General features: G+C 44.7%; 4 protein-coding genes and 2 long non-coding RNA genes across 8 annotated transcripts; 5 read left to right on the forward strand and 1 right to left on the reverse strand.

The window, feature by feature from the left end:
• The first annotated feature begins 16,025 nt into the window (after nt 1-16,025).
• On the forward strand, nt 16,026-62,870 carry NPFFR2 (neuropeptide FF receptor 2). The gene is made up of 4 exons (XM_081207194.1): nt 16,026-16,531; nt 56,898-57,242; nt 58,392-58,491; nt 61,235-62,870. Exons 2-4 carry the CDS (start codon nt 56,915-56,917, stop codon nt 62,079-62,081), a joined length of 1,275 nt encoding a protein of 424 aa, XP_081063320.1. The 5' UTR covers nt 16,026-16,531; nt 56,898-56,914; the 3' UTR covers nt 62,082-62,870.
• A 20,783-nt stretch (nt 62,871-83,653) lies between these two features.
• Nucleotides 83,654-362,111, reverse strand: ADAMTS3 (ADAM metallopeptidase with thrombospondin type 1 motif 3). 2 transcript variants are annotated; one of them, XR_014011358.1, is made up of 23 exons: nt 361,505-362,111; nt 356,770-356,797; nt 348,747-349,153; nt 316,414-316,570; nt 269,267-269,466; nt 265,506-265,589; nt 261,776-261,932; nt 260,886-260,991; nt 259,741-259,884; nt 258,065-258,197; nt 255,686-255,799; nt 253,571-253,716; nt 252,160-252,335; nt 250,206-250,339; nt 248,240-248,363; nt 246,385-246,465; nt 238,773-238,936; nt 236,573-236,738; nt 234,708-234,840; nt 233,242-233,449; nt 230,149-230,266; nt 210,277-211,128; nt 83,654-83,666 (listed from the first exon to the last, which is right to left on the reverse strand). XR_014011358.1 is itself a non-coding variant. In XM_081206948.1 (22 exons), the coding sequence occupies exons 1-22, from the start codon at nt 361,571-361,573 to the stop codon at nt 210,563-210,565; spliced, it is 3,615 nt and encodes a 1,204-aa protein (XP_081063074.1). In that variant the 5' UTR covers nt 361,574-362,111; the 3' UTR covers nt 206,583-210,562. The 2 variants fall into 2 exon arrangements, 1 of the variants encoding a protein (XP_081063074.1); XM_081206948.1 differs by lacking the exon at nt 83,654-83,666 and having other exon boundaries at nt 206,583-211,128.
• Nucleotides 190,997-192,930, forward strand: LOC308594856 (ferritin heavy chain A-like; the record flags this gene model as incomplete). Its single annotated transcript, XM_081208298.1, has 4 exons — nt 190,997-191,124; nt 191,711-191,857; nt 191,991-192,116; nt 192,775-192,930. Exons 1-4 carry the CDS (start codon nt 191,023-191,025, stop codon nt 192,928-192,930), a joined length of 531 nt encoding a protein of 176 aa, XP_081064424.1. The 5' UTR covers nt 190,997-191,022.
• An 89,128-nt stretch (nt 362,112-451,239) lies between the features above and the next one.
• On the forward strand, nt 451,240-470,768 carry SUCLG1 (succinate-CoA ligase GDP/ADP-forming subunit alpha; the record flags this gene model as incomplete). 2 transcript variants are annotated; one of them, XM_081207289.1, is made up of 9 exons in its annotated part: nt 451,240-451,392; nt 456,275-456,373; nt 458,709-458,825; nt 459,022-459,234; nt 461,245-461,302; nt 462,531-462,614; nt 464,474-464,625; nt 468,339-468,527; nt 470,519-470,768. In XM_081207289.1, the coding sequence occupies 9 exons, from the start codon at nt 451,240-451,242 to the stop codon at nt 470,543-470,545; spliced, it is 1,092 nt and encodes a 363-aa protein (XP_081063415.1). In that variant the 3' UTR covers nt 470,546-470,768. The 2 variants fall into 2 exon arrangements, with proteins under 2 accessions (XP_081063415.1, XP_081063416.1); XM_081207290.1 differs by having other exon boundaries at nt 451,262-451,392; nt 456,270-456,373.
• Nucleotides 470,769-517,447: 46,679 nt separating this feature from the next.
• On the forward strand, nt 517,448-566,580 carry LOC308594407. The gene is made up of 3 exons (XR_014011446.1): nt 517,448-517,586; nt 563,735-563,898; nt 564,069-566,580. It is a non-coding gene; the product is annotated as an uncharacterized lncRNA (long non-coding RNA).
• On the forward strand, nt 549,236-561,041 carry LOC308594428. The gene is made up of 3 exons (XR_014011469.1): nt 549,236-549,409; nt 550,654-550,792; nt 561,012-561,041. It is a non-coding gene; the product is annotated as an uncharacterized lncRNA (long non-coding RNA).
• Nucleotides 566,581-576,716: the final 10,136 nt, after the last annotated feature.

Raw genomic sequence — 576,716 nt, forward strand, 5'->3', positions numbered from 1 at the left:
CTCTCTGCTTAAAAGAAAGTGAGCAAAGCTGCAGGAGAAGGCAAAAGTGGAAATCTCTCAAAGCAGCTCATAGGCATGGCCTAACTGAAATATGGAAGGCTGAGTGCTGAGCTCTGGAATGGGAGGAAAACACAGCTGGAAGAAGAGACTGTAAGCCCATGCTTGGACAAGCATGTGACTGCAAATATGTTTTAATTTATCTATAACTATAAGTTTCTGCAAGTAAAGTTTAGAATGTTAAAGTCTAGACATTGGTTTAATTTCCAAAGAAGGCTGTCAATCATATATATGATTTGAGCTTCATAGCTATGATTTCACTATCCTTGCTTCAACAGGTTTCTCCTAACACCTCTCAGCGCCCTTAACAACAACCACAGCTCCCAGAATTCTTTGGGCAAAGTCAGGGCTGTTTAAAATGGTATGGTAGCGCTTCAGATGTGTGGTGGGAATGTTGCCATAGCCAAGATGGCAGCCCTACCTAAGATATATATATAGAGAGAGAGAGAGAGAGAGAGTAAACATGGCATTGATAATTTGTGACATGATGCTACCTTTTATTTAAGGCTGAAGTAGCCAGCATGGTGCTCTCCTGGTGATAACTCCCATCCTACTCTTCCAACGAGGACCCCGTAGGGGGTACCCCTATTTGATGTAAGTCATAGGACACCCCCTCCAAGATGTGGCTTACACTTAGATACACTTCCAGCTGACCGGCTGGAGTACAATAGCAAAGGCCTTACCCACCGCCTACGCCAAACCATTCACTTCTGTAATCAATAAAAGTTCTTCCCTTAGTTGAACCCCAAAACCAATATGCTGTTGTCCAGTGTGGTTTATTTATTTATTCCAGGAATTGCAGGGTCAATTACATGAAGTGGGGAATCCTGATCACAGAAGCAGGTACAATGGTACCTTGGCTCTCAAACACCTTGGTTCTCGAAAGCCAAAAACCTGGAAGTAAGTGTTCCGGTTTTCGAACGTTTTTGGGAAGCTGAACGTCCAGTGTGGCTGGTGGCTATTGTTTCTGGGGCACCTGCACCAATAAGAAGCTGTGCCTTGGTTTTCGAACATTTCGGAAGTCAGACAGACTTCTGGAATTGATTAAGTTTGGCGCCTTTCTTTTGCTATTTATTTTGTGTTTTTGTTTTTGAGGCATTTTCAGTTAATTTATTTTTGTGACTTCGTGGAACCCAGATCAGCTACTGATTGATTGTGTGACTGCAAAAATTGATAAAAGCCGCCCCCCATCCAAACAATGACTATCATCAGTGCAGGTAAGAAAAAATAATAATTTCAATTTTTACCATCTACAATACTGTCTTATTTATTTTATAGTACAGCACATTAGTTATTGCTTTCATTTTATGGATCAATGGTCTCATTAGATAGTAAAATTCATGTCAAAGCTGTTTTAGGGGTTGTTTTTAAAAGTCTGGAACAGATTAATCCATTTTGCATTACTTTTTTTTAATTAATATTTATTAAATTCCATTCACCAAATCAAACATATCATACCAATTAGTCCAAATTATAACAATACAAATCATAAAATCCAAATGTTTTCCAAATTATAATTTTTTGTGGGGGGGTACCCATGCGCCGAGATCGGCAGGAGTCCAATCATCTATATTTCTGCTGCTTTGATGTTTACAATGATGTTTTCAGTCTCCTCTTCTCACTCCTTGTCGTTACTCATTTTCCTTTTCAGTCACCTCCGAGTTATCTCTGCAAGTGGATTGAAGAAAAAGTCTTGTTTATACTTCTGTGTGGACTTTGTAATGCTCTCTCGTAAAACACTCATAGATCCAAAAGTCATTCGAGCAGGCCCCGCCATCTTAATCCATTCCGATGAAATACAGTCTTAATGTCCACTCGTTAACTTTTCCAGACCCGCTGCATTGTAAATTAGTCTCTCCAGGAGGGTTTCAGCCCTTTCAACTTTACGATTCCAACCAGATAACAGATCAATGGCTCACCTTCCCTAAGACCATATATCATGCAGCAAAGGTCTGCCTGTCTGTATCAGATCACATTTATAACTGCGTCACACAGAGAGCCACCTCTTCCTTCCAAATCTTTTACAGAATAAAACCTTCAATTTGTATTATTTTCCCCCACACAGTTTGTTTTTAATCCCACTTGCAATTGGTCGTTGTGACGGATCTTCTAAGGGGGAGGGTTGTTAAGTAAATCATATTGAAAAAGTAGGAAGTTCGTTCCCCCCCTTTCTGTTCCATTCCACATACCATCATGTCTGCGATTCTTTGATGTTATCCTCCTGTTCCTTCCGTCCCAGTCTTCTTCATCTCAGGGGTAAAAATATTAGCAGATGCAACACTCCTGACCTCTCTCAAAGCATGTGCGTTTACTTCTCCAAATTTTTTCTTCTTTTTAAGTAACGCAAACAGTTTCGCTCCTGAAAGTAGCTTCCGGGAGTTCCAAAGCCCGCCTGAGGGCTATGCACCCAGTGCCTCACCCCCCCTTCTTCCAAGCTCAGGGGTGATTTATGGCAACTGCAGGTGAGGGCAGCATCCCCCCCCCCCGGGAAGATGAGGGAGACTGATTTACTCCCCATAATCAGCCTCTAATTACCTTGTGCAAGCTGGATAGATGGTATTGTCAGCCATCTTCCAAGGCGCCCCTAGTGGCCCCCCATTTTGCATTACTTTATATGGGAAAGTATACCTTGGTTTTGGAACGCTTTGGTTTTGGAATGGATTAAGTTTGAGAACCAAGGTACCACTGTAGTGTCAAGACCTTTATGCTTGGACTGTATCATGCACTAGGGATAAGGCAGATTTCTGTGTTCTTCCTAAAGCCATCTCCTCAGTAGTATCATTTTTTTTACTGAGATATATATCAAGCAAGGAAGGAGGGAACCAAAAACAGGATGGGGCAGATGAAGAAAAAAACAACCGTCAGTTCACATTAAAATACAATAATGATCAATAATTCCATCTTCATTTAAACATATAAATCAATATAAGCCATCCAAATGTCCAGACGGGCATCCACATTAAATTGACCTTTATAAGAAATTTGTTCCAATGCAAGAAGGGCAGCGAGGTCCTCAGAGCGTCTTGTAATAGGCTGTGGGAGTTTAACCTCCCAGGCACGAAATACAAGCTTGCAAGATCCACTCTTGTTGCTCTGCCGTTAATCCCCAAACTACAGGGATGCAGTTTAGAAGTACCCAAAGCTATGCAAATGCCAAGGGTTTCGTTAGCACAAAATGGATACGGACAAGAATTTGTTTAAGGAACCAGAGTCTTCTTTGCTGTTGGCTTAAATCAGACAAATCAGCAACACATCCCCACCAATTGATGCTGTGGTCCAAACATTTGTGGACTTCTCTTGTTCACTCCATGTGAGGGGGTGCTGCTTTTGGGGTGGGCTGGCTCTGCTTATACCCCCCCCCCCCAACCTGTGCATGACAAATTATTCTACTCACTTTCAGGGCTACAGGAGATACAATAGATCAACTGATGGCAAAGTGCACCCTAATGTGAGCAATTTATTTTTCTGTTTGTAGAAAGATGCAGCCTAGGTATGTACCTGATAATTAATTTGTGATGAAAATGAAAGCCTGGTTATTAAAGATGAGGCATACAAATGCCAGCGCTTGGAATAGGGCTGTGCTGAAATTTTCTTCCCTGTCCACCCTTTTAATTAATGATAAAAGAAACTGCTTTTAAGAATTATCAAAGGTCTGTGTTGCACTTACTTTACTTTCAAGATAGCTAAGGGATTTTGTGAGTGGTTTCCCCCCCTGTCATTCTGCAGATCAACTCTCTGGTGGCTTGCATTCTGCATGTCTACGCTGCCTGAAAACCACACAATGTCCTCTGCTGGGATGTCCTGCAATTGCAGGACATGGGGAGACTGTGTACCATGCTCCTGGTAGTTGCTTGTTGTTGTTTTTTAAGTGAAGTCTTTTTGCTTTAGAAAAAGTCAGTGCAGGAAGACTTTAAAAAAAAAAGAAAAGATTTCCCCTTTTTAGAAAAACAAATCAGCAAGTGCACACAGGAAGGTTGCCAGGCTTCCTCCGTTTCAATTCAGCAAAATGCAGGGTGTGGCAGATCCATAATATCAAAATGGCTGGTGTCTTTCAGAGCATCTGGATAGCACTACAAATCCTTCTGATGCTTCCAGTTACATTTGCCAGTGGTGAATGTAGGATCTCGCCCCACCACACCCCCAATAATAATTTTTAGTTGGTTGTGCAAGTGTAAAGTTGTTGTTGTTGTTTAGTTGTTTAGTCGTGTCTGACTCTTCGTGACCCCATGGATCAGATCACACCAGGCACTCCTGTCTTCCACTGCCTCCCACAGTTTGGTCAAACCCATGCTGGTAGCTTCGAAAACATTGTCCAACCATCTCGTCCTCTGTCGTCCCCTTCTCCTTGTGCCCTCCATCTTTCCCAACACCAGGGTCTTTTCCAGGGAGTCTTCTCTTCTCATGAGGTGGCCAATTATAACAATACAAAATGCATGTCCCTATTTAGAGATTTCTCCAAATCTCTAGACTTTCCACCTTCCCCTCCACCGGTCCTATTATAAACCATTTCAACTGCATATTATTTCATCATCCAAATTTTATGTCTCTCCATTTTCCCCATGGTATCTTCTACATTACAAGTGTTATTGTAATCCTCCTATTGTTTTCATTTGCTTACAGTGGTCTCTCAAGTAAATTATAATTCCCCCCATTCTTTATTGAAGTTTTGGTCTTTTTGGTTCCTGAGCTTTCTGGTCAGTTTTGCCATTTCGGCATAGTCCAACGGCTTAGTTTACCATTCTTCTCTGATAGGGACTTTGTCTTCTTTCCATCTCTGGGCTAGTAACATCCGTGCAGCTGTTGTTGCATACATGAAAAATCTTTTCTGCTCCTTTGGGATCTCGGTACCTACAATTCCTAATTAAAAAAGCTTCTGCTTTTTAAACAAAAATTACTTTAAACATTCCCCCCCCCAATTCATTATATATCATTTCCCAGAATGCTTTTGTTACCTTACACGTCCACCACATATGGTAGAAGAGGCCTTTTTCCCCCTTTACATTTCCAGCAGATATTGGTACTTGTCTTATACGTGAATGTAGCATCTCAAAATGGCTCCTGTACTTGCGAACAGAGGCACTGACTTGGGCCCCAGGTTGTGGGTGCACACCATGTGATGTCATGATGCCCAGGTAGGAGAAATGATCAACATTTTCCAACGTTACACCACTGAGTTGGATTTGTGGCACTGCAGAGGGGTTATTTTGTACTTGTTGGTGGAGCACTTTGGTTTTTTGGATGTTGAGCGATAGGCCAAGCTTTTTGTAAGCTTCTGCGAAGATATTTAGGTTGGTAGTATAAACACCAACAACTGGGAAACACTTGCCTGTGAGCGCTCCAATTGGAGAACAGCCTTTACCAAAGGTATCATGAGTTTTGAAGACCCTTGAACTCAGGACGAAAGGAGGAAACGTGCTAAGGGGAAGGCATGTCTGGCAAACCCTCACCGTCATCAACTTCCGTTCCGCCCAGAAACCTATGTCCCCACTGTGGAATGACGTGTGGTTTCCACTGTCACTTATGGATTCATTGTTAAAACCATGTTCATGGAAGACAATCTTACTCGGCTACAAGTGATCGCCAAAGAAAGGAAGAAGAAAGATCATGACGTCTGCCGCCTTGCCTCCACTGCTCTCTGGCGCAGGGGCAATGACAGGGTTGGGGCCTCCGCTCCACCTCTGCCACGGGGCCTCTCTTGGCAATGTGGAGATGGAGCCTATGGACCTCTTCTGCTGACACCTCCTCTCCCCAGTCAGCTCCCTCTTCTCCCTTTGACCACTCATTGCCATCCCTCCACCACTCCCTGGACTCTGAACCTTCTTCCCTTGAGGGTTCCCCACCTGCTGCCTTCCATCCACCCCCTGAATCCAGCCAGTCTACAACACCTGGTAATAATGATGTTTCATGTTTGTCCTGTTAACTTGACTGTGATGGCCTGGGACTTGGGCTCGGACTCAGAACCAGAGGAGTCTCAGTCTGCACTGGATCCTTTGCCTCAGGCATCATCTGAACCAAGTCTGGGGCTTGATCCTGAAGAGTCCCAGTCTGCATAGGTTCCCCTGCAACAAACACCAGCTGGGCCGAGTCAGGGGCCTGAGCCTGCCCTGGCTCCAGATGCAGGGATTACCTCGTTGCCTTCTGCTGGGCCATCACTTACAGCTGCTCCACTACCAGTTGGGTCAGGGGAGGCTGAGGTGGCCCCTGGGTCTAGTAACCCACCAACGTCTCCCAAGTTGCATAGACTAAGGTCTGAGAGACCTGAGTACTCGCAGGAGGAGTGCTCGCCTTCGGGCGAAACAGGGAGGTGAGTCGCCAGGGGATCAGGACCGGCCGCTACCCCAACAAAGATAAAAGGCTGTCGGACCCCGCCCCAGGTTGCAGGAGCAACATTGCTGCATGCTAGATCCTGCCTGAGATCCTGTACCTGTTCTTGCCTGGTTTCCTGCCTCGTGTCCTGCCTTGGCCCTGTCGGACTGACTCCTAGCAGAACCTCTGGATTCTGGTCCAGTCCTGGACCGCATTTCATGGGTTACGCCTGCGCCCAGCACATTGACTTTATTTGATGGCACCTGCTAGCTGGTGCAGCCAATACTAAGCTCTAGCATATTCTGCACACACAGCCCAGATCTCAAATATAAAAATCAGGGCACACTCTTAACATACCCATTTCCATAACCAGGCTGACTGTCCAAGCCTTCCCCCCACCCACCCCATTACCCCCCTTCTTCTGCTGCATTCATTAAATTCACCCAGAAAGCCTCTGTCCACCTCTTGTTTAAGAACCAGTTAGGCGCTTGGGATTGAAGAGAAGTTAGGAAAACGTAATTGCTGTCCTGCAGTCTTTTATCGACTGGGTTCAAAGTGAGCTTCACCGGCGTGTGAAAAGGCTGCGCGTTTCTTGGTGCCTGTGTTTTTATGCATGCGCGTTGAAGCGTTTTTGTGTGGGTTAAAGATAAAGAGAACCCCCCCCTCCAGCCCACCGGCATCACTTAGTGCTATAGATTTTGTTCAGGGAGATGGCCACTGAAGCATGACAGCTCACAAAACTCACAGCAGCAATGTTTTAAGAAGGTCTCTCAAAAGCGTGTCCGCAATAAGCGGGGGAAAATAAAAAAATACCTATCTGTAGATCTATTTTCTTTATTTACAGTTGCCCAGACAAAGATGTCCAGAAATTCTGTAATGTCAATTTTGGCAAGGCTTCTGACTCGTATTTCATTCGTTCATCATTTTATTTATATATGTGAAAAAAATATCATATTGCTCAATATAAATAGAGTCTCAAGCAATTTATGGAATTAATGTGCTGCCTTTGGGGGTGGGGTGGGGAAGTCTTCCAAACGTGGTTTACAATCATAATTGAAACAATATGAAACTATTGAAAAAAATGCATAACCATACCATTACAATTTTAAAACAATACACCCAGCAGCAGGACATTTTTAGTAAAGCACAGAAGAAGGTTTAAAGCTGTGTGATCGGCAGTGGCAGTGGCAAGTCATCTGCAGTGGCGGGCAGGCGGGTGAGCAATTGGTGGAAGAGACCTCCCCCCCCCCAAAAAAAGCTAAACAACTTAATTTCTTAATTTTGGGTTTGAAAAATTTGGGGGCGTCTTATACACAGAAAAATATGGTAATCTTTAAAGAAAGGCCCACACAAAGTATCTTGAAGGAGTGCTGTGTGGATGTTACAAGAGCATGGTCACAAGCACATCATACATTTGAGCACCTGTAAAGCAGAAAGCTATAGCTACCTTTCTCATCAGTGGTTTGTTGGTTACTATATAAATCTGTCTCACATGTATTTTATGTAATGTGGTTGTAATTCATTTCCCATGTGCTTTTATGTACTATTGGTACTATCACATTGCTTTTTCATTAAACACTCCCACTCTTTCTTATGCTGTCCAACTGTTCCACTGAATTTTGGAATTTTGGTGGGCTCTCCTTTGTGCTTGTACAAAATTTGGAAAAGGAACACTCCTACTGCAACAACAACAACAACAACAACAACAACAACAACAACAACAACAACAACAATAATAATAATAATAATAATAATTTTATTATTTATACCCTGCCCATCTGGCTGGGTTTCCCCAGCCACTCCCCTAGCATTGATTTCACAAGAGGGAATTTGGAATCCAGAAGGAGAGGGAAATTATTTATAAAGGGAGAATTTTGGAAGCATCTTTATGAGCTACTACTTGTAATTCACTGTTGGCTTTTGCTTTCTTCTGTGCCCAGAGTAATGGTTGACATTCAAAGACAAGTAATTATCAGCAAAGCACACATGTCAACTGTACAGTCAGTAACTGTCGCAAGCTACAGGATTCAGCTGTTCCATTCAACTAATCTCACCACAGAGTTTTCCCCCTCATTTTCCAGCTGCTTCCCTAAGCCCTGAATGCAACAGAGGCCTATCATTATACCAAATCATTATTTGAACGGAGGAATGGAATGTGAACCATTTCTTTGAGGGTTTGCATTTTTTAAAAAATCTAGCTGTTCCATTGACAACCTCAACTTCTTTCATGCTGGAGTTAAAAACTGCCCAACAGATGCCCTGTTGCAAAGGTTGGCAAATTACTCCCATTTCAAGCAGATCTTTTGACTACAAAGCACATTCTTCTTACTGTACAGTGAAACAGCAAATCATTATATAAAGCCACTGATATGATACATTCATGCCTATACAACCCTGAGTGAAGTGCAGAGATGCACATGCCTTTGATATTTTCCAAAGACAAATCTGATCTTTTGGAAAAGGGATAGCTCCCTTTGGAGGCAACATTTTGGTGGCAGCCCTGTAAGGCAGTTTTTTAACCACTGTGCTATGACCCCTGCCCACCCCCCACCCCCTGCTGCCCTCAAAGGCTGTGTGTTCTGAATATTTAGGATAGCGTTGTGCCAAGTTCTGCCCTTCAGTCTGTGGAAAGTTTTCTTCACCTGCGGAAGGGGCTTCCATTTTTTGTGCATCATTCCCAGGGGACTTCAGAATTCCTGCAAGGGTGGTGGGTTATTGAGCTGCCCTTATCGTTGCAAGGTGAGGCAAGGCGATGGGTGCGTTTTTTCTTTCCTGCAAACCTTTCTCCAGCTCTCTGCAATCTGGAAAGTCCACAAGGAGGCACTGCCTTATGATGCCTTCCCTGGGACTTTGAGCTGAAGTGTGAGCACCCAGGAAGGCTGCAGAGTGCAGACCGCTGGTGAGTTAATGTGAAAAAATGAATGGGGGGGGGAAGACACTCACAAACACCCCATGGCCACCCCAAAGGGAAACTAAGTACAACAAAACTCTGGCACTCCACCTATAAGAATTTCACTGAAAATTAATTTCCCTATTGATCATTTTCAAATGCAATTTCTTTTCTCATTAACTGATGGGGAATTGTAAAATAAATATAGGAGAAAAGCAATTATTTAGGATACATTGTTTATGACTTTTGTTTTGGTCCATTGAGTTTTCTTGGCAGGGATACTGCAGTGGCTCACCGGTTCAGCTCCAGGTGGATCACATTTAGTCAAAACTCTCCACTATGACCTGTCCGTCTTGGGTGGCCCTGCACAGCAAAGCTCATAGCTTCTCTGAGTTATTCAAGCCCCTTTGCCACGACAAGGCAGTGATCCATGAAGGAGTTTATTACTGCTTTTAACTCTCTCTCTCTGCTTTGACAATCTCTTTTAAAAGATCTTTGTGTCCTGACTGTGCTGTGCTGTTTTAAGACTTTTTCTTATTTCATATTTAGTGTAGCCTTTTTATTATTTCAAGCTGATTTGCTCCATAAGGTGCCTTGCTAGTTTTCAAAGTCTATGCCTCAGATGATTGGCAACTTTTCAAATGCCCTCTGTGACTGCTCTTTTAAACTTCATTAAGCACAAAGGCCATGGATTCTGAGACTTGGTGTGTGCCTACAGCAGTGTCTGTCTGTTTGTCTGTCTCTCTGTGTGTGTCTGGTAAATTTTGGTTTATGGCAAAGATTGCTGTATGATTATTTTCAGTTCACATGCAGTCCCTCAATCCCTGGCTGCTCCTGTGGTGGTGGTGGTGAGGAAATCATTGTCAGTGTGCTAGAAGACAAAGTACAGGTCAGGTCACATTTGTGTAAATGGGAATTGATTGCATTGGGCTGGATAAGTGCTGATTAAACACAAAGCACAGGGGAGAGGAGACAGAGAACTTTAAACTCCCCAAATGGCAGCACTGGACATTCATTGAAGGCTATAGAATGGGAGGATGTGAATGAGACAAGCATTCATAATCAAGTTATGGGGCATTAAGGGATACTCCTGGTTCCCTTTAGTAAAGGTAAAGGGACCCCTAACTGTTAGGTCCAGTCGTGGCCGACTCTGGGGTTGCGGCGCTCATCTCGCTTTATTGGCCGAGGGAGCCGGAGTACAGCTTCCGGATCATGTGGCCAGCATGACTAAGCTGCTTCTGGCGAGCCAGAGCAGTGCATGGAAACGCCGTTTACCTTCCCGCTTGAGCAGTACCTATTTATCTAATTGCACTTGGACGTGGTTTTGAACTACTAGGTTGGCAGGAGCAGGGACCGAGCAACGGGAGCTCATCTCGTCACAGGGATTCGAACCGCCGACCTTCTGATCGGCAAGCCCTAGGCTCTGTGGTTTAGACCACAGCACCACCTGGTTCCCTTTAAATGAGCCTTTTTAGTTCGGAGGAAAGGCAAGTAAGAGACAGCATGGCGGAAGTGGGCAAAAATCTGCATGGCATAGAGGAAGTCCCATAACTCATGGACATCCAATGAGGCTGAATGATGGAAGGATCAGGACAGGCAAAAAAAGGACTTCTCCACACAGTGGACAGTTAAACTATGGCACTCGCCCCCAAAGTGAAGGCCACCAACCTGGGTGGCTTTAAAAGAGCTTGCCATGATGGCTAGGTTCTGCCTCCACAGTCGGAGGCAGCTTCTGAATACCAGTTGCTGGAAACCAGAGGAAGGGAGAGGGCTTTTAAAAAATTATTATTATTATTTAAAAAAAGATTTTATTAAAGTTTTCTTGGTTTACAAATGTATGCGCAATGTCTCTGTTTTCAAGTTACATTTTCCACAGGTCAGTTTCATTTGTTGAGACATTAGAGTTACATTAGGAAGAAAAAAGGGGAGAAGAGGTGGAGGGGGCCATGGTGGGTGGGGGTGGGGTCAGGAGGCAATATTTCTATTTTGCTCAATGTATGTGTGGGTTTTTGTGTCATCGTTTGTGCAGGTTCTCTTTGCTATTCACTTGTGTTCCTTTGGTGGTGAGAGAAATTATGGTTTGCCTAGGGTGCGGTTGCTTGTTTGTGACTGGCTGTGTTGAACTTTATTTTTGTGTGTGAGTGGAGTGGGTGGGTGTTTTTGAATCAGGTTAGCCATATTGATGTTTGACCAAACTGCGGGAGGCAGTGGAAGACAGAAGTGCCTGGCGTGCTCTGGTCTATGGGGTCATGAAGAGTTGGACACGACTAAACGACTCAACAACAACAACAACAAAGCCATATTGATTCACATGCTGTTGGCGGATTCTTGTTGTTGTCTTGTTGGGTTGTGTATGTGATGAAGAGGAGCCATACCAGGGTGAAGGTATTGTCTTCTATTTGTCCCCGTGTCAGTTTCAGTTTATTGGTTAATTTTTCTAGTAGGGCTGTTTCCCATACTATTTGGTTCCATTGGTCCATGCTTACTCTTTACAGGTCTCTGGCTATGATGTTTCTTGTTGCTGAGAGTAGGTGGATTATGAGTTCTTTGTGATATGAGTGGGCATTATTGTCTTGGAATATGTTTAGTAGGGCCAGTTCTGGGGTGATTTCAACTACTTAGTTATTTTACATATTTCTTGTATGGCTGTTGTCCAGAATAGTTGGACTTTGGGGCATTCCCACCACATGTGGAGGCATGTGCCTGTGGAGGTGCACCCTCTCCAGCATTTTGGTGAGGTTCCTGGGCATATTAGAGCTAGTTTCCTTGGTGTTAGGTACCACCTGTAGGTGAGTTTCAGAGTGAGTTCTCTCCTTCTCGTTGATATGGATTTAAAGGGGGGTTTAGACCACATTCTGGTCCACTGAGTGGGGTTAATCTCATAGCCTATGGCTTTTGTGCTCAGGTCCTGCTTGAGGGTTCCCCACGGGAATCTGGTTGATCACTGTGAGAACAGGATCCTAGACTAGATGGCCCATTGGCCTGATCCAGCTGGCTCTTCTTATTTTCTGATGAAAGCCATTTGCTCCTCTTTTTCTGGCACAAACTATTAGTATCTTGGCTCACAGTCAGAGGTACCTGGCCTCCCCCGAGGCAATTGAGCGAGATACTGTGTTTACCTTCCGTCTGCAACTGCCGGCAGGCTAGGTAAACAAACCCTGCGATTCTTCTCATTAGACGTGAGAAAGAACACACCCTCTGCTTCTCTGCTTCTCTCTCCCTCCCTGCATTCCCCCAGGGAGGGGAAATGAGACAGACAGGAGTCCTTTTACATGTTTTATTCCTGTCACTCAGCAGTACATAGAAATGCGACTGCTCCCTTCAGACTCCATCAGAAGAGACACACTCTCCTCCCCTGTACTTCCAGCACAGGTCATATGACACTCTGAGCTAACATCCGGTGCTCAGTACAGAGAATAGGCTCCACCTTTTCTCCAACAGTACATCTGCAAAACATAACATCCTGTTTTGCATTCCAGCCATCTGGAGCTGGCTTTTGCCTTGGTGCTTTTTCCTGACACAAACTTGCTTACATCAATAGCTGAGCTGACCCAGAGTTGAATTCAGCAAAGCTATTTCCCTTCTGGCTGTGCAATATTTATTTATGCATAGCATTTATTAATCGCTTCCCGCAACGTATCCCAAAGTGATGTGCAGCACAACGACTTGTATAAACTAGTTAGGTATAATATAAAAGCAGTTAAAAACAACTGCATATGAAACAATCTAAAATAATAACAGCAAAGATATATAAAGAAAAGCAGTTTAAAACAATGACACATACAGAAAAGCAATTCAGATCGGGGAAGGAAAGCAAGCAGGATAAATGTTTTAGAAGGCTTGCTAAGCTGAGGAATATATTATTGCCCCAGATCCATATTGCCCCCCTCCAGCAACAATCCTCTAAATCTACTCGCCTCTTCTTTACCACCCACTTAACCAGTGGGAATACAACCAGCCGCCGCCTTGGAAAGCATCCTTCTTGGGGGAAAGTACATTTCTCAGGCCACTGCAGCACCAGACAGGTAAGTGGTTGGGCTTGAGTATCATTGAGATAGAGCAGGGGTCAGCAAACTTTTCAGCAGGAGGTCAGTCCACTGTCCCTCAGGACTTGTGGGGAGCCGGATTTTTATATATATATATATATATATATATATATATATATATATATATATATATATATATATATATATATATTTGGGGGGGGGGATGAACGAATTCCTATGCCCCACCAATAACCCAGAGATGCATTTTAAATAAAAGCACACATTCTACTCATGTAAAAACACGCTGATTCCCGGACCATCTGCGGGCTGGATTTAGAAGGCGATTGGGCCAGATCCAGCCCCTGGGCCTTAGTTTGCCTACCCATGCTCCAGAGGAAGCAAAAATAAGCTTGTTCCCTCTTTCATGTGACGGCCCTTTAGATATTTGAAGATGGCTCTCATATCTCCTCTAAGTCTCCTCTTTTCCAGGCTAAATATACCCAGCTCCTTCAACCATTCCTCATAAGGCTTGGTTTCCAAACGTTTGATAGAGCAGGCAAACTAAGGCCCAGGGGCCGGATGCTGCCCAATCGCCTTCTCAATCCGGTCCGCAGACAGTCCGGGAATCAGCGTGTTTTTACATGAGTAGAATGTGTCCTTTTATTTAAAATGCATCTCTGGGTTATTTGTGTGGCATAGGAATTTGTTCATTTTCTCTCTCTTCAAAATATAGTCTGGCCCACCACATGGTCTGAGAGATGGTGGACTGGCCCATGGCTGAAAAAGGTTTCTGACCCCTGAGATAGAGGGATGGTGTTTGGCAGTAGGCAGCAAGACTGAAAGGTTCTCCGGGCAGAGCGAGTGGTGGGGAAAAGAAATAATATATGGCTTGCTGGAGGCCTTCTAGTGTAACCTTCCAATGGGAACCAGTGTGGTGTAGGGCTAGGAGACTGGTTTTAGTCACTGTCTCTTAGCCTAACTTACTTCACAGGGTTATTGTGGGGTTCAGAATCGGAGGGCAAGATGCATGTATGCCACCTTGCACGCCTTGGAGTAAAAGGTGGGATCTAAATGCAACAAAGAAACAAACAACATCCAGATCAGTGCAGAATAGCCAAAGCTACAGCATCTTCCAACAAATGACCGTCTAGCCTTTGCAGACCTTTAGTGAGGGGGTTGGATTTCTTCTCTGGCTCACATTAAAATATGATCCAGAGAAGAATTTGAGTCATAAGGCTCAAGTTTTAAACTATGGCTCAGAGGGGCAGGTTGCTCTTGCCAGAGGTCTGAACTGATTGCTTCCAGAGAAGACTTTAGAAACCTTGACAATGACTGCATTGGATATATCCAAGGTTACAGGTTGCCCAGCCCTGATATATATTGATGGTGTTGGTGATAAATATAGGAATTCAACAAGTGAAGGTTCTTATTACCGGAGTGCCGTATGAAAAATCCACAACTGGTAAAGCAACTTCTCTATGTCTGCAGAGACACAAGATTAATCTTGGATCCAGAAAATACACAGTCCTCTGTGTTTCTTAAGGCTGCAGCCATAAACACACATTGAAAAGAGTCTCCCTTTCCATGGGATTTACTTCTGAGTACAATGGTTAGGATAGGACTGTAATAGTGTGATGTTATGTACTCAGAAGCAAATCCCACTAATTCCATAGGGTTCATCCCTTATTCATAGTGTATAGAATTGCAACAACCAGCAACCCACTTATCCTATTGAATTTTGCAGGGCCTACTTCTGAGTAAACACAGGCAGGGTTGCAAGCACCAACCCAATCTTGTGTGATGTTAACCCATTATGCTTAGCTATGCATAGGACCAGGTTTTAACAAAGCTATGCATATCTACTCATAAGAAATCGCTACCAAAAATGATAATCGATGGGACTTACTCCTAGGTAACTGGGTACAGGATTGTAGCCTAAGTCTACAGCAGTGTTTCCCAACCTTTTTTGGGCAAAGGCACACTTGTTTGATGAAAAAAATCTCGAGGCACACCACCATTACAGCCCCGTGACGTCAGCGCGCAGCGTCACGCCGGGAGGGACGCACGAAAGTGTAAGTTTCAATTTTTTCCCCTCCCCCTTGCCGGGGAACCTCCAAGCTTTGGGGGTGGGGGGGAGGAGGCAGCAAAGCGAGGCAGGAAGGAGAGCACGGCTTGGCTGGGTGAGCTTTGGCAGGGGCAGGGAATGAGAGCCGCGAGGCGGGCGCTGCGGACGGAGGCGCTGCCCGCCGAGCTCGCAGGCAGCCAGGCAGGCAGACGGCGAGAGCCCCGCGCTGGGCGGCCTCTCCTCGCCGCCCCCGCCCCGCCTCTCGCCGCCCGACTCGCCCGCCTCCCTCCAGGCAACATCTCGCGGCACACCAGGCAACATCTCGCGGCACACTAGTGTGCCGCGGAACAGTGGTTGGGAAACACTGGTCTACAGAGCCGAGGCAACTGAGGGAACACCGGCAGGCAGGCTGCTTACCCTTCCTTTGATCCAACTGAATTAAATCCAGTGAGATTTACGTCCGAGTAAGCATGTACAGGATTTGGAAGACAATCTTACTCGGCCAAGAGTGATCGCCAAAGAAGAAGACAGGTTCTTGGGTTGGGTTGCGCTCGGCACCGCGAATCCTGCGCGACCCACACACCTGATCACACAGGTGTCAAACCTTTTCTCTCTTTCCTCATAACCAAGGCGGCTGGCTACTCTTCTCAAGTAGGTTCGACGGTCTCTCGCTTTTGGATCAAGAACGCGCGCGTCTCCATCCCCCTCCGACCCGATGCAACCCAGGCGCGTATTTGGAGAGGCGACAGCGGACCCGGGCGCTCAGATCAAACTACCTCCGCCTCTCCTTCGCCTTGCCCCGACCATCAGGATAATAGGAGGGCGGGGCAGGGCTTCTCCTCTCCTCCTCCTGGCGTGCCTCTTCGGCTGGGGGAGGTTCCGGACTCCACCCAGACCCGCCCCTCTCACAGGATGCTAAAAAATGCCACCGAGGGTGGGCAGAGCGCAGAGCGCACAGCCGTCGCGTGGCTGACTCCGTCGTGCCGCCGCCGCCTGGTCGCTTGCAGCAGCAGGAGCCACGGGGAGGACAGAGAGAGACGCGCCTTCGACTAAACCGCCAGGGGCAAGGAGGCCACGAGAGGCTCCGAGGTCCGGACATGGGACTCGTGGAACATGAACCGCCGGAGGGCGGCGGATCTTGGCGGAACTGCGCGCCCGCCAGATGGAACTTGGAGGACCTCTGCCTACGCAGCGTCCCGCTTCCGTGGGAAGCTTTGCCTTAACCCGGTGAGTGGATCTAAAGAAGGGTGGGAAAGTTGAGCGATTCCCCTTTTCCGAGGTGGTCCTGTGAGAACAAACCATTTGGAGTTGGTCGGGTTTGGATTGGGAATTCGGGGTTTTGGGTTGGGTGCAGAGAGTAAATCAGGAACCAACTCAGACCTTAATTTCTCACGCCGTTCTTGAGTTATAAAAACGGAGAGGTTCCGGGGCTGAAGGTTCCTTGTAACGCTTATCTAAACGTTTCCTCTTGTCCAGGCTCCCGCATCATAGAATTGCAGAGTTGGACGGGACCACGGGGGTCGTGTTGTCCAAGTCCTGCAATGCAGGAATCTTTTGCCCAGCTTGGGGCTCGTGCTGTACCGACTGAGCTATCCCAGACGCCTGTTGTGAATGGCTGTGGCTAGCGGGAAGGGAATTATGTGCATGCACCAAAGCATTACTTATTATTATTATTATTTCCAGAGACTCTGTGCTGAGAGGTTGGGCACTGAGGGTGGATGGGGTTGTTCTATTTCATTTCAGGCATTCACACTTCCCCAAACACCCTACACCTCTTAAGCGCTTACAAAATAAAAATCAAAAAATCTCAATGGGGATAAAAATGATAAAACAACAATGAAATCAGATAAAATAACAGCCTTTCCCCCCTAACATACTAGATAAGCCTTGGCTTGCTTTGACAGCCTTACCTTCTGTTTACTTGGGAGTAGGCCACACCCAGTACTCTAGGAGTTATAAACTTTCAAATCAAGATGGATGAGATTATCATTCCCCTATGTTTTGAGGGCATACATGGAACCCCCCCTTTTGAAGTACAGGGAGGGTACAATGGCAGTACAACGGTCAATAAAATTATATGCTCAAAAGAACACAGAGGAAATAAACCTGACTCTGTGGAGGGAGGTCTTACAGGAGGCAAGAAGGTGTCAGATGCTGATTGAGGTGTTGAACACTTCCAGTACAGCCTCAAGCAGTGGTTCCCAATTAGCTAAGTACTGCAGACACCATGTTCTGCAAAAGCTAAGCCACGGACCCACCTGTTGAAAATTCTGGTAGTTTTTTTTAGGTGAATGGTGCTGCGGACCCCTAGGGATCTGCGGACCACCAGTTGGGAACTGCTGGGCTAAAGAATGAAGAAGACCCTTTGCAAGGCTAGGATTCATGACTTGGTGAAACCTCATAGTTCATTGGGTTTAACCTGTTGTGTTCAATGGGACAAAACTGCTTCTGACAAAAAAAGGGATCCTGCTTAAGTAAGATGAGGACCAGGAGGTGGAAAAGATATTTCCATACTCCGCATGGATGAGCACTTTTCTCCAACCTTCCCATTTTACTTGGATGAAAGTCCCACAGGTGTTTGGTGGGACCTATGTGCATCTTTAGAAACATTTGGTCCTTCAGATGATGCTGAACTACAACTCCCAACATCCCTGCCCATTGGTCATGCTAGGTAGGGCTGATGGGAGTTGCAGTTCAGCAACACCTGGTGGGCCAAAGCCTTTCCACTTTTGTATTGCAGGCGCAGGACCCCTTCTTGGGGAAGGAGGTACTGAATAACCACATTTGCGTTGATCGTAGGCTGACGATATTCTTGATGCATCTGAAAATCCCCGTAACTCTGTCCCCAAATCTCCCTAGCCATTGCCAGTTACCATTGCATGTGATTATGGCACCATCATTTTATGAGGTTCTTTAAAAAGCAACGTAAGAATGAAGATGGGTCTCTGCCCCAAAGAGCCTACAAACTGAATTTCAGGTGTGGAGAAAACAAAGAGGCCAAGGAGGAAGGGAAAGGCAGGGGTGAGAAGAAGTGAGCCTGAAAAACAGAATGAATCAGAATCAATGTACACAGGCAACTCACACCATGAAGGTGTGAAATAGCCTTTCCTTTCAAAGATGCTTCTCTTTCAGTAATGGGACCTGTTTTTCTGGGGACATTTGCTGTTCGAAAGATCTCACTTGATTTTGTTTTGTACTGAAAACATGCCCACTGAAGGTGGTTGGAAATCGAGAAAATTCTGTTTTAGGTGAAGCAAAAAACCTCTGCTGGCTGAATCTCGGTTAGCTGTGTGGTGTGTCAGCTTCTGAGCGACTGTTTTGGGTAAAGAGATGTGGTGTTCGCAAGTTTGTGCTGCAATATTCTAGGGAGAAAACTGGTGTAGACATGCCTAAGATTGAAGAAGGGGTGCAGCTCAGTGGTAGAGAAGCTTCATTCCTGCATTTAATTCTGGCATCTCCAGGCAGGATTGGGAATGTCTCCTTCCTGAAACCTTGGTGAGATGCTTCCTGTCCGTGCTGACAATACTGAGCTGGAGAGACCAATGGTCTGATTGGGTAAAGGGCAACTGGCAGAGCTGTAGCTCATTGGTAGGGCATCTGCAGAAGGTCCCACGTTCAATTCCTGGTGTCTCCAGGCAGGACTGGGACAGAACCCTGTCTGAAATCCTGGAGTTCAATTGCCAGCCAGTGTAGACAATATTGAGATAGATGGACTGATGGTCTCACTTGGTTTAGAATCATAGAACAGTGGAGATGGCAAGGACACTGAGGGCCATCTTATCCAACCCCTGCAATGAAGGAATCTCAACTAGATCACCCATGATAGATGATCATCCAACCTCTGCTTAAAAACCTCCAGGAAGAAGAGTCAACCACTCTCATGGGAGTCCGTTCCACTGTCACACAGCTCTTACTCTCAGAAAGTTCTTCCTGATGTTTCATTGGAACCTCCTTTCTTGCAACTTGAAGCCATTGGCTCGAGTCCTACCCTCTAGAGCAGGAGAGAACAATCTTGCTCTCTTTTCCTTGCGACAGCTCTTTAGATATCTGAAGATGGCTATCATATCTTTTCTCAGTCTCCTCTTATCCAGGCTAAACACATCAATTCCTTCAGCTGTTCCTCATAAGGCTTGTTTTCCAGACCCTTGGTATCTTGATCACCCTCCTCTGCACACATCCCACTTGGTCAATATCCTTCTTAAGTTGTGACTCCCAAAGCTGGGCACATTACTCAAGGTAAAATAGAGCGGGACTTTTACTTACCTTGGGACACTATAGTTCTGCTGATGCAGCCTAGAATAGCATTAGCTTTTTTGGCTGCTGCGCATCACACTGTTGACTCATGTTACGCTAGTGACCTGCTAAGATCCCGAAATCCTTATCATATGTACTACTGGCAAGCCAGGTGTTCCCCCCATCTTACATTTGTGCAGCTAGTTTTTCCAACCTAAGTGCAAAACCTTACATTTGCCCCTATTAAAATTATTTTTTTGTTAGGTTGGACCCAGTTCTCCAATTTGTTAAGGTCCTTTTGAACCCCAATTCAATGTTCCTGTGTCCCATTCCCTGTTGCTTTCTTCTCTATCCAGAAAATTTGTTTTGCATTCCAGCACTCAGTGCATTAAGCTAGATCTCTCCACCTGTGGTCTGAAAGATCAGTTGCTCATTTTAGACAGTGCTACTAAGCTAGATGGGCCACTGAACTGACTTGGGGTAGAAGAGCTTCCTATGTAAAATGTCAGGCAATCAGATTCCGAAGCCTGTCTCTTAGAAAACGAGTTTGTGCACATTTCCATTAGGACAGAGCTAATGTTTTCAATGCAAATAAGACATTTCCTTCATTTATAATCAGAGTTGCTCTGTGCTTGAGAGATTTAGCTGGGTTTTCATTTGTCTGAGCAGTCTAGCCTGAAAAGTGCATATGTTTTCGGAGAGAGTGTTTCAGAATGGCAGTTAGTAAGCCGTGAGCTAGAGAGAGAACAAGAACAACATTTGAGAGCAATGGGTTGGTTTGTATATATGTGTAAATAAACTAGATATCACAAAGACACCACGGTCTCTGCCGTGGCTCATTTTTCTAAAAGGAAACACACACCCTGCATAAGAGTCTGGAACCTCATGCTGAATGTAATAGTATTGTATTCTATTCCGTATGGCTCCTTTGTGGAAAAGCTCCTTACCTATAAGTAGAAAATCCACACACCAGGAAGCAGGCTGATTTGGCCACTTCCATCTTTCAGCTTGGAGTTTGCCTTCTTTTGGACCCTTTGTGTGAGAACTTTTAAGCCTCATTCTTTGAGCCTGCAGTTCCAGACAACGTGTCCCTTTCTTTCCTTTCTGTATTTGTTTTGTTGTTGCTGCTGCTGCTGTTGCTGCTGTTTTGTTGCTTTATACATAAGGGAAAAAATGCTTTCCTTTTTCTTTTATTGGAAGGAAACACAAATGTCTTTCTGCTTGGGCAACACTTCTGACTTTCTTTTCCTCACCTGACACCTGAAGGGCAGGTAATACATGTTATCGCCGTCAAGGGCACCATCTAGGGGGCCCAGTTTTCAAAGAGCGGGCTGGGCCCCCTCAAAATTCTGCAGCATCTTCCCATGACGCATCAGCACATCGCACGGCATGTGTGAGTGACATCAGCACGTTGTGCAGCATGTGCACACATCATGCGGCACCGACACCCCTCCATTGCAGGGGCAAGCCTGTGTGCTTGTTCGCCATCATCTTGGCATACCTGGATGGGCACTTTGGGTGCTTTGCCCTCAAACGCCAGCTGTGTGTCCCCAGGACATAGAGCTGGGGAGAGGTTTTTCTCCCTCTCTCATCATGCTAGAATTTGGGGGCATTCAATGAAATTGAATGCTGGAGGCGTCCGTATGGACAAAAGAAAGTCGTCCTTCACACAGCACATAGTTAAATCCATGGAATTTGCTCCTACCAGAAGTGGAATGGCTTCAAAAGAGAATTAGGCAAACCCATGGAGCATAGGGCTATTACAGTCGTACCTCGGGTTACAGACGCTTCAGGTTGCATTTTTTTGGTTGCGGACTGCCGAAACCCGGAAGTACCGGAACGGGTTACTTCCGGGTTTTGGCGGTCGCACATACGCAGAAGCGCTAAATTGCGCTTTGCGCATGCACAGAAGTGCTAAATCGCACTTTGAGCATGCACAGAAGTGCTGAATTGCGCAGACACGGGTTACGAATGCTGCGAGTTGTGAACGTGCCTCCCGCATGGATCACGTTTGCCACCCAAGCGTCCACTGTAATGCATTTTATGCACTGAATCAGTGCTTTTTTCTGGGGGGGGGGGCGCAGGGTGACGCATTCTCCTAAACATTTTGTGAATTTAAGTTTGGCCTCATTGAGGGGCAGTATTTCAATATGAGTAGGAAAATGAGAGTACAGTGGTACCTTGGTTCACAACCATAATCTGTTCCGGAGGTCCGGTTGTAAACCAAAACAGGTTGTAACCCAAGACGTGCTTTCGCCAATGGGGCGTCCCAAAAAATTGGGTTGTAATCCCAGAAAAATGGGTTGTAATCCAAAAAAAAGGGACACACATTTCCGGGTTTGACATGGTTGTAGTCCAAAACGGTTGTAATCCAAAGCAACGGTTGTAATCCTTGGTTGCAAACCAAGGTACCACTGTACCCCTAAACATTTTTTAAAAAGAAAAAAGCATTGCATAGAATTGTAGAGTTGGAAGGAGCCTTGAGGATCATCTAGTGCAACCCCAGCAGTGCAGGAATATGCAGCTGTCCCATATGGGGGTGAATCCTGCAAACGTGGCTTTATCAGCACCATGCTCTAGTCAACTAAGCTAAGATCTGTTGGAGACAGTATGTCCCTGAATACCAGTTTCAGGGTAGCACTAGCAGGTCAAGAGCTGCTGCAGGGGGGCTTGTAGGAAAGGTCTTCCATATGGAATTTCCCAGAGACGTTTGGGAATTAACCACTATTTTTGGGAAATCTGCAAAATGTCTGGGATATTGAGGTTTATTGCTCAACAACATTTCATTTCCTCAACAAGGTTTGTGTCTTGAATCTTACTTCTAGAAATATGGCAATAGTACAACGTAGGGCAGGGGTCAGCAAACTTTTTCAGCAGGGGGCCGGTCCACTGTCCCTCAGACCTTGTGGGGGCCCGGACTATATTTTGGGGAAAAAATAATGAACGAATTCCTATGCCCCACAAATAACCCAGAGATGCATTTTAAATAAAAGCACACATTCTACTCATGTAAAAACACGCTGGTTCCCGGACCATCCGCGGGCCAGAATTAGAAGGCGATTGGGCCGGATCCAGCCCCTGGGCCTTAGTTTGCCTACTCATGATGTAGGGTCACATCCATACCTTCCAACATTCCTCAGATGAAAATAGGGACATTTTCATCTGAGAAATGTTGGAGGGTATGCTGCCCCCTCGGCATCTATGTTTCTGCCGCCACCTTCCTCAACCCCCTATTTCCCCTTGTCCAGCAAAGCATTTCCTACCAGAAGAAGGGCATGTGCCACCATCACACACACCCTCCACATCCTGAGAAAAGCCTTTAATGCCCAAGCAAGGAGGCTGGCAGCAGCGGTCATGGAGAGGCAATGGGATGCTCCTTTGCAGCAGCCACTACAGGCACTCGGAACAAGCGCCGGCTCATCTTTTTCCATGGCTGCACTGGCAAGGGAACTAGAGACATTCTGGGATCAAAGCAGAAGCCAGGGTGGCTTTTGTAATTCCAGGACTGTCCCTGGAAAACCAGGACACTTGGAGGCTATTCACATTCAGGCCATGGGTCTGAGTTTCTCTACCCCTGCATTAGAAGATGTCTTTAGTTAATGATTCTCCCCAGTAACTGAAAATCTGTCTTCTCCTGCTTGAACCCCCAGAGAACCCTGGTGTTTAGGAGAGACTTGTTTCATGACTGTGAGGTGAGGAAGACAATGAAGTGAGTCTGGGCTTTCTTGGTAGCAGTGCCCAGTGTTAGAAACTCAGATGTTCTTGGACAAAATCCGTTCCAGAAGCCCATTTGGCTTCCGAAACATTTGAAAACCAAGGTGCAGCTTCCCTTTGATTGCAAGAGCTTCTTGCACTCAGCAGAAAGTGCATCACACGTTCAGGTTCCGAAAACGTTCAAAAAACGGAAGCATTTACTTTCGGGTTTTTGGAGTGCGAGAACTGAAGCGTACAACAACAGAGTGTTCGGGAACCGAGGTTTCACTGTATAAGCTAATCTCCAAATGGCACCTTAAACCTAGGTTATGGTTGCCACAGTGGAATATTTAGGCACCTTCCCCCCCCCCATGAGATTTATTATTATTACTTCTATTCATATTTTTTTAAAAAAAATCTCAATAATAATAAATTTATTTATACCCCGCCCTCCCAAGCCAGAGCCGGGCTCAGGGCGGCTAACACCAATAAAGTCACAGTAATAATAGGGGGAAAAGGGGGGGGGGAGGAGGAAAAAAACCACAATTTAAAATACAGGTTAAAATGCAATTTAAAATGCAGCCTCATTTTAAAGTAGCTGATAAATCAAGCAGTTTTACAGCACATTAAAACATCAAATAAAACAATCCAGAATAAAACAAATTCAGTCTTTAAGGAAAATACTTCAGATTCTTCTGTAAGTGATATTTTGCTTTCCCCGTATTTATTTAACTTCTTAATTTATAGAGCTGCCCCGTAGCAGAAGGACTTGAGGAAGTCAGGGTGGTGTAGTGGTTAGAGTGTTGGACTAGGACCTGGGAGATCAGGGTTCAAGTCCCCACTCAGTCATGACGCTCACTGAGTGACTTTGGGCCAATCACAGCCTCTTAAGCTACCCCACAGAGTCATAGTAGGGTTTAACTGAGGAAGTGGAGAACCACGCACTCCCTGAAGAAAAAGGAGGGACGTGCAATAAATAAGCTCTTTTCCTTACCTGTTTTAGGAAGCTGGAGGGGCCAGTCAGATGGAGCTGTCAATCACCAACCTGGCATTCAAAGATTTCAACATGGTCTCAATTGGAGTCACAAAACATGCTTGGTGGTTACCTAATTTTAAACCCTGGCAGTGCCTAGACTGCGGAATTTACCGCCCCTTAGGAGAGCCATCAGCTTGCACATGCAGGAGATATTTCAGGATGGCTTTCTTTACGCAATTTCTCTTTTATGGTCATGTTTCTGGTTTCTTGACCTACGGCTGCTGAGCTTGTGTATAGCTAGAGTTGCTGCTGGATCTGCCTTGACCTATCAAGTGGTTTTTCTTCAAGATATCTATTGCTTTAATATTCTCTGGTTTGAAATACGGCTTGTAAACTGTTCTGGGTGCCCTACTTGGGGCATAAATTGTCATGATGTGTTTTGGAGGGCTCTCTATAGCCGGGGCCATCAGAGTGACAGGAGCCTATGAAATAATCAGCAGCTTGTTGGAAATGTTGTAGCCTTGGGCTAAGTGGTTCATCTCTATCCCACTCTTCAATAAGTGCAGCCTGTTGATGGTACTCACCATGGCAGCACCACATAAGAGTGCATTAGTCTTCTCGCCACATGCTTACAAAGATATGATTGTTAGCTGCTACTATGTCTGATTTGGAGATCTAGTGTGAAAGCCTATCTTGCCAGATGGAGGACACATTGTGGTTCGTGTTTACATTTGGGATGTATAATAATAATAATAATAATAATAATAATAATAATAATAAATTTATTATTTATACCCCGCCCATCTGGCTGAGTTTCCCCAGCCACTCTAGGTGGTATGAATTAAAATGCAAACCTCACCAAATTTCTCTACCTTACCGAGGGCCATGCTTCAGATGCCATTAAATGTGACATTAGTAAAAGCTGTGTCAATCTTTTTCTTTCTTTTTTAAAAATGTTAATAACAGGCACGGAGAGGGTGAATTTTAATTGGAAATGCAGCATGCGAAGAAGAGAGGTTTTCCCCTTCCCTCACCAGCTGTGATACCAACTAAATTCATTTCCTGCACTGCTGCTAACCTTTGAGTGAGTGGATGACTCTCCTATTTACAGCAAAGGAGGGAAGCTCCTGGCTTTTCAGTCTCTGGCTTTTGGGGGCTCTCTGTTCCCTTCCTTGCTTAGGTGTTTGTGCTAAAAGCTGCTGCTGTGCTGCCCTGCGGTCTCCATCTTCTCCCTTATGTGAAGCCAACAGACGATGCTTAAATGGTCTTTCATCCTCCCCTACACGTTGGCTGACTCTGCTGTCTCCTCCCCATTCTAGATGCAGTTGTTGGATTTTTGGGTAAGGAAAGTGCTGGCTCAGAAAGGTTAGGGCTGCTCCTAATATGAAGCAGAGTGAGCCAGCTGCCTCAGGCGGCAAATTCTGAGGGGCGGAGAGCTTACAGAGATGTGTGCCACAGTCTGTTTTGCACATCCTTAGCTGGCATTTCCCAAAATTTGGTCTCCGGGTGTTTTGGAGCTACGATTCCTGTCCTTCCCGATCACTGGTCCTGGTATCTAGGGATGACGGGAGTTGGAGACCCAAGTTTGAGAAACCCTGCCCTAGGCTAACGTGTTGTCTATTTTCCATATCTCAATGGGGAAGGGTCTTCTGGCAGTTCCCACACTGTGAAAAGTGAGGTTATAGGAAACCAGGCAGAGGACCTTCTCAGTGGTGGCACCCACATTGTGGAATTTCCTTGCATCAGATGTCAAGGAGGCAGCCTTGTATAGTGAACTTTTTAATGTTTAATGTTTGATGTTTTATTATGTTTCTGTATGGTCTGGAAGCTCCTAGAGTGGCTGAGGCAACCCATTCAGATGGGCAGGTATAATAATAATAATAATAATAATAATAATAATAATAATAATAATAATAATTAATAATAAATAATAAATAATAATAGAAAAATAGCTCAGTAGTACAGCATCTTCCTTGCATGCAGAAGGTTCTGTGTTCAGCCCCTGGCATCTCCAGGTAGTACAGGTGACGTACGTGGCGCTGTGGTCTAAACCACTGAGCCTCTTGGGCTTGCCAATCAGAAGGTCGGCGGTTCAAATCCCCATGACATGGTGCGCTTCCATTGCTCTGTCCCAGCTCCTGCCAACTTAGCAGTTTGAAAGCACGCCAGTGGAAGTGAAGGAGGCGGTGGTGCGTCCGCTCTTAAAGAAAACATCATTAGATCCCTTAGATCTATCCAATTACCGCCCGGTCTCGAATCTTCCATTCCTGGGTAAGGTGATTGAGAGAGCGGTTGCTGAACAGCTTGGTAGGTTTCTGGATGAAACATCTGCTTTGGATCCATTCCAGTCCGGCTTCCGTGCTGGTCATGGGACCGAGACGGCTCTGGTCGCCCTAACAGATGATCTCCGCAGGCAGCTGGATCGAGGCGGGTCGGGGCTGCTGATTCTTCTAGATCTGTCAGCAGCCTTTGACATGGTCGATCACGAACTCCTGGACCACCGCCTTGCCGACGTGGGGATTCAGGGCACAGTCCTTCAATGGCTGCGCTCGTTTCTCTCTGGTCGGGGACAGAGGGTGGCGCTTGGGGGGGAATTGTCATCGCGTTACTCCTTGGTGTGTGGAGTGCCTCAGGGTGCGATTCTCTCCCCGATGCTTTTTAACATCTTTACGCGCCCCCTCGCCCAGCTTGTCTGGAGTTTCGGGCTGGGCTGCCATCAGTATGCTGATGACACCCAACTCTATCTGTTGATGGATGGCCATCCTAACTCGGCCCCAGACACACTGACCAGATGTCTGGAAGCTGTGGCTGGATGGTTACGTGGGAGCCGGTTGAAGTTAAATCCTTCGAAGACAGAGGTCCTCTGGCTGGGGCGGGACGATATGTGATCGAGGGGGCAACTCCCATCTCTTGCGGGGGTGCAATTAGTGCCAGCACCGTCCGTTAAGAGTTTGGGTGTAATCTTCGATACCTCCCTCTCTATGGAGGCGCAGATTACAGCTATAACAAAGGCGGCATTTTTCCATCTCCGCCAAGCTAAGCAGTTGGCCCCTTATCTCTCTCGCCCTGACCTAGCCACTGTGATCCATGCGACGGTCACCTCCAGACTGGATTATTGTAACTCGCTCTACGTGGGGCTGCCCTTGAGACTGACCCAGAAACTCCAGCGGGTGCAGAATGCTGCAGCGAGACTCCTTACGGGGTCTTCGGTGCGAGATCACATTCACCCGGTGCTATACCAGCTGCACTGGCTCCCGGTGGAGTACAGGATCAGGTTTAAGGTGCTGGTTTTAACCTTTAAAGCCCTATACGGCCTAGGACCCTCGTACCTGCGGGACCGCCTCTCCTGGTATGCCCCACAGAGAAACCTACGGTCTACAAATAATAACACCCTCAAGGTCCCAGGCCTCAGAGAGGTTAGGCTGGCCTCAACTAGAGCCAGGGCCTTCTCGGCTGCGGCTCCAACCTGGTGGAATGCTCTGTCACAAGAGACCAGGGCCCTGCAGGACTTGACATCTTTCCGCAGGGCCTGCAAGACAGAGTTGTTCCGCCAGGCCTTTGGTCAGGGCACAGCCTGACTCCCTCCTCTGGCAACCTGCACAGAATTTTGTTTAATCGGTTGCCATCAATTTGATTTTAACTAATTTTATAATGAAATATTTTTAGAATGCGTTATTATTTGATCGTTTATTTGATTGTTGTTAGCCGCCCTGAGCCCGGCTTAGCTGGGGAGGGTGGGATATAAATAAAATTTATTATTATTATTATTATTATTATTATTATTATTATTATAACTAGGTACCACAGCAGCGGGAAGGTAAACGGCGTTTCCGTGCACTCTGGCTTCCTTCACGGTCTCCCGTTGCACCAGAAGTGGTTTAGTCCTGCTGGTCACACAACCTGGAAAGCTGTCTGTGGACAAACGCTGGCTCCCTTGGCCTGAAAGTGAGATGAGCGCTGCAACCCCATAGCCGCCTTTGACTGGACTTAACCATCCATGGGTCCTTTACCTTTTACCTTACAGGAGATGTCTGAAACCTTACAGAGACCCAGCCAGCCAGCCAGCCAGCCAGCATGTTGTTGTTGTTTAGTCGTTTAGTCGTGTCCAACTCTTCGTGACCCCATGGACCAGAGCACACCAGCCACTCCTGTCTTCCACTGCCTCCCGCAGTTTGGTCAAACTCATATTCGTAGCTTTGAGAACGCTGTCCAACCATCTTGTCCTCTGTTGTCCCCTTCTCCTTGTGCCCTCCATCTTTCCCAACATCAGGGTCTTTTCCAGGGAGTCTTCTCTTCTCATGAGGTGGCCAAAGTATTGGAGCCTCAGCTTCAGGATCTGTCCTTCCAGTGAGCACTCAGGGCTGATTTCCTTAAGAATGGAGAGGTTTGATCTTCTTGCAGTCCATGGGACTCTCAAGAGTCTCCTCCATCACCATAATTCAAAAGCATCAATTCTTCAGCGATCAGCCTTCTTTATGGCAGCTTCTTTATGGCAGCTTCTTATCATTCAATGAACCTTCCTCTGTCTATCTTAGCTTTCCCCCTGAGACGTCTTTGTCCCAGGTGTTCTTTGGGTAGTCTGGGGCAGCTTTCGGGACAAAGGTGCAGCTACTGTGGGACACTAAGATTTCCCGCATGGCACCTAGATGAGACACCCCACTGAATCTGATTCCCACAGACCTTTGGGCAGCCACCATGAGAAAAGGATGCTGGTCTAGATTGGCCATTGGCCTGATCCAGCCTCCTCCTCTTATGTTTTTACTTTCTTGTGGCAAAAACATACAAAAGTGATGCAGGCTATAAATAGACTAATTTGTCCTTCCCCAGCCCAAAGAAGCCCAGATACACTGGGATTTGTAAATAAATTCAAAACTTTGACTTCCACCCCTCCCTCACCAGAAAAAAATAAATGTTGTTTTGTGTTTTTCACCTGAAAATCTGAAGTGATCATTCTACCCATGTGTGCTTTGAGTTTTATAAGAAACAAATATCAAATTTTGATGCACACATGGCATCTCTTCTTGTTTCAGCACTAGCTATGATCAGTGCCTGGTGTGCTCTGGTCCATGGGGTCACGAAGAGTCAGACACGACTAAACGACTAAAGAACAACAACAACAACATGATCAGTCTTGTGGCGCGCGCACACACACACACACACACACACACACACACACAGTGGTATCTTGGGTTACAGACGCTTCAGGTTACAGACTCCGCTAACCCAGAAATGGTACCTCGGGTTAAGAACTTTGCTTCAGGATGAGAACAGAAATCGTGCAGCAGTGGCGCAGCTGCAGCGGGAGGCCCCATTAGCTAAAGTGGTACCTCAGGTTAAGAACAGTTTCAGGTTAAGAATGGACCTCCAGAACGAATTAAGTTCTTAACCCGAGGTACCACTGTTTGTGCGTGTGCGTATATATATATATATATATATATATATATATATATATATATATATTTGCTTTCGTAGATTTTCACGGGTACAGGAATGCAGGTTTTGGTGTCTTCGGGTGTCTTCCCGTGTAAGAGTTGGGGTGTCTAGTAATAATAATAATACAGTTTCTGGCTGCCACACCAATGCCATAATTAAATTTTAACTTAGCTGTCAGAGTATTCTGATAACAATTTGTGATAATGCCATTTTTTAAAAGGGTTGTTATCTGAAAACAGCAAAGTGGAAAGCAAATCAACAGATTGGAATATAGTGCTTGGCCTAGTTTCATATCATTAAATCAACATGAAATAAATAGAGATGTGTTTTTCTTTGACAAAATTAGATTACCTTGTCTCTCTTAATTTTAATTAAACCTTAACATGGGTTTAATTAATTCCAACTTGTTCCAACTGATAACTTTCTTAGCCGTAAATTTCCACTTAGAAGCAAAAGTCATGAATGTTGGCCAACTAATATTTTCCGCATTATTAGTTTTTATGAGTCCTTTTGCAAATGATTTTATGAAGTATAGAAAGGATGTAATGGTACGCCATATCCTATAATTTTCTTGTGAAGTTGTAATGCTAACCTGTAATACTGACTCTTCACACAATACCATGAGAGCATACATCAAGCTCATTCTTAGCTTTCCCCTAGTTTGGGCACACGCTTTTCTGTGAGGATGATGTTGTTGATTTTTGGAAATAGCTGCATTAAAACCCTGAAAAAAATACCTTCCACCAGAGTGGCACCAATAGAGAATGATGGTCCCTATTTAAATATGCCCATTATAAAGTTATTTCCGTTCCCAGGTATTTTCATGTGAAAATTATGTCCATTTCAATGAAACACTTTCCATCTGGTTTTTATCATTTATGTACCATTTATTAGATTTAAACCTAGAATCATAGAATCATAGAATTATAGAGTTGGAAGAGACCACAAGGGCCATCGAGTCCAACCCCCTGCCAAGCAAGGTATGACTGTGCTGAGAAAGATCTGTGTGCCCTGAGCGAAAACAGAAGCCCCAGCCAGAGACCACAGAGCCATCAGTTGTCCAAGAGAAGTATTGGGGCATCCCCTCTCCAGCAGCGGAGCATGTTTTCATGGCGCCCAGGGATGTGTGCGCATGCTGGGGGTCAGGGCAAATGGCTTGGAGGGCCGGTCAACAATAGAAAGAGTCCTTTCATACTGCATCACGGTATGGTACACTAGTTTGACATCAACTGATAGGAAGTGACTACAGAGGATGGTGAATACAGCACAAGATATTATGGGCTGTCCCATGAATCCACTGGATGAAATAGCAGAAGAACGTTGCCTCAGGAGAGTGAGGAAAATTCTCAGGGATTATTCACACCCTGGCCGGCACTTCCTTGATCTCCTGCCCTCGGGCAGAAGATATAGAAGCATGATTAGTCGCACCAACAGGGTAAATAACAGCTTCTAACCGTGGGCTGTTAGCCTGCTGAATGAAAAGATAACAACAGGGCAACTGACTTTCAGGTTTGCTGAAAGTAAACGAGTAAATCAGTAAACGAGGGGAATTAAGACTAAGAGAGCAGAATGGGGGGGGGGGCTCGTGTAATCTCACTGTATACAAGTTGTGCAAGTGACAATAAAGTATTTCAATTCAATTAAATGAAGTTTGAATGATCCCAGCCTCGCAAAGCAGCACAAGGCCCTGCATCTTGGGGAGGGCTGTGTGAGAAGTATACCATGCTTCCTTCAATCCCAGCCTCACCCTCAAGGGGCTGGGATCAAAGGGCACATAACTGTTGCGTCCTCCTCATGCCGTCCTCCCTGAGCCAGCCCTGTGCCGCTTTGCAAGGCTGAGATCTGATCAGGGAAGGTGGTGTGAATACCATGCCACCCCAGAAAAATGTGCCTGGGACAATCGCCCCGACAGCCCCCCTACACTACATCCCTACCTCTCTCCCACCTCCGGCTAGGGCTTCTTGAGACCCCTCCGTCCTGAGGAAAGGTGGGAGTCACTGAAGAGACCATGGGTTGGCCTGGCAGGACCATTTGTTTGTGTTAGCATTTTGAAATTGTAAATGGCCTTGGATGCCTTGGCAGCCAAAAAATGCAATGCAATAGTCAAGAGGCTTCGGATCATGTTGCATTTGGACCTGTGTTGTCACAAATTGCTTGTCTGGTGCTGTTATGTTCCCACTTTGTGGTCCCTGTGTCCTCTGCCAACACTTGCCTTGTCTGCAGATGCGCCATCTGCATTCCCCTTGTATTCCATGTGTGGTTTTTGGCCCTTATGAGCCGTGCAATTTATAGGCTCTCTGGTCTGGATTTGATGAAGGGATATCAGCCAAATGTGCCCAACTTAAATGTCCGAGTGGTTGAGCAGAACAGATGGAGGGAAATTGCTAGGTGACAGATCTTGTTAATAAGTTAGACTCGGGCAAGGCAGTGCCAGGACCATGTACCATTGGTCCTAAAGAACTTACATTGGCTCTCAGTATGTTTCTGAGCACAATTCAAAGTGTTGGTGCTAACCTTTAAAGCCCTAAACAGCTTTGGCTCTGTAGACCTGAAGGAGCATCACCACCCCTATCTTCTAGCTGAGGTCCAGCTCTGAGCGCCTTCTGGCAGTTCCCTCTCTGTGAGAAGTGAGGCTACAGGGAACAGGCAGAGGGCCTTCTTGGTAGTCCTGCCCACCCTGTAGAACACTCTCCCATCAGATGTCAAGGAGATGAGAACATTTAGAAGACATCTGAAGTGAACCCTGTATAGGGAAGTTTTTAATGTTTGATGTCTTACTGTTTTAACGTGTTTGGAAGCCATGCAGAGTGGCTGGGGAAACCCAGCCAGATGGGTGGCATATAAATTATTATTCTTATTAGTAGCATCTATGAAAAATGACAAGCCATTCATGGAACAGAAACATGGGCTGGCTTACATCATTGGATCCTTTGCCACTCACTCGACTAATCACAAAATGGAAATCCTTTGTTCCTGTACAACCACAAAAGTCAATGTGCTTTGTGTTCTCACTAAATGAAAAATGCATGGTGGGAAACAGATTCAAAGCTTCTGGCACATTTTTTTCCACTGACTTTCAGCGACCAAGAAGACATGAGGGCCCAGCCAGGGAGGCAAACGGTTTGGTCCTTGGCAGTTTAAGAGCTCATTTGTTCTTCCGCCTGGTCCCAGGCCCTTAGAAAGCCATTATGCATTCAGTGGGCAGGAAATCCTAGACCTTTTTTAACCTGGCCTGCAGCCTCCAGAGCTTAGCAGGTATTTAAAGATCAAAGGGCAACCAGAAGATAAAGCCATCTGGAATCAAGATAGGTGGAGCAGCAGATGGGAATGAATGATAATAAAAATTGTATTTAAAGAAACCCTTTCAGAGCTTCTATTCTTTTGTGCAATGGCTTGCCACTAAGAACATAAGAGCTCTGCTTGCAGTGGCGTGTGGTGAAACTTTTCATGGGAAAACAGGGCCACAGGCACCAGCCTGGGAGCGTGATGTCATGCATGTGAGCATTTCATCTCCACCCCTAAACCAGGAATAAGATTCTTGGGCTTTGGGAAGGAGGTGTCAGGGCTCTGATAGGATGTTGGGGCCCTCCTGCCTCCTTCCCTAAGCTGGGTGCATTTTGGGAAGGTGGTGGGAGAGCTCTTGGACCCATCAGACCAGTGCAATTCCCTCCCTCAACCCAGGAAGCTTCTGCCTGGAGGGAGGCGAGATGCTCCCATATGCAATGTAAGCACCTGGCTATCGGCCACTTGTGACCTAGTGAAGATGCCCAGGCCCCAGGATGACGCTTAATATCTCCACCATCTGGAGGTGCAAGCCTGGGGATCCTTGGATCGTGACGGTTTTCACACACTAGCAACACATCCTGTAGAATTCCAGCCATGATATTTTATCTGCACAATCAGAATGAATTTCAGGAACCAAAAAGTCATATTGAAAAATACGACTTTTGAGCTGTTCGGCCCCCAAATGGCAACCAGACATTCCATTTCGGCACCTGGGACCCTGGCTCAAGAAGCAATTTGGCACCTAGCTTATATATCTGAGTTTCTAACATTAGTGACCTGTATCAGTCAGGTAGCAGGTTCACAATACAAAACATAGGCTTGTATCCAGAATAGTGCTAAGTGTGTGTGCGCGCGTGCACGCAAGAATTTACCCTTGTGCAATGGAGCTTTCTGCCCCTCTCATCCTCTCACACATTCTGTGTCCAGGGCAGCTGTCTACGAGCTCCATCTGGTACGCAGGCTGAGATCCTACTTACCCACAGACTGTCTCACCAGAGTGGTACATGTTCTAGTTATCGCCTGCTTGGAGTACTGCAATGTGCTCTAGATGGGGCTACCTTTGAAGGTGACCCGGAAATTGCAGCTAATCCAGAATACAGCAGCTAGACTGGTGACTGGGGTGGGGGTGGTCCTGAAAGACCTACATTGGCTCCCAGTACGTTTCCAAGCACAATTCAAAGTGTTGGTGCTGACCTTTAAAGCCCTAAACGGCCTCAGCCCAGCATACCTGAAGGAACGTCTCCACCCCCACCATTCAGCCCGGACACTGAGGTCCAGCTCTGAGGGCCTTCTGGTGGTTCCCTCCCTGAGAGAAGTGAGGTGATAGGGAACCAGGCAGAGGGCCTTCTCGGTGGTGGCACCTGCCCTGTGGAATGCCCCCATCAGTTGTCAAAGAAATAAACAACTGCCTGACCTTTAGAAGACATCTGAAAGCAGCCCTGTTTAGGGAAGTTTTTAATGTTTGATGTTTGATTGCTTTATTATTATTAATAATAATATGTTGGGAGAAGCCCAGAGTGGCTGGGAAACCTAGCCAGATGGGAGGGGTATAATTGTTTTGTTTTAATTTATTTGCCCCTAAATCTGTTCTGGGGGGTTCTCCCAACTCTGAAACAGACTTGGGGGAGGTGTGAATTATGTATGGGAGGGAAAAGGGGAGGAAGTTCCATTGCAACAAATCTAAATCCTTGCTCTAATGGGACTCTAATGGGGCTCTAATCCTTGTGCTAATGGATACTGCGCATAGCATACTTCAGTTGCCTCTTACTTATTTTCTCTATCTAATTAGCCAGCCAGCCATTCCCAAACTGAATATTTATTGGTTACCCATTCAATGAAAGGAACTGCACTGCATACACACACACACACACACACACACACACACACACACACACACACCCTTTAAAATTGTTTAAAATGAATTACCTGTTGGCTTCTCTGTCAGGCTACTAACACTACTTGGATGCCTTAAAAAAAAAAATCAAAGCGAATTAACTGTTGGCTGCTTCAGCCCTGCTAATTAGCTAAACTTGTATGGAGACTAACTACAAATAACATTGACAAATGTTTTCAATGATAAGCAAAGAAGGAACAGTGGCCTTGAATTTTGCCGTAAAATGAGTTGAATCACTATTGAAATGTGGGAAGATACAATGCACAAAAGTAGCCTTTTTTAATTAGAAAAATCAGCACAAGACACATCACTGTTTGTCTTCTTGAAGCCCTCAGAGCCACCTCAACCCCGAAGCAAGCTTCAGTTCTCTCTGTGGGGGTTGTGTGTCTGTGTTATAATTAGTAGATGTCATATAAAGCTAGTTGGGGGAGAATGGCAGTGCAAAAAGGGAAAGGAGAAAGCTCTGCTGCCTAAGGTAGGTTTCTACAGGATGTGCTCAAAAATGAATGTTTAATTTTAAAGTTGCCTGCCTTGCTATATCCTCTGCAGCAGAAAACAGTATTTTATGGTATAAGGTAGAAATCTTACACATCACTTGGTAAGACAGGTGAATTAATATCAGTGTACTGGATAAAGCAAAGATCACCAGTGTTGAAGCAATGGATTTTCAACATCAACTTCGTTGGACTGGTTATCTTGTTTGGATGCCTGATGATCGTCTTCCAAAGCAACGACTCTATTCCGAACTTTAAAATGGAAAGCGTAATGCTGGTGGTCAACAAAAGAGGTTTAAAGACTCTCTCAAGGCAAATCTAAAAAAATGTAGTATAAACACTGACAACTGGGAAACACTGGCCTGCAAGCGTTCCAGTTGGAGAACAGCCTTTACCAAAGGTGTCATGGACTTTGAAGACACTCAAACTCAGAACGCAAGGGAGAAATGTGCTAAGAGGAAGGCACGCCTGGCAAATCCACACTGTGATCAACTCCCGCCCGGGAACCAATGCCCCCACTGTGGAAGGACGTGTGGATCCAGAATTGGCCTCCACAGTCACTTATGGACTCATTGTTAATACCGTGTTTATGGAAGACAATGTTATTTGGCTACGAGTGATCGCCAAAGAAGAAGATAAGGTAGACTCAGTCAGCTAACTCCTCATGTAGCTTAGCAAGGCTCATGATGATCTGTGCTGTATAAATCAGGAGGGTCTTGGATCTTATTTGTAGAATCTCAAAAAAGAAATAATCTGTAGATTGCCGATGATGGCTACCAAGCCAGATACAGTGGTACCTCGGATTAAGTACTTAATTTGTTCCGGAGATCCGTTCTTAGCCTGAAACTGTTCTTAACCTGAAGCACCACTTTAGCTAATGGGGCCCCGCGCTGCCAGTGTGCAATTTCTGTTCTCATCCTGAAGCAAAGTTATTAACTCGAGGTATTATTTCAGGGTTAGCAGAGTCTGTAACCTGTAGCGTCTGTAACCTGAAGCGTATGTAATCCGAGGTACCACTGTAGTTTTAAAAGAAGGCTAGACAAATTCGTGAGGAGTGTGGGTATGCTCCACAATGGGAAATAATAAACGCTTCTGAACACCAGTTGCTTCAAACCACAGGGGTTTCTTCTGCTTCTATCCTGTTTGTGGGTTCCCCCTGCTTGCACCCCTACCCTAAAAAGAGAGCAACATATCCCTGAAGTGTGCTCAACTCCTGTAGAGAAGCCGGTGAACATTTTAGCTCAGTTCTTGTAAAAATAGGCTTTGGACGGTGTGGCTAATAACTGGTTGCAGGCTTGGTACTGTATGTAGCTCACAGCAGCTCAATAAGCTTATCCTAAACTGGGGGGGGGGGGACAAGCAGTTTGCCACTAATATATACAAGCCACAAATTTCGTTGTTCTCAGCATGGAATCTGCTGATGGGTGGCTGTTGCCATGAAACACAAATTGGTGGCTCTGCTTGGATCTCAGAGCATCCTACGTGCCGGCCTGTCTCTTTCTCTCAACATTTCTCTGCCTCTTTTCTATCAACCCCTAAAAACATAAGACAAGCTTCTGTTATAAAAGAACAAAAACCCAGGTGAAATCCACCAGCAGCTTTGGTTAGGTTGAGTCGTCTAGGGGAAAATACAGGGCACAGGTTGATGGCAGCCCTTTTCTGCAGGTGTTCAAAATAATAATAATCAATTTTTATTTGTACCCCACCCACTCCGGCTGGAGCCAGGCTCAGGGCAGCTAACATCATAAAACTAACATAGTATACAAAGAACATAAGAACATAAAAACAGGCAATCAGTTAATTAAAATACATCTTAAAATTAGTTCAGAGCAAATTAAAATCTGGACAGACGGCAATCCACAGGTACAATTGAGAGTGGTTCATATTCTCCGGGGCCAACTGTTACCACTGGTCTTATAAAGGACCCGTGAGTGGGCTAGGAGGCCTCTTTAATGCTTGTTCTTATACAGAAAGAAAAGACTGAATCCCAACCATAGGCCTGGCGGAACTGCTCCATCTTGCAGGCTCTGTGGAAAAATGTCAAATCCTGCAGGGCCCTGGTCTCTTCTGAGAGAGCATTCCACCAGGCCAGGGCCACGGACAAAAAGGCCCTGGCCCTGGTCAAGGCCAGTCTAATCTCCCTGGGTTCTGGGATCTTCAGGGTGTTATTATCTGCACACCTTAAGATCCTCCATGGGGCATAGCAGGAGAGGCGGTCCCATAGGTATGAGGGTCCTAGGCTGTATAGGGCTTTAAAGGTTAAGATCAGCACCTTAAACCTGATCCTGTACTCCACCGGGAGCCAGTGCAGCTGGTATAGCACCAGATGAACGTGATCCCGCAGCAAGGACCCCATGAGGAGTCTCGCTGCGGCATTCTGTACCTGCTGGAGTTTCTGGGTCAGTTTCAAGGGCAGCCCCATGTAGAGTGAGTTACAATAATCAAGCCTGGAGGTGACTGCCACATGGATCACAGTGGTGAGGTCAGGGCAAGAGAGATAAGGGACCAACTCATTCATTCATTCATTCATTCATTTACGGCTATTAGCCCATAAAATATGTACAAACATAAAAAAGCATAAAGGCTTAAAAACCGAAATATCTGACAACAGAAGGTGAACACTGCGATGCAAGGGTGGGTCATTGGGCAAAGCCAAATAACAGGATGTGGCCCGGAGAGCTCCAAGGGACGGTTCACAGAAAAAGGAACTGAAGACGAGATCCGACATGCACTCTCATCATAACTGTCCGATTAGATTTTGATGTTGTTGTTGTTTTTTGGTGGTTTTTGCATGTGAGATAACCGCATTCAGGAATCTCGCCACCTGCAGAGTAACAGAAGGATCTGTATCCTGCAAAAGCAGTGCGGCGTGTGACTCAACAGGCCTGCCAACCAAGCGCAGTAAAGCAGGGCCCAGGAATTTAGTCCTGGCTATGCTATGTAGGGGACAGTTGAACATTATATGTGGAAGAGATTCAACAGTTTTCCCATCACACACGCATAGCGGAGACACCAAACCCTTGGAAAATCTGTGGCTCAGCAGGTTCGATGGAAGGACATTGAACCTTGCACGAATAAATGCAAGTCGGTGTGGTACTGATGAAAGAGATGACATGTATGATGGAAGGTCAAGTGGTGGGGTTATTCCGTGATACCTGGGGGAGCAGACACCCCCACCTCTGGCAAGGTTGTGTTGATTTTCAATGTCTGCTAATCTTTGCTCAATGAGGCTTTTAGCTGAGCGTAAGTTCATCTTTAGGGAGTCCGCTGGGGAAATTCCGATGCTCAGAAGTTTGGCATGGATTTTTCCTACCCACGGATTAACAAATTCGTCCCGCCAGAGGCACTGAAAAAGGTAATGGTCGGGAAGCCTATGCCAGCTGGACAGCCAATAGCCAAAGACTCGCTTCCAGATGACAGTCTCCAATGTTGCAATCCTTAACTCCAGACGTATGGCTGCGTTGCTCACACACATGGGGAGTTTCAGGAGGCGACGGAGAAACTGATTGTGCAATGTCTCCAGCGATGTTAAATTGGACCCAGGGGCCCAGAGCGGGGCAGCATAGCAGAGGGTGGAAACCACTTTTGCGTGGTATACCTTCAATGCAGAGGGGATGTGGGAGGCTCCGTCAGCCGCAAAAAATTGGAGTAGAGCATAAAGTATTGTTTTCCCTTTGTTTAGTAAATACTGTATCTGTGGCTTCCAGCTTAGGTTGTAGTGAAAAAAGACTCCCAGATATTTAAATTTGAAAACCTGTTCTAAATGGACTCCATCTAACTTCCAGCTGTAAGTTTTCCGAGACCTGGTAAAGACCAGGACTTTAGATTTCCCATGATTAATTGTCAGATGGTTGAGTTTGCAATAAGCCGCAAAAATCTTTAGAGCTCTGCATAAACCGACTCTAGAGTAGGAAAGGATCGCTGCATCATCGGCGTATAGGAGCAAAGGGCAGCGAAAATCGGCTAGGCGGGGGGCATGAATGTTGGCTTGAGACTCATTCAAAAAGAGCTTCATGTCGCTAATAAACAGGTTGAAGAGGAGTGGGGCCAAAATGCAGCCTTGGCGCACACCTCTATTTATTGGGACCTCGTTGGATAGGTTTCCCGCAGGTGTGAGTCTCACTCTAGCCGACGACCCGTGGTGTAATTGGGTTATAAGCCATAACAGTCTTCTATCTATGCCCCATCTCTCTAGTTTCTTCCATAGACAGTTTCTTGGGATACTGTCGAAGGCGGCCTTTAGGTCTATGAAAGCGACACATAGGCACCCTCGCCTCGGGGCAGAATATTTTCTGGCAAGATGATACATAATTACCATATGGTCAGAGGTCGAGTAATTGTTCCTAAAGCCCGCTTGCTCATGGCCAATCAGATTTGAGTCGTTTGCCCAATGAGACAGCTTAGACAGCAAAAATTTTGCATAGATTTTCCCGATGATAGACATAAGGGACCAACTGCTTAGCTTAGCGGAGATGAAAAAATCCCGCCTTTGTTGTAGCTGTAACCTGCACCTCCATAGAAAGGGAGGCGTCGAAGATTACACCCAAACTCTTGATGGAAGGTGCTGACAGTAATTGCGCCCCCACAAGGGATGTGAGTTGGGCCCCCAACCCTATATCGTCCCAGCCTAGCCAAAGGACCTCTGTTCATAGCAGACAAAACGGGGGTAGGGGTCCGGGGTCACGAGGAGTCGAGGAATTGTTACTGTTTTTGTGGCAGGGTCCTAGCAGGGTCTTCAGCATCCTAGATATGCCCAATCAGCATGAAAGGGGAGTCTTCTCACTGTTTGACCCAATCAGAGTGAAAGGAGATTAGTCAACCACTGAGGATAGACTCCTGGGGTCATTCTGGAAAAGGTGTCCAGGAAGAATGCCGAGGGAGAGCTGTTCTGTACGCTCAAAAGCTGACCATCTGGGAACAATGTAAAAACAAGCTGATTCTGTTTCAAGAGAATGGTGCTCAGGTACTGTTATATTCGATGGGACCTTGAGGAAAACACAGCATACTATAAGTCACTCCAAAATAAGACATTGGAGCACTCCAAATCATCTGCCTGTGTAAATGCACAGAAAACAGTGGATATGGATAAAAAAGGAACACAGGGAGCTGTGCATTGATTGCTTCAAGGTATACCTAATTATTGGACGTGGGTGGTGCTGTGGGTTAAACCACAGAGCCTAGGACTTGCCGATCAGAAGGTCGGCAGTTCGAATCCCTGCGACGGGGTGAGCTCCTGTTGCTCAGTCCCTGCTCCTGCCAACCTAGCAGTTCAAAAGCACATCAAAATGCAAGAAGATAAATAGGTACTGCTCCAGCGGGAAGGTAAACGGTGCTTCCGTGCACTGCTCTGGTTTCACCAGAAGTGGCTTAGTCATGCTGGCCACATGACCCGGAATCTGTACTCCGGCTCCCTCGGCCGATAAAGCGAGATGAGCGCCACAACCCCAGAGTCGGTCACGACTGGGCCTAATGGTCAAGGATCGCTTTACCTTTACCTTTACCTTATACCTAATTATTATTACTACTATATAATTATAAGATTATTGTATTAGAAGGTTGTGAGAGTGTGGCTGTGACTTATCATGAAGGAACTCTGCACTTCTGAATTTGCCACTACACTCCTGGTTCCAAGTCAGAGTGTGAAGAGGGCAGTGAGGCACACGGCAAATGGAACTGAGGAAACAGAACAAAAAAGGAGAAATACATTGATTTTGTTTTTCTTACTTCAGGCCATGTACATATCAGAGAAACATTCAGCCAAATAGAGGAAAGACGGAAAAATTGCCACAGAACTACAAGCCAATTCACTCACTACCCCACCAAACATCACGCCAACCAGCTTGGTTGCTAAGCAGCAGCACCTCCCCACACCTACTTGGTTAGTTGGCCTATTGATAACTAGATTAACTCTTAAATTACAAACTGAATGATCTCTGCTGTTGCAGTTCCCGTACACATGATTTCCTCCTTGTTGCTTCTTTGGCTCCTGGGAGAAGAAGGCTGTAGCCTTCAAAATTCTGGGAATGACACCAAATAACGACTTTCCAGAGGAGTAGAAAATGTGGATTAATTAAGAAAACTGGAGATCCGTGGAAGGAGCAACAATTTTGATGTATTTGAGTATCTAGTGAATTTATGCCTGCCTTTTGAGCTTGGAAGACAGATGGTTTGACTCACCTTGGATTCATCACACATATACCTTTAATTTTTGTGCTGCTGAGGAAAACCAGCCAGCTTGAAAAGAAATTGGCAGTCCAAAAAAAATGTCTGGTAGTTGAGGCTGTCATTTGTTTACAAACTGTTAGGAGTTGTACATGGACAGTTTTACTTGGATGTTTTTAGTAAAATGATAAATGTGTAGCAATGTAGCACTAGAGATGCAGGTTGAATACTTTCAAGCTGTTTTCATCTTAATGACATTTTATTTCTTTATTAAATTTATATCCCACCCTTCCTCTAAAAAAAAAAAAAGTTTATTAAAGGAGCCCAAGGTGGCAAACTCACAAGCAATAAACAACAAGAGCATCTCAAAACAGTTCGAACATAGATGCATATTAGGAAAATATCTCTATTTAAAAAGTTTGTTGCAAGAGGAGGGTCTTCAGTTGGCACCAAGAAGAGAACAGAGACAGTGCCTATCTAATATTCATGGGGAGAGAATTTGAAAGGGTAGGTTGGTGCCACAGTGTTAAAGGTCCAATGCAGTGCAGAAGTGACCTCCTGATAAGATGCCATGTTTAGGAGGCCCTCAGCTGCAGAACACATCGGCTGACTGAATATATAAGGGGCAAGATGATATTTCAAGTATAAAGCAATAGAATCATAGAACTGTAGAGTTGTTAGGGACGCTGAGGATCATCTAGACCAGGGATGTCCAACTGGTCAATCAGGATTGACAGGTAGATCGGTGCTCCCTGTCGATTGCGGTCGATTTCGTGATCCTTCCCAATCGGTGGATGAAAAAACATTGGGCTGAAAATCTCCGCCCCCCGCTGCCCTCGCTCGGTCCCGTCTAATGGACGTTGTTTTTCCGTTTCTTTGACCTCCCCCCCCTAAAAAAAGCTCCCCCCTCGAATGTCCATGGGTAGATCACTGCCAGTTATTTTATACTGGAAGGACACCAACTTCCTGCAATGCAGAGAGGAGGTGGACTCTCCTTCCTTGGAGGTTTCAAAGCAGAGGTTGGATGGACATCTGTCATGGATGCTTCAGCTAAGATTTCTGCATTGCAGGGGGTGGGACTAGATGACCCTCGGGGTCCCTTCCAACTCTACAATTCTATGATTTTATGCAGCTATCCCATATGGAGATCAAACCAGCAACCTTGGCGTTATCAGACCAACTGAGCTACCCACTGGCAAAATTGTATTCAACTGATAATACATTATAAATGAAATTTTAGTAGTATATTGTGATTTTTTTAGATTGCATTCCCATGGCCATAGGAAGGGCATCCAAGCACCACAGGATTTATCAAATATTTCTGGCACTGAAGATGGAGATTTGATGTCCCATTTCCCCACTTCAGGCTGCTGCAGAAACCTCTGACACCCTGGCCTCACTGCAATCAATAGATCTGATATCAATAAGAGCAAAAAGAAAGGGTGTGCTGGGCCATATCTCCATTGAGATATTCAAGATCTCCATTGGATATTGCTTACACTCATTTGGTTGGATCTAGAGTTAAGTAAAAAGCTAAAGGACCCCTGACAGTTAAGTCCAGTCGTGAACAACTCTGGGGTTGTGGCGCTCATCTCACTTTACAGGCCGAGGGAGCCGACATTTGTCCACAGACAGTTTTTCCAGGTCATGTGGCCAGCATGACTAAGCCGCTTCTGGTGAACCAGAGCAGTGCACGGAAACGGCGTTTACCTTCCCGCCCGAGCGGTACCTATTTATCTACTTGCATTTTGATGTGCTTTTGAGCTGCTAAGTTGGCAGGAGCTGGGGCAGAGCAACGGGAGCTCATCCTGTCACGAGGATTCAAACCACCGACCTTCCGATCGGCAAGCCCCAGGCTCAGTGTTTTAGACCACAGCGCCACCCACGTCCACCTAGAGTTAAGTATCTTGGCCTTATTTCCCATTGAAATCAACAGAGCATTTTGACCATAACTTAAGTCCCATTGGTTTCAATGGGAAATGAGTTCAACAAAGATAACAGATGATCGCAGGCAGGGTTTTTTGGGTATACATGGTGCCCCTTCATGGGTTCTTTTGCCAGATACAGTTGAATGGGACCAAGTTTGTCCATGGCTAACCAACTAAATAGAGGCAGGGAGGAAGTTTCCAGAATTATGAATGGGCAAGGGCTGTGACTTAGTGGTGGAGTCCCTGATTTTCTCTGGTTTCAAAAGAGGGAATGGGCAGCAGCTGATATGAAAGACCACATCTTCAGACCCCTGTCAGTGCAGATTATATTGGGCTGGATTGAGAAATGCTGTAACCTCGTCTAAGGTAGCTTTCATCTGATTCCTCAAGCATTCCACTTACAAGTATGTTGTTGTTTTTCTGCTGTGCTGAGGACCCCTGAACTTCTTCCTTGCCTGAAGAACAATGGGGAGGCATGTTGACGTCAAAGCACTTAACAATAGTACGGTCTCCTCCAGCTGCTGTAGTGATTCTTGGAAACACTTGAAAACCGACAGGGTTTCTTGCTCTTCTCTAAGCATCTGAGGCTTAATGCAATAGTTCTCATCTCTCTCCTCTGGGAGGAGAGCCAGTCAGCTCCATAATAATATTAATATTAATAATAACAATAATAACGATGATAATAATAATAATAATAATAATAATAATTATTATTATTATTATTTTTTATTTATACCCCACCCTTCCCAGTTCAGAAAACTGGGCTCAGGGCGGCTAACAACAAATTTAAAACACTTAATTGATGCAACGAAAAACAGCATAAAATAAAGTATAAAACATGAATAACAATCAATTCAGAATTCAAAAATCAATTTAGGGGGGAAATCCATCCAATAAACATTAGATGATCACCAGGGCCAGCTGGCTAAATTAGTCCTATTTGGGCCAGCAAGGAGACCAGGGGAGAATTAGCTGTGGGATCCCAAAGCGGGTAATCTTCATAAAAAGGGGAGGGGGAGGGAAGGAAGGGGAATAAAAGATCAGGCTAAGTTCAAATTGAAAGCCAGGCGAAATAGTTCTGTCTTACAGGCCCTGCGGAAGGAAGTTAAATCCTGCAGTGCCCTGGTCTCATGGGACAGAGCATTGCACCCTGCAACTGTGCTGCATCTTGAGGTCAGCATAACATCAGAATGCCTTCCCCCTTCCCAATGTGTGGATGGTAGATCAGGAGAACAAATTGTGGGTTTCAACCAAGCCCTTGATAATTGGCTTCAAGAAAGGCTTGCTGATTTTTGAGCACAGTGATGAACTCAAGTAGAGAAATCAAGTGGTGTTGCTGCTTGTGAATAGCACCTGTTTCAGTTGTTTATTTATGAATGCATGTGATAAGCATCACTTTCAGTGGTAGATGCTAGGCAAACTCTCCTCATTGGGATTTCTCATTATTCTGGAATTAGCCACTTATTGCTGAATGAATTCTGAATTTTATATAATGTGGAGAAGGTTGTCAGGTGTCAGTGCACTGGGGGAGATGGACCTTTGAGGCATGAAGAACACCAACCAAAATGTAACAAAACATGAAAAACTTAACTTCATTGGGATAGAAAACACCCTGCTGCTTCCTTCATTGCAAATTTTGCCATCCCCAGAAAGAGACTGAGAAGTGCTGAGCAAAGTTCAAGTTAAGTGCAACAGCGATCCTTTAACACTTCAGTTTCTTTTATTCATACCATTTTTATGACTCTCTCCCTCTCATTCTGTTTCCTAGGTGTGCTATTTATAGCTCACATTTCCTACTTCACAGAAATGATATGGATATCCAATTTGTTTCTCTTACTCTTGACAACTTCCTTTTCATCAAAGAAGAAAGCAAAGTGTTCTGAGAACCAATTAAGAGCCCTGCAATCTCCAATAGTCCTAACAATTCTGGGAAACTGGTTAAGGAAAAAAGGAGATACTGTGTTGTAGCAATCTGATACAGGGACACACTCCCTGCTTTCCTTTTTCTGTAAATTCATTTCCCTCTGCAGTTGTACTAAGGCAATTGGTAAGGTCATTGGAAGAAACGATAGACTACAGGACCTTTGCTATGAGAAAACAACTCAGTTCACACTTCTCATAGAAATATCTGTGACACGCATTTGTACTATACATTTAAAATATCCTGGGAATTGTAGGATTTATTAACAGTGTTCATATTCTTTTATTATATAATTTATTAATGGTGCCTAGAATTGTTAGGAGGTCCTTATTCCCCTCACAGAGCTGCAAATCCTAGAATGGTTTAACCATCAGAGAATCAGAGAATTGTAGAGATTGGCTCCAGCAAGTTTTTATATCAGTACCAAACTATATAGAGAGATTTTTGAATTATATGATTTAACCCCCCCCCCATGTACTTTCATGTTACTGTAGCCTAGGTATGCATGCCACCCATATCTGTTGTCCCATCCGTCTGTGTCCAGTATATCCGTATTTTTCAGAGTCATCCATTCTTTTAGCCAACACAGACATGAGGCCTCATAATAAAGCTTTAGATCTGGCGAGGTTGCCAGATCGAGTCTTGGACATATTTGAAGATGGCTATCGTATCTCCTCTTAGTCTCATCTTTTCCAGGCCAAACATACTCAGCTCCTTCAACCATTCCTCATAAGGCTTGGTTTCCAGTCCCTTGATCATTTTGGTCACCCTGCTCTGCACACATTCCAGCTTGTCAATCTCCTTCTTAAATTCTGGTGCCCAGAACTGGACACAGTATTCCAGGTGTGGTCTGACCAGGGCAGAATAGACCAGAACTATGACTTCCCTTGGTGGCATCATTAGCTGTTTCTCCCACTCACATCTGCCTCACTCTGTGGAACGGTTCAGGGGATCCTTCCTTAGAGCAAGGCATTCTGGGTGACATGGCTGGGACAGTGCCTGCACTGCTGCTGCTGCTGTAGTAGCTAGAGAACTTGTTTAAAACATAGCAAAAATTTTAAAGTTACTTTGCTAAGTTTCAACAGCCTTTCTAGCCCCTGCTCTTATTGCAACCTCATGCAGTATTCCTCATGAAAGAGAAGGGAGGCTGGGAGAAGGGGTGGTTGGCTGGCTGAGAGCTGGACAGTTGGACAGCCAGTGTCAGTGGCAGGAAGGAAGCACTCCCTGGGACTCTCCGCAAGCCTCACCTTGCCTCATTATAGCACCTGTATTGACCAATCTTATGCTCTTTGAGCCAAGCTGCTCGACAACATGACGTACCAGCAAATGAAACAAATTGCACAAAGACAGCCTTTGTGCATGTTAATACATGTAGACTGCTGCGTACAAATGTGAAAGTCTTTGGTTTGGAAGAATAATAGGGGGTGAATCACATATTTTGTTTTCCTAGTTATTCTTTATTAATTTAAAAACACCCCCTTCCACTCACATATGCAATTTCCTCATGGAAAAAAGCAGCAGAAACAATCTGAGGGAAGATTTAACCTCTCCTCTCATACGCTGTGTTTCTTTTAGAGTGGCAAATGAAATGTTTCTTAAAGCAGTGCTTTAAAACTGTATTATTATAGCCAGTTATCATGGCTGGAAGGCTCCTAGATTCAAAGGCACTAAGAGTCATGATAGCATGGTTACTGCATCTGCCTTAGTATGCAAGCACTCCAGCAATCTACAAAGTGCTTCAGCCCACGTTGCAATGGGGCATGACTTTAGGGGCAGCTGTTACCCCTGGCTTTGTGGATGGCTTCAGGATTATGCTAAAAGTTTTTCCCCAAAGGCATCTGGGTGGCCACTGTGAGAACAGGATGTTGGACTGGATGGGCCTGATCCAGCAAGCTCTTCTTCTGCTTAACATGCCGCATCTTCAAGTGTTTAGTCCAAATCAGGCACTTGCCAAGCACATGGTTCTTTAATGTGGTGGTAGTTCTTTTGCACAATACAGCATCTTTTCTCTTTTGCTTGCTACTGACCTTCTGCACAGAGTCTAATGAGATGCAAAAGAGCTTGGCTCGTAAACCAGCTGTGCCCTGCTTGCAGACCCTCGCTGTGGTCTGATAGTTAACGCTCACAGAGTATTGCTCTGTGGGCTTGGTCACTGGTCGGCATTTGCAGTCTACTGTCCCCTCTCCTGGGGACAAAAATAATAGCCCAATAGCCCTAACATCTGTCGTTATGAAATGTTTTGAGAGATTGGTGATAGATCATATTAAGGCTGGCCTTCCATCCACTTTAGACCCGTTCCAGTTTGCATACAGAAGAAACAGATCTACTGATGATGCTATTTCCATCGCTGTCCATACTGTATTGAGTCATCTAGAACGACAGGGAACCTACGCAAGGCTGTTGTTTGTGGACTACAGTTCTGCCTTCAATACAATTCTGCCAGACAGGTTATTTCTTAAAATGACTAATTTGGGTATACATCAGAAGATCTGTCTGTGGGTAAGGAATTTCCTGACTGATAGGCTGCAGACAGTGAGAATGGGACCTTACTATTCTTCTACTCTAGTATTAAGCACAGGAGTCCCCCAGGGATGTGTGCTAAGTCCCTTTCTCTATTCCCTGTACACATTTGATTGCACCCCACTGTATAAGTCCAACACAATCATCAAATTTGCGGATGATACAACAGTGGTGGGGCTCATCAGTGAGAACGATGAGACAGCTTATAGGAAAGAAGTACAGGGGTTAATTCAATGGTGTAAAGAAAATAATCTCATGCTTAACACCAAAAAAACCAAAGAACTCATAATTGACTTTAGGAGAAAGAAAAGTGTATTTTTACCATTGCACATAAATGGCGAGGAAGTGGAGAGGGTTGGTAGTTTTAAATACCTGGGCATCTATATCTCGGAGGACCTCTCATGGACTGCAAATGTTAATATGGTTGTGAGGAAGGTGCAGGGGAGGTTGTATTTCCTGAGAATGCTCAGGGGACTGAATCTATCCCAGCACCTACTTCTGTCCTATTATCATAGTACCATTGAGAGTGTCTTAACCTATAGTATATTATCGTGGTATGGGAGCAGCTCTGAAACGGATAAAAAAGCTTTACAGAGAACAATTAAAATTGCCCAGAATGTTATTGGGCTCCGACTACCAACCCTGGATGAGATCTTCACGTCTCGCATTTTGAAGAAGTCACATAATATCCTGAGAGATCCCACCCACCCTGCTCACAACTTCTTTGAACTATTGCCTTCGGGCAGAAGATATAGGACAATGAAAACACGAACCACACGCCTTCTGAATAGTTTCTATCCAAGAGCTCTGACTGCACTAAATAATGATCTCAGGGCCAGTTGCAAGGTTTAGCAAGCAGAGAGTAGGAAGGAATGAGATAGGTTTTAGGTTATGTTTTAGGTTTTAGGTTATGTTATGCCTTAATAGGTCATGTTTATTCTGGATTTTATGTTTTTATAGATTATGTTTGAATAGGATGAGAGTGTCGGAGATACGTGCAAATGTATATGTGAACCCGGTCTTTGGGGGGGTGTTTGATTTTCGTTGTTGTGTATACTGTGTATATACGGACAATGACAATAAATTTATCTAATCTATCTAATCTAATCTAATCTAATCTAAATAAGAAATCTTTAAACATCAGAAGAACTAGTCCAGCATTGCATTTTCACAATGGCCAACCATTGTGGTCTCCTCTGTTCGATGGCCTTCCTCTGGGCTCCGGCCTGCTCTCTTGGAGCGCTAGCTGCCGTGGAGAAGGCTCAGGCCGGGCCTGGGTTCGGCCACGTGTCCTTGCCCTTCCAGTGCTCTCCTACCTCTCCTCCTCAGCGGCAGTGGCGTGGCAAGGTCGGGGCGCCCCTCTTTTTTCTCCTTCCTCTTTCTCTCTCTCTCTCTCTTCTCCTTTTCCTCTCCTCCTTCTCCCTTCATCGGCTCTGGGGTTTTTCCTGGCCCTGGAGTGCTGCTGGGCAGTCGGCTGGATGGCCGGGCACTCTCGCTCCCAGCTTGATTTGGGCTGCAGGGTGGGGTGTGTGTGTGTCAGTGGTTTCCCTAGTTGACGCACCAGGCGTCCCCTGTTCCCCTGTGGGGGTGGTGGCAATTTCAGCAGCCCAGAGCCAGCCTGGTAGCACAGTTGGCTCTGTCTGGCTTCAGGAGTTGCTTGCCGTGGCGCCTGCCATTTTGCCTCACCGGAAGTACCTGTATGATGTGTCTTGTGCCGCTGAACCAATCACACAACATTCATTCCCTACTAATAAATCTACAACACTTAAAATATAAATCTGGGGACATTAAATGAAATCTGGAGACATTCCGGGGACGGATTTTGTCCGTGGACAGATTTGTAAATCCGGGGACTGTCCATGGGAAACGGGGACATCTGGTAACCATAACTTAGTTCTTTTCCCTATCTTATCCTCACAACAACCCTATGAAGTGGGTAAAGAGCAATCCACACTCTGTGTGCATTGGGCTGGGAGTGCATTGGATCAGGCAGAAGCATCCCTCTGTCCAGCTGAGGGTGAAGGTGGCCTTTTGCCAGTCACTGTGCAGGTGAGCAGGATGCTATCAGCAGAATCTGTGCTGTTGTTATCCACCAGAAGGCTCCTAAATGGGGCTTTCTATAGATGGGAGGAACTGAGCTGGTCCGGGGTTAATTGGACCCTAGGCTGGTTTCACTGCTGTCATGTAACAGCATCAAGCCAAATTGCTGCACCAGCTCCAGACTGGAGTGGCAATATTCTGCCTCCCACCTTCCTACTTGGCCATGAGTGGCAGGACCATGGATTCAGTGGTAGCCCTGGCACTACAAACAAATTGCTCAGGGCTTTGTAAATGAGTGCAAAAATCTTAAATCTGGCTCAACAGCAGATGAGCAGTCAGTGCAGATGTTTCAACCACGTTGGCATAGGTTATTGGCTATCTGCCCCATCTGTCACATTCTGCACCAGCTGGAACTTCTAATCACCCGAGGCCTTTAGTGTGTGCCAACTGTGGATTACGAATAGTTACGAGTGCCCTGGATATTACCTTTTTCTATCATGAGGAAGCACTGTTCTTCCCAGTAACTATCCAACCCACCTTTGATAAGTAAAAACACAGCAGGCAGAACTGTCAGAAGTGTGTCTGCTTGTGGGGCGAAGGGCTCGAGTGGCTCTCCTTGCTACAAGAAGTCTTCAAAAGTTCTGGTTGCTGCAATCGCCATGGTGATTCTGCCTACCTGTTTTGGCGAGTGTGATGAGCGACGAGCCTCCCTCGCTACGTTGGAGTTGCAGAGGTGAGGTGGGGAATTGTCCTGTTAGTTGCACCATGATCCTCACCCCCTTCCATAGTTCTGAGCTGGGAGTTGTTTGGGTGCTCAGAGCTGGGACATCAGTCATCAGAGCCTGGAAGCTGTCAAAACCTCGCCAGCCTTTCCCATAAGGGTGGCCAGCTGGGTTCTTGAGCTTCTTAATGTCTTCAATATCTAGTTCACAGCATTGTCCTCATAGAGTGCTGCATTTACATCCCCTTTGACCAAAATGTTTTCATGTGTGTCATGGGAACAGTTTTCAAAGTCAGCATGGAGCTGCTGAATACCAAATTAGAGCTGGTCCCAAGGGATTTCCTTGTGAGAGTAGGTTTTAAATGATATCTTCTGATATTTCCTGTTCTCTGTAAGGCTAGTGGCAACTGAGGAATTATCACACTATGGTTCTTAATGTTTTAAATGCAAAGCCCATCTAAGATAGCTTCTTCATATATCTCAGGGGGCGGTATATAAATCTAAAAAATCTAATTAATAATGATAGCAATCTGGGCACATGACACCTACTATGCCTTGCCTTGTGGTTGCTCAAACCTTGTGAATCACAATTGCTGGCTTAGCCTAGAAATCCCAGCCAAAAATGGGAGATCACTGACTGTAGGAGTACGGATCCTTATTTTCATCCATTGAAACAAATGTGGCGTCTATGCAGTTCCGCAAGGGAAAAGGCATGAGAGCTTCATGGCCAAAATGTTCATGTTACATTCCCAGTCATTCAGTACCTCTCTCTTGTACTTTTTAGTCACAACCCGCTATACTTTTGTGATTGTAAACACCGTTTGATATGCAGGAACACTTCTTCAGGATATAAATGGCCTGCAAAACAGGAAACCTGATTTACATTCGCTTAGCGAAACGGGTCTTTATTTAATGTGATTCAAATTACCTTAATTCAAATAAACCAACCCCTGAGCCCTTGCACGTAGTTGGTGTGGAACCATGTTGATTTGCATCCACAAAAAGCAGTGTTGCAACTTTTCTTTTCCCTCTTCTCTTCTGCCCTTGGCAGAGAATGATGAAATTCAACAGACGTCCTCATCAAAAATGCACATTACAATATGCATTTTTATCCACATCAACAAGGTTATAGATATTTATGGCATGGTTCCATTTTCCATCTCCTTCACAACATGTGCTTTTGAGCTCTGCAACCCTGCCAGTTATGAGTCTTGTTTTCAGCCAAAATCTATCTATCTATCTATCTATCTATCTATCTATCTATCTATCTATCCTTTTAACTCCAGCAAGCATGGTCAATGGTTAGGGATGGTGAGAGTTGCTGTCCAATAACATTTAGCAATTTAGCAATATTCATTTCTGTGCAGGAAACACCTGATTTACATGGGGGTTACATTCCAATCATGTATAATTGGAAAAAAACAACCATTGATAACACCTGAAAACACCCCATTCTGCCCCTGCTCTACCCTTTTTTGTGATGTTTTGGGGTCATTTCTGGGTTCAGAGCAATGCATGTGCACACAAACTCACATGTATCAGATGCTCCTAAAATGATCGCTGACTGTACTGATCTAGCAGCACCTTGAAGAACCTGGGTTCCTGATGTTCTCCTGAACTATTAATTTATTTTAATAATGCTACATAGTTTTATGGTCCAGGTGCTCTCTCTTCTTTACTATTTTTTAAATCTTGCCACATAGTGAGGAAATGACATTCTCAGGAAAAAACAGCAATTTGGCTCTGAAAAGAATTGTGCTTCGTCTTTCTTTCCTTTTCCTGTCTAACCTCTACTTAGGTTACAAAATGGTTCCACTATGTGCTTTTGACACCATATAATCAATCAGCACAGATGCACACCAAGGCATCGTCTACAGATTATCCCAGTACTATGCTTTTTGTATTTCTCCCTCTTTTCTTTTCAACTCCCTTTTTGACCTCTGCTGACAAAAGCGAGAATGCATATTTATCTTTCTGATTCTCTCTTTCAGGGTAGCAAACACAAAGAGCACAATAACTGCACTTTGGAACAAAGCATTTAGCAACTAGGGATGGACAAATCGATCGACTTCAGGTTCTCTCTATTTTTCATATTTCCACACTTAAGTTCCATTCATCACATCAATTTGTTTCTTTCCTTGCTTGTTTTTTTTTTTTTAAAAATCGCCCATGAAAATGTTCATTATTATAACCTTTCTTTATTAAATTTGTATACCACCCTTCATTTGAAGATCTCGGGTGCTTCACAGCATAAAAATATAAGATAAAAGCACAAAATACATAATAAACACAATAAAACAATACCCTGCTCCCACAGCACATTTAAAAGGGCATCAGATGTCAATCAGCCAAAGACCTATTTGAAGACGAACGTTTTCTCCTGGCATCTAAAGGTGCATAATGAAGGCACCAGAGTCTCCCTGAGGAGAGCATTCCACAAATATGAAGCCACTGCAGAAAAGGCACAGTCTCATGTTGCCACCCTCTGGACCTCTTGTGGAGGAGGAATATGAAGAAGGGCCTCTGAAGATGATTGCAGGATCTGGGGTTGTTCATATGAGGAGAAGCAGTTCTTGAGGTATTACAGTCCTGAGCCATTTAGGGATTTATAAGTTAAAACCAGCACTTTGAATTGGGCTCAGAAACTGGCAAGTCAGGCCAAGATCAGTGTAATATGCTCAAACCGTTTTGCCTCAGTGAGCAACCAAACCGTCTTCAGAGGCAGCCCTACAAATAACATGTTGTAATCTAACCTAGAGGTTACCAAAGCATAGACGACAAAAGTCCCTGTTCAGATAGGAGCAAACCTGCGCCACTAGTCAAAGCTGACTGGGTGCCACTGAGGCCACCAGAAACTCAAGGATCCAGGAGTACCCCCAAATACTCGCTCCTTCATGGAGAATATAACCCCATTAAGAGCAGGCAATCTCTCAGCCATCTGATCTAGGGAATCACCCACTAACAGTGCCTCAGTCTTATCAGTATTGATCTGCAGTTTGTTGGCTCTCTTCCAGTCCGTTGCTGAGGCAAAACATTGGTCCAGCACATCCACTGCCTCACCTGCAGATGTAAAGGAGAAGTAGAGTTGTGTGTCATCAGCATATTGCTGACAACACACTCCAAAACTCTGGATGACTCTGCTCAGCAGTTTCATGTGGATATAAAATCAAACCCTGAGGGGGCCAAGGAGCACTTCTGAAGCATCCACCTCTGGAAACAACCACCTAATTTGGACCAGAACCACTTCAAAGCAGTGCCACCCTCCCCTAACTTGGGCAGCCACTCTAGAAGGATGCCATAGTCAATGATATCAAAAGCTGCTGAGAGGTTGAGGAGAACTAACAAGGACAGTTAATTCCTGTCCTGACAGAAGTCTTCCTACAGGGCGCCCAAAGCAGTTTCTGTGACAAAACTGAGCCTAAACCCTGATTGAAATGGATCTAGAAAATCAGTTTCCTCCAACAGCACCTGGATCTGGTCAGATAAACTTGCCCAAGATAGTCTGTTCAGGTGTTCCATTGCTAGAATGCTGATCCCTGTTCTCTGTATGTGAGTCCATTCACATGAGAATGGAAACACCGCCATGAGAGAAAAAATATACTTTTTGCCAGGTGGTATTATGGATTATTATGGAGAGAATTGGCAGATGGGCAAACTCACATAGTCACACAAATTATCTAGCCTCAACCTTTGCATAATTTGTACAGCAAGGTTTCAGCTGGCAGTTTTCCATTTTTAGACTGTTTCAAGATGCTGAATGGGTTCATTAATCACTGTAAGCATAGCAGTGAATCACTAAACTAATCATGCAAATGGCTCCCCACATACACACAAACATATCCATGATTTTTGAACTGGCAAAATGCAGCATATTGGGCAAATTCATCATGGATGTCTGCCTGATATTACACTGATTGTGCAGACAAGCCTTTGCATCTGTTTAATTCTTAATTAACTAGACATTTCAATGATGATTAGCTGATGGCCACTTTTTAAGATGACTTTAAAAGAGGATTAGGCATTCAGTCGATTGCAGTGGGGTTTGTTTGTATGTGTGACAGGTGGGTGGAGGGAATTGTTGGGTCAGATTAGCCATATTGATTCATACACTTCTGGGGGGATAGATCATTGTCTTGTGCTGTATATATAATAAACGAGAGCCATTCCAGGGTGAAGGAGTCCTCCTTTGCTTGTCCCCGTGCTAGTAAAAGTTTGTTGATTAACTTTTCCAGTAGGGCAGTTTCCCATACATTTTGGTACCAGTGGTCTATGTTTGCTCCTGATAGGTCTTGTCATGTGCATGTGTGTTGTTGTCCTGGAGGATATTTAATAGGGCTAGTTCTAGAGTTGCTTCTATTACCTGTTTTGTTATTCTGGAGGTTTCCTGCAACACTGATACCCAAAAGGAATGAACTTTGGGGCATTCCCACCACATTTGGAGGTATGCGCCTATGGAGGTGCAGCTTCTTCAGCATTTAGCTGAGGTTCCTGGATGTATCAGTGCCAGCTTCCATGGTGTTAGGTACCATCTATAGATAAGTTTCAGAGTGAATTCTCTTCTTTTGGCTGAGATAGATTTAAATGGTAGTTTGAAGCACATTTTTGACCATTGGACAGAATTTATTTTGTATCCCATGTCATGCTCCCATTGATCTTTAATTAGGGGGGGGGCTGTACTGTCTTGAAGTAGTATTTTATATAATGTAGATACCACCCCTTTGCTCTGTTCCTCTGTTGTTAGGAGGAGTTTCTCGAAGTTAGTCAATGGCCTGATGTTGCTGGGTTGTCGAAGAAGACTTGTACAGTAGTTGTGGTGGATCAGCCAGGGTATTGGAGTGTCCCGTAATTTGTCTTGCAGTTGCCATGTTATACTATATATACTTTTTCTTGTTTGTTTGTTTTGTAACACAAGTAAATCTTTAATAAAAACCATTTTTTGTTTTATTTTTTATAGCACAATCCTTACTTTATTGGACCTTTCCCCTTACAGCGGACAATTTTGGCAGTATATTAAATGCGAATGCCGTAGGTGCTATCCAGTGTTAGTCATACTTGTAGTAGAATCTCTGACACTCAAGTGTTTCGATTTCAAAGGGTCTACGCCGCTACTGCAAGGATACCCAACGCTGAATATCTCATAATATGCCTTATTTTAATTCACCATATACTGCCAACTCAGCAGTATAATAAAGGGCATGTGCCCTCTGGCAAATTCAACACTTGAATTGTAATAAATACTTGTACAGGCAAAAATGTATGATGGTTTTGGTCAAGACTACAAAGGCAGCTCGACCTCTATTAAACCAAAATGAAGCTGTTCCTAGTATCCTTTTACTAGTGAACTTGCAGAGGAATGTTTCAATAAATTTCAGATGTGAAAGCTCCGACTTGATGTGCCAATTTCAAACCTCAGGCAAGACCCCAGTGGATATAATCCCATTATTTGGAAGTTGTAAGTAAAATGAAACCTGACATGGCTGTTTTGAAGGTAAGCCCAAAATGCTTACCTTCACGTGGGTGGCGCTGTGGGTAAAACCTCAGTGCCTAGGACTTGCCGATCACATGGTCGGCGGTTTGAATCCCCGCGGCGGGGTGAGCTCCCGTCGTTCGGTCCCAGCTCCTGCCCACCTAGCAGTTCGAAACCACTCTTAAGTGCAAGTAGATAAATAGGGACCGCTTTATAGCGGGAAGGTAAACGCTGTTTCCGTGTGCTGTGCTGGTGCTGGCTCGCCAGAGCAGCTTCGTCATGCTGGCCACGTGACCTAGAAGTGTCTTTGGACAGCGCTGGCTCCCAGCCTCTTAAGCGAGATGAGCACGCAACCCCAGAGTTGGACACGACTGGCCCGTACGGGCAGGGGTACCTTTACCTTTACCAAAATGCTGAGATATTTGTCAACTCAAGTCCTTCCCCTTTGCAACAATAAAGCAATGCTTGTTTCCTTGAGCACTTGTTTTATCACTTTGCTTTATAAAAACCCATTTTTAAAAAGAGGATTAGGCAAATTCAAAGAGGATACCACTATCATTGGCTATTGGCCAAAATGGGGGCTATGCTGCGCCTCCAAGAACCACCATGGGCTTCCCATAGGCATCTGGTTGGCCGCCGTGAGAACAGAATTCTGGACTAGATGGGCTATTGCCTTGACCCAGCAGGGTTCACCTTATCTTCTGGTGTTCTGATATTTTATAGGGTATACCATCTTATCATACTAGTTACAAGACACATTTTAGAGTTCCAAGATGCATTCCCTTTCCTCACTGACTCCATTTTTTCAATTGTCTGATTTCTGCAGTCAAGCGCACTTTTAACATGGACAAGAACCTGGACTCCAGTCCTTCAGTCAGCAGACCTCCCGTGAGAAATTGCAGTGGACATATAAGCAGCTGCAACATGGAGACCAACATTTCCTATGTGGGTTTCTACCTCCACCAGCCGCTCGTGGCTGCAGTCTTCATCATCTCCTACCTTCTCATCTTCCTCCTGTGCATGATTGGCAATGGAGTGGTGTGTTTTATCGTGCTGAGGAGCAAACATATGCGCACTGTCACCAACCTCTTCATCCTGAACCTTGCTGTCAGTGACCTGCTGGTGGGGATATTTTGCATGCCCACTACCTTAGTGGATAACATCATATCAGGTAAATTTTGTCTCTAGCTTGTGTCCAATGAAGTCATGGGAGAGGAACCATCACTGATCATTGGCCATGCTGGCTAGGACTGATGGGGGTTGGGAGTCCAGCAATATCTGTAGGGCCATAGATTCCCATCCATGGACAACATCATACTCAGATCCATCCCTGACCATTGGCCATTCTGGCCGGGGATGATGGGAATTGGAGTCCAGCAACATCTGGAGGTCCATAACTTTCCCACCATGAACAACGTCATACTCATAGCAGACCACGACCAGCATTCCAAATCCTAGGTCAGGGTGAGGATTGTGTTGCCCTCCAGGTTTTGCTGGATTCCCATTGCCATCATCACTGACCACTGGCCATGCCAGCTAGGGCTGTTGGGAATTGGAGTCCAACAACATCTGGAGGGCCACAGATTCCCCATCCCTGAACTAAGTCATACTTAAAACAGACTCTTGAAAACAGTGGCAGAAACTAGTCACGGCTTAATGCATAGTAGATCCATTGAAAGTAAAGAATCTGACACAGCACTCTATTTCATTTTCCTGGCATTTCCTTACCTGATAATTTCCATTTTTTATGTGCTCTTTCACACAGCATAAAAGGCACCTCTGGAAAACTAGTGGAAATTTAGAATTCATTTTTGTATTATTTATTTCCACGAAAAAAACCCATTTGCAGCCCCATTAGCCTGGAAAATCATGTGAGTTCTGCAGTGTAATTTCACATGATGGAAAAAAATTTCCAGTAGTATTCCAGCATATTCTTTCCCACTGTTTAAAATCTAATGCAACATGATGGTATATCAATCAAAAAGCCATGCTTATGTAATCCAGCAGGTCTTGCAGTTTAAAAAGAATGTTAGAATCCAGGATAAAAGCACTAGGACTTCAACTAGGAGAACTAATGCAATAATCCACAAGTTGTGTTCATTAATTTCTGTGGTTCATAGTAATTTTTTGTTGAATACCACCCACTGATTTTAGTGGGAACTAAAAGACCCTCTCACCCTCAACTTCATATGCAGACAAGGACTGTGTATGTTTAAACATACCTGACAAGCACCCAGTTTAGCCCCAATGTGTCCTTTCCTTTTGGTATGCTATGAAAGCAGTTTCAATATCTGATAACCATTTTCTTTTCAACCTCCAGGATGGCCCTTTGGGAATATTGCCTGCAAGATGAACGGAATGGTCCAGGGAATATCTGTCTCGGCTTCTGTCTTCACTTTAGTGGCAATTGCAGTCGACAGGTATGTGTCTGTAACAGCCTGGAAATGAATATGGAACACATAAAATGTCAGTCGTACCAATTGTCCAAGGTTGCTGCCTTTGTAAGCCTCTTCAGTTTTTGTGCAATTATGCCATTGTAGCGTCAGGAAGAAATCCGGTGGGACAAGACAGCACAATTAGGCAGTGGTGAGCTTGTTGCTCTGTGAAGGAGCTTTTCAGAACATGTGGGGGTTTGTGGCCTTTTTTCGACTGATGTGAGAGACTGCCTCTGCAAACCTATTGTGATTCAAGCTTTGCAGGAAAAGTGGCAGAGAGAGAGAAGAGGTGGGGATTGCAGGCCTATCAAAGTAAATGCACAGTTTAGCAGGACACAGAGTTTATGACTAAGGAGCCTTAGCATCATAATGGAGCTCATGAGGTCTTAGGCTCCACCTGCGACATTTCTACATCGGAACATAGGAAGTTGCCTTATACTGAATCAGACCATTGTTCCATGCTGGTTGGCATTGGCTCCTCGAGGTTTCAGGCAGAGGACATTCCCAGGCCTACCTGGAGATGCTGGGGATTAAACTGGGACCTTCTGTATGCGAGCCTGATGTGCCATCACAGCTCTTCCTCTAATCACATACCAGCTTGGAAAGACACGTATCCAAGGCTGGGAGGAGGGGTGAGAAAGAAATTTGATAAATAAATTAAATAAACCAGCCATGGTAGCTTATCCAATCAGAGCAGAAAGTTCTGGGCTAGATGGTCCAATGGTCTGAGTCTGTGTTTCATCTTTGATGTAGTACTAAACCCAGGCCAGCCAATTTGATGTCCTTCAGAAGTTGTGAGACTTCAACTCCCACATTGTTGTTGTTTAGTCATTTAGTTGTGTCCGACTCTTCGGGACCCCATGGACCAGAGCATACAAGACACTCCTGTCTTCCACTGCCTACCGCAGTTTGGTCAAACTCATGTTAGTAGCTTCGAGAACACTGTCCAACCATCTCGTCCTCTGTCGTCCCCTTCTCCTTGTGCCCTCAATCTTTCCAACACCAGGGTCTTTTCCAGGGAGTCTTCTCTTCTCATGAGGTGGCCAAAGTATTGGAGCCTCAGCTACAGGATCTGTCCTTCCAGTGAGTACTCAGGGCTGATTTCCTTCGGAATGGAGAGGTTTGATCTTCTTGCAGTCCATGGGACTCTCAAGAGTCTCCTTCAGCATCATAATTCAAAAGCATCAATTCTTTTGCGATCATCCTTCTTTATGGTCCAGCTCTCACTTCCATACATCACTACTGGGAAAACCATAGCTTTAACTAACGGACCTTTGTTGGCAAGGTGATGTTTCTGCTTTTTAAGATGCTGTCTAGGTTTGTCATTGCTTTTCTCCCAAGAAGCAGACGTCTTTTAATTTCGTGGCTGCTGTCACCATCTGCAATGATCATGGAGCCCAAGAAAGTAAAATCTCTCACTGCCTCCATTTCTTCCTCTCCTATTTGCCAGGAGGTGATGGGACCAGTGGCCATGATCTTAGTTTTTTTTTTATGTTGAGCTTCTGACCATATTTTGCGTTCTCCTTTTTCACCCTCATTAAGACACGGAAAGGCAGTGATCCATGAAGGAGAAAACTCCCACATAGTTTCTGCCAATTGGCCATGTTGGCTGAGATGGGTGGGTGCTATATTTCAACAACCTTTGAAGAGTACCATATTGGCTATCCATGCACAAAACCAGTTTAGCGCTATGTTAAGAAGAAGTGTGGCTTCTTCACACCCCTCTCTTCCTCTGGTTTTTATATTTGTTGAAAGCAGAGCCCACTCCAATTTCCCTCACACCAACCTGACTGAATAATTTTCAGTACTGGCCACAATAAGAGTTATTATTAATATTTTCCAGGTTCTGTTAACTTCATAGCATCTTCTTTTATTCTTTTTTCAAAATAAAAATCTGCCATTTTAGTGATCATTGTTTTACGATCATAGGCTAATGGCCCTGGAAATGCTAATAGGCAGAATACAAATGCCCCAAAATAAATTAATGGGAATAACCCATACGATCAACCACCCACTCAAGGGCGAATTCCTAGGACTGGATTCAACTAATTGGTCCTGCTAGTGGAAGCCCCAGTTCCTGCTTTCTCTCCTCTCCTTCCCCGGTACCCCATTCCCTTCAATTGGCAGTGGTCAGCAGAACTCACAGAACAGTGGATGGGGAACTGTAGAACTTTTGTGACAAGGTGGCATTGAATTCCTTCCTTGATGTTTGGGATTCCACACAAACACATGCAGCCTGAACCTCACGTTCAACTGATAGATCTTCCTTTGGAAAATAGCTAGAATGCTTCAACAAATTCTTCTTCCTGCAGCCTACAAAGTACCCAGTGGATGAGATAATACTGTTCTTACTGGCTGGGTACAGTACAGAGTCTTCAACAGCATGGAACACTCTGGTAGGTAGAGAGGACCTGTACTGATCACTGTCCCGCTCCTCCTTTTTGCTGCCAGAATAAGGGAAGGACTCTAATTCACTGCTAAAGCATCTGTTTTGCATACAGATGGTCCTAGATTCAATTCCTGGCATCTCCAGGTAAGGCTGAGAATGTCCCCTATCTGTCCCAAATCCCAGAGAGACACTGTCAGTGTAGACAGTACTGAACTAGATGCATCAATATATGGCAACTTCCTATTTTCCACCAAGGAGACACGTTGAGAATATGAGACATGCAGAATGGAAACCTTGTCTGTTTATGAACTTAGAGGTGTTTTTATCTCTTCCTTGCAGGTTCCGCTCCATTGTTTACCCTTTCAAGCAGAAGCTCACCATCTGGACAGCAGTTGTCATCATAGTTGTCATCTGGGTCCTGGCCATTGCCATCATGTGCCCGTCTGCCGTGATGTTGAAGGTGGAAGAATCCCGGCATTTCCGAGTGTTGCTCGGTTATGGCAACAGAACCAGCCCCATATACTGGTGCCGGGAGGACTGGCCGAACCAGGACATGAGGAAGATCTATACAACCGTGCTCTTTGCCAACATCTACCTGGCCCCTCTGTCCCTCATTGTCATCATGTATGCCCGGATTGGGATCACGCTCTTCAACACCTCGTTGCCTGCCTCTGGGAAGCAGGGCCAGGAGCGCCACTCTGTCTGCAGGAAGAAGCTGAAGGTCATCAAGATGCTCATCATCGTGGCGTTGCTTTTCATCCTCTCCTGGCTGCCCTTGTGGACCTTGGCGATGCTCTCTGACTACGCTGACCTGAACGAGGAACAGCTGCAGGTCATCAACATCTACATCTACCCATTCGCTCACTGGCTGGCCTTCTTCAACAGTAGCATCAACCCCATCATCTATGGCTTTTTCAATGAGAACTTCCGGCGAGGCTTCCAGGCAGTTTTCCGGCTTCAGCTCTGCTCTGGGGATGGGATGCCCAGGGAAACCTACTCCCAGCGTGGACAGAGCAATGCCATTTTGCCAGCAGCTGATCCGCAGGAGCCGGAGCATAGCCTTACATCAGCGATGATGGGGAAGTCAACTCAGAAAGGGAACTGGATGGACAAGACGCAGGTTTTGATGATGGAGAACCTCGAACAGGTTTCCAACAACCATGGTGTTAAGCAGGACCTGCTATAAACTACCTCAGCTGTTTGGTTTTGCCAAAAGAGCCATGATATTCAAGCCCTATCTGGCAAAAACATCTGCAGCTGTTTTAGGACTTTCTTGCTTGTACAGTGTATATACGTTTTTGTAATTACATCTGATGGTTAGGGGGTCAGGGGGAGAAGTGGTTTCCTATGCCAGTACAAACCAGGGATGTTTATTTCATAAGCTAGAAGTGATATTTGCACCATCTCACTGGAGTAGTCTCAAAGTCCTGGCTCTAAGGGAGCTCTGGATCCTAGCAGGATGCAGCCTGTTGCAAAACCTATTGGTGTAAGCTTGACCAGCTTTTATCTAAGACATACTGTCAGTTAGAAGGCCAACACCCTTCAGACTGGGAAACATTTCCAGTTGAAAAGACAATCCTGGGTCACTCAAAACAAGAGAAAACTCCTGGATATGCGCTAATGCTCCATGGCCTTAACATAAACATTTACCTCTTTTATTAATTATTTTAGAATATATATTTTAGGTCACTTACATGGAAGATATCACCACCCTGAGAATTCCCTTGCTGAAGTGTCCCTTAGCTCAGGGATGTCCCTTAGTCCATGGCCCTCTGAATGTTGTGAAGACTACAAATCCCAGCATTCCTGACCATTGTGCTGGCTGGGACTGATGGGAGTTGAACAACATCTGGAGGGTGACAGGTTCACCAGTCTTGCCTTAGCTGGATTTTAGAATAGGCACTGGGATCTTGCTCCTGACAAAGATGGAAGCGAGGACACTTTTTACTGAATAACATTAAAGCGCTCTCTCTCTCTCTCTCTCTCTCTCTCTCTCTCTCTCTCTCTCTCTCACACACACACACACACACACACACACACACGTGCTTGCACATGGATGCTTGTATTCACATTTGAGTTGCTATCCTGAACATTCAGGTTGGGTAGCACCAGTGGTGTGATGTGGGTTGCCAGTGCCCAGGGCCATGCGGAAGGCTGGGTGGGTGGCAGGGAAACAGATGGAGTACACATGCACATTCAACTGCCCAATGGCGTCCGCGTCACCCAGGAGATTGCAACTGTAGAGATAAGAAAAGAGGAGTCGTTACGTTGTCTGGAGTAGACACTTCCTGGTTTGCATGGAGAAACTGTTTTCAATGGAGCTCAGCGATGGAAGCATACAACTGTATTGAGGCAGTACCGGGTGTTGAAATTTTGCACCCAGGGCAAGCGCACTTGTGGGGCCTCCCCCCCCCCACGCTGTGCCACTAGTTAGCACCTGTTATTAGGAACAAATGGGTTGTTAAAATTAAGCAGTCTGCCATTTGCTTAACTTTGGCTACCATCTTACCTCTGTGTAGCTATCACAGTAACTCATTGCAGTACATCAAATATCCTGGTTTCAGAACAAAGGGGGGGGGAATAAAACCCACCTTGACATTTGAGAAGATCCAACACAGTTCTAGGTGCTTATGCTCCCTCTTTTCCATATGAGTGATCTAAACCTCCAGAAAGGAAAAGAAGAAGAAGAGTTTGGATTTGATATCCCGCCTTTCACTCCCTTTAAGGAGTCTCAAAGCGGCTAACATTCTCCTTTCCCTTCCTCCCCCACAACAAACACTCTGTGAGGTGAGTGGGGCTGAGAGACTTCAGAGAAGTGTGACTGGCCCAAGCAATGTATTACCCAAACATCTCTGTTCTAAGCTCATTATGGTCTGATTGAAAAGGCACTAACAGTGCAATCCTGAATGTGTCTACTTACAAATAACCCCCACTAAGTTCTCTGGTTGCAGGATGTGGGTGGTGCTGTGGGTTAAACCACAGAGCCTAGGACTTGCCGATCAGAAGGTTGGCGGTTCGAATCCCCTCAACGGGGTGAGCTCCCGTTGCTCGGTCCCTTCTCCTGCCAACCTAGCAGTTCGAAAGCATGTCAAAGTGCAAGTAGATAAATAGGTCTGCTCCGGTGGGAAGGTAAAAGGTGTTTCCATGCACTGCTCTGGTTCACCAGAAGCAGCTTAGTCATGCTGGCCACATGACTCGGAAGCTGTACACTGGCTCCCTTGGCCAATAAAGTGAGATGAGCGCCGCAACCCTAGAGTCGTCCGTGACTGGGCCTAATGGTCAGGGGTCCCTTTACCTTTAAGTTCTCTGGTAAGTGGCCATATAGTAGGGATATGGAATGTGGTCCCTCCTGATGCTGCTAGACTCCAACTCCTATCAGTCCCAGCCAGCATGGGCAATGGTCAGGGATGCTGGGAGTTTGGAGCCAACAACTTTCAGAGGGCCAAAGCTTCAGTATCCCTGGGTATAGGTGTGCAGCCTCAGACCATGTTAAGAACAGCATGTACAGGAAAAAGGCAGGTCCCTTGGGTGTGTGGTGTCTCAATTGCTTAAGGCAGCCTTCCCTACCCTGGTGTCAGGTGTTTTATTATTCACCTCCCTGAACCAGCATAGCTTATGGTCAGGAAGGATGGAAAGGCACCAGACTGGGGAAAGCTGGCTTAAGTCTTTGAGACAAATGCCAGTACGTTTTACTACTTCTCTAAATTGGGTACCACAAGCTTCTATGCTTTGGAATTGCAGTTCTCACCTCCGTGGTGCCCCATATCTTGAGCATCCTTTATAGATATCTGAAGAAGCAGTTCAATAAATACTGAAAGCATCCTGTGCCTCTGATGTTTACCTTGCTTGCATGCAATTAATATCTACCTATCCCCTTTTGTAAAGGTGATGTATTCCAATCTACAGGTGGTGCATGTCCTTCCTATTCCTTTCTGATATTTGGGAAATGTTTTCCCTAAGCCATGACTGGAAAAACAAAACAGTTTTAAAAGTTAAGGTTTATAAAATCACAAAATTTGAAAATAATAATGAATATGCTGCTTTCAATTGAGTATATTTGAAGGATTTTAACTTGCATACATATATATTTTCCACGGTTGTATTATGGTTTCTCAGAGTCCCCTGGCAATGCATCTGTGGAAGCCTCAAACTAGCTAAAGCCAGTTGTGACTACAGCTACTTTCTTTGCAAACTTACATGGGAGTATGCCCCATTTAACATAACGGGTGATATACAATTTCTGGACCATTGGGAACCTTGTGCTGGCATCTGTCTGTCTTGGGAGACAAAGGAGGAGTGTGCTTTTGGAGGTGAGGTCAAGCTGTTGGAAGTTTGCAGTGCCTGCTGTGGCTGTAGAGACTGATGCTGGAGAGACATGTTTTGTTGCAGCTGGGGCAGATGAAGGTGTCCAGTTGTGCTGCTGCAAATGCAGATGCACCAAGGCGTTTCTTCTCTGTTCACTCCTCCCAGTGGTCATTCCTCCTCTGGTCACTGCTATGGATACACAACTCATCTGCCTGTCTCCAGGTGCTGTGATCATCTGCAAGGGTTTCCCACATATGGGAGCGTTGATGTTGCCAGCCTTCATGTCACACGTGCAGAAATCTTTGTAACACAGAGTTGGTCTGCCAACTGGCCTGGTGCCGGACACTGACTTGATCATTGAGAACCCTACAAAACAAATTTCCTGGAGCTGCTGGGGGCTCTCAGAAGCAGGAGAAATTGGCCAACAAAAAGTCCCCTTTTCCACGAAGAAAGCCCCCCCACTGGATGAAAATAATAATAATAATAATAATAATAATAATAATAATAATAATAATAATAATAATAATAATTTATTATTTGTACCCCGCCCATCTGGCTGGGTTTCCCCAGCCACTCTGGGCAGCTTCCATAGAAACCAAAAAACACTAAAATATCATACATTAAAAACTTCCCTGAACTTAAGATGTCTTATGAATGTCAGGTAGTTGTTTACCGATTTGACATCTGATGGGAGGGTGTTCCACAGGGCGGGCACCTGCTCCCTTTTAAGGTGGAACGGAAATATCCTAACAGGCCCTCTGCCTGGTTCCCTGTAGCTTTGCTTCTCGCAATGAGGGAACCGCCAGAAGGCCCTCGGCGCTGGACCTCAGCGTCCGGGCAGATCGATGGGGGTGGAGACGCTCCTTCAGGTATACTGGGCTGAGACCATTTAGGGCTTTAAAGGTCAACACCAGCACTTTGAATTGTGCTCGGAAACGTACTGGGAGCCAATGTAGGTCTTTCAAGACAGGTGTTATGTGGTCTCGGCGGCTGCCCTCAGTCACCAGTCTAGCTGCCACATTCTGGATTAGCTGTAGTTTCCGAGTCACCTTCAAAGGTAACCCCACGTAGAGTGCATTGCAGTAGTCCAAGCGGGAGATAACTAGAGCATGCACCACTCTGGCGAGACAGTCCACGGGCAGGTAGGGTCTCAGCCTGCGTACAAGGTAGAGTTGGTAGACAGCTGCCCTGGATACAGAATTGACCTGCGCCTCCATGGACAGCTGTGAGTCCAAAATGACTCCCAGGCTACGCACCTGGTCCTTCAGGGGCACAGTTACACTATTCAGGACCAGGGAGTCCTCCACACCAGCCCGCCCCCTGTCCCCCCAAAACAGTACTTCTGTCTTGTCAGGATTCAACCTCAATCCATTAGCCGCCATCCATCCTCCAACCGCCTCCAGGCACTCACACAGGACCTTCACCGCCTTCACTGGTTCTGATTTGAAAGAGAGGTAGAGCTGGGTATCATCTGCATATTGATGGACACCCAGTCCAAACCCCCTGATGATCCCTCCCAGCGGCTTCATATAGATGTTAAAAAGCATGGGGGAGAGGACGGAACCCTGAGGCACCCCACAAGTGAGGGCCCAAGGGTCTGAACACTCATCCCCCCCCACCACTTTCTGAACACGGCCCAGGAGGAAGGAGCGAAACCACTGTATAACAGTGCCCCCAGCTCCCAACCCCTCTAGACAGTCCAGAAGGATGCTATGGTTGATTGTATCAAAGGCCACTGAGAGATCCAGCAGAACTAGGAAACAACTCTCACCTTTGTCCCTAGCTCGCTGGAGATCATCAACCAGTGCGACCAAGGCAGTTTCAGTCCCATGATGAGGCCTGAACCCCGATTGGAAGGGATCCAAATGGTCCGAATCCTCCAGGCGTGCCTGGAGTTGTTCAGCAACCACACACTCAATCACCTTGCCCAAGAATGGAAGATTTGAGACTGGGCGATAGTTGGCCATGCTGGCCGGGTCTAAAGATGGTTTTTTAAGAAGCGGTTTAATGACCGCCTCTTTCAGCGGATCTGGGAATGTTCCCTCACAGAGGGAAGCATTCACCACCCCGCAGAGCCCATCACCCAGCCCTTCCCGGCTTGCTTTTATTATCCAGGATGGGCAAGGATCAAGGAGACAGGTTTCACGCTTCCAAGCAGCCTGTCCACATCCTCGGGGGTAACGGATTGAAATTGATTCCATGCAACTTGACCAGACAGGGCTCTAGCACTCTCCCGCCCCAGCCCTGCTCCCACGGTAGTGTCTAGCTCCTTCCGAATATGAGTGATTTTATCTGCAAAAAACTTTGCAAAATCGTTGCAGGAGATCTTGGGGTCTTTACAAGGCCCCGGTGGTAAAGGTGGTTCCATTAAATTGCGGACCACCTGAAAGAGGCTCCTGCTACTATTTTCTGCAGATGCAATAGAGGCGGTGAAGAAAGTCTTCTTCGCCGTCGCTATTGCCACTTGGTAGGCTCGACGTTGAGCTCTAACCTGTGTCCGGTCAAAGGCCTGGTGGAACAGCTCTGTCTTGCAGGCCCTGTGGAAAGATGTCGTCCCGCAGGGCCCTAGTCTCTTGAGACAGAGCGTTCCACCAGATCGGGGCCATGGCTGAAAAAGCCCTGGCTCTGGTTGAGGCCAGCCTAACCTCCCTGTGACCTGGGACCTCCAAGATGTCTTTGTCTGAAGACCATAAGGTCCTTCGTAGAACATACCAGAAGAGGTGGTCCTGTAGGAACGGGGGTCCTAGGCCGTATAGGGCTTTAAAGGTTAAAACCAGCACCTTAAACCTGATCCTGTACTCCACTGGGAGCCAGTGCAGCTGGTATAGCACCGGGTGAATGTGATCCTGTGGCAAGGACCCTGTAAGGAGTCTTGCCACAGCATTCTGCACCCGCTGGAGTTTCTGGGTCAATCTCAAGAGCCCCATGTAGAGTGAGTTACAATAATCAAGTCTGGAGGTGTCCAACGTGTGGATCACAGTGGCTAAGTCTGCCACAGGGATACAGAACCTTTGATGTTCCACATGCCGGAGGGCTTCTTATGCGAGGCAGCTCCTCTCTCAAACATGCACACTCAGCCACTGGGCACATTAACACTTGGCCCAAACTACCTTGTCACCATGGGGCACTTGTGCTTGTAGAATGTGGGCATGCTCTAACCCTGATCCTGTTGAAGTTATCTGTTTGATAACTTGGATCTCAATGGAACAACTTAGTTATGACATCAGGGAACAACAGTGGGAGAGGGCTGGTGTCTTCATGCCCTGTTTGTGGCCTTCCTGACCACTAATGAAGCATGGACCTGTGGTCTGATCAAACAGGGTTCTTACCTTCATATCCCTGCCAAAGAATTTTCAGTGCTGCGGCAAAACTGCAGTCCTCACAGTGCTTTGTGGGAATCAGAACTTTTTCCAAACTGGTTTCAATGTGATTTAAAAAGGGGAGGGGGCAGAGACATTCTCGCTAATTGGCCTTCTTTTCAGTCTTACGTTACAATTCTTCACCATTAAGCACCAACTGCTCTTGAAAATTGTGCTTTGAATATTGGCTCCAGACCACATTGTCTATCTCTGGAGTTCTTTAATTGAACAAGCTTCCATTGCCAGTAGCCCTAGAGATAGACTTGCCTAATAAAAGCTGGCGTTGTATTTGGCCAGTCACCAGCCAAATAGGCAATTTGCGATTTGGGTGGCTCCTTCTTGGGTAACATTGCATTCTCTTTCCTTCAGGCTTGGCTTTCTTTGAACCAGCATATGGTAAAGATTTTCAAGACTTCCCTTTCCTTTGTATTGATTCTCCCCTCTTGAGCATCCCTTTGTTACTTTTGTGCTGTGCTGTCTCGCTTCCCAGTAAATCCGTCCCTCCGTTTAAGGACTTTATTTTTGAAAAAAAGAAAAAAAGAATTGAGGATCTGAGAAATAAAAAAAAGAAAAGAACTTTTGTGCCACTTTTGTTTGAATGTACAAAGACGTTACCTTCCACCCACATCAGCATAAGCATTAGCTTTCACAACATGATTGACAGTGTCAGGTCACAGTTTCCATTTAAAATGTGGTACACAGTGCTGGCAATGCCATTTCTAAAGGGGTATTCATACGGCTTTAAAAGTTACAGAAAAGCAGTGCCACAATAATCGATGGATCAGAGCATCTTCCTGACATGGACAGTTTAAAGTAAGTGAAAAGATAGACCTTTATTGAAATACAAATGTGCATTGGGACAGCCTCAAAAATAAGGAGGCTGCAAAGAACCATATAGGCTCGAATGAAAATGGAATCATGCAAATGATACAGTTTTGTAAAATTGTTGTTTTCTCCAGCATTTCCTATTTTTTTCTCCCTTTTGAAATTAAGTTTCCAGATTCATTTTAACATGGTACCTTCTTTTAGGCAGAATAATATTTGTTACTCATAAGGGAGGAAGTACAATGGTACCTCGGTTTTCGAACATCATCTGTTCTGGAAGACCGTTTGACTTCCGAAACATCCAAAATCCAAGGCACAAAGGGCAGTCTGCAGAAACAGTTTGGCTTCCAAGGTATGTTCGGAAACAGAAGCATTTTCTTCTGGGTTTTCAGTGTTTGAAAACCAAAATGTCCAACTTCCGAGACATTTGAAAACCAAGGTTCCACTATAATTGTGCGCCAAGGCCCCGTGACCCGTAGTTCCCTAGTAGATAATAAACACACGTGCACAAGTATTTTGGTTTATGGGTTGAAATAGGCCACAATTTTATAGGTTACAGATGTGAGCAGTTTGGCTTAGGCATTGGGTGAAGCCAGGCTATATCCTGACTCCTGCCCGTCTAACAGGGAGTCTAACTAAGGGGAAACCACCAATAGGGGGAGCCCTATGACTTACATCAAATAGGGGGACCCCGAGGGGTCCCTGGCCCATGTCCAGGCATCAGACAGAATCCACACCCCCAGATCCCTTTAACAGGATACCTTTAATGAGGAGGGACAGGCAGAGGCTACAACCTCCCTTCCATCCAAACAAACGCTTACCAAAGAGGAAGTACCTACCCTACATAGCAAGTACCATTCAAATACGGGGACAGTAGTCAGACTCACTGCTCGTATATTAACCTGTTAACACTGTCCAGCTTGTAGCAATTGTATCAGAGCTGGACAAGATGGAATTGCCATCCTGAAAAGGATATAAAGAGTCATATGCATGGCCGTCTTACCCATAGGCACTAGGGGTGCGGGGCACCCGGGCGCCAGGCTTTCAGGGGTGCCAGGCCGAGAGCCCAGGGCCCAAGAGTTGAGTCCGGGGAAGAGCCCGTCCGTGAGCTCTGCTGCAGGTGGCTCTCCACCCCAACTCCCCGCCCTCCTGCCCAGCATTTGACGGCGGAATCATTGTCAAAGTCTTAAGGTGCCGTGCTGCCATGGGACCAAAGCTGGCAGCACTCTGAGACCCCGGACGGGCTTTCGTGAGCCGCCCGCAGAGGCTTGCCACTTGGGTGCCCGGCGGCTGCCAGCCTTAACTTTCCTCCTTCCATTTCTCTGCCTCCCAGATTTGCTGGAGACGGAGGCAACATGTGAGCAAGGATGGCAACACAGGCGAAAAAGAAATCAGCTGGCCATTTTATTCGATTTGTAACCCCCCTCCCTGTCGCCAACACCCGGCATCCAAACAAGCTCCGGCCACAGCAACTCCATCCAGAAGGCAGGGGGAGGCGCTGGGCAGATTTTTGCACCCTGGCACCACATATGCTTACGACAGCCCTGGTCATATGCTTGATTTCTGGGTGGTATTTACAGTGATTTTATTGAAATTACAATTTAAGATAATATATGGATTTAACCCAGGGGTGCACCTTGCACATCGGCCAGAGTTTACCTTTCCTTGACCAGTGTAATTAACAAAACCAAGAAATTATTGTGCGTTGCATGGTAACTATTGGCCCTTCCAAGCAGCCTGAGAAAAAAGAGCTAAAATGAAAATAAGCCTTCCAGAACCAACACCACATTTTGGGCAAATGAAAGATCCTCCTGGCTATGTGCACTGGAGGGCAAAACCCACCAAACAGGAGGATATGATGGCAGAGCTGCTTCTGTAGGAAACGGAATCTTTGCCCAAAGATGATAAACTTGATGAGAGAGTAAGGAAACAGATCTTTGGGATATTGAATGAAGGTTTTGGTGCAGGTCTCTCTTTGCAAGAACGTATTAAGCTGATCTTGCTCGCCCAGGAAAGGGAAACAGCTGAGATCCCAAGCTTCCCAGAAGACTTAGAAGATGGTCTGATCTGGTTTACAAAATCATCTTACTATAATAGAACCCATTTCCTTAAATTGAAGGATCCAAAACAAATTGCCAGGTGAATGACGAACTGAGACATAGACCGTTCATTTCCTCTTTGAACATAGTCAATAGGTACCTCAATAAGGGCTCATTATAGCCTTTTTAAGGATTATTTTGCGCTGGTGCCCATTTTCACTGAAGAATGGCAGGATAAAATAATTTGGCAGCTATCAATTTACTGTCCCCCCTGAATCACTTATAATAATTGCAGGTGCTACTGTTCTTATTTCTGGAACTTAGTCACTGCCAAATGTCGAATGTTAATCCTAGCCAGCATAGAGTTAACGAACAGCAGAAGTTTTCCTGTCAGCCTTCCAACAGCATTTGTCTCCTACAAATTAATGGCCAAAAACAATCCCAGGCAGAGAATGAGGAAAACAAATATTCTGGACACTCTCCACCTTTTATATTCTCTCAAGCTTAACAGGTTACAAATGATTTTTGAGAGAACATACATGCACTTAGCGAACACCTGGGGGGAAAAGATTTTCCTGCTTTTGTAAGGTCACAATGATCTTAAACCTTATTTAAACCTTGGTCCTTTTCCAGCAGGAAGCTAAACTTTTTCAACTTGCTCACAGTCTTAACATGTTTACAAATTTCTCAAATCCTTTAAAGCAATTTAACCAGTTTAAATATTTTTTGAAAAAACTGATAGCTCTGTTGGTTAGAGTGTGGTGCTGATAATGCCAAGGTTTCAGGTTTGATCCATGTAAGGGACAGGTGCATATTCCTGAATTGCAAAGGGTTGGACTAGATGATCCTCAGGGTCCCCTCCAATTTAGTGATTCTATGCTTCTGTATGCAACTTGGAATGGAATCAAATAATTAAACAACTTTGCTGGGTGTGTGCCAGATTGATCAGGTCTAGAACACACAACCTGAACTCTCTACCCCCCCCCCTTTAAAAATAGACAAACTAGAGCCAAAAAAATGCATTGCATAATTTGAGATAATTAACAGTAAATAATGTTCCAATCTTGCTCGGATCTCTGGCTTGGGGAATGGTTTTGAGTGTTAGGGATTGAAACACAGGGAGAAAAAGATAATTAAGAAGGAGGCTGAGAGGGAAATTCAGGAGGTGGGGTATAGATATGGGATAAAACAGCAATAACTGGGCAGATTTCATACTCTTCTCATTGCTTCTTCAGTTTCTCTAGAGAATTTTCTTTACTGGTCGTGACACTCATTTTTGATGGGGAAATCTGACCGGGATCAAACTTTGAACCCTGATTTTCCATAAACTCACAGCACAAAACATCACAACAAAATAAAACAACACACAAACAGCAGATTAACAAAACACGACTTCATAAATAGAGCTACTGTTTCAGGTGTGAAGGATGGGGTGTCAAAACCAGCTAAACTCACAGGTAAATGGCGCAGGACAGCTGCTGTTCCTTAAGTATTCTGGGGCATGTTACCTCTGATCCTAGAGATAATATGCATAGCCAGTCCTCAGTGGACTTGTCAAGTTGATGGCCACCCTACATCCTGTCGGAACCGTGGGATGGAAAGCCAGCTGGCTTGCCCCAGCCGGAGCGTCTCCCTTCTCAGCCTTGCTGCTGAGGAAATCCATTAGTCATCCTCCTCCGACATGCTTCCGCAACTCATGCTGCTGTGCATGCAAGAGCACACATTACCCAGCAGAGTAAACACACAACAGATCGGGCTCGAGGCGTGGATACTATACTAAACTACACATTTATTATACATAAATCAGGACAAAGAAAAACATGGCCTCTCCTTGTCGTTTTTTTTCGGAGAGAGAGAGAACAAAGGCAATACAGAGCGGATGTTCCACTCACAGGACTCCAGCAATCTGTGCTGGAATGTAAACAGAAATATAACATGTAACAATCCCACATATCTGCAGCAAGGGTGGAATGGAATTCCCAACACATCCAGTGGCAGCAAATTCTCTGTTGAACAATGCATTGAGACCTGGCTTCAAATGCCCGCTCAGCCATGAAGTTTACTTGGTAGCCTTGCGTGAGCCGTAACTGCTTATTAAGGGAGCTGGGTCCATAAATGGTGGGTGGAGAGTGGAAAACCATACACAAGGGTTGGCATCTGCCTATCTCAGGAGACAATGAAGGAGTGCGCCTTTGGGGGCGCTGCCGAGCTGTTGCAGCTCCTGCTGTGGCTGTAGAGAAGGCCCCTGTCTCTGCTGGGAGCATCTGTGACCTCATTTTGAATTTCTGTTGCAGCAATTCAGTTTTCCCACTGCTCGAAGTGGCCATTACCCATGAAACAGACAAGGACATGTTTTTAAAGGCAGCCCCTCGGGGATCAAGTCGCTTGCCCTACATAATATTTCTGTGTGGGTTATTCTTAGTCTTATTATTATTATTATTATTTAATGCACATCAATGTGGTAATGAGATGGAACAGACTTCCTAATGAATACATGCAAAAGTGACAAGAACCAAAGTTGGATTAATTTGTCCATTCCTGATGGTAGCTGAACAGTGGAGCAGCATGCAGAGCCCGTTGCTTCCTCATAAGAAGAATCTGCTGGATCAGGCCCAGGCGCATCTAGTCCAGAATCCTGTTCTCACAGTGGCCAACCAATGTCCCAGTGGGAAGTCTGCAAGCAGCATCTGAGTGCAAAAGAGCTCTCCCAGCTTGCCATTCCAGCAGTTTGGTATTCAGAAGCATTGTGGAGATAGAACATAGCCATCATGTCTTAATTACATGTCTACATGGGAACCCCTATATGTGTCCACACTATACATATGTATAAATTTTCTGTTTTACAATTTAAAGTGCTCATTTTTACATCCTTAAGATATCAATGACTCCCTTTCTTCTCTTTCAATGGTTCATTTTACGTATCATAAATCCCTGCATGTTTTACAAAAACTATACAATTCGGTATTACATTATTACACCCAGTGCTTTCTTTTCTCTCTCTCTCTCTCTCTCTCTCTCTCTCTCTCTCTATATATATATATATATATATATATATATATATATATAAATAAAAATAAATGTTTAGGGGTACTCTCATTTTGACTCAAGAAAATCACCGTTTTATAGTTCAAATCAGGGAAAATAAATACAGTAAACATAACGAAATTGACCAATCACTGTGCTAAATCCCAGCTCCTACTTCACACATTACATGCTCACTTGCATCTCAGACTCAGGAAACACCATGATAGGAAATGAGGCCACCATTGGAGGTAGCAACAGAAGTGATGATTCTGTTACGGAAAAGGAGCAATGCAGCAGCGAGCTGCAGCTGGCTGGAAAGCAAAACAGGATGTGAATGTTTGGGACTGTACCGTGAGAACAAAGGGGCAGTCTATTCACTGTGCTGAGCACCGGATGTTAGCTCAGAGTGTCATTTGACCTGTACAGGAAGTACAGGAGGTGGAGTTTGTCTCTCTGCTGTTGGTGTCTGATGAGAGCAGACGCATTTCTCTGTAATGCTGCAAAGACAGAAATAAAGTCATGTAAATACATTTCTGTCTATCTCTTTCCCCTCCCTGGGGGAGGCAGGGAGCAGGGAAGATAGTGACCTAGCCTGTATCCTGCCGGGAAACGCAGACAGGGAGGTCAGCAAGGAGCTCAAGCCGGGTGCCTGGAGAGTGGCCAGTTTCTCCTGATAAGGCTTGATATCCGACAGATTCATCATTCTAGAGAAGAAACTATTGTTTTTTTAAAAAGATAGTTTCTTCTCCCTTTAGATTCACAAAATGTTTAGGGGTATGTGTACCCCTATGTACCCTCCCCCCCAAAAAAGCACTGGATGTAACTGCTGAGCTCCGTACACCTTTATTCTTTGAAATGACCTGCCTTAATTCTTTTCGTATAGCAGAACAACCTATGAATTAATGTGTGGTTAAATGCCTGCTTCTTCAGAGGAATCATCCTAGCAGGGGGGCACTCAGTTGGGTTTTCTGTCTGTTCCATCTCAAGTACTATTGCTTTCCAATAACGTGATCTTTCACATAACTTTGCACCTTAAAATAAGCCTGAAGACTGGTTTTCTTCCACACAGGCAGAATTAATATTATCCAAAAAAAAAGAAGAAGAAGATTTTTTCTCTCTCTCCCTCGCTTAACTGAACAGGTAAGTAATGCTCAGAAGGATGCGTACAAAGAAATGGATTTTGCAAAGTTCCATTTTGGACAGGCGAACATTGCTTTGCACCCCGAGGCAAGAAATCACACCTTTAACTCATTGCAGATTTGAGGCATTTCAACACAGGAGATTTCAAGCATTTCTTGGGCCTAAATCACTTCGCAGTGGGCACCATAAAATGCTACGTTGCCCTGAATGCTCTCTCAGATTGGATATGCATTCTGATTCACTATTCTATCTTAATTGGAGATTGTACATTTGCATAATAGTACTGGAGAGGATGAAAGATGGTTTAGGACTCATGCGTGAAAAAATGCCGTTGGTGCAAATCCTCATGGCTCCTTTTTATTTTTTAATTCTGTGGGTGCGATGGGTATTGCCGAACTCTTGTGGCATTCACATATTTTTACATTTAGGCTTGAATATTCAAATTGAAGATATAACGCCGCCTATGGGGACAAAGACTGAGCATTTGAGGAAAAGGCAAATCAACTTTAAGATGGATTATGGCTTAAAAAAAGGAAAAGAACGAAAGCCATTTCGCGTAATACGAAGTTCATGATTACCATAAGATTGCATTTTGGGGGCATTAATGTACAGTATGATGCATTAGGCTGAAAACAACACTGCTTCAAAATTGGCAAATATCCCCAAGTAAAGCTAATGCTTTCTGTAACTCTTTTCCGTACTTCAAGCTCTCGCTCTGGAATGTATGTTGACCTAAGAGGCTGAACATTTTTATAAGGCTTTCAGTTTTCAGAGCATTTCACCAATGGTGCTGTTGTAACTATTAGCAAAGTAAGAACAGAAGACAAAGAACCTTATGGATCAGACCAGTGAAGAAGAAGAGTTTGGATTTGATATCCCGCCTTTCACTCCCTTTAAAGAGTCTCAAAGCGGCTAACAATCTCCTTTCCCTTCCTTCCCCACAACAAACACTCTGTGAGGTGAGTGGGGCTGAGAGACTTCAAAGAAGTGTGACTGGCCCAAGGTCACCCAGCAGCTGCATGTGGAGGAGCGGAGACGTGAACCCGGTTCCCCAGATTACAAGACTACCGCTCTTAACCACTACACCACACTGGCTCTCCATCAAGTCCAGGGTCCTGTTCTCACAATGACAGGCCATATGTCAGGCTTGAGGAATCTCTCCCTGCCCTCCCAAGGGTTTCAAGGAGACGGGAGAAAACAGTATGATTTATTCAGTCACTGCGGTAACAAAGAATTCCAGTCTTTACTCCATGATAGAGTTGTTCACTCTGGCTCCTCCTCCCTTCCCCTTCCCCTTCCCCAGCCCCTACAGAAGCCCCCTGTTGCCAAACACCACTGCATACATTGCTCTTGTACCCTCAACGACAGCCGCGTCCTAGGGGATGGAGGATCTGCCACACTGCCTATTGAAGAGTTTGCTGGCTGCTCTTTCCCCTCCCTTAATTCTCCCAATTCAGCGTAGCTTGGCTGTTCACCCATCCCTACCTCACTATCTTCCTCATTGTTTGGCTGCAATTCAATTTGGCTGCAATTCAAGACTGTCTCTCTCTGCCCTGTTAGCTACAGGAGAAATGGGGGGGGGAGAGACCCCCACCGTGCCTCTGCCTCTTCATTCCAGTCCCTGACACCAGAAGCCTATGGGAAATGCACAAGTAGGACCTGAGCGCAACAGTGTTCTCCCCTCCTGTGGTTTCCAGCAGCTGCTATCACATGTCAGCATCACTGGGAATCTGTTGAGACCCATACTTCCAAATGGCATCTTCTGAGACCCATTGTCTTGCCAAATGCAAGGTGGTTCTTTAAGAATGAGATTCAGAAGTAATACAAAACACAAGTGAGGGAGAAGATTAAATGAAGCCCTCAACAAGTGTACACAGGCAGCCCCCCCCCATTTCCCCACACGCAGGGTAGTTCACTGAAAACCTTTCAGTGTATGGCCAGTGACACCCATATGGGTGACAACCCCTTTAAGAGGGGACCCTGGAATCGCTGCCGCAGGTGGGGGGGGTTAGTCACCACTTCAACCCCCCCCCGCCCATTGTAGGGAAGAAAAGACTAAAGGATTCCGCTCAAAGCCTTAAACTGCCAAAGTTGTGAAGAATTGCTACAGGGAAGACAAAACCTGCCAATGCAGGAAAATTTCTTCCCGGCTCTTCAACAGCAACCAGTCAAAGACCATAGCAGCGCCCACTAAACAAGAAGAAAAAGGTTAACCTGTAAACAAGAAACATTAAACAAAGGGAGGTTTGGGTGGGCACACTGGTGGAGGAAGAGGAGTGCAGGGGGAGCGCACCACCCCTGGCAGCACGATCCCGGTGGGGTGCCATCACGGCTGCCACCCCCCCGCGCTGGGTGCCATGCCATCGCAGGCGGTGTACCATGCCCCCAGGATGCGCACCAGCCCCGCCCCATCTGCTCTCCATCCCCGGTGCCAGAGCATGGAATCTCCGCCACTGGGTAGGTGAAACTCTTGAGCTGACTTCCTGGCTGCTGCCGGCTCCACCCCCTATTTATGCGACTGGCCCATAGCTGTCAATTTACAGCTTTGAAAATAAGGGACCAGCAGCCTCGAAAATAAGGGATCAGCAGCCAAAATAAGGGATTTTAGACAACCAGTTGAAATACAAAGTTAAAAGGGACCAGATAATTTTGGAGAGCGGCACCGGTTTTTAGCCCTTCGTTTCCAGAGATTGCTGCTCAAGACACGAGCTGATGAAACACTGCAATTAAATAACTACAAGCAGCAACCACTTTTTGCGCAAAACAAAGTCCAAGCTATGAAGATGCTACTGCAGTTCTGTATCTTTTCTCTCGTGCTCCATCTGCAGCTCTCAGTTCCATCAGACGGGGCAGGAGGAAGATGGGGGGGGGGAGGAGGAAATAGCGCCTAAAGTAAACCCGCAGATCAGACCATCTATGCTAGTCTACTACTACAAATCTATGGGAGAAGTGCTTGCTGTCCTTCCTCCACTTTCCCCCTCTATGGTTAGCCCTTGAAACACCTGCCCGCACCTCTGCCTCCTCTCTCTGAACGGCTTTCTCTGTGGTTGCCCTCACTCTCCTCTCAAGGCTCCTCAGCAATTCATAGGCCATGCCAGGCTGCCCATCTCATTTGGGTCCTTCGGCGGCGCAGCCGCAGTATGGCCTAGCAGGAGCGTCGGCAGCGGCAGCAGGCAGAGGGGAGGCGCCAGGCAGAGACGCTCAGTTCGGCAGCCACGAGAAGGATGGTGGCGGAAGGGCCCGAGGCTCCCGCCAGTCCCGGCAGGGAGGGGCTCCCAGGGGCCGAGGCTGGTGAGAGGAGGCCGGAGGGAGGTGGGCCGGGCAGCCAAGCAACACAGTTGGAGCCTCCCTCCTCCCTGGCAGGCAGGGAGGGAGGGAGGGAGAGGAGCTGCTACCTTTGAAACCCGGGAAATTTAAGGGACATCATCAATAAGGGATAGCAGCGGGAGACGGCGCTGGGATAAGGGAGTTTCCCGCCAAATAAGGGACGGTTGACAGCTATGGCCCCCAGCAGTGTAACCTGTCTACTGAGGCTGGGCATGAATAACACTGAGAGGCAGGCCAGCCCATACAAACTGGAAAGTTCCCTGGGTCCAAAGCAATACACACGATCCCACAAAGTGCACCTACAGAATAAAGTCTGAGTGCTCATTTCTTCGAAAGCTTCTGCTAGGCCTGAAAGATATAAGTGACAGCTCAAGTGTTAGTCCTTTATGCTTCTGACTTGCATCCAGATGTTTGCCACAGAATGGAGTTCTGTTCTGTAAGATAACAATAGCAGCAGAGTTTCCATCCATTTTCCCCACAATCTAAAATGGCATCAGCGGAAAAGCTGTTGCACTTGACAGCCAGGCAAAGCAAGTTGCAGATAAATGGGAAACTTTCAAGAGATGGAAGTGCTGCTGGGAAACTCTGAGCTCCCTTGAGGCCCAGGGAAGATAATGTGCAAATCTCAGATGGTGCCGGGATATGCTTAGCTTTCAAGTGAGAAGTGATGAGCATGAGAGTCCTTATAAGTCAGTTGAGCCTGAAGGCACCAAGCAGTTGGATAAAGTGAAGAGAGGGATCATCCCCTGCCCTGGCAAGGGCTACAACTCCATGGTTGTCTGAGGAAATTGATGACACCTTTGGAAGAAAGAAAATAGATAATTTCTTCCCAGGAAGCAAAATGAGGCATGATGACTGGGTGATGTGCCCCTGTTTTTGTTGCATGTGGCCTTAGATGTCATTGTTTCCAGAGGAATAACACCATTGCCAGTAGGAGGTAATAATGATGATGATGATGATGATGATGATGATGATGATGATGATAATAATAATAATAATAATAATAATAATAATAATAATAATAATATATTTGTACCCTGCCCATCTGGCTGAGTTTCCCCAGCCGCTCTGGGTGGCTTCCAACAAAGATTAAAAAATACATTAAAATGTCACACATTAAAAACTTTCCTTCAGATGTCTTCTAAATGTCAGGTAGTTGTTTATCTCTTTCACATCTGATGGGAGGGCGTTCCACAGGGTGGGTGCCACTGCTGAGAAGGCCTTCTGCCTGGTTCCCTGTAGCTTTGCTTCTTGCAGTGAGGGAACTGCCAGAAGGCCCTAGACGCTGGACCTCAGAATAGGGCCTCTTAGAATCATAGAATCATAGAGTTGGAAGAGACCACAAGGGCCATCGAGTCCAACCCCCTGCCAAGCAGTTCTCTAATATTGATAATTCCTATCATCTGCAAGAATGCCAATGTTATCTACTCACTGATCTATCTTTTGCCAATGGCTCCCCTGCTAGTACAGTACTTGTGGTTGCTTGCATGGCACTGCAACTCATTTATAGCCGGGGCTACACAGACTCCAGAAATTCACTCTCATCCCTCCTCAACAGCCCTGCTTCTCTGCAGGCTTCAGCCATGAACAGTAAAATAAAAATATACATCGTATTGTTTCTGTAAGCAAAGCCCTAGTTCTGGTCTTATTTTCAAGGTGTGCCAATCCTCTATCCTCTTCCTTTTTAAATACATAAACTGGCTCTCTGGATGACTGAAGAGCTGGTATTTCTGAGACCTGGACTCTTTTTACAAAGAGAGCCACAGCTTGGTGCAATGGACAGCAAAGCAAGTGAAGCCCCAAACTCTTCGTAGTTCTCCTCTTCCACAAAGTTTGCACATACTTGATTGCATGCTACAAACACCCCTTTCTTGGCAAAGGTTTGCCGCTTGATTTATCTCTCCTGTTCTTCTGTTTGCTCAGAAAGTAATAAGTTTACACTTGGTGGAGAGATTAAGCCATCTGGGTGAATTTGTGAAAAGCACGACTCTGCCATATGGTGAAGGAAAGGTACTGTGTCTTCATTCTTTACCCTCCCCCCCCCCTTGGTTCAATATGCACAGCTTTGGGGAAGTAAATATCTCCAGTTTGGAAATGTCATCAGAGCTTAGTTTGAGATGATGATTGTTGAGGGTACCTGAGCTGACTAAAGAAATGGCAAAGAAGAACGGAAACCGCACCAGTTCATGAGTATATGGATCAAACCAGCAGATCGTTGACCCTCCAAGTGCCCCTGTTCTCCAGGGTGTGGTGGATGACCCTTGCTCTGAAAAGCGTGGTCAAAATTAAAGGGTTCAGGAACTCAGACTAGACCAAATTTCATAAAATCATACACAGGGTTTACTAAAAAAACAAAACTCTACAAGAGAGAAAAACTCCAAATAATTACACAGATTAAAATAGCTCAGAAGGTAAGAAAACAACAAATGCTAACTGATCCAGCTAATCAACATAAATGCTTACACTTCAATCTCAGTTGGCTGAGCAAAGGAACTAGATGCTGTCAAAAGCCCAAGTAAACACTGACCTAACCTTGGCTGGCTGGAGCTCCCAGCAATCCAGGTTTTATGGGAACTTAGATCATAGGCATTCACCTCTTCTACCCAATTACCTTGTGACACCGGCCTTGAATCCTTAACCGGAGACAGCTGTATGGAAGCTCATTATTTCTGAGGTTCTAACCCACTCCCATAAACCAGTTTTAAAGGGGTGATATCACCACACAGGGATAGTCCTGGATTTACAAAAGCCACCCTCAGTTTCTGATTTGATCCCAGAATGTCCCGCTTTTCCTTAGGACATCCCTATTTTCATCGGAGACACATCGGAAGGTATGGAGTGTTGTGACCCCTGAGCCAAGGAGATAAGTAACTATACAACCTTTAGAAGACAGGTAGCCCTGTAGGCAGTTTTTAATGTTGAACATTTTATTATGTTTTTATATATGTTGGAAGCCACCCGAAGTGGCTGGGGCAACCCAGTCAGATGGGTGGGGTATTATTATTATTATTATTATTATTATTATTATTATTATTATTATTGAATAGGACATCCTTATTTTCACTGGAGTAATGCTGGACAGCATGAGATTGCAAAGGTGCAAAAGTTCAGAATGTACACACAACTGGACAGCAGCAACAAAATTACTAGTTCTGTTCTTCTCCCTGCTCAGCAGGTTATCAGGGGTCAAACATATTGCCCGCGCTGGTGGTCTGAACTGATCACTTCCTTCCGCTGTACCTTCCATTTTGGCTCCCTCCAATTCTCATATCCTCCTTCTCGCTATCTGGGCTACCTTCAGCTGCATGGTTAAGCAAAAGGACCCATGTGACCTTCAGGGCACATTTTTCCTGTCCTAGGCCTATGATGATGTTCCAATGTGTAACTCTGATGGATCACCTGACACCTAGAGCTCCTGGTTCCATCCCAGATATCCCTCAATGGTATTGCCTCCTGACACTAAGTTACCTTGATATCAAAATTTGGCATGACTCTGTTAAACAAAGAAGACGATCTCCCATGATCTCCCATGATGTAACTCTGTTTCTCCGGAAAATATTGAACCCAAGGAGGAGTCCAACCACTGAATTTGGGCCAACTTGCTCAGGGGCGATACCATTTTAGTTTTGGTCCATGTATCTATATATATATATTGGGTTGGATCCAAAGATTCCCTTGTTCCAATGGAATGAATCTTCTTGTGGTAGAGGAAGATAACCTTTTGGATTCAGCTCATTGTGTCTTTCCCAGATCATTTTTTCGCTCAGTTACATAATTCCTGATGTGTCACTTTTGATGCTTCAGAACCGAGACCAAGGTATTTGGAGCTTCAGAAACCTTGGGAAACACTCAGATAGGGAAAAAGCATACTTATTTTTATTCTAAAAGCCCATTTATGTGCACAGCCATAAATTCATCTGCCAAGGAAGCTATTGTCAGTATGTAGCCTCTCATACTGTAGATTGTGCAAGTTTTATTGTCCATCTTACAAAAAATTCCTTTTCACTGTTGTCTTCAAGGACTCTCTGAAGTGCTCATAAATGTATCCGCTTCTTGTGAGTTCTAAATTGCTAGTATAAAAAGGAAACGATGTCTGAATGTATCCTATAAATTACCGGAATAATAACTATGTAAATGAAAAGAAAGCACCTGTCAATACATCTGTTTTCCTGGTATCTAAAGTAACTGCTCAAAAAATAAGTCAGCTTCGCCAAGAAAATAGTGTTCAAAACTATAATAACAACAACGAACATTATGTACTATCTCTTAACAGGTAGCAAAAGGAAAATTATATAAAATAGAAAACTTATAAAGAAATAAAAATAAATAAATAAAGAAGTAACAAAGATAAGAGACAAAGAAATAATAAAAAAGACTTTTTTTAATCAATAAAGAATATTATCAAAATTATAATAATAGCAACAATAATAACTTTATTCTTTGTACCCCTCCCAAGTTACTTATCATGAGATGGTTCAATTATATATTTCATTTTTAATTTCCAGAAATGGATTCTGGAGGGGGGGGGGACCCCTACAGAGAATACTAGAATGCAATGGATTAGCACTGCAAGTTTAGAACCCTAATTAGAAACACGACAGCTGGTACGTCCTGTTTCATGCCACTGCCACCTGAGCTGCCCATCCTGCTGCCGGGCACAGATTTTGGGCAAGATTTCACTGATTTCTGGCAAGATTTCACCTGTGGCCTTACCCCGGCTAATGGCTTGGCTGGCTGTGTCAGCTACTTTTTCTCTTTTCTTCCATTTTTAATTTCCTTTTTAATGTTAACATTGGGAACAGAAAAATGATAGCACCCCTGCTTCCAGGTCTATTGCCTTGCATTTAACGTCTTGGTCTCAATGCCTTGATCTTCATGCCACACAAGCTGAGTTCAATTACCTCTCTCCTCATCTCCACAGGGGATTTGTGGAGGGAAGGTAGCGAATGTCAGAATGCTTTCGGCTGCACCATCCTACATACCTCCTATGTTTCATTATGGTTCACACAATTGCAGCGGCAATGGAATAATTTAAATGGATCAGCTGTGTCCTGTCACAGGCAATCAGATGCAGCAGAAGTAGAAACAACAGAAAGACACAGCGCAAAGAGTTAAGGTATCACCTTACTAATGGGAATAGAAGTGGAAAACCAAAATACTGGAGTGCGTAAGGATGCAGTAGATCTCAAGCAAACCCATGTCCTCTTGGACTACTGAAATTCACTCTACATGGGGCTACCTTTGAAGATGTCTCGGGAACTACAACTATTCCAGAATGCGGATGCTAGACTGGTGACTGGGAACGGCCACCGGGCCTATATAACACCGGTCTTAAAGGATCTACATTGGCTACCAATACGTTTCTGAGCACAATTCAAAATGTTGGTGCTCACCTTTAAAGCCCTAAATGGCCCTGGTCCTGTATACCTGAAGGAGTGTCTCCACCACCATCATTCAGCCCAGATACTGAGATCAAGCATTGAGAGCCTTCTGGCAGTTCCCTCACTGCATGAAGTGAGGTTACAGGGAACCAGGTGGATGGCCTTCACGGTAGTAGTGCCCACCTTGTGGAACGCCCTCCCATCAGATGTGAAGGAAATAGACAACTATCTGTTTAGAAGACACCTGAAGGCAGCCCTGTTTAGGGAAGTTTTTAATGTTTGATGTTCTATTGTGTTTTTAATATTGTGTTGGGAGCCACCCAGGGTGGCTGGGGAAACCCAGTCAGATGGGCGGCATACAAATAAAACAGCAACAACAACAACTGCTGGATCAGACAAATTGTCTAGCATCCTGAACCTCAGTTTTGCAAGATTCCAGCTTCAGTAATTGGCATTTCCCCAGCAGGGCTGTCAACAAGTAATGTCTGAAATCCCGTTGGACCAATACTGAGCTAGTTGAACCAATAGTCTGACTAAGACGGCTTCCTTTATTTCCCCAGTGCTCAGCCAGATACACCTGGGAGCTCCACAAACAGATCATGAAGGCAATAGTCCTTCCGCATGTTAGGGAGAGAATGATTCACTTTCTGCCAAGTGTTTTGCCAGCTCCCATTTATATACTTTTATTGCTGCTTTCACCTTTATTAATTATTTCAATTTCTTGCTGTGAGCTGCCCCGAGAATTCACCTTACTAAAAGAAAAAGAAAGACCAGTGACAATGATTTAAATGCATCACTAACAGGAGACTACCTGGAAGGGCAGCTGGATCTGTGGGCGACAAGAGAGTCAAATATTTGGGAAAGGAGACTCTAGCTGTATTTTCATGCAGCCCACAAAATGAGGTGGAAAACAGAGAAGGGGGTAGGTAATGTGGTGGCTCAGAGGAAGAGAGAACTATGCAATCTTGCAGTGCTTCCAACGCCACCCACTTTCGGTTCTGCCACCACCTGCTGTTGGCTACAGCCCCCAATTGACTTTTTCAAAGGTCTCCAGAGGAATAATATTCTTTACAGCTGCTCTACGTGCACAATGTTCTGCAGAACATTGTTTTATGCAGGGAGAGCAGAACAATGGAGACTTCATGATTCATGTCCCAGTTATGAATTAATTGCATACAGGGAATAAGTGTGGGAGAGGGAGAAGCAGTTAGATATTTCTGTTTTGTAGACTCAGTGACCTTGTTCAAATGCACAGAGACACCAGCTGTTGTCTCAGTGGCTGACCATGAAAAAAGCAAGCTGGATACTTGATTAGGGTGCTTCGGTTATTGACTCATCCAGGGATTTAATTATGGCACTTGAGAGTCCACTTTACTTTGACAGGTTACATTTCAGAAGATGGCTTTCTTAGTTCCTTCACCTGCGGCTGGGTAAGTGATTGACTTGCTGAGCAGCAATTCATATGGCTGATGATGGTGGCCATTTTGTGTGTGTGTTGAGATTATCAGATCAATGAACTGCAGCTGCCATGGGAATGGAAGTCTGGCATGCAGGCATGCCCTTGGAAGGACTTGATTGATGTCACTTCACATCACGATGCACTTTAAAACAAATGGATGTTGTACAAAATGGAGACGACTGTAGATTTTTAAGCATTGCTTTTGCAACCGTTACACTTAGGCCTGGTATCATCAACTGCCATTTCCCAAGCAAGTCTGCCCATGTCTTTCAAATGGTGTGGGAATCCCTTGCAGACAACCACAGTGTTTGGAGAGAATCAATCAGGTTGTGTATCCACAGCAGTGATCACTGCAGATGGTGAGAGCAGCCACAAAATTAAAAGACGCCTGCTTCTTGGGAGAAAAGCAATGACAAACCTAGACAGCATCTTAAAAAGTAGAGACATCACCTTGCCAACAAAGCTCCGTATAGTAAAAGCTATGGTTTTCCCAGTAGTGATGTACTGAAGTGAAAGCTGGACCATAAAGAAAGCTGGACCATAAAGAACGCCAAAGAATTGATGCTTTTGAATTATGGTCTGGAGGAGACTCTGGAGAGTCCCATGGACCACAAGAAGATCAAACCTCTCCATTCTGAAGGAAATCAGCCCTGAGTGCTCACTGGAAGGACAGATCGTGAAGCTGAGGCTCCAATACTTTGGCCACCTCATGAGAAGAGAAGACTCCCTGGAAAAGACCCTGATGTTGGGAAAGATGGAGGGCACAAGGAGAAGGGGACGACAGAGGACGAGATGGTTGGACAGCGTTCTCGAAGCTACCAGCATGAGTCTGACCAAACTGTGGGAGGCAGTGGAAGACAGGAGTGCCTGGAGTGCTCTGGTCCATGGAGTCACAAAGAGTTGGACATGACTAAACAACTAAACAACAACAACAACAACATCCACAGCAGTAATCAGAGGAAGAATGACCATTGAGAGGAGTACAGAGAGAATAAACGCCATGGTGCATCTGCAGCAGCACAGCCAGACACCTTTATCTGCCCTAGCTGCAACAAAACACGTCAAAACCCATACCAGTCTCTACAGCCACAGCAGTTGCTGTAACTCTGCAATGGTTTGACTTTACCTGCAAAGTCACACTCCTCCATTATCCCCCAAGACAGATGGATGCCAACCAGCCAACCAATTGTTTGCCGCCCTGGGATCCTTGGGGAGGAAGTCTGGGATGTAAATTCAATACATTTTAATAATAATTATAGTGTGTCTCATATGTGGTGGACTTGTAAAAGGGTAAAAGAGTTTTGGGAAATGATCCATAATGAATTTTTAAAAAATGGCTAAAAGTACTTCCCCCACCCCCCAAACCAGAATCCTTTTTGTTGGGGATAATTCAGACTGAAATTCCCAGGTGTCAAAAAAGTTTATTTATGTATGCCACTACTGCGGCCCTTGTTTTGTTAGCCCAAAAATGGAAAATGAGAGAGGTCCCAACCAAAGAAGAGTGGCAGCTTAAGTTGACATAATATGCGCAGCTTGCAGACTTAACATATAAAATAAGAAAACAAGAAGAACATACATTTAGAGAAGATTGGAAAATGTTTATTGACTATTTGGGAAATAACTGTGTACAGCTGAAAACGCAGGCAGCATTAAGATAAATTCTACTTTGTAAATAAGTTTTGATGGATGTAACCAGTACTTTTTCTGGGCGTACACAGGGGTACGCATATGCCTATACATTTTGTGAAACTTTGTACTTTTGTCCATTTACTGTATTTGTTTTTCCTGATTTGAACTATAAAATAGTGATCTTATTGAGTCAAAATGAGAGTACCCCTGAACATTTTTTTATATATATAGAAAAGAAAGCACTGGGTATAATAATGGAATACCGAATGGTATAGTTCCTGTAAAATATGCAGGGATTTATGATACGTAAAATGAACCATGGAAAGAGAAGAAGGGGAGTCACTGATATCTTAAGGATGTAGAAATGAGTACTTTAAATTGTAAAACAGAAAATTTATACATATATATAGTGTGGACAGGGACGCGAGTGGCGCTGTGGGTTAAACCACAGAGCCTAGGACTTGCCGATCAGAAGGTCGGCGGTTCGAATCCCCGTGACGGGGTGAGCTCCCGTTGCTCGGTCCCTGCTCCTGCCAACCTAGCAGTTCGAAAGCACATCAAAGTGCAAGTAGATAAATAGGTACTGCTCCAACAGGGAGGTAAATGGCGTTTCCGTGTGCTGCTCTGGTTTGCCAGAAGCGGCTTAGTCATGCTGGCCACATGACCTGGAAGCTGTACACCAGCTCCCTCGGCCAATAAAGCGAGATGAGCGCCACAACCCCAGAGTCGGTCACGACTGGACCTAATGGTTTTGTTTGTCCCTTTACCTTTACACATATAGGGGTTCCCATGTAGTAAGTCCATGTAATTAAGACATGGTGGCTATGTTCTATCTCCACAATGCTTCTGAATACCAACTGCTGGAATGGCAAGCTGGGAAAGTGCTTTTGCACTCAGATGCTGCTTGCAGACTTCCCACTGGGGCATTGGTTGGCCACTGTGAGAACAGGATTCTGGACTAGATGCTCCTGGGCCTGATCCAGGAGACTCTTCTTATGAGGAAGCAACGGGCTCTGCATGCTGCTCCACTGTTCAGCTACCATCAGGAATGGACAAATTAATCCAACTTCGCTTCTTGTCACTTTTGCATGTATTCATTAGGAAGTCTGTTTCATCTCATTACCACATTGATGTGCATTAAATAATGATAATAATAAGACTAAGAATAACCCACACAGAAATATTATGTAGGGCAAGCGACTTGATCCCCGAGGGGCTGCCTTTAAAAACATGTCCTTGTCTGTTTCATGGGTAATGGCCACTTCGAGCAGTGGGAAAGCTGAATTGCTGCAACAGAAATTCAAAATGAGGTCACAGATGCTCCCAGCAGAGACAGGGGCCTTCTCTACAGCCACAGCAGGAGCTGCAACAGCTCGGCAGCGCCCCCAAAGGCACACTCCTTCATTGTCTCCTGAGATAGGCAGATGCCAACCCTTGTGTATGGTTTTCCACTCTCCACCCACCATTTATGGACCCAGCTCCCTTAATAAGCAGTTACGGCTCACGCAAGGCTACCAAGTAAACTTCATGGCTGAGCAGGCATTTGAAGCCAGGTCTCAATGCATCGTTCAACAGAATTTGCTGCCACTGGATGTGTTGTTAATTCCCTTCCACCCTTGCAGCAGATATGTGGGATTGCTACATGTCACATAGAATCATAGAATCATAGAATCATAGAGTTGGAAGAGACCACCAGGGCCATCGAGTCCAACCCCCTGCCAAGCAGGAAACACCATCAGAGCACTCCTGACATATGGTTGTCAAGCCTCTGCTTAAAGACCTCCAAAGTAGGAGACTCCACCACACTCCTTGGCAGCAAATTCCACTGTCGAACAGCTCTTACTGTCAGGAAGTTCTTCCTAATGTTTAGGTGGAATCTTCTTTCTTGTAGTTTGGATCCATTGCTCCGTGTCCGCTTCTCTGGAGCAGCAGAAAACAACCTTTCTCCCTCCTCTATGTGACATCCTTTTATATATTTGAACATGGCTATCATTCAAACATGTCTGTTTACATTCCAGCACAGATTGCTGGAGTCCTGTGAGTGGAACATCCGCTCTGTATTGCCTTTGTTCTCTCTCTCTCTCCGAAAAAAACGACAAGGAGAGGCCATGTTTTTCTTTGTCCTGATTTATGTATAATAAATGCGTAGTTTAGTATAGTATCCACGCCTCAAACCTAATCTGTTGTATGTTTATGGTAACGTGTGCTCTTGCATGCACAGCAGCATGAGTCGTGGAAGCATGTCGGAGGAGGATGACTGATGGATCTCTGCAGTGGCAAGGCTGAGAAGGGAGACACTCCGGCTGGGGCCAAGCCAGCTGGCTTTCCATCCCACAGTTCCAACAGGATGTAGGGTGGCCATCAACTTGACAAGTCCACTGAGGACTGGCTATGCATATTATCTCTAGAATCAGAGGTAACATGCCCCAGAATACTAGGCACAGGGTATCATATCACAAGGAGGAGAGTGTTGTTGCACCCATGTCCTGCTTGTGGGCTTTCCATAGGCATCTGGTGGGCTACGGTGAGAATAGAGCACTGGTCTGATCCAGAAGGACTCTTCTTATTTGCCATACCATACCTGGCTCTCAACAAACACTATAGCTCTCAGTTTTCTGTGGGTGGTGATATTGGCAGCACTGCTGATTATATTTTATATTTTGACAGTTATGGCTCTATCTTTGTAAACATAGCTTGACTGGATTTTGTACTTTTGTGGTTATAGATCTTTTATAATTACAGGTTTTAGATATATATTTTTCACTTGTCTTTTGGTTTGAGCGTTTCTCTGTGGTTATCTCACAATACTGTATTGTGACTGTTCCCAGCTCTTAATATGTTGTGAATGCAATGTTCTTCAAGGACAGCAGCCCGTAAATCACTTAAAAGATTATGTTATGTGAAAAGATCTCTGGGGGTAATGTAACGCTTTATGAAAGCAAGAGAGGATGAGGCTTCTTTATAGATATAAATGGGAAATTGACATTGGAGTAAATATATCAGCGGAAAAATGGATGTGGAAAGGCAAGGTGAGAAATCTGTTTAATGTTGGTCTGCAAGAAAATATTAGTGAAATACTGTTTTGTTGGTCTTTTACCCGTCCTACCCCAATAAGGTTTTTAAAAAATTCATACAGCTTTCACTATAATTGTTGTCGGTGATCAAATATGTTGAATAACTGTATGCAGAGCCTGTCTATAAGTAACAGTACATTGTGTCTACATGTAACAATATGCAACAGACTGAGATCAGTGATAGAAAAACATTATTTTGTACATTGTGTCCTCCATGTATGGATTCCTACAAAGGTATCGAAGAGGGCAGGACCCAAACCAATGGATTCAAATTACAAGAAAGGAAGAACTTTTCAATAGCAAGAGCTGTTCAACAGTGGAACAGATCAAGTGACTGTTCTCAAAGCTCTTCATGTAGCTCAAGGTTGTCATCTGAACTAGCCAGAGGTATATCTGAGAATTAATCACAGTCTGCCCATCATTTGTAAAAGAATAATAATAATAATAACAATAATAATATTAATAATAATAATACCCCACCCATCTGGCTGGGTTTCCCCAGCCACTCTAGGCGGCTGCCAACCGAATATTAAAAACACAATACAGCACTAAACATTAAAAACTTCCCTAAAGAGGGCTGCCTTCAGATGTCTTTTAAAAGTAAGGTAGTTGCTTATTGCCTTGACATCTGATGGGGGGGGGGGGTTTCCACAGGGCAGGCGCCACTACTGAGAAGGCCCTAAGATTTGCCCCCAAATGGCAATTAGACATTCTGTTTTGGCGACTGCAACCTTGGTTTTAAGGAGCCATTTGGTGCCTAGCTTATAGATCTGAGTTTCTAACACTGCTACAGCTGGCATACAGGCTAGATGATATACAGCTGGGTCCTCCACAGGAAGCTGGCAGCAACAAAAGGCAAACGTTACAGAGGGCAATGAAGTACAAAACACTGGTGATTTGCAAAACACCGAGACAAAACTACATGCCAAATAGACATGCATGTACATTGAGACTGGAGGCATGTCTCCCTTCAGTAGAAGTACAGACTTGGCAAAGAACTCTTAACTTCTGGCTGCGCCTAAACTCAAATCACCCCGGTTTACTATCCCTAGTACTTTAAGACTCCCATAAAAGTGCCTGGCTTAAAACCGTCTATCAAAAACTTCACTCTTGTGGCCTATCCCCACAACACCTACTCACTATGGGCCCCACTAAAGCAAACAGTCTAATTGGTCAACGTCTAAAAGATATCGAGCGTCAGAAGAACCTAGCCACTATAAGGAAATTCTGCCCTTGGTATGTTCATTTTCCACCTCTCCATTTTGATTCTATGGCCCCATATCTGCACAAACTTATTATCCCAAAATACAGACGTGCTTTTACACTTGCAAGACTGGTTGTTTTGCCATCTGCAGTACTTGAGGGTTGATTCCAAAAGATCCCGCCTGAGAAATGTCTTTGCCCCTGTGGAGATGGTAGCACCGAAACAGCGGCACATGTCCTCCTGTCTTGTACTCTCTACAAAGACCTGAGGAACGAGATCATCACCCCACTCGTACTAACCACCCCAGGGCACTCAACCACTGCCACAATGTCCTTTCTTCTATCAGATCAAAATGTGCAGATAACAGCAAAGGTTGCTAGGTTCATAGCAGGGGCAATCAGAATAAGGGCCACTAACTGACGGCTGATTCAGGACTTTAAATTGTGCTCTTATATCAAATTTCCTTTTCTGCGTATACTGTAATGTTTTACTATTGCTATGGCCATTGGCTAATGCGAATAAAGTTTTATCTTCTTCTTCAAGACATGAATTTAGATGTACGCATTAGCCAATCTTCTGCAATAATTAAAAACAGTTTATAACCATTTGAAATGTCTGGCTAAATTGTTATAATTATTGCACCCCCTGATGGCAAAGCATTGGAAACACCTGGAGGTTGCTGTGGGATCTTTCCTGTACAGTTCTGCCAATTTCCATTCTGCCTCTCTCTTTCCTCTTCCTTTCAAAACAGCTAGGCAAAATTACACTAAGATTCAGCACAATGTACACTCATTACTGGGAATGCCTCCTCTGTTTTTCCTACCTCGTATGACCTCAAGACAAGGCTAATGAAAGAAACCAAAGCAGTAGCTGCCTGTGGTGTCTGGAAGCAGCAGGTTACAATAGCGCTCAAGGGGGAGAGGCAGGCTGTCGGAACCACATTTCGGCAGCAGAGCTTAGAGATGTGCATCACATCCTTCTATAGCTTTCTGTACACAACTCGAGCTGATCATTAGTGATGGATGAATTTGTACTGGCTCAGTTTTGAATGGTTCACTATTTACAAACATTGTTGGTAAGTATTTTGGGATGGGGTCGTTCTTCTGTGAGCATCCGTCTCTTGCAGCTTCACAGTGCTTGTTCCTGGGTTAAAGGGGTCCTCAGTAGGGATGGGTGAATCAATCACTTTTGGTTCCTCCATAGCTGTCAAGCGTCCCTTATTTGGCGGGACAGTCCCTTATCCCAGCGCCATGTCCCGCTGCTGTCCCTTATTGATGAGGCTTCCTTTGGCTGCTGGCTGGGCTTTCTGCCTTTGGCTCGGAGGGGGTCAGAAGTTGAACATACCTGTGCCCGGAAAATTCCTTAGTTTGGCTGCTGATCCCTTATTTTCAAGGCTGCTGGTCCCTTATTTTCGAATCTGTAAGTTGACAGTTATGGGTTCCTCTGTTTCTCATTTTTCCAATTTTCACTTCAGTTCTCCACGGTTCTTCTGCATTTCAGTGGAAATTTGCATTTCACTGTGAATCCCTCCCCCCAACCTATGTTGGATGGATTTAGATGAATAGGAGAGGATATTTTATTTAGTAATTATCCTTCCTCTTTCTCACTTGTTTGAGGATGCAAATATCGATTTCGTCTGAGTTAAAAATTATCATCTGTGCACAGCTTATCTTTAGAAGCTATTACGACAAGATTGCATAACCTTCTAGAACAATTGTGATATCCAAGGATGCTTTATGCAGACTTAGATTATCTCCTCCCTTTTTATGTTTCCCTCTTAACAAATAAATCACTCTCAAATCTCAAGTAAAACATGAAAAAATGCAAGGTATACTCACTTATCAAAATCCTTGCCTGGATTCAACAAATACAGTGAAGAAAATCAGGCAGGTAATAATCCTTAAATGTAGCAAAAACCTGTAGCCCAATTCAAAATGGAGATTGCTCTCTTGAGGAGAGCAAAGAAATGTCTTCCCCCATCGCAGGTAGGAAAAAGAGAGTGTAGTGACAGGAAGAAGTGTTATGAAGTTTCGATTGTTCATGTTCCCGCCACAAAGGTTTAGAGGATATGACATCATACAGTCCCCTGTCTGTGACTATCTAGCAATCATGCATTTGTGGTTCTGGCTGCAGATCCTCCAACAATTTATGCATTTCTCTGCGCTATTTTGCCTGCTCAACACATTTTTGTAAAGCCATTCCCCCTCAATATAATGCATTTTTTTTGTATTCTCTTTTCACAAATAGATGCATTTTTGTGCAGACTTTACTCTTGCTCCCAGTTGTTGAGTGGAGAACTGCATTGCAAGATTCGTAGAAGTGCAAATTTCAAAGGATCGCTGTGCTTTGGTTCATGTATTGTTTCAGAAAGTGTGAATTAGATAAGTCAGTCATAGAAGCTTAGAGCTGGAAGGGACCCAAGGGTCATCTAGTCCAACCCCCCGCAATGCAGGAATTTCGGCTAAAGCATCCATGACAGATGGCCATCCAACCTCTGCTGAAGAGGTCAATCCCTCTTCACTGGGTCGATTCCTCTTCACAGAGAACTCTGGGAATTGTAGCTCTGCGAACTGTGTTAACAAACTACAGCTCTCCAAATTCCTTGGGGGAGCCATGACTGTTTAAAGTAGCATCATAGTGCTTTCAGTGGTTGGTATGAATATGGCCCTGGTCTAAGACAGCTTCTGGGGAGCTTCTAATAAGTTGCATAAAGACCGATGAAGGGCACATCACAATGATCTTTAAGCAGCCATGCTTTGTCTTTTGCCTATACACATTTATGGAAACAATTGTCGTCCCCTCTTAAGGGCCATCAGCAATGAAGCACACACAGTCAAGATAGTCTCAGCTCAAGGCTATGTCTTGCAACAGTGGTTTTATCTTTTACATCTTACCGTTAATGGTTTTCTGTAGTGGATGCGACACTATTTATTTCCTGCTATTTATATAACCCTCTGGACCTATTTCAGATCTTTCGTTTTGCTACAGCCCTGTGTATTTATGAGGACAGTTCTTTCCCTCCTCAACTGCTTAAAATAAAAGAGAAGCGAAGGTTGCTTTTTCAGCCTTTTTCTTCTGCGGTACAAAAGTGAAGCTCATGAGGTGTTTTGGAGAAGATCTGTGACATCAAATCTGTAATAATAAATAATAATAAAAAATTTTATTTATACCCCGCCCATAACTCCAATAAAATTTCAGTAAAAACATAATAAGAAAAAAAAGAAAAGAAAAGAAAAACACAATTTAATTTGTCATCCTCTCTGCCAAAAGTTCACTGGCCACCCTGATGCCAGGGCACATGTGTGCTTATGAATGAATGGGACAGCCATATTTTATGGGGTCAGACTGTAGGCCCAGTTTATTTTATTTAGGTATTTAAGAGCATAAAAAGATCTGGGTGGATCAGGCCAATGGCTCATCTAGTCCAGCAGCCTGTTCTCACAGGGACCAACCAAATGCCCATGGAAAGCAAGCAAGCAGGATCTGAACACAAGATCCCTCTCCCCTCCAGTGGTTCCCAGCAAAAGGTATTCAGAAGCATTGCTGCCTCCAGCCATGAAGGCAGAGCATAGGCAGTGTAGCTAGTAGCTGTCGATACCTAGATATTTCTTCCCCATCTTTCCCCCATGGCGATGATAATTCAGGAACAGAACAGAATTAAAATAAAAAAATTCCTTCCAGTAGCACCTTAAAGACCAACTAAGTTAGTTCTTGGTATGAGCTTTCGTGTGCATGCACACTTCTTCAGATACACTGAAACAGAAGTTGCCAGATCCTTCTATATAGTGAGAAGGTGGGGAGGGGTATTACTCAGAAGGGTGGTGGGAATGGGAGATTGGCAGATATCTGACCACCCTTCCCACCACCCTTCTGAGTAATACCCCTCCCCACCTTCTCACTATATAGAAGGATCTGGCAACTTCTGTTTCAGTGTATCTGAAGAAGTGTGCATGCACACGAAAGCTCATACCAAGAACTAACTTAGTTGGTCTTTAAGGTGCTACTGGAAGGAATTTTTTTATTTTGACTATGGCAGACCAACACGGCTACCTATCTGTAACTAGAACAGAATTATAGAAGGTAACACTGCAGAAGAGAGACAGATGGAGATAACCAGATAATGATGGGGGGAATTTCATTATCAGTATTCCTCTTTGTCTAGAAGAGAAACCAGACTCTCATCGGCAGTTTCCCTGGCGTTCTGGCACTCGCTTCCCCACAGGAAGGGCAGATAAAGACACGGGGTGTACAGAGCATACTGGCTGCCGCGACCCCTCAATTCCGTTCCTGGAAGAACAGGTTATACTGTTAATTGGACTTTAATTTGGAGTAAACTACAGGCATGTGCCAGAGACGATGAAATAAGAAACTGCAACAACAACTCAGCTACAAGGATGTGAAAGGTTTGGATTGAGAGAAGATTTCAATTCAGGAGCCCACAGTTTGCTTACTTAAGGTTTTCCTCTATATTTATGATACGGCAACACACACACCTGGAATGCAAGTTTTATTAAATAATATCTGCACAAGTAAGGATGGAGGAAATTGGAATATAATATGGAATTTAACAAAATTGGAACTGCGTGTGTGAGAGAAAAGAACTGAGAGGGAAGGATGGGGGAGAAATGCTATGTTTTGAAAATATAGAGCAAAATTCTCCCTAACCTCCATTATCCACAAAGGAATGTGTTTGAGATAAGGATAAATGACCATAAATCAGTGGCAGGGAGGAAAGGAGTCTACCAGCTGTGAGAACAGAAGTTTTTGGATTAGTTATCTGCAGTCTGGATTCAGACCATTCTTCTTAGGCTGGAAAAATGGCGAAGACGGCTTGTTTACTGGAAGCCGATTCACGGGACGAAGCTATGCAGTGACTTTTGGAAACTGTGAGATAACAGCTTCTCCCAAGACATGACGGGAACCATCAACAGTTGCAGGAAGAAAGGATACAACACTATATATGGATGGGAAAACATCATGGGGAAAATTGTCACACGGAGGAAAGAGTAAAGATTACAGCTAAAGTTCCTCATTTGAAATCACAAGGTTGCAGCTGTTATATCAGGGATTAAAATATCTGAATGGAATGGAATGGAAATTATTAAAATTTTGGAATGCAGAAAAAATGTAGAAGAATGAACTTTTCAGCTCTAGCATGCGAGCAGGCCAGTTTAATTAAATTGAATAATTTGACATTTGAAGAACTGGCATTAATAATCATAATAACTGGATAAAATTGGTATTTTTATAATGAGGCTGTTATTGGAATGATATTGGAAAATCAATAAAAAATTATAAAAGGTACACACGGATAAAGCTGTTTACTATTTTTAAAACTCACAGCAGAATATGTTTCAAACAATGTCATTTGCTTGTGTGAAGAAACATAGGCAGCTGCCTTTTACTGAATCAAAACAATGGTTCATCTACCTCTATATTGTCGACACTGATTGGAAGCATCTTTCCCAGCTTGATAACACAGTAAGCGTAGGTAATTAAAAGGGGGATTTATTGCAAAAACAAACAGATAGCTTCAGACGGCTCTGGCAAACCCTCTGGCATCATTACTCAAGATGACCCTTCTGATTTATTAAAAATAAATTTAAGGAACTGCAGAAAGAGGGGGAAGGAAGTCAAGTTTTGAAATGTTAAAATAATTGTAAAATTAGTGAAATGTATAAAATTAGTGAAATGTATAAACTTGAAAAGTATAAATAAAATTTGAAAAACTGAAAGAAAAGATAAAAGACTAGATAAGGTTAGAACTGCAGCCATAGATGGCTTTGTGATGCGCCATTGACCACTTCATTCACTGTTTTTTGAAGGTGCCACGAGAACCTTTTTTGCTTCTGCAGCAAAAGACAACAGAGTCGGCCCTCTAGAAACTCGTTAACTTTGGAAAAGAACATACGGGGAAGGCAATGGCTTTGTCAATATCAGTTGATATGTGTATCTACTATTATATAAATTTAAAAACACATATAAGACTTGTCTTCTTCTCTCTTTGGTGATCACTCATAGCTGAGTAAGATTGTCTTCCATAAACACAGTTTTAGCAATGAGTCCATAAGTGACTGTGGAGGCCAATTTTGGATCCACACGTCCTTCCACAGTGGGGACATATGTTTCCATGCGGGAGTTGATTATGGTGAGGGTTTGCCAAGCGTGCCTTCCTCTTAGCACATTTCTCCCTTGCGTCCTGAGTTCAAGTGTCTTCAAAGCCCATGACACCTTTGGTAAAGGCTGTTCTCCAACTGGAGTGCTCGCAGGCCAGTGTTTCCCAATTGCTGGTGTTTATACTACATTTTAAAAAAATTGCCTTGAGACAGCCTTTAAATCTCTTTTGTTGACCATCAGCATTACGCTTTCCATTTTTAAGTTCGGAATAGAGTAGTTGCTTTGAAAGATGATAATCAGGCATCTGCACAACATGACCAGTCCGACAAAGTTGATGTTGAAGAATCATTGCTTTGACACTGGTGATCTTTGCTTCTTCCAGTACACTGGTATTAGTGAAACCATTATTAGCATACCAATATAAGACTTGAACATGGGACGCGGGTGGTGCTGTGGGTAAAACCTCAGCGCCTAGGACTTGCCGATCGTATGGTCGGCGATTCGAATCCCCGCGGCGGGGTGAGCTCCCGTCGTTTGGTCCCTGCTCCTGCCCACCTAGCAGTTTGAAAGCACCCCCGGGTGGAAGTAGATAAATAGGGACCGCTTTATAGCGGGAAGGTAAACGGCGTTTCTGTGTGCTGCGCTGGTGCTGGCTCGCCAGAGCAGCTTCGTCACGCTGGCCACGTGACCCGGAAGTGTCTCCAGACAGTGCTGGCCCCCGGCCTCTTAAGCAAGATGGGCGCACAACCCTAGAGTCGGACACGACTGGCCTGTACGGGCAGGGGTACCTTTACCTTTACCTTTACCTTTTTATAAGACTTGAACAATGCCACTGACATCTGTGGGATTCAGGGGTGGGGTGGGCAGAATATGGACCTAGAAGGACCTAGTCATACAATTTAAAAAAATTGTGATGCTATCCTCCCCCCCCCCCGGCCAAACTGTAGCACCCTGCTTGTCAGACAAATAAATGAGAGACACAGTGGTATATGGTTACCAAAGCTCTGCCCACTCCAGCCCTGATGGCCAGCACTTATATTTCCTCAGCCCAGCCCCCTTGCTCCTCCTTTGGCTGCCTCTGTCCAATCAGCCTGGTGGAAATTCCTATTGGCTGTTTGCTAGAACCAATCATAAAAGATACACCCATTTCCTATTACCTTTTATGGGAGACAAAGAGCTATATTTCCTTCTATCTATAAATGGCAAACAAGTAGCCATATATCTTACATTTGCCTCAACAAGGCACCTTAATTACCAGATCACCTTTTGCCCTTCTTGCCCTATTGCCCTCCAAAACAGATGGTTAAAACAGATGCTCATTCTGTCTTAAACAGAGATCAGAGATCTTGGGTTCACATTCTCACACACCATCAATGAAATAAGAATCTAACATAAGAATCTAACATTTCTTACTTTCTAAATCCTTTGCATAATTACATTTAAGCCAATATATTTCATACATAACATATATAGATTTTTAGAAGAAAAGGAAAGGTCTTTTCAAAGTAAAAAGGAACTTAATAAAAACACTTTCGGTTTACAACCCCCCCTTTCCCTAACCAGCTGCTGTTTCTATTAGCTCTTTGCCCTTTAACCTTAGGAAAATGTGGCTCAAGTCTCTAATGGGAGACACATGGTATTATATTTTGTTAAACAATGAATCCTACTATTTACCAACTCTTAATTAGTGCTTTTGCAGCTTGATTGCATTCTGTAGGGTCAGTAACCTAGTAACCTTTGCTCCCAGCCTGTAATTCCCTTTTTACAACTTTGAGAATTTTGGCTCCTGCTATAAATAAATCAGGGGGGCCTTTGTCCAGGAGGATAAACATCTGCCAAAGTCTTTTAGCCAGCTGGTCTTTTGCCTGGCATAAAAACACACAAGCATCTGCAAATATATATATATATATATATATATATATATATATATATATATATATATATTTGCTTTCGTAGATTTTCACGGGTACAGGAATGCAGGTTTTGGTGTTTTCGGGTATCTTCCCGTGTAAGAGTTGGGGTGTCTAGGCGACGTTTCGACGAGGTCTCACTCGTCATCTTCAGGCTGGTGCTTTCGGCTTCTTGTTACTAGAACAGAGCTCTGTTCTAGTACAAGAAGCCGAAAGCACCAGCCTGAAGATGACGAGTGAGACCTCGTCGAAACGTCGCCTAGACACCCCAACTCTTACACGGGAAGATACCCGAAAACACCAAAACCTGCATATATATATATATATATATATATATATATATATATATATATATCTCATTTTAAAATACAGATCTTGATCAGATGCCTCAAAACCTCACAAAGAAATAGTTTCAGCATGAAAACCATGGAGATGAAAGAAAATCAACCACATCTGCCTGATTTGTTTCATGTAAATGATAACAGAAAAAGGCACTAAAAGGAAGAGGGAAGTGATATTAGAGCAAGAAAATATTATTCCATTACTGAAGCCCTAGAAGGCAACTTGGCTCAGAAAGAGATGCAAATATACGACTGTTAACATTTAGAAAATGATCAACTCTGTTAAAAAGGCATCTATTGTACTTTCAAATAACTATGTTTCTGTACAGGAGATGAGGGAATGAGGTTGTCTTATTCCTCCACACTGGTAATTTAGATTCCCCCATTAGTCAGCTCGATATACTAGAGACGTAATTGCTTCTTACCTACAATTTCAAAATGATCTTTTGGAAGCAACAGAAGCTTTTTGTACTTCAGCTAAAATCTGACTGATAGGATATTGAATATGAAATTACACTGAGGAGTACAGTAGTTAGTTTAAGCTAAGTCCAGAAACCCTTAAGGCATGAGACTGGAAACTTTCTCAGTGCAAGGGCCACATTCTCTTCTGTGTGACCTTCTGGGGGCCACATGCCAGAGGTGGGTGGGGCCAGAGGCAAAAGTGGGTGGAGGAAAGTTTTTGAATGTTACTTTTTTACAGTAGGCTGTATTCAAGCTACGGAAAAGTCAGTAGTTTCTTCACATACCCCATATTCCACATCTTGTCATCTGAGTGGACAAGAGACATTATCCGCAGTTCCAGGGAACATTCCAGCCCATACCCTCCAACATTTCTCTGATGAAAATGGGGACATCTTAAGGAAAAGCGGGGCGTTCTGGGATTAAATCAGAAACTGGGACGGCTTCCGTAAGTAGGGACAGTTGGTGGGTCTGCCAGCCCTGAGACAAAACATTCAGGGAGTGTGAGGAGCAGGGATAGGGAGATGTGGCCTGGCCATAGGAGAAAAGATGTGCCCTTGCTGAGGGTGAGTCTCGAGAGCTGAATAAAACAGCGTGGAGGGCCACATTTGGCCCTCAGTTCTGAGATTCTTCAACCTCGTTGTGCATTGTTTTGGGCACCTTTCTCAGCAGAAAAGCAATACTAATGCTAACACTAATACTTATAATTTACTGCTCTGTCCTAGGTCAGGATAATGTGTGCCACACACTAAGGTCTCTGAAGCAGAGCTGGAAGTCAGCAAAGATGGAAACTGGCCCCCAAAATGCAAGGGCCTTTCCTCAGGGCCTGCAAGACAGAGCTGTTCTGCCTGGCCTTTGGTTTGGACTCAGTCTGACCCTTATGTTTCCCTCCCCTTACTTTTTTTTTGGGGGGGGGGGGTTGGTGCCGAAACCCGGGATTATTATTTTTTTGGGACTCCCCTTACGGTTTTCATCTATAGGTTACTTTTAAAATGAGGCTGCATTTTAAATTGCATTTTAACCTGTATTTTAAATTGGTTTTTTTCCTATTATGTTTTTATTGTAATTTTACTGGTGTTAGCCACCCTGAGCCCAGCTTTGGCCAGGGAGGGTGGGGTATAAATAAAATTTATTATTATTATTATTAACACTGAAATGCTGGTGTAGTGCTCTCATTGGCCAGACTCCTCGTGTTTAGAGAAGGCCTGGCCAATTCAGAGGGTTTATGCAGTTCACAAATCACAGGGGCTAAAGCTGCACACCCTCTATTCCTTTCAAAGAAAGTCCTGAGGCCTGGGCACGGACAGCCAGAGAAAGAGAGCAAGTGAGAGAGTGCTCCGCTCGTCCCATGAGATTTCCACTTAAAACCTTAGCATGCCAGCAACTTCACTCCTTGGATGTCCGAGCATGCAAAAAGTAAGTGGCAAAACATTAACAATTATAGATGGGGCTGACCCAAGGGTGGTTTTTTCCCTGTCCAAAGTGAAGGACACACCCAGTTCCAAGTCCAGAAGCTGATTGGATGGGCTGTTGAATCTTACTTCAACCCTGGCCACGGGACAGCATCCTCTAGCAAACCTGAGGTTAGCAGCCTAGCTTAAGGGATGCAGGGCAGTCTGTAGGGTGCCCAAACTCCAACCCCCCACTCTTCCTAACAGTAGGGCCGGTCCTGACTGACATATATAAAGCCTGTGTCTTTTGTTAGAGAGGACCAGTGGGTCAGACCTGTGCCCATGGCTGATGCTTAGATGTCAAGGGTTGGGGAGTTGTACGTCATCAGGGATGGGATCAGTGGTGCAGCCCTCCTTTCCCTTGAATCGTGTGGACACTCATTTATGCATGCAATACAGGAAAGTTGTCTTATTCTTTTTCTAAACCATAGGATGTGAATTGTTTTGCTGCAAGGAAATGGGCCAGTTTCCATGGAATGAAGTGGTACCTCGGGTTAAGTACTTAATTCGTTCCGGATTAACCTGAAACTGTTCTTAACCTGAAGCACCACTTTAGCTAATGGGGCCTCCTTCTGCTGCTGCGCCGCCGGAGCACAATTTCTGTTCTCCTCCTGAAGCAAAGTTCTTAACCCGAGGTACTATTTCTGGGTTAGCGGAGTCTGTAACCTGAAGCGTCTGTAACCTGAAGCATATGTAACCCGAGGTACCACTGTAATAAGAAAGCAAGAGAGAAAAGACTTTATTAAAGAATAGGGGAAATTTGTGGAATATTTGAGAAGTTCTTTTACACATATAAGTTCCTTAGCAGGATTAACTTAAAACCAAGCAGCTAAAATTAATGTTAAAGGAAAACCAGGGAGTAACTAACAATTGAAATAATGAGGGAAATGCAGTGTTAGGGATTAAAATATTACAAGAAACCACAAAAGGGGTGGGGGGACAGTCAAAATATATGTGTTTATTGGGGAAATATCAGATTTGTATGTTTGTAAAAAATTTTTAAGCTGAAAAATAAAATTTATTTTAAAAAATAGAACCCTAGAAATGAATAAATGGGAGGATTTTGACTATTGGGAGTACTGAAGATTGCAGGCTAAGCTTCCTTCCAAGCCAGGGTCCTCACCTTGGATAGAGGCCTTAACATGACCAAAAAAAAGGTGCCCATCTAAGAGGAATATTAAGCCTGGGTGGACAGAGGTTGCCAAGGTGACAGGTGTGTAAGAGAGGTGAAGGGCAGGTATGAAATAAATAAACAAGAAGAAGCCACACTGAGTCCCAATGTTCCAAACAGGAAGCCTTCCCAGCTTTCCTAACTGGAGATGTCAGGGATTGACCCCAGCCAAAATGGGCGGGGTCTAAATAATATTATTAAAATTATTATTATTAACCTGGCAGCTTCTGCAGGCAGATCGGGCACGCTACCACTGAGCTATGCCCCCTTCCTTGAGTCTCTCTTGGGGCTTAGAGCCTGCAAAAGGGTTTGGGAGTTGTCTCAGAATGCTGATCCAAGTTATAAGACCAGCCTTCACTAGGGGCCTGAGAGACAAATGCAAAACTCCGGGGTTGTCACAATATGCAATGTAATAAATTACATGTGGCAGCGAGACAGCAGCAGTTCATTAAATCAGGGTGACATTTCCATCGTTTACATTTCCTAAGTGTGTTAACCCAGCCATCTGGCCCTGCAGGAGGTTTACATGTATCAACATAGGCACACAGGGGGAAGAAGCGAAGAAGGAGCTGAGAGTGGAAGGGTATCTTTTTTTAAAAGAAAGAAAGAAAAGCAAAGCAAGACAGTGACGATGGAGAGGCATGCATGCAGAAATCTGGTGCCTGTATAGGATTTATGCAAAACAAATGGCTGGAACATTTCAACAAGGATGCAGGGTTCTAGAGAACATAAATACATACACACATCAATGGTGCTTCCAGATTCTTGCTATTTTTGGTGGGATTCAATCACATACCGCCCAATTCAGGTTTCACAATTAAAGGACATTTGGGTCTCTTGCACAACACACTTGCTTCCCACCTCCACAATTATTCTTGTGATAAGGAAAAGAGATCATTGTGGACTTTAGGAAATGTAAATTGAATATTCAGCCACTTATTATTGAGGGGAAATGTGTAGAACAGGTCTTGGTATTTTGATTTCTGGGAATGGAATTGAGAGATGACCTAACCTGGGGAGAAAACAGCAAAGACCTAATGAAGATAGCACAGCAGAGGTTATATTTTCTGAGAATCCGCTGGAAAAAAAATCTCTCAAAGGACCTGTTGATGGCATTTTACCATTGTACTGTTGAGAGTGTATTAACTTATGGTCTGTGTGTGTAGTTTGGGAGCTGAACGGTCAGGGAAAAAACAATGCTGTCCAGGGTTGTAAAGACTGTGGAGAGAATAATTGGGTGCACTCTTCCCACCTTGGATCAAATCTATGCTTCCAGGTGCCATAAGAAAGCTGCAGATATAGTGCAGGACAGTGCGCACCCCGGAAATGATCTCTTTCAGCTTCTGCCTTCTGGAAGAAGGTACAGGGTTATAAAGACTAGGACTAGCCGCCTGAGAAACAGTTTCTATCCAAATACGCAACAGACAATCTTTATAGGATTCCTTCAAACCATAACAAGTACAAAATGAAATCTTTAGTCTCAAAATCTCTGAAAAGCTTTAAATGAAGTGAGGTACCAGACTTTGTACGATGAAAGATAAGCTGTGAAGCTTTGTGTATTCAGCAAATATGATGTCCAACACTTAACAGTGATTCTGGATATTGACTACTGTTTCGTAGAATTCTTCGTCAGCATGGTGGGAGGATATAGAATTGCTTCATAAACTGGAAATAAAATATTACAGATGATTTTGTACTTGTTATGGTTTGAAGGAATTCTGTAAAGATTGTCTATTGCTTATGTACATGGTCACTGTGTTGCCTAGAAAAGATACCTGACTGGTTTCCAGGTACTGTGACCCACAGCTCCAGGATAGTCCAGACATATTCCATCTTAGAAGGCCTCAACTGACTTTTCATAGAACCATAGTTGGACAGTACCCCCAAGAGTCATCTCGTTCAATCCTTGCAATGCAGGTATCTCAACTAAAGCATCCATGACAAATGGCCATCCAAGCTCTGAAGACCTTCAAGGAAGGAGAGTCCACCACCCCTTGTGGGAGTCTGTTCCACTGTCAAACAGCTCTTTCTGCCAGAAAGTTCTTAATGTTTAGTCAGAATCTCCTTTCTTGTAACTTGAAGCCAGTGGTTTGAGTCCTATTCCCCCAGAACAGGAGTAAGTAAGCTTACTCCATTTTCCATGTGACAGCTCTTCAGATATCTGAAGGCAGCCATAATATATCCCCTCACTCTCCTCTTTTGTATGATAACCATGCCCAGTTCCTTCAACTGTTCATCATAGGGCTTGGTTTGCAGATCCTTGATCATCTTGGTTGGCCTTATCTGCACACGTTCCAGCTTATCAATATCCTTCTTAAATTGTCACGCCCAGAACTGGACACAGTATTCCAGATGTGGTCTGACCAAAGCAGAATAGAGTGGGACTATTACTTCCCTTGATCAGGACATTATACTTCTGTTGATGCAGTCTAGAATAGCATTAGCTTCTTCTTCATCATCATCTTCTTCATCATCTTCTTCTTCTTCTTCTTCTTCTTCTTCTTCTTCTTCTTCTTCTTCTTCTTCTTCTTTTGCTGCTGCACCACACTCATGTTAAGCTTGTGGTCCACCAAGACCCCTAGATCCTTTTCACATGTACTGCAAGTAAGCCAGGTGTCCCCCATCTTATATTTGTGCACCTGGTTCTTCCTGCCTAAGTACAGAACCTTACATTTGTCCCTATCAAAATTCATTTTGATAGCTTGGGCCCAGTTCTCCAACCTGTTAAGGCTTTTGATCTGATCTCATTTTCAAGAAGCTCCACGGTGATTATGATAGAATGACTCAGCCTCTGAGGCAGAATTAGGCCCTCTTTGTGGATAGTGAGTGGCTTGCAAAGTGGTTTAGTAACTTTACATTCAGAAACTCTTGGGATGGGATGGAGAAGAAATCTGAATACATAAAAACATAAAAGCCATCATGGTGGTTTGTGCCTTGGGGCTCCCTTGCAATAATGCTGGACTTAGCAATACGTTGCCAGCTGAGGCAATTGGATTATTTTAAAGAATGAGGCATGATGGTTGCCTGAATAGTTCCAAAAGAGCAAATCAGATTATTGTGCAGTTTTTAAAACCACCACAACTCACAGGGACATATGCAGGGGGAACGATTGAGGAAAATTAGAATGCTTCATTTACAGGACATTTTATAAAACTGTCAAAACTCTAACATAAACATAAATGATTAGGGAGAGAGGAGTTGCACACTTGCTTAGAACTGAATTATTTATACATACTTTTAAAAAATTTGTGGGGTTTTCTTTGCTACACTTGAAACAGCTGGGAAAGTGGAAGCCAGCTTGCAAAACGAAGCAAAACAAACAAATATCGTAATGCAAAGAGCAGAGCAACAGTGGAAGAGAACTGACATGGTGAATATTAAATGGTGCTTGGGAGCCCAAGGATCACTGTTGGGTGAAAACAGTAGATTATCAAGTCGTGCAATGTATATAAAATCAGGTTTTGCTAATGATGCTCTTTTTATTCAAAGCTGCTAGAACATGCAGGGCTATCAACAATGCATATTTTATGCTGTTGTTTTTCTTAACGACCCCAGGATTTTAATCTAAATTAAAGCCCTTAACATGGAGGATGTGTTGCTTTGGAGATGATTTATTTATTTGAAACATTTCTCACCCACGCTTCACTGCAAATTCAGGAGCGTTTGTAGGTTTTGATTTAGGAAATTTCTGCTGCAGAAACAAGCAGTTCCTGGGGAAGGAGTTTTCTCTGAGGCCACCATAAGTTACGTGGTCATTTATACACTGTCAATAAAGAGGAATTACATCAGCAGAAAAAGATGATGCAGCATTTCATAAAATTAGCATATGCTAAGTTATGTGTGTGGATGCAAAGTGAGAAATAACAACTAGCATTTGAATAGAAGTGCAATATATCTCACCATAGTGCCAAATACAGGGACGCGGGTTGTGCTGTGGTCTAAACCACTGAGCCTATTGGACTTGCCGATTGGAAGGTCGGTGATTCGAATCCCTGGGACAGGATGAGCTCCCGTTGCTCTGTTCCAGATCCTGCCATTCTAGCAGTAAGAAAGCATGTCAAAGTGCAAGTAGAGAGGAGAGACTCCATCAGGCAAGGCCTCCCACCCTCTAGTCTCTGCTTCTCAATTTGTATTGTATTATTTTATGTACTGTGGCTTGCCATTGTTTTGATCATAGTTTAGAAATCATTTATTGTAACTGTTGAGTGGTTTTCTGTTTAACTTTTTTATGTTATTATTATTTAATATTATTCTAATGATTGTTGAATGTTACTTTTTTGATGCAGGTTGCCTATTTCAAAGTTTTATTATCACATTTTTGTATTGCATTAGATTGTTATAAGATGTACAATTTTTTGTTTCTTCAGCTTGTAAACCGCCCTGAGTATTGTAAGATAGAAAGACGGTATACAAATGAAAAAATGAAAAAATGAAATGAATGAATAAATAGGTATCGTTGTGGTTGGAAGGTATGCAGCGTTTCCGTGTGCTCTGGCCTATGTCATGGTGTCCCATTGCACCAGAAGCGGTTTACGGATGCTCGGAAATCTGTTTGTGGACAAACGCCGGCTTCCTTGAAAATGAGATGAGCACTGCAACCCCATAGTCACCATTACTGGACTTAACTGTCCAGGGGTCCTTTACCTTTACCTTTTACCTACCAAATACAGTGACCAGGTGGCTACCTGCTCTCCCTTCTTATGGGTCTTAATCTTCAAACCAGCCTTGGGCTGGACAGCCTTTCAAATTGAGGATGGCTTTAAATAGTGAACTGCCCTATTGCAATCCTTCAAATTTATTATTGTTATTATTATTACCGTAATTCAATTTATATACAGCCCTATATCAAAAGATCTTAATGCACAAAGTAACAATGCACAAAGAAGGAACACACAATTGGCACCTATTTATATTTCTTGCATATGCTGGTAAATACTTAAAATGGGCCCTCTAACGCTGGTCTGCTTGGTGCCTTATTATCCTGAGATGGAACAGGAAGAGGCTGGATAGACAGATGGAAGGAGTGGATGGCTGGCGATGTGTGAACAAGAGACCAATTTGCTTTTATGCTTGTTTCAGTTTAACTGCGAAGACAGGCTGCTAGCACATGTGGAAAAAATGAGCTTTGATCCTACTTATGAAATCACATCTGAGTAATCATAGTGAAGACAGCACTCAATTATTGATTTTGCTGTCTCACAAGCACTCCACCGTCACATAGACAAACAACAACATATCTCAGTGGCTATTCTGTTGGGTGCTGTAAACGCAATTCTCAGTTCAGTGGCAATTGGTTTCATGGTTCTTCAGCAGGCGATGTCTCATTGTCTTTGGAGAGAATGCTGGCACATTTTCATATGAAGAAGATGAATCCTCCATCTGTTTGCCTTCCCTTTTTTTTATTTACTGTCAATAAGGCAGGCTTAGCCTCTTGCAATATTGAAGTCTTGGGTTTATCAACTCATACTTCTGGCTGGATCCACGAGAAGGGCATCAGCTGTGCAGAGAACTTCCAATCTCTGTGTGGGTGGAAAGATGCCACTTGTCTCTATGCACTCAGAGATTTTCACTTCTGTGCCCATGGATCGAGCCAGATGTGGCTCGCCTGCACGTACACACCTACAAATGCACATAGAATCATAGAATCATAGAATCATAGAATCATAGAGTTGGAAGAGACCACCAGGGCCATCGAGTCCAACCCCCTGCCAAGCAGGAAACACCATCAGAGCACTCCTGACATATGGTTGTCAAGCCTCTGCTTAAAGACCTCCAAAGTAGGAGACTCCACCACACTCCTTGGCAGCAAATTCCACTGTCGAACAGCTCTTACTGTCAGGAAGTTCTTCCTAATGTTTAGGTGGAATCTTCTTTCTTGTAGTTTGGATCCATTGCTCCGTGTCCGCTTCTCTGGAGCAGCAGAAAACAACCTTTCTCCCTCCTCTATGTGACATCCTTTTATATATTTGAACATGGCTATCATATCACCCCTTAACCTCCTCTTCTCCAGGCTAAACATGCCCAGCTCCCTTAGCCGTTCCTCATAAGGCATCGTTTCCAGGCCTTTGACCATTTTGGTTGCCCTCCTCTGGACACGTTCCAGTTTGTCAGTGTCCTTCTTGAATTGTGGTGCCCAGAACTGGACACAGTACTCCAGGTGTGGTCTGACCAGAGCAGAATACAGTGGCACTATTACTTCCCTTGATCTAGATGCTATACTCCTGAACACAAAGGCATCATTCTGGGCGCACACTGCTGTTGCGCACAGTGCAGAGGTATATTTTGATCTGTTGGGAACATAATATAGGACAAGATATATTTGTAGCCCAAAGAACAAACAATATATTGGCTTTTCAAATCAATCAACAGAATATGCAACAGACAGAGCATAGCACAGCTGAGGAAGAGATACTTAGGCTGTCATGTATGGGATAAAGTTAAGGATGCTTACTATTATTATTACTTATTGCCCAGGCGGATGCATTATATGACCCAGGAGAGCAGCAAAATAACAAGACTGCACAATGGTACCTCGGATTACATACTCTTCAGGTTACAGATGCTTCAGGTTACAGACTCCACTAACCCAGAAATAGTACCTCGGGTTAAGAACTTTGCTTCAGGATGAGAACAGAAATCGTGCTCCAGCAGCGCGGCAGCAGCAGCAGGCCCCATTATCTAAAGTGGTGCTTCAGGTTAAGAACAGTTTCAAGTTAAGAACGGACCTCCAGAACGAATTAAGTACTTAACCCGAGGTACCACTGTACAATAGTGGTGGGATAAAATCAAGCCAAATCCGCTGGGTTTGGACCACTCCAAACCTGCTCCGTGGAAGTTGGCCAGTGTTGAACCTTGCCGTAGGACAAGCAAGGTCTCACTGACTGACCAGGGTGCAGATCCCAACCAGGTAGATACCCTAAGCTTGTGGTGCCATGGTCAATTCTCCCCTCAGGCAGTGGCGGAGCTTCATTCTCCAGCACCAGGGGGTGGAGAGCAGGCGGGGGCGGGGCTGCCATGTATCCTGGGGGTGTGGCGTGTGTCCTGCTTGTGGGGCGCACCGCCTGCAGGATCGTGGCACCCAGCGCAGGTGGGGGGGCAGCCACGATGACGATACGATATGATATCTTTATTGTCATTGTCCCATACAGAACAATGAAATTGCAAATCTACATAAAACCCTGGGGATCGTGCTGCCGGGGGCAATGTGTTCCCCCTGCACTCCTCTTCCTCTGCCAGTGCCCTCAGGCTTCTTATGGGACTCCCTATACTATGTTTGATCATTCCCAATGCCATTTCTACCCTCATACAAACAACATTCTTCGACTAGCAAAGGAAGACCATAATTTCACTGAAGGAAAGGCAGAAAAACCCCAACCAAGTGCCAATCAGGTTGTGAGAGAACAAAACCCCGTGACTCCAAACTTCTCAGTGAAGGCTGTAACCCAAGGGTGGGCAGGTGGGAAGCTCATGGGGCAAAATGGCCCTGAGCTGATAGAGCAGCCTTATTTAGGCTTTGCCCTTTCCTTTGCAAGAGGTCGTGAGAAAGCTTTTCCCCACAGGATAATATAAGAAGAAGCCTGAGGGGTCAGTGTGGATGTCCTTTTAGTCCAGCCGTGATGATCAAGGGACTGGAAACCAAGCCTTATGAGGGACAGTTGAGGGAGTTGGATATGTTTAGTATGGAAAAGAGGAGACTGAAAGGAGATATGACATGACTTGTTAAAAATCTAAAGAGATTATGACATGGAAGAGGGAGCAAGCTTGTTTCCTCCTGCTCTGGAGGGTAGGACCCCCCCCCCCCCGTAAATAGCTTACGAAACAGCGTATTCTGACTAAACATCAGGAATAACTTTCTGGCAGTAAGAGCTGTTCAACAGTGGAATGGACTCCCTTGGAAGCTGGTGGACTGTCCTTCCTTGAAGGTTAGATGTCAACGACTTGGATGATGGACTCAAGGGCATCCTGATCAAATTTGCAGATGACACCAAACTGGGAGGGGTGGCTAACACCCCAGAGGACGGGATCACACTTCAAAACGACCTTGACAGATCAGAAAACTGGGCAAAAACAAACAAGATGAATTTTAACAGGGAGAAATGTTAAGTATTGCACTTGGGCAAAAAAAATGAGAGGCACAAATACAAGATGGGTGACACCTGGCTTGAGAGCAGTACATGTGAAAAGGATCTAGGAGTCTTGGTTGACCACAAACTTGACATGAGCCAACAGTGTGACGCGGCAGCTAAAAAGGCCAATGCAATTCTGGGCTGCATCAATAGGAGTATAGCATCTAGATCAAGGGAAGTAATAGTGCCACTGTATTCTGCTCTGGTCAGACCTCACCTGGAGTACTGTGTCCAGTTCTGGGCACCACAGTTCAAGAAGGACACTGACAAACTGGAACGTGTCCAGAGGAGGGCAACCAAAATGGTCAAAGGCCTGGAAACGATGCCTTATGAGGAACGGCTAAGGGAGCTGGGCATGTTTAGCCTGGAGAAGAGGAGGTTAAGGGGTGATATGATAGCCATGTTCAAATATATAAAAGGATGTCACATAGAGGAGGGAGAAAGGTTGTTTTCTGCTGCTCCAGAGAAGCGGACACGGAGCAATGGATCCAAACTACAAGAAAGAAGATTCCACCTAAACATTAGGAAGAACTTCCTGACAGTAAGAGCTGTTCGACAGTGGAATTTGCTGCCAAGGTGTGTGGTGGAGTCTCCTACTTTGGAGGTCTTTAAGCAGAGGCTTGACAACCATATGTCAGGAGTGCTCTGATGGTGTTTCCTGCTTGGCAGGGGGTTGGACTCGATGGCCCTTGTGGTCTCTTCCAACTCTATCATTCTATGATTCTATGATTCTATGTCGGTCTGTCATGGATGCTTTAGTTCACGTTCCTGTATTGTAGAGGGTTGGAATATATGACTCTTGGGGTGCCTTCCATATCTACGGTTCTATGGTTCCAGCATGTAGCTTTCCTCAACAGCAAATGAGATGCTTCCAGGAAGCCCATAACAGATGCATCTCATGGTTGCCTCTGAGGTTGGTATTTGGTGGCATATTGCCTCTGAGGGCCAGTGTGGTGTAGTGGTTTAGAGCAGTGGACTTGTAATCTGGTGAACCGGCTTGGCTTCCCCACTCCTCAGCATGCAGCTGCTGGGCGACCTTGGGCTAGTCACACTTCTCTGAAGTCTTGCAGCCTCACTCAACTCACAGAGTGTTTGTGGTGGTGGGCGGGGGGCAGGGAAAGGAGATTGTTAGCTGCTTTGAGACTCCTTAAAAGGTAAAGGGACCCCTGGCCGTTAGGTCCAGTTGTGGATGACTCTGGGTTTGTGGCGCTTATCTCGCTTTATTGGCCAAGGAAGCTGGCATACAGCTTCAGGGTCATGTGGCCAGCATGACTAAGCCGCTTCTGGCGAACCAGAGCAGCGCATGGAAATGCTGTTTACCTTCCTGCTGGAGTGGTACCTATTTGTCTACTTGCACTTTGACATGCTTTTGACCTGCTAGGTTGGGAGGAGCAGGGACTGAGCAACGGGAGCTCACCCCGTCGCGGGGATTCAAACTGCCGACCTTCCGATCGGCAAGCCCTAGGCTCTGTGATTTAGACCACAGTGCCACCCACGTTCCTTAGGGTAGTGATAAAGCAGGATATCAAATCCAAACTCCTCCTCCTCCTCCTCCTCTTCTGAAAATGGAGGCTTTATATAGCCATCCTCCAATATAATAGCAAAGTTTGGGAGTATGTGCTAATGATTATTTTGCCACTATTTTCAGAACCCATGAAGGAAATGTCTACATTCCCAGGGGGTTGCCAGAGAGGAGGAGGAGGAGGAGGAGGAGGAGAAGAAGAAGAAGAAACTCCAACAACAACAACAACAACATCACCACTGCAAAGACAGACCATTTCAGCGACTTTGGCAGTTCTGATCCCAACAGTGAATATGCAAAGTGAGGATTTTTGGGGGGGCAGGGGGAGGGGGCTCCGTACACAAAACATTGCCTCACTCCAGCACGACAGCATGCATTGCCATTTTCAATCCAAGAAAGAATAATGCATCAGATGTGCTAAATTTGGCTGGTGCACATTGCAGTTCTCTTTAATTGGCTCAGACACCAAACTGGCAAGTACCGGAAGAAGATAAGCCTTAAAATGAGCATAGTGACTCCACCTGGGATGCAATCACATCTTGCAGTCAGCTAAGATTACAGAATTGAACACCCTGCCAATTATATTTATCATCTGATTCTGGGACTCCTAAATGAACATGGCATGTCCTTGTCAATGCTGGGTCCAACAGGCCTGGTTTGGCAGAGAAGAGAGTTAAAACATTGTTATGCTACCTCCCAATCTCTTGAAAAAAATACGTTTCAGGAGAGCTCGCTGTCAGTTTTTATCAGGTTTTCAGTCATGTTAGTTCCCATCCTGGCTTACACCTGGGGCTCAGAACAGAACACAATAAAGCTCACTTTATTAAAATATACAACATTGTTTTAAAAATAGATGATAAGTCATCCACAGTGCTATCCTAAGCAAGGATGTTTTAAGGCAATGCCAGAAATTTACATTTGATGACTAGGAATATCAGAAGGGCACTGGTGTATCAAACCAAACACCTAAGGAGTCCAGAAATCTGTTCCTCCACTGTGATCAATCAGATGTCTCTGGGAAGTCCACAAGCGTGAGGGCAACAGACCTGTCAAACTGTCATTCTCCAGTTCAGGGTATTCAGGGACAAGCCATAATCCAGGGGACTCCCAACCCCAGAATTACTTTGGGGATTTGAGAAACTGTCATGGGTACCATTACATTCCCATTTCACAGAAGGAAAACAGGCACAGCTCAGACCCCTCCCCCAAGAAATAAAACTGAGACACAAAATACCCCTTCAAAAAAGCACCACCCTCAACAAAAAACTCTTCTCTTAATGATAGGTAGTTAGCAGATGGGGTCTTAGCAGATGCCAAGGGTGTGTGTGTGCATACCTATAGGTACCATGTTGGGGTCTCCATCCTTTGGGGTTTTATAGGCCATTGCCAAGACCTTGAATTGGGCCAAGTAACTCATTGGCAGCAAGTGCTTTCAGCACCAGGGTCTCATGGTCCAATCAGCTGCCCCACTTACCACATTAGGACCAGCTGTAGCCTCTGGGCAGTCTTCAAGGGCAGCCCCCCATATGTTTAATCGGTATATAAATCCTGTTGGAAAAACCCAACAACCCCAAGTACAGTTGAGCTGAAGCAACCTTTTCTTTTGTCTCCCCATTTCCATTCCGATTGCTTCTCCACCCATTATTTTGAATGTCTTTTGTAGCACCAAAAGAAGATGCAAAAGAATTTTGCCACATGAGATCCACCTTGGGTTCTCTCATCTCCTCCTTCAGGTCTTTTAAAACAACATTTCCCCATCTGATAGCTCAGCTGTCGTCTTTATTCCCTTCTCTCCCTTTGTTCCAATTAAGCTATTTCTCAAAACCACCTCCACAACTCTTTACCTTGAAACAAACCATGTTCCTCCCCCTTTCCTCCCCCCCCATTTGCTTCATGTTCCCAAGGACTGATGGAAACAATTGTCAAGAACATTTGCTCCCCTTGAGGTACTGCTGGAATTCTCATCCACTCCGCAGAGTGTGATGGTTTGTTGCTTACATTTCATGTTCTACATCTCAGGGGTGCTCCGCACATCTGAAATCTTAATCTAGGAAGTGTGCCCCAAAGGAAGAAGTAGAAAACATGTCTATGTAGATTAAGAACAATAGACCTTATCCAAGGAAGATTCATTCATTAAGAGTGACCAATTTCCCCCGGTCCATCTCTTGATTGTTTCATGGATTTTGTCGATCACGCATCCCACTCCTTTTGAAATCCTGCTAAACCTGGATGCTTTCTAATATTAATTATGAACATAGGTACAGGAGCCCTGCTAGATTTTGCCAAAGCTCCATTTGATCCAGGATCTGAGTGCAACGGCCCTCTCTCCTCGCTTGCAATTCCCCTGTATGAATCAACTAAGGAGGGGGTCTATGTACCGTCATGCATCATGTGTGCAAGTGTGTAAGAGCGTGGGATATCCACACCTACCATTGGCATGTGGTCTCCAGATGTCTGGCCAAGGGTGAATGTGGCCTCTGAACCCACAATGTTAGCCACTCCTGGGCTGTCAACACAATCACATTGAGACTGTATTTCCATTTTCTCAATATACCTCGGTGTGCATTTACAGTGGTAAATTTACAGTGGTAAATTTACACACACAAAACAAACCTTGATGCATTCATGTGTACAACAAGGAAGGAAAGAAGAACCTTAATCTAGTTCATGTCCCTTTTGTGTCCATCTACTGCTTCAAATCCATTTTGTTCTGTTTCTGTGAGGAATTCCCCCTCCCCTTAAAAATCTGCACAAAAGGTTATTTATATATGCAACTACTGTGGCCCATGTTTTGTTAGCCAAAAAATGGAAAACAAGCGCAGTCCCAATCAAAGTAGAGTGGCAACTTAAACTGATGGAATATGTGCAGCTTGCAGGTTTAGCGTATAGAACAAGAGCACAAGAAGAATATACGTTTAAAGAAGGCTAGAAAAGGTTTACTGATTATATGGGTGAAAATTGTGTTCATTTGAAAACACCGGTAGCATTAAGGTAAATTCAAAAGTGTAAATAAGTTTTTATGGATGTAAAAATGGAATACTGAATGGTTTTGTTCATGTAAAATATGCAGGGATGTATGGTATGCAAAATGAACCACGGAAAGAGAAGAAGGGAAGTCATTGATTTAAGGTTGTTTAAATGAATATTCTGAAATGTAAATTAGAAAAATTAATTAAAAATTATATAAAATAAAATCTGCACAAATTTAAGACAGGGAAAATTAAGAAGCACTTAGAAGATGGTCCATTTTGCATTTCTTTTTTAATACAGTCGTACCTTGGAAGTCGAACGGAATCTGTTCCGGAAGTCCGTTCGACTTCCAAAACGTTCGAAAACCAAATTGCGGCTTCTGATTGGCTGCAGGAAGCTCCTGCAGCCAATTAGAAGCCGCAGAAGCCCCATTGGATGTTCAGCTTACAAAAATAGTTCGCAAACCAGAACAGTCACTTCCGGGTTTGTGACATTCAGGAACCAAAACTTTCAGGAACTAAGCTATTCAAAAACCAAGCTATGACTGTATGTACTAACTCAAGGGTCAGCAAACATTTTCAGCAGGAGGCTAGTCCACTGTCCCTCAGACCTTGGGGGGGAGGGGCTGGACTATATTTTGAAGGAAAAAAGTGAGCGAATTCCTATGCTCCACAAATAACCCAGAGATGCATTTTAAATAAAAGCACACATTCTACTCATGTAAAAACACCAGGCAGGTCCCACAATTAACCCAGAGATGCATTTTAAATAAAAGAACACATTCTACTCATGTAAAAACATGCTGATTCCCGGACTGTCTGTGGGCCGGATTTAGAAGGCGGTTGGGCCAGATCTGGCCCCCAGGCCTTAGTTTGCCTACACATGTAGTAACTGCATACAGCAGGTAAAAAGTGCAGCTTCTGCCTCATGCATTGTGGATGGGGCTGAAAACCCCTCTTGGAGCAACAGGACTTAAGACAATGAGAAGAAGCCAGACCAGAGTACAATAGTTCTCTCCCCACTTTTGGTTCCAAGGAACTGCTATTCAGAGGCACAGTACTTCCAAGATTGGGAGGTAGAATATAGACTCCATGAATATAATCCTATTGTAAAGCCATCCAACTCGGTGCCCAGTCTTGTGAGAGCAAGTTCTAGAGCTAATTCTATGCGTTGCATGAAGAAGAAGGTACTTTTGCCTGTCTTCCAATATTCACCTTCATTGGTTGTCGCTAAGGTCTAATATTATGAGGTGCACAAAATATTATCCACACCATGAATATTGTCTGCACCTTTATCATAAACCAAGTTTTCTGTAGAAAAGCAAAGAATTAGCCCTTGGACCACGATGTCATGGAATTCATTAGGAGTGCTGAGTCTGAAATGGACCTATGACTAACCCACACAGGAAGGACAAAATGGATAAATTTTGCTTTGAAATTTGGACTCGCCAGATTCCTCAAGCATTCCTAATGTACAATCACATCAATAAAAGCAGTGTGACATGTGCAGGTTGAAAGCTGAAGCAAATGGTTTATATGCAGTGAAGAGTGCAAAATTTGGAAGTCAAAAGTACTGTAAAATAATGGTTTCCTAATGCACTTCAGAAAAAAGAAGGTGAATAATTTGGAACTCCATAAATCTGAATAGCAATTCAAATGAGGAGAATTTAAAAATCAAGTTTAGGTTTATTCATATCGCTTCCCAGTACAAAAGCAAAAAAAAAAAGGCTGGAAGAAATTTACAACTAAAGTAAAAATACAGTAATAATAATAATAATAAAAATCACACCAGTATGTTAAAAACACATTCAGAAATACCATAAAATCTTATGACCTATTAAAACCTTAGGTAAAAACTGGATTATCATTCATCAATGACCCTCTGTCCCATGGGCGGCGGCCTTTTCTCTGGTAGATTGTTCCAGGTCAGTTAAGTAAATAGACCAGCCAAATTGCAAGATTATAAATATTAAATATAACCTCGGAGGAGTGGTCAGGACAGGGAGAAAGATAATAATAACCAGATGCAGATAAATTAATAATCTCAATACTTAAAACATGGCAGAGGTAATAAAATAATAGTAGTAAAACATAATGATAATAATAATAAGATCCTAGGCGAGGAATCCGGGTGACGACACTAATGTCATTCAGATAGCAGCTCTCAGTCTCATTGCTCTCTCGATAAATTTGGCAACATTCAGAAATAGAACATTATCTGGAGTTGATGTATGTCCTTTGGAGAATTGCCACAGGCCAGAGAAGACTGAGGAAGACTAAGGGGTGATATTGTAGCAATATTCAAATATCTGAAGGGCTGTCAAATGGAAGATGGAGGAAGCTTATTTTCTGCTGCTCCAGGGAGTAGGACTGAACCAATGGATTCAAATTACAAGAAAGGAGATTCCAACCATAGACTAGGAAGAGCTTTCTGAAGGTAAGAGTTGTTCAACAGTGGAACAACTATGTCAGAATGTCTCAGACTCTCTTCTACTGGATGTTTTTAAACAGAGGTTGGAGTGCTGCCATCTGTCCGAGATTCTTTAGTTGTGATTCTTGCATTTCAGGGGCTTGGAGTAGATGGCTCCAGTTCTACAATTCCAAGATTCTAAGGACCTATTTATTTATTTATTTATAAATCATTTTTATTGATTTTCCAATAAAAACAGCCAATCAACATATCCACATCATAATCCAATTAAAAACAATAAACTAAAATAAAAAACCGACCAAATTACAGTCTGAATTGTTAATTATTAACTTTTCCGGGCTCCCCAGAGTCTGGACCTCTGAAGAATATCTCTAATATCTTCTTCCTGCCTCTTCTCGTTGTTTTCACTATTTATTTATGTTTTGCAGCTACTAGATTGAGGCTACTTTAAATTGCTACCAGAAATACAGCAGCACATTATGCATTTCAGGCAATATTTCCATACTGCCTGAAGCACCTTTCTTTTTACATGTTTGTGTTGGCCTTGCGAAAACCACCCTAGCTGCCCATTGAGCTTCCACATGCAAACGGCTCATTATGTTGAAGCAGCTGCTGTGCTGAATAACACATTGGAATGAGAGCTGCTCCTAAGCTGCAACGATTAAAACATTTTAAACATTCAGCAAATGAATAATTTCTCTCTGATTCTCTTTTCTTCCCAGGAGTCTCTCTTCCACCACAGCCATTAATGTAACTTCTGTCACTCCTTCCCATCTCATGCATCTTCCTCCTCCATAGCGGTTTCTAGCAGTGTTGCTGCATCCTCCTACTTCTGGTCTCCCTCATCTTTTTCTCACCAGCAAGCTGCTCATGACCATTACCCCGCGAAAACTTCCCAGTTGGCATTTCGAGACCCACCACCTTGAAAGCTGCAAAGCCTGGAACCATGAGAGATCAGCATCTTTCTCTCCCTTCTCCACTTGGGGTTAGGAGGCAAAATGTTCAGAGGCTGTTCTCTTATACTCAGCAATCACATCTGACTTTGTCAGAGGCCAAGACCACTGGCCTGAGTAACGATAGCCTTTCCCTGCTCAAGTAGCCATCCTTGTACCTACAAACCACCTCTCCTGGTATGTCCCACGGATGACCTTATGGTCTTCAAATAAAAACATCTTGGAGATCCTGGGCCACAGGGAGGTTAGGCTGGCCTCAACTAGAGCCAGGGCTTTTTCAGCCATGGTCCCGATCTGGTGAAACACTCTGTCACAAGAGACTAGGGTCCTGTGGGACTTGATATCCTTCTGCAGGGCCTGGAAGATGCAGCTGTTCCGTCGGGCCTTTGGCCAAGGCACAGTCTGACCCCCTCTCTCCTGTAATCTTCATAGAACCATAGCTGTCAACTTTCAGATTTGAAAATAAGAGATCAGCAGCCTCACCTGTCCTGGGGACTGTCTACGGGATATCTAACAATCCAGGATAGCAGCGGGAAGCAGCGGGAAACGGCGCTGGAATAAGGGAATTTCCCACAAAAAAGGGGAAGGTTGACAGCTATGCATACCTCATATATAATAATTCTGATTTTTCTCCACCCCTCCATCTCTGTTCATATGTTCGGCAATGATGTGCTGCATTTGCCCTTTTGTTCTCTTTGTGTGCGCATCAAATTCATCAACCGTTTATCTTTTTATTGTCAGAGGAATGGACTGAACGCATGTGGGTGGCTTGTTCTTTTAAAAGGGCAATGTTTATTGGTGCTGAAAAACAGGATGGTCATCTTTGTTATCTGCCAAGAAGGTTTTGGACTCCAGGAAAGTTCTGCAATTTCATGACACATTGCAATGACTAAATCACTCTGATGACGTTCACTGAAATTTAGAATCTATCACGGTTTATGTTCATGCACGGCTGAGGCAAAGTTCTGCAGGAAATCTCTAATACCACTTCTTTTTGGAGTTTGGAGACCCTTTCCTGGCTCCTGCTGGATGAAGGATTTCAACTTCGTTTTCTGGTACAAACTTTATTATTCAAATCAGTACAGTACATTCGCAAGGCAAGGATCACGACTGCAACCATTCCACAGAAGAACTAAGCAGGCTAAGCCGTTGATCCAAAGGCAGGCAATGCTTCAGCAGAGTATGCAGGATGCATCTGGAACTGAGCAAGCAAATGGGAAGTACTTCAGATGGGGAGGACATGAGCTTTCTGTTCACACCAGCTCTTGTGTCTCTAGGTGTCTCTAGGGGAGGCAAGAGTGCTGACTTGGAGCCAGGCTGAGAACAGACACCTCCTTGGTGAGCAAAAGTGGAGGCTTTAGTGACCTGGGAGGCAGCAGAGGTGGTGTGTACAGAAGGGGCAGAGGTTGAGTCAGAATCAAGACTGTGGATGTGGCAGCCAGCTGGGATCCTCTGCATGCCTCATCCACAGTTTCATTGCCTGAGTGCTTTTCATGATTCGCAGACCCCTGGTGCAGCACACCCCAACCTGCTGGGTCCCTCTCTGGAATCACCAGCAGGAAACTGCTTGAGCTCCTCTCACCCTGTCAGGAGTCCAGTCCCCGGCTTGAGAACACAGGGAGTGTAGTTAATTAAAAAGGATGCTTTATTGTCAAAACAAACAGCTCCGGATGGCTTAACACAGCCTCCGCCATCATCAATCAAGATGACCCTTCTGAAGACTGCTTCCGGCATGACCAGAAGCAAGTGAATTTTTGCTTCATACGTCTTTTGTTTTGCTTCCTATCTTGAACCCTCCCTTCGCCGAGACCTCAGACTGAGTGGGTCAGCTCCTGCATCTTCCCCATTTTCTGAGAGGCTGTCTCTTAACTCTTTCTCCCCTGTTTGTGCTTCTGGTGAGCTTTGACTGCTTTCTAGCCTGCTCTCAGCCATTCCCTTATCAACCAACATTCCAAGGGGCGGGGGAGTTGGCACTAGCCAATGCTCATCCTGCATGGCAGTTAACCCTCTCTGTTCCTGGCTGCTTTCTGCAGTTGGCTGCAATCCTTCCCTGGGAGCTGGCTCATTCCTGGCACTCCCCTTGTCCTGATCTGACCAGCCCCTCCATGAGGTCTCCTTAGGACAGAGGTATCCATCTTGTCTGTGGTGTTTGACTGCTGGACCACCGGCGTGAACCTAAAAGAGAGGAAAATGGCTAAAAACTTGAAATCTCAAGCAAGAAAATACATCCATTTGGGAAGGCGTATAACATAATTGGCAGTGAAAATGCTATTCTCTGGTGATATAAAAGCTTTGTTGTTGTTGTTTTTAAGAAGAGAGAGTTCTGGTTTTGTATAACTGCCCTAAAAAGAAACTCAGCAGCAGTGGGCAAGAGGTGACCCCCCCAAAAAAAGCTTTTGCCCTCCTCTTTCAAACTGCTGTGAAAACATTTTTTTAATTTATTTTTTGTTTCAGCAAGGGTATGGAAAATCAGATAACAGGGCAGTGAATTCTTGCCTTGAAAGGTACTAGGGGAAGAAGATCTAGAGCATTGACAAGAACATCACTGCAGGAACCACTTTCGGAGCTGAATCAAAGCAATTATAGTGAAAGAAGACAAAGTGTACTTTCTTCGATTATGACCCCCCATAACTTCCTCTTGGGAAGCTAGCATGTGGCCTTCTGGGATTGATTTTCTGCTGACGGAGGGAAAAGAACAAAAAGTCCCCCTCAGAAGCAGTGTGAAAGATGTCTGGCTGAGCACAGGAGTGAAAAACCTGAGCCCCAGGGGCTGAAAGTGTCCTTCTGTCATGGCTGCCAGCTTCAGAAACAGTACTTGAATAACATTAAAAGAGAATTGGACCAATTCATAGAAAACAAGGCTATTCACGGCTACTGTGCTGGGCCCAGGGTTAACCCGAGCCACGCGGTCCAGGTCTGGTCCCAAATCCAAGGATTCCATGAGGAGTCAGTCCAACAGGGCCAAGGCAGGAAACCGGGCTAGGTCAGGCACAAGGTCTCAGCAGGTTCCAGCAAGCAGCAAGGTTGCTCCCACAACCTGGGGTGGGGTCCGGCAGCCTTTTATCTCTGACGGGGTAACGACCAGTGCTGATCCTCCGGTGACTCACCTCCCTGTCTCACCTGAAGGCGAGAACGCCTCCTGTGAGTACTCAGGTCTCTCCTTCTCTCAGACCTCAGTCTCTGCAGCTCGGGAGATGTCGGTGGGTTACTAGATCCAGAGGCCGCCTCAGCCTCTCCTGACTCAACTGGTAGTGGAGCAGGTGTAAGTGATTGCCCAGCTGGAGGCAATGAGGTAATCCCCACATCTGGAGCCATGGCAGGCTCAGGCCCCTAACTCGGCCCAGCTGGTGCTTGTTGCAGGGGAACCTGTGCAGACTGGGGCTCTACAGAATCAGGCCCCAGACTCTATTCACATGCCACCTGAGGCAGAGGATCCGGTGTGGACTGAGACTCCTCCGGCTCCAAGTCTGAGCCCGAGTCCCAGGTCATCACAGCTACAAGCCATGATGGTTCTGCTCTGCTTCCATGGTTGGAGACAGCAATGCTTCTGAATACCGTATTTTTCGCTCTATAGGATGCACCCGACCATAGGACGCACCTTGTTTTAGAGGGGGAGAACAAGAGAGAAAAAATTCTCCCCCTCTCTGTGCAGCTCCCCTTCAGTGAAGTGGCAGGAGAAATGGAGCCCCTTCCATTTCTCCTCCCGCTTGGCTGAAGGGGCGCTGCACAGCTCTCCCTCTCTGCTGAAGGCATGAGAGTCTTGCTCTCCCGGCTTCAGCAAAAGGAACCTGAAGCCTGCGGAGTGCAGCACAAGTTCCTGCTGTGCTCCAAAGGCTTCAGGCGGCTATCCCTGAAGCCTGGAGAGTGAGAGGGGTCGGTGCTTCAGCAGAAGCAACGCGGAGCCTAGGGAGTGTGGAGGGAGCGCTCCCTCTGCGCTTTGGAGGCTTCGCGTTGCTATCGCTGAAGCCAAGGAGCCTGCATTCACTCCATAGGATGCACACACATTTCCCCTTAATTTTTGGAGGGGAAAAGGTGCATCCTATATAGAGAAAAATATGGTACCTGTTGCTGGAAACCACAGGAGGGAAGAATACTCCTGTGTTTGAATCATGCTTGCAGATTTTCCACTGGAATCTGAGCGGTCCCTGTGAGGAGAGGATGCTAGATACACCATTGGCTTCATTCAGCAGGCTGTTCTTATGACTCTTTTCTTTCTTTCTTCTTTCTTTCTTTCTTTCTTTCTTTCTTTCTTTCTTTCTTTCATAAGATTTATACAAGACTGAATTGTGAAAAACATTGAAGTGGTTTTTTAAAAAGTTAAGACAGTAAAATCAAGTGGGGTGGGGGAATCACAACTGTACCTTAAAACATGCAAAAGTTAAAATACTAAAACAGATTAAAATTACCTCCATTTCCTCTTGTCTTGATTGTTCCCATAGGCTTTATTCCACAAGTCACCATGTGGTTTAAACACAGAGCAAATTACAGGCCGCACAGTTCAAAATTTCAAAGCAGAGATCTGAGTTACATGTCCCGCTCATCACTTTCTCCAAACACATGTCTAGAACCTCAGCTGCTTCTCCTGATTCAGATGGAACTTAGAGATAGGGCTGGATGTCACCCACATATTGGTGGCACTTCACTCCAAAACTCCTGATTATAGCTTGCAGTGGCTTCATATAGATCTTAAACAGCATGGGGAACAAGGTGGAATCCTGCAGGAAACCACAGGAAAGATCTTATGGTGCCTAACCATAACTATCTCCCATAACTATCTTCTGGGAATGGCCCTGAAGGTGGGAGCCAAACCACTGATATACAGTGCTCTTAACCCCAACCTCCTTGAATCACTTCAGAAAGATACCATGGTCAATGGTATCAAAAGCCACTGAAATGTCAAAAAAGCCAGCAGGGCCTCCCTTCCCTGATCTCCCAGCAAACAAATCTCTCTCTCTCTCTCTCTCTCTCTCTCTCTCTCTCTCTCTCTCTCACACACACACACACACACACACATAAACACACAAACACAAATTAGCATCTTAGTGTGCATTTCTACAAATGGAAACATTTTTGTATGCAGTTTTGCCTAACATGCACATTTTTGCAGGCAATTTCCCTAATATAATGCATTTTTGCATCCCCTCCACAAATATATGTTGTTTCATACTACAATATGTGCATTTGTGTACACATAATTTATTTGGACACCCACTTCAAAAAATTGACAAAAGTACAAATTTCAAAGCACAGCTGTGTTTCAGCTCACACATATTTTCCCCAGGAAGTGCTAATTAGATTCACATTAAAATGCAAACTGAACAGCCTTTCTGCTTTCTCTCTAGTTGGAGGACAGAAGTGTTAAAAGGCAAATCACTAGCTGATTAGACTGTCAATTGTGTACATCTTTTTTGTATGAATCACCCTCATTACTACAGGAAAGGAAATGAGACCTTCCCTTTGCTGAGAAAAAATTGGTGAGAGACAAAAGCTCAACAGCTCAGACATTTCCAATTAATAGAAGTAGTCCTTAAGTGCTCTGGCAATTGTCACAGTCCTTTGTGCACCAGTAGCAGTTTAGTCATGTTATGTCAGGAGCTGGACTGAGGAGGAATGGAGTGAGCCACTCCTCGCTCTCTCTGCACCTTCCAGAGAAGAGGAGGACAGTATAGATTTAGAACAGTGGTTTGCAGAAGGACATAGTTCAAAGGCTGCAGAGCGGGAAAGCTGGGAAATAGTGGGGGAGCAGCAGGAAGAAGAACCTGGGGAGAGTAAGATGGCAGACTCAGTGTCTTTGGAGAGCATTCCTGAGCCCCCCTCTCCCAGATGTAGATGGGCACTGAGAGTGATAGAACAGAAAACACAGAGGCAGAAAGCTCAGTTCAGCTGGTGCAGGGATGACGCAGTATAAGGGACACAGAGGGGTTTGGGATTTACTTGGAGCAATGCCATTATTTAATAGAGACAGCATTGCTTTCTCTCTATGTGTGAAAACTGAATAAATTATGTGGTAAGAACTCTTTTTGGTTATCTGCTTTTCGACTGCCACTGGGGGAGGGATCGCAATTCCCTGAAGTCTTGATATGCTGGCCACAAGACCCGGAAAGCTGTCTGTGGACAAATGCCAGCTCCCTCGGCCTGAAAAGCAAGATGAGTACCACACCCCATAGTCACCTTTGACTGGACTTAACCGTCCAGGTGATTAAGTGAATAGTGCGGTATCTTCGTCAATAATGACTGGTGTTCAAGGACATACTTTTCTCTAACTTTCCGAAGTGAAGGGATTGGGAACTAGGAAGTGTGGAGACAGCTGCCAGCTAAAGGCAAACTTTAAATTATCTCAGGACAATCCTACCAAGGAGTCTCATTATATAGTTTTCTGAGGGCTATCTGGAAGAGGTAGTCCATTATTACAACAAATGTATTGCAATAAATGGTCAGCTTTATTTGGGAAAAGGGGAACCAGGAAATAACTAGAAGTTTGCATTGTGTTCCTTTGTATTTTCACACAGCATGGGCTAAAGCAGTTGATAAGCAGAGTTTCTCACGAAATTCTATGAAGCTAAGTCTTATTTCTGTCCCTAGCCTGACATAACTTTAAAGAGAGTGAACACTGGTGTAAGGTGTTAAGAGCAGTGGGGACAGTTTGACAGCATTCTTACTGCTACGTTCAGTAAAATTGTGCTTTCTTCCATCCTCTGGTAAATGCTGACATACCAGCTCTGAGAGTGTATTTCTATGGTTCAGTATGAACTGGGGATCAAGCCAGTCCTACTGTTAGATAGAATCGCTTTGGATATTATGGAAAAGCAGCAAATTGTTGCTTAATTCAGAACTGCATTTTTACTGCCAGGGAGCAAGAGAGATACTTAGGGGGTTTTCTGCTCCAGGTGCCAAATAATAATAATAATTGGAATTCCTCAGACACTGTGCTCCTTGACTTGGATGAGAGTGTGTTGTTATGACTCAAGACAGAAAAATGCCTGGAACCAACCTTTCCAGGGGGCAAACTCACATTCTAAAACTGTTCAACACAAAGTCCCTGGACCTATTTAGCAGAATTTATCCAGTTCTGCTTCAGGGACTTCCCTACCTGTCAATTTCATCCACTTCTGTGAAAAAGAATTTTTTTTTAAATAAACACACACACAACTCAAAGAGAGGAATTGCCCAGATCCTCAAAACTATAATGTATCGCTCTACAGGAAAACCACTGTGCCTATCCACCTGAAATTTGCAGAGGCTTAGGAGGGATAACTGCCTGCAAATTTCATCCAAATCTGGCAGAGATAAACATATTAGGGATGCTGCTTTAAAAATAAATTATTGCTTAAGTTGTCTAGCATAGACATTACACCCACTATTTGCTTTTAATCTGGCAGACTTTATTTACTCTGGGTGGGCTACCATGATTGCCAGTTTCATTCACTGCACTTCTGTCAAAGGAATAATAAAAAAGTTATAATTATAATTGTTTCTCTACAGTGAATAGGGGAGAAGGGAAGTGAAAAAAACGTGGATAGATGAGTTGAATCTAGCAAACTATGAAGATGATCCGTGTTTCCTTCACTACCACCCTGCCTCCCTATGGTTCCTATTGCAGTTTACAGAGTCTGTGATAATATAATATTTCCATTGTATTGTACTCACCTCACAGTGATAAAGCCTGCCCTTGAAGAAGAACTACTCTAGCTGTCATTTTCAAATTTAGCAGACTTCATCCTCACAGAAGGGGTGAACATACCTGCAAATTCAATCCAGTTTGAGTCGAAGATGAAACAGTTATAGACTTTTCCATTATTCATTTTTAAATTGAAGTTTAAAGGGGCCCTGCATGAACCTTTCTGGATGTATCTGCCTAGACTTTGGGAAGCTTAATGCACTCTGGTGGAGCTGCTACTCCAGCCCCAGACCAAATCTACAATGTCCAAAATTTAGGAAAGTTACTTCCAGTCAGCATCCCTGTAATATCTTTCATTTTGTAGGTGTGTGATTTGTGCCCATACTGTATTGTGGTGGCCATTGGCTATAAACAATAACATTTGTTGTTCTAGCCATTTTTAAATTCCCTAGTGTAGTGAATGGGAAGGAAACAGAGCTTATATTTTAATTCATCTAATTCAGTCCTGAATAATACGTCAAATTTCAAAAAAGCAATTGTCTTGTTAACTTCATCAGAAGCAATGCAGAGACAAATCTTCTCACAAACAGGAAACAATCCATCTGGGTGGGGTTATTTTCAATGTAGAAATGCCATATGAGAGAATACTCTGATTTCTGGAAGGCTGCGTTTTAAAAACGCAAAAGCCCTGATCTAGCAAATATCAAAAGCACAGGGTTTGTCTTGCCAACCAAGAAAATGTAAAAAGATCCCCGCAGCCTTATGTGAGCTAAACCACCCATTGAGAGAAGCCCAAAGGGATTTGGGTTGAAACCCATTGTTTGTAGAAGAGGTGTGGTGATCGGGTGTAACATTTCAAAACCTTGGCTCCGTAAGTCCCACCATGATCCAGTTCAACCAGATAAAGAAATAGTGGTGGCTCCGGTCACCAAAATTGCAAAGTCCTAAGCAACATGGTTCAGTTTGGATACCTAAGATATTGCCTTGAGGCTTATATACTCAACCATCAACACCAACTTCATTGGACTGGTCCTGTTCTTCGGATGCCTGATTATTGTCTTCCAAAGCAACTACTCTTTTCTGAACTTAAAAATGGAAAGAGTAATGCTGGTGGTCAACAAAAGAGGTTTAAATACTCTCTCAAGGCAAATCTATACAAAATGTAGTATAAACACCCAAAACTGGGAAACACTGGCCTGCGAGTGCTTCAATTAGAGAATAGCCTTTACTAAAGGTGTTATGGACTTTGAAGACGCTTGAATTCAGGATGAATGGGAGAAATGTGCTAAGAGGAAGGCACATTTGGCAAACCTCACTGTGATCAACTCCCACCCAGAAACCTATGTCCCCTCTGTGGAAGGACGTGTGGATCCAGAATTGGCCTTCATAGTCACTTACGGACTTACTGTTAAGACTGTGTTCATGGAAGATAATCTTACTCGGCTATGAGTGATCACCAAAGATACCCAACCAGTTTTTGTACCCTTCAGGAGAGGGCATCCTGCAGATGTCATCTTATCAGGAGGTCCATTCTGTACAATGCAGGAATTGATCCTTTAGTATGGCAACCCATTGGTAAGGCATCACTCACTCATCCTTTCTGTGCAGTTCTTTTGATGGTTGTACTGATGCATCAGAATCCCTTTAGACACAATAAAAGGAAACATCCAGACACAGCTTTAACATGCTGTAAACAATTCTCTTCAATAAAAGTCAAATGCTTGAGGGTATCAATAGAATGATGCCTTTCAGCTCTGAAACACATAGAATTTTGTTTTATGAAATAACAGCTCCCCCCAGGGACATCCTGTCTAGATTCATTACTTTGGAACTCAACACATACCTTCAAACACATTAGCAAAAGAAAACATGTCAATATGCTCCAGGACACAAACTTTCTCTCTTCTGTTCCTGCATTGATTGATTGATTGATTATATGAAAGCAGTCTGAGAAGTGCACAAGCTCAAAAATCTTCTTGGTGTAGTCACCCAAATTTCTAACTCTCCCCCCCCCCATAGGGTTTGGGAAGGATCCTCACTGTGTGAGGAAACCATGAAACAAAGGTCCATATTGTTAAAGCTATGGTTTTCCCAGTAGTGATGTATGGAAGTGAGAGCTGGACCATAAAGAAGGCTGATCGCCGAAGAATTGATGCTTTTGAATTATGGTGCTGGAGGAGACTCTTGAGAGTCCCATGGACTGCAAGAAGATCCAACCTATCCATTCTTAAGGAAATCAGCCCTGAGTACTCACTGGAAAGACAGATTGTGAAGCTGAGGCTCCAATACTTTGGCCACCTTGTGAGAAGAGAAGACTTCCTGGAAAAGACCCTGATGTTGGGAAAGATGGAGGGCACAAGGAGAAGGGGACGACAGAGGCGAGAAGGTTGGACAGTGTTCTCGAAGCTACCAGCATGAGATTGACCAAACTGCGGGAGGCAGTGGAAGACAGGAGTGCCTGGCGTGCTCTGGTCCATGGGGTCACAAAGAGTCAGACACGACTAAATGACTAAACAACAACAACAATAAAGACCAGGAAGCAGGAGTCAGGAGAACATCAATAGTTTACTTTGTTTATGAACAGCAGCTAGGACTTGATACTCTAGCAAGACTAGTTACAACAGGCTGCCACTCAGCCATGGACAGAACCACACCCAGAGGGTGGAAAGGAGTTTCTATTGCACAAACACCTCAAGGACCAAAGGATACACCAGGAAGCAAGGTTGAGGAGCAAGTCAGAAGTCAGCACCAAAGACCAACCATGGATACATAAATTCAACAAATTTAGGAAAGACCTAGGCTAAACTGAAGCAGGAAGCCCTTTATAATCCTTCCTGCCCAGGAGGATTCAACTGTTGAGTGTCCATGGAAGTTCAGTCAAGTTGTTAAGCTCACCACAGGAAGTAACTGTGTAGCAGAGATGGCAAATATAAACACAACTACACACACACTATTAACAGTTGCTACAAAAAGTCTTCAATCTCTGAACCCAAAGAGGGTTCTTTGCTTACAGAGTCCTTGCTGAGACAGAGCCCACACAGCACATGCGACATCCAGTTGCTAACGAAGTCCTGCAATTGCCAGAGCTCTCTGAGTCCAGAAGTCTTGCAAATTGTCCAACTTCCGTCAGATGAATGCTTCACAAAGTCTCCCACATTTTCACAGCATCATTCCAACAGTCTCCAACAGATTCTCCTGTACTCCCCAACACTGAATGTTGTAACTTGAGCCTTTATCTACTCAGTGCTACATGCTAAACTTGCCAGGGAGTCAGATAAGGCAATCACAAGATGCCTGCAGCTGTACTGGAATGGAATAATTTATGCCAGCTCATGGTCAATTAACCCTTTTTTCACATTCCTTGACACCAACCACTAGTCTAGATGGGAAGATTCAGTTTCTTCATTGAGAAGTGGTTCGCCACATGAGGCAATCACAAGCATATTCCAGACAAGCTGTGCTGATCTTTTCAACTCTTTCTCTCACCACATCAACCATATATGGAGGGGAAGGGCAAAAATATTTCCTGAGGGGGAAAGTCTACAGTGATCCCCCCCCATTGTATGTGTGAGATCTGTCTTGCTCTCACGTTGTTGTTGTTGTTAGACTTCTCAAATTTTATTTATTTTAGAAATCTTATACAAAGATTTACAACTCACTGCATGTAACTGAAATGCAAAGAAAGAAGTCTGGTTTCTTAAAATGGTAAAGGGAACACAAAGCCTAAAAAGCAGGGGTGGGTGTGTCAGGGACTGGGCAGAGGAGGGGGGAATGGTGGAGACTGCCAGGAGCTCGTCCTACACTTGAGTAGAACCTTGGCAGAGAAACATGCCTGACTGGCATGTTCTCTCCCTCCTGGTCGATCGTTCGGGAGCTTCATTAGCTTTCTTCTGCCCAAACATCTCAGCGACCAATGCCAACAGACATTGGCACACTTAGGGATCTGCAGAGTCTTTGCAGCTTGCAGTGAGTTGTAAAGTACATATACTTTATTTACATATAAACACACACGGAGCACTGCAACATGGCTCCCTCTCTCTAGCATCAGACAGCAAAGACAAAAACAAAGGTAAATAGTCCCACTTCATGGAACACAGTAACACAAACATCCTGTCTCCGTCACTTCCCACTCTGTGGAGTCAAAACATACACCGTCATGTGATAGACAAAAATCCCATAACTGCAATCATGGAGCAGGAATTCTAACAGAGACTGCCTCCCCATCCTGACCCTTCCAGGAAGGAGGAAGAGGAAGGCAGCATAGATTTACAACAGGGGGTTGCAGGAGGTTACAGATCAGAGGTAGATGAGGGGAATAGATGGGAAATCATGGGAGAGCCAGAGCAACAGCTGATTGACACGTCATTAGAAAGCATTCCAGACCCACCATCTCCCAGAACCTGGTGAACCTGAAAGGTAGGAGAGCAAAGACCTAAATGACAGGGGGCACTTAGCAGCACCAGTAGAGGAGATGATGATGATGATGATGAATGAGGAAGTGGGAGAGATGGGGGGTGTCACTCAGGACAACACCATTATCCAAGAGGTTGGGTTCTATAGCCTCTCTCTGCAAAGTCTGAAATAAAAAAGGGCTATAATAATCTTTTCCTTGTCTTTCTACTTTCCTGGGCAACCAGCCAGGAGCTGCTGACAGCATCCTGACAGGGGATAATAATAAATCTATAATGAATAAAATACTTTTCAACTGTCACTGAATTTAGTTATTTGATATGAAAATATGTGTGGTCTTCGCCAGTAAGCAAACTTAACATTGTGGAGTTTTAAAGTGTATCTATTAACAACCATGTCTAAATTCCAGGTAGCTAATTATATTTTGTTTACAACCTTCATAACCAGTAGAGGACAGTGAGAGAAAACCTTAGTGGCCAGATTGCCTGACATTTCTCTATGAGCATCAGTCAAAGCAGTCAGGGTGTGTGTGTGTGTGTCAGTTTTCTTTTTTCTTTTCCAGGAACAGAGTTTGGTAAATTACAAGGTGGCAAATTAAACATGTCTCGCCTCCCTTTGAAGAAAACCACCAGAAAGAGAGTTTTTAACTGTCGGTTATAGTAGATGATGCTAACCAATGTGGGTGTTACAAAGAACTACTGACATTTCTACTGGTAGCAGCACAAATGGAAATAGCTAAATGTTGGAAATTATGTGAGGATCTGACACTTGACTCATGGTATATACATAAATGGACTCTTAGCTTAATAGAAAAATGGACATGTAAATTGCATTGGGGGGACGTGGGTGGCACTGTGGGTTAAACCACAGAGCCTAGGACTTGCCAATCAGAAGGTCGGCGGTTCAAATCCCTGCGACAGGGTGAGCTCCCGTTGCTCAGTCACTGCTCCTGCCAACCTAACAGTTCAAAAGCACGTCAAAGTGCGAGTAGATAAAAAGGTACCGCTCCGGCGGGAAGGTAAACGGTGTTTCCGTGTGCTGCTCTGGTTTGCCAGAAGCGGCTTAGTCATGCTGGCCACATGACCCGGAAGCTGTACACCGTCTCCCTTGGCCGATAAAGTGAGATGAGCGCCGCAACCCCAGAGTCGGCCATGACTGGACCTAATGGTCAGGGGTCCCTTTACCTTACCTTTACCTTTTAAACTGCATTATTGTTCAATGCAGCATTTCATTTCATAAATACATAGGAATGACCAAACTCAAAGACCACCACAATCACATGGAGATCTTTGGAGATAATAATAATAATAATAATAATAATAATAATAATAATAATAATAACAACAACAACAACAACAACAACAAACAACAACAACAACAACAACAACAACAACAACAACAACAACAATAACAATAATAATTTATTTCTACCCAGCCCATCTGACTGGGTTTTCCCAGCCACTCTGGGCAGTTTCCAGCAGAATATTAAAATACAATGATTCATCAAATGTTAAAAGCTTCCCTAAATAGGGCTGCCTTCAGATGTCTTCTAAATGTCATATACCGTAGTTGTTTATTTCTTTGACATCTGATGGGAGGGCGTTCCCCAGGGCAGGCGCCACTACTGAGAAGGCCCTCTGCCTGGTTCCCTGTAACTACACTTATGCTATAAATATCAAGGCTCCTTTGGATCTCACTGGGACTGTTTTCTATACTGATGGAACAGCCATTAAGTTGTATTTTGTTAAACTTCTTTGTTGGTTTCTTAAAGGTTTAACAAGAACATTTATTTAAAAATAAAATAAGAACTGCACCCAAATTAACAAAATTAATTTCAATAGGGACAGATGTCAGGTTCTACACTTAAGCAGGAAGAACCAGCTGCACAAATTAAGATGGGGACATGTGAAAAGGATCTAGGGGTCTTAGTAGACCACAAGCTTAATATGAGTCCATAGTGTGATGCAGCAGCAAAAGAAAGAAAGAAAGAAAGAAAGAAAGAAAGAAAGAAAGAAAGAAAGAAAAGAAAAGAAAAGAAAAGAAAAGAAAAGAAAAGAAAAGCTGATGCTATTCTAGGTTTTATCAACAGATTAAGGGAAGTCATATTCTGCCTTGGTCAGACCACACCTGGAATCCTGTGTCCAGTTCTGGGCACCACAGTTTAAGAAGGATCTTGATAAGCTGGAATGTGTGCAGAGGAGGGCGACCAAGATGGGTGTTATGAGGAACTGTTGACGGAGTTGAGTATGTTTAGCCTGGGATAGAGGAGACTGGGAAGTGATAATATCTGGAGGGGTGTCACATGGAAGATGGAGCAAGCTTGTCTTCTGCTCTGGAAGAACTTTCTGACAGTAAGAGTTGTTTTGAAGCACAGGTTAGATGGTCATCTGAGAAGGATGCTTTAGTTGAGATTCCTGTATTGCAGGAGGTTAAACTAGATGACCCTCAAGGTTCCTTCAAACTCTACAATTCTATGATTCTATAAATCAATAAATAAAACCTTTTTGTTTTGTTTTGTTTTTAAAAAATCATCCTCCTCTTCAGCATCCAGCAGCTTCTCAGCCAGCCTCAGTTCTTGAAGTGCCGGTGGGAAGACACCGTAAAGAGCAACCTTGCAACATTGTTTTCAATGTAAGAGCAAGATAAATAAACTCTTTCTCCTTGTGAAAAACTCCAGTAAATTCTCCCTGACACTGTAGAAGTAGGAGGAAAAATAGAGCCTGAATTCATGGAACTATGTAAAATGGGGGCAGGGTTGCTAATTCCAACAGCTCATGGCTGATGCTTGATGATCATGGATTCTGCTGTTGTTTACTATGGATGCTTGACTATGATTAATTCTGCCTTCTTTTTCTCAGATGACCATACTCTGCTGGAAATTATCTGCACTGGTTAATACATCATTCATGCATTCAGTCATTCTAGTTTTGCCCTCCCTGCTTACAATGTTAGAGGCGTGAGGTACCGCAGCTCTTGTTTTTTCTGTGACCTTTTCTTCTCTTTGGAATAAAAATGTTTCCTCTGCTTCTTGTTGCGAAGGCTCTGCGAACTGGAGAACGTCCTTTTCTTTTCTTTTGTGAACAGTTACTGAGGTTTACAAAAGCTATCCATACATATTGTATTATTAACTGAGCTACAGAAGGCTAATTTGTTGAAGAAACATATAAGGGCTTCCTAGACTGAATGTGTCCCTCCAAGAAACCCAAAAGAGGAAGATGCACCAAGTGAAAATATAGGCTTTTATTGAAATGCAAATGTGCACAGCAATAGCCTCCAAAATAAGGAAGAGGCTGCAAAGAACCACATCCAAGCAATGTCCAGATTACACATGTGATTTCATTCCAGATACACTTCCAGATTACACATGTGATTTCATTTCATCAAAGGATCACAACATTCTTAACAGTTGCAACCCAATGTCACCATCTTGAACCAATCGAAATCATTTAGCTCTTCAGACTAGCCCCTCACCATAACATCGTGTGATCTTTCTTTCTTAAGACTTTGTCTAATTTTCTTATTCACCAAAGGTCTCCCAATATCTTCTTTCATCTATCTACAAAACAACTCAGGGTTAATCACAATTGCCATGCCTAGCCAATTTTCTCTTCAAGCTTACAATGGCCACCATAGATTTTAACAGTCTATTCTTTTCAGTGTTCTGGAATGAACATTTGCTATATAACCTCAAAAACAACTAGTTCTGTACTGTAGAAGGTAGACACTGGCCTTTTCAGTTTAGCTGGGTGATAGACTCAAAAGAAAATGTAATTGTCAAAATGATACAGTTTTGTGAAATTATTTTCTCCATCAGATTCTTCCATGTGCTTTGATTTAAACTCCCTTGACAATTGCATTTCACTTTGGAGTAGTTTCAAATGCATAATGAGAATTGGCTCTTTTTACGCTCTTATAAAAGGACTGGACAAATTCATGGGGCATAAGGCTATCAATGGCTACTAGCTAGTGACAGCTATGTTCTACCTCTATGATGGGAGGCAATAATGCTTCTGAATACCAGCTGCTGGAAGCCACAGGAGGGGAGAGGGCTCTTGTGTTTGGGCCCTGCTTGCTGGTTCCCCACATGCATCTGGTTGGCCACTGTGAGAACAAGATTCCAGACTAGCCTATTGGCCTGGTCCAGCAATAACCTTGTATGTTCTTATTATGGCTACCATAATGCCATTGTTAGCATGCCCCAGATGCTAGCATAACCAAAGAGTTGCATTAGGGGTAACTACCTCCCAGTGATTTCTGTTCTCTGACCTCTACCTTTATTGCAGGCCCCATTTTTAATCATCTGAGAACCTCTTTGGAGAACTTGAAGTGCATCTTAATCATTTGCAGAAGTGAAGAGCCCGTGGTCCTTTAGATGTTGTTGGGCTCCAGTTCTGAGCATTCTTGACCATTGAGTACTCTGCCTAGGGATGATGAGAGTCCAACTACATCTGGAGGGTCTCAGGTTCCCCATCCTTGTCCTATCATGCAGAACCAGGACATGGTGGGACATCTTTACAGGTCCCAGGCACTCTAGCTTTACTATCTTGATTTGGATCTGACAGACCAAGGAAATGTCAGGGCTCATAATTATGCTCATAATTTCTAAGCCAGCACAACCGTGACCTTTTCACAGCATACAATTTCCCTGCTTTGTGGAGGGCGAGTCAACAAGAGTTATCTTAACTTTGATCTCAAGCTGGCAGGTTTTGATTACTGAACACCAGAAGATCCCGGTGAATCAGACCAATGGCCCATCTCGTCCAGCATCTTGTTCTCCCACTGGCTGCCCAGATGTCTATGGGAAAACCTCAAGCAGGACCCAAGTGGAAGAGCATTCTCCTATGGTTCCTTGAAAGTGGTATTCAGTAGCCTTACTGTCTTCAACCATGGAGGCAGAGCAGAGCCATCTTAACTAGTAGCCATCAAATTTCCCTGGTTTGTGAAAAAAATGTATTATAATATTAGGATCTGTTAAACATGAAATGAGTTGTTTTGCAGCTGTTAATTGTTGGATATAATTGGTAGTTATATGTACAGTTACATTCTGCACTCCTACAGAGCACTCCACCCTGCTGTGAAGGATCTGGCAGTCTGAAATGCCATTCATAGCATTAAAGCATGAAGCTGAACAAGGTTCGGTCTAGAAGCTAATAATAATGTCTATTTTAAACTGCTAACTGCGTGACATCTTACTTATGAAAGGCAGGAGAATGAAACAAAGACTTTATATCCCATTATGTTTGGTAGGCTAGCATAGGCCAATCTGGTCCAGATTGGAAGGCAGCCCCCAAAACTAAGGAGTCAGGGCCAATAATTGATGGTGGTGTGCTGACCTCAGGATCGCCTCCACCCCCTCTAAATTGGTTTTAAAATCCACCCCTCACCCCTGCAATATTCACCCATTCTATCATACTGCTAATTAGAAGTCAGGAACATCACAATTGTTAGGTATGACAAGGAACTGATACAGTAGCTCCACCATGGTTCCAGTTTATGGAATGATCCTGAAAAAAATAAGCCCACATAAAAATAATTCTCTGTTTAAATGTGTGCAGATGAATAGATACAGCTGTCTGTGTTCTGAAAAGCTTACTTCTGAGTGAGCCTGCCCAGGATTGCATTATACTGTACATTATCCTTTTACCTCTCTGCCCTCTTTTGATCAGTGATCTCTCCTTGCCTGGCAGGCTGAGTCCTTTAGGTTTCAAAAGTCGCCTCCCTTTTCTTCTTCAATTGTCAGTTTGCTCCTAACACTCCTGAAATGAGAAGGGCAGTGAGCACACTTGACTTCTGTGATAAGCAGATACTATTGACTTGAAGGAACTGGGCCACTTTATATATATAGGCTGATCGCTGAAGAATTGATGCTTTTGAATTATGGTCCTGGAGGAGACTCTTGAGAGTCCCATGGACTGCAAGAAGATCAAACCTATCCATTCTGAAGGAAATCAGCCCTGAGTGCTCACTGGAAGGACAGATCGTGAAGCTGAGGTTCCAATACTTTGGCCACCCCATGAGAAGAGAAGAGTCCCTGGAAAAGACCCTGATGTTGGGAAAGATGGAGGGCTCAAGGAGAAGGGGACGACAGAGGACGAGATGGTTGGACAGTGTTCTCGAAGCTACGAACATGAGTTTGACCAAACTGCGGGAGGCAGGGGAAGACAGGAGTGCCTGGTGTGCTCTGGTCCATGGGGTCATGAAGAGTCAGACATGACTAAACGACTAAACAACAACATGTGAGTGTGTGTGTATACATACACACACAGAGAGAGAAACAAACAGACAGACAGACAGACAGATGACAGACAGACAGAGAGACCACCTCTTTCAGTGAAATTTGGGGTTTATAGCGGCTTTTCACCAAAAACATTCCAAACTATCTAACTCTTTGACCTTGGCAAAATCTTTTTTTGAGCCCAATAACATAGTTGGGAATTTCAGAAACTGTTATACCCAGCGGAACCTAAGTCCCCTCCAATCCAGGTTTAATTAACTCTTGGTCAACACACTTAGCATCATAGAATCATAGAACTGTAGAGTTGGCAGGGATCCAAAGGTCATCTATTCCAACCCCCTGCAATGCAGGAATCTCAACTTAAAGCATCCATGACAGATGGCCACCCAACCTCTGCTTAAAAACTTCCAGGGAAGGAGATTCATTCCACTGCCAAACAACTCTTACCAACAGAAAGTCCCGCTTCCACTCTGTCTGCAAACTAACACAAATACCACTAGGATAATAATGCATATGCCTCACCTGTCCCCAGACCATGACACATAAACACACACATAAGGAATGGGAAGCAATTCTGTTGAGTTTGTTTCTAAAGGTGAGACTCTATAATTCACACTTTCTGAACAGAAACACAAACCATCCTTCAAAATTTGCTGTCTTGTTCTCCAGCCAAGGAATGTGTACAAAAATGCGTCTACTAAGGTAAAGGTTACATATGACTGCATATATCAGTGAATACCCCAAACAAAATGCATCAAGTCAAGGAACGCTGCATGCAGAAATGTGTACGTTGGGCAAAACTGCATGCAAAAAATCTGTATTATGAGAAATCTGCATTAAAACATTGATGGCTTTTGATGAGAACTTTTCTGGGTTTTTAAAGCAAATTCCAAGGGAAATATGGAGACCACTTAGAAAACTACTGTGGAAAACCCCCAATGTTAGCAATACACTTTCAACCAATTTCCATTTTGAACCTTCATTAATATGCAAACATTTTCATTTCCCTGTGGATTATGCTGGTTATACTTAACAGTATCTCCACCAGCATGCCAGAATCTCCATCAGAAGCAACAACAATGACATTCAAAAAGGTCCAAAATTAGACATCACCAAAGTAGACTTGCTCAGCAACTGAGTGCTAAATTATTTGCAGCAATCTCTCTCTACTCCCCTCCTTCTCCTCCTCTCATTGTCTTCCCATCTTCATAATTGTTCAGTTGCGCTATAGTGATATATACATTCAAAATTGTCAAGCTGAAAAGTTTCCCTTTGCTGCCAACCCCCTGCTTTGTACTATACTAAATATTTCATTCTGGTCTGGTTCTGCAACTTTCCTGATATCACCATGGCTGATGGGTTTGTGCAACGATTTGCATTGCAGTTGACGAATTGGGTTTACTGCTCCATTTAGGCAAACTGACAGAGAATGGAGTTCTTCACTGGCAATCAAGGCACAGCCAGCATTTGTGCTTCACAGAAGCATTTTATGATAATGCCATGTCAACACGTTGGCAATGACAACGGCAGAGATTTGAGGACTCATGTTGGGTTAATGCTTCCTTTAGATAACTGCTGGAGAGAAGCAGTATTTTGCAATGGCAATCCCATAGCAATGGGAACATGGAATCATAGATGAGGAAGTAGTCCTAAGAGGAATCTTCCAGAACTTGGTGGGTGTAGCAAACACAATTCTCTATTTCAGCAGATGTGCCTGGCTTCCCTTGAGACAGGTTCAGATGTTTGCAGGCATCCAAACTGCAGAGGGAAAAAAGAAAGGAAGAGAAAGAACAAAGAGGGGACAGAGAGGCAAGGAACGCCACCCCATCATTGCAGAGAGAATATGCAGGTACATCCTGACTTAGAAGTGCTGGATCACTGGCTTTTCCATTGACAGATAGAGCCTGCTGTAGAATATAGTAGCCTTTGTCTAAGGCCGACATTGATGCCGAAATCCAGCACCGCCTGAGCTCTGCGATTGCAGCTTTCTCCTGATTGAAGTGCAGAGTGTTTGAGGACCAGGACATTCTCAGGGAAACCAAAATGCTTGCTTACAAAGCTATTGTATTACCAACCTTACTGTATGCTTGTGAAACATGGACCACTTATAAACGCCATCTCCAACTCCTTGAAAGATTCTGTCAATGGTGTCTCCAAAGAATTTTACACATGGGACTTGGGAAGACAGATGAACTAATGCCAGTGTACTGGAAGAAGCAAAGATCACCAGTGTCGAAGCAATGATTCTACAACATCAACCGGGTTGGACTGATCATGTTGAGTGGGTGCCTGATGGTCATCTTCCAAAGCAACTACTGTATTCTGAACTTAAAAATGGAAAGTGTAATGCTGCTGGTCAACAAAAGAGGTTTAAAGACTCTCAAGGCAAATCTAAAAAAAATGTTGTGTAAACACCAACAATTGGGAAACACTTTCCTACGAGTGCTCCAATTGGAGAACATCCTTTACCAAAGGTGTCGTGGGCTTTGAAGACGCTCAAACTCAGGACGCAAGGGAGAAACGTGCTAGGAGGAAGCCACGCTAGGCAAATCCACACCATGATCAACTCCCACCCGGAAACCTATGTCCCCACTGTGGAAGGACGTGTGGATCCAGAATTGACCTCCACAGTCACTTACAGACTCACTGTTCAAACCGTGTTTATGAAAGACAATCTAACTTGGCTACGAGTGATCGCCAAATGAAGTGAAGGCCCAAGACAGGTGTTGATCATGATGTGAGCTGCGCACAGGTAGTCTGAAGCGAGCGAGCTAGCTACCACCATTCCTGTGGAGCCTCCTTTTATTGAGACAAATATGCAAGCCAGGCAAATACATTTTTTGGCTGTGACCTTTACACATCTTCCGTCCCGAAATCGCGGGGTGGTACAAAGTTATTTTGGCACCTGTTCCACAGCGTCATTTTCCCCTTGCACAGTGTATGACGAATGGAGACAAACGTCTCATGGAAAAGGGTTACAGACAGGACACCGCAAACTGCTGAGATCGCGAAAGGTCAGGCAGAGGTAGAACGATGTACAGACATCTGTGGCTTGTCTGGGGGGGGGGGTTGCCCCTGCACCCCAAGGTCACGCGTTCAGGCAGACTGTGGCTGCCTGCTGGCGGGGAAGTGTGCTCCCTCTGGACCCCACTGCCCCACTCCGCGATATCCCTACAGCCAAAGAAGAAAGAAGAAGTATTAGATCCTCATTTCAGGCTCACAATCTTGATGCTTCCTCTTGTTTTGCAGAACATTTTCCACATCATTTTGGTAACTTGGTAACAAATGACCTTTCCTGTTGCTCCGCTTTGATTATGCTCCAGCATCTTGTTCCAAATGCTTGCAAAGTCATCCCAGTTGGACCTTGCTGGTGTTTCTGTTTAGCCTCCCATGGATGTGTTGTCTGGTAATGCGGTTAACTGCCACCCTGACCAGTTGTGAAAGAACACTGCTCCTTATTCTAATGTGTCGTACCCTCACCTTGTTTGTGTTGAATGCTGTAAAGGATGCCACTGAATGACTTTGGTACTTTACTGTTTGTAGAGTATACAGAAGGGATGCCCTAGGATGCCCTTAAGAGATGTAGGAGCTAAGAGGATAGAGGGGGAAAGAGAGAGACTTCCATTATATTATTTGCCACTGTAGATGAGAGAGAAAAGTGTGGGCATGTCTCTGACCATCTGCAGAGACCACACAGACATTAACCTTCTTGAGATGACCTGAAACATCTTTTTGGAAATGACCTGTTTTTCCTTTTTGGAGAAAATGCTTTTCATTCCATGAAGACCAGGAACCAGTACTTCCCTCCCTTGCATCCTGTGGTAGGACCAGGGGCTTCGGGGTGGTGGTGGGAGCTTGTATCTTCTCTTACTTGTACAGGATGTGGAGAAGGAAGGAAACAATGGGAGACTGGTCTCTCCTACTGCTCAGAAGAGAGTCTTACCTGCTTGAAAAATACTGTGGGTACGGGAGAGAGAGAGAAGAGGGAGGGAGGAAGACAGAAAGGGGAAGTGGTAGTAGAGAGAGAGGAAAGTGGGTACCAGAAAGAGAGAGAGAGAAGTGGGTCCACTTCTGCAAGCCTATCCACTCTGCCCACCAATGATGTTAGGATTCCAGCTCCATATTTGCAGTCATGAGAATGTTGTCTATCACATGGTGGTGTATTTTTTCATTCCGCAGAGTGGGAAGTGATGGAGACAGGATGTTTTGGTATTACTGTGTTCCGTAAAGTGGGACTATTGTCCTTTGGAAGGAGCTAAGTCAGAATGCTCTGAGTGTATTATATGTAAATAAAAGTAGATTAGCCAAAATGCTGCGCTATTGAGTTCTGTTACGCAAACTGCAAATACTCTGCGGATCCCTGAATGTCCTGATGCTTTTTGGCATCAGTCGCTGAGATGTTGGGGTTGAATAAAGCTTTTGAAGCTCCTGCACGATAGACCAGGAGTGAGAGAACATGCCAGCCAGGCATGTGTCTCTTCCAGGGTCCTACACAAGAGTAAGACGCTCCTAACAATCTGACCCCTAACAGATTACCACAGACAAGGGTGGGCATGTGGCCTACCTTATAGAGGACAGTCCTCTATTTATTTATTTATTTACCTGCAACCTGCAACCTTGGCATTATGAGGACCACGCTCTAATCAACTGAACTCTCTGGAATATATGGCACGGTGTATTGAATTTCTATTTAAATTCCAGAATTTATTTCTAAATTTGCATCTAGAAATATAAAATACTTTATGCAGGTTTTATGCAAACTGATTTCTTTTTTATGAACAAAAACAGGAGACCAGACAGTACCATTCCCCTGAGAGGCTGTGGGGGTATGAAAGGGCGAAGTCTCTGTTTGTCTGGTGCTCATGGAAACTGCCAAGGATTTTCCACTTAAGATCAGAACAGCTGGTCTCAAAAGATGGCCGTTGAAAAGTTTCTAGCTGAAAGCTTCTCTAAAGTGTGCAAGAACCAAATCTTCACATCTCTCTAATTAAAACGAAAACAAAAACTAAAGCACAACATATCCTTTCCTTCTAAATAATGCACAGCCTTTTAGGTGATGGAAGTTTTCATTTTCAAGCTTCTGCTGTATCAACAACTTCCTTTACTGATTTAAATTTAAAGCACTGAGCTTAGACTTAGCAAGTGCTGGGTATGACCCGCTGGGTATGACCCGACTACACTCTTGTAGTCAAAGCAGCCGAAACATAGCAGAGAGGAATGAAAAGCATCAGCAGAAAATGGACTAGGTATAAGTCCAGCTTCCTTGACTGTCACATAAGCTGTATTCATTCCATCTTCCTTAACCCTTTATTTTCATGTCTTATCTTTCACATGGTGTATATTCCACTTCTGGAAACCTAGCCGAATCTAGTGGAAGTTTAGGGCTCATTTCCCTGTTAACCATATCCAGAAAACACACACACACCTGTTTTGCTCATGTTATGAAATTTTGGAAGGTATTTTGGCACACAGAGCAGTGAACCATGGGGGCACAGAAACACGCACACCCAGCAAGGGTGGGAGAGTCACAAAGTGTACAATGCCAGTTTCCATTGTATCACACTATGCTTGCTGGTCCAGTACTGATGTATGGAAGTGAGAGCTGGACCATAAAGAAGGCTGATCGCCAAAGAATTGATGCTTTTGAATTATGGTGCTGAGGAGACTCTTAAGAGTCCCATGGACGGCAAGAAGATCAAAGATCTCCATTCTGAAGGAAATCAGCCCTGAGTGCTCACTGGAAGGAAAGATCCTGAAGCTGAGGCTCCAATACTTTGGCCACCTCATGAGAAGAGAAGACTCCCTGGAAAAGACCCTGATGTTGGGAAAGATGGAGGGCACAAGGAAAAGGGGACGACAGAGGACGAGATGGTTGGGCAGTGTTCTCGAAGCTACCAGCATGAGTTTGACCAAACTGCGGGAGGCAGTGGAAGACGTGCCTGGCGTGCTCTGGTCCATGGGGTCACGAAGAGTCAGACACAACTAAACAACTAAACAACAACAACGTGCTTGCTGGTGTGATTTACATTAAGCACGACACAGTGGTATATTATTCAAAATGCCACAGTTTCATATTGCCAGGGGCATAGCTAGCTGCTCTGGCACCCGGAGCGGGGAGATCTGTGCATGGGGGCGGAGCAGCGATTCACTCAGGGGTGGCGGCGTGGTGAGCTGCCCACAGAGTCCGCCTGGCAGATGCAAGCCCCACACTAACGTTTCGGGCAGCGTGGGGCCCAGAGTCACTGCATCACTCTGAGATCCGGCACGCTAGCTGCGCCCCGTGGTAAGTGACACCCCTTCAGTGTGCCATTTTGTCACCCCCTCAGGGATGACACACGGGGCAGACCACACCCACCACGCACCCCTTCCTATGCCCCTGCATAATATAGCAGGTACTGCAGGGTAAAAGTACAGTCTCCGCTTTAAAGAACCAAACTTGATCATTTCCCCGTCGCAGTCTCATTTACTGTCACATTATTTCAAAACATTCTGATTTGAACCCAGAGTAACCATGAAACTTGTGCTTCGAGCAATTTATTATTCAGTGTGTCCCCCGCAATCACCTTAGAATCACAAAACCGACAGGAAATGACATTTGTTAAAAAACCAGAAGCATTTTTGTTAGGGATTGTAGGACAAGACCTGCCAAGGAAAATAAAGAATTCATTTATGTATGCAACAACAGCGGCAAGAGTCTTGATAGCACAAGAAGGGAAGATTGAGGAAATCCTGACAAAAGAACAGTGGGAAGAGAAACGGATGAGTCACGCAGAGCTGGCTAAATTGACATACAAACTGCGAGATAAGGACAACTGTGACTTTAAAGAAGAATGGGAACTTTTTACAAATTATTTAAAAAGACAACAAAATGAACTGGACTCCTTGGCAGGTTTTGAATAAACACACACAAATTTATTGATTGATAATATGGTAGACAGATAATGTTAGGATTCGTATAATTTTATAACATGCAGAGAATAATACATGTTGAGAAATCAGAGAGAGGAGCTGAGGGAAGTCTTTGGGGGAGGGGAGGGTGGGTTTGAGGGGGGTGGGGGGAGAATAAAAGGGGAGAAATAATGAAAATGACATGTTTTGATAAGCTGTTGTGTGGAAATTGTTAATTAAAATATTTTTTAAAAATAAATAAATTACAAAACCGACAGAATCCTTGGCACAGAATCCTTATGTATTGATTGTAAACAGTTGGGTGGGAAACCGGTGCAAGTTTCTTTTAAAAAAACAAAGATCACAAAACGGATGTTGAAATGTGAAGACCTCATCTGAAGACTGGAAACATGAGATTGTCTAATTCAGCCATTCCTAGGTCAAATCCAGGCATGGGCAGTATAACAGAGCAACTGCCCACCAGAACTGGTAATGGGTAGGACACCTTTTTCTCCTTCCTTTCACTCCTAAGCAACATTCTCAGCCAGATGCAAGTTGTGTGCAGGACCAGCTCCGGGCCAAAGAGGGGCTGATGTGACTCTTACCTTTGCCCCAGGGTCTAGAGCTTCAAGAGGTGGATTGAAGTCTACAGAGGTGTTGCGAGTGGTCTACTTCTTTCTTTATTTTGTTTACTTTATTAAATGTATATCTTTCCCTTCCTCCCAAAGGAACCCAGGGCAGCAGCACTACATAATAAAAACAATATAAAAATCTCTAAAGTATCTTAAGAACAATTCCAGTGCAGATGCAAACTGGGAATGCTCTTGATTTAAAAGGCTTCTTGAAGAAGGATGGTCTTCAGTAGGCAACAGTAGAGAAAAGGCAGCAGAAACGACAACCGACAGTCAAGGGAGGGGGGAATTCCAAAGGGAAAGCGCCACAGTGCTAAAGGCTCAGTTCCTATATTGATCAGGAATGGAGCTCCTGGTGAAATGTCATTTGCAGGAGGTCCTCACCTGCAGAGTCCAGTGATCGTTGGGGTATATAAGGGCTGAGATCAACTTTCAGGTATCCTGGTCTCAAGCTCTATGGGGCTTAGTACACCAAAGCCAGCATCTTGAGCTTAGCCTGGCAGCTAACGCAACATGACTTGAATGTAATGAATGACTCAACATGACTTGGATGTTATGCTCCACAGTAGCCTGGAAGCGAGCCGTAGCCTGCTGTGAGGGTTGATCACGCATCATGTCACCTCCAGCACAATCTCATCCATGCTTAATGCTTGTGTCCTGATGCTTATGAAAACAGTGGCAGGAGAGAATAAGGAAATGATTTGCTGCTGGGCAACGTTCCAGAGTTTGGTTTTCTTGCTGTACCTGCACCTCACCCAAAGGTCACAGGGTGGTCCACAACATTAAAACACAACATGTAAAACTGCTTAAAGCAACTTAAAATCACCAAAAATGTATTATTATTATTATTTTGCTTAATCTACCTTTTTGATAGCTCTTGGGGTTTAAAGCAGTTTATAAGCAGTGGTACCTTGGGTTAAGAACTTAATTTGTTCTGGAGGTCCTTTCTTAACCTGAAACTGTTCTTAACCTCAAGCACCACTTTAGCTAGTGGGGCCTCCCACTGCCACCGCACGATTTCTGTTCTCATTCTGAAGCAAAGTTCTTAACCTGAGGTACTATTTCTGGGTTAGTGGAGTCTGTAACCTGAAGCGTCTGTAACCTGAAGCGTCTGTAACCCAAGGTACCACTGTATCTGCAAATAAATAAAAATAAATTGAATAAACAGTGACTGGAAGTGGCTTTCCAGGGCTGCAGGCAAGAGACGTTCTGAGCCCTACCTGGAAATACCAAGGATCAAAACGGAGTCCTTCTATATAGCCTACCACTGTGCTTTGATCCTTCCTGAAACATTTTCAGCTCCCTGAAACCAGACATGCCCCCACCATTCTCCAATGCACACAAATTGAGCCCTTGTTCAGACATTTCCCCATTGATTTGCATTTATCTCCCTGTTTGACAAAACGGGTGCTCTGCTTGTGTTTTCCTTCCCAGAGAGTATATGGATTATCCTTGATGCTCCAAACTCATTTTCAAAGCAAAATGGGGTTTATCTGAAAAAGACAGGAGGTTCCATGTGCAAGGAACAATTTTTAATTTGTAAAAGGCAACAATTGTAGATGGATTTTTTATTTTTTATTTTGTACCGTAGCCATTTATACCCCCCCCCAATCTTCCTCGAAGCTTTTAATTTTCATTCTGTTTTGTCCTTGGTTTGCTCAAGTAAGCAGAACACTAGCATGAAAGATTTCAATCACGTTAATGCTTGCCCTTGCGGGTCCCTGCATATTTCTTTCCTTGTTCCCCTGATAGGACTGAAGATGTGAAGCAGCTGCTACATCGTGATAAACCTTGCAACTAGATTCAGACTACAGTCTTATGGCCACTTAGCTAGGAGGGAACAGTTGGAGCGCACTGGTCAGATGTCTCGTTTGGAAACTTCATTTGGTGCTGGAGTCCTGGTAGGTGGAAAATGTGACCTTTAAAAATGACAACTGATAGTTGACAAATAAAGATAAAGGAACACCTATAGCTGAATTGATTGAGCTTTCATTGTTCACAAAACAACCGCAGCCAGCTAGTCAAGAAAGCAGAAACTGTATTTTGGCGAATTAAGCCATTAGCAGCTCAAAAGAATGCACCAAGGTGATTTGGTCTGATTGACTTAATTCAATTGGATGTTTAAAACATAAAAACAAATGTATATAAAATGAGAGGTTGGGTATGCAATGCCTCCCATAGCAACCTAAAAGGTTTGCCAGTGTATATGTGTTTGTGTGTACACATGCAAATCAGTGCTTCTAGTAGACATGCTCCAAGACCTCTCCTTCCTCTGTCTCTGTGCATCAGCCAGAGACAGAAAGTCGATCTCACAGCCTAGGGGCCACTACCCAGAAAGTCTGTTTCAGTGATGGCAACTGATTCAACAGATGGCAGGATTAGCAAAAGTTACAAATAAAACAAAAAACATACAATCAAGGGAATGTTAACTAGAGAAAGTACAGCTCACATAGCAGCTCCATGCGGGATTCTGAAATAAATGTGACTATACTTGCCTAGTGTGCATATATTTTGGCTGCCTCTGCCTAGGGGTGCTGTCACAGATATTTTCAAGAGATTGATCTGCAATTTAAGCTGATGTGTTCAATGGACTGACTCGGAGAAGAGAGTGGGAATGTGAGAGTAAAGTAGACAATCCATCGCAGGGTTTCTGAAGCACGAACAATCAGAAACTCTGATGGTGCGCATAATCCCTATAATGCTATAGCAAAGCTCTCTCTGAGCTGAACCACTTCAGACTGCAGGTGGGGAATCGCATGAAACAATGCTACCCCAAACCAAAAATGTAAATTTAAATTCCCCGCATATAGAGGTCTAGCTTGTCAGAGACAAGGCAAGGTTGGGGAAATCTCTCCCCAAAATGCTAGTTTTCTAGGTTCAACATTGTTGTTTCTTTGTATGGAGGGACAATCAGTTATGTCAATCTCCACCCACAGAATGAAAGAATGAAACAGCATGCAAAGTGTCAACTAGGGCACTGCTGGGTGGTTTAACTTAGATGAGATTCAAACGGGGCATGTATAAGAAATGGAAGAAGGCGCAAATCGTGAAGGGAGTATGTATGAGTAGCTAACATTTAGAAGGAAAAGGTCAGACAGACTAAAGATCATAACAAGATTAGGCTTGTAAAAGAGATTAAAAAATAACAAAAATGTTGGTTTGTTGTTGTTGTTGTTTTACTATGTTCAAAGCAAGAGGAAGAACAAGAAAACACTAGTTCCTCTGTACAAAGAAGAAGGAGAAATGCTATTGGGTGACAGAGAGAAGACGAAACTGCTCACCACCTCCTTTGCCTCTGTCTTAATCCAAAAGGAAAACAGTGCCCAACCTGGTGATAATAGAATAAATGATGTAGAGAGGGAATTGTAGCCCAAGAGAGGGAAAGAGGTGGTATGGGAACATCTAGTCATTTTAAATGAATTTAGGTATCCAGGGCCAGATGAGGTGCACCTGAGGGTACTAAAGGAGCTTGCAGATGTAATCTCAGAACCTCTGTCTATAAACTTTGAGAATTCTTGGAAAAGAGGTAAGGTCCCTTCAGACTGCAGGCAGGCAAATGCCCTCATCTACAAAAAGGAAGAAAGACAGGACAGCTTGACAATGATTCCACGAAAGGTCCTAGAACAGATAATTAAATAGTTGGTCTGTGAACACTTAGACTAAGAGCTGGCATGTGTTTCTCAGAAGCCGGTTATGCCAAACTAATCTTATTTCTTTCTCTCTCTCTTTTTTAGTAGAGTTGGTGGATCAGGGGAATACTGTGGATGTAGTGTATCTTAATTTCAGAAAGGTGTATGACAAAGCCACTTGTGATATTCTTGTGAAGCTGGTAAAATGTGTGCTAAATGAGTGCTCACTGGAAGGACAGATCGTGAAGCTGAGGCTCCAATACTTTGGCTACCTCATGAGAAGAGAAGACTCCCTGGAAAAGACCCTGATGTTGGGAAAGATGGAGGGCACAAGGAGAAGGGGACAGCAGAGGATGAGATGGTTGGACAGTGTTCTTGAAGCTACCAGCATGAGTTTGACCGGCGTGCTTTGGTCCATGGGGTCATGAAGAGTCGGACACGACTAAACAACTAAACAACAACAAAATGATTTTACTGTAGATGGCTGACTGACCAAACCCAAAGAGTGTTTCCCGATGGTTCCTCATCTTCCTGGAAAAAACCTGACAGGTAGGGTGCTGCAGGATTCTGTCCTGGGTCCAATGTTGTTCAACATCTTTATAAATGACTTGGATGAAGGAACAGTGGGAATGCTCATCAAATTTGCAAATGACACCAAATTGGGAGGGGTAGCTAATACCTCAGAATCTGGCTGAGGTTGGTGAGCGTGTGATTTCTACATTGCAGGGGATTTGATTAGATGACCCTTTGGGTCCCTTCCAACTCTGCAACTATGATTCTATTAATTAATGCAACACAGACATTTTGTGCTTCTCCTGAGAAAGGGGTGTGTGGGGGAAAGTAAACATGCTTCCCTCACCTGACTTTGATGGTCATCATCGCTAATGACTTGCTTGCTCAGTGAACTGCTTGCCATACTAAAGAGCTCATTAAGGTATATGCTGCCACCATGCATGCTTAGACTGTGTTTTTACTTTGATGCTTGGGTTTATTCTGAATTTTGCAGAGTGCTGCCCCTCCTTCCCCCAAAAAAAGAACAAGGGGAAACAACGACTTTAGTTCACTCATGAGCAGGAGGACAATTTGATGATTCCATTGAATATGCAGAGGAGAAAGCAGCAATAACAATGAATGATTCTCAATAAATGGTGCCAGGCCACTATGTAAATTAGGCCCTTATTGTTCTTAAATTATCAATCATATTAGTCTTAAGAAGGGAGACTCCCACAGCCACTTGAGAACCTTTCAAGAGGGACAGGGAGAGCAGCTCTTCCTTGGGTTCAAAGCCAGCCAAATCACGATAATCAATGGCCATTGAGACTGGAAAGGGCATAGCCTCTTTCCTCATTTACCTTGGCAGCCTCATAATCACAACATAAGAATGTGGAGGACACATAACAACTAAATAGACACCTGGATTATAGACTGAAGAGAGCCTCCAATTCTCCGTACCAAAAGGCATTCATAGAATCATAGAATCATAGAGTTGGAAGAGACCACAAGGGCCATCGAGTCCAACCCCCTGCCAAGCAGGAAACACCATCAGAGCACTCCTGACATATGGTTGTCAAGCCTCTGCTTAAAGACCTCCAAAGTAAGAGACTCCACCACACTCCTTGGCAGCAAATTCCACTGTCGAACAGCTCTTACTGTCAGGAAGTTCTTCCTAATGTTTAGGTGGAATCTTCTTTCTTGTAGTTTGGATCCATTGCTCCGTGTCCGCTTCTCTGGAGCAGCAGAAAACAACCTTTCTCCCTCCTCTATGTGACATCCTTTTATATATTTGAACATGGCTATCATATCACCCCTTCACCTCCTCTTCTCCAGGCTAAACATGCCCAGCTCCCTTAGCCGTTCCTCATAAGGCATCGTTTCCAGGCCTTTGACCATTTTGGTTGCCCTCCTCTGGACACGTTCCAGTTTGTCAGTGTCCTTCTTGAACTGTGGTGCCCAGAACTGGACACAGTACTCCAGGTGAGGTCTGACCAGAGCAGAATACAGTGGCACTATTACTTCCCTTGATCTAGATGCTATACTCCTATTGGTGCAGCCCAGAATTGCATTGGCTTTTTTAGCTGCCGCGTCACACTGTTGGCTCATGTCATGTTTGTGGTCAACCAAGACTCCTAGATCCTTTTCACATGTACTGCTCTCAAGCCAGGTGTCACCCATCTTGTATTTGTGCCTCTCATTTTTTTTGCCCAAGTGCAATACTTTACATTTCTCCCTGTTAAAATTCATCTTGTTTGTTTTTGCCCAGTTCTCTAATCTGCCAAGGTCGTTTTGAAGTGTGATCCTGTCCTCTGGGGTGTTAGCCACCCCTCCCAGTTTGGTGTCATCTGCAAATTTGATCAGGATGCCCTTGAGTCCATCATCCAAGTCGTTGATAAAGATGTTGAATAAGACTGGGCCCAAGACAGAACCCTGTGGCACCCCACTAGTCACTTTTCTCCAGGATGAAGAGGAACCATTGATGAGCACCCTTTGGGTTCGGTCAGTCAGCCAGTTACAAATCCACTGAGTGGTAGCATAGTCAAGACCGCATTTTACCAGCTTCTTTACAAGAATATCATGGGGCACCTTGTCAAATGCCTTGCTGAGATCAAGGTAGGCTACATCCACTCCGTTCCCTTCATCTACCAGGGTTGTAATTCTGTCAAAAAACGAGATCAGGTTAGTCTGACATGACTTATTTTTCAGAAATCCATGCTGACTATTGGTGATCACAGCATTCCTTTCTAGGTGCTCACAGACTGTTTGCTTAATGATCTGCTCCAGAATCTTTCCTGGTATTGATGTCAGACTGACTGGGCGGTAATTATTTGGGTCCTCTCTTTCCCCCCTTTTGAAAATAGGGACAACATTTGTCCTCCTCCAGTCTGCCGGGACTTCGCCTGTTCTCCAGGAATTCTCAAAGATGACTGCCAGTGGTTCTGAGAGCACATCTGCCAGTTCTTTTAATACTCTTGGATGCAGTTCATCTGGCCCTGGAGACTTGAATACATCTAAACTAGCCAAGTATTCTTGTACTATCTCCTTAGTTATTCTGGGCTGTGTTTCCTTTGCTGAATCATTTGCTCCAAATTCTTCAGGTCGGGCATTGTTTTCTTTATCGGAGAAGACTGAGGCAAAGAAGGCATTGAGGAGTTCAGCCCTTTCTGTGTCCCCTGTTTGCATTTCACCATCTTCTCCTCTGAGTGACCCCACTGTTTCTTTGTTCTTCCTTTTGCTACGAACATACCCACAAAAGCCTTTTTTGTTGCTTTTAACCTCTCTAGCAAGCCTGAGTTCATTCTGTGCTTTAGCTTTTCTGACTTTGTGTCTACATGTGCTGGCTATTTGTTTGAATTCCTCTTTGGTGGTTTCCCCCCTTTTCCATTTTTTGTACACATCCTTTTTTAATCTTAACTCAGTTAAAAGTTCTTTAGCTAGCCACCCTGGCTTCTTTAGGCACCTTCCATGTTTCCGTCTCATTGGTATTGCCTGAAGTTGTGCTTTTACTATCTCCCTCTTAACAAACTCCCAGCCATCATGAACTCCCTTTCCTTTTAGTATTACTGTCCATGGGAACTCACCCAGCACTTCCCTAAGTTTTATGAAGTCGGCTTTCTTAAATTTAAGAAAGCATCATTCAATTTAAAGATGCTTCAGTGGTCTCCAGTTTAGAAAGCTATGCTCTCAACGGTGACATGTTTGAGCTCTGCAAGGACAGAATAGCATATAAGATGTATGTGTGTTCTCTTAATCTCAGGTCAGTGGCTCCCAGGCATTGCTACTGCACTTGGGTCTGAGGGAAAAGAGGCACATTATATGGTGACAACAAATCCAGGCAAACACTGCCGCCTAAAATGCAATTTTCAGCATCCACTTTATTGTATTTTTATATTTTGCTGTAAGCTGCTCAGAGTGACTGGGGCAACCCAGTCAGATGGGAGACATACGAATAATAAAAATAATCATCTCTGGAGTGAGAAAAATCTCTAAGAGATTTCTGACATTATGAAAATCATCCGGGATCGTCAGCATAGAAATGGGAAAGTATACTGAGGTCCAGCGCCGAGGGCCTTCTGGCAGTTCCCTCACTGTGAGAAGTGAGGTTACAGGGAACCAGGCAGAGGGCCTTTGCAGTAGTGGCACCCGCCCTGTGGAACCCCCTCCCATTAGATGTCAAGGAAATAAATAACTATCTGACTTTTAGAAGGCATCTGAAGGCAGTCCTGTTTAGGGAAGTTTTTAATGTTTGAAGTTTATTCTGTTTTGAATGTTCTGTTGAAAGCTGCCCAGAGTGGGCGAGGTAGAATTAATAAATTATTATTATTATTATTAGTATTATTAGTATTATTATTATATAATTTTGAAGGCCCTGTGTTGTCATTTCCTGAGAAATTTCCTTCTTTAGAAAGAATTGTAGTATTGTAGAATTGTAGTGTCGGATTAAATTATGCAGGAATCTTTTGCCAAATGAGGAGCTCAAACCTACGACCTTGAGATTAAGAGTCTCATGCACTACTAGAAAACTGCCTCTTCTCCTAAAAGAAATGACACTACCTTCAAGAAAATTTCCCTCAGTCTATACACTGCCTGCCTACATGCCAAACATTTACAACACACATACGCCCTCCTCAAAGAATCCAAGGAACAGCTGCTCCTTGAGGGTGCTGTGAATTATACCCCAGACAGAGGGTCTTCTCGGTAGTGGCGCCCACCCTGTGGAACGCCCTCCCTTCAGATGTGAAGGAAATAAGCAACTATCCTATCTTTAAAAGACATCTGAAGGCAGCCCTGTTCAGGGAAGTTTTTAATATTTAATGCTGTACTGTTTTAAACACTTGATTGGGAGCCGCCCAGAGTGGCTGGGGAAACTCAGCCAGATGGGCGGGGTATAAATAATAAATTATTATTATATTATTATTATATGTGAAGGGCAGATTGCAGCTCCCAAGATTCTTTGAGAGAAGTCATGTGTTTTTAATGTACGGTGCACATGCAGCCGTTGTTCACAACAATGCCTTTCAAATGAGCATGCCACGGCACACAAAAAATCCCACCAGCGGAACAAGAATCCTGCTAGGCAGGGGTGCTAGTGTTTAGGGAAGTTTTAAATGTTTGATTGCTTTATTATCATGGGTAGGCAACCTAAGGCCCGGGGGCTGGATCCGGCCCAATCATCTTCTAAATCCAGCCCGTGGACTGTCCAGGAATCAGCATGTTTTTACATGAGTAGAATGTGTCCTTTTATTTAAAATGCATCTCTGGGTTATTTGTGGGGCACAGGAATTTGTTCCTTCCCCCCCAAAAATATAGTCCAGCCCCCCACAAGGTCTGAGGAACAGTGGAGCAGCCCCCTGCTGAAAATGTTTGCTGACCCCTGATTATTATTATTATTATTATTATTATTATTATTATTATTATTCTGTTGGGAGCCGCTCAGAGAGGCTGGGGAAACCCAACCAGATGGGTGAGGTATGAATGAATGGATAAATAAAGACTGATGAGTGCTGCTCGCATGGTACTGAATTAAACCCGAGCTACAGAGGAAGCTGCAGACATGGTCCAGTGTTCAGTAATAGCCTCCCCATTAAGCCAACATGTTCTGCTATGTCTTATTGTACTGCCCATTAGGTGCCAGATTTGCTAATGATGGTTGTTTGCTAAAAGCCCCACTGGCTATATCTCTGTTTTTTTCTGTTTGTTTGTTTGCTTGTTTGCTTCCTTGCTTTTGAGGTTGAGGGAGAGCAACCGTGGTGCTCATTATGAACAATTTGCTTGTAATGTGAGCACCTGCTGTAGCTGCTGGATGTACCTGCTCCTCTGAGGTTCTTACAAGCTGAAGATCTTTAATGAAGGATGACAGTGAATTTGGGAGGTGGGGAAATCTGCCAAGTGTCAGCAGGAATATGCTTCTCCATGCTAGTTGCTGGAATCATAAGCAGGGAGAGAGACCTCACATTCATCTTCTGCTAGCAGGTGTCCCATTGGGGCTTCTAGTCGGCCGTTGTGAGAACAAGATGCTGGACTATGTATGATGGGCCTGATCCAGCTGGATTATTATTTTTTAAGCTCCTAATATTTTAATAATGATTTTATTATTTATACCCTGCCCATCTGTCTGAGTTGTTCCAGCAGCTCTGGGTGGCTTCCAACACATAAAAACACAATAAAACCATAGCTGTCAACCGTCCCTTATTTGGCAGGAAAGTCCCTTATCCCAGCGCCGTGTCCCGCTGCTGTCCCTTATTGATGATGTCCCTTAAATTTGCCGGGTTTCAAAGGAAGCAGCTCCTCTCCCTCCCTCCCTGCCGGCCAGGGAGTAGGGAGGCTCCAACTGTGTTGCTTGGCTGCGTTGCTCACCCAATAAGGAGTCTAAGAACGACTGGGAGGTGGAACTTGCATGCCTTGTGCTGATCAAATCGGCTGGATTGCCTGGGAACTTGCCTTTGCTCAGCTCTTCCCAGCGGAGAGGTGACGGTGGTTTTCCTTGCTGCATCTCCTTTGCCGGGTTGCTGCGCTGTGGGAACCACCACTTGAGGCTTCCTTTGGCTACTGACTCGGCTTTCTGCCTTTGGCTCGGAGGGGCTCAGAAGTTGAACATACCTGTGCTCGCAAAATCCCTTATTTTGGCTGCTGATCCCTTATTTTCGAGGATGCTGGTCCCTTATTTTCAAATCTGTAAGTTGACAGCTATGAATAAAACACCAAACATTTAAAAACTTCCTGGTGTCTTCTAAAAGTTGTGCAGTTAGTTATGTCATTGACATCTAATGGGAGGGTATTCCACAGGGTGGGTGCCACCACTGAGAAGGCCCTCTGCCTGGTTCCCTGTAACTTCACTTCTTGCAGTGAGGGAACCACCTGAAGGCCTTTGGAGGTGGATCTCAGTGTCTGGGCTGAATGATGGGGATGAAGATGTTTCTTCAGAAATAAGGGGCTGAGGCCGTTTAATACCAACACTTTGAATTGTACCCAGAAACGTACTGGGAGTCAGTGAAGATATTTCAGGACCAGTATTATATGGTCCCGGTGGCTGCTCCCAGTCACCAGTCTAGATGCCGCTTTCTGTATTAGTTGTTTCTGAGTCACCTTCAAAGGTAGCCCCACACAGAGCGCATTGCAGTAGTTCAAGTGGGAGATAACCAGAGCATGTACCACTCTTGTGAGACAGGGAGCAGGCAAGTAGGGTCTCAGTCGGTGTACCAGGTGGAGTTGGTAAACAGCTGCCCTGGACACAGAATTGACCTTGATTTTGTATCATTCCTTTCATTCATTTTTCTATTGAAATGAAAGCTGGACATCTTGTCCTCTCTAGGGTTCCAGTAGTAGATAGGTAGCCGTGTTGGTCTGCCATAGTCAAAATAAAAAAAATTCCTTCCAGTAGCACCTTAAAGACCAACGAAGTTAGTTCTTGGTATGAGCTTTCGTGTGCATGCACACTTCTTCAGATACACTGAAACAGAAGTTGCCAGATCCTTCTATATAGTGAGAAGGTGGGGAGGGGTGTTACTCAGAAGGGTGGTGGGAATGGGAGATAGGCAGATAGCTGAGAGAGCCTGTTGACGACTCTTAACGACTGTAATAGGTCTTACAGGAAAAGGCAAGGGGTGAGAAGGTGAGAAATGGTTTAGTCATGTATAGTGAGATAAGAATCCAATGTCTTTGTTCAGCCCAGGTCTTTCCATGGTTTTAAGTTTGGTAATGAGTTGTAATTCAGCAGCTTCTCTTTCCAGTCTATTTCTGAAATTCCTTTGTAGGAGAACACTTCAATCTCCCAGGACATTCTATACAAGATCTCAAAGTAGCTGTTTTACTACAAAGGAATTTCAGAAATAGACTGGAAAGAGAAGCTGCTGAATTACAACTCATTACCAAACTTACCAGTCGTTAAGAGTCGTCAACAGGCTATCTCAGCTATCTGCCTATCTCCCATTCCCACCACCCTTCTGAGTGTATCTGAAGAAGTGTGCATGCACACGAACGCTCATACCAAGAACTAACTTAGTTGGTCTTTAAGGTGCTACTGGAAGGAATTTTTTTTATTTCCTCTCTAGGGGTTATTGAAGAATGATACGAGAGCCATGCCACCAGCCACACAGCCCTCCCCAAAGGAACACAATGGTAAAGGAGTGCCAGAATGCACCCAAGAGGTGCTGGAACTCAGTTCTGGTGAGTTCCAGCTGAAAAAAGCTCTATCACTGCCATCCTAACCATGTCTACTCAGATGTAAATCCCCTTGCATTTAATGGCGCTTACTTTCAGGTAATTAGGATGCAGGTCGCACTGTGGGTTAAACCACAGAGCCTAGGACTTGCTGATCAGAAGGTCAACAGTTCGAATCCCTGCAACGGGGTGAGCTCCCGTTGCTCGGTCCCTGCTCCTGCTAACCTAGCAGTTCGAAAGCACATCAAAGTGCAAGTAGATAAATAGATACCACTCTGCCGGGAAGGTAAACGGCGTTTCTGTGCGCTGCTCTGGTTCTCCAGAAGTGGCTTAGTCATGATAGACACATGACCCGGAAGCTGTACGCTGGCTCCCTAGGCCAATAAAGCGAGATGAGCGCCGCAATCCCAGAGTCGGCCATGACTGCACCTAATGGTCAGGGGTCCCTTTACCTTTTCCTTTACTCCCAGGTAAGTGGGGTTAGGTTTGCAGTCTAAATTCTGATCCATACAATAATTTAGATCAGTTCTTCCTGAAATGTGCAAATATCACATTTCTAAAGCATTCCTCTCAGGTGCCTTTTCATATAAGGATGGCTTTATGTCTCAGCTTGTGAATGGAAAGTAAACAGAGTATGACCTGAATATATGCGGCATTATTTGTGGCTCACTGCTAAGTAAGACTGGTAATAACAGGCAAGCTGAAGCTAGTCTGCCATTACTGATCTCCACGCTGAGAAGCCCTTGCTCAGCCCCTAAGTAACCCCGGCATATTCTGGGAAAGCACATTCGGAAAACCACTGGGTGATTAATTATCACAGTTTGAAATAGTGGTGGCTATAATTAGGATAACAGCAAAATACCCTCATTGCAACAGGCCAGAAAGCAGGGACTCTGTGAAGAGGGAATGGAGATGAAAGAGGGCATCGTTTTCCTTTTTGCCCTGTATTCACCATATGCAACACTGTTTCTGTCCTGCTGCAGTTCTTCTTCTGCCAGACACTACATGACTGTTCTCACTGTCTGCTGTGGTGAAATTATGTAGCTTACCAAAATAATAACCAGTTGCCTAGCATTTATGGACTGAAAGCAACAACAACCTGACCATATTCACTGGGTTGATAGCCCTTCTCGGGATCTTCCATTCAAAGAGCAGGCTCCTTGCTTCATAAGAGCTATAGCTCAGTGGTAAAGCATCTGTAAAAGATTTTGGGTTCAATCCTGGTTTCCCAAAGCAGGGCTGGGAGAAACCCCTGTCTGTAACCCTGGAGAGTCACTGCCAGTCTGTGTAGGCAATACTAAGCTAGATTGAGCAATGGTCTGAGTTGATATAAGGCAACTTCCTAACTTCCAAAGTTATGCCCCAATACAGTTGGTGACATGGTTGGGATGAGTCACATGGCTTTTGGAGCAGCTCTCAACACATAACCCCACAGCCTCACTTGCCCTTTGACACCTCAAAAAGACTTGCAGTGAACCGGGTCTGGAGTTTGTGTTTGGAGGGGGTGGCAGAAGAGATTGCTTGGAGTATAGAATGTCAAGGTTAAGTGGGAATTGAAGGGAGCATAGAAAGACAGTTGGGCTGGTGGCGAGGATTTGGTCTAGGGCAGTGGTTCCCAGTATACCTGAAGGAGTATCCCCACCCCCATCATTCAGCACAGACACTGAGGTCCAGCTCTGAGGGCCTTCTGGTGGTTCCCTCACTGCGAGAAGTGAGGTTACAGGGAACCAGGCAGAGGGCCTTCTCGGTGGTGGCACCCACCCTCCCACCACATGTCAAGGAAATAAACAACTATCTGACTTTTAGAAGACATCTGAAGGGAGCCCTGTTTAGGGAAGTTTTAAATGCTTGAATGTTTAGACTTCCGGGGAGGCGCCTCCGGCAATGGCTGGATTCCTCTGATCGGGAGGAATCAGCTCCGTGGAAATTTGGGTCTGGCTGCCACGGCGAAGGCGGAGACCCATTAAAAATCACAGGCGGGAGAAGCCTGTGAGCGTGGGATTTGGCGGGCACCTTTTGCGCCTCCCCCACTCGCGGGGAAACCCGGTTTCGGGGATCCGGAGCGACTTGGGGTGAGAGGCGCGGTGCTTCGAATCATCTGCTTCTTTCACGGAGCGAAGCCGCAATACTGTTGTTGGAGAGCGCTGACTTTTTCCTGTGGACAATTTGACTCTAAAGTAACTACCCGTGAGTAGAGCTTAATCGGGAAAATTTGATTTTTTAAAACGTCTAATTTGGCATCGAAACGGGGAAGGTTCAATACAGGAAGTCTGCCTTCCCCTTTTGTAAATAGACTGAAGCAATTGAGGCTGCAAGCTGAAGTCTTGGAAAGCCTTTTGTAAAAGACCAAATTTCCATAAGTAAAGAATATAATCCCCCCCTTGGAGGCAGGAGAAGAGGGGGGAGGGAAGTTGTGAACTGAGTTTGCCTGCGGAAGAGACCAAGAGAGGTAAAACACCGCCGCTCGGACCCTGGGAACGGGCTGCTAGAAGGTCCGACGTTTTGGTGGGACGTTTATTGACAGCGCTTGGATCGTTCATTGACAGCTAGCATAAGAGAAGATACATTGTTTCTACTGTCTCCAGCAGTGAAAGTAACTGAAAATCGAAATTAGTTTTGGGTCGTTTGAACTGTGCCTATAAGAGGATATTATTTATCAATACAAATAGAAACTGTTTCCCTCTAGTGGAAGCTCTTGAAACTGGCGGCTACATAAGATCTGGGCTGGGAAATTTCCACTTGTAAGATAAAAACCACGAGACTGTGAGTTGACCTTGAATCTATTGAGTGTTATGGCAGATGGGAAAGACGGAATGTCGCCAGAAGAGGCCTTAGTGGTTGTATTAGTGAAAATAAATGATTCGCTGGAACAGCTTCACAAGAAAATGGATGCGACAAATATGAAAATGGATGCTGCAAATATTAAAACTGATTTAATGGTAGAAAGTCTAAATAACCTGGAACAAAAGGTGTATACCAATACAGAAACCACCCAGAAATTGATACAGGAATCTATCCTGATACGGCAAACTGCGGATGAAGTTAAGGAGAAAACCCTTGCTGCTGAAGTTAAAGTAATTCAACTGGAGAGAGAGAGAGTCCCATCCATACAAGGACGGTTTGAGGAATACAAGCTGACATTTGATATGACTGAACTTAAAGAGAAACAGATGAAATTGAGGATCAGAGCCCTACCTGAGGAAAAGGAAACCTTGATAGAGTTTCAGGAGGAGATGGGACTAACATTGGTTGAGAAAGAGAGGTATTTGGGGGGTTAGTACGACCGCCAGAAATGTGAATTTATTCAAGGGCAACTGTGAAGGACATTGGCTTGAAGAGAAGGGGGATTTGGAAATAGGGTTAAATTGGAAGTTGTTATTGTTGGGCCAATTTGCTGTGGTGGGGATGAGGGTTGCTGTGATGTCGGGGATGTTGCTTTTGTTTCAAACATTGCAAGTTTTGGATGGGAGGGACTGTTCCAGGAGGTGGCAGAGGGACGTCTCTAGATCTGTTTGGCAGGGCAGGAAGTCTCGAGTAAAATTTAAGATATCAACGGATGCTAAAGAAGGAGGTGGACTTGCCCTGCGAGACCCATAAATTTTGTTGTGAATCATCTGCTTTTTGCTGGCTGAGAGAATCGGCAGAATCCGAGACCAGGGAGAAGAGCTGGTGGAAGAAGACTAGAAGTTTAAAGACTATTTATAGAAATACTGCAAAATTAATGAATGTTAGAACAAAGTTGGAATGAAGTTATATGGCTTTAGCAGAAATGTTATAAGGAATTAAGTATAAATAGATCAATTGAGCATTAAAGGGAATAAAATAAGGTTAGAATGTGTTAAGATAATTATAGGATAGAAAACAGAGGAAGATGGAAAGGAATTGCTGATATAATTAATTGATGTGGAATACAAAAAGGGAGGTGTGAGGAAGTCGTGGAAATAAGCGAATGAAAGATACGACATTGAAATTGTTTAAAATGGTCTTTGTTTTGTTTTATTTGTCTTATGTGTTAGTGTTTTGTAGTGTTTTTGCATTGTACTGTGTTGTTTTTTGTTTGTTTTTTCTTTTTTCTTTTTTCTTTGTAGTGTTTAAATTTTTGGAAACTCAATAAATATTATTTTTTAAAAAAATGCTTGAATGTTTAAATGTTTTAAATGAATATTTAAATGATTTAAATGTACATGCACATGAAAGCTCATACCAATAACTAACTTAGTTGGTCTCTAAGGTGCTACTGGAAGGAATTTTTTTATTTTGTTTTGACTACGGCAGACCAACATGGCTACCTACCTGTAACTGTGACAAGAGTAGTTCTCTTCCTCAAGCCCACAACTCTCCCACCCTGAATTTCTTCTATTTCTGTACACTGAGGGAGTCATGCCCTCCAGCCAGACCTTGGTTGCTGAGGAAACCTCCAGCATGTATTCACAACAGCCTGAGATGATGACAGGCCCTGTCTCAAAATATTCTTAACGGGTTGCAGGGTGGCGACAACACTCCAACTTTAACTGCCTTCTTTTTTCTTTCAGTTTCAGAAGAAACTAAAAGCCACATCACCTCAGGAAGTGTCGCCGGCAGGCCCTTCAGAGGTACAGAGAGGCCCTGATCACTTCCAGCATTTGAGGCCCCTTAGGCAAAGCGTCTCTAGTTGTTTTTGGACTTGTTGTTGTTGTTGTTTAGTCGTTTAGTCGTGTCCGACTCTTCGTGACCCCATGGACCAGAGCACGCCAGGCACTCCTGTCTTCCACTGCCTCCCGCAGTTTGGTCAGACTCGTTTGTAGCTTCGAGAACACTGTCCAACCATCTCATCCTCTGTCATCCCCTTCTCCTTGTGCTCTCTACTTTCCCAACATCAGGGCCTTTTCCAGGGAGTCTTCTCTTCTCATGAGGTGGCCAAAGTACTGGAGCCTCAGCTTCACGATCTGTCCTTCCAGTGAGCACTCAGGGCTGATTTCCTTAAGAATGGATTCGTTCGATCTTCTTGCAGTCCTTGGGACTCTCAAGAGTCTCCTCCAGCACCATAATTCAAAAGCATCAATTCTTTGGCGATCAGCCTTCTTGATGGTCCAGCTCTCGCTTCCATACATTACTACTGGGAAAACCATGGCTTTAACTATACGGACCTTTGTTGGCAAGGTGATGTCTCTGCTTTTTAAGATGCTGTCTAGGTTTGCCATCGCCTTTCTCCCAAGGAGCAGGCGTCTTTTAATTTCGTGACTGCTGTCACCATTTGCAGTGATCATGGAGCCCAAGAACGTAAAATCTCTCACTGCCTCCATTTCTTCCCCTTCTATTTGCCAGGAGGTGATGGGACCAGTGGCCATGATCTTCGTTTTTTTGATGTTGAGCTTCAGACCATATTTTGCGCTCTCCTCTTTCACCCTCATTAAAAGGTTCTTTAATTCCTCCTCACTTTCTGCCATCAAGGTTGTGTCATCTGAGGTTGTTGATATTTCTTCCGGCGATCTTAATTCCGGCTTGGGATTCATCCAGCTCAGCCTTTCGCATGATGAATTCTGCATATAAATTAAATAAGCAGGGAGACAATATACAGCCTTGCCATACTCCTTTCCCAATTTTGAACCTGTCAGTTGTTCCATATCCAGTTCTAACTGTAGCTTCTTGTCCCACATAGAGATTTCTCAGGAGACAGATGAGGTGATCAGGCACTCCCACTTCTTTAAGAACTTGCCAAAGTTTGCTGTGGTTGACACAGTCAAAGGCTTTTGCATAGTCAATGAAGCAGAAGTAGATGTCTTTCTGGAACTCTCTAGCTTTCTCCATAATCCAGCGCATGTTTGCAATTTGGTCCCTGGTTCCTCTGCCCCTTCGAAATCCAGCTTGCACTTCTGGGAGTTCTCGGTCCACATACTGCTGAAGCCTGCCTTGTAGAATTTTAAGCATAACCTTGCTAGCGTGTGAAATGAGTGCAATTGTGCGGTAGTTGGAGCATTCTTTGGCACTGCCCTTCTTTGGGATTGGGATGTAGACTGATCTTCTCCAATCCTCTGGCCACTGCTGAGTTTTCCAAATTTGCTGGCATATTGAGTGTAGCACCTTAACAGCATCATAGTTTAAAATTTTAAATAGATCAGCTGGAATATCATCACTTCTACTCGCCTTGTTATTAGCAGTGCTTTCTAAGGCCCATTTGACTTCACTCTCCAAGATGTCTGGCTCAAGGTCAGCAACCATACTACCTGGGGTGTACGAGACATCCATATCTTTCTGGTATAATTCCTCTGTGTATTCTTGCCACCTCTTCTTGATGTCTTCTGCTTCTGTTAGGTCCTTTCCACTTTTGTCTTTCATTATGGTAATCTTTGTACGAAATGTTCCTTTCATATTTCCGATTTTCTTGAACAGATCTCTGGTTCTTCCCATTCTGTTGCTTTCCTTTATTTCTTTGCGTTGCTCGTTTAAGAAGGCCTTCTTGTCTCTCCTTGCTATTTTTTGGAACTCTGCATTCAATTTCCTGTATCTTTCACTATCTCCCTCGCATTTTGCTTGCCTTCTCTCTCCCGCTATTTGTAAGGCTTCGTTGGACAGCCACTTTGCTTTCTTGCATTTCCTTTTCAATGGGATGGTTTTAGTTGCTGCCTCCTGTATAATGTTACGAGCCTCCATCCATAGTTCTTCAGGCACTCTGTCCACCAAATCTAAATCCTTAAACCTGTTCCTCACTTCCACTGTGTATTCATAAGGGATTTGACTTAGATTGTATCTTACCGGCCCAGTGGTTTTTCCTACTTTCTTCAGTATAAGCTTGAATTTTGCTATAAGAAGCTGATGATCTGAGCCACAGTCAGCTCCAGGTCTTGTTTTTGCTGACTGTATAGAGCTTCTCCATCTTTGGCTGCAGAGTATATAAACAATCTGATTTCGATGCTGCCCATCTGGTGATGTCCATGTGTAGAGCCGTCTCTTGTGTTGTTGGAAAAGCGTGTTTGTGATAACCAGCTTGTTCTCTTGGCAGAACTCTATTAGCCTTTGCCCTGCTTCGTTTTGATCTCCAAGGCCAAACTTGCCAGTTGTTCCTTTTATCTCTTGACTCCCTCTTTTAGCATTCCAATCCCCTATAATGAGAAGAACATCCTTCTTTGGTGTCATTTCTATAAGGTGTTGTAAGTCTTCATAGAATGTTTTTGGACTACAACTCCCATAATCCCTAGCTAGCAGGACCAATGGTCAGGGATGATGGGTATTGTAGTCCAAAACAGCTGGAGACCCAGTTCTGGAAACCCTGGTTTATTTCATTAGCTGATCTGCAAGGAGCTGCTCATCACAGTCTATTATTTTGCCCCCAGAACCAATATATTGTTTATTAATATTTGTGGGCATTTGTAACTCTTTAACATGACAAAATCTATTTCCATTAATCAGAGATGTAGTGGTCCCTGGTGGCAGGAGTTTAAAGACTCATGACTCTTTCTGCAGCATGGTCCCAGTTTCTAGTCCTAGAGCTGCTCACTCACCACGAAAGGGGAGATTTTCAGCCACTGAGAAGACATCATTTCACCCTTTGTGTGGATCTGATCTGAGTCAATCTGAGTGAAAGGAAGTGAGTCAGCCATGGAGGTTGGGTCCGAGGGTCAGAAGGCACTCAGGAATCATAGCCACATTCAGCCCATAGCTGTCAATGTTTCCCTTTTTTTAAAGGGAAATTCCCTTATTCCGAATAGGATTCCTCACAAGAAAAGGGAAAAGTTGACAGCTATGCAGGAAGAACACTGAGGAGCTGTTCTCTATGCTCCAAAGCTAAGCATTTAGGAAGAATGAAAACACAGGGTGCTTTAGTTTCAAGAGAAAGATGTGCAAGTTCTGTTGCATTCAGTGGAACTTTGTGAAAAAAATCAACTTAAGCCACCCCCTTAAAAAGGATACTGGAGCACTTCAAATCATTTGCACATTTATGTGTGCAGAAAATCAAAGATTTAGTCAAAAGGCAACATATGGAGATCTGGGTTGATCATTGCAATGCATCCCTAATTGTCATTAATATGCAAATATAGTATTATTGTATAATCTTAGAAGGGGTGTGGCTGTGACTAGGATGAAAAGACCTTGCATTTCTGAATTTGCCACTACACTATCACAGTTAATAAAAAGACTATGTCTTTTACCAAATCACATCTCTTGCTTGCTAAAATTTGCCACTCTAAGCTGAGGGAGCGTCTTACCTTTTGGCCTGATGCACATAAAAACAAGTTGTGAAATGAATTAAATGCCAAAACAATGAATTTGAGGTCCCAGTCCTCCCCACAACCACCACCAATTGTCCCTGGTCATAGGGGAGCACAGCAGTTATGTTTCTCAGTGATTTCACCTTCTGAGTTCTGGCACCAGTCCAGGCACATTTGCGAAGTGTTTTGCAATTTAAGCAGGCTTGCTCTCCTGCTGGGAATGTATGCTGAACTAAAATGTATTTGATATGCTGAATTCTCTGGGAACAAAAGAAACACACTGTGCTTGCAGCCCATAAACACATGAAAATATAGTACAGCAACAGAGAACTGTTGAGCTCTTTCAAATTCAGGAAAGTAGCAATTGCCATCCAAGAGGCAATAATCAATGCCAGATAATATCCACACCGGGTACTCCTACCACATACAGTAATCTCTTTGTTATGTAGCTGAGTCAGTTGCCATTTGCGATATGTCAGTTTGGAAGGTAATAATGTTAAAGTCTTTTGTCTTTTAGCTCAGATCCCTTCATTTTAAAATAACATTTTCCTCCTTATTCCAGTTATTGCCATATTTAATCTCCCCAAAGGTTTTAATTCACTGGAGTTTTGGGTGTACTAAATGCTTTTTGGTATTGTCCCTTCCACTGCTTTTTTCTGGGTGTATTCAAAAGTATGCAGTACCAGCAAGTTCTTCTCCCTACAAATGTTAAAAGTGTGGCGCTTGCTATAACAACTTCATGGTGCGTATTGGCACTCTTTTCTACTAAAAAGAAAAGGAAAGAAAAAAAGCACTGGTCCATTCTGTGCCCTGAAATATTAAGCTTCACTTCTGCACACAGTTACTTTGGAGTAAGCTCAACTGAGCACAGTGGGACTTACTTCTGAGTAAGCATGAGGATGATCAAGAAACTCATCTACAACAACTACAAGCTGTCTTTATATGTACATGTACAAGTGCTTTGTGAAAGTACACATGCTTGTTGATTTGTACAGTTCAGGCTCTACACTCGTTGCATGTTACCTTTAAATATCTGTACATTTGTACAGCTCAGATATTGAATTCATAGTCACAGCAACTGCTCCTTTATTCAGTGGCGTAGTGTGGGTTGCTGGTGCCCGGGGCAAGGCAAGTGTTGAGCACCCCTGGTGGACTGGGCAGCTGGAGTAGGGGTGCATGCCAGGGGGGGGTGTGGAGCCCTCATGGAGGGTGAACGGAGCCCCCTTCCAACAGGGTCCTCTCTCACTGCCTCCATCCACCTGCCCACTAGACCAACTCACCTGCCACCGCACCTCAGCTGTCAGCCACTTCGTGCCTGTCGTGGGGGCACCTGATTGCGCCCCCTCAAAAATGTGTGCTGAGGGCCATGGCTCCCTGCCCCCCATGCTATGCCTCTGCATTTATTGAAAGCACCCTGTGAATGCTTACTTAATGTGTGCTTACAAGATGTGCTATTTGAAGCTGTAATGAAGAGAATGTAAATAGGTTTTCACTCCCCACTCTGCAGTACTGGCATTGCAGGGTCTTTCCAGATTACTGCTATACTAGCTGGAAATACCATCCTTTTTATTCTGTATCTTGCTGAAAATAAGATACAGAATTCTGCCTCTTCAGAGTGGATCCAGGTGTCATAACTATGTCAAAATCTTAGGAAGCTAATATTCTTGTCCCTACCCTCCAATAAAGTCTGTATTAGACAGTCTAATAAGCAATGCCATTAAGGGAATGAAAAGACAAATCAATCAAATTGATCGGGGAATTAGAAAGTACATTCCAATTTCATTTATAATTCTAAATGTCACAGTAAGAAGTAATTACTAGTTTCTGCCTAGGATGAGATCTGCCAAGCAGCGGAAATGAACACAAGGAGCATTGCAAGGCTGGTTGAAAACAGATCATAGTTTTGTTATTCCTGTTTTACACACACACACACACACACACACACACACACACACACACACACACACACTCCTCCTTCCGTTCTGGATATATCCAAAATGGCAAGTGTTTTCCATTCCCCACATTTTACTATTGGCGGTTATGTGGAAGAGAGTTTGTGGCACTGCCCAATTCTACAATCTATAAACAGCTTCAGCCTCTTGGAAGTTGGTCTGTGTCTGGACAAACAATTCCCACATTTTCTCTCTATTTTCTTGCCTAAGGCACATTCAGTTGAATGCCCTTTGTAAAAAATGGACTGTGCACACAGATGCATAACATACGGCCTTCAGGTTATTGCTCCCTCCCTCAAATCTTTGGAAGCTGAACATCTGTGTAAGAGACTGGAGACGTGTTGCATTTAGATCACATTCAGGTAAATGCAATGGGTTGTATTGAACTAAATTCTACTCAGAGTAGACCCACTGAAATCAATGAACCTACATTAGGGTCAGGTTCTAATCCCAAAACACAATGTCAGCAACTTGTTGCAAACCTACACACGTTGAGGAGAAGAAAAGGGTTTATTGTCTTTATTGGCCAGTAAAGTTGACTCAGAGGAATCAGTTCCAAATTCTGAGCGGCGCTTACAGAGCGGGTGCAGTTACACAGTTCTTAAGGCATGAATATGCATAAGTTTCTGTCCAACCCTAGAATTACACATTCTACTAATGAGATCCTTATATGGGCAACTCTAATTGCATATACATTAGAGGCAGAACAAAGACTCTTTCTAAGTATCTAAGTAAGGGACGTGGGTGGCGCTGTGGTCTAAACCATGGAGCCTAGGGCTTGCTGATCAGAAGGTCAGCGGTTCGAATCCCCGTGATGGGGTGAGCTTCCATTTCTCGGTCCCAGCTCCTGCCCACCTAGCAGTCTGAAACCACGCCAAAGTGAAGTAGATAAATAGGTACTACTCCAGTGGGAAGCTAAACGGCGTTTCTGTGCGCTGCTCTGATTCGCCAGAAGCGGCTTAGTCATGCTGGCCAAATGACCTGAAAGCTGTCTGCGGACAAACACCGGCTCCCTCGGCGTATAGAGCGAGATGAGCCCGCAACCCCAGAGTCATCCGTGACTGGACTTAACAGTCAGGGGTACCTTTACCTTTACCTAAGTATCACCTTGCAGCACATGAAGAAGAGTGGGCCTCTACTTATTATGCATACACTCTGGCATGTGGTAAACATGATAAAGAGTAAGGTCGTTCCTGGTACCTTAAGGACAGAATGTTTCCTAATACAATGAATAGGGCAACTCTTCGGTGCAAAGGAGATTAGCTAGAAGTCTTTGCTTCAGTTTGACAGTGCAATGGTCTCCCTTGGGAGGTGGTGGACTCTCCTTCCTTGGAGGTTTTTAAGCAGAGGTTGGGTGGCCATCTGTCATGGATGCTTTCGTTGAGATTACTGCATTGCAGAGGGTTGGACTAGATCAGGGGTCTGCAACCTTTAAGACAAAAAGAGCCACTTGGACCCGTTTCCGAAGAAAAAACAACAACTGGGAGCCGCAAAACCATTGCGACATTTAAAACAAATATATCTCCAGAGCCACGATCTGACAGCGGGCAGGAAGGTGACGTCGGGACGGTGCGTGACTAACGCTCGCACCGCCCCCATGCGACGTCACAGCCAGTACAGCGCCCGCCACAGTGAGGAGTGTCGTGGCGCACAATGCGCCTCCTCCCCTCGCTAGTATCCGCCCCGGGGCCGCAGCAAAGATGTAAAAGAGCCACATGCGGCTCTGGAGCCGCGGGTTGCAGACCCCAGGGTCCCTTCCAACAGTACAATTCTATGATTCCTGTACAAACTGCTGGGTCACTCTGTGGATTAAGGTCACCTTTTGCCAATATTTGTCCCTTTTGCTCATATTTATGCACCCCAAGTCATGACAACTGGGCAGATTGGCTGCCTTCATTTTGCCTGCTGTGGGTCACAGGATTTTGGCACGAAGAAGGCGGGTGAAGCAAAGCAAGCAGTGTTGTTAGTTCCAGCAAAGGAGAGCCTTATAGATTCTACGTCAAGCATTTGTAGTTTCAGAGCCTTGCTTTTCCTTTTTTTCCAGTTTTCCCTGTTCACTGGTGATGGAGGGACTCCAGAGTGGCACATGTTATTTGGAACAGTTTCTTGCCAAATCTACTGGAATCAAGGCTTACTTTATTTTTCTGTGTAAAAGATGCCCCCATATATAAGATGACTCCTATTTTTTTGAACCCAAAATTAAGAAATTAAGTTGTTTAGCTTTTTTTTGTGGCGCGGGGGAAGTCACTTCCGCCAATCGCTCACCCGCCTGCCCGCCACTGCAGATCGCTTGTCACAGCCTCTGCCGCCCGCACACCTCGCTGCAGCTGCCAATTGTCTGCCCACTCGCTGCCACCAACAGCCCACCCGCCCACTTGCTGCAGCTGCCAATCACCTGCCAGCCTCACCACAGCCACCAATCACCTGTCCAATTGCTGCAGCCACAGGCAATCGCCTGCCCACCTTGCCACAGCCACAGCCACCAATCACCTGCCCAATTGCCGCTGCCAGTCTCCTGCTTGCTGCTGCCACTAATTACACGTCCCCCACTGCGTTCACTAACTGTGTATAAGACAACATCCAATTTTTGTCCTTTTTTAAATAGCAAAAAGCATTGTCTTATACACAGAAAAATATAGTACCTATTGTGTGCAGCCTTGTCATAGTGATCCTACCAAACACAGATATCCTGGAAGTGTTGCAGGATCTTGCTTTGATCTTGGGCCCAAACAAATGTGGTGGAATAAAAGATGGGTCTTTTAACTTTCTCAACAAACTTTATCACAGCTGCTGTGGGGTGGCTGCTAATTTGACTGGAGCAGATTGGCTGGGGGAAAGGGTTTAACCCTTCCCTTTACTTCTTAACAAACTCAGCCAGCAAACACATAAATCTGTCAGAAGTATTCACTGTAGATAAATTTCTAAAAAAAATATAAAATACTATTAAACACCCCCTACCTTTTACAGCAGGCAATATAAAATGAAATATGCAGCATCCATCACAGAGTTCAGGGGTCCACTGGAAAGAAAACACATCGCCAGGGGGGAAACTATAAAAATGATTCATCTCACCCACATACATTTAAAAGCTTTCGGTGGGGGAGTGGCAAGCTCCTGGATGTTAACATCAATCGTAAAATCATACAGTGGTGCCCCGCAAGACGAATGCCTCGCAAGACGGAAAACTCGCTAGACGAAAGAGTTTTCCGTTTTGGAGGTGCTTCGCAAAACGAATTTCCTATGGGCTTGCTTCGCAAGACGACAATGTCTTGCGAGTTCTTGCTGGGGTTTTTTCCTCCCCCCCACCTTTTTCTAAGCCGCTAAGCCGCTTATCAGCTGATCCGATCAGCAGATAAGCCGCTAAAAGCCGCTAAAAGCCGCTAATAGCGCTAATAGCGCTAATAGCGCTAATCCGCTAATCCTTCAATGGGCTTGCTTCGCAAGACGAAAAAACCGCTAGACGAAGAGAATCACAGAACGGATTCTTTTCGTCTTGTGAGGCACCACTGTACCAAATTAAACTTACCACTTTTACACGGGCCTCTAAGTGTCCTCGGTTTGTGTGCCATTTCTTCTTATAATGCAAAACTAATGTAACAAATAATTCTCCTTTGCATACCAGTCATCTGTATCTGCTCCCACCTTGTCTCTCCAGACTCTTGCAGTGGCTACTTAGTGAGTAAGTGACTGATCAGTTCCCTGCTACAGAGAACAGACTCTTTATCTGTGAAAAGGTTTAGAAGGGCTAATTGCAGGGATGGCATCACTGTGCTTTTCAAAACAGCATTTCAAAGCAACTTGATACATGGGCAACCCTCTCCAATGTATCATTTATTTTGCTGGTAGCCCAGCAAGGAAGTAAAACAGCAGGAGGGGCCACTCGGGGCGCATCGGAAGATGGCTGACAATAACATCTCTCCGACCCACACAAGGTAATTAAGAGGCTGTGATGGGAGTAAATAGCCTCCATACCCCCCCAAGGTTGTGGGGGGGGGCTGCCCTTGCCTGCTGTGCCTGCTGTGCCCCCAGAATTTGTGGGGATGGGGGCACTAGGCAGAATTTTGTCCTTTGCCTCAGGCAGCAAAATGTACTGAGATGGCTGTCATGCCCTCCAACATTTCTTCAATGAAAATAGGGATGTCCCAGTCCATAATGAGAATTTCACTATTTATACCCCACAAATCTTACTGAGTTGCCCCAGACACTTTGGGCAGCTTCCAACATATATAAAAACATAATAAAACATTAAAAAAACCTTCCCTATACAAGATTGCCTTCAGACAGCTCAGCTCCATACCCTCCAACATTTCTCTGATGAAAATAGGGACATTCTAAGGAAAAGCGGGACATTCTGGGATCAAATCAGAAACCAGGATGGCCTCTGTAAAAATAGGGGATGGTTCCCTAGAAAATAGGGACACTTGGAACGTCTGTAATAATAACCCCCATTTTACATTGAGTGTTTTTGGGGGAGTGTGTGTGGCTTAAGCATCCATCTCTGAGCTGAACAAAGTGGGGTGTAGTAGCTCTCAGCTCCTAGATTCCTACATAGTACTGAAATCTATAAAGGCAACTTGCCCAAGGTAAGAGTAAGGCCGTCGTCGCAGAATCCACTTTTACAGTGGAGGAGTACATCAATGTACCCAGGTGGCTGCCTGCCAGCAGAACAAAACGGCAGTATAATGAATGATGCTCTTGACACCTGAGGACTTCAAGGACTAGCAATGTTTTAAAAATTGATGTTTAGCCACCAACAAATCCTGTACATGACAAATTAATGCTAACAGCAATTGGAGAGGTATTAGTTTTATGGCAGTGTTGACTGCTCACTGACTGATTCACTTAGACCAAAAATAATGTTGTGGAGAGTATGTATTGGGAAAGGAGGATATCCCAGGGGTTTCAGCTCCACTTATGCATCATTATTATTATTAATATTATTAGTTGTTGTTGTTGTTGTTGTTGTTGTTGTTGTTGTTGTTGTTGTTGTTGTTGTTTTACCTTTTCTGCTAATGATTTCTAGAGAGCTATGAAAAAAACACGTCTTGGCAAGCACAGACAGAAAGGAACTCAGGAGAGAAAAGCTTTTCTCCCTCTCCTAATACTAGAACTCACGGATGTCCAAGGAAAATGAATGTTTGGAGACAGAGGACAGGCAAAAGGAAGCAAATGTAAACAGTTATGTGACCCCTCCTAGCCAAGGAGGTAAATAACTATATAACCATGGGCATAACCAAGGGGGTCAGGGGGGCAGCTGCCTCCCCAAAATCAAGTAAATAAATAAAAATACTTAACTAACTATCCAATTGTGTCACAGATAACTCAATTCTGCCCCCTCCATAATGCCTGCCCACCCCCTAAAATAAATCCTGGCTACTCCCATGTATACAACCTTTAGAAGACATATGAGCACCATGAGTACAGGTTGGTGGAAAAGGTGGGGAGATGCAGCAGGGTCCTTCTTAAATCCATATACCGCAGCTGCACTATACATTTAAAGCAGTATCGTATAACTGTAAACGGCTCCCCTTAAAGAAACCTGAAAACTGTAGTCTATTAAGGTTGCTGAAAGTTATTAGGAAACCTCTATCCCCCTCACAGAGGTGCTAAACCACTCTGAATATTGTATCTCTCCAAGGCGAATATGATATTCCTGCTACTTGGGCTTCCAAAACAGCAGTCAAGCTACAGACCATTTACACTAGCAGACTCTTACAATGTTGGAGGGTATCATAGGACGTCCCTATTTTCACTCCAGAGAAATGGGGGAGGGTATGGAGCTATGTGACCCCCGAGCCAAGGAGATAAATAACTATACAACCTTTAGAAGACATCTGAAGGCAGCCCTGTATAGGGAAGGTTTTTTTAAAAAAAAAATGTTTAATCTTTTATTACATTTTTATATATGTTGGAAGTCACCCAGAGTGGCTGGGGTAAGCCAGTCAGATGGGTGGGGTATATTATTATTATTATTATTATTATTATTATTATTATTATTATTATTATTATTATTATTATTATTATTTGTACCCCACCCATCTGGCTGGGCTTCCCCAGCCACTCTGGGCGGCTTCCAACAAAGATTCAAAAATAGATTAAAATGTCACACATTAAAAACTTCCCTAAACAGGGCTGCCTTCAGATGTCTTCTAAAAGTCTGGTACTTTTTTTTCTCTTTGACATCTGGTGGGAGGGCATTCCACAGGGAGGGTGCCACTACCGAGAAGGCCTTCTGCCTGGTTCCCTGTAACTTGGCTTCTCATAGTGAGGGAACCGCCAGAAGGCTCTCGGTTATTATTATTATTATTGACTAGAACATCCTTATTTTCATCTGAGAAATGTTGAGGCGCGTGTTACTATGCATGTGCATGGAAGAGGGTCTCAAATTAGGGCTCCTTGCACATTGGTATCTCAGCTCCTGTGCCAGCAGTACTGTAGTACCTTGTCAGGCTGGAGGAATCCTCTCCCTGTAGCTTCCAGAGAGGAGGAAGGCAGTCTTGGATTACTGCAGGGCTTTGAGGAAGATAACAGTTCAGAAACGGACGAACAGCAGAGTTATGAGGTGTTAGGAGGAGGAGGGAAGGCAGGGCAGCTAGCTTATATATCGCTGGACAGCCTAACCAACCCTCCTCCCAAAACGCGGCGTTCGTTACGTGTGCAAGAACAAAGGGCACAGAGGCAGTTGACCACGGACAGGCGCCATAGAGGCAAGTGTTGTTGATAAAATGGAGTAGGGGAAGCTCAGTGCGAGCAACGCCATCATTGAGGAATGACTGAATTCTTTCAATGTGATAACTGAAATAAAATCGTAAGTAAGAACTTTCTTGTTTCCTCCCTGCTTCGTGGTGCCATTGGGAGAGGGAAAGTTTTCCGCACGCCTGACATTCAGTCAGTTTTGTGCATCGGCTCCACACTTTTGACACCTGGCCCACACCATAACATGGGGGGGGGGGGGAGGTATTGGCCTCTAGAAGCCAGAGAAGAAGAAGAAGAGTTTGGATTTGATATCCTGCTTTATCACTACCTGAAGGAGTCTCAAAGCGGCTAACATTCTCCTTTCCCTTCCTCCCCCACAACAAACACTCTGTGAGGTGAGTGGGGCTGAGAGACTTCAATGAAGTGTGACTGGCCCAAGGTCACCCAGCAGCTGCATGTGGAAGAGCGGAGACGCGAACCCGGTTCCCCAGATTACGAGACTACCGCTCTTAACCACTACGCCACACTGGCTCTGAGGTGGAGCTAGCTGATCCGGCACCTGGAGGCGGGGCTACCTGCCCGCAGGAGTGGGGCTAGCCGCCCGCGGGGGTGGGGCTAGTCACCTGCAGTGAGTGGTGAGTGTCCCAGGGGGTGCCGCCCGCGGCGAGAGTCCCAAGGGGGCGGCGCGCCGATGTCATCCCCTGAGGGATGACACCTGGGGCAAACGCCCCCACCACACACCCCTTCCTCTGCCACTGCTAGAAGCAATGCTGCTTCTATAGTGGCTTCTCAACAAATAGGAAGTGCTGCTGGTTTCCTCCCACTCCTAGGGAGGAAATGGTGGGGGCTGCCCTCTGGGGTCTCCTGTGCTCTGTACCCGCCTGGCACTGTTCCCCACTCCCCACCCCATGACGACCTTTGAGTGCAACACAACTTCAACTGCCACGTAATGTTGATTTGATTTCTCTCCCCGCCTCCCCATTCCTGATGTAGATAATAAATAATAATAATAATAAATTTTTATTTATATCCCGCCCTCCCCAGCCGAAACCGGGCTCAGAGTGGCTAACAACAGTTAAATGATACAACATTCTAAAATCATTTCATTATAAAATCAGTTCAAATCAGATCAATGGCAACCATTGGGCTAGACAGGCTGTGCCCTGGCCAAAGGCCTGGTGGAAGAGCTCTGTCTTGCAGGCCCTGCAGAAAGATGTCAAGTCCACAGGGCCCTAGTCTCTTGTGATCCTCACCCATTTTTTCCTTCCCCATGGGTGGGGGTAGGCATTTTGTGGTTTGCCTCAGGTGGCAAAATGTCTTGGGCTGGCTCTTCCATTAGGCTTATTGGCTGGGGCAGATGGGAAGCCGCTCCGACAACTCATTTTGCATTCAGGAGGTTTGTAGAAACTGATTGTGTTTTGTTGAACACAAATCCCCTGAGTGATATTCATGGGCATATGATTGCTTCATGCAACGAGAACAAAAATAAAAAATAAAAATAAAAAATCTCTATAATTGAGGGAATTGAAAACAGACCTAGCGGTTTTCAGAAAATTATAACTGCCTCTTTTTAAATCAGATTTATCATGGAAAACGCCAAAACAAAAAATAAAGAAGAATGGATTATAAATTGCCTTTATTGCTTTACAGCTTAATAGGGCTGGTTTGTTCCTTGCAAAGCGTTGTCACTTACATTGTAGAGCAGGCATGATGCAGCATTAAAGAATGCTTAGTTCATCAATCATCCAGCTTTTAAGCAATTAACTGAGGGATTAGGTGATTGTATTCAAATCAATGCACATATAACCAAAGCCTTAATATAGATGTTGAGTGTGCCCTTAACAGATCGCCTCATTCTTTAAAAATTGCACTTCCCATGTAATCAACCCAAATTTTAGATGAAGGGTTCCCAAATGGCATCCTCCCGATATTGTTGGACGATGGTACTCATCATTCTTAACCATTGGCCTTTATGTCTAAGCCTGATAGAGATCCTATTTCAAAGTATCTGGAGGGTACCATGTTCTTTCAGATGATAAACCTACTGATTAAAACTTGAAGTCTCAGTTAATTTTAATCATTCTTTTTTTAAAAAATAGTTTTCTTATCCTCAAAAGGTAAGCACAGGTAGCCATGAATATCTGTCTGTCTGTCTGTCTGTCTATGTCAAATATGGAATACATTAGGTAAAGGTAAAGGGGCCCCTGACCATTAGGTCCAGTTGTGACCGACTCTGGGGTTGCGGCGCTCATCTCGCTTTATTGGCCAAGGGAGCCGGCGTACAGTTTCCGGGTCATGTGGCCAGCATGACTAAGCCGCTTCTGGCGAACTAGAGCAGCGCATGAAAACATCGTTTACCTTCCCACCGGAGCAGTACCTATTTATCTACTTGCACTTTGATGTGCTTTTGAACTGCTAGGTTGGCAGGAGCTGGGACCGAGAAACAGGAGCTCACCCCATCACAGGGATTTGAACCACTGACCTTCTGATCAGCAACTCCTAGGCTCTGTGGTTTAGCCCACGTCCATTTTCTGTCAAAAACCCATCTGCCTACTCAATTTTTGCTGGTTCCCTATGCTTTCAGTGTTCCAAGTTCTTACTTCACTGTAAGACTCCTGTACATGAGTTTCAAACAAAGTTGCACAGCATTGTGGATTTCATAGAACCAAAGTATCATATTATGCCAGTTTTCTTTCCTCTTGTTGGAAGTACAATAGCAGGGATTTTTCAGTGTGCGACTTAATAGTGTTGTAGGCTTGCAGTGGCTAGAACGTAATTAAGACTCAAGTGTCAGAATGTGATCAAGACCCGTGTGCATTAAGATGTGTGCTAGATGCTTTTTAATCCTCTGGAATTAGCATGTGTGAAAGGCCAATTAAGCTAGGTAAACTTTCTAAACTGTATATTAGATTCCCTTGGAATCAGCATTGTTGGAAACTAATTAGACTAGTTTCCTTGGTGGGGCTAATGAGCTATTAGCAAAGCAATGAATCAAAGGAAACTCTGTGTGAGGAAACAATGAGGTGGGGCCCCCTTCACTCCACAGATAAAGGAATGTGGGATAGATGCTGGGAGGAGGATATTATTTGACAAGTGGAGAGTAGGAGGCAGAGAAAAATGACAGGTGTCTGTGTTTATGGGGGTACAAATGTTGTGTACTCCTTCATTGTAGGCTTAGATAGATAGATAGCTAGATAGCTAGATAGCTAGATAGCTAGCTAGATAGCTAGATAGATAGGTAGGTAGATAGGTAGGTAGGTAGGTAGGCGCAAAGTTGTTGAAGTTTTTACCTTTTTTTCTTTTTAGGAAAATCACACAAAAAATCAATACTTCTGATATAGGCTGCCTGGGTTTCCCCGGACATTTTATTTTTTTAAAAAAACAAATTTTTATTGGTTTTTCACCTTTTATAAAGACAAATTACACACACAAAAGACAAAAGACAAAAACATGTATAATTTCAGAAAATCCTACTTTCCTAACCTTGTTCCCTGACTTCCCCCCACCCCCCTTCATGCATCCGAATTCCCAGTATTATGTCAGCAAATTGGTATTTCTCCTCTTAACCATCTTAATATTACCTCTTTCATAAAGAAAAATAAATTTTTCTAAGTTGGACTCAAATTCCCTTCCATCGATTTCCCATTTTGTCTTAAATAAAGGTCATATTAACTAAACCCAAACATCTTGAGTGTTTTTAAAATTCTATTCTTCCCTCCCTCCCATCCCCGGTTTTCATCCCTTCCCCAATACATGTCCAAAATAGCAATTCTTAGCCTGGGTTCCTCACGCCCGAGGCTTTCAAGTCTCTTTCAGTCCCTCTCCGCCGGTCTTGTTGGTAGTCCTTTATGTCGGTCGTCGAATCTCGAAAGAGTTCTATCACCATCCAACCATATTCTCTTCCCACACGGGCATTTGAAAACAGCTGCTGAAAAATTTCCACAAGGCCTGCATCTTCAGAGTCAAAGTCAAAGTGGAGGCCCCAATCATATTTCTTTATTTTAAGTTCCTGTATTCCATAAACTCCCGGGGCCTCCTCCTTCTTCTTTTGCATCTTTCGCAGATTTGTGGTAGATATGATCCAAAAGTCTCCTTGCTTATATTCCACAGATGTCAGCTTCTGGTTGGTGCTTTCCAACTTTATTTCCTCTTTTTCTTGTTTAGTCTCTTCCACTTCTTTTGATATCATTTCCAATTCAGCTGTGGATTCTTTCTCATTCAGGTCCTCAATACATTCAGCAGAGCTGCTTGTTCCAGAAGTCAAGGTCATAAGTTGTTTATTCATAGCTAGACTCTGCTCTTGTAAGATTCCCACAAAATGAAACATTCTTTCGATTTCCACTAGTAACTTTCCATCCACAGCCATTGTAGTTTCACAGAGTTCCCCCTAGAGGGAATCTGGTTACTTGGTAATCTTTCTCCAACAATCCTCTTACTTATTGTTATTACTTTGTTTCCAACAATTTTAGATCAGTTTCCCCGGACATTTTAGCTGCTTTGTGAAAATTGCGCCCAGATGCCATTTTTGACGGACGAATCCCATCTATGTCCAGAAAATTCTGGAAGTATGACAACCATATATCATAAAGACACCACAGTCTCTGCTGTGCCACATTTTCCAAAAAGGAAACACAAGTGTGCCTGAAACTCCCTGGAATCTCGAGGAAGATGATTGTGTTTTGACAGCTGAGGGAGTTGGGTAGAAAAGTGGTTCTGAATGAATTTTGGGCCTGAGAGACAAAAAACAGACAAGCCTCTCTGTTTCAATTCTCCTCAAGTTAAACCTTACTGTTGCTCAGCTTTCACCTCATTAAAGCATTGCAACTTTCTGTTCTCTCTGGATTCCATTTGCTTCATTCTAGTCACTTGGCTCATGTGTTTCCCTTGCAATAATGAGACGTTTTGACCGGCTGGGATTAAAATATTAAAGAAGTCTTGCAAGTACATAGTAAAGTATGGGGCTTGCTCCCACAGGATGGCCACCAACCTAGATGGCGTTAAAAGAGGGTTAGACAATTTAACGGAGGAGAGGGCTATCGATGGCTACTAGCCAGGATGGGATGTGGGTGAAGCTGTTGTCTAAACCACTGAGCCCCTTGGACTTGCCTCTCAGAAGGTCGGTGGTTCGAATCCCCATGATGGAGTGAACTCCCGTTGCTCTTTTCCAGCTTCCGCCAACCTAGCAGTTTGAAATCACACCAGTGCAAGTAGATAAATAGGTACCACTGCGGTGGGAAGGTAAACGGCATTTCCGTGCGCTCTGGCTTCTGTCACGGTGTCCCTGTTAGCATTTTACTCCTCCACTGCTGGATGTGTGATTGTTACATCACATGTCTGTGTTTACTTTCTAGGCTTGGAAAGCCTGAGAAGGGAAGTTAACCTTATCTTTTCTGCTCCATTGTGTTTTTGTACTTTTCACTTTCTGTTCTCTCTTGGAGCTGAAGGGAGAGAACGCCATGATTATTTTGCCCTGTATATTAAGTAAAGGTAAAGGGACCCCTGGCCATTAGGTCCAATCGTGACCGACTCTGGGGCTGTGGTGCTCATCTCGCTTTACTGGCCGAGGGAGCCGGCATACAGCTTCCGGGTCATGTGGCCAGCATGACTAAGCCGCTTCTGGCGAACCAGAGCAGCGCACGGAAACGGCGTTTACCTTCCCACCGGAGCAGTACCTTTTTATCTACTTGCACTTTGACGTGCTTTCAAACTGCTAGCTTGGCAGGAGCAGGGACTGGGCAACGGGAACTCACCCCATCGCGGGGATTCAAACCAGCAACCTTGTGATCGGCAAGCCCTAGGATCTGTGGTTTAACCCATAGCGCCACCCATGTCCCTGCCCTGTATATACTACTAATAAAAGCTTAGAATGAGCACACCAATCTCCACTTTGTGTCTGCTGATCTCTGCTGAGTGTGCGTGCACATAGGCATCTGATATGTGTTGCTGGAGCATGCAGGAACTGATTTATGGATGTCCCAGAACTGCACAATACCAGGAAGATGCCCGGAGAGGTTTGTCTCATCCTGGGGGCTGCGTGGACACCCCCCCCCCAGTGTATTCCGAGAGTCCCGTTGTACCAGAAGCGGTTTAGTGATGCTGGCCACATGACCTGGAAAGCTGTTTGTGGACAAATGCCAGCTCCCTTGGCCTGAAAGTAAGATGAGCGCCACAACCCCATAGTTGCCTTTGACTGGACTTAACCATCCAGGGGTCCTTCACCTTTACCTTTTTTTTAAACCTGCTCTGCTTCCACAGCGGGAGGAAGCAATGTTTCTGAATACCAGTTGCTGGAAACCAGAGAAGACAGTGCTCTGATAACTGGATGAGGCACTCAAAGGGCCATTGGCCTGATCCTGCAGGTTCTTTTTATGCTGTTATGTGTAAGTGTGTGGTTTGCAAGGTTAAATCTTTCCCAGTGTGAAAGGGTTAATATATAGTTAGAGTGCATTACAGGTGCTGTAATAATATGCTTGAGTGATTTGCAAGCACATCCATCAAACACAAGGATTCTGAAAGGGCTGTCAGACAGTTTGGATCAGTAGAGCTCATTAAGAGCACGCTGATTTGGATTGGAAGGAGTGGTGCCTGTAAGTGACTAGCTGTGAAGCTTGGGAAAACTGGGCCGAACTTGTGAATCCATCACTAACATCAAGCTTGCCTCTGCATTCCTGCAAACTCATTCCTGTTTCTATGTCAGGAAATGAACGGCCTGCTATGGAGACACCAAATCTTCAGGATTCTCTTTTCCCCAAAAAAATTTTTTATTCATTTTATAACACAAATAAAGAACACAAACAAAAATCAAACGAACAGTACAAACAAATTCTTGTCATATCCTTATTTCTCTAAACATTGTTAAGTGGGCTTCCCCAGGTCCACCTATCTGATTTTCATTTTACTTCATCTTTAGCAGTTTACTTATATCATAGTTTCTAACCATCTTTTTTTATCACACTTAAAATAACTTCACATTTTATCACTTACAAATAATGCTATTTTAAAATACACTATCTTCTACTTCTAACCCTACAGCCTATATCCACTTCCAAAGCTATTCAAAGATTTAAATATTAACATATTTTTTTTTCAAATATTCCTTAAACTTCTTCCAGTCTAAATCTTCAAGATTCTCAAAAAGAATGGACCTTGTACGAAAGAAAGATTTGTACCCCACTCATCGGGAAAGGAGGCGCGTGACGTGACGAGCTGTAGGAGTGCGACCAAGTGTACTACCTCGCCCCTGCGATTGAGGAGGCTGGGGTCGCATGACGTAAGCATGCATGTGTCAGCTGACGTCACTCACACATGCTCCGGGATGTGCTGATGTGTCGTGCGCACACCCTGCAGCTTGGGCACATGATGTTAGCATGCCCTGTGTGCATGGTCACCATGGAATTTTGAGGGGGCCAGCCCCTCTCCTTGAAAATGCTTGGGGGTCCTAGGCCCCCTGTCCCCCCCCCCCCGATGTTGCCCCTAAGTGAAACCATCTCTGGGTTAATGCATCTTATTAATTTCCTTTCAAAAGAAGCTAACATCAAAGTAAAATTTACAGCATTTTTTTTAAAAAAGTCAGTAAATAAATAAATTAACAGAGGGCCTTCTCGGTAGTGGCGCTCGCCCTATGGAACGCCCTCCCAGCAGATATCAAGAAAATAAACAACTATCTGACTTTTAGAAGACTTCTGAAGGCAACCCTGTTTAGGGAAGTTTTGAATGTTTGATGCTTCATTGTGCTTTTAATATTCTGTTGGGAGCCGCCCTGAGTGCCTGGGGAAACCCAGCCAAATTGGCAGGGTATAAATAAATAAATAAATAAAAATTATTATTATTATTATTATTATTATTATTATTATTATTATTAATTATTATTATTATTATTATTTAATAAAATAACCAGTTAATACTACTAGGACAGGCATAGGCAAACTCGGCCCTCCAGATGTTTTGGGACTACAACTCCCATCAGGACCAGTGGTCAGGGATGATGGGAGTTGTAGTCCCAAAACACCTGGAGGGCTGAGTTTGCCTATGCCTGTACTAGGGGCTGCCGCCACTGCTCATCTCCCATCATCTCATGTAAAGAGGAATATTGCCTCTGACAGAGGAAGTAGAACATAGCCATTTTGGCTAGTAGCCATTGATCCTATCCTCCATTCATTTGTGCAATTATTTTAAAAGCCATCCAGGTTTGCGACCAGAAGGTTAATTCACAGGATCTCTACTTCCCCTCCTCACAGCTGGGAGAATGCCTCCTTAATGACCATTCATACAGAGACATGTGTATTTTGATTTTGGAGCTGCCTCGCATCAAGCAGTAACAAGCAACCTGCCTCTCACTTCCAGCTGAGCCTTTGCACATTAGCTTTGCTCGGCACACTCCCCCCTTGGGGAGCAGGCAATTTGCGCTGCAACAATTTTTTCCTCCATGCCGGCTTCTCAGTTTGCAGGGGCTCCAAGCAGTCAAATTGGTTTGAGCCATCACAGGTGCAAATGCAAACACTGACTGCCTCCCTCTAAGGGGAAAGGAGCCAGAGTGTGTCCCAAATTAAGCGGCAGGAACCAGTGTAGCCAGGGACCGGTAGGACCGGAAGAGAAGCAGGTGCATCACAGGGCATGTTAGCAATAAAAATCAGTGGCAAAATGCCCTTTTTGAATGCATGTTTCTTTTTATTTAAAGCACTACACTGAGTTTGCGAGCTGATTGCTCCCACTCACTCCCATTTGCTGATTGCCTTCATGCTTTTATATCTCTTTTTCAGATGTATTCCATGGCACACGAGTAAATAGTAGGAAGGGCAATCTGTAAAGGTATTGCATAATGCTAGGGTGGGAGTACTCATGCCCAGGGGCTGAATCATAGCTGTCAACTTTTCCCTTTTCTTGCAAGGAATCCTATTCGGAATAAGGGAAATTCCCTTTAAAAAAGGAAAACATTGACAGCTTTGGGCTGAATGTGGCCCTCCAGGCTTTTCTGTCTGGCCCCCAAGGCTCTCCCTGAACCCCGCCCTTCACTAGACCTGCTTCAGTCCCTCCTTGTTTTTTGTTTTTTTAATTCTATTTTATTAAGTTTCAACGTTTTTAACATATACAGTCAAGACGCAAATATTATGAAGGTAATGCTTATGCCTTTGCACTTCCCTCACCCCTTCCAAAAGAACTTGGGAACAATCCCTGCTGTGGCCTAATGTGCTGATATATTATAAGATGCATAACAGTAGGCAAAATTGCACACAAAAATGTATCTATTACTATAAAAGCAGAAAAAAATGAGAATTAAATTTCATGAGGACTACCCTCCTCTGGTGGTTCCCTCACTGCAAGAAGTGAGGTTACAGGGCACCAGGCAGAGGGTCTTCTCGGTAGTAGCGCCCTCCCTGAGGAACACCCTCCCATCAGATGTCAAGGACATAAAGAATTATACAACTTTTAGAAGACATCTGAAGGCAGCACTGTATGGGAAGGTTTTTTATGTTTGACATTTTACTGTTTCTGCATGTGCTGTAAGTCACCCAGAGTGACTGAAGAAACCCAGCCAGATGCGTGGGATAGAAATAATAAAATTATTATGATTAAACAAGATGTTAACTGAAGTGGCAACCTGGTGAACTGAAACCAAGAGGAACTAAAATTGATGGATTTGACCATTCCCACTTGTACCTGCCTGAGAAGCAAATTGATGTGCTATTTATTCTGCCAGAACATCATGAGAACATTAATATCTATTCTACAATCCATTTTTTTCTCCCCCACTTAGCCGATCCCTTCAATTAGGGGCACTGCTGGAAATTTAATTAAAATCTCTTTGAGGTGAGAGGGGGTGTCTGTTTCATTTTCCTACCAAGATGCTCTAATGAGCACTTCAAGATGTTGCCTCCTAGAGATTAGTTCTACTGCCCCTCTTCCTTTGCTTTACTAAGAAGTGAAAATAGATATTGATACAGAAGTGTTTAGCCACAGACTACTTAATGAGCAAAGGAGCCATGGTTAATTGTTGTGCAGATGTCTGTGGTGTCAAGTGTGCCATGAATCCCCACAGCAATGATAAAGGTAATGAAATGTGGGTTGGAAAGAAATGCAATCGGTCTTTCTTTGGAAAACAACAACACACAAAACCCCTCATAGGGTGAAATTCAATATAACTTTAAGTGGAGGGTGTGAGTGAGTGGAATGAGGCCTTCTTGTGCAACAGGGTTTTGCTCTTCGCCTGCATGCCACACAGTTTCCCCCTTGAACAAGAGGAGATCATTCCCCCCAGAGCTTGGCCAGAATGATAAAATGATGGGCACCAGCAGAGTTGTGTATTTATGTCCCAGCTTGCTGGCTTCCAGGGCGCATCACTTGGGCCATTTCGGGAGCTTATAACGTAGCAGGGGAACGACAGCGAACAATAAAAGCACACTGTGAAACAGTTGGCCGAGCCAGCAGAGTGAAATACGTCGACAGAGGCAGAGAGCATACTGTATTTGTCTTCGGTCAAAACATTTCCGTTAATCCGATTAGCAATATTTCACAGGATTATCTCTCTTCTCCGCCCCACCACTCTCCCCACACAACCCCACTGTGCCCTGACCTTTACATTAAGCCTGAGCAATCGGATATCGGAAGCATCTGCAAGATCTCTTGCTGCAGCGACAGTGACTAGGACTGGTCGCGTGGGAGACAGACAAATAACATCTGACAAAGTGATAATTCAATCCATTGCAGGTAAAAGGAGAGCAGCAAGGGAAATCAACTTCCCTTTCCCTCTGAGGCAAAGAGGCAGGGCCCCTTGGGTAAAAGGAAAGAAGAAAGGGAAGCCGTGGGTGGAATGTTATAGATGCAAATGCTTTTTCTGACAGGCAAGAACTCTATGCATCACCCTTGCTGCTCCCCATATTGTTATGATTTGTAGAAGTCAGTTGGCCCATAACGTGCTAGACATGGGCCCAACATTGTGTTGTTGTTATTGTTTTTTTAAAAAAAACTATCCTTTTTTGAGGTGCTCTCCAGGGAAAAAGGATGAGCTTAAAGCAGTATTCCTTCAGCCGCTGTACATTTGCCTGATCAACAAGTTGGATCCTCCTAACAGAGGGTCCATGTTGTGCTCGGCCCTAGAACTCTTACCCAACTGGCTTGGGGCGGGGCTTGCCCTGCTCCAAGCTGGTGGTGCCACAGTTATGCCACTGGCCTTTAGGCAATCAGCAGGGTGGCAAGGTTGGGGGTATTTATTTGGCAGCGTGACGTAGGGACCTCCTTTTGCTTCACGCTGCCAAGCACCCGCCCACCCACCCGTTAATTAGGTCGTGTTTGACCTTGCTTTGGACTTTGGTTGGTTGCCTGTTTTGGACCGGGGGCCGGGTAGAAATTTTTTCCAGTGTGGCAGATTGGCTGTGGCCACTTGGTTTTTGCCTACCTCTTAGCAATCATCACAACTTTGTAAGGTTTGGTGGTTAGGCATTAGTTTAGGGGAATGTGGGGAGGGGAGGTGCGGCCATCACCAGCCCCTTCAATTAATAGGGTATTCTGTTAAAGCAATCCGGGGGTCTGGATCTCGTCTGAAGCCCGGAGATGGGCTAGGGCCATGCCAGGACCCCTGGAAACCAATGTGCCTCTTTGTTTTCAGATAGTACATGGCTAGAAGAGGCTAAAAAGCCCGGGACACAAATTTGCACAGCCCTCTAGTGGTTATGGTGGCTCATTTACCAGAAGTAACATATTTAGTGTTAACTCTGGAAGTGTACACTCAATTCTAACCAAACTAAGCCTTCTAGATAGACCAGGATCTAGTTTGCCCAGGCATTTAATGGCTGAAAAACCACTGTTCTTTCATCTCCTGTCACAGAGGTGCTTGGCTGATCAGCTGCTGGGTGATGCATTTGGGGTTCGGTGCAGAATCAATACTGCATACCCCAAACACATGGCGCAAGGCACAGGAGAACGACTACATCTGGAGTCCCCAATGTGATGACTTAAGACACCCCTTTGGCACTCACCAAACCAACTTCCTAAGTTGTTTTTTGATGCATTTTGGGTCCTTTTGGGGTTGTGTAAGAGGGGACGCGGGTGGCGCTGTGGGTAAAAGCCTCAGCGCCTAGGGCTTGCCGATCGAAAGGTCGGCGGTTCGAATCCCCGCGGCGGGGTGCGCTCCCGCTGCTCGGTCCCAGCGCCTGCCAACCTAGCAGTTCGAAAGCACCCCTGGGTGCAAGTAGATAAATAGGGACCGCTTACCAGCGGGAAGGTAGACGGCGTTCCGTGTGCTGCGCTGGCTCGCCAGATGCAGCTTTGTCACGCTGGCCACATGACCCGGAAGTGTCTCCGGACAGCGCTGGCCCACGGCCTATAGAGTGAGATGGGCGCACAAACCCCAGAGTCTGTCAAGACTGGCCCGTTCGGGCAGGGGTACCTTTACCTTTACCTTTAAGAGGGGAGTTACCTGGGGTTTTTTGGGGAGGGGTAGGGTGCCTGTTTCTTTATCTGGGATTTTTTTTGGGGGGGGGGAGATGGGCATTGCAGTTATTTTACCTGTTTGGAAGTGGGGTTCTGGGCATCATGCGCTTCTCCCAGTCAGATGGGTATTTTGGGGATTCCCAGCAATTCTTCACATTTGCAAACGTGTCCCTGGATCCAAAAACGTTGGATAGCCCCTAACTGTGTGATGATGTCTTTCTCCAGCACCACATCATTCTGTGGAGCCTTTGGCACATGGGTAGGCACTTTGAAGCCTTTGGCACATGGGTAGGCAAACTAAGGCCTGGGGGCTGGATCCAGCCCAATCGCCTTCTCAATCCGGCCCGCGGACAGTCCAGGAATCAGCATGTTTTTACATGAGTAGAATGTGTCCTTTTATTTAAAATGCATCTCTGGGTTATTTGTGGGGCATAGGAATTTGTTCATTCCCCCCCTCAAAATATAGTCTGACCCCCCACAAGGTCTGAGGGACAGTGGACTGCCCCCCTACTGAAAAAGTTTGCTGACCCCTGCGTTGGCACATCTAGAAGTCTGAAAGTTGCAGTTGTGCTTAAGTTGCTGACAGCAATTTCTACAAGCAACATAAACGCATTAAAAGTTCATCTGAGCATAGGGAAACTATCTCCTCCTCTCCCTCCCCGCACCCACCCCCTTCCAGCATTTTTAATTTATGTGTTTCCCCAACAATAAATTCCAATTTCAGTTTGAAAGGCTGCATGTAATGTAAAGATACCGAACAATATTGCTTTGGGATGGTGCAACACAATTACTCTTCCTTCCTTTTCGTTATTATTTTTCTAAACTATTGATTTTACTGTACTTTCTTTGACTGTGTTGGTTTGTAATTATTATATTTTTTAAATTCAATAATTTAACTGTCTACCTACAACAAAGTTCTTTGACCACTTTGTTTTCTAGCTGGGCTCCTATGTCTTTAAGAAAACAGCTGGTGCAATTTCCCCCATCAACACACCCACATAGCTGGAAAGATTTCACTTGCAGAATTTCTGCTAATGCAACATCTGATGAAGTCACAGGTGAAAATTTCTGGAAGGCGATTCTGGCCATTACAGGAGTGCCAACTTGGCCCCGTGACCGTGGGTGCCTGGGGCTGTGGGTGCCATACAGCATGCATGGCCCTGGCACTGAAATTTTTGGGTATTCAGCCTCATTATGGGGAATTTTGTGGGTGCTCGGGCACACCGGGCCCCAGGGAGTTGGCACCTATGCTGGCCAATGTGAAGTTCAGTGAACACTGTGGAATTGATAAGCCCTATTGCCAATCGTATGTTCAATCTCTTTCAGTACAATCTATATCTATCTATCTGTTCAGAAGTAAATTCCAGTTTTTCAACGGGTTTACTCTCAGGTATAGCAGTGCTCTGCCTCCATGTTTGGAGACACTAATGCAGGCATCCCCAAACTCGGCCCTCCAGATGTTTTGGGACTACAACTCCCATCATCACTAGGTAACAGGACAAGTGGTCTGGGATAATAATAATAATAATAATAATAATAATAATAATAATAATAATAATAATAATAATAATAAATTTTATTTATATCCCGCCCTCCCCAGCCAAAGCCGGGCTCAGGGCGGCTAACAACAATCAAATAATCAGTCAAATAATCACACAATCTAAAAATATTTCATTATAAAAATTAATTAAATCAAATTGATGGCAACCAATTAAGCAGAATTATGTGCAGGTTGCCAGAGGAGGGAGTCAGGCTGCGCCCTGACCAAAGGCCTGGCGGAACAACTCTGTCTTGCAGGCCCTGCGGAAAGATGTCAGGTCCCGCAGGGCCCTAGTCTCTTGTGACAGAGCATTCCACCAGATTGGAGCCGCAGCCGAGAAGGCCCTGGCTCTAGTTGAGGCCAGCCTAACCTCTCTGAGGCCTGGGACCTTGAGGATGTTATTATTTGCAGACCGTAGGTTTCTCTGTGGGGCATACCAGGAGAGGCGGTCCCGTAGGTACGAGGGTCCTAGGCCGTATAGGGCTTTGAAGGTTAAAACCAGCACCTTAAACCTGATCCTATACTCCACCGGGAGCCAGTGCAGCTGGTATAGCACCGGGTGAATGTGATCTCGCAGCGAAGACCTCGTAAGGAGTCTCGCTGCAGCATTCTGCACCCGCTGGAGTTTCTGGGTCAGTCTCAAGGGCAGCCCCACGTAGAGCGAGTTACAATAATCCAGTCTGGAGGTGACCGTCGCATGGATCACAGTGGCTAGGTCAGGGCGAGAGAGATAAGGGGCCAACTGCTTAGCTTGGCGGAGATGGAAAAATGCCGCCTTTGTTATAGCTGTAATCTGCGCCTCCATAGAAAGGGAGGTATCGAAGATTACACCCAAACTCTTAACGGCCGGTGCTGGATGATGGGAATTGTAATCCCAAAACATCTGGAGGGCCGAGTTTGGGGATTCCTGAACTAACGATTTTGAATCCCAGTTGCTCCAGTTCACAGGAGAGTGCTCTTGCACTTGAATCCTGCTTGTGAGTTTCCCACAGGCATTTGACTGGTCACTGGCCTGATCCATCACGCTCTTTGCATGTTCTCATGCTCTTACAGTTTTATTAATGACACTTCTATCTCACTGTTCCTCTACAGAGGTATATATATTCAGATTTCCACACTTTATACTCACAATAACCCCATGAGGTAGGTTCACCTGAGACATTTTCTCCTAAATGCACCCATTGATCAGAATGGCATAGTGTGGAAGGAGAAGCCAGACAGGACCAACATAGGAGTAACCCATCCCTGGCATCAGATTTTGGGTACCAATAAAGGGCATCATTATTTTTACCACAATGCAGGGCTTTCTGGAAAGGCCAGTGATGTGCAGGATGTCATAAGCTAGTGCTGTGTCATAAGAACATAACAAGAGTCCTGTTGGATCAAGCCCATGACCCATCTAGTCCTGTTCTCATAGTGGGCAGCCAGATGCCTGTTGGAAACCCATAAGCATGACCCCATCACAAAACCATCACCCCAAGCAACTGGTATACGGAAGCATTACTGCTTCCATCCATAGAGGCACAGCATGGTGGCTAGTAGCCATTGATGGCTTTGTCCTCCATGTTTTTCTTTATTCCTCTTTTAAAGCCATCCAAGTTGGTAGTCATCATTGCCTTCCATAGTTTAACTGCATGAGGAAGGACTTCGTTTTATCTGTCCTGGATCTTCCAACATTCCTTTTCATTGGATGTTCATGAGTTCTAGAGTTGTCTCTGGTGCTTCAGTGAGAGATACAGAAATCTTGCTCAAACTTTCCGAGCACAATTCAAAGTGTTGGTGTTGACCTTTAAAGCCCTAAACAGCCTGTATACCCGAAGGAGTAATCTCCACTTCCACCGTCCAGCCTGGACACTGAGGTCCAGCTCCAAGGACCATCTGGCATGTCCCACATTTTGAGATGTGAGGCTACAGGGACCAAGGCAGAGGGCCTTCTTGGTAGTGGCGCCCACCCTGTGGAACACCGTCCCATTAGATATGAAACAGGCAAACAACTGTATGACTTTAAGACATCTGAAGGCAGTCCAGTTCAGGGAAGCTTTTAATGGCTGATCTTTTCTGTGTTTTTAATATTTTGTTGGGAGCTGCCCAGAGTGACTGGGGCAACCCAGGCAGATGGGCGGCATATAAATAATAAAATTGCTTTTGTTGCTGCTGCTGCTGCCGTTACTCTTCAAGTGCATGTTGAAACATTAAGAGGAAAACACAAGCCTGTCTATGTGTGCTTGTTCTATCTGTCACCTGACAATCCACTACCTCTGTGTGTGTGTGTGTGGGGGGAATAATACAAAATCCTAAAAGGGGGCTGCACCAATCCATGCATGGTGGTGTCACTTGTAGAGAATGGCGCTTTCACGGCTCATGTTCAATGGTAATCCACATGGGTGATGAATTGGTTTCCCCCTATCCTGTTCCTTTATTGATCTCTGGTTTTGGCAAGGATGCATAGCTGTCCACTTTTCCCTTTTCTTGCGAGGGATCCTATTTGGAATAAGGGAATTTCCCTTAAAAAAGGGGAAACGTTGACAGCTATGCAAGGATGGGGAACCTTTGACCCTCCAAATGTTGTTGGAGGGAACTCCAGTCTCCATCCGCCTAAGCTAGTGTGGCCAATAGACGGGGCGGTGGGAGCAGTAGTCCCACAACATCAGAAGGGCAACAGATTCCTCATCCCTGCATAAGAGGAAAGGTAATAATGCATGGGTTGCATGAATAAATTCCTATGTCCAAACCCCAGCATCTCCTGAATAGGCTAAGAAAGACTCCTGTTGTCCTCCAGATGTTGTTGGACTCCAGGAACATCTGGTGGGTGCCATGATAGCTACCCATGCTTTTGTCTCACTACACCACACTGGCCCTCAAGGCTGAGTACAATACTTTACCTTATGTATCTCTTACTGAATCTGAGGTTATGATGAATAATTGTAAAATTTGCACACACACCCCAGTTCGATTTTCTATATGCTCACCTTTCACTTGTGCGGGAGAATGAAGAAGGTGACAGATTTGCTCTTATGCATGAATTCACTCCCAGCTCTGCACATCTCTTCAAAGTTCATAGTCTAGTCCTATGCATGCCTACTCAGAAGCAAGTCCCATTGAGTTCAATTGAATTGTTCCTGTGTAGGCATGCCCTAGGATTGTGCTGTGAGTCTTTGCCCTTCCCTACAAATTCGTGCTTCTTCCTTAAACTCCTGCAGCTGTGATGGAAACAACCCACAAAGTAGTGCAAAAAAAACAAACTAATTAAGTATCCCCTCTCTCTCTCTTAAAAAAAGGGGGGGCAGAAAATGGTCAAATAAGACTTGATTACTAGGTGGAGCCCAAATTGTTATCAGCTGCTAGCTTTGTCCCATTCTGCTGAGTCATTCTCCCACCCCCAGAGCCAACTGGCATTTCTATTGGATGATTCTACTGCCAATCACAAACAAGTTACCTGCCCCAAATGGTATAAAAACCACTAGGGCTGCACGTTTTTCTACACCACCAGCAGTGTAGGGCTTGTAGTGTTGTTTGGTCTCAGTTTATTTTGCTAGGATACGGAGATGTCTTCTCAGGTGTGCCAGAACTTCCATGCTGACTGTGAAGCTACCTTGAACCAGCTGGTGAATCTGGAGTTGAATGCTAGCTATGTTTATCTGTCTATGGTAAGTGACTTTTGGCTATCTAATGGGAAGAACCTGGCTGCAACTTGTTTGTGTAATTTTAGATTTACCCCAGTCTTAGGTATGTTTGTTAAGCTTCAAGTCTCATGTAGCTTATTGGGTTGTGTGCAATAGGTGGGAGAATGTGCATCTGATAAACTGTAATAGTTACAGGGTTTGGAAGACCATGTCTTTCAACTCCAGACCTGTTAGAACCCTTAGTGAAATAACCATGCTGAATTGTTATAATTAGCATTCTGCACTGTAAGAATGTAGTTATTATGGTAACTAGGAAGCTTTTCCAGTACACTGGAGGGGGTTTTAGTTTGCTTTTACTACCTCTATGTGGAGGGTGCTTGTGGAGAAACTCAGGTCTGGGGGCTGAAGGTGGTCAACCAACTCTCTATCTGTACTACTGCTACAGTAGGCCATCTATTCAAGTAGTATCTTTTCAGATGTTGTGTCAATGCAAAGTGGAGAACAGTTAGTCCAAAATACATGGACACATCTGGGGTGGGAAGGGATATGCTTGCATATTGGCGACATGTCCTCATTTGACTATGACCTGTATTTTTCCTTCCCCTTCCAGTCCTACCACTTTGACCGGGACGATGTTGCCTTGTGTCACATGGCCAAGTTCCTGAAGGAGCAGTCCGAAGAAAAGTGGGAGCATGCAGACAAGTTCCTGAAATACCAGAACAAGAGAGGGGGGCGCATCTTGCTGAAGGACCTCAAGGTAAGTGAACGTGGAAGATCTTTAGCTGGGCTTCATTTGGGAGGAGTGTGTGTGTTGTGATTTGATGGTGCTGTTTGCATGTAGCAAGACACAGGCTGGTGTTCTGAGTCTCTGTGTTTGATTTTTGGCACAGAAGCCAGAGAAGGACGAGTGGGGCAACAGCTTGGATGCCCTGCAGTCGGCCCTGCAGCTGGAGAAAAGGATGAACCAGGCCTTGCTGGATCTTCACAAGCTGGCAACAGAGAAGGGAGACCCTCATGTAAGTTCTCAACAATGCTACATTCTCCAGGAGCCTCGTGCTTCATAGAATCATAGAATCATAGAGTTGGAAGAGACCACAAGGGCCATCGAGTCCAACCCCCTGCCAAGCAGGAAACACCATCAGAGCACTCCTGACATATGGTTGTCAAGCCTCTGCTTAAAGACCTCCAAAGAAGGAGACTCTAGGTTTAGGAGGGTTAGTTAGCTCTGAGCTACCTGTAAAAATGCCCATCCCATCCCACGTGCAAGGTTTGTTTCCTTCCATAAAACCAGTACCAATGCCTAGTATATCTTTAATTTCTCTGTGGCATTCAAAAACTGGAAGGGTGTAGCCTTGTTGTAGCCCTTCCATGGTTTGACACAATTGGTGGCTGTTGGTTTTGGTTTAGCTTATCTAGAGAAAGTTAAAGCTACATGCCTTATTCCCCTTGTGACCCAGTTCTTAAACAAGATGTATACAAAAGTTTTAATCCACTGGTAGGAAATCTGTGACCCTCCAGATGTGGTAGGATTGCAGCTATCACAAACTCTAATCACTGTTCAGGCAGGCTGGTTTGATCTGAAATCCAACATCTGGAGGGTGGCAGATTGTCTTTGTCCATAGCTTATGGTGAATAATATGTGCAGTTGACCAGTGCTTGTCTTTCACCTTTCAGCTGTGTGACTTCCTGGAGTCTGAGTTCCTGGAGGAAGAGGTGAAGGTCATCAAGCAGCTGGGAGACCACCTCACGAACCTGAGGCGCCTGGGACTGCCCCAGCATGGCACAGGGGAGTACCTGTTTGACAAGCTCAGTTTGAAGAGCAGCAGCTGAATCCTCTCATCACTTTAGAAACAGAGAAAAGTCAAGTTTGTTTAGTGTAATGTTCAAGAATAAAATAAATTATTGGCATGAATCTGTAGTAGTGTGCTGTTCTTGTTCTCTTTGGCAAAATGGAGTGGGACAACCCAAATGCACTCAGGCCAGGGCGGGATCTGAAGGTACACAAGGTCTGGGTCTGGTACTTGGATAGGCAGCTACTTCAGAACCACATATGATGCCTTGGTTTCTAGGACGGAAAAGAGGTTGGATATAAATGTGAAGAAATTACACTTACTGCCCTGTAGCCTCCTTGAAGATTTTATGGGTGGCCTAAAAATGCATATGAACCATAGACATTTGGTTGGTCAGATAACTAGGGGCTGGACTAAATGGGCCTTGGGTCTGGTTCAGAAGGTCTCTCAAGTTCTTAAGCCACCTTGAGATTGGAAACTTCGATAGTAGTTGCATAAGATACTGAGAAATTTCATGGCGCAGCCAGCACACTTCAGTTCTCTTGTTTGCCTGAAGCAGTCTCCCCAATCAATCAGTGTTGCGTTGTTTTAGAAAACTAATGAACTTGCAGAATAAACCCAGTTGGTATTTACAGAATGCTTTATCCTCTACCCAAGAGTACTTACTCTCCATGAGAATATTCCCTTCGGAAGGCTAAATATTTAAATGTAGAAATACAAAAAGAAAATGGCACACATTCCCCATGCATCCTTTTACTGACAAGCTCATCACTTCAAGTTAAAAACAACTTAGCCCATGAGCAAAATGTTCCAGGAGCAGTTCAAAGCTCCCTTTGAAGCTTTGCTGTGGCATTCAAAGTTTTCTTTTAAACTTCGCCCTCCGATTATTGTTACCGGTTGGTCACTTCTGTCCTTCCTGGGTGTCTATGAATGGTAGTTTCCATCTGACTTTGAGAGCAAGAAAATAGAGTTGGACAGGATGATGTGTCTCCAGTTAACAATTTCCCACTGCAATATGGAGCAATTGATTGCTTGTGGGAAATGCTGATAGGCCATCGAGTTCCACACTGCATTAGCAAGAACGTCTGTAAATAGGAACTAGGTGGATTGATTTCCATGCCAGCAGGGCTAATCGCCTCCAAAGTGCAGCTCCTTTCCTTGATGTGGAAGGAAACTATATTATAGGAAGGGGCCTTACACCAAGTCAGATCATTGCTCTACCAAGCTCAGTGTTGTATACACCAAGCGGCAGCATCTCTCCAGGGTTTCAGGCATGAGGTGTCTCCCAGCCCTGCCTGGAGATGTTGCCAACTGAACCTAGGACCTTCTGCATGCAAAACAGGATCTCTACCACTGAGCTCGTTTCCAGTTCTTTCACGCAGTTGCTGCAGAACGTGCTTGGGATCCATGGTAGAACATCTGCTTGGTATGGAGAAGACTCGTGGTGGTGGTGGTGGAGGTGGTCCACGAGGGCAAATGGAGCACTGCTTCATCAGCCTCAGTCTGCTCACAGCCAGCTCCCACCCACCTGCCTCCACCCTCATATATTCCAACAGCTTATTTGTAGGATTCCTTTAGGGTAGCCTGATGGCAGGCAACTGTTAGGATATTTCCATTCCACCTTAAAAGGGAGCAGGCTTTGTGAGTCACAGAGTCTGTGCATGTCCTGTTCACAGGATGTTTATGTTTCCTATTGCTTTCGTCTTTCTCTGTTCGGAGACACTGACGCAGGCAGTCATGTCTTTCTTTGTTCTGATCAACGCTGAATAAAACTTCTAAATAATGCTCTCCTGAGTGCAACTTTTGGCTGTGCATTATCTGCTGACAGAGTGTGCATGAGCTCTAGATGTTGGGCTACTTTCTAGAAACTCATGTCACTAATTGCTGATACTGCGTGCCTACGGGAGTTCGATGGATCATCCGGCAGACGGCTTGGGGCCATGATGGACTTTATCTCCCTGGCAGTATCCCAACAGCAACTCCCCACTTACACAGGGGTTATATTTCAGGCACTGGGTGCTCAGCATTGTGGACCTCATTCAGTGGTCCTTCCCTGTTGGAATTCAGGTGGTTGACGATCTTTCGATTTTGCCAGGCACTATTAGGAAGTTTTCTCTTCTGCAATGAATTTCATCCATGATATGCTTCTTTTGCCATCCTGACATACACCACGAAAAACCTGGGTGATATAGAAAGCTGAAATTATTATATTACATTATTAATTAATTAATTAATTAATTAATTTAATAATACCCCACCCATCTGTCTGGGTTGGCCCAGCCACTCTAGGCAGCTTGCAACATATATAAAAACAGTATACAACATTTTTTTTTTTTAAAAAAAACCACAATCCTTATACAGGGCTGCCTTCAGACATCTTCTAAAGGTTGTATATTTACTTATCTCCTTGGCTCGGGGGTCGCATAGCTCCATACCCTCCAACATTTCTCCTATGAAAATAGGGATGTTCTAAGGAAAAGTGCGCCATTCCAGGATCAAATCCGCAATTGGGATGCCTTCTGTAAATCGAGGTCAGTCCCAAGAAAATGGGGATACATGGGGGGTCTGCATGTCCAGGGAGCGCTAGGAGATATCCTTGTCTGAAGCCCTGGAGAACTGCTTCCTGTCAGTGTAGACAATACTGAGTTGGAAGGACCAGAGGTCTGACACAGAATTCCTATATCTCTGTGGCAACAAAATGCACATCTGTTATGTGAAACTGCCTTATCCTGGGCCAGATCATTTGTACTGCATCTGATTTGTATGCAGAAAACCCCAGGTTTGATCCCTAGCATCTCCTGGTGGGTCTGGGAATGTCTCCTACCTGGAACCCTGGAGAACCATGGACGATTGCTCTCTTGAACTAAGTGCCTTAGAAAATGGAGCTGTGAGGGTGCAGGTTGATGGTGCTTGAGTAAAAGACACCAGGAGAGACCACCAGATACCCACAGGCATGCTAGTCTTAGGGATGCGGGTGGTGCTGTGGACTCAACCATTGAGCCTCTTGGGCTTGCCAATCAGAGGGTCGGTGGTTTGAATCCCCACAATGGGGTGAGCTCCCATTGCTCTGTCCCAGCTCCTGCCAACCTAGCAGTTCATTTTTTTTTATAATAATTTTTATTACATTTTTTCCATTACAGATAGAACAAAGAAAAATAGAACAGAAGATAAAAAAAGAAAAAAGAAAAAACCAAACCATTTCAACAACTTATTTCCATTTTCTATCGAACTTCCCCACACCTCCCGCACAGTGCATTCTTAATAATAAATTTGACAACAAATTATAACCTTGTTTCATGTGTTTCTTTTGTTCTTTCAATTACAATTTAAGTTTAAATCTCTTATTTTCCATTTACTCTAAAAGCCGAACATATTATCATTTTTAACCATTTAAACTTTGAATCTTTCAATAATATTCTCCAATTTCATGTATAATCCACTCTCATTGCTGGGGCTAACCTTCCAAGTCATGCGGCATCTTAAAGTTCATATAACTTATAAAACTTTTGCAAATAGTCCTTAAATTTTTTCCAATCCTCCTCCATTGCTTCTTCTCCCAAGTCTCGGATCCTGGCGGTCATCTCAGCCAACTCCATGTAGTTCATCAATTGCGTCTGCCAATCTTCCAATGTGGGTAAATCTTGAGTCTTCCAATACTTAGCGATAAGAATTCTTGCTGCTGTGGTAGCATACATAAAAAACGTTCTATCCTTCTTTAACACCTTTTGGCCGACAATGCCCAAGAGGAAGGCCTCCGGTTTCTTAGGGAAGGTGTACCTAAACACCTTTTTTAACTCATTGTAGATCATTTCCCAGAAGGCCTTCACTCTTGGACAAGTCCACCAAAGATGAAAGAATGTCCCCTCAGCCTCCTCCAACCTAGCAGTTCAAAAGCACACCAGTGCAAGTACACAAATAGGTACCACTGCGGCAGGAAGGTAAATGGCATTTCCATGAGCTCTGCCTTCCATCATGGTGTTCCATTGTGCCAGAAGCGGTTTAGTCCTGCTGGCCACATGATCCAGAAAGCTGTCTGTGGACAAACACCGGCTCCCTCGGCCAGAAAGTAAGCGCCACAACCCCATAGTCGCCTTTGACTGGACAGCTGAGGCTCCAATACTTTGGCCACATCATGAGAAGAGAAGACTCCCTGGAAAAGACCCTGATGCTGGGAAAGATGGAGGGCACAAGGAGAAGGGGACGACAGAGGACGAGATGGTGGGACAGTGTTCTCAAAGCTACGAACATGAGTTTGACAAAACTGTGGGAGGCAGTGGAAGACAGGAGTGCCTGGTGTGCTCTGGTCCATGGGGTCATGAAGAGTCAGACACAACTAAATGACTAAACAACAGCAACAAACCGTCCAGGGGTCCTTTACCTTTTACCTTTACCTAGTCTTAGTAAGGTCTTTGTAGCACTGGACCTTTGATTCATCTCTTGATTAGCTTAAGGATAGGCTGAGATATCAAATAGCTGGACCAGCCAGCAAAATGCTCCTGTAAAATTTACAAGCCGAACACAAAAGCACGCCCCCCTCGACAAAACCTAGTCCCCTGAAAGATGCAGGGAAGCTCTGCATGCCTGGTTTGAGTCAGATCTATATAACTTGCCTCAGGAAATCTGGAATCAATTCCATCTCCAGCTTTCAGCAAATATTGGAGAAAGTCTCTTTGCCTGGATACCAGGTCTCCTGCTTTTTGCCTACAGCAGATACGTTTTCTAAGTTTAATTCTGCTTATTAACAAAGACATTTAGATGGATACTTGGCGCAGTTTTAGAGAGTCAGACTCTGCCTTTCTATCCATTCCTTGGCGTATTCCCCACTTTCACTCTTATATGAGAAAATGTTTTAGAATTAAAACAACCATGCTGTTGAAGAATTTCTTAAAAAAAATATTAACTTTTTAATAGGACAACTGTTTTGAGTACAGTGGTACCTCTGGTTACGAGCTTAATTCGTTCTGGAGGTCCGTTCTTAAGCTGAAACCATTCTTATCTTGAGGCGTGCTTTCTCTAATGGCGCTTCCTGCTGCGCGCACCTCTGGCGCACAACTTCCGCTTGTATCCTGGGGCAAAGTTCACAACCAGGAGCAACTACTTCCAGATTAGCGGAGCTCGTAACCCAAAGTGTGCGTAACCAGAAGCATTCGTAATCAGAGGTACCACTGTACAGGGAATTTTAAAAAATGCAATCCAAGAATAGGGCTGTCAAAGAATTCAGACATAAAACAGGAACGGCAGCAGAAGTTGCTGTCATTCACTTATTCACTTGTAAATTATTATTATTATTATTATTATTATTATTATTGGAAGTTTTTTAAATGTTTGATGTTTTATTGTGTTTTTAATATTCTGTTGGGAGCCGCCCAGAGTGTCTGGGGAAACCCAGCCTGATGGGTGGGGTATAAATAAATTGCTGTTGTTGTTGTTCTTGTTGTTTTTATCTGTCTGGACATCAGTCCAGCAAATTTGATTGGTATTTGCTGTTCTTGCTTTTAGCCCACAAATTATATATAATTGATTGTGGTATATGTAATTGATTATGGTTTTCTTCTTCCCCATTTGCATTGTGTTTCCTTTGCATTGTCATGAATGGGGTGGAATAACAATAACATACTTAATGTGCATAATGGATTTCACAAGTTATATCATTTTGCCAGTGGGGACAGCAGGGGTTGGACTAGATGACCCTTGGGGTCCCTTCCAACTTCTACGAGTCTATGAATAATGTAATTTTTGCTAGAAGATGAAGTGCAGTTGAATGAAAGCAATGCTGCATGTGACAAATACAGGGCAGAACAGCCTTATCTCACTGTGTGTGAGCATACCAGCCAGTCAACACACCTGCCTCTGACTGTTGGGCCAAGCTGGGAAATCTTATCCAATGAGGATGTCATTTTAGGGTGTACCATTTTAAGGAGCAAAACTTGATATTTGCAAATTTCTTCAGTGAGCGGTCTTAAATATATATTTTTGAGTGTGAGGAATTCTAATCTGCCATTATTTTTTTGTGATTGGATAACATTTAGCTGGGTAAGTGTGCTTTTGAAGAAGCAAATAAACTGCTTTCAGGAAACCAAAGACTTGTGATTTTATCTGCTGAAAATGTCAGATAATGCTAAACAACAACAACAAATATTAAGATATACTATGACTGCAAGTACTTGGCAATCATTTTTAATGATTTCTGTGCAATTTTGCAGACCTTTTACTTACCAAGCAAAACCAAATCATACTGTATTCACTTAACCAAAATATATTTTGAATTCCCAAGTCATGTTACACCTTTTTAGCGCCCCTCATTTTTGGAACTGGAAAGTTGAAAACATGCCCTAATAACCACAGCACCTTGGGAAGGGCCACGCCTCAGTTGCAAAGCATTTCCTTTGAATGCAGAAGGATCAATCCCTGCTATCTCTAGGTAGCACTGAAACTGACCCCTGTCTAATCCCCTGGAGAGCTACTGCCACACAGTGTAGACCAAGGTTTCCCAAACTTGGGTCTCCAGCTGGTTTTTGGACTACAATTCCCATCATCCCAGACCACTGGTCCTGCTAGCTAGAGCCGATGGGAGTTGTAGTCTGTAGAGTCATCACACCACTGCCTCATGCTTAGTGTGTAATCAATCCCAATCCCAAGATCTTCTGTGCTGTGCCAGGGCACAAATGTGTTCAATTTGTCTTTCTTCAGCTGAATTGTGGGTGTACAGGCCGAGAGAAAACAAGGCAATTATTTCCTTTAGAATTATTTCTGGTCCAACACCAGCAGCTATGCCTAATTAGAAACTGGCTTGTATTTCAGCCTGCAGGTGAGCCCAGTTATCTTCCATCTCCAGGTTCTTGGCTCCAAAAACTATATATTTAGATAAGTGCTTTGTCAAATATCTCTTTTCTATCTCTCTTGCCCCCTCCACAAATCATTCTCCACCATTTAGTGAGAAGCAAGTTTGGAGCCCAACAAGGGCCAAATGGAGAGGGCAGAAATATATGAGATTCTCAAGGGCGAGAATCAACCCTCAATTTACATTACTTTCAAGATAGTTGAGAGGTTTTAGCTGGTACCTTTTTGTATGACCATAAAGGAGACCAATAGATTCTAAATATTATTTTCTGTTGTATTTGTCTTAATTTAAGATCCATTGATACCTCTGGTATCAAGGCTAAAATACTTTCCCACTGTCTGGGTAGCATTGGAGAGGCCTCTCTGAAACATATGCTTGTACAGTGTTCTGTGCTTAACTAAATTCTGGGAGAAAGTGCTGGTCTGCATAACTATGACTGTGCAAAAAAAGTTAAATCTTTCAGCAGAGAATATTCTTTTGAACTATATACCTATTGTATGGAAACTAACAATAGGGTGACAAAAATGGATTCTGCGTTCCACTGTCAAACAGCTCTTCCCGTTAGAAAGTTTTTCCTGACGTTTGGTCATAATCTCCTTTCTTGCAAGTTGAAGCCATTGGTTTGGGTCCTAGCTTCTGGAGCGGGAGAAAACAATCAGATCACAGCATTCCAATAACTGTTTTACGATTCCTGGGCAGATCAGAACCCATAATTTCCTGTATTATACCCAACATTTTTGACCAAAATTGCCTGCAGCTCCAGGTCCTTTTATACCTCAAGCAGTACAGAGCTTTGACTATAAGTTATGTGGCATTAGATACTATTGAAATATAACTTTGAAATAGTTTTCTTTTAGATCTGCCTTTAGTAATACCACTAAAACGTTTTTGAACAGCTAGTCCCAGTCTTCTTCTATGATTGATTTAAGTTCAGAAGGTCTTATTCCCATTTTTTCTTGAATAGGAGAGAAGTGTGTGTGTGTGTGTGTGTGTGTGTGTGTGTGTGTGTGTGTGTGTGCGTGCAATTACTTTTCCTTTATCAGATTTTTCATGTTAAACAGCAATTGTTCATCTGGGGAAAAAAATATGTTTAATTTCCATTGTTCAATTGAAACAAAATAATGAAACGATGCGCTTGATTTGTTACTTCTTTGGCACCTTCATAGGATATATTGTGACTTTGCTCATACTATCTTCCCCAATTGAGTCCTTTCCAGATATCCTTGTTGATAGTCTGTCATCTTTGCGTTGTTATACCGCCATTTATTTTTTATTTTAAGATTTAAGCTAAAGGGGATAAAGTTGAAGTTAGCTTTGGAGAACAATTACCCCAAACCTTTAGTATTGATTTAGTGGAGGAAAGTAGATAATTTACAAGCTTCTTTGGTTTGAACCAAAGTCATTCCCATAATTGAGACTTGTACAATTCTGTTTCTCAGTTGAGTATATGGCATGCAACCATTACACAAAATAAAAGCATAAAAATAAAACAACAATAAACACTCATTAACAAAATTGTGTCAAATTGTATATACCACAATCATTACAGATATGAAATGATGCACATAGTCTAATGTGTATTGCTTAGATTGGTGACAATGAGCAAAACGTATTTTGTAACAATAGCAGTTAGAATTTATAGACATTTATAGGAAGGGGAGAGGAACAGGGTGATGGGGAAACAATTAAAATACATTTCATGCATGCCAGACGATGTTGTAAACTGTGGGTACTGTTCGACTATATGCCTCATTATTTGTGTAATCAATAAAGTCACACCGACTACATTAATATTGTTGTGTTCTTTTTGGCCTGTGGTTGCTTTTAAAGACTTGTGCTTTTCTGCTGATAGCACTTGATTATGGTTCCTTCCAAACGATTCTAATGTCGCTGCTATTTTTGAGGCCTTATAAGATCTCTTTATAACTCCCACTCCATAAAGCATATTTTCTGATTTAGATTTTTGTTAGCTGTTCTGCTCTGACCATATTTTTCCTCTTATCGTTTTCTACAATTGTGGAAATTTAACTGATGGAAATGTTGACATCAGGAATAATATGTTTGGGGGCCACTGTTTTCCCCTCATCTATGATAGCTGGAGTTTCCTCCACTTTTACAGAACTAAGCTCTTAATAATCATTTAAGATAGCGTTCTTTTATTGTTTGTAGGTTGGGATGCTGCCACAAGCCCAGATAGCTTATAGATGTGCTTTATTATCGTGACCCTTAAGCATTTCTGTATCTGTTGTTTATTCTGGTTGATCATGAAACATTTCAATTTTGTGTCTCAGGGCTGTTTGAAAACCCTTTGCCAGTGGCCGTGTCTTGTTCCTTTAGACCTTCAGAAATCCAAGGTTTAAGGAGCAGAGCAGGCTACTTCAAAGCACAGAGCTGGGAGGGATAAGTCATTTTCATTGCATGGAAACAGCTTCCTCCTCTTTGAACAAAGTATGCTCTCACTGCACATTAGCCTTGGCTCCAGGAGCAGAACAACTGGAAGCCCAATTTAAGCTAACCCTAACCCTTTGAAGCCCTGTTCTTACCTGTGAGTGTGAATTACTGTTAGGACCCTTATTAGTGAGGCCAATGTCACGTAAACAGGAATACAAGAACTAGTTAAAGGGGAAATGTATGGGCCCTATATTCTATATTATGCACTGCAATTGGATGAAAGGTAGTGAAGTACTGGAGTGGCAGAAGGTGGTTGAGCAGAGGATAAACAATTAAGACAATATATATTTGCCTATACAGTGGTACCTCTGGATGTGAACGGGATCCGTTCCGGAGCCCCGTTCGCATCCAGAATCGAACGCAACCCATGTCCGCATGTCTGCACATGCGAGGGTCGCGATTCGCCACTTCTGCGTGTGCGCGTGATGTCATTTTGACCATCTGCGCATGTGCAAGCAGAGAAACCCAGAAATAATGCACTCCATTACTTCTGGGTCGCCGCAGCGCACAACCTAAAAATACTTATCCCAAAGCTACTTCAACTGGAGGTATGACTGTACAGTGGTACCTCGGGTTACAGATGCTTCAGGTTACAGACTCCACTAACCCAGAAATAGTACCTCAGGTTAAGAACTTTGCTTCAGGATGAGAACAGAAATCGTGTGGTGGCAGCATGAGGCCCCATTAGCTAAAGTGGTACCTCAGGTTAAGAAGAGTTTCAGGTTAAGAACGGACCTCCAGAACGAATTAAGTTCTTAACCTGAGGTACTGCTGTATAGTGTGTGCCCTGATGAAAATGTTCTTGCAGACTCTTTGAACTCTGCCTGGTAATGCATTACTGAATGAAGTCTGAAATTTGGTGTGAGCCTCTGTACTTGAGAAATTCCACTCCTGCACTTGACATATATGGTGTGTGCAGCTTTCACCAAACTGCCTTGTTGGCTGAATGGCGAGGCCTGGAGAGCCACGTTTGGCCTGTGGGTCAGGGGTCTCTCACCCTGTCCTAGAAAAACATACCCTCCAACATTTCTGGTGGGGTATGACTAGCTTGCAGCAGTTTTACTGCTCCCATTTTGTTCAGAGTATATCTCTCTCTCATTTTTAAAATAATAATAATAAGTGTTTATCTTTCCAGGTCCGGTATGTTTGCATCTTAGCGCTCATTTAACTCACACAATTTCAACAGGCTGGTTGAAATCCCACAAGTTAAGTGCAAACAAGGCAGAGAGCTTAAAAACTCTTTTCGCACTGGGAAAACTCAGCACAAGAAGAGCTTTTAAGCTATCTGCCTTGCTTGGGGCTCAAGGGCTCAGCTCTGCAAGGCTAGGTGTGTTTGCACATGCTTGGTTCCAAGGGAGCGCTTTGAGTATACATGCTTTTACATATACATCATCCCTGGAATGTAAGCCCTATGCAAGATGTGGTTGTGCTTTAAAACAGGATAAACAAAACAAACAAAAACAAAACAAAACAGGATAAACAAAATTGTCTGGAGTCCCCCCCCCCACCCTGTGCAGAATAGTTGCAGAGGAAAACTACAGAAATGATATGTTCCATCTTCAGTTAAATTTTAAAGGAATGTATCTATCCACAGTCTACCGCAAATTGTAGGAGTTCTGAATCCATGTTCTTTCATGGCACCATTCCAAAGAAAATCAAAGCATCTCATTTGAAAGGCACTTGTCTTTGTACTGGTTCTGTGTCCCCGCATCCTGTCAGTTCATTTGTCCATCAGAGCAATGTCCCATATTTGCACCAACCACATATCAAATTATGTCTGTATTCAGAGTCCTGCAATTCTTCATCATGGTAAGTTAAGTTGCAGTCATTAAATGTGTTATGAGTTATTTAGCAGTATTATCTTCAAAGGGTACTTCTTTACAGCCCATTCAAAGGTACCAAGCCTTTTCGGGAGTCAGTCTGCCGCTACCATGGACAATATCTGCACCTGCACCATTTTTCAATTAAGCATCTCCATCCACATTCTACCGCATCTATCACAAGTGCCCCCTCCCTTTTGAAACGCACAATTAGAATTGGATTGGAGCAACTTGCATTTAAAGCATGGGTAGGCAAACTAAGGCCCGGGGGTTGGATCCAGCCCAATCGCCTTCTCAACCTGGCCCGCGGATGGTCCAGGAATCAGCATGTTTTTACATAAGTAGAATGTGTCCTTTTATTTAAAATGCATCTCTGGGTTATTTGTGAGGCCTGCCTGGTGTTTTTACATGCGTAGAATGTGTGCTTTTATTTAAAATGCATCTCTGGGTTATTTGTGGGGCATAGGAATTCATTCAATTTTTTCTTCTTCAAAATATAGTCTGCCCCCCCCCAACAGGGTCTGAGGGATAGTGGACCAGCCCCCTGCTGAAAAAGTTTGCTGACCCCTGATTAAAGTATAAGGAGGAGATTTGCAGGAGAATACCAATTCAAGGAGATTATACCAGAGATGGTCTTACCCAAGCTTGCAGTTCAGATGCTAAGCTGGACAACTGGCGTGCCAAATACTGTCCAGTTACATTTATAACTATCTTTTCACTGCTCTCGATCAACAAGGCAGATGGCATTTGTGAGTTGTTTTTCCCTTGCGTCTTCTCCAGTTCACATGCACCTTAATCAATCAAAATAACCGATTACAGACCATGCAGCCAGCACCACTTCAAAATCACAAGCCAAGATGCCTGTCCTGTCATTTTTGCAATAGTATATAATAGGACTGCCACTCAGGCTCCCAGCCTAATGTTGCCTGCTTTCTTTGCTTGTTTGGGGCGGTATGCCATTCCGTTAGACGTGAATTCGGGCTCAGAGGACTCTGGGAAGAATCCAGTAGGAACATCAGAAGCTGCCTGACAGTGAGACTCAATGGTTCGCCTAGTTCCAGTATTCAAAATGACAAACTGATGTGGAAATGGAGAGGGTGGAACTGACGATTGGGAAAATGACAAAATGGAGAGAAACCGATTTGTCCATCTACCTGCACGGCAATACACCTGGGAGCAAGGAAGCTTCCAGCAGCGGATTTGTGGGGGAGTGCTTCTGCGCAGTTGTAGGAGGGAGGTGGTGACACGGCTACGGAATGGTGGATGCTGATAATTAATAGGGAAGGAACTTCAGGAGGTTGGCTGTAGAATCACACCAACATGCATGTTTGGGTGGGATTTCTGTGCAAGAAGCATCTCTGCTCATGTTGATGTACGAAATGCAGCATTACTTTATTCCTCTATGAATTTCATGTGTGTCCGGAATGCCAGTTGCACTAGACCAGCAACATTGCTAGTAAAGATTCCTACTTTAAAATGTGGCATTTGGGAACATCCTGGTCGATAACACAGTTTTTGAGGCATCAAATCAAAACTGAGTGAAATCTACAAATATTGTAGAGGAGTTTCCACATCTTCCATGTTTAATTCATCTCTGTTCTGTGGGTTGTATCTATTGAAGTTGGCCCATTAGTTTTTCTGACACTTACAAGCAGGAACTGAGTGGAGCAAGCTGGGGAAAATTAGTCTACTGTTGTTTTGTGTTACTGGACTTTACAGTCCAGGAGGAGAGGAAGTACAAGGACGTCTGCCTGTTCAGTGGGACTTCCAGTCCCTCTCCTCTCCCTGCGTGCTCTCCATGTGTCCCTAGATCTGTTCTGGAGTTCTCCCCAACCCTCAAGGGGAAGATATGGTGCCCATGTTCCACGAAAACTGTCCTGTATAGGAAGATGGGTAAGTTACCCCCTGTGAGTCTGACAGCCCTTAATTGGTTTGAGTTGTGTGTGTGTTAACTGGCATGGTTTTACTTCTAAATAAGTCAATGTAAAAAGTCCCCCCCCCCAAGGTAAAAGGAAAAACTGCCTTTGAAAACAAAATCAGCAACCACACTGATATCAGGCATCCGACAGACAGCCACGGACGGGGTGTGCTCTTGCATTCCTGCAGCTTCTAAAATGATAAAGAAAGTCTAAAATAATTCTAAAGCACCCTGAGAAAGAGGCAAACAAAAATAACTGGAAGCCTCTTTTACCGGGGAAGAAACATTTCAAGAAATTGAAAGGGCACATTTGAACACAGAGCTAATAGAAATGCGTTGGAAGGACATGCTATAAACCTTCAAATAGATTCAGATATGACATTTCAAAAGCAAAATGCAAAATGTTGGTGGGATGGGCCCTCTCTGTCCTTGCTCGGTAATTTAAATAGGAAAGAGCTCAGCTGACACACGTCTACATTTTTTAAGGTATGTCCTCTGCAGTGGGGCCCTTACATGCATATAAACATGCTTAGACTGCAACAGCACTTTGCAGCCGTGGGTGAAATTCAATTTGAAACACTTTACACCAGAGGAAACGGTGCTGCCATCTTAAGCGCAAGTTTTCAGGACATGAAACACTGGCACAGAAAACCACCACAACCAACTTTTAATAAATAGCTTTACTTTTCATTCCTATATACAAGTACCTTACAGCAAAACCCTGCACACACACGCACACACACAAAGAGAGAGAGAAGTTGCCTGACAAGTTTGATAGTGACCCAAATGGCTGGCAATTTGTCCCAGTTGGATGCATATATGGTGGTGCAGCTGGTCAATGCACTCTCTCAGCTTGAAGTCGATGAAAAAGTGAAGTGCTTTTCCAGCGCTTGCCACTCCTACACCATGTTCCTGTCCTAGTTTGGAGCCGCTCTTTGGCTTTGACGAACAGGCAACTTAGCAGATTCTTATTTTTATTTTTTAAAAAGTAAACTTAAGTCACCTTCTTTTCAGGGACATTACCATACTTTTACTGCACACCAGGGGAGTGCCATAAGCAAGACCTTCTCATGCACAAGCCCTATTGAAAAGAAAGGCAGTCAGGGTCTACATGGGTCCATCTCCTCAAGTACTCTATACTTTGACCAACAGCAGTGCCCCATGGTCTCTTGTAAGGGCATTTCTGAACTCTGGTCCTGGAGATGCCAAGAACCGAACTTGGAGCCGTGTGCACATTTTTCTTACTTAGTGATTAATTTTGTATCCCTTCATTTCCCCCCTGGAATTCAAGGTAGCATACACAGGGTCCCCAGACAATTTCTTTTGGAAGAACCGACCAGACTACTAAGCTTGGAGCCTAGAACAATAGGCAGGTAGGATCCTAGAATGCAACAACTGATTGGCCTGTGGGAGCAGACCAATCAGGCTCCAGGAGGGAAGCAGAATCAGCCAATCAGACAGGACTCATTGTGTAAATAATGTATATAAAGGCCTGAGGTTTGGGGGAAAATTCAATCACTGTTTTACAAGCTGCAATAAAGAGCATGAAATCACTGCAGGACTCTGAGTATATTTCAGGGAGAGCATCTGCTTCACCCATAGAAAGCCCCAGCTTCATTTCCTGGTATCTCCAAGTTGGGTTGGGAGAGAAACCTGCCTGAAACCCAAGAGAGATCCTGCCAATCAGGGCATATAATATTGAGCTAGATGAACTAATGGTTTGACTTGAGATAAGGCAGATTCCTATGTCCCTGTGCTCAGCTTCAGGTAGGTGGCTATTATCATGTCTCCAGGCAGGAGCCATGTGCTCCGTCAGTAAATCCTTACATCCTCCTTCTCTCATAGCAAGTGACCCCCAAATTCTAGCATTCATTTCATCGAGGATGTGCCCATGATTATCTTCACCTTTTCCACCAATTTCTTCTCAGGTTCCATTTAAATTTGCAGCTTTGGTGATGTCCCTGTGATGGGCCAAACCATCCTGGACCTTGTCTAGACAAGGCAGTGCCAATGCCACTTGTGACCAACCACACTGTAAATCGTGGTCATTTGCAATCTCAGTTGCACAATCTAATGTTGGGATTGGTGTGCACAGCCCATGTGCAACTGATGCTGCATTGGGGTACAGGCAAAAGAAGAAGGCACTGTGAGTCCAGGCCTCACTAACCCCCTTAAGTATAGGCTGGGGTGTTAGGTTGCATGTTTGTTTCCTACCCACTAGAGGCACGGAGAATTGCTTTCCCTTTCCTTGCCAAGGCAGTTCAGCGACCCCACATACCTAAAGTGGTGTGAATGAATCAACTTAGAACATGCACTTTTTGCTGCCTTTCATCTCTCCAAGCCATGGATTGCATGACTGAGATGATCACCCCAATGCCCTTGGAAGGATATAAAGGTAGGAGATTATCTTTCTCTGTAATCCTGCTTGCTGGGGGTCCTAAAGGCTGTGGGCAGACCTTTCAGGCCACTGCCAGCTTCTTGGCAGCTCTGCCTCCAGACCAGCTGTTATATACTGAGCTGAATCCTAGAACAATAGGATCCAGAATGCAGCAGTCTGATTGGTCCACATGAGTCACCCAATCCAGCTCCAGGTAGAAGTGAATCAGTGACCTGAATGGCCTGCAGGAGCAGCCAATCAGGCTTCTGGAGGAAGTAAATCCGCAACCTGATTGGCCTACAGGAGCAGCCCGGAATTAGCCAATCACGCGGGGCCCATTGTGTAAATAATGTCTATATAGCTAGACATTTTGGGGGAAATTTCATTTATTGCTACTACGAGCTGAATAAAGAGAATGAAATTCACACTCGACTCCGAGTATATTTCACCAGCCTAGCTGGAAGGCTGGCCTTTCAGGTCTTCAGACTTAGCCTCTCCTCCCGGCACACTTTCCCTCAGTTGATACTGTGCCCACATCAGAATGTTGGGAGATACTCTAGAGTAAGTCTGAGGCAGCACAAGGAAATCATGCTGGGAAATGGAGATCTAGAAAGCCTTCGCGGATGTCCAAAGCCATTTGGCGACCTGGATTGGTGTGCAGCACTGTTTGTATCCAGGTCTTTGGATCCCAGCAAAAAACAAACATGCTCATGGCTTGTAAATAAGGCAGAACTGAACGGCAGGCACCTAAACATGATCCTGAAATGCAAAGTCCATAAACAAATGGCTGAATAACACAAAACTCTGAAAAAATAACACTGTTTTCCCTCCCTCTCTATTCATTATATGCACTATGACCTGGTTTGCACATTGTGCTAAACAAAGTATAGCTTAGCATGAGCACATGAGAAAGCAGGCTCCAGGAGAGGAGACTGTGGCTGCTTTGATCCTTTCTGTTTGCTGTGCTGTTCTTATGTGGGACCTGAACCCAGGTGTTGTAATTGAAGGGTTAATTATGTTGCCACTGTTAAAGCCACCTAGCCTAGAGGCGGGGTAGAAGTGTTGCTTAGCAACCAGGCAGCAAGACATGATGGTTCCAAAGGCAGCATGTGCCCTGATTGGCTGTGTAACTCTGAAGGAGTTTTCCCTCTGTATGTTTGACTGAATGTCTCCTGACTATGTATAAACTTTTCTGTTCGTTCCCCCTCAAGTTATACACTGAGGTTGATTCCAGTGTCCTCGCTAAAGTTTTCTGAGGATTCTTCCTCTTTGTGCACTCTGCCTGCATTATTTAACTGGCTTTGCTAACAGGCTTGTGGGTCTGCTCACTCCAGGTTAACCACAAGCTAAAACCAAACTATGGCCTGCCTGTGTTTTTTATGCCTCATGGTTTGTACGGGAGAGCTAAGCCACAAGCCTGGCTTCAGGTGACACACTAAGCCAGGGATGGGGAATCTGTGGCCCTCCAGATGTTGTTGGACTTCAACTCCCATCATCCCCAGCCAGCATGGCGCAGAGGCAAGGATGATGGGAGTTGTATTCCAGTAACCTCTGGAGCCTCGCAGGACCCTATACTAAACTAACTCATGGCTAAGTAACAGAATGAGTGGGGAGGAGCAACACAGCTGAAAAGCCCTCTGGGAGCCTGTATCTTCATGTGGCCATGCTCAGCCACGCTTTGGCTCAGCATGATGTGCCAACCAAGCCTATGTACATGACAAAGGTGAACCATACTCTAGCATTTGCTTCTAGAGATAAATTAGCAATACAATTCATATGGAGGTCAAATGTTCCACAGTAAAAAATACGCTGTAGACCTGTAAACTTTGGTGCCTTTGCTTGGTTGCCCCCTCCCGCCCCTCAAAAGCAACATTTAATTTCTTTCCTTCCTTTATTTTTAATCAATCATACTTTCCACCCTCAAAAGCAGCCGACGTGCAACGTTAGGGGGTCTGGGTGGCAGAGAATGGCCAACCCACTCAGCTAGTTGCTTCTTCGTCTTCGTGATTTTTGGTGCTTCCCTTCAAAGTTTTTGGGGTGGCCAGATGTTGGGAGGAGGAGGAGGAAGAAGAGGACAAACTGAGTGAAGGATGGATGTCACTGGAAAGTGAGCCAGCACTTTTTTTCCTCCACCTCCTTTTCTGCGGTTGACTTGTTGAAAGTTTTGTGTTGGAAGGGTTTGCATGCATCACCGTACTCCAAACAAAGCAAGGAGACACATTCTCCACTTTAGGTATCTCCCACCCCCTTTTTTACTTCTAAGTTTCATCTTTCCACAGTGGAAGGCCTCAGAGGTTGCCGCCTGTCTGCTTGCTTCTCATTTTTCTTTGAGGGTCTATTTGGAGACAGGACGCCAGCTGAACTGCTGTTCTGTGTCACAGCTGGACCGATATCTAACAAGGCTGTGGATGTGTGGATGGCAAGGTGCCCACTCATGGTTGGCAGTTGTAACGGCGTCGCAACTGGCCCAGAAGTCTTGTTCCTCGCTTGGCTTTGAACTCTCCGCTGAGGTGGGCTGGCAACCCTGGCCCTTCCGTAGGCATTGGGGATCAGGGCATGCCTGTCTTCTTCTGCCAAGGACATCCTGCCCAAAGAACCGCGCCTCTCAGAGCGAGGAGGGACTGAAGACGTTGGAGAAGCCAAAGTCTTGGGGAGGTTGATCATCACGCCCTCTTCGGTCTCGGCAGCTTCGCTAAGGTAAGGTGGTGGGAGGGTGCTGCTACGTTTGCTGCAAGATTCACAGCAGAGCTTCTTGTAGCCCGGGATGGAGCAGTACCGGGATAGCACTTCCATTTGGCAGAAGATAGATTTGTCGCCCAGGCATGGTTCGTCTGAAAGACAGAACCCAACAAGAGTCAAGAACATAAGGACACCAGAAGAGCCTGCTGGAGTTCATTCATTCATTCATTCTCTCTCTCTTATTGTTTTTCACAAACTGCATATTTTAATTTGGATTTAGGTGCACTTCAGTAGAAAACCGTGTTGCAAAATTCGGAAAAGTCTAAAAAACTGAAACATACCTGCGTTCTGATTTATTAGCCTAGGAATTGCAAATTGGGTTTGTTTGCTTTAAAATGCAAAATCCCTGAGTAACCTTAACACCAGTCTCCTTGGAAGAATTGTGTGCATGTGTATCTAATTTCCTTATGTCAATAAAAAATTATTCAACATCCACATTTGCATATACAGCATGATCTCATCTTAGAGTTCGGTTCCAAGCATTCTGCGTATACGCAAAAACGTATATACCCAAACCCTTGGAACTGTCCCTGTGCAAACATCCTGGGGCTTCTATGATCTCACAGGAATAACCCACAACTGGTTTTTCCAGCTCAAAAAGAGCTTTTAAGCTCTCTACCTTGCTCAACTCCTCTCTTTTGCACACAAACACCCAATTCAGATTTAATCTCAAGAAGGTAAAGCAACGTCTTCTCAAACTCAATAAAAAAGGACCTCCCATGGACTGTGTGGCTACTTCAGTACTTTCTATACCTCTCAGTGCATCCTACTTCCCTCTGATATTCCTCTGCTTGATTGCATGCAGCTAATAATAATAATAATAATAATAATAATAATAATAATAATAATGTATTATTTATACCCCACCCATCTGGTTGGCTTTCCCCAGCCACTCTAGGCGGCTTCCAACACAATATTAAAATACAGTAGTGCATCAAACATTAAAAGCTTCCCTAAACAGGGCTGCCTTCAGATGTCATCTAAAAGTCTGGTAGTTGTTTTTCTCTTTGACATCTGGTGGGACGGCATTCCACAGGGCGGGTGCCACTACCGAGAAGGCCCTCTGCCTGGTTCCCTGTAACTTGGCTTCTTGGACCAGAAGTGCACAAAACTGCTTGTGCTCCGTTTCTGGGGAACAGAATCCAGATGTATTAGAAAACTGGGTCTTGGCAGCAGGTGATAGATAAGAATCGGGGAGGAGTTTCAGTGGTGCTATCAGGGCAGGACTTTGGGACAGAAGACCAGAGACCCATTCAGCAGAATGAGCAGGAGAACCGCTGAATGCAGCCAGATTTGGGTACCACATTTGAAGTAAGTGAAATAAAGATTGTGCACAGTTGGGTGAGAAGACCAATAAATCTGGAGTCTAAAATTACCTAAAGGAGCTTATTCCTCTCCTGGCAGCCTGCTGGTAGCTCTTTCAAAAAGCTGATTTTACCCCTTACTTAACAACAGGATTTTTTTTTTTGTTGTTGTTTAATCAAGTGCTCTAAGCATCCACTATGGGAGCCCCAGTTCTTGAAGCATCTACAGAAGGTGAGATTAGAGGTGCATTTAAAAATAAATCCCACCTGAATACACGCTTGTTTGCTTGGAAAAAACATTTACAATTATGTCTGCCTGCTGTTGTGCTCAGAGACCCGTTTCATATTTGAGGATTATCCCGTTCTGCAGACACTTTCATGTTCATCTCAAATGCCCAAGTCTATCTTGCTTCAAGAGCTGTCCCCTCTCTTCTTGCTAGAACCTTATATTCACTAACCTGGGAGTAAATTCCACTGAACTCAGTATGGCTTATTAAGTATAAGTGATTTAATTCACACAGAAATGAAAAAAGTTATTAATGAAGGTTTAAAATGGAAAATAGCTAAATCTGGAAATTAGCAAATACCCATAGCTGTCTTTCATTTATTTCATGAGGATGTTCCAATTAGGGATGGTTGAATATGTCAATTTTTGTTTTCCTCCAGTTCTCATTTTTCAACACTTATATTAAGCTCTTCTGCACAGGTTTGCAATTTTAATGTCATGGGGAAAATCCACCAGTATTTCAGTGCAAATTTCTTCTTTGTTTGTATGCAATTTTGCCTAATACACACATTTTTTGCCAGGCAAGTTCACCTGATATAGTGTATTTTCATATGCTATTTTCACCAAATTTTATGCACACTTTACTCTAGTACCTGCATTTTTAGGCACACCATTTAGTCATAGAACTGCATTGCAAAATTTGTAGAAATGTGAAGTTTGAAGGATTGCTGTGTTTTGGTTTGCATACCCTTTCAGAAAATGTTAGGTAGGTTCAACCTCAAATGAGTACAGAATCAAAATTCTCCCCCATCCTTAGCAGATGTCATGGGCTGGTTGGATAGAGAAATGGTGAAGGGCACCAGTTGGGGAACCCCCAAGGCAAGAAGGCTCAGAGCCCGAGGATTGGTGGTGGGATGACAATGAGTGGTCAGAGGGAGAAGAGGGAGCAGACTGGGAAATGGAAGTGTCAGGAGCTGAAGAGCTAACAGGGTTTGCTTAGTGAGAAGGGAGAGTCTGTGGCAGAGAGCAGAACAGAATCAGAGGCAGGAAAGGAGGGGAACCAAGAAGCAGAGATAAGTCAGGTTGCTGAAGAAGTTAGGGAGTCTCCATCTCCTGCTGCCACCAGCTGTCTTTCCCCCTGGTCTCTCAGAACCAGAAGAGGTATGAAGAGGGCACAGCAAAAACAGACAAGGTGAAGAAGTCTCAGGTTGCTGGGGAAGAGGAGGAGGGAGGAGGAGACTTAGGAAGCGGTGGGAAGGACGGGACCTTCAGTCCTCGCTACTGCCTCCTTGGGGCAAGACCTACTGGGAAGAGTTGCTGTGCTCACAAGAAGAAGAAGAAGAAGAAGAAGAAGAAGAAGAAGAAGAAGAAGAGGAGGAGGAGGCGGCGGAGGAGTTTGGATTTGATATCCTGCTTTATTACTACCCGAAGGAGTCTCAAAGCAGCTAACAATTTCCTTTCCCTTCCTCCCCCACAACAAACACTCTGTGAGGTGAGTGAGGCTGAGAGACTTCAAAGAAGTGTGACTAGCCCAAGGTCACCCAGCAGCTGCATGTGGAGGAGCAGGGAATCGAACCCAGTTCACCAGATTACGAGTCCACCGCTCTTAACCACTACACCACACTAGGCCTGCTTGAGCTGTTTTGTTTCCTTGAATAAAGAGTTAACTGACACCTTGAGAGTTATTCCTGACCTGTTCCCGACTCCCGCCTTGGCAGTGTATCATTTTGCCATTTTCTAGAAAGCAGGTTAATGTCTCCCCATAAATATAGTCTTTAAAAACTTTGCTCCTGGGGCTTTAAAGACATGATGGGTTTGTCTTAACACTGCCATTCTCTGCTGTTTTACACTGTTGTTTTATTACAGCTATATGCTTTCATTGTTTTATTGATTTTACGTGGAGCATCCTTACACTGAAGGGTGGAATGTCAATATATAAAAGCAAGCCAATGGTAAATAAGGTAAGAAACGGCCGAAAACTGTAACAGATATCATCATTAATTTTAACAAGCAATTATTTAATGGTTGAGTAATTAAAAATTACAATGAAGTTGCCTACAAGCTTTACAAAGCAGAAAATTTTCAAGGCCACCAATCTAAGATGAAGAATTTCATCTAGTAAGAATGTTCACTAAACAGAGATGCATACAACAGTGGAAAAGAGCAGTGAAATAATCACAGGTTCCAAATGCGTAGGCAACCAAGTAACAGAAAGCTTACAATGCACTTCTATTTAACTATACTCGGGTGTGGCATAGTGGTTTGAGAGTTGGACTAGGATCAGGGAGACCAGACTTCAAATCCATGTTCAGCCACCAAACTCATGGGTTGATCTTAGGCCAGTCACTCACTCTTCACCTAACCTACCTCTCAGGGTTGCTGTGAAGATAAAATGAGCTTCACCTTCTCCACCACCACCCAGTTATAAGGCTTTATTGCATTTCCAAACATTTTATTGCTTTTCTTTGCAAATTTTATCCATGGAACCATAGAGTTGGAAGGGATCACGAGGGTCATCTAGTCCAACCCCCCATGCAATGCAGGAATCTTTTTGCCCAATGTGGGGTTCAAACCGACAACCCTGAGATTCAGAATCTCAAGTTCTACCGAGCTATCCTGTCTGAGGGTTTCAGCACAAATATATTTATAGATAAAACATATTTGTGTGTGTTTGCGTTTCTTCTTTCTAAAGCTGCTGCTGCTGCTGCTGCTGCTGCTGCTGCTAATAATAATAATAATAATAATAATAATAATAATAATAATAATACCCTTATTGTCAATGTACAACCTGTGTACAATGAAATTAACCGAGCCTTCCCCCCACACAGACATTGCACTCTGTGTGCTTGTCTCACAACACAACAACCCCAAAAGTCAGTTGCACTATATTATTTTCCATTCAGGAGCCTAACAGCTCATGGATAGAAACTGTTTTTTAGCCTCTTGGTACAACTGATTATACTTCTATATCTCTTGCCCGAGGGTAGAAGACTAAAGAGGTGCATTCAGCCATTTCCGACCTTGGGAGGAGAGGGGGTTGCGGGTTACCCCCTCCCACACACGCGGGGGCTGGCCTTTTGCCCCCACGAGATCCAGGGAATCCCCAGGCGTGCCTGCGACCCGGCCCACCAATCGGCGGGCTGGGGAGGCATGGCCTAGCATACTTAAGGCCAGGCACGCCCGGGGACCGCCCTCTTTCCCCTTTCCAGCTGAGCGGTTTTCCCATCCCACCCACCCTTAGGCTTAGCTAGCTATGACCTTGCTATGGACTCCGGTTGGTCGCCGCAAGGGGCCTGGTAGGAATTTTTCCAATTTGGCGCACTGTCAGCCTTTTGGTTTTTTCGCCTACCTCGTAGCAAACGTCACAACTTCTGTGGTATTGGCGGTTAGGCATTGGCAGGGGTTCATTGTTATGCAAATGAATGGGGGGGAAGGAAGTGCCATCACCTTCCCCCAAGGAAAGGGTAGTCCGGTAGAGGACTCCGGGGGGTGTTGCCTTGTCCGAAACCTAGGGAGGTAAGAGCCTCCGGCACGCCCCCGAGCGGTGACACCCGTGGGATCCTAGTTGGCGTACTTCAACAGGACTCCCACGGCTTGTAGATAACCCTTCCCGGTCTCCATGCCAGGTAGTCGATAGGAGCCAATGCCTAAGGCCAATACCTTTCAATTCTGTAATCAATAAAGTTGTGGCCTTTTTATGCCCATTAACCTTATATAATGTGTCCAGTGTCTTCATTTCACATGGGGGAGGGGACTTGCCACGCAACACTTAGAGTTGTTTTATACAGGCAATGACTGATTTATGCACATATGATTGGCAGGGCCGTGGTAGGTGATCTTGCGCCCCTGGCAGAACCATCCAGATTGCACCCCCTAGCCATGGAAAAGGAATGTGGCATGGAAAAAAATAGAGGAAAACAGGGCCCCTGCATATCATATAAAGACTCTTTGTTTAAAACCTTTTATTATGAGGCAATAATCAATATTTTTATTTATAAACATATTTATGGACATATTTCAAAGCTGATTTTGCGTGTCTCCCTCTTGCTTGCATCCCTGACAGGAGCCTTCCTCACCACCCCCTGGCTATGGCGCTGATGATTGGTGCATGACTGTGCATGGGCACACAGGTGAACTTAAAGATCACCTGGAAGTGAACTGAAAATGTCCCTAAATGGGCAGAATGGAGGCAGGGCGGGAATGTAACCTCTGTGCAAAACGAAGATTGCCTGTATATTAAGTACAGAAAAAAGTATTCAATAAATAAATCAGTAATTTACAGGCCTGCATACCTGGGAGTAAGCCTCATTGAACTCAGTTGGATGCACTTTTGAGTAGACAGTATTTGATGGCATGGTTAACTTACCTGCGAGAATTGGGCCCTTTCCTAAGCCTACCTGCTTATAAAGCGTGTTCTCCCTCATGGAGAGCATGTGTTGTGGTGGGGGCTAGCAAGACACCCCACTGTTGCTGGGCAGAAAAGAGTTTGGCCATCTTTAAACAGGAGCTGGCTGTTACTGGGGAGATTTATATGTTGCCATTTCTTGACTGACAGCCCTAGTTGCGTGTTGAGTCCCACAATGCCACCCCCCAAAAAAATCACACTTCACACATCAATTTTTGTTTAAGGTTTTTGGCATAATTTTGGCCACAACTTTATTCAAAATACAAAAAATGTGAGTGGTTGCTTAGGCATTGGTTATGACTATCTGTCCTTGCCCTCAGGGACAGAGCTGGCCTTCCGGACACCAACGGAAGCCAGCGTGGGAAACAAGTATTGGGTGAGAAAATGAAGCTGGGTAACAGTTCCTCTCTTCTCACCCTCATGTTCCGGTGGGGCTTGCACGGCCCAGGTCCGACTCCGGGGACAAGGACGAAAAGAATGGCAAGCCCCTGGATTCCTTTAACGGAATTCCCTTCGCATCATTTGGAGGGGTAGGCACTTACCCCTCCAAGCACCAATTTAACCAATGCCTAACCGCCAACCTTACAAGTTGTGACGATTTGCTACGCAGTAGGCAAAAACCAAATGGCACCAGCCAATCAGCCAGATGGCAAAATTCCTACCAGGCCCCCGCTCCAAGGCGGACGACCCCATGACAGGCATAGCAAGGTCAAGCGATCAAGAAAAAACCACCCTATTAAAGGGAGGGAGGGCAGGTGATCCGGTGCAAAACGGCCAAGAGGACGTCCAACGTCTGGCCCCTGTATTTAAAGACTCTGACCCCTCCTCCAAATTGGCAACAATCAAAACTCCCCAGCAACCCAATTTTAACCACTTAAAGGCTTGGGTTCCTCACCAAATCTGCCCAGTAACGGCAGGGTGGCTTGTTCCCCCAACCGCAACACGTGCTCTCTGTTAGGGAGAACACGCTTTGTTAAATGCCCTGCACACAGCGTTGAGCTTCCTCTTTTTGCTGTGTGCTTCGGATCACCCTCCCTCCCTCCCTAATGTTAGGCTGTTCACTTGACCTTGCTATGCCTGTCATGGGGTCATCTGCTCTTGGGGCAGGGGCCCGGTAGGAATTTTGTCCATTTGGCTGATTGGCTGGTGCAACTTGGTTTTTGCCTACTGTGTAGCAAATCGTCACAACTTGTAAGGTTGCGGTTAGGCATTGTTTTTGGGAATTGGTTGGTAGAGGGGTATGGATTTGGCTATGCCTGCCCCTCCAAAATGCTGCTACTGCAAGGGTTTTCCATTAAAGTAACCCAGGGGCTCGCCATGCGTTTGTCCGAACCCCTGGCAAGGGGCTAGGGCCACACAAGAGCCCCTGGGAGCATTTGGGGAGAGGGGAGGCATGGTTCCCAGTCCCCTCTCTCTCTCCAGGTGACTTACCCTTTCTGACTTTGGGGTGTGTGACCCACCCATGCGGGGTCAGATAGTCGCAACCAATGCCTAAGCAACCACTCACACTGCTGTAATTTTAATAAAGTTGTGGCAAAAATTATGCCAAAAAACCTTAAACAAAAATCAAGTGTCATTGTGTTTTATTTGGGTTGTATTGGGGACCCCGACGCACAAGACATTGTAGTAGAAATTACTTCCAAAATTGTGTGTGTGTCAGAGGCACTGAAACTTGAATTACAGAACATTTGGCATACGAAAAAGCATTACGGAATTATAAACACAAAGATGTACAGAATGGATAGTTACTGTCTTTATCTAGTTCAAAGTCTGCCTTTTTATAGGAAACAACAAATATTCGCTCTTGGTCCTGCGTTTCTATTTATAGTGAAGTTTTATAGAACAGCTGTATGCACTGCAACCTTTTCCGACGAGTAGAATTCATCTTTATACTGTGATCTCAGCCGCCCACGGCTGACTAACATATGGATGCAAACTCTCGTCCCTCCCAAAATGGTGCCAAGGTTGCATTTGCTAAAAAAAGTTACTGAAAAGTTTTCAGTGCATAAATGAGCTTATCTTTTCTCACACTGCATGCAAGAGTTCCCAGTGCGGACACCGGTTCTAACTGTGACTTAGACACTCTGCCTAAGCAACATATCTGATGGTGTTTCATGCATGAGGCAAAACACCTCAATTTGTCACTGGGCAAAATCTTGGGGCAAACGAGACAGGAGTTTGGGAGGTCTGCAATATGATCTCTGCAGGGTTACAGCAAATACTAGGGGTGTTCATCCATTAGTATTTATCTGCTTCTAGAGCTTCAAGAGCTTGGACGCGGGTGGCGCTATGGGTTAAACCACAGAGCCTAGGACTTGCCAATCAGAAGGTCGGCAGTTTGAATCCCCGTGACAAGGTGAGCTCCCGTTGCTCGGTCCCAGCTCCTGCCAACCTAGCAGTTCGAAAGCACATCCAATGCAAGTAGATAAATAGGTACCGCTCTGGTGGGAAGGTAAACGGCGTTTCCGTGCGCTGCTCTGGTTCGCCAGAAGCGGCTTAGTCATGCTGGCCACATGACCTGGAAGCTGTACGCCGGCTCCCTCAGCCAATAAAGCGAGATGAGCACCACAACCCCAGAGTCGGTCACGATTGGACCTAATGGCCAGGGGTCCCTTTACCTTTACTTAATATACAGGGCAAAATAATCATGTCGTTCTCTCCCTTCAGCTCCAAGAGAGAACAGAAAGTGAAAAGTACAAAAACACAATGGAGCAGAAAAGATAAGGTTAGCTTCCCTTCTCAGGCTTTCCAAGCCTAGAAAGTAAACACAGACATAGAATCATAGAATCATAGAATCATAGAATCATAGAGTTGGAAGAGACCACAAGGGCCATCGAGTCCAACCCCCTGCCAAGCAGGAAACACCATCAGAGCACTCCTGACATATGGTTGTCAAGCCTCTGCTTAAAGACCTCCAAAGAAGGAGACTCCACCACACTCCTTGGCAGCAAATTCCACTGTCGAACAGCTCTTACTGTCAGGAAGTTCTTCCTAATGTTTAGGTGGAATCTTCTTTCTTGTAGTTTGGATCCATTGCTCCGTGTCCGCTTCTCTGGAGCAGCAGAAAACAACCTTTCTCCCTCCTCTATGTGACATCCTTTTATATATTTGAACATGGCTATCATATCACCCCTTAACCTCCTCTTCTCCAGGCTAAACATGCCCAGCTCCCTTAGCCGTTCCTCATAAGGCATCGTTTCCAGGCCTTTGACCATTTTGGTTGCCCTCCTCTGGACACGTTCCAGTTTGTCAGTGTCCTTCTTGAATTGTGGTGCCCAGAACTGGACACAGTACTCCAGGTGTGGTCTGACCAGAGCAGAATACAGTGGCACTATTACTTCCCTTGATCTAGATGCTATACTCCTATTGATGCAGCCCAGAATTGCATTGGCTTTTTTAGCTGCCGCGTCACACTGTTGGCTCATGTCAAGTTTGTGGTCAACCAAGACTCCTAGATCCTTTTCACATGTACTGCTCTCAAGCCAGGTGTCACCCATCTTGTATTTGTGCCTCTCATTTTTTTTGCCCAAGTGCAATACTTTACATTTCTCCCTGTTAAAATTCATTTTGTTTGTTTTTGCCCAGTTCTCTAATCTGTCAAGGTCGTTTTGAAGTGTGATCCTGTCCTCTGGGGTGTTAGCCACCCCTCCCAGTTTGGTGTCATCTGCAAATTTGATCAGGATGCCCTTGAGTCCATCATCCAAGTCGTTGATAAAGATGTTAAATAAGACCGGGCCCAAGACAGAACCCTGTGGCACCCCACTAGTCACTCTTCTCCAGGATGAAGAGGAACCATTGATGAGCACCCTTTGGGTTCGGTCAGTCAGCCAGTTACAAATCCACTGAGTGGTAGCAGAGTCAAGACCGCATTTTACCAGCTTCTTTACAAGAATATCATGGGGCACCTTGTCAAATGCCTTACTGAAATCAAGGTAGGCTATATCCACTGAGTTCCCTTCATCTACCAGGCTTGTAATTCTGTCAAAAAATGAGATCAGGTTAGTCTGACATGACTTATTTTTCAGAAATCCATGCTGACTATTGGTGATCACAGCATTCCTTTCTAGGTGCTCACAGACTGTTTGCTTAATGATCTGCTCCAGAATCTTCCCTGCTATTGATGTCAGACTGACTGGGCGGTAATTATTTGGGTCCTCTCTTTTCCCCTTTTTGAAAATAGGGACAACATTTGCCCTCCTCCAGTCTGCCGGGACTTCGCCTGTTCTCCAGGATTTCTCGAAGATGACTGCCAGTGGTTCTGAGATCACATCTGCCAGTTCTTTTAATACTCTTGGATGCAGTTCATCTGGCCCTGGAGACTTGAATACATCTAAACTAGCCAAATATTCTTGTACTGTCTTCTTAGTTATTCTGGGCTGTGTTTCCTTTGCTGAATCATTTGCTCCAAATTCTTCAGGTCGGGCATTGTTTTCTTTATCGGAGAAGACTGAGGCAAAGAAGGCATTGAGGAGTTCAGCCCTTTCTGTGTCCCCTGTTTGCATTTCACCATCTTCTCCTCTGAGTGACCCCACTGTTTCTTTGTTCTTCCTTTTGCTACGAACATACCCATAAAAGCCTTTTTTGTTGCTTTTAACCTCTCTAGCAAGCCTGAGTTCATTCTGTGCTTTAGCTTTTCTGACTTTGTGTCTACACGTGCTGGCTATTTGTTTGAATTCCTCTTTGGTGGTTTCCCCCCTTTTCCATTTTTTGTACACATCCTTTTTAAATCTTAATTCAGTTAAAAGTTCTTTAGATAGCCACCCTGGCTTCTTTAGGCACCTTCCATGTTTCCGTCTCATTGGTATTGCCTGACGTTGTGCTTTTACTATCTCCCTCTTAACAAACTCCCAGCCATCATGAACTCCCTTTCCTTTTAGTATTGCTGTCCATGGGATCTCACCCAGCACTTCCCTAAGTTTTATGAAGTCGGCTTTCTTAAAGTCAAGAAATTGAGTCCTAGTATGCTTGGCTGCTCCTTTCCGCTGTATAGTAAACTTCAGAAGAGCATGATCACTCGCGCCTAATGATCCTTCCACTTCTACCCCACTAACCAGGTCATCAACATTGGTTAGGACCAGATCTAAAATGGCTGTTCCTCTTGTTGCTTCTCCCACTTTCTGGACAATGAAGTTGTCTACAAGGCCAGTGAGGAATCTGTTTGACCTTATGCTCTTGGCTGAGTTTGACGTCCAACAAATATCCGGGTAATTGAAGTCCCCCATTACTACTATCTCCCTTCCTTTTGCATGCTTGGCCATCTGTTCCAGGAAGGCATCATCTATGTCCTCCGTTTGGCTTGGGGATCTATAGTAAACTCCCACAATGAGGTCTCTGTTATTCTTCTCTCCCTTAATTTTGACCCAAATGCTCTCACATTGGCTTTGAGGTTCTAAATCTTGGCTCTCTTCACAGGTATACACATCCCTGACATATAACGCCACTCCTCCTCCTTTCTTGTCTGGTCTGTTTCTCTGAAATAGATTGTATCCCCCCATTATTACATTCCAATCGTGGGACTTATCCCACCAGGTTTCAGTGATGCCTATTATGTCATATTTAGTTTGCTGTACCAAGAGCTCAAGCTCATCTTGTTTATTTCCCATGCTTTGCGCATTAGTGTACAGACATTGAAGTCCATTAATCATTCCCCCGTGTCTCTTATTTAAGGATTTTTTCCTCCCACCACTAGGTCCGCGTGCTGTTTGCTCCATTTGGTCTATGACATTTGGATGATCATCTTCATTAATTGATAGACTCCTACCTTCAGGAGCACTGTCTCCCTCCCCCACATTAGTCAGTTTAAAGCCCTCCTGATGAGGTTTCTGAGATTTTTGGCAAAAACATTCCTCCCAACCGTTGTGAGGTGCAGCCCATCACTTGCCAGAAGTCCATCTTCAAGAAACTGCAGTCCGTGATCTAAGAATCCAAACCGTTCCTGTTTACACCATTTGCGAAGCCAGCTGTTCACTTCCACTATTTTCCCCTCTCTCCCTGGGCCACGTCGTTCAACTGGGAGGACAGACGAGATGACAATTTGTGCATTTAGTTGCTTCAATTTCCTGCCGAGAGCCTCGTAGTCTCTTTTAATCTTCTGGAGGCTATTTCTTGCAGTGTCATTGGTTCCCACATGAACCAAGAGGAAGGGGTATTTGTCAGTGGGTTTTATGATTCCTTGCAGTCGTTCAGTTACATCTTGGATCTTAGCCCCGGGGAGACAGCACACTTCCCGAGACATCTTGTCAGGCCCACAGATCACTGCTTCTGTTCCCCTCAGTAGGGAATCCCCTATCACCACTACACGCCTCCTCTTGGGTTTGGTCGGGGTTCTTCCGTGAGCTGTCCGTTCCAAGGTCGCCTGCACATTCCCTGAGGACTGACTTTGCTGCTCGTCTTCATATACCTGATCGACTGTAATGAGGGAGAGATCCTCAAATGGAGTCTGCTCTTCGTCTTCCATGCTAGGGGAGAGGACCTCAAAGCGATTGTGTATTTCTAAACAATCAGAGTGAACCCTGGGCCTCCTACTTCTTTGAGTCACGTTTCTCCATATATCTGGCTCCTGTGTTGATGAACTAGCCTCCTTCTCAGGGGAGTCCCCTGTCTCCTCCTTGGTGGGGACGGTGTGCTCTGTTGCTTCCAAGAAGAGCTCCAGCTCTCTAATTCTTTGGAGCGTAGCTACACGTTCCTCCAGTTGCTGGACTTTGTCTTTTAAAAGGGCAATCAACATGCAATTGCTGCAGGTGAAGCTGCCTGCAACCTTTGGCAAGATGGCAAACATTGCGCAGGAATCGCAGGCGACTGCAGCTGTTCCCTCCCCTTCCATCTTGAGATCGTGTTGTTGGGGGTGGCTACAGAGGTCCTCCATCATAAAAAGCTTGAAGACAGGACAAATAACTTCGCCCACACACAAAAAAAAACCTAGGTCTCCCCCAACAAACGTTTGAGACTAGCTCCCCTAAATCTAAAAGATGGATATAACTGCGCGCGCCGCTAGGCGCGCGCCGCTGCCCTACAAACTCTGATAAGCTCCTCCCACAGCTAATCCCCTGCCTCAACAGAAACCCTGCCCCCTCTGACCTTTACACAGGGAAAAGAGCTAATCAGCCACAAGAAACACACACACACAAGAAAACCCTTTTTGCTCCTTCTTCAACTGCTGCCCTACAAACTCTGATAAGCTCCTCCCACAGCTAATCCCCTGCCTCAACAGAAACCCTGCCCCCTCTGACCTTTACACAGGGAAAAGAGCTAATCAGCCACAAGAAACACACACACACAAGAAAACCCTTTTTGCTCCTTCTTCAACTGCTGCCCTACAAACTCTGATAAGCTCCTCCCACAGCTAATCCCCTGCCTCAACAGAAACCCTGCCCCCTCTGACCTTTACACAGGGAAAAGAGCTAATCAGCCACAAGAAACACACACACACAAGAAAACCCTTTTTGCTCCTTCTTCAACTGCTGCCCTACAAACTCTGATAAGCTCCTCCCACAGCTAATCCCCTGCCTCAACAGAAACCCTGCCCCCTCTGACCTTTACACAGGGAAAAGAGCTAATCAGCCACAAGAAACACACACACACAAGAAAACCCTTTTTGCTCCTTCTTCAACTGCTGCCCTACAAACTCTGATAAGCTCCTCCCACAGCTAATCCCCTGCCTCAACAGAAACCCTGCCCCCTCTGACCTTTACACAGGGAAAAGAGCTAATCAGCCACAAGAAACACACACACACAAGAAAACCCTTTTTGCTCCTTCTTCAACTGCTGCCCTACAAACTCTGATAAGCTCCTCCCACAGCTAATCCCCTGCCTCAACAGAAACCCTGCCCCCTCTGACCTTTACACAGGGAAAAGAGCTAATCAGCCACAAGAAACACACACACACAAGAAAACCCTTTTTGCTCCTTCTTCAACTGCTGCCCTACAAACTCTGATAAGCTCCTCCCACAGCTAATCCCCTGCCTCAACAGAAACCCTGCCCCCTCTGACCTTTACACAGGGAAAAGAGCTAATCAGCCACAAGAAACACACACACACAAGAAAACCCTTTTTGCTCCTTCTTCAACTGCTGCCCTACAAACAATCACACATCCAGCAGTGGAGGAGTAAAATGCTAACAGGGACACCGTGACAGAAGCCAGAGCGCACGGAAATGCCGTTTACCTTCCCACCGCAGTGGTACCTATTTATCTACTTGCACTGGTGTGATTTCAAGCTGCTAGGTTGGTGTGATTTCAAATTGCTACACCGGCTCCCTCAGCCAATATAGCGAGATGAGCGTCGCAACCCCAGAGTCGGTCACGACTGGACCTAATGGTCAGGGGTCCCTTTACCTTTACCTAGAGCTTCAAGAAGTTGCCTGATCTGTTTCAGAGCCACTCTGTGTCTTTCCAATTTGTCTCCTTATTTGGGATGGGATTAGATGTATTAAAAACAAAGCCCGCTTTCACTTTACCATTCAACAATATTGGAAATCTAAAAACAGATAGAACTCTTTTCTCTTTTCACAGAAGCAGATAAAACTTGCAGGCATAAGAGTCCATCCCGAGTGGATTAAGCCTGACAAATTGTAGGCAGATTTATCCAGGGGTGTTCATGCAGAGCACCTTTACTTTTTTACTTTTTATTTTTTTAAGGATAAAGTATTTTATTTTCTGATGGAAATGGATATACTTTGCGGGAATACTCACCTCTTCAAAGGAGACCGAGCCTGCTAAGTTTCAGAAGAATAGCTGCAGTGGGTTTCTCACAAGGGTAAACTTTAATATTGGAGGGAGGGAAAATCATAATTCTAGTAGGTCGGGTGGGAAATGGAGCATGGGACCCCAAGGAAGATGGGAGTGGTGAAAGTGTTACCATCAAGTAAGGATCATGATTCCTAAGAGTCATGGGGAGGGGGCTTCTGCTTATATTTTGGGGGGCACAACTTCTTTTCCCTGGGAGAGATCTATCCATTAGCTTACGTTGGAGAAGGGGTGTAGGAGGAAGAAAAAGTATGGCTTCCCAGGAGAGACTGAGGTGAGAGAATTATCAGCCTTCCAGCAAGGATCCTATTACCCAAAGGCTCATAACTGCATTTTTAGCCTGTTTGAAGCCCTTCACATGTGAAACCATGGAATTACCCACTCAAATCTCATGATAACAACCATTTCTGCTACACACAAGAACAGATTGCTGTGCTCCACAAACACAAAACAGCTATAGGAATTTCAGCAGAAGTGCAACAAATCCGAGGCTGAAAACTTCTAAGATTATATCTAAACTACAGCAGCTACTACCCTTGAAGCACAAATCTTTGCACTGGGTTTCCAATATGCGGAGGGGAGCCAGAGATGTTTTGCGAAATGTCACCCTTATGTTATAGTTTCTGAACACTTTGTCACTTTGGCCTGATCTGCAACTTGCAATAGAATGAGGTGGTTGTAGAAAAATCCTAAAATGACAGGGGAGGGAGGCTGTACCACTTCTGACTGTGAGTCAGAAATGCCATTTTTTAAAAAACTGTTCCTAGGTTTAAAAAATCCTATTGCCTCAGGCTTCTGCTTCTCTGCTGTAGGTGTAGACTGACCAGATTTTAGTTGTCCAGTGCAGCAAATGCAATTCTAAACTGCAGAGGTACCTTGGTACTCAAACGGCTTGGCTCCCGAACAAATCGTTCCCAAACGCCGCAAACCCAGAAGTGTTCCAGTTTGCGAACATTTTTCGGAAGCTGAAAGTGTGACACGCCTTCCGTGGCTTATGATTGAGTGCAGGAAGTTCCAGCAGCCAATCGGAAGCCGCGCCTTGGTTTTCGAACAGTTTTGGGAGTCAAACGGACTCCCAGAACAGATTAAGTTCGAAAACCAAGGTCCCACTGTATTCACAAAGGTCCCCAAAGTCACTCCATGTTTATTACCTGTTCAATAAACTATCGCATGCATTTCACGGTGGGGCTGATCGATCCAAGTATAGCAGTGCAAAGTTTTGTTTCATTTTCTAAAAAAATAGTCTACTTTTGAGCACATCAGTACCAACTCTGAGTTGCGTACTCACAGGTTCTCGTGGTTGGGGTTATTTTGGCCTTTTAGATGGACTACACATAATCTAGACATCCATTTCTTATTCACCAGGTTCCCACGGTAGAAAACCTTCCCCTTCTTACATTTGGTTGTGAGCCTCATTGTAGCTGAGGGAGGAAGAGGCAAGAGTGGTCTCGCAAAACTGTCCATGACACCTTGGGATGAACCTGGAAAAAATCCTGGGGTGTTGTACTGCCTGCCCCTTCTTTACTCTGAGCCAAAAATGAATATGGCTCCCTTATAATATTGTATTGGAAGCACTGTTCTTTCCGACAGGGCTTGAGAGATAAGGCGAAATGCCATTTTATACCAATGAAAACCTCTATGTGTTTCCACCCTCAGCTAACAGATACATCTTTGCTTCCCTCTAGTGTCTCTAGTGACTACAACAGGCCTCAGACTTTGTAAAGTTTCATGTGAAACCTGCTGTAGTTTACAAGCTGGTACAGTGGTACCTCGGGTTACATACGCTTCAGCTTACATACACTTCAGGTTACAGACTCCGCTAACCCAGAAATAGTACCTCGGGTTAAGAACTTTGCTTCAGGATGAGAATAGAAATCATGTGGAGGCAGCGGGAGGCCCCATTAGCTAAAGTAGTGCTTCAGGTTAAGAACAGTTTCAGGTTAAGAACAGACCTCCGGAACGAATTAAGTATGTAACCAGAGGTACCACTGTAATTTCTCAGTTAAATTGTTGCAACTCACCTATGTGTGACTGGCTTTGGGAGTGGTTTGGAACCTGCAGATGGAAGCTCACCCCCCCAATGTAACGCTGGTGTTGATTGCTCTGGCTGCCAAAATGCTACCGAGCTAAATTTAAACTGCTTGTTTTGATCGCAGTTAGGCTTCCACACTGCAGCATTTTCTCTTTTCCCCTATTGCCAGGCCAATGGGAAAGAGGTTGGAGAAAATGAAATTAGCAATGCGGGAATACAGTGTTAGAAATTAGCCAGGCGCCAGGCGCATTTTGCAACTGGACCAATTGTGACCACGTGGAGATCTCTGGATGCCAGGCTGGCGAATGGGGAAAGCAAAATGTCACTTAGAGAAGGATCTGGAATATTTCCCTCAAAGCTTGAGTTTGTTTTATTCTGGATTGCTTTATTTGCCATTTTAATGTGCTGTAAAGGAATTTTCTAAAGGGAATCAGCCCTGAGTGCTTACTGGAAGGACAGATCCTGAAGCTGAGGCTCCAATACTTTGGCCACCTCATGAGAAGAGAAGACTCCCTGGAAAAGACTCTGATGTTGGGAAAGATTGAGGGCACAAGGAGAAGGGAACGGCAGAGGACGAGATGGTTGGACAGTGTTCTCGAAGCTACCAGCATGAGTTTGACCAAACTGCAGGAGGCAGTGGAAGACAGGAGTGCCTGGCATGCTCTGGTCCATGGGGTCACAAAGAGTCGGACACAACTAAATGACTAAACAACAACAACAATGTGCTGTAAACTGCTTTGAGATTTGTTCTTTAAAATATACAGTGGCACCTCTGGTTGTGAATGCGATCCGTTCCAGAGTCCCATTTGCAACATGAGCAGAACACAACCTGCATGTGCGGGTCACGATTCGCCGCTTCTGCGCATGCGCATGACATCATTTTGAGCGTCTGTGCATGCACGAGCAGCGAAACCCGGAAGTAACCCTTTCCAGTACTTCTGGGTTGCAACCTGAAAAGATTTAACCTGAAGCAAACATAACAAGTGGTATAGAAATGAAATGAATAATACTAATATAAAGTCCTAGGCAGCTTGGGAAATAGATACCCGAAAGACTGCCTGCTCTCTTATACATCTGCCCAGACTTTAATATCACCAGGGGATATCCTTCTCACCACGCCATGGTTCTCTGAGCTAAAATATTTGGCAACTTGTGAAAGGACCTTCTCAATAGTGGAACCCTTCTGAAATGCCCTCCTCACCCCAGGAACATGCAACACCCACACTAATGGAGTTTGATGCCTAGTGGACCATTTGGTACAGCATCCTTTCTCACAGCGACCAAAGAGATGTTCTGGGGCAAGCCCCCAAGCAGGACCAGAGAGCAACAGCACTTTCCCTTCAGGTGCCAAGGAATTGGCATTCAGAAGCATACAGCCTCTGACTGTGGAGTGCCAGCATCTCATTCACTTATTCATTTTTACAAGAAGAGCACTGTGCACCAGGCTTTTAGAGCAGCAAAATTTTCTGATAAACAGGTATTTCATGTTGCTTCTATCTCTTTCTGTTACATCACATGCCACTCGCAGGGTGTGCAAATTCATCCGGACTGGGATGCATGCATTCATCGTTACCTATCGTGGTTGTTAAAATTATTGGACTCAGCTGATATGGCGAAGCTGATGTGTTTCATCAGAGGAAAAAATCTTTGTCAATATTTACTAAAGATCGGAAACTTCGCGTGAAAAATAAACTTATGATATCTGGGTTTGAGGATTGAAGAAAATAATTGGTTTATAGAAAGTAGAGTTGTTGGGGTGGATGTTATTTTTTACGTATAGCTGACAGACGAAGAATTGGAAGTTCTCTTTTTTCTTTATTTCTCAGTCTACTTTCTTTTTCTCCTTTTGGTTCATGTTTTTATTTAGATTAGTTTTTTATCTTTGATAAAAAGATATTGGATGTTTGATATTAACCTTGGTATATTTTATTTCAAACTTTAGTAAAATTTATTGGGGTAAAAAAGGCCTGGGAAGCAAGCAATTCAGGGTTGTTGTTGTTTTAACCCTTCCCTGCCACTGTTTTCCCAGTGAGAATATCTCCCCTAGCAAGCTGGCTATATGCTCTGTGTTCCAAATCAGGGATAGTGGACAGAGTGACCTCTGGATGTTGTCAGACTTCAGTTCCCATCAGGCTGAGCCATCCTAGCCAGTGTCCATCAGTGATGCAAGTTGTAGTCCAACAACATCCGGCAGGCCCCTACCAATCACTTTTGTTCTAAATTAATGGGAAATCCACCTGTGGAATTTTCATAGCATGGTACACAGAAATGGGAAGATTTGTTCTGCATCAAACCAGAAGCAACTCTCAGAGTGTTCCCCTTGCTTTGCACCAAATTCCAGATGTTGCCAGAATTGGAACGATCCAATCCTGACGCAGTTAGAGGACAACATTTTGCTTACCATTGCAGGGGGCGAGCTTGCAAACCCTGACGGATTCTGGCTTCTCTCCATTGCATTGGTCGCCGGCGCGGCATAAGACTTGCCTGGACTCTGTTCCTTCACCACAGGTCACAGAACACTATGGGCAAAAAGCAACAAGGAACTATGGATAAGAGAAACCATGGAGACTTCAGCACATATATCCTTAACCAAATGAGGAAGGGAGTTGCACAGGTGGCTGCATTGCTGCTGCTGGAGCTGGAAGGATGAAACTCTCTTTGAAAAGGTCAAAATCTGACCAGATTTGGGACTGCCCCCTTTCCTCCTTTCCCAATAAATGACACATTGCCAGGTTGAACAGCTACCTCCAGCTGCTCCACAGGTAAAGCCAGATTGTGGCACTGATGCAATACTGTCTCTTCCCACCTTGTCCTGGTTAAACCAAAACCATTTGCCAAAATATGGACATGCATGACATTGCAAGAAGACCTTTAAAGGAAGGAGAAACATGCTTTATGAGTGCTCTGTTAACTCAGCATTACCCATCAACCATTCCTTTGCTAGTAACCTCAACTTTCCCAATTCTCCTTCTACCCTGTGGTTAGCTAGTGTTCAATTGGAAACTACAATTCCTGGCCTGTGCTATGCTGCAAAACAGCCATGCACGTTGATGGGCTCTATAACCACATTACCCCTGAGCCAAAATCTGTCCCTCAGTTTCTCAAAAGTTTTCCTCCTCTGCAAAAGAAGCTCCCATTTTACTGCCTCATTCTCAGGACACTTGAGATTTTGTTTAGAATTTTGGTGAGCATGGAGTTTAGAGCTTAGCTTGTTGTTGCAAGACAGCTGAAGTTTTCTTTCAAGGAAACATTTCCTTCAAAATATGCTGCAGCCTCCCTGGCTGCCTGTGCTTCCTGATTGGAAAAAGCCCCATGGATGGAGGTACCTATGATGCCTTCCCCTGGGCTTTGATTGAAGGCACCTGAGAAGGCTGAGATAATTTGAAGAAAGAAAGAAAGAAAGAAAGAAAGAAAGAAAGAAAGAAAGAGGGAGGAAGGAAGGAAGGAAGGAAGGAAGGAAGGAAGGAAGGAAGGAAGGAAGGAAGGAAGGAAGGAAGGACAGATACTTCTGAACATCTCTCAAGCATCTCAAGACTAATGTGACAAAAGCCCTGGACTCCACTGATGAGAATGTCACTGAATTTCCCTGCCCTTCCGTTAATTTTCAAATGCAATTTCTTTTCCCGTTAACTGGTGGACAATGGTAAAAGAAACCTACACAGGATAGATGTTTGGCACAGCACTAAAATCCATAGCTGGTAAAAACAGCAGCAGTAAACACTACAGTTCTGCTTTGCTTCCATCCAGAAGCAGGTATCCATTCTCACAATTATTAAAATGTGATCTAGGTAGCACTAAGAGAATATCCTTGAAGTTTAGAGGCTTGCTCATAATTTATTTTAAATATTTTCTCCTGCCGTTCCTTGCCACACAATAGTGTTGTACGGGGTACTTTTCTCTTTCTTTTGAAAAAAAGGCAAGTAATGATATATAGCCATACAAACAATACTCATCAACTAGGAAATGAAATCAAACAACAGACTTTGAAATTAGCACACGTTAATTGGGTGCATGTCCAGATTTTGTCTGAGTCTGGAAATATGACAAAGTGATGGATGATTCTAGTTTATTATATATAGTATTTTAGCAAGAGGCAGCCCTCTATCAACTGTGCCTTTGGTTGAAGCATGCTCAATTTTCAATGCCAACAAGTTTCAAACTGCTTAACCACCATTGTTGCAAGACCAGAAGCCCTTGGAGGTTTTAGACATGAAAGTTGTTAGAAGCTCCTTCTTGTACGATGGCTTTTATCCATGATGGCTAAATGAAACTTTTCTGTTGAGAGGCATATTTTTCTTTATTTCATTTATCTCTATTTAAAGGGGATTCTCTGCTTGTGGACATCCCACTGTGGCATCTGGCTGATTACCCTGAGAAACAGGGTGTTGGACTTAGTTGGGTCTTTGGTCTGATTCAAGAAGACTCATGTGTGTGTGTAATTAGACAAATATAATCCCCTCTATTTCCAGTGTTCAAGCTGTGAGTAGGTGGGGGTTGTTAGAATTCCTGCTCCGTGACTGCAGTCATGGGATTGTTGTCTTTCACACGACGGTATATGTTTTGACTCCACAGAATGGGAAGTGATGGAGACAGGATGTTTGTGTTACTGTGTTCCATGAAGTGGGACTTTTGTCCTTCCCCCCCCTTCTCTTTGCTGTCTGATGCTAGAGAGAGAGGGAGCCATGTGGCAGTGTTCCGTGTGTGTTTATATGTAAATAAAGTAGATTAGCCAAAATGCTGAGTTGCTGAGGACTGTTATGCAACTGTGCAAACTCTGCAGATCCCTAAGTGTGCCGGTGCCAGTTGGCATCGGTCGCTGTGATGTTCAGGTAGAAGAAAGCTTTTGAAGCTCCTGAAAGATCGACCAGGAGGGAGAGAACATGCCAGTTGGGCATGTGTCTCTGCCAGGGTCCTACTCGAGTGTAGGCTGAACTCCTGACAGGGGCTACTGGTTTGTTTTTGTTTTTATTAGCCATTTTGCTTTTTTTATCTTGTATTTTTATGTTGTGAACTGCCTTGAGATCTATGGATGAAGGGCAGTATACAAAATTAATTAAGAATAATTAAGAATAATTCCTTATTTGGGGGAAGAAAACACCCACAACCCACACAAAGGAGTGCTGTATCACCAGGATATTTGGGGGAGGGGGTCATGAGGCTTTAAGTTAGGAGGGGGAAATCCCTCAGCTGGAGGGTCCCTGCCCCAAAGAACAGCCCAGTGATGGCAAAGCAAGATCAATGGACTGAATTTTATGGGAATGCAAAACTGAGGGGGAAGGAAGAAGTGCAGTGGAATGGCTGGGACCTTGAACTGATGCACTCTATGCTACAACATTTTGTTGGAGGGCCTGCTTGTCAATAACCTCTCTCCGTTCTGACAAAATGGAGTATACTGTAGGTGTCCTGGGCTTTTGAACCCAGAGGTGGGTTTTTTGGTTTTTGGCTACCTGTGCCCATAATGGTTAATGAAACACAGAAGACCCGGTTTGCTTACTGGACTCCAGGGCCAGGTTTTCCACTGAGCAGGGCACGGTGTCCTGTTGCATGGCCGACGGCTCTCAGGGCGATCCCCGCTACAATACTTGAAATGGACGGAGCGATTTGCACCATCATGGAGAGGCTGGATGCAGCGCACGGTTCGGATCTGATAACCAGAGGTCCCACAGGTTTTGGTGCAATGCTCCCATTCTTCTGATACCCAGCTGAGATGGGGCAGAGAGAAGAGCATTAAATAGGAATACACTAACTAGTGCAAAACACTAACTCCACCCAGGATTGATCTGCATGCGGCACAAATACTATCGCTGTTGGCTTTCACTGTTGTAAGGAAACTAGGAAATCTAGCTTGCATCACCTGTAAAGATCTTCAGGCAACAACTTTAGACTTGGCACTTTTAGAAAACCTTCTTGCAAAAATGATTGGTCATGATTAGAACATTTTTGTCAGGTGTCCATCAATAGAATGGACCATATCGGAAGATGGTGCACCTTCCTTCATGGAGGGGGGGGGGGTTAAACAGAGGTCAGATGGCCACCTGTCAAGGATGCTATAGTTGTGATTCCTTTATTGCAGGGAGTTGGACTAGACAAGCCTTGGTTACCTTCCAACTCTACGATTCCATGACCCATATACAGTGGTACCTCAGGTTAAGTACTTAATTCGTTCCGGAGGTCCGTTCTTAACCTGAAACTGTTCTTAACCTGAAGCACCACTTTAGCTAATGGGGCCTCCTGCTGTCGCCGTGCCGCCGGAGCACGGTTTCTGTTCTCATCCTGAAGCAAAGTTCTTAATCTGAAGCACTATTTCTGGGTTAGCGGAGTCAGTAACCTGAAGCGTATGTAACCTGAGGTACCACTGTATGTATTTTTGTTTCTTTAATGTATTCTGCTCTTTTTTAATTTCTTAAGTTGTTTCAGTTTTAAGTGAGCTTTTGGACACTGAATGGATATGTTTTTGTATGAGTTTGCTGCATAGAAATCTAATAATGATAGTAGTCAATGTGTATATAACTGGATCCTACTCAGAGTAGACTCCTTGGAATTAATGAACATGGTTCTCTTAGGCCCAGTAATTTCAACAGGTCTACTCTGGGCAGGATTTAACAGGCAGGATGACAAGTTCTTTCTATCACATAGATAAAGGCAGCAAACTTTCAGCCCAAGTATGCAGAAACTTGAGGATGTGCAGGAGAGGCAGAAGGCTGCAAAGTGTAATCTTCAATTCCAAAACAAAGCCTTCAAGACAGCTGGATTATAGCTTTGGGGTTAGCACTTGATGTATTTCCTGTCGTCCGTAATATGCTGCCTTGGTAAGTTGTGGGAAATCAACTAGCAGGACCTATCACTGAATCTGGCTGCCTGTTGTTTCACTGAGGAGAGACTCTATGCCTGCTTGGATGAAGCTTTTCTGACTGCACACTGCTACTGCCAATACATCACTGAACAGGAGCAGATGCTTACAATGGCTGCGTGCATTCCTGAAGGTTGCACATCCTGCGAATGGGCTTGGGTTTTTTGCTGGCTTCACAGAAGCTGCGGTGTACCATTTTGCTATCACTCTTCCTGCGGCACCCATACTTAGTGTCTTGGAAACCTGGGGATGGAAAACAAACAACAATTAAGGAAAGAAAGGAAAAAACCCCACATATACAATGGAAACACAATCAGCTCTCCAGTTTCATTCCAAGTGCAGAATTCGGTGCAATTTTTAATTTATTACAAACTGTTTTGGGCTTTGCAACTACTTTGGACGGAATCCAACAGAATCACAAGTGGAACCATTTCCCCTCCCTCTCTCCCCCTTGTGTGCCCCCAACTCTTTTTTGGATGGTTGGGAGAAACTCCCAGAGTAGTGTGGGTGGGGACTGTCGGATTCTCAGGCCGCAGTCAGAGGTAACTGGCCATTCTCCAGGCATTCGGCTTGAGATCCTTGTAGACCTCCCCGTCTGCGTCTCCCGGCAGGATACAGGTGAGGTCACTATCGGCGATCCCACTCAGCGTGAGAGGGACACACCAACTCCTCCCTCCTCCCTGCTTCCCTCAGGGAGGGGAAAAGAGACAGACAGAAATCTATTTACATGTCTTTATTTCTGTCATTGCAGCAGTACAGAGAAACACGTCTGCACTCTCCAGTCTCCAACAGTAGAGAGAGAAACTCCACCCCTGTACTTCCAGTACAGGTCAGATGACACTCTGAGCTAATATCCGGTGCTCAGTACAGTGAATAGACTGCCCCTTTGTTCCAATAGTGCAGTCCCAAACATCAACATCCTGTTTTGCATTCCAGACACCTGCAGCTCGCTCTTGCATTGCTGCTTTTTCCTGAAACTCCCAGAGTAGTGTGGGTGGGGACACACAGAGGGAGCAGAAGGAAGGGAGATTCCATTGTGTCAGTGGCCTGACACAGGGCAGGGCGAACAGGGGCAGGACGCTCCATGGGACCTCTGAGGAGTCTACCTACCTTCTCCCACCCTACAGCTGAGGGGGAGGCAACAGGTGGACTGTTTGGGACAGCGTGGAGCCTGTAGGCCCTCAAGCCACCGCGTCACTCCTAGGAGAGACGCGTGGCTCTGGTGCGCTGCAGACCCCGTGCCGCCTGGCATTTTGTCACCCCCCTCAGTGGTGACACCCAGGGCATCCGTCCCCAACGCACCCCCCTTCCTCCACCCCTGTATGTACTGGCACTAAAAAGACACATTGTGATGGCCTGGGAATCCGATTCAGAGGCTGAACCGGAGGAATCCCAGCCTGCACAGGAGTCCCCTTCTCCAGGGCCGGCTGAACTGGGGCAGGGCCTTGATTCTGAAGCGCCTGCACCTGTGCCGGATCCTCAGGAGCAGGCACCAGGTGAATCCACTCTGGCTCCGGAGGTGGTTGAGGACTCAGTGCCTACAGGTGAGTCTCCCCCTGGGCCCAGTAACCCTTCAGCCTCTCCTGAACTGCAGAGGCTCAGGGCAGAGAGGCGAAGGGAACTGGTTTCTCCCAGGAGGAGTGCTCACCTTAAGGCCAGGAGAGGTGGGTCTCCTGGGGGTCGGGACCGCCCCTGGCCTCAGAGAAGATAAAGGCCAGTCAGCCCGGTCCCAGGTTGCGGGAGCAACGTCGTTGATGAGCTGTTTCGGCCAGCATCCAGTCCTGTTCCCCCAGAGTTCCTGTCCTTGCCTGGCTTCTCACTGGGGATCCTGCTTTGCCCGAGGAGGACTGTCTGGCGACCCTCAACTCAGGTCCTGGACCTCGCCCCACGGTAACCTCCCCCCTGGACCAGCACACACATACAGTTCTCCTATATATTCTTCTACTCCCTCCCACCAGACAATATTATGACTTGCCTCCTCCACAAGGCTTGGAACATTGGGACCAACTCTTCAAAGCCCACTCAAACGTATCCAGGTCCTCTTGAAGTACATTGTTGCTGTTGACGTTGGGGACCGAATCCTCGTGGATTATGTATTTGTATGTCAGGCTCGACTGTGTGACATTGTCCCGAGGAATGATCTGTCAAAAGGTTGAGCAAATGGGACATAATGTCAGTAGTTGGAAACATGGGCACTTCTTTCTTTTAGGAATTTTCTTTTCAGAGCCACAAGAGAGGAAGATACAGTATTTGCTGTACCTTAGCAGGTGATAAAAAACAACAATACCCAACTCAAAAGTTGATGGTTGCCTTGCTATTGTGGCTGGTAGTGTTGAGGGCAGCCTTTCCCAACCTGATGCCCTCCTGATATTAGTGGACTATAGCCTCCATCATCCCTGGTCACGGTTGTGCTGGCTGAGGCTGATGGGGATATGTGTTATGAGTTTTGAGGAGATGTCTTGTTTGGGCTGGTCAGATCAGATTGAGAGGTGGGACCAGGATGAGGAGTTGGAGGCTGCTGACTTTGGGGAGGGACCCAGTGGCCTGGAACAAGGTATGTTAGGGTCTTGTGAGACATCTGAGCTGCCTGGAGATGATGGGGACTCAGCCAATGAGAAACATGATCTTGGAGAGGGTCCTAGTGGGCTGTCACTCTTTCATTCCATTGCCAGTCCAGCCCACAACCCTGGCACCAGCACCTGAGCTGAAGGAGCCTTCCCACAGGGGAGGCAACCCGTGCCAAGTCTGACTCTGAGCTGGTGCTGTTTCAACGCCCATCGCTGGCCTGAACAGACAGCTCAGGCCCCACCACCAGAAGCCGTTCCCATTCTCTTGTGCAGTCCAAAGATGCTCAGTGTTTGCCACACTAAAGCCCTTTCCACTTCACTCTTTTCTAATCAGAGTTAGAGGGCATTGCCAACTGTTGAATGGACTTCTTAGCTAGCTTAGCCATGCCTTGCACCTGTGGTGACTTTGACCTCTCCTTTGCCTATGCACTGATTTGATCATTAACATTTCTGGTAGGAACCACAATCTGCATAGAAGTCCTTCATCTGATGGGAGCCAGGATAATATGTACCATGTGGAGGTCACCAGACTGAGTTCCAGGCTGGTTCCAGGCTGATGGGGCAGCCAGACCATTGAAACATCCAGCTACAATCCAGGAGGGGAAAGTCACAAATAAGGGTGGCCACAGAGCCTATCTAAATATCACACCCATAACTTCAAAGAAGGTACCTATAACCTATGCTTTCCCTACTGAGCATTCAGAAGTTTTCATGCAGACAGGCAATGGTGGCTGGAGGAGACTGCAGAGCTTCTGACTGCTTCTCTTCATGCACTGTTAAGGAAATATAATCTTTACTGTACTAATTCTAACTGCTCCCTTCCTTTTCAGTCCTTACAGATGATTAGCCATTTTCAGATCCCCCATAAAAGTGAACGGAGAAGACAGAGCTTCATTTTACACAGAGTAGATCGGAACCCGAATCAAAGATTGAAGCAATACCAGATTTACGTATAAGCTAAACAAGCTATAGCTTAGGGCCCCACTCTCTTGGGGGCCCATTTTTTTTTAAAAAAACAACAACCTGGGATGTACATTTCCAAAATATAAGATAAAAAACAAATAAAATGGCTTTAGATACCTATTAGGTTCATAGATTACCATATAGCATATATTCAACACAAAAAACAGCAACAATTTCTTGTTGACAAAGGACAGCTGGACATAGAAAGGGCCCCATTACCTTCAGTAGCTTAGGGCCTCATCAAACCTAAACATAGCTGCCAACGTTTCCCCTTTTTAAAGGGAATTCCCCATATTCCGAATAGGATTCCTCGCAAGAAAAGGAAAAAGTTGACAGCTATGAACCTAAATCCGACCCTGGATTGAAGTGTAGAGCACAAGGTGACTCAGAAATAGACTGGAATATATGAAGGGCACAGAGACAGATACAAGGTGCATCTTATGTCCCATTCATGTTCACCCCAACTGTGTATGACTGATGGGTTGCCTCTAGTTTTGAAACTCACAATTTGGGCAGATCTACTCTGTCATAACCACGTGGCTATGTCCTTGTTGGTTTTGTGAGTAGATCTCTCAAGTTGATACTGCCTGGCCTGGAACAGGCCCTGTTGGTCACACCAGAAACAGAAAATGGATCATGACTTACCAACACAACAATAGCATCATACAATGGCCCATCCGTGTGAAGGGTTTCTATGTCATCTTCTATGTGGTACTCCCACTCTAAGCCGAGATCAATGAAGGAACGAGAGCCAGATCCCTCTCCTTTGCCATTCAAAATATAGTGACCCGTTGCCTGGTTCTTAACAGCTGGAAGGAATAAAAGCAGAAATGGTGGCTGATTAATCATTGCAATTAAATTGGGTGGGTGGCCATGTCTTCCTTAAAGACAATACAAAAGGCACTCGGACCTTCATTTTGCATTGTTTTGATGGAATGAAATTTAGGTTCTCGTTTAGCGATCTCGATAGGGCATTAATGTGTTCTATTTTACAGAATGCAATCTATTTGATGACATCCTCTGTTTAAAGGGCTGCCCATTCACAATCCATTTAAATAACCTTAAGAAGGGAGATCAGGGACCTTGAAGTTGCCAGGCCACAGTTTATCTAGGGTCACCTGTCAAGTCTTCCCCACTAGGCATTTTTATTTCAATTATAATAAATATAATAAATGAAATTTAGCCTTTACACAATTTGTGCAAATCTGTGTTCTCTTTCCTCCTCCTCCTTTTGGTGACACAGTTCATCTTTTCATTAGCAATGAATAAGTGGCCACCCAAGACCCAGAGCTTCTCAGCCCATTATCTAGTGATTCTTTTTAGCTTTAGTTCACCCCCCCCCCACACACTGTGTTCCACGCACAATATGAAAGTAGCTGTAGCCTCTGCAGAGATGGTTTCTCTACAGCTAATTTGGAAGAACAAAGCCGATTAAACAAAATAAAATAGCAAGGGCAGGTTGGGAGAAAATGAATGAAAGCACATGCAGCTAGAGGCTGGGGGGGGGCGGAGTTGGCTTTAGAGTTATTTGAAGATAATCCAGAGATCAAAGAAAAAGTGGTGTTCACTAACACTAACTACGGTAATACCGTACTGGCCCGAATATAAGCCACACCTTTTATTCCTTCCAAATTCCAACTGTGAAAAGTTAAAGTGTGGCTTATATTCAGAGTGCTGGCTTGGGGAGCGGGGTGCTGAGTGCTGGCCGCCCCTCCCCACCCCCGTTCAGGGTGGTAGTGCTGGGCGGTGGGCCGCACCCGCAAACAAGCCTTGAATTTTATTTGCGGGTGCGGCTTATAGTCGGGCCAATACGGTATTACTACATGGCACCGATGGTGGCTAAGCTTTTTAAGAGCACAAGAGAAGCCTGCTAGATCAGGCCAGTGGTCCATCAAGTCTTGCAACCTGTTCTCACAGTGACCAACCAGATACCTGCAGGAAACCTGCAAGGAAGATCAAAGCCCAAGAGCACTCTTCGCTCCTGCAGTTTTCAGCAGCTTACTGCCTTCAGTCAGGCACACAGAGCACAGCCATTGTGGCTAGTAGCTATTGATAAGCCATTTGTCTCACACTCTTTGAAAGCCATCCATGTTGGTAGCCATCACAAGAAGAGTTTGGATCTGATATCCCACTTTACCACTACCTGAAGGAGTCTCAAAGCGGCTAACATTCTCCTTTCCCTTCCTCCCCCACAACAAACACTCTGTGAGGTGAGTGGGGCTGAGAGACTTCAAAAAGTTTGACTAGCCCAAGGTCGCCCAGCAGCTGCATGTGGAGGAGCAGGGAAGCAAACCCGGTCCACCAGATTACGAGTCCACCGCTCTTAACCACTACACCACACTGGCTCTCTTGTGGGGGTGTGTCCCATGGTTCAACATACCTTTCAGGCTGAGGACCAAATGTCAAGCGTAAAACCAAAGTGTGTCTTACTCTTTTTCACATTTAATCGTAAATGTTAGACAGAATTAATAGTTATTCCCCCTCTTTCTCCTGTTTGAAAAAACAATTTCACCATTAATTTCCACCCCTTTCCCCATTAAGCCTTTAAAAACTCATTTCACTATTAATTCCCCTATTCCCCCGTCACTCCACACTAAATTCATTTCATTATTACTCCTTGTTCATTTCATTCCACTATTAATATTCACCCCATTACTCCTTAATAACTTAATTTCATTATTAATTTCCACTCCCTGCCCCCCATGACTCCCAGTTAAATTTGTTTCATTATTATTTTCAAGTGCATTCCCCCCTTAACTCCTTTTTCATTTCACTAGTCGATGGCCCTTGTGGTCTCTTCCAACTCTATGATTCTATGATTCTATGATTCTATGAAACCCCATTGCCCAAGTTCCCCATTAATTTGATTAATGTTCCTTACTGCATTTACAAGTTCTAATGTTTATTATGATTAACCATTATGATCATAGCTCAGTTGGCAGAGCATGAGACTCTTAATATCAGGGTTGTGGATTTCGCCCTACATAGGGCAAAAATGGTTGGACTATATGACCCTCAGGGTCCCTTCCAAGTCTGCAATTCTATTATTCTATGTTTTTCTAAAGAGCTATTACACTGCCTGCCCTCTTTCTGCTGCCCCTGTCAGCACTCGGGTGTGAAAGAATAGCCCAACCTGGTAATAATATACTGTAATGAATATTGGAGGAAGGGAGCTGCAGTCCGAGATAGGGAAAGAGGTGGTAATGAAACACCTAGATCCTTTAAATGAGGTGAAATTATTGCCATCTTCAAATATATTAAGGGCTGTCAGATGTAGGAAGCTAGTTTTACGCTGCTCCAATGGGCAGGACCCAAACCAATGGATTCAATTTACAAGAAAGGAGATGCTGAAGAAATATTAGGAAGGACTTTCTGACAGTAAGAGCTGTTTGACAGTGGAATGGACTGCCTTGAAAGGTGGTAGACTCTCCTTAGGCTTCTAAGCAGAGGTTATGTGGCCATCTGTCATGGATGCTTTAGTTGAGATTACTGCATTGCAGAGGGTTAGACTGTATGACCCTCACAGTCCCTTCCAACTCTACAATTCCATGATCGGGAGCATTCTGTAGCTTTTGGAGATCAGATCAGATCTCTTTTACAGTGAAGCTATAGGAAAGAAAGATGCAGATTGCTGAGTGGAGGGTGGGTCCCACTGTTAGAATTCCTGCTCCATGATTGCAGTCACGGGATTTTTGTCTTTCACATGACGGTTGTATGTTTTGACTCCACAGAGTGGGATGTGACGGAAACAGGATGTTTGTGTTACTGTGTTCCACGAAATGGAACTATTGTCTTTTGTTTTTTCTCTTTGCTGTCTGATGCTAGAGAAAGAGGGAGCCATGTTGCAGTGCTCCGTGTGTGTTCATATGTAAATAAAGTAGATTAGCCAAAATGCTGAGTTCTGTCACGCAAACTGCACAGACTCTGTGGATCCCTAAGTGTGCCGGTATCGGTTGGCATCGGTCGCTGTAATGTTCAGGCTGAAGAAAGCTTTTGAAGCTCCCGAATGAATGACCAGGAGGGAGGGAACATGCCAGTCGGGCATGTGTCTCTGCCAGGGTCCTACTCGAGTGTAGGCCGAGCTCCTGACACCCACCAGCTCCAGTCTCGATTCCACCAAACTCACCTCCTGCCTTCTTCCTTGCAACCAGACCATGGGGTGATCCTGGCTGACAGCTTCATCCTCCTTAACCTCATGACGCCCTTGCAGAACTTATCAGGGAAGAGGCTGGAGACAACACTAGATTTAGTTGCTTCTGCCCATCACTGGCTTTCTGGCTCCCCGCTCCCCACCCTATCAGTGACACCAGCCACCACTGCTGATGCAGAAATGCTTTCAATGTGCATGAGACAGTGGAACGACTCTGGGGGCACTTTTCAGCAGTTTGGGGGCACACACAGTGATATTTGCAGCAGTTATTTTGTAGCAATGTAACTGGGGAAAGTGGCCCATTGGGAAACAGGCTGATAAAAATAATAAAATCTGCTGCTGCAAAAAATAGAAATAGAAATGGAGGTGACCTCAGGGACAATGGTAAACCTTTGAGGAGAGGCTTATTCAGATTGACTGCATCCCAAGTGTTTAAGCGCTTCAAATGCATTATTGCAGCATTCATTACAACAAGCTTTATGACAGGCCAGGAGGACTTCCATTCCCATATTGCAAATGTGCAGATTAAGGCTGAAAGAATACAGTAGTAGCTTGGTCTGCCCACCTAGGGATTTGAACCGGAGACTTCCAGGCTCACAGCTCACCATTATACAAGCCAATGCAAATTTATTCAGAAGTCCCGCTGAATTAAATGCCACTGATTTGCAAACTTGCATACGATTGCGATCTATGCCAGATCCCTAACATGGAACACCCTATTTCTTGCTGCTCATTTGGATCAACCAGTTGATTGTCCACCTCTGCAGACTTGATCAAGTCAAGGGTAACCAAACCAGGAGAGATACATCACATCCATAAAAAGTTAAAGGTAAAGGACCCCTGACAGTTAAGTCCAGTCACAAACGACTCTGGGATTGTGGCTCTCATCTTGCTTTACAGTCCGAGGGCACCGACATTTGTCCACAGACAGTTTTTCCGGGTCATGTGGTCAGCATGACTGAGCAGCTTCTGGTGAAACCAGAGCAGTGCACGGAAACGCTGTTTACCATCCCACCGGAGTGGTACCTATTTATCTACTTGCACTTTGATGCACTTTCGAACTGCTAGGTTGTCAGGAGCTTGGACCGAGGAACGTGAGCTCACCCTATCACAGGGATTCGAACCGCCGACCTTCTGATCAGCAAGTCCTAGGCTCTGTGGTTTAACCCAAAGCAGCACCCGCATCCCTATCACATCCATACCAAACATTTGAAGTACAATTAGGACACATTTAAGCTATATGCCTTCACTAAAAAAAATCCTGGGTTCTATAGTTTGTGAAGGATTCTGGGAACTGTAGCTCTGTGAGGTATAAGCTACAGTTTCCAGTTTTTTTGGGGGGGTGAATGCATGTTCTTTAAATGAATAGTGTGCATCTCTGGGGGCTTAATGGGTTCTGGAAAGGTGCTGGCATGAAGTCTTTCTACCACCCTGTCACCCCTACTTCCTGAGGGATCAGCTTTCCTGGCCCCTCAGTTTTCTTACAGCTTCATGACTTCTGCATGACAAATTGATATAGCTCCTCATTCATCTCCAATTCTGTTGAATAATGATATTATAAAATGGCTAAGCTATTTATTTTGTCGTCTCTTCCTTACATGCTTTCAAGATGAGGCCCACCACTTAGTTTAATCGCCTCCCATCTGTGGATCCTTTGATTGCTCATCCTCCTAAAATATGCCATTACAGTGAATATTAGCAAATCAACAGTGGACTGAGAGAGAACATCAGCTTTAAAAGAGCTCATATAATGACTATCTGCACCAAAGGAGCATCTTATTGATTTCTCAAGGACCAGCTATTATTTCTTTGAGGGGTTTAGATTGCTGATGGCCGGCAAATCATCTGAAATTATTGGACTTGGAAAAAGGAACTGATTCCTCCTGACTGATATTTTTAAATACATGGCAACGTTCTGAGACACAAATGTTGGGAAGGTGAATGATGTGCTTTTCTAAAGCTCAAAAGCACTAGCTGCAACTGCACAATATTACCGACGCCTCAGAATGTAAACTTTTGAATGGAAACATGGGGGGGGGGGGAGATGGCGGCATGATTCTGTTGATCAAATACTACCTTAAGTGATATAATTCTGCACAGCTAAATTGTGTCTGCATACTCAATACATCAGACAGAAATGGATTTGAAAAAGCACAGTTTAAAATAATAACAAGAACACCCACAACAAAATCGGTAGCAAATGAAGCACCACCTTGTAAATGCATAGCCATGTATTAAGAGAGACCAAACTACTTTGGGTAGCAGTTCCTCCAGTCTTTCATTTGCATAAACTTTGCTTAAAAACCTCCAAGGAAGAAGAGTCTACAACCTCCTGAGGAAGTCCGTTTCACTGTCAAACAGCTCTTACTGTCAGAAAGCTCTTCTTGATGTTTAGTCAGAATCTCCTTTCTAGCATAGTTAGTGACTTATGTGAAGCAGAAATTGACAGGACCAGGCCAAGCTCAACCAAATGTTTTTAAGCTTCAGTTTTTGGCCAGATTCACTTGCCTCCTCAAAGGAAGTGCCTTGGCATGACCTACATAGCAGGAAAGCTGGGTTCATGATGGAATATAAACTCAGCAGGGAGCTGCATCCATTTCTAGCTCCCTGATTCAGGTTACTAAACATCTTTGCCTCATTCACACATTACATTCCTTTGGTCTACTATTTAAGCATCTTAGATGTACACCCAGACAGACGGGATGCAGCAACTGTGATAAAGCAAAGGAGGTTTGGGTCTGTTCAGCGCATGGAGGTTGAAAGATTCAGAACAGACTGGAAAGAAGTGCTTCTAAACACTTTGCATCATTAAACGATGGATGTTTGCTCCCACAAGAAGTGGCGATGACTACCAACTTGGATGGTTGTAAAACAGGACCAGACAATGGCTACTAGCCTCAATAGGGTTGTTCAACATCCACTGTTGAAGACAGTAGGCCTAAGAATACCAGTAGCTGGAAAACACAAATGAGGAGAACACCCAGGTCCTTCTTGTGAGCTTCCCATGGGCATCTGGTTGGTTATTGTCAGGGATTGGTCTGAAGATGAGGACTGGGGAATATGTTCTATGGAAGACCAGCTTCTCTCTGATGGAGAGCTGGAGGGGGAAGAGCTGCCCCCCCTCCACAGTGTGTTCAGAAGCAGAGAGAGAGAAGCTGAACAGTTTAGGGAGGAGTTACCCACTTTTGAGATAATGACAAGAGAACCAGAAAGGAGGGGGCAGCGACTTGAGATGTCACTTGGGAGTGTGGGGGACCCATCACCACCACCACAGACTCTGAGGTCCAAATGTATCAGAGAGCAAAGGAGTCAGAGGGAGGGAGGAACTTCTCGCTGGCGCTCAAAATGCTGCGGAAGTTGGGAGGAAGATTTAGAGTAGCCAACTGTCCTCCAGTTGTCTAAATTACCCACACACTGCCCTCCACACTGTAGTCAGTGTGGTGTAATGGTTAAGAGCAGTAGTCTCGTAATCTGGTGAACCCGGGTTCGTGTTTCTGCTCCTTCACATGCAGCTGCTGGGTGACCTTGGACTAGTCACACTTCTCTGAAGTCTCTCAGCCTCACTCACCTCACAGAGTGTTTGTTGTGGGGGAGGAAGGGAAAGGAGAATGTTAGCTGCTTTGAGACTCCTTAGGGTAGTGATAAAGTGGGATATCAAATCCAAACTCCTCTTCTTCTTCTTCTCCTCCTCCTCCTTGCAGAGAGCTGTGTATTTGTGCTCGTAACATGATGCTGCAATAATGATGCTATAAATCTCTCAACCGCTTGTTAATTCTTATCTGTGAAGTTACCAAAGGGAGATGAGTACTCTCCATGACTGACAATTATTGTGAGAACAGGATTCTGGATCCAGCAAGTATCTTCTTATGTTCTTAACTCTTCCCTATGTTGAATTGAGTTCCATGGGTTATAAAAGTGATAATGAAACACAATGTCACAATGTCAAGTGAATTGCTCCACAACCTGAACCACAGGAGGTACCACTCAGACTCCCCAAGTGGCCAGGGTAACATCCGCAATGGTCCTCCTGGGCATCGTCTGGAAAGTGGGGTTAGGTCTATTAGAGTTGTTGGCAGCATGGTCAAACCTAAGCAGAGAAGCACTTACCAAGAATGTGAGGGGTAGCCTCGTCTTCTTGGACAGACACATGTCTAGCACCTGGAGGGATGTCAAACATCTTAAGGTAGCCTTTGGCATGTGCAGCAAGGCATTGGGAGGAGGCAGAAGAGAAACAAAAGGAGAGAGAGAAAAATAATTGCTAGGGTTAGTAGGTTGCAAGAAGAGGTTGGCCCCATTTGCAGAAGAGGTGCATCCATAAACCCATGAACAGTCAACTTAAGGACCAGTAGGTTTGCAATATTGGCGATTAGGCAGCCTTGCAGTTCCCATATTTTCTTGAAAGAGGAGGGGAAAGGCAATCTTAGTGCAAGCCACTTACTTCATTTTGTTCTCTGGCGAACCAAAGCAATCTGGGTAATTTAGACAAAGCATTTTTGTTTCCTATGTTTTGTGGAATGAAAATGGCAGGGCACAGGGATCATTTACCCCTGTTAACCATCTGTCAGTTAGATCCTTTCCAGAATAATAAATACATATTGTTAAGAATTCATTTCTTCCCCAGTGGCTGAGATCAGGCCAGTGGGCCATTTTGTGGAAGCACAGAAGCTGCGATCGCAAGCCAAATTCATCACCCTAAGAATTTCAGCTTACTGTTTGACACACTTCAGTGAATATAGTTCATGGTCAGAATATTGTCAGCTTTCAAGAAGCTCCCATTGGAAGCATAAAATGATTTGCTTGAGTTTGCTTTTCCTGTAAGTGACTGGTCAGCAATTAGAAGTAATACAAGAAGAAAAAATGGTTCTGCGGCGGCTATGGATGCCCAAATTTCTGCAAAGCGTCAAAACTTACCCAGAATATTTTTAGATTCTCTGTTTTCAGAAACAGAAACATCACGAGCTCCTTTAGGCAAAGTGAACGCGCCTCTTGTCTTCCCTTAAACAGAATGTCTTTTGTTAGTAATTTAGGGCATGGAAGTCTTGAGTTTTCATTGACTGAGTCTTCATACGAGCACTTTTTTTTAATCAATCAAGCATGAATCAGTTCTGCTCAAAATTCAGTTTGAAAGATTTTTGCACACATTGCAGCAGTTCTTTTTTACTTAAAAGCATCAAGTCAATGAAAATTAAGACTGTGAAAAATCAATTGGATACTTGCAGATTTCATTTTCCAGAACCTTGAGTTCATTTTGGCACCTCTTGCTTAATTGTTTCCCTGTTGGAAGAGGTTGATTAGATTTTTTTTCTTGCAATGCCAAACATAAATGGAATCTAATGATAAATAATTGTGAAACATGATTGTGGAATGGAAATTAATGCTTCAAACACTGCCCAAAGGACAAAGATCATCCTCAAACACCAGCTAACAGGATTTTCTGCATTTGGTAGCTTTGCAAATGCTTCAACTGGTGTCCTGAACTTACCGCAAAATGTCTTGGATATATTCAAAATGAATAAATAAAAATAATTGAAGCATGGCATGCTGTTGTACTGTGGATCATTCAAAAGCTCAGTTTAAAGGTCTGCAAATCAGTTTGAAATTTCCATTTCCAGTTGACTTCAAATGGTTGCATGAAATGACTCCAAATAATTGTGCAGACTGGAATCAGTTTAACACTGATGTTGGACTTCAATAGCTTCAGTCTGGATGGCCAATAGGTAGGATGGTAGCTAAAACAACATCTAAAGGGTTACAGGCTGGCTGCCCTGCTGTGACCTGTATTAAACCAATTCCAGTCCACACGAATATTTGAAGTCAGTTCATGTGAACATTTGCAATCATGGTCAAAGCACTTCATGTTGAGATTTAGGCTTTCAGCACCTTTTCTCCTCTGCAGAGGTGAGGGACAGCAAAGGAAACTAATGGTAATATGGAAGAGTAATGGAGGTAGAGGTATCCCTACCAGGTTTCTTAGGGATTCTAGTGAAGGTCCCTTTGATCGTCCGGCAGTGAGAGTTATCTCCCCCGCATACTCCACACTTGTCTTCAGCTTTGTTGGACCCGATTTCCTTGTCGCAGCCCACTTTCTGCAAAAAAAGATGGTCACCGTATCATCAGAGCAGAGAATCAGAGGAAGCACTGTTTGGAAATGAACAGAATCCAATGCAAAGGTCAAATTTGCAACTCCTAATATTTTCCCCCCAATGAAAGTGCAGGTGTTATGTATGCTCCACAACAGCAGGTTTTGATACCAAGCATCTAATACAGTTTCTGGCAGATCTTTGCATTTATCACCCAAAAAGAAGAGGAAGTGGGGAGCAAGTCCAGTGGGGAGCAAGTTCAGTGGTTGGGAACCTTCAGCCATGAAGTCTAATTAGGCCCACCCTTTGGCCATGAGGCTATTTCAATCAAGACATGCTGACCTGCTTTGCAGGTTTGATGGGCAAAAAAGTGGCTGGGCTAAAAAGGGGTTTGCAGGCCCAAGACACTTTGCACTGGGCTTTCAAAGCACCAGCTAATGGCTTTGCAAGCACCAGCAGAGGATGTCATTGTGATGTCAGGTGATTGAAAGGTGAGGGGCTCCACCCACCTATCAAACCTGGCCCTTGAGGGGTGGGGAGATAAGGATTCAGGCCCCCCAGCTGGATTCAGTTCTCCATGCCTGCTCTAGTTTATATGGCCAAGTAAACTTCAAGGACTCAAAAGCAATTTTGGCAGTTCAGGAGTTACTCTGCACAACTTACAGCATCCATTCATGACTTGCAGAAGCCAGGCAAATTCTGGCCCTACAGAATATACTTATGCAGATTGTGGAATTCCACATTTCCTGGTAAAGAATTTTTGGAATCTGTGCAGAATTTTTATGTCATTTTCTTCAATGGGTTACATCTCAGGCTTAACCATTGGAAGTTTTAAGCAGAGAAGCTGGCAAAATTCTTCCAGCTCAGGGCCTCAGTGAGTTTCAGGTACTTGGTAATGCTTGCTTCAGAGAAGAACTGAGCATCAGAAGCTCCCATGTTCTTCTCCAGATCAGATTAAAATCCAAGCTGGAGGAGAATTCCTGCCTATCCCGCTTTGAAAAGCACCTCACCAAAACTGGGTGCTTCAGGGGACCACCTTATCCCAGAACAAAATTTTCTGGGGTCAGCTCTTCAAAGCACTTCCGTTGCTTCTCTGCTGCTTTGCTAAGGGGCTGCTTTGCAGAGCTACCCCCAGAAAAATGAGAGGAGCTGAGCTTTAGACCCCCATCCCCAGAAATGTCAGGAGCAACTCTTCAATGCAAAGCTGCAACAAAGAAACACACAGGGAGGAGAACATTGCTGGCAACTGAACATGAGACCTTCTCTCATAAAAGAATGTCGTCCTTCACCCTCTCCAATTAGAAGTCACACCATGTTTATGTGAAAACAGCTGCACGGATGTTACTAGCCCAGAGATCGAAAGAAGAAAGAGTCCCTACCAGAGAGGAATGACAAACTAAGCTGATGGACTACACCAAAATGGCAAGGCTGACTGGAAAGCTCAAGAACCAAGAGGACAAAAACTTTTTTAAAGAATGGGAAAAAATTATAATTTATTTAGGAGACCACTGTAAGCAGATGAGAACATTAGCAGGATTTTAATCTCACTTGTAACGTAACAGACACTATGGATAGGGTGGATGGATACAAAATATAGATTACGAAATAATATGCAGTTGAAAATGTTGACAATAGGACCCATGGAGGGGATGGGGGGAAGTCTCGAGATTCAGAGAAATCTCTTTGTATGGATATGTATTTGGTATTATATTTGTAAAATCAAATTAAAACTATTTAAAAAAGAATAAGTCATGCCATGTATATTTGACTGAACACATCTTGCAAGGTCTTTTGTGAACAGCTCCAGCTAAAAAGAGCAACTGGGATGGTCAGGAAGCCCTCACTCACCACACATTCCCCACGCACACAGATGCTGAAGGGGTCTTTGTATGAACAGCGAGTCCCATCATGGGTGAGTTGTTTCATGTAGGCAACATCTCCTGTCTCTCTGGATTGGCAGTAGAGTTGGCATCTTTTGGTAGCTACATGGGGTAGAAATGTGGACAAAATATGAACAATTGAACATGAACAATTGTTGGATTACACAAGCAGCACAGACCACATTCACAGCAATCCTTCAAACCACTTTAAACCATCACGGCTTTCCTCAAAGAATTATGGGAGATGCAGTTTGTTGATGGTGTTGAGAGTTGTTAGGAGACCCTTATTCTCCTCCCAGAGCTACAATTCCCAGGGTGGTTTAACACCAATCCCACTGGCCCTGATTCAATTTGGGACCCAAAATCATGCCCAGGTCAGATCAAGGCCCAATCAGGATTACTGAAATAAGCCCTGGACCAAACCAGAAGGCACCTAATATAAATGCAGTAATACCTTGGAAGTCCAACGGAATCTATTCCAGAAGTCTGTTTGACTTCCAAAACATTCAAAAACCAAAGCACGGCTTCCGATTGGCTGCAGGAAGCTCCTGAAGCCAATCGGAAGCCGTGGAAGCCCCATTGGACGCTTGGCTTCCAAAACAACATTTGAAAACTGGAACACTCACTTCCGGATTTCGATCATTCAGGAGCCAAACGTTCGAGAACTAGGCTGTTCGAAAACCAAGGTAAGACTGTATTGAACAGCCCTAATATAAATACAATAAATGACTAAAGCTACCTTTCTAGCTGTCTCTCTGTCATCTCCCTATTCTCAGCTTCCTGAGCACGCTTAATTGTCAGAGAAGCTATGATGTGTCACAATAATAATAATAATAATAATAATAATAATAATAATAATAATAAATTTTATTTATATCCCGCCCTCCCCAGCCGAAGCTGGGCTCAGGGCGGCTAACAACAATCAAACAATCAATCAAATAGTCACACAATCTAAAAATATTTCATTATAAAAATTAATTAAATCAAATTGATGGCAACCAATTAAGCAAAATTCTTTGCAGGTTGCCAGAGGAGGGAGTCAGGCTGCGCCCTGACCAAAGGCCTGGCGGAACAACTCTGTCTTGCAGGCCCTGCGGAAAGATGTCAGGTCTCGCAGGGCCCTAGTCTCTTGTGACAGAGCATTCCACCAGATTGGAGCCGCAGCCGAGAAGGCCCTGGCTCTAGTTGAGGCCAGCCTAACCTCTCTGAGGCCTGGGACCTTGAGGATGTTATTATTTGCAGACGGTAGGTTTCTCTGTGGGGCATACCAGGAGAGGCGGTCCCGTAGGTACGAGGGTCCTAGGCCGTATAGGGCTTTAAAGGTTAAAACCAGCACCTTAAACCTGATCCTGTACTCCACCGGGAGCCAGTGCAGCTGGTATAGTACCGGATGAATGTGATCTCGCAGCGAAGACCCCATAAGGAGTCTCGCCGCGGCATTCTGCACCCGCTGGAGTTTCTGGGTCAGTCTCAAGGGCAGCCCCACGTAGAGCGAGTTACAATAATCCAGTCTGGAGGTGACCGTCGCATGGATCACAGTGGCTAGGTCAGGGCGAGAGAGATAAGGGGCCAACTGCTTAGCTTGGCGGAGATGAAAAAATGAAAGGCCAGGCTCATCATTAATCAAAGGAGATCAATATGTGCTACACGAGAGACTCTGTCGAGTTGATAGAATAAAGATCTAACAAAATTTCTTCCCTAGTTATATTTAACCAGTCACTGCGTTTTGTAATAGTTCTGGTTATTAGAGCTCAAGAGAAGAATTCATTATTGAGAAGTGACTTTTTGATGACTTCCCTACTGGAGGGCAAAGAGTTGGTGGAGGGGAATGAGCATTGCTCATCTGCTATTTGTTCTTCTTTCCCAACTCCATTGCAGCGTTTGAAACAGCTCTTTGCAGAAGAGGACCGGCCATCACTTACCATCAGGATGTTCATAAGGCAGCCAGTGGTGTTTACTGCTCTGGTACTCAAAATGTGAGTTGCGTTGTTGACACTGCTGGGCTCGGAAGTCTTCGTGATGCTTTGGGCATTCCTCCATGTTGCACAGCTGGTACTCAAAGTTGACACCAGCACAGTCCTGACCCCCATTAAGAGGCCTTAATGGGGAGAAACGAGGCCCAGTTAGAATGCTTGAAGGTACCTTTTATCATATGTGATGGACTTGTAAGGTGATAAAAGATTTCTGAGAGATGATATATAATGAAATGGGGGGGAAACATGTTTAAAATAACTTTTGTGAAGAAACCAGAAGCTTTCTTATGAGGAATTTCAGGTACCAATATTCCAAAGGAACAGAAAAAAACTTTTTATGTATAGAACAACAGCTGCCCAGATGTTACTAGCCCAGAGATGGAAAGAAGACAAGGTCCCTACCAGAGAGTAATGGCAAACCAAGTTGATTGACTGTGCTGAAATGGCAAAACTGACTAGAAAACTCAGAAACCAAGAGGACAAAAACTTTATAAAAGAATGGGATTTTTTTTATAAGATTTTTAAGAGACCACTGTAAGCAGATGGAAACAATGGCATGATTTTGAATTCACTTGTAGTGTAACAATTACCAAGGATAATATGGATTGATATAAAAGTTAAGAGTATGGAAGAATATGCAGTTCTAAATTTCAAAATGGGACCCTATGGAGGCGATGGGGGGAAGTCCTGAGATTCGGAGGAATCTCTGTATATGGATATATATTTGGATTTTTATAACAGTGGTGCCTCGCAAGACGAAAAGAATCCGTTCTGTGATTCTCTTCGTCTAGCGTTTTTTTTGTCTTGCGAAGCAAGCCCATTGAAGGATTAGCGGATTAGCACTATTAGCGGCTTTTAGCGGCTTATCTGCTGATCAGATCAGCTGATAAGCAGCTTAGTGGCTTAGGAAAAGGGGGGGAAGGGAAAAAACCAGCAGGAACTCGCAAGACATTTTCATCTTGCGAAGCAAGCCCATAGTAGATTCGTTTTGCGAAGCACCTCCAAAACGGAAAACTCTTTCGTCTAGCGAGTTTTCCGTCTTGCGAGGCATTCGTCTTGCGGGGCACCACTGAACTTTGCATTTGTGAAACCAAATAACAATATTTCAAAGAGAGAGAGAAAAGAATGCTTGGGGGTGGGTCTAAGCTGGATTGGATCCCAGACCCCCACTCTCTCCCCTTCCAGTCCACAAACCCCACTGATCCATCTCTACACTTGTCTGACTTTTGACCTAGGCAGTCCTGAGTTGTTGTTTTCATTTGAGCCACTGGACATAGTGTTCCTCAGAGGGCACCCTCCTTATATCCACCCCAAGTTGTTGTGCACGCAACAGGTCACGAGAGAAGCACCGCCGACTCACGAGGGATTGTTGCACAGTCTCGTTCTGAAGCGAACGCCAGTTCCGCATGTCCGAGAGCAGGAGCCAAATTTCGTCCAGGCTCCCCAGCTGCCATCTTGCTTCAGCTGGTTGGTGTTTTTCCACATACAGTGACCTTTGTAGCACCACTAAGGGTAAAATGAGAAATGACACACACACAAAAATTAGACCCTCTGGAGTCCCCTGATCTCCTCACCTGAACTTTAATTGTTAACATAAGAAGAGAGTTGCTGGATCAGGCCAGTGACCCATCTAGTCCAGAATTCTGTTCTGACAGTGGCCAGCCAGATGTCCGTGAGAAACCTGCAAGCAGATCTGAGCACATGAGGACTTGTGGTCTCCAGGAACAAATATTCAGAAACATTGCTACCTTCAACGGAGGAGGCAGAGGATAGCCATTGTGGCTTACAAGTTGCGTGGCAAATTCCCGCCCCCAACAGTGGAAATAATGACACAAGACACAATTATTAAGGTTAATGGGCTAAAAATGGCCACAACTTTATTGGTTACAGGTGAAGAACTGTACTGGCTTAGGCATTGGTCCTAACTGACTATATCTGACTTCAGCCCATCTGCTTGAAGTCCGGGAAGGGTTAACCAGCAGTAGGGGGAGTCCTGCTGATGCACATCAACTAGGAACTCCCCCAGGGTCACTAATAGGGGGCGTGCCTTAGGCCCTCACCTCCCCAGGCTTCGGACAGGGCCACGCCCCCCGGAATCCTTTACCGGACTACCCTTTGATATTTGGGGGAGGTGATGGCGCTACCTCCCCTCTTCCATCTACAGAACAATACCAATGCCTAACAGCCAATACCCAGAAAGTTGTGACGATTTGCTTCAAGGTAGGTGAAAACCAAGTGGCTGGTGCCAATTTGCCAAGTGGAAAAATTCCTACCAGGCCTCTCAACGGCGACCAACCAAGGTCCATAGCAAGGTCAAGGAACGAAAACCTTATAGGGTGGGAGGGTGGAAAAAGCAGGAACAGCTGGCAGGCGGCAAAGAGGGAGATCCCCAGCCATGTCCTGCGTTAAATAGGGCAGGCCACACCCCCTGGCCAGGAGATGACGCGGTTGGGAATCCCACCCCCCAATCGCACAGGGGCTGGTTCAAGCAGCTGCGTACGTGTCAGGGCCGTGACGCCCGCAACCTCACCTCCTTCGTAGGGTGGAAGTGGCTTTATCACAAGCCCTCTCCTTCATGATTTTGTATAAGCCTCTATATTTTCATGTATCAATGAAATTGCTTCACTGTGTATTTTAATTATGTGTGGGGTTTTTCCTGTTAGTATAATTGAGTTTGTATTTAATTAATAATTTATTAACAGTCAATTAATTACCCCAGCCCATGCCTTCACAGTAGGATTTCTGTCGGTGGTCTCCCATGGTTCAAATACATGGGTCATACTCATTAGGAGCTGTGCATTCATTAGGTAAAGGTAAAGGGAACCCTGACAATTAAGTCCAGTTGGGAACAACTCTGGGGTTGCGGCGCTCATCTCTCATTACAGGCCGAGAGAGCCGGCGTTTGTCCCCTTCTGCACACAGTTTTTCCGGGTCATGTGGCCAGCATGACTAAGCCGCTTCTGGTGAACCAGAAACGCCATTTACCTTCCCGCCAGAGTGGTACCTATTTGTCTACTTGCACTTTGACGTGCTTTCGAACTGCTAGGTTGGCAGGAGCTGGGACTGAACAACAGGAGCTCACCCCGTCGTGGGGATTCGAACTGCTGACCTTTCGATTGGCAAGCCCAAGTGGCACAGTGGTTTAACCCACAGCACCACTGTGCATTCATTACTGGGGGGCTAATTCTGTAAAAAAACACCACACATAGTTGGAATTAGACAGATCTGCTCCCATTGGTAAAGATCTTATTTATTTGTTTATTTGTTTATTTATTTCAGCAAGCATTTTAAGAAAGCCTTTCTGATTTGGTGGTTCTTTGAAACAGATTTTATCCATTGTATCGCTTCTGTAACCTCACCGTAAGCCACTGAAAGCTGCTGTGGTGTATAAGGAGTTGGAAATAAATAAAATCACCTCTGTATCTCTCTGCCTTGAAATGTATTGGGACATATAAACTTGAAGATACATACTCACTTTACTGGGTGCACATTCTGTTCCGTCCAGAGGGGGGCCCTTCTTTGTCTTGCAGAAGTAGGGGTTGTCCGGATGGCTGCACCACAACTGTTTACACGGGTCGAAAGTTCGGAACTAGAAAAAGGGAGATGCCTGGATAAGTTTTTGATCTCACAGAATTATTATTGTTTTATATAAATTTTTATTAGTTTTTTAACATACCATTTTCAACAATAATTAACCATACTTTTACATCTTATTCAATTTTTTTTGACTTCCATCAGTCCGGTCTGAAAATTTTCCAATCTAATCTCTTAGTATGCATTTCTTATTTTCCCTATTACATTTCAAACTCATAACCAATATCTCTATCTTTTTCTACTTTGTAACACTTCGTATATCTCTCCTTACAAAACTTCTTGTAGTGCTACTAGAGTAATTTGTTGATTACAGTTGTTCTTCAGATAATTCATATACTTCTTCCAATCTTCTGTAAATCTCTGGTCCCACAGGTTTCGAATGCTTCCTGTCATTTTGTCCACTTCTGCATAGTCCATTAATTTCGTCTACCATTCTTCTTCCGTCGGAATTTCTTCTTACTTCCATTTCTGGGCTATGATCTCACAGAATTATAGTATTGTAGAGTTGGAAGGGACCCCAAGGGTGATCTTGTTCAATCCCCTGCAGTTCAGGAACCACAACTAAAGTATTAACCTAGTGAATGAACGCACAACCTCTATTTAAAAACAGAGGAGAGCCCATCACCGGGGGGGGGGGGTAGTCTGTTCCACTATAAAGCAGTACTTATTGTCAGAAAGTTCTTCCTAATTTCTAGTTGGAATCTCCTTTCTTGTAATTTGAGTTAATTGATTTCAGTGCTGCCCTCTGGAGCTGCAGAAAGCAAGCTTGCCCCATCTTCCATATGAAAGCCCTTCAGAAATGAAAGATGGCTATCATATCAATTCTCTTTTCTTTTTTTAAAATTTTTTACTGGAATTTTATTTACAACATAACATAAACCCCCAATACACAAATCCACCCTCATTTAACATGAACATAACATAGAGTGAGTATAACATACAACAATACAAACAACCAAATAAAAGACTTCCTTAATCCTGTACCTGGCCTCCTTATTTACTTCTTAAAAACTGTTTCCTTTATGAATAATTATTAAGATTTTTCTAATTATAACTTAAATATCCACAAAGTCTCCTGTAGACATTAATCGAAACAAGTCCAGGTATGTATTTTAGGGCACTGTTTTGGGAAGTATTCTCTGCATTTTCCCCATGCTTTTTGAAACTCTTGTCTAGTGTGATCTCTACAGTGGTGCCCCACAAGACGAATGCCTCGCAAGACGGAAAACTCGCTAGACGAAAGAGTTTTCCGTTTTGGAGGTGCTTCACAAAACGAATTTCCTATGGGCTTGCTTCGCAAGATGAAAATGTCTTGCGAGTTCCTGCGGGTTTTTTTTCCACTTCCCCCCCTTTTTCTAAGCCGTTAAGCCGCTTATCAGCTGATCCGATAAGCCGCTAAGCCGCTAAAAGCCGCTAATAGCGCTAATCCGCTAATCCGTCAATGGGCTTGCTTCGCAAGACAAAAAAACCGCTAGACGAAGAGAATCACAGAACGGATTCTTTTCGTCTTGCGAGGCACCACTGTAATTGTCTCTGTTAATCTAGCCAGCTCAATATACTCTAGCAGTTTGTCTTGCCATTCCTTTTTTTGCCGGCACAGTTTCTTTTTTTCCCAGTTTTTAGCCATTAGGATCATTGCCACTTCTGTGGCATAGAGGAATATTTTCTGATCTTCTCTTGCTATACCTGTGTCCGTTATCCCTAGCAGAAAAGCTCCTGTATTTTTCATAAAGTTATACTTAAACATTTTTTTAAGCTCGTCATATTCTGTGTTCCTTCAGATATTTGAAGAAGATTCATATCACTTCTCAGTCTTCTCTTCTTCAGGCTAAACCCACCTAACTTCCTCAACCATTCCTCTTAAGATTTGCTTTCCAAATCCTGTATCATCCTGGTTGACCTACTCTGGGCACATTCCAGCTTATCAATGGTTTGCCCCATTCTCTCCTTTGGGAGGAAAGATGAGATCTAGATTGAATAAACACATGAAGAATCATGACCAACTTGGGCTTACCTTTCATGATACATAATATAATGAAATATAACAACAGAGAAAGCTGCCTTACACTGAGTCAGACCATTGGTCCATCCAACTCAACATTGTCTTCACTGACAAAGACACTCAAGGGTTTCAGACAGGTTTCCAAGTCTACCTGGATGCCATTGGGGATTGAACTGAGTTCTACATGCAAAACTGGGATCTTTCAATAGTTCAATGGTTTGATCCGATTTTACTTTCTAGAATTCGCTTTGGACATACCGCTGTGCACATTTTGTAGCCCACTCCAAAATCGAAACGGCACTGTTCATCCATGGAATAATTGATCCCCGGCAGGTCAGGAAGTTTGGGCCAGTCGTGTTCAAAGGGATCATCGAGGAGGCAGTCGTAGGAGCTATTGCAGAAACGAAGGAGAAGAGAGTCATCTGGTGGATATGCATAAGCCACAGCTTATAACAGAGGGCCTTTTCAGTGGTGGCACCCACCCTGTGGAATACCCTCCCATCAGATGTCAAGGAAATCAACAACTATCTGACTTTTAGAAGACATCTGAAAGCAGCCCTGTTTAGGGAAATTTTTAATGTTTGATGTTTTATCATGTTTTTAATGTTCTGTTGGGAGCTGCCCAGAGTGGCTGGGGTATAAATATATTATTATTATTAAATTAATATTTACTCCCACTGTATTTAAGTAAGGAGGGCATTCCTTATCCACAGCCCATCTTTCAATCTGTTTAGCGGTTCTCAACCTGTGGGTCCCCAGATGTTGTTGGACTACAACTCCCACCATCCCTGAGCTCTGGCCTTGCTAGATAGGGGTGATGGAAGTTGTAGTTCAACAACATCTAGAGACCCACAGGTTGAGAAAGGCTGGAGGGCATCAAGTAAGAGATAACGGAGATTCTTTCTGCCTATGAACACATGGTGACCAACACCAGAGGGCACTGCAGGGCCGATAAACTTTTGAGCAAACATATTCAGTTCAAATGCACTGGGATTGCAGAACCTGCGTTTATCAATGCTGGCAACAGCAGTTCTTGAATTAAAGATATTGGTGGTTCTTGCCCTGCAAAGAGTAAACATTCCCCTGTTCACCTTATTGTGTTTGGGATCTCTTAAGCTGATTTGCAAGAGGGCTGGTAGGCCCTTCAGATTGTTTGCTCTCTCCCAATTGCTGTTTCCAGTCACTCACCCCATTCCCCAGCTCACTAAGCCCCCTAACTCTGAGACTGATAGTAACAGAAGGGCATGTCTGTGACAAGTGATGTTACTGAAGCACACATTTCTTAATGTTCATGTAAAATACAAGGGAGGAGGGAGGAGAATAAAGGTTCATTGGTGGTGGTGGAGAAGGGGATCATTTCCCAAAGACAAAAGGATCCCAATTGATTGGGCTCATAATGAACCAGGGATAGCCATCTGCAGCCCTCCAGATGTTACTGAACTACAACTCCCATGAGCCACAGTCAGCATGCCTAACATCTGGGATGATGGGAGATGCAGTTCAGCACCATCTGGAAAGCCACAGTTAAGCCACCCCTGGAATATCAAACAAGGCATTTTCCATGAGGGGCGGCCCCACCACTATCCACCCCAAAACATCAGTAACAACTGTTGCATCAGGTGCTTTGCTATTGACCTTTAAAAATGCATTAACTGCATGTCAAAATTAGAACAATGAATCTCCATGTCTGTGCACCAACGTCCTTTGCTGTGTGTCACTATGAAGGAAGAGAGGGCCAGGGTTGTTCTTCTTGGTCCTGCTGTTGACCTGCCTTCTGCAACCCATTGTTTCCTCCTGATTCAGTTCTTAAAGCTTCCAAGCCAGATCTGAGACTTTGCCTGGACACTAGCCAAACTTTGGCTTTCCTCATGTGCGCTCCCTAGTCTTGCTCCAGGTATTTAGTGCCAGTTCATACAGCATATGTTGGTCCTTACTGTATGTATCTTTTGACTTCTTGGCCACTGCATCGGGACCAGTGGTATCGATGGAACGCTGCTTGCACCAAGGGAGCCATGACACTCCCCATTGCTGTCTCATCCCCACACCGGTTCCCTTGTCCGTCATGCTCCATTCCCAACCTGAAATCAGAGACCAGCATGATGGAATTAATTGGGGCCAAGAGTGGAGGAGGCTGAAACCATATTTCACACAAAAAATGACTTAGATCAGCTTCTCTTTTACTCTGATAAATTTTACCAGGCTGGTCTAGGTAGCTCAGGGATGGAGTGCCCTGTGGCTTTTCAGATTCTGCAGGACAAATATTCCCATCATCCTTGACCATTGGTCATACTGAGTTGGGCTGATGGGAGCTAGAGCTCAACAATATCTGTAGGACTACACATCTCAACCCTTCCCAAGCTCCTTCAATTCCAGGTTTTCTAGAAGGGAAAGCATGACAGCCATTGTAGTCTGAATTTCACAGACCCAGGTCCATCATTAGGACTCCATTGCAATTGAAAACCAGGGTCTGTGTTGGACTGCTTTAGACAGACATTTGGAAGGCTGGTCTAGGATCCTTCTCCCTGAACACTGGTGGGTGGTTCATTAGGGTGCAAGAAGCATTGTCCTACCAGCCTCAGTCTGCCCCAGCTGCTAACCCTCAGGGGTGAGGACCATTTTTGGCCTTGCAGATCATTTTTTTTATTTCTCCCCCTTCTTCCCAAGAGGACTAACTTTGACAGGTGGATGGCTGGACATCATTGTGACATCAGATGACTGATAGGTGGGCATCCTGGTAGGTAGGAGGGTCTCTGCAAGGAACATGATGGTGAAGCAGCACCCAGCAGGAATATAACCCTCCCATCAATGATGCCAGCTGATGGGCAGTTTGGTGTGGTTGGAGGGAAATGGCCTTACTGGCCAACTTGGACACCCTGGTGGGCCAAGACTGGCCAGTAGGCCAGAGATTCCCTAGCATAAGGACATAAGAAGGACCCTATTGGATCTCATCCAGTCCTGCATCTTTCTTCTCCTAGTGGCCAACCAGATTTCCATGGGAAGCCCACAACGATGACCCGAGTGCTCCTTGCACTTGTGATTCCCAACAAGTGGAATTCAGAGGCATACTACTGGGACTTACACGTGGCCAGTTTCATGGGCGACCACAAAAGCTGAAGAAAATCCATCTTCATGGTTAAGAGTGCAGCTTCTGACAGGATGGCACATGCCTGTCACTGGAGCATAGCCTGTCAAAAATGTAAAAGATTTGGATTTTAAAAATAAAACAAAGCACTGTTTGTTAGCCCTCCGTGGCTACAGCTATATCGTCAAGCCTTAACCTACTGACAGAACAGAATTGTCAACAGTGCAGAAGGAGACATTTCTTTACAGTTCTGTGCAAAAGAAAAAGAGAGATTTCCGGTTGCATCATATGAAAATAGCTAGCTGCCTTATAATGTGTGTATGTAGCTTAGAATTGTGGCAGTGACTCTCCATGGTTTCTAGCAGGGATCGTGCCCAGCCCTACGCAGAGATTGAACCTAGGACCTTCAGCATGCAAAGCCTTCCCCAAACCCTTTATTTACCTTTCTATTGCACACTTTCTTCCCTTACTCCATCTCCTTCTGAGTAGGAAGGAACCTTAAAGAAAAATGGCTGCTAGAAACCAGGGGGTGTGATTGCCATTCACCATCAGAGTAACATGAAGCCAGGAGAGATTCAGGAAACCTTTACAACCCATTCCTAGCTTCTAAATACGTTCTTTTAATAACTGTTAGAAGTTCTCTAGTTTTATTTCATAAACCTAGTGGAGTAATAATAATAATTGGGAGAGAAATTGCTGAACACATTCCCCAGCAGGGATAGATTGAGTTACTAAACTTTGACCAACTCTGAATAAAGAGAGAAGAAATGACTTGTGAATTCTGGCTGGATTCCACTTGCCCGAATCAAGTAAGTTGAATCTTGAAAACAGCCAACACAGCAAAATACTTGTTGAAAAAGAAAAAGAAAAAGTCTTGGTTGCGCTACCTTGCATTCCAGCTGGTCCAAAATCTTGCCTGGTTAGGAATATGGCATGATCGTGGTGCTCCGAGTGGCTGGAGTCTGCTTTCTGTTGCTGATATGCCCAGCGGCAAACATTCTCCAGGCTCCGGGATGGATTTCCTCGTTCAATGAGGCTGATGGACTGAGTAAGAATGTGATATATGTTAGATGGATCTGATCACAAGAGGAGAGATTGCTGCTGGTCAGGCCAGGCACCAGCACTCAGCATGGCAGACCAAATGATGTGGCTCTGGAGAGCCCTGCAGTGGTGATATTCTGGACCCCTTGTCATTTCATTCTATTCTAGAAAAAAATAAGATGGCACCAACTGCAGGTGATAGCTCAGTTTGCAAGAGTGTGGTGCTGATAATGCCAAGGTTGCAGGTTCGATCCCTGTATGGGACAGCTGTATATTCAGGTTGGACAAGATGGTCCTTCCAAATCCATGATTCTATGAATATATGAATCTATTCTATGATTCTATGCTTCACCTGGCACATGGCCTCATGGTGAGGGGCTGCACGTGATTGCCCCACCCCACTACTCTACAGGTGTGGGGAACTTCAAGGACTGAATCTGGACCTTTATGCCTCTCTGTTTGCCCCTTGGATCTCTCCCCAGGACACACCCCTTATCCTTGAGCCACACTCCTCACTGACCCCAAGTGTTTTTGCCTTGATGGAACGTGTCCTTGAAATCTGATAAAGTTTTTTGCTCCCCTGGATGGAGGTTGGAGAGCAGTGTATGAAGAAACTAGGCTACTGTTGCCCCACAAGCTGAGGAGACCTGGACAAATCATCATCATCATCATATTTATACCCCGCCCATCAGGCTGGGTTTCCCCAGACACTCTGGGCGGCTTTCAGCACATCTAAAAACATAAGACATCAAACATTAAAAACTTCCTGAAACAGGGCTGCCTTCAGATGCTTTCTAAAAGTTGTGTAGTTCTTTATCTCCTTGATATCTGATGGGAGGGCGTTTTACAGGGTGGGCGCCACTACCAAGAAGGCCCTCTGCCTGGTTCCCTGTAACTTCACATCTCGCAGTGAGGAAACCGCCAGAAGGCCCTTGGAGGTGGACCTCAGTGTCCGGGCTGAACAATGAGGGTGGAGGCACTCCTTCAGGTGTACTGAAGGTATACACAGATGCCCTTTTCAGTGGCAGCCCTGTCAGGTCAGAACATCTGCCCTCAGTTGCATAAATGAAAGACAGAACTCTGTGTATAGTTAAAATATAATAAAATACTACTGGTAGTATTTTGGATCTTCTGCTATAAACACTCTCTTTTTTCTGGCTCAAGGCAGTCAGATCTGCTTGTTGTAGCTGCATATTAGAAACTTTGCAGAAGACATTATCTCCGATGTTTATATTCTTCATCCCAGTAATGAATTGGGGGCTATCCTTTTCTCTGCGGGAGAAGCCATGTGCAGAACAAATGCTCAATGAGTGAGACAGTCTCAGAACCAGGACAATTGTGGCTGCACAGCTGGGCTTTGCTTACATTCCCAACTGCTGGGGGAGAAGAGGCAACCCTCTTGGAAAATAAATCTGAGGCCAATGACATGCACAGAGCAGCCAGCATTTCTGCCAGGGGTGCTTGAAGCAGCAGTGTTGTGCACTCAGATGAAAAGGCAATAAATATTTATTAGTGCTCTAGGTTATTGATGAAGTGGTCCTTCCACCCACCCAAGAAGAATATTTATTAGCACTTAAGGATATTAATGAAGCAGTCCTTTCACCCACCCAAGAAGCATTATACTGTCCAACTAAGTGATAGAATAATGATATATACAAATGACTGCTGTGTACAGCCGTTTATAGCTATAGAATCAAGCCTGTTTTTTCTTTGTCTTTTTGGAGAAAGAGGAGCAGTAGCGTCATAAAGAGAACCCTGGCAGCCAAACTACAGATTATGCAGAAGGGGTGGCAAAATTATGAACTTCAGTGTCAAGGAGTGTATGGTTGAGAGAGAGAGAGAGACCAGTTCCTCTAATATAAAACAAAAGTGGTGAGTGCCAACAGAATTGTAGCCAAAATAAAGCTGAGAAACTGGAGTGAAGTGTCAGTATGCTGGAAGGATTCCTAAGACTCGCAAAAGTACAATCTAGATGATCTAGATATCAATATTGATATAGATGAGATGATCTACAGAGCCAAGCTATACCTCTAACTCATGGGTAGGCAGACTAAGGCCCCAGGGCCGCATCCGGCCCAATCACCTTCTAAATCTGGGAATCCGGTCCAGGAATCAGCATGTTTTTACATGAGTAGAATGTGTGCTTTTATTTAAAATGCATCTCTGGGTTATTTGTGGGGCCTGCCTGGTGTTTTCACATGAGTAGAATGTGTGCTTCTATTTAAAATGCACCTCTGGGTTATTTGTGGGGCATAGGAATTCGTTCATTCCCCCCAAAAAAATTTAGTCTGCCCCCCCCACAAGGTCTGAGGGATAGTGGACCGGCTCCCTGCTGAAAATGTTTGCTGACCCCTGGGTCTAACCTGTCTCCCCAGGCCACAGTCTTCACGTATCCTGTTTCTTTGAATGTTTTTGCCTACATGGAATGTGCTTTTGAATTCTGCTAATGCCTCTCAGCCTCCCAGATGGAGGGGAATATCTGTAGAAAGTAGCCTTCAGGACATAGGTAGAATTCACCTTTGCTGCCCCACCCACTTTTGCCCCTGGCTCCGCCCATCACTGACTCATGGCCCCTGGAAGGGAATGCATCCTTAAGGCTGAAAAGGTTTCCCCACCCATGACTTAAAGGATGATAATTTGAAGGTATCGCTGGGTTTTCAGAAGCTGACTGCCACTAGATGGCAAAAGAGACTTGGTCTGCTCAGTTTACTCTCCTGCCAAAATCCTCCTAAAGAGAAGTGACAGGATGCAGGCCAGGGCTGTGATTTTGTGGGGTGCAAGATGGGGGAGATCTGAATCAGAAACCGAGAGGAGAATTCAGATTCTGGAGACTCTCAGCTTTCAACTTTAAAATCAAGTTTCTAGTCCTTGTGATTGAATTTTTTTATTTGTAAAAGTCTTTGCAGAATGCCAACTGAAGTCTTAGGAGCCAAAAGAGTTGGTTTGGTGGAATTTCTAGTGACCTGGTACATGCAAGGAGGTTTCAATGTTAAGCTACTTTAGCAGTCCAAATGACTACTGAAGTTAAAAATTTGCAAAGCAATTGCTGGGTAAATCATGCAAAGTAAGAGGAATCGCAATGAAGTGTTTTATTTGCATCATTCCGGTGGTTGCAGATTTCAGCTACTTCTGTGCACAGGATTTAGGCTTCCTTGAGTGCAGAACTTTCCCTTAAAAAAATTAAAAAGAAGCCACATGGAATAATCCCAGACTCTATTTGTTCAACCAAAACAGAAAAATACAAGGCAAAGGATAATAATGAAAAGATCTGTTAGATTCTAGAATGTTGCTCCATTTGCTTTCTTCTTCCAGGCTCAGAATTAAAGCAAACATGATAAGGACACAGACCTTGCTTATCACCTGAGGATTAAGGCAGGATTTGAACCAGCCCGCAGAGGTGGCCGTTGCTGCAGCAGCAACTCTCTCTCCTCATTACTCTTCTTCATACACACACAACAAAGAATCCACACACATGTGATGTCTTCGTACAGGAAGCACACATAGTAACATCTCACCTTCCAAAAGCAATTTGGATGAGAATGGAGACAGAAGGGACCATTCACTTGGTTTTCTTACCTTGGTGTAGCCCAACATCATCATGCGAACCAGAACAACGTTTATGTGGACTCCCAGGGATTCATCCTGGTAAATTTCATTCACCTAAAAGAGAGAGGCAGAGAAGGTAAAATCTGAACAGTCACAAATTCAAAGTTTGATTCAGTCGACAATTTAAAGGACAACCCAATTTCTACTTTCCAAAACAGTGTGTGTTGGAACAGTGGGATTTTGCAACTGTGTCAAAGGGAGGATAAATGCATCAAGCTGGTCATGTTGCTTCTTAAAATCTGCACTCCAAATGAGTATTCCTTCTCCTTAGTTTATATCAGTGGTTCCCAAAGTGCTTCCTTCTGGGGGGGATGACCTAGGGGGGCACTAAGAGACAAAGGGGGCAGCAAGGGATGCGGAAGTGAAAATAACTTTTCAGACATTGGAAAGCTGACATCACCGGATCAAGTTCATCTATTTTGTTAAATTAATTAAACTAAATAGTTTTAATTGGATTTTGAATCAATGTGCAATTACCATATTGGCCCGAATACAAGGCACACTCCCCTCCCCCCCCCAAAAAAAAATTCCGACCGTGAAAAGTTAAAGTGTGGCTTAAATTTGCGACCTTACAAAAATTGACTTTTACGATATCGCTGTTGGGTTTTCTTCTACATTGGCCATTTACAGGTGTGAGCCCTTGCAGAATTTTAAGGCAGCAGCTTATATTCAGGTATTGTCTTTTTTTATTCCCCCCCCCTTGAATTTTAAAGGTGCGGCTTATTTGGGGGTGCGGCTTATATTCAGGCCAATACGGTAATTGCTACTGCAATTAATATTTTATTATATTATTATCTTCCTTAGTGGGTCATGCAGAATGCTATTCTGAATAAATGCCTTTTGTGGTGTATGGGGGATGAGCGTATGGAACCAAGGGGGCGGAAAGTCAAAAAATTCAGGAATCATTGGTTTATATGAACTTTTCATGATCCCTTGTCCTTCCCACTAGCATCACATGTTCTGAGTTTTCCTTGTGCCTTTGCATAGTACGTGGGATTACACCAAAATATTTCAGGTATCTGGAAGAACCAAGACCCCTGCTGTCTCCTGTGTCCCACTAATAGGGTTTTGGGGAGGGAAATTCAATTTAGTTCACTAATTCAAACTTTCTTTCTTTTCTATTCTATCCATATTTTATTTTTGAAAGGGTATTGTCAGATGAGCCTTTGATCACATTTGATGAAACTTCTTCATATCCCTCTGTGTCAGTTCTGCTATGGTGAAGCATTTTGTTTCAGGTACCAGAATTTAGGGGGATACATAAAGTCAAGAAGCTACATCTGAGCCAGTGCAACAAGACTGTTTACATTTTGTCCACCACCTCCCTAGCATAGGGAGGGTATCATTTGGTGCCTCGCTTCAGGCATCAAAATGTCTTGGGCCATTCATTTTCTCATTGCTTTGGGATCCTCTTACATTGCCAGCTATCATCTCATCCCTGTTCCAGCTGCTGAAGAGAGAAGTCATTTAAACAAAACAAAAAACAAAACTGAACAATGACTTATCTCTTCAGCAGCAAGAACAGAGGCTATGAAAATGATCTGAAAAGATCCTGCTAATTCGCACTTTCTGTAAAAACATGGGGCTAGATTCAGTTTTACAAGCAATTTTACTTTTCCTAGATTTCTTGGAGACTATCCATTTCTCTCAGGCTCACAGATTGCCAAAGCCTTTTAAATGCTTCAGCTGAGTGTGGTTTTGAAAGGCTCATGAAAAATTGACACAGGTCATCCTCTCAAAGATGCAGACACATTGATCTCCCTCCTTCGCTTACAAAGCACTTTTCGGGGGTTGTGAGGGCAGAGGAAGGGGAATAGAGTTGTAAATGAGGCTGCCTGTTGGCAAGAAAGAAAGACCTGTGCCCTAAGGGACAGATGGCACCGAAGCATTTATACAGGGCCAGCTCTATCATTAGGCAAAGTGAAGCAATTGCCTCTTGCACCACATGCTTGCGAGCAGTGGCTGAAGCCCCCCTGGTGTTGCTCCAAAGCGCCCTGGCCTTTTTCCTCTGCATGCTAATACCCTGCCCTTGTCCCCCCAAAATAGCCTGCTGCCTCAGGTACAGTGCAGGATGCCAGTCCAAACTGCTTCTGTTGCCTCAAGCAACAAAATGGCTTGTGCTGGATCTGCATCTTTGGAACACAGATTAAATTTTTGCTAGTTTTTATTTTATTTTTATTTTTATTTTTATGCATGTTATACTTAATATGATGTTTATTTAAGGTGCAGTCAGATATGGGGACTATTGTGCTAGTTTTCCTGCTTATAATGCCAGCAGCTCTTTTCTGTTTTCTGAGGTATTATGGCACTGTGGCATTTTGAGGGATATATTGCCATGCCGTGCTAAATTTCATTCACACTAGCAGGCATGATGTGAAATGACAAATGATGTCTTTGGACAAGAGAAACCAGTAGGAGAACACTTCAATCTCCCAGGACATTCAATACAAGATTTTGAAGCAGCTGTCTTATTACAAAGGAATTTAAGAAATAGACTTGAAAAAGAACTTGCTGAATTACAACTTATTACCAAACTGAAAACTATGGAAAGACCTGGTCTAAACAGAGATATTGGATTCTTGTCTCATTACACATGCTAAATCTATTTTTGGTCATCTGCATACTATCCCTTGCTTTTTCCTGTAGGACTAATTGCAGTCGTTAACAGTCATCAACAGGTTTACCATACCCATTGAGCCAATCACCCATCTTCCACTACCCTTCTGAGAAATACCCCACCCCACCCTCTCACTATATATAAGGGTCTGGTGACTTCTGTTTCAGTGTATCTGAAGAAGTGTGCATGCACATGAAAGCTTATACCAGAACAAACTTAGTTGGTCTATAAGGTCCTACTGGACAATTATTATTTTATTATTACTATTTTGTGTTCGGACAACGTCACTATTCCCCAACTTTCTGCAGGTTCAGGTTCCTGATACACCCATGAAAATGGCAGGAAATAACTGTATACTAGTATACCACCCCAAATGTTGACACTTTACTTCTGTTGTTTTCCTGGATTAAGGGGTTTTCTTTTCTGGAAGCAATTAACATGGACATGAGTGCTAAACCTCCACTATATTCTGCTAGATTTCCAGAAGTGGTTTTAAGGTCATGTGAAAGCTCAAATATAGTGCCTAAATTAACAGTTAGGCAAATGCTGGGGGAAAGGAATAAACTGTCGTGTGAATGCACCCTCAGTAAAGGTAAAGGACCCCTAGACAGTTAAGTCCAGCCAAAGGCGACTATGGGGTTGCGGCAGTCATCTTGCTTTCAGGCTGAGGGAGCCAGCGTTTGTCCACAGACAGTTTTCCGGGTCATGTGGCCTGCATGACCAAGCCGCTTCTGGTGCAATGGAGCATAGTGATGGAAACCAGAGCACAAAGAAATGCCATTTACCTTCCCGCTAAAGAAGTACCTATTTATCTACTTGCACTGGCATGCTTTTGAACTGCTAGGTTGGCAGGAACTGGGACAGAGCAACAGGAGCTCACCCCATCACAGGGATTTCAACCGCCAACCTTCAGATTGGCAAGCCAAGAGGCTCAGTGGTTTAGACCACAGTGTCACCCCCATCCCTTAGTACCTTGACTTCACCCCCCTCCCCACATCTATGCTTCAGAATACACCTGCAAAATGCCCCACCAGTTGAGGAGAGAGGGAGTTAGTCCTGAGTACTGGATGAAAAAACATGCTTCCCGGAACAACTACAGAGGGAGAGAACTCACTATATTCATCAGGGTGAGGAGGTAGTTCTGAACGTGTTCTTTGCCATGGAATCGGACGACGGAATCATCCACTCCCAGAAGCACCTCGATGTTGTAGTGATTGTCGCCGGCATTCCGGCGCTGCCTCAGCGTCTCGTTCAGCCGTTGCTCTACGCTTGCATACATAGAGTCGAGACTGGGACGCCCCCCAAGACCAGATTCTAAGGGGAAATAAAAGCATAGGTTCCATTGTTATAATTCATTTCCTACTTTGCCTAGAATTTCCCAGGGGGTTTCAAGTGCCCTTTGACATCCTTTAGTTACAGAAGCCGTACCATAAATTACAGATAGACCCCGACCATCTTTCCTGCAAGCTCAGCTAGAAAACAATGTTGGAAACTCATATGACATTACTGAATGCCTTCCAGTGGAAGGACCATATCTCAGTGGTAGAGAATCTGTTTTTCAATCCCTGGAATCTGCAGGTAGGTCTGTGAATGCCCCAAGCATGAAACGGTAGAGAGCTGCTGCCACTCAGTATAGATGGATCATTTCAAGAAACATAATTTTGTCCTGTGCAGTTTTGGCTTCTACAACAGTGTTCTAACCTGAGCTCTTGGGGCCACTGTTTTCTCTGCTTGCCTGGACATCACTGTGGTTGCAGGACGGGCACCTCTATAGGGTCTCTATTAAGTTCTGAATGTGTTCTGCAGCTTCCAGGCCACTGGGAACCATGGGAAATGTTCTTTCCTATGATTCCCAGCATCACAGAACGATTCCAGACAGCATCTTTGGATGCTTCAATCACCTAAGGCCTAACAAGCTATCATTGTAGCCTTCACCTCCATTTTTTTTGGGGGGGGGAGTAATGGGGGAGTACAGGGGTGCCAACTTGAATAAAATATTAGGCGGCCCAGGTAAGTCCCACCACACATAACTGATCACATGATGCAGCATGCACACACCATTTAAATGGCAATTCCTGTCAACTTGGCGGGGCACCCGCAAATATTGTATTGTGGGAGCGAAGGGACCTTGGCCCCTAGGAGTTGGCTCCTATGGGGAAGTAACCCACCTAGTCATTAAAAAAAAAAATAGTGCCAAGATTGTCCATTCCCAGAATTAGTCACTTGTGAATTGGATGGCCATTTTATTTTTCATGGAATCAATATTCACCACTGATTCCACATTCCCTTTTAAAATAATAAACCCACTACATGTGGTGTAGTGGTTAGAGTATTCGGCTAGGACCTCGGAGACCAGGGTTCAAATCCCCACTCAGCCAAATGAAGTTCACTGGGTGAAATTGGGGCAGCCAAGGACTCTCAGCCAAACTTACCTCACGGAGTTGTTGTGAGGATTAAAAGGGGAAGACGCACAAATGCCACCTTGAGCATGTTTGAGGAAAAGGTGGGTTGTGTGTGCAGAAAATTAATAATAACTAGTAGAGGGAATTTAACCAAAGTTCTGAAACTTGCACAACTCCTTCCAGTGAGAGGCTGCAGTGCCTTGCTCAGTAGTGGAGAATATTCTCTCTCTCTCTCTCCTAAAATTCATCTCAGTAGCTCAACAACACATAAGTAACCCTCCTTCCTTCCCCACATCAAACAGTGAGACTTCCCTCGCACTGTGAGCCCTTGCGGGTGAGAAACCCTGCCTAGCAAACAAGCTCTACAATTTGACCTCCGCTTCTTTGCAGGGCTCAAGAATGCAAAGGCTGTGATAGCACACAAGTGGGAAATTCATACCCCTGGCTCCCATTTCTAAAAATTGCTCCTCCTGGCAAGGGTGGGTGGTTTTCTTTCGGGTTTTCTTTTTTTTCTTTTTTGGAGCGCCACGTCCAATGGAAATATACAGTCATGTCATCATATCATTATGCCCGTTGCATGAATGGAATAGTCTGAATCGGCAGGTCAGCAGAGGGGGGGAAAGGGCCGTCTGCTCCACACAGGGCCCATGGGCTTGGTTGCCATTTCCCTCTTTAAATAAGTGGTTTTGTGGTCAGGAGTAAGTGGAGAATCTTCCTTTCTGTGTGTGAAAGGGGCAGGGAGAAACACTTTCTTTCCCCAAATATCCAGCTCATTCCTGGACTGTGGATTTGTAGGTTAAAAAGCATCATCGTTGCCTGCTTTTTCCCCTGCGTGAAATATTCAGGATCTTAATTTAACGTATTTTTTGCACCATAACACTCACTTTTTTCCTCCTAAAAAGTAAGGGGAAATGTCTGTGCGTGTTATGGAGGGAATGCCTACGGGTTGCATGCCTACGGACTTTCCTCCTCTAAAATCTACGTGCGTGTTATGGTCAGGTGCGTGTTACAGAGCGAAAAATGCGGTACATCCCCGGCAAATGGACAGGTACAGCCATCTGCTTACAGGGGAGGGGGAGGTTTAGCCTATGGCAAAAGCACCAAGCAGTTCCATAGCAGGGTTCACCAGACTTTATGCACAGTTAAACAATGGAGGAAGAAATGGCCAACAACCTGTTGTTGTTTAGTCATGTCAGACTCTTCGTGACCCCATGGACGAGAGCATGCCAGGCACTCCTGTCTTCCACTGCCTCCCGCAGTTTGGTCAAACTCATGCTGGTAGCTTTGAGAACACTGTCCAACCATCTCATCCTCAGTCATCCCCTTCTCCTTGTGCCCTCCATCTTTCCCAACGTCAGGGTCTTTTCCAGGGAGTCTTCTCTTCTCATGAGGTGGCCAAAGTCTTGGAGCCTCAGTTTCAAGATCTGTCCCTTCAGTGAGCACTCAGGGCTGATTTCCTTCAGAATGGATCGGTTTGCTCTTCTTACAGTCCATGGGACTCTCAAGAGTCTCCTCCAGCACCATAATTCAAAAGCATCAATTCTTCGGCGATCAGCCTTCTTTATGGTCCAGCTCTCACTTCCATACATCACTACTGGGAAAACCATAGCTCTAGATGGTTTTAAAAGAGGGTTGTTTTTCATGAGCCATCCTCAAGTAGCAAGTTCTGCCTGCCAGCCACCCACAGAACAATTGGCAAATCAGATGCAATATTCTTTGGGATAAAGAGAATGCAAACACCCGGCAGAAGGTAGGATCCTCTCTTCCCAATCTGCTTGCTAACCTGCAACCTTCTGAAAGCCAAGCAGATGCTCTGCTGTGGAGCTGCTGCCAAAAGCTATTTTTTAAAGTTTCCGTTACCTGTAGCAAATCTGTTTGAAGCAGACATGCTAATCTCATGTAATCTCGTTCTGAAATTAGCCGGGTCATTCTCATCTATGTGTCTTGCAGCCTGGCTTCCTTGGCTTTACACTGGTGTGGCACGTAACACCACTGCCAGCCACATTTTTTTCTGCGAAGAAACTGCTGATTTAAAGACGATCCTTAAGAGGTCACTCACTCATCTTTAAAAATCCAGTTCCTTTACTGGGGTGGCAACACACACACACACCAGCTTGTAACCTTTTTGATGTTTTACAATTTCAGTTATAGTAAGCGATTAAAGGAACCTTGTTTAAAACAAGGATGGGGCAGCCTATGACCCTCCAGATTTTGTTTATTCATTCCTTTCTTGCTTTAAAAATATATAAACTGCATGTTCAAAAGACAATAGATTTCAGACAGATATACGCAGGAATTTAAAGTCTGCAAAACAACAGGAGAGACTGGAGGAGGTGGCTTTTTGTTTTGGGTGTATGTGTGTTGTTCTTGTTTGTATTTTGTGTTTGTATTTTGTGTTTTTATGTTGTGAGCTGCCCTGAAATCTATGGATGAAGCATACAAACTTAATAAATCATCATAATAAAATAACTGTACAATGAAACAGAGGGGGGAAACTATTCAATCCACTGAAAGCACCACAGTTTTAAATGCCAGGGCAAATTAACAAGGGTTTAACCTATTGCTGGGCTCCATCTCCCATCAGCCCCCGCCAGCATGGCCAATGGTGAGGGATGATGGGAGTTGTAGTCTGAAAGACAAAGCAGAAAACAGTATGTCCAGAGACCCACAGATTCCCCATTCCTGATTTAAGGGGAAAACTGAATTCAATACAAACATACACTTGGCAAACATACACTCTCTTAAAACTGAATTATGACCATGTATCAAAGTACAGCGGTACCTTGGGTTAAGTACATAATTCATTCCGGAGGTCCATTCTTAACCTGAAACTGTTCTTAACCTGAAGCACCACTTTAGCTAATGGGGCCTCCTGCTGCCGCCGTGCTGCTGCAGCACGATTTCTGTTCTCATCCTGAAGCAAAGTTCTTAACCCGAGGTACTATTTCTGGGTTAGCGGAGTCTGTAACCTGAAGCATATGTAACCTGAAGTGTATGTAACCCGAGGTACCACTGTACTGAATTAAAGCCTGTAATTCTATATAAGAAAAATAAGTGCAGACGGTATATGTTTCGGACTTCTGAGGCTAAGCACTGTCATGTATTCGATATTTACAAGACTTAAAACCTGCAAGTTGCTGTAACATCAGTAGCCGACTGTGTGATGGGATGAATACACTCACCTGATCACCCAACAGCTGAGTCGACGCTGCTTACTAGGAGGTGATAGAGAGGCTGGTGGAGTGCAAAGGCATCATAAGCACCAGATTGCCTCTGCCATTGCATCTGCACCGCACTGACCTCTCCGATGCGTCACCTCCCAGTATGCAGCAGAGACTCGGCTCTCAGGAAGTCAGGCAAGAGCCACCGCCCTTTCACTAAGAATCCATGGAGATCACGTTGATGATTCTCTTAACGGTGCAATGTGCTCGATTCCAGATGATGAATCTCTAGCACTCTACCAACCAAATGGCATCTACATTTAAGGTCCCATCTCAAAGAGGAATACTAATTTTCCTGTTAATTTTCCTTCTGGAAACTGGTAGAAAATTAGCTTTCACGTAACTGATCTTAACTAGCATCCTTTTGTGCATGGGAGCACAAAAGGGCAAACACAAATCTGCCGCTTATCCCTAAGCAGAGTAAAAAGTGCATGGGTTTAACCTAGAGCTTCCGGTTCCGGCCGCGGACGGTGAGGAAGCGCGGAAAGCCACGCTAAGGGCTTTTCGAATATCTCGGAGATAAGGGGGTGTCGCAAGGGCACTGCGCCCCTCAAAAAGTGAAAGCCCAGGGGGGGAACCCCTGGGGGAAGGTCTCCCAGCGGCGCGGAGCGGCGTTTATATCCGTGGGTCCTCCCCTCTTTGGCAGAGAGGAGAGACAGGGCGGAGCCGCAGGCGCACAACAGGGAATTACCGTCTCTGAGTTACGATGCCTCAAGCTTCCACCGAAAAAGGCGACGAGCCTCAAGAGGTTTAAAAACGGGTTCCCCATCGTTATTGGACTTAAAATAACAGCGAAAAGAAGGAGTATAGATGGGTGAGTCCGGGCAGTAATTGTTTTTATATATGGTCACCACCCGACGGAGAGCGAAAAGAGCGCAGACTTAGAGAACCGCAGTTAGTAAGAGAGCAGAATATCGCATAACGACTGAACTGTGTATGCTCAGAAGGAGGAGGGTTATTTGTTTCTTTACTGGCTAAACTAAATGAACGAACCAGACTTCCATCTATAGGAGGTTCAAAGACTGTTTGCCTAAGCAACATACACCTCCGTTAGGAGTTTGGCGTGGACTTATGAACGGACCTATATTTGGACGCTTATTTGGACGCCTAGTTTGGAACATTGCTTAAGTTTGGTTTTTCTCTGTGATTCTTTATGGACTTTTTATTGGCGAACTTGTGGGCACATACAGCAGTAAGCCGCAAGTGTTAATGGGACAAACTCAAGAGAGCAGGAGAAGTACAAAGAGGGAGGAGACAAACCCAATACGGTCACCCTGAAGAGACTTACTTACTGCTGAAAGTTGGAAATGATTATTGATTAAGGACTGCATCTGCTTTTCTTTTTTATTTACTTAAGATATATGGCTCTTTCTTGGTCCGATGCAAGATTGTTGTGTTAATGACGCAAAGGAAGTTAAAGACGGATAATTACTTGTAATAGACGTAACAACCCCCCCCCACTCTCTAGTTACTTAGGTTAATTGTTACCCATGGCTTTTTGTATACCTGTGTATACCTCCTCTCTTGGTTAATCCCTGCCCTTCCCCCCACTGCCCCCCCACTTAGTTAACTCAGTGGCTGTTCGGCTCTCTGCACTGTTGTTGTTACATCCCTTTACCAACCCTCTTGACTGACCTCTCTTTTACCTATCTCCTAAAGTTTACATAAATTACCCATTTGCCTCCCCCTACCCCTCTGTCTCCCTATGCTCACCTGTGGGATAACCCCCCCCCCCGATATTTTGGTATTTTGGAGACATGGGGCTTGGTTAAGCTCTGGGTACTCCGTGTGGGAATCGGTTGGGACCTTGATGGTATCTTTTTGTGTAACCAAACAGACTATATGGGATAGAAGTACAGAGGGGAACAAGGAGATTGTGAGCCCTTAAAGGGAGAGAATTAGTACCGAAAAGGTCAACAAATAATAAGGTACAAAAATGCAGGGGAAGAATGGGAAAAGGGGAGGGGGAACACCAGGGGAAAGGAAAATTTCTAGACAGGAAGAAATTAAAGACTTGGATTTTCTGTGGTTAAAAATTAAGGAGGAACTTAAGCAGAATGAAAATAATATAGAAAATAAATTAGAGGAAATGCAAGATAGAATAGACAAAAGAATAGAGGGAGCTATAGGAGAGCTCGGAAAGAAAGTTCAAGAGCTATCAGTTAAAGCAAAGACATTTGAGGAATCTAACAAAAAAATACAAAAAGACATGAGAGAACAGAAAAGGGAGACAGAGAAAATGAAGGAGGAGCTGCGAGAGCTGAACAAATCACAGGAGCAGATATGGGACAACATAGCGATGGCTGAAATGCGACAAAGACAAATGCACCTAAAATTTAGAGGTATAGAGGAAGAAACGAAAGAGAATATTAAAGAAAAAATAATTACTGAATTAGCAAACTGGTTAGAGATTAAAGAAGAAGAGGTCGCGTACACAATAGAAAACGCCTTTAGGATTAAAATGAGAACTTACCAGAACAGAACTAGGAAACCCATAGCGGACTGCCTAGTAATGTTTAACTCAATAGGAATGAGAAACCTGATACTTAAAACAAGTTACCATAAAAAACTCATAATAGGCGGTAGACCAATAATTGTCCTGAAAGAGATCCCGGTCAGGTTACTGCGTAAGAGAGAAGGGTACAGACACATAATAGGTGTTCTGAGAAGGAACAACATTCAATATAGATGGGAATTCCCTGAGGGAATCGCCTTCTTTTTCAAGGATAAGAGATTTAAACTGACCAGCTCATTAGAGGTAGAGAAGTTCCTGAGAAGATACGAGAAGGAGCTCACTAAAAACGAGAGTGGAATATCAGGAAGAAAGGATGTGAGGGAGGGGAGGGAGGGGGAGGGGGGAGGGTGAGACCACAGAGAGGGGAGGAGGAAGGAGAAAGAGAGGAGGAAGAGGGGGGAAGCGTAGCTGAAGGGGAAGAAACAGGGGAAGAATCGGAGGAAGAGGAAGAGGCAAAGAATTAATAGTCGGATACAAACGCTACGTTTTATCTAAACAATGTCTCTAACTTTTTTAACATGGAATGTTAACGGTCTAAATGAGAAATCCAAAAGAAATAAAATAGTGAAAGTTTTGAAAAATAAAAAATGTGATGTGGTGTGCTGCCAAGAGACACATGTGGCCAAGAAACATAAACATATACTGACCAATAAAAAGCTGGGAAAGGAGTTTATTAACTCAGAGGTGAATAAAAAGAGAGGGGTGGTTATTTATGCCAAAGAAAAACTGGAACCCAAAGTAATATGTAAAGATGAGGAGGGGAGGATCCTAGGGATCCAAATTACCCACCAAGGGGAAAGATTTAATGTAGTATCGATATATGCCCCCAATACAAACAAAACCGAGTTCTTTAGCAAGCTGGAACAAGTATTATTGGAATTAGAAAATTATAAATTAATTTTATTAGGGGATCTGAATGGAGTCCCGGAACCCAATATCGACAGAAGTGAAAAAAATAGGAAAGGGAAGCAGGGGAAACTCCCAAAAACTTTCGATGATCTCCAAGAGAATTTAGATCTAATAGATATCTGGAGATACAAAAACCCTACAGAGAAACAGTTCACCCATTTCTCTGGAGTACACCAGAGCTGGGGTAGAATAGACCAGATCTGGGTCTCCAGGGAACTTTCGCTGAGAGCGGGGAGATGTACAATAGAACCCAGAACGCTATCGGATCACAATTCAATCTTTTTGGAAATAAAGGGTACTCCACCAGGCCCGTATAGATGGAGAATGAACGACTACTTACTGGATCAGGATGAGATTACCGATAAGGCAAAGAACGTCTTGAAAGATTATTTTGATCATAATTTACATAAAGAAACTAAAATTAATGTGGTATGGGATGCCAGTAAGGCAGTCCTAAGAGGTTTTCTGATTCAACAGAACAAATATAGGAAGAACTTGAGAGAAGCAAAGAAGGAAGAGGTAATTAAACAACTAAAAGAAGTAGAGGACAAACTAATAACAAACCCTGGGGATGAGAGGTATACTCAAAATTATAAATTATTACAAACCCAATACTCAACACTGTTGAATCAGGAAATAGAATGGGGAATAAAGACGATGAAACAAAGATACTTTGAATCAGCAAATAAAACTGGTAAGTTGTTAGCGTGGCAGCTGAGGAAAAAACAAAAGCAAAAGGTGATTAATAAAATTAAATTTGAAGACCAAACAATAGAAGATCCCAGCGAGATTAAGGGAAAGTTCCTTCAATATTACGAAAAGCTGTATAAAAAGAAAGAGGTAGAAGATACAAAGGAGATAGGAATGTATTTGGAAAGGAACGGGAAAGAAGACTTAATAGATGAAGAAAAGATAATGTTAAACGAACCGGTAACTATGGAGGAGGTTAGAGACGCAATTAAGAAAATGAAACCCGGAAAAGCCCCTGGCCCAGATGGCCTTTCTCAAAAATACTACAAATCGCTAGAGGAACATCTGGTCCCTGTACTCTGTAGGGTAATTAATAATATCCTCCAAGGAGGGGAAATGCCTGATTCGTGGAGAGAGGCACATATCACATTAATTCCCAAAGCAGACTCCGATACACTTAACATATCAAACTACAGACCAATATCATTGCTTAATAATGACTACAAGATTTTTGCAGGAATAATGGCTAACAGACTTAAGAGATATTTGAATAGAGTAATCCATAAAGACCAAGCCGGATTTCTGCCCGGCAGGCAAATAAAGGAGAATGTGAGACATGTAATCAACATAATCGAATATCTGGACCTCAGGATTGATATCCCTGCCGCCTTAATCTTTATAGACGCCGAAAAGGCCTTCGACAATGTGTCCTGGGAATTCCTTATTAAATGTATGGAGAGGGTAGGAATAAGAGGGCCATTCCTAGAAGGCATTAGAGCAATTTATTCAAACCAAAGAGCGAAACTTATTATTAACGGTAATTTAACAAGCTCATTTAAGATCACAAAAGGTACAAGGCAGGGGTGTCCCTTATCACCCCTGTTATTCATCATGGTCCTGGAGGTATTACTGACTAAGATTAGAGGGACTTCGGAAATAAGAGGGATTAGGATAGGTAAAAAAGAATATAAAGTTAAGGCTTATGCCGACGATCTTGTAATATCAATAGAAGAGCCTCTAGAGAGGATAAACGCAGTCATTGATGTAATGGAGGAATTTGGGAGACTATCGGGGTTTAAACTGAATAAAATAAAAACAAAAATGTTGGTAAAGAACTTAGACGAACAAACAAAAAATAAAATTGAATCAGATTCCGGGATAAAGACATCAAAAAAGGTTAAGTATCTGGGTATTTGGCTCTCAACGAAAAATATAAATCTCGTGGAGGATAATTACAATAGAACGTGGAGCGAATGCAAAAGAGATCTAGACTGCTGGAGCAGATTACACCTCTCATGGGAGGGGAGAATGGCTGCCATCAAGATGAACATCCTCCCCAAAATGATATTCCTGTTCCAAAACATCCCGGTAATCAGGGGTACAACTATGTTTAAGAACTGGCAGAGGACCCTTTCTAGATTTATTTGGCAGGGTAAAAGGGCCAGAATCAAGTATAAGTTACTCACTGATAAAAGAGATAGAGGCGGATTTGCGCTCCCGAATTTACAACTTTACTATGAGGCCTCGTGTTTATGTTGGGTGAAGGAATGGATAGTGCTGGACAATACCGACTTACTAGATTTGGAAGGTTTTAATGCTAGGTTTGGGTGGCATGCCTACCTATGGCAAGGCAAGGGAGGTGTGCACAAAAGTTTCTCCAATCACATCATAAGAGGAGCGTTATTGGAAGTGTGGAACAGGTGCAAGAATCTGGTAGAAAAAAATACCCCTCTATGGCTGTCACCCATAGATATTCTAGTAATTAAAAAAGTGAATATGGAAGGTAGAAGATGGACCTATGCGGAACTCTTGAAAAGATCTGAGAAAGGATGGGAAATTAGACCCTACGAAGAGTTAAAAGATAAATTAATGGGGTGGATACAATACCACCAAATTCACTCTTTATGGAATGAACACAAAAAAGCTGGTATGAGTAAAAATAAATCCCAATTCCAGTTAGAAATAATAGAAGGGAAGTCTAAGCTCCTAACTAAAATGTATAACCAACTACTAGACTGGGACACTATGGATGAGGAAGTCAAAGAAGTTATGATCAAGTGGGCCATAGATATAGGACATCCTTTAGAATATGAAAAATGGAAAAAACTATGGACCAAAGACTGGAAATTTTCAGCATGTGTCGGCCTCCGAGAGAACATGGAGAAGATGATGTATCGCTGGTACATCACCTCAACAAAATTAGTTAAAATGTATAAAACCGGAGATAAGACCTGTTGGAAGTGTAAAAAGAAAGAGGGAGACTTCTTCCATATGTGGTGGTCCTGTGATGTAGTAAAGAGGTTCTGGGGCTCCATCTACTATGAACTAAAAAAGATGTTAAAGTATACCTTTCCAAAAAAACCCGAAGCATTCCTTTTAGGAATGGCGGGTAGTGAGATCAGCAAGGACGACCAAACTCTATTCCAGTATGCAACAGTAGCCGCTAGGGTACTGTTAGCGCAGAAATGGAAAAACCCCAGTATTCCAACAATCACGGATTGGCGAACTAAACTAATTGAATACATTGACTTAGCAATAATGACGCAGAAAATTAGGCATCAGGAAAACACTAAATTTATTAAGGACTGGAACAAATTTTTTTCATACATAGAGACGACTTTAGGAAGCACCAAAGTCACAGTAGGTATAATTTAAAAATTGCGAGGTAAAACACGATAGTTAGTAAAAGACACTGCTGTAAATACGGCTGAGATAGAGGTCTCGTCGTGGTGGTGGGAAGTCAAAGAACGGAAATATTGTATACTGATTCTTGAATTATTTTATTATCTTTGTTGTGTTTTTGTTTTACTATTAATAATGTATATGTCTTTTTAGATGTTGGATTATAATAAAAACTTTTTTAAATCGGAAAAAACAACAACAAGGGTTTAACCTATTGCTGGGCTCCATCTCCCATCAGCCCCCGCCAGCATGGCCAATGGTGAGGGATGATGGGAGTTGTAGTCTGAAAGACAAAGCAGAAAACAGTATGTCCAGAGACCCACAGATTCCCCATTCCTGATTTAAGGGGAAAACTGAATTCAATACAAACATACACTTGGCAAACATACACTCTCTTAAAACTGAATTATGACCATGTATCAAAGTACAGCGGTACCTTGGGTTAAGTACATAATTCATTCCGGAGGTCCATTCTTAACCTGAAACTGTTCTTAACCTGAAGCACCACTTTAGCTAATGGGGCCTCCTGCTGCCGCCGTGCTGCTGCAGCACGATTTCTGTTCTCATCCTGAAGCAAAGTTCTTAACCCGAGGTACTATTTCTGGGTTAGCGGAGTCTGTAACCTGAAGCATATGTAACCTGAAGTGTATGTAACCCGAGGTACCACTGTACTGAATTAAAGCCTGTAATTCTATATAAGAAAAATAAGTAAAGACGGTATATGTTTCGGACTTCTGAGGCTAAGCACTGTCATGTATTCGATATTTACAAGACTTAAAACCTGCAAGTTGCTGTAACATCAGTAGCCGACTGTGTGATGGGATGAATACACTCACCTGATCACCCAACAGCTGAGTCGACGCTGCTTACTAGGAGGTGATAGAGAGGCTGGTGGAGTGCAAAGGCATCATAAGCACCAGATTGCCTCTGCCATTGCATCTGCACCGCACTGACCTCTCCGATGCGTCACCTCCCAGTATGCAGCAGAGACTCGGCTCTCAGGAAGTCAGGCAAGAGCCACCGCCCTTTCACTAAGAATCCATGGAGATCACGTTGATGATTCTCTTAACGGTGCAATGTGCTCGATTCCAGATGATGAATCTCTAGCACTCTACCAACCAAATGGCATCTACATTTAAGGTCCCATCTCAAAGAGGAATACTAATTTTCCTGTTAATTTTCCTTCTGGAAACTGGTAGAAAATTAGCTTTCACGTAACTGATCTTAACTAGCATCCTTTTGTGCATGGGAGCACAAAAGGGCAAACACAAATCTGCCGCTTATCCCTAAGCAGAGTAAAAAGTGCATGGGAACTCATGGCTAAAGGTTTTAGATGGGGGTGGGTAACCTATAGACCTCCACCACCCCTTACCAATGGTTAGCTGGCTGGGTCTGATATGAACTGGGAGTCTCCCAGCATTTGGAGGGCCACAGGTTAAGCACCCCTGTTAGATCCTGCTCCCACGTTCAGTAAAGGCTATTTTTAGTTATAAACCATTTTTTAAAAATAGCGACCAATGCTCAGGATATGTATTAATTACAAAATGTAAAGCTTGACTGAAATCCACCTTCCTTCTCAGGGATTGAAACCAATCGTTTAAATAAACCTACCCTGCCTTTTCCTCGGTTAAACAAGGATTGTCCAGTTAGCTAATAGGCCTAGAAAATGAAGTATTTCAACAAACAGTGCACTCTTCAGTTCATTCCCTGCTATGCACACACCTACACACACCCTGTAGTTATTAACCTAACCCGCTTTGAATCCTTGGATTTAAGCCAATGCAGTTCCACTTAGGTCAGTGGGGCAAGACCATCTTAGGCAGAAGCATTTCAGCTTAACTAGTTTGTGAATCAAACTGATGACCTAATGAGGTTAGTGGAGGACTAACAAGCTCAGTGGGGTCTGCAGGTTATCAGCACTTGCAGACTTTAGGCCAAGGGCCATAGCTTAGTGCTACAGCACCTGCCTTGCAGACAGAAGGTCCCAGGTTCGATCCCTGGTGTCTTCAGGTAGGGCTATAATCATAGAATTGTAGAGTTGGAAGGGACCCTGAGGGTCATCTAGTTCAATGCAGGAATCTCAGCTAAAGCATCCATGGCAGATGGCCACCCACCCTCTGCTCAGGAACCTCCAAGGAAGGAGAGTCAACCACTTTCCAATGGAGTCCATTCAACTGTCAAGCAGTTCTTACTGTCAGAAAGTTCTACCTGATTTTCAGTCGGAATCTCCCTTCTTGTAACTTGAAGCCACTGGTTCAGGTCCTACCCTCCAGAGCAAGAGAAAACAAGCTTGCCCCATCTTCCATGTGACAGCCCTTGAAATATTTGAAGACGGTTATTATATCTCCTCTCAATCTCTTCTTAAGGCTAAACATACCCAGCTCCTTCAACCGTTCCTCATAAGGCTTGGTTTCCAGACCCTTGATCATCTTGGTCACCCTCCTCTGTGCACATTCCAGCTTGTCAATATCCTACTTAATTTGTGGTGCCCAGAACTGGACACAGTATTCCAGATGTGCTCTGACTTGCTCCCTGACCCTGCCTCCTTCTTGTGCTCCAGTTACAACTTGCTGTGTGGTCCTGACTTCTCAATGACTTGCAACTCCTGGTTCTCGGCACCTGCCTCACCTCAGACATTTGCCTGTTGTCCATCCTTGTCAGTGGTTGCCCTGAAAGGGGCAGGTGATTTGGAGGAATAAAGAGTCAACCGTTGGGCATAAAGAACACCATGGATGGGGGGAATTCAATTCAGTTCTCATTTAAAGGAGAAGCTACCTAATTTACTTTTTCTGAAATAATGCACAAACTGAAAGGTAGGAGTCCTTCAAAATGTACATATTGCTGACTTTTTGCAATAAAGTTATCCAGCCAAATCACGTATACAAAAATGCACATTTTTGTAAAGTGTGCATTTGCAAAAATACTTTCTGGTAGGGAAAAGTGCTTTGCAAAAGGGTGTATATTGCGAGAATATGCTTACAAAAATGTGTAGATGAGAATAAATTATTCAGGTCACCAATGTCCCTTTGGATATAGATAATTATTTTGAGACACAGATTGAAAATAACCTTTGGCCTGTGTGTGCCTTGAACGGGCATCATAGCTTGCCACAGAGAGCTGTTTTATGTTAAAACTGTATTTTGCAGGCCTCAGAATAAGAAATAAATGAGCTCTCTCATAAAAAAAGGAGGTGCATACATTTGTATGCCAAGAGTGAATGGAGCCAAAAAGTACTGTAAATCTGTTTACTAAAAAGAACTTTCTTCCACAAGTAACTTAAAGGAGAGGGGGATCAAACACTGCTTTCCATATAACACAAACATGGAAGCAGCTGAAAGGACAAAATGTTAAAACCCATACAAACTCACACATTGCAGTCTAAACCAGTGTTTCCCAACCTTTTTTGGGCAAAGGCACACTTGTTTGATGAAAAAAATCTCGAGGCACACCACCATTACAGCCCCGTGACGTCAGCGCGCAGCGTCACGCCGGGAGGGACGCACGAAAGTGTAAGTTTCAATTTTTTCCCCTCCCCCTTGCCGTGGAACCTCCAAGCTTTGGGGGTGGGGGGGGAGGAGGCAGCAAAGCGAGGCAGGAAGGAGAGCGCGGCTTGGCTGGGTGAGCTTTGGCAGGGGCAGGGAATGAGAGCCGCGAGGCGGGTGCTGCGGACGGAGGCGCTGCCCGCCGAGCTCGCAGGCAGCCAGGCAGGCAGACGGCGAGAGCCCCGCGCTGGGCGGCCTCTCCTCGCCGCCGCCGCCCCGCCTCTCGCCGCCCGACTCGCCCGCCTCCCTCCAGGCAACATCTCGCGGCACACCAGGCAACATCTCGCGGCACACTAGTGTGCCGCGGAACAGTGGTTGGGAAACACTGGTCTAAACAGCATGGCGGAGAAAATGTAAGCCCACCATAGTTTTTAAGAAATGAAGTTAAAGGGGATTCTATCAAAGAAATAATGGGGGGGAAACACATACAAAGGTGAGTTTCTGGTTTCCATATATTTGTCACACTCTCGCGTGACCAAGAAATAGCGTAAGGGCAGAGCTATGTAGATTTCGGGGCAGGACTGAACTGAAAGCAGGGGGCTTCTCAAGGGCTTCCCTTCAGCTCCATAGGACAAAGTATGAGATATAAGGAAAGCTATGTTGCTGTCTAAGGCACAACAAGATCCCAACATCACCACTTCCACTTACCGGACTGCTAACTGAATCTTAAATCCACACAGGCAATTGGGTGCTATGTGCCAACACGCCACAGGGAAGCATGGTAGGCCATGAAAGCAGGAGGGACATTTTAGTGATTCTTTCTCAACCAGTAGGAAGCACCATTTCACCCAAAAATGCCCCTTGAAAGGGTATAGCATCATTCTGGTGTATTTCTGGCCCAAACAAATATGGCGCCCACCAGCCAAATGGTGGCTGGAGGATCACCTTGTTCTAGCTGAAATTAATTCCACTCTCAGAATGCAAAAGGCAGGTTAGCCCCCGCTTTGACTTTTAATAATGGGTAGGCAAACTAAGGTCCGGGGGCCAGATCCAGCCCAACTGCCTTCTAAATCCAGCCCACAGACAGTCCGGGAATCAGCGTGTTTTTACATAAGTAGAATGTGTGCTTTTATTTAAAATGCATCTCTGGGTTATTTGTGGGGCATAGGAATTTGTTCATATTTTTTTTTCAAAATATAGTCGTCCCCCCACAAGGTCTGAGGGACAGTGGACGCAGCCCCCTGCTGAAAAAGTTTGCTGACCCCTGCTTTTGACCTTCTCACACCAATTTACCCATTAGAATAATAGTAGAATCATAGAATTGTAGAGTTAGTCCAACACCCTGCAATATAAGAATCTCAGCTAAAGCATCCATGACAGATGGCCATCCAACCTCTGCCTAAAATCCTCCAAGGAAGTAGAGTCCACCACCTCCCAAGGGGGGCCCGCTCTACTGTCAAACAGCTCTTATTGTCAGAAAGTGCTTCCTGATTTTTAGTCAAAATTTCCCTTCTTGTAACTTGAAGCCATTGGTCCTCCCCTCCATAACAGGAGAAAACAGGCTTGTTCCCTCTTCCACATGACACCCCTTGAGATATTTGAAGTTGGCTATCGTATCTTCTCTCAGTCTCTTCTTTTCCAGTCTAAACATGCCCAGCTCCTTCAACCAGTCCTCATAAGGCCTGGCCTTGATTATCTTGGTTGCCCTCCTCTGCACACATTTGACAAATGTTGAACTGGTCCCGGCTCTCTGTGGGTGTATTGTGCAACACCTCCTGGACACAAGAATAGTGCATCACTGGGAGATTCATCCCACGATGCTTCACCAACAATAGTACATTATTGCTGGGCAGAGGGGCTGTTAGACTGGGCATGGTGCGTGCTCAAATTTGGTGGGGCATTTTTTTGAGTGGGCAGGAGCCAAATTGAGCTTTCAGCTGGAAATGGTGGATTTGCATCCAGTGAAATAATTGCTTTCATTGCAGCAATTTCCACAAGTGCAATGGAACTTCTCCCTCCACACAGCCCTCTGGCCTTTGGAGATATGTAGTTGGAAGCAACCCTCTACTAAAATGCTTGTGAATGCAACCCAGGGGTATTGCTGCAGCACATTGAATAAAAACCATTCTCTCAATGACCTTGGAGCAATCCCCCTCCATCTCCAGCACACGCCTGTTCACTGTAAACCTACTGGAAAGGGTGTGGAATGTGGGTAATGGCAGCAGCAAAGGCTAAGACCCAAGCTGTTTTTAGAAAGAAGTGAGGGACGCAGAATATTTGCCAGTTCCATGCTAAAGAATGCTTATGAGATCATTCCTCAAACTGCTTTTTCTTCCACACACCTGACATATTGGTTCGGCCTTTACGTTTGCTGGAAGCTCTGTTGGCATTTTTGTATTTTATGGCTCTTAAAGGAGAACAGCTGGTACCATCGATAGCTTGCTGCAGAAGTGCATGAAAGATTCATAATGCAATGTGTTTCATCAAGTGAAACATACACACTTATGCCTACACCATATGACTCTGATGTCCCTGCCTAATTATTCTTAAGAGCCACGAGATACTGTTTAAATGTTGCATCCAACTAAATTATACTTGGAGCAGAGCCACAGAAATTAATGGAGCTAAGCTAGTTGTGTCCATTATTTTTAATGCATCTACTTTAAGTAGAACTAACACTGGGCATAGCTCCATCAAAAGAGGAATACTAAAAAGGGGCTTCATCCCTGCGGCAAACACTGCCAACACTGATGTTGCAGTTTTTACCTGCCACAATTAAGGACCAGATGCTTCCCATTTCTTCTAAGCAAAGGAAATTATTTTCAAGACATGGGGCCTGCTCTGGATGTTACTTAAAAAGGATGGGAGCTGATCTCAAGGGCAGTTACAGCCTCCTGGATTCCCAGACTCCAGGGCTTCCAAGCCCTTTCAGTCATCTTGTTGCAGCAATCCTCCTAAATTGAAATAAATGTGGTATTGTCTTTCCATCCTGGCAGCTGGAGACTTCCGATTGCTGCTCTTGGTTCTCAGGAGCTTGGCAAGTGGTAGGTTTTCTTGCAATTGACCAGACACTGTTTCTGTCTCATGGCAGAAATTTCTGGATCCGAACAACAGCATGAATTGTGGATGAATATGCCCGGTGACTTTGGTTAAATGATCTTGTTCATTCCCCCTTCTGCACTTCAAGTGAGATCTGCAGGGAACTGGGGGTCCTGTAAGTGAGAAGATGGGTAATGGCAAGCAAGCTTCACGAAAGGAAACTTGACTGACATTATTAATCTTATCCTGTGGTAGGCCACCATTTCTGAAATGCTCTCCCTGTAAGGTCTGAATCAAAGTTGAATACTCTCCAATATTTCTCCAATGAAAATGTTGTTGTTTAGTCGTTTAGTCGTGTCCGACTCTTCGTGATCCCATGGACCAGAGCATGCCAGGCACTCCTGTCTTCCACTGCCTCCCGCAGTTTGGTCAGACTCATGTTTGTAGCTTCGAGATGTTCTGTTGCATCCTCACCATCCTCATCCTCCTCATAATTTTATTATTTATACGCTGCCCATCAGATTGGTTTGCCCCAACCACTCTGGGTGGCTTCCAACATATATAAAAACCTAATAAAACATTAAACATTTTTAAACTTCCCTGTACAGGGCTGCCTTCACATGGCTGGGGGGTTGGATAACTCCATCCCCCCAAGATTTCTCCAATTAAAATAGGGACATCCTAAGGATGGCACTGTGGGTTAAACCACAGAGCCAAGAACCTGTCAATCAGAAGGTCGGCAGTTCGAATCCCCGCGACTGGGTGAGCTCCCGTTGCTCGGTCCCTGCTCCTGCCAACCTAGCAGTTCGAAAGCACGTCAAAGTGCAAGTAGATAAATAGCTACCACTCCGGTGGGAAGGTAAACAGCATTTCCGTGCGCTGCTCTGCTTTGCCAGAAGTGGCTTAGTCATGCTGGCCACATGACCCGGAAACTGTACGCCGGTTCCCTCGGCCAATAAAGTGAGATGAGCACTGCAACCCCAGAGTCGGCCACGACTGGACCTAATGGTCAGGGGTCCCTTTACCTTTAAGGAAAAGTAGGACATTCCAGGATCAAATCAGAAACCGGGATGGCTTCTGTAAATGCGGGACTGTCCCTGGAGGGTCTGAACTTGTGATTGGTAGTCTCAATCCCTCCCTCTCTCTCTCTCTCTCTCTCTCTCTCTCACACACACACACACACACACACACACACACACACAGAGAGCATTTTCAAGCAAGTCAATCAATATAGATAGAGCAGATGCTTGGCATATTGCAGATGAGCCACTAATGCACTATGAATGAATTGGCTTACTCAACAGTGCTTTATCTGATGAACGTTTTTCTCTCCCTAGAATAAAACTTGGATTGCATTAACCTTTTCTCCAACCTTAACACCATTTTAATGTCATTGCTTTAACGGCATGGTCCAGTAAATTGTAAAGCTTTTATCAGCTTAGCTGAAGCGAAATGGGATTTGCCATTCTTCAGAGTAAGTAAGCTGGAGTGCCTCGTCTTTTGCAAAAAAAAAAAAAAAAAAAGGAGGGGGGATTGTGTCAACTGCCTTTAACTGCTGAACTTTTTCTGTAGAAGAAATTTAGTGGTGCCCCAACCATTCCCAATTCAGAGGCCATTTAGCCTTTTCCAACCAAATCCTGGGTTTCATACTTATGTGAAACGTTCTCCAACATTGTGGCTATCAAGCTCTTTCCACTTCCTTGCTAGCAGGGATACTGTCCTTCAGAGGAACTCAAAGTGCCTCCACCAAGCAGCAGCCAAAGAAGAAACTTGCCCACATTTCTGTGGGGAGGATAGGCAGGGAGTGTGCCTGCTTGGCCATTGCTGGGCACTCAAGAGGACCTCGGGCAATCATTGTCCAAAGAAGCTGCTCCCTTGACCCATCTAACAGAAAGAGTGGGGGACAGAGAGAGAGAGAACGCCAGTGTGATCAACTGTGTTTGACCGAACAGGAGGGAGGATGTCTTGGAGGGTGTGATGCACAGACAAGAGGCAGGAGAAGCATTTTAGAGGATGGAATGTTGGGAAGGAGCAGCTGGAGTTAAGATAGCACAAGGTCTGGATCTCTGTCTGTGGCAGCACCTAGGCTAAAGAACTCCCCACCTAAAGCAGCCTGCTGGGTGGGGTGGAACTGCTAGTAGATGGGGCTCTGTTTCTTACCAGGAAGCAGGCAAGCACACCAGCAAGAGCACCAGATTGGCTCCACCAGGGTGTTTGCACCTTGCTGACCTCCCCACTGCCTAGACCTCCCAGTGAGCGACAGTGACCCACCTGCTGGGAAGGTAGTTTGGTAACTCTTCCCTACCCAACAAGCCGCATCTGGTCCCAGCCCAGCCCATTACAGTGGTACCTCGGGTTACAGACACTTCAGGTTACAGACACTTCAGGTTACAGACTCCCCTAACCCAGAAATAGTACCTTGGGTTAAGAACTTTGCTTCAGGATGAGAACAGAAATCGTGCTCCGGCGGCATGGCGGCAGCAGGAGGCCCCATTAGCTAAAATGGTGTTTCAGGTTAAGAACAGTTTCAGGTTCAGAATGGACCTCCGGAACGAATTAAGTTCTTAACCTGAGGTACCACTGTATGCAGGTGCCTCCACATGAAACAGAAGCAAAAGTAGACAGCAAGGCGACATAAAACTCTGCCTCGGTACCCTTTTATTGAAGTTAAAGGGCATGACAGGGGGCAAGGCAGAGACTTTCAAGGGCCAGATTGAGGGGCCTGGAGGGCCGCACTCAGCCCTGTGGCTTGAGGTTATGCAACCCTACTTTAAAGGTTTCAGAACCTCCCCACTTCAATTTCTGTAGAAAAACTGTGATGATGCCTTTGCCAATGCTCTCGACCACTGTTGAGCAATAGACAAAGGAAGTCTCCCACAAATCTTTCCAGAGGGTGATGATAACTTTCACAAGTCAAGAAGTGGATGTAACTTAAAATTTCACATTACCTAATTTCCCCCCAACCCGTATAACAGTATGTACAATGTTTCTTTGGAGTGAAAAGGGTGTTTTGAAGAAAAAAAACCCATTCTGTTCTTCCCATGGAGAAAGGATCATAACCTTCTGTTTAATGCGTCTTGGGGTTCTGGCACTTCTTTAAAAGGAGCCCTTTGGCAATTCCTATAGCAGCAGAAATGTTCCTAAAATATTCAAAAGCCCATTAGCATGCACACAAAAATCATGCCCTTAACATGACATCTCCAAACTGATTTCTGAAATTACGACAAGGAAAGTACATTAAGGAGTTCTCGGTCTCTCTCTCCTTCTGTGGTTTGTTCAAGGAAGACTGTCAAGACAATTTATTAAAACAAGTTTTTAAAAATATGGGTTATCATAAATAATTTTGAAAAGGAAGGGCAGGTGAGTTTGAGCGAAATCAACTTTGTACACTTAGCTCCAATATTAGCCAAACTTTGTAGAGGAATACTCATATGAAAGTGAGAGCTGGACCATAAAGAAGGCTGATCGCCGAAGAATTGATGCTCTTGAATTATGGTGCTGGAGGAGACTCTTGAGAGTCCCATGGACTGCAAGAAGATCAAACCTATCCATTCTGAAGGAAGTCAGCCCTGAGTGCTCACTGGAAGGACAGATCCTGAAGCTGAGGCTCCAAGACTTTGGCCGCCTCATGAGAAGAGAAGACTCCCTGGAAAAGACCCTGATTTTGGGAAAGATGGAGGGCACAAGGAGAAGGGGACAACAGAGGACGAGATGGTTGGACAGTGTTCTCGAAGCTACGAACATGAGTTTGATCAAACTGCGGGAGGCAGTGGAAGACAGGAGTTCCTGGCGTGCTCTGGTTCATGGGGTCACAAAAAGTCGGACACCACTAAACGACTAAACAACAACAACACATGCTTGCAAGTTTCCCGCTGGGGCATCTGGGTGGCCATTGTAAGAACAGGATGCTGGACTAGATGGGCCATTGGCCTGATCCAGCAGAGCTCCTCTTATGTATTTGAGTTACCTCCACACCATAGATCTAAAGTGCTCTTCTACCACTTTAACAGTTATGACTCCACTTCCCACAAGAATCCTGGGAGCTGTGGTTTGTTAAGGGTGCTGAGAATTGCAGCTCTGTGCAGTCAGCACCCTTAAAACACTCCAATTTCTAGAATTCTTTGGGAGATAAATCATGACTGTTGAAGTGATAGGAGAGTGCTTTAGACGTATGCTGTGGATATGTCCTGCAGTGGCATAGCATGGGTTGCCAGTGCCCGGGGCCACATGGAGGGGGTGGGTGGGAGGGAAACAGACAGAGGAGATCACACCTAGGAGATCACAGATGCAGAGATAAGAAAAGAAGAGTTGTTCTGTTATCTGAAGAGGTCACATCCTGGTTCACATGGAAAAGCTGCTTTTAACTGAGCCCAGTGACAGAAGTGTGCAGCACTGGGTGTTGAAATTCGCATCCCTAACAAATTTGCACCAGGGACAACCACCCCTGTGGCCAGCCCCCATGTTACACCACTGGCGATCTGTTCTTTACGGCTACAGAGGGCAGGGCATTTGTCCTTTTGGTTAGACATATTATCAAGAACATATAATAGCTGTTGTTCAGCAGGGGTGGGGCCACGTTCCCTTCTAGCCAATCTTCTCAGGGCCACATTCCATTGGTGGGTGGGGCCAGGGGCAAAAGTAGGTGTGGTTACAAATATAAATTTTTGGTTTATCCAGTAGGTTAGTTTCTGTCCAGGAGGCTAGTTTCTACCCACAGGCCACACCAGGCCACACCAGACATTTAAAGAAACAATAATACCACTTAAAACAATCATGGTTTCCCACAAAGAATCATGGGAACTGTAGTTTGCTAAGGGTGCTGAGAGGTGTTAAGAGGCCGCTATAGCTCTTCCAGAGCTGCAATTCTCAGAGTGATATAATAATAGTAATAGTAATTACAGTATACTCCACCCATCTGACTGGGTTGTATCAGCCACTCTGGGCAGCAATAATAAAATAATAATAAAACGTCAAACATTAAAACCTTCCCAATACCAGGCTGCCTTCAGATGTCTTCTGAAAGTTGTGTAGCTCTTTATTTCCTTGACAGCTGAAGACGAGGGTGTTCCACAGGGCGGGCGCCACTACCGAGAAGGCCTTCTGCCTGGTTCCCTGTAACCTCCCTTCTCGCAGTGAGGGAACCGCCAGAAGGCCCTCGGAGCTGGACCTCTGTGTCTGGGCTGAACGATGGGGGTGGAGATGCTCCTTCAGGTATACTGGGCTGAGGCCGTTTAGGGCTTTAAAGGGCAGCACCAACACTTTGAATTGTGCTCAGAAATGTACTGGGAACCAGTGTGGATCTATAGGACCAATGTTATTTGGTCTCGGCAGCCACTCCCCATCATTCTATCTAGTAGGTATGTTCAGAATTTCAGGTTTAGGTGAGGACATGAGCCATTTCTGTATCCTCACCCCTTTATTAATTTTAAAAAGAAAAATTACAATCAACCAAAAAGAACCAAAGACTGCTACAATTTACAAAGGATAAATTAATTTCTCACAACATAACTTCCATTGTGATTTACAGTCACCCCGTCAAGTGTCCCAGTTTCCTTTTGTGTGACACACTTTTCATTATCTCTTCAAACTTTTCCCAAGTTTTATTTTAGTAAAGTTTTCTATGTTCTTATAGGGGTCAGTCTAAGCCTGCCGGAGGATTCACATTGCTCTTCAAGATATTTTCTGCAAATGACCCACTCTCTAACAAAAGTTTATTCTGTATTGTCTCTAATTCTTCCTGTCATTGTTGCTAATTCTGTGTATTCCAATAGTTTTGACTGCCAATCCAATTTAGTTGGGGTGGTTTCTCCTTTCCAATTTTTTTTTTCCCTCTGTTAGAATTCTTGCTGCAACTGTTGCATACATCGGAGGGATTAATCAAGGAGACGGTACTACCTTCCCGTCCTGAACCACAAAAGAGGGCTGAGCTGTACACCCCATGCCTGGGCCAGTCCCAAAATACCTCCACTCCTACAACTAAACACTATGATTGTGCCAGTAACTCTTTGACACCCCAGGAGGAAAGAGAGCTTATTGCCTCCTTTGGAGAGTTACCAGCGAGGGAACAACAAGAAATTATAAATAGGCTAGACTTACTTAAACTTCAGCTATTAAGTATCGCCTGCAATGGAGTTTCGACGAATAATACCCACTCTAATTTAGCGGTGCCATGCCCCATGGAGATGGAATCAACAATTCCCCAATACCCAGCATATAAGGTGCCTTCAGCACTGGGTGGGAAGGTCTCACTGCTGGAGGCTGACTCTTCTCCTCCCCTTCACGCTGGTAACTCATCCCTGCTTCTAATAGACTTATCTGTTCCCTCCGTGATTAACCGATCAAAGAATGGAAAGAATGGAACTCAGGATAACACCCCCCTGGATAAATCGTTGTCCCTTCATTCCTCCATGCTGGACTTGGAATCAACATACATCGAAGACCATCCACGACCTGAGACGGTAGTGGCCACTCCAAGTCAGGCTTCTCCAGCGCATTCTTGTCCACCAAAAATCCAACAATTATGTGAGGAAGACACTACAGTGTCAAGAGTCACCACAGAGTGGACTGAAGACCCAGCAGGACATATAAATCAAATGATCACAAGTGTATTGGTTAGATCCCCAAAAAGGACGGCTCCAGAGGACTTGGCAGGAGCCTCTTCAGAGCCTAGTTGGGCCCGACAGCTAAAAACGCCAAATATTATCTCTACCCACCAGGATGCTAACTCTCTTCTGCCCCAAAAAATTCTGGCCCTCGTGATTTGATCGTGCCACAACCGGCTCGCGCTAGAGCAAAAGACTCCCCACAATTGGTGCGCACCACAGCAAAAGATTCACCACACCAGGACGATAACTTTCAGCAAAGGAAAATAATGGACTTCTTTAAGGGAGCGTCCTGGCCGCATAAGAGCCCCCCATAAGAATTTATATGACGGTTAGCTGGACAACCCAGAAAACCACCAATATCGATCCTCTGTTGGAACACAGCTGGCTGGCGTAGGAAAAAATGTGACCCAGATTTCCAGTCGTATATCAACTTGTTTCATATCATTCTATTGCAAGAAACTTGGGAGGAGGGTGAAATTGTCATAAACGGATTCGACCTATTATCCCTCCCAGCTTATCCCTCCCAGAAAGGAGGACGGCCGAAAGGTGGTCTAGTAATTGGTATTTCACTGAAGCTACATTTCAAATTTTCATTAGTTTTGACTGCTCCCCCTTATGCTTTATCCGGGTTGATGTCAGGGGGAAAAGTATCACTGCTAATCTCCAATGTCTACCTCCCGCCAGGGGGTTCGTCCCTTGAACTGCATGATAGATGGGAAATATTAGAAGATCATTTAATATCATGCCGAGTCAAATATGCCAATAGCCAATCCTTAATTGGTGGTGACTTTAACGCACGTATAGCAGCAAATTGGGCCGACTTAACTAAAGCTAAATGGTGGACTGCTCCATGCCTCGAAAATTATGATTTGAGACATGCCTTAGGGAGAGCCTCAAAAGACTCTAAAGTAAACGAGGCTGGAGTACTTCTTTACCATATGACTATTCGTTTAAACTTAGTACCCCTGAATGGCTGCTGCCCTCCTGATATACCGGGGGAGTATACCCACCTAGGCATAAAATCAAACAGTGTACTAGATTACCTTTTAGCCTCGAGTGACCTGATTTCGAAAGCTCTCTCTTTTAAGATTGACAATATTCAGTATAGTGATCACCTTCCACTTGCTGCTACGTTTGCTCTAGACTGGCATGGGGACGAGCGCAGTCATCCAACTCAATTAGATACTAACGCAGAAAACCCGGTAGAGGGTATTAATACGGCATTACGAGTGAAGGGTTTAAAGTGGTCTGTAACGCAGGCTCAAAAATATTCTGATTTTTTTCAGCAGGAGATCATACAAACCTATTCAGCCCTTGGCAAAACTTCATATGAACACGATCAAACTATTAATCTATTTGCCAATCTGTTGAATGACCTCACGTCATTCTTTACTGTCCCAACCCACCAGGCAAATTGGGCCCACTCCAAGACAGGTGCACCGTGGTTTAACCGAAATTGCAAGCAAGCCAAACAACTTCTCTGTGCTATTTATAATGATTATAAATCCTCAGGGGCGAGTATGATTCCCAAGGAGTACTATCAGGCAAAATCAGCTTATAAATATGTGCAAAAAAAGGCCAAACAGGAATGGCAACTGAACCGCTGGCAAGCACTTATAGCTGCCTCAAGCACCCGTAATTCCTGAAAATTCTGGCTGTTGGTTAACAGAAAATCTAAAAGATACCCCTTAACAGTTATTCCTGCCCCAATTTGGGAATCCTTTCTAAGGAACTATTTTGCCTTACCAGACCCTAATATTAATACAATCGATGGAGTCTATGAGCAGCTCCCTCTTTGGCCACCCACTGACCCGGAAGAAATCCACGGACTCATTTCTAATCTTAAAATCGGAAAAGCCCCCGGTCCTGACCTAGTCCCGGCGGAAGCTATAAAACTTCATGCAGACTGGTGGGCGAAAATCCTGACCGCTACTTTTGATGCCGTAAATAACAGTGGGAAGGTACCAAGAATATGGAAGGATGCGATTATTTTTCCAATTCATAAAAAAGGCTCGACAGATGATCCGGGAAATTACAGGAATATCAGTTTATTGTCATTAATTGGGAAAATATATGCATGGTTCTTGTTAACTAAGCTTACTAAGTGGGCCGAAGAGAACAACCTGATTGGGCCTGAACAGGCTGGTTTTAGACCGAATCAGTCAGCGGTTGATCAGGTCTTAGTTTTATACCACCTTGCCCGGAAATATTCCTCCCCAAATAGAGGCCAACTTTGTGCGGCCTTTATTGATTTAAAGGCCGCTTTTGACAGCATCCCCAGAGGATTACTTTTGGGGAAATTAGCCCGATGGGGAACAGACAAAAGACTTTTGTGGCTAATAACTAAATTGCATGACGGATCGGCCGCGAGGGTGAGAATCACTCCGGCCAGTGACCTCTCAAATCCAGTAACTATCAATAGAGGTGTTCGTCAAGGATGTATCCTTGCTCTGACCCTCTTTAATCTATTTATAAGTGATATGAGGGCGTCTCTGATAGAGTCTCAAGAAACGATCCACGCCCCCCGTCTTGCCCAATATCATTGCCCCCTTCTACTCTACACAGACGACGCAGTGATCCTATCCTTCTGAAGAGTCGGCCTCAGGAGGGCATTAAAAATCTTCGATGCTTACTGCAAATCAAATTTTCTTACAATTAACCACGTTAAGTCCAAAGTCCTAATTTTCACCAAGAGTCGAAAAACCTATAATTGGAGAATAGACGGAAAAGCTATTGACCAAGTCTTTAAATTTCAGTACTTGGGAGTCTTTCTCCAACACAACATGGGCTGGAAGGTCCATATTGCATATGTATTAAACAGAGCTAAAGCCCTTTCCTATGCGTTATTGCGTTTTTTCTTTTCTGATGGGGCTTTCCATATTCCATCAGTGTTAAAAGTTTTCAAGGCAAAGGTGATTGCAACAATAGCATATGCAATCCCATTATGGGGGTCCTTTGTTAACCTAACCCATTTGGAGGTAATCCAAAACCAGCTTTTAAGAAGGTTGCTAAAATTACCCAGGTGTGTAAGCAATACTGCTATACGACTGGAACTAAATGTTACATCTCTAGAAACCACATTATGGAAATGCATCCTCTGTTACTGGTTGGCATTATGGCATAAACTTCCAAATCTCCACTTGATACAGTGTCTCTGGAGAGATGACTTCCCTAGCCCCTGGGCAAAAATAATACATGGGAAACTTGTGTCCCTAGGAATATCTCCATCTGAACTATTAAAATTGGATTTAATTTCTGCCAAAAGAATTATAACTCATAAATTAGAGGAGATGGATTTACAATTTAATATTGCGACAGGTGGTGGCACCTGTTCGCTGACAAACCTTGGCTTAACACCACCAACGAAACTTCCATCTTACTTAACTACCTTATCTGTGGTGACGCACAGGTATGCCTTTATAAAGGCTAGATTCAATGTTTTCCCATCAAACCCATCAGACTCTCCAACGGACAGATCTCACTCCTCTGTGACTGTAAAAGTGGATCTATAGAATCGTTATATCATATAATCTTCTGTTGTCCATTACATTCGGCTGCACGGTCCAAGTTTCTGGCCCCATATTTATCGAGAATTGCTGACGGTCCTCAGGAAGCCCAAATAATATACTTATTAAACGACGAAGATACAAGTAGATCCCTTGCAGTCGCTAGATACCTGATAAATGTTTTATTTCAAAAGAGGAGAAATGGATCACTGTATGTCTCTGACAGCTTAGCTAAACTTAAGAACCATCAATAAGTGCCAGAACTAAGACGTATACCCCCCAAGAATCTGATGGATCTGAACTGCGGTTTACATAGAGGGAGCTTATTGTGTATAGTGTTTACTTAACTGAAGTAAAATTGGTTCTATATGGGTGTTTTAACTTGGAACTGTTTAAACTGTATTGTTTATGGATAAATTCTGATGTATTGTTTTCGATATGGGCCAATGGCTGCAATAAATCTATCTATCTATTTATATAATGAACTGTATCCTCCTCATTTACCGATGGAAGACCAATGATTTAAGACAATGTGTCAGTTGTTTTTAAGAATGATTTCCCTGTGTGTGTTTCCTGGCTGGCATACAACCTAGCGCTAAGTAACCATCCTGTCAGTGCATGAATTTATGCTGGCAAAAAGGGACTTCCCCCATCCTCTGCCCAAGTGCCCCCTAAATATTTCCTGGGAGTTACCCCACTCTGCTGGGGCAGATTTGAGGAGGGCATGGGGAGAAAATGGGGAGAATACCATTGCTCAAGCATAAATCTTTGTACTGACCGGACAGTTACTTAGTACTACATTGAATGCAAGATTGTGTCAGTTAGATAAAAAATGCAGAGGGGGGGGGGGAGAAAGGAGTAATTTCTAGAACAGATGAGCCTGCAAATGAACAAAATGTGCTCTTTAGCACAAATTAATTCTCTGTCAGGCTGCATTTTTGTAAAAAGCAGATTGCCACAAAGACGATGCCTCCTGTTCATTTTATTGCTTATTGTATTTATTACATTTTCTGGGCAGAGGAGTGTGCTCTGAAGTCAAACTGGAATGCCAGAGTAAATCTGGAGTTAGAAATTAATAATGTTAAAAAAGCAACCTTGTTTTCTGTCTTTAAACACACTCTCCATAGCAACTGGGAGAAATGCCTTTTCATCTCATCCCCTCAATTAAGGAATTGGTTTTTAATTAACAGAGCAGCTTTCTGAAATCACAAAGCCATATTGTGGGAGTGCGAGAATGTTCAGAGGTGCGTAGCAGTGTTCATCGTGGCTGAACACAGGGCGGTCATTACTCAGATTGCATCGGTGTCAGCACTGACAGAAAACTCACACTCACAAAAACCCGTGAACCTGTGGATGAATAATGCAGTGTGGTTCTGCACTGCATCGGTTTAATCATTATTTGCTTATTGTGTGTGTGTGTGTGTGTGTGTGTGTGTGTGTGTGTGTGTGTTTCTTTTCCATTTTCCTTTGAACATGCAAAGTATGAAATCAAACCGTGTTGGCCAAAGGCTCAGTACTTTGCTGTATTGTTTTTAATATTCAGTTGGAAGCATCCCAGAGTGGCTGGGGAAACCCAGCCAGATGGGCGGGGTATAAATAATAAATTATTATTATATTATTATTTGCAAGCACCAATAATCGGCTGGTTGGTAGTGCCTGTGAACCCTGCTTTCAACCCAACTGTATCTTTACCTGTCCACACCTGACATCACAGCTGACATAAGGTGTAAGGAAGGTAGGTATGGCTGGAATGAAATCATGGCTGTGTGTGTCCATGTATTGTTTGGGGAACTGAAAATTAGGTGGAGTGCAGACCCTCCAAGTGCTCCTATTTTCCAAGGACAGTCCTGGATTGACGATTTGATCCTGGAATGTCCCGCTTTTCCTAAGGAAATCCCTATTTTCATCGGAGAAATGTTGGAGGCTATGGAGTTATGTGATCCTCAAGACAGCTGAAGGCAGCCCTGTATAGGAAAGTTTTAAAAAAATGTTTAATGTTTTATTATACTTTTATCTATGTCTAAAGCTACCCAGTGTGGCTGGGGTAACACAATCAGATGGGTGGGGAATAATAATAATAATAATAATAATAATAATAATAATAATAATAATAATAATAGATAAAGGGACCCCTGACCATTAGGTCCAGTTGTGGCCGACTCTGGGGTTGCGGCGCTCATCTCACTTTATTGGCCGAGGGAACCGGCGTACAGCTTCCGGGTCATGTGGCCAGCATGACTAAGCCACTTCTGGCGAACCAGAGCAGTGCACGGAAACACCGTTTACCTTCCCGCTGGAGCGTTACCTATTTATCTACTTGCACTTTGATGTGCTTTCAAACTGCTAGGTTGGCAGGAGCAGGGACTGAGCAACGGGAGACCACCCCATTGCGGGGATTCGAACCGCTGACCTTCTGATCGGCAAGTCCTAGGCTCTGTGGTTTAACCCACAGCACCACCCACGTCCCATAGAGGATGTCCCTATTTTCATTGAAGAAAGATTAGAGGATATGGAAGTGGGAGGGGCAGGAACATGTGTTGGCTTGCGCACACTGCAATAATGCTTCTGAATATCAGTTGCTGGAAACCAAAGAAGGAGAGAGAACTCCCCTGCTCATGGGTTTCTCACAGACATCTAGGTGGCTATTATGAGAACAGAATGCCAGACTAGATAGGTCATTGGCCTGGTCCAGCCAGCTCTTCTTATGTTCTTAAAGTTCTTAATCAGAAAGTTCTTAATCAGAACCAGTGAAGGCGGTAAAGGTCCTGTGCGAGTGCCTGGAGGCGGTTGGAGGATGGATGGCAGCTAATGGATTGAGGTTGAATCCTGACAAGACAGAAGTACTGTTTTGGGGGGACAGGATGTGGGCGGGTGTGGAGGACTCCCTGGTCCTGAATGGGGTAACTGTGCCACTGAAGGACCAAAATGTGAGTCATTTTGGACTCACAGCTGTCCATGGAGGTGCAGCTCAATTCTGTGTCCAGGGCATCAGCTCCAACTGGTACGCAGGCTGAGACCCTACCTGCCTGCGGACTGTCTTGCCAGAGTGGTGCATGCTCTAGTTATCTCCTGCTTGGACTACTGCAGTGTGCTCTATGTGGGGCTACCTTTGAAGGTGACCCAGAAACTACAACTAATCCAGAATGCGGCAGCTAGACTGGTGACTGGGGGCAGCCGCTGAGACCACATAACACCGCTCTTGAAAGACGTACATTGGCTCCCAGTACATTTCCGAGCACAATCCTTAGTTTTGGTGTTGACCTTTAAAGTCCTAAATGGCTTCGGCCCAGTATAGCTGAAGGAGCTTCTCCGCCCCCATCGTTCTGCCCGGATGCTGAGGTCCAGCACGGAGGGCCTTCTGGCGGTTCCCTCACTGCGAGAAGCAAAGCTACAGGGAACCAGGCAGAGGGCCTTCTCGGTAGTGGCGCCGGCCCTGTAGAACGTCCTCCCATCAGATGTCAAAGAAATAAACAACTACCTGACATTCAGAAGACATCTGAAGGCAGCCCTGTTCAGGGAAGTTTTTAATGTATGACATTTTAATGTATTTTTAATCTTTGTTGGAAGCCACCCAGAGTGGCTGGGGAAACCCAGCCAGATGGGCAGGGTAAAAATAATATAGTATTATTATTATTATTATTATTATTATTATTATTATTATTATTATTATTATTATTATTTTCCCTACAAGCAGGTGTTGCCAGTTTAGAGATTTTTTTATTTCGTATGATTGTTATTTGTTTGCTTTTATTGATTGCTTTCCTTTTTTGCATTTTGCATTTGCATTTTCTGCTTCAACATGCTCTGGATGACTTTTGCAATGAGTAACGGCTAAGTCATCTCTCTTGATATATACATACACAAACATACGCGCACACACTCACACACACGCACAGGGATTCCAGATGCCTTTTGTGGTAATAGATTTCCAGAATGCTGGACGCACTTCGCATTTGAAACAAACAACCAAACATAAACAATGCATTTTAATTTGTCCACAGTGCTTGACAAGAAGCAAAAAGACCTTTCTCCTTTTTTAGCTCCCTCCCATGAGTTCTCTTTGTCTAATGGAACCCATTCCAGCATATTCAATCAGTTTATTAGGAGTTTCCCTGGGAATTTCAACTATTGTTCCTTGGAGCAATTGCTGGCCTCCTTCAATTGGATTCTTCCCCTCTTCTGTTCCCTATTAAAAAGCCATTTTTAACTAAGAGTAAATAACACATCTCCCACTTTGTTATTACACCATGTCAGCACCCTGGAACTAGTAGAGGTCTGGAGAGAGAGAAAATGGGGCAAAGCGTGTGTGTCTCACTCATGGTAGCTTGCTAAGGGAATTTTTTATTCCTTTGTTTGTTGCTTTTAAATCCCACCTTTTTCTCTCAAGGAGCTCAATGGGGTATCCATGGCTCCCCCCCTCATTTTATCCCAACGACCCTGTGAGGTAGGCTAGGCTGGGAGGTAGCAACTGGCCCAATGAGTTTTTATGAGGTTATTTTTTAGTGAATCATAGCCTCATGGTATTGGAGAGTTGGAAGAGGCCCCAAGGATCATTGAGTCCAACCCCCTGCAATGTAGGAATCTCAGCTAAAGCATGCAAGACAGATGGTCAACCAACCGCCAAGGAAGATGAGCCCACAACCTTCTGAGGGACTTGGTTCCACTGTCAAACAGCTCTTGCTGTCAGAAAATCCTTTTCTGGTGGATGTTAAATCAGCATCTCCTTGCTTGTAACTTGAAGCCATTGGTTCAAGTCCTTTCCTCCAAAACAGGAGATAACAAGAAAGCTCCATCTCCCATGTGACAGCCCTTGAGATATTTAAAGATGACTATCATATCTTCTCTCCGTCTCCTCTTGTCCAGGCTAAACATACCTAACTCCCACAACTGTTCCTCATAAGGCTTCTTTTCCAGACCCTTGATCATCTTGGTTGCCCTCATCTGCACATGTTCCAGCTTGTCAAGATCCTTCTTAAACGTTGGTACCCAAACTGGACACAGTCCTCCAGGTGTGGCCTGACCAAGGCAGAATAGAGCCGGTACTATTACTTCCCTTGATTTGGACACTATTGATGCAGCCTAGAATAGCAGTCGCCTTTTTTTGTTGCTGCATCACACTGTTGGCTCATGTGAAGCTTGTGGTCTACTACATCCTTTTCACGTGTACTTCTGGCAAGCCAGGTTAAAATAAAAATTGCAGCTAGGTGGCAGAGGACCCAGCATCACAGCAAAGAAAATACAATGCAAATGGAGGTGCAGAGAACTACCCAAATTACGTAGCATTTGGGGACTGAATGGCGGCAGCAAATGGCAATTATGTTTGCTGGACTGACTTCTGTTCTGGATGTGGGATGAACCTGCAAGTTCTGCTCATGTTTCTATCGTCTATTTTTGTTGGAATTCTCCAGCACTCTTCATTGAAATATACTAAGGGGTGAAGGACAGCAAAATGTCTACGGCTGATTTCTAAGGCCTTTGCACTGCATTATGTTCCACATACCTCCTACCAAAGGGGGGTTCTTACCACTCCGGAGATTGCTTTTTATTCATTCCTAAGAACAGGAAGCTGAAATGCCACAAGTGCGGGAAATTGATTTCTTGCTGACCTTAGTCAACGAAACTGTTTCACCGAGGGCTCGCCATGCCCGTAATCCCTGTGACATGGAAGCGATTCAATCTGCGACATACTTGGAAGCCGCTCAAAATCAGCTGCAAAATAAACCAGCTGAACTTTTGCTGCGTCAACCTTCCCAGTGGGGAAAGGGCACAGGATCACTTGGTGCTGTGGGGAAGGAAACAGCTCAAAACTCTGCAAGTGACCATCACGCTACTTTCAGTAATTATTAAGCTAAATTCAACAGAGTTATCACGGAAGTTGGGAAACCAGCAAGCTTTTACTCCCACGGTGAATGAAACAAGACAGAGCTTGGGTCTCTTCCAACTCTACAATTCTATGACTCTATGTGATTGTAATAATTGACTGATGGTAGCAAGTAGATAGATAGATAGATAGATAGATAGATAGATAGATAGATAGATAGATAGTCTTTAAGGTGCCACAAGGCTATTTGTTATTCTTGCAGCAACAGAACTGGAGACACCCACACCACACCATTTAAAGCAGGATCACACCACTGTAAATAATCATGGCTTCCCTCAGAGAATTCTGGGAGCTGTAATTTGTTAAGGGCTAGCGATTGATTGTTAAACCACTTTGAGAACCATAGTGCCATGATGGGAATAGGCAGTCTCCTAACAACTCTCAGCGCCCTTAGCAAACTACCCTTCCCAGGATTCTTTGGGGCAGAGGTTTCCAACTTTTTGAATCCATCGCTTCCTGGACCAACTACAGCGGTACCTCGGGGTACAAACTCAATTCGTTCCGGAGGTTCGTACTTAACCCGAAACCGTTCTTAACCTGAGGCGCGCTTTCGCTATAGGGCCTGCCACTGTGCCGTTCTCAACCTGGGGCAAAGTTCTCAACTTGAGGTACTACTTCCAGGTTAGCGGAGTTTGTAACCCGGAGTGTTTGTAACCTGAAGCGTTTGTAACCCGAGGTACCCCTGTACACTCTTTCTGCAGCACCCCTGTGGGGGCTCAGGAACCCATTATGTCACTCCTTGCCTGCCAAGCTGGAAGTCTCTCACCCTTTTTTCAAACACCCTTCCTTGCGGAGTGTTACCTCAGCCTCCTTTCCTCTCTCCATTCCTTGGGAGTCCTCCGGGCAGTTGCTGCTGCTGTCCCTGGTCTCTGAGCTGTTATCCCCACCACAGCCCCAAAGAGAGCTTGTAGCCAGGGCTGCATTTGTGTGGCGAGTTCCCGCCTCCCCCCGGTGGAAATAAAGACACATGATACAATTATTTAGGTTAATGGGCTAAAAATGGCCACAACTTTTTTGGTTACAGGTGATGAGCGATATTGGCTTAGGCATTGGTCCTAACCGACTATCCGGCTTCAGCCTGTTTGCTTGAAGTCCAGGAAGGGTTAACCACCAGTAGGGGGAGTCCTGCTGATTCACATCAACTAGGAACTCCCCTGGGGTCACCGATAGGGGGCGTGCCTTAGGCCCTCACCTCCATAGGCTTTGGACAGGGCCATGCCGCCCGGAATCCTTTAACCAGACTACCCTTTGATATGCGGGGCAGGTGATGGCGCTATGTCCCCCTCTTCCAACAATACCCCTACCAATGCCTAACCGCCAATGCCAAGGAAGTTGTGACGATTTGCTACGAGGTAGGCGAAAAACCAAGTGGCTGGTGCCAATTTGCCAAGTGGAAAAAATCCCTACCAGGCCCCTTAATGGCGACCAACTGAGGTCCATAGCAAGGTCAAGAAAAAAACCTAAGGGGCAGGAGGGTGGGAAACCCGATGAGCTGAGGCGGCAAAAGAGGGAGATCCCCGGCTGCGCCGGTGTAATATAGTGAAAGCCACGTCCCCCCCCCCAGGCCAGCCGATTGGCTGGCCAGGGGATGACGCGGCTGGGGATTCCCTCAATCGCACGGAGCCCGTGCGCATCTGGAGAGGGCGTGAAGCCCGCAACTCCACCTCCTCTCAAGTTCGGAAGTGGCTTTGCCTGCAGAGCTCTTAGCCAGGGCTGCTTCAATGAACAGCTGTGCAAGCCTTTGGCAGGCAGAGATGTCAGAGGGCCTCAGAGGAGGGAGGGGAGGAAAGAGGGACAGAGGCCAGTGTTGCCCACAGCACCCCGGTTCATCATTCAGGGCACCCCAGGGTGCCACTGCACCCTGGTTGAAAGCCACTGCTCTGGGGGAAGGCCATGAGTGTTCAAAAGTGCTTTAAATGTATGGTGTGAATGAGGCCACTGCTTACCCCTCTGAGAAAAGCAACACAAGTCAACACCACTATAAACAATAGGAGACTGATATCTTTTATCTCTGGAAAGACGCAATGAGCACTTCCTCTTCCAACCAAGATTGCATCACTAAGCCTTCTGGGTGCTTTCTCGGGAGAAGTGGCACATAACACAAACATGTGCATACTCACATACTTTAAATACTTGAAAATTAGGCAATGAGAAATCCTTGATAACAAGAGCTCTTTCAGCAGAGAGAAAGAGAGAGACGGAGAGAGGTGGGTCATGGTCTGAGATTTGGCTGATGCACTCTGGTAGAATTTACGCACATCGACAAGCTTTTGACAGCATGCACGGCAGAACTGGAGTCCTCTGGGAACCATTCCCCAAATGCACATCATGTTCTCACATGAGTCATTTCCGGGAGATTTTGCAGGGCCTTTGATTACCATGTGCTGTGATATCACACTCGAGAGGAATATCTCCCCTACACATGGGTATACGGGCAGGGGGTCGCGATGATGGGGACCTTTGACGAAATAATTCCCGGAGACAGCTGACTTCGATCATGGACTAGGCAGGAAATCAATTCCCACAGAGGAATACATGCAGGAAAGATTACAGGGAAAGGAAGTATCTGCATGGCTTCCACCCAAAGGATATGTGAGTAGGAGATGAAAAGTGAGATGCTCAAATAGGAACTGGGAAGCTGCCTTATATTGAGTCAGACCTATTGCTCCATATCATTCAGAATTGTCAGTAACTCTCCAGGGTTTCACAAAGGAAGTATTTTCCAGATTCTAATTCATATTCCCCCACATTGGACACTGGAACACCGAACATTGGAAACTGCCTTAAACTGGGCCAAACCATTGTCCATCTAGCTCCATATTGCCTCTATAGGATTTCAGACAGGGTTCTGATCCAGCCCTCCCTGGAGATGCTGGGGACTGAACTTGGGTTCTTCCACATGGAAAGAAGTTGCTCTAAAACTGAGCAACATCCAGTGGTAGGAAACCCCGTATGCATTTCAGTACTGGCCCTGACTTGGTGGAACGCTCTGTCACAAGAGACTAGGGCCCTGCGGGACTTGACATCTTTCCGCAGGGCCTGCAAGACAGAGCTGTTCCGCCTGGCCTTTGGTTTGGACTCGGTCTGACCCTTATGTTTCCCTCCCCTTATGGTTTTGATCTATGGGTTACTTTTAAAATGAGGCTGCATTTTAAATTGCATTTTAACCTGTATTTTAAATTGGGGTTTTTATTCTTTTCTTTTTTTCCCCCTATTATGTTTTTACTGCAGTTTTTACTGCTGTTAGCCGTCCTGAGCCCGGCTCTGGCCGGGGAGGGCAGGGTATAAAGAAAATGTATTATGATTATTATGATTATGAGTATATCGGGGAGTTGCAAGGTCACACAGTCTATTCCCATCCCACATTGACAAAACATACCTACTGCAGGGCGCACACTTGGTGAAAATGAGACCTTGGTGCACAGAGCTTAATCCACATGAAAGGGGATCCTGATTAGCCCAATATCCCTCTCGTGAGGAGGAGCTCTGTCTGCATACATGCCATAGCTCAGTGGTAGAGCACCTGCTTTGCATGCAGAAGGTTCAATCCCCATCATGGTCAGGTAGTAGTGGGAGAGACGCCTCCTTCCTGAAACCCTGGAGAGTTGTTGCCAGTTAGTGTTTACAATACTGAGCTAGATGGACCAGTGGTTAGACGTCGTATATAAGCCTAGGTGGTGCAATGGTTCAGTGCATCTGGCTGTTAACCAGAAAGTTGGTGCTTCAAGCCCACCCAGGGACAGCTGTTTGCAAGGGGTTGGACTAGATGACCCTCAGGGTCCCTTCCAACTCTACAGTTCTATGATTCTATGAGTTCATGGCTGCAAGGCACCCATAATTCCTGGATTTAGTAAGTGTTAGAATTTAATGTTTGGAGAATTAGACTGGAAATCAGACTCTTAACAGCTGGATTCAGCTTCCTGTGTCAGGAAATCACCTGAGAGATAGGCCATTAACAGAGAACAAAGACACGGAGATGGGCCATCAATACAGCAGAGACTCTGCCATCCAGCAGATGGGTGAAGCCAGTGGTGTAGCATGGGTTGCCAGAACCCAGGGAATCAGTAGATGGGAGCGAAACAGACAGAGTATACATGTGCATTCAACTGCCTAATGGTGTCAGTGTCACCCAGGAGACAAGAAGAGTTGTTCTGTTGTCTGGATAGGTCACTTCCTGGTTTTTGTTAGGAGGAAGTTTTGGGGTTTCAGTTTGCTGTGGCATGGTTGAGGGAAAATGGTGTCAGTTTGTTCAATGCAGCAAGCTGCTGAGAGAGGCTAAAGCACAAAGTGTGATGCCTGTTTGAATCAGAGGCTGTAGCAATGGAAGAAATGGGACCCTCTTGAAGTGTGATTCTGGGAGCCCCTCCATCAAAGGCTTAGGTTGTATATGTGTGAAAATAAACCATATATCATAAAGACACCACAGTCTCTGCTGCACCTCATTTCCAAAGCAAACATGAACACAGGATAAATGCCTGGACCCCCGGAATCTCACACCACTCAGAGATTGGGGTGGTTATGTAACAATACAGGCTTGAATAAGAATGGAATATCACAAGAAAGACTTTCGAAAAGGTTGCAGCCAGTTATTCTCCTCTCCTTATTCCAATACAGTGACTCAAAGAAGCACAGAATTTCTTAAACCCTTCTGTAGCTATAAGAAGAAGAAATGCAAACTTCAGCTGAAATTAAATGATTACTATTATTATTTTTAAATCCCGCACTTTGACAAAGTTCCAGTCCTTACAGGGAAGGGAAATATGCAGTCAACTGCTTTAGTGATCCTGTCATCTTCACTGGCGACACAAAGCCTGCTTTTGGATGCCTTCTGCTGTATGCAAATATTTGCATGTGGAAAAATTAAAGTGAGAAACCGCAAAATACTACCCAGCTTGTGGAAACGAAGCCTCTTCTTTTTGGCACCAGATTAGTTTCTGCCCACAAATCACTCTGCCTTGGAAAGAGCAAAGTCCCAAATATTCCAGTGATCTGAGGGTGTGTGTTTGTGTGTACATACACTAGAGATGAATTATTTAGGTTTCTGATTTTTTAATACAGATAGAAGAAGAAGAAGAGTTTGGATTTGATAACCCGCCTTTCACTCCCTTTAAGGAGTCTCAAAGCGGCTAACATTCTCCTTTCCCTTCCTCCCCCACAACAAACACTCTGTGAGGTGAGTGGGGCTGAGAGACTTCAGAGAAGTGTGACTAGTCCAAGGTCACCCAGCAGCTGCAGGTGGAGGAGCAGAGATGCGAACCCGGTTCACCAGATTACGAGACTACCGCTCTTATCCACTACACCACACTGGCTCTCACATGTCATTTTCCCATGTGTTCATACTTCTGTGCCACCTCACTTATGTGTTATTCTCTGAAATACTTTTTAAAACTATCCCTTCAAAAAATCATTGTTCAATGGGCATTTCGTCACAAAACAGAATAAGTTCAAATATGTATCTCAGTGTACGCATTTCTAAAAAAATATTCTTGCCCTAAAATACATATTTTTTAAATGTGCAATTTTGGTACTTTTTTAGCTGAAAACTACCACAACATTCAGAGAATTGCAAAAACAAAAGGCTAAATTACATTAGGACCAATTAAATTCCATCACCCTAGAGGGTTGGCCCTTTAAGTACCATAATTCTCAAAAAAGGGGGTGCAGTCTAGGAAAGGCAGACCAGAGACAGAGGCTCAAAAGACCTCAGTCTACCTGTAGTCCTTGCCCTGTACAGGTAGGTGCCTCTGCAACACCAGAAAAAGGGCAGTCCCCCTTCAACCTCTCTCCATCCTAAGCCCACATGTGTTTGGGTGAATGAGTGTTTCGCAAAAGCAGCAGGCAAAGGCATGAAAGTCACACAACTGTACTGTGTTCCTCTTCCAGAACCCTAACAATTTTCTTAAAAGATAAATAAATAAAGTGGAGTAATAATTTTGCATCCTTATTTGCTGAAGCTAAATGGATGCTGAAGGAAATCGAGAGCACAGTCTGGCTAGGTCGCCTGAAACCGCCCCATCCCTCGTATTGCACTTTCTAGGCAAATACTTTCCGCAACTTCCAAGAACAAGGTAGCCCAGTGTGACCTTTGAGAGACTCTCTGCTCTGATTTAAGGCAGGCACTTCCTTCTTGGACCCCGGTTTTGTTTGCCAGTTGGTTTGTGTGTCCAGGTTCAACAGACCTGGAAAATCTCTTTGCAAAGCAGAATGCCTCTATGTGCCCGCAGGAGAAAGCGGGAGAGTCGTACACATTCTCAGCAATTCTCCTCTCACGGAGAACTTGGGCTGCCACAGATATGCTCGCTGCTTATGACTCACTACCCCTGTTTGTTTGGAACACTTCCCTATTTATTTATGAAACAGGGCTGCCCAGTACTTTTGGCTCTGGCTCCCGGCCTGCAGGGAAGGAAATTTCCCTCGAGGACTCTTGTTCCCTTACGTGCGGCGTCAGGCAGGCATGCGGAGAGGCCGTTTTGCTTCAGGCGCTGTGCTCTCCTCCGTTCTCCCTTGCCAGGATGAACTTGCCTGGCTTTCTAGCCCTGGTCAGAGCCCAGGGGATCTTTCCAGTGAAAGCTACTGTGTGCTTACAGTGGTACCAACATTCCCTCTTCCTCTTTCTCTGGAGGGCTTACAGTCTTATTATTCCCTTTAGATCAGGGGCCACCTGCACAGACCCTCCAAGTATAGCCCAATTTTCCAGGGACAATCCCAGATTCACAGAAGCCATCCCAGTTTCTGATTTGATCCCAGAATGTCCCACTTTTCCTTTGTTTAGTCGTTTAGTCGTGTCTGATTCTTTGTGACCCCATGGACCAGAGCACGCCAGGCACTCCTGTCTTCAACTGCCTCCCGCAGTTTGGTCAAACTCATGCTGGTAGCTTCAAGAACACTGTCCAACCATCTCGTCCTCTGTCGTCCCCTTCTCCTAGTGCCCTCCATCTTTCCCAACATCAGGATCTTTTCCAGGGAGTCTTCTCTTCTCATGAGGTGGTGAAAGTATTGGAGCCTCAGCTTCAGGATCTGTCCTTCCAGTGAGCACTCAGGGCTGATTTCCTTCAGAATGGGTAGGTTGGATCTTCTTGCAGTCCATGGGACTCTCAAGAGTCTCCTCCAGCACCATCATTCAAAAGCATCAATTCTTCATCAGCCTTCTTTATGGTCCAGCTCTCACTTTTCCTTAGGACATCCCTATTTTCACTGGAGAAATATTGGAGGGTATGGAGCTATGCAACCCCTGAGCCAAGGAGATAAGTACCCGGTAACTAACAACTTTTAGAAATCACCTAAAGGCAGCCGTGTATAGGGAAGGTTTTTTATGTTTAATGTTTTATTATGTTTTTGTATATGTTGAAAACTGCCCAGAGTGGCTGGGGCAACCCAATCAGATGAGCGGCATATTGGTGGTGGTGATGATGGTGGAATAAAAGGTAAAGGTGAAGGGACCCCTGACCATTAGGTCCAGTCATGGCTGACTCTGGGGTTGTGGCGCTCATCTCACTTTACTGGCCGAGGGAGCGGGTGTACAGCTTCCGGGTCATGTGGCCAGCATGACTAAGCCGCTTGTGGTGAACCAGAGCAGCGCACAGAAACGCTGTTTACCTTCCTGCCGGAGCGGTACCTATTTATCTACTTGCACTTTGACGTCCTTTCAAAATGCTAGGTTGGCAGGAACAAGGACCGAGGAACGGGCGCTCACCCCGTCGTGGGGATTCGAACCGCTGAGCTTCTGATCGGCAAGTCCTAGGCTCTGTGGTTTAACCCACAGCGCCACCCGTGTCCCACGTTATGTATTTTTAAAAAGCACTATTGTATATCTATATTTTCCATTTTATCTTTATATGCAGATACGGTTCAAGCCTTGAAATAAAATTATTTGTCAGCATAACTTTTGTGAAAATAATTTATATACTTACTTAGTTATAGGACTTCAGGGTAAAAAAATGGGGGCACATTATCTACTTGGCCTGGGCCTCTGGCTCTGCAAGGCCCTGGGGATGACACCTGGAGTGGACCACATCCACCGCACCCACAGCACCCCCCTTCCTCCACCAGTGGAAAGAGGAGGCTTGGCCTGGCAAGACACAGTTAGTGGAGGGGGTTGCTGCCCCCCCTGGCTACACACAGACCCACCTCTCTCTATAGCAACGTGCAAGGAGCTCTATGTTGGTGGAAGTGGGGGGGGGGCTCCCATGATATGCACACTAGACCTGGGAGGGGAGGCAGAGGCTGCTGGAAAGGCGCCCCCAGTCGTCCTGCAGGGTCCTCCCAGCCTTCGCTGCTGGCCGCGAGGTCCACTTGGAAACCTCTCCTTAGCAGGCGCTGGAGAGATGATGAGGGAGAACAGCCAGCACTGGCCTCGCCAAGGCCGTGTCTGCACACTGGAGGAAGGGATGCTCCTGCTGCTGTTTCCTCCGGAAAAGAAAACCACTGCAGTCACTTGAATCATGCATTCTTATTGTTTTGAGATACATGATATCGGTTGAGGCTGTATATATATATATATATATATATATAGAGAGAGAGAGAGAGAGAGAGAGAGAGAGAGAGAGGTTTCCCTGGACATTTAAAATCATATTTAAATCTCTCTCACTCACCCCCCCCCCAGGCTTTTCCTGGACATTTTGCCAATTCAGCAAAAAGCCACCCAGATGCCATTTTGTCAGTCCAATTCCTGGATGTGTCCGGGAAAACCCAGACATATGGCAGCCCTATATTCCGCCCTTCATCCAAATATCTCAGGGCCAGCTCTGCCCATAGCTGTCAACTTTCAGATTTGAAAATAAGGGATCAGCAGCCTCAAAAATAAGGGATCAGCAGCCTCACCTGTCTACGGGATATCTAACAATCCGGGATAGCAGCGGGAAGCAGCAGGAAATGGCACTGGAATAAGGGAATTTCCCGCAAAAAAAGGAAAGGTTGACAGTTATTGCTCTGCCTGGCACCATTATTATTCATTTCTCAACGAAACACATTTTCGACTAGTCTTTTGGAGGGGGCTGGCCTGAGGTAGGCAGCTGTAAATGGCTTGGGAGCTGATCTGCTATGGTGTTGAGCTGCCTTGTTGATACCGTACATTTCTGTTTGATGTTTGAAGTGGCTTTCGGTGGAGATTTGATTGCTGTAGTAATCCACAGCTTTGCATAGTAAGCAGAGGGCTGTTCTGCTCCACTCTGGTGCTGAGCTGAGAGGAAAAAGACTTCAGCAGGGCCATAGATTTCTCTCTCTCTCTCTCTCTCTCTCTCTCTCTCTCTCTCTCTCTCTCTCTGCATGTGTGTGTGTGTGTGTGTGTGAGAGAGAGAGAGAGAGAGAGAGAGAGAAATAGAGAGAGAAAATGTATATCTGTCTGCTTTTGTCTCTCTGTTTCTCTCTCTCTTTATCTGCAAGCAAACTCTGGCTATGCCCATTTTTGCTTTGGCCACATCCATCCCTAGCAAGTGGCCCCTGGAGGGTTGTGTAACAACAAATGTGGCCCTTGGCCCCCCCAAAAGTAAATAACACCATGCCTGATTAAAAACAAACAAGCTTGCATTAGTTGAGCACACAACAATCCATACAGCTGCTTTCCCTTGCAAAATGTAAAGCAGGATTTCCCAAACTCGGATCTCCAGCTGGCTTTGGACTACAACTCCCATCATCCCTTGCTAGCAGGACCAGTGGTCAGGGATGATGGGAACTGGAGACCCAAGTTTGGGAAACTCTGATGTAAAGGATCCAGATGACTCAGAGCTATTTGAAGCAATCAGTATTGCTGCAGCACTGAGAGTGGTATTCCCCGCTAGTCCTACTGAGAGTAGACCCACTGAAGTTAACTGAAAAGAATAAGCTAGATTCATTAGTTTTAATGGGGCTTGGCTGAGGAGGACTTAGGTGAATGCCCCCCCTCCCCCAAGTCCACCCTGGTTACAATCTCCACCCCTCCCCAACTCCACCTTAATCAGCATTATAATTCCGAAGTGAGCTCAATCTGTTCTCCGCAATGATAAGAATGAGGTGGGAAGCTCACATCTGCTGGATGTAATCAACCTTCAGGTCTGTAAATGGATTGGCAAGATGCCTCCCACACACTCTCCCTCAGGTGACTTGGCTTCCTTAATTACAATGCCCATTGCGGCAACCCAGAGCTAAGCCAATCGCACAGCACTCCACCTTTATAAATAACAATCTTCTTAGACTGGATTTGTCCTCCAGACTCCTCAAGAGCCCAATGTAAGTTAAGTGTCTAATGACCAGGAGGGAGGGAGGAAAGAGAAGTTTCAGTCCTAAGAACCATGGAAGTGTCTTTGATTTGTAAAAGCCCTGTGGTCATGGGCAGGTGGCTCTGAGAACTGTACATGTATTCAATTGCCCTAAAGCAAAAGAGCTCTACTGTTACTCAAAGCAGACCCTCCAAGTGTCCCTATTTCCAGGGACAGTCTTGGATTTACAGACGCCGTCCCGGTTTCTGATTTGATCCCAGAATATCCCACTTTTCTTTAGGGCATCCCTATTTTCATTGGAGAAATGTTGGAGAGCATGATTGTTGTTGTTTAGTCGTTTAGTCGGGTCCAACTCTTCATGACCCCATGGACCAGAGCACACCAGGCACTCCTGTCTTCCACGGCCTCCTGCAGTTTGGTCAAACTCATGTTAGCAGCTTCGAGAAGACTGTCCAGCCATCTTGTCCTCTGTTGTCCCCTTCTCCTTGTGCCCTCAATCTTTCTCAACATCACGGTCTTTTCCAGGGAGCCTTCTCTTCTCATGAGGTGGCCAAAGTACTGGAGCCTCAGCTTCGGGATCGGTCCTTCCAGTGAACACTCTGGGCTGATTTCCATAAGAATGGAGAGGTTTGATCTTCTTGCAGTCCATGATAGCAAGTCCCTATTGTCATTGGAGAATATGGAGTTGTGCGACCCCCCCCCCCCGCGTCAAAGAGATAAGTAACTACTGTATACAACCTTTAGAAGACATCTGAAGGCAGTCCTGTATAAGGAAGGTTTTTTAAAAAATGTTTTATTATGTTTTTATATATGTTTGAAGCTGCCAAAAGTGGCTAGGGCAACCCAGTCAGATGGGTGGGGTATTATTATTATTATTATTATTATTATTATTATTATTATTATTATTGAATAAGACATCCCTATTGTCATTGGAGAAATGTTGGAGAGTATGTCAAAGCAGAGTTGCTGGCTCCTAAGTGGAAAAACGGGTCCCTTCTGCCTTAGGAACATAAGAAGAACCTTGTTGGATCAAGTCAAAGGTCCACCAAGTCTTGCATCCTGTTCTCACAGTAACCAACCGGATGCCTTATGGCAGCCTTTCTCAACCTGCGGGTCCCCAGATGTTGTAGAACTACAACTCCCATCACTCCTACCTAGCAAGATTCTGGATCCTCATGGGACAATTGACCATAGTCAAGCCAGGCCCAGGGTCCCACTTGGTAGAATGAGTAGTAGGGCCCCCAAACTCAGCATGGTTGGCTTGCCTCAATTTTTAGTAAGCGAGTTAAGGAGGGGGCATAACACCTTTTGAAGTAAGCAAGATATTACCATCCAAAGACACCCCCCACCTAAGAACATTAAGTCCAGAGTCTAAAATTACATAACTGCACTGCTGATTGGCCATGAACTACAAGTCCCTGTAATCATATTGTGATGTATCATAGACCACTGACTCAATTAATTTCACAGTTCAGCTCTTAAAAACAGCAGCTATTTCCTGAGGTCTTAAGGAGAAATTCCCCGTGGTGGTTCAGTGCATAGCTGGTATCACATTATCTATCCCCAACACCACTATCAAAAAAACTCCCCAACCAACAGGGGTAGCCAAGTTAGAGCCTTCGAGATGCTGCTGAACTCACATCAGCCCCAGCCAGCTTGGCCAATGGTCAGAGATGATGGGAGTTGTAGTCCATTGACTTCTGGAGAGCACACAGCTTCCATTATCTTCAGTGCTGTTGGACACAACTCCCACCACCTGTGTCTACCACATAGTCTACCACTACAAAAGAACATCACAGGAAGCCCCAAAGCAGGATTTAAAGGTGACAGCTCTTCGGAACAGAAGGCCACCAGCAACTGGTATTCCGCAACACACTATTGCTTAAACATGGAAGCTCCATTTAGCAGATGAAGCTATCATCCTTGAGTCTAACACATCATTTTCTTTCTTGTTAAATGTCAGTATCATAGGCCAATGCTGAAATTGTCAAAAGTTTTCAGTGCACACAATTTATTCAGCATCACCTTCAAAAGTCGCATGCAACTCAATCCTACTTGAACCAAACTCAACAAGTAGTTTGTATCACTGTGTGAATCCAGTCCTAAAAGAGTATTTTAGGTTTTTAATCAAATCAATGCTCGGGATCTGCAAAAAAGAATCCAATCAACAACAAGCAAATTAAAATCTACACCGCTATTGCTGCTGATCTTCTACAATGTTGTTTTTTATTAAATTTCCACAGTTAATATAAAAAACCCTCAAATTTTGACCTACTTATTCAAAGCTATCCACCTGTCTCCCTGCAAAAAGATAAAACAAAGAAATGTTCATGGTGACAGTGGCCATGTACAGACATAACACTAAACCTTGATGTTAGGAATAAGCCTAGCTCACACTGTGTCCAGGGCAGCTGTTTACCAGCTCCATCTGGTACACTGACTGAGACTCTACCTGTTTGCGCACTGTCTCGCCAGAGTGGTACATGCTCTGGTTATCTCCCGCTTGGACTACTGCAATGCACTCTACATGGGACTACCTTTGAAGGTGACACAGAAGCTACAATTAATCCTACAATTAATCCAGAATGTGGCTGCTAGGCTGGTGACTGGGAGCGGCCACCAGGAACATAAAACACCAGTCCTAAAAGATCTACATTGGTTCCCAGTATGTTTCCAAGCACAATTCAAAATGCTGTTCATAAGATTGTGTTTCCACATTTGATTAACCAGAAGTTGTGGCATTGCCCAAACCCTGATAAACTGTGGTTAATCTGAATTATGGTTTCTCTGAAATAAGTCAGTTTCACACAGCTGGCTTGCTTCAACAAAATATACCTAAGATTAGCCACAGTTCTGAGTTCTGATACAATCCTAAACTGTAATTAATATAGGAAATGTCAGTTTCACATAATGGTTTAGGAAGCTGGCTTGCTTCAACACAATATACTTAAGATTAGCCATAATTTAAAGTTCTGGTGGAATGCTAAACTATGGTTAATCAAAACTGGAAAATGAAAGTTTCTAAAATCCTTTGGGGATGGGGTGTGGAAACATGCAAGGCAACAGGGATGCTAATCTTTTGTGATCAGCTCAAATCCAGCCAGCGAGTTCAAGTAAGCATAGACATGAGAAATACCTTCACTGAGGATGTCAGGGAGGATGTCTCCTGGATCTTGTGCAATGGCCGACCTCCTATAGACCATGTGACTCCTCCCTCTCTCTTCATCCATTTGTTTCCCTTTCTCCAACGGCTCAATAAAATATTCATCTTCACCCACTTTGATCATTCCAGCCTAGGCAAAAAGAGGAAAAGAAGTAAGAAGACACCGATATGGGAAGAAGCCATCTTCCAGATTTGTCATGATAATAAATTGTCGTTGGGATCATTCAACTGTCAACCACTGAATGTAGTACAGTCATACCTCTTGTTACATTCAGTTCAGGTTACGTGTTTTCAGGCTGCGACCTGCGGCAACCTGGAAGTACCGGAAAGGGATGCGCAAAATGATGTTACGCGCATGCACGGAAGCGGTGAATTGCGACCCGCGCATGCGCAGATGTGGGTTGCGTTCTTTCAGGTTGCAAACGGGGCTCCGGAACAGATCCCGTTCGCAACCAGAGGTACCACTGTACAAAACAAGGGTGGAGGACCTAACCTCATGCTTGGGTGAGAGGTACAGAAATCCTGTTTGAATTGCTCTGCAGAGGAGTGTGGAAATGCGGGTGCAGATGTAGCAGGACTCCAGTTGGAGTCAGTCTACCCCTGAACTACTGGGTCTGGGCAATTGGGAAACAGGCATCGCTCAGTAGCAGAACATCTGCCTTGCATGTAGAAAGTCTCAGGTTCAATCCCCAGCTTTTCCAGGTAGGGTTGGGACAGAAATCCTGAAATCCTGTAGGGGCAAAATGGAACTAGATGGACCAGTGGTTTGGCCCAGTTTAAGGCAGTTTCCGGGGACACAGGTGGCACTGTGGGTTAAACCACAGAGCCTAGGACTTGCTGATCAGAAGGTCAGCGGTTCAAATCACCGCGACGGGGTGAGCTCCCGTTGCTCGGTCCCTGCTTCTGCCAACCTAGCAGTTCAAAAGCACGTCAAAGTGCAAGTAGATAAATAGGTACCATTCTGGCAGGAAGGTAAATGGCATTTCCGTGCGCTGCTCTGGTTTACCAGAAGCAGCTCAGTCCTGCTGGCCACATGACCTGGAAGCTGTACACCGGCTGCCTCGGCCAATAAAGCGAGATGAGCGCTGCAACCCCAGAGTTGGCCACAACTGGACCTAATGGTCAGGGGTCCCTTTACCTTTAAGGCAGTTTCCAATGTCCGGTGTTCGGGTACCCAATGTACTAAGTGCTATGGGGGAATATGAATTTGAATCTGGATCTTCCCACTCCTGATCCATCATGAAAACTGCACTGTCTTGAACAGTCGGGGGGGAATAGGAGCAGCAGCAGCAGCTCCATGGCAGAGGGGAGCTAATAAATTAAACAGCAATGAGAAATTGCAGAGAGACATTGCAGAATCATGTGGGATCTATTCCCTAGTTCGAATGCTTAGGACCGGCGTTTAAAAGTTATTCAACGCCACTTCAAAGTTGTGGTTACTTAGAACACCTCTGCCCCGAAGCCATTCAAATTTTGGCCATGGTGAGAGAAGGCAGTGGGGGAAGGGGCAGTAAAAGGAGGAGCACATCCTAGCCAGGTAAAAACCACTCAAGGAAAGCAGGGCCATTAGAGGGTTTGGCTGGGTAAGGGAAGTGGTCCGAGAGCCAGATAAAGAGGCTTGGAGGGCCACATTCAATTCCCCAGCCCTAGTCTATAGGATTGGAGGAATAGCTCCTCCACTACTGCTGGAAGGGAGAACATGTAAGCTTTTGGGACTGAAGAGCCTTTTCCTTTGGCTGTATTACTGTTATCTATTTACCATAGAGTAAGTGCAAGTAGATAAATAGGTACCGCTCTGGCGGGAAGGTAAACGGCGTTTCCATGCGCTGCTCTGGTTTCGCCAGAAGCGGCTTAGTCATGCTGGCCACATGACCCGGAAAAACTGTCTGCAGACAAACGCCGGCTCCCTCAGCCAGTAAAGCGAGATGAGTGCCACAACCCCAGAGTCGTTCGTGACTGGATTTAACTGTCAGAGGTCCTTTATCTTTTTTTAAGCCTCATTGAATTCAATAGGACTTACTTTTGAGTAGATATGCTGTGTATTCACCCCCACTTTGTATTCCTTTCCAGGGCTGGATTTAGGTTTGATGAGGCCCTAAGCTACTGAAGGTAATGGAGCCCTTTAAATGTGATATTTTAGGGAACAGGCTAGCAGGTGGGGCCCATTACTTACATCATAGAAGCCTACACAACACAAAACACTGTTGCTGTATGTAGGTTTTATTTTATTTTTATCTTATATTTTGGAAATGTACATCCAGGGGTTTTTTTCCCTTTATTTTTTTGGGGGGCCCTAAGCTATAGCTTGTTTAGCTTAAACGTAAATCCGGCACTGCTCCTTTCAAGGAAAGAAGTCAGGGATTGGAATATTTCGTATAATTATCTGTTTTGATTATTCTTGCTCCTTGAAAAGTTTTGTGCGGGGGTTTTTTAGGCTAATACGCAGCTCCATCAAAACACGCAAGACATTCTCAAGGCAGGAATCAACTGGTAGTGGTTCTCCGGGATCACTGGCACAGACATTTCCCATATCTGCTACAGAAGATCCTTTTCACTGGGATATGGCAGAACTGAAGTGCAATGCAGAGCATCCACTCTGCCTCTGAATGGCCCCTTTCCTCAACAATAACCATTGGGATATTTAAGTTCAAATAAGTCCATTTCAGGATCACACCCTCATTTTTCCCTTTCCGTATGGCCAAGAAGCATTATTAGGTTGGCAACCTAGCAGCCTCCTGGCAAGTGAATGGATTGCTTTCTTGCCATTTGAAATGGGGGGGGGGGAGAGAGAGAGAGAGAGAGAGAGTTTGTGCCTACAGTTGCTATGCTCATGACGTAAGATTCTATCCTGGCACTCCCACGTTTGTTTAAATATCCCATTTTCAATGCTTTCAGCTTGGAAGTATTCAAAGGAAAGGAAATAAAAGAAAGGAGGCCCAAAACAGCCTTTTGCCCAGCAGGTTCCTCTTCCATTTTTCTATTTTACAGCGAAAGATGGGGTGGGTGGTAAGATAGATGATGACATTATTCATGAAAGGTTCACAGGGGAAAATATTTTCAAAAACAAGTTGTTGGTGTTGGGTAAATAGAGAAGTGATGGGTAATTTTTGGTTTCTATCAGTTCCTCATTTTTCCAATATTGAGTTCAGTTCTCCAAATACAGTCATACCTCAGGTTACAGCCGCTTGAGGTTGCGTTTTTTTGGGTTGCGGACCACTGAAACCCAGAAGTACCAGAACGGGTTACTTCTGGGTTTTGGTGGTTGCGCATGCGCAGAAGCACTAAATCACGCTTTGTTCATGCGCAGAAGCACCAAATCTCAACCCGCAAGTGCGCAGATGTGTAGACACGGGTTGCGAACGCTGCGGGTTGTGAACGTGCATCCCGCACGGATCACGTTCACAACTCGAGCATCCACTGTATCGTCATTTGTTTGTATGAATGTTTAGGAAGGTGGACAAGATGATAAAGATCTAGAAGCCAAGCTTCATGAGGAATGGTTTAGAGAACTGAGTATGTTTAGCCTGGATAAGACTTAGCCTGGATGAGACTCAGAGGAGATATGATAGCTATCTTCAAATATCTAAAGGCCTGTCACATGGCAGATAGAGAAAGCTTGTTTTCTCCTGCTCTGGAGGGGAGGACCCAATCCAATGCATTCAAAGGAGACTCCAACTAAACATTAGGAAGAACTTTCTGATGGTAAGAACTGGCTCCTTCAGAAGGTGGTGGAGTCTTTTTCATTGGGAGTTTTTAATCAAAGGTTGGATGGCCCTATCTATCGTGCATGATTTAGTTGAGATCCCTGCATTGCAGTGGGTGACCCTCAGGGTACCTTCCAACTCTACAATTCTACGATTCTATGATTTCATGACCGATAGCTATCTGCTTATCTATCTATCATCTATCCATCTATCTCTCATGTATCTATCCCAGGTGAAAATTCACCAGCAGGTGAATTTCTCCTAATATGCACATTTTTTTTGTATGCAATTTTGCATCATAGACACCTTATTGCACAGCTGTGTCCTCTATTATAATGCATTTCTGCAAATTACTATCACTAGCATATGCATTTATATTCAGGCTTTCCTCCAGCCTAAGCATTTTTGTACATATTACTGGGCTTGATATGTATGCATTTTTGCCTAATATAAACTTTTGTTTGTTTGTTTTTGCAAAGGAAAATACGATGCATCTTTGTTAGGTTATAGTCACTAATATATGCATCCGTAAGGCACACTTTACCCCAGTGTATGCATTTATGCTATGTGGCTGGAGGACTGCTTTGCAAAATTCAGACAGTGTGAATTGCGAAAGATGATTGTGCTTCAGTTCACATATTGTTTCACGAAGTGCAAATGAGGTAAGTCCACATTTAAATGAAAACTTAATTGAATTTCTCTGCCATTCCTAACCATATGGCATTTCTGGATGCACAGTTCAACACTCGGTTTTTATTGCTTTGCAGTTCTACTCTCTTAAGGTCAAAAGGTGCACAGGAATTCAGGTGTGGTGTTACCAGCACCAGGCAACGCGGTAATACAATCTCTCCCCTGACTGGATAAGCAATCACTTACCCTACTCAGTTTAGCTGGGGGGGAAAGAATTGGCTTCCTTCCTAATTGCCTCTTTACTGTGAAGTCAGTCAGGGCCTACTCTTGTTTCAACATAATAATCAATGTGTAGAGTTGCCTCTAGGCAGGATCCCTTCCTCTGCAGTGCTTTCTCGCCTTCTAAAATGTCCCCTGCCCAGATTTTCAGTGACCTGATGCTCTCAAACTTTGTCCTTATCTTACCCCACTAATGCTGCAATCCTGAACACACTTTGTAGGGAATAGGTCTCATCAAGCTCAACATGAATTATTGCTGCATGAACGTGCATTGGAATGTTCTGTTAAGTGCCACTGAATTTAGCAATATTTCCTTCAGAGTAAATATGCCGAGGGCTGTGCATATACTGAGATACTAGGGAGAAATTCTTTGAACCAACAAAAAAAGCTGCCTTATGGTGAAACCCATACCCACTTCATTCCAGACTCTCTCTCTCTCTCTCTCTCTCTCTCTCTCTCTCTCTCTCTCTCTCTGTGTGTGTGTGTGTGTGTGTGTGGTGGATTGAGCAAAGGTGGTAATCTCCATTGTCTCTGCAATCCAAGCCACCTTTGTACTGGACTGCAGTGGTGACTTAAAGGTAAAGGGACCCCTGACCGTTAGGTCCAGTCGTGGACGACTCTGGGGTTGTGGTGCTCATCTCACTTTACTGGCCGAGGGAGCCGGCGTTTGTCTGCAGACAGCTTCCGGGTCATGTGGCCAGCATGACTAAGCCGCTTTTGGTGAACCAGAGCAGTGCACGGAAACGCTGTTTACCGTCCCACCGGAACGGTACTTGTTTATCTACTTGCACTTTGATGTGTTTACGAACTGCTAGGTGGTGACTTAGAGTTGCCATATTTCAAACAGTAAAAACCAGGACACCCCAAAAGTTGCTGAGCTTCTTTTAAGAAGACACCTAAATTGTTGATTGTTTCCCCCTCCAAAAAAAAAAAAAAGCCAAAAAAAGCCACTTTTGACTACCACCTGCAGAACTGATGCCAAGGTCACTTTACAAATGCAGGCCTCTTTCTTTTGAAGGTCTGCTTGGACTTTTGGAAGATCAGAGCCGATAGCGAGCCCCTTTGAAATATATTACACAAACCAAACCAGAGTTATCCTTTGACGTTTGCCCTTCTCTGAATTTTGCAACGCAGTGCTCCAACGAATGCGTACAAAAATGAATCATAGAATCATAGAATCATAGAATCATAGAATCATAGAATCATAGAATCATAGAATCATAGAATCATAGAATCATAGAATCATAGAGTTGGAAGAGACCACAAGGGCCATCAAGTCCAACCCCCTGCCAAGCAGGAAACACCATCAGAGCACTCCTGACATATGGTTGTCAAGCCTCTGCTTAAAGACCTCCAAAGTAGGAGACTCCACCACACTCCTTGGCAGCAAATTCCACTGTCGAACAGCTCTCACTGTCAGGAAGTTCTTCCTAATGTTTAGGTGGAATCTTCTTTCTTGTAGTTTGGATCCATTGCTCCGTGTCCGCTTCTCTGGAGCAGCAGAAAACAACCTTTCTCCCTCCTCTATGTGACATCCTTTTATATATTTGAACATGGCTATCATATCACCCCTTAACCTCCTCTTCTCCAGGCTAAACATGCCCAGCTCCCTTAGCCGGTCCTCATAAGGCATCGTTTCCAGGCCTTTGACCATTTTGGTTGCCCTCCTCTGGACACGTTCCAGTTTGTCGGTGTCCTTCTTGAATTGTGGTGCCCAGAACTGGACACAGTACTCCAGGTGAGGTCTGACCAGAGCAGAATACAGTGGCACTATTACTTCCCTTGATCTAGATGCTATACTCCTATTGATGCAGCCCAGAATTGCATTGGCTTTTTTAGCTGCTGCGTCACACTGTTGGCTCATGTCAAGTTTGTGGTCAACCAAGACTCCTAGATCCTTTTCACATGTACTGCTCTCAAGCCAGGTGTCACCCATCTTGTATTTGTGCCTCTCATTTTTTTTGCCCAAGTGCAATACTTTACATTTCTCCCTGTTAAAATTCATCTTGTTTGTTTTTGCCCAGTTCTCTAATCTGTCAAGGTCGTTTTGAAGTGTGATCCTGTCCTCAGGGGTGTTAGCCACCCCTCCCAGTTTGGTGTCATCTGCAAATTTGATCAGGATGCCCTTGAGTCCATCATCCAAGTCGTTGATAAAGATGTTGAATAAGACCGGGCCCAAGACAGAACCCTGTGGCACCCCACTAGTCACTCTTCTCCAGGATGAAGAGGAACCATTGATGAGCACCCTTTGGGTTCGGTCAGTCAGCCAGTTACAAATCCACTGAGTGGTAGCATAGTCAAGATCACATTTTACCAGCTTCTTTACAAGAATATCATGGGGCACCTTGTCAAATGCCTTGCTGAAATCAAGGTAGGCTATATCCACTGCGTTCCCTTCATCTACCAGGCTTGTAATTCTGTCAAAAAACGAGATCAGGTTAGTCTGACATGACTTATTTTTCAGAAATCCATGCTGACTATTGGTGATCACAGCATTCCTTTCTAGGTGCTCACAGACTGTTTGCTTAATGATCTGCTCCAGAATCTTCCCTGGTATTGATGTCAGACTGACTGGGCGGTAATTATTTGGGTCCTCTCTTTTCCCCTTTTTGAAAATAGGGACAACATTTGCCCTCCTCCAGTCTGCCGGGACTTCGCCTGTTCTCCAGGAATTCTCAAAGATGACTGCCAGTGGTTCTGAGATCACATCTGCCAGTTCTTTTAATACTCTTGGATGCAGTTCATCTGGCCCTGGAGACTTGAATACATCTAAACTAGCCAAATATTCTTGTACTATCTCCTTAGTTATTCTGGGCTGTGTTTCCTTTGCTGAATCATTTGCTCCAAATTCTTCAGGTTGGGCATTGTTTTCTTTATCGGAGAAGACTGAGGCAAAGAAGGCATTGAGGAGTTCAGCCCTTTCTGTGTCCCCTGTTTGCATTTCTCCATCTTCTCCTCTGAGTGACCCCACTGTTTCTTTGTTCTTCCTTTTGCTACGAACATACCTATAAAAGCCTTTTTTGTTGCTTTTAACCTCTCTAGCAAGCCTGAGTTCATTCTGTGCTTTAGCTTTTCTGACTTTGTGTCTACACGTGCTGGCTATTTGTTTGAATTCCTCTTTGGTGGTTTCTCCCCTTTTCCATTTTTTGTACACATCCTTTTTAAATCTTAATTCAGTTAAAAGTTCTTTAGATAGCCACCCTGGCTTCTTTAGGCACCTTCCATGTTTCCGTTTCATTGGTATTGCCTGACGTTGTGCTTTTACTATCTCCCTCTTAACAAACTCCCAGCCATCATGAACTCCCTTTCCTTTTAGTATTGCTGTCCATGGGATCTCACCCAGCACTTCCCTAAGTTTTATGAAGTTGGCTTTCTTAAAGTCAAGAAATTGAGTCCTAGTATGCTTGGCTGCTCCTTTCCGCTGTATAGTAAACTTCAGAAGAGCATGATCACTCGCGCCTAATGATCCATCCACATCTACCCCACTAACCAGGTCATCAACATTGGTTAGGACCAGATCTAAAATGGCTGTTCCTCTTGTTGCTTCTCCCACTTTCTGGACAATGAAGTTGTCTGCAAGGCCAGTGAGGAATCTGTTTGACCTTATGCTCTTGGCTGAGTTTGACTTCCAACAAATATCCGGGTAATTGAAGTCCCCCATTACTACTATCTCCCTTCCTTTTGCATGCTTAGCCATCTGTTCCAGGAAGGCATCATCTATGTCCTCCGTTTGGCTTGGGGATCTATAGTAAACTCCCACAATGAGGTCTCTGTTATTCTTCTCTCCCTTAATTTTGACCCAAATGAATATGTTGGGGAAAACGTTTGCATTAAAATTGCAGCTATTCTTAAAAAATAACAGAAAAATACATCATATTCACCATATTAAGAAATATTGCTTGCAAAAAAATGTACATATTGAAACTGCGCATGGAAATGTCTTTGTTGTGAGAACTTAAACGCTGGTGAATTTTCTGTAGAAATGTGGAGAAGTGAATTTAAGGCTGGAAACTTGAGAATCGGAAACTGACAGAGTCATCCATCCCTACCTGGCATGCAAGGTGGGTTGGGGATGGGGGCAGTTTTGTTATCAAGCAGAAATCCACTAAGACACGAAGTCAAATGCCCAGCTGTGCTCACCTCTCGGATACATCTGGGTGTGAGTTTCAAGGGAGGGAGAATTGCTATGGCCACAGCAGCCAAGAAGCTTGCGGTTACCTGGAAAAGACTCGCTGGTATTTTAAGTTCCAAATATATCCAACACCCAGGGTGTACCGGTTTCTGAAACCCTGAAACTGAATGGGGAATCTGCTGTCATGCTCTACATGTTTCTATTTGCATTTGGATGCTCACATTCCTTAACACAAACAGAAATAGCAGGCATCCAAAACCAAACACTCATCCCGGTATTAAAAGCCCTAACAATCAAGTGCCACATTCAAGAGGCTCTACTTCACCATAGAGCAGTGGTGGGGGAGAATTCCGGGCTGGTTTGCATTTTCATGTGAAATGACCTAATTTGCAGTTCCTGATATAATACGTGGAGTGCAGCTGTCCTTGGACGTTCATGCTTCTCCAAAGTGTGTGATGCAGTTCTCCAACCAAAGAAAAGGTGCATATTAGGACAAAATGAGAATAAAATGAATCTATTGGTGAAAACAAGAGCAATACTGGGGAGAACTGCTTGCATAAAAAAGCGGATATTTGGCAAAATTGCCCACACATTGGAGACATGCACTCTGATGAATTTTCAGGATGGTGGTGGTGTTGATGATTTTAAAAAACAATTGGATGTGCAAGTGGGTCAAAGTGCACTATTCCTATTCCTCATCACCCCAGCAGCTTTCAGACAGAGCAGAATAAATGGGGCTCAGTCACTGATCTTGAGGTCAATTCTGCAGAATTCTCTCCTGGCTGGGATTAGAAACCTGTTGAATTTCAGGCCCTCAGATTCATAAAATCTGAAGGAAGGGACCACAAGGGTCATCTAGTCCAACCTCCTGCAATGGAGGAATCTTTTCTCCAATGTGTGGGTCGTACCCATAACCCTTAGATTAAGAGTCTCATGTTCTATGGACTGAGCCATCCAGCTTGATGAAGACCTGTCTAGTCCAGCAGGCAATTTTAAGGAAGCGCTTTGCTTTCGTTATTAATTTCAGTTGATCTTATCCAATGCGTGTGTTTAAAAATAAAAATAAATGGGTATACCACTTCAAAGCTTTAGTGCATATTAATAGCTTAAGAGAAATTAACAAACAAAGAAACGGGGCCAGGGATTTGTCACTGATCTTGTTCTCAATGAAGAGAGGAAGTATGAACATTTTCCTGGGGTTTGGCCACCCCTTGGGCTCTTTTGTTTGAAGCCATGGCAAAGTCTGGAAGACGCTACGTGGCTAATCTACAGTTAAGCCAGCCTTTTCTGCTGCAGGAGTGGATGGAACCCTGCCTTGATCCATGTTAATGAAATTAAACAGCCTTCTCCACTAAGCCCCATGGCACTGAGGAGCTATTAATTAAGAACAACCATCTGTTGCTTTGTTCCAATGCTAGGCTGAGGAGAGGAGGCGGAGGAGGCTAATTATTTGATTATATGTGCTGACTCTACAAATGCGCTATTTAGATAGAGATGCAGCGTCACGGGGCATTATCTGGATCGGCACTGTACGGCCCAAAGGGCAAATTCAAAAGCATGAATGCCGTATTGGTCCGGATATAAGCCACACTCCCCCCCCCCAATTCCAACTGTGAAAAAGCTTATATTCGGAGCCTATCCAGATCAAACCTATCTATTGTTAAGGAAATCAGCTCTGAGTGCTCACTGGAAGGACAGATCCTGAAGCTGAGGCTCCAATACTTTGGCCACCTCATGAGAAGAGAAGACTCCCTGGAAAAGACCCTGATGTTGGGAAAGATGGAGGGCACAAGGAGAAGGGGATGACAGAGGACGAGATGGTTGGACAGTGTTCTTGAAGCTACCAGCTTGAGTTTGACCAAACTGCGGGAGGCCGTGGAAGACAGGAGTGCCTGGCGTGCTCTGGTCCATGGGGTGATGAAGAGTCGGACACGACTAAACAACAACATATTCGGAGCCAAGCAGCGGCACTGGCTTGGAGAGCGGGGTGCCAAGCGCCAACCGCCCCCCGTTCAGGTTGGTAGTGATGCGAGGCAGGCCACACCCGCAAGTAAGCCTTGAATTTTAAAGGTGTGGCTTATTTGTGGGTGAGGCTTATAGTCGGGCCAATATGGTGTGTGAACACTGTAGCTTACACTGATACCTGTGAGAAAGTTAGCTCAACTTTTGCTCAATGTCCTAATGTGGCATTCACACAGCAGGCCGCATAGGTCAGCCAGGACCACATCCTGCCAGGCCTCCTCTGCCCCTCAAAATTGAGATGGCTGAGCCCTGTCCCAGTGGTCATTGGGGAGGTTGTAGAGGCCTCAGCCCCAGAGAGTTGTTGTGCCTGCTGTTGTTGTTTAGTTGTTTAGTCGTGTCCGACTCTTCGTGACCCCATGGACCAGAGCACGCCAGGCACTCCTGTTGTGCCTGCTAGGGAAGGACAAATACATGAATTTAGGTTTCACTTTGTTTCTCATTTTCCCAATCTTAAAGTCAGTTCTCCACATTTCAAAATCACTTAATTTTTATTTTTATTTTTTAAAATGCACCTGGGGGGCCCCCTGAATCCTCACACAAATCCATGAGCATTTTTGTGTGATTTTCCATCATCCATCAATTTATTTGTATGTGCCGCCTTTCCATAGAAAACCATGATCAAGGCGGATCTCAACATGAAAAAAATACATAATTGCGAACATAACGTGTGTAGCCATAATCAAGAAATAAAACATCAAAAAGCACACAACCAAATTAAACAATTTCTACATATAGCGTAATAAGATCTAAAATGAAGATGCAAAAATTAATAGCGTTAACAGCAACAACCCCCCACCCTCAAGCAAACCCTGCTAAACATTCCAACATCCCAGCCCAAGAGTGTGTTTAGCAGCTTCAGCTTTTGTAGCTGGAGTCAGTCAAGGCCCTGCCCTCTCTGGGAAAAGGTCTGCAAGGCTGGAAGCCAAGGTGCAGATTTGTGGAGCACAAATATCAATAAATGTCTATGCTTGTCCTCAAACAGTAGCATATACATAGCACTTCCTGCTTCAACTATTTCTCCTAATTTATACAGTGGTACATCTGGATGCGAACGGGATTCGTTCCAGAGCCCCATTTGCATCCTGAAGTGAATGTAACACGTGACTGCATGACTGCGTGTGTGCGGATTGCGTTTCGCCGCTTCTGCGCATGCACTGACGTCATTTTGAGTGTCTGCGCATGCGCGAGCAGCAAAACCCAGAAGTAACACGTTCTGTTACTTCTGGGTCGCCATGGAGCGCAATGTGAAAATATTCATCCTGAAGCTACTTCAACCCGAGGTATGACGGTATATATTTGTGTATGCAATAAATATGTGTATGTCTATAGATTTGCTTCATGTGCACATTTTTCCTGTGTTTCGGTTTGCATATTGTTTCAGAAAGAGCAAAATTAAGCAGGATCCTCTTTAAATATGAGCTGGATCTGGTTTCTCCTCCATCCCTAAAGTGCCCCTCCCCCAAAGGTATTACCACCTTACAGCTTTCGCAGTTTTACGGGCATTCCGTTCTGAAAGAAATCCTGCAGCTTCCCACGGAATCTTTTCTATTCCAGCTGCCATTCTCATTATTCAAATGGGCACATTTGCAAGGGCATCACACACACACACACACACACACACTGCTTTGGACAATTGCAAGCGGCTGATGGGAGCTGTGCTTTGCCATTCGCGAAATAGAAGCGCCACTGAAATAAGGATCAAGAGTTCTGTGTTTCATCTGTCTAATAGCCGAGCGCCAGCCAAGCAGACAGTCTCCGCTTGCCAAGACAAACACAGGAGACCTGGCTGGAGGGAGGTGCACATGGGTTGTGGGGGAGAGGAGAGGGGGTGCAGTTTGTGGAGACAACCCTCCAGTCTTTAACTTCTTAAAGAGTTGACATAAAACGTGCTTTTATAGCTACGATGTTGCCATGTCTTTAAAAAACACATCTCCAGGCACCGAAGAGACACAGCCACCTTTCACCCTCTCTATTAGTTTAAGGTGTGTTGGGTTCAATGACTGTGCAAAACTTGCGTCACGAAATACCTGCCACATGCTTTTTTAAGTCCGGGGATGAAAAACGTTCAGAACCGCACACCGAACACTGGCCAATTTACTGGGAAAGCGGGGGGAATGAAAGCTAAGAGGAGCCAATGATGCCCACATCGCTTTCCCCTTTGGCTGCTCCCGCCCGACATCCAAACACATCTGCAGTAAAAGTTATTATGGATTTCCTACTTCCATAGCTACGGGGATAAGGTGTCCGTGGAACTTGGGGTTGGTGATTTTCAGTGGGATCCATACTTCTGAGACCGCGACTCGGTGGTAGAGCACTTGCCTTAATGGCCGAAGGTTCTGTTTTCAATCCCTGGCAGCTCCAAGGCTGGAAAAGGCACCCTGTCTGTAACCCTAGAGAACCACTGCCAGTCCGTTTGGACAATTCCAAGCTAGATGGACCAAGAGTCTGACTCAGCATAAAGCAGTTCCCTGGGCTCCTATGTTCTTTCAAGAGCTGGAAGTTTCTCCACATAACAAATTAGAGAATCACGAAGGGGGATTTTTACTGTGTTTAGAAATTGTTTCATCATCACCTTCAGAAAAGTGAGTTGCGTATTGTCGTAACGGTTCTCTTTCTTGCATGCAAGGTTGTTGACCCTGTGGGCGGAAGGTGTGGAAAAGGCAAATTCCATGCTAGGGATCATTAGGAAAGGAATTGTAAGCAAAGCTGCCAGTATCATTGTGCCATTATACAGATCTACACTGAGACCACATTTGAAATATTGTGTACAGTTATGGTCACCTCACAGTTTTCTGTGTCACTATGCCATTTTCTTATGGTCACTATGGTTTTGAGATGGTCACTATGGAAGTGAGAGATGGACCATAAAGAAAGCTGATCGCCGAAGAATTGATGCTTTTGAATTATGGTGCTGGAGGAGACTCTTGAGAGTCCCATGGACTGCAAGAAGATCAAACCGATCCATTCTGAAGGAAATCACCCCTGAGTGCTCAGTGGAAGTTCAGATCCTGAAGCTGAGGCTCCAATACTTTGGCCACCTCATGAGAAGAGAAGACTCCCTGGAAAAGACCCTGATGCTGGGAAAGATGGAGGGCACAAGGAGAAGGGGACGACAGAGGAGAAGATGGTTGGGCAGTCTTCTTGAAGCTACTAACATGAGTTTGGCCAAACTGCAGGAGGCAGTGGAAGACAGGAGTGCCTGGTGTGCTCTGGTTCATGGGGTCACGAAGAGTCGCACACGACTAAATGACTAAACAACAAAAATGGTCACCTTGCATCGAAATGGATATGGAAGAGTTGGCAAAAGTTTAGAAAAGGACAATCAGCATAAGGTTGAAGTGTTAGGTGTCAGGAACATGGCCCCCCAGAGTGCAGTGGAAGAGTCAGCCTCACAAAATGAGCTAAGCGACCAAGGAGCCAACTCTGAAGCTGAGACCTGTTTGTCAGAGTTTAGAGAGGACAGCCCAACCCCCCCTCCTTCCCAGGGAGAAGCTGTTAGCTCCCAAGGAGAGGAGGAGTTGGAAGTCGGCCGAGTGTTGCCAGGCAACTAGCAGATAAGCCAGTGTCTTAGGCTGTGTCTTCTGGGAGTGGTGACGAAACAGGCCAGCCGTTCAGTCCCCGTACTAGGAGACTGGAGAAGCTCAGAGAACAATGGAAGGGAAGGAGAAGAAAGGCGGGATTTTGGTGTTCTTTCTGTTGGAGGAGGGACAATGAGTCAGACTGAGCAACTACTGTTAATGAGAGCACGTGAAGGCCAGCTCTGGATTTGTTTTTTCTTGTTGTTGTAAATAAACTTGTACAAAACTGACGGAGAGTCATTGCAGCTTATCAGGCTGCTTGCCTGCCAGAGATCGTTATATTAGGGACTTCTTGGTTCAAGAAAAGGCAAGTAAGAGGCAACATTATAGTGCTTTATAAAATTATGCATGGAGAAAGTGGAGAGAGAAAGGGTTTTCTTCCTCTCTCATAACACTAGATCTCATGGGCATCAATAAAGCTGAATGTTGGAAGATTCAGAACAGATGAAATAAAGTACTTTTTCATGCAGCTCATAGTCAAATGATGGAGGCAGTGATGGTCACCAACCTGGACAGCTTTTAACTCTTGGAGGAGAGGTTTATCAATGGCTTGGCAATCCCACACAGTGAAGGAGAAGAGAACTTGTCCTTCTAGTCCTGGAGAAACAGGAGATTGCTTCTCCTTCTTGGGGCAACATCAGCACCAAACACTGGGTTGGACTGGTCTTGCCTGCAATTCCTAAGTACTGCAGGCTATTTCAGTATGCTGCAAGCAGTGACCTCAGTCACAGAGGATTCAAGAAGCAGATGCCACCTTTTGGCAACAAAAGCAAAAATCCAGAAGGAAAATTACTTGTCAATCTGCCCAGTACTGTGTTGTTTCTAGGTTTCTCTCTTTTTTTGCAAAAAAAAAGGGGGGGGAGTATCGCCAAGGACAGAAGGTGCGATTCAACAACAGTTCCAAAACACATAACTAAAGAACATCTAATGACCGCCCACTTTGCGTTTGTTAAATTAATCACCCGCCACACTCTCCAACCCAACATCTCTTTGCAGTTCAGCTTTACAGTGGTACCTCGGGTTAAGAACTTAATTTGTTCTGGAGGTCCGTTCTTAACCTGAAACTGTTCTTAATCTGAGGTACCACTTTAACTAATGGGGCCTCCCGCTGCCACTGCATTGCCACCACACGATTTCTGTTCTCATCCTGAAGCAAAGTTCTTAACCCGAGGAACTATTTCTGGGTTAGTGGAGTCTGTAACCTGAAGTGTCTGTAACCTGAGGGACCACTGTATTGTTATCTCCCTGCCACCCCCAAAAAAGTGGGGCCTACCTTCATGAGGGGACGCAGGTGGTGCTGTGGGTTAAACCACAGAGCTTAGGACTTGCCGATCAGAAGGTCGGCAGTTTGAATCCCTGCAACGGGGTGAGCTCCCGTTGCTCGGTCCCAGCTCCTGCCAAACTAGCAGTTTGAAAGCACGTCAAAGTGCAAGTAGATAAATAGGTACCGCTCCAGTGGGGAGGTAAACAGCGTTTCCGTGTGCTGCTCTGGTTCGCCAGAAGCGGCTTAGTCAAGCTGGCCACATGACCCGGAAGCTGTCTGCCGGCTCCCTCGGCCAATAAAGCAAAATGAGCGCTGCAACCCCAGAGTCGGTCACGACTGGACCTAATGGTCAGGGGTCCTTTACCTTTAAGTTCTCTGGTAAGTGGCCATATAGTAGGGATATGGAATGTGGTCCCTCCTGATGCTGCTAGACTCCAACTCCTATCAGTCCCAGCCAGCATGGGCAATGGTCAGGGATGCTGGGAGTTTGGAGCCAACAACTTTCAGAGGGCCAAAGCTTCAGTATCCCTGGGTATAGGTGTGCAGCCTCAGACCATGTTAAGAACAGCATGTACAGGAAAAAGGCAGGTCCCTTGGGTGTGTGGTGTCTCAATTGCAAAGGCTGGGCAATACAAGAACCACTTGGACAGATTCCCTCTCCCACCCACCTTTGTACATGGTAAAGTTCTGGTGCACAGAGAGCTACCATCAGACATCGAGCACAGGCTGTGCAGGTCTGGTCAAAAGAAGAGCCAGGAAAGTCTTGCCTTAGCTCAATGGTAGAGCATCTAGCTCGCATGCAGAAGGTCCCAAGTTCAATTCCTAACATATCCAGGCAAGACTGTAAAGAACTCCTGCATGGAATTCCGGAGAGCCACCACCTGCCAGTGCAGAAAATATAAATCTGGGTTTGACTCTGTATGTGGCAGTTTCCTGTGTCCCTCAGACAGGTGGCACAATCCCTTTCTCCCTGCCTCTTCCCTATAAACTGCAGCTGCACACATGGGAGGGACAATCAGTTATTAGCCAGATAATAAAATTATTATTATTATTATTATTATTATTATTATTATTATTAGCTATTGCCAATCCACAGTGACCATGATCTGGGTCACTGTAATGCATTCTAGACTGGCTAAGAATTATACAAGTTTTTATTTCACTTTATTTTTATTTTTGGGGTATTAAACTGTTTGACCCACCCTGGTAACACCATATGTATGGTAAGCTATAAATGCAAATAAATAAATATTGAGACCTTCTCTCTCTTCCCACACCTCAGTAGATCACCCCCAACTAGGAATGGAAATACTGTAGCTGTCAATTTTCGTTTCCCTTGGTTTTGGTTTTTTAGTTCTGCACATCAGTACATTTTGTTTTTTGTTTTGTTTTGTTTAAAAAGCCCTCATGAAAATCTATCCAAATTTAATGTGAATTTCTGCATAAAATTGTGCCCAATGTACAGATTCTTGCAAAGCAATTTTTCCCAGTGTGCACATTTTTTACATTATTATGTAAAGCATTTTGTATATTTATTTCCATGAACATATGTGCATTTTATGCACACTCTTTATGCGTTTTTGTACTCATTGCTGGACTGGAGATCTGCGGTGCATAACTTGAAGAGGTGAGGATTTTGAAGGGTGCCTGCGTTTCAGTTTTCGTATTGTTTTGCAAAGTGCTGATTAGGTAGGTCCAGCTTTAAACGTGAAGTCAATAAATGGTACGTGAGGCCGCTGGTTCCTATGCAAAGCCAAGGGATGCAAAAACTTCATCCTGCGCTGAAGAGCCAAGGCAGGTATGAGAAGATGCAGAGCTTGTTGCTTTAAAAAGCCGTCAGTCTTCTCAATACCCATTTTCCTAATGCACAGCCAGGGGATGCCCTCCAAGTTGGAGGTGGACGGCTGCAATATTTATTCCTGCTTGTTTCACATAATTGAGGGCTTGTTACCGACTGGCAACAACCAATTTCCAGGGATAGAATTGTCAAGGTAATTCCCCTCCATCATAGTTACTGTATACTGTAGGTGTACGGCAACAGAGATTTTTAAAATAATAATAATAATAATAATAATAATAATAATAATAATAATAATAATAATAATAATAATAATAATAATACAGTGTATTTGAAAATGAGTCACAGCAAGAAGCAGTGCTCTAGGTTTTTAGAACAGTCCAAGCCACAGGCAACAGATGATGCAGAAATTCAGGAAAATATTTTTTAAAAAGCTGGGTGCTGCAAAGAAAGAATCTGGAGAGGGCTAATGTTTTAATTATGATTGCATTTATTTCTACTCAGCACTTTTATTTCAAGACAAAGAGAACTCACCATGCAGTGACTTACAGTAAGTCACCAGGTGAGTCAGAGCAGCCAGTGCCCCAAATTCTGGCCAGGTCAAATAAATGCATCCCCTCTTCCCTCATTCTCTTAGATTCAGGCAGATGGCTAGGGCAGTTTGGAAGGGTCCTTGTGGAATGGTAGAGGCCTGACTGGAAAGCTTAAAGCCCGTCACTGCTACATGGGAGATGGACTGAGGGAAAGGAAACATGAATTGGACCCACCCCGCAGTTTGAGCAATCATAACTAGGAGGTAGGTGCAGTCTAAAAAAAAAAAAAGAGTAGACTCTCCCATGGAGGCCAGCTTCCATTTTGACTTGAAATGTTTGTTTGGGGCTTCTCAAAAGTACGTAAAGGCAAGAAGCAGACAGAGGGGTCACCAGTCTGAAATGGCACCCACCTGAGAGGTGCCACAACTGTGCTCCAGCTCACTCTGTTACTCTGAAAGCAAAAGCCCTGTTTATATTGTGTAATCAGCATGCATAGACAAAATCAGTTCCTGTATTCACAAAGGAACCTGCCTGATGGAAAGACCACTGCTTCATAGAATCATAGCATTCCAGAGTTGGATGTTTGGGATGTGAAAGACAGAGCAGTCAAGTACAACATCCCTAGAGTGGGTGTAAAAAGGGGATGTCTTGACCAGCCAGTAGGAACTTCCTGTTTCCTCCTAGGGTGGGACAGACTTCCTCTACATGTGACCAGAGGTGGGCATGGCCTCACCTATGCAGGTAACAAAATACCTCAGCAGAGGCCGCCATCTCTTTCTCTCTCTGACTAGATTCATCGAAGAAGCAACATCTGCTTAGCCTAAGATGCTCTCTTGGCTTTCACCCAAGAGAAGACAAAGGAGCTGCGATAGTTTCCAGGTACAGTGGTACCTCGAGTTAAGAACTTAATTCATTCTGGAGGTCCATTCTTAACCTGAAACTGTTCTTAACCTGAAGTACCACTTTAGCTAATGGGGCCTCCTGCTGCCACTGCACGATTTCTGTTCTCATCCTGAAGCAAAGTTCTTAACCCGAGGTAATATTTCCGGGTCAGCGGAGCCTGTAACCTGAAGCGTCTGTAACCTGAAGCGTCTGTAACCCAAGGTACCTCTGTATATTACTATTGTAACTTAAGTCTGCCTTCTGGGATTCATCTGTGAACAGAATGTGAGTGAGTAAACGCTTTTTAAACTTTTATAGAAGACCGTGTCATGTGTATCTTTTTATGAGGGACTAAAGGGGAAATTACCAAGGAAATTTATTTTAGAGGCTTTAGTGAGCCTGAGCAAACGTATCCACTGTACAAGTTTAAAAAGGGGAATGTTACTCTGCTAAATTAACACAAGTTGTAAAGGATATAATCAAACAATATAGCCTCTCCTGCATCCCTGAACATTCCCACAGGATGGAAACCATTGGATTATCTAGTCCAATCCCCTGCAATGCAGAGAATCTTTCATCCAGCTCAGTATTGCCTACATTGAGTGGCAGTCTCTCTCCAGGATTTCAGGCAGGTGACAGTCCCAGTCCTACCTGGAGATGCTGAGGATTTGACCTTGGACTTTCTGCACAGAAGACAGATGCTGCACCATTGATCTATGGCCCTTCCCTCAAGGGCTTTCATGAAACAATATAGGGAGAAGAGAATGTGAAGAAACATCATTATGCGTACTAAAACTTCAGTTACAGCTGGGAAAGGTTAAGATGATAGCCTAGAGCAGGTGAAGTCATAACGCCCTCCAGACATTGCTGGACTACAACTCCCATCATCCCTGACCATTGGTCATAGGTGCCTGGGACTGCTGGGAGTTGAAGTCCAAGAGCATTTGGAGAGCCACAGGTTCCCTACCCTCAAATTAGGATTCGATAGATACACTGCTGGATTTACGGAGAAGCTAAACAAGCTATAGCTTAGGGCCCCACTCTCTTGGGTCCCCCCAAAAAATTTAAAGGAAAAAACCTGGATGTACATTTCCAAAATATAAGATAAAAAACAAATAAAACAAAACCTACATACAGCAACAGTGTTTTGTGTTGTGTAGGCTTCTATGATGTAAGTCATGGGCCCCGCCTGCTAGCCTGCTCCCTAAAATATCATGGGTTTGCTCATTTCTATATATAGGGTGCCTACATTCTGAATGGACTGGTTGAATGGCAACATGTGCAAATGGCTTTAGATACCTATTAGGTCCATAAATTACCATATAGCATATATTCAACACAAAAAATGGTGACAATTTCTGGTTATTGACAAAGGACAGCTTGACTTATAAAGGGCTCCATTACCTATAGTAGCTTAGGGTCTCATCAAACCTAATTCCGGCCCTGGATAGTTAGATAGATAGATAGATAGATAGATAGATAGATAGATAGACAGACAGACAGACAGACAGACAGACAGACAGACCTGCTTACCCCAATGTCTCTGGAGCCAGAAATGATGGTGTGTCATCACACATCATCATTTCCCAAAAGCAATTTAGGTTTCAATTTGTGGCGTGCAAGACAGCCAGCAGCAGTAGCAGAGCTGCTGGCTTGCTGATTCATTAAGAACCAAAAAGGTCACCATCTCGCTTGGAACCTCCTTCCTTGAGCATCTGGTTTACTGGAAGTTTAGTGGGTGTGCAGGGAATGAGGACACTGGACTGGACACTGCAGGAAATACTGGACTGTCCTGTGTGATGGAGGACACCAGGCCAGTCTTAGTTTCTTGCCCTTCCTCTGATTGCAAAATGTATCGGAAGCCAGTTGCTGTTTTCACCCTCTCTAGAAGTGCAATCCAGCTGCTTTGACTTGGCTCAAGGGCTGCCGGTGACGTTCCAAGCCGTTCAACTTGGTGTGTGTCAAATCAGTTTTTCCTATGACTAAACAAGTCCTGGAAGGACAGGAAGAGGGAAATACAGCCCCCACCCCACCCCCGTTTTGGAAAATCTATTATTTTTGAAGGTTGACTGGGGTCGGGTGAATCACACTTCTCCCCACCCCCAAATTATAAAAAAGAGAGAGATGAACTGTATAACAGGAGGAAAAAAATATGAATGCAAAGTTTTAATCTGCACAATAGTACACAGCGGAAAGAAGGGGACTCTGATTTCATAGCACATTCCACCCAGTTGCAATGTATTTAATAACAGCAAGCTCAGTTTTCACTGGGTTGGCAAAATGGCACAGAAGGAACCCCAAGCTTTGCAGAAGTACGAAAATTATTTAATTGAGGGGTGGGGAGTAAATGCAAGTAATCTAGCAAGGACTGAGCATGCTCAGAGGGCACAGAGTGCTCATTGATCAGTGATCTATCTGGCTATTGTCTACTTTGTGGCTGGTGACCACCCAGAGGTTGATGGTCCACAACTCTCACCATTCCTGGTCAATGGTCAATGATTGAGAATGGTGGAAGTTGGAGTCCTAGAGCAGCGGTTCTCAACCTGTGGGTCCCCAGATGTTGTTGGACTACAACTCCCATCATCCCTAAGCTCTGGCCTTGCTAGCTAGGGATGATGGGAGTTGTAGTCCAACAACATCTGGGGACCTACAGGTTGAGAACCTCTGTCCTAGAGCATCACAGCCTACTAAACTGATGGTGAAGAATAGATGTTTCCTTAATGAAGGGATGGTGACCTGTCTCCCTCCAGAGGTGTAGGAGGGTGTCTAGAGTTGAGCCTCCTGAAGAAAGGGGAAAAAACACATATGCTGCTCTGCCTACTTTTGCCTCTGGCCCCGCCAACCAAACATGTGGCCCCCAAAAGGTTACCCAGATGGGAATGTGGCCTTTGACCTCTAAAAGGTACCTTACCTCTGCCTTAAAACATTAACTTATATAAGTCCATCTGATTAACCATCTTCAAATATCTCAAGGGCTGTCACATGGAAGAGGGGACACGCTTGTTTTCTCCTGCTCTGGAGGGAAGGACTCAAACCAATGGCTTCAAGTTACAAGAAGGGAAATTCCAACAAAACATCAGGAAGAACTTTCTGAAGGCAAGAGTTGTTCGATGGTCGGACAGTCTCCCCTGGGAGGTTGTGGACTCTCCTTCATTGGAGGGTTTTACGCAGAGCGTGGGTGGGTCAGGGATGCTTTAGCTGAGATTCCTGCATTGCAAGGGGTTGGACTAGATGATGTTCAGGTCCCTTCCAACTCTACAGTTCTATGGTTCTATGATAGGGTGCTTCTCTCCAGCACAGACTATAAGCTCTGGGAGTCACCATGGAAAGGGCAAGTCTTCAGCAATTTCTTAAGAGAACGTTTGGAGGGAGGAGGGAGGAGAGAGAGAGAGCTTTTGAAGACGAAGGGGGAAAGGGAGGTGATTTTGGCATGTGGAACCAGGGATCAGTTTCAAGCGTAGGAAGAATCAGGCATGGCAACAAAGTGAAGGAAGGCCAGAGAGGGCCAAGAACAAGAGACTGCACCAAAATCAAGGAGAACTCTCCTTCTCAGCTGAAAAAGGAAGCAGGTTTGTGCCCAGAGAGAACAGTTTACATGGGACAGAAAAACCACAATGCCTCCAAGCTGAACGGAACGAGGAATTGGAGGTGCAGCGGGGAAAGATGTTTAGTCTGATCTGTGAACTTCTTGTGGCCTGCAAGTTCCTGGTTGAAACACAATCCAATGGATTAAATGCAGTGAAAAAATATTTCAGTTTATTTACTTGTTTATAAGATTTCTTGCCTATATTTCTGCTTAGGGTCCTAGGTTTGCTAACAGTGGCATAATATATAGTTATGAAAATGGAGATAACCATTACAATGGCAGATGGACAGGACCGGAAAAGAGAAGACTGATAGCCATCTTCAAGTGTCTAAAGGGCTGTCACAGGGAAGATGGAGCAAGTTTCTTTTTTCCTGCTCCGGAGGGTAGGACTCGAACCAATGGATTCAAGTTACAATAAAGGAGATTCTGACTAAACATCACAAAAACTTTCTAACAGTAAGAACTGTTTGAGAGTGCAACGGTCTCCCTTGGGAGGTGATGGACTCTCCTTCCTTGGAGATTTTTAAGCAGAGTTTGGATGGCCATCTGTCATGGATGCTTTATCTGAGATTCCTGCATTGCAGGGGGTTGGACTAGATGATGTTCAGGGTCCCTTCCAACTCTAAGATTCTATGACTGCCCTCCTATGGAGCAGAACAGTATTAATTTGGCGAAAGAGGTGAGTAAAACAAAGCACCTTAACAGTCAAAGACGCTGGACGCATCTCTTTGGGGAGGGAGTTCCACAATGTAGGGGCTGTCAGGAGCTCAGCCTACTCTCGAGTAGGCCCCTGGCAGAGACACATGCCCGACTGGCATGTTCTCTCCCTCCTGGTCTTTCATTTGGGAGCTTCAAAAGCTTTCTTTAGCCTGAACATCACAGCGACCAATGCCAACAGACACTGGCACACTTAGGGATCTGCAGAGTCTTTGCAGTTGCGTAACAGACCTCAGCAACTCAGCATTTTGGCTAATCTACTTTGCATATAAACACACATGGAGCACTGCAACGTGGCTCCCTTTCTCTCTAGCATCAGACGGCAAAGAGAAAAAGAACAAAGGACAATAGTCCCACTTCATGGAACACAGTAACACAGACATCCTGTCTCCGTCACTTGTGGAGTCAAAACATATACCATCATGTGAAAGACAACAATCCCATGACTGCAATCATGGAGCAGGAATTCTAACAGGGGCTTCCACAGAGAAATGCCTCTGCTTCCATCGGCCACCATTCCCTGCACATCTGAGAGTAGCCTAACTATGAAGAAAGGTCCCTCTGCCAATGTTAACACCAGCAGTCGCTAGTTCCGATTGAAACTGGTTGGACAGAAGACCAACAATGGGTGGAGCCAAGGTCAATGACAAGACTAGCTTAGTAATTTTAAGTTTGCCCTCATCTTCCTCCTGCTGAGTTGTATAGGAGCAACACCTGAGACCAAGGAGGAAGAAACTGACTGCTAGACCCTGGACTGGTTGTAACAAAGAAGGCTGGAGCAGGCTGGCTGCAGGCTGACTGATGTTTTTGGTCCCAATGGCCCATTCACTCTAATAGATCAGTCTCCACTGCTTAGAAACCCAAGAAGGGAAAGAGATGGTCTTTCAGATATTTGGGGTCGATTCACAAGTCCACTTGGGCAAAGGATGGTTGAAAAGAGATCCACTTTTTGTTTTTCCCAGTTCATTTTCAAGGCGGTTGGATTCAAGCCTAATTTTGTGAAGTGGGGTGAAAAAAAGAAAAAAAGAAACACCCCAGGAGATTTCTCAGTGGGGGGGGGGGGAGTGCTCTAGCAGATATACATGTTTAGAAGGATATTTCATGTATCCGTACTGCATGTACACCCCTTCCGGATCAGGAGTCATACATGTTCGCACTAGATGCAGAAGGAAATCCAAAAAGAGAGCAGCTCAGCAAAGCAGACTTGGATGAAAGGCACGTGACCCCAGAAGTGAAGGATGGGCAAATATATCCATTTTTGTTTCTCTCCATTCTTCATTTTTCCAGACTTAGCTCCAGTTCTCCACATCAGCTTTCAGAATGAATTTTCTCCCAACAAACACATTTTGGGGATGCAATTTTGCCTAATGTGCACATTTTTGCAAAGCAGTTCTACACGCAGCACAGAAACCAAGTGGGCTGAAAGAGGAGGGAACCAATACTGAAATTTAGCAGGCTCCTGAAGATAGGATAGACCCCTTTTTTTCCTCTTCTGCTTGTCCCCACTGAGTTAGCTTCACGGGGGGCGGGGCAAGAGACTAGTAACTTAATTATTGTCAGCATTATTCACTTAGGAAACAAAATGACCCGTCAGCACACTTAGTCTAATTAATTTGAAAGGGACTATAACACTGCACTGCAGACTCTCCAAAAGTGCCACCAGAAAGCAATTTATTATCAAACAACAAGGCTGGGGAAGCCTCATGCAGAGAGTGGGTGAAAGAAGACCTCCGGGCTTCTCTTTCTCTAGCCAGGCCACATGCAGGGCCATCTTTACCCAGGGGTGTAAGGGGTGTGGGGCACCTGGGTGCCGAATTCTGGAGGGCGCCAGGCACCTGCCGCTGAAGCCGCCTAAGCTCTTAACTGTCTACCTGTTATGAAATAATAAATAATTTTGATCAAGCTAGAAAAACAAAATACGTATATACCTAGGTATTATCGAAATGTATACCTACTGTTTCAGTAAAGGACTTTCGACTTTGTGTGCTCATTTACCAAAGACGCGCCGCACCAGTGGTGGCACTTGTCCTTCACAACGATGGCGCTTGTCAGACTTGGGGCAGTCACTGGGCAGATCTTTGCACACTGGCAGCGTGTATGCTAAAGATTCCACTGGCCACATGCCAGCATTGGCACTTGCTTTGTACCAAAAGTGGTTTTAGAATCATAGCGTTTGAAGGGACCACTGGGGTCATCTAGTCCAACCCCCTGCAACAAAGGGATCTTTCGCCCAACATGGAGCTTGAACCCACAACCCTGAGTTTGAGAATCTCATGCCCTACCCACTAAGCCAGTCATAGACAAACTTGGCCCTCCAGATGTTTTGGGACTACAACTCCCATCATCCCTAGCTAACAGGACCAGTGGTCAGGGATGATGGGAATTGTAGTCTCAAAGCATCTGGAGGGCTAAGTTTGCCTATACCTGCAGTAAGCTATCCTCTTGCCCAGCTGGAATGTGTCCTTGAACTGCAAACAGGCCTTTTGTTTCCTTGGCTGGGGGAGAGGGAGAAAGGTCTGTGAGCGCATGTAGATTGCACAAAATTACACTTGTCCCCACCCGCTTTTGCCTCTGGCCACACCCACCATTGGCATGTGGCCCTCAGAAGCCTGCCCAGACAGGAGAGTGGCCCTCAGGTTGGAAAACGTTCCCCAGTGAGCTGAAACTGAACAGGACGAAGCGAGCTTAAACTTTGAAATGACAGTGGTGAGCTAAGCTGTCTCAGCAAACACTTTGAGCCAGAAACTAGGGGGAGAGGAAGACTTAACAAGACATTCATTTCAAAAAGATGGATTCTAGTAACAATAAACCATTCATCAAGATGCTTCTGGGGAGCTGAGTGGATTCTGAATCGATTCTGGAATGACCACAGGATTCAATTAACATATTGATTCGTTGGCTCTTTATCGGATCAATATTGGGCCACCAGCTAGCAGACGTCAGCCAAAAGATAGGAAGGAGAGTCTTCGTCTAAAGCCAGTTCTGCAATTCTAGCCCCCACCTTCCTTCTCAAATGTCAGTTGCACATACTCTGGGTAATAACTGAGTTCTAGCAGAACACAACACACACAGAAACACAAATCTGGGATTCAGCAGCAACTTAATGCCAGGAAAGCTGTTATCACTGGGACACTGTTGGCATGTCTTCTGCATTTTTCATTTTTATGAAATGGACCCATGAGAGACTGACTCTCTCTCTCTCTCTCTCTCTCTCTCTCAAGCAGAAATAATATCCTGACCAACTGGAGATGTTGTTGAACTACAACTCCCATCACCCCTAGCTAGCAAGGCCAGAGCTTAGGGATGATAGGAGTTGTAGTCCAACAACATCTGGGGACCCACAGGTTGAGACCTGATGACTTAGATGATCCAGGGAAATTCTGCTCAGGGCCCAATGCCTTACAGAATATCATACAGTGGTGACCTGAGAAGGGCCATTTTCTGCTGTTGCCCGTTCCCTCTGCCACACCTAAAGCAGCAGATATCAGTTGCTCCAGTCATCTGGCAAAGACGTACTGTGGCACCCAACCTTCCCCTGACCTATAAGATTGGACCCTCGTTTATGTGGATGAAACCCCTGAATCTCTGTTTCACTTGCCTCCCCATGCTTTTACAGGTTTTTATGCTGTTGTTTAATTGGTATGTTTTCTGTTTGCTTTAATGGATGTTGCCTTTATAACATACACGGCATATGCTGCTTTGAGGTTTTCGAACTGCGAAGTGGTTTTGAAATGCTTTTAACGAAACAAATACCTGATCTTTCTGCAATTGGGGGCACTGGGCAGTTTTTTGCACCCAATTGCAGAAAGATCAGGTATTTGTTTCGTTAAAAGCATTTGCTAAAGACGGCCCTGAAAACAACAATAAATAACAGTTAAACTATGGAGCTTGCTCTCACAGGAGGTAGTGAGGGCTCCCAACTTGGCTGGCTTTTAAAGAGGATTAGAAATAGCCCTGTTCTCCTAGATGGCAGCGGCTACAAGACACAAAGGCCATGTTTTGCCTGTGCTGTCAGGGGCAGTGTGCCTCTGAATAACAGTTGCTTGGAGTTACAAGTGGTGAGAGTCAGAGGTACTGTCTTGCCCCCAAGATTGGGGGGGAGGCAGCACAAGGCGTGCTCTCGTGACGTAATACGGACAATGCAGGATTTTGCATCGTCGGGAGGAAGCCAAGCGCAAAGCCTGGCGTGGTGTGACAAGACAGAAGTACTGTTTTTGGGGGACAGGAGGCGGGCAGGTGTGGAGGGTTCCCTGGTCCTGAATGGGGTAACTGTGCCCCTGAAGGACCAGGTGCGCAGCCTGGGAGTCATTTTGGACTCACAGCTGTCCATGGAGGCACAGGTCAAATCTGTGTCCAGGGCAGCTGTTTACCAGCTCCATCTGGTACGTAGGCTGAGACCCTACCTGCCTGCGGACTGTCTCGCCAGAGTGGTGCATGCTCTGGTTATCTCCCGCTTGGACTACTGCAATGCACTCTACGTGGGGCTACCTTTGAAGGTGACTCGGAAACTACAATTAATCCAGAATGCGGCAGCTAGACTGGTGACTGGGGGCGGCCGCCAAGACCATATAACACCGGTCTTGAAAGACCTACATTGGCTCCCAGTACATTTCCGAGCAGAATTCAAAGTGTTGGTGCTGACCTTTAAAGCCCTAAACGGCCTCGGTCCAGTATACCTGAAGGAGCGTCTCCACCCCCATCATTCTGCCTGGACACTGAGGTCCAGCGCCGAGGGCCTTCTGGCAGTTCCCTCATTGCGAGAAGCAAAGCTACAGGGAACCAGGCAGAGGGCCTTCTTGGTAGTGGTGCCCGCCCTGTGGAACGCCCTTCCAGCAGATGTCAAAGCGATAAACAACTACCTGACATTCAGAAGACATCTTAAGGCAGCCCTGTTCAGGGAAGTTTTTAACGTGTGATATTTTACTGTATTTTTGGTTTCTATGGAAGCCGCCCATAGTGGCTGGGGAGGCCCAGCCAGATGGGCGGGGTATAAATAAAAAATTATTATTATTATTATTATTATTATTATTATTATTATTATTATTATTATTCTCTCATGCTCAGGAGGAGCCAACCATTGAACCTAAGCACGCTCAGCCTCCTCCGCTCCTCAACATAGAAGGTGCCAAAGACCCCTCTGCCCCTATGAGTTGGCACGCCTGGTGAGAGTGCTGTCGCTCCTGGGTTTTTGCTGATGGGCTTTCCAGAAGCATATGGATGCCCATTCTAGGAACAGGACACTGGACCAGATGGGTTCTTTGACCTAATCTAGGAGGACTCTTCTTAAGTTCTTTTCCAGTGCACAAATTGCTATGCCCCCAATCTGCAGTTTGTGCATTGCTGGGCAACAATGGCCCTTGATTGGGCTCCAAACTATAAGAGATGAAAAAGCATGCAGAATTAACATGTTTTGATCATCTGCGGTTTCATTATTTCAGATGGTTCGACTAATTGCATGTTTTTCTGGTGCCTTTATTGTTCCTCTCACTGTCTTGTCATTTGACCTTCATTTTCTCTCACCTCAGCTGCCCTCTGTTTTGCGTCCGTTTAAAGACAGGACTGACTTTCTACATTACGAGATTCCCAAATGCTTAGACCCTGCCAAGGGTCCATCTCTCGTTCCAAGATATTGCTCAAGCAGAGCAACCCATGTACATCCCCAGCAACAATGTTCGTGTTTGGTTTTGAAAGGACTTGCACAAATCAGCTTTGCAAATTGAGCTTGCAAAGCATTTTCCTGGTTGCAACACACAGTCAGGGATCTCACAGGCGAGCCATGGCTTGGTATTGCTATCCAGCAATGCACACCTATGGGAAAAAGGTACCGTATGTGGCCTCTAAGGATTCAGTCCAGGTGGCCATTATAACCAAGGCTGACCTGAAAAGTAAAGGAATTATGTAGCTACCTTGCTCATTGTCCACAGTTGCCATTCTAAAAATGCAAACTCTGAGAGAGAGAGAATATTGAAACTGAAGGTCTGGGAGGACTCCAGGTTCCCTGATAGTATCAGCACCTACCTCCCTGTCAGGGAACTGCCATCGGAGCCAGAGGGAGAGCTCCAGAGGGGTTCCGGAGAGCGTCCCGGGAGGGAGAGAAGCAGCACATCTTCTGGGGAAGGAAATCAGCGTAGCACCAGTGGAGAAGGGGGGGCAGATGGGGGAATCGGCGAGGTGGCTCCACAACTCCTCGCCGGGGACCAGCGGGGAGAGCACGGGTCCTCCGCTGCCCACACCCTCCCTGCGCAGAAGGCTTCTGCGCAGGGAGACTAGGCGGAGACTAGGCGTCAAAGAGCTTCTTTGCTGGAAAAAGTTCAAGAAACGCCCACTGACGGATTCTGCCAGCGATTGAGGCAGCCACGGGAGAGTGGCTGTCCAGACAGAAAGGGTTCACCCAGGCAACCCAACCAGGTGTAGCGACGATTTACGCACGAGCAACCCCTAGAACCATTACACTCCCCATCAGCTAATTCTCAGGTCCTTTTGAAATTTATCCCTAGGGATGAGGGAGGAATTGCACTCATTCTGAAATTAATGCACTCATTCTGAAACTAAACATGCACTGGAACAAAGTGGTCCTTCAGAATTTGCATTCAAATGCTGATGAATTTTCATGAGGTTGTTTTTTAAATAAATAAATAAACACCAGTTTATTGGGCATGATATTCAGCTTTGCACTAGGTACCGCAGGACAGAGAAAGGGCATTCCAAGACTGAACACCAAATGTTAACAAAAAAACACATCGACACTCAACTTCAATGACAAATATTATTATCACTTTAAAATGGGGAACAACAATAATGCAAATGCATTACTGTTTCAGAAGTACTAGCAGGGACAAGACTGACAAATTTGGATGCAATGAAACCTCGTGGAACCATTCAGACTAACTGCACATTTTAATATCGTTATCTGTCTTTTGTGACAGCTTTTCCAGGACGGCTGTGTGCTGGATTCACCAGAGGCCCGAATACTGAGCCGAAATGGACTATTTGCACTGAGCCAGGCATCATTCGAATTGAGTTTAAACATCCTTGGTTCACAAAGGAGCCATGATCCACACAGTGCAGGATTGGATCCTTCTGCTTAAGAGCTGTTGGACTTGAGAATCAGCTCTAGTATGGAGCTAAGGCAACCCCACCCAACCTTTTTGAAACCCAGTGGTTCAACTCTATGTTAAAATAGGGTTTAAAAAACCTTTAGCCCTGCCCTCTTTCTTCAGGGATGGATCCGGTGCAAGGTGAAAGTCCCCTGGGTGACACTGAGTGAATTGACCCAATTCACATATCAGGGGTCCATGCACAGCTCTGCTTTCCTGATATGGGCCACCATAACTGTAATGGGAATTGGGGTTGCTTGTGCGTAAACTGCAAACTGCTCCAAGCTAGTCGTATAGCTAAAACTTTCCCTGGTTTGACAGCCCTTGAAATGCGACTGTCTTAGTCACTGGCAGAATCCGTCAGTGGGCGTGACCTAAATTTCTTCCAACATAAAAGTTGCTTGACTCCAAGTCTCCTCCTAGATTCTCTGCGTGGAAGCCTTCTGCGCAGCGTGGGCGTGCCAAGTGGAGGTCCTGTGCTCTCTCCGCTGATTTCACTGGAAGAGTCTCGGAGCCTCCCCTCCGCCGTACTCTCCGCTTCCCCTTTCTCCCTGGTGTCCCCTGGATTTCCTTCCCCCGAGGAAGCTCTCTCTCTCTCCTTGCTAGTTCCCTCCCCTGCATCACTGGAGTGTCTTACCTCTCCTCTTCCCTCTGATGGCAGTTCCCTGACAATAACCATTCAAGTTTTCTAAATACCCACTCACATGGTCTCCTGCTTATTTATTTATACACACACCCCAATGAGCTCAAGGATTTTCCCACTCCATTTCATTCTCAAAATAAGCCTCTGACGTAAGCTACACTGCAAAACAGTCACTGGCTCAAAGCTTGTGCAGGATTTGAACTTCCATCTCTCCAGTCCTAACCAAACACTCTACCCACTACACCACACCAGTTCCCCACCACCACCAGAATCTCTTTCAGGAGACCTGACAGATTCCAGCACTAAATCAACCAAGAGGGAAGCTGTCATTTTGACGTGAACTGAGATTTTGAATCAAAGCTACATCCATCTCCCATGGCGCACTGCAAAGGACACAGAATGGTGCAGACAAATTTAATTGTCTTATCCCATAATGAAGCACGACTGCTGAATGTGAGTAGGCATCGTCCCTTGAGTTTTGTTTGCATGGCAGACCAAACATAAAAGTGAAATGCGAGTGACTCTGAACTCTTTAGATACAGTGGTGGAGAACCTGTGGACCTCTACTACAAATCCCATCCTTGCTGCTGGTTGTGACTTATGGGAGTTGGAGTCCAAAAACATCTGAGGAGAGGGGGGGTTGGGTTCACCACCCCTGCTTTGGAAGAAGGGCAGAGAAGAGGGGAGGGGCCCTTGACCTCTAGCCTCACCAGTGAAAAGGATCCTGGGTAGTGAGAGAAGGAAATACATTTACCCAAACACTGAAGAGCAACTGTCATGTTCACTGAAGCAAGGAAGCTTCGTGCATTCAAATGCAAACAGCTAAACATGAAAAGAGTTCCAACACAGAAAAACATTCCCCCATCCCATTTGGAAAATATTCCAAATTTGTATATTTATTTCTTGCCCGTCCTTCACCCTAAGGTCCCAGTGCAGTATTTCTCAAACGTGGGTCCCCAGGTGTTGTTGGACTACAATTCCCATCATCCCTAGCTAGCAGGAAGAGTGGTTATGGATGATGGGAGCTGTGGTCCAACAACATCAAAATGCAATATTAAAAGTAATTTAGAACAACTTAACAACCATAGAAATAAGGTGGGTTCTAAAAAAAGGAAACATCACAAGTGTTAAAAACCAAGGTAAAGAAGTGTTTGTTCAGCATTTGGCAGAAGCTGTAAATTTAAGGTGCTGGGTGCATCTCTGTGGGGAGGGAGTTCCACAGCTTAGGGGCCACCACAGAGAAGGCTCTCACAGGGGATGCCACCCCCTGAGTCTCTGAGGGTGGGGGAACTACCAAGAGGGCCCCCTCTGCTGATCTCAGCACCTGAGAAGGTCTGTGGGGAAGGAAGCATCCTTTAAGCTATTATGAGTTACTGATTATGTTTGTGACAGAAACAACCACAAATATTGACGCTATCAGTAACCAAAAAGAATATCTTACCAGACCATCACAGTTGCTAATAGCAACTGAAGCGCTTGGGATATCCACAAGATCTCCAATGTAAGCACAGTTGGTCGATAATGATTCTTTTTTCCATATTCTTTCGGTGACAGTCCCACTCTGACCCAGGCTAACGCCGTCTGTTCCGTTTCTTGTTTCCACAGAGTCTTCGTACCACTCCACCACTGCCCCAGGAGCTATTAGATGAGTGTTAGGCCTCAGTCTAAGATGGAACTCTCTTCCAAATGCAGATACATTGAAATATAGTTGCTTGGGGCTTGCCGATACATCTCTCACGGCTCTTCTTGAACGGCTTGCGGAAAGTCTATGGGAGATGTAACTTCCATCCGCTCTGGTGCTGATCGGGGTTGCTAAGACATACTGCTTTAGCTTGTGTTCTGATGTTTCTGTTAAAAGAAAAAGAAAAAAAGGCAGCATTTATATCAATGTCAAATGGAGCAGACACAGCCATCAATATTTCCCTTCATAGCATCATAAGAAGAACACTTTTGGATCAGTTCAAAGACTTTGAATCATAGAATCATTGAATTGTAGACTTGGAAGGTACCCCATGGGTTATCTAGTCCAACCCCCTGCAGTAATAATAATAATAATAATAATAATAATAATAATAATAATAATAATAATAATAATTTATTATTTATACCCTGTCCATCTGGCTAAGTCTCCCCAGCCACTCTGGGCAGCTCCCAATCGAGTGTTAAAAACAATACAGCATTAAATATTAAAAACTTCCCTAAACAGGGCTGCCTTCAGATGTCTTTTAAAGATAAGATAGCTGCTTATTTCCTTCACATCTGAAGGGAGGGCGTTCCACAGGGCGGGCGCCACTACCGAGAAGGCCCTCTGTCTGGTTCCCTGTAACCTCACTTCTCACAATGAGGGAACCGCCAGAAGGCCCTCGGAGCTGGATCTCAGTGTCCAGGCTGAAAGATGGTGGTGGAGACGCTCCTTTAGGTATACAGGACCAATGACGATGCAGGAATCTCAGCTAAAAGCATCCATGACATCTAGTCCATCATCCTTTACCCACTACAGCGAATTCACTACCTATAGAAAAACCTCAATCAAGCACAAAGTGAAGCTATGGGGCTCATTTCCACAGCAGGCAGCAACGGCCACCAACCTAAATGCTGGGAAATTCAGAAGAAGTGTGTGTTCTTGTTCTTGAATTCCGCTTGCTGGTTTCCCCATGGCGTCTGGGTGGCCACTGTGATGGGGTGTCAAATTTTGCTGTTGCACAGGGTGCTGCTGAAATTTGAGACCCCCAGGTCCGCCACTGCCACAAACACAATACCTTTCAAATGACACAGTTAGCACAAACAAGAGTGATCTGATGTGCCAGCACTGAATGCATTTTTTTTAAAAAAAACCTCACTGAATGAATAGTAGCAGAGGGAGTCCCCTGTATAGACATTTCCCTTTAGGATGATGGTTAGTTTCAGCCTTTCAGCTACAGTTCAAAAACAGCTTTTTGGAAGTCCTGTAACCATCTCCCCACATTTCAGCATGTGGGGAGAAGGGAAGAAAGCGAGCTCTTCAAGGAGCAGAACCAGCTACGTATGAGGAGGTGAGAATAAAATAGGAGAGAAGAAGACGCCTGCAGGATTGTCTGCAGTCAGCAGAGAGCTTCCCAGGATCCATAAACACAGAAATGGAAGGCTGTTGTCCCCACCCCCCTTTAAGTAGTCAAAGGCAATTAAAATTAAATGTGGCATGCTTAAACTCTGAAGACATCCAGGCTTCTCAGCTGTCGTCCTTTGTCCCTTTTCCAGAGTCTACAGCCTATGGAAATGCAATTCCATCCATTGGTGGTGGAAAACACTATTTCCCCCTCTCTTCATTCTCTCCCACACATCAGTCCCAGCACATCCTCTTTAGCTAATTAGGAGCTCTGCTAATAGCCAATAATGGTAAAAAGAGGGAAGAAGAAGATAAGAGTGAAAATGCTTATGTACAAGTTTTTAAACTTGGAAGCAGCCATTGATTCCAGTGGAAGAGCCAAATAAGTACTCCAGAGTGCAGCATAAGGGATTTTAAAATTGTCCTGATTTTGTTTCTCAGATTCCTCATTTCTGCTACAGTTGCAAAATGGTTATGTTGTAAGGTTTTGCTCAAGAAAGCACATCATATTCTCATAAGGAAGCATTCCAAAACATATAATTAAGCAAAAGGAAGGCATTTTTTTTAAGTGTTACAACTTTTTAGCAGAATTCCCAGAGGGAGCCAAAAAAAAAAGTCAAGAAATCAGGTCTGCTGGACCACCCAAGTCGATCCCATCTACCTTACTGGAGTTAACTTGCATGTGTGATCTCATTCACGTTATTAGAGCTCATTGCAACTCATGGTCTCTCATAACATGAGAACTTGTGGACATCAATAAAGCTGGATGCTGAAAGATTCGGGACAGATAAAATGAAGCACCTCTACAGTCGTTGCAGAGTTAGACTGTGGAACTCCATCCCACAGGATAGCCACCAACTAAGATGGCTACAAAAGAGGATTGGACAAATTCATAGAGAAGAGAGAGTTATTGGAGGTTCTAGCCATGATGGCAAGAAGAAGAAGAAGAAGAAGAAGAAGAAGAAGAAGAAGAAGAAGAAGAAGAAGAAGAAGAAGTTGTTTTATTTATACCCCACCCTCCCCAGCCAAGACCAGGCTCAGGGCAGCTAATGTCAGGTATAAAAACAATTGATTAAAATACAACATAAAAACAAGATTAAAATACAACATTAAAATGCAGCCTCATTTCAGTAGAAACTCAAATCAAAAAATTTTGGGGGATGAAAACGTCAAATCTTCACCAAGGCCAACTATCCAGACTGGTCCTACATGGGCCAGAAAAAAACCAGGGAGGTCCCCAAATAGGAGTTCCATCACAGAAAGAGAAAGGAAAAAGGAAAGAAGGGAAGGGGATCAAGTTGATTCCAAGTCAAAGACCAGGCGGAACAACTCTGTCTTACAGGCCCTGCGGAAAGAAATCAGATCCCGCAGGGCCTTGGTCTCATGAGGCAGAGCGTTCCACCAGGCCGGAGCCAGTGTTGAAAAGGCCCTGGCTCTGGTTGAGGCTGATCTGACTTCCTTAGGGCCTTGGACCTCTAGGGTGTCACTATTTATGGACTTTAAGGTCCTCCGCAGGGCATACCAGGAGAGGCGGTCCCATAGGTATGAGGGTCCTAGGCCGTGAAGGGCTTTAAAGGTCACAACCATCACCTATGGCTCTGCTCCACCTCCACAGCTGGAGCCAGCAACGTTGCTGGAAACTGCAAGAAAGGGAAAGGATCTTGTCCTTGGGTCCTGCTTGTAGGTTCCCCACAGGGATCCGGTGGGTCACTGTGAGAACAGGATGTTGGGTGAGAGGGGCCATTGGCCGGATCCATCAGGCTCTTCTTCAGTTCTTGTTCCACCACTTTGGCTACCAACTTGGTGCCAACTTGAATAAAACATTGGAGGGCAAGGAAGCCCTGCCCTGCACAACCAATCACACAATGTGGTGCACAGACACATAAGGCATCCTTTTCTTGGCAGTAAGTCCCAATAAAATAAGCAGGATGTACTGCTGATGTAAGGGACGCGGGTGGCGCTGTGGTCTAAACCACTGAGCCTCTTGGGCTTGCCGATCAGAAGGTCAGCAGTTCAAATCCCCACGACGGGGTGAGCTCCCATTGCTTGGTCCCTGCTCCTGCCCACCTAGCAGTTCGAAAGCACGTCAAAGTGCAAGTAGATAAATAGGTACCACTCTGGTGGGAAGGTAAACGGTGTTTCCATGCGCTGCTCTGGTTCACCAGAAGTGGCTTAGTCATGCTGGCCTCATGACCTGGAAGCTGTCTGCTGACAAATGCCAGCTCCCTCGGCCTATAGAGCGAGATGAGCGCGCAACCCCAGAGTCAGGGGTACCTTTACCTTTTTACTCCTAATGTAAACATGCTAAACATGTAATGGTATTTTTTTATTCCAAATTACTTTTTCTTTCTTTCATTTTTTTCTCACTCTTTTTATATATATATATGAAATTCTCTTAATAAAATATTAATTTAAAAAATGTAAGCATGTTTAGATTGGACGAGAGAGAGAGAGGGAGAGAGAGAAAATCTATGAAATCTAATAGCCTAATAGTCCTGGAAGTACATTTCCCTGTTCAGCCAGAGATGACAACTCCCAAGGGGCCACTTAAAATTCCCCCGTTGATTCAGAACTTAAAAGGGTCTCATTTATCACCCCAGTATGTCTGGTTTGGCCTACAGGGAGTCATCAAGGAAGCTTCACAAGGCCTCTCCTAAAGGCAGCTGGCCAGTGTCATCCCGCGAAGTTCGAAAGCCAAGATCTTGTCAGAAACTCGTCAGTGTTATCAGAATTCTATCACCTCCCAGCTCCACATGCCAGGCAGAATGAGAGAGCCGAGAGCCGAGAAGGCTGAGCCAAAAGGGCTTTGCAACACAAACTACCCTGCACACATCCAAGATTGTTTCTTCCCTAGCCGCAAAAGCTAAAAATACGTGGGGTTTTTTTTTATTGTTAGCAATATGTCATCGGATGATGCATGAGACTTTCTCTTTGCTTTAAATTATATATGAGCATGAAAGATGCAGCTCCATAATTCAGCCTATATATATATATATATATATATATATATATATATTTCTTCAGTTTGGATGCCTAGAAGTCTACTTTTGCCACGCAAATCCCTGCCTCCCAGATGGCAAGGTGCCATAATCACATTTGCAGGATGACTGTAGGCCAGTGGTGACTGGTATTGCTAGGGCGAGAAGCATAGAGACCAACAGGAAGAGAAGGCAGAGACAAGGCCGGTCAGAGACACTCCCTGACTGTGGATAAGAAGGCAGAGAAGTGAGGACTGACTGAGGTTAGTGCCCCAATCACCCTAATGGTGCAGATGCTGTAAGCTCCTTGGGGCAGGGGACCATGGCCCTGCTTGTGTATTGCCGAGCATATTGGTGCTTCAAAAAAACCACACCATTTAGCAGTAAGAGTGTCACATTGATGGAGCCTGTGTAGACAGGTGCCTCGCAAAGGGGAGCACACACATTAGGTCAGTGGAACAAGGAGACCAGTCTAGTCCTCTAAATGTTATCCTGGTGTCTCCTTCCCAAAGCCCAGGAAGCTTCTGCCCAGCTTAAAGAGGCACGATATTCATGCGCGCGACATCAGGACATCAGTACATCTTGTGTGTGACATCACCCCCCACGCCACTGCCCTCACAATCTGGTGCCTCTGGCCCTAATTTTGCCTCTACGAAATATTTCACCGCAAACCACTGACATTAAGCCACAAACTATGGGTGCTTTCAGGAAAAGGGAAAAAATATATATGCCTATTTGTTTACAGGGACTTGTGGGTGATTAGCAATGGAGGAGAAAATTGGTTCAGTTAGAATGCGAGTGCGAATCTACTTAATTTGCACTTTCCTCCCAAATTTGCACTTCTCTGAATTTTGCGATGCAGCTTGCCAGTCAAATAACCAGCACAAAATTGTCTACATTGTGGGAAAGAATGAATTAAGATGCAAATACGGACAAAGGAAATGTGTTATATTGGGAACATTACGCTTAAAAATGTGTATCTCAAATGAAGTTGCATGCAAAAATGTGTATGCTAAGAGAAATTTGTGCAAATGCAGAGAAATGCCACAGGATCATAATGAAAAAAAATTGGCAATTTCCATTCCTGTTTGCATCAGAATTATTTAACACCCCTATCCATGGCATATAACCTCTGAATATGATGGCCCAAATTTAGCTGTTGTGACTTGCAGCCAAGGAAGGACTATGTTTTGTCCAGTTCCCTTTTAAGACAGCTGGACTGTGTTTCTGTCAATTGCCCATCCTTGTCATAGGACCATAACGCTTCAGAAAACTGGTCCTTTTTGCTCCGAGGCCACCTAAGAATACGAGGAGCTGAGCTGTCAAACTGGAGAAGAGCTCAGAGCGAAAGGTCACAGAAAGAGATCGCAAAAGCTTTGAGGCAGTCTTTTGAAGTGTTCGGGATGCGAGCTTTCGCCTGCTAGAAGAGCCACCGAACAGGTTTAAACCTCTGTATTAAGGGGTCAAAGGCACCAGAGATTTAGCTTTCAAGGACTGGCTGACTTGGCAACTCATCTTGCCCCTCCCCCTCCCCACTGCCCCAAGACGATACGGTTTCCAGTTGGCAAGCGCTGAATGAATACGAATCTGAAAAATCCACAGACATTTCAGGAGCATTTTCTTCCCTGCTACGAGGAAAACAAGATGCCAGATTCACACATGGAGGGAAATTAAGAAACGGTTACGAGAGCCTCTGTTACAAGCCCATAGGCATTTCGTTAGCTCGTCTGCCCACACACAGCTCTGCAATAGTGTTGACAGCTGCCAATGCTGGAAGTGAGAGCCCCCAGCTCTGAGCACAGCTGCCTTGTGTCAGGAGCCACCAGAGCTACATGTTTTGAGTGTTTCCCTAGACGGAGAAGGACCCCAAGGCACTGGACTCAGTCCTCCTGCCCATAATTACATAAGAACATCAGAAGAGATTGTAGGATCAGGCCAAAGGTTGACCAGCCCAGCATTCAGGTTTAAATACAGGTATCTGTCTATTATTATTATTATTATTATTATTATTATTATTATTATTATTATTATACCCCACCCATCTGGCAGGGTTGCCTCAGTCACTCTGGGCAGCTCCCAACACACATAAAAACATAATAAAACCTCAAACATTAGCAACTTTCTGATACAGGGCTTCTAAAAGATGTCTTCTGAAAGTTGTATAGTTATTTATCTCCTTGACATCAGCTGGGAGGGTGTTCCACAGGGTGGGTGCCACTGCCAAGAAGGCCCTTTGTCTGGTTCCCTGTAACCTCACTTCTCACAGTGAGGGAACCGCCAGAAGGCCCTCGGAGGTGGACCTCAGTGTCCGGGCTGAGCTATGGGGGTGGAGAATTTGTAAAGGTTTCATTGTGATAAGATGGCCAATCATTTCCTGTATATGTATAATATTCCACAATCAGTTCTGTCACCTTTTTTAAAAGAGATTGATAATTTTGGCATCTCTAAAGTCTGCTGGGATTTCTTCTCTTTCCCAGATTTTTTCGATGAGCTTTTGAAGTTGTTGTGTAAGTTCAGTTCCGCCTACTTTGAAGATTTCGGCAGGTATTACATCGGGTCCACTGGCTTTGTTGTTTTTCATTTGGTTAATAGCTATACACAACAGCCTTAACCAAAGGTGTCATGGGCTTTGAAGACTCAGGACGCAAGGGAGAAACGTACTAGGAGGAAGGCACGCATGGCAAATCCACACACTGATCAACTCCCACCCAGAAACCAATGTCCCCACTGTGCAAGGACATGTGGATCCAGAATTGGCCTACACAGTCACTTGTGGACTCATTGTTAAAACCGTGTTTATGGAAGACAATCTTACTTGGCTATGGGTGATCACCGAAGAAGAAGAAGAAGAAGAAGAAGAAGAAGAAGAAGAAGAAGAAGTGTAATAGTTCCCCCCTGATTTTCTTGCCTGCCTTCCATCCATACATAGTAGATTGACACAATTCCAACATGTATCACTATTACTTGCCGACTGAGGTCCAATATCAACTACATGGCAATTAATTTATTGTGTGTGTGTGTGTAATGGTCTCACAGGGTGATAAAGCCATATTAAAGGTAAAGGTACCCCTGCCCGTACAGGCCAGTCGTGTCCGACTCTAGGGTTGCGCGCTCATCTCGCTCTAGAGGCCGTGAGCCGGCGCCGTCAGAAGACACTTCCGGGTCACGTGGCCAGCGTGACAAGCTGCATCTGGCGAGCCATATTAGTGGTAAATAATTCTATCTTTTGTTTAATATTTTGAGTTTGTGTTTTAATATTTTGTTGGAAGCTGCCCAGAGTGGCTGAGGCAACTCAGCCAGATGGATGGCATATAAATAATAAAGTAGTGGCAATAGTAGTTAGTAGCAGTAGTAGTAATTTATATACAAACTGCAAACAAGAGACAACTGAATGGTCTTACCTGTTTGAATAACGTCTTCTTTAGCAGCCTGGAAAAATAAACAATAATTTGTTTTATTCATTAACTATACTCACATACAGATCAACTTTTGGCACTCACGCACTCCAAGAGGTTTACATACAAAACAATTATTGAACCAAAATTAAATGACAGAAGAGTGGCAAAACAGCGAAACCAAATCAGCAGTCCAACAATCAAATCACCAGCAGGGTGTAGTGTGGTTAGACTACTGGACCATAATCTGGGGGACCAGAGTTCAACCCACCCCCCAACTCAGCCAAGAGGCTCACTAGGGCCAATCACTGCCTCTCAGGATAAAATGAGAAAGTGGGAGAACCAGGTACAACACCTTGGTCTCCTTGGAGGAAAGGCAGGAGATAAATCTAACACATAAATAGAACTTCAAAAAAGGAGTTCCATAATCGGGGTCTTGAAGGGGCTGTCACAGAAAAGGCCCTGTTGCTTGCGGGAGCACCAGTCTAGCCTATTTCGATGGCGGGAACCTCAAAAGAACCTCAGAGTAGGCTGCAATGGAAGCAGCCCTTCAGATGTCTTAACCCCAAGCCACTTAGGGGATGGAAAATGTGTTCCTCTCTAGTTGTTGCTGGACTTCAGCTTCCATTAGCCCCCAGCCAGCACAGCCAATGAGACAGGTTGGATGGGAGTTGTAGTTCAACAAGATCTGGAGGTACACCCACCCACACACACCTGCTTTATTAGGCAAGAAGAAGCACTTTGAATTGGACCAGGAAACTTTTTTTGCAGGTGAGTGGGTGGGAGGATGCGAATGCTACTTTGCTTCTGATCATGATGAAGATAGTCAATGTATGTTTCTGGGAAAGTAACAAAGCAAGGGCACCTAGATGCTGGAATAAGTAAGAACCATCTAGCTCAGCATTGTGATTCCAGCAGGGGCCAAGCAAATCTCAGAGAGAAGAAGGAAAAAGGTGATAGAATCACAGAATTGTAGAGTTAGAAGGGAACATGAGGGGTCATCTAGCCCAACCCCCTGAAATGCGTGAATCTTTTGCCTGATGTGGGACTCAAACCCACAACCCTGAGATTAAAAGTCTCTTGCTCTCCTGACTGAGCTATTTGTTGCCTGTTTTCACCCCTAGCCAGTGGAGGCTTCTCCCCACCAGCCTCAGTCTGTCCTCATCTAGCACTCACCTGTCTCAGTCCAGGGGATGGTCATCAGCTTCCTCTTCCCCAGTCTCAGTTTCACACCCATGGAACTCACCAAAAAGGATGGTGGGAGCCAGACCAGAATTAGGTGGCTCTACCCATCTCTGTCTCTTGCTCTACCAACCACCGGCTTTGGCGCCATCTACTGTTGGCCTCCCAGACTTCTGCCCTACCTGTTCCCAATCACCAATGTCCCTAGCAATTTGTATTCAGAAGTATACTATTTTTGTCCACTGAGGATCCATGCTTCAGAGCAGTTGCTATGTTTGCAAAGGACAAACTAGTTGGTGTAGCCAGCTTATCCTACACTGTTTTACCTCTTCCTGCCTTCCGCAACGCCCCCCCCCACTGCCCCACATCCAGGAACGGTGCTGCCCTTAAGTGAATAAACAGCTGTCCCCCAATGCACTAATAAGACTCCATAAATAATAAGTTTCACATAAACAGCTTGAGCTAATAAACCCAGATTTCTGAATGGGCCATTCTGTAACGCTGCAGTGCTACGCCAAAAAATTAGAGTCTGGTGGCTGAAGAAATACTTTAAGAGCTAATTAAACCCACGATTCCTGAGGGATGGAGGGTGTAGGGGGAACAAGCAAACATGAATCCTGACAACTCTCCAGGGACACAAAGCCAAAGAAACCAAGACAAGTGGCAGTCTCTCTTTTTTTCTGCCCTAGAACTGAGCTAGCAGAGAAAGGAAGTACAGTTAGATCTCTGAGCGAACAGGTTTTGCAGGTGCGGAGAGTGCTTCAAAAAGCCTGCAAAACCTATTTGATCAAAGGGGATGGCAAAGGGAGGGAGGGAAATGAGTTCCTGGGAAGTGACGGCTTTATTATCATAGCAAATTTGAAAGTCTGTTGCATCTCATACCTATTTGCATTCACAGCAACCAACATGCAGCGGAAGAAGCCCAAGTTCAGGAACGTATGTGGGCCCACAAAGAAAATTAACAGCAACCAGCAAAAGTACAGTCTGGGACAGTGCCTACATCTCGCCCCCAGGATTGTGGGTGCTTGCCGCCATAACATGGACTTGCGATATCACACATCAGCACATAGTGTGCGTGATGTCACACATGATGTGGAACGCCGTGTTGCATTTTAGGAGAGGGGATCCCTTCCAGCTCTACATTTCTATGATTCTGTGATCTGGCTGGTGACTGTGATAATAGGATGCTGAACTAGATAGACCTTGGAACTGATATAACAGGGCTGTTCCGATGTTCTTAAGTATCAGCTGTAACTGAAAAGAGCCTGTGAGAAAATTGCAAGGATTCTCAGATGAGTGGGAAGAGGGGCCCTTTGACTCGAATTAGCTTTTTTCAATAATAATAATAATAAAACCATTCCATGAAAGATGGGAAGAGGAAATGAAGAATCAGGTTGCAAAGGTTCATCCATGCTTCCCAAGCACAAAGAATAGGAATGCGTTGAATGTGTTTTACAATGGAACCAACCTGGGCCGCCCAGGAGCATCTCACCTTTGAGTGAGGATGCTCTCTGACCTCTGGTGGCTGCTCTAGTAAGCTAAGGATACAAACATCTCCCAAGAAATGATGGCTCCTTTGGACCATTTCCCTCATGGGGAAAACAAATCCTGTGCCAGCCTTGGGGCAGGTGGGATGACCTGTTTGCTCAGGTCTGTATATCTCTGTGCCATAATCAATGTCTCCAAGTTTTGTTTTGTTTTTAAAAAAATATTTTTATTAGCAATCTCAACATAACAAATTATCAAACCATATAATCACATACATTATTCCCCTTCCATCCCTCCCCCTCCCCCACCAAAGACTTCCCTCCACTCCTCTCTCTGATTTCTCAGCACGTGTTATTCTCTGCATGTTATAAAATTTTAGATATCCTTACATTATCTATCTAACATGTTATCAACCAATAAATTTGTGCATGTTTATACAAAACCTGCCAAGGAGTCCAGTTCATTTTGTTGCCTTTTTAAATATAATTTGGAAAAAAGCTCCCATTTTTCCTTAAAGCCACAGTTGTCCTTATCCCACAATTTATATGTCAGTTTAGCCAACTCTGCATAACTCATCAGTTTTTCTTGCCACTGTTATTTCATTGGGATTTCTTCATTCTTCCATGGCAATGTCTCCAAGTTTTGTTACACTGGGGGAATCAATTATTTTATTATTTGTGCAAACACTGGAGTGCATCTCCACTGTGTCATACTTAGAGTACTGAAGTTCCATTGGCTTCAATGGGTCTACCCAGAGTATGAGTACTGCACATCAAGATCCAACCTGGTGTATGCACAATTTTTTTATTTATTTTTTAAAAAGATAAACAGTCTCATGGATTTCAGCTGGGCTACTCTAAGCACAACTAACATTGCACACCAAACCATGACTGCTCAGACATAAGTCCTATTGAATTCAGTGGGGATGACTCTCACATACCTGAGGTTAGGATCCCTGCCTAAATTGGGTCACAGACCTCTGGTAAACTGCTATTTATTTATTGGAATGAACTGTATATGCCACTTGATTGCAAAAAGGAAAACAAAAAACCCTCTAAGCAGTTAGAAAATTACCAGTGAAAGAGTGTTAAAAACAGGTATTAAAACATCCAGAAATATAATTAAAACCAACAATAGACTAAAAAGGCTTGTGTTTTAATCTCAGCTTCCACGTGTCCGGGTAGGCTTGTCTAAGCAAAAGCGTTTTAAACAGGAGCTGAAAAGAGTACAGAAAGGGATTCTGCCTGCTGTCAATAGGCAGAGAGTTCCTAAGGTCAGGCGCTGCCACGCTAAAAGATCTTCAGCCGTGGTCTCTACTTGACGGATCCCAAAGGCATCATAACTCCCTAACAGAGGGAAAGTATTCAATGGGGGGGGGGTTTCTCTTGCGCAAGCCACAGTGAAGAGAACGGGAGCCACGGAGGGGCTCGTGTAAGAGAAGCCCCCCTCCCGCCTGCGGAATTGCACACGGAATGAACGCTTTCACACGCTCGCCCCAGAGAGACGAATAAGAACATCTCCATCACCCGCTGACTTTGTTCCCCAGGCTAGAGGACAGCAGTTAATCTGCACAGCAGCCTCTTCACCTTGGGCTGCTGAGGAAGAGCTGCTAAGAATCTTGCAATTTAATACTCACAAGCCAATCCGTTACACACACACACACGGAAAGGAAAAGAGAGAGAAAGCCGTGTTAGCAGAAGAGAAAGTTGGAAACAAACAAAGTTCTTCTATTACACTACAAATTAGAACCTTAAGGCAATTCTGGACTGCTTTGCCAAGCAGTAATTCCATGCAGGAGGCAGGGATATCATCACACAATCAAAACGTTTTTCTTTTTCTTTTCTTTTTTTTTTTGAAGGGGGGGAAGGTGGCTGAAGAAAGTGGGTTTATAAAAAGCCACCAGGAAGAACGGAGTTTGGAAAGGAACAACAAAGTCTTCCCACCATCACCTTCAATCAATCATGTAATAAATAAAGTAATAAATAAATGATAGTAATTAGTAGTAGATGGAGGTGGTGATGTAAGGGATGTGCGTTGTTCCGCAGGCTTCTCGGGATATTCATGGACTTACTTGTTCGTCAGCTGAAGTCTTCAACTGCACCAGAGCCGCTGCTGTGAAGCACAATGACAAGAGAATCATCCCGAACTGAGTTTCTCGAAAGGAAAAAAAAAAAAGGATGGATGGTGGATGATGGATATAGGACAGCCTATATATGCACTTTTTAAAAATAAAATAAAATAAGTAAATGTAAGTAAAATGTTGCGGGGTGGGGTGGGGTGCGGAATGAAAAATTGCACTTCTGATAGGAAACAAAAAGAAACGGGCAATTTTAATGTATTTATTTCAAGGAGCCGGAGGGAGAATTCCCTGATGGTCCTCTTTGGCGCTTTGCACAGCCCGCAGCGCGCGCGCTCCCGTCCCGGCTGGCAGCCCGCGCTCTCTTGCAAAGCAGCTCCTTCGCCGCGCAGGAGGAGGAGAGGCAGAGCCGTGGCGAGGGGCGGAGAAAGCCAAGGAGAGCGGAGGAGGCGGGGGAGAAGGGTGGGCGACTGCTGCCTGAAGGCACGGACCAGCCCTCTTTGAAGATCCCCTTCCTTCCTTCCTTCCCCTCTCCCGCTGCGCGGGGTCTCTTCCTAGGCGGCTGGGAAAGAGCGAGAGCGCACAGCCTCCTCTTTCGCCAGCTCCTCTCATTGTAACCTGCTGGGCGCGCTAATAAAGCCACCGCTGACCGCTCGGGAGTCCGCCCCTCTTGGCCACGCTCCACCTCTCCAGCCAGAGACATCCAGGAGTCCCTTCGACGCTCTGGCGAGGCGGGAAGCGCCTTTGGCTGCGCTCCGACGTGAGCGCGGGCACCGGCGCTCCGGAGCAGGGGCGCACAGCTGAGCTGCGCCGGGCGCAAGCTGGCGGAAAGAGCGCGGGCCGGGCGGTGCCTGAGAGCGCACGGCGCGGGAGTCGAGGAGACCCGTGAAGCAGCAGATGGAGGGCGACGCTTTATCCCAAGTTTCACCTTTGGAGCTTACCTTGACTGGTAGCTGCCCTCCGGGTTTCAGCCAAGGGGCATTCTCCGGCAGCTGTGCCTGGAGATATCAGGGATTGAGCCTCAGCTATCTGCAAAAGCTGACGGTTCAACGCTGAAACCTGGATCTGAAACCTTGGAGAATCTCTGCCAGTTAGTGTAGAGGTGGATAGACCAGTGCTTGCAGTATGTCCGTTGGTTGTGTTTCTTCAGGCCCGGTTTTTAGGTTGCTGGATCAGGCCATTGTCCCTTCTAGTCCAGCATCCTGTTCTCACAGTAGCCTCCCAGATGCCTCCGAGAAACCCTCAAGCATAACCTGAGTGCAAGAGCCCTCTTCCCTCCTGTGATTCCATCATTGGCTCCCAGTATGTTTCCGAGCACAATTCGAAGTGTTGGTGCTGACCTTTAAAGCCCTAAACAGCCTTGGTCCTGTATACCTGAAGGAGCATCTCCACCCCCATTGTTCAGCTGAGATCCAGCGCCGAGGGCCTTCTGGCGGTTCCCTCATTGCAAGAAGTGAGGTTACAGGGAACCAGGCAGAGGGCCTTCTCGGTAGTGGCACCCACCCTGTGCAATGCCCTCCATTCAGATATGAAGGAAATAAGCACCTATCTTATCTTTAAAAGACATCTGGAGGCAGCCCTGTTTAGGGAAGTTTTTAATATTTAATGCTGTATTGTTTTTAACACTCGATTGGGAGCCGTCCAGAGTGGCTGGGGAAACTCAGCCAGATGGGTGGGGTATAAATTATTATTATTATTATTATTATTATTATTATTATTATTATCATCATCATCATCATCATCATCATCATCAACCGGACTTGTAGACATTAGCAAATGCAGACTTGCACAGACTTGCAGACATTTGCAAAGGGCCACACACAGATGTTAACCTCTGCTCTCTTGTACAGAATGGCAGTGGGGTTAGTTTCACCAGTTCACATTTCCTGCAAATAAGACCGTAAGGAGAGCCCAGTGGATCAGGCCAATGGCCCACCTAGTTCAGTATCCTGTTCTCACAGTGGCCAGCCAGATGCCTCTGGGAAACTGCTAGCAGGATCGGAACACAAAACCATTCTCTCCTGTCCTCTGTGGTTTCCAGCAATCAGAAGCAGTGCTGTCTCTGGCAGTGGAGATATCTGTCCCAAATCTCCCGACAGTCAGCTTCATTGAATTTCAGTGGTATGGGAGAGGAGGGAAAACTTTCCCCACTTCCTCCACACCATGCATCATATTATAAGTGATGTCAGTCTCCTCTCACCTTTCTCTAAGCTAAAAAGTCCCAAATGCTGCGGTCCCCGTTCACTCTCCCTACCCTAACCTTATCAATTTCCCTGGAGATCAGATAGAGAGAGAAAGGTAAAGGATGGTGGCACAGAGAAATGGCAGGATAGCAGGGTGGACTTACAAGGCGGTATGAGAGGCATCAGCTGGAAGTGTTTTCTTCTGGATAGCTGGTGTGGTTAGATTTGGAGCTGATTCAGCATAACTTATGAATGACGGAAATGCACATTAATGGAAAAGGGGGCATTTCTGGTTTTGACTACGCTCTTTGATAAGTCTCGGAGAGTGCTGCAGCTTGCAAATGGGTCTCAAAACATTTAAGAGGCATCTACAGACACATGGGAAGCTGACATTTGACAGGCCTCTAAAAATGCAGCTCCCGCTCTTGAGTGGGCATGAAATTGCCATCCACCTTTTCCCTTGGGAAAGAAGACTCAGGTGGTATCATCCTGGGGAGGAGTTGTGACTGGTCCACCTCTCAGTGTGGACCAATTTTTGAAGAAGAGGGGAGCAGGTTTTTAAGCAACCCACAATCTTCTGAGTCCCTGCCCCTCTATGCTGCATGGGGCTTGACTAGCTGCCCATTTGGGAGGTGAGTAGATTTTTTTTTGGGGGGGGGGAGCCCCTAAGTGGCCTTGGAACTCCTCTTTTTCACCTACTTCGAATTGTCAGGACCTTTGTGTCTGCAGCAGCATTGGGTTTCGTTGGGTTTCATTAGCTATTAGTCTGGGAAGGAACAGCAAGTCAATAGATGGAGTAAAGAACTGAGTAAAGGGCACTGGGATCACTGGGGTTCCCTTTATGCCTGGCATGAACACTGGTGGGGCCACTGTGCACTTGCCAACTTACATACCCGAGGTTGGAGGATGGATGGTGGCTAACAGATTGACATAAGTACTGAACAAGACATAAATACTGTTTTTGGGGAAAGGAGGCAGGTGGGTGTGGAGGACTCCCTGCTCCTGGATGGGGTAACTGCACCCCTGAAGGATCAGGTGCGCAGCCTGGGAGTCATTTTGGACTCATAGCTGCCCATGGAGGCGCAGGTCAGTTCTGTGTCCAGGGCAGCTGTCTACCAGTTCCATCTGCTACGCAGGCTGAGACCCTACCTGCCCGCGGACTGTCTCGCCAGAGTGGTGCATGCTCTGGTTATCTCCCGCTTGGACTACTGCAACGCACTCTACGTGGGGCTACCTTTGAAGGTGACCCGGAAACTACAACTAATCCAGAATGCGGCAGATAGACTGGTGACTGGGAGTGGCCGCTGAGACCACATAACACTGGTCTTGAAAGACCTACATTGGCTCCCAGTATGTTTCCGAGCACAATTCAAAGTGTTGGTGCTGATCTTTAAAGCCCTAAATGGCCTCGGCCCAGTATACCCAAAGGAGCATCTCCACCCCCATCGTTCTGCCCAGACACTGAGGTCTAGCACCAAGGGTCTTCTGCCGGTTCCCTCATTGTGAGAAGTGAGGTTACAGGGAACCAGGCAGAGGGCCTTCTTGGTAGTGGCACCTGCCCTGTGGAATGCCCTCCCATCAGATGTCAAGGAAATAAACTATCTGACTTTTAGAAGACGTCTGAAGGCAGCCCTGTTTAAGGAAGTTTTTAATAACTCATGTTTTATTGTATTTTTAATATTTTGTGAGGAGCCACCCAGAGTGGGTGGGGTATAAATGACTAATAATAATAATAATAATTGGAGCAACGAGAAAGAATTCCTCCTAATCCTTTTCTGTGGAGCCAAGAAGTAGAGAGTAACAGGGTTCCTGCTGTTTTAGGGAGCTTTCCTGCCCAGAGAATATTATGGTTTAACTAGTTTTACTTTGGTTTGCAGATCCTCAAGGCTGCTATAAATATAACCTTTCCCCCTTCACAATTCTTCATCTCGAGTCTTCTTTGTACACCCTTTTCTGTGAAACTCTGGGCAAAGTTTGCTTCATGCTGCTTTATAACTGCAGTGGGCACTCCAGCACAGAATGAACCAAGGCTGGGTGGAATATTGGGCAGTCGAAGTTCCCCTTTCACACACTTGAATCAGCCTCTGATCGGGGAGGAGGGTTGCAAGTCTCCAGGAATGCAAGTCTGAACACGGCAGAATTCACGCAGAAGGCATTTTCCATTTGTTTAACAGCTCTCGGATTGGAGGAAAAAGAAGCATATCTCAGAAAAATAGAAAGCTAACATATACCCTTATCAGATCATCTAGTCCAATATTATAAACATTGGCTGTTGCAGATATCCAGGTTTTTAGTTAGGAAGAGTCTTTCCTATCTGGAGATACCAAGGATTGAACCTGCGGCTTTTGACACATCCTGCATGTTTTCTATCACTGAGCTACAGCCCTTCAGCCCTAGGGCAGATATAAACATTTCAGAATACAACCTATATTTTGTGTGTGTGTGCACAGACAGGTGTGCATGCTATCTAATTGTTTTTCTTATGTTAAATATTTATTACCAGCTCTTCATTGCAACAGGAATCCCAGAGCCGGTCATAAAATTTCAGACCAACCAAGTATCCCAGGCATCACCACCACAACTCATTTCTATAGCACTCTCGGTTTTGTCAAGGGCATTATACAATCTGTGCATCGTGCATCTTTGCAACAAGCCTCTGAGGGAAGCCATTCGTATGCCCATTTTACATGCCAGCAAACTGATCCTAAAGTCACTTTTATAGGTGCCATGGTCTGATAATGTGCTGAATTAGGCATGCTTCAGCCTATTGGAGGGATGCAGGTTGCCCTGTGGGTTAATCCACAGATAAGAAGCTCGGCGGTTCGAATCCCTGTGACAGGGTGAGCTCTCGTTGCTCAGTCCCTGCTCTTGCCAACCTAGCAGTTCAAAAGCACGTCAAAGTGCAAGTAGATAAATAGGTACCACTCCGGCGGGAAGGTAAACGGCGTTTCCGTGTGCTGCTCTGGATCGCCAGAAGCGGCTTAGTCATGCTGGCCCCATGATCCAGAAGCTGTACACCGGCTCCCTCGGCCAGTAAAGCAAGATGAGTGCCGCAACCCCGGAGTTGGTCACGACTGGACCTAATGGTCAGGGGTCCCTTTACCCTTTACCTTTAAGCCTATTGGAATCTATTAAGGTCAGGGATGGATTTTGGTCCTACAGAGCCCTGAGCAAGGGCCAAATCTGGTGCCTCCCCCTTCCTCTTGCCTTCCATTCTGTGCATGCTTTCAAGTGTGCTACATCATAGTTTTGCACCCGCTTGACTTGGTGCCCTGTGTAGGTGAACTGCCTGCACCACCCAAAATTAAGGCTCCATTAACTGTGCCTAGGGGTTGGAGAATGTCACATGGACAAGGAAGAATTGCTGAGATTGCTGCATTGCAGAGGGTTGGACTAGATGACCCTCGGGGTTCCCTTCCAACTCTACAATTCTATTATTCTAATTAAACGAGGCATGAGGGGTTCACAAGCCACATTAAGCCAAGGTATGGATTGGCCCACATATGGGCTTCAAATAATTGCCTTTGCAAACATGCTGCGAACTCTATTTGAGGAAAGCAGTTTCTGGGCATTTTGCACAGAAAATACAGCATGCAGGAAAAAGTTTAACTGGACACACATGTGCACACATGCACACATGCAGCAGCTCAATTCCAGACCCCAGGTTTTTTGGGGGGTGGGGAAGGGGGCATGCGTTTACAGTTCATGATCACAAATAATCTCCTTCTAAGATGGACATTCTTAATGAAACAACATCTTTTCCATACATTAGAAACCGTGGAGAATATTGTATTACATGAGCCAAAGTTAATTGCTTTAAAAGACGCCCTCAATTCCACAAGAGCATGAAATGGAGAAATTCGGTGGCTTTATTATTTCAGAGTGCCGGAGAGCAGAATTTATGGCAGAGATTTAACAGCAAGACCCGTGAAAGTGAAGTTCTGAGTCCAACGTAGAATGTAGTCAGGAGAGGGAGAAGACTGTAAAATAGTTATTTCACTCCAGCTATGCAAAAGTCAATGTAGAGCAAATGAGCTGAAGTGCAGCTAGCTACGGTATTTATAAAATTGTTCTGATTTCTAGGACATTGGTGACCTTAAAAAATAGCAACTGCTAAAAGTTTTCATGGGGCATACTTGCCCCACTTTGGAATTTTGAGAACTGCTAGTTTCTCATATGCACCTCAGCAGAGCACAGAGATCCTGGCTCTGTGATTTGCCATTTCAATGAGTTAGCCCAGCTGTGAAGAAACATGAAAATCTTCTCATCAAGAAGCTGACTTATTTATTCACGGTGCGCCATACAGTAATATCAGTGCAGCAGCTCCTGGGGGTCAAGCACTTTCGGGCCCCCTCTATTTTGGGGGTCAAGGCTGGGGGCCCCAGTGTCCAAAAAGTGTGGAAGAGAAGCCATTGAAGTGGCCTAGGACCCACGTACCTGCAGGACCACCTCTCCTGGTATGCCCCGCGGAGGACCTTAAGGTCCACAAATAACAACATTTTGGAGGTCCCAAGTCGCAAGGTGGTTAGATGGGTCTCAACTAGGGCCAGGGCTTTTTCAGTACTGGCCCCGACTTGGTGGAATATTCTGTCACAAGAGACTAGGGCCCTGTGGGACTTGACATCTTTCCGCAGGGCCTGCAAGACAGAGCTGTTCCGCCTGGCCTTTGGTTTGGACTCAGTCTGACCCTTATGTTTCCCTCCCCTTATGGTCTTGATTTATCGGCTACTTTTAAAATGAGGCTGCATTTTAACCTGTATTTTAAATTTCTTTTTCTTTTTCCTTTCCCCCTATTATGTTTTTTACTGTGATTTTATTGGTGTTAACCGCCCTGAGCCCGGCTCTGGGCGGGGAGGGTGGTGTATAAATAAAATTTATTTTTATTTTTATTATTTTGATTATTATATGACCACCATGTTCTGCTCTGTTTCTGGCTCCTCCCGATGTCCTGGGGTCACATGCACAACGTTGACCCCCCACAATTGCCCTTGCAAGCTGGTGCCTCTGAGCCAAATCCGCAATGCCAGAAACCTACCAAAGAATCTTGGGAAATGACATTTGGTGCAAATGCCCAGATTTGCCATTCTAGGAATGCCAAGCATCTCTTAACGGAACTACAGTCCCCCAAGGAGAGAGAACAAAGGTCAGACCCAAAATCTGTGGTGCAGATACGCCCTTCATCTCAGATTTGTTCTTCAGCCACAATCCTACTTGCATTTTCTATCGCTCTTTTACTACGCAGCAGCCCAGCCAGCTTCTCCATGTATCTAGGCAGCCAACCAAACAGAGAATGAAGGCGAAGGAGCCAAAAAAACATTCCCTGAGCAATTAAAAAGTACAATAGGAATGGGTGGAAAAAAGCTGGTTCAGAATCAACAGTAAGCAGCCAATTTGGCCTGCTGTACAGTAGGAAATGCCTTTTTCAGAAGAAGTGGGATAAAACGCTACCTTCCGTGTGGTTGCCCTGGAATGTGTAATTCCTGTCGGGATTTCATCCGAAAAGGCCTACTCACACAGTGAACTTGCACCTCTCTCTCCCTCTCCTAACCCCCCTCCCCGCCCATTTCCTTGATTTCATTATGAAAGGTTGTGGCGTATGTGTAAAAATAACCTGCCTCCGCTTGCCAAGATCCTCCAATTTTGTAAGCATTTTTAACGCAGAGTCAGAGCAGAAGCCCAGGAGATAGTGCTATTCATGTAAACCGCTAATGGATCAAAGGGCGTTTTAAAAAGAGACAGCTGAAATGTGCAGGCTGCTTAAAAGTCTTCTGTTATGAGATGATGTACGTATGTTTGACCAGGGGAGAGGTAAGCATACTAGGGAGAGCTATTTTTGCTCCGAATACATTATGCATTGTGGGCTTCCATCCAGCAAATATTTATGCAAGCACTTAATGGCTAGGATAAGCGCACTCGCAAGAAGGGCCACTCGTTGAGAAACAATGCATGAGCAAAACACAGCTTTCATTCCGGATCGACACTTCTCCGAATTTTGGGGTGTTGTTCTCCCACCCAAAAATGTGAATGCAAGAACGTTCTGACGTTCTGTTGAACAGTGGAACGGACTACCTTGGAAAGGGGTGAATGCTCATTCATTGGAGGTTTTTAAACAGAGGTTGGACGGACGTCTATCAAGGAATCTTTAGCTGTGATTCCTGCATTGCAAAGGGTTGGAAAAGATTAGCCTTAGGGACCCTACCAATTCTGCAATTCTATGTTTCTGTGTAATGCATGCATTGAGGAAAAGTGTGTGTGTGGATATATATGCAAACATAAGACACAAACACATATACACACAAACACTTGCACAATTGCTTGCAAAAATGTGCATCAAAACCGCAAACAAAAATGTATATTTTAGGGGAAATACGAGCTTAAATTTTCATGGGGACTTTTTTTTTTTTTAATGGAAACTGATATGGAAATGGGAATAACAGGCCCTTAGGGCTGGGAAAATGAGAAAGTGAGAACAAGCAAAACTGACAGATTCATTCACTCCTACAAGCAAGCATAATGAGAAAATAATAATATAAGAAGTCTGCTGCATCTGGCCAATGGCCCGTGTAGTCTAGCTTCCTGTTCTCACAGAGGACCAATGCGCCATGAGTAATGGTGAACACTGAAACGTCATGCTACGTAAGGGCACAATAAGCTGTGCTGCCCTAAAAGCATAGATGCTTTTCATGGAGTAGAAGGCTGACAATCATCACTAGCAGTTAATGATGACTCTAATAATAGTAATAATAATAATAATAATAATAATAATAATAATAATAATAATAATAATAATAATAATAATAATATTGCCCTACACCCGGAGATCTCAGAAATCAGGGATGGAGGACCTGTCGTCCTTAAGGTGTAGCTGAATTCCATCCCTCCTCATTCCTGGTCATTGGCCATGCTGGATGGGGCTGATGGAACCAAAGCCAGTCTTCCAAGCATCTTTATTTGGTCCTCAGGACTCGCTTCCCCTCCAGACACACACCTATGCACCAAGCAATACCCCCACTGCACCATCCTCAAGGGTTTTTGCCTGGCTGGAATGTGCCCTTGAGCTCTGACCATGCCTTTTGCTTCCTTGGCTAAAGGATGAGAAAGCAATGTGTGATTGCATGTAGAAACTAGTCCGCTGTGAATAGGTAAAAGTTACATCCATTGCTCTTTCCACCTTTGCGCACTGGCATGTGGCACCTGGAACAGTGCCCACCATGGGGGCAAGCCGGTTAGATGGGCCCTTATCATCAGAGCAGGGATGAGGGGGAATTTTTGTTCCACTTTGCATTTTAATGGAAACCTTCTGGATTTGGACTTCCGGGGCTGATATTCCGCATGAAATGAAGCTGCCCTTTGGGGGGCAGGAATCTGAATTTTCTGAAGCAGTTCTTCAAACCCCTGCAAAAAAATCTGTATGGAAAACATGTATATTATGGGAAAGTGAACAGAAAGTTGCTTAAATTGGTGAAAACAATATGCAAAGATACATTAAATGAGAAATATTGCTTCCAATTATGTGTATATTAGGTGAAGTATTTAATTCATTGAAAAAGGTGCATGGATTTTATATGGGTTTTTTGATTTCTTGACTGCATTTATATCCCTTTTTCTCAGTGTAGAAATAATAATAATCCTTTATTTATACCCCACCCATCTGGCTGGGTTTCCCCAGCTACTCTGGGCGGCTCCCAACAGAATAGTAAAACCACGATAAAACATCAAACATTTAAAACTTACCTAAACAGGGCTGCCTTCGGATGTCTTCTAAAATTCAGATAGTTGTTTATTTCCTTGACGTCTGATAGGAGGGCATTCTACAGGGTGGGTGCCACTACCAAGAAGACCATCTGCCTGGTTCCCTGTAACCTCACTTCTCGCAATGAGGGAACCACCAGAAGGCCCTCGGCGCTGGACCTCAGTGTCCGGGCAGAATGATAGGGGTGGAGACACTCCTTCAGATATACTGGGCTGAGGCCAGTGTGGTGTCCACGGTTCTCCCTCTCTTCATTTGAACCCTACAACAACCCTGTGAGGTAGATTAGGCTGAGAGGCAGTGACTGGCTCAAGGTCAATAGGTGAACTTCATTAACTGGGTAGGGATTTGAACCCAGGTCTCCCAGGTCCTAGTCTGACACTCTAAGCACTATGTCACTCTTGCATTTGAAGTTTTGTTCTTAAGAGAGAGAGAAATGTTGCAAATTGATGAAGAAGCATCTCTACCCCCAGCATTCAGCCTGGACGCTGAGATCCAGTGCCAAGGTCCTTCTGGCAGTTCCCACACTGCGAGAAGTGAAGCTACAGGGAACCAGGCAGAGGGCCTTCTCAGTAGTGGCACCCACCCTGTGGAATGCTCTTCCACCAGATGTTAAGGAGATGAGTAATTACAGTGGTACCTCGGGTTACAGATGCTTCAGGTTACATATGCTTCAGGTTACAGACTCCGCTAACCCAGAAATAGTACCTCGGGTTAAGTACTTTGCTTTAGGATGAGAAGAGAAATTGTGCTCTGGCAGCGCAGCGGCAGCAGGAGGCCCCATTAGCTAAAGTGGTGCTTCAAGTTAAGAACAGTTTCAGGTTAAGAACGGACCTCCGGAATGAATTAAGTACTTAACCCAAAGTACCACTGTATATAACATTTAGGAAACATCTGAAGGCAGCCCTGTAAAGGGAAGCTTTTTAAGGTTTACTGTTTTATTATGTTTTTATATGTGCTGGAAGCCACCCAGAGTGGCTGGGGAAGGTTAGTACCTCTGGTGACTCAACATGACTCAACACTAGGGTAGTGTGCCCATTTTGTGTCCCCACCCTGCACTCAGCTCTCACCTGTGGCTCCTAGATGCTGTTGGCATGTGACAGCAGCCACACCCCATGAAATAGCTTCAACTGGCCAGCTAAACCAGGTGAGGGTAGCTGATGGGTTTCAAACCCTCAGTGAGTTAGGGACTTCCTGTGCATGCAAAGTGGATTGATCAGACGAGACCAATAGTGGGTCCAACAGTCAAGAAGGTCGTTTTTGCATGTGACGTAGAAGGAAATGATAGGCAGATGGAGCTCATTGCACCCAGGAGGGTAGCCCATCTAGAAGGAAAACTCTAAACTTCTAAACTTCTCCTGCCTTGCAGGACATCTTCAAGAGAAGAAAAGGCTAAGGAGCAAACCCTACACAAATGCAGAGTGGACTTCCTAAGCCAGTTGAATGGCGTATTGTAAATCTTATTCTGGAAACTCCTGCAGGCAAGCTAGTACCAAACACATTCCTCTGCTTTCCTTTGACCACATCAGCAAGGCTGAGAGGTGAGGGTCTTGTCAACTGGGCATCCCAGGACCTCCATACACACTGCCCAGGCTTGCACCCTTTGGAAGTCACTTAGATCCTGTTAACTCATTGGTTTGACTTCACCCTTGGAGGTGCACTCTATTGTCTCTCGAGACAGAGGGATGCCAACAAATTCAGAGATGGCTCTGTTGGATGCCGTGCAGTTTAATGCTAAAAGAAAAAAAGAAAAACCCACCGCATTCATCTTTGATTAAAGAAGCTGGCCATAGCAATTGCATCAGCAGAGTTAGGGTACCTCTTGAGCAATTGCACCATTCTGACAGCTTGTTCAGAATAGTGCGAAAAATTGCCCATTCATTCCACGGGAAATTGTTCAGCTCCAGATTTAGGAAGGGATCAAGGTTTAGTGAATTATCATTGGTTGCCTGTGTCCCGCATTTCATTCAAGAGAGAAATAAGAACATCTGTCCACTTCCCAAGATCAATGCACCTATCCCCTCTCTTAATTCGGAACAGCTGCTTAACAAATACATACACCGCACACATGCAGAACAGAGACCCGAGTTCCTGTTGAAATAACAACCTTCCTGATGAAAGATTAGAGCAGTGCATTTAAAGACTCAGAACATGGATTTCTCATGCCATGTTTGAGGTTGCAACTGGGGGAGTAATAACTAATGTTGTGCACACACACACACCAATCTGCCCTGGAAACCCACCTTGGGCCAAGACAAGAATGCCCTGGGTTTAGTCCTGAATTAGTTCAGGGGTGGAGCTAATGTTTAATTAGGTTTAAAAAAGAGAACACAAAACCCTAATTAATTATATGGTCAGGAGGGGCACTGGGGAAGGAAATTGGGGAGGGGGGGTTCGATTCTGCAGGGTGCTGTTTTGCAAGCAGCTTCTGTGCAGAGAAGGTGCACATGTGCCCTGCAAGATTGGTGCTTCTGCGCAACAGCTGTTGCTCAGGGACCTGGATCCTGTGGAGCACTGCTTCACAAAGGAGCACCCCACATCCCATGGGATCGATGTCCCTGCTCAACAGCTGTGGCACAGAGGTGACAATCCTACAGGAGCTGGGTGTCCACAGGAAGGAGAGTCAGGTGGTGTTGGAGTGGAAGGACATCAGGTTGGAAAGAATTGTCCATAACTGAAGGCACCTGTTCTAGGAAGCTACAGCCAGCTGTCAGGTGGGTCTATGCCTTTTTGTGGGTTTTCCTGCCTGATGCCCCACCCTCTGACAGCTCAGGATCACTCTGCTCCACCCACCCCATGAAGATCTGGGGCTGTCTCAGCCCAACTCAAATCAACACCCAGATGTCCTTGAATTGGCTCAGTTCGGTTTGGAGATCAGCCGAATCTGGTGCACAGCGCTCCTAATACCCACATTTATTAAAAGCGAGATTTGTAACAAAATGTTACAGTATAAGCGACTTCTATTCAGCTATGCCCTCTCCCCCCCCCCCCCCACAATGGATTTCCCTTTCCGCAATCCCTCCCAAGGATTATCTATAGCTAATAAAATGTGTTGGAAGGCTCACAGCTGAATCAATTCCAAGTAGCATATTGTGGATTAAGGTTTCTTAGCCACTTTGGAGTTCTGTAGTTAACTCACTTGGACCATCTTGGTAGGCTTCAAAATGTAGGTTAGAAATAATATGGCTGAAGAAACGTGTTGTCCTAGTTCAGGATGAACCAGGATGGTTAGACCAGTCCTTTGTAAGACGATGGCTGTAACTGACCAATGAAGCACCACCATTTACATGTCCAAAGAGTGGGTTCTGTTGCCATAGAGATAAATAGATGGGCCTTTTCTCATTTCACTCATCTGCATGCCACATCATCCTAGGATGGAGAATAATCATTTAAGGTAGGCTATATGTGTGTCATTTTTGGCTGATGCTGGAAGCTGGAGATACAGAGGCATGTCTTGCTCGGTGCTCGACCCAAAGCTGTGACTTGAGACTGCATTGGAATCTTAATGGGGAACTAAGATGTACTGGAGTGTTAATGCACAAGATGCTCAGGCTGTATATACAATGGAGCCTTGGTTGCTGAATGGCTCAGTTGTTGAATAAATCGGCTCCCGAATGCCACAAACCCATAAGTAGGTGTTCTGGTTTGTGAATGTTTTTTGGAAGCCGAATGTCTAATGCGGCTTTTGCTTGAGTGCAGGAAGCTCCTGAAGCCAATTGGAAGCCGTGCCTTGGTTTTTGAACAGTCACAGGAGTGGAACGGACTCCTGGAATGGATTAAGTTCGAGAGCCAAGATCAATGGCAAGGGAAATTGATGGATTATGCAGAAGTGGCCAAATTGTCGTACAAATTGCATGACAAGGACAACTGTGACTTCAAAGAGGAATGGGAACCTTTCACAAATTACTTTAAAAAACCCCCAAAATGAACTGGACTCCTTGGCAGGTTTTGAGTAAACATACACAAATTTATTGTTGTTAAAATAATAGATGATAGCTAGATAGATAGATAGATAGATATTTGGAGGAAAAATGGGGGAAAATATAATGAAGATGATTTGTTATGTGAAACATTCAATAAAAAAATTATAAATTCAATTAAAAATATATTTTAAAAGTTCGAGAGCCAAGGTACCAATGTATGTGTAAATAAAACCATATATCCTAAAGACACTGCAGTCTCTGCTGACCTTCATACTAAGGAACCTGGATAGCTTGGTTGGTTAGAGCGTAGCTCTGATAATGCCAAGGTTGCAGGTTGCAGATTCCTGTATTGGAAAGCTGCATATTCCTGCATTTCAGGGGGTTGGCCCAGATCATCCTCAGGGTCCCTTCCAACTCCTCAATTCCATGATTCTCTTATTCTAACCCTGGGTGATCGCTGGGACCCCTGGAGTCTCTCACCGCTCAGAGATTGGGGTGCAACAATATAGGTTACAGGGAAGAAAGAAGGGCAAAAACCTAGGATGGGGACAAGGCCACGGATAGCTTCGAAAGCAAGGACAAATATGTTGGCAGGCTGCTCTTTCGTCCAGCCTTTGGCATGACTTTGGCTTTGCATAGCTCTTTGCAACTTTCTTCCATAAATGAGGCTGTGCCCATCGAGCCATGTTACCCTTTTTTGGGTTGCTCTCGTAAAAATTCCCCTGTCCGTTGACCAGAGATGCATGGCATCCTGTTCTCCGGGCTCTCTAAATACTCACGGACGTTTATGAGCAAATAGCTATATCGCATCGTGGTCGTCATCGTGCAAGCTGACATACCTGGACAAGAAGGGCATTCGTCTGCAGGGGAAAGCAGCACGAATCCAGCATTGAAAGCCTTAGCTCTATGGACCTCATCTCAATAAACCTTAAAGACCGCGAGCAAATTTCAAATATAGCAAAACACCTGCTTTTACGCAGGAGTGCAGAACTTTGAGGCTGAATGTGGCTCTCTGTCTGCTTCCCAGGAGACAATGCCCGCGTGCCTGAACCACACCCTTCACTCTTGTGCCCTCCTTGAGAGCTTTTGCCTGGCTGGAATATGTCAATGCCTCTTACTTACCTGGACAGAAGGTGAAGAGGTGTGTGTATGCGTGTCAAAACTTGTGTGTTTTAGTCTGGATGGCATGTCAAACTGGTCTGCCCACTTTTGCCTAGGTCCCCAACTCACAACATAGCATGTGGCCTCTGGAATGCACCTTTTATGGAATGAAGCTTTCAGGCTGAGAATGATTCCTTCTCCAGGCTCAAATTGGACCTTCCGGGTTAATCAAAGCTGAAATACGTCATAAAGGACTGTTCATCTTTCCTCCAAGATAATCCAGATCGATTCTAAGAAAGCACAATATTTCTTGATGAAATTAGTTCTGCCTTTATCTGCTGAGTTTTGTAAGTTCGGCCGCAATCGGTATCTAGCAAACGGAATTTATTTTGTACAATTTCTGTTGACCTTTTCCAGGGGTCGGCAAACCTTTTCAGCAGGGGGCCTGTCCACTGTCCCTCAGATCTTGTGGGGGGGCTGGACTGTATTTTAGAAAAAAAATAATGAATGGATTCCTATTCCCTGCAAATAACCCAGAGATGCATTTTAAATAAAAGGACACATTCTACTCATGTAAAAACACGCTGATTCCCGGACCGTCTGCAGGCTGGATTTAGAAGGCGATTGGACCAGATCTAGCCCCCGGGCCCTAGTTTCCCTACCCATGACCTATTTAAACCCCTCCCCTCAAAAAACCTTTATGCAACAGTATATATCAAGATCATTATGCAGCTACAAATACTTTATAATGTTTTGGGTGGATGTTGGTGGATCACATTAGCCTTTATGTGACAGGGGTGTGCTACTCAAAGTGATCCAAAGGCAAAAAAGGGTGCAAATGAAGAAACAAACTTCAGTTCTCAATACACTCGGTGAACAAAGGAATTAGTATTTGAGTGTGTATTGGGAAGGTGGTTGAAATAGAGGAAGTTGAATGCAATGATGTATCATGGATGATAGCATGACTGGCAGACTAGAACTCTGAGCAAGAGCATTCTGTCCTGCAACATTTTGTTGCAGCTCCCAGTAACCATACAGGAGTAGGGTTGCCATATTTCAAAAAGTGGAAATCCGGACACAGCATCCTGGGTATGTCTGGGAAATTCCAGACATATGGCAACCATATACAGGAGCTCTCTGCTACATTTGCTTTTGGGCTTCCCAACCAGTGCACATCCAATACATGCCCAGGGAAGCAAACAAGACTTCCAAAAGCATCTTTGCAAAGCTTTGCTGGTGGTCTCTTTAAGATCATAGAATCAGAGAGCTGGAAGGGGTTCCTGGGGGTCATCTAGTCTAACCCCCTGCAATGCAGGAATCTCAGCCACCAAATTAGAACCCATACTGGCCCCTGCTTAGCTTTGCAAATGGGCTAGCGGTTTTATTGCTGCACCACTGATATCTCCCCAGCTCAGATGTTAAGTACTTCCATTGTAGCTTTCATTCCTATTATTTTGCTGTTTCAGCAGAGCCTAAAGTAGAAATTCAATGTGTGTGCTAATCCAGGGAGCATGCTGAGACAGCATGGAATGCTATCCTTGAGCAGGGAGGGGAGACAGAGAATCTCCAATACCACAGAGATATTGGTCTGAATGCCTAAGCCTCCTCTAGGCGATTTCAGTGTGACTCACACCTTTCCATTGGCCAGTAAGGACACACGCTAGAGGTGGCTTGAGTAGATTACATAGTGCTTGGGGGGACCAAAACAGTGCTCTTTCCACAGCGTCACATACAAATCTCAGAGAAATGCAAGGAAGCAAGAAAAGAAGGCAGCCTTTCCAAGCTGGCCAGGATTTCTCCACATGCCAAGAGCTTGCTTTGCACAAAATCTCCCCCAGTACTGACTGATTTCAGCAGCCCTGTGGCATCTAGCTTCCTGTAAAGACATTGGCAATAGCTCAGTTGGTACAGCATAGGTCACAGAATCATCGAGTTGGAAGGGACCATGAGGGTCATCTAGTCCAACCCCCTGCAACAACAACAACAACAACAACAACAACAACAACAACAACAACAACAATTTTATTTATATCCCGCCCTCCCCAGCCGAAGCCGGGCTCAGGGCGGCTAACAACAATAAAATAGTACAAGATTCTAAAAACATTTCATTATAAAAATTAATTAAAATCAAATTGTTGGCAACCATTAAGCTAAAGTTCTGTGGAGATTGCCAAAGGAGGGAGTCAGGCTGCTCCCTGACCAAAGACCTGGTGGAACAGCTCTGTCTTACAGGCCCTGTGGAAAGATGTCAAGTCCCACAGGGCCCTAGTCTCTTGTGACAGAGCGTTCCACCAGATTGGAGCCACAGCCGAAAAGGCCCTGGCTCTAGTTGAGGCCAGCCTAACCTCTCTGTGGTCTGGGACCTTCAGGATGTTTTTATTTGAAGACCGTAAGTTCCTCTGTGGGACATACCAGGAGAGGCGGTCCCGTAGTTACGAGGGTCCTAGGCCGTATAGGGCTTTAAAGGTTAAAACCGCACCTTAAACCTGATCCTGTATTCCACCGGGAGCCAGTGCAGCTGGTATAGTACTGGGTGAATGTGATCTCGCAGTGAAGACACCATAAGGAGTGTCGCCGCAGCATTCTGCACCCACTGGAGTTTCAATGCAGGAATATGCAGCTGTCCCATACAGGGACTGAATCTGAAACCTTGGTGTTATCAGCGCCATGCTCTAAGACTCTTAATCTCAGGGTTGTGGGTTTGAATCCCACATTGGGCAAACGATTCTTGCAAGGCATGCCATTATTATTATTATTAAGAAGATCAAACCTCTCCATTCTTAAGGAAATCAGCCCTGAGTGCTCACTGGAAGGACAGATCCTGAAGCTGAGGCTCCAACACTTTGGCCACCTCATGAGAAGAGAAGACTCCCTGGAAAAGACCCTGATGTTGGGAAAGAGGGAGGGCACAAGGAGAAGGGGATGACAGAAGATGAGATGGTTGGACAGTTTTCTTGAAGCTACCAGCATGAGTTTGACCAAGCTGTGGGAGGCAGTGGAAGACAGGCGGTCCTGGGGTGCTCTGGTCCATGGGGTCACGAAGAGTCGGACACGACTAAACAACTAAAGAACAACATATTCGGAGCCAAGCAGCGGCACTGGCTTGGAGAGTGTAAAAGGGTGTAGGATGTAGATCAAGTCAGGCAAAGGCCTGGTTGAGAAGAAACGTTTTTGCCAGGCACCTAAAGGTGTTTAGTGAAGGTGCCAGGCGAACTTCCCTGGGGAGAGCATTCCACAGACAGGGAGCCACTGCAGAGAAGGCCCGTTCTTGTGTTGCCACCCTCCAGACCTCTCGCAGAGGAGTCACACCAAGAAGGGCCTCAGCAGATGATCTCAGGGTCCAGGTGGGTCCTGAGCCATTTGAGGCTTTATAGGTCAAAACCAGCACTTTGAATTGGGCCTGGAAACTAATTGGTAGCCAGTGCAGTTGGACCAGGATCTGTGTAATATGCTCACACCTTCTTGCTCCGGTTAGCAGCCTGGGTGCCGAATTCTGCACCAGCTGAAGTTTCCGAACCGTCTTCAAAGGCAGCCCTATGTATAATGCATTGCAGTAATCTAACCTTGAGGTTACCATAGACAACAGTAGTTAGTGTTCAGTTTCGGTTTCAGTTTCTGTTAATTGGTTCTCGTGGGAAACTTGCAGATTCTAGCTTCACCAATTAACTCAAGCTGGTGTCAATTTACTCTTGGCAGAAAGCCCAGGTCTGCTTGACCTAGAAACTACTCACTCTGATTGGTTAACGAGCAGCACTCAACTCTGTTATCTAGGGATTGCTAGCACAGTTTGGTGTGAGGTGTGTTAGGAGTTAGAAGTGCTGTGTATGGTTTTGAGAGAGAGAAAGAGAGGGTTTATTTTGCTTTTATTTTGTATGCAGAAACTCTGCTGGTTTTATTTTTTCCTTTTAATAAATCCTGTAAATAGTTATTCTGAGTCTAGCTGACTAGTCATTACTGCCGCAACTAGCTTCCTCGCTGTGCAGGAAAACTCTGCTACGTTTGGGCTAAAGCCAATAGGGCTATGCCTGACACTCCAAAGTTCCATGAGGTTATGGGCATTGTGCTGCCAGCCTGAGTTGCGGTGGTGTCAGCATCAACGGCGTTGGTTCCAGTAGTTCCAGAAGTTGTTGTTCCTGGCTGGTTCCTGACCGTGGTGAGCTGGTGACGCAGTGGACGCAAGGACAACAGCTGCAGCGTGTGAGTGCTGGGTGCTGTGGTTCCTGTTTTCTCTCTCGGTGGTCGTGAGTAGCTGGTTCCGGGTTCCAGGGACATCGCTCTCAAGATGGCCTCACAACCAGTTCAGATGGCTTTTGAGCATCTGAATGACTCCAATTACTTGCTGTGGTCGGAACGCATGCAGGCAGTGCTGCAGAGGGATCGTCTCTGGCAAGTGGTGAGTAAGTTTCCTACGAAGCCTGATGATGAAGACCTCGATAAAGACCAAAGAGCAAGGGCCACAATTGTCTTGGGGCTGGAAGATTCCCAGTTGCCATATGTGAGGGGAATCAAGACAGCTAGAGGTGTGTGGCAAGCACTTAAAGAACTCCATGTGCGTGAGACAGCGGTTTCCAAGCTGTTCATTCGCAAGGCATTGTACAAGGCAATGTTACAGCCTGGGGTTACAATGCAAGAACACCTACACAGTTTACAGTTAAAGTTTGTTGCGCTACAGGAAAGAGACTGTGCATTAGACCAGCAGGAGAAGGTGGCTATTATTTTGAGTTCTCTCCCGGAAAGCTGGGATAATTTAGTTTTGTCTCTAGAAGGCATGCAGGAGCGTGATTTATCAGTCAGTTACGTTACTGGGCGTTTGATTGAAGAATGGCAGAAGAGGCAAGAAAGGTCGGTGGCTGCAGAGGCTTCTACTGGTGGGCGGTTTGGAAGGAGTTCTCATGCCGTGCCAGAGGTGAAGCAAGAGCAGCGTACCGGTGAGGAGTCAGTGTTTGCTGTCAGGCGTTGTTTCCGATGTGGGTCTTCAGCGCATCTAAAACGACAATGTCCGGAGTTGGTCAAGTCTCAGTTGCCGGTGCAGGAGCAGAGACGAGATCAGCAGCAGCAGCGTAAAAAGAAATTCTTCAAACGAAAACAGTCGGCTCAGCTGGTGACCGGCGAGGTCAAGAGTGCTGATGAGAAACAAGCGGTCTGGGTGGTCGATTCGGGAGCGTCGCGCCACATCGTGAATTCAGATGAATTGTTTGTTTCCAAGAACTCAGCACAGCGCAGCCAGGTGGCTCTAGCAGACGGAAGTACTTCCGAAGTGATTTCGGGGGGTGCAGTTTTTGTTCCTTGTCTTCGTGAATGCCTGCAAAATGTACTTTGTGTGCCGTCATTAAGGAGCAATCTGATGTCTGTAGATTGTTTGCTAAAAGCTGGGTTTAAAGTGTATTTTGAAGGAGACAGTTGCATTATTAAGAAGGCTGGTGAGATTTTAGGCACTGCTAAGTCAGAGGGAGGCTTGTTTTGGCTTAAAGCAGGATCTCAAGTTGCAGCAGTAGTCAGTAAATCTCAGCCTGCTAACAAAGCTATACATGACAACTGTGTGCACTTATTGCATAGGAAAATGGGGCATGCTTGCTGGAAAAGTGTACTAAAAATGTCTGAATTGGCTGATGGGGGTAATTTAAAGAGTTGTAACAAGTACCTTGATTGTAATGTGTGTAAAAAGGTTAAAACCCACAGAGTCTCTTACCCCAGAAGTGACAGAGTTAGTGAGTCACCGCTACAGCTGGTTCACATGGACGTAATTGGTCCATTTGCTGTAAGCAGGGGTGGATCGCGCTTTTCACTAACAATTGTGGATGACGCCACGCGTTATTCTTGGGTTTTTCCCATGAAGAATAAGGGTGACGTGTTCACTAAGTTTAAAGGCTGGGTGGCATCTGTGGAAAGATTTCTGTCCATTAAACTCAAAAGGATTCAGACGGACAGAGGTGGCGAATTTATGTCAAATGCCTTTAAAGATTGGTTACAAAAGCGTGGCATTGGGCATAGAAAAACGAACGTTTTTTCCCCAGAGGAGAATGGCGTTGCAGAGCGAAAAAACAGATCTTTACAAGATATGATGTTTGCCATGCTTGAAGATGCTGATTTACCCATGTCTTATTGGGGGGAGAGCATGCTCACCGCGTGTTATCTCCAAAACAGGCTCTTTCATCAAACAATAGGTACAACCCCATACTTTAAATTGTTTCAGAAAAAACCTAAAATTGACCATTTGCATGTGTTTGGATCAAAAGCCTGGGTATTAATTCCGAAACAAATGAGGAAAAAGGGAGATCCCAAGACCAAACAGTTAGTGTTTGTGGGTTACCAGGAGCTGGGAAAAGGTTTCCGCTTTGCTGAAGGGACAAATGGCATTGTGATCTCCAGGAATGCCAGTTTTTGTGAACATAGTGGCTGGGAGAGACTACATGCCAATTCTGAGGTTTGGTTTGAACCTTCCCAGGAGCTTCATGACTCTGAAGGTAGACACAGAGAATCAGAGTCTGAGGGGGAGGAAAGTTCAGATAAGAGCTCTCAAGAAAGTGGAAGACCAGTGGCTAAGCAACAAAAGAGAGGTCGTAGTTCTGAGGAGGAAAGTGGGTCAGAAGAAAAATTTTCTCCCAGAAGATCTAAAAGACAAAACAAAGGAGTGCCTCCGGTGCGTTTTTCCCCAGATACTGCAAATGTGTTTAGTGTAAGTGCAGAACCCAAGAGTTTTCAGGAGGTGTTAAAGTTACCAAAAGAGGAGGCAGAGCGCTGGAAACAGGCAATGGAGGAAGAGATGTCCTCTCTGAATGAGCACAAGGTTTTTACACCAGTAGCAGCGCCTGAGGGGGCAAAGATTGTAGGCTGCAGGTGGGTGTACAAACTTAAACCTCTGGTGACAGGAGAGTACAAATACAAAGCTCGTTTAGTGGCTCAAGGATATTCTCAGAGGCCTGGAAAAGATTATGACGAGACTTTTTCCCCTACTGCTAAGGGGGACAGTGTAAGGCTGATTTTAACACTTGGAGCAAAGAGAAAACTCCTGTTGAACCATTTTGATATCCAGACTGCATATTTACATGCATCAATATCAGAAGACCTGTATCTAGCCGAACCGCCTGGTTATGAGACAGGTTCCAATAGAGTGTTAAAATTAAACAAAGCTCTATACGGTCTCAAACAGGCTGCAAGATCTTGGAACAGATGTTTCCATGAGGCCTTAGTGTCATTTGGTTTCAAGCAGAGTACAGCTGACAATTGTGTTTATGTACGTGGTACAGGCAGTGATCAAGAGTTTTGTCTGATTTATGTAGATGATGTATTGTATGCCTGTAAAACAGATAAACAAACTAAAAGGTTTGCCAAGCAATTGTCCAGTAAGTTCAAAGTGAAGGACTTAGGCCCGGTTAGGACATATCTAGGGTTGGAAGTGTGCTGGGCCCAAGATGGCAGCTGCCTAATTAGTCAGCAGAACAAAGTTAAACAACTACTGACTACATACAGGATGCAGGATTGCAAAGGGGCAGCGGTGCCTATGGATCCAGGTTTCATAAAAACACTTCATATAGATGAGAGTCCTGAATTTGAACACCCTGATGTATATCACTCTGTAATTGGAAGTTTATTGTATATAGCACAGTGGTCCAGACCTGATATTAGCTATGCAGTAGGCATATTAAGTAGATTGGTCTCAAAACCCACACTAAATGCCTGGAAAGGGGTAAAACAAGTTCTGAGGTATCTCAAACAGACAATTGGCTATATGTTACAATTAAATTCTTCAGAGGACGAAATGTTGAGTTGCTACTGTGATAGTGACTGGGGAAATTTGCCAGATAGAAAATCTGTCACAGGACTAGTCATAAGGGTCGGTGGAGCTTTAATCAGCTGGCGGTCACGCAAGCAAGACGTTGTAAGTGTGTCATCAACGGAATCAGAGTACGCCGCATTGAGTGAATTGTGCAACGAGGTGATTTATTTCAAGCATTTGTTGGCAGATTTAAATGTAAATTGTGGAGAACCAGTACAAGTTTACATTGATAATCAAGCTTGTATAACCTTAAGTAAAACAGAGGGTTTCAAATCGCGTTCCAAACATATCTCTGTAAAATACCAAAATGTACGTTGCTGTGTACAAGACAATGTAATCACCTGTACTTATGTGTCAAGTGAAGAAAATGTAGCAGATGTGTTAACTAAACCATTGGCAAAGATAAAGAACAAGCGTATGTGCAAGGGTTTAGGTTTGCTGGAAAAATAATCTCCTACATAGGTGTATTTGGAGTTAATTGTTCAGCAGAATCTGTGAGGGGGTGTTCAGTTTCGGTTTCAGTTTCTGTTAATTGGTTCTCGTGGGAAACTTGCAGATTCTAGCTTCACCAATTAACTCAAGCTGGTGTCAATTTACTCTTGGCAGAAAGCCCAGGTCTGCTTGACCTAGAAACTACTCACTCTGATTGGTTAACGAGCAGCACTCAACTCTGTTATCTAGGGATTGCTAGCACAGTTTGGTGTGAGGTGTGTTAGGAGTTAGAAGTGCTGTGTATGGTTTTGAGAGAGAGAAAGAGAGGGTTTATTTTGCTTTTATTTTGTATGCAGAAACTCTGCTGGTTTTATTTTTTCCTTTTAATAAATCCTGTAAATAGTTATTCTGAGTCTAGCTGACTAGTCATTACTGCCGCAACTAGCTTCTTCGCTGTGCAGGAAAACTCTGCTACGTTTGGGCTAAAGCCAATAGGGCTATGCCTGACACTCCAAAGTTCCATGAGTTAGGCTATCCCTGTCCAGACAGAGGCGTAGCTGGGCCACCAGCTGAAGCTGATGGAAGGCATTCCATCTGATGAACACCCTGAACAGTCACGTTTCCAGATGAGTTTCTGTCATAAGCAGAGTTGGTTGGGTATGACTGAAGATCTGTTGAATCCAGAATTCTGTCTGTAGCTGTAGCACTTTCCAGATTCAGTGTGATATCACCCAAGTTCTAGCATGATGAGAAAGGAAGAAAAATCTCCCTCCCGCCTTCATACTAGTCATAACATTATCATCTTTTAGAAAAATTCTTAGGGATTAGTTTTTATGATCATTATATTTTCCAACACGTCTCTATCTATTGGCTTCCCAACGTGGTTTAATAACAAACTAGTGTCCAGAATGCGCATCTTGGAGAGGAATTGATGGATGAACAAATCAACCAAGATGGTTAGAGCAACTACAATAGTGAGATCAATATGGTTCAATCTCCAATCCTGCTATTCCGCTGCCTGACTATCCACACATTACAAGTTCTGCTCAACACATCCATCAAGGAGATACGGAGCAAGTGAGTTCATTGAGGAATTCAAAAAGAAAGGCATCCCTAAGAATCATGTCTTATTCCTAGCTATCTGTGCCATCGTCTACATAGAATCAAAGAACTGTAGAGTTTGAAGGGACCACAAGGGTTCTAGCAAGGCAGGAATATTTTGCCCAGCAAGGGGGTCCAACCCCCCACTGGTGTTAAGGGTCTCATGCTCTAGCCATAGTGGTGAGGGTTCATGGCAGGATATGTGTGTGTGTGTGTGTGTGTGTGTGTGCGTGCGTGCGTGTCAAAGAGTGACTATTACTTCTGCAACAGGATCCATGTCCAGCCACCATGAAAACGTTGTGTTGATTGGAGCTAATCAGAGTGAAAGAGGCAAGTCATCTGGTGAGGTTTGGTTCCTAGGGTTACTCTGGAGAAGGCACTCTGGGCGGCTTCCAACAAAGATTAAAAATACATTAAAATGTCACACATTAAAAACTTCCCTAAACAGGGCTGTCTTCAGATGTATTCTAAATGTCAGGTAGTTGTTTTTCTCTTTGGCATCTGGTGGGAGGGCATTCCACAGGGCGGGCACCACTACCGAGAAGGCCCTCTGCCTGGTTCCCTGTAGCTTTGCTTCTCGCAGTGAGGGAACCGCCAGAAGGCCCTTGGTGCTGGACCTCAGTGTCTGGGCAGAATGATGGGGGTGGGGAGAATGTAATTAGGTATCCTTAATTAATTACTTTGAATGTGACGTTTAGGGCAATGGTGGTCAGTGGGTCTGGTGGGTAGGAAAGTTGGAGGGGAAAATAAATAAATCCCAAGACTGGAGGGTTTTGCAATTATATTTTTTTAAAAAAAAAAAACAACACAACAGAAAATATTTCAAAAGTCATGATCCAATCTCCCCCATCCCCTACTTTTTGGGCAAAAAGGACTTAAAGTAAGGTTACCAGATTTTTTCCAATGAATCCGGGGACACTTTTCAACTTCCTACTAAACAGATAGATTTTGTCAGGGGACTGATTTGTAAATCTGGGGACTTTTCCCCTGGAAACGAGGATGTCTGGTAACCTTAACTTAAAGGTTTTCAATGTGTTCTGTAACCACAACATCAAGGGAGATGGAGGAGGGAGAGAGAAAGAGATTATCTCACCTTTAGGTCACCAAACCCAATGATCTATATACAGGAGAGTTGCCTATATTATCCCTTCTGTCTTTTGCAAAGGAGGTTTTATTCCTCTAAGCAGATGCCCTCACATGCGGACGCCACAGACGAGACAGAGACATGAATTCGCCACTCGGACACTGTTTACATTGGCCCTCGCATCCCACCCACCCCAATGAAACCAGCTCCACAGGAAAGTCTAATATTTGAACTTTTCACTCTTATTTCATTTTATTAGACAGCAGTGAAAAGTTGGCTTGTGAGCAAGGTCTGAGGTCTCTCTTTTTTATACCCTGAAAATATTGCCAGAAGTTTCTCCTCTCCTCCCACCCCCTCCTTTCTTTCAGGGCAGAGGCTTTTCGTGGATAATTAGTATTTTATTGAAGGCAAAATAGCAAACAGAGGCTGGAAACTGAAGGGGCTTTTGGAGAGGGGTGTGCGAGTTGTGAACCAAGGACCACCCAGAATGATTCCATCATATATTTCTGAAGACCCTTCCCTTCCGTTCAAATGTGTGTGCATTCTCGCACGCCTGTGAGTTCGGCATGACTCAAAACCAGACGCTGGGATTATTCCCAGCAGTATTTCAGCAAGAGAAGCTGGGATGGGAACCTGCTTTCTTTAGCTGCTTTCACACCTCATCAAAGAGGCACCGGGGCTGACGAATCTGCCAATACTGACACTTCGGATATTAGACGGATTGCATTGAGACTGTTGTGCCACCTTACTATTCCTGATTTAAATCAGCTGGGCTTTAAAAAGAAAAGAAAAGAAAAGAAAAGAAAAGAAAAGAAAAAAACCACGGCACTGCTATCTGGGCCCTTTTCACACATCATGAAGATCAAAGTTGGCCACTAGAAGCACTTTCACATACCTTCCAACATTTCTCCAATGAAAATAGGGATGTCCTCATCCATTATCATCATCAATATTCCACCCATCTGACTGGGTTCCCTCAGCCACTCTGGGTGGCTTCCAACATGTATAAAAACATAATGAAACATTAATATTTTAAAACAAACAAACAACTTTTCTTATACAGGGCTGTCTTCAGATGCCTTCTAAAGATGGTATAGTGACTTATCTCCTTGGCTCGGGGGGGTCACATAACTCCATACCCTCCCACAGTCCTCCAATGAAAATAGGGAAATCCTAAACAAGACCGGATTTAGGTTTGATGAGGCCCTAAGCTACTGAAGGTAATGGGGCCCTTTATATGTCCAGCTGTCCTTTGTCAACAACAGATTGCCGCTGTTTTTTGTGTTGAAAATATGCTATATGGTAATCAATGGACCTACAGTGGTACCTTGGGTTACAGACACTTCAGGTTACATACTCTTCAGGTTATAGACTCTGCTAACCCAGAAATAGTACCTCGGGTTAGGTACTAACTTTGCTTTAGGATGAGAACAGAAATTGTGCTCCGGCAGCGCGGCAGCAGCAGGAGACCCCATTAGCTAAAGTGGTGCTTCAGGTTAAGAACAGTTTCAGGTTAAGAACAGACCTCCAGAACGAATTAAGTTCTTAACCCGAGGTACCACTGTACTAGGTATCTAAAGCCATTTGCACACAACAAATAGGAGCCTACACAACACAAACCACTGTTGCTGTATGTGTGTAGGTTTTATTTTATTTGTTTTTTATCTTATATTTTATAAATGTACATCCAGTTGTTTTTCCTTTAAAAAAAAAATTGGGGGCCCAAGAGAGTGGGGCCCTAAGCTATAGCTTGTTTTGCTTATACGTGAATCTGGCACTGATCCTAAGGAAAAGCAGAACGTTCTGGGATCAAATCAGAAACCAGGACGGCTTCTGTAAATCCAGGACCATCCCTGGGTAATAGGGACACTTGGAGGGTCTGCGTTTGGGCAGAGGGGTGGCACATAAAGGGTGAGGGATGAATCAGGAGAATGGATACAGAACCTGCTTTGTGAACATATGATGCAGTTTCTGGCATGGGCCAATCCTGCACACACACTGCTAATCATGGAGGAGCAGTCAAGAGCCAGGAGCCGGGGCCAAGCCCCATTGCTACTTGCCCATGTCCTTGCATGCCCTGGCTTGAATCATCTGCACTGTGCACTGAGTGGGCATCAAGACCTTCATAAAACGTGGACAGGTGTTTCCTCTCATGGATGCTAATGCAAAGCTCAGCCGTCGCTTTCTGAACCAACAGATGTTTAATTTTTTTCCCCAATTAAAAAAAAAAACACCTTCCAGTTTTTTCCCCCATGTGTCTTTCCACATTTCAGAAAAGCACGTGGTTTGAAGAAAATGTAATATTCCAGGCTGAACGATGTGATGTCGAGTCTCAGCCTCCCCTGTCCATGGAAAGAGCCCCCTGCTGGAGACAGGAGGGTATTGCAGTTGCAGAAGCAACAGCGTTTTTAATTTTTGTAATTCTTTATTCCATTTCTGTCCCACCTTTTCTCCAAGAAGCTCAAGGTGGCACACATGGTTTCCCCCCCTCCTTATTTAACCCCCACAGCAGCCCTGTGAGGTAGGTTAGGCTGAGAGGCAGTGACTGGACCAAGGGTCATTCGGTGAGTTTAATGGCCGAGTGTAGATTTGAACCCTGGTCTCCCAGGTGCCAGTCTGACACTCAAACCACTACACCACATAACTAGCAATGGGCCTTTAGAACCAGGAGACACTTGCTTAAGGGACCGTTGATGGCTAATGGACACAAGCTATTGCACACACCTCACTTCCCATGAGAAAGAAGTCTCGCTATGTTCTGTCACTTTAGTCAGATACCAGCTGCTGGAAATCGCAGGAAGGGAGAAAGCTCTTAGTCTGAGGTCTTGCTTGGAGACTTCAAGCAGGCATCTTGATGGGCCACTAACCAGATCCAGGAGACTATTTTGTGTTCTTAAGTCTAACTTCTGCAACTTCTGGGCAAGACTGAGTGTGGTGTGTGAAAATTTAGGATTGCATTATCTTCCGCAACTACAGTCGTACCTCAGAAGTCGAACGGAATCCGTTTCGGGGGTCAGTTAGACTTCCAAAACATTTGGAAACCAAGGCACGGCTTCTGATTGGCTGCAGGAAGCTCCTGCAGCCAATCAGAAGCCGCAGAACCCACATCAGACATTCAGGTTCCGAAGAACTTTCGCAAACCAGAACACTCACTTCCGGGTTTGCGGCGTTCAGGAGCCAAAACGTTTGACTAGCAAGGCGTTCGACTTCCAAGGTACGACTTTAATGGAAATTCCATAGCGACTGCTATAGCTGCATCTCAAGCATGTGTCAGTCACTGGTCATGCAGCAACAGGTAACATGTAGGAAGTGCAGAACAGATTTAACTTCCTTCCACAGGGCCTGTAAGACAGAGCTATTCCACCTGCCTTTCAATTTGAACTTAGCCTGATCTTTTATTCCCCTTCCTTCCACCCCGCTCCCCTTTTTATGAAGATTACCCGCTCTGGGATCCCACAGCTAATTCTCCCCTGGTCTCCTCACTGGTCTAGCAGGCTCTTCTTATGTTCTTATGTTAACCCCGGAAAAATACTGCCAGCCACTCTTGGGAATACTGCGCTAAACGCATCAAAACTCTGGTTCAGTATAAGACAACTTTTTATGCTTGCTTAACAAGTCTTCGAAGAAAGCTGTCCGCTGTAAAGAAGGACATAGGGCTATTTTAAACTGCACTGTGGAAACACAACAGTGCCAGTATTATTGCAGAATAATACAGTTGTTGTTGTTGTTGTTGTTGTTGTTGTTGTTGTTGTTGTTGTTGTTGTTGTTGTTGCAGATCCTGGTAAGAATCAGACAGGGGAGTAACTCAGACAAGGGAGTAACTAGGAGACCCAATTCTTGCTCTGTCTGGCATTGCTGCACTACAGCAAGAGCTGTCCAGCATTTATCGCAGACTCCAGCACCTGACTTAGTTATGTGATTGCTTAAACATTGGAGAATGCTACTCCTTTATGTAATGCCATTCCCCGCTGGCGTAACAGGGCAGAGGGGTGCTTTTATTTATTTATTTATTTATTTATTCAGTCGCCTGGCATGGGACTCCTCCGTGGCTTCAGTCCACATGCTGGGCATTCCGCATGGACGGTATTTGACTTTTGGCAAGCGGAGGGTCTGCCTCCAATAGCTATTCTGCAATGTGCCACCGCTTAGACAGGTCCACATTTTCTAGGGAAGGGCTTTTTGTTTGCTTCCTATTCTGGAGGTGTCCTCTTGATCTTCGGAAAGGTCGCCCAAAGGCCAATGTCTTTGAAGGGCACCACCATCTTCAAAAGGTGTTGCATAATCCGGGTCAACCCAGAATGGGAATGGGGACAAACAGGGAGGAGGAAAGGAAAGGGGCGCTTTAGGGCAATGGATCAGGCGAATGACCCATGAGGTCCAGCACCCTGTTGTCACAATGGCCAAGCAGAAGCCCGTGGGAAACCTTCAAGCACGGCCCAAGAACAAGAGCCCTCTCCCTTCCTGTGGTTTCCAGCAACTGGTATTCATAAGCATTGCTGCCTCCAGAGCACATATGGGATCCTCATAACAGAGGGTCCTGGTTGCGCGCGGGACCCAAGAGCTCACCTGACAGAGTTAAAATGGGGAGGGGGCAGCAGGAAGTCCTGGTCATTCCCCTGGGATCACACCAGGCAGTTTTAGCCAATAGCCAGTAGGTGGTGTGATCCCAGGGGCTTTAAAAATGGCAGCGTGATGCAAGCAGGGGCACTTGCTTCGCACTGCTGAAGACCCACCCACTCTCCCTAGTTTAGTCAGAGTCGCTTGGCCTTGCTTTGGTTTGGGTCACCTGTTTTGGAACAAGGGCTGGGTAGGAATTTTTCCATTTGGCAGATTGGCATTGGCCATTTGGTTTTCGCCTACCCCTTAGCAAATCGTCACAACTTGTAAGGTGGCGGTTAGGCATTGGCTCAGTTGGATTGTGGGGAGGGGAGGTGCAGCCATCACCTGCCCCTCCAGGAACTGGGTATTCTGTTAAAGGAATCTGGGGGTCCTGGATCTCGTCTGAAGTCCTCTTGAGGGGCTAGGGCCATGCCAGGACCACAGGAACCCCAGGGTGAGCTTAGGTTGGTCCTCATCGACGTTGCTCCCTCGTTTGGTTTACCCCACTGGACAATCACCCTGAGAGGTGGAGTCAGTTATAGTGGGGAGTCAATGCCTAAGCCAATACCGCTCATGTGATTGTATTTCAATAAAATTGTGGCCAAAATTTGTCCCAAAACTTAAACTAATATAAGTGTCCGTGTGTAATTATTTTGGGGGCGGGTCTTGGGGCCTTGAGGCACAACCACCATGGCTAGTAGCCATCATTTGCCCTCTCCTCCATTATTTTCTCCAATCGTCTCTAAAGCCATCTACAGTTGGTGGGCATCACTTCCTCCTGTGAAAGACAGTTCCATAGATTAACTATGCACTGCACGAAGAAGCAGCTACTACTGTGGCCCGTGTTTTGTTAGCCCCAAAATGGAGAACGAGCGAGGTCCCAACCGAAGAAGAATGGCAACTCAAGTTGACAGAATATGCACAACTCGCAGACGTAACATATAGAATAAGAGAACAAGAAGAACGTACATTTAGAGAAGATTGGAAAACGCTGAATATATGGGAAATAATTGTGTACAGCTGAAAACGCTGGCAGTGTTAAGATGAATTCAACAGTGTAAACAAGTTTTGATGGATGCAATAATGGAATACTGGATGGTATAGGTTTTTTTGTAAAATATGCAGGGATTTATGATATGTAAAATGAATCATGGAAAGAGAAGAAGAGAAGTCATTGATATCTTAAGGATGTAAAAATGAATATTTTAAATTGTAAAACATATATATATAGTATTTTATTTTATTTGTCCTGAATCTTCCAATATTCAGTGGGTTCTCATGCTGGGTATAGCCAATGGTATGATCCCATCTCTCACAAAACTTTCCCTTCCTCTTGGTAAGAAGGAATGCTTCTAGGCCATTGAGGTTGTGCCAATGATACTTATATCCTTGAGACTATCAACTCTTTATTTTATTATTTTATTTATTATATTTCAATATCACTCTTCATCCAAGGATCACAGGGTGCTTTGCAAACCTTCCATTTCCCCATGATTTGTCTATGCAGGAAGCGTGGTCTATGCAAAATTGTGGAGCATATTTAAGACCTCAGCTTATGGAAGGTCCTGGCATTGGGGCCTCACCTGAACAGAGAACATGAATTAGAGCATATCCACCACACAACCATGGCTGTGCATGGCAGAGGAAGTGATGGGCAAGCTGTCTTTCAAGGAAGCTCTTCCACTATTACTGACTTCCTTGTTGAGGAGCTCCTGATAAGCATCAAGAAACTCATTGGTTGTTAGTTGGCATCCATGGGTCTCAAGAAACATTGCAGTGGAGTCAAACTGCTGTGTTAGCAGCACTGACCTCCTTGGGACACAAGCCTGGGCAGTGTGGATGGAGGTCCTGGGCTACTCAGAAAACAACACCCTCTCTCTGCTTCACTGATGTGGTCCAAAGGAAAGCAGAGCAATACGTTGGGCATCAGATGGGCTGCAGGTGTTGCCAGGAGGAGGCATAAAAGGTGCCATCCAACCACCTTAGGGACCTCACTTTGCATTTGTCCAGGGTCTTTGCCTTAGCCATTTCTTCTCCTAGAGATATATTTCAAGGCAGCAGAGGTTTAGGATCAGAGCTTTCCTTCTCCTAGATGGGCTACCTTCCCAGGTTGATGGGCCCCATCTGCTCCTCACTTCCCCTACAGCTCATGCAGAAATTGCCTTCTTGACCATTGGTCTCACAATTGGTCTTGTCTGCCCATTCTGTCAGGGCCTGTCTTCGCTTGCAGGGGGAGTCACTAACTGACCAATCTATTTATCAAAGTATATATTGAGAGAAAACAGGTTTAGCAGTAAAGGTAAAGGTAAAGGGCCCCTGGACGGTTAAGTCCAGTCAAAGGCGGTGCTGAGATTGCGGCACTCATTTCACTTTCAGGCTGAGGGAGCCAGCATTTGTCCAAAGACAGCTTTCTGGGTCATGTGGCCAGCATGGCTAAACCGCTTCTGGTGCAATGGGAATACCGTGACAGAAACCAGAGCACACGGAAATGCCATTTACCTTCCTGCCATAGTGGTACCTATTTATCTACTTGCACTGGCATGCTTTCGAACTGCTAGGTAGGCAGGAGCTGGGACAGAGCAATGGGAGCTCACCTTATTGCGCGGTTTCGAACCGCCAACCTTCTGATCAGCAAGCCCAAGAGGCTCAGTGGTTTTGACCACAGTGCTACCCGCATCCCTTTTAGCAGTGAATCATTTGGGAGAAAACATGTTGAAATACATATTTAATGCATATGGATTTAAATGGGATTTCCTTCTTCTGATTAATGTAGAAAGGGGAGGAGTGGAAATGGAATAGACAAAGGCTACAGTCCTAGCTGACCTGGGAGTAAGCCTCCTTGAATTCAACTGGGCTTCCTTCTGAGTAGGACTGCAGCCTGAGCTAGACCATTCCTAACCATATGTTACTATGTTCCATGCATTCTTATGAGAGTACCGGTTTTACAGGAATGTAATGTTGCAGTGCAAAATTGTCGCCAATAATATTGCTGACTGGCAGCTCTTTGCCACTGTCCAGATCTTTGCCCTGTAAGAAACTGCTCTTCTTTCTGAATTCTGGATAGGAAACGGAGGACTAACCTCACAAGGTGAAACCTCAGCTACTTTAGGATTTCACAGCTGGCAAAGAATGGAGAAGTCAGCAAAAAGAAAAAGAAAGAAAAAGAAAAGAGTTTTTCAAATACTTGTAACCATTACCAGACTGTCTGCTTTTCCAGTCAAAAAATTCTCAAGCGAGACATGCTTGGGCAGGAGACTGAGCGAGAGAAGGAGAGAACTTCCAAACACATCACTTCTCTTTTATAGTGATTTGAACCATGGTGGGTTAATGGAACCTTCATCTGTGGATGCAGTCTACCCCCAAATGCCTGTTGCTGGGGGTAAGCAACAGGGATGGGTGATCAACATCCACAGTCAACACCCACAGGCTTCTGCATAGCTAACAGAACACTGTGTTTATAAATTGCATTTCTAGCCCACCTGGAGTTCAAGGTGGTGCACCTGGTTCTCTGCATCCTAATTCAATACCCACAACAACCCGGTGAGGTGGGTTAGGCTGAGAGGCAATAACCGGCCTGAGGTTACCAGTGATCTTCATGACTAAATGGGGATCTGAACCCTGGTTTCCGAGGTCCTAGTCTGCCACTCTAACCACTACAACACACTGGCTCTTCCGAGAAGCCAAGGACCTTAAATATCCCATCCTCAGTCAAGTCAGTCCCAATTCTAATTGTGCTCTTGCGCAAGAAGCTGCCTTTCCCTGAGTCAAACTACAATCAGAGAACTGTAGAGTTGGAAGGGATTCTGAGCAACATCTAGTCCAACCCGCCCGATGCAGCATAGACAATATTGAGCTCAATAGACCAGTCTGGACAGTTCCTTTGGTTAGAGCATGGTGCTGATCGTGCCAAATTTGCAGCTTCGCTGTTTGGATTCTACCATACAGGGACATGCTTGGTTTTACCACATCCCTTGCCCGTCTGGCCCCTTGCTGACCCTTAACGAGGCAATAAAAAGCGGAATGCCTGAGCAGAAACCACGTCGCTCATCTCAATGGCATTTGTGGACGCCGTCCTCGGTCAAAGTGAGGCCACATGCTATGACTTCATCCATTCTTCGATAAGCACGAGAAACAGGAGCACCAACAGCACCCGACCCACAACCATTTTTGTCTATAAATCTGAGTTTGCACCCGGGGAAGGCTTCTCAGAACTTGTAAAGGCTGATCCTCCGACTGGATGCTCTTCGTGACAATAGACTTTGTTGTTTAAAAATAATTTCTTCCCCCCGGGGCAGTAATTCTCACCCGGTCTGTCTGCACCAGCAGTGGGTGCCTTTGCCAACGGGTGTTGTCATGCCCAGAGACTCCCCTTGGGGCATCTCCAACAATCAAGGAGAGGTTGCATTTGATACCCATTCTTTCTTATGCCCTCATTAGGTTACCTGGGTCCAACCTCTCTCTTTTTTTTTTGGTCTGGTCTTTCTATAGATTCTGACTCAGCCACTAATGATATGTAACAGTGGCTTTGCTAATGAGAATCTGCTCCCTAGAAGTGCTGTGTTTATAGTACCATTCTACTCTGGCGATAAGCTCTTTGCCATGAGATCACCAGTAAACTATTCCTTTTCTCTCTCTCTTTTAGTCTTTTTCCGGCACATGGTGATCTATACAATGAGTGGCACATAAACACATTTGCATATCATGTAGGGATGCTTGGGAATTCAGCTCATGTTATTTACAATGCAAACTGTGTGGACCGGAACATGATAATTATACTCTGAATTTCTCAGAATCTGGCAAGTATAATTTGCGAAGTGTATTTTAGTGTATCCATTCTGAAGGAAATCAGCCCTGAATGCTCACTGGAAGGACAGGTCGTGAAGCTGAGGCTCCAATACTTTGGTCACCTCATGAGAAGAGAAGACTCCCTGGAAAAGACCCTGATGCTGGGAAAGATGGAGGGCACAAGGAGAAGGGGACGACAGAGGATGAGATGGTTGGACAGTGTTCTCAAAGCTACAAACATGGGTCTGGCCAAACTGCGGGAGGCGGTGGAGGACAGGAGTGCCTGGCATGCTCTGGTCCATGGGGTCTCGAAGAGTCAGACACGACTAAACGACTAAACGACAACATTTTAGCATAGGAGGTGTACATTAGAAATGTACACATAGATAAAATACACATTAAAGTCTGTACTTAGTGGTAATATATATATTAAAAGTAAGTTTATATGAAAGTAAGTATAAAATAAATATATATTCAAAGTACTATTACAGTAAGAATTTTCATACACTCCCCCCCAATAAAACACCACAGATTCATGCAAAAACAGGATGGAATAGATTTAGGAATTAGCATGTATGAAATTTGCATGGATTGATCTGCTCATGATGAATGTTTGATGAATATGTCAGCTGAAGCAACCACTTCCAGAAGGTAGCCATGTTACTGTCCATTTTTCAGCAAATAAGTTTTGTAGTACACATTACTAATGGCAAAAGGTTTTTTTTGCTGTAAGTTCCCTCATCAGATGTATGAACTAATGCATGTCTAATCTAATCTGAGAGGTATGCACAATGCATTTCTGGACATGTTCCCAATCTCAATTGTTCTCATCATTCCCAGAATCCCTGGACAATGTTGTACATCTTTTCTATAATATGCACAGAGGTTGGGATCCTAGGAACTGCATTTCCCAGGGTCCCCAGCATGCCTGACCCCTACAATGAGTATATGGAGGAACACCCATTGCCATCTCATGGCAGTGTCATTCCTGAAGTTTTCTCAGTTGTCCTTCCCATCGTTGAGAGGCTATTCTAGGGATGGGCAAATATTCCAACTTCACTTTCTCTCTGTTTCTGTTTTTTCCTCAGTCCTAAATTCAGTTCTGCACATATCCATATCAGTCTGCAATTCATAAAAAAAAGTTTTCATGAAAATTCATCAACATTTTCATGTGAATTCCTCCTGCCATACATATTTAAAATGGCATTCTGCGTAATATAAACAATTCCCTCTGATATAATGCATGGACTAATGCATGCATGCTGAGGCACAGCTTACCCAAGCATATGCATTTTTGTACCCATTACTTGGCTGAAGAGCAAACTGCAAATTTCAGAGAAATAAGAATTTCAAAGGATTGCTGCATTTCAATCTACCTCTTGTTTTGGAAATTTGGTAGGCTTGAGTGGGTGAGATCTCCCAGAAGTGCTGCTGCAGATTACAGCTTCAGTTTAATTTTTGAGTAGTTTAAAACTGCTTTAATAATAATAATGAAATGAACAAATCTTTGCAAACCAGAGAATATGTTTTCTACTAACATCATGAGGATTATCAATTGATATGGGAGTTTTGTAATATGAAGTGGCACAGAATTGTCTCTCCGATGTCCCCTGATTCCTAACTAGACCTTGGAAGATGCTTGGCTGTGGGGGTCATGTTCCAGCTTGAGCTGCCTACTGTTCCATCTGCTGACCCAGTGGGTCAAGAAGAAGGGACCCAATCCTTACTTGCAGTCAGGACTTCCTGATGAGCAACTGATGCAATGGTTGTTGCTGCATCACTGCACTAATCCAGTAAGAGGTGACAGTTGCATAAACAGTTAGATACACCTCCTTTGGGGAAACTCATGGGATGCTGCTAACCTATGTTTATCAGACGTCCCCATTTCCCTGGGACAGTCCCCGGATTTACAAATCTGTCCCCGGACAAAATCCGTCCCTGGAATGTCCCCAGATTTCATTTAATGTCCCTGGATTTGTATTTTAAATGTTGTAGATTTATTAGCAGGGAATGAATGTTGCATGATTAGTTCAATGGCACAAGACACATCATATGGGGACTTCTGGTGAGGCAAAATGGCAGGTGCCAGGGCAGCGAGCAGCTCCTGAAGCCAGCCAGAGCCAACTGCGCTACCAGGCTGGCTCCGGGCTGCTGAGACTGCTGCTGCCACTGCTGAGGGGGAACTGTGGATGCCCGGCATGTCAACTGGAGGAGCCGCTGACACCCTACCCCCCTGTGACCCAAATCGAGCCAAGAGCAAGAGCACCTGGCCACCCGACCAACTGCCCAGCCGCGCTCCAGAGCCAGGAAAACCCCGGAGCAGATGCAGGGAGATGGAGGAGAGGAGAAGGAGAAGGAAGAGAGAGAAAGAGGAAGGAGAAAAAAGAAGGGAGCCCCAACCTTGCAGCATCGCTGCCACTGAGGAGGAGAGGTAGCAGAGCACTGGGAGGGCAAGGACATGTGGCCGAGCCCAGACCCGAGCTTACTCCACGGCGGCTAGCACTCCAAGAGAGCAGGCCAGGGCCCAGTGGAAGGTCGCATAATAGAGAAGACCATAGAAGAGAAAGAAAGGCAGTGCCAAAGAATGCTCCAACTACCGCACAATTTCACTCATTTCACATGCTAGCAAGGTTATGCTTAAAATCCTACAAGGAAGGCTCAAGCAGTATGTGGACCGAGAACTCCCAGAAGTGCAAGCTGGATTTAGAAGAGGCAGAGGAACCAGAGACCAAATTGCAAACATGCGCTGGATTATGGAGAAAGCTAGAGAGTTCCAGAAAGACATCTACTTCTGCTTCATTGACTATGCAAAAGCCTTTGACTGTGTTGACCACAGCAAACTATGGCAAGTTCTTAAAGAAATGGGAGTGCCTGATCACCTCATCTGTCTCCTGCGAAATCTCTATGTGGGACAAGAACCTACAGTTAGAACTGGATATGGAACAACTGATTGGTTCCAAATTGGGAAAGGAGTGCGGCAAGGCTGTATATTGTCTCCCTGCTTATTTAACTTATATGCAGAATTCATCATGCGAAAGGCTGGGCTGGATGAATCCCAAGCCGGAATTAAGATTGCCGGAAGAAATATCAACAACCTCAGATATGCAGATGACACAACCTTGATGGCAGAAAGTGAAGAGGAATTAAAGAACCTTTTAATGAGGGTGAAAGAGGAGAGCGCAAAATATGGTCTGAAGCTCAACATCAAAAAAACAAAGATCATGGCCACTGGGCCCATCACCTCCTGGCAAATAGATGGGGAAGAAATGGAGGCAGTGAGAGATTTTACTTTCTTGGGCTCCATGATCAGTGCAGATGGTGACAGCAGTCACGAAATTAAAAGACGCCTGCTCCTTGGGAGAAAGGCGATGGCAAACCTAGACAACATCTTAAAAAGCAGAGACATCACCTTGCCAACAAAGGTCCGTATAGTAAAAGCCATGGTTTTCCCAGTAGTGATGTATGGAAGTGAGAGCTGGACCATAAAGAAGGCTGATCGCCGAAGAATTGATGCTTTTGAATTATGGTGCTGGAGGAGACTCTTGAGAGTCCCATGGACTGCAAGAAGATCAAACCTCTCCATTCTGAAGGAAATCAGCCCTGAGCGCTCACTGGAAGGACAGATCGTGAAGCTGAGGCTCCAATACTTTGGCCACCTCATGAGAAGAGAAGACTCCCTGGAAAAGACCCTGATGTTGGGAAAGATGGAGGGCACAAGGAGAAGGGGACGACAGAGAATGAGATGGTTGGATGGTGTTCTTGAAGCTACTAGCATGAGTTTGATCAAACTGCGGGAGGCAGTGGAGGACAGAAGTGCCTGGCGTGCTCTGGTCCATGGGGTCACGAAGAGTCGGACACGACTAAACGACTAAACAACAACAACAATAGAAGAGAAGATATTACTTCTTAATTTTTTAAAAAATAACTCCCCCTCTATTTTTTTTTTAAAGTGTTCCCAGAATCTTTGAAAAAAATCTGGTAACCATATGCTAATCTCTGAGAGTCTGCAATTATTTCACCCTGGGTTGGTGTCAGAGTCATCTATCCAATTGTCCACAGGTGAGCATTCACACCCCAGGTCTTCTCTGCCTCACAATAAGTTGCACTGCACTCTTTTTAATGCACTTCTATCTTCAAATTCTCATTTTTCTGGTTACTTAAAAAAAACAACACAGATTGAAATAATAGCATTGGGGGGCTGGTTGGTATATTTTTTACAAATTTTTCTAAGTCTCCTCCTTTTTTGCAGGGTTGTTGGGTGTGTGTGTCTTTATTTAGCTGCAGTTACCTTTTGTCTGCAACACTTACTGTTCTGGATCGCTTGGGTGGTCCAAGTCCCAGACGGACAGTGCGGAAGCCAATTTGGATGAGGAGGTAGGAAAATATTATTACTATATTGACACACAAATGGCTGCTATTGTGGATATTACAATGGTATTCTGCTCAGAGCCTAGCAGGCAAAAGAGGAATGTGGCACCTCCAGTTTTCCTCCACAATTATCCAAAACTATATTGGACTCAGATTTCATCTGCTAGTGAAATGAGATTTTTTTGCCATAAAAAACAAAACTATTATCCTTGTTCACTCGTGGTACTGGGCTAAGTTCAAGGTGCTGTCTTTACTGTAAAAAGCCCTACACCACGTGGGACCTGGAGACATAGAAGATCGTCTCACACCTTATACACCCAATTGATCACTGCACCCTGTAGTTGCCGTATTACTGGGAGGTCCACACAAAAACAGGAATCAGATCTTTGGTGTTATGGCACCTGCAGTTTGGAATATCCTCCAGCAAAATTTGAAGAAGAAGAAGAAGAAGAAGAAGAAGAGTTTGGATTTGATATCCCGCCTTTACTCCCTTTAAGGATAATAATAATAATAATAATAATAATAATAATAATAATAATAATAATAATAATAATAATAATAATAATAATAATTTATTATTTATACCCCGCCCATCTGGCTGGGTTTCCCCAGACACTCTGGGCGGCTTCCAAAAGAATATTAAAATACAATGATACATCAAACATTAAAATCTTCCCTAAACAGGGCTGCCTTCAGATGTCTTCTAAAAGTCTGGTAGTTGTTCTCTTTGACATCTGGTGGGAGGGCGTTCCACAGGGTGGGCGCCACTACCGAGAAGGCCCTCTGCCTTCTTGGCTTCTTGCAGTGAGGGAACTGCCAGATGGCCCTCAGCGCTGGACCTCAGTGTCCGGGTAGAATGATGGAGGTGGAGACGCTCCTTCAGGTATACTGGACCGAGGCCGTTTAGGGCTTTAAAGGTCAGCACCAACACTTTGAATTGTGCTCGGAAACGTACTGGGAGCCAATGTAGGTCTTTCAAGACCGGTGTTATATGGTCTCGGCGGCCGTTCCCAGTCACCAGTCTGGCTGCTGCATTCTGGATTAGTTGTAGTTTCCAGGTCACCTTCAAAGGTAGCCCCACGTAGAGCGCATTGCAGTAGTCCAAGCGGGAGATAACCAGAGCATGCACCACTCTGGCAAGGCAGTCCGTGGGCAGATAGGGTCTCAGCCTACGTACCTCAAAGAGGCTAACATTCTCCTTTCCCTTCCTCCCCCACAACAAACACTCTGTGAGGTGAGTGGGGCTGAGAGACTTCAGAGAAGTGTGACTGACCCAAGATCACCCAGCAGCTGCATGTGGAGGAGCGGAGACACGAACCCGGTTCCCCAGATTACGGGACTACCGCTCTTAACCACTACACCACACTGGCTCTCTCTCTAATGTCCCTGGATTAAGAACACAAGAGCATGAGAACAGCCTGCTGGATCAGGCCAATGGTCCATCTAGCCTAGCATCCTGTTCTTACAATGGCCAACCAGATGCCTGTGGGAAACTTGCAAGCAGGACTGGAGCACAACAGCAACCTCCGCTTCTGTGGTTTCCAGCAACCAGTGGCGTAGCGTGGGTTGTCAGCACCCGGGGCAAGGCAAGTAATTTGCGCCCCCTAACCCTAACCCCAGATGTTGCGCCCGGTGCGGCCAGCCCCCCCCTGCACCCCCCACGCTACGCCACGGCCAGCAACTGATATTCAGAAGTGGCCCTACCTCCAACTGTGGGGGCAGAACATAGCCATCATGCCTAAAGGTAAAGGTAAAGGGACCCCTGACCATTAGGTCCAGTCGCTGATGACTTTGGAGTTGTGGTCATCTCGCTTTACTGGCCGAAGGAGCTGTCGTACAGCTTCCGGGTCATGTGGCCAGCATGACTAAGCCACTTCTGGCGAACCAGAGCAGCGCACGGAAATGCCGTTTACCCTCCCGCCAGAGCAGTATCTATTTATCTACTTGCACTTTGATGTGCTTTCGAACTGCTAGGTTGGCAGGAGCAGGGACCGAGCAATGGGAGCTCACCCCGTTGCAGGGATTTGAACCGCCGACCTTCTGATCGGCAAGCCCTAGGCTCTGTGGTTTAACCCACAGCGCCACTCGTGCTCCACATAGCCCTCATGCCTAGCAGCCATCAATTAGACAGGTGCTGACCCTGGGTCACATCACTTTCACTTTCCTCCAGGATAATGAGGAACCATTAATGAGTACTCCTTGGGTTTGGTCAGTCAACCAGCTACAAATTCACCTAACAGTTACCTCATTCAACCCACATTTTGCCATCTTCCTTGTGGGGGACTTTGTCAAAAGCCTTTCTGAAATCAAGATATACTACAGTGGTACCTCGGGTTACATACGCTTCAGGTTACCTGCGCTTCAGGTTACAGACTCCGCTAACCCAGAAATAGTACCTCGGGTTAAGAACTTTGCTTCAGAATGAGAACAGAAATCACTCAGCGGCGGCACGGCAGCAGCAGGAGGCCCCATTAGCTAATGTGGTGCTTCAGGTTAAGAACAGTTTCAGGTTAAGAATGGACCTCTGGAACGAATTAAGGACATAACCAGAGGTACCACTGTATATCCACAGAATCACCCTGATCCACCAAGCTTGTAAATCCATTGGAAAAAGAAATGAGATTTGTCTGGCATGGCTTGTTTTTGAGAAACCCGTGATGGATCTTTGTAATCACAGCATCCTTTTCTAAGTCTTCACAGACTGAATGTTTTCTCATTTATTCTAGGCCCTTTCCTGGTATTGACCGGTCAGTAAGCTACCTGGGTCTTCTTTCCCCCCTTTTTGAAGATGTGGACAACATTTGCTCTACTCCAGTCTGCAGTGACCTCAGAATTCTCGAACATTATAGACAGAAACTCCTTAGTACCCTTGGGTGCTGATCTCCATTGTTCCTACTCATGGATCCCGAAAATGGTGACATTAGAATGTTTGAGGCAAGGATATCTTCTGTATGTATAGCTCTTATTTGATCAAGCACTTTGTTTGTCTCAAAAAGTTACCTTGCAGCTGGGCTGCCAACTGACTAGAAGAATGGCTTGGCCTGCTCTTGGATTTTAAAGTAAGTAAAATGAAAGTGAAAACCAGTAGAATAAGCTTTCACAGCATGCAATGGAGATAAACATCACCTGTTAATGTCTGCACGTAGGGATGGAATCAGAATCCAATTTAAACTGATTCATACATTCATTTTTCCCCACATGAGACTGCCTCTTGCACTGAGTGGCCACTTAGGTTCAAGCCATCTGTGCATTGTCATTTTTTCTTTAAAGCGCAACCAAATACATCCAAAATTGTATGGGGGGGAAATACATGTATTTTACGTATAACTTGAGGCTTTGCCCACTCCACATTAACCCCTAGAGTTTCCTCTTCTCGTCCTATGCAACTACTAAGATCAGTTTTTGCCTTCCCAACCTCATTTCTGCATGCAAATCCAGGATAGTGATGCGGCACTACAAATCCTCCAGTGCAAGCTGTGTGATGACAGCCTTACATTTCAATGTGTATAGGAAGATATGTATAGAAAAGTCAACTCTCATGCAGTACTACTTTTCTGCAGCATAATTTATAAATATACATTATTTTTTACATTACACATTGTTGTACATATCTGCTTTTGTACCTGGTTACTCTAGGAAACCTGAATCATGTAAATATCAGGGATATAATAGTGCATAAAATTTGCAATCATTTTTCACAACTTCAGCAGAACTGGTAAAAAAAATTATTGCTTCTCAATGCAATGAAACTGTGAGAGGGGAATTAGGAAAAAAAACCTGTGCAGATACACAACCTAAGATTTTCAGAAAAATCCATCCCTATCTGCTCATCATGCTGCTATTAAGACACAGGAGCATGGGTGGATTCAGCAGTTGCTGACCCTTCCTGACACTTTTTGAAGATTTTTTTAATATATTTTTTTAATCCAGTTCATCCCATCTACCAGAGGAACCTTCAATTCCTTCTGATTTATTGCCAACTCCTCCCAGATAGAACAATGTGTGCAAAATTGTCTCCCAACTTTAATAAATTGCCTGCTCATTATAAACTAAGAACACACACACACACACACACACACACACACACGTTGAATTGGATATTTGTTTTGGGGAATCTGTGTTAGTCCATTGTGGCCAATGGTCAAACTTCCCTCCAACGAAAACATTGGGCCGCATGTTTTTCATTAAAATTAGCTGTGGGCCTCCAATGCAAACATTTAATGAGGCTTGCCAAAAACGAACACCTAAACAAGCTGGGGCTTGCATACTGGCCCTGATCCTGCAGGGAATTAGTGGGAAATAATTCTATTTATTTATCCCCTAATTTTGTTTATGAGCTGGCTTGCCTTGGTTGCAATGTTATTGTCAGCATTTTATACCTAAGGCAGCATGGAGCTCTTTGCTGTTTTCCCATGTTGCTTGAATTAGGAAAACTGGCAGCAAGCATATAAGCGTTATAAATGAAACAAAATAGAGGAATAGTTGGTGGTTTTCTTTCTGGGGTCAAGATCTCTCTTGCTGCTCTTAACTGAACTTATAATTTGAATGGTAGACTATCTGTCACACAACACACACACACACACACACACACACACACACACACAAAATATATATGTGAAATTCAGTCTTCTCCCAACTCATACAAATATTCCCCCCTCCCTCCCTTTTTCTTAGTCTTAGGTTGCCCAACTTGCCATTTCATACTGCCTATTCAGTACACCTCCTTTGGCCACTTTGTTTGCAAGTTCCCTACCTCCTCGAGTCTTTTCCTAGTCCTCAACCTACTCCACAAAGCTACTCCTCTCTGTAAGGCCATTCTCAAAAGAACAAAACCTCTGTGTGTGTGTGTGTGAGAGAGAGAGAGAATGTGTGTTTGTGAGTGAGAATGTGTATAACCCCTACGCTTATAAGGTGAACTGCAAGCATCCTGACACTTTTGCTCCCTGAGAAGTTGGAATGTGTGTGAACGTTCCGTGTCATCACATCAGCTCAGCCAATTGGTGCCCAAAACTTTGCCACTATAAACTCAGCAAAAAATGAGTAGTCTGCATCCAGCCAGAGTTTTGGCTGTTAAATTCCAATATGCACACACATAGCAACTCCTTATCCCCTGGTGAAATATACTCAGAGTCGAGAGTGGATTTCATGCTCTTTATTCAGCTCATAGTGGTGAGGAGGGAATGTAAGTCCCCTCAAAGTATCTGCTTTATATACATTATTTACACAATGGGCTGCACGTGATTGGCTAATTCCGGAATTCTCCTGTAGGCCAATCAGGTTGTGGATTCACTTCTATCTGGAGCTGGATTGGGTGGCTCCTGCTAACCAATCATACAGCTGCATTGTTCTAGGACCAATCAGACTGCTGCATTCTGAATCCTATTGTTCTAGGACCAATCAGACTGCTGCATTTTGAGCCTATTGTTCTAGGACCAATCAGACTGCTGCAGTTTGGATCCTATTCAACTCAGTACATAACACCTGGTCAGCTCCTGATCAGCCAACTGTTAGAGATTCTCTTTTCCTAACCTGAGCTTTTTTGTTTCTCAATCCTTGATGACGGCTCCCTCTCTCTGGTACCCACTTATCTCTCTCATTCACCTTCTACCACTTCTCTCATTCATATTGCCTGCCCACCTCTATCTCCTTCTGCATATGACTCAAGATAACGCTTTCTGAAATCTTTGTAATAATAATAATAATAATAATAATAATAATAATAATAATAATAATTTATTTATAGCCCGCCCTTTCGGGTTCAAAAGCCGGGCTCAGGGCGGCAAACAACAAATTTAAAACACTTTAAAACTCTTAATTATAAAAGCAGCATAAAATACAGTATAAAAACATGAATAACAATAAAATTCAAAAATCAAAAATCAATTAGATAATCCCCAGGGCTAGCTGGCTGAATTGGTCCTACTTGGGCCAGCGAGGATGCCTTGGGAGAATTAGCTGTGGGGTCTCAGAGTGGGTGATCTTCATAAAAGGGGAGGGGGAGGGAAGAGAAGGTAAATAAAAGATCAGGCTGAATTCAAATTAAAGGCCAGGCGGAATAGCTCTGGTGACCCGGAAACTACAACTAATCCAGAATGCAGCAGCCAGACTGGTGACTGGGAACAGCCGCCGAGACCATATAACACTGCTCTTGAAAGACCTACATTGGCTCCCAGTACGTTTCCGAGCACAATTCAAAGTGTTGGTACTGACCTTTAAAGCCCTAAACGGCCTCGGTCCAGTATACCTGAAGGAGCGTCTCCACCTCCATCGTTCTACCCGGACACTGAGGTCCAGCACCGAGGGCCTTCTGGCGGTTCCCTCACTGCAAGAAGCCAAGTTACAGGGAACCAGGCAGAGGGCCTTCTCGGTAGTGGCACCCTCCCTATGGAACGCCCTCCCACCAGATGTCAAAGAGAAGAACAACTACCAGACTTTTAGAAGACATCTGAAGGCAGCCCTGTTTAGGGAAGCTTTTAATGTTTGATGTATCATAGTATTTTAATATTCTTTTGGAAGCCGCTCAGAGTGGCTGGGGAAACCCAGCCAGATGGGCGGGGTATAAATAATAAATTATTATTATTATTATTATTACAGACCCGATGGAAGGAGGTTAAATCCCGAAGGGCCCTAGTCTCATGGGACAGAGCATTCCACCAGGTTAGGGCCATCACTGGAAATGTTCTGCATTATTTTATTAATACTATTGCTACAAATTTGTCATGGTCATTGCTAGAACAATAAACCTATGAATTGTATTAACTCGGTATCCTAGACACTGGGTTTAGGGCTGGCAGACTTCCAGGGCTGACCTGAAATCTTCAGGTTTCCCTCACTTCCTCCAGGTCTCAGGTGGAGATCTTGAATCTCTAGGTGAGTGAGAGTACCTATCTGTCTTTCTATCTACTGTGATGGCAGTTTGCAAACTTTAGACACCTCTGATCCCTCCTCCCTGCTCCCAATTAACTTCCATCTCCAGGACTCAGTGGTTAGAGGGACACAGAGGAAGAAACAGAACTGGGCTGGACTGAAGAGGAGGAGGGGATTTGTGAGAACATTTTGAGTGTGCATGTGCAACTGGCACAAGATATAAGAATGCAGACACAACATGTTGTGCTTAATGACCATGGGGCCACACCTAGGTCTCAGGTTGGGGGCCTGAAATCTCAGGTTCTGGGATGCAACCCTGACTTGGCAATCCTAAATGCGGCCAACCAATGGTTTGACACAGATAAAAATGGGACTGCTTCACACATTCCTTAGTTAAACTATGGAATTTGCTTGCAGCAGAAGTAGGGATGGCCATCAACTTGAGTGGATCGTGAGACAAATTCATGGATAAGGCTGTCAATGGCCACTAGCTACACTGTCTGTGTTCCATCTCCATTGGGAATCACAAGTGATGTTTATTCCATTTTATGCTCACATCTGCCCTGTGAGGTAGGATATGCCGAGAAGTAGCAAAAACTGGTCCATGATCACCCAGGGAGTTTTGTGGCTGAGTAGGGATGCAAACTTGGATTTTCTGAATCAGACCTTCTAACCACTCAACCACACTGCCTCTTGGAAGTTCCCACTTCCTCTTTCACTCCCTGCAATCCCCTCCCCCAACACTACCACCAGTGTTGAGAGAGAGAAGGGCTGAAATTGTAAAAGAAAGAGAAAAAATCTGAGTGCTAGAGAATATTAAGTTTTATACCTATATGCATAAAGCATTTTTGCAACATTCTGCTGCCAAACCCAATAAAACAGGGGGAAATCAGCTACGCAGAACCAGATGGCATTCCAGTCAAACCTCCGAAACCTTTGGGGTGGAAGACCTACTTCAGGTAACCTGGGGGAAGATACGGGTTTTGCACGCTGTGAATAAAACACCAGCACTCATAACAAATAACCTGAGGTGGGGATAGACAGAAAGGCAACCTAATATCTCCTCACAGATTCCTTCATGAGTGACTACTTGCTGATATGAAGATTGTCTTTCCCTTCCTCCTTGTGACTCCATAATAGCCACATGCCTTGCCTATACCCAGAATGGCTTTGTTTTCCCAAGAACCCAAAATATTCTTTCAGCTGCTCTAGACTATTCATTTCTGCGCTGTGCTGCTACAGATACACCAAACTCAGATACTATGCACATATCACTTTAGTATAGACCAGTGGTTTTCAACTAGTGTGCCGTGGCACCCTGGAGTGCCTCGAATGATGGTCAGGGGTGCCATGGGCAATACTGGCCTCTGTCCTTCCCTCCTTTGATACCCTCTCACATCTCTGCCTCTCAAAGGCTTGTGTGGCTGTTTGCGTGTTGAGTCACAGTAGCCCCCCAATAATTCACACTTCACACATCAATTTTTGTTTAAGGTTTTTGGCATAATTTTGGCCACAACTTTATTCAAATACAAAAATGTGAGTGGTTGCTTAGGCATTGGTTCCGACTATCTGTCCTTGCCCTCAGGGACAGAGCTGGCCTTCCGGATACCAGCGGAAGCCAGCGTGGGAAACAAGTATTGGGTGAGAAATAAAGCTGGGCACCAGACCATTACTTCTCACCCTCATGTTCCTGTGGGGCTTGCACGGCCCAAGTCCGACTCCGGGGACAAGGACGAAAGAATGGCAAGCCCCTGGATTTCCTTTAACGGAATTCCCATTCGCATCATTTGGAGGGGTAGGCACTTACCCCTCCAAGCACCAATATAACCAATGCCTAACCGCCAACCTTACAAGTTGTGATGATTTGCTACGCAGTAGGCAAAAACCAAATGGCACCAGCCAATCAGCCAGATGGCAAAATTCCTACCAGGCCCTCGCACCAAGGCGAACGACCCCATGACAGGCATAGCAAGGTCAAGCAATCCTTCAATACCCCCCTTAAACAAGGGAGGGAGGGCGGGTGATCCGATGCAAAACGGCCAAGAGGCCGTGCCAACGTCTGGCCCCTGTATATATAGACTCTGACCCCTCCTCCGAATTGGCAACAATCAAAACACCCCAGCAACCCAGTTTAACCATTTAAATGGTCGGGATTCAACTAAATTTGCCTAGTCACTGGAGGGTGGCCTGTTCCCAACCGCAACACGTGCTCTCTGCTAGGGAGAACACGCTTTGTCGCAGCAGCCCTGGATACAAGCTCCCCAGGAGAATGGTGCCTCTGGGGCTGGCCAGGGGGTGGAGGTTGCCAGGGGCTGGGGTGACCTCAGAGTAAGCAAGCAATTGGCCGAGGGAGCCTGCCCAGCCAGTCCCCTCAGCCTTTGCTGTTGGGAATGGACAGACAAGTCTCAGGTCCCTCTGGGGCAATATGAGGAGGTACCTCTCTTTGGGGCAGGGGGTGCAGCTCAGAGACCAGGGACAGCAGCAGCTGCTGCCCAGAGGACTCTCAAGGAGAGGAGGCTGAGGAAACACTCCCCAAAGGAGGGTGCTCAAAAAAGCATGTGTTATGTTTTCAGTGGTCTGTGGTTTGCCTGAGCTTGAGTTCTAGACTAAAGATTCTGAGCCCCTATGTTCTGATTCGATGCATGATATCCAATCACAGAACACTTCAGGATTTGGGCCCCTGCCATTGGCCCTTAAACTCTGAGTTATGATTTGCAGCTTGGGAGTTTAGACAGCCAGTCACGTTGAGAGTGGGAGTGGCCCAGGTCTTTAGAAATGTATATAAGCAGTTGCTTTGCCCCTGTTGTCCAGTTCTGTTAGTTCAATAAAGGTTCTTGCTGTTATTCTTGTGCCCTGCTTCATGGGGAACCCACCTACACTTCAGGTGAGAGCCTGCCAGCTCTGCAAGCAAGAGGTGACATAACTGGGCTCCTGAGCCCCACAGAAAGAAGATGAAGAGGAGGAGGAGGAGGAGGAGTTTGGATTTGATATCCTGCTTTATCACTACCCAAAGGAGTCTCAAAGCGGCTAACATTCTCCTTTCCCTTCTTCCCCCACAACAAACACTCTGTGAGGTGAGTGGGGCTGAGAGACTTCAGAGAAGTGTGACCAGCCCAAGGTCACCCAGCAGCTGCATGTGGAGGAGGAATGGAGAAATGAACCCGGGTCACCAGATTACGAGTCTACCACTCTTAACCACTACACCACACATAATTTAGTTGGTCAATGAGCCGTGGACTAAAAAAGGTTGAAAACCTCTGGAATAGACCAATTTGTTTTTGAACTTTCAACCTTGATTGAAGGAGCTCTTTCTGCATATCATAGAGTCATGGAGTTGGAAGGGACCCCACAAATCATCTAGTCTAACCCCTGCACCCCCACACCACTTTGCATAGGATTCTGGGAGATATTCTAGGGCCCCATCCTCACCATACACTATACATTCTTTGGCTTCTCCCAAAGAATCCTGGGAACTGTAGTTTGAGAGTGATGAGAATTTTTAGGAAACCCCCATTCTGTGATTCTCACAGCTCTGAATCAGTGGCCATCGCTGCCTCCTGAGGGAGCAAGTTCCATAGTTTAACTATGCACTGAGTGGAGAAGTATTTTCATTTATCTGTTCTGAATCTTCCAACATTCAAAGTGCCTCTCCAGTTGGCAGTAATGTGGTAACATTGGGTAAGCATTACAAAACAACAAAGAAAGCAGAATCCACACTAATACACTATCATTGTTGCAATAACATCTTGTAGACCCCTCTCCAGTAGCCCACAATCCCCTACCTTCATGGATTGACCAGTCAGAAGACACCCAAACTGCAATAATTTTTGGACTTGCTTCTTAAAATCCACTGGGAAAATCGTATCTGCTGCTATATCTCATATGTTTTTTTCCTGTATTTCAGACTTGACTGATTGCACACAGATGTCTTTCACGCCCTGTAGTAAAGTGGTGAATCAAGAACTCTCTCCTCTCTCAAAATTCACCCAAACAGCCAATAACCACAACCTTTACCATGAAAAAAACCCCAACACTTCAGATTTAAGCAAAAGGAATACCTTGCATTTTTTCCTTTTTAAATAAAAGAAAGTTGGAATCACTCAATGGACTTGACTTTCATTTTTACAAGGCCTTTTTTCCTTCTTCTTTCAAAGCATCCCAAGAACAGCTGCTTCGATGCACTGGAAAACGCTTTGGGGATCAGGGACCTGATCCGGCAAGGCCTTTCCATGAGCAGCTCCAAATCCAGTTTGCTGCCTCAGTAGCCTAGCCAAACTTCCTTGACAACTCCGTTCGTCAACCTGTTTTCACTTGCTTTGCTCCTCTCCCTTTAAAGAGCAGCCGAAATGCGTAAATTGAGCAGCTAGGATATTTCCTTCCTAGCACTTATCTCCTTGCCTCTGCCCCCCATCAAAGCTTTATTCATTCATTTCCCAGAATGGTTTAACAATCAATCCCTCTTCCTGGGGAACCCTGAGAACACTAGCTCTGTGCGGAGAACAGGAGGTCTCCTAATAACTCTCAGCACCCCTTCTTCTTCTTCTTCTTCTTCTTCTTCTTCTTCTTCTTCTTCTTCTTCTTCTTCTTCTTCTTCTTCTTCTTCTGTGATCATTCGTAGCCAAGTAAGATTGCCTTCCATAAACATAGTTTTAAAAGTGAGTCCATAAGTGATTGTGGAGGCCAATTCTGGATCCACACGTCCTTCCACAGTGGGGACATAAGTTTCCGGGTGGGAGTTGATCACAGTGAGGGTTTTTCAAGTGTGCCTTCCTCTTAGCACATTTCTCCCTTTCGTCCTGAATTCAAGCTTCTTCAAAACCCATTACACCTTCTACTACAGGACCTAGGAGTCTTCAGGGAAAGCCATGACTGTATGATACTGCTTTGAACGTGTGGTACAGATGGTGCCTTGCTCACTTCCATCTCATTGGAGCATGCTCTGTTTGAAGCTACCCCTGAAAAGTGCTCAGAAAATTAATTTGGCTTAGAACAGCTTTCCCCAAATTTGAATCCCAGACGTTGTTGTACTACATATCCATGATACCCAGGGGAATGTTTGGAGTTGTAGTCCAACAACATCTGAGGGCCCCGGATTCAGAAACGCTCTAAGCAGATTATCATCTAGTGTGACCCATTCAGACAATATTGCCTCAGCGATGTTCCAGGTTCACTGGCTGTCTAATAGTTTTCAGGCCCGACCTTAAAGCCCTGTGTCCCCCTCCCTGAGAGGTTCAGAGGGTGACAATGGGCTTTTCCTGTGGTGGCTCCCCATTTGTGGAATGCTTACATGGCTAGATGACCCCCAGAGTCCCTCCCAACTCCACCTTGCCAAAAAAGGTCCGTATAGTTAAAGCTATGGTTTTCCCAGTAGTGATGTATAGAAGTGAGAGCTGGACCATAAAGAAGGCTGGTCGCCAAATAATTGATGCTTTTGAATTATGGTGCTGGAGAAGACTCTTGAGAGTCCCATGGACTGCAAGATCAAACCTCTCCATTCTTAAGGAAATCAGCCCTGAGTGCTCACTGGAAGGACAGATCCTGAAGCTGAGACTCCAATACTTTGGCCACCTCATGAGAAGAGAAGACTCCCTGGAAAAGACCCTGATGTTGGGAAAGATGGAGGGCACAAGGAGAAGGGGATGAAAGAGGATGAGATTGTTGGACAATGTTCTTGAAGCTACCAGCATGAGTTTGACCAAACTACGGGAGGCAGTGGAAGACAGGAGTGTCTGGCGTGCTCTGGTCCATGGGGTCACGAAGAGTCGGACACGGCTAAATGACTAAACAACAACATAAACATCTGGAGGCCTACAGGCTTGATAGACCTTCTCCATCTCTCCCTTCCTTCCTAGTGGGCTACAAGGAAGATGCAGGTGGCTGTCTGCAAAAGTCTGAACTGATGGCTTGCAGAGTTAACATTAGACCAAGGGCCACATACTTTCTGGTAGCCACTTCTGGCCATGTGCCACCACCTGAAGTCCACCATACTGAATGGCCATGCCAGCGAAGCAGATCACCTCTCCCTTGGTCACAGCCTTGTTACCCTTTCTCTCCTTCTTGCTGTGTGGCACACTTTATAAACAGCTTCTCTAAAAAGGAACACCTGAGCCATGCATAATGCATTCTTGATCTTGTGAGAGCCCCCTTTCATCTGATATGGGTTGAAGTATGGTGCTGATAACGCCAAGGTTGCAAGTTCGATCCCCATGTGGGACAGCTGCAAATTCATGCATTGCAGGGGGTTGGACTAGATGACCCTCAGGGTCCCTTACGACTCTAAAATTGTATAAGATTCTATGTCTCCCCTCCTTCCCCCTCCCTTTTTTCATCTACTGCATTTTAATGAGATGAGCCAGTCACGTCTTGTATGGATTGCATTGCCGGTGAAACTGACAGAAGCCCAAAATGAATCAGGCAGTATATGATTTGTGTACTATGTATAGATAGACATATATATATATATATATATATATATATATATATATATATATATTTGCTTTCGTAGATTTTCACGGGTACAGGAATGTAGGTAATGCCACTGTTGTGATGAACACATCGGACTACCAAGCAAAACTATCAAATCTACTCCAAGACCCTACCTACCAACCTATAAAAACAGATCCCACCACCTATCTGGAAAAAAACCACCAAATCCAAAATAAAAGCCTCTCCTATCAGTGAAGAAATCCAGCTAAGAATCATCCCCAGAGAAAAATCATCCAGATGCCCCAAACTCTACGGTCTCCCCAAGATACACAAAGAAGGAACACCACTCAGACCAATAGTCAGCTCCATAGGCTCACCTCTACAAAATCTCGCTAAATTTCTCGCTAAGCAACTTCAGCCCTATGCAGAATCTATCGCTTCACACGTTACAAACTCCTTCCAGTTCATAGAAACAATAAAGAAGCAAAACCTACATCCCGATGACCTACTTGTGAGCTTCGATGTTGTATCTCTCTTCACACAAGTGCCCATTAATGAAGCCTTGACAGCCATTCAAAACAAATACAATCCCCCCGAATACATCCTGGACCTGACCAACCACTGCCTAACCAACACGTACTTCATCCACAATGGACAAAGATACAAACAGATAGAAGGAGCACCTATGGGATCACCCCTCTCACCGGTCATCGCAAATCTGTACATGGAACACTTTGAAACCAATGCTTTAGACAAGTCAGAACACAAACCCAAACTTTGGCTCAGATATGTTGACGACACCTTTGTAATTTGGCCACACGGGAAGGAAAAACTAGATAGCTTCCTCACACATCTCAACAGCCTACACCCCAAAATACAATTCACTATGGAAATAGAAGCCAACAACCAACTTCCCTTCCTTGACGTCCTAATCTACAAAAAAACCTGATGGCTCCCTAGGACACACTATCTACCGGAAAAAAAACACACACCAACCGCTACTTACATGCACAATCACACCACCACCCTGCACAAATAAACTCCGTAGCCAAGACTCTCATCTCCAGAACCAAACGCCTGGCTGACAAAGACCACTTGACAACTGAGTTACAGAATCTCTCAAATGTGTTAATCGCCAACGGATACCAGCAAAACAGGGTTACGAAGCTAATCCAAAAAGAAACACCCCCCAAAAACCAAGACACAGAAGAAAACAATGGCATGGCCCTCCTTCCTTATATCAAGGGCACTACAGATAAAATTAGCAAAATCCTCCATAAACACAATATCAAAACAGCCTTTTGCACCAACCAAAAAATAGCCAATATCCTCAGAAACCCAAAAGATAAAATCCAGTTAGAAAACCAAGGGGTCTATGAAATACCCTGCAAAGTCTGCCCAGCCACGTACATTGGACAAACAAACAGACGAATAAATGCACGTATCGCAGAACACAAGAATGCCGTCAAAAAAGAAGAAAAAAACTTCCTCTCTTTACCAACACATGAAAGAAACAGGACACGAAATTAATTTTGCAGATTCCAAATTGCTCTTTAACATGGAACATCACCACAAGAGAATAATCATGGAAGCCATCGAGATAGAGAAACACCCTCACAACATGAACAAGCGTGACGACACGTCCCGCCTGCCAGACATCTGGAAATTAGCCCTCCCCACAAAAACCGACACCAGAACCAGAGGCACACAGAACGCCATCTCCAATCAACCACACCAGACCCAAACCCAGACCCTCTCCACAGATAAATTACAGACACCATCCAGTAGCCAAACCATAGTGGCACCTCCGGATGCTGCACCCCCCTGCAATCCCTACACAGATCTGGCTGGCACAGGGCACAAAACCACAGCTCGCCCCTATACACGAAGCCAAGCCAGAGCACAACTAAGTGCAGTACAGCCATCTTCTCAGAAAAACTCTTTACAAGGTTAAGAGGTCAAGACACGAAAGCTTTAGCAACTAATCCACACCTAATGACCCTCCTAAGTGGTACTCAGAATATCACTCAAGTAATCACTCAAGATATCCCTCAAGTAATTAATGAACAAAAGAAGAAAAGGCACATTAACCTAGGAACTTCCTCTCTGCCCAGAACGTTGGAGGCTATACACCACACCCCCTCAACAGTATTTATAGGAACTCAAACACTGAGATCCTGCTCTGTTCTAGTAACAAGAAGCCGAAAGCACCAGCCTGAAGATGACGAGTGAGACCTCGTCGAAACGTCGCCTAGACACCCCAACTCTTACACGGGAAGACACCCGAAGACACCAAAACCTACATATATATATATATATATATACACACACATACACTAAATACCAAGGGATGGAAGTATAATAAAGTAAGAATTCTATAAAAGTTTTATGATTTTAATACTTTCTGCTAGTAAGTTCCATTTTTTCTGGGGGCTCAGCCAATTTTCCTGGAATACAGTTTGTCTGACAGCTGAAATCGGGGTGGTTTATTATTGGTGTCTTGTTTTTTTAAAGACCCAAGTCTGTGGTGCAAAGAGTAATTTGCAGCGGCAGAATAAAAAGTGTTTGTGGAGGGGGAGCGTTGAGGCTTTAAAACCAATCCCCCTTTTCTGCCCCTGATGCCACTGCAACCTGGTGAGAGACGCAAGCAAAGCACAGTGTTGCAATCTGGAGGTTCGAGTTTCTTCAAATCCATTTGCATGGCTGGTTTTAACTAAGTAAGTGCATCCCATTGTATCAGCTCAAAGCTTGTGGATGCCTTCCAAAGAGCACAAGAGGAAGGGAATTATTACTGCAAGACTTATGAAGAGTCTGGTACGGTGGATGAAAGCAAAGTTGCATGGGTAGACAGAGGACAGTAATTATAAAAATACTGATTTACTTTGTGGAGTTGTTCTGGGGATTATAACTAATACAAAACACACTGAATGCTTCAAATCAACATATAAATGCAATGAAAGTTTGGGGTCCCTTTGAACAATGTGGAACAAGACACAGGGGGCTGTTTTGAGGAAGTGACAAGAGATTTTCCATCCACGAACTTCCTTAACTTAATCTATTTTAGGTTCTAAGCCCAGTTTGGGGCAATTCTCCCTTCCCCTGGCAGCCCCTTCATCCACCCCTCATTTATCTATTTTTCATTTTATTTGATTATTGCCTTCATTTCCCACCTTTCCTCCCAGGAGTTCAGGGTGGTGTACACAATTCTCCTTGTCTTCACAACAACCCCATGAGGTAGGTTAGGCTGAAAGGCGGTGATTGGCCCAAGGTAACCCAGTGAGCTTCATGACTGAGTGGAGATTTGAACCCCGGTCCCCCGGGTACTGGTATGATGCTCTAACCACTACACCACAAAATATTTGTGTCCCCCCCCCCCAAGTTGATGGGCATTGCCATTCAAATGGTATGTGTTGTGCCATGTCATGTGATCAATTATGTAGGGAAGAAAACGTGTGGTCTGGGGAGCGTATGATGCTTGGACCAAATCTGGAGAGCCAGACGAAAATTCCTGGAGGGCCACAGTTGACCACAGGGGCTTCCCACTCCTCTTCTAATGTAAAAGGTAAAGGTAAAGGACCCCTGGACAGTTAAGTCCAGTCTAAGGTGACTATGGGGTGTGGCACTCATCTCGCTTTCTAGCTGAGGGAGCCGGCGTTTGTCCACAGACAGCTTTCCGGGTCATGTGGCTAGCAGGACTAAACCGCTTCTGGCACAATGGAACATTGTAACGGAAACCAGAGCGCACAGAAATGCTGTTTACCTTCCCGCCATAGTGGTGCCTATTTATCTTCTTGCAATGGCGTGCTTTCAAACTGCTAGGTTAGCAGGAGCTGGGACAGAGCAATGGGAGCTCACCCCGTCGCGGGGATTCGAACCACCGACCTTCTGATCAGCAAGCCCAAGAGGCTCAGTGATTTAGGCCACAGCGCCACCTGTGTCCCACTTATCATCCCCTTATTGTCTAATGTTTCATCCAAGAAAGACCCTTCAAGTTCACTTCCCGTTTTGCTCTGGCTGATGTGCTGGCAGTGACTCTAATCCAAATTGCATTAAATCGCAAAGGTGCCATGGGATGAAATTGCCAGAAGAGCAGCGGGATCTGCCATGTGAACAACAGCCCTCTCTGAATTGGGCTGAGCTAAGCCCCAGAAACGGATGCATGAGTCTGTGCGCACCGTGTAGGCTGATTTCGACGTTCTGCACTAATTGTGGTGCCACCTGTGCTGGCTGTGTGTTAACCCTGTTATAAAAATATCACAAAATCATATTTTCCAGCTTTGCCATTGCTAATTCGTCAAGCAGCTGGGTTTCCACATAAAACTAAATGAGACCATTTCTTTGTACCTTGCCAGTCCTCCAAAATAATAATAATAATGTGTGTGTGTGTGTGTGTGTGTGTGTGTGTAAAATATCACATAGCTGAATGCATGAATGCATAGTTAAATAGCGGGCAAGTAAGCCTTAGGAGGATGAACTATTTCATTCCCTCCGAGTGTCCCAGTTTTCCAGGGATAGTCATGGAATTACAGAAGCTATCCAGGTTTCAGTTTGACCCTGGAATGTCCTGTTTTCCCTTTTTCCTCTCCTCCATATCTCAGAGAACAATTAAAAGTGGTGCATGTGTTTCTGCAGGTGCAAAAATGTTTACAGTGCTTTTTTTTTCTTCCTTAAAAAAATGTTTAGGGGTACTCTCATTTTGACTCAAGAAAATCACCATTTTGTAGTTCAAATCGGGAAAAATAAATACAGTAAGCAGACAAAAGTACAAAGATTCACAAAATGTTTAGGGGTATACGTCCCCCTGCGTCCCCCCAGAAAAAAGCACTGCCTGTTTATAATGAAAATATCTGCACTGAATGAAGGAAATGGCGAAGCTGGCGTATGAAGCCCTTCCTGTAATTTTGAAGGAAAAGGTCACCAATTCGCTTCAAATTCCTTAATTGCAGTGCTTCAGGAGCCAGCCCTAATACACTCCCTTTTAAAATGTTGTTTTCAGGAATGTGTGCATTTTAATGTGCAATTTCCCACCATAAACACATTTTTGTACACGTTTTGGGTTGGAGAATGGCATGAAGATAGAACTTTTTTCATGTATGCAACAACAGCAGCAAGAATACTCATCGCGAAGTATTGGAAGACACAAGATTTACCCACCCGGGAAGAATGGCAGATGAAGTTGATGGACTATATGGAACTGGCGGAAATGACTGGCAGAATCCGAGACCAGGGTGAAGAGTCGGTGGAAGAAGACTGGAAAAAGTTTAAAGACTATTTGCGGAAATACTGTAAAATTGATGAATGTTAGAAAAATGTTGGAATGAAGTTATATGGCTTTAGTAGAAATGTTATAAGGAATTAAGTATAAATAGATTAATAGAGGATTAAAGGGAAAAATAAGGTTAGAATGTGTTAAGATAATTATAAGATAGAAAACAGAGGAAGATGGAAAGGAATTGCTGAACAATTAATAGAAGTGGAATACAAAAAGGGAGGTGTGAGGAGGTCGCTGAAACAAGTGAATGAAAGATAAGATATTGAAATTGTTTGATGTGTTTTAAATGGTTTTTGTTATGTTTTGTTAGGTTAATGTGTTAGTGTGATGTAGTGTTTTTGTATTGTATTATATGGTTTTGGGGTTTTTTTGTTTGTCTTTTGTAGTGTTTTAATTGTTGGAAAAGTTTTTTAAATAAATATTATTTTTTAAAAAAGAGAATGGCATGAAGAAATTTGGAGTACTGCTGCGAGAATATTACTGGAGAAAAATTGGAAGAAACAAGATTTACCAACTATCAAAGAATGGCAGATGAAGATGATGGACTACAGTGGTACCTTGGGTTAAGAACTTAATTCGTTCCAGAGGTCCGTACTTAACCTGAAACTGTTCTTAACCTGGAGCACCACTTTAGCTAATGGGGCCTCCTGCCGCCGCCACGCCGCTGGAGCACGATTTCTGTTCTCATCCTGAAGCAAAGTTATTAACCTGAAGCACTGTTTCTGGGTTAGCGGAGTCTGTAACCTGAAGCGTATGTAACCTGAGGTACCACTGTATATGGAACTTGCCGAACTGACTGGGAGACTCCCGGGATCAGAGAGAAGAGACGGTGGAAGAATCTTGGAAGAGGTTTAAAGAATATTTTTTTAAAAAATGTTAATATTTAAATCTTAGAATAGCTTTGGAAGTGGATATCGGCTGTAGGGTTAGAAGTAGAAGATAGTGTATTTAAAAATCTTATTATTTATAAGGGATAATATGTGAAGATTTTTATTGTAAAAGTAAGTGTGAAAGAAAAGAAAATGGTTAAAAATTATGATATATGTAAACTGCTAAAGATGAGGTAAAATGAAAATCAGATAGCGGGGACTTGGGGAAGCTCACCTAACAAAGTTTAGAAAAAATAAGGACAAGAAAGGTCCATATAGTAAAAGCTATGGTTTTCCCAGTAGTGATATATGGAAGTGAGAGCTGGACCATCAAGAAGGCTGATTGCCGAAGAATTGATGCTTTTGAATTATGGTGCTGGAGGAGACTCTTGAGAGTCCCATGGACTGCAAGATCAAACCTATCCATTCTGAAGGAAATCAGCCCTGAGTGCTCACTGGAAGGACAGATCCTGAAGCTGAGGCTCCAATACTTTGGCCACCTCATGAGAAGAGAAGACTCCCTGGGAAAGACCCTGATGTTGGGAAAGATGGAGGGCACAAGGAGAAGGGGACGGCAGAGGACGAGATGGTTGGACAGTGTTCTCAAAGCTACCAGCATGAGTCTGACCAAACTGCGGGAGGCAGTGGAAGACAGGAGTGCCTAGCGTGCTCTGGTCCATGGGGTCACGAAGAGTCGGACACGACTAAACGACTAAACAACAACAACAAGGACAAGACAAGAATTTGTTTTTATTGATTGTTTTCCTGTGTGTGTTATTTGTGTTATAAAATGAATAAAAAAAATTGGAAAAAAGAAAGAAATTTGGAGTACTGCATGGAGGAGACGAATATCAACGGCTACTAGACTGATGGCTACGCTCTTTCCTCCACAGTGGGAGAAAGCAATACTTCTGAATACCAGCTGCTGGAAACCACAGGCGGGGAGAGGGCTCTTGTCCTGAATCCCGCTTGCGGGTTTCCCACAGGAATCTAGTTGGCCACTGTGAGAACAAGATGCTGGACTAGTTGCCTATTGGCCTGATCCTGCAGGGTCTTCTTATGTTCTTTTGTCACTTTCAAAGGAAATCTATGTTTCAGTTCACGCATTCTTCCTGGAAGCCCAAATGAGATAGGTTCTTATTCAAATGTGGGCCAAGCCAAATTTCTCCCCCCAACCCTAACTGCAGATATCGAAAGAACAGGTTTACAGTGGTGCCTCGCAAGACGAAATTAATCCGTTCCGCGAGTCTCTTCGTCTTGCGGTTTTTTCGTCTTGCAAAGCACGGCTATTAGCGGCTTAGCAGCTTAGCGGCTATTAACGGCTTAGCGGCTTAGTGGCTTTAAGAATAAGGAAACAAACTCGCAAGAACTCGCAAGACGTTTCGTCTTGCGAAGCAAGCCCATAGGGAAATTCGTCTTGCGGAACGACTCAAAAAACGGAAAACTCTTTCGTCTTGCGCGTTTTTCGTCTTGCGAGGCATTCGTCTTGCGAGGTACCACTGTATAGTGAAAATGTGCATAATACACTCCAGTCGGCAAGCACACACCCAAGCCATGTGGTTGCAGCTGTTCCCGAGAAAGGCTTGGGTGGAAGCCAAGGGAACAGACAGAAGTGAGAGCAGAAGAAAATAAGGCTGGGGAAGATCAAGGAGAGCTTCTGAACTCCTGCATGGAGACCCGTGATAATCAACTGGAATTACCCATGATTCATCTGGAGGTGTGGGAAGCAGCTGTCTGAGATAATACTAGAATCTGCATCTGCTAAAAGCAAGGGAGGGGAGCAACCCATCAAAGGAACACTTTGTAGTTGGGCTTGAATAGAAGACTGAAGAAGTTCTGTAGACTGGCAGACTCGGTTCTCAAAGCGCGAAGGGGGCCTCCCTAGGAAAGATGCCTTGGAAATGGCTAAAGGGAAGCTTGACCTCCTTCCTTCCTTCTAAGAATGGGCCTTAGCTGGGTTGGAGATCAGAGTGCTGGTCATCAGATCTCTTGGACCAGCAGCTATCTTCTAAAGTACTTTGCTCCAGCTTCTTCAATGAATCGGCTATATTCCCTGCATTGCTGGAGCACCTCTCATAGAAGAAACTTCAGGACTGAGCTCAGGTTCCAGCATCTTTCTGGTAACATATGTATCTCACAACCTGGGACCTTCTACATACAAAGCAGAAGCTCTCTCTACCGCTGAGCTATGGCCCTTCTTCCTGGTTATAACTTAATCAATTGCTGTATCTTAATTGAGGATTAATGGGACGCGGGTGGCGCTGTGGGTAAAACCTCAGTGCCTAGGACTTGCTGATCGTAAGATCGGTGGTTCGAATCCCCGCGGCGGGGTGAGCTCCCATTGTTCGGTCCCAGCTCCTGCCCACCTAGCAGTTCGAAAGCACCCCTAAGTGCAAGTAGATAAATAGGTACCGCTTTCTATCAGGAAGGTAAACGGCGTTTCCGTGTGGGGCGCTGGTGCTGGCTCGCCAGCTGCAGCTTCGTCACGCTGGCCACGTGACCCGGAAGTGTCTTCGGACGGCGTCGGCTCCCGGCCTCTTGAGCGAGATGAGCGCGCAACCCTAGAGTCGGTCACAACTGGCCCGTACGGGCAGGGGTACCTTTACCTTTACCTTAATCGAGGATTAAGGGTGGGCAATGAAGAAGAGTGCCTTGGAAACATCCACACACAGATGGGATTGCATAGATCATACTGCAAGAGGTTTGGGGTCAATCGTGTTAGGCATAATTGGGACTTAATTACAGAAGAAAAGATCCCATTATCATTGACTGTGAGAGGATCATTTCAGCTGTACTTAAGGCTAGATGGTCAGAAGAGAAGAACAGAACTAGACTTGTAGGAGAAACAAGTTGGAAATGTTGGGTAGTGTGTGTGATCTGAAATTTTCTGAATGGGTCCTCTTATAACTTCTGCCTTTTTTTCAGATTCAGTACATTTTGAAAATAATCTTCACAGAAATTAAATGGTTTTACAGCGGATGAGCTTGGGCAGAAGTTAGATGAGCTAGGAATAATTAAGCCTCAGACCATAAGCTCATCACCACCTGGAAAAAGGAAGAGAAATGCATCCTCCCCACCCTAACCCAGCCTGTCTCCAATGCTTTTATGGATATAACATTACAGAATTAACGGCCTGGACAGGATTTGCAACTTCCGCTTAAAGCATTTGGAGTGGAACGAATTCTGGGTTGACTTCACCCCTTGGCCAGATGGTCCATTGTTTGCTCAGATGACATGCCCTATATGATCATGGCTTTAATCCTGAAACACTTCCAGGCCCTTTCTGCACCTGCAAAGTGACCCAGGGCTGGCTGGTTCCCACTCCATCACGCACTCAGATGGAATGCTTTATTATTCTTTTATTTCATTTAAAAAAACAAAAAAACATATCCACTGCTGTTTGTCAAACAATGCCAAGGCAGTGTACGAAAGGGGAATGGCCATGGCTCAGTGGAAGGAAGAGTTGTGACTCAGTGACAAAGCATCTGTCTTTGCATGCAGAAGGTCCCAGGTTCAATCCCCAGCATCTCAAGGTAGACCTAGGAGAGACTCCTTGCCTAATCCTGGAGAGCCACTTCCAGTCTGTGTAGGAAGTGCTGAGCTAGGCAGAGTAACTGTCCGACACAGCAACAGGCAGCTTTCTAGGTTCTAGAGTGTCGGGGGGGGGGGAATCCATATAAATAAAACTAAAAAGCAACAAATGAGCATTAAAAAATAAAGCAAGAGAGATTATCCCGAAATGGCAAAATTAACTGGGAAGCTCAGAAACCAAGAGGACAAGAACTTTAAAAAAGAATGGGAAAAGTTTATAATTTACGTACTTACGAGACCACTGTAAGCAGGTCAAAACATTAGCAGGATTTTAATCACGCTTGTAAAGTAACAAAAAGTATGGATAATTTGGATGGTTAAAATTTGGATAAGTATTGATATGCCATTGTAAATATTATGATTAGGACCCATGGAAGGGATGGGGGAAGTAAAGAGATTCAGAGCAATCTCGGTATATGGATCTTGAATTATTTTTTATATATGTTTAGATTTGTTAAAAAACAAAAATTATATGTATATATAGAGAGAGAGAGAGAGCAAGAGAAAGCCAAAGTAGACCTAGTTAGGATCACACTGTTCATGGGTTTGATTTTGTTGCAGTTATTCTTCAGCTGTGTACACACCATAAACTGAAAGCACATGGCTTCACCCTAAAAGTGCTGGGAACTGTTATGGGCACTGGGAATTGTGGTCCTATGAGGGGTAAACCACAGTTCCCATAATTCTTTGGGAGAAGCAGTGCACTTTAACTGTACCCTGATTGTATGCAGACTTAATCATGCTTGCTGCTTTGATTGCATATTAGATGCAGAAAAGTAGGAGAATACGATGTAAAACTATAGAAAGTGGGAGGAAAAGGTGTCAGCATCTGGTGATCACAATTTTCTTCACAGTCCCCTTTTCATCATCACTGTGGAAGACAGGGGCTTGCAAGTCTTTGCCATGTCCTATGCAACTGAGTTGCAAGTATCAGCAGCTACACTACTAGTGAGCACTGATCAGTAGGATGAATCTTACATACATATTATTGTGAAAAATATTGGGTACGTACCTTTCTTGATGTTCTGCGCCACTGATCTGTTACATTGTATATATTAACTCCTATTGATTTATTCCTACTTTGTGAATGATATCATTATTCTATTATATATGCTCTAACAGTTATTAGCCTATGTGTTGTGTCTATATTTCTGTGATTGATGTCCTCAGCATGGCAGACTTCCAGTCCTGTGTTGGCTTTTGGTTTACAAAGATCCCAAGAAGCTCAAGATCAGTGTATCTGCCAGCCTCGCAACACTCTTCCTAACTCGACGAAGATGCTTCACGAAGTGTGCACAACAGGGCCTGGAAATCACATGTTTTAATGGACAGCCATCCAGGTGGTGAAAAGATGTGCGGAGAGCCCAGTGCAGCTGCAGAAATTGCTTCCTGCTGGTATTGCTTCCTGAACTCCTTTTCGATGGCTTGTTCCTGCATCTAACAAAGAATGTGGAAATCAGTTTTTAGGGGTAATTAATACATGCAGAAATAGTGCATGTAGCAAATTGTCCCTGGCCTTTATCATTTCAACCTACGGGTGGATAGGACTTCAATGGGTGGGTGGGTGTGCATCTATCTGTTGATGATATTTGACCTGTTGCTGGCATCTATCTATCTATCTATCTATCTATCATCTATCTATCTATCTATCTATCATCTATCTATCTATCTATCTATCTATCTATCTATCTATCTATCTATCTATCATCTATCTATCTATCTATCTATCTATCTATCATCTATCTATCTATCTATCTATCTATCTATCTATCTATCTCCGGACACGGAGCAATGGATCCAAACTACAAGAAAGAAGATTCCACCTAAACATTAGGAAGAACTTCCTGACAGTAAGAGCTGTTCGACAGTGGAATTTGCTGCCAAGGAGTGTGGTGGAGTCTCCTTTTTTGGAGGTCTTTAAGCAGAGGCTTGACAACCATATGTCAGGAGTGCTCTGATGGTGTTTCCTGCTTGGCAGGGGGTTGGACTCGATGGCCCTTGTGGTCTCTTCCAACTCTATGATTCTATGATTTGTGTGGCAAGGCCCTGAACCCTCCCCCATTGTAGAATAAAGACACTTGACACCAGAATTTAGGTTAATGGGCTGAAAAGGGCCACAACTTTATTGGTTACAGAATGTGAGTGTTATTGGCTTAGGCACTGGAAACCACACGACTATATCTGACTCCTGCCCACCTGCAGGGAGTCTAATAAGGGTTAACCATCAATAGGGGGAGGCCTGTTGATGCACATCAACTAGGAATTCCCCCAGGGTCACCAACAGGAGTCGTGCTATGGCCCTGGCCACCATCTGGGCTTTGGACAGAGGACACCCCCCCCCCCCAGATTCCTTTAACAGAATACCCTTGAAATAGGAGGGGTAGGTGATGGCCACCACCTCCCCTCCCTCCAACTGAATACTCCAATGCCTAACCGTCAAACCTTACAAAGTTGTGACGATTTGCTATGAGGTAGGTCAAAAACCAAGTGGCTGGTGCCAATTTGCCAAGTGGGAAAAATTTCCTGCCAGGCCCCTTCAACAGGCGACCAACCGAAGTCCATAGCAAGGTCAAAGGATAAGGAAGGGAGGGAGGGAGAACTGTGCAAGCAGAGGCGAGGTAAAAGAGAGTGAGAGCCTGGCCGCTGCTCGTTTAAATGGGCTAAGCCACGCCCCCTCAGCCGACCGGACTGGCCAATATGAAATGGTGCGACCAGGAACTCCCTGTGACGCGGAGCTACCTAGAAGAGTTTGGATTTGCTATCCCGCTTTGTTGTTGTTTAGTCATGTTGACTCTTCATGACCCCATGGACCAGAGCATGCCAGGCACTTCTGTCTTCCACTGCCTCCCGCAGTTTGGTCAAACTCATGCTGGTAGCTTCGAGAACACCATCCAACCATCTCATCCTCTGTCGTCCCCTTTTCTTTGTACCCTCCATCTTTCCCAACATCAGGGTCTTTTCTAGGGAGTCTTCTCTTCTCATGAGCTGGCCAAAGTATTGGAGCCTCAGCTTCACGATCTGTCCTTCCAGTGAGCACTCAGGGTTGATTTCCTTAAGAATGGATAGGTTTGATCTTGCAGTCCATGGGACTCTCAAGAGTCTCCTCCAGCACCATAATTCAAAAGCATCAATTCTTCGGTGATCAGCCTTCTTTATGGTCCCGCTTTATATCCCGCTTTATCACTACCCAAAGGAGTCTCAAAGCGGCTAACATTCTCCATTCCATTCCTCCCCCACAACAAACACTCTGTGAGGTGAGTGGGGCTGAGAGACTTCAAAGAAGTGTGACTAGCCCAAGGTAACGCAGCAGCTGCATGTGGAGGAGCGGGGACACGAACCCGGTTCACCAGATTACAAATCCACCGCTCTTAACCACTACACCACACTGGCTTTACCTAAGCCCCACCTGCATTGGTTGGGCTCATGATCTGCCCGCAACGTCGACTCCCTGCGAGGGGAATTGGCTTTCTCAGGGGGCGTTAGAAGAGTGCTCCTTTGGGGCTAAAGTCAAACCACTGGAGAGTTGCAGCACCCACTGTGGCTGTAGACACTGGTGGAGGAAGAGGAGTGTCCCCCAGGACGCACTCCCTGCCCCTGAAGGCGGCACGTCCCGCCCCCGCCTGCTCTCTGCCCCTGGTTCCGGAGCATGAAGCTTTGCCACTGGCTGTAGAGAACGATATGAGAGAGACATGTTTCATTGCAGGTGGGGCAGATGACAGCACTCAGTTTTGTTGCCACTGGTGCACCATGGTGTTTCTTCTCTGTGCTTCTCCCAGCTGTCATTCCTCCTCTCGTCACTGCCATGGATACACGACCTGACTTCCTGTCCCTCGGCACTGTGGGATTCCCTCATGGCGGGGTTGATGTTGACAGTCTTCGTGTCACATTGAGGATCCTGCCATCTTCCGTTCTGTGGACATGACCAAACCAGCATAGACAGGCAGAAGTGTGAACATGCTGGGATTGTGGACTTGGGAGAGCGCATCGTTTGAGACTCATTCCTGCCACGTGAGGCCCAAAATCTTCCTGGCACGGTGCATACGGAAGGCATTGAGGCATTGTTCCTGGCAAGCGTAAGTTTCCCACAAGTCACTTCCGTGAAGCAGCATGCTCAAGCATGCAAGCTTGGAAAACCTTCATCTTCTTGGGCATTAGCATCACATGCTCCCAAAACCTCTGGAGAAGGGAGCCATTGCTGAAGCTGCCTTGCTAATATGCTTGTGCAGCTCAGAGTTGATGGAGAGATTTCTGGTTATGGTTGAGCCCAGGTAGACAAAATTATCTACCGTCACAAGTATGTAGTCTATCAATCTATCTACCTTGCATATTGTACATGGAGAGAATCTCTCTCTCTCTCTCTCTCTGCCCCTCTCTCCCTCTATTTGACTTGAAGAGCATCCTGCATAGCACATCAGACAAATGGGCCAAGTTCTGAGCCCTGCTGGATACTCTAATGTATCTCACTCCAAATACTCTATTCCCATAGTGACGAGTTACATTTGTCTTTGCAATACAGAAGCAGGAAGCTGAAGTCATTCAAACGGGTTGTTCCTGGATACATTTACAAAGACCCATAGCTGTTCTTACAGTAAGAGAGCTTAAAAATTATCCCACCTTCTCCGAAATCTCTTAAAGATGTTCCAAGCGACCTGGGCAACCTTTGAATATTTACACCACTTCAAAAATATTATGAAGTTAATAGCAGAGAGCACAGCAACTCAAATTCACAGGGCTAAAGACTAATTGTGATGTTAAATGCATTTTATTTTATTGCTCTTAGAGTGCATGTTTCAAATGGGTTTATTTTTTTTAAAAAAAAACTTTTCTATGCTGCCATTCATTTCAAAATTTCTAAGGGGTAGTAGTTACAATTCGGAATAGAGGAGAAATTCAGTTCGGCTCACACTGAAAAGTGAAGTGTAATAATTTATGCTTTCAGAAGCATGCACCAAAGTGCAGGCATTACAGTATTTAAAATTTGTACTTCTCTGAATTTTGCCATGCAGTTTTCCAGCCAATTGATGTGTACAGAAATATCTATACTAGGGTAAAGCATGCATAAAATTGCATATGTTAGTGAAAATAACTACCTCAAATGCATTATATTGGGGAAAACTGCTTTGGGGAAAAAATGTATATATTGGGCATGTGTACATGAGGAGGAATTTGCACTTAAGCAATGATGAACTTTCATGAGAACTTAAAAATAATAATCTCAAACTGGTGTGGAGATGTGGAGAATGGAACTTAGGTTCAGTTGATCTTAGTCAGCCTGGGAAAGTAGCCCATCGAGGAGAAGGAAAACTCTGATCCTAAGCCTCTGCTGCCTTGTGGAATATCTTCAGGGGAAGAAAAATCTAAGGATTGAACCAAACACAAATCTGGAATGGAGTCCCTAAGACAGTTGGATGGTGCCTTGTATGCCTCCTTCTGGCAGCTCCTCCAGTCAAGCTGGTGCCAAACATATTGTTCTGTTTTCCTTTGACCACATAGCAACGCCAGGAAGGGGTCTTGTTGCCTGAGCAGCCCAGGACCTCCATACACACTGCTTGCATCCTGGGGAGGTCACTTGTTGTTATTTAGTTGTTTAGTCGTGTCCAACTCTTTGTGACCCCATGGACCAGAGCACACCAGGCACTCCTGTCTTCCACTGCCTTCCGCAGTTTGGTCAAACTCATGCTGGTAGCTTCGAGAACACTGTCCAACCATCTTGTCCTCTGTCATCCCCTTCTCCTTGTGCCCTCAATATTTCCCAACATCAGGGTCTTTTCCAGGGAGTCTTCTCTTCTCATGAGGTGGCCAAAGTATTGGAGCCTCAGCTTCAGGATCTGTCCTTCCAGTGAGCAGTCAGGGTTGATTTCCTTAAGAATGGATAGGTTTGATCTTGCAGTCCATGGGACTCTCAAGAGTCTCCTCCAGCACCATAATTCAAAAGCATCAATTCTTCGGCAATCAGCCTTCTTTATTGTCCAGCTCTCACTTCCATACATCACTACTGGGAAAACCATAGCTTTAACTATACGGACCTTTGTTGGCAAGGTGATGTCTCTGCTTTTTAAGATGCTGACTATGCCGTGCAGGGAGGTCACTTAGATCCTGCTAACTCAGTGATTTGACTTCACCCCTGGAGGTGTACTCCACTGTCTCTTGAGACAGACAGATGCTAACAACAGTGCATGGCTCCTTTATGTTCAGGGTGTGCCTTTGGCTGAAACCATGACACTGGCAAAAACATTCTGGGTTGAATATGATCATGCTGAAATTAATGGACATGATTAATGGACATGATTAAAGCTGCAAACCACATCCCACTACCTTGTGATGAGGCCCATGAAATTTAATAGGCTTTACTTTTGAGTAGACATGGTTAGGACTGGAACCTCAATCCTATCAATGTTGGTAGGTTGTGCAGAAGGCAACCTTCTCTGTCTTTTCCAAAAATGAAAATGTCAATACAACTTTGGGAAACAAATGGGGCCCTAGGCATTGATGATAACATGCAAGATATTTGCTATCGGGCCTACATCAGAAAGAATACAGAATTAGGCCATCCGGCAAGATCTGCAAGCAGCTTCTTTCAAGATAAAGTGAAACGATTAACACATTTTGTGATACCATTTGCGAAACAGAGTGGCATGTGTGTGTGTGTGTAAGTAAGGAGCCAAGTTCTTTTATTGCTTTCTGTACATCCGGTATCTAAAATAGCTCACTGCTTTGAGCCTAAGAATAGCTCGTTCCTCAACCTCAGATCTCTTTCATTTCATCTTTTTCTCCTCCCTCTAAGACAGATGTGCTTAAACCGTTCTTAATATTGTGTAATGTTCTGCTTTAATGCCAATGTTGTGTTTTGATTGTTGTAAACAGCACTGGAACTTTAGGGTGAAAGGTGGGTAATACTAATTCTACAGACCCTCCAAGTGTCCCTATTTTCCAGGGACAGTCTTGGATTTAGAGAAGCCATCGCTGTTTCTGATTTGATCCTGGAATGTCCTGGTTCTCCTTGGAACTTCTCTATTTTCAGCAGAGTAAAAAGTTGGAGAGTATGGTAGGATCATAGCTGTCAACGTTTCCCTTTTTTAAAGGGAAATTCCCTTATTCCGAATAGGATTCCTCGCAAGAAAAAGGAAAAATTGACAGCTATGGGTAGGATGCCCATATTTTTATCAAAGAAATGTTGGAGGGTATGATACTAATACTAATAAACATTCCTCAGAAATGCCTGGACCGCCTGAATCCCAGATGGGGATGACAGAGTACCACATATTCCTCTCCATAATGCACATGTGATGAAACCCCTGATTCTTCCACCCTTCTTCATCCATGTGTTTGCGATATGTCCACCCAAACACCTCTACTCCCCCTGTGAGGGTCTGCAATGGACAAATGGGAGCCCATATTGTAATTTGCAAAATTAACATTAACAGCTGCCCCTCTGAAGGTCTGGATTTCAGTCAACCCTAATGGATCAGAGAGCAAACGAATTTACTGTGGATTTGCCTTTATCTTTGTGTGACACGTTTTGTTAAGTAGTACGGGAGTTCCCCTCTCCCTTCTGGTAGGTCACTGTGGCGTCTGCCTCCTAGGTGGGTATAAGGAAAGAGTTAAATGAGTGTGATGTGATTGGCCAGAGAGAAACTGATAGGAGGAGTTAGAGTTAGAGTCGCTGTTGTGTGGAAGTCAGTTGAGAGTGGGGAGTTGGAGAAGGAAGAGGGAGGATAAGTCTGTGGGTTGGTCGAGTTGTGTGGTGAGAGAGTGAGAGGAACTGTTAGGTGCAGTCAGATAGATAGGTGGGATAATCAATTTGAAGTTGTTAGGAACGAATGGTCAGTAAAGAAACTAAGATTAAGAAACTGACAAGAAGAATTAACTGAAGCCTTAAACTTGTTCATGCTTATAAAAATAAACTTGATTATTTTTTAATGTTAAGGACTGTCTGGAAACCGTGTGTACCCGAGGGAAACGGGTTGGTGGCAGCGAAGAGGCAATCACAATGGTGGCACAGGGGTCAATAAACCGTCAAACGTCCAGGGACCCTGTGTGATTGCCACAGTCACCAATAAGGATTAACAAGCATTTGGTAGATTTATAGTCCTTTTATTACAGCGTTATGTTACGAGCACAAAAAGACCACCCTCCGCAAGGATATCAGTTGCTCACTCTGACCCCCCCCCCAAGAAAGAAGTGAGCCAACAGGAAGTTGCCCCTCCCCTGCATTTCCTTTGTTCTCTGATATGCTCGGTCCTCCAAGTTTGGGGGGATGGAGGGATCCCCCCCACACTCTCGATTGATGTTTTGCCCAGCTGCTCCCTCCCTTCTGGTTGCTTAGCTACTATCTCATAGCTGGATAGCTCATGTCTCACCTGTGCAGCTGCTTCTGAGTCTGCCTGTCTCTCTGCCTCTGGAAACTCTGGAATATTTCCCCTCCTCTTCTGTTAGAAGCTGATCTTCCTGTGATTGCATTCCCTAATCTTCCAATCCAGAGCCACCTCCGACACATTTCCTGGTGAGGAAGACTGTTGAATTGCCTGTCAGGAAGGTCCATGCAATAACGCGATGGAGAGATCTTTTTAAAAAAACCTCAACTATTGTTACATTTAGTATTCCATTCTTCCTTTGTGGCAGGACCTGTTGTGATGAAGGGTGGGCTATAAAGAATATGCCAAATATATAAAATTGTGTGGGGTTGGGGGAATAGAATAAACTTAGCTAGGCTAGGCTGAAAAGATGTTATTAAGGACTCCTTCAATAAATGTTCCCTGACCTCTGAATGAACCAACAGGACTTAAAAACCTTTGTGCTAGCCAAAGCAAATTATTGTAGCAAAGAAGACATTTAAATTATTCTTTCTTTCTTTCCTTCTGTCCCCCTATTTCCTAGTGCTGCTGAGGCCCCTTCTGCACCACACATTTAAAGCAGGATTATACAACTTATAAGGAGACATGGCTTGCCCCTAAGAATTATGGGAAATGTAGTTTGTTAAAGTTCCCGAGAGTTCTTACGAGACCCCCTATTCTCCTTGCAGAACTGCAATTCCCAGAGTGCTTTAGCAATCAATCTCTCTTCCACGGGGAAGTCTGGAAAAGCCATTTCCCATTCCCAGGGAAATGACACTGTGGGCTGGGAGCAAGCCCTCCCCACACGCAAGGGGGGGGGATAGCTCCTGCGCCATCAGGGAGTCCTTGGCCGCATCATCCCTAGGTTGTCCAATCCAGACAGTCTGGGGGGAATGGTGCAGGCTATTTAAACAGCCCGCGGCCGAGGACTTGCCCCCCTTTTTTCTTCCTCCCTCCCTCCCTTAGGTTAGGCTCTTTATTTCTTGACTTTGCTATGGACCTCGGTTGGTCGCCTAGGTTGTCCAAGGGGCCTGGTAGGAATATTTTTCCACTTGGCAAATTGGCACCGGCCATTTTGTTTTTCGGCTACCTCGTAGCAAATCATCACAACTTTGTAAGGTTTGACGGTTAGGCATTGGAGTATTCAGTTGGAGGGGAGGTAGTGGCCATCACCTACCCCTCCTAATTCAAGTGTATTCCATTAAAGGAATCCGAGGGATGTGGTCTCTGTCCAAAGCCCCAGACGGGGGGCTAGGGCCATGGCACGACCCCTAGCGGTGACCCTGGGGGAGTTCTTAGTTGATGTGCATCAGCAGGGCTCCCCCTACTGGTGGTTAACCCTTCCAAGACTTCCTGTGGATGGGCAGGAGTCAGATATAGTTGTGTGGTTTCCAGTGCCTAAGCCAATAACACTCACATTCTGTAACCAATAAAGTTGTGGTCTTTTTTCAGCCCATTAACCTAAAATGCTGTCTCATTTGTTTTTATTCCACTTCCTGGGAGGGTTTGGGACTTTGCCACACAATGGTAGATTGCACAACAAGAACCAGAGCTGACGTGCAGCCGGAGCTAGCACAACCATTGCCTTGGATTCCTTTGTGGTGCGACGTTTAAACTGTACCATCTACTAGTGCAAGGACTCTTGTGTGCTGGTGGGCAGAGAATGTTAGGTTTAACCCTAATTAGGCAAGCAGTGCCAACCCAATTTCATGTGGCCTTGGGGAAAGAGTCTTTTCTGTGGCTGCTCCTATGTTGTGGAATTCGCTCCCAGGAGAAGTTAGACTGGCTCCTTCTTTGTTATCCTTCTGCTGGCAGCCCAAGAACTCCCTGTTCAGGCAGGCTTTTGGAAAATACGATGCAAATGTTGCATTCTCACTGGGCTGCTGTCAGAACAAACTGTGCCTTAATTGCTGGTTCTAAATGTGTTTTGGTGTATTTTAACAACTTTCTTTGCATTACTATGTATTTCATAATGATGTTACCTGGAATCCCAGCTCGGGAGAAAGGTGCGCTATAAAAACATTAACTAGATTGATTAAAGAAATAAATTAAATACAAGATTAAAAACCGGGTGTGGGGAGAAGATTGTTTGCACTTATATGGGACCAATAATCTCAGCTGCTTAGTCTCTTCAGAGTCTGGCTACATTTGATCATAGAAGGTTGGAAGTGTTACCATAAAGCACCAATGCTGCAGCAAGCAAAGGCTCCAGCAGCTCAGTCAGCTGCTTGTGGCTGGAAAGCCAGACAGGATGTTTGTGACTGTTGCCATGGAAACAAAGGGGCAGTCCATTCTGTACTGAGCACCGGATGTTAGCTCAGTGTGTGTGTCATATGACCTGTACTGGAAGTACATGGGTGGAGTTTCTTCTTGCTGTTGTCGAGTGCAGATGTGTTTCTCTGTACTGATATGAGAGACAGAAATAAAAGATGTAAATAGTTTTCTGTCTGCTTCTTTCCCCTCCCTGGGGGACACCAAAGGGGAGAGAGGATGAACGGTGTGTTCCTCTCACACATCTGAGATGAATCGCCGGGACCTCGCCTGCTTATCAGAAGAGTGGAGACGCGGGGAGGTCGACAGGAATATCTGCCGGTGCCTACGCTGTGGCACATTCCTCTGACCCAGGCGGAATTCCAACAGTGGCAGCCTTCGGATGGTTGCTGTTTTCTTCGATCCATCGGACATCTGCATGAGAGGCTGGTGAATTGTCCTCCTCTGCTCAATGGAAGCCTGATTTGAGAGGCTGATTCTCTGCAGCCAGAAGCTGACCAGAAGAAGCTGACAGCCAAGCCGATGCTCAAGGTATGAGACTTTTAAGGGCTTACAAGTGTGAATGCAGATTGATTCATTCTCTGCTTCACGGAGAGCGTGTGTGGGAAAGCAGCTCCAACTTAGAAGAGGCCTGCATACCAGGCATTTTTGTGGTTTCCTGTCCGAGGAAAGGAATGCGCTGTTGCTAAGCAACGTCCTTCAGAAGGCTGTGCCTCAGAGAGGAGAAATGGAAAGTTACTCGAGAGGGCTGGACAGTCAGACTATGCCTCAGAGAGGCGAAAACAAAGTTTTGTTATGACTAGGTCCTCACGAACTGCTGGAAGGGACTTTCCAACGCAGCCAGTGTCAGAGTTGCCAGGTGTCAAGAGAGTAAACAAGCCAGCTATTGGATTTTAGAGGCTTGTGTTTTAGAGTCAATGCAAGGACTCAAAATGGATGCTAAGAAGGGGGGAGGCTTGCCTTCTCCACCCCTCCTGACCAATGACAATTATTCATCTTGGTCTGTAAAGATGAAGGCCCTGCTGCAGAATCAGAGACTGTTTGGGGTGATTGAGAATCCCATCCCAGCAGCACCAACGCGTGCTTGGGAGTCACAGAATGTGAAGGCTAGGACTGCTATAATTCTGTGTGTCTCAGATGAGCAGCTTGTGCATATACAGCATTTGGAATTTGCGCAAGAGGTTTGGAACACGCTGCGTACAACGCATCAGAGAGATGCTGGTTCTTCAGCATTGCTGTATTTTGAGAAGTTGACCAATCTGAGATTAGCGCCTGATGGAGATGTTCAAGCGCACCTGACAGAAATGAAGTTCCTGCGTCAACAGATGGTGGAACGCAATTTCCGTCTACAGGAGGAAGTGTTTTGCTTCATGATGATAAACAGCCTGAACCGGACCTACAAGGTTGTTGCCAGTCAGCTTGGTTCGCTACCTGCTCAGCAGCTAACCGCGGAAAGGGTGTGTGCCGTCGTCCTGAACGAACACGACAGACTTGCTGCACTGGGAGTGAAAGACAGAGGGAGGCAAGAACAGAGTTCAAATCTTCCCACTGCTGAATCTACTGGAGAGCATGCCATAGCATTGAGTGCCGTCCGATGCTATAATTGTGGACAGACTGGGCATCTACAGCGAAACTGTAAGAAGCCGTGGCAGTCAAAAGGAGCCAAGAACAGCTCTACGAAGCCTGAGGCATCAAGCAAAAGCCGTACCAAGTGCCAGGTGAAACCTGCAAAGGTGATGATGGCGAAAGGAACCATGCCAGATGTTGGGAACACATTCATAATTGACACGGGCGCCACGAAGCATCTCTGCCCACACAGAGAACTGTTTTCGACGTTGAAGAAGCAAAGCTTCACTGTGAAACAAGCCAACGGTCAAGAACTGGAAGCGACCGGAATTGGAACTGTGTATCTTGAGAGTCTGAACTTGACTATAAGCGATGTTTACCTGGTTCCAGAACTGAAATTTAGTCTGCTGAGTGCTTCGCAGATTGCAAAGAAGGGACTAAAACTGTACTATGATGCTAAAAGATGCAAGATCTACAAAGATGGAGAACTGTTTCTTACTGCCAAAGACAAAGATGGACTGTATTTGTTGACTTTTGATCAAAGTGATTACATGAAATGTAATACTTCTGATTCTAACGAAATTTCTCTTGCAGGTGTGACCAGTGTGAATACCAGGAAGGTGTCCAAGAAGGTCGACAGAGCTTTTCAGCGGGTGTATGCTGATGTGATTGGTCCTCTAGAACCATCTAGGGGCGGTGCAAAATATTACCTTGTGTGTGTTGATTGTTACACTAATTATTCTTGGGTTTATATGATGAATAAACCGCAGGAAACTTTAGAAAAGTTTCAAGAGTTTTGTGACAAGGTTAAAAGTATGCATGATGCTAACATTGATTGTCTTTTCACAGATGACAAGTCAGTTTTTCTTTTACAGGATTTCCAGAGGTTCCTGGATGGAAAAGGGATAAGACACAAACTTGCTAGTTCCGAAGAAGCATGGAAGAAATGTGTCTGTGTTAGGGTGAACAAAGAATTGCAAAAGGGGATGCATGCGCAATTGCTTAGTTCACATTTGCCACATGAATATTGGGCCGAATCTCTAGCGTCCTATCTTCACGTGTGGTTGAGAAAAGTCTCAACAGAGTTGGGATGTTCTCCTTTTGAGAAGCTGTTTAATAGAAAACCTTCTATTGCCTATTTCAAGGTTTTCGGGTCTCATGTGAGAACAGAAGCTCCAAGTGGGGTAAAGAATGCCAGAGGCATCTTTGTGGGTTATGAAAAAGGTCTCTACAGAGTAATTTTGTCTGAATCTGGTCAGGTGATTCTCACAAAGTTTCTAGAGAGTGCTCCTGAACAGGAAAGAGTGATTGTTCACACTTTTTTCACAGATGATTCTGATGATGATGATGATGAATTTGATCTTATTGAGTTCAGTGGTACTGATGATGATGACACTGATAGCTCAGACAGCTCAGTTGTCACAGTTATTGAGAGGAAATCTCAAATAATGACTAGACCCTCAGAAGAGGAGGATAAACCACTGATTAAGCTTAGTACTGGTTCTCCAGAGTGTTCAGAGGCTGAACCAGAAAGCAGAGAAAAGTCGCAACCCTTACGAAGGTCTGAGAGAGCAACGAAGGGTGTACCACCCGAGAGGTATTCAAAGGAGTTTGCTAACCTTGCATATGTTGCTGTTGTAAACGATCAAGGACAGATTGAAGCTGTGTCTGAGTCAGAGACAAAGGCACAACAGAGAGTTGTTAACCAAAGAAATGCGAAGTCACACAACCAGAGAGGTACATTGGTAAAACCAGTGGCGGGTAGTTCCAAGGGTGGAACTGAAACAACAAGGGAATGTTATAAATATAACAACTGTTTGTTTTCTTCTCTGGATGACGCTTTGCTCGCAGCATGCATTGATACTTTAGGGGGAGTATGTTACCATAAAGCACCAATGCTGCAGCAAGCAAAGGCTCCAGCAGCTCAGTCAGCTGCTTGTGGCTGGAAAGCCAGACAGGATGTTTGTGACTGTTGCCATGGAAACAAAGGGGCAGTCCATTCTGTACTGAGCACCGGATGTTAGCTCAGTGTGTGTGTCATATGACCTGTACTGGAAGTACATGGGTGGAGTTTCTTCTTGCTGTTGTCGAGTGCAGATGTGTTTCTCTGTACTGATATGAGAGACAGAAATAAAAGATGTAAATAGTTTTCTGTCTGCTTCTTTCCCCTCCCTGGGGGACACCAAAGGGGAGAGAGGATGAACGGTGTGTTCCTCTCACACATCTGAGATGAATCGCCGGGACCTCGCCTGCTTATCAGCAGAGTGGAGACGCGGGGAGGTCGACAGGAATATCTGCCGGTGCCTACGCTGTGGCACATTCCTCTGACCCAGGCGGAATTCCAACAGGAAGTACAGTTGGAAGGGGCCAAAAAACATCTGGTCTAACCCCCTCCAATGATTAGTTTGATGAGTTATGGTTTATTAAACGTTTTTGGAAAGCAACAGACAGATAAACATCTTATTTTATTTATTTTATTAATTGTTGTAGTTACGATATTATGGCAAAAAGTTCTGGGATTTTTTCTTTCTTGATTGTAATTGTATACAAACCATTCATTTTAGTAACATTTCTTTTGAAAATTAAAAAGAAATGGGTGGGAGTGAGAGATGGGATCACCAGGAATTATGCTACCAATCCAGTTGAAGATGCAAAAATAAGAAAGCAAGAACAGCCTGCTTATTTTATTCTGCTGGATCTTTGCACAGCTTCTTTGAACAGAGCTCAAGGTGCATTTTTTCATCATCATCCCCACCCCTTGGTGAAAAACTGTATCTAAGGCCAACAAGTTTTTTTCTCGCTTGTGTGATGTCTAGCCATGTTGAAGGGCAAAAGATGCAGCTGCAAGGAGAATAGGACAGGATCATGCCAACAGAGAACATAACATACTGCAGGAAAGCTGGTTGCTATTAGCCTCAAGGTGGAGAGCCAAATGTAACACCGTTGTCGCCGGTTCACAAGCCTGACTGCTTGGAGAAACCAGTGACCGGACACCACCATTTATTTATTATTGTTATATATATAAAAAATAGAGCTTTGATTGTCCCATATTCAGGTCAACTTGTCCCCTCAGGGAACTGATCTTCCTCCAACACAGACTGTATGGAAGGAATCCTAGTCACTTTGAAGGTTCTGGGGAAACTAGATCGCAATAGACCACAGGTTGTGTCCTTGTTGGGATCTTTGCCGCGCAGCATGATTGGGACATAGAATCACAGAACTGCAGAGTTGGTAGGGACCCCGAGGGCCATCTAGTCCAACCCCCTGCAGTGTCGGAACCTCAGTAGAATCATAGAATCATAGAGTTGGAATAGACCACAAGGGCCATCGAGTCCAACCCCCTGCCAAGCAGGAAACACCATCAGAGCACTCCTGACATATGGTTGTCAAGCCTCTGCTTAAAGACCTCCAAAGAAGGAGACTCCACCACACTCCTTGGCAGCAAATTCCACTGTCAAACAGCTCTTACTGTCAGGAAGTTCTTCCTAATGTTTAGGTGGAATCTTCTTTCTTGTAGTTTGGCTCCATTGCTCCGTGTCCGCTTCTCTGGAGCAACAGAAAACAACCTTTCTCCCTCCTCTATGTGACATCCTTTTATATATTTGAACATATATATATGGTCCCCCCATCTATTTTATGGTCCCCCCAATCTATTTTAAACCAAAGAAGACCCTGCTTAGCTTCGCCAGTGTGCCTGCAGTTTTACTGCTGTGCATAAGAACAAACAGAGGAGAGTTTGGAAGGGAGGAGGTTTTTACACACACTGACACCCCATAGTGACATGTGGATTCTGAATTAAGAATGGATAGGTCACATTATTCAGTGGTTAGAAGCTGGGATCAAACTGCATCCTCACTCATTCATTTATTTGGAAGCCTGCCTTTGTCCTAGACTGTCATCTGTAAAATAGGAATAATATATTGTATACCTTGGTGCTCGAATGGCTTGGCTCCCAAACAAATCGGCTCCCGAATGCCTCAAACCCAGAAGTGAGTGTTCCAGTTTGTGAATGTTTTTCGGAAGGCGAACATCTGATGCAGCTTCTGCAGCTTCCGGTTGAGTGCAGGAAACTACTGCAGCCAATCAGAAACAGCGCCTTGGTTTTCAAACTGTTTCAGGAGTCAAATGGACTCCGGGAACAGATTAAGTTCGAGAACCAAGGTACCACTGTACCTCCAAGGTGATTGCAAAGATGAACTTGATAAGCATGATTATGCATTGTGCTACCAGAGAAAGTCCTACACTGCAGGGATAGGAAACCTCTTGCAGACAATGTGGGACTCCAACTCCCATCAGCTCCTGCCAGCAGGGCAATGGTCAGGGATAATGGGAGATGGAGTCCAAGAACATCTGGAGAGCCAAAGGTCCCCTGCCCTAGTTCAGTAGGCATAGCCCACTGGAGAACAGCCATAGCTCAGTGGTAGAGCATCTGCTTTGCGTCCAGAAGGTCCCAGGTTCAACTCCTGACATCTCCAGGTAGAGCTAGGAGAAACTTCCTGCCTGAAACCCTGGAAAGCAGCTGCTGGTCAGTGCAGACAGAACTGAATTAGGTGTATCCAATGGTCTGGCTCTGATCCTATGCCCCTATTTTTATTCCACTTTAAAAACATCACTGCAGTTGCCACCGATTTTACCAATGGTAAAATCCTGGAGGGGCTTCCCATCATAAATCTGAGCAACTGAGATCATACCTTTTAAATATCCCCGGAAACAATTTAGCGTTTCTTTGCCCCACTCCCCTAGGAATAATGAAACCCATCTATAGATCAACTGACTTTCAGCTCTTTTAAATCGAACACTCTTTATAAGGCAGAGGGAGGGAGAGCTGCATGCCCTTGAATGATTTAATGCTAATGTTACAGACTACAAGCGTACTAATGAGGTCAAATTCTACAAACATGTGGAGACAATTTGAGAGGAAAACAGAAATTGCACTCCTGACTTCCACCAAGTGGAAGTCATTTAGACTTTGCTTGATTTTTTATTTTATTTTTTAAGAGATGTATTTGCTCAGGCTGATTATAGGCGGAAAGCAAAAGCCAAGCTGTGGATGAGATTGAGAGCTCAATGAGATATATTCCAAAGGCAGTGCTTGCAACTGACAGCCGACTGTCACATCAACACTCATTGAACAGCTGGAACTGGTTCTCATTGTTTAGCCGACTACGTGTTTGTGATTCAGTCAAGAGGCGATGGAGTGCACCTCTGGGGGTGAGGTCAAATTGCTGTTACCAGCACCAAAGTGACCTCCCTGGGGTGCAAGTCTGGGCTTATAACTGTAGGGCTGGAAGGGACCCCAAGGGTCATCCAGACCAACTCCCTGCAATGCCGAAAACTCAACTAAAGCAGCCCTGACACACAGCCATCCAACTCCCATCAGACCAGCCAACCAGCATAGCCAGTGTTGAGGGATGAAGAGTCACAAGTATGAGAAACTTAGGAAGTGTCAGGAGCTCAGCCTACACTCGAGTAGGACCCTGGCAGAGACACATGCCCGACCAGCATGTTCTCTCCCTCCTGGTCGATCGTTTGGAAGCTTCAAAAGCTTTCTTCTGCCCAAACATCACAGCGACCGTTGCCAACCGACACTGGCACACTTAGGGATCCGCAGAGTTTGTGCATCATGCACAACAGACCTCAGCAACTCAGCATTTTGGCTAATCTACTTTATTTACATATAAACACACACAGAGCACAGCAACATGGCTCCCTCTCTCTCTAGCATCAGACAGCAAAGAGAAAAAGAACAAAGGACAATAGTCCCACTTCACGGAACACAGTAACACAAACTGTCTCCGTCACTTCCCACTCTGTGGAGTCAAAACATACACGACATGTGAATGACAACAATACCATGACTGCAATCATGGAGAAGGAATTCTAACAGGAAGTTGCCTTACACTGAGTCAGACCATTGGTTCCATCCAGCTCAGTGTTGTCTGCACATCTGGGCAGCAGTTCACAAAGAGTTGTTCCCAGCCCGAGTTGGAGATGCCAGGGACTGAACCCAGGAACTTTTGCGTGCAAGGCAGATCCCTACACAACTGAGCTATGGCCTGTCCCAGGTACTGGCAGTGGGGTCCTTGCTGGAGTATGTGCTTTGGCAGCTGCCTGGTGTTGGCTTTCTCCTGCCACAGGTGCTGCTCCCTGTGGTTTCCGCCTGTTCACCTGCCACCTCTGGAAAGTCCAGCAAAGGAATGAGCAAGGAGAAGGAGTGGGAACCTCAGCATCCCTTCTCCAGAGCAGAGGTGGATTTAAGGGAGTACAACTGGTTCAGTCGCACTGAGGGCAGAGACTTGGAGGTGCCACAGGGCATGCAGCAATTATTATTTAGAACGGTGTGTGAGAAGCAGGGAGTGCCAAATTTTGGTGTTGCACAGGGCACCATGCAATCTGAGACCCCAAGGTCTGCCACTGCTCAGACCAAGAGGCCAGCAAAAGACTAGTAAGGTAAAGGGACCCCTGACCATTAGGTCCAGTCGTGGCCGACTCTGGGGTTGTGGTGCTCATCTCGCTTTACTGGCCGAGGGAGCCGGCGTACAGCTTCCGGGTCATGTGGCCAGCAGGACTGAGCTGCTTCTGGTAAACCAGAGCAGCACACGGAAACCTGTTTACCTTCCTGCCGGAGTGGTACCTATTTATCTATTTGCACTTTGACGTGCTTTCGAACTGCTAGGTTGGCAGGAGCAGGGACTGAGCAACAGGAGCTCACCCCGTTGCAGGGATTCGAACCGCCAACCTTCTGATTGGCAAGTCCACCCGCATCCCTAGTAGCTCACATCTAATCCCCAGCAACAGCTCTGCAAAAGGTTAGTGCCAGGGCTCATTTCAGGTGACATCTTCTGGTGCAATGCTGGCCTCATGTGTGTTTCGGCAGCGCTGGCTCCTCATCAAAAAGTCCTTCTCAGAAGCTGCTTTCATAAGCAAGAGCCTCAGACTCGGCTTTCGAATCAAGAACAAAAGGCATAAGAGCATCAAAACCTTCAACTCCTCACTCACAAAACACACAGAGAGAGATTTTAGAAAAAAACAACCCAATTGTTTGCTTTAGACCCATTTTTCTCTGGGTCATCTGCAAAACTGTGCAGTCAAGTATTGGTGGGTTTATCCAAGGAGACATAGCTGACCCTTTCTAAAGAAAGCACCGGCATGTGTCAACTGGTTCCTTCCCGAGGCTCTGCTCAGAGCACGGACACCTGCTGGAGGTTTGAATGGCCAGCTAAAGGATGAGATAGTGGCAGGTGCCTCCTAAGAGACCTTCTCTCTCCTGCTCTGCAAATATTCCAGTGGTGTGATGCCATTTCCTTGTGAAATCCCCTGCTACCCGTTGCCCATGTCAATGAAAGCACAGTACCCCGTTCTCTGCCTAGGCAGGATCACTGTTTTCGGAGCAAAGAGAGCGAGATGAGGCCAGATGCCCTTTTCGGCTGAAATACTGTACCACCGCGATACACAACATTCTTTCCCCTGTTTCTCCTGGAAGTTAACAGTGAAGCGGGTGCTTTATAGGTGAATAATTTCCAGTAAAGCTTCCCACAAGAATGTGCTGTTCGTGCAGAAGGAAAGGAGAGTGGAAGTTTGTGTATGTGTGTGTGTGTGTGTGTGTGTGTGTGAGAGAGAGAGAGAGAGAGAGAGAGAGAGAGAGAGAGAGAGAGAGAGAGAGACTTGCATCTGATTTAAACAGCATATATGCAGGTGATGGAAAACAGGAATCACACACAAACACACAATATTCAACAGACTCTCTGAGTAGCTGTAGTTTCTTTAGGAAACTGGGAATCGTAGGTCTGCGATGAGTAAACCTGAGTTCCCAGAATTCTTGGGAGTGAATGAAATTTGCTGATTTAGAACAAGCTTTTAGTGATAAGATATATATATTTTAAAAAACCTGCTGTTTTCTGCCATGGATTGCTGCAATTGTAATGTTTAAATGTCAAATGTATTGTTTCATTAATGCATTGTGTACAGCGTTCTGGTTTGTGTGTGCTTCCTACAGCAAAATATACATCAGGAGGCTGAGTTTGGTCAGAATGAACTATACACTTCCAGAATTAACACTGAATACGTTACTTCTGGTAAATAAGCCACCCTAGCCGCTAGAGGGCTGTGCAAATTTGTGTCCCCTGGCTTTTTAGACTCGGGTGGTGCTGTGGGTTAAACCACAGAGCCTAGGACTTGCCGATCAGAAGGTCGGCGTTCGAACCCCTGCAATGGGGTGAGCTCCCATTGCTTGGTCCCTGCTCCTGCCAACCTAGCAGTTTGAAAGCACGTCAAATTGCAAGTAGATAAATAGGTACCATTCCGGCGGGAAGGTAAATGGCGTTTTCGTGCGCTGCTCTGGTTTGCCAGAAGCGGCTTAGTCATGCTGGCCACATGACCTGGAAGCTGTACGCCGGGTCCCTCGGCCAATAAAGCAAGATGAGCGCCACAACCCCAGAGTCATCCGCAACTGGACCTAATGGTCAGGGGTCCCTTTACTTTTACCCATGTACTATCTGAAACCAAAGACGATTCCTGCATCGCTGGGAGTTGGGGTCCCAACTCTACCCTTCTATGAGAAGGAAAACAAACTCCTGTCTGCATCTCTACATAGGAACATAGAAAACTGACTTATACCACTGCTCCATCTAGCTCAGTAGTGTTGTCAATGACTAGCATTTGCCCTGCAGGAGTCACTTCCAGCCCTAACCTGGAGATGACCAGGGTTGAACCTTGGGTTTTCTGCATGCAAAGCAGATGTTCCGCAGTCTCTTTGGGATGCTTTCCTTTTCTGCGCTTGCCTTTTGCTCAGCGCTGCCAGGGCCTGCATGATTTGACTGAATCTTGGCATGATGTACTGAGTTTAGTTAAACGCTGGTCCAGCAGCTCAGTAAGTAAACAAACCCAAGAGGCAGAAGGGATCCATTCTTCTCCCAGCTGGGAACCTTCCTACAAACACAGAGGGCTTTACAAAGACAGCCAGTCCAACGAGACGGGATTGTGCGGACACCTGGCCATGTCCACTGGTCCTCTCTGCCCCCGAGAGGCAGATCAGTGAGGTTGGTTCTCCTCCATTCTTCCAAAGATCAGGTTAAAACCCTGGGCTGCATCAAAGGCTCATTGCAATGAAGTGGAAAAGCGGCGAGCAGATGTTGGAAAGGGTGGGTTAAAGTCTGAAAGAGCAGCAAGATGAAATGAAGAGGCAGATAAAACATGCATTTGGCGTAAATTCATTGCCGCTGCTCACTGACAAATGGTAAAAGAAGAGAGTCAGTGTAGTGTAGTGGTTAGCATGTCGGACTAGGACCGGGAAAACCACCAGGGCTTATTTAATTTTCCAGAAGCTTGTGTGCCCCCTTGCAGACCAGGAGTTTATAACTGAAATCATAATTGATCTGACAACTGTTGGAAATAAAATATTAAGTGAAATGACCCTCTGGCCTGCTGTGGCAGGGCTCTTCTGGCCATAGCTGTCAAAGTTTCCCATTTTTTAAAGGGAAATTCCCTTATTCCGAATAGGATTCCTCGCAAGAAAAGGGAAAAGTTGACAGCTATGCTTCTGGCTATCCCATCATGCATCCTATTTCCAGTTGCTGCCAGCCAGACTTTGCTAGGAAGTCTACAAGCAGGATAGTCTTGTAGACTGGATTTCTCCCCTCCGGTTTGTCTTCACCTCTGGATATCCCAAAATACATTGCTGCTGAACATGGAGGCTCCATTCAGCTGTCACAAACAACAGACTGATCCTCCATATATATTTTCCCCAATTCATCTTTGAAAGTAGTTTTCTTTTGCTTGAAAGTTGGGAGAAGAGAGGAAAGAGGTGAACTGATACTATGCCCTTCTGAAAAGTCACCCTGGAATCTCTTTTTTTGTTGCCTTCTAAAGTGGGCTGAGACAGTTCTGCCCTCTTCTTTCCCTCTGCCTTTTAAGCATGAGTCCCTGTGTTGCAAAGGGCAAAGTGAAATCATTTTTTTAGGCAAGTGGATGTCTACCCTTTGAGAACAATCTCAAAACTGAATCAGACTTTTACACAACGGAATACTAGTGACACCTGGTGGACTTTTGAGGCATGCTGGCAAATAGTGAGACACATTTCTAAAAACCTATCAACACTATAGGTTTAAAGTGGTTTAATAGACATCTCCCCCTTGGCCAAAACCCCCACAAACAAACCCAGGGAACAGATGCTCTAGAGCAGTGGTTCTCAACCTGTGGGTCCCCAGATGTTGGACTACAACTCCCATCATCCCTGAGCCCTGGCCTTGCTAGCTAGGGGTGATGGGAGTTGTAGCTCAACAACATCTGGGGACCCACAGGTTGAGAACCACTGCTCTAGAGCATCTGTTCCCTGGGTTTGTTTGTGGGGGTTTTGGCCAAGGTTGAGAAAAGCTATCTAGAGAAATCTGAGCACCCTTCTCATAATTAAATTCCAGGGTGTTTTTTGGGTTGTTGTTGTTTTTTGTGGGACGGGGGCATTCCAGCTGCATTAATATATAAATCTCCTTATTTATTCCCTGGCTGCAGACCAGCACTCATAGGAAGCAGAGTCCTTCAGGAACTGCAGCTCGGAGGATGGGATAGTTCTGCTTCCTGGCCTGCTTCAAGTGGGTCCATAGATGTTGGAGCTCACATGTCTTCCCCTGGGGAGTCGCTTATGCCTTGGTGATTGGTCCACAGGATTCTCAGGGGGTCAAGAGAACTGGAGACCCCATTGCCTCAAAGGAGGCAATGACTTCTGAAGGTGGCACCAGCCCTTTATCTAGCTAGGAATAGGGATGTGGAGATATATGGGGTGGTAAACAGCTTCTTTCCCTATTTTTCTTCCAGGTTTCTCCATCTCTAGCTAGGAGACATAACATGGAGAGAGAGGCTACAGTCAATGACCGCCTAACTGGTTCTGCTGCTGCAGGGACTTGCTGAGACAAATTTGATGCTTGACCTCTAAGGCAAGGGCACTATCCATGGTCCTGAAATTGTAACATGATCTCCCTCCAAGGTGCCTCTGCTTCCCCCCAAATAATCTTGGAAACTGTAGTTTTCCTGATCACTGGTCCTGCTAGCTAGGGATGATGGGAGTTGTAGCCCAACAACACCTGGGGACCCTAGTTTGAGAAACATTGATTTAAGGGATAGCCAGTACCTCTCAAGAACATTTTTTGCTATCACATTCTCCTTCATAACATTTATTATTTACATTTAGATCCCACCTTTCCTTCAAGGAGCTCAAGATGGTATACATGGTTTTCCTCCTCCCTATTTTATCCTCACAACAACCCTGTGAGGTAGGTTAGGCTGAGAGGTTAGGCTGAAAAAACAAAGATCATGGCCACCGGTCCTATCACCTCCTGGCAAATAGAAGGGGATGAAATAGAGGCAGTGAGAGATTTTACTTTCTTGGGCTCCATGATCACTGCGGATGGTGACAGCAGTCATGAAATTAAAAGACTCCTGCTTCTTGGGATAAAAGTGATGACAAACCTAAGCAACATCTTAAAAAGCAGAGACATCACCTTGCCGACAAAGGTCCGTATAGTTAAAGGTATGGTTTTCCCAGTAGTGATGTATGGAAGTGAGAGCTGGACCATAAAGAAGGCTGATCGCTGAAGAATTGATGCTTTTGAATTATGGTGCTGGAGGAGACTCTTCAGAGTCCCATGGACTGCAAGAAGATCAAACCGATCCATTCTGAAGGAAATCAGCCCTGAGTGCTCACTGGAAGGACAGATCCTGAAGCTGAGGCTCCAATACTTTGGCTACCTCATGAGAAGAGAAGACTCCCTGGAAAAGACCCTGATGTTGGGAAAGATGGAGGGCACAAGGAGAAGGGGACAACAGAGGACAAGATGGTTGGACAGTGTTCTCGAAGCTACTAGCATGAGTTTGACCCAACTGCGGGAGGCAATGGAAGACAGGAGTGCCTGACGTGCTCTGCTCCATGGGGTCACGAAGAGTCGGACACGACTAAACAAGAAGAGAAGATAGATAGATGCATAGAGATAGATACAGTGGTACCTCGGGTTAAGTACTTAATTCGTTCCGGAGGTCCGTTCTTAACCTGAAACTGTTGTTAACCTGAAGCACCACTTTAGCTAATGGGGCCTCCTGCTGCCGTCGTGCCGCCAGAGCACGATTTCTGTTCTCATCCTGAAGCAAAGTTCTTAACCCGAGGTACTATTTCTGGGTTAGCGGAGTCTGTAACCTGAAGCGTATGTAACCTGAAGCATATGTAACCCAAGGTACCACTGTAGATGATTGATAGATACGTAGATGATAGATAGATAGATAGATAGATAGATAGATAGATAGATAGATAGATAGATGATAGATAGATTTGTGGTGCCAGAGTTTGTGGGCGCAAGTCACCCATAATTCTTCAACTCTGTGAAGTTAAAATTTATCAATATTTGACGGAACTGTGCCACTGCAGCACATCTTTTAAGTTTCCATACTGCATATACCTTGCATCCCTTATAATTGCATCACCAAACTTGTTTTTTTTCTTTTCTGGAATCACTACTGGGAATAAACATAATTAAAGGAGGTGGAAGGGTTATGCCCACATCCCTCCTAGAGAGCAGTTCTTGGCTTCAGAAGCCTTTGCACACTGCATGACTTTCTTCATCTTTGTGAAACAGACGGGAAAGGAGCAAAGTCTAGCCTGCCTTTCAAGGCCTTTGGTTTATTTCTCGGTTTTCTTTGAGTTTATAGCCTTTGAAGACAGTGTTTACCTACAGCCCAGAAGCAATTCTTGGAGTGAATTTTTGTTTTCTTAAGTGTTTTACAGCCCCGGGCACCTTCCCAGCAAGGACAAACACTCCTTGGGGTTATCCACATCTGAGGATAAAGTATGTTAAGATGATAAGAAGAAGTTGCATTAGGCCAAAGGCCCATCCAACCCAGAATGCTCTTCTCACAGCAGCCAACCAGATTCTTACAGGAATCCCACTAGCAGGACCTGAGAGCAAGAGCCTTCTTCGCTGCCACGGTTTGCAGCAACTGATATTCAGAAGAAATTTGCTGTCTCCAACCATTGAGGCAGATTACAGCCATAATAGTTTGTATCCATTGATGGCCGAACCTTCCATGAATTTATCCAATCCTCTTTTAAAGCTATCCAAGTTGGTGGCCATCATTGTCTCTTGTGGGAACGAGTTCAAAAGTTTGAATATGTGCTGTGTGAAGAAGTACAGTGGTACCTCGGGTTACAGATGCTTCAGGTTACAGACACTTCAGGTTACAGACTCCGCTAACCCAGAAATAGTATCTCAGGTTAAGAACTTTGCTTCGGTATGAGAACAGAAATCGCGCAGCAGCGGGAGGCCCCATTAGCTAAAGTGGTACCTCAGGTTAAGAACAGTTTCAGGTTAAGAACGGATCTCCAGAACGAATTAAGTTCTTAACCTGAGGTACCACTGTACATTCCTTTATCTGTTCTGAATTTTCCAACATCGGCTTTATTTGATGTCCATGAGGCTCCCAGTGTGTTTCTGACCACAATTCAAAGTGTTGGTGTTGACCTTTAAAGCCCTAAACAGCCTCGGCCCAGTATACCTGAAGGAGCGTCTCCACCCCCATCGTTCAGTCCGGACACTGAGGTCCAGCGTCGAGGGCCTTCTGGCGGTTCCCTCATTGCGAGAACCAGACTGAGGGCCTTCTCGGTAGTGGTGCCCACACTGTGGAACACCCTCCCATCAGATGTCAAGGAGATAAACAGTTACAGTGGTACCTCTGGTTACATACTTACTTCGTTCCGAAGGTCCGTTTTTAACCTGAAACTGTTCTTAACCTGAAGCACCACTTTAGCTAATGGGGCCTCGCGCTGCCGCCACGCTGCACCGCCGGAGCACGATTTCTGTACTCATGCTGAAGCAAAGTTCTTAATCCAAGGTATTATTTCTGGGTTAGCGGAGTCTGTAACCTGAAGCGTCTGTAACCTGAAGCTTATGTAACCCGAGGTACCACTGTATCTGACTTTCAGAAGACCTCTGAAGTCAACCCTGTTTAAGCAAGTTTTTAATGTTTGATGTTTTATTGTGCTTTTAATATTCTGTTGGGAGCCACCCAGAGTGGCTGTGGAAACACAGCCAGATGGGTGGGATATAAATAATAAATTATTATTATAAATTATTATTATTACTATAAGAGAGGGAGAAAAATGTCTCTCTCCCCACTTACCATACATAATTTTATACATGTCTGCTGTGCCCCACTTTATTCTCATTTTTTGCACTCTAAAAAGACCCAAACGCTGCCCTTTTCCAAAAAAATTCCAGCTCTAAAATACCCCATTTGAAGTCCTTTGTTTTATTAACTTGTTTTTGTTTCGTAAAAATTATATGCCGCTTGTTTGTGGGGGGGAGGGACTTCAGAGTGGTTTACAAATAATATAAAACAGAATTATCACTAAAAAGTTACAACCATAATTTTTTTTAAAAAATAAAACACCACAATAAAATAGACTAAAACAAATTGATACTCATATAAACTTTCTAAACATATGTGTAGGCTTGTCTAAATAAGATCGTCTGCAGCGGACGCCGAAAAAAATAAAGTGAAGGCACCTGCCTGAGATCAATAGGCAGGGAGTTCCAAAGTGTTGATGCTGCCATATTAAGTGACCGAGTTCCTACAGATGCGGCGCAGATGTTTTGCCCCTGTCCTGACTCTACTGCCAATAATAAGATTATAAATTATTAATATTAATTGTTATTAATATTTATTATTATAATTATTAATTATTATGGCATGTTAAGGAAATCCCTAATAAATGCAATAAAAAAAATCCTGCTCAGAGGTAAATTCTATTAGGGTTCATTGGACTTTGATCACTGGGTCTGGGACTTACAGCCACGCACCACACTCACATGCACGCTTACTCAGGAGTAAACCTAGCCGGATACAATGGGACTTAACTTCAGGCAAGCGTGCATGGGGTTTTCTGGCAGCAAGCAATGCCTGCAAACCTATGCACACTTATTTGGGAGTAAACCTCATTTGAACGCACTGGGATTCCCAAGGAAGCCTGCATATAAGCAGACTGCAGCGCTATGAAATCTTGTATTTAATTACCAGCTGAGCAATATGCCTCCCTTAAGGGCACAGCGACCCACCCAACTACCATGAGTGTAACGGGGCTTCCCACATGCCTTTCAACGCGAAAACTACAGCCCCCACAACCCCTTGCGCGAGCGTGGAACGCTTCGGGAGGCCGGGGTCCTCCGCTCCCATTGGCTTTCCCACCGCGGCTGCCTGTGGTCCCGCCTGCTTCCCTTGCACTTTGCGTCCTCTCCGATACAGCTTCTAGCCCGGGAAACCTTGCCCCGAAATAAGCAAATCACGCCTGCACCGTGTTAGGCCACTTACCCACCTCTGTGGGTGTATATATGTATATACACAAACTTCTCTTGTCAGGCACTTTCGTCGTGTGCCTGCAGAAGCCCCACTGGCGCATGCGCACCGGGTGGCGATGTCGTGACAGGAAGGGGCTGGCCTCGCAAGGCCCCCCCTTGTCATTGGCAGCCAGGGCGAAGGCGCCGGGGCGATGTCTTGCTGCGGGAGCGGCGCCGTGGGCGCGCGAGGCCTCGGCCGCCTCCTCCTGCTCCGTGAGTGAGGGTCGGCCGCCGGGGGGCGGGGCCAGGCCGGTGGAGGCGGGGCCAACGGGAGGGGGGGTCTCGTCACGTGACGCTGAACTACTTTTCCTCCCCCCTAAATTTAACCCTTATCTCTGTCCTTTTCGGGGTGGGGGTTCCTCTCTCCCCCCCCTTTCTGTTCTGAAATGGAATTAAAGGTAAGGGAAGCAGGTATAGATATTGCACGTTCGGGGAATTTGCAACAATACAAATAATAATAATAGTAATTTATACCCCGCCCATCTGACTGAGTTTCCCCAGCCATTCTGGGCAGCTTCCAACAAAAGATTAAAAATACATTAAAACATAAGTAATTAAAAACTTCCCTAAACAGTGCTCCCTTCAAATAATAATAATAATAATAATAATAATAATAATAATAATAATAATAATATTAATAATAATAATAAATTTCATTTATACCCCGCCCTCCCCAGCCAAGACCGGGCTCAGGGCGGCTAACAACCGCTAATAAAAACAAGTTGATTAAAATACAATTTAAAAAACAAGGTTAAAATACAACATTAAAACATTAAGATGCAGCCTCTTCACAGGAGGAGAAGGGAAAAAGAAAGGGGAAGGGGATCAAGTTGATTCCAAGCTACAGGCTAGGCGGAACAACTCTGTCTTACAGGCCCTGCGGAAAGAAATCAGATCCTGCAGGGCCCTGGTCTCATGAGGCAGAGTGTTCCACAAGGCCGGAGCCAGTGTTGAAAGGCCCTGGCTCTGGTTGAGGCTAATCTGACTTCCTTAGGGCCCGGGACCTCTAGGGTGTTGTTATTTATGGATCTTAAGGTCCTCCGTAGGGCGTAGCAGGAGATGAGTTAAGAGCTGTCCTTGGCGACAAATACATAAAACATGTAGGGCTGTATATGAATTCAATAAATGCCAATAATGATAATGTGGTGGGGTTGGGGGGGGAGAACCTCAGTTACTTGATTTAGTGGGTGGTAGCTGCCTCCCCTCTAACTTCCTTAGGGCCCATGTCTGCATATCAAAGCCACAGCTCAGCAATACCTCAAGGATCACCTCTTTCTATATGAACCTACCGGGATCCTGAGATTATCCTCTGAGGCCCTCTTTCGTGTGCCTCCTCCTCAAGAGGTCAGGAGGGTGGCAACACGAGAACAGGGCCTTTTCTGCAGTGGCTCCCCATCTGTGGAAAGCTCTCCCCAGTGAAGTTCACCTGGCACCTTCGTTGTACACCTTTTTAACTAGGCCTTTGGGTGATGTGATTGACATCCTATGCCCTTTTTAAAACGTGGCTCTTTTTGGTGTGTGTGTTATTGGATTATTGTTTTTATTTTGATTTTATATATTGTGATCTTTTCTGTGAACAGCCCTGAGACCTCCGGGTATAGGGCGGTATATAAATTCAATAATCGATCAATCATATAAATTCAATCAATCAATAAGCAAGCTATGGTGTGTGTGGTAGCCAGGGTATTTTACCCCAGAGGGGCATCCTTAAGGCTCCCAGCCTCTGTGTGTATGCAAATACACATGGGTATTTGTGCCAAACTGAGTCTTTGACCTGGGTGGATTAAAGCCTAGTTATGTGAATTTATACTTCCATTGGTGCAGAAGTTCAGCCATTTGGTCGCTCACTGGGGAAAGATGGTTTTGAGCATCTTGCACCCATCCTGGTCCGACTGCGCTGGCTTCCACTCAGCTTCTGGGCCCAATTCAAAGCGCTGGTTTAGAACTAGAAAGCCTTAAACGGCTCAGGGCCACAGTACCTAAAGGACAGCCTCTCCCCAAACGAACTGACCTGGACCCTGTGATCATCCTCAGAGGTCTTTCTTCGTTTGCCTCTTCCGCAGGAGGTCTGGAGGGCGGCAACATGAGAAGGCTACCTTTTCTGTGGTCCCTCCCTGTTTGTGGAAGGCTCTCCCCAGGGAAGGTCGCCTGGTGCCATCATGACATTTAGGTTCTATCAATCTCAATAAAACACTAGTTTCTGGATTGGGCTGGGCTAATTTTGCCTGGGAATTTTAGTTCCAGTGGCATAGCTAGGCGTGAGCCCCAGATCTTTTTTTTTTTTTGCTTCACCCCAGATCTCCGCCTTCTTCCCACCTTGTAAGAATTACTGTTATTAAACCTTTTTGCTTCCATAGTCACTGGGCATGCTGCAAAGCATAGTGGCACCTGCCATCTTAAGTTGATCTGAGCCCTAAATTTTTATCTGTAGATTTAAAATAAGGACTTAGGAAGTTGGGACACGGGTGGCACTGTGGGTTAAATCACAAAGCCTAGGGCTTGCCGATCGGAAGGTCGGTGATTCGAATCCCCGCAACGGGGTGAGCTCCCGTTGCTCGGTCCCTGCTCCTGCCAACCTAGCAGTTTGAAAGCACGTCAAAGTGCAAGTAGATAAATAGGTACCGCTCTGGCGGGAAGGTAAACGGCATTTCCGTGCACTGCTCTGGTTCGCCAGAAGCGGCTTAGTCATGCTGGCCACATGACCCGGAAGCTGTACGCTGGCTCCCTCGGCCAGTAAAGCGAGATGAGTGCCGCAACCCCAGAGTCGTCCGCAACTGGACCTAATGGTCAGGGGTCCCTTTACCTTACTTAGGAAAATAGGAAGCTGTCTTATATCGAGTCATACCCTTGATCCATCTACCTTAATGCTGTCTACGCTAAGGCTCTCTGGGGTTTCAGAAGGGGCTTTCCAAGTCCAAAGATGCTTCAGAGGAGGGGAGGGGCTTGAACCTGCAACCTTTGCCATGCAAAAATGTGCTCTGCCTATGAGTTGCAGCCCTTCGCTGTAACACAGCTGGTTAACTTCAAATGTATGCAAGCACGTGTTTGTGGCCTGCTTGTACCGCAAAATCTTCCACTCCCGTTGGGTTGTTTTGTTTGTTGCCTTGGCACTTATTGGTACAGATCTTAATTCCCCAGACCACACACTCAGTGCTACCTCGGAATTAAAAATACAGTAGTTAAACACTTTGCTGCTCCTTGAGATGTATTCCCCCTCTTCCATTAAACTAAAAGCAAACAACCAAAAATCCCAGCTAAAATAAAAACCACAGGCCATGTGAGGTTTGGTGCGTAGTTGAATTCTTACTGGAGGAAAGGCACCTCATCTCAACCATAATTGCTTTTTATGGCTTTATAGCTGTAGTTTAACAATGAGAAAACCAAGAGTACACATTTGCAGTGGAACAATATTATGAAAGTTGAGTGGCGCCTTTCTGCATACTCTCATACTTTCTTTTGTTCCTGGATGTATTCCTGGGTGCTGTTCACGTTTGCCCGGATGAAGAGTGTAGAATTTTTAAAAAGGTGTCTGTGCTTTGCACGTTTCCTTGTTCTCTCTCTCTCTCCTCCCCCCTCCCTCTTTTTGGAGTTTCATGAGACACCATCAGTTTTTCTCTTTTGATTGCATCCTTTGCTGTCCCTGCATGAGCAGAATGGACTTTTGCTTGTGAAATGGAACCTCACCTCCCTTTTCTCTTCTTGCATGTACACAGAATCTGCTGGGGGGGGGAGGGATTTGGGGACCCTCTGGAGCAGATTTGAGGGGTGCACGGGGTTGAGGGTGGTGCAGAAGGGAGGATGATAAAATCCCATTGGCCAAGGGAACATTCACTCACGCAGCATTGGATTCCACCCAGTTTATATGCATCTATCTAGTTTGACCAACATGAGTTTTTACTGAGTTCTTAGTAAACAGCTGTAACTTGTGGTTGCAGCCCCAAAAAAACCTCCCCCTCTCCAGTCTCCTGGCATGTGCAGGGGTTGAACAATGCAGGCACGTATCTGCTTAAACTAGAGCACAATGAACAATGCTGGTTTATAGCAATTGCTATAGTAATTAGTTTTGTGAGTCTCAGAACTTGTTTGGTGAAGTTAATATTTCAGGATGATGGGTGTATAGCGCCCACCCATTCTGGAGTTCATTGGTACTAGAATACTTGGATTTAAGCCCATTGATTCAATTGTGCTGTCTTAAAACTAAAGCATTTCAGCTTTATTAGATTGTTGATCAGCCCAATTAGAGCTAATTAGGAGTTTCATGGGCTCTGAGCCATCCCTAACTGCTTTTTGAATGACAGGTACTTGCACTTGTGCAAAAGGAAGCGCATGGTTTCGAATGCTGCCCCTTACACAATTTTAGATTTCATTCTCTTGCTGTTGAAAATCCAAATTTGATGGGGGGGGGGAGGAAACAACATATGACTTGATGTTTAGAACACAAATTATTATTGGGGCCTGAATGAAGTTTATGATTTCCTTATACTGCAAATGTTAGGGTCCAGTTAAAATGTGATTGCTAGAACCTATCCTCTAAGGTTTAAAGAACAAGGCAGAACTATTTGCAAAAGGGCTTTGAAGCAGCACCCAGCAGGATGGAAAGTCTCCATTCATCAGCTGATAAGCGGAGACTTCAGTCCTGCTCCCTGCCATGATCTCAGCAGGATTCAATCCCACACTGATGAGAATGGGTCAAATACTGCTGCTTTTGCTGCACATGTCAATTCCATGTGGTGAACTGACACAATCAGTCAGTGCAGAATTGAACACCGACCATCAGCTGATGTCACCCATCCTTCAGAGTGATGTCAGCTAATTGGCAGATGGACATGGTTTTGGAAAAATAGCATCGTGCTCTGAAAGTTACTTTGGTAATTGCTTTTGAAAGCTTCTATTCTTTCAATAAAATTGTTTGAGTTAATATTAAAGGTGCAATGATCTTCTTTCTTTTGTTCTTTTTAAAAAGCAGACTAACATGGCCGTCCTTCAATTTGTCAAAAAAAGTATGATAAAGTTTAATTTTCTGAGTCATGCATTTATCCTGCGTTCACAAAATAAGGCGATCGAGCTTTTTCTGTATTTTTTTCCCCTAGTGCAGAAAAATGGGGTACGGCATTGTTCCTATTTGGCCACACGAAAGAATCTCTACATCACTAAAGACACAAAGGTCGTTTGTCAGGGTTTTACCGGCAAACAGGTATGTGTTTGGCTGTACCTTTCTCATACTGTTGAAGAGTGGTTTTCAAACTGGGTTTGAGGAGCCCTGGGGTTCCTTCGGTGAACTTTGCAATGGTCCATTAGCAAGATTTGGGATGGCAGACCAGCTTCCTTGAAAGATAGCTTGCTGCTGCTGCTGTTTGTCTTCCCCTGCAATGCACAGCTGGGATGAAGCTTCTGGTGTATTCTAGGACATGTTCCCAGCTTGTACAGAGCACTGGCTGTAAATGGCATATTGTAGCTTATTGTGAATGTGCAGTTGTGCTGGCTGTTAAAGAGGAGATCTCAGTCACTTTGCACCTCCCCAGACCTTTTAGGTCTCCTTGGCAGTGAGGCCAACGTGTGACTTCATGAGTTCTCTGAATCCAGGATTGTGGTTAAGGTCTCTCCTAAATCACAATCGGTAGTCAATGTCTGTTCAATGGTTTCAGGTCTTGTTTAAGGATGAGACACCTTAACCACGATCCCAGGTTCAGAAGACGTGCTAAGTCAATCCTTGATGTTCCACACTGACCCATACACCCCCCTCCCAGCCTGGCGTCAAAATTGGGTGGTGCAACACCTCCTCTCACCTACTCAGAAGAAGGAGAAGCGTTCAGCAGAGCCTGCATAAAGGCTGCAAGCTCTTTTCCAGGAGCCAGCGTAGTTCTGCAGTCACATTGAGCCATGTGACGTATGAACCATACCAGTGCTGCCCCATAGGCCTAACCACTTACCTGCGCTCGGTAAGAACTGGGCACTCAGTAAGACGTTTGGGGGCACCAGGTCTTCTGATACACACATGGATTTGTTGTTAGGAATTCTGATGTTTGTGGGGATCCCTGGAGGTAGAATAGCATGAACATCATAAGAGGCCTGCTGGGTTACAGCGAAGGACCGCAGTAGCTAACTAGATGCTCCTGAGATCTTCCGAGTGTGAAGGCAGCATCGCTCCCTTTTTCCCAATGTGGGGCTCAGACCCTAATACTAAGAGTTTCCTGCTCTACTGACTGAGCTAGTGGATTGGGAGAAGACTTAGTCCAACTAATAGTAGTGCCCAAGGTCATGGAAGGTTAGTTTTATGTTGTATATGTGTTGTAATTAGAACTGGTTGACAGATCTAGTTCTGAAACCGTTGTTCAAGTTGTAAACGTCAGTACAAACTAGAGGAAACACATTTTTTTGTTCTCCTGCATACAGTTTGTATCTGCCTATACTGCAAATGGTGTCTTCTATTTATAGCTTCTCATGCCACACTTAATGTTTGGAATGGTGATCCTTCATGGGTCACAGAAATGAAGCTGTGCCTTAGTTCTAGAACACAGTAGGGCATATTCCTTGTCTGTTAACTTGTGGATTTTTCTGCTTTCGACTTTTCAGTTTTTAAGGAAAGCAGCAGAATTGACCTTGGGAGAATTTGGTTTAGTCCAGGAGTGAGGAGCTTGTGGTTCTGCAGTTATCATTGGACTTCCATTAATCCCAGCCAGCATAATGGTCAGAAGTCATGGAATTGTAGTCCAAAAACATCTGGAGGGACACAGGTTCCTTACCCCTAGTTTAGTCCAAGGCCCAGACTTACTATACAGAATTTACTGTTTAGAACAATTGAATGCTATATCTCTGTTTGGACTGTGCCACTTAATATTGCAGGTTTGAGATGGCACATTTACATGCTTCCCAGGCTTGATAAAAATAGCCAAGCATTTAATTCAGCAAATCCTTACCCTCTGTCATTTATTTTTACTCAGTATCTTAACCTATTTTAACCATGTGTTTATAACCATTGTCAATCCATATTTACATATTCTTGATAATCTTTTTACCAATACCACTTATTTTCCATCCGACATCATTAAATATCTGAACTGGAATACAAAAAGGGAGGTGTGATGAGGTCAGGAAACTAGTAAATGAAGTATAAGATATGAAATTATTGATCTTTTTCTTTTCTTTTTTTCTTTTTGTCAAGTGTTTTCTATTTTGTATTTTTCATGTGTTCTGTTTTTGTACTTTTGTAGTTCTTTTTTTCTTTTTTAAAGTTATTCTTTGTTCTTATTTGTTAAGTCTAAACTTTGAAACTTTTTAATGTTTGTAAAATCTCAATAAATATTATTTAAAAAAATAAATAGCCAAGCATTTATTCCTCTGCACTTAGAAATCTAGCACCTCATGCTAGCAGCGTATGCTTGATTTTTTAAAAAAATTGGATCATGGTTACTGGCTCTCATGCCGCTCCCATTTCTTTCACTGGCCTTGTGCAGGAGAAGTCTAGCTTTGGATCACTTTTGTCCTCCTATCTTAACCTAGTTTTTGTTATGTTTGATTTTCTCTTGCAGGGTACCTTTCACAGTCAACAGGCGTTGGAATATGGCACCAATCTAGTAGGCGGGATTTCTCCTGGCAAAGGGGGCAAAACTCACTTGGGGCTTCCGGTCTTTAACTCCGTGAGGGAGGTAATAATATATTGCTATATGAGAACTGATCCCACATCGTGGCTACATCCAGGCTAGATCATCTAAATGTTTCACCAAATATTCGTGCAGTAGAAAGCAAATTTCAGCTTCTAATGCTGAGAATATTCTTTTGGCATGCCAAGCAACTTGAAAGATTGATGATTTCTTCTTCTTTTTTAATGTAATTGTATCTTAGGCTAAAGAGAAAACGGGTGCTTCTGCCTCTGCAATATATGTGCCGCCACCATTTGCTGCCGCCGCCATCAATGAAGCCATTGACGCAGAAATCCCCCTCGTTGTGTGCATTACAGAAGGTATTCCCCAGCAGGACATGGTGCGTGTCAAACACAGATTGCTTCGTCAGGACAAGACTCGGCTCGTTGGCCCAAATTGCCCAGGAGTGATCAACGTAAGGGCTCAAGTGAAGTTAAAACTAGTGGAGATCTTCTTGAGAGAGTAGAAGCCTATATATTTTGGCTAAAGGCAAGCGTGCCGCCTGATTAACATACTTTCCTGTATTGTAGGCACCATCCTGGTGAGCTGTAGTGTTCTCCCAGTGTTATGTGACTCCACTTTCCAGCTTCCCTGACCATTTTTAAAGATATATATGTATATAATTTTTATTAAATTTTCTGTTTTACAATTTAGAATACTCATTTTTACATCCTTAAGATATCAATGACTTCCCTTCTCTTTCCATGGTTCATTTTGCATATCATAAATCCCTGCGTATTTTACATAAACTAAACCATTCAGTATTCCATTATTACATCCATCAAAACTTATTTACGCTGTTGAATTTATCTTAACGCTGCCAACATCTTAAAGTGTACACAATTCTCCCCCATATAGTCAATAAACATTTTCCAATCTTCTCTAAACTTACGTTCTTCTTGTTCTCTAATTCTGTATGTTAAGTCTGCAAGCTGTGCATATTCCTCAGCTTAAGTTGCCATTTTTCTTTAGTTGGGACCTCACTCGTTTTCCATTTTTAGTTCTAACAAGACATGGGCCACAGTAGTGACATACTCAGCTTCCCTGACCATTTGCCATGCTTGCTGCACGCTGATGGGATGTGTAGTCCAACAGCACTGAGAGGGCCACAGATTTCCCATCTTTGATCCAGCTAATGCAGTGCAGTATGTGGTGTCTTAGATTTGTAAACTCATGTTCAAAACCCCACTTGTCACTATCCCTTAACCCAGGCAGTATTATAGCGTTACTGTGAGATCAAAGCAGAATGTGTTTTTATATTCTGTTGGAAGCCGCCCAGAGTGGCTGGGGTAACGCAATCAGATGGGCAGGGTATGTGGAAAACGAGTTCGGTCCCAGCTAAAGAAGAATGTCAACTTAAGCCGACAGAATACGCGCAGCTTGCAGATTTAACATACAGTGGTACCTCAGGTTACAAATGCTTCGGGTTATGAACGCCTCAGGTTACAAACTCAGCTAACTCGGAAGTAGTATGTCGGGTTGCGAACTTTGCCCCAGGATGAGAACGGAAACTGCGTGCTGGCAGCATGGCGGCAGCGGGAGGCCCCATTAGTGAAAGCGCGCCTCAGGTTAAGAATGGTTTCGGGTTAAAGAACAGACCTCTGGAACGAATTAAGTTCGTAACCCGAGCTACCACTGTAAAGAATTAGAGAACAAGAACAACATACCGGTACGTTTAGAGAAGATTGGAAAACGTTTATTGAATATATGGGGGGGGGGGATTGGGGACACCTGAAAACCTTGGCGGTGTTAAGATAAATTCAACAGTGTAAATAAGGTTTGATGGATGTATTAATGGAATACTGAATGGTTTAGTTTTTGTAAAATATGCAGGAATCTGTGATATGCAAAACGAACCATGGAAGGAGAAGAAAGGAAGTCATTGATATTGTAAGGATGTTAAAATGGGCATTTTAGTATAACAAAAAAATTAATAATAAATTATATAGAAAAGATGGATGGGGTACAAATAAAATAATAATAAGAACTACTACTACTACTACTACTACTACTACTACTACTACTACTACTATAATGAAAAACCAACCTTTTCCACACTTCGTTTTGGGGACCCCTGGAGCTTAATAATGAGAAGATCAGCTTTCTCGCACTGTGCCTTGCATGCTGCAGCTGATCTTTCTGGAGTCATGGGGACAGTATGCTCTGTTCATGCAAGGCGTAGCAAACACTCCATAAGGATTGACAGCATACCCTCTTCCATCAGCATCTGGAGTGGCTACCTCTGCCCTGGAACATGCTCCACAATCCTGTGCATAGTACAAAGGACTTGCAGCAAGTTCAGAGGCCGCTTTGGGCAGGCTTGAGACACTGGGAAGGAGTCTTATAGAGGAAGGTTGCGGTGGTGACTTCGGATAAGTGTATGAAATGATGCTGATCACGTTTTTGTTTGTTTGTTTGTTTTTAGCCTGGAGAATGTAAAATTGGTATCATGCCTGGCCACATTCACAAGAAAGGAAGAATTGGTAAGATCTCAAAGTTTTTTCTGGTGTGTTTTCGAAAAATAACAACAACAACAATAATAACAAAAACCTGCAATTGTATTTGCTCTAATACAATAGAGTGTGCATTTGGCTTAACACCCTAGCCTTCAAGATATTAGTCAATGTTGACGACATCTTCAATTTCATGAGAGGTTTATTTTTAAACCTCTTGTGAGCCTTGGAGACTTTTGAGTAACAACCAACTAACAAGTTTAAATAATAATAATAATGAAAATAAGAATGACACAGTGCTGAATTCATTGGATTGGACATACCCACCACCTTTTGATTTGGCAGGTCCTGTGCAGGAATTATAACAGAGGCAGGCTTGAAGCAGCAGACCCTGCTTCAGGGACAAATTCAAATAAAACACATGTGCCATCTTGCCATATTAGCTAGGGCCAAGTCCTCCCATGCAGAACCCAGAGTCTTCGGAGGGGGAAATCGGAATGGCAGTCTTCTGAGTAAGGCCCAACTGAGCCCGGTCTTGAAATATCCAACCAAGTCTGCCCTTAGTTTGCAGCCTGTGTTAAGTGTGAACCCATGCCATGACATATGCACGCTTCAAAAGAGAGATAACCCCCAGCTTGGCTTGAGTGCCCTCTCCCCAACCTAAGGATTGGATTTTAGATTCCTCAAGTGGCGATGCGCTGTTATTTTCGCACATGCAACAAAGGCAGGCACTTCATATAAAAACGATTTGCCATATGGGTGAGCATTATATCGAAACTCAAACGCCATGCTCTTTTAAATGGGCAGTTTCAAAGTCGACTGCTGTCCTCTTTTAAGTTTCAAACAGTGGTTGATAACACAACGGGCTTTGCTGAGTTATTGTGGGGTTTGATTTCTTCAATGTCACAATCAGGACACTCTACACTTTTGAATAAGTAAACTCCAGACAACGGGAAATCTTTGCAAAGCTGCTCTTGCTGTGGGGCCTATATTTCAGGGGCCTATACTTCAGGGGCTGCTGGTATAATGCTCCTATATTGCTGTTACGTTGCATTGTGTGGCTCAGGAATCTCTAGTGTAACTTAACTTACATGATCTTCAACTTATGGCAAGAATACTTTTTGAATGTTATGTGCTGATCATGAAATTAGAACTTACAAGGTTCAAAGGTCAGCTTGTTACGTAAGTTGCTATATATAAATTTGTATATCTATCTATATATCTTTTTTCTTTCTTTTCTCCTTTCCTTACCCTTCAGGTATTGTGTCGAGATCTGGCACTCTGACATACGAAGCTGTTCATCAGACAACTCAAGTTGGACTGGGACAATCCTTCTGTGTTGGTGGGTTTGAGAGAGGCTCAGTCAGTGTGTAAGAAAATACATATGATCTTAGAAACCACTTAAGAAATGCTAACTCACATCCCACTTTGCATTAAATGTGCGTTTTGCAGTAGTTCTAAACCAAATTGCCCCCCATGGCAACCTGTGAACAGGGTGGGGAGACACAGCTGGGGAGGTTCAGTCTGATGACGGGCCACAAATGGATGGATTATATGGCTGAGAGTTCAGTTTTGCAAGTGAGTGTGAAAGATCAGTCTCTGTTAGAAGAGGAGATGAGTGAATCTTCACTCTTTTATCCTGTATCTGTTTTGGCATCCCTTTGGTTCCACTCTGGTTGAATTCCAGAATTTCAGATTTAGGAAGTTCAGGCTGTAGTTTGCACATGTCTCCCAAACTGGTGTTATTGTGCAAATAAAAAGAAAGAGTTGCCTTCGGAAATTCATTTTCTAATTTACATTCGGCGTGTTGATTGAAAAGAGGCAGAAAAGGAAGCAGGAATTCTCTCTCACTTGACTTAAAAAATTCTGGCAGTTTACCTCTGGAACAGTTAACTGAGTCTGACATTTTGAGTTCTGCTCTGGTAAATGTGCCCAGCACAAGAGAATTTCAACACCAGGGTGAGAATCCAGAAGAGGAGGATTTCATAAGTTCCCAAAGGTTTTATCTTATTTTAACTGCTACAAATGAAGGTGAGGCCTTAAGCCAAGTCTTAGATACTGCATTCCTCCTTCAAAGTTGTAGAAGTTGTAGCCTGCTGAAGGATTGCCATGGTAGCCTTAGGCCTTGGGTACCAATTCCTGTGCTAAAAGAGGGTATTCATAAATACGATTTGTGCTAAATGTGTAATGAAAAGGAAATGAATGGTGCTTCAATCTTCTTTTAACTTAATCTGAGGGCTGTATTCTTCACAATTTTTTGCTGGAAACAGATTGTGATTTTACATCATTTTGGTAATTCTGCATCTACCGTAACTGAATATATGGGGTTATGCCCAACTAACTTCTATGCAAAGTTGACCCATCAAAATTAACTGACCAAAGCAAATAATGTACCTTAATTTCAGTGGGTCTGCTCAGAATATGAGTAACATTGGCTACCATACAAAATGTTTCCCTCAGCTTTTTTGGTTGGTGCTTGCAGCCATTTTCCAACCTGTGGGGCAGCATCCGTCAAAGTAGTTGCACTTGCGCAAGGTTTTCCATTTTCACAATGGAACTTTCCCTCTCCTCTCCCTGGGCACCTTCTTCACCTTCCCCAAATCTGCTTCCAACCCCTGGAACAGGGGAAGAGAACAGAGTGGGAAGGGAAGTTCCTATACAGAGGCAAAGATTCTTACTCTGGCAGGACTACTTCATTGGAGAATGCTCTGTATCACAAGGTACAAGTTGGGAACTGGCTTAAAGATCTGTGAAAAGGCAACTTAAAATCTCTGCATGTAAAGGTTGTGGTTTAGCCCTTTGGAGGCATAGATATTTACATGTAAAAGGCCCCAAATTAAATCTACAAGATCCCTTCTTAAAGGTTTGCAGGTCATAGGGTTAAGAATGACTACTCTTGAGAACCTGTCAACATAGATGGTTTCAAGGCAGCTGCTTATATTTTATAACTCACTTTTTATTAGCCATATACCAACTTTTTGTTGTCCTTTTCTGAAACCAGAAATATTGGTAGGGGCAGAGCTGAACGACCCGATTGCCAGCTATCTAATAGCTGAAATGACGCTCCAGGACTGTTTGTTATCCTTAACTGAAAGTGGGCAACTCAAGTTGGTGGTCCTGAAAATTCTGCGGCCCCTATTAGTGGAATTGGTCTCTGGAAGAAATGTGCTGCTCTTAATAGGACTCTTTGAAACCTTTCAGGCATCGGAGGAGACCCATTCAATGGAACAAATTTTATTGACTGCCTGGATGTTTTCCTGAAGGATCCGCACACCGAAGGAATTATACTGATAGGCGAGATTGGCGGAAACGCAGAAGAAGATGCTGCTCAGTTCCTTAGGGAAAACAATTCTGTAAGCTTAAATGTTTTGAGAGTGTGTCTCCTGTGCACATTCTGCTTATTGAGGAAGGAGGAGGGATAACCGTTTTAAAAGTTCATCTGTTTGTATTCCACTCTTTTAAAGTCAATGGGTTGGGTCGAAAGGGTCCCCTTGGAAGGAATTTACACCCCTCACTAGAATGTTGCACGAGGAAGATGAAGGTAAATCCCAAAGATGTACTTATGTGACCTCCTAAGTATAAGAACTGAGGTTGCTTCTAGATGGCATGTATGTTGGAACATTCATTCTGATTCCTTTGCATAAAATTTGCAGAGAGGTTATGTGATGTCGCATTTAGCAGTGCATTTTCCTGTCCCTTCCCCTGCCCAATGTGGGTTTGTTGCACACAAGCACCAGATCAACTATAACTCTGCGACCTGCATTTGCCACTGTGCAGTTGTATCCCACCGACAAAATAGCTGCCATCCAGAAGCATCACAAATCCCTTTTCATCACTCAAACGAAAGTTGTCTATAGTACAATTAAGTACACCAAGCTCAGGAGAGAGATTAATCAATAACCTTTTGAAAGCCTGGCATTTGCAGGGTAAAAGCATTAAGTGGTTGTTACATGCGGCTACATATTTGCTAACTCCTCACTGTTCCCCATTAAACATGATGGAAATAATGATGTAAGACCACCTCACCAAATGGAAAGGAAGATTCACCTATAAATTTAGCCCATGGGCTCATTTCCGATGGTACCATTTTGCAGCAAATACTGCAGTTCCCCAAATTGCCTATGCAGGCAAATGGGCAATGAGTGAGTGAAATTTGCTCATGCAACCAGACAGCCCACAAACTTGGGAATGGTTCACAGAATTGAGAGTTGTGTGTGTGGATTACTTATTTGTGACATACAGATGGTATTCAGAAGCTAATCGGCATGACTTAACATATGTGTGGGGACGCGGGTGGCGCTGTGCTCTAAACCACTGAACCTAGGGCTTGCCGATCGGAAGGTCGGCAGCTCGAATCCCCGCAACAGGGTGAGCTCCTCTTGCTCATGTCAGCATCGCCTTTGAACCAGTGCCACCAACTGGACTCATCCACTTCAGCCCCGACTGGGCTAGGTGAGCTGGGTAGCACTTCCAGAGACCACCTTCTGCACAGGAACAGGTCAAAGTGCTGTGGAGTCACAGCTTAGAGTTGTGAGCACCGGATTCACTTCCACAAGAAGACAGTCGTCGCACAGCAGAGTATAGCAGAGCATAAACGACTTGGAGAGCAGCTCTGTAGAATATCTTTATTCTATCTACAACTATAATACACAACTATATACAGAGCTAAATGAGGTCTAAACGAAAAATGCTGAAGTGTCTTCAGCTGCTCTTAGCAGCAACCTTATATATACACACGATCTCTCTCTAACACTCAGTCTCTCTCTATCCGACACTTTGATGTGAGGCTGGAGCGGAATAAGTAGAGAGCAGAAACCGCCCCCTCCTCTCTGGAGAATCAGCAGAGAACATCAACAGATTCTTGGATATGGGAGGGGTGAAATCTCCTCAGCTCAGTCCCAGCTCTTGCTAACCTAGCAGTTCGAAAGCACGTCAAAGTGCAAGTAGATAAATAGGTACTGCTCTGGTGGGAAGGTAAATGGTGTTTCTGTGTGCTGCTCTGGTTTCGCCAGAAGCGGCTTAGTCATGCTGGCCACATGACCCGGAAAATCTGCGGACAAACATCAGCTCCCTTGGGCAGTAAAACAAGATGAACGCTGCAACCTCAAAGTCGTTTGCAACTGGACTTAACTGTCGGGTCCTTTACCTTTACCTTTTTTTTAACATATGTGTATTTTAATTTCAGTGGGTCTACAATGAGTAGGACTTGGTTGAATATCACCCACAGTGTTGCATGAATTATTTTAGGGGCAGCTTTTAAGGCTTTCAGAATCTGTGTTTGTCCCATAAGGAAAAAGTAATACCTGATCCAGATGGTTTTTTTGCGCACAGTCACATTTTACTTGGAATTGATTTCCGATGTTTGTGGAATATGTTGCCAGGAAGCTGTGGTCAAGTCGATAGGTGGCCAGAGTTGCATGATTGTTTCTCTTGGGCGGATCATATTGAGAAGAATACTCAAGGCCACAAAACATGGCTAGATTTGGATTTTGGTTTCTTGAGTCAGCCTTTGCACATCATTCTTCACTCAAAAGCTTTTATGGCCCAGCTACTACACATCTACAGTGGTAGCTCTGGTTAAGAACTTAATTCGTTCTGGAGTTCCATTCTTAACCTGAAACTGTTCTTAACCTGGTAAAGTGCTAATGGGGCCTCCCACTGCCGCTGCACCACTGCTGCACAATTTCTGTTCTCATCCTGAAGCAAAGTACTTAACCCGAGGTACTATTTCTGGGTTAGTGGAGTCTGTAACCTGAAGCGTCTGTAGCCCGAGGTACCACTGTACTTCAGTTTTACACTTTGGCTTGCAAAACAATTAGCAAACGGCACCAAAGATGAAATTGTAACTGTAATCATTATCCCCTCTCCCCCAAAGTGGACTTTTTCTTGGTATATCTACCGCAGGAGCTGGCTTCTAAAATCAAAACTACTTAAATATTTCCTTGGTGGCCTATACATGAGCTGTACAAGCTTGATCCTTATGGGAATTTTGTTGCACTCACTTCCTTCCTTTTCTCTGCCCAGAACTCTCAGGCCGTTTCCTTATCTCTGCCCCTAATCCTCAGGCTGGTGCTTCAGCTTGGATGTCTTTTTCTTGTCCAACCACGCCAATAATAATAAGGGGTGATATGATAGCCATGTTCAAATACAGTGGTGCCTCGCAAGACGAAATTAATTCGTTCCGCAAGTTTTTTCTTCTTGCGAGTTTTTCGTCTTGCGAAGCACGGTTTCCCATAGGAGTGCATTGAAAATCAATCAATGCGTTCCTATGGAGACCGTCCGGGGACAGAGGGGAAGCGCCGTGCGCCTTCCCCTCTGTCCCCTCTTTTGAAGCAAGGGGCGGAGGGGAGAAGATCACTTCTCCCCGTTGCCGCCCCTTGGTTCAAAAGGGGTCCGGGGACAGAGGGGGAGGCGCGCGCCTTCCCCTCTGTCCCCGGAGATTGCGGGGCTGGCAACGGGGAGAAGCGATCTTCTCCCCGCCGCCCCTTGCTTCAAAAGAGGTCCAGGGACAGCGCTGCGCTTCCCCGCTATCCCCGGAGCTTGCAGGGCAAGCTTCGTTTTGCGAAGCAAGCCCATAGGGAAATGCGTCTTGCGAAGCGGCTAAGAAAACGAAAAACTCCTTCGTCTAGTGAGTTTTTCGTCTTCCGAGGCGTTTGTCTTGCAGGGCACCACTGTATATAAAAGGATGTCATATAGAGGAGGGAGAAAGGTTGTTTTCTGCTGCTCCAGAGAAGCGGACACGGAGCAATGGATCCAAACTACAAGAAAGAAGATTCCACCTAAACATTAGGAAGAACTTTCTGACAGTAAGAGCTGTTCGACAGTGGAATTTGCTGCCAAGGAGTGTGGTGGAGTCTCCTTCTTTGGAGGTCTTTAAGCAGAGGCTTGACAACCATATGTCAGGGATGAGAGCATGGTGTTTCCTGCTTGGCAGGGGGTTGGACTCGATGGCCCTTTTGGTCTATTCCAACTCTATGATTCTATGAATAACTGTGCTCACTGGGGTAGTTGCAACTCTGCTTTCTCTCTCTCGCCTCTCTATTAAATGATTCCTCTTTTGTCACAGGGTCCAGACGCCAAGCCAGTCGTCTCGTTTATAGCTGGAGTCACCGCGCCTCCAGGCAGACGGATGGGCCACGCGGGGGCTATCATTGCTGGTGGGAAAGGTGGAGCGAAAGAGAAAATTGCTGCCCTACAGAATGCTGGCGTTGTCGTCAGTATGTCTCCTGCTCAGCTGGGCTCTACTATATACAAGGTTAGTTCAGCAGCCATTTAGAAGTTCAAGGACACAGTGCTGCTCCTCTGCAACTTAAAGGCAATGGAGCTTGCCAGGATGTTGCCAGAAACATTGGGCACTGTGAAATATGTTCTGCTTCATTCCTATGAACGAGGTTTTTGTTGGGTTGGGTTTCTTTCAATGCAACAAGCGTGGTAGAAGTTTGCAGATTTAGGTTGTTGGACATGAGCAAGGGATACTTGGGTTCAGATTCCCACTCGGCCACTAGGGCTGGGCAATCTGGTTTTCAACGTCATGATATATCACCATCATCATGTATGTCAAGTATGAATGCTAGGCCCAAAAAAAGATGGCGAATTCGCAAGGCATGATATGCTAGTAGGTGAAGCGGGAAACTGGTTTTTTCAAGGAAAAATGTATAACTGTGTCCAAAAGAATATTGGTTTTGCTTAATGAAAGCAAAAATCCCCTGATAAAAACAGGACGGAACTGGCGATGAACAACAGTAATAAATATCTTCTGAAAAGAACAAAGATAAGGAGGAACTGACAGTGGGCCACGGACAGATGATAAAGGCTTGAAACACGTATGTATTTCTGAGGTACAACAGCAAAGGTGATGTGGTGGTCCAGAAGGAGAACAGGAGGAGGGTGGCAGAAACTCAGTCGTTCTAAAAGCCAGCCGATAGACGTCAAGGGGCAAGAAGACTATAAAAAGGGCACTCTGCTTACCCTCAGTGTGGTAACTTGGTTCTTTTGAAATCCGGAGAGACAAGTGATATCCCGTATGCGATAGGACTTTCAATAAGACAGGTCAGAGACCAGATTTGGGTTTACACACCTTTCATGTAACATTTATTTCATATAGTCAAGTATACATTAATACATTGGTACCAAGAGGTTCAAACACTCACACATTCACTCAAATATTCACACAAGGCCCTTCACGTGGGTTGATCAATGTAAGAGCTGTTGGTGTTGGATTGTAGCGCTGGTCCCAGCAACGCTGAGGGTAAGCAGAGTGCCCTTTTTATTTATTTTTTTATTACTGTTGTTCATCGCCAGTTCCATCCTGTTTTTATCAGGGGATTTTTGCTTTCATTAAGCAAAACCAGTGTTCTTTTGGACACAGTTATACATTTTTCCTTGATAAAACCAGTTTCTCAGACAGGAACGAAGATTTGGAGATAGGCTTCAGTGGTCCAGACTATGGGGAGCCCAGAAAAACTAGTAATTACAATTTGGACTATAATTTGGTCGCTTTTTTATTTTAGTTTGTTGTTTTTAATTGGATTGGATTATGGTGTGGATGTGATGATTGGCTGTTTTTATTGGAAAATCAATAAAAATGATTTTTTTAAAAGAAGATAAAACCAGTTTCTCACTTCGCCTGTCAGCATATCATGCCTTACGAATTCTCCATCTTCTTTTGGGCCTAACACTCATACTTGACATATACCGATACCTCACTGTGTCTGATACAAGGATGGAGCTGCGCAGAGGCATTGGCTGGCTTCACGGCTTTTCCCACATCATGATTTTTGCCGGCGCCTGCTCTTGTTAATCGCTGGGCCCTACAGGAGGCGGGAGAGAGCTGAGCTGGCAGAGTTTATAGCGGCTCTTTTCCCCTTGCAATGTGGGTTAGGAAAAATAGCGAAAGTCATAGTTGGGACATCGAAGATTGCAGTCAGTTTGCCAAAAGTTGCCACGGACCCTCAGAAGCTGCTCAGAGTCTAAAGCTGTCAGTTGAGCTCCCTGCAGTGAAGCGACCTGGCCTCTCTGTGATAACAGAGTATGTTCCTAGTGTTCTCCAGCTACGTCACTGCAAGCCCATTGTGACCCTGAAAACAGGCCAGCCAATGCCATTGAGAAGGGCAGAGCGGCCAGAGAGGGGCCAGGTTATGGAAGAGATTGCAGATGTTAAAGGTGGTAAACTCTGGCAGAAAGGATGGTTTGGCAAATGCTTGTCCCAACTCTAATGAAACCTTGTCTCTGTCTTTATCCCTCAAGGAGTTTGAGAAGAGGAAAATGCTGTGAGAGGAGGAGGAGGAGGGGATCCGTCCGAACATGCCACTGCAGAAATATCACCTCCCTCTGTGCTGCTCGCCTGCTGATTTTTCTTTTCTCGAATATAATTGACAACGGTCTTCTGAATTCAGCTTTAAAGCCATCAGGTTTCATTTCAGTGGCTCCTTTGTCCAGACATAATTGTACATCATAGCAAACGAATAAATCTACCACTAAACTTGATTATTTGAAATCCTGGAGCTTGGTAGCTTTTTCTTACAACTTTCCTCAAATCACTTCATTAAAACTCTTTAACTATCTGGAAGCTTTAAGAATGGATATACTTTAAAGTAAAACTGCTTTTTGTTTCTGCTATGGGTTTTCAGCTTTTATTTTTGATGGACAGTTGTCCTTGACATAGAAATTGGTGCCAAATCCTATTGGTCTAGTACATCAGGCAGAGTTTAGTGGCATGCAAACGAATCATTAAGCCTTGCTGAGTTAGGTCCAGCACTGGTGGCAATCACAGATATCTTCAGGAGGGAACTGTAATGTATGCAGCTTTCACAAAACACCGAATTTATTCACCAGCAATGCAGTGAGGTCTGAAGACTCAGTTGGAAGTAGTAGAGTGGTCTTCGCCAACCTGATGCCCTCCAGATATTTTGAACTGCAGCTGCTGTTAATCCTAGCCTCCATTGGCCTTGTTGTCATCAACTCCAGCGCTTCATGGGCATGCTGGCTAGGACAGGTGGGAGTTATAGTTCAGTGAACCTGTAGGGTGCCAGGTTGGCAGAGGCTGTAAGTGGTGCCTGAGGCCAGCTCTGTCTCTCTCACACTGTGTCCAGATGTTTTATCTGAATGCCAAGCCCTGCCCATATTGTACAGGTAGGTGGGGCTGTAGCTTTTAGATCAACTTGCATAGATGGAAATGATTTAAAACACACTCCAAAGTGCATGCAGGGAGAGCAAAGAGTAGTGTTCTCCCTGGATGTTTTTAATTGTTTCATTGATCTGCAAATGCTTTAGCAAAAGGCGTACTGGGTCTGTCCCATGGCAAGTGACCTTAAGCCATCTGAGTTGCATTCTGGGAGGGACAAGGCGATGGCGAGGTTGGTGCAGTGCAAAGATGCCAGCGGAGCCAATCCTGGCAACACGTTTACACCACACCCACCTCGCCACTGCACCAACCTCACGACCGCTTGCCCCTCTCCATCCTGGTGTACAGCAGTGACTCAACCACAGAACCCCACTACTTGCTATAGGCAATTTGCTGCAGCCATGACAAATCTGATATTTTCCCTGTCCGCTTCTTGAAAACAAGCCACTGACCATTGGATGATGGCAGGTCCTTGATTTTTACTAAACGGATCTCTTATTATTTCTAAAGCATGTAATAAGGAGTTCTGTGTATAGTTACTCAGAAGCAACTGCTGCTGTTGGTATCCTCCAGAATGTATTTTCTCCTAAGCTGATTCCAGCAGTCATGCGGACTTCATACATAAATCCTGCTTCAGAAAAAGTCCTTTCATAGCCCTTGTGTTTTTCTTTTTTTAGGTTCTGCCCCCTTTGCTTTTGTCTCTGTGCTGCTTTCTCTTTAATTGCAAACTGCTTGTGCAATTTTCTGTGTGGGCTGTCAACAACATGGACTTCAGTTGCAAAATGTCTGAGCGGAACAACGCATTTCCCCATTTATAAAAAAGCCTGATTTTCATCTTCTTTTTACTATTAGTATTTTCACCTTGAAAGTTTTTATGGTTCCACACGGCAAGAGCCACACGGCAAATTCTGAAGCCCATGAGGTGTTTAACCTTCCTGGCCATCAGTCTGTGAAATGGGAGGGAGTTTCAGCTATTCAAAGGCACGAAGTATCGAGACCCCCCCAATGGGCGTGTCTAAAGGTGGTTCTTTTCCATCGCAACCGTAGTTATCCCAAGAGAAGCTATATTTATACCTCTTTGTACAATGCTGGCCTAATACTTCTCTTGCTCTTACTTGTGTTGTACCCTAGCTTTTTCTGTGCAACTGCTAATGAGTTACTGCAGCTTTTCAAAAAGAGAGAGAGAGAGAGAAAAAAAAAATCTACCGGAATATATTTTCTGCAAATAATTACCAATGATTCTCTGCTGACAAGTTTTGCTACTTGCAGGCATACATAAAATGTTACGCTCGTAAATGAGCTTTACGAGCTATAGCGGAATTTGATGGTGTTTCGGTTTGCTTTCATTATGAACGGAAATAAAATCAAGTAACGCAAAACGGAGCTGGTTGCTTGTGTAGATTGGGGTACCTTTAAAAAGAAAGCCAATCTGTAAAGGAGGATCTTTGGGAAAGGGGGAAGACGGAGGAGGGGTGAGAACCTGTGGATATGATTTTCAAAATGTTGGTGTTGCTCGTTTTTATCAAACATACCCAAAGTGCTTTCTGTATACAAATTAAGACCGATTCCCAACTTGCTCTTGTCCACTGCCTGCCTTTCGTGGGAAAACTAAAATGACAAATTTTGAGCCCATCTCAAAGTGCCAGTGTCATTCCTAATTAAAAAGTGTGGCAGGCTCTGGTAATTCAATGCTGAGGGACTTGCACTCTGTGCAGACTCAGAGACTGCATGTCCCCTGAGCGAACCATGCAAGCATAGAATTTGGTATTACCGAAAATGACAGCTTGCAAGATTTCTGGGTTTTTTGGGGGGTTGGGGTTGGGGAATGCTACTAGGAGTCAAGGCTGTGATGGAAGTATGTGGGTGCAATCTAGCGCAGAGAACCAGCTTTAAATGTCCTGTTGGAACAAGTTAGAATGCTTGAGGGTGTCCCTTGTGAATAGCCATTGAAATCAATGGACAAACAGCTTAACATCATTAAATTTTTGAGTATAATGAATGTTGGATATCACCTCTCTAACAATCCAACCCATCGTGTATTTTTTTTTTTTTTTAAAAGCAAAAATTATTTTGGGGGAGTAGGGTCCTAACTGGAGTTTGCTCATTTGCTTTTGAGTTCAACAGTAGCTGCTGACTCTAGCGACACTAACTAGAAACAACATAAGGAGCTATATCTGAGCCAGTGGTCCATCTAGCACAATATTTTATGTACTGATTGGTGTTCCAGGGTTTCATGTGGGGAACAGCTCTGGTTCTACCTGGAGATCATAGAATTGTAGAGTTTGAAGGAACCACAAGGATCATCTTGTCTAATCTTTTGCCCAATGTGGGGCTCAAACCTATCACCCTGAGATTAATAGTCTCATGTTCTACAGACTGAGCTATCCCTGCATTCAGCACACCCCTTCCCCCAGGAGCAGCTGTATGCAGGTATACACTTCCCATGCTGCAGATTAGGGTTGCCATGTGTCCTCCTTTACAGAGAACTATTGTCTGTCTGAAAGGATGTCATAGGAAGCTGTCATACACTGTATTTGTCTACATTGAATGGCAGCAGCTCTCCATTTCAGACATCCTCAGCCTTTTGCAGGAGATGCCTGGAGATTGACATTGGCATCTTTTGCATGTGGAGAAGGTGCTCTGCCACTGAGCTTTGCCCTTCTCCAAAGTGAAGATAACTCTTGTTCTCTTTTCTGCCCACGTCAAGCAACATGGAGCTCAAAGCCGGGGGTGTGATGTTATTAGCACGATACTGTGACCATTGGTCTCTGGAAGTCTTATTTCCTGCCTTCAACTGCTAGGCAACACAGAAGAAGGGGAATCCATATTGGTCCTGCCCATAGTTACTGAAGGGATCCTGAGACTCATCCACACGCTGCAACACAGGAATCACAACTAAGAATCCCTGGCAGATGGCCATCTAACCTGTGCTTAGAAACCTCCAATGAAGGAGAGCCCACCACTTTCCGAGGCCATCGCAAACTGTTCCTCAACCCTTGGTGAGTTATACAACGTCGTATCCAATGTTGCTCTTCCACTTCCATAGCAGACTTCCACTTGCACAATGGAACTTCCTCTTCAGCACAGCTCCTTTTTCTCCCCCTGTGTGCCCTGAAAATCGGCTCCAGAGGCTTGGAGGATACCCCAGGGCAGTTTTTGAGAGTGAGCACAAAGGAGAAGTCCTGTTGCATGAGCAGAACACCCATGTGCACAACACTGGATACAGCCCACATTGCCTGTGTGCTGTAGAGACGGGCATTTAAATTGTGCAGCAAGATACCATTGCATGGAGCTTCCTTGGATAAAACGAGGAGCCAACTATTTTATTGATTGCATTCATATCCCATCTTTTCCTCTGAGTAGCTCAAGGTAGTACACATGGTTCTCCCCTCTTCATTTTCTCCTCACAACAACCTGGTGAGGGAAATTAGACTGAGAGGCAGTGTCTGGCCCAAGCTTTGTGATCGAATGGGATTTTGAACTCTGCTCTCCCACACTAAACACTACACCACACTGCCTGTCATCTACTCTGGGTATAGATCTACTCCTTCCCACCCTCTCCTTTTTAGCTTTGCAGCAAAACCATTTTAGCTGGGGATGCTGGAGGTGGAGCACATGTCCTCTCCTGGCATGAGATACTTCTCTGTCTAGGCCAGTGGTTCTCAACCTGTGGGTCCCCAGATGTTGTTGAACTACAACTCCCATCATCCCTGACCACTGGTAAATCTGGCTAGGAATGATGGGAGTTGTAGTCCAACAACATCTGGGGACCCACAGGTTGAGAACCACTGGCCTAGGCAATAGATGTGTGGGAGGATCTGCAGCCAAAGTACAAATGCTTGATTGCTAGACAGTCACAAGCAGAGGACTCTATGATGCCATGTCTAAACTTTCGTGTGGGGAGGAAGAACAATAGAAACTTAATCTTCCTGCCACGGCACACGCTTCTCACCTGTGATGGCGTAGAATGCCTGTAGCTAAGCACTCCTCCAGGGAGCACACTCTATTTTGAACTGGAGTATGGACTTTTGTAACTTTTAAGGGTTATTGCCTGGCTTCTTTTCAACACTGCAACTGTTGAATCCTGGCAATACTTTTAAGTGAGTAAACTTTATATTTTTCTTGTTCACTTAAACAGCCTGAGAGTGATTTCTTTGTTAAGAAGGAAACATAAAGTGGGAAGATGACCTAAGTCTGCCTAAAGCATCCTTTGATATCATAATTGTTCTAGAAGGTTATGCAATTTTCTCCTAAAAAAAGGCTTCTAAAGATAAGCGGTACACGGATGGTGACATTACCCTGCTGAAGTAGGCAATTGCTTTCTCACACAAGTGAGAAAAGGAGGAAGGTTAATAAATAAATAATATATCCTCTCCTACTCATCTAAATCCATACAGCAAGATAGACAGCTGAGAGTCTTTCTGATCGAATGCTAGGGAGCCGAGGAACCTGGGAGAAAATCAAGACTGCATCCCCTCGCCCTACAGCTCACTGCTTTTTAGTACAGCAGCCTTTATCGCTGGACTTTGCCCTTTGCTATTCTGTGCTCCGGCAAATGCAGAAGCCGGAGTTTATTGCATCCAGTTTTATGGTTGGTATAAAAGCAATAGCAGCGGGGGTTTTCTGCAGGAGCCTTGCATTCATAAATCTGAAATGCAAAGTGTTCAGAACCTCCGCAGTGTCAGGGATGCCTGAGTCCACAGAAACCAATGGACTCAGGTGTGCTTAAGACTGGGCTGTCTGGCATTTAGAATGGCCAGACGTTGAAAACGTAACTTCTCCGTTGTTGACAATCAGGGTCTGGGGAAACTCTTATCATAAGCAGAGGCTTGGAACATTTTTCATCCATTTTTCAGACCATATTCCCTTCAGGGGGTGGGAGTAGGGAATATGCCAATGGTGGGCAGGACCAGAGGCAAAAGTGGGTGGAGAAACAAATTAAAATATACTGTTGTGCATTAGGCTATTCTCTCTCTCTCTCTCTCTCTCTCTCTCTCTCTCTCTCTCTCTCCTCCTTATCCAAGCATGGAAGAGTCTTTATCGGGGTTCAGGGCCCCACTCCAGCCAAGCAAATATTCTGAAGGAGGAAGCAAAACAGGGGAAGATAAGGGCATGTCTAGGGAGGGGGTGCGGTGTGGGGAGAGCGCCAGGGGCCAGATAGTTGTGGAGGGCCACATTTGGGCCTGAGGTTTTCTACCCCTGCCTATAAAAAGCTAATGCATTCAGACGTTTCAACAAGTTCACCTGTTGGAGAGGATAAAAGGAAAGGAAGGTCTTTGCAACTTTCTAAAACACTCGATTTTGCTGTCTTGTTAAAAGTTTTGAAACAGTAAAAAAATAATAAAGCCAGCGTGAAGATAGGCACCATCATCCTAATGATGTGTTGCTCTGATTCCTCTGAGAGTTGTTAAAAAGCTAGGAATTATTTTCTCATGATGAAAAGGGAAATGGAAACAGCTCATGTGAAAATGTTGCTTTGTCAGGCCCTGTTTTAATGTCTGAGCAATAACAGTATTAGAGGGGAAATGTATTCTCCTGCAGTGTTGTTCATCACGCTCCTAGAATTTCCGTACTGACTTCTGTCTGATTCCTGGCAGAAATTGATTTAAAGAGCATCATCATCCCGTTCAAAGATGTGGAAGGCTCCGAGCTAGAGAAACGTGAAGGTTGTTTGAGATTTCTTCAAAGATTTAAGGGCCAAGTTGCTGCAATGATACTGGATTGTCTCTGAAAAGAGCAGCTAGCTGGGCACAAATGGATTTTGCCAGATGCAATAATAAGAATGATCAGCTGTCATCTAACAGAGAGAAATTCCCATCATATCTGGGATCTTGCATGCAAAAGATGCAGCCTGGTTTTTCTCTCTCGACACCTTAGGGTGCTTCCGGACGATCTGTTTCTTGAGCGTTCTTGATCCTGTTTTGTTTGCTGGGAGATTAGCAACTTAAGAAGTATTCATTCCAGTTTGTTTGTGGAAAGGTTAGATACTGATGCATCAAAGCAAGTGCTATCTCACACTTTCAGCTGCATTTCTCCATCACTTAACTCAAAAAAAGCCTCATCTATTGGAGAAGGGGACTTGTTGAGTGAAACTTCCAAATCAACTCTGATTGCGCAGCCTGAATTTGTCGGTATGTCATTGAATCAACCCCAAAATGGCCGTTATCTATAAGAACCCTTAGTTAAAATTGAAAGTGCTACCATGGGCCAATCCCAGCACAAACACTGCCCAATGGGAATGATGGCCATGTTCAAGGACATGAACTGCTGCCATGTTGTAGTAGTAATAGTAGTAGTAGTAGTACTACTAGTAGTAGTAAGGTAAAGGTGAAGGGACCCCTGACCATTAGGTCCAGTCATGGCCGACTCTGGGGTTGCGGCGCTCATCTCGCTTTACTGGCCGAGGGAGCTGGCGTACTGCTTCTGGGTCATGTGGCCAGCATGACTAAGCCACTTCTGGTGAACCAGAGCAGTGTACGGAAACGCCGTTTACCTTCCCACCAGAGTGGTACCTATTTATCTACTTGCACTTTGATGTGCTTTCGAACTGCTAGGTTGGCAGGAGCTGGGACCGAGCAATGGGAGCTCACTGGTGAGGCTGGGTGACCATTTTGTCAAGGATGCTGTTGTCATAGGCTTCCCACACTGAGCAAAAGCTCAAACTAGCCAGCCTCCAAAATCTCTCCCAACTCTGAAATTCTATGATACCTCTTTTTAAAGGGCAGAATATGAACCAGGGACACCCGGGTACAGACTGGTGTGCAGCTACAATCTCAGAGCTGATGCTTAAAGTTGTGTCAAAATAGTTTGAATGCATGAAGTATGAATTTATATTTATGGTTTTAAATGTGATTTGCTTGGAGACCTTTTAGGTAGCAAGCGACTAATAAGCTGAGTAAGTCTAATAAATAAAGCGGCTCAACAGTGGAATTTTGGAAGGTACTGGGCTCTCCTCCACTGTGGTTTATAAACAGAGGTTGAATGGCCATCTGTCAGGGATTATTTAGCTGTTTCCTGCATTCAATTTTAGAATCGCAGAACTGTAGAGTTGGAAGGGACCTGTAGGGTCATCTCATCCAACCCCCTGCAGTGCAGGAATCTCAGCTCAAACATCCATGACAGATGGTCATCCAACCTCTGCTTAAAAACCTCCAAAGAATGAGACTCCACCACCTCCTGAGGGAGACTGTTCCACTACTGAACAGCTCTTACTGTCAGAAAGTTTTTCCTTATGTTTAGTCGGAATCTCTTTTCTTGCAACTTGAAGCCATTGGTTTGAGTCCTACCCTCCAGAGCAGGAGAAAAGAAGCTTGCTTCATCTTCCACGTCACAGCCCTTGAGATAATCAAAGATGGCTATCACATCTCCTCTCAGTCTCCTCTTCTCCATGCTAAACGTATGCAGCTCCTTCAACCGTTCCTCATAAGGCTTGGTTTCCAGCCTCTTGGTCATCTCAGTTGCCCTCCTCTGCACGCCTTCCAGCTAGTCCACATCCTTCTTAAATTGTGTTGCCTAGAATTGGATACAGTATTCCAGATGTGGTTTGACCAAGTCAGAATAGAGTGGTTTGACCAAGTCAGTACTTCCCTTGATCTGGATACTATAATTCTGTTGATGCAGCCTAGAATACTATTAGCTTTTTTCTTCTTCTCCTGCTGCATTACACTGTTGACTGACGTTAAGCTTGTGGTCCGCTAAGACCCCTAGATCCTTTTCACATGTACTGCTAGTAAGCCAAGTGTCCCACATCCTATCTTTGTGCATCTGGTTCTTCCTGCCTAAGTGCAGAACCTTACATTTGTCCCTGCTTAAATTCATTTTGTTAGTTTGCAGGGGGTTGAGCTAGATAACCCTTCCAACTCTACAGTTCTATTGTTCTATAATAGTGGTCTTCACATGGCTTCTGGTGGCCCTTGTAAACCAGGCAGCGGATTAAGCCCAAACACAGGGGGACCAGTGACTCTCTGGCAACTCCATAACTTTGCACTGAGTTTGCAAGAAATGAAACGGAGTCCCTTGTATAGCTATGCCAGATCAATCCAGGCCATTTTCATGAAGTGCAATCACAGATACACTGACAACTACACTTTAACAATGGGGGGAAAACCAGGGGCAAGTGCTTTTTCATGTTCACCAATAAACAATCCTTCCAGCCTAAACTCACTTATATAACTACTATGAGTCATCCCTGCAATTGTAGCCTTTCAGTGTTTCAAAGCACACCAGCCACCTAGACCGTCTGGGACTTGTATAATTCTCTCCCCAGAGCAGCATCAGTTTAAAGAACACCATCCTCTCTTCACAGAGCCAATCTTTCTTCCCGTAATTAGGAAAAATGGCACCAAATAAAAGTGTTGAACGGGTAGCTAGTCCTTGGGGGATCGACTCTGAGCATCTTAGAAGCTGTAAGGCAGGGAGAAGGAACTTCAGGCCCAGATTCCAAATGTGGCCCTCAGGCCTCTCCATCCGGCCCTCAGGATTCTCTCCAGGCCACACACCCTCCTGAGCTGCACCGCTCACCAGTCCAGCTTTGCACCTTCCTTGGGCGTACTTGCCTAACTGGAATATGTCCTTGTACTCTGCTGATATTTGTTGCTTGTCTGGAGGACAGAGATAAATGTATGAGTATGAAGAAAAGAAAAAAACTCTCCTACTGTACACAGGTAAAAATCTTATTTATTGCTGTGCCTGCTTTTGCCCCTGATGCTGTTCATCACTGGCAATTGGCCCCCAGATGTTTCCCAGGAGGAAATGTGGCCCTCAAACTTGTCGCTCCTTGTGCTGTACTGAAATAAGTGCATCTTTTGCCTTATAATGAATCTTTGCAGCCAACTGGGTACGCAACCAACAAGACATCCATCCCTAGGGGTGTCAATATATGCTTATTTGGCAAATGTCCAAGAATATGCTGCACAGAGTTCTACCAGTCAGTGTTATTAGATCCCTTACATTCTCAGCAGAGTTTTAGTTCCAAGAGATATTGGAGTAGCTGAAGTCTACCATGACTACCATAACTGCTCTAGGAGGAAATCATCCAAGTCTTCAGTCTGCCTTGGAAATCTATAGCAGACACCTATAGTAAGGTCAGGGTTGTTTCTTTTTTCTACAATTTTTACTCATATGCTCACAATCTGCCTTCCATGCACCAGGTCATGGATCTCTTCACAAGTGTACACAACCCTTACATATAGTGTTACTCCTCCTCCCTTCCTGTTTGGTTTATTCCTTTTGGGCAGGTTATACCCCTCAATTCCTCCATTTCAGTCATGAGACTCATCCCGCCAGTTTTCAGTAAAAGGTAACAGTAAATGGGGTTGTGGTGTTCATCTCACTTCAGGCCGAGGAAGCCAGCATTTGTCCGCAGACAGCTTTCTGGGTCATGTGACCAGCATGACTAAACTGCTTCTGGCGTGAGAGGACACCATGACGGAAACCAGAGTGCACAGAAATGCTGTTTACCTTCCCGCCGCAGCGGTACCTATTTATCTACTTGCACTGTTGTGCTTTTGAACTGCTAGGTTGGCAGGAGCTGGGGCAGAGCAATGGGAGCTCATATTTGCCATCCTGTTTTAAGAGCTCAGATTCGTCTTGCTTGTTTCCCATACTCTGTCAACCAATAACAGCATCCTGGAGAATTTACAACAGAGGGAATGTCATCTGGAAATGAAAGCAGGAAGGGAATGCAGCTTGAGTGGCAGATTCCTCTTCTTGGATGAGGGTTATTTAATGTGAAATAAACACTCAATCTTCTTTTTCCCTCCAGGGCCAGTAAGCATTCTTCCAGCAGTTCTCAGCATGCAAGCCAAAGCAATGAATCAGGACCAGTCTGGAAGAATAAGAAACTTAATAAAACCTAGTTTCCCCCTTCTGCTGCTGGTACAAGTAGGTGGGTGGTAGATTATTGTCCCAAACAGGGTAAAAACATTAGAAGAGTTATGCTGGAAGAGATCAAAACATACAAGTGAAAACAGTGTGATGCAGCAGCAAAAACAAAACAAAAACCTAATGCTGTTCTAGGCTACATTAGCAGAGGTGACCCGATCAAGGGAAGTAATAGTACCACCATTTTATTAGGGTTCTGTCACACTTTGGAGGAAAAGGGGAGAATGACTGGGACACATCTGAGCAAGGTCAATTTGCGTTCAGAGTTAGAAATGTCAGAAGCAGCATTTTGACTTGTGTAGCCACTTCTGACTCTTAGTTATCTCACAGAATCATAGAATTGTAGCGTTGGAAGGGACCATGAGAGTAAAAATATTTTGCCCAACGTGGGGCTCGAACCCACGACCCCAAGGTTAAGAATCTCCTGCCCCACCAACTGAACTATCCCAGGTGAACTGCCGTTGTGAGTGAGATGCAGAGAGAACCCTGGAAGGATTGCCGGCAATGCGCAACAGCCTCCCTCTGCCCCCAGATGCTAGGACAGATGGAGAAATCCTGCTGCCCTAAACTCAGTGGAAAAGAACGCGCAGAGAACCTCTGAAGGCAAATCTCCACATCTGTCAACCTGGCCTGGTGTTCTGCAGGCCTGCGTCTTCCCCTGAAGAAAAGTCCTTTGGCCTCTAAATCTTTCAACAGCGGCTTCAGCTCCGGAGCTCGTCTCCCTCGCGAGCTTTTGTACCTGTGCTTCAGAGATAGGAAACCATTAATCCTCCAGCTAATCCGTGTTGTTGGCACTTCAGCCAGCCAGCCCTGCAAAGATAGCTGGGCCTTATGGAATTTCATTCTTTTTTAGAGAGAGAGAAGATGCGGTTAAGGTGGAATGCATCTTTGCAGGCAGCGAAAACCAAGCGGCCCTCTCTCCTGTGTCCATGATGTGTAGAAGTATAGGAAGCCAGCTTATGATGAATAAACCCCTTGATCCATCTAGCTCAGTAATTTATACACCAACCAGAAGAGGCTCTCCAGAGTTTCAGTTCCAACCCTACCTGGAGATGCTGCAGAATTGAACCTGGAACCTTTTACATGCAAGAGCTGCATCCCTTTATGTCACTTCTTACTGTTGGCATCTGCCTGTCTTGGGAGACAATGCAGTGTGCCTCTGGGAGTGAAGTCAAAGCACTGTGTTAGCAGCACTGATGTCACCTCCTTGGGCACAAGCCTGGGCAGAGTGTTTGGAGGTTCTGGGCTGCCCTGGAGAAGGTAAAGGACCCCTGGGCAGTTAAGTCCAATCAAAGGCGACTATGGGGTTGCAGCACTCATCTTGCTTTCAGGCCAAGGGAGCCGGCGTTTGTTCACAGACAGCTTTCCTGGTCATGTGGTCAGCATGACCAAGCCACTTCTGGCACAATGGAACATCGTGATGGAAACCAGAGTGCACAGAAATGCCATTTACCTTCCCACTACAACGGTACCTATTTATCTACTTGCACTGTTGTGCTTTCAAACTGCTAGGTTGGCAGGAGCTGGGACAAAGCAACGGGAGCTCCCCCCATTGCGGGGATTCGAACCGCCGACCTTCTGATCGGCAAGCCCAAGAGGCTCGGTGGTTTAGACCACAGCACCACCCGCATCCTCAGGACAAGACCCTCCCCTCAGCTATGCAAATGTGATCTTAAGGAAAACAGAGCACCAGGAGTTGACTTCACTCCAGATTTGGGTAGGGTTTACTCCTTAGTTAACAACAGCAACAACAATTTATATACTGCCCATCTGACTGGGTTGCCTCAGTCACTCTGGGCAGCTTCCAATAGATTAAACACATTAAGCATAGTAAAACACTGAACATTAAATATTTCCCCATATTTCTTTTCCTGAACATTTCCCACAAGGCAGTGGAGGTTTAGGAGCAGAGTTTTCTGATACGGGCTCCCTTCCCAAGTTGACAAACCTCACCTACCCCTCACTTCCCTCTTCAGCATGTGCAGAAACCGCCTTCTTGACTTTTGGGCCCACTATTGGTCTGCTGAGTTCTCCAGAGCTTGACTTCACATGCAGTGGAAGTCTCACGGAAACCCAGTGGCAACCCTCACCTGGTTTAGCTGGCTAGTTGAAGCTTATAGGAGCCACAGATGAGAGATGAGTGTAGGTAGACTACTTCATATTACTTCTTCATTTCATTTCTTCAGATCGTTCATGCTCCACCTTATTTAAAAGGGCAGCAAGGAGTTTAAGAACAGGCAGCCTCACCAGAAAAATACAAACTGTATCAAAAGCAGCTGAGAAGTCTAGGAAACTTGACACTCCCTGTCTATCTTCAGGGCAAAAACAGGCCTGACCCCCAATTGAAATGGATCTAGAAAATCAGTTTCTTCAAAGGGTGGATTTGGACATTATTGTTCTTGACACTTAACATCTGAGTTTTCTGATATTAGTGACTGATCATGGCTTCTTTTTGAGACCACATGTTGACTTTTGCAGCAAAGCATAAGAACGAAAGTGGATCCAGACCAGTGTCTTCTTTTCCACAATGACCAATCTGATTTCTCTGCAAAGCCCACAAAGAGGACAAGAGCACAACCAGTTGCCCCATGAAGTGGTGTTCAGTTGCAAGCTGCCTCAGATCCTGAGGAGAGCACATAGCCCTATTGGCATTGACCCATGACAGGGACTTCTTGGTGGTAGCTCCCTATCTCTGAAATACCCCTCCTGGTGAGGTACTGTACATCTGCATTCCTCATTAATAACATTCAGGAGGAATATAGAAACATTTGTGCTTTTCCAAGCACTTGATGACTGAAAAATACAGTTCCTGGCAACCCTGAAATTATGTGATTGGTTTTTAATTGTTCTTAGATGTTCTTAATTTGTTTGGAAACTATTTTAAGTATGGTTTTCTTTTCTTTTTAATTGCATTGTCTTAAATGTTTGGTGTTTGCAACCTTTTGCTCCTTTGGCAGGAAGGGTGGGCTTTAGATTAAATAAAATAATAATAATTCCGCCCAAATTAAAATTAAATTTAATTTAAATTGCTGAAGGTGGTAGAGCAGGCTCAGCCCCCAGCAACTGTCTATTTAGCCACCAGCTTTAATGGTGCGTATATAGATGAATAACACATAATGGCTGCATTGTAATAAACTTTTGCAAGCACTAGAGGGTAGCATGTACTGTGAGAAGAAGGGGAAAAACCAGCTCCCCCCCCCAAAAAAAAAGTTCCAAGTGCAGTTCAGGGGAAAACATTGTAAGCATTGAGATCAATGCTGGTTTTCACAAACTGCAGTGCACAGACAGCAGCATGGGCTCACCTGTCTCGCACACTCATCATCTCAGCTCTGTTTTCTGTGAGATGGAATCTGTTACCAGCCCTACCATGAGGGGACCAGCTCAGGCAAGTGGTTTTTGGTGTTGTTATGAAAAATAAATAAATCCCAATCTTTAACAATAATAATTTGCAGCACATTAAAACAGACAGATTTGTTCTAATTGCTTTTGGTTTTTGGTTTTTTACTGCCTGGGAAAGCTGCTCATAGTATTTCCTGCATCAAAATAACTTGTCCAGCCTTTGGGTGCTCTACATCTTGATCAGATGCAATGGGGGGGAAAGTCATTTGTTGTACCACTTCTAGGGGTGGGTGAATCAGTGTACAGTGGTACCTTGGGTTACAGACGCTTCTGGTTATAAATGCTTCAGGTTACAGACTCTGCTAACCCAGAAATAGTACCTCAAGTTAAGAACTTTGCTTCAGGATGAGAACAGAAACCGTGCGGTGGCAGCAGGAGGCCCCATTAGCTAAAGTGGCACCTCAGGTTAAGAACAGTTTCAGGTTAAGAACGGACCTCCAGAACGAATTAAGTTCTTTTTTAAAAAATAAATTTTTATTGGGTTTTCAAAATTTACACAAGCACAAACAATACACAACACAAACATACAAAGACAAAGACAAACACATATAATTTCAAGTCCCTAATTTCTTAACCACTTTCCCAAATTAAGTTCTTAACCCGAGGTACCACTGTACAGTGGTACCTCAGTTTAAGTACAGTCCTGTTTATGAATGATTCGGTTTACGAACAGCACAAAACCGGAAGTAGTGTCCCGGTTTGTGAACTTTACCCCGGTCTAAGAATGGAATCCGAATGGTGGAAGGGCACCGGTGGCAGGAGGCCTCATTAGGGAAAGTGTGCCTCAGTTTAAGAAAGGTTTGGTTTAAGAATGGACTTCAGGAATGGATCGTAAACCGAGGTACCATGCTATGTCCATTTCTTTCTGATTTTCATTTTTCTGGTCAAGTTCAGTTGTCCACATTTCCACATCAGTTTGCATTGAAAAGAAATCTCCCAAATTTTTTTTTGGGGGGGACGACAGTCAGCATTTTAGTACGTATTTCTTATAGAATCAGAACTGTGGAGTTGGAAGAGATCCCAAGGTTCATCAAGTCACAAAGCAATTTGTACGCAATTTTCTCCACTATACATACTTTTGCAAGCAGGTTCCCTTCTTAGCGAGCATTTCTGTATGTTCCTTTCAATAATGCAAGCATCTATCCCCATCCCCATCCCAGTCTGGTGTAGTGGTTAAGAGCGGTAGACTCGTAATCTGGTGAACCGGGTTCGCTTCCCTGCTCCTCCACATGCAGCTGCTGGGTGACCTTGGGCTAGTCACTCTTCTCTGAAGTCTCTCAGCCTCACTCACCTCACAGAGTGTTTGTTGTGGGGGAGGAGGGGAAAGGAGATTGTTAGCCGCTTTGAGACTCCGTAGGGTAGTGATAAAGTGGGATATCAAGTCCAAACTCTTCTTCTTCAAAGTATCCTTCTAGTATATGTTGGTTGGCTGGAGAACAGCACTGCAAAATTCAGAAAAGAGCAAATGCCAAAGGATGGTTGTGTTTTTGGTTCACATATCATTTCTGGAAAGTGCAAATTAGGCCGATTCACCTTTAAATGTGAACTGAATCAAATTCCTTCCCCTTTAATCAGGAAAGCATCTTGGACCTGCCGTGATCAACACAACCTGTCACTGCTGAAGATTGGAATGCCTAATTTTGGATATTTATGGAATCATAGATTTGTAGAGTTAGAAGGGATCCCATCTAGGGTGATCTGGTCCAACTGCAGACATCTCAACGAAAGCATCCACAACAGATGGCCATCCAACCTCTGCTTTAAAACCTCCAAGGAAGGAGAGTCCACCACCTCACAAGGGAGACCATTTCACCGTTGAACAGCTCTTCCTGTCAGAAAGTTCTTTCTGATGTTTAGTCGGAATATCCTTTCTTGTAACTTCAATCCATTGTTTCTTTTTGAGGGGGGATTTTTTTTATTGAAGTTTTCACAATACAGTGGTACCTCGGGTTAAGAACTTAATTTGTTCTGGAGGTCTGTTCTTAACCTGAAACTGTTCTTAACCTGAGGTACCACTTTAGCTAATGGGGCCTCCTGCTGCTGCCGCGGCGCTGCCGCATGATTTCTGTTCTCATCCTGAGGTAAAGTTCTTAACCTGAGGTACTATTTTTGGGTTAGCGGAGTCTGTAACCTGAAGGGTCTGTAACCTGAAGCATCTGTAACCCTAGGTACCACTGTACAATTAAAAGAACAAACTAATGTATGAGAAATAAAGGGGGGGGGGAGAAACTAAATAAAGAAGAAACAGAAACAGAAACTACAAAATCCTCTCTCACCACTATAACAACTTTCATCCCTTACTGACGAAAGTGTGCCCTTCCACCTGGTCTCATCCCTCTCTTCTCTCAGCCTGTGAGTTCTCCTCTTAACTGCATCTCACAAGGGGTCCTCAAACTGTGCTTCCCTTTCATCTGTAAACAGTAACTCTTCTTACTATTGTTACATTGGTTTGAGTCCTACCCTCCAGAGCACATAGGACCCAACCCCTAGGGACTGAGGGGTCTTCGCCCCCGGCCCCCATATAGTATGTGAGGGAGCTGGGCCCCACCAATGTTAAAGGACTTTGCCATTCAAATGATGTACATACTGCGCCATGTGATCGATTATGCAGGGCTGGGCTTACCTGCCCTCCCCCAATATTTTATTCAAGTTGGCACCCCTGCTGGAGAAGGAGGGTAGGACTCGAATAAACAGTCCACTAGGGACACAGGTAGTGCTGTGGTCTAAACCACTGAGCCTCTTGGGCTTGCTGATCAGAAGGTCAGCGGTTTGAATCCCTGAGATGGGGTGAGCTCCCGTTGGTTTGTCCCAGCTTCTGCCAACCTAGCGGTTCGAAAGCATACCAGTGCAAGTAGATAAATAGGTACCGCTCCGGCGGGAAGGTAAACCATTTCCGTGCGCTCTAGCCGCCCAGAGTGGCTGGGGAAACCCAGCCAGATGGGCAGGGTATAAATAATATATTATTATGATAGCTTCCGTCACAGTGTTCCATTGCCCCAGAAGTGGTTTAGTCTTGCTGGCCACATGACTCGGAAAGCTGTCTGCGGACAAATGCTGGCTCACTCAGGCTGAAGCAAGAAGAGCGCCACAACCCCATAGTCTCCTTTGACTGGACTTAACTGTCCAGGGGTCCTTTACCTTTCACCTTTAGACAGTCCTCTATTATGATAGCTTGCTCCACCTTCCATGTGACAACCCTGCAGATATTTTAAGATGTATTGCTACTGTTTCTTTCTTTTTAAGCAAAGACTCTATATGTCAGGTGTTATGTACTGAGTTGAATAGGATCCAAACTGCAGCAGTCTGATTGGTCCTAGAACAATGGGATTCAGAATGCAGCAGTCTGATTGGTCGTAGAGCAATGCAGCAGTATGATTGGTTGACAGGAGCCACCCAATCCAGCTCCAGATAGAAGTGAATCCACAACCTGATTGGCTTACAGTAGAATTCCGGAATTAGCCAATCATGTGCAGCCCATTGTGTAAATAATGTATATAAAGCAGATACTGTGAGGGGACTTCCATTCATTCCTCCTCACCACTATGAGCTGAATAAAGAGCATGAAATCACTTTGCGACTCTGAGTATATTTCATCAGGCAAAAGAAACGGCTTGCCACAGTGGCTGTTAGTGCTTGCTGCAAATGGCTGCTGGCTACGATGACTATGTTCTTCCTCCAGTGTTGGAAACAACATACCTCTGAATGCCAGTTCCTAGGAATCAGAAATGGGAAAAGTGGTGCTGCATTCAGGCTTCCCATGGGAGCATCTGACTGGCCATCTGGTGTGCTCTTCTTATGCTACTGAAGATTATACTTCCCAGGTCTATTGGCCAGCTGAGTCATTTCTCCCCCTTTCTTGGATAACGTTTTCTCTCGCTTCATACAGTTCCTGAACAAATCCTTAAATGGGTTGTTCTTTTCACCTCTGAGAAGGGGCTGCCAGGCTAACTCACTGCCCACACTCCCTACTGAGCTTTAAAATGTGGCCGAGAGACTGCATCCACTTTGTATTTTAGCAGTTACTGCGTAATTATATTGCAATACTACCTTTCATTTTATTTTTTTCTTTTAAAGACCTCATTATTTCCAGGACTTTATGCCTGCAAGCCAATGGCTCGAGACCATGCCCAACAAGCAGAACCCCCATGCCAATAATATGCATATAAAACTGTTAACATAAAACACCACAGTCAGTGTAAAATAGTCGCGGTGGTACATGTGGGGACTGGCTATGCTTGGCTGCAAAGGAAATCAGGGGGAAAGGATTGCTATCCTTAATGGTAGGTACCACTAGGCAGAACATAGGAAGGTGCTTTAGACTGAATCAGACCACCAGTCCCTCATTCATGCACCCCTAGATGATGCTGGGACTACAACTCCCATCATCCTTGACTCTTGGTCATGCTGGCTGGGGCAGGTGGGAGTTGGAGTCCAGTCACAATAACTTCTGAAGCAAAGCAGGTTCCCCATCCCTGCCCTGCTCTGACCGGCAGTGGCTTTACAGGTTTTCAGACGAGAATTTACCATCCCTGAGGATTGAAACTGAGATCTTCTGAATGCAAAGCAGAGGCTCTGACACTGAGCTATGGCTTTTGCCCTCTGGCGGCAAAGAGAACCAAGCTAAACCAGAAAATATTTTGATTCAGTCTGTCTCAGTGGTGTAGCATGGGACGGGCTGTAGGGGGATTGCTCTGGGCACAAAACTGTTAGGGGCACAACATTTCAACATCCGTGCTGCCTCATTACAGCTTCACACTTCTATCCCTGGGCTCCACTGGAAACAGCTTCTCTGTGCGAACCAGGAGGTGACCTCTCCAGATAACGGAACAACTCTTCTTTTCTTATCTCTGTAGCTGTGATCTCCTGGGTTACGTGGATGCCATTAGGCCGTTGAGTGTACATGCATTTTGCTCCCTTCCCCACTCTTTGTGTGGGCACAGGTGCTGGCAACCCCCGCTATGGCACTGGTAGGTTTCCCACCTACTGCATCGTCACAGCAACCCTTTGAAGTAGGTCAGGCTGAGAAATGGTGCCTGGCCTAAGGTCAAAATTAGGCAGGACTGCATACAAAAATGTGCATGTTAGAATAAATTTGCACAAACGTGCTAATGAATTTCCATGAGGACTTTAAAAAAACAAACAAAGAAAAATGATGTGCAATATGGAGAACTGAATTGAAGGTGGGGAAAATAAGAAACCAAGAGAAACCAAAACTGACAGATTCATCCATCCCAGAATTCCTTGAGCAAGCTATGCAAATTTAACAGAATTTTGAAACATGGTTGCATTTGTAGTGCCAACATGTCTTCAAAACAATTTTGGGGAGTCCTTGGTAGGATGTGGTAAGTAAAGAAGGTAGGATGTAGAAGTGAATTGGAACGAGTCACCACAACTAAGCCTGTGAAGACCTCTGCAGCAGACACTCTTAAGGCAGGGCTTCTGGCCTCCTCCATTAGCAACTTTACTAAACCACTGAGTAAAGCAACTGGAATACAGAACACTTAACAAACTGGCCCGGGAGCCCTTTCTTTCTGGTATTCTTAGCAGTAAGCACTTGCGGCAGCACTTGTATTTTGAAGTGTTATGAATACCGGATTCCCCAAATGCATTGCAGTTTCAATATAGTCTTTGAGACTCCGGTTAACTTAGAGGCTTTTGATCTGTGTTAATCACAGCTCTTTGATGCACTTGGACCTTTGGGCTTTGCACTAGTCATTCACTTGCAGCTTACGTGAAAAAGTTGTGTTCCAACCTTTAGAGGAGGCATGGCGATTAGGGTGATTTATAGGCTGGTTTACCTGATCCAGGCAGGGATATGGCGACAGGGATCTCTCATCCTCTGTCAAGTGAGCCATTAATTCTAGCCCTGTAAAGATGTTTGGCTTAACTTTTCTGGTGGTCCCAAGTCTCCTATGCTACGCTCTCTTTCCTTAGATGGATGTAGTCAACTAAATTGCCCATTAAGGTTTCTTTTATAACTCCTCCACCCTCCCCATAACAGATTATCTTCTTGTATTTTCATCCTACGATAATCCTATTAAAATTACACGCAGAGTCATTTGTAGTTTGGAAGAGCAGCTTCTTCCCTGTTTCAGCATCAGTGTGATTTCCAGTGCACATAGATGTCAGGAGGCTTGGGGGCAAGGAATGGCAGTGAGGTGTAAGATGACAGAGTGTGCCACAGAGCCTGCCCTGAATGCCTAACCTAGTTTGCTGCCTTCAGGGGCTGTGGAGGCAGTAGCAGTTAGAGGGGAGGGGCAACCTGACCCCATGTCACCATCATCACTGCAGCTTACCAGGTGTCATGGACTGGCTGGATGCAGAGGAACGGTAGGAGGAACCAGCTGGGGAACCACCAAGGGAAGAAGACTCAGAGCCCAGGGATTGGTGGTGGGACAACCATGAGTGGTCAGAGGTAGAAGACTGGGAAGAGGAGGTATCAGAAGCTGAAGAGGTAACAGGGCTAGGAGAGTTTGTTGGAGAGAGATCTAGAAGCAGAGGTAGGCTGAAGCAGGGGAGGAGAGAGACCAAGAGGCAGAGATGAGTCAGGCTGGTGAAGCATCATGGGTGTCTTCCCCTCTTGCTGTGACAAGCTTCCCCCAGTCTCCCTGAACCAGAAGAGGGATGAAAAGGGTGGAGAAGAGGTTAGCTTCACTCAGGCGCAGTCTCTGATTGCTTGGGGGAAAACCTGGAGAGAAAGGGACTTAGGCAGCTGTGGGGAGGTGGAGACTCTCAATCTCAGCAACTGATCCATTGGCAAGACCTAACAGGGATGAGCTGCTGTGCTCATCAGGCCTGTCAACCCACCAAGTCTGTGCAGATCATGATCTTGCTAATAAAGATATAACTCCACCTTGCACAGCGTGATTTACTGTAGGCTCCTTCCTGACACCAGGAGGAGGAAAGGCAAGGTGGCTGGCACAGTGCAAACACATTGTGGGATTGGCTACAGCAATGAGTTTGAACCACACCAACCTCACCACTTCCTTACCCTTCCGGTAAGCCAGAGCAATGCCAAAAGACTGGTAAGTGCTGCTGCCCTACCATAGGTGACAACTCTCTGGGGCCCTGGGTGCCCGAGCAACCACAACATTCCCCATGAAGGGGCTGGGCACCCACAAAATTCAGTGCCAGGGCCATGCATGATGCATGGCACCTATGGCCCTGGGCACTCACGATCATGGGGCCAAGTTGGCACTCCTGTGCCCTACCAACAGCTACTGAGTGGGGGATGCTGTCCTGTCCTGGATGATGGAAGAAAATACAACTGCCAACTGCCAGCTCAGTAGGAATTACGGGGATGGCGATGCCATCTTGCCCATTGTTTCAGGCAACAAACTTGTCTTCTCTACAACTGTCCTTCTTTACCAAGGATTTAATACAGTGGATGCTCGGGTTGTGAACATGATCCGTGTGAGAGGCACGTTTGCAACCCGCAGCGCCACGTCTGCGCGCACGTGGGTCACGATTTGGCATTTCTGCACATGCACAAAGCACAATTAAGCACTTCTGTGCATGCGTGAGCGCAGAAACCTGGAAGTAACCCGTTCCGGTACTTCCCGGTTCGGCGCAGTGTGCAACCCAAAAACGCATAGCCTGAAGTGTCTGTAACCCGAGGTATGATTGTATATGATTCCTATTTTCAGATACCTACTCCTGTCCAGGCTCCCACTTTCAGACTCAGAACTCAAACTCTAAAAACATTTAGACCGCAATGCTGTGGTCCATTAATCCCCATTGAACTCAGTAGGGCTCCCTTCTGAGAAGACATTGTACTGTTAGGCATTCTTGGTTAGGAGAACACACTGTCCATGTCTTTGCTGGAGTGTGTCCATAGCCCTGGGCTGCCCTTGACCCTGTGTTTCTTGACTGCAGGAGCAGCTAATCACTGCCAGGTTAACAATGAGTGGCCAACATGGCTAATGAAGCCTTTTCAAAAAGCGAGTCTCTGATCTACAGAGCTCCAGGGCAGAACCATCATTAAGATTTCAAGAAGAATGAAGGTTCATCCTGTTTATTTGGACTTAAGACATTGCCGACAATGGGCTTGGCTTCAGTTATTTATTTCATGAACACTGAGACCTCAAAATTCTTTTTCAGTCTGGAGGATTTGGTGTGTGCAGTGCTTTTTTATTAAAAAAATGTTTAGGGGTACTCTCATTTGGACTCAAGAAAAACACCATTTTATAGTTCAAATCGGGAAAAATAAATACAGTAAAAGGACAAAAGGACAAAGATTCACAAAATGTTTAGGGGTATACATACCCCTGCGTCCCCTCAGAAAAAAAGCACACATATATTCAGTCTTCCACTGATGCTTCGTGCTGTTTATGTATCATTTATACTATATATATTTTTTATCATAGCTAGAAATGAAACAGTGGGCTCCCCACCCCCTTTCTCTTTGGATAAATCCTTTCTGAGCAATGAAAAAGACCTCTGATTCTGTTCCTATAGAAACAGACTTTAATGAGTGCGATTTTAAACTGTGGGATAATCTTTGTCCACACGAAGGAAAGCCTGTTTTATTCCTTCCCACAGTTCCTTCCCTCCTTCGCCTTTGGCCCCTGAAATCCCTTTTGGGAAGAGAGAACCAGGAGCCTCTTAAAGAAAGGCAAATGATACATTGGAAGACGAATCACAATTAGCTCATGCTGACTCTCCCCAAGATGCCAGTCATCACCAAAAAGTAGGAGTGGACAAATTGATCTGTTTCTTATCCATCTCGTTTTCCGATAGTAGGAGCTTTTTGACAGTGGAACAGACTCCCTTGGGAGGTGATGGACTCCTCTTCCTTGGAGGTTTCTAAGCAGAGGTTGGGTGACCATCTGTCTTGGATGCTTTAGTTGAGATTCCTGCGTAGCAGGGGGTTGGACTAGATCACCCTTGGGGTCCCTTCCATCCCTACGGTTCTATGATTCACACATGCCCACCCGTAAGTCTGCTCTGTCCCATTTTTACATTTTCTTTTTTTAAAAAAAAAACAGCATTTGAACATTCACATTTAAGTACCTATTTAAATATGAATCTCAAGTGTATTTTCTCTCAAAGTATGCGTTTTAATCACATTTTGATCCATGCTTCTTTGGCCAATTACTCTGCCAGAAAATTCAGGAAATGCAAAATCAAATGAATAGCTTGAGACCCTGCCCCCTCGGGAAACTCACCCAAGCACACCTGCTGTAGACTGGAACTGGGTATGTGAAGTGCAGCTGAATGAGACACAACTGTGGACAGCTAGAGGAAGTCACATCAACCTTGGTGCATGCCCACAAAAGCACCTAGAATGAGAGACTAGGGTGATGTTAGCAGGTTCCAGGGACCCTCTTAGTTGTGTGATTTTGGGACTGAGCTTTGAGTTTGCTTTTGTGCTGAGTGAGAGCCAGTAGGCTGTGAGCTGATGCATGGGGAGATATATCAGTAGGAGAAAGGATTGATATCATTATGTATTTACACTGGACGCTCAGGTTGAGAACATGATCCATGCGGGATGCACGTTCACAACCCGCAGCATTCGCAACCCGCGTCTGCGTGTCTGTGCATGCGTGAGTTGCGATTCGGTGCTTCTGCGCATGTGCGTCTGCCGAAACCCGGATACAAGCCATTCTGGTACTTCCAGAAGCCAGTATGGTGTAGTGGTTAAGAGCGGGAGTCTCGTAATCTGGGGAACCGGGTTCGCGTCTCCGCTCCTCCACATGCAGCTGCTGGGTGACCTTGGGCCAGTCACACTTCTTTGAAGTCTCTCGGCCCCACTCACCTCACAGGGTGTTTGTTGTGGGAGAGGAAGGGAAAGGAGAATGAGACTCCTGAAGGGGAGTGAAAGGCGGGATATCAAATCCAAACTCTTCTTCTTCATCTTCTTCCAGGTTTCGGCAGTCCATAACCCGAAAAAACGCAACCTGAAGCAGCTGTAACCCGAGGTATGAATGTATTAGCAATTTGTATCAATCAATCAATCAATCAATCAATCAATTTATGTTTTAAAAATAGTGGTTATTTTTCTTTTCTGTGCATTGTTTGGTGCTATTTTAGTACAGAAATGTGTTCCCTAAACTTTGCCCTGAATCAATATGACCTTCAGCATACTGATAGAAAATCTTCGGCAATGATGCCATACTGTGGAACCTTGACTTACGTACGGCTCTGCTTATGTATGATTCCAGTTATGACCTTTAGTAGTTGCTTCGACTTATGAACAGAGGCCTTGCCAGCAGCCCGGAGCTCAGCCGGCCAGCTGCAGAGCAGCGCTGGGGCCTCTGCCACCAGGGAGAGAGCTCCCATCCCACCCCCAAATCTGTGGAAGAGGTGCTGCCTGCAAGAGGCATAGCAGGGCGCACTGCAGCCCCAAACCTGCTGAGGAAGTCCAGAGAAGAACCTGGCCTGGCAAGAAAAAAAGTGACCCTGGCCCAAGTGAATCAGCTCTTTACTGACCCTTGTCCCCACCTCCAGCTAGTAGCCAGGTAAGCCCACCCACCCTTAGTGCACGTAAGAAAAAATAATAATAATGTTTTTTCCCCATCTACAATACTGTCTTATTTATTTTACAGTACAGTACATTGATTATTGTCTTCATTTTATGGATCTATGGTCTTGTTAGACAGTAAAATCTATGTTAAATCACAGTTTTAGGGGATGTTTTCATCATCTAGAATGGATCAATTCACTTTTCCATTACTTTCTATGGAAAAGTGCGCCTTTACTTATGTACATTTCTAGTTATGACCAGTTGTAAGTAGAGGTTCCACTGTATTGCCCTTGTTTGTTCTCAGAGACCTTCTCCTAAACCTCTGGGTTGTTATAATGCTAAACCCAGCAGTGAAGGGAACTAAATGTTGTTGCACTTTCAACACATTCCTCCCTCCATTTTATCCTCACAAACATCCCTGTGAGGTGGGTAAGACTAACTGGTCCAAGATTCATGGATGAGTGAGGGTTCGAACCCTGATCTTTCAGGTCCTGCTCCCAAATGCTAACCACTGCTCCAAACTTAAACTTACTGCAATATCATTCCAACTTTTACTAGTTATGCCAGTAAGAGATGCTCCTGCTGTTATTTTTTTCTGTTCTTCCTTTGATTGCAGCACTAAAAAGTTTTTTTTTTTAATGCTATTAATTGACGGCTTTAAACTCTGCTTGATGGTTTTAGCCTTACCGTTAGCCATGTTGTAAACTGTTACAACTGAAAGGGGGGCTATAAATACTAGTTTAATTAAAAACAAACAAACAGTTTTATTATACACCTCTGAATGTGAGAATATATATATATATATATATATATATATATATATATATATATATATATATATATTTGCTTTCGTAGATTTTCACGGGTACAGGAATGCAGGTTTTGGTGTCTTCGGGTGTCTTCCCGTGTAAGAGTTGAAAGCACCAGCCTGAAGATGACGAGTGAGACCTCGTCGAAACGTCGCCTAGACACCCCAACTCTTACACGGGAAGACACCCGAAGACACCAAAACCTGCATATATATATATATATATATATATATATATATATATATATATATGTGCATACACCCCCCCCCCCGTAATATCAAGTAAGACCGACATTCATTATAAAGTAGCATGCATTTCTTGAGATATTTCCTTTACAATTGAATTACAAAGGTTACTGTTGCTTTCTTTATAAAGTGTGCAAAATATCTAAACACAAGCCCTCTCTACAAGCTTACAGTCTAAAGGCTAACACAGATGGAAAGAAGAATCAAATCAGGAAATTGTCCATTTTTTAAAAAAAAAATATCTGTGTGTGTCACAAACAAATAAAAAAGGGAAAGTACATATATCATCTTTTGATTCATGGAGTCTTTTTCACAGTTCATTTACATTTGGGGCTGATAATAAGGCAGGTGTAAAGGGGCAAATTTATTACAGTCATGGGTTGGGCTGAGACCAAGGAGCAGAGACATCTTTGAGCTCTGGGAATCAGATATGGAACAGTGGATTTGCTGCTTGTCAACATGCTTAATGTACCCATGAGCGGAGAACCTGCTGCCCTCTAGATGTATTGGCCTCCATCTCCCATAAGACCCAGCCAGCATGGCTTTTGATTGGAGTGGGGTGGGAGCTGTCGTCCAATAACTTCTGGAGGACCACAGCCACCTCATCTCTGCATTGAAAGAACCATATGACTTGGAAGCAGGTCTCTAGGAACATCATAATGGGTTGTGTTTAGTTTGGTGAGGGTAAAGGTAATGGGACACAGGTGGCGCTGTGGTCTAAACCACAGAGTCACTTGGGCTTGCCGATCATAAGGTCAGCAGTTTGAATCTGTGCAATGGGATGAGCTCCCATTGCTTTGTTCCAGCTCCTGCCAACCTAGCAGTTCAAAAGCATACCAGCACGAGTAGATAAATAGGTACTGCTGCGGTGGGAAGGTAAATGGTGTTTCTGTGTGCTCTGGCACTCATCACGGTGTTTTGTGCACCAGAAGAAGTTTAGTCATGCTGGCCACATGACCTGGAAAAGCTGTCTACAGACAAACGCTGGCTCCCTTGGCCTGAAAGCGGAGATGAGTGCCACACCCCATAGTCGATGTCGACTGGACTTAACCATCCAGGAGTCCTTTACCTTTAGTTTGGTGACTTGCTTTGAGTTAGAAGAGTTATAACTGTAGCAGAAACACACGTAGGTTCACGGAAGGAAAATGTTTTGGTAAACACCAGTAGCTGAAGTCATTTTGAGAAGAGCAGTCGAAGAACTGCATGATGTTATGTTGAAGCTTGTTTGTCCCATAATCCAGTCTCCTGTGGTATCACTGTTAAAGCAGTGAATATTACAGTCACGATCTCCATACCACCCTGAACCTCTTGGAGGAAAGTCAGGCTATAAATGAGAGGAAAAACCTTCAAGATGAATCCAGCAACTTCCAAAATCTAATACATTTGGTTCAGGCAGTACTTCCTTCTCTAGCAACACGACCTGAGCATTGCTTCCCTCCGCTGGAGGTGGAAAGAGAGACTCTTAGCTGTTGCTCGATACGGGAAGAACAATTCCCTGCGGCAGGTGAGAAGTGGCAATCAGAGCCAAGAGCTATGAAAAGTGAAGTGCCCTTCCAGAGCTCTGAGCCTGGGGAACTGCAGTCTTAAGTGGTGGCGACAACACTCCTTGGTGTGAGCTAAATCAAATGTGATAAAAGCCTTAATGACACGAAACAGGAGTTGGCTGCCGAGGCAGGCAAAGTCAGGCCTCATAAGGTCACACACCTCCCACTGAATTATCCGGACACCCCACCCCAATCTCTGATGTCCATTTGTAACTGGGAATGGAAACCGTGGGTTATTATTGCTTCCAAGTGTTCTCATGGGGAGTGAGAGTGTCAGGAGCTCGTCCTACACTCGAGTAGGACCCTGGCAGAGACCCTGTCTGGCATGTTCTCTCCCTCCTGGTCGTTCATTCGGGAGCTTCAAAAGCTTTCTTCTCCCAGAACATCACAGCAACCGATGCCAACAGACACCGGCACACTTTGGGATCCGCAGAGTCTTTGCAGTTGCATAACAGACCTCAGCAACTCAACATTTTGGCTAATCTACTTTATTTACATATACAGTAAACACACACATGGAGCACTGCAACATGGCTCTGTCTCTTTATAGCATCAGACAGCAAAGAGAAAAAGAACAAAGGACAATAGTCCCACTTCACGGAACACAAACATCCTGTCTCCATCACTTCCCATTCTGTGGAGTCAAAACATTTACCATCATGTGAAAGACAAAAACCCCATGACTGCAATCATGGAGCAGGAATTCTAACAGAGAGACCCTGTATGTTTCATTTCAATGGAGAGCAGGGGAGAGATGCTGTGCTGCTTTGCACAACTGGCAAAGCAGAGGTGAGGTGCTCTTTCGCCAAGGAACAAACCCCAGAGGGTTAGCTGTGAAACTTAGGAACCACAAAGTCAACAAAGGATCCCAAATGATCTTGCAGTCCAAAACAGGGATGGGGAAACGATGGCCCATGAGCTACATAGGTCTTATGTGGGTCTCGTGAGGTCATTCCCCCAAAGCCATGCCCACCTGCCCCACACTGACCCCCTGCTTGTTAGTGTCCAGGTCACTGTCTTAATTTTGGATCACAACAGAAACAGGCTAGGATTCAAGCGAAATTTGGGGGCTTGGGCAGGATTAACACACTTTTATATTAATTAAATGTTTGCATATCAAATCTGGATATAGATATAATATTACTATGCTCAACAAATATTTGGAGCCTATTTTCAAATCCAGAGGACATTTGTGGAATATTCACCATCAAACTTTGCAGAGAATAATTTTGAGGTTTGGGAGGTAAGCAAAATCGTCCAACATACACACACAATCACCAACCAGCTAAAGATTGCCTCACCCTGTATATAACCAACCATCTGCAGAGGAGGACTTCCTGCAGATACCTTCTGATAGGAGGTCCATTCTGTATGATGAAGGAATCAAGCTTTTAGCATGGTGGAACCAATCCTTTGGAATTCCCTCCAGATGGGCACCATCACTATCTATTGCCTTTTTGGTACCCATTGAAGAACTTTCTCAACAAGCCTTATAATTAGAAGGTTGGTTTCTGTCTTGGATTTGAAATGGTTTTAATTATTTTTATATATGATTTTGATTTTTTTTTTTGGGGGGTGGGGGTTATGTTTTACTGTGGATGCTCTTATTGTCCTCATTCTTAATTGTGAAATCACATTGAAATGATTCAAATGGAATATTTTATAAATGGAAATAAATAAATAAATAAACCTTAATGAAATCAGTTCATTCCTAATGAGATGACTAACCCCCCCCCAAAAAAAACCAAAAAACAAACAAACACACACACAAATGAAAAGATGCCAAAGATGGATGCTGATTGGGCAGAGATCAGAACTTGAACAAAGTAGGCAAGGCAGGATTGAACATCAGGGGACATTCTGACCTGCCTTGAAAGCTCCGCTCCTCTGGGGAATAAAACCCTAGCTGTTCATTGAAAGTGACTTCATCTAGGCAAAGGAGGGAGGGAGGAAAGTGCTGAAGACCAAAAAGGTAAGACTTCTATTGGGTTTGCTCCTTTGATATTTATAAATAGTTATCCTTAAGTTTTGAAGATGAAAGTGTATTGTCATGGGGTGGGTGGTTAAGGTTCTGTCCTAGTTCACTACCCAGCAATTAGATAACAAAGAACAATGGCAAGCTTCCAGCATAGAAGGTGGGATGGATATTATTATCATCTGACACTCCCCAGGCTACCTGTTCTGTTCCTCTCGTTGCCTTTCTTTTAAAGGAAGATATACTGAGTCAGGCCATTGGTCCATTCAGCTCAGTACAGTCGTGCCTCGGAAGCTGAACGGAATCCGTTCCGGAAGTCCGTTCAACTTCCAAAACGTTCAGGAACCAAGGCACGGCTTCCGATTGGCTGCAGGAAGCTCCTGCAGCCAATCGGAAGCTGCAGAAGTCAACTGGGATGTTCAGGTTCCAAAGAACGTTCACAAACTGGACCACTCACTTCTGGGTTTGTGGAGTTCGGGATCCAAAACATTCGTCTCGCAAGGCATTCGACTTCCGAGGTATGACTGTAGTGTAGAGTTGGAAAAGGTTCAGAAAAGGGAGACTAACTTATCAAGGTAATGGAACGACTTGCCAAGAGGAAAGGTTGCAACATTTGGGAGTTTGGAGAAAAGACCAGTAAGAGGGGGACATGACAGAATTGTATGAAATTTTGGATGGCTTGGAGAAAGTGGATAGAAAAAGTTTTTCTTCCTCCCTCATAACATTAGAACTCATGGACATTCAATGAAATGGACTGTTGGAATATTCCGGAAAGGTGAAGGACTTCTTTTTACAGTGCATAGTTAATCTATGGTACTCGCTCCCACAGGAGGCAGGAATGACCACCAACCAAGAGGGATTCCACAGATATCAATGGCAAATAGCCAGGATGGCTCTGCTCTGACTCCACTAGTTATCCTTAAACTTTGCAGAGAATAAAGCTTCTGAATAACAGTTGCTGGAAACCGCAGGCAAGCAGAGTGCTCTCGTGTTCGAATCCTGATTGCAGGTTTCCCACGAGCACCTGGTTGGTGGTGCCTGGAACCCCTGCTTTGGGCAGTGAGATGTGGCTCTTTGGAGAGCCAGCATGGTGTGGTGGTGTGGTGGACTCGTAATCTGGTGACCCGGGTTCATGTCTCTGCTCCTCCTCCACATGCAGCTGCTGGGTGACCTTGGGCCAGTCACACTTCTCTGAAGTCTCTCAGCCCCATTCACCTCACAGAGTGTTTGTTGTGGGGGAGGAAGGGAAAGGAGAATGTTAGCCGCTTTGAGACTCCTTAGGGTAGTGATAAAGCGGGATATAAGGCTTGCTGATCAGAATCCCCACAACGGGGTGAGTTCCCGTTGTTTGATCCCAGCTCCTGCCCACCTAGCAGTTCAAAAGCATGTCAAAATGCAAGTAAATAGGTACTGCTCCGGTGGGAAGGTAAACAGCGTTTCCGAGCGCTGCTCTGGTTCTCCAGAAGTGGCTTAGTCATGCTGGCCACATGACCCGGAAGCTGTCTGCGGACAAACACTGGCTCCCTCGGCCTATAGAGCAAGATGAGTGCGCAACCCTAGAGTCGTCCGTGACTGGACCTAATGGTCAAGGGTACCTTTACCTTTTGTTAGTATCTCAGCTTACAGTCAGAGGTAACTGGCCTCCCCCAGGCAATTAAGCTGGATACTTGATGACCTCTCCGCTGCGTCTCCCGGCAGGCAAGGTCATAACTCCGGCGATTCTCCTCATCAATCAGACGTGAAGAACACACCCTCTGCTACTTTGTTTCTCTCCCTCCCTGCATTGTCCCCAGGGAGGGGAAATGAGACAGACAGGAGTCCTATTTACATGTTTTATTCCTGTCATTCAGCAGTACATAGAAATGCGACTGCACCCTTCAGTCTCCATCAGAAGAGTCACAACTCCACCCCTGTACTTCCAGCACAGGTCACATGACACTCTGAGCTAACATCCGGTGCTCAGTACAGAGAATAGGCTCCACCTTTTCCCCAACAGTACAGTGCAAAACAACAACATCCTGTTTTGCATTCCAGCCATCTGGAGCTGGCTTTTGCCTTGGTGCTTTTTCCTGACACCTTTACCATTACTCTGAGTATGACTAGCACTGGATACAGCTCTATCTGTGTCTGTCTAAAATGACTGCAGTTTATCCCACCACAAAATATCATGTTGCGTCCTGAGGTGGAGAGAAGAAGCCTGGAAAACTGCCCACCATCTAACATCTAGTATTCCATCTGAACTGACTTCTCTCTCATCCACCCCCACCAAACCATTTTGCTCAGAAGACAGAAGCGGGGGAACCTCTGGCTCTCCAGATGTTGTCAGACTACAACTCCCCACAGTCTTGACTGTTGGCTTGCTGGCTGGGGTTGATGGGAGCTGTAGTTCAGCAATTTCTGGAGGGCCAAAGGTGTCTCACCCTTGACTGAGGGGGACAGAGGTGTAGTTTTCAAACTTCCCCAGTCTTTATCTCAGCTGTTTTATTATATCATTTTAATTGATGCTTCTTGTTTTAACATTTCTATGTCATATTTTTGGCACTTCTTTGCGAGGTGTGTCTGAAAAACAGCATATAAGCACATTTTTAAATAAGACTGATAATAAGGATGATGCTTCAGGTGATAATCATAACTGATAATCACAATCAATTAATTAAAGGATATATCTCTGAATGCTGAGCCTAGAGACAGGCTACGTGAAACTTTTATCTAACTCGGCTGTCTAGGTCATTTATTGTAATTGAGGGCAATTCCACCCTTTAGATTGTTCATGAACGGAAAGTACGAAGTACCCCAAAATTCACAGCAATTACCAGGAATTACGGTAACTCAGTAAACTATGGCTGTAGTTGGGCTTTAAATTCAATTCCCTTGGATGGATATCTTAAGCAATAAATGAATGCCTGCCAAGCTGTAAATCCCTAAGGGGAGAAGCTGTTACAGATTGCCTATGGAAACAGAGGCCAGCTATTCATAGGTGCAACTGAAAAGCATCCATCATCATTACTAGCATCATGCAGTTGCCTTAACTTTCTTTTCACATATTAATGGGAGAGAGAGAGAGAGAGAGAGAGAGAGAGAGAGAGCGAGAGCGAGCGAGCGCTGGTAGAAAGGTGTGCCTCTAAGCCAGCGGTCAGCAAACTTTTTCAGCAGGAGGCTGGTCCACTGTCCCTCAGACCTTGTGGGGGGCCAGACTATATTTTGAAAGAAAAAAAATGAATGAATTCCTATGCCCCACAAATAACCCAGAGATGCATTTTAAATAAAAGGACACATTCTACTCATGTAAAAATACGCTGATTCCCAGACCATCCGCAGGCTGGATTTAGAAGGCGATTGGGCTGGATCCAGCCCCCGGGCCTTAGTTTGTCTACCCATGCTCTAAGCTTTCTAATGCATGTCTAAGAAAGGACCACACCAACTATCTACACATCAAAATATGGGGAGAGAAAGCAGTGTTATTGAGAAGCTTGGTAAAAAATTTATTTGCTAAAAGAAAGAAAATCCGTTGCTTTCATATATTATACCTGTTTCCTTCCCTGTGATCCCAGCCAACAGGGGTGTCATTAGCAGATGCAGCGCTGGGGTGCAAATATCAGCCCAGCGGCCCCAAATTACCACAGATAGTAGGGAGGGTGAAGCTGCACACTGTCAGCCATGGGGGGGGGGCGCACAACTCTACCCCATGCCTCTGTGGGAGAGCAATCCCCGCAGAGGCTTGGGAGGCAAGCTGTGCACCCACCAGTCATATTGTTGGCGGGGCGCAGCTTCTATCCTAAGCCTCTGTGGGGATCGCTCTCCTCCCACGGAGGCTTGGGAAGGAAGCTGCATGCCCGCCTGCCATATAGATGGCGGGGTGCAGCTTCCATCCTAAGCATAGCTGTCAACATTTCCCTTTTTATTTTATTTTTTTATAATATTTTATTAAGTTTTATCAACAGAAAAGTTCAGAAAAATACAAAAACAGAAAAATACAAAATTACAAAATACAAAAATACAAACATTAAACACAAAAAAGAAAGAGAAAAAACACATATAAAAGAAAACAAAACTCCCTCTTTTTTAATTTCTCATCTTTAGTTAACTTATTTTCTTGACTTCCTCACGCCTCCCTTTTTTGTATCCCTTTTAAGAATTGGTTCAGCAAATTCATATCCAATTTAGCTTATCTATTATCAATTCCATCTTACATTTTACCTTGTTGCTAGAACCCCTTCAGTTCATTTCAACGTCATCAGCATTCAAAAATTTTACAATATTTTTGTAAATAAATTTTAAATTTCCTCCAATCTTCTTCCACACGCTCTTCTCCCTGGTCTCGAATTCTGCCAGTCATTTCCGCCATTTCCATGTAGTCTATTAGTTGCATTTGCCATTCTTCCAGGGTGGGTAACTCTTGTGTCTTCCAGTGCTTTGCAATAAGAACAACATTTCCCTTTTTAAAAGGGAAATTCCCTTATTCCAAATAGGATTCTTCGCAAGAAAAGAGAAAAGTTGACAGCTATGATCCTAAGCCTCTGTAGGGATCACTTGTTGGGATTTTTGACTACATGTCATTCTGTACAGCTTCACACGGAGTCAATTAAGCGTTGGCCGAAAGCCAAGATGACTGAGCAGAGAGGAGTTATCTGCCTAAAGATATGAGACCTTGGATACAGCTCCACCATTGGTTGAGGTCTCACACAGGCATGATAACTTATGACCTTACTGACTGGAGTGTGTGTTGGTCAGTGCGGTGTTCTGAGTTCTGAGAGTCATTTGGAGTTTGTTAAGAGAGAGCTAGTTAAGATCCGTTTCTGTTCTTGTATATAGTAACTTGTAGCATCTGCTGTAAATAATAAACACATCTAAGTAACCAAGTTACTAGTAGCAGTGTCTTGTTCCTGCTTTGTCCATCCTGCCTGCAACTGATTGCTTTCTGGAACTCTGCGTATGCTCTGCTAAGGTCTGCCTAAGGTGCTGCAACAGGTCAAAGTTGCAAAACACCAATATCGCTCTCCTCCTGTGGAGGCTTGGGAGGCAAGCTGCATATGGTTGACGGGGCGCAGCTGGTGGGCATGCAGGGAAAGGGGAAGCCGCCAGCAAAGCCACGTAGCTCCCCCACTCGCTGGGGTGCCCCTGAGAGGATGGCGCCCTGGCGCAACGCACCACTAAGCCCTATGGGGAAAACGGCTCTGCCAGCCAATCAAGTGTTATGCAGTAAATGCCAAGATGTCACAGCAACACACAGCAAATCAGATTTGAGTATGACGATGCCACAGAGTCAAATCCAGTTGGCTAAACGGCATCTTTCATGAAGCCAGTTCAGAGCGAGGGACCTCGTTCGGAATGGGTGTCGTGGAGAAAGCAGAGCTTCAGATATTTTTTGCTCCTGTTGGCAGCACCTTGAGGAATCGCTGCAGCAGGGAGCATGCGTTGTGAAGAGTGAAAATGTTTCCGTTCAGCCCTAGTCACAGAGCCTGACTTAGCCTGCCACAGTGCCGCAGAATCAAATTTGTCATTTCCTCAGGCAATCTACTTCTCAGGAACAGGGAAACAGCTGAAAAAGAAAATAGTTTTCTTCTTCTTCTATTGTGCTTCACACAAGTTTGTCATCATTGCTAAGCTCCGTATTTCTTCAGTACATATTTCTTCAGAGCCAGTGTGGTGTAGTGGTTAGAGTGTTAGACTAGGAGCTGGGAGAACAGGGTTCAAATCCCTGCTCAGCTATGAAGCTCACTGGGCGACCTTGGGCCAGTCACTGCCTCTCAGCCTAACCTACTTCACAGGGTTGTTGTGAGGAGTAAACAAGGAAGGGGAGGCCACATTGAGGTAAAGGTGGAGCATAACGCAATCAATAAATCGAGTCAAAATTCTTCAAATACCACCTTGGCATTTCTACTCGAAGTGAAAGGTAGTGCATAGATTATTTTGATGATGATGAATAGCAACAACAACTTTACTAAAAATAGGAATGTGCACAAGTGCATACTTTGGAGGTTGACATTTGCAAGTGAAAGGAATTCATTTTTGCAGACATCTGATCCTTGAAGGTTAGAGATTCAAAAGCCAGATCTAAGATCTATTATGGCCCTGGTCCCCCTAGAGTCCTTTACAATTAATTTGGTAGAAACAGAGTTTCAGGTATTGTTAATGTGCAGCGATGAATAACATTTCCATTTGAACATGAGCAGTGCAACTGGAGGTATGATCAAAGATCATGCCTGGGCTTACTGAAGAACAGCTCAGCTAATTAAAATTGGGGAGCGCTCCCCCTCCCTAAGTGTCAACAGAAGATGATTGGTATGGTAGGTGGATGAATTTCCCCACTCTGCTTTTATCATACGCATAATATAATTACATCCTGACTTTTGCTCACCTCTATTTTTTTTGTGTTTTGTTTTAAAAAGGATGTCGAATTAGCACTAAAAAAAAATCACCACTTTTCTGCTGATCACTGCTTAGCAAGGTATTCCTCTCCAGAGGTTTATTATCTTTAATAGCACTCTCATTATATAAGGCAATCAATTACCTGCATCGCTCTAAAAGTCCACAGAGGTTGCTAAAATAACTCTAGAGGCCACAGCAGAGAAATAGGACAATAATGGAATGATTAAATGTAACCCTTTCTAGGGCGTCCAGAAGCAACAGAGGGGCAAAACTACTGCTGTGCCTTTAATTGTGGGATAGGAAAGGGCATTGTGGTCTTTGCAGCTCTTTATGGGGGCAGCTGGGCCTACAGTCATTTATTTTATGGGGCAGGGAGGCAAAGAAGGGGACACGTATGGGTGCAGACTTTCTGGAACCCTGCTGTTGTGAGGCAAGCAATATAGATAGAGGCCTGGGGGCCAAATGCAACAGACCAGACCTCTCCATCTGACCCTCAGGACTCTCCCCAGGCAACAGGTACCCTCCCTAGACCACATACTTTACTGCCTCGGCTTTGCACCCTCCTTGAGTGTTTTTACCCATTGTCCTTGGACTCTGATAATGTTTCTTGAAGGATGGATAGAAAGGTGTTGAGTGTGTTTAGAAATCAGCCTATTATACAGAGGTAAAGTTTGCATTCATTGCTGTGCCCATTTCCCCCTCTGGCCCTGCCTACCACTATCATGGCCCCCGCTCCGCCAAGGGTTGTCTAGAATGGGATGCGACTGACAGGAGTGCCAAGCTGGCCCTGCGACCGTGGGTGACCAAGGCTGTGGGTGCCATGCAGCGTGCATGGCCCTGGCACCAAAATTTGTGGGTGCCCAGCCCCTTCATGGGGAATTTTGTTTCTCATGATCCAACTCCCAGGCTTAATGCAAACAGCAAGTAGACATCTTTAGTTTTCAAGCAGATTTATTATACACAGTAATTACACTCAGAACAACTCCCAAGGCTCCTGCCTCTTTCAGGTGGTTGAGGCATCTGAGCTCCGATTCCAACGCCAACAGGATGTTCACCAGAACCCCGCCTTTCACTTCCTTGATTGACGCCTTTCCCTGGCCCTTGTTAACCTATGAGCACAGGGAGATTTTGGCTGTCAAACTACCTCTGACGAATCACCCCCCCCCCCATGTTATTGTTAGAGACCGCTTATCAGCGACTTGGCCTATCTCCAGCCTCCTTTCGCTTTCATGAGAATTTATCTCTTCTTTTCCTACTAAGGAGGAGAGGGGTTGCTGGTGACTGATTTCAAACTGCTGAGAAGGAAGCAAAACTACTTCTTCCTCCTCTGACTCTCTGTTCCTCTCATCCTCCTCCTTGTCACTCTGGGGAGCCCTGTCCCTGACATTGTGGGTGCTTGGGCACCCAGGGCCCCAGGGAGTTGGCACCTATGGTGACTGAAAAGGTTTCCCTACCTCACTGCTCTGGGATCCTACCCAAACTGTACCATCTGGCCATACCAACCTTCAACCCTCAGCTAAGCTGGTGACATACAGCATGTTTAGAGGTAAATGCACAGAAGGCCCAAGATATTTTGCTGTCTGAGGTGCAAACAAGATGGCGTCCTAGCCTACTTGGAGCTTTCCCATGGTGAACGGGTGTTGAATCCTAATTCAATGCTGGTAATGGGACATCACCTTGCCAACAAAGGTCCGTATAGTAAAAGCTCTGGTTTTCCCAGTAGTGATGTATGGAAGTGAGAGCTGGACCATAAAGAAGGCGGATCGCCGAAGAATTGATGCTTTTGAATTATGGTGCTGGAGGAGACTCTTGAGAGTCCCATGGACTGCAAGAAGATCAAACCTCTCCATTCTGAAGGAAATCAGCCCTGAGTGCTCACTGGAAGGACAGATCCTGAAGCTGAGGCTCCAATACTTTGGCCACCTCATGAGAAGAGAAGACTCCCTGGAAAAGACCCTGATGTTGGGAAAGATGGAGGACACAAGGAGAAGGGGACGACAGAGGACGAGATGGTTGGACAGTGTTCTCGAAGCTACCAGCATGAGTTTGACCAAACTGCGGGAGGCAGTGGAAGACAGAAGTGCCTGGCGTGCTCTGGTCCATGGAGTCACAAAGAGTTGGACACGACTAAACGACTAAACAACAACAACAAATGGGACAGCATCCACCACCACACTTGAGGACATGTGGAGAAGTTGTATTTGTCCTCCTGCTCCCTGTCCTCCTCCACACTGTTTCTTTTTTCTCTGATTTGTGTTCTTTCTCCCCAGCCACAAGATGCCTTGGGTGTTCTCCTGGATTCCCACATGGCCTAGACTTCTAGGGGAGACAAAGCCTCTTTGTAATATATCTCCAGCTGCCAGAACATCTTCCCTAGAGGTTTCACACTTTCCCCACTTCCACTGCTGAGCTCGCATGGCATTTTTCTCTGGTGCTGTGTGGGCCGACATGTTATGGGCATGAATGAATGCAAATCCAAGGTTGAGAAAAGCTACAAGAGCTAAAATTCTCCCTACTACACAAAACACAAATTTCTGCAATTTGCTTTTCACATGCTATTTGAACTGAGAACTATATTGCAAAATTCAGAGAAGTAAAAATTAGAAGGATAATTATGTTCCAAGTCGTCATTAGTCTGGGAGGTGCAAATTAGATGAGTTTATTTAAAAATGCAGATCAAACAAAATTCTCCCCATCTTTGCTTTGAACATCAGTGTTTCCTTGAAGTGTGTCCCAGACATCTGATGGAATATTTACTGTACAATTGCAGTAATGCCCTTTTTAAAGTTTTTCCCCCCTTTAAATAATCTGTATCTTTTGTATTTTATCTTATCTTGGTCTACACTGCTTCAATAGCTTTGGCTGCTTATAAATCTGTAAAATGATAAAATATGTAAATAAAAGGAACCATCGTTTTTCTTTCCATGGGGTTTGCTCCTGGGTTATAATTATTAATATTCTCCAGGGCTGGGAAATAAGCAAAGTCGCCTGGTCTTTCTCCTTTCAACTTTATGCAAACTCCAAAGTTGTCTCTCAGGTGGCCGTGACATGGTGTTTGCTCCCTTATTAAGCACTGACTTGAAATCAATTACCGCCACTTTGGATAAACTCCAAAGGTGCTGATTCAAGCAGCATTTTCATACTCCCCCCCTTGCTTCCCACTTTCCATGCTCTGCCACATGCCAGGAGATAAAAAGTTAGGAGTTCGAGATTAAAACTTCTGGAGCTTTTGGCACCTGCCCCATCCAGAGTTCAACAAGCAACACAATTATTATCCCCCCCCCCCTGAATGAAGATTCCCTCTCTCTCACTTTCTCACCATCTTCACTCTTGTCCCTTGGGGTCAGCATCTAAGACAGTTCTGTGCCTCTGCCTCATTAGCTTCATATGCACCACTTCTCCTTCTTCTGTGTCTTGAATGAATTGGGGAGAAAGGGAATGGGAGGGGGGAAGAAGAAGATCAAGGCAACACCTCATGACCCTCTTCAGGAAGAAACTCAGAGGTGGCAATGGAAGAAGCGAAGGAGGAAAGCCTTTAGTGACCCAATGAGCAATGTGCTGTAGGAATTAACATTATGGAAATACAAAAAGGAAAGGGGCGAAAGGGTCTCATGTGGAATTTGTGAACTTATTTAGTAGTCGGGGATAAGTTTCAACGTAGCCTGGAGGGAAGAAGAAAGCTGACCAGTTTTAAATACAGACGTCTTCCATTTTCAGAGAAGTGAATGAGCTTTCCTTTTGCCATAAGCCCAGACCCTCCAAGTGTCCCTAATTTCCAGGAACAGTCCTGGATTAACAGAAGCCGTCCCGGTTTCTGATTTATTTTTTAAAATTGAGTTTTATAAACAAGAATAATGTTATACAAACCAAGTTTTCTCGTGTCATTTGTATATCACAAAAATAGCACAATTAATGTGGAAAAATATCTACAATAGATGTTTCATTATTAGTGGTCAAGCTATAAGTTCTTGGTTTATGAAATGATTTAAACAATTAGGAATAAGAAGGGGGGAAAGAAAAAGAAAAAGGGGGAAGGGGGAGTGGTGAGATCCCAGAATGTCCTCCTTTTTCTTAGGATATCCCTATTTTCATTGGATAAATGTTGGAAGGTATAGAGTTATGTGACCCCCGAGCCAAGGAGATAAGTAACCATGCAACCTTTAGAAGACAGCTGAAGGCAGCCCTATATAGGGAAGGCTTTTTTAAAAGTGTTTAATTATGTTTATATATATATTGGAAGTCTCCCAGAGTGGCTGGCGCAACCCAATCATATGGGTAGGGTATAAATAATAAGATTGATTGTGTTGTTGATGATGGAATAGGATGTCCCTATTTTCATTGGAGAAATGTTGGGGGCTATGCAAATTGTACTTCACTGCAGAGCAGGGATGGGGGACATCGGGCCCAAGGGGCAAGTGTGGCCCTCAAGGCCTTTCTATTGGAATGAGGCCCTCAGGACTCATTCCAAGTACACCCATCCTCAGGCCACAACCTCCTTGGTGCTTTTGTCTTTCTGGAATGTGTTCCTGAACTTGTGATAATTGTGTTGTTGCCCAGCAGGGCTGACTTACTTAGACTCTGGGCACGTCAGTTAACATCCACCATGGACAGCTTTCTTTAAGTATGGCAGACAGGGAGTCCTGCTTAAGCCAAGGTTTCCATATTGGCTTCCTCCTCCCACTCACTTCTACAGGACGTTCCATCTTCAAGTACTTTCCCCTGACCCAGGAAGTAACTAGATACACAAGAATGTCTCTTTCCTTGTCTGTAAAGAGGGCAGTAAAAGGTAAAGGACCCCTGGACGATTAAGTTCAGCCAAAGGAGACTATGGGGTTGCGGCGCTTATCTTGCTTTCAGGCCGAGGGAGCCGGTGTTTGTCCACAGACAGCTTTCCTGGTCATGTAGCCAGCATGACTAAACCACTTCTGGCACAAGAGAACACTGTGACGGAAGCCAGAGCACACAGAAATGCCATTTACTTTCCTGCCGCAGTGGTACCTATTTATCTACTTGCACTGGTGTGCTTTCAAACTGCTAGGTGGGCAGAAGCTGGAAAAGAGCAATCGGAGCTCAACCCGTCACGCGGATTCGATCGGCAAGCCCAAGAGGCTCAGTGGGACCACAGTGCCACCTGTGTCCCAGGAGGGTAGTGGGGTGAATCTCTGACTTATGAATCTCTGACTTTGGCATGGCTGTAATGTAACACTGCTTCTGTCCCCAGATCATCTTAGTGTGCTTATAGGTTTATACATGGGCAGGCGGTCTTTCAGATAACCTGGTCCTGAGTTGTTTGGGGCTTCATAGAATCATAGAATTGTAGAGTTGGAAGGGACCCGAGGGTCATCTAGTCAAATATTTTCCCCAATGTAGGGCTGGAACCCAAGACCCTGAGATGAATGCTGTCATGCTCTTCCAACCGAGTCATCCCATGTGCAGTAGCTGAAAGAGAAAATATCATAGCCATGGGTACTTTCCCAACTGTACCACCCAATGAAAACTCAACATTTTCTGCTCCTAGCACTGATACCTCCTGACATTATTCTCTAAAACATCAGAGTACAGAAAGAGTTATCCTAAAGGTGGCTGGAAGAAAGTCTTTCATAACAATTAGCCAGGCAGTATCCTCTAACACATTTTGAGCTGACAAGGTTCTTCCTCCGGGAATTCCATTACATGTGTATGCCTGCAGAGACCCACTCACCCATCCCACAGAAAGATCTTATCAATTGAGTCAAACGTATTTATCATTATTCTACATTTTCGTATTATTTCTTTGTCATCGACATAATGAGCCTGCTCATTAGGTTAAAAATAATCTGTCTCTGCTGTTTAATGATCAGAAGTTTTAAAGGATGTATAAAAATTAGAGCTGAGCAAAAAAAAAGGAAAAGGAAAAAAAATCCCATTGTTTTTCTGCAAATGTTCTCGGCGATGCTGAAAAACACCTCCCCTCAGCAGTCCTTGCAGAAATGTTTGCTCATTCATTTTAAATTATTACTGTCATTCCAAATTACCCTTAGTTAATCCAAGTGATGTCATTGCATTACCAAATACCATAGATTATGTCACTTTGCAGTTGAGCTGAAACAAATGCAAACATTTCCACTGGATTAAAAGAATAAACCACTCCTTTCCATTTCAGCCGTGTTTGGGAGACAGAGCTGAAAACAGGGGCGAAAATATTTCCTCACTAATACCTATCAGGGATAAAGGACTTCCTGCCCTCACTCTGAATTGGATTTGCCATTACATGATCCCTGATTGGTTGTGATCACTTGCAGAAGGTGCAGGGAAGGAAGATAGCTAGGAAAAGTGCCCACGAATGGCAGCAAGATAATTCTCCTCTTTCAACTGCCAGCCTGGAACATTAAAATGAGGGACACCTGCATACCAACAATGCATAGCTTTTGATGTCAGGAACTGCCTCATGGCAGTAAGTGCATAACTGCAACTTCCCAGTGAAGCACCGGGAACTGCTGGTCACTGCCCCACCCAGAGAAAAGCAAAACTTCAGTCCCTCAGTGAAGAAGACAAGGAAGAAGTGACATGATAAAAGTTGATACAAATATTCATGGCATGGATAAAGTGGATAGAGAAAAGATTCTCTCCTTCTCTCGTAACTGATGAGCATTCAGTGAAGCTGAACGTTGGAAGATTCAGAAAAGATAAAAGTATTTATCCATGTGGTGTATAAACGCTGGAACTTGGCCCCCTCAGGAGACAGTGATCGCCACCAACGTGGATGGCTTTAAAAGAGTATTGGACGCATATAGTATTCTGCTAGAATGGGAAATAAAAGAACAGAAATTGTATGGTGGCGGTGCGGCGGCAGCGGGAGGCCCCATTAGCTAAAGTGGTATCTCAGGTTAAGAACAGTTTCAGGTTAAGAACGGACCTCCAGAACGAATTAAGTTCTTAACCAGAGGTACCACTGTAGAAACCACAAGAGGGAAGAGGGGTCTGGTGCTCAGGTCTAGCTTGCAGGCTTCTCGCAGGCACACGGTTGGTCACAGTGAGAATAGAATTCTTTTTTTTTTATAATGATATTTATTAAAGTTTCACAAACAATAAAAACAAATTCCAAAATTTAAACTACAAAAACAAAACAGATAAAAAATACGCAATAAAAAACAGTTAACAGAAGAGAAAAGAAAAAAAGAAAGAATAAGGAATAAGAACAAAGAGAAAAACCAAAAATCAGAACAAAAAAATAGATTAATATTTTCAAATCTTATATTTCCTTCACTAGTTTCTCGACCTCCTCACACCTCCCATTTTGTATTCCAGTTCAAATATTAAATTCAGCAAATCCTTACCCTCTAACATTTATCCTTACTCCATATATCAACCTATTATTATAAATATCAATTTCCAATTATCAATCCCTATTTACATTTTCTTAAGCATCTCTTTACCAGTACCACTTGTTTTCAATCAAACGTTATTTCAACATTCCTTAATTTTACAGTGCTTCTGCAGGTAGTCTTTAAATTTCTTCCAGTCTTCCTCCACCGACTCTTCTCCCTGGTCACGAATTCTGCCAGTCATCTCTGCCAGTTCCATGTAGTAACAATTTTGACAGTTTCAAGATATCTATTTGCAGAGTTAGCCATCAACTATTTACATTGCGAGAATAGAATTCTGGACTAGATGGGCTATCAGCCACTGGGTCTTGGGTCTCTGCCTAAATGGCATTTACAATAGAATATTTATTTTTCATAAAATAGAAACTTTTTGTTTGCTTTGTGTACCTCTCTCCATGTCAGGATGTTGTCAGCGGCTTGCGGTTGGTTGCCCAAGAAAGTATAAAGATAAGGAGAAGTTTCTTACAGTCTTTTTTATTTCAGACTTTACAGAGAGAAGTTATAGAACCCAGCCTCTTGGAAAATGGCATTTTCTCAAGTGAATTTCCACCCCACCCCCCTTGTCTCCTCATTCGTCATCATCATCACCACCTCCGTTACAGGTGCTGCGACATGCCCTCTGTCTTTGAGCTCTTTGCTCTCCTACTTTTAAGACTCGCCAGGTTCTGGGAGATGGTGGGTCTGGAATGCTTTCTGATGACAACGGGTCAGCCAGCTGCTGCTCTGGTTCTGCCTGCTCCTCTTCTCCCATTATTTCCCAACTTTTCCCCACATCTGCCTCTGAGCTGTGACCTCCCGCAAACACTGTTGCAAATCTATGCTGTCTTCCTCTTCCTCCTCCCTGGAAGGGTCAGGATGGGGAGGCGGTCTCCACCATTCTTCTTCCTTTGCCCAGTCCCTGACACTCCATTTAAAGGGAATATTTCTTTCCGCAACAGATTTAAGCAAGCTCTTAAACAGCCACCGTCCATTCATTTGGCTTCCAAAGGCATGGCCTGCACTACCAATTTATGCTCCAGCACAACTCACCCTAGGTTCTGATATATACCTAGCAGTCGGACCTGGGCAACAGATCTTTAGGACAGCTTAATGACTGATTCTGCTGGATGAGAGATGGTGATGAGAGGAAAAAATCCATACTTCAGAGCTGGCTTCAAAACTCGGGCTACTCAATCAGTAATTCCAAGAAGGGAGGGACAGCGAGAGTCTGGCCTCATATCATATTTATTGCTGTCGATGGTGCAGGGTTATGAAGACTCCTAGATTTACTTCCCCAAACAGTCTCTGTTTGTCATGGGGAAATGATGCTTGTAATGGGTACCAGTGGGCAACAGATCTGGGACGATTGTTTGAAAATGTTGCCAAAGTCCGATGAGGGAGCTGCGCCCAAAGCTTGCTTCTCACAAGAACAATTATGGGCAAAATATTGGCATGAATTCACACATCGATGTCTGGCCATCTTGGAGCAAGCTCAACGAGACACGGGAAATATACCTTCAGGGCATCTGTCACAGTCCGGTCTATGGGCGATCAAAGTCCCGGCTGAGGATGTCAGGACCGGGGGCAAGATGGTGGGGTGGAAGCAGGAACAAGAGTCCAGAAGCCAAGGGTCTGAGGGTCAGGAAGCAGGGAGCCACAAAGTCAAGGGTCCAAGGGTCAAGAAGCAAGAAGCAAGGAGGCATGAAGTCAAGGGTCTGAGGGTCGAGAAGCAAGGAGTCACAAAGTCAAGGGTCCGAGGGTCGAGAAGCAAGGAGCCACAAAGTCAAGGGTCCAAGGGTCAAGAAGCAAGGAGGCATGAAGTCAAGGGTCCGAGGGTCGAGAAGCAAGGAGTCAAGAAGCCGAGGTCCGAGGATCAGGAAGCAAGAAGCCAGACACAGCAAGGCAGGGAACGTGTTGCTGTGGCAAAGAGCTGAAGGGAAATGCTGAACTTATGTCCCTTCCCGGCTCTAGCCACCAGGTGCAGTGAGTTACCAAGTGGCCTCACCTGTGCGGCCGCGCCTTGCCTCTCCAGAACAAACTTAGGAAGGCCCCAGTCCTGTGAAGCCCCATTGGTCACAGGGCCCGGCTTCTGCATGCTACTCCTGACAGCATCTGGCATAAGGCAGAAACATTCTAGGCCTGTAGTTTTCATGATGTATTTTGGGGACACTCTACTGTGTATTTCAGGGGTGGGGAACGTCAGGCCTGGGGGCCAATCCTGGCTTCCCCACGCCTCTGTATCTGGCCCTTGGGACTCTACCAAGGTCACATCCCCTCCCCAGGCCATTGTTCTCACTGGTCCTGAACCACATCCTCCTTGAGTGCTTTTGGTTCGCTGGGAAGTATTTTTGAGGGTAGGACCCGAATTAATGGCTTCATGTTACAAGACAGGAGATTCCAACTAAACATCTGGAAAAAACTTTTTGACAGAGCTATTCAGCAGTGGAACGGTTTCCCTTGGGAGGTTGTGGACTCTCCTGCCTTGGAAGAGGTTGGATGGCCATATGTCATTAATGCTTTAGCTGAGATTCCTGCATTGCAGGGGGTTGGACTAGATGACCCTCAGGGTCCCTTCCAATGCTACAATTCTATGATTCTATAGTGCCTTTTATTTGCCCAGATGGAGAACAGAGAGGTGTTTGTGAATGTGTGTAGATACTTGTGACTTTAGGAGGATGGAGAGATGTGTGCGTGTGTTTCTATATTTATCTATGTCTGTGCATAGAAACCTTAGGATTGTGCATGGCCTTTGAATGGTAGGCTACATTCCAGCCATGCACTGTCCTAAGGTATCTATGTCTATGCATAGAGAATGGAATATGGCCCCCAGAATGTTCCATGTGAGGGAAAGTGGCCCTTAGGTTGAAAAATACACAGCAGAGAAGGAGCTGCAGTCCCAACCAGTCATTCATGGTTCTGCTGGAAAGGCGAAACTTTCATCCAGTTCATTCTCATGGTCTGCTCCTATTGAATGTTCTGCATTGCCTCAGAAGTTCCTCAGAAGCTTATCAGGAGTCCCTCAAAGAAAAGATTAGCACTGTGTTGAACATTTATCCTGCATATTATTATTATTATTGGCCGCTCTCCATCAATTAATGAGAAAAGAAATTGCATTTGAAAATTATCAAAGGGGAGGAAGAAACACACACTAAAATTCACATGGGTTGGGTACAGTGGTTTCAGCTGTGATTACCTTACTTTTGAGGTGGCTGAAGGGTATTCATAAATGTCCTTTCTTTCATGCTGCAAAACATCTCACCAGTGGCCTGCACTTTGCAGCCTTCCTGGGTGCCTGTTCTTCAATCACATTTGCACCAGGAGTGCCAACTTGAATAAAATATTGGGGGGGGGCAGGTAAGTGCCACCAAGCCAAATTGATCATACGACACAGCACAAGCACATCATTTGAATGGCAATGTCCACCAATTTTGGGGAGACCAGGCCCCCTCAAATATTTTATGGGGTGGGGGCAAAGGGACCTCAGCCCCTAGGAGTTGGCTCCTATGATTTGCACCATACATTTAAAGCACTTTCATATCTCTAACAGTCATGGAGAATCATAGGAACTGTGGTTTGTCAAAGGTTCTGGGAATTGTAGTTCTGTGAGGGGTAAACTACTGTTTCCAGGGTTCTTTGGGGTAAGCCATGGCTGTTAAAAGCGCTTTGTGCATATGGGTAGTATGGAAATGAGGTAGGGTGACATGGCCATATCATGTGCCAGTGGTCAGCCAATCAAACCTTGAACATTTTGTTCATCTGCTGAGATATTCAGCTGGACAGTTCAGCTGTTTTGTAAAAGCCCAAGGGAGAATATAACTACAGAAAAACACAAACACATGAGGAAAGGAGGTCTTTTTTTAAAAAAAATGTCTGGGCCGTTTAAGTAAATTTGGCAGAGAGAATGAGGCTTTATGTACACAGAGTGTTTGGGAATGATAGTGCGGGTGAATGTAATACACCATGCCATAGCTAGGGCAAGGTACACTGAGCTTAATAGATCACACAGCAGGGAACTGGGGCCAGCAAACACCGATTTGCACACTGTAAGGCATGTTGAAAAGGGCTTGCAGAAGACGCCGACCGTGCCGTGAGCAATCGGCTTTTCACCACTGGATGCCTGTTGACATTACCATAATGCATTCCTTTGGAGCAGCTCCCAGGTATAGTCATCCCATTGCGTTATATAAAGTCTTGTTTGGGGACAAACAAAATTTGGCAGCAACAAACGTGTGTCGGGGTCAGATTGGCACTGAAACCCTAAAAAGCAGAGGGAGCAGGGAGCTGGACCTTAGCACAGCCATACGTTTCTCCTCCCTCCAGTTGTGTGTGTGTGTGTTTAAATTTTGTTTTCCTCTCCTGTGAATATCGCCACCATGCAATAGCTGATATAGTGGATCAGTGCTACTTTCTGCCCACTCATGATTAGAGATGAATGGATCAGTCAATTTTGGTTCTCCCAGTTTCTCATGTCTCCAAACTTGGTCTCCATATTAAATATATGGAGAGAGAGAGAGAGAGGGAGGGAGGGAGGGAGGGAGCCTATTGCTGCAGAAATATGGAGGAAGAATAAAATATAAGATTGGAAAAATGAGATTAGGTGGATCATTGGCCTGATACAGTAGGCTCTTCTTATGTTCTTAGGTTCCAGACCCCTATCCTGAATGAAAGATCTAAGAAGAGATGGACAATGTACAGAGATAGGCATTTGGGGTCTGCTCCTTGGCTAGGAGCTTGCCAGTGATCCTCTCCAGCTTCCTCTGCTGCTCTACAGAGGGGCCTTCAGAATTCTCCTTGGTCAGAGCTTTGCTTACATTTGGCTCCTTTTAAGGAAGTGAGTATAACATGTAGTTGGGCCCTGGACTGGGTTTACAAAGTTATGAAGCAATGCACTCCATGCTCGTTTTCTTTTAATTCACCAGGCCAAGTTGCAAAATAACCGTTCCTCTGGGCAATCCTTTTACAGGGAACCAGAAATAATAATTCATACTCATGACAAGAAAGAAATAGCCACAAAGGAGCCACAATTTCAAATACAATTGTAACAAGGCAGCTATGGTGCCATAAATCAGGTCCCCAAAGAGGTGCTGTCAGGTTGTTCATTAGATTAGGTACAACCATTTTATTCTTCTTAAAGCAAGGTCAGATTTAGTGTCTCCAAACTTCCCAATTTTTATTTCCATCAAGGAGAAGCTTACCAGGGTAGCAGGTGGGAATTTGGCCACTGCATGTGAATCACTCTGTCCGAGAATCTGTTCTGTGTTTCCTATGCTATGTAGGGTAATAAAATGCCTTTACAGCCAACATATAACTTTTCCCATAACGTATATACTATAAAGAACACACTTTCTCTTCCCCACTTGAAAAGTGATCCTGTGAGAATCATTTTAAGAATCTCACCAAGATTTTTGTTGCTAACTGCAAGGATTCACAAACAATCCCCCTACCAACCCAAGAAACATCAAAAAACTTACAGAAGTTGGAATTTGGTTTTCTCAAAACATGAGTATTAAAATCTGAAATTGAGTTCTAAATATCCAGGCATCTTCCAGCAGAAAAAAAAAATGGGGATGGATGTTCAGTCTATAGGAGAAGGTGAGAGGTGGGATTGCAGGACCTCTCCGTTGGCTCAGTTTAGAGACCAGCTACTTCCCATATTCCAGCAGTTCGAAAGCACGTCAAAGTGCAAGTAGATAAATAGGTACCGCTCCGGCGGGAAGGTAAACGGCATTTCCGTGTGCTGCTCTGATTCGCCAAAAGTGGCTTATTCATGCTGGCCACATGACCTGGAAGCTGTACGCCAGCTCCTTTAGGCTACTAAAGCGAGATGAGCGCCGCAACCTCAGAGTCGTCCACGACTGGACCTAATGGTCAGGGGTCCCTTTACCCTTTACCTTTATTTCCCATATAATGTTCCGTTTGGGCCACTTGCACCCAGTACTCCATGAATCTCATCCCAGAAGATGCCAATTATGTTGTAGACCTTTCCCATTCAAAAATGGTCCCCTTTCTCCCTTCCTGCCCAGAGCTGCAGGAGCGAAGGAACAAATTGCACTTGCCAGAGGTCTGAACAGATCATTTGCAGCGGGCTTTTGAAATTAATCTGGGGACCTCAGGTTGCTCATCTGTGCTCTAGTATATAATGATATTCTATACCAGGGATAGGGAACCAGGAGCCAGATGCATCCATCTCTAGGACTCTTGAGACTCTCCTCAGGCCACACCCTCCCCTGGGCCACCCTCCTTCACCAGCCCTACTTCATACTTTCCTTTCCCCTGTCTGAAATGTCTCCCTGAACTCCAATGATGCCTCTTGGTTGCTGGGGTGAAGATAGAGGTGCTCATGTGTAGAAGCTCTCCTGCTGTCCAGATGTAAACTTGACATGCTTTGCTTTTGCCTCTGGCCCTGCCCGGAGATTGCCCAGAAAGTAATATGGCCCTTGGGTCATCCATCCTGCTTCTAAAATTCATAAAATTAGTTCAGTTAGTAGATCATGAGACTCTTAATCTCAAGGTTGTGGGTTCAAGCTCCACATTGTTTGCTGCACTGCAGGCGGTTAAACTAGATGCCACTTGTGGTCCCTTCCAATTCTATGATCTGTGATGCACTATAATATATTTAAAGAGTAGCCACACTCTTGGATTTCAAAACAGGGCAGGGTATTGCTTGAGAACATTAGTTTAGAGAAGATGGAATATAGGCCTTGGCAGAAGATCTTGGCCAGAGACCTTAGGTTTGCAAACAGGGATGTTGCAAATGTGCTGTGATTTCTGTTTTCTGTATGTATGACATGTTGGTGCACTTAGATTATAATATTGTGGTTATGATTTAATAGATAGAATATAGGGTGCGGCAGAAGGGGAGAAACAATAATTCCATGGAAAACAGGGTGGGAAGTCAACAACGATAAGAAAAAAAAGACATAATTGTATTTTGATTTCATATGCTAAAAATGTTGACATTTAATAAAATATATATTTTTTAAATGTTAGTGTGTGTGGATTTGTGAAGAACCATAGAATCATAGAATTGTAGAGTCGAAACAGACCCAAAGCGTCATCTAGTCCAACCCCCTTCAGAAGACAGTTGTTTGAAATACTTTGGATATGAAATATAATAATAATAATAAATGTTATTTATATCCTGCCCTCCCCAGCCGAAGCCGGGCTCAGGGCTGCTAACAACAATAAAACAGTACAAAAGTACAACACAACACAACTCTCTAAAATCATTCATTATAAAATTAATTCAAATCAAGCCACTGGCAACCATTGGGCCAGAGCTCCGCAAAGATTGCTGAGGGAGGGGGTCAGGCTGTGCCCTGGCCAAAGGCCTGGTGGAACAGCTCTGTCTTGCAGGCCCTGCGGAAAGATGTCAAGTCCCACAGGGCCCTAGTCTCTTGTGACAGAGTTCCACCAGATCGGAGCCACAGCTGAAAAAGCCCTGGCTCTGGTTGAGGCCAGCCTAACCTCTCTGTGGCCTAGGACCTTCAACATGTTTTTATTTGAAGATCGTAAGTTTCTCTGTGGGACATACCAGGAGAGGCGGTCCCGTAGGTACGAGGGTCCTAGCCCGTATAGGGCTTTAAAGGTTAAAACCAGCACCTTAAACCTGATCCTGTACTCCACCGGGAGCCAGTGCAGCTGGTATAGCACCGGGTGAATGTGATCTCACAGCGAAGACCCCGTAAGGAGTCTCGCTGCAGCATTCTGCACCCACTGGAGTTTCTGGGTCAGTCTCAAGGGCAGCCCCACATAGAGCGAGTTACAATAATCCAGTCTGGAGGTGACCATCGCATGGATCACAGTGGCTAGGTCAGGGCGAGAGAGGTATCCTCCTTTTACCTACACAGTTGGTCCTGTTGATGCTTGTTTTTGTCTTTCTAAGAAGAACAAAATCCCGCCGGTGATGGGTTTGTACCAAAATGTAACTACGTACCTGAAGACTTGATAAATGCATTTGAAAAGTCGTCGTGGTAGAGTCCCACCTAGAGAGCATCACTTCAGTGGCAGTCTGCCTTTTCTCTCACCTGAAATAATCATCACCACCATCATCGTGATGCAGAAAAATAGCACCTCAGGGGGATGCTGCTGCTGCAAACTTTCTCCTTGAGCTGCTAATTGTCCCCATTCAGAGAGGTTATTTCTTTTACATGCACAGGACTCTACCAAGCAATTTCTTTGAACGTTTAGCTTGGCTGCCTGCTACAGCAGCAGCAAATCTCTTACATGTCATGGGGAGTTTAGTGAAACATGAAACCTTCCTTCTCCTTCTTCTCAGTCCATGTGACAAGACTCTCTGGCAAATGATCTGGCGGAGTGGGGATTGCAACGGCTTTTAATTTCTGACAGCCTTGTCGTGACAAAAAAGAGCAGTTGCCAAATGTGAACGTGTCACCCCATCCTGAGAGTGACATTGCAAAGTAGCATATTAGCTTTTTTAAAAAGAAAAAATTTGAAGCGATAATATTCCAGGCCTTGAGATTTCCTGGGGATTGATGATTGGCTGGTGGAGTTGATGGCCTGAAGCAGAGCTCCGGGCTGTTAAGCAAGATGGTCATTAATTTCCCAGGAAATGGTTTGGTCGGAGGACTTCATTGCTATTATGGGATAATAGTTTTCAAAGACATGAGTTTTTGGGTTGCTGTTTCCTCCAACTCCCATCCTTAATTTTGTTGGAAAATAAGCAGTCTATTAGGAAACCTTGAGACTTGACTACTGTAATGCACTGTACCTGAGGCTGCCCTTGTACCTGGTCCAAAAGCTATAACTACTGTAGGTTATTGGCAAAATGTTACTATGTTGTGGAAAGAGCTGCACTGGTTGCTGATTCACTAACAGGCCAGGTTCAAGGACCTTTTGTTAATTCATAATTCAGCATTAAGGTGTGCCTGATTCCTTATGCTCCACCTCAGTCATGGAGATCTTCTGATGGAGAACTTTTGGTTTCCCTGCACACACCACTGATTTTTGGTTTACTGAAGACCAACGGTGAGTGCTACTCAGAGAAGACCCACTGGAAGCAATGGGCCTAAGGTAGTAACTTTTATTTATTCAAATTCATTCATTTCGATGGGTTTACTCTAAGTAGGACTTACGTTGGATGCAACCCCAAGCCTTTAGTGTGACAAGTCTATGGAAGAACGGGCAAAATAGTTGATTTCGTACTTATAAATCATGACATATGCTCCTGCTGTTGTTTGTTACATCATTGCATCGTTGTGGTGTGTTTCTGAGCAAATAACCTTCTTTTTGCCTATCTTGAAAAAGTCAATAAAAATACCCCTCTCTCCCCAAATTATAGTAATCAGTACCACAATTTGCAGAAACTCCTGGATCTAGCTTTCCAGTAGATGACCAGACTGTGAGAGGCATAAAACCTCTATCCGAGCTCAGACAGGCCTCAGCAAGCTCAACTGGAGCTAGCTCAACTGGAGGTGGAAAAAAAAATCCTGTAAAAGTGTCTTAATTTTAATGTACTTTTCCTAAATGTGGGTACCATCCAAACTTCAGAAGCTGCTCAGTAGGGCTTAATGGACCACTGGGGCCACTGCCGCATCTGCAGCCTTGCTCAACACATTGATAGTAGTGGAAGGTGAGCAAATAAATCACTGCAGCAGCCGGGAGGGGATGCTGCAATGGGGTCCAGCTCAAGCCCAATGCCACCAGAACTACCTTTGAAGGTGACCCAGAAACTACAACTAATCCAGAATGCGGCAGCTAGACTGGTGACTGGGAATGGCCACCGAGACCACATAACACCAGTCCTGAAAGACCTACATTGGCTCCCAGTACATTTCCAGGCACGATTCAAAGTGTTGGCACTGACCGTTAAAGCGTTAAATGGCCTAGGCCCAGTATACCTGAAGGAGCATCTCCACCCCCATCGTTCAGCTCCGACGGCCTTCTAACGGTTCTCTCATTGCAAGAAGTGAGGTTACAGGGAACCAGGCAGAGGGCCTTCTTGGTAGTGGTGCCCGCCCTGTGGAATGCCCTCCCATCAGATGTCAAGGAAATAAACAACTATCCGACTTTTAGAAGACACTTGAAAGCAGACCTGCTTAGGGAAGTTTTTAATGTTTATCATGTTTTTAATATGCTATCGGGAGCTGCCCAGAGTGGCTGGGGAAACTCAGCCAGATGGGTGGGGTATAACTAATAAATTATCATTATCATCCTGTTTCAGGGCATTTTTGGTCACTGCCAGTGTTGAAGATTCTGATGGGACCACTTCAACCGGCCCACTTTGGGCAGGTGGAAGGGGGAGCAGGCACCACTCCTCAGGCGAATGTGGGAAAGTGTGTGCAGACAGACACCTCCACCCAATCCCGCCCCCAGTCCAGCAGAAAGGAGCTTTGGATTCCACTCTGTCCCAGTCTGTATTTCTGCAGCCATGTTGCGAGAGTGCACAATTCAGTATTTCTGGCAGGGAGAAATCCATATCGCAGTGACTTTCCTATTCTTCTCCCTTCTTGCGTGAAGAACCCCTAGTGGACTGAAAGGGAAGAAAGAGAGAGAACAGGGCTTTCCATCTTTCTATAGCAGCTGTCAGAAGTGATCACTGCGACAACCAGCCAGAGGCTCCTTTCGACATTGAGGTTTATATGTGCGCAGGAAGTGGGCCGGTGGCATACCCTCCATTAATTACAGGATCTGCTTGTGGGGAACAAATCGGAGGAACTCTATGCTAGAGCTGATACAGGAGAGATAGATAGATAGATAGATAGATAGATAGATAGATAGATAGATAGATGATAGATAGATAGATAGAAGATAGAAGATAGATGATAGATGATAGATGATAGATGATGATAGATGATAGATGATAGATGATAGATGATAGATGATAGATAGATAGATAGATGATCAATGATGATAGATGATAGATAGATAGATGATAGATGATAGATAGATAGATAGATAGATAGATGATAGATAGATAGATAGATAGATGATAGATGATAGATAGATAGATGATAGATGATAGATGATAGATAGATAGATAGATAGATAGATAGATGATAGATAGATAGATAGATACAGTGGCGTAGCGTGGGTTCTCAGCACCCAGGGCAAGGCAAGTAATTTGCGCCCCCTAACCCGGGGCAAGGCAAGTAATTTGCGCCCCCTAACCCGTGGATTTTAGCACTCGAGTCTCTTCCGCGCCCCCCAGATGTTGCGCCAGGTGCAGCAGGCCCCCCTGCACCCCCCACGCTACGCCACTGCTCCCACCACAAGTCTTCAGGACAGCCATCCGAAGGCTGGCGCGGGGAGAAGGTCTCTCCGCCCCACCACCAGGCTTTGGAGCAGCCTTCGGAAGGCTGGTGCGGGGAGAAGGTCTCTCCTCCCCACCACCAGGCTTTGGAGCAGCCTTTGGAGGAGGTCCGAGGACAGTGGGGTTCCTGCTTCCTCCAGGAGGGCCGGCCAAACGCGTCCCCCCAAATGTTGCGCCTGGTGCAGCCGGCACCCCTGGCACCCCCCACGCTACGCCACTGGATAGATAGATAGATAGATAGATAGATAGATAGATAGATAGATAGTTGATAGAGATACATAGATACAGTAGATAGATGATAGATAGATAGATAGATGATAGATAGATAGATAGATGATAGATAGATAGATAGATAGATAGATAGATAGATAGATAGTTGATAGAGATAGATAGATACAGTAGATAGATGATAGATAGATAGATAGATAGATAGAGAGAGAGAGAGAGAGAGAGAGAGAGAGAGAGAGAAGCCACAATCATGATGTCAAGTCAGCTGATCTCTGATCTCCTTTTTCAAGTTCTGGACATCTGACAATCACACTGAGGACTCCTGGAGTCAATCGTGACCTAATTGATTTTCCAGCAAAAGCAAGTGAAGCCATACAATGAAGGAGATGAATGATGGACATGGGATAGAGCAATTGCTTCAATTACTCTGATTTCATATCAGACCCACCCGGGAAGGAGATGTGTTCTCAGCTCCTGCCCCTGTCATATCCACGATGAAATGGATGCCGGAGGGATGGCAGTGACAGGAAATAAGGTGAAACATGCCAGCAAAGGAGAAATTTACTCATTTGCCGGCTCCATTTTGACCCTTCAGGGCTGTCATTGCACATCACCACAGATGCAACTCACCTCGGAGAAGTCAGATGCCCTAACTCAGAGGAGGGGCAGGATATCCACCCACCACAACCGAGAGGTGAATGGACATGTACATGTTTTGAGAAGATCCTGAATACAGACCTGAAACGGCTTAGCTAATATTTGGATCCTTCTAGGCTACACCCTTTCAGGAGTCAATTGCATGTAGGAGTGTATCATGTCATGAGAAAAGGCTTTTGGCAAGACCGCAGCATGAGAGAGGACATAAATAAAGGCAGTGGACTTCTTTTTACGGGGCATGAATGTATATGTGTAGTTAGGATTCCCATCTAAACTGCTGGTAAGGCTCCACTATTATATCCAGTTTATGTTTTATGCTAGGTGAGACAGTAATAGTGGAGCCTCACCAGCAGTTCCAGTAAGTGAGAATCCTATGTGCAAATGTTGCATCTCAGCAGTACAGCACATGCTTTGGATGCAGAAGGTCCAAGAGTCCTTCTCCAGATCATCTTCCATGGAAGATGTCTGCCTGAATCCTTGGAGAGCCACTGTCAGTCTGTGTAGACAATGCTGGGTGTCTCCAAAAATTTTTACACATCACTTGGGAAGGTGGACTGATGCCAGTGTACTGGAAGAAGCAAAGATCACCAGTGTCGAAGCAATGATTCTTCAACATCAACTTGGTTGGAATGGTCATGTTGTGCAGATGCCTCGTTATCGTCTTCCTAAGCAACTGCTCTATTCCGAACTTAAAAATGGAAAGCGTAATGCTGGTGGTCAACAAAAGAGGTTTAAAGACTCTCTTAAAGCAAATCTTTAAAAATGTAGTATAAATACCAACAACACTGGCCTGTGAGCGATCCAATTGGAGAACAGCCTTTACCAAAGGTGTTGTGGGCTTTGAAGACGCTCAAACTCAGGACGAAAGAGAGAAACGTGCTAAGAGGAAAGCACACTTGACGAACCCTCACCATGATCAACTCCCGCCTGGAAACCTATGTCCCCACTGTGGAAGGACGTGTGGATCCAGAATTGGCCTTCAGAGTCACTTACAGACTCGCTGTTAAGACCGTGTTCATGGAAGACAATCTTATTCGGCTACGAGTGGTCACCAAAGAAGAAAGAGAATAAGGACTTGGCATATGACAGTGTCTTATATCTGCTCTATGTTTTATGCTAGGTGAGAGAGTAATAGTGGAGCCTCACCAGCAGTTTAAGTCACTGTCACTAGCACACCCCAGCTGAGAACTTTCGGAAGCATTGTTTTCACTAGCTGCTACGTAGTGTTCCTTTAAACTGGATAGTCCCATGCAGGGGTAATGACTCCTCTGGGCTGAACCCCCCCCCCTTTGAGCCCTCCCAATATTTGTCACTGGGCAGAGCACCCATAATGATAATCTGGGCATCACTTTTGATGTCATGATGTCGTATGGGATGCCTGGATACGACGCTATAGCGCACAAAACCAGGAATACAGCAGCTCCTCCTCCTCCTTCTGCGGCATCACTTGGATTTGCTGGTGACACATGGGGGGGGGAGAGAGAGAGAAAGCAAGATCTTGTATGAAACTGCACTGGAAAGCTGGTTTGTGGGAGAATGACGATCCAAAAGCTCAATCTGATCTTCCAAACAGTTTCTTGTATCGTGTCACCGAAGGCCGAGGCTTTTAAAAGGGGACACTTCTGTGTTGACATCATGGCAGCCTTTTCTTCTGAGTGCAAGAAGCCTTAGAGGAAGAAGCAAAGAGCCACTTTCACAGAGGCCTTCATTATGTGCCTCTCTCATTGTGACCGGTAATGGCTTTGACATTTGCAGACTTCGCTTCGAAACCATGCCTGGCAGGCAGCAGCAGCAGCAGCTCAGGAAGAAAATAAATAAATAAATGTCAAGATGGCCTCTTCACAGATGGCTTAAAGAGACAGCAAAACCTCATTGTTTTCACATGCTTCCAGAATGACCATTTCTCTTGGCTGGGGATCACGAGAAAGCCTGTCTTGCTCTGATAAAACCCTCTGGAGAAGAAACCGTCAACAGCTCCAGTGGTCGACTTCATAAAAGGAGCAGCTGTTGAAGATCATAAGGAGAACCCCTAAGAAAGGGTGAGGTTTCACTAGACTAGATCTAGGATCCATCTAGTCCTGGGTTGGAAGGTCTTTTCCAGAGCGAGGGTCACATTCCCTTCTGGACAACATTCCAAGGGCCACATGCCAGAAATGGGCAGGGAGGGCCACAGGTAAAAGTGTGTAGAACAATACATGCAATTTTTGCCTTTGTAGAGCAGGCTAGTTTCTGAATACCCCGCCACAGCCCACAGGTCTGCAACTCTGGGAAATTGGGGGAGGGGGGCAGGCGGCACTGGAGGGATCTTTGCACCACGGCACCGGATATACTTAAGACGGCCCTGTGTGGAAAAACCCTCAGCCCCATCAAAGTTGGATCTTGGGGAGCACTGATGCTGGGTGCAGATCTTCTGGGGTGCTGCAGCAGACGCTGCAACTATGACATCCAATTGAAGGTGAGAAGCGGAGGGGGGCTTATTTTGGTGTTGCTGAACTTTTGAGGTGCCAGGGTCTACCACTGACCCCATATTTCTCTCCAGTGCCTCCCACTTTGCCCTGGAACAGTCCGGGCATCAGGAGGGCTCTTAGCTCTGTCCTGTTTCAAAGTTGACAACACAACAGCAGTGGATATAGGAGGGGTGTGTGTGAGAGAGAGAGACATCTCAGTATTGGATTGTGGCTGATGTGTGTGCACTGCACAACCTCTAAGATTAATAGCTCAGAGTCAGGAAAGGAAGCATCTGAGACTGACAGCCCCATCTTGACCTGATGGATGAGATGTCCAGCTTAGCTCGGTTATAAACCCAACAGCTTTGCTGGGCCATGGCTTTTTCGGAGATAGCAAATCCTACCCCCTCCCCATTTGTAACATACCTTATACTGAACACCAACACAAATTGAGTATTGACTTCCTAACAGCTTTTGAGTCTGTTCTTCTTGGTTAAGGTATCTTTCCATTGGGCGTCCTCTGATTATCCAGGCAATTGGTGCAATGCCTAGGCGGCAATTTTTGCAAAGCCAGATTGATCCACCTATATACAATGCGGCAGGAAATCAAAGCATCCTGATTTCATGGCTCTTGATTGAGGCACTTGGGGGCTGGAGAGGGAGCGTGACATTTGCTCTCATCTTTTGGCTATTATTAGACCTCTTTGTCATTTCAGGCAAGCCAACATTCTCGGCAGGATTAAGCAACGTTCAGTAATACTGGGTGTTTGAGATGAAAGGTGATGGGGAAAAAAACAATGCTGTTCAGCTAGATCTGTTTGATTCTGTTGTTTTCTGATGTGCTATGAATGGTGTTAGCCGCGAGTTGTCAAAACTACCTGTTTCAGGAATGAATCTGCCCAGTTCATAATGCTCAGGAACACAACAAATCAAACACTGCCCTGTATAATTCTTCTGCATCTCAGGATGGGAAACGAAGTATTCCTGCTAGCCATCTTATACTCCTGTGTGTGTTTATCAGCCAGGGGAAGTGGCCACTCCCTGTTGTCTCAAAGTCTTAACGTAAATTTCTCACTTATTGACTATTTTTCATTAAGTGCAGCTACCCTATCCCCTCTCAGTCTACTCTTTTCCAGGCTAAACATACACAGCTCCTTCAACCATTCCTCATAAAGCTTGGCTTCTAGACCCTTGATCATCTTAGCTGCCTTCCTCTGCACATGTTCCAGCTTGTCAACATCCTTCCTAAATTGTGATCTCTCTATGTTCCTGCCTGTCCATTTAGGACCTGTAGCTTCCTTCTCTGTCTCTCCTGCTTCTGTCTTTCTTACTGATTCCCTTCCTCTGTCTTTCCTGCTATCACTGTCAGCCTTGAAGTTTGCTTTGCTGCCATCTGTTCCCATCTATCACCAGAACCCCCCTCTCCCTCTCCCTCTCCTCCAGCCCTGTTATTTCTTTCCTCCTCTTCTTCCTTCTTCTTGAAATTTAATGGCTTAGCAAAGGAAAACATCTCCTTTTTTCATTCCCACCTGCCAGCTCCTCCCATTCTCCTTATCAGCTTCTGGACTGGCCCATGGTCACTGGTATCTGCTAGTGACAGCTTAGGTTGACACCTACCAAGTTTCAGACTACATGCCCCACCAATCACATCCAGCAAAGCTGTTGCATTCCAAAACATCTGGAGGGCACCAGGTTGGCAAAGGCTGCCATAGGTAGGCACCCGGCCCCACAGTTCCCCACAGTAGCCGTCTGTTGGCACCACCACTGCCAGGAGGAGAGAACTCTCCAGTGCTGACCCCTAACATGTAAATGTCTCTTTCAGCAAAGCTACAGTTTCTTTCCCAATACTGCAGATCAAATATTTGTTCTTTGCTTCATTAGAATTTATATGGTTTATTTTGCTTTTAAATCTCACTATCCAAATGTAGTGGATTTATTGAGCCTGCCAACCTTATGAAAATAGTTCTGATCTGAGCCAACATGGGCTTTTTTTTTGCATCTTCAATGGTTGCGATATGGTAATAAAGATGCAATCCTATGCCCACTTTCCTTAGAGTAAGCCCCATTGAATTGTGAGGTTTACTTCATCAGATTAAGAATATATGAAGCTGTCTTATTCCGAGTCAGACTATTGGTCTGTCTAGTTCAGTGTTGTCTATACAGATTGATAGCACTCTCTAGTGTTTCAGACAAGGAAGTGAGTGGCGCTGTGGTCTAAACCACTGAGCCTCTTGGGCTTGCCAATCAGAAGGTTGGTGGTTCGAATCTCTTCGACGGGGTGAGTTCCCATTGCTCTGTCCCAGCTCCTGCCAACCTAGCAGTTCGAAAGCACGCCAGTGCAAGTAGATAAATAGGTACCACTGCAGTGGGAGAGTGAACGGCGTTTCCATGTGCCACATGACCTGGAAAGCTGTCTGTGGACAAACGGCAGCTCCCTTGGCCTGAAAGTGAGATGAGTGCTGCAACCCCACAGAGAAACCAGTAGGAGAACACTTCAATCTCCCAGGACATTCTATACAAGATCTCAAAGTAGCTGTTTTACTACAAAGGAATTTCAGAAATAGACTGGAAAGAGAAGCTGCTGAATTGCAACTCATTACCAAACTTAAAACCATGGAGAGACCTGGTCTGAACAGAGACATTGGATTCTTATCTCATTATACATGACTAAGCCATTTCTCACCTTCTCACCCCTTGCCTTTTCCTGTAAGACCTATTACAGTCGTTAAGAGTTGTCAACAAGCTCATCTCAGCTATCTGCCAATCTCCCATTCCCACCACCCTTCTGAGTAATACCCCTCCCCACCTTCTCACTATATAGAAGGATCTGGCAACTTCTGTTTCAGTGTATCTGAAGAAGTGTGCATGCACACGAAAGCTCATACCAAGAACTAACTTAGTTGGTCTTTAAGGTGCTACTGGAAAGAAGCTCTGCCAGTGAGCTTGTCAGGCTTCAGGAAATTGACTCCCCCTTTGGCCATAGATAAGCAGAACAAAGGAAAAGGAGTCTTCTTCCCAGTTAGAAACTTTAATGAGAGCGAGAGAGCAAAGAATCCATTTCATTTCATAAGAATGAAGGTGCTCCCAATTAAGGGTTCCACCCACTTCCTCCCTAGTCATCCATGTCACTACAGCATCCTGTAACCTGAGCTTTCTGTGCTCTTATCTGCTTTTCTTGACCTTGGGCTATCCAGCGACTGTGAGTCTGTTAACTCTCTCCCAGTTTTTCTTCTTCATCCAGTATTTCCCAGCTTTTGTCTTTTGAACTATGTTCCTCTACAAACCACTGTTCCAAATACTGTCCTCCTGCTCATGGGAAGATTCAGGATCAGGACCATTCTTCCTCAATGCTGCCCTCCTCAGCACGGTCCCTGGCAGAGCTAGAGATATTCCCCTGCATCCTTTGGGTCTCCTTGGGAACAGAATGTGAGACTAGATAACATATTTTCTCTGATCCAGCAGGGCTCTTCTTATGTTCTGATTGAAATGTAAAGCTCTGTAAACCACTTCATACTGATTGTGGAAACTCACATGGTTAAGTGTTTCTCCATGCAAAAATTCCTTGCACATGGAAAACTAGGAGGTCAAGGAGCAGTGTAGACTGCGTCCAGGCTATCTAAAATGACCTCTGAGGAAACATACATAGAATTGTGCAGTAAGGTTGCAGATGAATCTAGCACAGGGTGCCTGTCAGTGATCTAAGACTGAGGGATCAGTCCTTCAGCACAAAAAACATTGTCTTCAAATGATGTGCTTGATAAACCTCCTCCCCTGCTTGCAGCAAAGCTAAAGAATTATTAAGCCCCTGCTGGGCCATCATATTTGGTTTGTGTTGCTGCAAGGAAAAAGTAGGTATAAAAGGAGAATTCCCTGGATCCCAAGATCCAGGTTTGGGGCATCTAGGTTATTGTGAGAGAACCTCTGCAGACATTTAAAATCACAAAATATGCAGTAAGTTAAAGCATAGAAATATAGGCTGATAGACTGTTAAAATATGCTCTTGTGAGCTCCAAACATTTCCCTCTTCCCCTAGCATAGAATAAGACCACACATTTGACAAGCTAAAAATGGTTTACTTACAAACTCTTCAAAGGTCAGGTTCATGTGCTTTTGCATACATCAATCAGAAAGGTTGCACAGGAAGTAAAACCTGGCTTAGTTACAGTGGTGAAAGTTCCTAAATTATTGTTATGGGAACTAAAAAGTGGCTTTTGAGAGCCACGTGGCTTAGTCTCTTCACATGCTGAACTTTACATGCTGAACAGGGATCTCTTCTCAGGAAGATTGAAAGGGAATGAAGCCTTGATTACCTAGTTTCTCCCAATGTGAACTAAGTCTGGCAGCACAGCTTATTCTATGGTCTTAACCCCTTCATGCATTAATTAGACTTAAGCGTGCTGTTTATATGAGACTGTTTATCTCACAGTTTGATGGGTCACAAGTTGTTTGGATTGGCATTAGATCAACTTTTATGTGAATTTTAAGAATGTTTTAAGATCAAAGACATATTTTAAATTGTCCTGCTGCATATCACCTTTAACTCTGAATATATTAGGCCTTTATGCTCTCTTCTATGTTTTGCATTCCCAGCTCTGAGGGATCATCATGATGCCAGTGTGGTGTAGTGGTTAAGAGCGGTAGTCATGTAATCTGGGGAACCGGGTTCGCGTCTCCGCTCCTCCACATGCAGCTGCTGGGTGACCTTGGGCCAGTCACACTTCTTTGAAGTCTCTCAGCCCCACTCACCTCACAGAGTGTTTGTTGTGGGGGAGGAAGGGAAAGGAGAATGTTAGCCGCTTTGAGACTCCTTAAAGGGAGTGAAAGGCGGGGTATCAAATCCAAACTCTTCTTCTTCTTCTATTCTCCTTTCGTTCTGTCAGATCCACCGGGAGTGTTTTCATATGGCAGATTTTGCTCTTTAGATATAATATCCTTTCTTGTTTTACAATTCCCCTGTAGCTTTATTCTGTGACTTTCCTTGGACCATGCAAGAGCTGCTGAAATGATGGTCTCTTATGCAGAGGCATTCCAGAGGCTTTGCATTAACTTATCTATGTTCAAAGAAGACATGTCCTAGCAATTGCAGGATTGTTGCATATTAGGGTCCTCCATCAAAGGGTTGCATTTTCATTCATTTATTCAGTGAGTGAAGTCCAGCTGCCTTTAGCCCATCATATGCTTTCCTGACAGAAGTACATTAACAACTCATGTCTCTAGGCTCCATGTGACTACATCCTGCTTCCTTGATCCTCATCCTTGCACTCCAAGCCTCCACAGCCCTCACACCTGGATTCACCACAGCACTTCTTGCATCCTTAAATGTGAGTCCCCATTCAAACTCACCTCCTATTTTTCTCACCAAAACCACGTGGATTTGTAACATTTTATATCTGACCTTTGTTCCTTGGCAGCAGGCACACAAACTCCTAAGGGTGAAGGGGTTTTTGGACCCCTCAATAAACTATACCCCCATAAGTGGATCATAAAGGTAAAGGTAAAGGGACCCCTGACCATTAGGTCTAGTCGTGACTATGGGGTTGTGCGCTCATCTCGCTCTATAGGCCGAAGGAGCTGGCGTTTGTCCGCAGACAGCTTCCGTGTCATGTGGCCAGCATGACTAAGCCTCTGGCGAACCAGAGCAGCACACACACGGAAACACCGTTTACCTTCCCGCTGGAGTGGTACCTATTTATCTACTTGCACTTTGACGTGCTTTCGAACTGCTAGGTTGGCAGGAGCAGGGACCGAACAATGGGAGCTCACCCCGTTGTGGGGATTCGAACCACCGACCTTCTGATCAGCAAGTCCTAGGCTCTGTGGTTTAACCCACAGTGCCACCCGCGTCCCGGGAAGTGGATCATACAGCCATTTAAATCAGGGATAGAGAACCAGTCACCCTCCAAATGTGGTTGGACTCCAGATCCCGTCATCTTCATCCACCATGGCCAATGGTCAGCAATGTTGGGAGTTGTAGTTCAGAAACATATGAAAGCATCCTGAAATTCAAATGAGAGTGATGGAGAAGAACTTGGTTTGTGCATTTAAATTTTTAAATAGAGCCTCTTTAGATTTTTGTTGTGGTTACTTGCCACATTTTCAGTAATTTTTTAAAAATAAAATCATTCTAACACTGGATGGCAGTAGAGCTACAAATTGATAGACACACAGATGCTGCAGAGATGCATCAGAGGCCATATTTATGTTTCTCTGTATATTTCTCTGCAGTTCCAGTTTGTATTATAAGCTTTAAGAAGTGTCAAGCATAGGAAGGCTCTGCATTTCCAGACGGGATTAATGCTGAATATATTTTATTTGCCCAGACACCATAAATAATGGGAGGTGAGGTCTAAAATTCCTCTAAAATTTTTTTTGGGGGGATATAGATGGCTTCAAACTTGGCAGAGTTTTTTTTAAATAAAAAAATGTAACTTTCTTGCTACGTTTTAAAACTCACTTTGCACGGCAGTTGCTTTCCAGTTGTAATGTTACGGTATCAAGCTCCTATTGTAGAGATGGATAACCTAAGTGCAGGGAATAGATGACCGCCCTTCCCTTCCTATGCCTCTCAATATTATCTTTGCAGCTCTCTGAAGGTGAGACACTCTCCTGAGCCATGCCCCTCCCCTGCTCTGCACCCTTCCTTGTGTGTTTTTGCCTTCCTGGCATGTGTCCTTCAGCTCAGTGGGTAGAGCAGGTTCTGTCCCCAGCATCTCCAGCTCGAGAAGAACTGCTGCCAGCCAGTGTAGGTCAGCCTTTCTCAAACTTTGGTCCCTTGATGTTCTTGGACTACAACTCCCATCATCCCTAGCTACCAGGACCAGAGATTATTAGAGTTGTAGTCCAACAACTTCTGGGGACCCAAGTTTGAGAAAGGCTGGTATAGACAACACTGAGCTAAGTATAAGGCACCTTCCTATGTTTCTCTGTTTCCAGATCAAGTGCCAGAGACAGGAACATAGTCAAAGATGGCAAAGCAAGGCATCATTTGCTGTTGTGCTATCAGATACGTCCATGCAACACAACTTAGAGCTGGAGTTATATCTAGCCAGCCAGGCTCCATTTGGTACCTCAAGCCACATGATCCAGACTGAATTGAAGAGTTCTGGAGCTTCCATCATCCCTGACCATTGGCCATGAAGGCTGGGGCTGATGGGAGTTGGAGTCCAGTATCTGGAGTTCCCCATCTCTGGTGCACACTGACTGATAGCAACTCTACATGTATTCAGACTATAGCTCCCCTGGACAAACCTAGACAGCATCTTAAAAAGTAGAGACATCACCTTGCCAACAAAGGTCCATATAGTAAAAGCTATGGTTTTCCATATGGGACGCGGGTGGCGCTGTGGGTAAAACCTCAGCGCCTAGGGCTTGTCGATCTCATAGTCAGCGGTTCGAATCCCCGTGGGGGGGGTGAGCTCCCATCTTCGGTCCCAGCTCCTGCCCACCTAGCAGTTCGAAAGCACCCCTAAGAGCAAGTAGATAAATAGGTACCGCTTTATAGCGGGAAGGTAAACGGCGTTTCTGTGTGCTGCGCTAGTGCCGGGTCGCCAGAGCAGCTTCGTCACGCTGGCCACGTGACCCAGAAGTGTCTCCGGACAGCGCTGGCCCCCGGCCTCTTAAGTGAGATGGGCGCACAACCCTAGAGTCGGACACGACTGGCCCGTATGGGCAGGGGTACCTTTACCTTTACCTTTATGGTTTTCCCAGTAGTGATGTATGGAAGTGAAAGCTGGACTATAAAGAAGGCTGATCGCCAAAGAATTGATGCTTTTGAATTATGGTGCTGGAGGAGACTCTTGAGAGTCCCATGGACTGCAAGAAGATCAGACCTCTCCATTCTGAAGGAAATCAGCCCTGAGTGCTCACTGGAAGGACAGATCATGAAGCTGAGGCTCCAATACTTTTGTCACCTCATGAGAAGAGAAGACTCCCTGGAAAAGACCCTGATGTTGGGAAAGATGGAGGGCACAAGGAGAAGGGGACGAAAGAGGACGAGATGGTTGGATAGTGTTCGCGAAGCTACCAGCATGAGTTTGACCAAACTGTGGGAGGCAGTGGAAGACAGAAGTGCCTGGCGTGTTCTGGTCCATGGGGTCACAAAGAGGCGGACACACCTAAACAACTAAACAACAACAGCTCCCCTAGTGCTGATAACACCAGGGGTGCAGGTGTTAAATGGAGATACTGGGTTGAATTTTAGACTCTCTACATGCAAGGTTCTTTGCCTCTGAACTATTACCCTGATTGTATGCATGTCATCATGCTACACAACCAATAAGATGTGGCTGTAAGCGGCCATCACTTAAGACAAGTGATGGCATTGGAAAGTGAGGACAAATGAAACGTGCAGGCCAATATCTTTGCAAAGGATGACGAAAAGTGGTTGAAAATGTTCACAAAAAACCAGTGAGCCATTTCAGCTCAGTCTTTATCCCCACTGTAGCTATGATTGCCTGTTTTATTCTGCTGTATCCTGAAGTCTCAGGACAGTTTCCAATGCAGTGTTTAATCTGCGACAGCTCATTTAAACATGCAAGGCCATCACCTGTTGCCTGGCATAGTCGCTGCTTTTTGAATAGTTAAGGGAAGAAGCCAGATTTGCAAGGGACTACAAGAATGCTGTGATCTGCTTCTGCTTCCTCCGCAATTAGGCCAATTTGCGGAGTGCAGATTGAGACCAACGCAGCAGGATTATGGAGGCATTTTAGATGTTTGCTGGAAGGAGTTCACAGGGAAGGAACACTGTCAAAGTAACCGCCAAAGGCAACCAGAACCAACAAGTATGACAACAGAACAATCGCCTGCCCCCAGAATAACTTTGTTTCCCTCCCCATCTCAAATCAGTGTCTGATTATGCCTGAACTGCAGCCAAAGTCTCTCCCTCTCCCTCTCTGCTGGCACATTAGTCAGAGCTTTGACAAAGAGTAAAAAAAGAAAGAAAAGAAAAGGGGAATAAGACAAAATAACTTTCACAGCAGCAGCTCCTACAAGAACACTGAGAATATTCATTGCCAAACAGGTACCCTAAATAACGAGACAATAAGGCAGAAAAGGGACAGTTCCACCGCAAGCGATGGAAGAAGGAGACAAAATTGTCTTTCTTGCTTGTCTTCCCTGCTGGCTTTCATTCAATTGACTAGCCGGTTCCTTTGCTTTACAGCTTTGTTTGCACTATGTCTGTTACTTACTGATGCTTGCCTTGCATGCATTGGTGCTTTTCCCTGGTTGGCTAAATAATAATAATAATAATAATAATAATAATAATAATAATAATAATAATAATAATATTTTATTATTTATACCCCACCCATCTGGCTGGGTTTCTCCAGCCACTCTGGGCGGCTTCCAACAGAATATTAAAATACAATAACCTGCTAAACATTAAAAGCTTCCCTAAACAGGGCTGCCTTCAGATGTCTCCTAAAAGTCTGGTAGTTGTTTTTCTCTTTGGCATCTGGTGGGAGGGTGTTCCACAGGGCTGGTGCCACTACCGAGAAGGCCCTCTGCCTGGTTCCCTGTAACTTGGCTTCTCTCAGCGAGGGAACCACCAGAAGGCCCTCGGCACTGGACCTCAGTGTCCAGGTATAACGATGGGGGTGGAGACGCTCCTTCAGGTATGTTGGACCGAGGCCGTTTAGGGCTTTAAAGGTCAGCACCAACACTTTGAATTGTGGTCAGAAACATACTGGGACCCAGTGTAGGTCTTTCAAGACCGGTGTTATACGGTCTTGGCGGCTGTCCCAATCACCAGTCTAGCTGCCGCATTCTGGATTAGTTGTAGTTTCTGGGTAGCCCCACACAGAGCGCATTGCAGTAGTCCAAGCGAGAGATAACTAGAGCATGCACCACTCTAGCGAGACAGTCCATGGGCAGGTAGGGTCTCAGCCTGGCTACCTATGCCACTGCTCCCCTGAGCTTAAATACATGACCTTTCACACACCCTTTCAAACACAGAAATTATGAGAGGACCCCAAACTTCGCAGAAAGAGAAAGAAAGAGAATGAGAAAGAGAGGACCTGAAGTACAGGACAAAACGTTTATCAATACAGGATGCAGCATTTTACAATGAAACATGGGACAACCCTGTATTATACAGCACAGGTGGCAACCCTACTAACCCACAGGTTCCCTGTCCCTGTTTCAAGGCATTTCACTTGGAGGTGGAGTGGGGGGGGGGGGAGAGGATGTCCTTCCAAAGCAAGCCTAGCCAGTGGAAATGTATGGTTGAGCTCCTCCACAGGTTTTGATGTTGGCACTGAAAAGTGGCTTGGATGATGCCATGGACTTGCATTAGCAACGACAGAAGGCTCGCTTAAGTGCCGCAGTGACTAAGGGCACGTTGCTTGATCATAAAGCAGGGTTTGAGCATTTAAAGGTTTTTTTTGTTTTTTAAAAAAAGTCTTTTGCCACTTGCGGCCTCTCCAGCTGCTCTTGCAATAAAGCAGAGGTCAACGCAGGCCCCTTCTGCTTATAAAACATCTGCTAAGTTGAAGCAGGTTAACGACAAAGTGCAGAGCTGTCTGTTTCAAGCGGGCAACTTAATGCATACTGGAGAATTGCCTTCATTGCCCTTGATTGCGAAGGCAAAAGAGTTGGCGAAGCTGGCTCAAAGCGCCTTCTATGTTCACTTCTGCTTTGCAGAGCAGACACCTCTATTTCTCTTTCTGAAGGATGCACCAAAATAGCCCACCAAAATAGCCCACCAAGTTTTGCCCCTCTGTTAGGAGGCAGAGGAATGGGGTGAAGTCAGCTGTTTTAAAGGTGTTTGGAGAACTGTCCTGAAATGCCTCTATACTTTAAAGAAACAGATTCTCCAAGTGTCCCTATTTTCCAGGGACGTCCCTGATTTAGAAAAGCCATCCTGGTTTCTGATTTGATCCCAGAATGTCCTGCCAGTGTGGTGTAGTGGTTAAGAGCGGTAGTCTCGTAATCTGGGGAACCGGGTTCGCTTCCCCGCTCCTCCACATGCAGCTGCTGGGTGACCTTGGGCCAGTCACACTTCTGTGAAGTCTCTCAGCCCCACTCACCTCAGAGAGTGTTTGTTGTGGGGGAGGAAGGGAAAGGAGAATGTTAGCCGCTTTGAGACTCCTTAAAGGGAGTGAAAGGTGAGATATCAAATCCAAACTCCTCCTCCTCCTCCTCCTCTTCTTCTTCTTCTTCTTCTTCTTCTTCTTCTTCTTCTTCTTCTTCTTTTCCTTAGGATGTCCCTATTTTCATTGAAGAAATGTTGGAGGATATGGAGTCATCTGTCCCCATAGCCGTCTGAAGGCAATCCTGTATAGGAAAGTTACTTTTTAATGTTTAATGCTTTATTATGTTTATTATGTTTTTATATATGTTTGAAGCCACCTAGAGTGGCTGGGGCAACCCAGTAAGATGTGTGGGGTATAAATAGTAAAATTATCATTATGGAATGGGGCACCCCCATTTTCATCAGAGAAATGTGGGAGGGCATGAAAAAACAGTCCGGATTTCTCTCTGTCTCCCATTCACCCCCTCTGTCTATTCACACTATGATCACACTTTAAACAGTCCTCTAAAGAATTCTGGGAGTTGCAGTTTGTTAAGGGTGCTGAGAGATGTTATGAAATCCCTGTTTCCCTCTCAGAGATCCAATTTCCAGAGTGACAGTCAAACCCTTTTCAAAAGGAACTCTGGGAATTGTACCTCTGGGAAGTGAAGGGAGATTTTGTAACAACTCTCTGCATCTTTAGCAAACCACACCTCCCGGAATGCTTTGGGGGAAGCCAAGAATGTTTAAAGTATATCATAGTGCTTTTTATGTATGTTGTGAATGTGGCCTAATTCAGTCTCTCCCTCTCCTCCTCCCTTCTCTCCCTCAGTGGGAGAGAAAGCTCATTGGAATAGCCAACTACTGGCCAGCGTCCTCCATTATTTTTCTCCCAGAAGACACCAGTGTTGGTACATTGTGGATCAAGTTATCTCATCCAGGAAAGATAAAGCTAGATGTGTTCAGCTGATTTATGGTACCCAGTCCTAAATATCAGATAATGTCTCCTAGTGCTTTCATGTAGATGTTAGATAGGCCAAAGAAGGATAAGCTGGAACCCTGCAGAATCCCATGAGTAAACTGTGAGAGAGCTGAGCACGACCAGTCCCATTCCAGCTAATGAACAAGGGACAAAGGCAGCAGGAAAAGAGACCATATCCCACAAGTGTCTCAGAAAAACTGGGACATCCCGTTTATTATCATAAGAGAGTGGTGGCCATTTTGGTTGCTGTGGTCTCACATGATTTCTTAGCATGATTTCTCCCTGATGAAAGCACTTCGGGGGCTGCAATATTGTGTGGTGCCCCAAAACACATGTTTTGGGTTGCAGTACCCAAAGAGTGTTCTTTTTGGGGGGCAGGGAAACCATGTTGTGAAATCCCACATGGTTACAGAAACTCAAATGGCTGCCATGCTCTTACGATAAACGGAAAGATGGGATCAGGGAAGATGACGTCCTGGATTTTGGCTTCAAAGTGTTGGAGGGTGTGAGAGACAGGACCACTAAATGATATCAAGTTGCTTTGCCCACTAAATGATGCAGGCATGCTCCTCCACCAACAGGAGCCAACTTCTAGGGGCCGAGCTCCCTTTTTTTTAAATAATAAATATTTATTAAAGTTTTCACAATATTACATAATGAAAAAGAAAAAAGAAAAAATACAAAGTAAAAAACAGTTAAAAACAATTCCATCTTTTTGTCACTTATCTTTCATTTGCTTGTTTCCCGGACCTCCTCATACCTCCCTTTTTTGTATTCCAGTTCAATTTATTAATTCAGCAATTCCTTTCCCTCCTTATTTTATCCTGATCTTTAATCTTAATATATTATAACATTAAATTTTTACCTGTTAAAAAATCCAATTTTTTCATATTCTTTTATACCATTACAGCTAGAAACCACTTAACTTCAATCCAACATCATTCTAACATTCATTAATTTTGCAATATTTCTGTAAATAGACTTTAAATTTCTTCCAATCTTCTTCCACCGACTCTTCTCCCTGGTCTCGGATTCTGCCAGTCATTTCCACCAATTCCATGTAATCCATCATTTTCATCTGCCATTCTTCCAGAGTGGGTAGTTCTTGTGTCTTCCAATACTTTGCAATAAGTATTCTTGCTGCTGTTGTAGCATACATAAAGAAAGTTCTGTCCTTCTTTAACACCGATTGGCCGACTGTGCCCAGGAGAAAGGCCTCTGGTTTCTTCAAGAAGGTATATTTAAATACGGGGCCAAGCTCCCTTTTGCCCCCCATAAAATATTTGAGGGAGCCACCCCCCAAAAGTTGATGTGCATTGCCCTTCAAATGGTGTGCATGCACCATGTCATGTGATCAATTATGCAGGGTGGGGCTTACATGGCCCCCCACTATTTTATTTAAGTTGGCACCCCTGCTTCCATCTGTTGCTCCATCAGTGGAGGAAAGGGCATGGATATCAGTCTGCACTACGCTTGTTCACAGAGAGTGGCTCCTCTCCTCCATTCAGAACAGATAGGAGGATAGACATCCAATGGCTAATCCAATATACATGGTGGATATTGAAGAAGCTGCATTCGATGCAGTAGAGGTTGAGTCGGTGCAAACAGGAACTCCACAGGAAGAGCAGAAATCTCTAATGCGCTGTAGATTTTTAAAGAGATATTTGCCATCAGAGGTGATAAGAACCACACAGGCATCTCTGGGTGCTACATTTGTGACCCTCGGCCCAAGAAATACAGTAAAGATGTGAGATTCACACAAAGGACTTCCTGACTTATAGCTCAGGTTCTTAGCCAGTCCACCACACTATCTCTCATTATGCTTCACACAATCTCACTGTATTGCACCAACTCATCCAGTCACGGGATGCCTGCAGTTCCTTTTGCATTTGTGTTGTGCCTTACTTTTTCTCATTTCATGGAACATACTTTTGCATGGAATAGCTGCTGTTTTGTAAGTTCATTACCCCTACCCATTATAAGGCCTCCTTCTATGATTGGAGCTGCTGTTTTGAAACAGATGTGCAATAAAATGAATGTTAAGCCGATAATTAATAGTTGGCTACAGGGGAGTGCTTAAAACCCCAAATCATAGACCAAGGCCTCATTTGTGCAAAATACTGCATAAACAATAAAAATAGAAATGGGCCCTTGCCTCAGTGAGTTTATTATCGAGCTTTGTGTTTCCCATCAGTTTTTCCCTGACACAAGGAAGGTAGGGAGGTTAAAGGAGAAGATAGTAACACAAAGTTAGTTGGAAGAAGTACAGCAACTTTTCTCCCGGTGATTATAATTCCTTCCTCCCACAATTCTCTGACTCATGAATTTGCCATTCCCAATCACTTGTGTTTATTGAAGTTCTCACAATGGGGACAGCTTCTGTGGGGACGACCATAGCTTAGTGGAAGAGAATCTGCCTCCTAGGTTCAATCCCTGGTGTCCCCAGATAGAATTGGCAAAAGTTCTTGCCTAAAACCCCAGAAAGCTGCTGCCAGGATAATATTGAGCTAAAAAATGAACCAATTGTCAGACTCAGTACAGTGGTGCCCCGCAAGACGTATGCCTCGCAAGACGGAAAACTCGCTAGACGAAAGAGTTTTCCGTTTTGGAGGTGCTTCGCAAAACGAATTTCCTATGGGCTTGCTTCGCAAGACGACAATGTCTTGCGAGTTCCTGCTGGTTTTTTCCCCTCCCCCCTTTTGCTAAGCCGCTAAGCTGCTTATCAGCTGATCCGATCAGCAGATAAGCCGCTAAAAGCCGCCAAAAGCCGCTAATAGCGCTAATCCGCTAATCCGTCAATGGGCTTGCTTCGCAAGATGAAAAAACCGCTAGACGAAGAGAATCACAGAACGGATTCTTTTCGTCTTGCGAGGCACCACTGTATAAGGCAAGTTCCTATGTGGTCATGGATGTTGCAGATATTAACATTGCATAGCTTGAAGCAAGCAATTGCATAGCTTGAAGCAACTGGAAGCATAAGAACTGACTCCTTTTGGGCTAAATCATTGTCCAGACCCATAAAAATATTATTCAAAGTTTACTTGCAGAACTCTTCCAAACAATAACATAATACATCAAATGATGCTTCCAAAACATCCATACAATGCCTTATCCTGTCCAGCACAGGCTCAGCATCTTGGAAATAAAAGATAACTCCAAAAATCGAAACAGTGTCTCTCTCCTCCATCCCAGCCTAAGGCTATGCAGCTTCTTGGAGACCCATTATCATATCCTTTTGTTCTCTGTGGCATTCAGAGAAAGACTGAGCAGGCAACTCCCTTCAAAATGGCAACCTGTGATTCAATACCTTTGTCACCTGATCTAAGGTTACAACACTCACATGTTAGCTGGCAGAAAACAACAATTAGATAATGATCAACTCATTAAGAAGCTGAGAGTCTCTTAGAAAACTACTGTGGGGGGAAAACCAGTGTTGAAACTTCATTAATACACCGGCATTTTCCATTTCTGTGTCAATTACACCAATTATACTTAACAATGGAATATGCATAAACATTCTGACTGAAGAAGTTGGAATGGGCAGTTATGGATTGCTAAGCACAGATGAAATTAGTTAAGTCTGGATGGAGAAGGGGCAGGGTTTCTCAATATTGAGCCAGGAAACAGTGTTGTTGCAGGGGGGGGGGGCAAAGTTTGGAAAGATGGGGAACCCCAAATTCCCCATATTGGTTCAAAACAGCCATCTGAATGTTGAACAAGTACACATAATTAGCTAGGACATCTTGCTGGTTTTGTAGCATTGTGTTCTGCAGGCTGTGTCTCCTCTCCCTCCCTCCTAAAGGCTGTCTGAATCTGTGCTTGTGATTCCAGGCGAGGAAAGAAATGTCCATGTTCTGCTGACTGGAACACTTATTCTTAAGTTTGCCATGGGAAAATACTGTCCTCTGTTATCTTAATAACCTGGGAGATTGCAGTCTCTCCTTGCTTAGAGGGAGCTGACTCACGCTTAATGGGCAGAAGGCTGCATTATGTTGAGGTTAAGGTAGGTGACAGTCTCTATGCAGCACGGAGGGAACGCAAGGCTGTTAAATCTGCTGGGTTCTTTAGCTTAAGAGAGCATTCGTGTACAGGCCCTACCAGTGCTCTAAGTGAACCGGCATTAGCTCTGCAAAATCTATATTCACCTTTTTTTTTACTTAAAGAGCCTTAGATTGCTCACTCATTTGACTGGTGCCGAATGGAAAGAGGAAGGAAAGGAAGGCAAGGACAAAGCGGAAAGCTGATTCTCTCATAAGTTGCACTTGCCACAGGTAGCATATGAATTGCTGGATACACTGCCACAATTTCAGTGCTTCTCTACGTAGTGTGCAATTATGAAATTTGCTGCTGCAAGGCATGGCGATGACCACCAATGCAGATGGCTTTGAAAAGGGATTGGAACAATTTTGTGAAAGAGTGGTCTATGATTAGGGAACGAGCTGTCACTCTGTGGTAGACCATCTGCTTTGCATTCAGAAGGTTCTAGATTCAGGGAAACTCCTGTCTGAAACTCTGGATTGCTGCCACTGATCTGTGTAGACCAGGGTTCCCCAATCTTGGGTCTCCATCTGTTTTTGGACTACAACTCCCATCATCCCTAGCTAGCAGGACCAGTGGTCAGGGATGATGCGAAGTGCAGTTCAAAAACAGCTGGAGAAAATACTGCGCTGCATGGTTCAATGGTCTGATTTGGCTCAATGCAGCTTCCTGTGCTCCACTCCGAAGCTAAGCTAGTTAAGTAGAACCTCAATATTTCAAGGCAGCGAACCTCTAGTTTCTGGGGAACGAACAAGGAAAGAGAGCTGTTACCTTCATGCAGTGATGGCTTCATCTTTTAAAGCACACTGGGGCAAGACACACACTACGGAGGCCCTCTCTGAGTGTCTCCACTTCCTCTTCACTTTGGGACTCACCCTGGGAATCGCGCTGCTTCCCCCGCACTCCTCTTCCTCCGCCAGTGGAGACAGTAATGAAAGCAATGGATGCTTTTCTCAAGTGAATAAGTTGTCACAGCAAGATGGAAGAGGAGCAGGGCCAGGATGTCTCAGGGGTTGACATTGGACTCCTGCAATGGTGTGATCACTGGCCAGTTTCCAGGTGATGCTGCCTAGCCCTGACAGTGATGCATATATAGACAGTAGTCCTGCCTTCCTACCTTTTTGTCTGTTGTTGGAAACAGGAATCTGAGCAGCATGGGTCTTTGGCCTGATCCAGGAAGGCTCTTCCTAGGTTCTCAATATTGCCATGCCTCCCACGTGAGTGACCTTGAAAGTCTAGAATTATTTTGGAATCCCCATTGTTTCATTAGTGATTCATAATTAATGTTTAATATAGGAGGCAGCAATTACTACAAGGCTGAAAATCCAATAAAAATGCATAATTTCTTCATAAGAAAAAGAGGCCAGAATTAAGCAGATTGCCCATTTCTCCCTTGTCTTTGTGGCAGTACTTTGAAATCTAACCTGAGCTGGTCTTAATAAAAATCTTCCTAAATATTCCGAGGAAGCTCAAAGAGATAAGTCGATCGGTGCAAACTTTCCCAGTTTAAGGCAAATCTTGAGATCTGTGTGCACCCCTAATTAAAGCTCAGTTGTGTCTACTTCTCTTTTAATTAGGGGTGTGTGAGAGCCCCAAGATTTGTCTCACATCTGTATTGTTGTTGTTTAGTCATTTAGTCGTGTCCGACTCTTCGTGACCCCATGGACCAGAGCACGCCAGGCACTCTTGTCTTCCACTGCCTCCCACAGTTTGGTCAAACTCATGCTGATAGCTTCAAGAACACTATTCAACCATCTTGTCCTCTGTCGTCCCCTTCTCATTGTGCCCTCCATCTTTCCCAACATCAGGGTCTTTTCCAGGGAGTCTTCTCTTCTCATGAGGTGGCCAAAGTATTGGAGCCTCAGCTTCAGGATCTGTCCTTCCAGTGAGCACTCAGGGCTGATTTCCTTAAGAATGGAGAGGTTTGATCTTCTTGCAGTCCACGGGACTCTCAAGAGTCTCCTCCAGCGCCATAATTCAAAGGCATCAATTCTTCGGCGATCAGCCTTCTTTAAGGTCCAGCTCTCACTTTCATACATCACTACTGAGAAAACCATAGCTTTAACTATACGGACCTTTGTTAGCAAGGTGATGTCTCTGCTTTTTAAGACATCTGTATTACAGATCACATATTTTACAATTCTGATCTGCTTGCTGTGTGCTCTCTGCTTCGCTCTGTGTCTTGGGTGCTGAGCTCTTCTGTGCAAAATGAAGCTCTGTGTTTTCCTGATCACTATAGCACCTAAATCATTCCTAGAAGCTGAAAAAGCTGCACCAGCCTTGCAAGTCTGGATGGGAGCATCAACCCTAGACAGGAGTTAACTGGAGGGATGCTTCAAGAAGAATCTGTTAATGCTTGGACCTATCAAATCCATCTTTTGTTGGGAGTTGAGAAATTGAACAGTTGATACAGCTCCCAGCAAATGAGCCTTTCCCAAATCTCATCCAGCTTAATAAACAGCTGATTACCAAAAGCACCAGAGCTTGTCTCTTTTCTGTGTCCTCTGATACGCCTTACAGTCCTAGGCCTTTTCACATCTCTAATATGCCTTACATGGCAAGGCTGCCTAGAATGCTGCCTATGGGGTTCTTCCTTTTTTTATATAAAATATGTAAGCTTTCCAGGATTTCCTGGGGAACTTGGGACAACTATTAAACTGGTCTATTAAATCTTCAGTGTAGGCCTGGAGACTGTCAGTCAATTAATTGGGCCATGTCTCCATGGAGACCTGTTAGTTACAGGTTGCCATTCATGTCTTGGAAGCATCTGGTTTCCTTTTATTTGCATACCTTTAAAGTTGCTTGGCACGATTTCTGAGTAGTTTGGATTGCGTCGTCTGCTCTTCCGGTGCATGCAGAACTTTCAATATTTTAACATTTTCACTCTGAACGAATCCCTCGCCCAGCTAGGCATTTGATCATTCCAAGGTGCTCCCTTGTTTATTTTAATTGAATGCTTGGCTGGGGAATTATGCTCAGATCAAAAACAGAAAATCATCAGTCCAGACGCTGCAAATGCTAAACGCCCTTGTATGCTTGGCTTATTGATTGCAGTGTTAACAGATTTAAAGGAGTGATATCCCTGTGAAAGAAAGAGAAACAGATTAAAGGAGGCCAGTGGAGAAACAGTTATGGTGCTCTGTTGCATGAAGAGTAATTAAGAACATGTCTCAGAAAGGGAAAAAGGCTAGACACAAAAGGACAGAAAAACCGCCAAAGATGGTCCAGAATCTAGGGCAATGGCATACAGCCACAGAATTCTTGGACTAAAGTCCAGACTCTATGAGGGATGTGATATGTCAGTATGGCTGGGAGAGAGAACACAGTGTGCTGGCAAAGCAGAGCAGCTGGAACCTATTATTATTATTATTATTATTATTATTATTATTATTATTATTATTATTACTGCCCTTCACCCTAAGGTCCCAGTGCAGGTTACAAGTAAACCACAATGTTGGAAACAGTCTAAAACAACTTGCAATCATAGAAATAAGATGGGTTCTAAAAAAAGAAACATATCAGGTGTCAAAAGGTGTGTCTTCAGGATTCCCTGACAGCTGTATAACAAAGTTGCTAGATATGGGGAGGGAGTTTCACAACTTAGGGTCTGCCACAGAGAATTCCTTCTCCTGGGTTACCCACCCCCATCCTGCCAAGGTTTGGAGGGTGGTGGAACAGCCAATAAGGCCAATGATAATAACAGAGGGGACCTATAGGGTGACCTTCATTGAGACCTGTTAGTTACAATTTGGCAGATATATTATCATTATATCCTGAATAAATATGAGCACACCCTGAGCCATGATGTTCAGACATGCAGTAGGGTATAGTGGTCATCTTTAACAGACTGCAACCACTCACTTATGAAAGTGGTGAATAAGAATCCCAGATAGATAGATGAGAGAGAGGGAGGGACGGAGGGACGGAGGGAGGGAGAGGGAGAGGGAGAGGGAGAGGGAGAGGGAGAGGGAGAGAGAGAGAGAGAGAGAGAGAGAGAAGTTAGATGGGACAAGAGCTGTCCATTTTCTTAGCTATCCCATTGTCATGGGTTGACCTATTGGCAATTGTCAAAATGGAGCTGGGAACCACAAGTTGTGGCACTTTGGGTGGGGGTGTCAGATCTGAGGGATAAAGCCAGAAGCCAAGCCAAAGACCAGAGCCAGGAAGACAATTTTTGCTTAGGCAAAATCCCAGACTGTACAGCAAGGGGCATATAGCCTGTAGCTCAGAAACCTATCTCACTCTGCTGTGGACCAAGTCTGATAGGTAGGCAGGCCTGTCAATCACTTGCGACCACTATGATGTCAGATGAAAAGCAGGGCAAACAAGCAAGGACAAAGCTCTGCGCCCAACACCTTCAGGCACCCATTGCTCTAATCCCCTGCCTCTGCTTCTTTACAGTACAGCATGCAGGGCTCATTAACCTTTCGCTTCCCAGCTGTGCCCAGCTCCCTATAATCCTGCTTTCAGCAATTAGACTCAGGGGGAAAACAAGTAAAGCACAATGTTGGAAACAGTCTAAAACAACTTGCAATCATAGAAATAAGATGGGTTCTTCAAAAAATGGAAGGATTAGTCATTGCAATGTAGGGAGAAGAGGAAAGAGGGAGGAGGCAGGGCTCCACGGGAGACCTTGAAATGGGCCAAATGTTCCCCACCCCTGTTTTACATGAGCCAGAAAGACAAGTAAGCGATAAACATTGCACTTACCCCCTCCTTTGTTTTCTCTCTCTTTTCACATGTTAATAAATAAAGGTATGCATAAAGGTAACCACTGCCCATTAAGATGAAAAAGAGATTCTGGAAGCTTGTGTGAAGAACCATCTGCCAGATCATCTAGCAATTACGATTATTATTACACTTGTAGCAGCACGTGCCACAAGTCTGCTGCACAACTTAATATATCCTTGCTCCCCAAAGACACATGATAGAGGAACACAAAGGAGCTCCTGACAGTACAAAGTTACAAGCATGGCAACGATAACCTCACGCCTCGGTGCCTCAACCTCTGTGGCTTTTGTTCTTCTCTGAGTATGCAGCATTCTTTCGAGAGCTTCAGTGGGAAGGGATTATGTTCTTTGTACAGCCATCTTGTCATTAAGATGTCCACACATTACAGCAAAGTCAGGCAACAGAAATGATTCATTAACTCTTTTGTTCTCTTCCGGGTCGGGGCTGCAGGTTTGTGCCGGAGAAGCATGCATTTGTGCCCCTCTCATTGCCGTTTTGCCCATCATGTGCTGCAGAGGTGGGGAACCCATGGCCCAAAGCAACTTGATGAGTGGGGCAAAGTTGCTACACTGGCTTGCTGACAGGTGGGGTGCTGATGTTTGCCAGGAAGAAAAAGGGTGAGTGAGGGAGAAAATTCCCTTTGTGGGTTCAATATGGAGGTTCAAACCAGATTTCCAATTAGTTAGACTTTATTCAGCAATGTATTACTGGATAGAGTCCCAAAGAGTCTGTGAGATAGCACAATCCCTATATAGGCAATATATTACCTATATATTATATATTTTAGCTATACATACATATATATATATATGTATACACACACACACACAAATATATATATACAGTGAGGGGAAAAAGTATTTGATCCCCTGCTAAATTTGCCCGTTTGCCCTCTGACGAAGAAGTGACCAGTCCATAATTTTAATGGTAGGTTTATTGTAGCTGTGAGAGACAGAATAACAACAGTAAAACCTGTTATTAGCTGTTTGTTCTCAACCTTCTGCCACTCCAGTCATTGAAAACACTTATTGAACCCAAGTTCTTTGTGTTAAGTGCTGGGCCCTCCTTGCAATTTATCTGGAATTGTTTTTCACTCTGCCAGTCAGCATTAAGGCTCCTACTTCTTCTTCTTTGGTGATCCGTCATAGCCAAGTAAGATTGTCTTCCATGAACACGATCTTAACAGTGAGTCTGTAAGTGACTGTGGAGGCCAATTCTGGATCCACACGTTCTTTCACAGTCGAGACATAGGTTTCCAGGTGGGAGTTGATCACGGTGAGGGTTTGCCAAGTGTGCCTTCCTCTTAACATGTTTCTCCCTTTCGTCCTGAGTTCAAGGGTCTTCAAAGCCCATGACACCTTTGGTAAAGGCTGTTCTCCAATTGGAGCGCTCTCAAGCCAGTGTTTCCCAGTTGTTTGTGTTTATATTACAGTTTTTAAGATTTGCTTTGAGGGAGTCTTTAAGCCTCTTTTGTTGACCACTAGCATTACACTTTCCATTTTTAAGTTCAGAATAGAGTCTTCGCTTTGGAAGACGATAATGAAGTATCCGCACAACATGACCAGTCGGATACCTGAAGCTGGACTCAGAAATAAAGGGTTTTGCAGCTTTTCCACTTCAAGAGGTGATAGAGAGGTTGGCTTGATGCAAACAAATCAGCAGAGAAATTCCGGTGCTCTTGTGTTTGCATTGTGCTCAGCTCCCTGCAGTATCACCCATCCTGGAACTAAACAGCGACCCACCTGCTGGGATCACAGTATAGCAGCCCCATGCCCCCTGGTCAGCCACATCTGTGTGTGGTCCTCTAGATTGTTCTTGTCCCCTAAATATCATGTACATCACATCTGCCTGATTATTGCAGATACAACTGTAGGGGAACATCTATGAAGCCTATTTCTGTGACTAGGAAGCTGAAAGAGAAGAAGTGATTGGTTCACTGGATGAAGACAAAACTGAAGCAAGTCACCTACAAAGAAGATTCTATCCTACATCATTACACGGTGAGCTGCCATCACTGGTGGAACAATGAAAGCCATCCCCAAGCTCATCATAGACCCTGGTATGGGGTGGGGAGAGGAGTTCCAACAAGCACTTGGGTGGGTCCAAAGTCATTCAAGGCTTTATACCTAACATCAATATGTTTTAATTGAGCCCTGTAATATAGAGGCAGCCAGCACAAAATCTCAGTGTAGGTCTTAAATGACAGGTGCCTCAAGCAGCCCTTTGGCTGCTGCATCCTACAGTACAATTGCTACTGTAGCAGGGCATCAAGAACAACCCTATGCAGAGGACAATACTACCCATCAATAATGCCTCCAACCTCTTTGGATTCAGTTTATTGGCCCACATCCAACCCATTACAGCCTCCAGACACAAGTTCAGCGCTGAAATGGCTACTTGTGATTCAGATGGTATGGAGGGTGTAGTCCTGTGTGTCATCCACATATTGAAGATATGGATACCTCTCACAATGAGCTGGAGACCTCGCAAGAGGATACTAGATGGAGTTCTGGTTGCATCCTGTTACCCAGCCCTACACCCAGGGGAGATATGATAACCATCTTCAAATATCTCAAGGGCTGCCACATGGAAGATGGAGCAAGCTTGTTTTTTCCCTGCTTTTGTGGGTTGGACTCAAACCGATGGCTTCAAGTGACAAGAAAGGAGATTCTGACTAAACATCAGGATGAACATTCTGACAGTAAGAGCTATTTGACAGTGGAACGGTCTCCCTCAGAAAGATGTGGACTCTCCTTTCTTGGAGGTTTTTAAGCCGAGGTTGAATGGCCCTGAGGGACTCTGAGTTCAACCCCCTGTAATTCAGGAATCTCAACCAAGGCATCTATGGCCATGCAACTTCTTCTTAAAAACCTCCACTGAAGGAGCTTTTACATGTATAGGATGTCAGGCTTAATAGCTTATCACAGTACAGTGGTACCTCCGGTTAAGTACTTAATTCGTTCCGGAGGTCCGTTCTTAACCTGAAACTATTCTTCACCTGAAGCACCACTTTAGCTGTAGCCTTATTGGAGTTCACTGATTGGGTCTGCATTGCTCCCGGACAGGAGGAAGGAAGTCAAATGAACCCGAGGTTGATTCAAAGAAAGAGTTTATTCTGCTCTCCGGATAGCAGAAGGCACTTGCGTGATCAAGTCCACAGCAAGTCCAAAGAAATGACAAGTTTCATGCAGTATATATATCCTCCAGGCACCCTCTCCCTCCTTCCCATATAAATCCAACCACGTCAGCCTATGTATGCAGGTTGACATCACATATGTTCTTGCTCTGGTATTCTTAACCATAAAAGGGAATTCCTTCCTGTACTTCTGACCATAAAAGGATCTTCCTCTTCCTACTCTTATCTTGGAGAAAGAGGTCATCATCTCCGAGAACACGCTTTTGGCATTGTTTCCGGACTGGGTCTGTGGTCTTTGTGTTTGTGGTCAGGACATAAGATAAGGTACAGACGCATCATCCCTGCTCTACTGGAACTTGGCAAGGTCACTCATTGCCATCACTGACTGATAAGGGAGAGAGCTTTGAGCACAGCCGAGGTTTTGTTTATACATTGACTCAGAGCTCAAGTTAATGGATTTTAGCGGGGACTTCCGGTGCTGCGCGATCGCGTTACAAGCGGGGGTTTTGCCGTGAGGGAAAACCCCGGGCTATTTTGGAGGTTTGGGGGTGCCCCAGGGCGCGGAGGCCCCCCGAAAACGTCTCTGGAGGGAGTTCAGAGAATCTGGTTCCCGTAGCGACGGAAAGCGAACGGTTTGGCCGTCAGGTAGCCCCGAATTTCGGAGCGAAGAGTACGGCGTTGCTGTTTAGCGGTCGAGGGAAGCCATTGCCGACCTCCATTTAGCGAAGCCCTGAGCTTGGTGCGAAAGCGCTGCATTCTCACGCAAAGAAACTCCAACCAAGAACCTTTAAAAGTGTGAAAATAACAACAAGGAAGTCGGGAGGAGATCTAAGAATTAAGCGGAGTTCAGCCTGAAACGAAATCTGCTCAGCACAGCGCGACTTCAGTGCTGGGAAAAAACGAAAGTGAGTTGCCTTGGCGGACACTTTGTTTCTCTTCCTATCTATCTCCCTTACCAAGCGAACTTTATTTAGAGACTAAATATCAAAAGACCGGTGGGAGGAAGGAGGAGACCAGGGACACACAGTTGCTGTTGAGAGTCCTTGAGGAAACGGAGGGGGGAAAACGAAAGGAGCTTTTCATCCGCGTTTTGAACTTGAAAGATAAAGGGAAGGTGAACCGGAAAAGAAGGCTCCACTACTGTTAACAGACTGCAGACTGCAGAGTGTGGTAGACTGAGGAAAAAGGTGCTTACACTCGCTCCCGCGGAGAGATATACATATTCACTTTGGTCTCTCTACAAACATATTTCTCCCCCTTTTGCCCCTTATTTCCTTTCTCTTTCCTTTCCTACTCTTCAGGACTGCTGGATAGAAAAGACGGATCGTTTGGACCGTTCTAGAAAATAGGAAATGGCGACATCTTGGAAACGGTGATACTTTGAAGGGACTTAGCGACCTCTAGCGGATAGACTAAAATTAATGGACTTACTTGTGGACTCCCTTCCACGTTTCCCCCCCCCCCTTTTTTGATTTTTCTCTTAGTTCTCCTCTATCCCACCTTTCTTTAGCAGATATTAGACTGTTTATCCACTGGATTGTGGAACTGCTCTGGACAGAAAAGAGCAGTGTTGGGGAGAGTTATGGGATTGGTAAATGTCTGAGCAGGAAATAATATATTTATACGAAACTGCTAGTGAAAGGGAAATTGTGGAGGGGGGAGATTGAGTACGGTAAGGGGAGGCGGAGAAAATATAAGAGAAAACATAGGAGCATAAGATGTCACATACGGTCAAGAAAGGTATGAACGGGGGGACCCCCGGAGAAAGGAGGGGATCTAAACAAGAACCTGATCCCAAGACAGATATTATGAAAATGCTAGTGGAAATTAAGCAGAGTCAAAACAATTTAGAGCAGAAGTTAGAACAAGTGGATAGTAAAATTGGTAACATGGATAAAAAAATAGACGAAACAGTAAATGAAATTAAAGGCCAGATTAAAGAAATATTTAAAAGAACGCAAAATGTAGAAGAAGGGGTGAAGAAGACAAAATTGGAATTAAAGGATATTAAACGGGATAAGGAAAGAATTAAAGTTGAAATGTCGGATTTAAATAGAGCGCAAGAGGAGTTAAAAGATGTTATCGCAATGAATGAACTCCGACAGAGAGAGGTGAATCTTAGGTTGAGAGCCATCCCGGAGATACAAGGTGAGAACATAAAAGAAATACTGATAAGAGAACTGGCGGCTTGGATGGATGTGACACTAGAAGAAATGACTGGAAACGTACAGAATGCATTTAGAATGCGTACCAAAACATCAAAATCCAAAAAGTTTACAGGCGACTGTCTGATAACATTTAGAGACAAAGAATTTCGAAACAAGGTGTTGCAAAAGAACAGAGAAAAAAGACTAAATATAGGGGGAAATTATATAATTATTTTCAAAGATGTCCCAATTAGACTACTTAAACGAAGAGACTTTTATAAACCACTAGCACAGACTTTGAAAAAGAATAGAATTGAATTTAGATGGGAGTTCCCTGAGGGAATATCATTCGAATATAAAGGGAAAAGACATAGACTAATGAACTCAGAAGAGACCGGGAAATTCCTGAGGAAATATAAGGAATTAAGAACAGAGGAAGGTGGAGTAAGAGAAGTAGAGGAAGGATCACCTAGAAATAAGAGGACAGAGGACGAACAAGAAACGAACGGAAGCGGATCAGAAGAAGAGGAAGAGGAGGAAGGGGAGGAAGAAAGCACAGAAAACCAATAAAGGAAGGAGACAGGGAAGAAAGAGGGGAAAGAAGGAAAAGAGAGAAAAGTTTAGTGAATGTTAGGCAATATGGGGTTAAAGTTTTTAAGTTGGAATGTTAACGGAATAAATGAGAAAAAAAAGAGGAATAAAATTGAACAATTCTTGAAAAAGAAAAATTTGGACATCATCTGTCTCCAAGAGACGCACGTGGCTAATAAGCATAAAAAATTGCTAATTAACAAAAGACTGGGAATAGAGTTTGAGTCCTCCGATAAAGAAAAGAAAAGAGGGGTTGTGTTGTACATTAAAAATAAGATTGAAGCCAAACAAATATTTAGAGATGAGGAGGGGAGGATGGTTGCTGTTCGGATCAGTTGGCAAGGAGAGAGTTTAATTGTGATTGGGATTTATGCACCAAATAATAATAAGACCGAATTCTATAAACACCTTGAAATGAAAATCACAGAATATATGGATCAGAAAATCATTCTTATGGGAGATATGAATGGTGTAACTTCTGTAGAAATGGACAGATTGAGGGAAGGAGTAAGTAAGGAAGGGAAGCTGCCAAAATCATTTTTTTCAATGGTTAAAAACTGTAATTTGATGGATATTTGGCGTCTCAGACACCCCTTGGATAAACAATATACATTCCACTCCGAGCCACACAACTCGATGTCACGGATTGATCAGGTTTGGATATCAAATGAACTATGTCCCAGGGTAAAAAAAATTGATATAAAACCGAGAGTGATTTCTGACCACAGTCCGATAGAATGGGAACTGGAGAGTTACGATAGAAGAACTTTTAGATGGAAGCTAAAAGATTACCTCTTAAATGACCAAAGAATTGTAGAAAACGCACATAAAAAGCTGTCTGAATACTTTATGGATAACCGAGACAAAGGTACAAATATTAATATAATCTGGGATGCCAGCAAGGCTGTGATTAGAGGATATTTTATCCAGCAGAACGCGATTAAAAACAGGAACAGAGAGAAAGGAAAAGAGGAAATTTTAAGACAGATTATGGAAAGCGAGCAAAAATTGATTAGGAAGCCCAACTCTCAGAAAATAAAAGAAAACATAAAAATTCTCCAAGCCCAATTTGCAGCGATATTAAACAGAGAGATAGAGTGGAATATCAAAAAGCTAAGACAAAAGAGTTTTGAATTTTCAAATAAATCTGGAAAGTGGCTGGCGTGGCAAATTAAGAAGAGAAAAGAACAAAGTACAATAAACAGAATTGTAATAGAAGGGGAAGAGGTTACTGATCCAAAAGGAATTAGGAAAGAGTTTTTAAACTATTACAGAAGCCTTTATAAAAAGAAAGAGAGAAATAATTTAAGGAAGATAGAAAGATTTCTGAAAGAGAAAATGATACAGAAAATCCCAATTGATGGAAAGCAACGTCTAAATAAGCCAATCGAAATAGAAGAGATAGAAGAGGTAATTAAAGATCTAAAAAGAGGGAAGGCTCCGGGACCCGACGGATTCACAGCAAGTTATTACAAAGAGATGAAATCAGTGCTTCTGAACCCTTTGAAGGAAACTATGAACAATGTTTTAAGAAAAGGAGAAATCCCGGAGACCTGGAAGGAGGCGTTTATTACTCTAATCCCGAAACAGGATGCAGACCTAACCCAGGTCAAAAATTATAGGCCAATTTCGTTGTTGAACACGGATTATAAAATATTTGCAGGCATCCTAGCGAGAAGACTGAAGTCTATTTTGGTGGAAACTATTCATAAAGATCAGGCCGGGTTTCTTCCAGGCAGGAATATGAGGGATAATATAAGAAATATAATTAATATGCTTGAATTTCTATCGGTGAGAATTGATAAGCAGGTGACAATGATGTTTGTAGACGCCGAAAAAGCGTTTGACAATGTGGCATGGGATTTTATGATGAAGAACTTAGAACACCTGGAAGTAGGTAGGAACTTTTATAATGGGGTGAATGCAATATACAGAGAGCAAAAGGCCAAACTGATTATAAATAACATTGTAACAGAAGAAATTAAGATACAGAAGGGTACAAGACAGGGATGCCCACTTTCACCGCTGTTGTTTGTAATGGTTTTGGAAACTCTGCTAAACTCAATCAGACAAAATGAGAAAATTAAAGGAGTGACAATAGGACAACACGCCTATAAGACAAAAGCCTTCGCAGATGACCTTGTTATAATGACGGAAGACCCTATAACTACAATAGAAGAAATTCTAAAGGAGATAGAGCAATTTGGAGAATTAGCTGGCTTCAAACTAAACAAAAAGAAAACAAAGATGATGGTTAAGAATATAGACCAAAGAACAACAGAAACAATCCAAGAACAGTCACAGATACAGGTGGTTAAGAAAATAAAATATTTAGGGATTTGGCTCACGCCAAAAAATATAGATCTATATAAAAACAATTATGAGCCAGTGTGGAGAGAAATAAGAAAAGATCTGGAAACATGGGGAAGACTGAAATTGTCGTTGTGGGGAAGGATTAATACCATTAAGATGAACGTTCTACCGAGGGTATTATTTCTATTTCAGAGCATTCCCATAATTAAGGGAAGTAGAATGTTTAAAGAATGGCAGAGAGTATTATCAAGATTTATATGGCAGGGCAAAAAACCTCGTATAAAATATAAACTGTTGACAGATAGGAAAGAAAGGGGAGGCTTTGCCTTACCGGACCTGGGTATTTATTACGAAGCAGTATGTCTCTGTTGGATAAAAGATTGGGTTAAGTTAAAGAACAAGGAGTTACTGGATTTAGAAGGATTTAATAACAGGTTCGGTTGGCATGCCTACCTGTGGTCCGGTAGGAGGAAATCACATAAGGGGTTTGAAGATCATATTTTCAGAGGCCCACTTATTGAAGTATGGGAAAAGTATAAGAACATACTCGAACCTAAGATTCCACACTGGCTCTCACCCCTCGAAGTGATGAGCATCAAGAAAATTAACATGAGTGGGGATTGGGCAACATATGAACAACTGCTAATGAAAGAGAATGGGAAATGGAAATTAAAGCCGTATGAGCAGATTAAGGGGTATGTGTATGACTGGTTGCACCACCACCAAGTTAACGAAATGTTTAGAAAAGAGGCCAAAGATAGAGGATATGTAGATAAAGAATCAAGATTTCAGAGGGAAATTATAAATTGCGAGGAGAAAATAATATCTAAAATGTATAAAATGTTGTTGGATTGGAATTTGGCAGATGAAGAAGTTAAGACAGTAATGATTCGATGGGCTAATGATGTAGGCCACGCTATACAATTTGAAGACTGGGAGAATTTATGGAAGGAGGGCCTGAACTTTACGGCATGTATGACTGTGAAAGAGAACGTTATGAAGATGTTTCACAGGTGGTATATAACACCTGTGAAATTGTCAAGAATGTACAAAGTAGACAGTAAATGCTGGAAGTGCGAGGAGAAGGAGGGTGCCTTCTACCACATGTGGTGGGAGTGCAAGAGAGTGCGAGAATTTTGGGAAGAAGTCTACACTGAACTAAAAAAGGTTTTAAAGTATACATTCATTAAAAAATCCGAAATTTTTCTGTTAGGAATATTAGGGAACGAAATTAAAAAGAAAGATCATAAATTTATGTATTATGCAACAACAGCTGCAAGGATAGTCCTTGCCCAAAAGTGGAAAAAAAAGGAAATGCCAACAATAGAGGAGTGGAGATCGAAATTATTAGAATACTCAGACTTGGATAGGTTAACGGGTAAGATCAGACACCTAAGAGACCAAAATTTTGTCAAGGACTGGGGGAAATATGCAGATTACTTGGAACACCTTAGTGAAGGTCAAATAACGCTAAGGGGATTTAGAGAAGCACTGTAAAAGAGGAAGAGGTATTGCCCTAGAAAAACAGAGGTATAAGAGTATTAAACGGCAATACATAATAGGTAATGTGTACTTCCGATTCTTATTGTGGAAGATTCACGGGCGGGCTGAAGGAAGTCCAGAAAGAAATGACTATGTTAATTTGATAGATGTAAAAATTCCTTTGTATATATGGAGTATCTATTCTGCGCTGTTTTTCTTTTCTTAAATTTTGCTTTGAAATCTTATCCTTTATTCTTTATTTTCTTTCTGTTTTTATTTTTTGGAAAATCAATAAATACTTACCTGGAAAAAAAAAAAAGTTAATGGATTTTAGCTAAGGGAAAAGAGGGATTTTGGTGCAGTTTCAAACTGCCTGCACAGTCAGTTTTGGGTTTTGGGAAACCCATTCCTTCATAGCTAATGGGGCCTTCTGCTGCCGCTGTGCCGCCACCACACGATTTCTGTTCTCCTCTTGAAGCAAAGTTCTTAACCTGAAGCACTATTTCTGGGTTAGCGGAGTCTGTAACCTGAAGCGTATGCAACCTGAAGTGTATGTAACCTGAGGTACGACAGTACAGCAAATACTAGATGGAGCTTCATAGATGGTTGTTACTTTATAGATAATGCATCACCATCATTATCATCATTCAATATTTAGAACCTGTGAGATTGCCAGAAATGTTAATGCTCACAAGAAATTATAGCATAAGACTTGAACCAAAGCAGAATGCCCATCTCCACTACCTTTTTTATTGAATGATGTCCTATGAGGAAGGAATTACATACAGAGTGGGGAGATAGGGAGATGTTAGAGGAACCTTTTTGGAAAGCAAGCGCTTAAGATGAAAGTAAATGCGCTTTGTGTCTTCAGAGGTGACAAACAGCTTAAAAAAATGCAAGGACTATGAACTCCGGCCTCTGATCATTTGTGAATGTCAGAAGCATATTCCTGTACACTCAGTTTACTTCAGCTCAGAAAACTATACCAGCTGCACCAATTAAGATGTACCAATTAAGAGCATCCCTTGATCCCTAGGTTAAGTCTGCACTTTGAATGCTAACATGGATTGTTTTCCTGTTGCTTGTCCTGAGAGGTGTAGTAGCAGAAGCAATATCTCTTCTTATGTTCTTGTGATTGGAAATGGGAAATTTGTGGAGATTAGCATGTTGTAGCTCAAGATACCCAATGAGGTGCTCTCAAGGTGTTGTCAGACTACAACTCCCATCACCCCTGGCCATGCATGTGGGGCAGATGAGAGAAAACATTTAGAGGGAACCACACTAGAGGGAATAGGTCATCCCTGTTTTAGCCTATTGGTGCCAAGATACTTTATTATCTGGTGTGACAGTTCTCTTTGCTACTTCCTTATTTGACCAGAGCTCTCTCTTGTTCTCTAACATTCTCATTGGCTACAACCCACAGCAAAACTGTTCCTCCACAGTGCCACTTCTGCAAGGACTGTATGCCTGAACATTCCTCTATGGAAACTTGAACACACACACACACACACACACAAACCCCACACACCACAAAGTTATGCTATAATCTAGTTGGAAGAAGGTGGAAGGTAGAAGAAATTAGCAGGATGGGAATGAGGTCAGGAGATGACAAGTGCTCATGATATTTGCCTCAGATTTCAGTTTTGCTTGCATGTGATTGAATTGTTCCTCAGACAAATAAACGTTCTGCTGTTAACCTTGGCTAATTGTCAGTGAATCCCACGCAAAAGACGTCTGAACACTTTTCTGTTTGTCTACACCTACTCAGTGCTGTTAGCATAGTTCGGCTGTGACACTCATACATCAGGGAGGAGGCTAGACTAGAAAACATCATCCTGGCACCTCTCTCTTTCTCCTTCTCTATCTCCCTGTATATATACTTGCAAGAGTCAAAGTTGTTGCTGTGGAAAACTGAAGAGCTCTGGATTGTTTTCATTATAGCACAGCAGCGGAGGAGTTTCTTTGGAAAAAAAAAGTTAAGAGCTTAAGTTAAGTTTAAAAACCCCCAAATGAAAAAATCTGATGTTGCTCTGCTTTAACAACAAAGAACAGCCCAACCCAGGGCTGTCACATGGATGATGGAGGAAGCTTGTTTTCTGCTGCTTCAGAGGGTAGGACCTGAACCAATGGATCCAAATTTCCAGAAAGGAGATTCTGACTAAACATTAGGAAGAAGTTCCTGGCAGTAAGAGCTGTTTGACATTGGAAAGGTCTAGCTTGGAAAGTGGTGGACTCTTCATCATGGGAGCTTTTAAAACAGAGATCAGGTGGCTATCTGTCAGGGATTCTTTAGTTGTGATTCCTGTGTTGCAGGACGTTGGACTAGATGACCCTTGGGGTACCTCACAACTATGATTCTATAATTCTTTAGAACTCCACAGGGAGCATTTCAGGATGTTGTAAGGCCTGGCAGAGACCTGTAAAGACATACTGGAATGCCTGCAAGAATATGGAACACACAAACACTCCCACTGTGAAGCTGCAACATTTTCTTTTTTAAATGTACAAATGAGAATTCACACCACTTGGCCACCTCTTAATTATTTTAAGGTAAGAAAGAGATGAAACTCACATTCCCTTTCCATAAAGGATTATGGAGGAACATGAAATCTCTTTACTTCCTCCACCAAAAGCCTTCCCTTATAAAAATTAAAACATGGCATGCTTAATCCACTCTGGAAGGGCTTCTGTGCTGATAAATTTCATGCACTTTGGCCAAAATGGAGGGGGGGTTTACAGATTTATTTATTTTCTTAATTACCCATTACAGTGAATGAGGAAGGCAGATCTTCATTTTATAGAGTGGCTTGGAACCTGAAATGCATATCCAAGTGGAGAGGAGACAGTAACTCAGAGACGTATAACATCCCCCCCCCCATAAAAATATACAGATAAAGTGGTACCTTGGTTTTCGAATGCCTCTTTCTGAACATTTCAGAACTCAAACACTGTAAACGCAGAACGCGCCTCAGAAGTCGAACAGGAAACACAACTTCCACTGAGTGCAAAACCCTAAAGCCTAGCTGTCGGCTACTGAGTTTCAACTTTTGAATGTTTCAGAACTTAAACAGTCTTCCGGAATGGATTACGTTTGAAAACTGAGGTACCACTGTATAAGGTGACTTTATGGATAGAAGCAAGCCTGAAAATCCCTTCCTTGTACTGATGCCCTGCTATGAAGCTTGGCATGCCAATATGGGCTGATGATGCCATCAATCCTTATCCATGCTTGGCCTTTATGTTGGCTAGGCCACCCCATGAAAGATGGGAGGGCATTAGGGTGGTCATTTACACTTTGCCAAATCAGTGAGAGGGAATGCCAACACCAAAGGAAGAGGGTACAGATTTCCAAATCATTGCGTATGTTGATTTAGATGATAGATGCTTGATAGATGATAGATGATAGATGATAGATGATAGATGATAGATGATAGATGATAGATGATAGATGATAGATGATAGATGATAGATGATAGATGATAGATGATAGATGATAGATACAGTGGTGCCCCACAAGACAAATGCCTCGCAAGACGAAAAACTCGCTAGACAAAAGAGTTTTCCGTTTTTTGAGTCGTTCCGCAAGACGAATTTCCCTATGGGCTTGCTTCGCAAGACGAAACGTCTTGCGAGTTCTGGCAAGTTTGTTTCCTTTTTCTTAAAGCTGCTAAGCCACTAAGCCGTTAATAGCCGCTAAGCCGCTAAGCCGTTAATAGCCGCTAAGCCGCTAATAGCCGCTAAGCCGCTAAGCCGCTAATAGCCGTGCTTCGCAAGACGAAAAAACCGCAAGACGAAGAGACTCGCGGAACGGATTAATTTCGTCTTGCGAGGCACCACTGTAGATAGATAGATAGATAGATAATGATGATGATAGATAGATGATAGATAGATATATAGATGATAGAAAGACAGACAGACAGACAGACAGATAGATAGATAGATAGATGATAGATAGATAGATGATAGACGAAGAAGAGTTTGGATTTGATAACCCACTTTATTACTACCCGAAGGAGTTTCAAAGCGGCTAACATTCTCCTTTCCCTTCCTCCCCCACAACAAACACTCTGTGAGGTGAGTGGGGCTGAAAGACTTCAAAGAAGTGTGACTAGCCCAAGGTCACCCAGCAGCTGTATGTGGAGGAGCGGAGATGCGAACCCAGTTCCCCAGATTAGGAGTCCACCACTCTTAACCACTACACCACACTGGCTCTATCTATCTATCTATCTAGATAGATAGATAGAGGACAGATGGATAGATAGATGATGATAGATGATAGATAGATGATAGATAGATAGATAGATAGATAGATAGATAGATAGATAGATATACAAAAATAATTGTTGTGGAGTACAGTGACCTGTGTGGCTGCTCAGTCTGCTGTCCAGGAGTTGAGTGCTGATGAGCAACTTCCAAGGCCCCCCAACCTCTTTAATCTTGGTTTCGATTGGACAGCCCTCCAAACAGGACTGTGCCCTTCAAATGAAGCACAGTCCTCTGTAAAGCAGGACACATGGACACCTTGGAGTGCATCCTTTTCTTCACAAAATGGCTGGATTCTAGATTATGCTCAATAGTAAAGGGTGGTGGTGGTCCAGAAATAATCTAGAATTGCAAGGAATTTTTCTAAATTACAGGGGGTAGCAATTAGCAGGGGTCAGGTGTGTTTCTTGATCAGAAGCAAGCTTTACTACTGATTTTTTGAGGGTGAACACCTTTAGCTCTTGTGCTCCCTAAGCATTTCCTTTCATTATTCTGATCCATGCACAGACCCTTGTGTAGGCTCTCTTCACCAGGATAGATTTCAGTTGCCACTGTTTGACTAATCTGCACAGAACTGCACACTCTGGCAACATACCTCAGCTGCAAACCCCCCCCTAAAACTCTACATTTTTAAAAAAGATGGAGAGGGCCCATAGTTCATTGCCAAGACATTTGCTTCCCAAGCACTACATTTGAGGTTCGATCCCTAGCACCTTCTCTTAAAAGAGGCAGCGGGTGATGGAACAGACCCCAGAGAAGCACTATCCACAAGTATAGATGACATTGGTCAAGATGGATCAATACACCAGCTTAGGATGTTCAAACAGTTAACGAGGGGGGGGGAGTTAACTGTGTTATACAGTCCTTTAAACAAAAAAGATTTTATGAAAACTATAAGAGGGGAAAGAGGAGAGAGAAAATATTCATGCTTGATTGATCGACTTTGTGTCTACAGCACAATAACCTCCTACAAGGATCAGCTAAACCGATATTCTCTTCTTATCCCACAGCTATTGAAAAGGACTTGAAAGAAAACACCCACCCAGCCCCTCCTTCCCCCTACCTGATTTGATTAATGAAGTCATTAAAAGAGATGCACAAAGACTGTTGAACGAGCCCTGCATTTCTATGTCGGGACAGAGCAGCTTGAGCATATATAAAAGCTGTTATAGAAGTGAGTGCACTTATTAAATCTTCCAACAGATTTTCCTCTAGTCATTATCATGGAAGAGACTCCAACCCGCATGCCAAGAATCACAGATGATCTACAATTATGTAGACAAATCTCTCTCTCTCTCTCTCTCTCTCTCTCTCTCTCTCTCTCTCTCTCTCTGTCTATCACAGGAACACGGAAGCAAGGAAACACTTCCTCGACCAACTGTGTGACATTTTTTGAAGTGGAGCTCAGGTTGTCCCCTAAGCATCATCCACATCACATCTGCCTGATCATTGCAGATACAACTGTAGGGGAACATCTATGAAGCTTACTTGTCTGTGACTAGGAAGCTGGGAGAAGTGATTGGCTCATTGGATGAAGACAAAGTTGAATCAAGTGGCCTACAAGGAAGGTCCTATCTTGTATCATTACATAGTGAGCTACCGTCACTGGTGGGACAATGAAATGCCACCACCAAGCTCATCACAGGACCTGGTATTGGGGGGGGGGAGTTCCATCAAGTACTTGGGTGGGTCCAAAGTAAACCAGGGCTTTATACCTAACATTAATATGTTTTAATTGAGCCCTGTAATATAGAGGCAGCCAACACAAAATCTCAGTGTAGGTCTTAAATGGCAGGTGCCTCAAGCAGCCCTCTGGCTGCTGCATCCTACACTACAATTGCTGCTGTTGCAGGGCCATCAAGGACAACCCTATGCAGAGCACATTACCACCCATCAATAGTGCCTCCAACTTGTTTGGATTCAGTTTATTGGCCCTCATCCAACCCATTACAGCCTCCAGACACAAGTTCAGCACTGGCTACTTGTGGTTCAGATGGTATGGAGGGTGTAGACCTGTGTGTCATCCACATATTGAAGATACTGATACTTCTCACAATGAGCTGGAGACCTCGCAAGAGGATGCTATGTGGAGCTGTGGTTGCATCCTGTTACCCAGCCCTTTGCCCAGGGGAGATATGATAGCCATCTTCAAATATCTCAAAGGCTGTCACATGGAAGAGGGAACAAGCTTGTTTTCTCCTGCTCTGGAGGGTCGGACTCAAACCGATGACTTCAAGTGACAAGAAAGGAGATTCTGACTAAACATCAGGATGAACATTCTGACAGTAAGAGCTGTTTGACAACTGTGTGGCGGTCTCCTTCCATGGAGGTTTTTAAGCAAAGGTTGGATGGCCATGTGTCATGGATGTTTTAGCTGAGACTTCTGCATTGCAAGGGGTTGAACTTGATGACCCTTGGGATCCCAACTCTACAATTCTGTGATTATATGATATGAAGAGGCAAAGATCCCCCAGTGTAGAGCCTCTTCCTCTGGGGAAAGGCCATAGCTCAGCAGAAGAGGACCTTCATTGCAGGTAAAAGGTCCCATGCTCAATCCCCAGCTTCAAATATGGGAAAACCACGTCCTGTTGGTGCAGGCAGTACTGAGCTGAGAGTGACCAGTGGTCTGTCTTGATAGAAAGCAGCTTCCTATTTTCCTGTTTTTCCTTGCCTTGACAGCCATATAAATTATGGTGAATGCAGACAAAAGAACAGAACAAGCCAATGCTCTTGAGTGATGCTTTCTTACACAAAAAGCTGCTGTAGACCAATTGTCTGTGTCCACTGCTAGCCAGTTCTACACCCAGCCCTGAAGGAATCCTTTAACTGAAATCACTCTCTGCTTTTTCTTAATTAGTTTCATTTCAACCTTCATCCCTAGGCTCCTTGTTTGCAGAGATTTCTTCAGATAGTCTCCTGCAAGATTCATGTCCTGAGACTTCAGAGCAGCTTGCTGTGAATCTGGATGAGCATATTTTGTAACTGGCAGGCAGGATAATAAACTCTTCACTTGTATTGCTATTTAATTTATATACCGCTTATACACCAAGCTGGCTTCCAAGTAGGTTAAAGGTATTAAAAAATCAATTATAAAATGTGGACTTAAGTTAAACACACAATTAACAATCTGATTAGGACATCAAAACATTCTTAAGTGAAGTATTCAATACAAAGCCAGCTAAAAAGCATGACAATTAAAATTGTTAAAAACAAACAGAACAAGAAAATCAGAAGTTCAAATACAGGGGAATGCTTATCTAAACATGTGCATGTTCAGGATTCAGTGGTCTCCCAGTACTGATGCAAACTCTCATATTTCAGAAGAGAGGGTGTTCCACAGAGTTGGTGAAAAAGCTCGTCTCTGCATTGAGCACCTATCCTCTCAAGTGCTGTACCCCAAAGGGGGTATTAGAGGCTAATGTTTGCAGATTTGCAGATTTGCAAAGACAATCACTGATGTCATGATCCTAGAGTAAAGCAATGCCCATAACTGGACAGTGCAATGCCACCAGCTGAGAAGCCAAACTGGGTTCCTGGCTCTGATCCTGATGAGGATGATCACAGAACTAGTGAAGATGAGACTGGCAGGCAGGATTCCACTGAACCAGATCTCACAACACCAGGGCATTGGAACTGGAGCCAATATGCTTCTGGGTGCCTTCCTCTGGGCCTTAGGAACTGAATGCCTCCCTCAGTTCCTTGCCAGTTCAACAGGGGAAAGAGTGTACTGGGTAGGAAGCCATGGAGGGCAGTAGAAGTGCTGTCCTCAGGCCAGAGGGTTGGCTTTTTAAGATGTTTTAGTTCTCCAGTAGGATGTGGGGCATAGGAGACATAGACTGAATGCAGAGGCTTTAAAAGGCTTCAGATCTCATCCACCCCTAGTTGGAGCAAGTTGCTCACTTGGAGCTCTCCTTGGTGCTGAACAAGACCAAAGGCCCATTAAATCCAGCAACTTGTTATCACAGTGGCCAACTAGATATTCTAATCTAGAGCAGTGTTTCCCAACCATTTTTGGGCAAAGGCACACTTGTTTCATGAAAAAAATCTCGAGGCACACCACCATTACAGCCCCGTGACGTCAGCGTGCAGCGTCACGCCGGGAGGGACATGAATTGCTAGCAAATTACATAATCACCTCCTTGAGGGCTGGCTCATCTTCTCCGAAGGCAGAACCCCATTAATTAACAGCACAGACTCACACCATAGCCAAGACGAGGGGGGAAACCTCAGTCATGTACAGTCATGCACATGTGGGGGATAAATGAGGACAAAGACCGGGCAGAGAGCAGGGTTCAAATCACCCCACCTGGCCAGGACAATCCCTGGGTGCTCCCTTGGGCCACTCGCCTGACCCACCTCGCAGGGCTGTTGTTGCGAGGATAACACGGGGAGAACCATGCGCGCCCCCGGGAGCTCCTTGGAGGAGAAAGCGGGCGATGAATGCAATGCACGAAATATATGATAGGCGACCAGGTTTTGCAGGTGAGGGGCCCCCGCCAGCCTCCGCTTCCAACACCCGGCGCAACGACGCCGAAGTTTCCCCCCGGGCTCGGCTCGGGGAGCAGCGCTGCTCCCCCCGGCTCCCCTTCGCCCTCCCGGCTCTCTCTGCCGCCCACTGGGGACCCCCCTCACCTGCCAAGTCCAGAGCGCCGGTGGAAGTTGCATGCATGCATGCAGGGCGCCACGTTGCCATTGCATTGCACTGCACTCCATGCAACGCCTGCACGCATGCATTGCCTTGCACGCCCGCCAAGGGGTCTCCCCGCGGTCCGATGCGTCCCCTCCGGCGCGGATGCAGCATTGCAAAAATAAAAAAACCCCGACGCAGCCCTACCTGGGGGGCAGCCTCCGCCGCTCCGCCTCCGCGGGGATCCCCGGGCTCCATCCTGCCGCCCGATCTCCACGGGGGCGCAGGCAGGCTGCGCGGGGTCTGCGCGGAAGAGCCCCTGCCCGCCCGGCCGCCGCCGCTGCGCTCATTCCATGGCCGGGAGAAGAGCGCTTCAAACAAAATGCCCGGCCCGCCAGGCCACGCTGGGAAACGTAGTTTGCGCACCCCGCGCGGGCGCGGAGCCCAAGGGCGAGGGGACTACGGATCCCGGCAGCCCCCGCGCCAGGGACGGAGGGGGAGAGGCCGGGTGCAGGGATGGAGGGACGGGTGGGCGAGCGAGTGAGTGAGTGGCAGCCGCCAAGCCTTGGCCGAGAGCCAGGAAGGGCCTCCCCGGAGGAGGAGGAGGGAGGCGCAGAGCGGGAGGGAGGGAGGGAACCCCAGGGGTCATCTAGTGACGGCGCCCCAATCGAAAATTTGACTTTAAAAAAAAATCTTTCGAATTTTTAAATTTTTCCCGCGGCACACCAGGCAACATCTCGCGGCACACTAGTGTGCCGCGGAACAGTGGTTGGGAAACACTGATCTAGAGGATATCTGGTTCTCTGTGGCAGCTCATAAGTTGTAACCCCTCCTCTCAGGGTTACATTTCACAACTTCACTATACCTTTTTGGGTATAGTGAATGTGGAAGATCCACCTTTTTACCCTGGCCTTTGACACGTGAGATGTTTATTTTTTAGGAACCACTCTATCTTTGTGATTGTAAGTTGTTTTAAATGGCTTTTGATATTGTAAATTGCCCTGGGACCTGCTGGTGAAGGGCAGGTATTGAATAAAAGTAATAATAACAAATTGCACAGTAGGGATATATTGTTCATGTTGAAACCCCCCTTTACAACACGGCTGGAGAAACGAAGGGTGGAATAAGTGATTTGGTACACAAATTTGTATCTTTATTTAGGTTGATTTGGGCCTTTCTGGGGGACATTAGCCTTCAATTCACAGGCCCAGAGAGAGTTTCCTCAATAGCACCAATCCTTGATAATGGAATCAGGAGGGGTCCTAGCCTAGCCTTTCTCTCGCCATGCCTGCCACCTAAAGAGATGAATGGTGCTAATGAGCAGAATCTGGTTGGCTTTTTAGCCTGGAGTGTAATTCTGGATCAAGGCAAAGAGCTCTACAAAACCAGGGAAAGGAGGAATGGTAGAATAAATTGTGAATCTTCCATCCCCACCACCCATGGCTTTCTCTGCGCTTACTAAGTCAGATAATTATACAAGGTAGAGTTTCAAGAGAAAACACTTTTCACTGAAAAGGAATGACTAATGTTTTGGGTTACATGCAAAAAGTTAGATGTGGAGGAAGCAACACCCTACCTTACAAAAAAATAATAATCGTAAATGCATTGGAGGCTGATCCACTAAGGTGAATGGGGCACTGCCCCATTGAACTCACTCAGCCCCTCTCTTCCTTTCTTCTTTCTTATAAGTGTTCCAGGGGTGGCTCTTCCCATCAGTTTCCTCCTTAGTCTCAGTGTTGTTGTGCTGGTCCCGGGGGGAGGTTACCGTGAGGCATGGTCAGAGTCCGGTCCTGGGTCAAGGGTCTGGAGACTGTCCACAAAGGGCGAAGTGGCGTCCGAAGTGAGAAGCTGGGCATGGTCGGGAACTCCGGAAGAACAGGTTTGGGTGCTGGCAGAAACAGGTTTCCAACGACGTTGCTCCCACAACCTGGGACTGGGCTGACAGGCCTTTATCTCCTCTGAGGCCAGGGGCGGTCCTGGCCCACAGGTGACTCGCCTCTCCTGGCCTTAAGGCAAGCACTCCTCCTGTGAGAACTTAGTTCCCTCCGTCTCTCTGCCCTGAGCCTCTGCAGCTCATGAGAGGCTGGAGGGTTACTGGGCCCAGGAGCAGCTTCACCTTCCCCTGACAGGGCTGGGAGAGGCGCACCGGCAGGCAATGGGTCCTCAATCACCTCCGGAGCCAGAGTGGATACATCTGGTGTCTGCTCCTGAGGATACGGCACAGTTGCAGGCCCTTCAGATTCAAGCCCCTGCCCCGGCTCAGCCGGCCCTGGAGGCGGGGACTCGTGTGCAGGCTGGGACTCCTCAGGTTCAGCTTCTGAATCAGACTCCCAGGCCATCACAGTTGTCCTTGTAGACCTCTGCAGAAAAGAGGATGTGGACCAAACCAGCTCTCTGTGTTATTGGCTCCCACCCCGCCTACTGCGTGGATTCTCTGCCTCCTGTCCCACCAGTCTTGGTCGCCCCCAGCCACCACTGGTTATATATTATATTTAGCACCAAAAATATTGCTTGTATTCTACTACAAACATGTAGCATTAGGTGTAGGTCTAGAAATAATAGCAAATGTCTGAACAAGTTCAATAATGGGTCTTGCTAGGGGTTGGAAAGGGAATGGTGCTCTTGCTCCAGCAGACACCACGACCCTCTAGGTTGGAGTCAATAACACTTCTGAATTCCAGCTGTGTGGAAGGCACAGGAGAAGAGAGTGTTTTTGTGCTGTGGTCCTGTCTGCACGTCCCCATAGGCATCTGGCCTGGCATTGTGAGAACAGGTTCTGGACTTGATGGGCTTGATCCAGAAAGTTCTTCTTATGTTCTTATGAATAGTTTGAGAAAACATGTGCCACAGTAAAGTTGGCATATCACAAAACATATCAGATACCAGAATATGAAAAAGATGCTCACTTTTTGCAAAGTTCTGAAGTGACAAATGTCAGGAGATTATTGGCATCTGTCTGTCTCAGGAGACAATGGAGTAGAGAGCTTTTGGAAGTGAGGTCCAGCTGTTGGATGGTTGCAGCACCCTTCTGTGGCTATAAAGACACGGAGAGACATGTTTTGTTGCAGCTGGAGCAGATGAAGGCGTCCAGTTGTGCTGCTGCAGATGCACCATGGCATTCTTCTCTCTGCACTCAGTGTTCAAACATTTAGAATATTTGCTTTATTAAGATAAGCAGAATATCAATCATCAATGCTATTTATTCTTATTCTTATACAGAAATTGTCTTTATCTTATTGTGAACTTTGCAAAAGAAATTTAAAAAAAATGATGGAATAGATATTCAAGAAGCTTTACTGCTGGATAAATGCCTTGCTCATCTTCATCAATTAGATTATTACAATTATCATTCTTATCATCATTTTCATGATAAAGTCATTTGATTTTATAATTTATCATCATACCCATGAGGGCAGCTAAATCGTGTTTTCATGCCATTTACAAATTTAAAATTAAAGGCTGTAAAAGCTTCCCCTTAATTAGATCAAATATAGAGCTGCAGATCAAACGTCTCCAAATTAATAATAATTACAAGGCTTTGCTCAAACATAAAAGGCAACAACTCAGGCGAGCCATTTTGAAATACCATCGTGAAATCTCTGTGGTGGGTTGTACTGTTTAATTTAGCACATCCTTATGAACTGCAAGGTAAGTTTCAATTGCATGTGGAGTTTAGTGACAAATCCATATAATATCAGTACTATTCCTAGAGCATCATTCACATGTTCCTAACCCAACCTACAGATGTCCACACAATACTTAGGGCGATATTGTTGGTCCAGCTTACCTTGGCAACCCATGCTGGTGAAAAGAAATTAATATGCCATAAAGACTGGGGTTGGAAGGTGCAAGAAGCTGGCTAACATTTCAATGCCTTCATCAAACTATTTGCATGATGTGGGTGAAATTAATTTGACGTTAGGGATCAGAGGCTGGTCCATCTTCTGCTTCACTGTTGGACATCTGCTTGGTTCTTCTCTGAGAGTTCCTCCAGATGACCTGTTCTCCAAGCATTCATCCTGACTCACTTGCACAAAACGTATGATGCCTGGCCTTTATTGAACATTCATTCTGATGTGTTTATGGGGCAGTTATACAACCATTACTATTTATCCTGATTTGCTTGCCGGATGCATACAAGCCTTCTCCTTCATCAACTTTTTCAGTACCCTTTTCTCATCAAATTCATAACTATAAAAAACATCTATTTCTTTATTTTTTTAAAAAAAACCTGAGTTTGTTGCTAGGGTGACAGAGCTCTTCAATTAATTTTTCATTGTGTACAACTAAATTTCCAGCAAGCACTTGAATCCCTCCCTGTATCTGGGAACAAGAGTCAGATTTTTGTTCATCAGGTGAAGGAGGTGAGCACTGCAAAATTGAAGGGGGAGGGCATGAAATTCCCAGAGGTGCTGCTACCAGATAAACCTATGTGGCCAGTGCCTCTTCAGCCCAAGAATGTAGCAAAGCCATCCTCTGACTCCGAGGAGTGCCTAGGCAGCCCTGAACATCCTCTGCTCCTAGAGAAGGCTGGACTCCTGTAAGTAGAGCAGCATCTGTTAATAATTAGGCTGCACCTGGTGCTACTTCTATAAAAGGGCTCAATTTCAGCTGGTTCACTCCTGGAGCAACTTCTGAGCTGTGTGTTTCCCAGAGCCTTGTATGCAGCCTGAACCTTGTCCTACCCTGCCTGGTGTCCAACTTCAACATCACAGAACAGTATAAGAAGAACCTGTTGGATCAGGTAAATGGCCCAGCTAGTCCAGCATCTTGTTATCACAGTAGCCAAACTGATGCCTGCGGGAAACCCCACAATCAGGATCCAAGTAAGACTTGGGTGACTAGACAGATTCTAGGAGGACAAGGCTATCAATGGCTACTAATCATGGAGGCTATGTTCTGCCTCCACTGTCTGAATACCAGCTCCTGAGAATGACAAGTTGGGAGAGGGCTGTTGTGCTGATGGACTACTCATTGAGCTCCTGTAGCCTTCTGGTTGGCCATATGAAAATGGAAGCCTTATATGGAGCAGTTGAAGGAGCTGGGTATGTTTAGCCAGGAAAAGAGGAGACAGAGAGGAGATACGATAGCCACCTTCATATATCTGAAGGGCTGTCACATGGAAGATGGAGCAAGCTTATTTTCTCCTGCTCTGGAGGTTAGGGCACAAACCAATGGCTTCAAGTTACAAGAAAGTCGATTCTGACAAAACTTCAGAAAAAACCTTCTGACCATAAGAGCTGGTTAACAGTGGAACAGTCTCCTTCAGGAGGTAGTGGACTCTCCTTCACTGGAGGTTTTTAAGCAGAGCTAGGATGGCCATCTGTCAGGGATACTATAGCTGAGATTCCCGCATTGCAGGGAGTTGGGCTAGAGGACACTCGAGGTCTCTTTCAACTCTTAAGAGTCTATGATCCTATGACTGGGAGGGCAGGTAATCTTGGTAGTTCCACCACCCTCAGAAGTGAAGTGAATCATGGCCTGGGAGAGGGCTTTCTCTATGGTAGCCCTAAATTGTGGAACTCCATCTCCACAGAGGTGGGTCTACCATCTTTATCGTATAGCCACGTGAAACACCCTCTCACTGCATATCAGACAGGCTCTGCCCACACTGTTTATTCAGTGTTTGTTGAAGACCTTCCTTTTCCAACAAGCTGTTTAAGTGGAGATCTTTATCGAAGGAAGCATCTGTCTTGGATCTGAGATGGTTTTTGCATATGGAATTGCACTTATGTTTGGAATCGTTTTGGATTGTATTTATATATGGAACTGTTTCTAATTGTTGTTTATTGATGGCTTTACCGCAGAATTGCTTGGAGATATTTTATGGCAAGTGAATCATAGTGGAATTACATACTTTAAAAAATGTGTTTGGGAATGAGGGGTGGGAGATGGCTTCCTACCTCCACACTCTCCTCAGCAGAGCGTGTGGCTGAAGCAAGCAGGAAGAAAATGCATTACAGAATCTGTGATACAGAAGAACTGCTTTCAGGTCTTTCTAGCCGCCAGTGAATTCTAAGGAACAATCTCCCCACCTTTGTCACTCCCCCTACCCTGCTTCCTTCTTCCAGGAGTACTGTGAGATCCAGGATATTTAACATTCTCAACCCACATGTCAATCTTTGTAAACAGGGTATCATGTGTGGGGTTGGGTGCATTATTCCCAGCATGCCAAGAGTTTATATCCCTGGAATGCAGTGGTTGGCTCACAGAATTGCCATTCTCTGATGCTGCTCTACATCTTCATTGTCTTGCCTACGGAGCAACAAATTGGTCCCCGGTAGATGGTGCATCAGGCATTACAGGGAGGGATGGAAGGGTGCCATATTTGCTTTGAACATAAAAAATGTATTTCTAAGTTGGAGTGCCTTGTGTTGGCAGCCGCAATCCGGCAATGCTCTTTTCAGTTCCCATCTGGAGGCAAGGGGTGAACAAGCAGCCAGGCTTTCAATCTGCAGTTGGTGGAGGCAGAACAGTCACTTGGCAAAGCACTTGTCAGCCAATGAAGTTGCAATGCTACTTGCTGGATGTAGATGCTGGAATGCAATTATGGAAAACTCCCCCCCCCCTTTAAGATTAAATTTAAAAAATATTATTTATTTATTATTTTAATATGTATAGACCACACTTCCTTAAAAACAACAACAACAATATTTTGCAATTTGGGAGATTTTGCTGATGTCATGGGTTGGCTGAGTTCAGCACAATGCAGATGGAGGATTGGCTGAGGACCCAGGAGAGGGCTCCAGTGGGATGTGGGGGCCTCTGTCAGGAGTGGAGAATTCTGCTACTGAAGATCCTGGCTTTGGGGGTGGGAGCTCCCTTCACCCCTGTGAGGAGAGCCATCTCCATCACTCCCTCCATCTCCAGGGTTGTCAGAGCCTCTCTCTGGCACTTCCACCATGCTTGTTGTACTGCCTAGCCCAGCACTGTCAGTTACTGGGTGTAGCTCTGTTCACCCAGAAGGGGATGTTTCACCAGTCCTGGCCACCTCTCAGGTTACAGAGATTTCTCCTCCATCACCTAGGTCCAGGAGGAGTCCAAACAGAAGGCAACAGTGGGTTGCTCCTCCTGGGTGTAGTAAGAGACTGCAGAAATGGTTAGTGCCCTAAGATTAGCCCACCTGATTCCTATATATATGATAGCAAGGGGGTGTGGCAGTGTTGAATCAATGTCTAAAGCTTTGACAGTTAGAGCATCTGCCACAGTTGTAGCAGTATTTAGAATTAACCACACATATTGCCTGAAGTGTCCTAAGTCAGCGATTTGCATATGTACTGTTGTAATATAAACATTAACGTCTTTGGAAAGAATTCTTCCTCAATTATTTGTTCTTCAGCAAGTAGGAGCCATGCTGCTGTTATGATATGAGTACAACGCAGTTGCAAACTGGCAGCTCACCAGTGTTTACATCACATGATGTGGCTAGTCCTGGGAAAGAATCTTCCAGGCAGTTCATGGGATTCACAAGGCTTTGTTCTGTGTGTAATATGAGACCTTCCTGTTGCGTATGTAAAGGAAGTCTGAGTCACTTGCTTGGAGAAGTTTGAACTGATCGGACATGTTTTTTGTAGAGTTGTACAGAAATAAACAAGATGTAAAAAGACTTTCTGACTATCTTCTTTCCCCTGCTGGTATGCAAGGGGCAAAGGGGGTGTGCATCTTCCACACTGGGAGATGTCACCTATCAAGATCTTCCTGGACTGTCCGGGATGTCAGCCAGAGAGGATCACCGGTAAACAAGCTCTGGGAGCAGGGAGAGAGGCCAGCCTCTCCCAAGGGGGCTAGTTTTCCAACAGCTGCTATCGCCAAAGAAATACCTTCAGTCCACCAATGTCCTTCCTCCAGAAGCCCCCCTGAATCAGTTGTAAGTAAGGAGGCAGGCAGGTGGGAGGGAGGGGATTTAAAGGCAGGCAGGCAGACATACAGACACATTTGCACACCCAGACAGGTACATGCACTCTTGAAAGAGGATGCATACAAGTCAGCAACTGCGCGCGCGCACACACACACACACACATTGAGAGAGGGAGAGGGAGAGTATAGCATGGTGGCTAATGAGACAGAGCTGGGAATCAGGATGCCTCTGGTTCAAATCTCACCTCTGTCCTGAACTGAATAATTGGTCTAAACCAGGCATGGCCAAACTTGGCCCTCCAGATGTTTTGGGACTACAATTCCCATCATCCCTGTTAGCTAGAGATGATGGGAGTTGTAGCCCCAAAACATCTGGAGGGCCAAGTTTGGCCATGACTGGTCTAAACAAAACCAGTGTCTCAGCTTCAGTCCCCTTTCCCCTTCTGTGAGGTGGGCAGTGTAAAAAGTGAGGTGCCAGTACACATTTCTTGACTGAAGTGGTGTGGCTGCCAGCACAAAATGGTTGTCATGGGCAGCAAACAAAAAGAGAGAGGAGAAGATGGTTAAGAGAGAGGAGAAGATGGTTGTCATGGGCAGCAAACAAAAAGAGAGAGGAGAAGATGGTTAATCAAAGTGGTGAGAACTGTCACACACTAAAAGCATTGCACATGGGGGATGACTTGCCTCACTTGAAAGTGCTATACAAATCTACCGAATGCAAACCTTAAGCAACAATAGCAGTATAACAGGGAGATGTACTGAGCCTTCATAAACCATCCTGTGTGGCCGGTGAATCCACACCTAGCTTAGTGGGCCGTACGTTGCTTCGTCCTCCTTAACTGAAGCACCCCGCAGCATGCAGCATTAGAAACTGACAGAAGACTGTGGCCTGTATTCAAATATTGGCTACGAAATGCTCGGCTGTAGCAGGATAAAATCAGACAAGTTTTGCTTTCAGGTTACCCGCACACAGTTTCTAGATGACCTTAAGAAAGTAATCTCCTCCGAATGAACACCTGAGAACTTATTAATGGCAGGAGATGGTTTCAGAAGACAAGGTTTTATTACCTTTACAGAAGCTAATGCCTCTTCAATTTATTCGCCTCTGTGCTATCCCAATATTATCAGATTAAACACACACACACACACCAGTGGAAGCAAATACTTTGTGAACAACTTCTCTCACAGCCCTGACTGGGGAGGAGCATGAAATAAGAATATCAGTCTCATCTTTCACTGGAACACACAGAATCCTGATCCTTTTCTCTGTAAGCATTCACTGCGATGGCATTCAAGTGATCTCTACAAACCCAGTGAGGGAACCATTATATGTTGGAATGCGTATGTGTTGCATTCACACAGCAGTTTATTCAATTTCCTCAACATTTTCATAACTCTTAATTTCTGCATTATATCTGAGCTTTCACGTGAAGAAAAACAAATTCCAGGAAACTAATATTTAGCGCTTATTTTCAGCCCTGGTAAGCTGGAAAATTGTGGGAGTAAAA

The sequence above is a fragment of the Podarcis bocagei genome, assembly GCF_964188305.1.
Source record: "Podarcis bocagei genome assembly, chromosome: 9".
NCBI lineage: Eukaryota > Metazoa > Chordata > Lepidosauria > Squamata > Lacertidae > Podarcis > Podarcis bocagei.

Excerpts from the sequence above, each read along its gene's own strand:
- NPFFR2 (XM_081207194.1), top strand. The coding sequence starts at position 56,915 with ATGGACAAGAACCTGGACTCCAGTCCTTCAGTCAGCAGACCTCCCGTG. Across the intron at positions 57,243-58,391 it reads AGTGGATAACATCATATCAG|GATGGCCCTTTGGGAATATT; the intron begins GTAAATTTTGTC and ends TTCAACCTCCAG. Across the intron at positions 58,492-61,234 it reads GTGGCAATTGCAGTCGACAG|GTTCCGCTCCATTGTTTACC; the intron begins GTATGTGTCTGT and ends TCTTCCTTGCAG.
- ADAMTS3 (XM_081206948.1), bottom strand. The coding sequence starts at position 361,573 with ATGATTCTCTTGTCATTGTGCTTCACAGCAGCGGCTCTGGTGCAGTTG. Across the intron at positions 260,992-261,775 it reads TGGACCAGCTGGAATGCAAG|GCTATGCTCCAGTGACAGGC; the intron begins GTAGCGCAACCA and ends CATTTTTGACAG. Across the intron at positions 233,450-234,707 it reads CAGGAATGCACGCAGCCATT|CTGGGTATCAGAAGAATGGG; the intron begins GTAAGCATCTGC and ends GCCCCATCTCAG.